This window comes from Pristis pectinata, chromosome 9 (assembly GCF_009764475.1).
Source record: "Pristis pectinata isolate sPriPec2 chromosome 9, sPriPec2.1.pri, whole genome shotgun sequence".
NCBI lineage: Eukaryota > Metazoa > Chordata > Chondrichthyes > Rhinopristiformes > Pristidae > Pristis > Pristis pectinata.
The window spans coordinates 87,148,018-87,634,383 of NC_067413.1; the positions used below are offsets into that span (position 1 = coordinate 87,148,018).

Here is a 486,366-nt window from a genome sequence, read left to right on the forward strand (position 1 = left end):
TAAGACAAGCTTTTCACTGTACCTTGGTACAAGTGACAATAATAAACCAATACCAATACCAATGGGTGTAAGATATCATTGCAAAATTACCAGGCCCTGCATAATGGAGAGAAGAACTTCAATGCAAGTTCATTTTTTGATGTTCAGAATTTCTCAGCTATATTCAGAGATGGCTGGCTCAAAATATCCTACTCAATGTACAAATGGCTGTCAGTCAGTTGCTGTCTCAGCTTTTTGCCAGAATACAGAACAAATAATTCATGCATGCAAATAGCAAGTTATAGCCATGTTAGAAAGGTAATCGCAGCTGGTTAAGGATATCCTCTAACCTTTCGCTGCTGAAAAATCCTGATTAATACCTCAATGCTAGTGGGAAAACAAAACCTATGAAGCACTTACTGAAAAGAAGCTAGCTTTATTAACCCGCTGACAAATTAATAATGTGGTGGAATACAAGAAGTAGCAGTTTCCTCAATCCCATAAAAGTATAGAGTCAGTTGATAAATAGCCACAATCCAGCTGCCACTTCAAATATGATCCTCTCTGAATATTAATTAATGCTAGGTTACAAGGTTATCTTTCGTCTGATTAATACAAATTGAGTTGTTTAAAGGCGTCAGAAATGTAAATGGTATGAATATTTAAACAGGTGCTGGCTGATAGCAGAACATAAATGCCATTTCCAAGATAACTTGATGAGGTCATAAGTCCATTTCCCCTCCTGCTATTGTGATATGATTGCTGGGTCCCCAGATTAGTAAAGTGCATCAAAGTCAGAAACTTAAATATTTCCCTTTCGAGGAAATGGTTCACATTCCACTGTGCATGTTGTATTACTATTTTACCAAACAGAACCCGTTTGTCAGGCACATAATGCACACAATTTATTTGCTGAGAGTCAATATAAAACTTCTGAGGTCAAAATGGCTCTTCATCAGTTCTTTAATAATTAAAAAAGCAATGACTTATATTTTCATCAAACCTTTGAGGAAAAAATAATTCAAAGATTCTCCTTCTTCTTTTAGTTTCACTGGCGATGTGGAAAGTTACAAGTCAAGAAACATAAATCAATCTGTGCAACAAATTTGCATTTGTATTTGCCATTTCATTACTCCTTCCTCTTCTAAAATCAAATCTAACACCTTTATAGTCGTAAACCTCTGCATTTTTGGCGAGAGGTAACAAACTTAATCCTACTCCGCACTGATGTTCAAACCTTCCTCATATCTTCTGGGCAAGTTGAACAGTGCTGCATTCAAAATTGTTTTATACTAAGTTTCTCAACACAATTCATTTTCCCCTTATAATAAAACCAGAATGGACTTCATTTTATATGTTTTACAAGTTGTAAGAGGCAGAAGAGAACAAAATCATCTGTCTGAAGGATGATCAACCCAATACTACATTGAGCAATTTATCAGGCATCCTGGATGCCTCCTTGCATATGCTCACTGCTGAAGCAACCTCCCTTGGGCCTAAAACGTGGAAAATTGGCCAGCTCCACTTATGTTTTACAGGTGTAACAACCACTAAGAAGGTATAACATAAAGAAAATTTCACATACACACATTATGCAAAATTCAAGAGGAGCAGGAGGGCAGCAGTGTTAACTCTTGCTTCACGGCCTTCTGGAGGGCTGCTGACGCCTTTTGACTATCCTAACCTAATCTACCGTCCGTCCCCAATTTCCTCATTCCTCCAGTTCCATCATTTAACCCAGAGGCTGCCACCAGTAAAACAGACCATCCAAAATTTGATCCCCTGATATGGGCTGGTGGCCAAAATATTAGTAATGAGGCTCAAAGACCAAATCTGGGTTGCACTCCTTCTGGCCTCTTCCACGAGCTGTGGAATGCACATTGGGATTTAAGCCCAAAAACAGCCAACAGCCACATATCCACAAGTTTTCTTGCAAAAATAAGATGAGCTCACAGCTTAAAGTAGCTATTTTCATTAAGATAAGATTAAGATATCTTTATTAATTACATGTACATCGAAAGACACAGTGAAATGCATCTTTTGCATAGAATGTTCTCGGGGCAGCCCGCAAGTGTCGCCACGCTTCTGGCACCAACATAGCATGCCCGCAACTTCCTAACCTGTATGTCTTTGGAATGTGGAAGGAAACTGGAGCATCCGGGGGAAACCCACGCAGACACGGGGAGAACCTGAATTTGCCAAAGCTAGTATTTTGCAGTTGGCATGCAGTGAACGTTGAAGAAAAATTACACCCTGTGGACTCCTTTCTCTAATGATACACCTCTAAGGCTCAAATCCATCCCTTTCTGAGTGGACCACAGAACTAATAATAAAGACATAAATCAGAGCATTGCAAGTCTCACTTTATAAATGAAAGCCTATTTTCGTCATGGGAATATTTTGGGAATCGTCCTCCCTTTCCCTTTCCCCATTTCCGATTTATCAGTGCAAATGAAAACATTCTCCTCTATTTTTCCTTCAGGATGTCTTCTCGTAGCAAATCAGAAGATTAAATGGACTTTTGATTAAGAAACATTCAGTACATATTTAAGAACAGTTCCATAGTAACCAGAAATGGAAATAATATTCTTTAAAAATGTTTTATTAAAAATGGCACAGCATGTTGTAAATAAATGATGTTATATATACAGCACTTCAAACCAGATTTGGAAAAAGAACAGCAAATCTTTTACAATTCCTTTGCCATAACAGAGCCATATTGTAGAATGCCTCTTTTATAGTCAATGCTGCTGTTTTGATCACGTCAGTTTCTAACAAGCTCTGAACAGAATGTGTGTGAGTAATTTGTTTTATTTCTTAGCAGGCTTGCAGGGAACAACTTATTATTGTGTCAGGAAAAGTCTTAATGCATGTATCAGCCAAAACATCACAGCAGTAATGAAAATTTGACAAGTCCTGAAATATTAGTGATTCTACAATGAAGAAACCTTTGAAAATTTCAAATGTTTATTACTTCAGCAATCTCACAATCCAAGTAAAACACTTCATTTTATTGGAACACTAATTAAATGGGCACTTTACCTTTCAATAATATACTGGTCCCAAACTCTGAAGTAACCTCTCTTTTCTGCACATTTCCTTTCTTAGCCTTTGTCTGACAAATGACTCTTAATGAGGTGAAATTCCTGGGAAGTCAGCTGCCTTTTAATACCTGTCAGGTGACAACTTCTTATGCTCCAGCTTTGACAATAACTGCTGATGGTTTGCTTGGTTATGGATACCCAGGGCCAAGTGGCAAAGTCCCCAATGTAAAGACGAAGGACTCCAGCACATTACCAGTCACATTGCTGTTTCTTTAGAATTGCTTCAAGGCATCACTGTTGAAGAACTTAAAACAGCTACAACATGTCCATCTACTAACAATAAGGGAAATAGCCAATATATTTTCCACCCACAATAAAACAGAACAAGTTCAAGCCAGCCAATTACTGTCCTGTCATCCCAATCAGTAAAGGAAGATATCATCAACGTGCTTTTGAGCTCTATTTACCCACAAATAACCAGCGTGGATTCTGCCAAAACCATCCTTTCCAATATTTTGTTCTTTGCAGCCCAATTCCAAACAGGGACACAAGTAGAATTCCAGAGAAGGCAGAACAATTGTCTTCAACATCAAGGCAATATTTGACAGGACTAAAATTCAAGTCAATGAGGTTATGAGTGAAATTCTCCTGAGGCTAATCACTCCTGGCACAAATTAACTTTGTTGTTTTTTTAAGACAAATCGGAGTCTCAGAATATTGTTGCAAAAGTTGCTCATTCAGACCCTAGGTCCAGCTTCCCCAGCAGCTTCTGCATACAGGTCTGCTCGAGCAAAAAACTAAAACTTACCCCAAGCATATCCAATTTTAACCCAACCCCAATGCAAGCACTTATAATACTTTATATAGCCTACACAACCCAAACTCAACACCTCCATTATAGGTGGGCCATGTTGAGGTAGCTGGATAATACTCAGGAATATCTTTACAGTGCAATGCCGATAGTGATGTATTTTTGCTGCAGTGTTAATTAAAATAAATACAATCAGCATCACTTTGCACATATTGCAACAGGATGAGGAATGTGTATATATCAGAATTACATTTTGATGAGCCAGCAAGAGTGAAGGATTTAAAACTAGTGGCACCCGAACAAAAATCTATGACATCAGAAAAATTTAAGGCGGCCACTGGTAGATGTCAAAGGGTAAAATCAAGGTTGTCCCCTTGGCCATGGAAGCAGTGTGGCATTGTGGTGTCTGCCTGAAGTCTCCAAGTGCCAGTCATTGTGCAACATTCCACTCTAAAACCCCTGCAGTGTCGTCGATGCAGTCAAATTGGTTAATGTAACAATAACAAAGTGACACGCTCCATCCAGTCCCCAGGACATTTCTATGGCCGCAAGAGAAGAAATTTTGGCCACACTCAGCCAATTGGACCTCCACTCCAGCAGATGGACATAAGGCACAGCAGCAAATGTACAGCCACAGTAGCCAGCCCTTGCAATGCCTCACAGGAGTACTTGCACCTCCTCATGGTGGCACTAGCAGCACTTTACAGGGGAACTAACAACATTACTTCTGCTTTTAGTGGAGGTAAATAAATTTAATTTCTACAAAAATTTAGGTGCTGCAGATCCTGAGAAATGGTGCACTTATTCATAAAGAGCTGGCCGATTCCAACAACTTAAAACATTTTTCATACTCATGATGACCCAAACCCAACAGATGTAGTCAGGTCTCACCAGGTTCGGTTTGAGGACCCAGGCCCTACCTCAATGATCTTCCCTCCATCAAATAATAGGCAGGGGTATATGTGTTGATGATCATTCTTCTACTTGTGGTTAAGGCCTAATTTCCTCCCTAAACCTCTCAACTTCACCCCAGCTCTTTGCACCTTTTAAGCTATTCAAAAGTTTTTGATCATATTTTCTTTGATTTGTCATAGTCATACAACACAGAAACAGGCCTTTAGGCTCAGCTAGTTCCTGCTGACCATTAAGAATCCATTTACACATTCCATTTTATTTTCCCCACATTCCCATCAATTCTCCCCCAAACTCTACCACTCACCTATGCATCTGTGTAATTTTAGTGTTCTGTAACTAAGCTACCAATCTACATATCTTTAGGAAATGAGAAGAAACCGAGCACCTATGGAAACCCACATGGTCACAGGGAGAGAATGAGCAAACTCCACGCAGACACCACCCGAGGCTGGGATTGAACCTGGTCTGCTGGAGCTGTGATGCAGCAGCTTTACCTGCTTCATCACTGCCACCCACGTGGCTTAGTGTCTAATTCCAACAAAACTTCTGTGAAACATGATGATGCACACGTACAATTTGTCATTTGACTGAGCAGTTTTCAGCTGCATTCAGAATCAGAATTATTATCACTGTCTTATGATGTGAAATTTGTTGTTTTGAGGCAGCAGTACTGTGCTGTATAGTAAAATTACTATAAATTATAAAATAAATAGTGCAAAATAAAAGGAATAATGAGGTAGTGTTTATGGGTTCATGGACTGTTTAGAACCCTGATGGCGGCGGGGAAGAAGCTGTTTTTGAATCATTGAGTGTGGGTCTTCAGGCTCCTGTACCTTCTCCCTGAAGGTAGTAATGAGAAGAGGGCATGTCCTGGCTGGTGAAGGACCTTAGTGAAGGATGCCACCTTTTTGAGGCACTGCCTCTTGAAGATGTCCTCGATGGTGGGGAGGGTTGTGCCCATGATGGCGCTGGCTGAGTCTACAGCCCTCTGCAGCCTATTTTGAACCTGCACATTGGACCCTCCATACAGGCGGTGATGCAACCAGTCAGAATGCTCTCCACCGTACATCTGTAGAAATTTGCAAGAGTCTTTGGTGACATACCAAATCTCCTCAAACTCCTAACGAAGCAGAGCCGCTGGCGCGTATTCTTCATGATTACTCAGTGAAACAGTCTATTCCCAGAAACGCAAACATCTTTAAAACACGCATACTTCTACTGGTAAGTGGAAAGGACAATGAAGCCATATAATTAGCAAGCAATGGTCATCTCCAAGAGAAAGCTTGACCGTCTCTCCATGGTGGTCACTTATATCAGCATTGCCAAATCCTACATTATCATCTGAGGTGGGGTCACTATGGATCAGAAATACAACTGACCTGAACTAGCTACGTAAAATCCCAGTCAGAGGACGGATATTTGGTGGTGACTCCTCAAAGCCTCACAACCCAAAAGGTGAAAAATGTTATGAATTCTCTTCTTTCCTGGGAGGCATGCACAAGAAAATGTTCAATATAAAATCAGAAAATGCTAGAAATGCTCAGCAGGTCAGGCAGCACCTGCGGCCAAATGGATATTTCGATTGATGAGATTAAAAGAAAACATGTTTTAAATTGTAGAGAAAGGTGATGGGGTGGTGAGACCAAAGGCAAGATCTGTGACAGGGTGGAGGCCAAGAGAGACTGAATGCCACTGATGGTGCTGCCTGAGAGAGGGAAGTGGCTTGTTAATTCAAAAGGTTCATCCAGGACAAAGAATGAACCACCTCACAACCAACATATATGCACTCAAAAGCATAGAGTCTGCAGTGCTAAAGCTCCTTAATACAGTGGATGTAACCTATCATACTATGGTGCTTTAATAATGCTTTCTAAATGTCCAGAAGATTAATGGCAACAGATGAGTGTGAATACCATTATCTTCAAGTTCTCCCTGAATTCGCAGCATCTTGACACATAGAGCTCTCAGTTCCTTCAGTTTCACCGGAGCAATATGATAGATCTTCCAAACTCACAATAATGTGCTTTCACCTTCACCAGGTGGACTGCAGTGCTTTAAGAAGGTAAATTATCACCATCTTCTCAGGGCAATTTCCAATGAGCACTAAATGTCATCCTGCATTCTGTGAATTAAAAATCAGCCTCACTATTGCTAGGGAGCCTTAACTACAAAAAGCAGCAATGTACAAAATTAATGTCTAAACTGTAGATCGAGGGAGATAATGAAGCAATTAAACAAATGCACTGAATTTAATAAAGTTTTTAAAAATGTATTTAAAAATTACTTTTTATAAAATCTTAAATACATACAGCATAATTTTCTGAATGTCAGTATTCAGATTCATTTTTAGAAACACTAACATTCAAAAAAAGCTTTGCAAACCTCACACTTGGCTTGTGGAATCTTGAAATAGCTGCCTCAAATGTTGTTAATTAGATTGAAGTATGGACAGAACAAGATTTGGATGCAAAAGAGCAACTAGAATCAATGCCATTGTTGCCATTTGTTGAAGAAGACAATGTATCCACCCTCCACCCTTCTCAAATAGCAAACTCATAAAGACGTACAAGAACACTGGTTTCAATGGAAAGTAGGGGAAGCAAAGCCTACAACCAGCATTCAACTCAATTCCATCAATTTCAAAGCACACGTTAGATTAAAATTCCATAATGTACTTAAGTGCTCTATGATCAAGTACGTGGGCACACAAATATTACTTAATATATCAATTACAGACATCTATTATTGCTAGCAAGAAGACTATGAATCTGGCCAAACAATTCCAGTGTAACTCCTGTACATAAGAAGTACTGGGTTAGATGTTGCTCGATCCAATCAACTGCCCATCCACGATCCCTCCAATCACCTGGGCTGGATGTGGAGGGCAGATCTTGCCAACCATCTGTGGACTGGAGATGTCCTGTGAGGTGTAGCAAGGAATGAGCAACAACTAGCCAGCAGACAGTATAATCCCAAGGCCCTGCCCTGGAACACTCAGAAAGATTTTGGCAGCTTCACCTCCTGTCAAAGGATGTCAATCTAACACCTTTTTAAATTTCTGTATTTGTCAGAGATATTTAAAGCTTAAAATAACATCAATGAAAAGAACATTCAAACATTAACAAATATTTTATGTTATTTTAATGCTTTCAATTAAGAAAAATTAAAATAACCTATTTAACTTCTCTGCAGGATCGGGATTCCTCATTCATTATGTGAGATCTCAGTAGTGCGTCCTCTGTATAATGCTGTAAAAACCCAGTGGTACCAGTGCTCTGTGGTTGGACACTATGGGTATCAGAATCTGTCACTCAGGAAGCCCTGTACTTGCAGGTCTGCTTAAGTCCAGCACTTGTATGGGAACAGCTGTTAGCTGCCTGCTTTGAAGTAAGATTCAGACCTATATTTGTATACTTAATGTGTCAAACATGGGATATTTTACTGAAATAAACAACATTCTTTCCTGACCCTCTCCCAGAGCAAGAAAGTTCCGCTGCTCTTCACTTTCCAACCAACATCCTCCACATTCAGTGGATAATCTTTTCACTATTTACATCACCCTCAACGATATTCCACCATCAGATCCATCTTCCCCTCCCCTTTCAGCATTCCAAAGGGACCATTCCCTTCACAATATTTTGTCCGCTCCTCAGTATTCACCAGCTACTCCACTTCTCATGTCACTCTCTCGCGCAGCCACAGGAGATGGAACAATTGTCCTTTGGCTTCCCTTCCTTTCAGTCAAGGACCACAAACAGTTTGTTCAGGTGAAGCAACGATTCACTTGACTTCTTCCAATCCATCGTACTGCATTCAATGTTCACTATGTAGTCTCTGCTACTTTGGAAAAACCAGAATCAGACTAGGTGACTGTTTTGTGGGGCACCTGTATACAGTCCATAGGACTGACCCTGAACTTCCTATTGTCTGCCACTTTAATTCTCCAACCGCTGACCTATCTGTCTGTGGTCTTCTAATCTGTTATAACAAGGCTCAATATAAGTCTGAGGAACAGTTCTTCATCTTCCATTTGGACATGTTGCAGCTTTCCAGAACTGATGTACAATTTTACAACATTAGATAACTCGCTTTCTCTATTTGTTTCAGAACTGGTCAATTCTGTTGTTGTTGTAGTACTGGCTCAGTTTTCCTTTCTCCATTAGCACAATCTGATCTACTGAGCATTTCCTACAGCTCTGCATTTTGCAGCTGTTATGTTGCTTTATTTATATTCTCTGTCTGTCTGTTTCTCTCTCTCTCTAACTACCCTCATTAACCTATCAACTGGGTGACTTCATCCACAGTTTAACCCCATAACAAACCTGGCTTCACCTTATCAAAGGTGTTCCATTTGTTCTATCCCTCCCTCCCCTATCTTCTCTGCAACTTAAAATTAACTTGTTTTCTCTCTTTCTCAGTGCTGACAAAAGGTCTTTGACCTAAAAAGTGAACCGTTGCTTTTTCCACGTACGCTGCCTAACCTGTCGAATGGTTCCAGCATCTTCTGATTTTTTTTTGCTTCCTGGCAGCCCTGTATGGTTATCAGTCACCTAACAGTGACAGACAAATACAGTATATAAGTTGCTTGTGCAAACTGAATTGTAAATTAATCCTGAACTTCAAAATATCTACAAACATGTTTCTATATGCATTGGAAGTTTAGCAGCAGACCAAAGCCCAGAAATGGACAGCAGTTTTTTTAACCATAAAAGTTTGGGAGTTTTGCATTTGTTCAGGTATAGAACATAGAACAGTACAGCACAGTACAGGCCCTTTGGCCCACAATGTTGTGCCAACATTTTATCCTGCTCTAAGATCTATTTAACCCTTCCCTCCCACATAGCCCCCTATTTTTCTATCATTCATTTGTCTATCTAAGAGTTTCTTAAATGTCCCTGATGTATCTGCCCCCACAACCTCTGCAGGCAGTGCGTTCCACGCACCCACCACTCTCTGTGTAAAAAACTTGAAAGTATCTTGAAAGTTACTGGCATTCACACTCAGAAGTTCAACGTGAAACTACTGACAATTGCCAGGCCAACAGTACTTGCACAATATTTCATTGTATGAACATGACTTGAGAATTTTATGCTGTAATGTGGGGTCACTTTGATCTAACAACCACTTTTATGTTTCTACTAAATATAGCTGGTAATGAGTGCACATAGGGTTGAATAGCTCTGGACTCCCAGTCCTTGGAGGTAGGTGATGGAGAGCATCAAGTGAACAGAAAAAAAAGTTACCTTTTAGATTATTTTGTTACTGATCAAATACTTGCATAAATTTTTTTCCTCTGACTGCAGTCATAGGAAGTTCAATTAATGATTTCTGCTGAAGCAAGTTTCAACTGAGGTTCTGTGGTAATCCTTTGACCTCAGAGTCAGGAGATTATGAGTTCAAGTCCCACAGACACGAGCACATGGACTGGAATGATCCAGAGTAGATACTGCACTATCAGCCTCCGTACGAGTCATTAACTTGAGGCTCCATCTGCTTGCTCAGGTTAAAGAAGAAGACCCATGGCACTATGCAGATTAGAACCGGGGAGTTTAATTATCTCTCAACCAACAATCAATAAAAACAGATTATCTGATCATTATCTCACTGCTGTCAGTTGAGCCATGCTGTGGAAATACTTTACCGCATTTCTATAATACAATCTTAACTCATTTCAAAAGTACTTCATCATCTGTAAAACGCTTTCAGATATTCCTAAATTGTGAAAGTCTCTCTATAAAAGCAACCACTTTCTTATATTTCATCTGGGAGTGATATCTCGAACATCAAGGTAGTACTTAAGTGAACACAGTATCAAGGAACTAGAGTAAAACTGAAGTCAGTGAGCACCGAGTGGTTAACTCCTCTGGCCTGAGTCAAACTATGCACTAAAGGTTATTGGGGGTCAATTATCCCAGTCCAAGAACATTGCTGCAGGACTTCATCATAGCATTGACTTCTACCCAAGTGTCTTCAGCAGCTTCATCAATAACCTTCCTTCAGTTATAAGGTCAGAAGGATATTCCTTTCCATTTACAGCTCCTCAGAAAATAATCCATGCCTGCGTGCAGCAAGACCTAGATAGAGTTCAGGGATTGGTTGTCTTATTGCAATTGTATAGGGCCTCAGAGACATGTATTCTGGAGTATTTTACACAGTTTTCATCTTGTTATCCAAAAAAGGATGTGCTTGGTATAGAGGGAGTGCACCGAAGACTGGCTCCAGGGATGGTGGGTTTGCCATACGAGGAGACACTGAGGAGAATGGGACGGTATTCTGTAGAGTTTAGAAGAATGAGTGGAGTTCTCATCAGGAGCATTGGAGCACTTTAAGGAAGGGGCCACCACTTTCCAAAGGACTATTAGCAATGGGCAGTAAATGCTGGGGTTTGCTGGGGATTCCCCCGTCAAGCAAATTAATAATAAATAAATGAAATAAACCTCCAACAGTACTGTGGTAAAGATGCAAATTTATATTTAGAGGGTTTTGAACTGAATAAGAAGTGTCAAGGTGATCAACATCACTGCTTCTAATTAGTATCCAAAGGGCAACTGCTGAGACTATTTATTCATCATTGGAAGAGGATAAAACGTGGATCATCTACAATGGGATAGAATTTACTTGTGAAATAGCATGTTAAATGCACAATCAGTTATTAGTGTGTGAAAAAAATCAAGAAGTTTGTGATCAGGAAGACATATGCAACGAATTACAAATTGTCACCAAATGCTGGAGGATGTCACTTCACCATTAGCCTTAACATGTGGAGCACAAAGTCAAACTCTTTATGGAGTTTCAACAAACTGCTACATTTGTACTTTAATTACAAACTGAACTCACCACAGAAAGTAAGGGTTTCTTTTGTAAGGTGTAAGGACCCTGGCAATGGGGTATTTTTACCTTCCATATGGTTATCAAAGGATACTTGTTCAGCACATGCTACAGAAGCATAGAACTAGGATGCACATTAAACATGGATTATGCCAGTTTTAGTTTCTAAATATAGCAATAATCTGAACCATAAACTGTAGGGTATCTGACTCATGTTCATGTGTCATGTTCCACAAGCAGAAAACAGTTCTTACACTGCTTAACTTGCAGGAATAAAATGCTTTGAGTATTCAGATATTCAAGCTGCCACATCAGTGCTTGATGAACTGTCCAAACCATTGGTTAAGGAAGTTGATTTTTGGTCTCACCATTTAGCAAGGACACAGATGCCTTGTTATCAAGTTGCACTCACTGCAACATGCAGCACCAAACTGAAAATCGTGAGCTGATGAGCGAGGAAATAATGAAAAAATTAACTCATAGCACACTTGTCAGGATACCATGTCCAGCAAGTTCTGGGCCAACCTCTTCCTTTCCGAAATATTTGCTGGCACTTACTGTGGATTATTCATGAAAAATGATAAGAACTTGGCAGATAGCCAAGGCACATCAGCAATATTGCCCGCTTTCAGATGAGAACCAGCAAGAATAAATTGGCAGGAAGGCAGAAGGAGCAGCAGAAAGATTTTGCCATTGTAGCACTTAATTGGGTTACTTTCAGCTTCATATACTTTAATAGTAATTGTGGGGGAAAAAAGACTGGTTATGTTCTAAAAATGCATCAGCAAAGAAAGCACTGGAAGATGCATCTAAAATCAATGGCAAAGTACTAAACTTTCAACTGTTGGCAAAACTGTTAAATTACTCAAATTAACAACAAGAAGAGTATTACAGCAAAATATTAAAACAGGGAGAAAGTTTTACAGCTGTAGAACTTGCTGCATAAATTATTTAGGAAGTGGAAAAAAATTGGCTGTTAAAATTACTTGCAGGTTTCAAAGCTACTTCCCCCAATCCAGTAAACTGCTGCCAAGGGCCTGGAGATTGTGCACTCAACAACAAAGAGCTAGAAAAATGAGGAGCTTATTATAATACTCAAATAAACCCAACCACTTCTATTTTAATGCCCCCCGTTCCTTTCCCATTGGCTAAAGGCCAAATATGACTGGTTGTTCATTAACGTTGTCCATTCAGTTACAAGGATTGCCAGAAGACTAGATGCAAGATGAGGTCCTGTTCTTCCAGCTTTTATTGCCTTTAATGAAACATATTAGGTGGCCAAAAACAAGAGAGGCCAGAGTAGTAGTGAGATGGAGAATTGAAGTGACAAGCAACTGCAAGCTAAGGTGCACTGAATAAAGGTGTTCTGCAAAGTAGTCACCCAGGGCGGTACGGTAGTGTAGCAGTTACCGTGACCCTATTACAGCGCCAGCAATCGGGGTTCAATTCCCATTGCTGTCTGTAAGGAGGTTGTACGTTCTCCCCGTGTCTGCATTGGTTTCCTCCGGGTGCTCCGGTTTCCTTCCACATTCCAAAGACGTATGGGTAGGTTAACATGGGGTTAAATGGGCAGCGGGGACTCGTTGGGTTGGAAGGGCCTGTTAACATGGTGTATAAATAAAGTTTTAAGTTTTAATCTATATTTGTGTTCTTTAACAGAGTAGACTACATCATGAGCACTGAATGAAATGCACTAAACTGGAAGTAGTTCAAGCAAATGACTCTTTGTCTGGAAAGACTGCTTAGGTCCCTGGTTGGTGGGAACAGAAGAGGTAAAAGAACAGAATTTGCACCTTCTGTGACTGCATGAGCAAGTGCTGTCAGAAGGAGAGTGGTTGGTGGGGATGGAAGAGAAAATTGTGTCCTCTATATTGCATTTGGTTTTTCCTCTTCTTACAGAATTGCCCATGCAACCAAAGCAAATGCAACACCTGCCCTTTTTACTGCTTCCCTTCCCACCAACCAGGGATCCAAACTGACCTTCCGGGTGAAGCAATGACTCACTTGCACTTCTTCCAAGTTTTACTCAGTGCACACAAGGTGGTGTCCTCAACACTGAAGAAGATAAATGTACATTGTGTGACTGCTTTGCAAACACCTCTGTACCTAGTTGCCTGCCACTTTCATTGCCCAACCCACTCCCACTCTGACATCTCTCATTTTGGCCTTCGACATTTCTCCAACAAAGCCAAATGCTAGCTCAAGGAACAACACCGCACCTTCCATCTGGGCACCCTGAAATCCTCAGGACAATATTGAATTCCACAATTTCAAATAACCTATCTTTCCTGTTTGTCAGAATTGATTAGTTCTAAAGTAAAAGGATTCACCAGCAACATTAACTCTGTTTTATTCTCTCCACAGATGCAACCTGGCCTGCTGAGTATTTCCAGCATTCTCTTTTATTTCAAAATTCCCAGCAAAAACAGGCAACCCTGGAGTTACAGAGGGGTTGCCTTCCAAGAAAACTGCCAATGTGATGTTTCTGTAATGTGAACCCCTTTTTCCCATTGAACCCCATGTTATAAGCTGAGATGCGTTCCTAGAGGATTTTTTTCTCTCATATTGAGCTAGTTTATCAGCGATGACAAAGTGACCCACCGCCGTTATTTAACAGCTGAGGCCTACATTAGACTCGAGGGATGAACGAGGCTCCTGCCAAAGAAACAACAAATTTTGTCAATTTTTATTTTTAGTTACTCAATACTGTGGGGTAACAAGGATTGGATATGACATCACCGTGTCATTTGGGTCGGCAGTCACAACCGAGCCCCTCCATTGCCATGTCCGAGGACATGTCGACAGATGTCTCATGGTGCAGTGCTGCTCTGCTCTTCAAGTGTGAGGCATTTTTTTTCTGACGCACAAGGCTCATGGATTAGGAAAGGGTTTAGGAAGTGGGAATATCAGGGAAAGGGATGGGATTCAAGGATCAGGGCTCATGGGGGAAATGTGGTGTAGGAGGAGTTTGGGGGAATGCGTTAAAGCGCGGCGAAGGTGGAAATGGAGTAAAGGCAGAGGGATCACTTTAAGGAGCTGGCCATGTCTGCTGTGGCTCCCCACAATGCAACACTTCAGCGAAAATGCCCTATAGATGAAGAGCGCGGCGGTACTGCAGTCGGGACATCTGTTCACATGTCCTCAGACTGGAGAGGGCACAGTACAGGAGGGACTAGTCTGTGACTGCCACCTCAATCGACGCGGTGACATCACATCCAAATCTTATTGCCCCACAGTAATGAGTGACCAAAAATATTGATAAAATATGTTATTTTTTCCACATTTTGTGTTTATTTATTTTACCCCACATAAATACCACAAGGGCAAATTTTATTCCAAGTCTCAAATTTTTGGGTAGTGATCTCTGAATTCCATAAGAGCACATTTCCGTAACCCGAATGGCTGCAATGCGGGGGCCTGTACTGTGTTCTGCATCTTTCTGTATCAGCATTTTTATTATATTTCTCTTCACTGCCCTCATTCATCTCCCTCTACTTACACCTCCTCCAGACAGGTTGGCTATATTAACACGCATTACCAGCAACAGCATTTGTATCACTTGGATTCTCTTAGTTTCCGCTCTATGACAGACGTTCATTCTTTCTCCCACCTCCCCTTCAACTTGTCTTTTTTTTTGCTCTCCCAGTTCTAATGAAAGGTCACTGTCCTGGAATGTTAACCAGTTTTCTCTCTCCACACATGTGCCTGACCAGCTGTGTTTCTCCAATCTTTTCTGTATTTATTTCAGTTCCAGCATCTGCAATTTTTTTTTTGCTTTTTGATCTCAATGCTGATCACTGATCAACACTCCTTTAAGGGATTTTAGTTAGGCAACCACAAACCCAGAATGGAGCATGTTCAACACACACTTAAATGCTTAAATAATGACAAATTGTTCGCCAAAATATCAGAATACAATATGTGACTGCATGAAATCTGTAACATGTCAAATCATGTGGCCACGTCTTTAAGCAGTCCAATCTGTATGCTGTGCGGGATAAATACCTCATATATTGTGGGTTTTTTTAAACACGGAAAAGCATATGAAAAAAACAGTTTATAAATAATCACTTTCCATGAAGCGGGTGTTTCCATGACAGTTCTCCCAAGTTGAATTGAATAGATTTCTTTTCTGTTTGTCCCAGCTCCTGAATCAGCACTCTCCAATCAGTGGAAATTACAGTAATTGCAAGCAGCAGTAATTACAATACACTGATCACAGACTGTCCAGAAAACTGTGCATAAAAGACAAAGGAGCAGTTCTGTTGCACTCAACAATAACTTCAACCTCAAGATTTGCACTCAGTGCATCAGCAAACTTAGATCCTCTAATTATTTCCTGTTCACCAAGTGGCAAGGATTTTAAAAGACCATAGGATCATTCTGAACTCAACTAAAGAGCTGCCCTGTTAACTATGAATAGATTTTATATCCTCACGACAATGGTAATCAAATAATGGAATGGAAGAGCAATATACCATTTAAATCTTTGCCTGTAATTCCCATTTTTCAGTATCTGGGTTTCCCCTCCCCCCGACACTATGGTTAACTGACTGACCTTGCACAATGAGTTTCTGGAACCAAGATTGCATCTCATTATTCTCAAAACATATGCACTTGAGTTCATCACAAGGAAACAATGTCAAAGTATATACCAGAAACAGTGGCCACAATTCTTCAGAGCTTTCAGAAACAGGAGAAATGATCACATTCACAAACCATATAGCTCAGGCTGAAAACATCCAATTTACTGTAAGTCGTAAAGCTACGAAGGAAGAGTAACTCTAACGAGACTGTGGCTGCATTGCTCAAATTTCATCAGCAAATTAACCAAATTAGATTCTGACACAGCACACGGCTTGTAAAAATGTTAAGTCCTTTTCCAAGAGTCCTTTGCCCAGAAATTCCTTCACACAACTCAAAAAGAAAGCAAAAATACTGTGCAATTGAAAATTGTCTGGGGAAGAGCAATTACGCACACATTTCTGGGTGGCTTGTTGCCCATTAGATAATATGACTCCTTATTTTTTGGCAGGATTTTTATTTGTCCAGCAACTATTTTCTTGTGTAAATTTCCCTCAAATGATGCCAACAGTAATGCACTTGGTCTATAAAATGGCAGTTTCTATTTACCAAGGAATTATTAATCATTTTTTTCCCCAGAAACTGCAGTACTTAATGGAACAACACTCAATCTAAAATTTGTCCTAATTGAGACATGCGACTTCCTGTGACCTCCAGTGACGCCTCACAGTGCCTGGACTAGAGATCAGAATAATACCCACTCTCAACACCTCAGCCACAAGGATCATTCCAGCCTGCTGTCAACTCATCTCTGTCATATTTATCTGCTGTATGAGAGAATTTCACGCCAGCTCCAAACAAATTTCAGGTTGAGGGTATTTCATCAGGAGGGTCATCAGCTAGAAATGTTAATTCTGCTTCTCTCTCCACAGATGCTTGACCTGGATATTTTTGGCATTTTGTTTTCAGTTTGAATTTCCAGCATCAGTGTTTTGTTTTATTTCAGAAGTAAGAAAAGCGTTTTATATTTGCTTCTTTGCTGGAAGAGCAAGAATACTCATGCAGTCCTGACAAGAAGGGTCTCCTCTCCAGCTCCCCCTTCCTCAGCCAGGGTGCCCTACCTGGAGCATTTATTCATGGACTCACATCCCTGTCATTGGAAATGGCTCAACTCTCTGATATTAAATGTTTACTTAATGGCTGTTTTGGTCAGCAAGCAACATACTAATTAAAACCTGGCTGTTAAAAATGACTCAGTACTGCATGCTTCTACTCCTGAGAAGGCACTCCTCTCATTTTTGGCTTAATTTCATCTAATGGGTCATAATGCATAGAAATTATCCCCTTATCAGATTAAATCACAAGATCAAGCTTTCTACCTGCACAGATAGCTCGACCTTGTTCTAGGCTGATTAAAAGGATCACTTTCAATAAACATTAGAGGTAATGAATTCTTATATATCCTCACAGTTGTGCCACTACTATGGTACCAGCAAATATTTAAGCAATTTTTAAAATCTTCATTAAATGCTGCTACTTCAAAATACTGCAAATTTGATTAGCAATTAAATGCCATACAGATATAATAACCTGTACAACCTTACAAGTTAGGACTGCGAATGTGTGCTTCAGTCTCAGAATGCTCTCACATTTATAACAGGACAGAAATGTTGAAGGTGGATCTGGCTACATAGAACCACTTTCTATTCTTGTTTATTACCATATAGTACTTACTCTAACGTTACGCTACAAATTCAAAAGTAAGGTACATGTAATACTGAAAAAAAGTGTTTTCTCATTCCTTTTACAGTAACTATTTCCAGAACATTCTTTGCAGTTAGCTTTTACAGACTCTTTCTTAGTAAAGAAGTGCACTATTTTCTGGCAAATTGCTGTTTCATTATATAATAAAAAGTGCCATAAAATACTTGACCAATTAAAATATTACTGGATTTTTGTATATATTTTAGATCATCTTGTGTTTTCAATTTCACAAAAGTTTTTTTTTTTACAGTAACACCAACAGTACAATTTAGTTGGTAGAGGATGGGAAAGCTGTACGTTTCTTTAACTGAAAGAGATCTAGGAGGAAGTACTCTGATGAGGTTTTTTTTGCAGCCCGCTGTAAAACTACATGGGAGATTATCAACTGTGTTCTTAACGGAAACAAAGGAGAATAATGCAAATACTGGACACCTCAAACATAAACAGAAAAGACTGAAAATACTGCGGAGATAGAAACAAAGTTAACATTTTAGGTCAGTGACTTTTCATCTAAACTGGTAGCAGCAGATCTGAAGGAATTCATGCAATTTCAGAGGCAAGGGATGAAAGAACAAAAGAGAAGGTCAGTGACACGGTAGAAAGTGGGAAACTAAAACCGAGTGCTTGTTCAGGGTAACTGTGGATGGTAACAGGACAAATAAAGAAACAAAAGTTGGGTCTAGAGAATGTTAAATAGGAATAGCAGAGTTATTATCAAGATCTATTGTCCAAAAGTAAATAGGATCTGCGATTCCAATCTGAGATTATTGAACTCAAACGTCAAGTCCAAAAAGGTTGCAAGTGCCTCATCAAAAAAAAACAGAAGGTTTGTATGAAATTGAAAACACCAGGTGATCTAAGATTAATTTTTTTAAAAACTGCTATTATTACTTTAATGGCTCAAGAAATGTTTGGCTTTAGGAAGGAAGGCAATGAAAAAGGAGGTACATTTCCTTAAATCTTCTACCAAACTTCACTGGAATAGTATAGGAGGACTCAGGAAGTGCATTCCAGATACTCACCACTTTCTGGATGAAGAATCTCCTCCTCATATCCTCTCTAAATCTCTTCCCCATTACCCCAAACCTAAATCCTTGTGTTTTATCTACCTCTGATATGGGGGAATGTTTCCTGCAGTCTATCCTATCTATACCACCCCGCCTCCCCCCCCATAATTTTATCTCTCTCAATCACGTTACCTCTTAACTTCCTCCACTCCAGGAAAAACAGTCCTGGATTCTCCAGTCTCTCCTCGTCACTGAACTGCCACATCCTCGGCAACATCCTGGTGAATCTTCACTACAACCTCTCCAGCGCTATCACAACTTTCCTATAGTGTCATGACCAGAACTGCACACAATGCTCCAGCTGAGGCCTGACCAAGGCTTGCCTGAGTGGAGTCAAGGAAGGGAAGGGAGGAATCAAAGATGGATCATGTGAAAGTGAGCAGGGGTGCAAAAGGTAAAGAAGAAAGAAAAAGAAGGCAGGATGGATTAAACAATTAAGAAGTGATTAAAACAGAAAATGCTCGGAATTCAGAAAGACAGGCAGCATCCATCAAGAAGCAACAGTTAATGTTTCAGATCAATGATCTTTCATCAAAACAAGGCAAAACTAGGACGTTTTAAGTTGTAGAGAGGGGAGGGGTTGAGAGAACAAAGAACATTTGCTTTAGGTTAGAAATCAAGGCAGACTAATGCAAATATTGGCAGTGGTGGCTGAGTCGGGCTCAGAGATGATCTGTATGGGGTTGGGGACCACTTCCTTAAAGTTTCCTTCGAAATACTATATCGTCCTGCCTTTGAAGAATAGCAGCATTCATCAGTTACTCAGGGTCAAAATCCTGTAACTGAACAGGCATATATTGGGAAGAGCAGATCAATTGTTTTTAGTCCATTCCACAAATTCTGCTTCTTGCCACCGACTCCAGCCCTCTCACTGAATCTGAAGCACAACCAGGCAGCATGCGAATGTGCATTTATCTGACATTGTTTCACTTCTGCCCATTTTTCAACAATTAAGTGAGGCTACTTCCACCATCATAAGAACACCTGCATCCAGCCCTGCTTCAGCTCATCTTCTATTGAAATTTTGAGCCATGCCTTACATATCTCTAAATATTACCATTTCAATGAACTCCTGACAGTGTCCCAACTTCCTTTAACTTGAGCTCATCCAAAACATTTCTTTTCATTTCTGAACTCTCATCTCCTCCCATTCACCCACCATCCCTGCAGTCTGTGACCCAGTTAAGCAAAGAGTAATTTTTTTAATGCTTTTTCTGGTTTTCAAATCCGTTATTCCTTGATCCTCCCTCTTTTTTCAAACTTTCTGCTGCCCTGCAACTCTCCAAGATATCAAAGCCCTCTAATTTCTGTAATTTGATTAATCCCAATGTTAAACATTACCCGATCATTCACAACCTTCAGTTGCCCATTGATTCTTGGCCTATTGATTTTCTTCCACTTCTGAATACATTCCTTAAAAGTTACTACTTTGACCAGGATTTTAGTCACATCTCATTTTGTCCTCAGTGTTAATTTTTACTTGACAACACTCCTTCAGTACCACCCTGGGAATCTCACCACATGAAGGACAGTGTACAAGTATGGTCAGGGAACTCCCAATCAAAAGCCTTTTGGAAGTACCCGCACTACATGAAAAGCAGACATTCACTATGAAGGGTCACCAATAGCACAATTATGGACAAATAATAAATGCTGGCTTTGACAGAAATTTCCACATCTGAGTCAATGCTGTTTATTCATTCTGTCACACCAGAATTACTCTGCCTTCCAGACTGTCACAAACCTTCTATTTTGCTCTTCTTTCCCTCCTCTCCCTCTGAATTTAAAAAGGCTTTCCCAACTCTGACAAAAGATCAGTGAGTGAAACATTAACCATTTCGCTTCCCACAATTGCTGGCTGATCGACCGACGACTTCCAATGACATCTCCATTTTATTTCAGATTTTCAGCATCTGCAGTATTTGTTTTTGTGCACGTAAAGAACAGAACCAATGGCGCTGACTAAAATTTTAAAAAACCCAAAAGTTTATTTCCAGATCGTAATGTATCACAGGAACTCACAGTTTCCCTCTCCTCTTCTATCTTATCTGTGTTACTCATGATACCATATGAGATAAATTGTACAAAACCGAAATACCAGTTCTAATCTGAGATGAGGACGTGATTTTTGATAAATTGTGCTGCATAGACTAACAGCGATATATATACCAGCTCTTCTCAAAAACAGTGCGATTCTTGGTAGACTACTGAACAAATCCTCCCAGAATATTAACATTGTCCTTGTTCTTCAGACTATAACATGACAAAGGTATGCATTTCGCAGATCTTTTTTATATTGAAAACCAGTAATAAAATCAGTATTAGGAGCCTCATTCATTTTCTGCAGCATTAGTGGCCTGCCTCCCATTGGCTCTGGTTCAATCACACTCTGAACTGGGCAGACAGACTTCCGTGAGACAAGGGTACAAAGCAGTCCGAGAAACAACCCATCACTCCATAATACCACTCCCAGACACACTGATCACAGCGTCCTCTCTGGAAATTGGAGGGCCAACACCAACATGCAGAGGACACAACAGCAGTCAGACGCAAACCATTAATACTGCAGTCTTTTTTTCATAAATATCCTAGGAAGTGAATTTCTGTACACCACACAATCAATAGAATGACTCAGAAGGCTGAAGCTGCAGCTATAAAGCAGCTCAGTGCCACAAAATCTGTCACTGCAGTACAGTTCATCAAATTGATAAAAAGACCATTACAGAGGATTCTAGTTTCACCTTAAAATATTTAGGAGGAAAAATGATCATATTAATATATTTATTCTGGCCATGAGCTAAGCCATTAGAATCAGAACATTTGAAACTTTAAATACCCATTGCAGAACCAGTCAAATAAACAGCAGCTGATACCTGGGAGATAAACATAATGGAACTCAATCATATAAAAAAAAGGCAAATAATTTTGTACAAAAATAAAAATCGGAAAAGCCATTTTAGTAAAATAAACTATATGATCAGGGCATGCTTATTATATAGAATGTTCTGAATATCTTTTTCATTCATAGTATTGTTTGAGGGCAACATTTAATAGATTTACAAACATTACTGAAACATTAAAAATATTAAATCATTTACAAACAGCTGCTTCAGTGTGCTGTTTTTCTCTTGAGGTATTGAAGTACCTTTTATTCTTTCTGAATATTTGCGCAGCATTTACCTAAAGAAAAACTAGAATAAAGGTCTAAACTGCAATTTCAGTAAGTCATTCACAGATTTTCAGAAATCAATGAGTTAAATGCAAGTTGTCTTAATCCCCCTCCTAGAATACAAAATGAAGGATTAAAACACAATTTCTGTCGAGCAGTTCTGGTCTCAGCAGTTTTCAGTTTCCTGTATGAATATTACAAGCTGTGGTTTTTTAGCACCCAGAAGTGCCTAAAATTCTCCAGAAATGCTCATTATTCAGCAAGCAAAACTTAAATGCTTTGTTTCTTTATGAAGCAAACTCCTCAGGGCATGTAAAGCACCTATTATTTTGTCACATTATATATTTCTTGTTTTTGTTAAAGCAATGGCTGTCTAGCTACATTTACTCGAATACAAGCTGTGAGAGTTCTGCTGTTACTGTATACACAAGTAGTCAACATGATTGAGTGTTAGAGTAGTAACTTACAATGAAGATCAAGTTTCTTAGTGAAGTTTACAAATACACAGATGGCTCAAGGTAATGAAAGTAACATTTGGCAGAGGGGTCAAAAACATTTGTGCTCTAGCTTGTTTAAATTAAAAGTTACATTTCAGATGTTTTCTTTTCTAAATGGTGAGTAACAACTTGATTTATCTATGGCCATTTCTCAATAAAATGGCTTTAAATACAACTGTAAAAAGCTTTACTTCCATATTGATTTCAACAAATCACACATTATTAAATCATTGGACGAAAAGCTGTTTGTACAATAACAAACTTTGTAATCTCTTTTTGACTTTTAAAAGCTGTTTGATCCAGAATGAAATGTATCAATGAATGTTTTGGAAGTAACAGAACAATTAGTCAGATTCAGTTAGATAAATGTTACGATCTTTTAAGATTACTGGTCAGATAAATTTTGTACAAAATCAGCCAGCTCCATACAGAATTTGTTAAGGTGGCAATTTCTATACTAGGCACTATATTCACTAACCTAAAATTTGAGTGAATTTTAGTTAAGAAACAAAATTATTTAACTCCTGCTCACTTCCTAAATAAGATTCAGTACAAGTTATACCCAGAGATATTTTCAACTTTCCCCTCTCTTTTAAATCCCCCGTAGTTACCAATTTCATTTTCACTTTGCCTTGCTTCAAGTGGTTCCCAATCATTTTGAAGACAAGGCTCAAATGATCACACTTGACGCAATAAGTCCACCGCCTTATGATATCAGGGCTGCTCCTTAACGGGTTGTGCCAGGGACTGCTAATAGGTTTAGCATGCTGAGTATCCATTTTAATTTTTTGTTTATTTTTCTAATGAAGTAAATCACCTCAAAGTTATTCAAGTCTCATGGATGTCCACCTCATACGGGTTCACAGATTCCAAGTCAGGAGCCACTGTATGGCAACACATGCAGCCTCATATGAAGTACCTTTTCTATTCAAAACAATAGCTGGAACAACCCATCCAAATAAGGTAAATGGGGTACAATGTCTGTCACCAGTGGGGAAAAAAAACATATGGATCTTATGGTGTTAAGACTGATAATTTAAAGAACCCACCCCACCCCCGCAACTCCTGGCCCTTGAGAGTACAATGCACGAGTAGACAACCAGCAAAGAACAAGGAGTGGTGTAGAAACTATAATTCTGTTTTAAGATGGTGATAGGTTGGAGGGAATGATTTGACTACCTTGAAGTTGTAATAATACGGGCCATCCCTGGGTTAAGAACAAGCTCCCATAATATGATGACATTCAAAAGTCCGATGTATGTGTTTGTTCCTACAAACAGCAGAACTCTCTCCACTTTTAGTGATTCTTCTTTCTTATCAGTCTTATGTGCTTTTGATGCCATTCATTACAATATTGTGGAGGTATATCAAGTGATTTTGTGTATTTTTGAACTTACAGACAAAATCAACTTATCTGTAAAAACAGAACCCACTTGTTGCCCAGCGACAACCTTCATGCACAAATGAGGAAATTAGGAACTATGACAGCATTGATGTCCAAGTGAAACGATGTTGTACATGAGGGCACATCTTTTTTTCAATAACTAGCTTCAGCAGTGCAGTGTAAAACTAAGTTTTGACAGCTTCACCATAGATATAATTCTCCTTCTCTTCCCAATGACCTCTCTCCTCTTCAGCTTCACCAGGAATGGTGCAGATATCGGCCCTTTACATTTAAAGTGCCGTAATGCTTGAACGTCAGATATTGCTGGGCATGTTAACAGTTCCCAGTCCACAGGCCCCTTTTGGTCACACATATCCTTCTTAGAATTTCTGGCTTAAATGTGAAGTTCAAGTAATTGTATTTACTTTTTTAGTATCCTTACAATATTTAAGAAATAAAACCATTGGCAAATGCAAGAGACGGAAAAATGTGCATGTAATACTGAAATACAAAGACAGCAATACCATTTATTGATCATTTTGAGTTCAGCATGTTGAACTGTACAAAAGTAAACTAAATTGCCACCAACATTATCATATTCTGTTCAGAATTCAACTTCTTAAAAAGGACCCCAATAGGGTGGAGATGTGAAAAGGAGAGTGGTATTGAGAATTCAGCTTTAAAATCTAAGCAAATTTTTCAATAAAATGCATTATGTTTTAATCCCTTCACAAGACAGATAATAGATATTAAAACATTCAATGTTGTACAATTCAATACCATTACAGTTTCAGTATTGCACTCATGGATAATCAGACACTGAAAAACCATTATGATAAAAAAATGAAACTTTCAGAAAGCTGCTGAATGAGGTCATCTGTATTCCTGCTGAATCTTGAGAAAAATGAAGCCACTTCACCAACTAAGCAAAACGGTGGTGAATAACTATAACTCTTGAATTACTTGGACCTTTAAAATAGTCTACTAGGTTCTAAAAAATGGAATTTAAGTTATTCAATAGTTACAATCAAATCATAAAATCAGAAACAAAAGCTTCTTGAACATTTTAAGTAGTGCTGCCCATCACTATAAAACCATCCGAGTGCTACAATATCAGAAACGCTACTTTTGGGTAATATGTTAAGGTGAGGGAGTGTCTCCTTTCTCAGATAGACATACAAGATCCCATAGCACTAGCTGGGAGAACTCTGCTGTTCTTCTGCAGTGACCTGGCTAATATTTACTCCTCAACAAATATTATGAAAACCAGTTTATTTGACCATTATTTCACTGCTGTTGAGAGTGGAGGTGGGTTTGGTGAGCATAAACTGGCTGCATAATTATGATGATGCTTCAAAAGAACTTCATTTGCTGTATGCATGATGCATTCTAAGGTTGCGGAAAGCATTACAGAAATGCATGCCAATTTTTCAAAAGAAATTGTGGAAGCACAACACATACATGACTGAAATTCTATGATACTTTAGGTAAGATCAATGAAGGTATTGAATCAAGAATAAACAGCAAAAGCATTCCCTGCAAGAAATAAACTTACTTCCAGAATTAGGTTTACTTGAAGACAAGCTCTTGGAATTTCCCCAAGGCTTCTCCTGCTCTGCCATTTTAACTTTTGAAGGTCAATGGCAGAAATTTTGCATCCTCCTACACCATGATATATTTGTCTCTCTATCAACCTCAAGCTGGAGGTATGGTTGAAAGATAGTAAAAATGCTCCAGGTGTCACTTACACCCATATACAGTACCTACCACACACAGCATTTCCACCCAGAGTTAAAATCTAGGCTGAGGGTCTCTTAGAGCAAAGCCACCTGTATGTTGATAGTGGTTCAAGTCCAGGATATGGACCCAGAGTGATTTGGGTGCTGCGTTTAACCTGCTAGTGAAAGGAACACATTTTACAAATTATTTCCCTTTTGTGTCATCTCATCAATTTTAGAGCTGGATAACGGAGCTGTGACTGAAGCCCAATCTTCTCCAAGCCAGTCTGAAAAGAGATTCACAAGTTCTCGAAGCAGGGACACAATGTTCCAGAGTTTCAGTATCCTCAGGTCTCCTAGGAAGAGGACAGTGTCTTGTTCAGCTGGAAACTTAGTTCTCTGTTTCATCACCAGAGAAACCATCACATTTATATCATTATGTTCTGGCAGTTTACTTCCCAACTTAACATCCAACTTGATTTCAAAGCTTTTATTTCATCCCTATTTGCCCTTGATAAGATGACAATGCACTATCAGCTTGGATCACTTAATCCTTTTGAAGATACTCCTACAGGTGCCATTGGGCTAGGAGTCCTTGATTTAGAGTGTATGACAATGAAGTGCAGTGGTATTTTCCAAGTTAAGAATGGCAATGCAATTTATAATTGAACCTCTGAATGTTGATGGTGCTCTCAGGTGTCACTTGCTCCTGTCTTTCTTGGTAGCATACATCGTGGGCTGGGGAGATATTGTCAGCAGTTGGGTGAGAAAATATTCATTTTATAGATGGTACACACTACAGCCATGTTATACTGATGCTGGAAGGAGAGAGTTGTTTAGGATGGTGGATGGGGTGCCAGTGAAATGGCCTGATGTTATTAGGCTTCTTGAGTGTGTAGAAATTGCACTCATCCAGGCAAGTGGAAAGTATTCCACCACAGACCAGACATAGGCACTGTAGATGGTGAAAAGGATTTCAGGTATCAGGAGATGAGTCACTCATCACACATACCCAGCCTCTGACCCAGTCTCAAAGCCACAGTATTCATGTAGCTGCTCCAGTTCAGCTTCTGGTCAATTCTGATCCCCAGATTATTGATGGCAATAGCACTGGATGTTATGGGTAGGTGGTTAGACTCTCTTATCAGAGACAGTCACTGCCTAGCACTTATTGTGTGAATGTTACTTGCCACTTACTGGTAACAAATGAATGCTATCAATGTCTTACCTGCCCAGATAGGCTTCATACAGAGGTACTCTTCAATAGATGCAATTTAAAGCTAGACAGCATTTGTATCTGGGAAGAATTGTGAATGGTACTTAACATCCCCAATTCTGACCTCATGGAAGGGTGGTCATTGATGAAGCAGCTGGAGATGGTTGGCCCTGAGGTGCTATTGCAGGGATGCCGGATGTATTCAATTCCATTTAGAATAATTATAGTGCTGCAACACAATGAAGGGTGCCCTCTGCGTGATGGGACTTTGTTTTCACAAGGACTGCAGCAATCACTCTTACCGATGCTGCATGAGTAGATTCATCTGCCGTAGACAGATTGGTGATGACAAGGTTTATCCCTGATGTTAGTTTGCTGACTACCTGCCACAGACCCATGCAGGCAGCTATGTCCTTCATCCAAAAGTGAATCTGCCAGCCATTCTTGGTGATGCACAACCTTTTCAACTCCTTATAGGACAGCTTTCCCAAGGTGGTCAGGAGCCCCACTGTTTGTGAGGAAGGATTTAAGATTTGCAACTTTTTTTCTAAGGTGGGAACATCGTGCAAAATTGGAATCCTAAGCTTCATGCTCTATGCTTTAGACAAATATTATTGTAGACACAAGAGACTGCAGAGTGTTGTAATCTGGACCAAAAGTAAGCAGCATCTGTGGAGGCAATGGATTGGTTGACATTTGGGTTGAAACCCTGCATTAGGACTACCGAATATGTTGGCACTCCTCTAAATGGATCTTGTAATATAAAAATCTAAGTTTTTTAAAATATGAGTGGATTATTGTTATTACCAGATGGCTGAAAATGATTTTTAAACTTAAATAAAATGGAATTTATACTTTCCCAGTTTAAAACATGATATCCAATTCACTTTTCTGTCTAACCAATGCTCGGTTCAGTGGTAATAATACCATTCAATTGATGGCATGAGTATTTTCTTGCCCAGTATCAATTTCATCAAGCAGAGGAATCATTCAGCAGATGGCTTCCAATTTCAGCTAATAAACTGGCTTCATACCAAGGTCCGCTTCAATTGATGCACTTTAAAGCTAGACAGCATTTGTATCTGGGCTTAAATTCATGATCTGTTTGAGAGACTAGCACTCTGTACTAGGAAATGAAAAGCAGACAGAGGCTCTGACAAATGCTTTATTGATATATGCTTACTTTCTTCAAAAATAAATTTCAGCAATATTTTTATAGTGTTAAATTAATCACAAGGTAATGTCATCAAAGTTTCGAGAATTAGAAGTCCAAAAACTATACACAATATCAGCCAAATGAAAACAAAATAAGCCGCAAAAAAAAAAGGAGCAGCAACGGGTCTTATATTCAATTTATATTAAAAATATGACATCTCCTGGTCAAAAAAGACATGGCATATCTACAAATATTCATGTGTGTGAAGTTCTGAACAAGAGCACAATCTCCTTTGAAGATTCTAAAAACAATACATTAAAGTCACAGGGTACAGTTTTGCTGAATGTTTTATTAAAGGATTATCAAAATTTATGTTCACAGCTCTTAATTAACACAAGGCCAGTTCATTTCACCTCTACCAACTCATTAGAATTAGATTGCTGATGAACACAGCTGGGCAATGAGTCACCCCATTCGCCCAATTTTCAATGAGTGTGACAATTGGGAGTAGTCAAATTGTGTGGCAGTAGGGATATCCTCTGAAGAACACAGAGAGCTGCGGATGCTCAGCCTTTTCAGTTTATTCATTGGGGAGAACAGAGACGTTTGGGCCCCAAGAAAATTGAGGGATTTGGAGATAGGGCAGGAAGGTGCAGATGAGGTAGAAAAGCAGCCACAATCTCACTGAAAGGATGTGTTAGCTCAAGGGATTGTGTGACCTATCCCCAATCCTATTTCTTATATTCTAATAAAACATTAAAGATTAATTTAGCAACCAACTCCTTAAATACAGCTCACCTAATGCCATTTTGAAATAATTTGTGGTTTAGGTGTTGGCATTGCCTTTGGATACTGATGACCCTCAAATTTTGTTCCAAGTAAAAGCCAAATGCTATTTTCTTCATCATCAGCAGCAGGGGGGGGGGGGGGCTTCTCAATGGAGACGGTGGGAAATGGTGCAAAAGTCACAGCCCCTTAAAAATTTGTCCTTGTTTCCACTTTCCCCACTGACTTCCCAAACCTCAATAGCTTTATGATTTTTAGAGAAAGTGAAGGCTTTATGGAGATGCACAACATGGAGATGAGCAAGGTAATTCTGACTTCAGGCAACAATGCAAAATAGGCAACAGGAAATCAGCGTCCCAACGTACAACTCCCCATCCAAATCAAATGGACATGAATAAATTAGGAGACTGTGCTAAATGGGTTGTTGATGCACAGTCATCTAATGAGATGTAATAGTGCCTGCAGGATTAGACATAAATATAAAATCTTTTAATCTCAAATTGACATTACTCAACTGTACCTGCAGTATAGTGGCTGGCTGAAATAAATTTAAGGATCCACAGAGACACTCTGTGGCCAAAATCTACAGCTGCAGGCAGGTGAAGCCGACTTTTCAATTTTAACTCCACAGGCTAATGGGAATCTGGTAATTTTCTTCTATTATCTTACTTGAAACAGCAGGAAGATGAGTCAGCAAGGAGATGCAGCAAATAGGATTCTAATCCTTTTGCTACAGCTTGGATTGCAGTTTCATACTTCTTCCTATGCTGTAGATCCCAGATGGAGGAGGAAGGCAGCTCCCACTGGATCTTCCCTCTTTCCACCCATCTTGCCACAGCTTCCTGTGGCCACCATAAGGCAGGTGGTGTGGGCCCCAGGCCTTGTATTGACTTCCTCCTCTTTCATTCTGTGCGTAGCTACTGCAGGCCCCGACACAACCTTAAGTGTGCCTTTTCTTGTCATCTTCATTGACAACCTGAATATTTATGGCACCTTTAAAATAGGAAAACAAGGAACTTCACAGGAATAAGTGGCAAGCAAGATCTGAACCGGAGACTCGTTAGGAGACATATTAAGGCAGGTGAACAAAAGCTTGGCTGAAGTAGTAGATTTAAGCACTTTTCTATGAAGTGAGGGAGTTTTAAGGAAAGAATTCCAGAGCTCAGAGCCTTGATTGCCGAAGGGAAAATCACAAATGGTGGAACAAGGATGTGCAAAGGGCTTGGATTGGAGATGTGCAGACATTAAAGAGTTGGAGGCAGAGAGGATGCTTCTGCTCTTTAAGGATCCATACCAGAGCATCACAGTATTGGTGCTCACTCCAATGTAAATCACGTTGTAGGCATACATTCAACCCCATAAAATCACAGCAGACATAGATATTGAACTGCTATTGCTCAACCCTGTAGGACAATTCTATGTTGTTAACAACCACACCCCTCCCATATATCAGCTTCTCTGTTAGCAGCTATCATTACGCAATATGAAAATAGCTGTTATACCACCTAGTGGCTTGGAAGTGCTGTAGCTTAATGCTGACATTAGGAAATTCTTACAGGAGTCTTACAATGCACTTTTAAAATGGATTTTGAAACAATGTTGTAACCAACTCAGCAATTTTAATATCTAAGGAGAGGGGGTGTGGCAGCAAGATGGCAGGATTATCTTTACCGGGTAGAAGACTTGCTGAAAGGCTGGAACCGACTCGTAATGATGACAGAAGCAAAACCTCACAACCAATAGTCAGTGGAAGGAACTTTCTTTAAAAATAAAACACTGATCTTATTCATTTAATGTATTGCAGATTATGCAGCTTTGTTGACCTTGGCTCATTATGCCAAGTGAGACACAGCTTCAGGTTTCACTCCAAGCCATGAGCACGTTGTCTGGACTGACATTTTAGTGCTGGCCCCGTACAGAGGGACTGCTGCATTGTCACAGATGCCAACTTTTGGATAAGCATTAAACCAATGTTTATTCTGACCCCTTAGGGAAGATGTGATATATTCCATGAGAATACTCGAAAGAGGAGTAGGGGAGTTCTCTCAGAGACTCTAATTTCCCCTCAACCAACATAATTTAATGATTATCTGACATCAAATCTCATTGCTGCCCCTAGGAGTTTGTTATATGTGCTATTAGCCTGACATTTTTGCTATGTTAAAGTGTAGACTATATTTCAAAACTATTTAAATGGGTATAAACAGTTTTGAACAGTAAGATTTTGATACAGATGCTATTTAAATGAATGTTCTTTCCATTTTTGAGTGTATTCAATATCCTTGGGAGTTTCTTGTTTGATATTTCTTATAGAATTTGGTCAGTTCTATTCTTCCAGATTTGTAATTTTTATGTAATAGATTATGGTCTGATCCATTTTGTGACCTCCAGATATGAATTCTGCCCGACACATCCTTGACATTTCATGCCATTCTCCTTCTTTGTTTAGCATGTAATATTGATTATCTATTCCCTGGATATTTTCTTTGCCTTAACTTGAAGTTAAAAACAAATCATGATGAATAAAGAGATGAGGTTCTTCCCCACAGGGAAGATGATTATCTTCCACAGTAAGTGGACCAAAAAGCTAACATGGCAAAATCACCAGTGTTCACTCCTAACAGCACACATTTAAAATTGCTTCTGCTGGACCCAAGCTACATGTTTAGCATTGGTGTATCAAATTGGGCACAGCAGTTGTAAAAGATTTATGAAACAGTTAATTTCACATTCCTGATAATCAACGAACCTACAAAAGGAGAAATATATTCAAGTAATAAAAATTATTCCACCATGATTCTCTCATTGAAATTCATCACTCAGTGCATGGATCAATGTCTTTCTAGGGCAATGAAACTAAACAACCTACCTATTGAAGGTCATTTCCCATTTAAAAAAAAAATGGGCTGTACAGTATTATAAATTACTTTCAATAAATAATTTACAAAAATATGCAGAGCTGATTATTGGTTTACCAAATAAATAGTATCAATGCTGCAGAAACTTGCTTGAAAACTAGCACTTGAAAAACCAGGCTTTTATCCTTCATGCAAATTTCTTTATAGCCACATAAAATATTGAACATTAAATTGCTAAATTAAATCTCCCTTAAACTATCATTTCTATGCTAGATTCTACAATTTGGCAATTAATCCACAAGCAGAGACAGAATGACATGATTTTATTACTTATTGCAACTCAGTTAATTTAATAATCAGGCAGATTTTTTTCTCTTCTTCAGTTTGAAGCAGTCATTTTAACACTGTTGACCTAAACAGTTCAACAATATTTATTAATGGAAACCTGGTACATTGCAACCCCAGAATTAGAATGTAACCCTTGAAAATGCCTGATTAGTCACAAGAAAATCCATATGGAATATATTCTATTGCAATCACAGGTGATGCAGCACCTGTCCTTTTATTTATTCCCTTCCTACCATCCAGGGACCTAACCAGTCCTTCCAAGTGAAGCATCAGTTCACTTACACTTCTTCCAATCTAGTGAACTCCTGCCAATGCACATGATGTGGTCTCCTCTACAATGGAGGAACAAAAATCAGATTGGATGGTTGCTTTGTGGAGCACCTGTGCTCAGCCACACGGTGATTCAGAGCTCCCTAATGCCTGCCACTTCAATTCCACTGCAGCTCTGACCTATTTGCCCGTGGCCTCCTGCACTGGTACAATGAGATCCAACAAAAGCTTGAGGAACAACATCTCATCTTCCAACTGGGCGCAGCCTTTCAGACTTGATGTCAAATTCTACAACTTCAGGTAACCTCCTTTCTATTTGTGTCAGAATTAGTCAATTCTGCTGGAGGTCATCCTTTTGAAAATTAGCTCAGTCCTTCTTTCTCCAATGGCACAGCCTGACCTGTTGGGTATTTCCTGGGGCTTGGCATTTTGTTTGTGTTTGGTCTCTAAATGCCTCATTTCACAGCTTTCATGTTCTTTCTTTCTCTCTCTCTCTCTCTCTCTCTGATTGCCTTCATCAACCTACATCTTATCCCCACTGCTAATCTCAGCCTCACCATATCAGAGATTTGTTCTGTCTATCTTTCCCTTACCCTCTCTGCATCTTAAAACTAAATTTGTCTTTTCTCTTCCTCGGTTCAGATGAAGGGTCTTCAACCTGAAACATCAACTCTACTTCTCTTTCTGTAGATGCTGCCTAACCTACTGAATGTTTCCAGCATTTTCTATTTTTATTTTACATTGATTAACATCACAATATTCAGTTAATTACATTGAAATTCAGCATTACACTGGCTTTGGGTAACATGTTGGACGTGAACATAACCAGCGAGTTATTTCCTACTCTGTTCACTTCACATGAGAGTGTGAATCAGAGTAGGTTGACAAATGTAGAGACCAGGGCATCTTCAGGCAAAGTCTGCGTAGTGTCAGGAACTGTCTACAAAGTGCATTAGATGCTAACTTGAAAGCAAGGTATGGAGATCATCAGGCTAGAGGAATATAGCTCAAAAGATAGATTTTAAACTCTAATTCATCAATATAGGCACAATTCAGACATTAGGGAAAAGCAAATAAAAAATGGAAATCAAAAACAGAAAATACAGGAAATACTCAGCAGGTCAGGCAGCACCTATGGAGACAGAAACAAAGTTAATCTCTAAAGACAGTGATTACTCTGATGAAACCTGAAACATTTATTCCGTTTCCCTCCTCCCAGATGTTGACTGACGTGCTTAGTATTTCCAGTATTTTCTGTCTTTAATGTAAATTAGGGATCTACTTTGGCCAATGCAAGATATTTACAGATGGGGAAAGGTATTCAGCTCAACATTTGCTATAATGACCCGAAATTCATGTGCTACAGCATTCATTTGGTTCTCAAAATTATTCCAGAAAAGTTGTCACCATTACTCTGGCCAAAATTGCATGCCAAGTATTGACTACTCTTAAAGAAATTTCCTGATACTATTCCAAATTTGACATTCCTGCAATTTAATTTGAATATCTTGATGTACATTCTCAAATTATTCTCTATATTTCATTACTCGTTAGAACAGTACAAGTGCTAATCTCTGCACTCAGCTGTTTAATATTACTGATCACTTCCCTGGCCCTATTCTGCATTGCCCTCCAGTGCTTGAATAATTCCTCTAGCATTTCAGCAAATAGCATCAGGCGTGATACCTGATCACAACGAGATTGTTGTCAAAAATATTACAGCTAAGTGAGTCAACTGCTCTTGGCTAATTTTGGCTAAGCTCAGACAAACAAACAAAAACAAATTTCTACCTGGGGAGAAGTAATGAAGCCTGCACTCCATCATTACAAAGTTGATTGTTCCCATTGTGAGTTACCTAAACATTGTGTTACACGCACAATTTGATATTTACCAAACAAGATACAAATTGTAACCTTTGAAGGAATGATCAAGTTCAGATCAATACTGTGTAGGTCACAGATCTCATTAGAAAAATAGCACTTAACCATGGAATAAAGTGGTGCCAAGTTATAAATCGGAAATTTGTTCTAGGAATCGCATTACAATGTACAAGTTGCTTGGCTCCTAAATGACTGAATAATGGAATGCACTTTCAAGGTACATTCTGTCCATTATCTGGGGCTGGTAAAATAAAAAAAAGCATTGATTTTCTTTAAACATAATAAAACATAACAATTAAAGTCTTCCATTTATGCAGAGCTCGAAAACTGTGTGGCTGTTTGGACAGGTTTCCATATAAATTCGATCTGAATGGGAATGGGATATAGCAGGTCCCAGGTATAAATCTTGAGGGTTGAATCTCCAGTTCTTGGAAAAAAGTCATTGATGCAGGGGTAGAGAGCTTCTTAAGATTAGGATGTTGCCACTGGTAAACTCATAGTCAACCTCTGATATCCTCTGCATACAATGTGTCTGGTCTCAATCGTGAATAAACCTGAGAGGTAGATTAGAAAAAGGAAAGTTGCCAAAAAATAAATTTCAAATAGCTGCAGAGATTGGGTTCAAAGCAACGCCAAGTGTGGAGAGTGAAGGGGAGTTGTTTGTGAATTAGATGAGAAGGCAGTTTACTATGGACATTCTGGTTCCATAACATAGAGAATAAATAACAGGGCACTGTGCCTGATGGTTTCACTATAACTGCCAGGATCATATTGATATTCTAAGGCAGGTTGATATCAAGGAGGAGCTGGTGCAGGGTCTCTTGAAGAACACTAAGGTGGATAAATCCCTAAGACCCGATGGGATCTATCCCATGTTATTGAGAGACACAAGAAAGGAGATTGCTGGGGCTTTGGCAGAGATCTTTGTATCCTCTTTAGCCACAGTGGAGGTCCCAGAGGACAGGAGAATAGCTAATGCTGTTCCTCTATTTAAGAAGGGCAATAGAGACAAACTAGGAAATTATAAACTAGTGAGCCTTGTATTACTAGTAGGGAAATTATTGGGGAAATGTGGGCAGAGAAATGGCAGATCGAGTTCAACCTGGACAAATGTGAGGTGTTCCACTTTGGGAGGTCAAATGTAAAAGGAAAGCATATATAAATGGTAGGACTCTTAGGAGCATTGATGCACAGGGGGATCTTGGGGTGCAAGTCCAGAGCTCCCTGAAAATGGCAACACGAGTAGATAGGGTGAATACAGCAAATTTGCCTTCATGGGTTAGGTGTTGACTAAAAGATTTGGGAAGTTATGTTGCACCTGTATAACACTTTGGATAGGCCACGTCTGGAGTATTGTATGCAGTTCTGATGGCCACATTACAGGAAGGTGTGAAAGCTTTGGAAAGGATGCAGAAGATGTTTACCAGGATGTTGTTTGGATTAGCCATAAGGAGAGTTTGGACAAACTTGGGTTGTTTTCTCTAGTCAGCACAGTCATTATGGGCCAAAGAGGCTGTTCCTGTGCTGTATTGTTCCATGTTCTGTGTTCTGCACCATACTCAGACTTTGAAGATACAGGCTGGAAAATCTAAATGCTATCAAGTGAGTACTCACTGTGTACATATCTGCATAGAAAATAAAAAGGGAAGTTGAAGTCAACAGTTTGAAGTAACCTAGGGTATTTAATTGATTAATCACCACTGATGTAATAGGATTAGAGCTTCTTTCTTTAAGAATGATGCACTCACAAATGTTAAATATAATTGACAAAATTAGAAAGGCTGTTGATTTCAGGAGATATGAATGGAAAATTGAAGACCTTTTGTCTTTTTATGTCAGTGCAGTCCAGTAAAGCCAGATATTCAGATGAAGATTAACACCTTTTCAAAGCTGAATACAGGAAAAAGTGATTAGATAAATCTAGAGGGGATTGGTTTAGCTTGGATCTATAAAAAGAATGAATAGCCTGTCAAAGATGAGCTATAAAGGCAAGGTGGGAAATAAAAGGTCCCAAAGAAGACAGATATAGTACTAGCAAGAAAATAATGGACTCATTTCCGATAACAAAAGAAAAAGGACCAAAATAAGACCCAAGGAAACTGTGGTGGCCTAAATTCATCCAGATTAAAAGTGAATGATGACAGATGGGAATCCACCGATTTGGATGAGCACACGCCAATCGATTTATTTGATAAATGTTCTGAATAAGATTTATATTCCACCAAAGACTGATATTTTTAAATTTTTGTCTTCAGACATGTCCCAATTTCACATAAACATTCTTGTGGCCAAAATGAAAATTCCAAATTAAACTGTGGTGGGCAGATCAGCAAAATTACAGGGCAATTTGAATGATAGAAAAATGGAGAACTATGTGGGAGGGAAGGGTTAGATAGATATTAGAGTAGGATAACATGTCGGCACAACATTGTGGGCCAAGGGGCCTGTACTGTGCTATAATGTTCTATGTTCTAACTCAATAAAACTGCCCAAATCCATTAAAATCTGCCATTTATTCACTATGGAAAAAATTCTAGAGCATTTTAAAATGTATGTACTTTGAAATACACAAAATTATTTTTCAAATGCAGGTTGAATCAAGAATAATCAATAACCTTACCTTCCAGAAGAAAGCAAATTAAATTCTCAATAATGTCTTTATTGGCAAGACACAGACTACCAACCTAAAAGAAACTTGTAAAAACTCTGCCACGAGTTTCAGAGATATCTCACCAACTTGACTTAAGTATGCAAGTCTTAACTATATTTAGAGTTATTTTGAACGTTGCTATCAGTTTCTGTGCTGCAGGTTTAAGCATTGTTATCTCTCTGTGAGAAGGCCACTTATACCCAGTATTTCCTCATAGCCCAGAAATGAACTTTCACCGCTTATGGAATGTCAATGTGACGGGGGGGGGGGGGGGGGGGGGGGGGGGGGGGGGGGGGGGGGGGGGGGGGGGGGGGGGGGGGGGGGGGGGAAAAACAGAGGCACTTAGCCTTGGTTAAGAGGCTTCTGCTGACAAATGCACTATTTTCCCAACAGTTAAATGAGCAATAAAACTGCAACAGTAAACATATTCTGCTGACATTCAATCATGATATACTACTCCAATCTCTGAACAGGTTGTTAATAGAACCTTTACCTCAAAGACTGGGTCAATTCAACATTCTAACAATTCAAGTTACAGTACAGATCAAAAGTTGCAGCTGGCACATAAGCTGCCATTGCAACCAGTCAATTTGTTTCCATATTTATCATGCAGCTAATGTTATACACAATACACACAGGATCTCTTCAGTGCAACAGTACACTTGTCTATCAGCACTGAAGCAACCATATGTTTTAGAGAGCTCAAATTTAAGACCTTAGGTGGCAAGCTTCAAACAGTTGCAAAAATCAACCAAAAAAAAGTTTATAGCAAACATCAATTCCATTCATGATTCATGAAGAAAATTTAAAAAAACAGTTGTGGTAATAGGGACTGGATGCCACATTGCTCTTTCACCTTAGGCACCTGGTGTGAGAACTGCATTGTAAGGAGTTTGTACATTCTCCCTGTGTCTGCATGTGTTTCCTCCAGGTGCTCTGGTTTCCATCCACATTCAAAGACGTACAGGTTAAGAAGTTGTGGGCATGCTATGTTGACGCCAGAAGCGTGGCGACACTTGCGGGCTGCCCCCAGAACACTCGACGCAAAAGATGTATTTCACCGTGTGTTTCGATGTACATGTGACTAATAAAGATATCTTAAGAGCACCTTCACTCCACTGGCTGCAATGATCCAAGATAATTATAACATGATTCTCATGATATCACACAAATATGATTGAGTTTTTATTTTGAAGAGGTAACTAAGGAGATTGAGGAAGGCAGGACAGTAGAAGTTGTCCATATGGACTTTAATAAGGCATTTGGCAAGGCCTCACATGGCAGGCTGGTCTGAAAGGGTAAGGCACATGGGATCCAAGGCAAGCTGGCTAACTGATTCCAAAATTGGCCTGGTGTGATAGGAGGCGGTGGTGGAAGGATGATTTTCTGATTGGAAGTCTGTGACTCATGGTGCACCGCAGGGATCAGTGCTGAGGCTTTCACTGTTTGTGACATGTATTAACAACTTGGATGTGAATGTAACAGCTATGATTAGTCAGTTTGCGATTTACATGGAAGTTAGTGGTGTTGTGGACAGTAAGGAACGTTGTCTACGGCTACAGCAGGGTAGAGAAACACAAGAGACTGTAGGTGCTGGAATCTGGAGCAACAAACAATCTGCTGGAGGAGCTCAGCTGGTTGAGCAGCATCTGTGGGGATGGTAGGGGGGATACTGTCGACGTTTTGAGTCAACACCCCGCGGCAGGATTGAGTGGAAAGAGGGAAGGTAGCCAGTATGAAGAGGAGAGGGGGAGGAATGGGAGGGGGCAAATAGGTGATTGGTGAGCTGAGGGGTGAGGAATGGTGGGCCAGGTGGGGGAGGGGTGGAGTTGGGAGGCAGAGCCAAGTGAGTGATAGGTGGAAGAAGAAAAAGAAGAAAAAAAATAAAAAAGAAATAAAAAAGGCAACGACTTTAGTTATGGGGAGAGATTGGATAGGCTGCCCTTGGCTTGTTTTCCCTGGAGCAAAGGAGGCTGAGAGATGACCTGATCAAAATATATAAAGATAATGAGAGGCATAGATAGGACAGAGAGTCAACATCTATTCCCATGGTAGGAATACCAAAAACAAGAAGACCTAGTTGTAAGATGAGAGGTAGGACATTTAATAGGGATGTTAGGGGTATGTATTTCTAAATATACAGAGATTGGTTGGTATCTGGAACATGCTGCCAGAGGAGGTGGTGGAATCAGTTACAATTATAGACAGACACTTCAATTAACGAGGCAGAAAAGGATGTGGACCTAATGCGAGCAAATGGGATTAACATAGATGGGCAATAAGGTCAGCATGGATGTAATGGGCTGAAAGGCCTGTTTCCCTACTACATGACTCTATGGATTCAAGCAGCCTTGGGCAAAGTGCTGGAGGCTCCAAGACACAATGGAAAAACCGAGAAGTGGAATCTAGCCGGCAAATGCATTTGGGGAGAACACAGGAGCAGTCAGTGCAAGCAATTGATTTCACACTGAGGTAGTAGACATCAACTTATTCCTGACTTGTACGAGCTTCGTGTTCCAATGGAAGAAATAAATCCTGATGACCACAAATATAGAAAGAAGCATAAAAAGCTGCATTTCTATAGATTGTCTTGCAATATAAAAATATTCCTGTGATCTAATGTACAACCTGTTACTTAATTGTAACGCACATTTTAAAATAAGATAGCTTGTGGTCACAGGAGAGGGTGTGTTACCTCATCTCTGGGAAGTCATCTACAACTATGTATTCAAGGAAAGGTGCGAAATAAAACCGATAACAGTATGGTGGAGACAGAATAATGAGAAGTATAAACAGGGTGAGACAATGGATGTGTAGTTTGATTGAATTTGTCAAGCAGAGGCTTGACTGAATTCTTCCATGTATATATCTATGGAATGTCTTTGTTCTCATTGAAAGCCAGCAGGACAATCCAAAGTAGAAGAAGCTCCAATCAAGATCAAATGCATGCACTCCTGAAACACCTGTACAGTGGGACTGGCCATCCAAGATTGAGTAATACATTTTTTTAATCTCAAAAGTGACTGTAAGCTATAAGACCAATAAAAGTAAGTAAATTGACACGACTCTGAACTTTGATTTGATTATGGATTAAGAAATATCATGATCAGTTACAGTTTCATGTCCTCAGGGTGCTTCTAAGAGTTTCATACACTATAAAAGGCTTTTGAAGTGTAATCACTGAACTTTTCAAATGTGGACGAACACAAACACAAGAGATCAGGAGCAGGAGTAAACCACCAGGCTCCTTTAAGCCTGCCCTGCCATTTAGTACGATGGTGGCTGATCTATGCTGGCTTCAACACTTCTTCTGTACCATTTCTCTATACCCCTCTATTCCTCGATCTATCAAATATAGACTCCACTTTAACTACTTCTTAAGAATCTAGCTGCCACAACCACCAGGGCAGAGAACTCCAGAGAAGTTTCTGCATACTTCTGTTTTAAATCCCCTTATGTTGTAGTTATGTCCCATTGTTTGACACTCTCTCACTAGTGAAAACATCCCAACATCTACCCTGTCAAGTCCCTCAGGATCACCTAAAAGAGTATACAGTTAACATCTCGAAGGACAGGGAACAATTGATGGTTCCTTCAGTAATGTATTAAGGTGTCTCTGTAATGGGTCTTGAATCTATACCTTCAGGATTCAGAATCAGGGCTTTTAACACCTGGTCACCCAGAAATCGATGTGAAAAGAACAAGTAATTGTAAATTTGTAGGCTACTCTTCTGATTAAAAAGATCCATACTACCAAGTGGTAAAAGATTAAGTTACACCAAACATACCATATTTGCTGGTGTAATTGTTGCTCCAGATATTGAAAGTCAGCGTCATTGTGGAATGGCAGCTTACATCTAAAATGGCATCACTGGAGTCTGTCAATAGACTTGAATCACAGTAAAATATAACTGTAGAAATAAGTGAATGTCAACTTAAAAGAGGAAGTACTTAAAAGAGCTGGTGATCTAAACTCTGGGATGACACAATCATCTTATTGCTTCAGGGTTAAGGAATCAGGATGATTTTCCCATTGGTAAGCACAATTTAAACTAGTTAGCAGGTGGTTCATTTGCTAATTTCAGTCTATTGATCACATTTAGTCATACATTTCGAATTAGCAAACATCAATACTGGTTAGGTTCAGGCATTAAATGGTGCAAATCTCTGTCAGCAGCCCTACTTGAGAAAAACACTCCACAGCTGCTCTCGATTAATGGGTCAGAGCTTTTTGAAGAGTCGAAAGGCCATGTCAATGGTTAGAATTTTATTTACCATATCCCATATTACCACGATACAAATAACAAATTTAACAGTCCATTTTACTAAGTGTTACAAGCCCAGGTCGCTACTTGGTGAGGCACCTGAACAGTAGCATGTGGCTTTGTCTGAATGCTGTGAGTGGGAGCGGAGGGCTTCTATGACTGGGATGACTGGAATGCTGCAAATGCTGCAGGTGCCTGAAGGTTGATTCATTGACGTGCTGGCAACTGCAGACATGTCTGAGAGCTGATTCCTGAACCCGGCCACAGATAAAGAGGAAAAGAGAGAGCGAGAGAGAGAGCGAGAGAGGTGAGAGTTGGTAGCACTGACTGCCCTCCTCTGTATCGATAGGTGAAGCCCATTAGTTGTGTGACTGTCACTTTGCAATCTATACATGGATTTTTGGAGCAATCTGTGGAGTCCACTTTGTCGCTAACCTGTACCGGGAAGCAGGTATATCTGTGGGTGGCCACGTATCGTGTGCCCTCGGTGTGGCAGATATTTTGGAAGAAATCAACGGAGATCTTCGGTGATTGTGGTGTCATATTGGTTCCAATGTGGAACTTGTGGAATTCGTAAACTCTTTCTCTCTACATCCTAGTGTGGTTTTCAAAAGCCTTTGCTCATCATTTTGCTTCGTGGCTTGCTGAACTGAACTGGTTTGCCATCGTGAAACTTTGGGAACTGTTCCTAGACTTGGCGGTTTGGGAACTAGCCACACACACTTTGGTTTGTTTTGGTCAATGTCTGATATCTAACATTTTTTATTACAAGTAGTTATTAATAAATAGATTTTAATGTTGAAAGCTTGCTCCGTGTGTTTCTATTGCTGCTGGTACGTACCATAAGTCACACCTACTCACTGTACCTAAATTCAAGAAATGATCTTTCAACATTTAACTTTTCTATCAGCACAGCTGTAAAATAGTTCATAAACTGACAACACGTCCATGTACAAAAAGAACTCCAATAAGCAGGCTATAAATATAGTTATCCTTCATTCACAGTCTCACATTCACAATTACACAAGATTTGAAAGAAGTTATGTTTCTGCAATGTTTCTCATTAATAAAACATGTAACCTATGAAATAATGAGTGAAAATTAAAGTTCATTATTGAGATGTGAAGTGTCCCAATGGGTTTGGCCCAACATGCTAGACTCAGGTTAACCATTACTTTCTCAGCTAATGTCTCAATTCCAATTGAAGTGGACAGCTGAAGAGTTAAGCAGAGACAAGAGCTTTCCTTAAAAGGGAGAGCTTATGTACATTTAATCATCTAGGTAAATGTTAACATCATTTTTAAGAATATTCAATCCAATCCATTGAAACATTTACAACAGCAATATTTCTGACTTCCTTACAATGCTCACTCATCCTTGATGCAACCCAATCAAGTCCAAAGAGCTATGGTACAGACTAGCATTGCAATATTTCAGGACTCTCCAAATACAGGTTATGAATGCTGGACTTAAGAACACACATACATATGAACAGGATCCCATATTATTAAATGCAAAAGTCTGACTTGTATTAATACGTTTATTCCTATGAATGGCACAACTAGGGTCCCCTCTCTCTCTCTCTTCCCACCTTTAGTAATTGTTCTTTGTTATCAGTGTTATGTGCTTTTGATGTCATTAGTTACATACCGTGGAGGTACGGTTACCATATCAAGTGATTCTTGTATCTTTTCCAACTTACAGACAAAATTGGCTCATGGACATCTGTAAAAACAATCTGTTCATTACCTGGGGACAGCCTATAAGTAGAACATCATGGCATCACAAGTAGTTAAGACTGCATTATTTAATCACAAGAGTCCAGCTCTCTGGAGGTGAACTGGAAGAATCCCAAAGCCTAACAAAGGACCACCATTCCAAGTTTCAGTAGTAAAATAGATAAGTTGGTCAATCAGCAGCAATATCCTTAAGTAGGTGAAATTGACTCCTGTCAGCAATGAATTATACGATTGCCCTTAAGAAGTCAATTAAGTTCCAAAGCTATAAATCACATCATTTTGGAGCCACCTTAATCCAAAATACACTACTTAAGCTCTTTTACTGGTAGATGATTGGAGTATTTCAAAGCATACCTTATAACTATCACCTGGTGGACAGCAAGTAACAGGAGATATAATAAACAGCACAATTCATCATAACATATGATTGCACTCTCCCTATTTTTCCCATTAGAGCACTTGTCAGACACCAAACTCAATGAAACAGCAGTTGAAGGATCTGAGGAGAAGCAGCACTTGCTTATCTCCCCAAAATCCAATTATGTCACATACCAAACTCTGTTATTTTTATACCTGGTCACCAAGTAACATTTTCCTGCAGCAGTTACCCTTGATTTCCTTCGTCAGCTCTGTGATGGACATGTGCCTACAGTGTAGCCGAAGGAACTGGACAGCATAGCCTTGTATCATGCAAGAGATACCAAAACATGGATTTCCAAACTAGGTACAGATTTGGATGACAGTGGATAATTACATTTCCTTTTGAAAGACAGACTCACTATGGCAAAGAAAAACTACTGCAGATTAATATTTTTCAGACAAAGGAGGTGAAATTGAACTTCAGGGGAGGCACAAATCTGTCAGCATCAGGTCAGCCACTCGCTGTGCACTTGCCGAACTCTGCCTCCCATTGAAGTCAGCCAAGGAAAATCTATAATGGAATTTACATTTTAGCTGTTATGGTTAGGTACTCAAAAAAAATATAAATTTACCTAAATTAATAGCTTATATATTTCGTAAACAGCTTTGAGTGTTTGTTGACATAAACCTAGTTTTTAGAAGCCTCTTAGTGGAAAAGTATAGCTAAGCTTTAACTCGACGGATTAATGGGAGCTTCAACAGTTGCACACCACTTGCAATAGCAGTACAATCTAAATGTGCTATATATAGTTACCTTGTAATCTACTGCAAATGATTCCTCATAATACTGCAGTAATTACATCATAAAAATGAGGTTAATACCTACTTGTGAACACCAATAGTAGATGGTGCTGGGAGGTCTGAAGCAAAGAGAGAAAATGCTGTATATTCACTACATGCCAGGGAAGATTTTCGAATACAATAAGATAATTTTTGGGTGCTCACCCTTCACTTGAATATTTTCCTATTTTCTGATCCCATTCTTCATACTTTTGTTTTATTTCCCTGCATCGGATTATAAAAAGTCAGGTTTCTATTAAGCAGCTTTCAAGTTCTCAACCCATTAACTCCTGTAAATAATACCTCTGTTGATTATCTTCCCCCTTCTTTTGCGCTCCACAGGAAGTAGATGGGCTTCTACATGACTGCTTTAAGTCGGTAGACTGGTCAGTGTTCAAAGACTCAGCAGTCAACATAGATGAGTATGTCACCACCGTCATGGACTTTATCAGCAGGTGCGTAAAGGACTGTGTGCCAAGCAGATCAATCTGGGTGCTCCTAAACTGGAAACCATGGATGAACCGGGAGATCCACTCCCTATTGAAGTCTAAGACTGCAGTGTTCAAATCAGATGACCCCGACCTTTGCAAGAAATTGAGATACGACCTCTGTAAAGCTATGAGATGCTAAGAGACAATACCAGTCCAAAATTGAGTCCCAGACCAGCTGTCAGTTGTGGTGGGGCTTACATGCTATGAAGGGCTACGAAACGAAGTTGGGCAGCATTGCTGACAACAGCGCATCCCTTTCTAATGAGCTCAACGCATTCTATGCACATTTTGAACACAAGGGGAATGGAATGTCACCACCCGTCCCGACAACCTCCAATGCACCTGAACCCACAGTCACTGTTGCAGACACAGGATCAGTCTTCCAGAAAGTGAATTCGTGGAAAGCATCTGGCCCAGATGGAGTTCCCGGCCGTGTCCTTAGATCCTGCACAGATCAGCCAGAGGGGGTACTTGCAGATTTTTAACCTCTCCTTATTTCCATCTGAGGTCCTCACCTGCTTTAAGCAGACCACAGTCATCCCAGTACCTAAGAAAAATAAGGTAACGTGCCTTAGTGACTACCGCCCGGTGGTTCCTACATTCATCATCATGAAGTGCTTCAAGAGGCTGGTCATGGCACGCATTAACTTCAGCCTCCTGGAAAACCTCGACCCACTGCAATTTGCTTATCGGCAGAACAGGTTCACAGTGGACACCATCTCCCTGGCCCTACAGTCATCTCTGGAGCATCTGGACAGTAAAGACACTTATGTAGACTGTTGTTTATTGACTATGGCTCTGCCTTCAATACTATAATTCCAAGCAAACTCATCTCCAAATTCCTAGACTTGGGACTCGACACCTCGTTTGCAACTGAACCCTTGACTTCCTGACCAACAGACCGCAATCAGTAAGGATTGGCAGCAACACCTCTGCCATGATTATCCTCAGTATTGGTGCCCCACAAGGCTACGTCCTCAGCCCCCTACTCTACTCCCTATACACTCATGACTGTATGGCCAGGTTCTGTTCTAACTCCATCTACAAGTTTGCAGTTGACACCACCGTAGTTGGCCGAATCACAAATAACAATGAATTAGAGTACAGGAAGGAGATAGAGAGCCTAATGACATGGTGTCATGACAACAACCATTCCCTCAATGTCAACAAAACAAAAGAGCTGATCATTGTCTACAGGAAGTTGGCAGTACAGACACTCCTGTTTACCTGCAGTCGAGAGGGATGAGAGCTTCAAGTTCCAAGGAGCAAACATTACCAACAGCCTGTCCTGGTCCAACCATGTGGATGCCATGACCAAGAAAGGTCACCAGTGCCTCTACTTCCTCAGGAGGCTAAAGAAATTTGGCATGTCCCATTTGACCCTCATCAATTTATATAGATGCACCACAGAAAGCATCCTATCCAGATTCATCACAGCTTGGTATGGCAACTGTAAGAAACTGCAGAGAGTCATAGACACAGCTCAGCACATCATGAAAACCAGTCTCCCCTCCATGGACTCTGTCTACACATCTCACTGCGTCGGTAAAGCAGCCAGCATAATCATAGACCCCACCCACCCTGAACATTCTCTCTTCTCCCCCCTCCCATTCGGCAGAAGATACTAAAACTTGAAAGCACATACTACCAGGCTCAAGGACAGCTTCTATCCCACTGTTATAAGACTTGAATGGTCCCCTAGTACGATAAGATGGACTCTTGACCTCATAATCTACCTTGTCGTGGCCTTGCACCTTATTGTCTACCTGCACTGCACTTTCTCTGTAACTGTTACACTTCACTCTGCATTCTGTTATTGTTTTTCCCTTGTACCACCTCAATGCACTGAAATGATTTGTATGGGTGACATGTAAAACAAAGTTTCTCATTGTGTTACGGACTCAGTGAAAGTCCCTTTAAGATAGAGAGTGTGTGTGGGGTGTGCTTACATCAATAGAAGATAAAGGACGTAATGACATTGTTGAAGAAGTCAGACGGGGGGGGGAAACGAGAGAGAGAGAGAGAGAGAGAGAGAGAGAGATGCAAGTTTTCTCTATCGATGGATGAGAAACTATAACTGTGTCTGCCACTGAAATCCATGTATGGAAGTTGGAAGTAATCTGGTGGAGTTCACTTTGTTGCTGACCTGTAGAAGGAAACAGGTATTTGTGTGTGGACAACCACGATTCGGATGCTTTTCGGGGTGAGGAAGTCACTACTGAGTAAACACTGAAGTGTCGCTTGGGTTCCATCATGGAACATTTGGATTTCGTATTTACTCTCCCTATGCTTCTCTACATCTACGTCTTATCTTCAGACAATGCTGGTTGTTGAAGAAGCCCTTGCTCATGTTTCACCTTATGGCTTGCGGAACTGAACTTTAAGAACCATTCCGGAACTTGGAGTTTGGGACTTTGTCACACACACACACACACACACACACACACACACACACACGAAGAGTTTAGTTTTGGGGTTAATGTTCAAAGTTTAACATTTTTGAATTCTAACATACTAACATTTTTACTTTTATTTTACGTATTATCATAAGTAGTGATTAATAAAATAGTTTTTAAACACGGAATCATGCTCCGTGTGTTTCTTTTGTTGCTGGTTCGTGACAATTGTACCTCAGTACATGTGAAAATAATAAACCAATTTGCCTCATTCCTTAATGACAATATCACCAGGTACAGAATCAGTATGCAGACAATGCCCAAAGATGAGAGTAAACGCAAGAAATGTGTTCAGTTGAAACTCCAAGCTCTTCTCCATATCTTTGGCAACCTGTTACGTGCTGACAAAGACCACTGACCAAACCTCCATTTTGAATTGTGTAAGGGTACGAGTGAAAAAAAAACAAAAATAAAACCCGTGGCTACACTTCTAAAAACTTGTGTAGGAATATTGAAATTTTATAGTTGAATACATCACCTTCTCTTTTAAATAATTCAGCTTTAAGAGGAACTCCCGAGTGCACAATTTCAAGTGCTAACTCTCTTAATAACATCTATGCTGGTGCAAAATGAACTCAAGTTTCCCATAATCATTGATGAAAGGTACAAGACATCCTCTGCAGTCCAGAAATAGGACTTAGATGATTAAAAAGAACCAAATGTAATGTTTATGGACAAAAAATAGGATGCTACTGAAGATTTTATAATTAAGCCTATAGTCAATTGGTTTCATAATGCATTTAATCCTTGCAAAAAATTGATCAACTTGACAAATTTTGAATACTGTTTACATCATTCTAGCAAGCCCCTGTAAAATTGTGGAAACACAAAACTATTTTTTGTTCAAATTTTAGAATCTTACCTATCTTATTTCTGACATTCATAAAAAATGTATTTTTTATATTTACAAATCACTTCATCTTGCTAGAGGACAGACGACAGGCAGATCAATGAAAGATAAAAAGACTTGACTCTCTTTATACATCGCCTTTGATGGTCTCAGGACATCCCAAACTACTTTATAGCCAATTAAATTGCTTCTTTAAAAAGTGTTGTAACCACTGTAACACAGAAAACAAAGCAGGTAATTTGTACACAATAATGTGACAATAATCAGATCTATTTGTGCAATGTTGACATGAGCGATAAATACAAAACATATCAGGACACCCAAAAACATCTGCTCTTCTTCAAAGTATTGTCCTGGGATTTTTCACGTCCACTCAAGAGTGCAGCAGACAGTGGGTGGGATGAGATCATCCAATTGACAGCACCTCCGACAATGTAGCAATCTCTTGGTATTGCATTGGAGTGTTAGCTTAGATTTTGTGCTTAAGCCTTTTGGTATGGAACTCAACATTCTAACCGAGTTGTGAGGGCTATCAACAGACACAACAAACATTGTAACTATGGGCCTCAAAGCTCAGTACTTCAACCTACTTCACTTTGCATTAGAGAGTACAGAGCAGAAAGCGAACACAATTCTATAATTCACCTCTCAAACTCTCCATTCCTCTAACTCTTTGCCTCTTGTGCCTTCAACTATCTGGGAATCATCCCTGCGATTCCCATGCTGGTCCCTCTCTCTCTTTCTTCAAGGTTCCTAAGATTCTCCTTAAACCTATCACTTTGATCAAATTTCTGGTGATCCCTCCAGATTTAGAACATAGAACACTACAGCACAGTACAGGCCCTTTGCCCCACAATGTTGTGCTGACATTTTATCCTGCTCTGAGATCTATCTAACCCTTTCCTCCCACATAGCTCCCTATTTCTCTATCATTCATGTGTCTAAGAGCCTCTTAAATGTCCCTAATGTATCTGCCCCCACAACCTCTGCAGGCAGTGCATGTTTGCCTCAGCATCCATTTTTGAATTTTGAAGAGACTGAGGATATTGCTCTCATTAAAAGATAACATAAAATATGAGTTAATGTATAAGTACTGACTTGAGAATTTATAGAAGCTAATGCACAAACATAATTTGGTTTATAGAATTTATTCCTGCATTAACAAGGTCATTGAATTCAGCTTGGTTAAGTGTGGTAGATAAACAAAGCTGGAGGCCTGAAGTTTCCAATCAGCAGCGCTGTTTTCAGCACGGTTCCTTTGACATTGGCGCAACCTGACCAAAGGATCGTGGAATGTTAAAATGCAAATTGTAATCAACACCATTCTAGTTTCTGCTACTTCAAAAAAATGCTGTGTCCCACCCATAAACCTGGTCATGCCTCCAGAGTCATTTAATCACCATCCCTTTAAAGTCATTTACAAGTCTTCAAGACAACTCCAAAACAAAGTAAGCTGGGTGATTTGGATGCAAATGCACCATTAAATAAGTTATGAAATGTTTTGATTATTTTTTACAAAACAAAATCCTCAGTAGCTCATTCCTGCATCCCAATTTAGTTGGAAAACAGTCTTGTATTTCTTTTTGATAAAAATCCTTTGTAGTTATTTAAAAATTGGGTAATGTGCACCTAGTGGATTTGTTGTGATTTAAAATGCTTATTATCTTGGACTAAGCCTTCTTCATTAATCACATCTTGCCAAGTTATCTCTCTTGATTATGTCAAATGAATACTTTTAAAGGCACAAACTTTAGGGAGAAAGGAATTAACAACTTTGAAGCCACAAAATATCATACCTCCTCACACAGAGGCAGAATTATTTTAGAGTAGCACTTGATCTGAAGTAATAGAATGAAAGAAATAGGATAAAACGACAGAGATAACAAATTTAACAAGTCGGATTAGTAACACTGATAAAAACTGACCAAGTTTACTTTGTTGATAATAAAAGCCATTACTGACTGATATACATGGCTCAGGGAAAAGAACGAATGCTTCCAGCAATGAGCCAAGTTTAACTTATGGCCTTCTACCTTGAGAAAGCAGAGAACTTCAGACACAACATTAAGAAGCTGATGAAAGGCCAGTAGGTAACACTAAAACTGCAGAGTGTGCAGTATACATTCGAGCCAAGTTATCTCAACAAGTCAGATTACGAGTACCTTCAGAAAACGCGTTGAAACTGCTAACCAAAGCTATGGAAGAGTGGTAACTTTGTAAGTCACAAGACAAAGGAGCAGAAGTAGGCCATTCGGCCCATTGAGTCTGCTCCATGAGCTAAACTAAAACTATTCCTATGTCGCCCCAATTTCCGGCCTTATCCCCATTTCCCTTGATACCTTGACTAATTAGATACCTATTAATCTCCTCCTTAAACACCCCCAATGATTGGGCCTCTACAGCTGTATGTGGCAAAGAATTCCATAATATCACGACCCTCTGGCTAAAGAAATTTCTCCTCATTTCTGTTTTAAACCGGTACCCTCTAATTCTAAGATTCTGCCCTCTAGTCCTGGACTCACCCACCAAAGGAAACAGCTTAACCACATCTACTCTGTCCAATCCTTTCAACATTCTAAATGTTTCTATGAGGTCCCCTCTCATTCTTCTGTACACCAGTGAGTACAGCCCAAGAGCCGACAAACACTCATCAGAAGTAAGCCCTTTCATTCTGGGAATCATCTTCGTAAATCTTTTCTGAACCCTCTCCAACATCAGTACATCCTTCCTAAGATAAGGGGACCAAAACTGCACACAGTACTCCAAATGAGGCCTCACCAGTGCCCCATAGAGCCTCATCAACACTTCCTTACTTTTATACCTCTTGAAATGAATGCTAACGTAGCATTTGCTTACTTTACCGCCAATCCGACCTGGTGGTTAACCTTTAGGGTATCCTGCATGAGTACCCCCAAGCTCCTTTGCATTTCTGTACTTGGAGTTTTCTCCCCATTTAGATAATAATCTGCCCATTTATTTCTTTTTCCAAAGTGTACAACAGCACATTTCTCAACATTGAATCTCATCTACCATTTCTTTGCCCATTCTCCCAAACTATCTAAGTCTCTCTGCAACCTTCCTGTTTCTTCAATACTCCCTACTCCTCCACCTATCTTGGTGTTGTCTGCAAATTTAGCCACAAAACCATTTACTCCATAATCCAAATCATTGATGTACAAAGTAAAAAGAAGCGGCCCAAACACTGACCCCTGCTGAACACCACTAGTAACTGGTAGCCGACCAGAACAGGATCCCTTTATTTCCACCCTTTGCTTCCTGCCTACCAGCCAATGCTCCACCCATTCTAATATCCTACCTGTAATTCCATGAGCTCTCACCTTATTAATTAGCCTCTTGTGCAGCACCTTGTCGAAGGCCTTTTGAAAGTCTAAATACACAACATCCACAGCCTCTCCCTTATCCACCCTACCTGAGATTTCCTCAAAAAACTCCAATAGGTTGGTCAGGCAGGATCTTCCCTTCATGAAACCATGCTGGCTTGGACCTATCTTGCCTTGCACCTCTAGGTATTCCATAACCTCATCCTTGAGGATCAATTCCAATAATTTTCCCACCTCCGATGCCAGACTAATAGGTCTGCAATTTCTTTTTTTGCTGCCTCCCACCTTTCTTATACAGCGGAACTACATTTGTGACTCTCCAGTCCTCCGGAACCATGCCGGAGTCTATTGATACCTGGAAAATTATCACCAACGCCTCCACAATCTCTAAAGCCACCTCCTTCAGAACCTGAGGGTGCACTTCATCCGGTCCGGGAGAAGTATCTGTCTTTAGTCCATTTAGCTTTCCTAGCACCTTCTCTCCAGTAATCTTGACTGAACTGACTATCAGGTATATTGCCGACATCCTCCACAGTAAAGACTGATGCAAAATACTCATTTAGTTCCTCTGCCATTTCTTTGTTATCCATTATACTCTCTCTCTCTCACCGTTTTCAATCGGTGCTATATCAACCCGTGTCTGTCTTTTACTATTCATATATTTAAAAAAACTCTTAGTATCTTTTTGAATGTTGTCTGCCAACTTCCTTTCATAATTCATCTTTTCCTTCCTAATGACCTTCTTAGTTTTATTTCAGTAAGTTTTTAAAAGTTTCCCAGTCTTCTGTTTTCCCACTGATTTTTGCTTCCTTAAAGCAAATATTGAGTAATACAGCTGAAAATAAGTTTATTTTCTGAAAAATAAAATCATTTTAAAACAGTCTACTGTACATATTTGATTGTATTAGGCAACATATATAACTAACATCATAGGTTTGAATAAATACATCTTACTGAACAACAGGACAACTACACCTTACAATCTGTTTACTTGTTTTCTGTCCTGGAGGAAAGATACAAAAATGAAAAACACCATCTCACCACTGGATTTGTTTGCTGTATGGGTCAAAGGTAAACAAAGGGGAACAAATACAGAGAAACAGGTCTTCTGTTCATCATACTCTGTGACAACCATTGTCTGGGATATCTCTCTTGTAGTCGTTGCCTCACTGTCCAGCTGTATCAGCAGATTGGGTGACTGCTTTGTCAAGCACCTTTGCTCCGTCCACCGCAACAGCCAGGACCTCCCGGTGGCCACCCACTTCAACATCCTACTCCCATACTAACATGTCTATCCATGTCCTCCTTTACTGCCACGTTGAGGCCAGACACAGGTTGGAGGAACAACACCTCATATTCTGCCTTGGGAGTCTCCAACCTGATGGCCTCAACATCGATTTCTCTAACTTCTGGTAACCCCTCCCCTTCTTTTTCTTCCCCCCTCCCTCCCCACTCCTTTGTCTTCCCTTATTCCTGTGGCTCCCTTCCCCCACCTTGATGACCTGCCCATCTCCTCTCCTCCCCTCCCCCATCCTTTATTCCATGCTCCACTGCCCTCTCCTACTGGATTCCTTCTTCTTCATCCCTTTGCCTCTTCTACCAATCACCTCTCAACTTATTACATCTTCTTCCCCTCTCCCACCCACCTACCACCTCTCTCTCCCTTGAACTCGCCTGTCACCTGGACTCACCCATCACCTGCCTGCGTGTGCTCCTCCCCCCCCCCCACCTTCTTATTCTGGCTTCTGCCCTCTTCCTTTCCAGTCCTGATGAAGGGTCTTGGCCTGAAACGTCGACTGTTTATTTCCCTCCATGGATGCTGCCTGACCTGCTGAGTCCCTCCAGCACTTTTTGTGTGTTGCTCCAGATTCCAGCATCTGCGAATTTCTTGTGTCTCCAGCTGTATCAACTACAGTTTATTTATGGAGAGTTTGTGTTTTGTTTTCTACTGCTACATTAGCATCAGAATTTTCTGAAGTGAATGATGCATTAGCATCATACACAGTGTACAGAACATTATCCCATCATACCACATCTGCCAGTTCCAATATCTTTTTTTATATTCTAGACAATGACAGAAAACCTCATGTCCAAGGGAGATGGTAAGCAGAACTGGTTCTGTGCAGCAAAACAGTTAAGACTTCCCAAACATATTTGCAGAAAAGAGATCTTTATTCTCCTTCAGTCTGCAGCAGATTCAAACTCAAATCCTGGAAGTGAAATGATAACCCAATATGGCAGCTTTTCCTTTCAGAAGAACTGATGTAAAGAACTCTAATTAAAAATCCTCAGCATGAAGCGTGAACTGTTTCTCTCTCCAATATTCCTGCCCAACTTGCTGAGTATTTCCAGCATTTTCTCTTTTATTTCACAGAGCTGCTGGGCATGGGAGATTTCCCTGAATTGACACTTCAGATCAAGATATCAGAAAAGGGAAATCCACAGTAGTGAACCCCCTCTCGCTCTCTGTTACATATTGAGTTCAGTGAAGAATACAGATGCCTTGCCACTACATCTAATCTCCTGTTTATACTTATATGGCAACGCAGTTGGACATTCAGAGGCAGTCAACCAATAAAGAAAGCCACTCCTACACTCACTGCTCTTAGCTAATGGAGGAAAGGGTGGAGTGGAAAAATAATCTTTTGACAAAACAGCCTTCATAACCTGGAGAGGATAAATGTGCATCCACCTACCAAAGTCCAAAGTGCAAGACTGAAGATTATTATTGTTCACAAACATATTTTTGCTGTGTTTTGTAGAACTTTAGAAAACAGCAATCAGATTGCTCATGGGTGAAATCAACTGGTACATCCTATATCTGGGTCGTAGCTACAACTTTCTGCTGATTCACATGCCCCTGATGTCCTACCAAGATTTATCTATTCTGCAATCTCAAATATAAATTGTATGCAAAAACTAATGAGTTTTGTTCCTCCTGTTTTCTGCTGACCAAAATCCTTGAGTCATGCTGGTGGAAGTGGACCTACAGGTGGTTATTTAGATTTTTATGTCTTGCACTACTGCTGCTGCAAAACAACAAATTTCACATCATACATCAGTGATAATAAATCTGATTCTGATTTCAGTCAACATTTACTTAGGTGCAGCTCACAACTGGAACTTCCTTGATTTGCATGACTTGGTGCCACACCAACCAGCAAACTGAGTCAAAGAAACAAAAGGAGGGTTTTTTTTTATTCTTGCTAAGTAAAAGCATTTCAGATTTATCTAATGCTCTACCAAATGTTTGAAGAGAACTCCTTAAAAGTTAATGGATACCTTAAGTCATATCAGTAAAGTTGCCAAGCACATTACTGTAAACAGAAATAGTGGAATTCTCAAAACACAAATTACAGATTTGACCAAGTCCCACAAGATATCATTCAAATTAAAATCACCATCTACAGTTCCAGAAAACATACTGGTTGTTACGATCCAAAGGTCAAGCAAGGTCAGTAGAAAATTAGGATAAGAGACAAAGGAGGACTGCATTCTGTAACAGCTGGATGTGCCTCCATTATTGCGCATGCACAAGAACTTGTGGAATCTACATAACATCCATTTTTAAACATGCTTTGCCTTCTTCCTATGAACTACATAGTCCTCCAAAAATATAAGTATTCACTGTTTCATTCCTTGATATCATCGTTCACATTAGATGGATGTTAAAAAGTTATGAAATGCTACAATTGGCAACACTCTTGTGGAACAGAATTTGACAGGTTTTAAAGGAGCAGGTTAGGTAAACCGAAAAGCTGAATGGAATAACTGTGCAATTCTCCCTTCTCGTTGGTTTTTCTTCTTTAAAGAATGGTTATTGTGCTACAACCTTGCTGCCCTAACTGCAAGCATAACTTGCATTATTTCATTTAAGTCCAATAGACATATTTCAAACAAGAAGATGTGGCAAAGGACAACATTCAAACATTTCAACATTGCTTGTAAACCCATATTGTTTGTGTATTAACAGAGTTTTCAGTGTTGAACTTGAATTGATTTAAACACACACACACAGCAATTTGTGCAGTTTTCAGGTTCCCATTTTGTTGTTAGGCAGTCTAAGCATGGTAAATGAGAACAAGCTGGCAATAGGACACATTTATTGTGAATAACCACTGTATAAAGAATTAATATGTTACATTTTAAGACCACTTGTGATCTTTTGATACATAATAACTTAAAGCCAAAATTTATTTTGTGGAATATAACATCAATTTAGAATGAATTTAATATGTTTCAGCGAATACACTTGCCTTCCTTTTACAAAATTGCAAACCAAATGTTAAAAATATTTCAAACTAGTTTTGAAATGTAATAAAATTATACACTTGTAAGAAGTGTATAAACATTTAATATATATGCAAAATTAACCTCACCCTTAAAGTTTACTAATTCACAATATAACTTTCTTAATTGTATAACGTAACTGAAAATAAATATCACAAATAATTAATTACTCACAGTGTCGAACCATGTTCCAGTCCAGAAAAGATGTTACATCACATTATGGATCATTGCATGTCAGGTTCATAATATGAAAAATAAAATTAGCAGTGAGAGCAAATAACAGCAAATAGAGACTAAGAATATATTTACCTTATCATATTTCTGGAATACTATCAAAGTTAGTGTAATTAAAAAGAGGATTGATGTTAAATAGATACAATGCAAACTTGTGTTTTACAATCAGTCCTAATGATATTAATGTGTTTTTCTCCCCTCAAAAGTTTAAGAACACTCAGATTTATTATGTATATATGATCAAATGACTTTAACAATCAAGTATTCCAAATTTCTGCAAAAAGATTTATTGAAGAGTGCAAAGCAGCACAAGTCAAAAAAGTCATATATTTCAGTGCATGCTGTGCATTTAATCAAACTTATAAAGGATCAATATTAAAAATAATTCTATTTCCCCTTCAAGTTGGGTGTTTCTTTGAGCATATTAACATACTTTATGGCTTAAGAAATTACAAACTCTGTACAATTTAAAATAATATTGCAGTGCTTCTGGTTAAATAAATTGAAGACTAGTTGAATATTTGCTACAAGCCAAGTAACCAGTTTATTCTAATATAGTTACTTCTCAATCCAAATAATTTAAAATACATCTGTTTAATTTTACTTGTCATATTCAGTTTATGCAAATTCTAATAAAAAGCTTGCAAAATATAATAAAAGCAGAATGGATGCCAAAAATGTTATTTTATCTTTGCCCTTTGAACTTCTTACGAGTCAGCACAAGGAATCAGCCTTCAATTATATGTAGTAAAGGTTTTCATTCAGTATTAACCATATTTATTTGAAATCGGTTGTAAATTAATACAATTGAATCAGTAGTGTTCGATCACCAAACTGCAAGATAATCAAATTAAAGTAGATCAGCTGATGACAGTCCTTTTCCACTGCTTACACCAGTAAATCAATGAAATGCATTAGTTATGGGAAAGGATGCATAGAGAGAAATTTCTCCTTATTACACTCTAAAATCAGCATGTTCAATTAAGTCTCATCTAACTTTATGTTAGATTTAAGACTAAGCCGTTTAGAAAAGCAATCACGTTTCCATCACACATGAGCTTTTCTTACACGTACATAGTTAAATAGCGCATACAGAACTGTGAAAATATGCAAATAGAGGCTAGATTATCTCTGCATTTAATTTAGCCATTTTATATCTGTATTAGATTTGCTAAGATCATACAGATAATTACGGCGTTTGGATTTGTTCTACAACTGTTCACAGACTTTTGCTGTTCGTACGATTTAAATACGTGGAAATTTATTTACTTGGCCGAGGTATCTGAGAAGGCAAAATGACATTTATGAATTCCACGCCTTCAGCATTTAAATTTGTTTGGCAAATTATCCCCAATAACATTAAGCCTCGGGCTGGGTCATTTGTGGTAAGTTCCACATCTGCAGCAATCTGATCACGCATACTGAACACGGTCAAATTTCAATCGGACGAAAAAAAAGAGACATCCAGTCCTCGGCCGGGGCTTCAAAAGCAAAGCAAAATTGCAATTTAACCTTCACAAACCAAAACCCCTTACCTTTCCCCCTTTAAAGAGCACTTCAGGAGTCCTCCAAGCAGTTTACATTGGAAAAGACTCAAACGTTGAAAAGGTCAGCGGAACAGTCTAATTTGTTTTTTTAAATGATACTATTTTTTTAAATACTGAATTAAACATTTAAACAATATAAATCCACCTGCAAAGCATCGCAACTCCAAATCCACTTCCTTCTTGCGCGATAGACCAACAGCCCAACAAGCTCCCAGCGTCTGTCAATAAATCCGACAGACAGGCGCATCTTGCACTCCGCCCAGCAGAGGTGGATACGCTAATCCTATTGGTCAACCACGTTCCATAGTCACCTGGTGTAGCAATCGGAATCCTGATCTCGATTGTTGTTCCCGGGATCTGTCAATAACAAACTGACAGGTACCTGTCAACCTGCTCCACTTGGAGCTGCTGTCAATCGGGATTGGTTTTATAAGTCTTTCAACTCAGTTTTAATCTGAAAGTGCCTTGTTAAAAAGGCTTCAAAGTCCGAGAGCTCTGAGCTAGTTTTATTATGAGGGAAGAAGTTTAAATAGGATTGATAAACGGTGAACCAAAAATACACGAAACAAAAGTCATTCTGAATATGGTTAGCTTGGCGTCTTTCTCGGTTATGGCAAAACACCTGCAATTGCTGGGGAAGGTGAGTGGGGTAATGGAATGGGGAAGAACATTCTGGATCTGAATCAGGAAATAACTGCAGCCCACAGTATTTGCTTCACATTAACAAATTCAAACGGTCTTTCACACTGCTGAGAAATATTCTTCCCTTCTCCACAGTGGTCCCCACTGTTTCTTTGAGTGCACAGCAACAGCCATTCCATGCAGGTTGGAAGGGCTATCAAGCAGTTCTGGTATATATCCAGTGGCCGGTAAACTCAAGAGCTAATGATCTGAGTCTTCATAACAAAAAATAAAGCAAATGTAATTAATGTCAAAGTAAAGAAAACTTTATCCATCCTTGTTTTTATTTATTTTCATTTGCTCTGATTTGTATGCACATTGAATGATGTTGTGGTGCTAAATCATGCAAAACCTCATCTTTCAACGTCAACATGGGTGGATATGCTATAAATGCCAGAGCTGATATTTAACCTCAGACCTTCACTGATTGAATGGCTTTTCTCGGAAGCAAATGAAATCACTTGCAGATAACTAGCAGTAAGGGAAACTACTGAGACAGGATTCAGTGATGAAGATTCTGTGGTCAGCAGTGACCAAGTGGTTCCAGGCCCTCACTTCATTTAAGATAAGATATCTTTATTAGTCACATGTATATCGAAACACACAGTGAAATGCATCTTTTGTGTAGAGTGTTCTGTGGGCAGCCCACAAGTGTCACCACACTTCCGTCGCCAACATAGCATACCCACAACTTCCTAACTTGTAGGTCTTTTAGAATGTGGGAGGAAACCAGAGCACCCGGAGGAAACCCACGTAGATATGGGGAGAACGTACAAACTTCTTACAGACAGTGGTCAGAATTGAACCTGGGTTGCTGGCGCTGTAAAGTGTTATGCTAACTGCTACACTACCGTGCCTACGCATGCATATGCACTGGAATTTGCTTTTATGAGATAACTATACCAGCATGGGGGATCTGGGAACTCTATTAACTTGCACTGTCTCCTCAACCAATCAGGCTGTAGACTCATGAGGAGACTAAACATGGAAGTATAAGAACATTATATCCATTGCAAAATATTCAAAAGTAAAGAGAGATGAAGATTGTTTCTTATCAATTTTAATTCAAAAAAATTAAAACAATTTATACAGATCTTCAACAGCATTATAATGTGAATTGATGCAATTTATATTAGAATGGATAAGCTCTCACTTTTTCTGGCGTACTTAGTGTGTTCTGCTGGTAACAAATGCAAACTCTTTCCCCTTCATATATTTGAACACCAAGTCCTTTTGCAAAATGCAGTTGAATGAAACTTCTGGAGAAGCAGGTCCATCTGGAAAGCAAATTTCTGATTTCCACATTTAATTGCACACTGATGGACTCCGAGATTTGCCGTTGGCTGAATTAGAAAATCAGAGCCACATATTAATTAATCATGGAGATTTCTGAAGATTGTAAGAAAGAAATCCTTCCATTTATATATAGAGGCATTAAATTAATTCTGAAGTGTAATCACTGATGGATTATAGCTGTCCCAGCAGTAAACTTGAATCTGTCAAGGTCCCACAAATAGCAAAGTGAAACAGCTAGGAAATAATGGATGAGAATGTACTTATCTTCTGTAGAGAAACATCAGTTAATTGCAGGACATGAGTCAGCTTGTTCCCAACTTTGCCATGACAAAGTCAGGAATGAGGTGGAGGTCAGCCACCAGAATATCAGACACCTGTTCCATTGCTAGACTGTGTATTAAGTCCATGTCTGAAGGACAAAGGTCTTGAGCTAAGGATCCAGATGCACTGTGCATTGGGCCCCTCAGTTGTATGCCATGGATAGTGCATCCTGCAATGAATGGGGTTTAACTGAAAAAAAAGAATGCAAAGTTAAATAGTTTGGGATTTTTTCTCTTTATTTTACTTTATCCAAATGCTTTAAATTAATTTCTAGCACAAAAATGTAATTTAAGTAATTCTATTTTACTGCATTTTTAAAATAAATAACATAAAAATAATTTTAAAAGTCTTCAACTTTAAATGTCACCGATCATTAGCAGTATTTACAAACTGTTCAAACACCATTGGGGCACTCTGAGCTTGGAGCATCAGGGCCTGCCACCAAAGGCCCAGTGGTCCACATTACCCTGCAGGGTGGACATAGCAATTGGCACCAGGGCAATTGGACCTGTGGGGCTGCAAAAGGTGTGCCTGTGGGAATGAGAACATTAGGCTACACCAAGCATTATCCAGTCCATTGAGTGGTTTTCCACCTGAGAGAACAGATGAAACCTCCACTTAACATTTGCTGCACTGCAAAACTACATATTTTGCTTTAGGCACCAATGGAACAATGAATTGGTAACTTTTAGGCTATATCTACTGACAATGCCATTCCCAGCTAAAAGCTGATTGGGTAATTCTCATGTCAGTCGATTCCAGAAACCACACAGCTGTAAGAGACCAAGATTAATGTTATGTTCATAAATTGTATACTGGCCACCCTCCATCCAATTTAATTCCTTGGGGATATTACCCTGTTTTTATGGGGGAGAAGCCATGGTAGAATCTGTGTAGACTTCTGTTTTTTCCACCATTTAAAAAGATTCTGCTTTTGAATAAGGTGATTTTGCTGTACAATACAATGTTTGCTGTGATCCCAGTTTTACAACCTATCTGCCTCCAAATAACTGGCTGACATGGTGTTGACAATAGGTACTCTGCTTCGTACGCCCATCCTAAAATTTGAATTAACCACTCAAAATATTCATCTCATTTCTAGTTCAGCCAGAGTAGAAACTCAACTGTCTTGCCTTATTGGTTTCAACGACAAATATTACTGCAATATTTATTAATGAATATTATTTGAAAATTTAGAATATTTCAGCTACTTGTATTTTGAGTAGTTTCAACACATATGCCTCTTGCATAACCAGCTGTAAAATCCCTGAGAAATGTTTAAACAATAAAATAGAAAAAGTTAGAAGATATATATATGGTAGAACTTCCGCAGAAATGAAATACTTTGACATTAAGGTGATCCATAGCATTGAACCTTGTCAGCAGAATTTAAAAGAACATTTAATGATATTTTATTTTGAGGACTGGTGAACATATACAACAACTGTTATTTAGAGCATAAGTAATTATAGTTTAAGTTATTCAATCTGAAATATTAGAGGTTTTCTTTCTAAGGGATTAATTCCTTGTTTAGTGCACAAGATAGTATGTCATTGTTACTAATTACAGTATAAGGATGCCAAGAGTTGTAAAGGTAGGATTAGGAATGGTCCATTCAGTCCCCTAAGCCTGTTCCTCATTCATTTAGATCATCTTAAGTTCCTACAGTGACATTTAGCCTGTATCTTTGACCAACAAAAGTCCATCAATTTCAATTTTGAAATTTTTAATTCCCCAAGCCAAGTTGTTTTGGAAGACAAAGTTCCCAATTTCCACTTCCCGTTGTGCGAAGAATATAAATATAATGTTTCATCTGAATCAAATGTGAAAACTAATTAATATTAGCACTAAGGCCTTTCAAAATGCAGGGTTTGATTTTATTAGATCAGAACTATTATTAGAACAGTGAAGAAATGAGGATTCAACTAAAAAAAACCTTTAAAATCTGTATAACATCATACTATAGAAACTGCTATGTGAGTCTGCTTCCCAGAAATCCCTTGTTTCAGAGTTAGCAGTAACTTGTGAAAACTTGAGAGAAATACTAAAATTTTAAAGTACTGTAATCTTGTTTGTAACACAATGTACAGTAGGTTTGCACTGATATGGGTAGCAGAAGTAAAATAGTTAATTCATTCTTCTTTTTCACTTAGCTTAGATGTCCATTTGTTGAGGGTAACTGCTAGCATCATCATCTGGGAGAGCAAATCATCATCTTTATATAAAATCTGCCCTATTTTGATTCCCTGCACCACCATAGACTTGGCTTTTGAAATTTGTGCAATCCATTCGGGATCAATGATCTGATGTGAATTTTAATTTTTCATTGAAAACCCAATGAAATATTAAGCCATGTTGTTGGACACATTTACTGTTGAATACCTATCTGGCATAAGAAAAACTAATTTTTGCAAATACGAATGCCATTCTTGAGGAATACCATTTGAAAATTATGTAGTTTTGAAATAATATTCTTATTTTTAAAACTTTAAAAATTAGTTTCTACCTTAATCAAATGTCTGTGTCATAATCTAAATTTCACTTCTTATATAATGTTTAGAATTCTACATAAAAATTATTCCTTTTATTTCCTGTTTTGATGGCTGTGAGAAGTCTTTTATCTGATTAGCTGCTCACCTGATTGCTGCCATCAATGTTGCTGGATGCCTCACATCACCTACAGCAATGCCATGTCAGGAAAGGGGAGATCCATACCGTGTACCATGCTTAGGTTTGTAGGTGTTTCTTCAAGATCAATGTCGAGTCCCACCTGTTTGCTTCTGACAGGAAGACCAAGGCCATTATTTTTCATTTTCCTCCAGTTTTCTTCTGCCATAATTTTTATTGTGACTGCTTCAACTCATTTTTTTGAGTGGGGCCTCAGCCCACCAACATCTTCTGTATTCACCATCCAGCAACCCTAAATTCACCCAAAAGCATAATGGAGTCAAACTTTCACTGAGATCCGCATGGATCAGCTTGCTGATATAGCTGGGTAACTAAGCCATTTCTGAGTTGATGTTCTAGCACAGGTCTCTGTGGAATCCAAAAGGGCAGTGCAAAATTCCATGGATGTCTCAGATCTCAGCCTGGGAATCCTCCCATTGATCTCACACCAGGTTAATCTGGCATAAGTACACTAGATGAAATAAATTAATGACTGGGGAGAGACAAATAGAGATTTTTAATTAATTTACTAATTTGTTTCAGGCCTTTAATTGTTTTTAAGTGTGTGTGTTTGTTCCTAATCCTTTAACTTATTTATTAATAATTGTAATTATTAACAGGTTCCAAGTGATTTTGAAACGTCAAAGGATTTTTGAACCAGTGGAGGATTTGAGTGTGAGTCTAAGAGTGGGCCTTATCAGCTGTCAAACTGAGTGTCAGCACAGCCAGTCACTTACACTGAGATGGCCAGGCACTATGCTGAGGCATACTGATGGACCAGGAACCAGCCTCTTGATGGAAGACTGTGCTTCAGCCCATGTTGGCAGAAGCAGAGTGATCCAGGAGCAGGTGACTGCTGCTTTCAGGGTTGTGGAAGATCATTCCAGATGAATTCTAAAACCTATCAGTTAGCTTTTAACACCTCCAAGTTATATGCTATCACAAGTCTCTATGCAGCTTGAATTTTTCTTGTCTTTACCTTCTCTGGTGCTTTATGCTTCCTACATTGAGCTTAGAATGGACCTATTGGTAGAATGCTATTCTAAATGGAGAAATATTCCAATTCACGTCCCCTCAAAATGTAGTCCATCTCTCTATATGAAGCATCTTACCTCCAACCCATGAGGAATATTTCTCCAAAGCCTCCTTTTCCATCTGCACCAAATGCTTCCAATTCAACTCATACATCTCATGTTACCCTTTCCCTTCCACCTCCCCTCCTCTTGATGCTGTATTACCAGCAACAGTGATTGGAGTCTGAGATTACTAATAAGTGAAAGGTTAGGGCTGAACTGCTAGATGATTAGTTAACTTTTTTGATAGCCCCTTTATTGTAGATATTGCCACCTAGATACTTGAAATGAGAACTGACTCAATGCTTTTTTGACCTCCTTAAGTACATCAGCTCCTGCAGGACCAAGTTAATAAGCCCTCCATCAGCAGCAGATATATCTGTTCAAGCAGGACCTCAAAGGTAGCAACCTTGGTATTACTTCCAGTGCCACCTGCTAGTGAGTACAGGAACCGGAGAATAAACCAGATGAATGTCTGGTTGGAGAGATGATGGAGGACGGAGGGAAATAGATTCCTGGGACACTGGAATGGCTTCTGTAGAAGGTGGGACCTAAGCAAGTGGAACGGCTTACACCCAGCAGTTCTGGTACCAATGTGCTAATTGGGGTGTTTGCTAGTGTTGTTGAGAAGAGTTTAAACAGAATGGTAGGGGAATGGGAACCAGTGCAGGATGACTACAGAGAGGAAAACAGGGACAGAAATGTATGAAAGCACAACAGAATGCAGAAGAAGAAAGCAGGAAAATCAAGGGTGAAAAGCAAACAGCACAAAAAAATTGATTAAAAATGGCAAAAAGGCAAATTTAATGACTTTGTATCTTAATGTATGAAACACTTGTAATAAGGTAGATGAACTAATGGCACACATAGAAGTGAGCAGGTCTGATCTTATAGCCATTACAGAGACATGGTTGCAAGGGGATCAAAGCTGGGAATTTAATATTTAGGGATATCTGACTTTTTGGAAGGACAGATGGGAAGGAAAAGATGGTGAGGTAGCAATGTTGATAAGAGACAAAATAAGTAGTTGCGCGAGATGATCTAGGCTTAGAAGATATCAAGTCCATTTGAGTGGGGGTTAAAAGCAGCAAGGGAAAGAAGGTACTGGTGGAATTAGTGTATAGACCCCAAAAAGTAGGCACAATGTCGGAACGAGTATAAACTCCAGCTAGAGTTTAGATGAATGAGAGGCAATTTGTAAGGGGTAGATGTGGTAAATGCTGAGAGGATGTTTCCTCTCATAGGATAGTCCAGAATCAGATGGCACGGTCTCATAAATAAGACTGAGATGACGAAGAATTACTTCCCTCAGAGGGTTATGAGTCTTTGGAGTCCTTTGTCACAGAGAGATGAGGGGACAGAGTGCTTGTGTCTATTTAGAAATCTAGTAACCTCAAGGCAGGGAAGGGCAGGAAAGTGGATTTGGGGAATATTGGATCAGCCATAATCCGACTGAATGGTGGAGCAGGCTCAAGGAGCTGAATGGCCATCCCTTGTTCCTACTCCCCTTGGTCTTAACTCTCAGATATATCTTCCATCATCAAAACTACAATTTATTTCATCCATCCATTTTCTCTAGGCAACGATATAATTTTTAAAATTTTTTAAAATTATACATTAACATGCTCAGAATGTTTTCCCTGGTTCTCCGATATCATGGATAGATCGGACAGGTATTCTATGGAAATGAATGTTATCCTGGTATGGGAAACCATATAATTTTGGCCCCTTATTGGAAATTGAACATTCTTAAAATTGTTTAGGATCAGTCCCAATCAAGATACAGCAATTATTTACTTTATAGAATTGTGTCAGCTAATGGCAAAAGCTACTCTGACCATCTTTCCAAAGCAAAGTTGCCAGCACCCTTCTTTCCAAAGCAATTCACGCAGAACTATTATTGCACTTCATTGGCCTTGACTGATGAGACTACCAATAAAGTTATGCTGTAATTCTCAATTGCTGTTTGTGGATGCCTGCTGACAACAACTGACTGCCATGTATTCATTATCTTAACAACTGAACAACTTAGAAAGCACATTGATGGATCCTGCAGTTGTAAGGGGCACTATACAAATGCATTAATTTCTTTTACAGTAGGCAAGTCTGTGTTATGTGCAATTTTAGTTTCTACATCTAATGACTTAATTATCTCTTTGTGGGGACCAGATGGCTTATGAAATCTCAATGGCTGATGCATTCCATCCAGTTACTTGAGGTCAGAGCTTTATTGACCTCCATAAGAGCGTTATCTCTCGAACATTATCAATTAGTGGTAGCCTTTTTCACAATAAGAATTCCCTGGTTAGCAATGATCTTTCACTTGCTTTGATGTTTTTGAAGGGGTCATTCAGCTCATCTAGATATAGAAGACATTTGTAACAGAGTCTCATGAGCAAGGATATTACCAAGTAATGATTTAAATTGACATTGGGCAATGCATCAAAGGCTGCTTGCATTACTAAAGCTGATGTCATCCTTCAGAATTCTTTTTAGAACTTAGTAGCTGTAATATTTGTTTAAATTGTTGTTGTACCTATCCTGCTGGTAATACATGTTTCAGGAAATCTGAATATTTCCTTGATATAGATCTTTATTCCGAACACAGGAAAGCCACTTTCATGATGGCCAATGGGGACTTGCTCTGCAGGTTTTCTTCACTGAATTGACGGACTGTGTCCATCAGCCTCTGTGTTACCTTATTATGACTCAGATACATAATTACATTTCCAAATGTTGCTTAAAATAGACTAAGTAAAAATGAAATTCAATGGACGCTATCCAACAGAATGGCTTGAGCCTGCATGTAGAAAAGGACAATTATCTTATAGCACATTAACAGGCTAGAATAAAACTATTCCATTTTATTTCTGGCAACTGTAGTTCAATAAATTTGAAAAGATTGTGTTACAGTTAATAATCATTTTGAGAAGATGACATCATCTCCTGGCTGCATGAATTATCGACTGAAGATGAATAAACACCAGCAATGTAAAAAGATAATGTTAACACAAACTAAAATCAACCAATACGCCCATATTTTTAAAATATTATTTTTAAATATCTGGGTTTTACTGACAAGATCAACATGTATTGCCCATAACTAATTGCCTTTGGGAAGGTGGTAGCAAGGTGTCTCCTTGAACTTCTGCCTTCCCTTTGGTGATAATAGTCCCACAATGATGATTGTCCCAAAATGATATTGCAGGAAGGAGTTCTGGGATTTAGATCCAGCAACAATGAAGAGGCATAAGACTGAAGGAATAGGAATTGGTTTATTATTGTCACATTGAGGTACAGTGAAAAAACGACTTACATATTGTTCATACAGATCAATTCATTACACAGTGCATTGAGGTAGTACAAGGTAAAACAATAACAGAATGCAGAATAAGGTGTAACAGCTACAGAGAAGGTGCAGTGCAGGTAGATAATGAGCTGCAAGGTCATAAAGAGGTAGATTGTGAGCTCAAGAGTCCATCTTATCGTACTAGGAACCGTTCAGTAGTCTGATAACAGTGGGATAGAAGCTGTCCTTGAGCCTGATGGTATGTGCTTTCAGGCTTTTATATCTTCTTTGATAATGCTGGCTGCTTTGCTGAGGCAGTGTGATGTGTAGACAGATGGAGGGGAGGTAGGTTTCTGTGATGTGCTGAGCTGTGTCCACAACTCCCTGCAGTTTCTTGCGGTCATGGGCAGAGCAGTTGCCATACCAAGCCGTGATGCTTTCTATTGTGCAGGTCAACAAACTTGGGACTGACTTCGCTGTGTCTGAATTCAATGTAAATGTAGCAATATTGGTACAAATGAATTGCTTGAACGGCCATTACAGAAAGCATTTAAGAGTTGAACACGTGGTAATGGCCTGGAATTACATGCAGGTCAGACCAGATAGGGATGGCACATTTCTTCCCAGAAGGACATTTGGGAACCAGCAGGATTTTTACAACAATCTGGTAGTGTTGGTGGTCATCATTACCAATGATTGTTGGATGGTTATGTTCCCCAAATTCCAATTTAAATTCCACAGCTGCCATGGCAGGATTTGAATTCATGTCTCCAGATTACTAGTCTGGTAATTTAGTTGCTGTGCCACCAATGTACCTTTAACGAATAGATGGACTGAAAGTACTGATGTTGTTTCTGGATTATGAAGCAGGTTTAAACTGCTTGAGTTTACAACCAGAGATGAATCTTTCAGTGGGACTGCTGCTACTTATTATCATTTAGTATTTATACTTCTCTTTGCAAAATAAAGTCTGTGCTTAGTAAAAATAGATAATCCTGGAACATAACAATGCTGTGTGGCATCTGTGGAGAGAGATTCCACTGAGTTTTTCCAGCATCTTCTGCTTTTATTCCAGATTTCAAACACCCCCAGCACTTTGCTCTCATGTCAGAATGAAGAAAACTGAGTTCATGACGACCTATCATTATAATCCTAATGGCCAAATTAATTTAGAACTTATTGGGAAGAAAATTACTGTTGTATTGATGTTGAAACTGTGAACTCTCAGCTTTACTGTTTGCTGTATCTTCGGGCACCTGGAAATGCATAACCAAATGTCAGAATCCAGAAGCTGCCATCAGTGATATTGTGTGCCTTCACATGCTGGGCTTTTACGACCTTCATTGAGACAGTCCACAGAGAATCAGTAAATTGACATGAACTTCAACGCTTCATACACGAGGCTCACGAGAGAAAAGGTGAAAGAAGTGTAACTGAGTTCTTAAATGACATCATCATTGCTGGATACTGGATCCCCATCAGTGGCTCATATTGGAAAAGGGAAAATGCATGCCAGCCTGGTGCTTTGTGAACAAATTTTTCAGAGGTCAACAATTAGTATAACACAGACACCACTAACAGACAAAAAAACTGAGCCATTGTCTGTCAGTGTTTATTTAAAACTACTCAGAACAATAATTTTGTGTCATGAAATATAATTTTTAAACCACTTGTCAAAATGGTGGAGAGCATGGGAGGTGTCTTGGATGTTGGTGGGATTGGGATGTAAGTGTTTTTAAAATGTTGGGTATTGCTAAATAAATAATATTCTCATCCTTTGTAATATGTTGATTTTTAAAATAATGATTAATCGAAATAGATCTAATCAATGAATCCTTTGTATCTTTCAATTCTGCCTCCTACTGTGCTGGTGTTTCAAAACCATTACCAAACAGCCTGAAGTCATTTGCATTTTATTTACTGAAATGGAGCTGACAGTTCTGTCAGGTTCACATTGGTCAGTAAAAATTTTATCGTTGTAAGAGATGGCAAGCTGTACTCTGGATAAGGTATTGGGGAGATATGCAGAGAATGGTTCAAGAAACTCTATTTTATAGAGATGCAGTGAGCAGTGAGGTTGCTGTTCTATATTCACATTGCTATGAAATCACAAGTTTAGTACTCAAGTAGCAAAAAATATTGCTGACAGCAATTAGATTAACACTATATTTTCTACCTTTTAGCAATGCTTGAATAATCCAATTTAAACCATCCCTTTTGAGACAGCTGCTTCAATGGTATTTTGATCATGCAATCTCCAAACATTTTTGTTTAAAACTCTGATAATCTGGCACTTTGGTGGTGCTAGATTTTCCAGGTTACTGGATGTTATTCATTAATTCCCTAACACACTTTTAATTAGTTTTTTTATGTTGTCATAAAGTATAATTGTAAATTCTCCACTGAGCACAGGAACCCAGTGAGTCTTGCGACAGTGCAGGATCCCAATGGAGTCTCAGCGAAGCGAGGGGTCCTGGTGAGTCTTGGGGAGAATGGGGACCTGGTGGAGTGTTGGGCAAGTGCGAGGACCTAGTGAGTCTTGGGGGCAGTGCAGAAACCCAGTGAATCTCAGGGGAGCATGGGGACCCAGTGAGTCTCGGGGAGTGCAAGGTTGCAGTGGAGTCTTGGGTAGCGTGGAGGCTGTTGAGTCTTGGGGGAGTATGTGAAACATTATCTGGTGAGCTAGATGCTGAACCATGGGGATTTCTGAATTGTTGAACAGCTGATTTTTTTTTAACTGTATTTACAACCCAGATATGATTTTTTGTGAAGCAATAGGATAAATGGCACTCATTCAAGTAAGCTAGACTTGAAATTGTACTCAGATAAATTTTGTCCCTGAAACAAGTTTACTTGGTAAGCATTGTGAAACCAGTGTCTGCAATCTCTCAAAACATGCAGAGTATTTGAAATTAAAAGCTTTTTGCAGAACTCTTATTTCTCATTTGTTTTATATAACACATTTTGATATGTAGGTAAAATGCTTTTGTATCGGTTACACATTAGGTGTTACAATTTCAGTCACAATTTCAACCACCAGTAAGTCATCATTCTTTTATAGATATCTCGTAAGAGATCTTTGTTCTGAAATACTATCTCTACAGATGCTGTCAGACTTGCCAAGTATTTCTGCAAATAATTATTATTATTCTTTTCTGAATTCAAGGTGTGGTTCCTGTCTTGGGTTTCAGTGAATCAAGCTCCTTATATTCAAACGATGGAGCCACAATTCATTGGAGAAAGGTGGGGTGTGTGTTGGGGGGGGGGGGGGAAAGAAGAGGTGGAGAAAGGTTGGGGTGGAAGGGAGCTCAATGTTGTGTTTGTGGCAAGGACAAACAATTACCTGGCTTCCTTGGGAGAGAAAACCCAGGTCTCTTTTGGACCATGATGGTTCCAAGATGACACAGCCTATGATAATAGGTTTAAACCAAGGTAAAGGCAAATTTAATAATCTGCTACCTGAACCAAGTGGCTCTGAGGCACTCCAGACTCAGGGAGATGAGTGACCAGCTGGAATAACAATATTGAAACTGAGAGGGATTGACTTAATGTATTTTGAAACTTCTTCCCTTCACCTCCTTTGTAAACCAAAGCTCGAATGAGCAATCAGATAAATAGCAGCAAGGTAAACGTGCTTGGTATAGTTAAATTTAAGCTGCCTGAGTCAGTGTGGCTGAGATGGTAGCACTCTCCTCTGTGAAACACAAGTTATGGGTTCAAGACCAGTTAAGAAATCCAAGCACAAAACATAGACTAGCAGTAACAAATGTTATCTTTCAGGTGATGATTATAAACCTAGGTCCTGTCTGCCCTGTCAGAACAGAAGGCACTATATTAAGTCCATAACTTTTTGACTGCATAGAAAGATAACTTTTTTTGTGTGTTATAGAGCTTGAGATTTATGCTTGGAAGTCATGGGTGCAACAGCACAAGAAATAAGGTTGAGTGAGGGATCAAAGGTGACTTCTGACTTTCAAAGCAGAAGCTGGAAAAATATGGATTTGAGGGAATCCGGAAGAAATCAGCTTGAAAGAGTTACATGTCAAAGCTTTGGTTTTATTAAAATATTTTACTAAGATGATTTGTTTTCATTCATTGAAATCAATTGATGGCAAGGAAATGACACCCAAGTTGCACAAGTATATTAGTTATTAAGAAAGTTAGGGCCAGTTGGCAAGATGGAACTATCTGTACTGTTAATGCATATCACTCCTCAATGTAATCATGCATACTAACTAGAAAATAAGTTCCCTTTCAGTCTCTCAGTAAATGCTTGTTCATAATTCAGTTATCTTATTAATTTGATTAAAAGTAATGCAAATTCCATGTTTTATTTAGCTGTATGTAATTTAGGGGACATTTTATTTCCCAGAAATAACCCATTATATCATCCCTGAGTCTGTGTTCAGTCAATTTTCAGTTTCTTATGAAAAGCATCATTCCTTCTCATCATCTTGATCACGCGGTTTTCCTTTGTTTTAATAAAAATAGTCCTGGTTTGGCTCTCCAACCATGAAAACAGGAGCAAGCAGTGGAGATGCTAATAGGGAAGTTTAAGGAGCCACGATTATCAAAATAGATAGGTTTACAAACCCAATAAACACTAATCGGAAGATGTGAAAGTAGTCAATGCAAGGAAAAATTACAATAAAAATGGGCATATTGGAAAATTTGAAATGAGTGGTCTTGTTTTCTGTGAAATCTTAAACTAGATAATTGTACACTAAAAGAGGAATTCAGCTGTGAAAAGACAGGTTGAAAAGTTAGCAGAGGAGACACATTTCACACAGAAAAAAATTGCTGGCTGAACCTGAAACCAAGGTTAGTCCAGGAAAAGTGTCATAAATAAGACAGAGGCATTTTATGTCTTCTGAGGGATTGATGTTAGGAGATTTTCAATTACTAGGAGTACATTATCTTCTTGGTACTAAATGATGTTACGGACTCAGTGAAAGTCCCTTTAAGATAGAGAGTGTGTGTGTATGTGTGTGTGGGGCGTGCTTACGTCAATAGAAGATAAAGGACGTAATGACGTTGTTGAAGAAGTCAGAAGAAGAAGAAAGAGAGAGAGAGAAGGGAGAGAGACACCAGCCTGCTTGTTTTCTCTATCGATGGATGAGAAACAATAACTGTGTTTGCACTGAAATCCATGTATGGAAGTTGGAAGTAATCCGGTGGAGTTCACTTTGTTGCTGACCTGTAGAAGGAAACAGGTATTTGTGTGTGGACGACCACGGTTCGGATGCTTTTCGGGGTGAGGAAGTCACTACCGAGTAAACACTGAAGTGTCTTTTGGGTTCCATCGTGGAACATTTGGATTTCGTATGTACTCTCTCTATGTTTTTCTACATCTACAATCTTATCTTCAGACAACGGTGGTTGTTGAAGAAGCCCTTGCTCATGTTTCACCTTATGGCTTGCGGAACTGAACTTTAAGAACCATTCAGGAACTGGGAGTTTTGGACTTTGTCACACACACACACGAAGAGTTAGTTTTGGGGTTAACGTTCGAGGTTTAACATTTTGAATTCTAACATACTAACATTTTTACTTTTATTTTACGTATTATCATAAGTAGTGATTAATAAAATAGTTTTTAACACTTGAATCATGCTCAGTGTGTTTCTTTTGTTGCTGGTTGTGACAATGATCAAAATAACTGGATTAAGCAGTCATGATATCAAACCTGCATTGCACAGACACTGTGCACATAATTAGAAAATGGAGTTCGTCACCCAGTAATTTCAGTGACGAGAATAGTAAAATTGAGTTTCTAATCTGGACCAAAGATATAAAGAAGGAAATTTATGTCTGATTTTAGTCCCAAAGCTTCTGTGTGTATTGTTATTTTACATAAAACATAAAACTTGCTGAATTAAATTTGTGCTTGAAACTGAAGCGATGTTTTGACTTCACTATCTTTTTATGCAAGCCCAACAACATCACACAAAAAATTGGCAATTGAAGTGGAAGAAATCTTAAGGATTAAATAAGTTCCTTACATCCTCTCATTCTTGAAGATTGTGGATATACTTTATGAAAATCCTTTCATCTATATTGTTTCAGCAAGCTCAACTTTAAGCAACACATTTATGGCTTCAAAGGGGTGCACAGATTGCCAGAACAAAAGTGCTGTGCAAATCCCCATGCAGAAAAATGTGCGCAGTCCCACATCAGTTAAAAAAACTATTTGAAGTTGGCTTCTCTGTAATTTAGTTTGGAGGTCAAACTAAACACCAATCCATCTACTTCTTAAACATGTGGATTAACATTATTTGTGTTAGTGTTTTATAACTCTCATGTTAAAATACAAGCCTTTTTTGCTTCTCCCCTCCACCCCAGAGTAAATTAATAAACTCACTGTCTCCTGGACTGCGTGCTCACTCAGAACCAGCTCCTGGACCGCGTGCTCACTCGGAGCCGGCTCTCCTGCGATCCGCAGCGCTCACTCAGACACAGCACCTCATTTTCCATCTTGGAACCTTGCAGCCCTAATGGCATTAACATCGAATTCTCCCACTTTAAGTTATCCCCACCCCCCCTTCCCCCACAACCCCTCCCTCCCACCTTGCTTCTTCTCTTTTCCCTTTCCTAGCCTCCTTTTTTCCAACCTTTTTTTTCCTTTCTCTCCTTACCTTGACTCATCCCCCCATGGATGTGCTCTGTCCTCATCCCCCGCACCTGCCTATCACTATCTCTTACCAGCATCTACCTATCACCATCTTGAGCCCACCCCGCCTCCCCTCTTTTATCCACAATCACTGCTCTGCTTCTCCCTCCTGTATATTGGGCTTCCCCTTTTCCTATCTTCAGTCCTGAAGAAGGGTCCTGACCCGAAACGTGACCGCCTGCTTTTCTCCACGGATGCTGCCCTGGCCTGCTGAGTTCCTCCAGCATCATAGTGTACTTTAACAATAAATTATAGTGGGATTTTGAATATTAAGCATCCTATGTGTCTCTGCAAGGGATCAGATCGTTAATAGTCCTTTCTGCTGGGATCATTCCTGTCCTCATTTGGACGTAGACATTAACAGCACAATAAGTTCATATGTAATACAGACTAATTAGATTCTTTGGGGAAATAGACTCATTCATATGGCAGAAAGTCATGGAACATGAATGTGAAGTGCAATACATTTGAGTCTAGGAAACTCTAGGCATATGTCTACAATGCTGAAGGCTGCAGAGAACTATTACAACTTGGAAGTCATTACTGATGAATCAATAGATATCTGCGGGTAATGCAAAGACAAATGTGGTTTTAGGATGTACTGCTAAGGTAGCATCAACTTATTTACCTCCCTCAAAATCAATATCACTTACCTTGCAGTGCCCTGATTTGTATGACTACATTATCTATTATATTGTCCTGTCCTGAATACACTAATCCCCTATATATTAAATCTGTTGCCCTTCTCCAGGGATAGCTTTATTTCTGTTTTCCCCATCACACAAAAGAGCCCAGATAAGAGTCATTAGGTCAAGGAGACCGACAATACAGAACTAGGCTCTTCTGCCCACAATGTTCATGCTGACCATCAAGTATCCATATACACCCGTCCCACTCTCCAGCACTTGGCTCACAGCCTCTGTGCTTTGGTGATTCAAGCGCTCCTCTAGATACTTCTTAAATGCCAGAATCTCTCCTTCACCACCCCCTCAGAAACTGTGTTTCAGATTCTAACTACCTTCTGGGTGGAAAAAAAATCTACCTCAGATTCCCTGAAAAACCTTCTATCCCTCACCTTAACCCCATGGCCTCTAATTTTAGGTAACTCTGCCATGGGGAAAAGTTTTTTACTATCCACCCTATCTATGCCCCTCAGTTCAGTAGATCTCAATTAGACTCCCCTTCAGCCTTCTCAACTGCCAGGAAAGCAAAACCAGCCTATGCAGTCTCTCCTCAAAACAGACATGATCCATTCCAGGCAATATCCTGGTGAATCTCCTCTGCATCCTCTCGAGTGCAATCACATCCTGCCTTCAGTATGCAACCAGAACTACACACCATACTCCAGCTGTGGCCTAACCAAGCTGTACCATACCTCCCTGCTCTTATATTTTATGCTAGCTAATGAAGGCAAGAATGCCTATGCCACCTTCAAGAATTCTTCACCACCTTATCTACCCAAGCTGCCATCTACAAGGATCCTCAGACTTGTACACAAGGCTCCTCCATTTCTCAATTTTCCCCAGGGGCCTACCAGTAACTGTAAATGGATCAGCCTTCTTAGTCCTTCACAATGCATCACTTCATACTTCTCAGGATTAAATTCTAACTGTGTTTGCTTTGCTCATCTTACCAACTCATCAATATCATCCTGTAGCCTGACACCACCAATTCTCATGTCATTGGAAAACTTACTAATCATTCTGCATAAAGTCACATCCAAATTGTTAAGGTATATAACAACTGTAAGAGTCCCAGTACTGATCCTTGTGGTACACAACAAACTTCCAATCCTCCTCTATCACTCTCTGCTTCATATAACCTAGCCAATTTTGGTACCAATTGACCAACTTGCCCCGGATCCCATGAGCTCTAATCCTTTGAATTAGTCTCCAATGTGGGACCTTTACAAGTGCCTTACTGAAGTCCATGCAGACTACATTAATTACACTCCCCTCACCAATAGACTTGTTACCTCTTCAAAAAATTCAATCCAATTGCCCCTTTGGTCCTTTATAAATTGGCCCCATTCTTCCCTGGTTACTCTCTTGCCTTTAAAGTTCTTTGGAGATTTTCCTTAATTTGTCCACCAGTGATATTTCATGCTCCCTCTTTGCCCTCCTAATTTCCAATACCTTCCTACACTTTCTATACTTCTGTCAAGCCTTCTTTGTTCTGCTAATTGTATCAGATCAAACTGTTCCATCCTATTCTCACCAACCTTCTGACACAATGCCAGTGTGAGGGCCAACTTTGTGAATCTCTTCCTGTCACATTGTTTTTCCCCTACTGCTAACCAACTGGCTTCACCAGGGAATGAGCAGTCTTTCTGACTGTTCATTCACAAGCAAATAATACCTTTGCCACCTTTGATTTTATTGTGGATGAATACATCAGGAGTATACATGCTATGTTGGCGCCGGAAGTGTGGCAACACTTGTGGGCTGCACCCAGAACACTCTACGCAAAAGATGCATTTCACTGTGTGTTTTGATGTACATGTGACTAATAAAGATATCTTATCTTATCTAAAAAGGGGGTTATCTGAAATTATTAAATCCAACAGCTTTTCTTTCTCTCCACAGATGGGGTTATATCTCCCTGCTTCAATTTGTTTCATTTTTCCTTCCTATTTTCAAATTTCAATTTTAAAGTAATCATAAACTTTTCCTTTGTTCTCTCCACCCCACCTCCTCCCTTAAACATGCTTGTCTTCTCACTTTTCCAGTTCTTGACCCACTGATGCTGCCTGCCCTGCTGAGGGCTTCCAGCATTCTGTTTTTGTTTCAGACTTCCAGCACCTGCAGTTTTTTGCTCCTATTGAAGCCAGTGGTTCCTTAGGACTGGTACTCCACATCTGGTGCTGTCATCCGGGGAATAAAACAGAAAATTCTAGGGGTGGAGAGAAGAAATAACTTTCAATAACATCAGCTTCTTCTCCACTGCATCTAAACTAAGTGGAGGAAAAGCAAATACATGTGTTGCAAAAACATGCCAAGACATATCACTTTACATTCAATATACCAAGTCTTCCACACAATTTTCAATAAATTACCTAAAAAATTATACGAATTGTTTCTTTTCAAAATTTTAAGATGTCCAGAAAACTAAGATTGGCCAAAAATAAATCCAACAATTTACAAGAAAATGCCTAATTATAAGACCGATAGTCTGGCAAAGAAATAAAGCATTTATTTGGTCCATCTGTCCCATTCATTTTTTGTACTTAAAGGCTGTCTCAGTAACACCAGGCTCAGTAACTACAAACCTGATGACATCTTCTGCAACACTGGGTTACATTCACCGCTAATTCCTGACAATTAAATTGCCTCAGATTTTGATTCAGGACACAAGGAAAATTACAGATAAATTTTTAGAAAACTGACTACTGAAAACAAAAATGAATAAAAGACAGAAGTATATTAGTTATACTAAGTTTGAACCAGAATTTGGCTGGAATTTCCACCAAGTTGCATTATCTCCCCAACACCACCCATCAGTTCAATTCTCCTGGAATTGGCCAACCAGCATAAAAGATAGTGGAAGTTTAATCACAAATTCTGTTCTATAAATTTCCATGATCGTTTGCTCAAAATTAAAATAATTGTGCCAGAAATTGGCTGTGCTCATGAAACTATGAAAGTCCTGATCAAATTACTCACCTTTGCAAGCTTTTGCTAACTGCACCTGTTTGTGAACCTCTGAGGAAGCTTTTCTTTAAAAAAACGGCTGCAATAACTTAAGCTTCTGAATACAACTTAAAATGATTAGAAAACAGACTATTGTACCCCAACAGAAATTGTTAATAGTTATGACAATTGGGAATCAATTTCAGTTGTTCAAAACAGGGTAATTTAAAGGGCTGAGACACCAAATAACAACACACTTTATTTCGGAAATTGACTTACAGCTGGACTACTTAAATTGTACCAGGTGACGATTCAAATGAGGATTTTAAAAACTCAAAACTTCTAAGAAGAATTAAGCTCTAACAAGCTACCCGATTGCATTGGTTTATGACAGTTTTGCAAAAAAAGAGCAGATACTTGGCTAAAGTAACTTAAAAGACAGCAAATTTAGGCTACAATTTACACTTGTATTGTTAAATGTGCCCCATTGCTGAAACTCCACCTCATCACAATCTGACATGTTTGGTATGATGAATATTACAAGCATTTTCTGTTTTTGCTATACACATGATAAATTAATTCTTAGCAGAAGAGAGTAGTTCTTTGGAGACAGTAGTGCTGGCAGCAGTTTTTGTTTGAGGATGGCTGATAGGACAAATGACCTTCATTATCCATATTTAACACAAATAGATGAGCCTGCTGCCCCATCCACTTGTTGTAATGTTGTTCCATTCTCATTTGAAATGTTTTTTATATATATAATTACATCTTGCTCTTTCAGTCCTGTCTGTTGTTCATGCTTCACTAATATGCACCATTTAATCTTGTGTAAAGAGAAAATGAAAATTGCCAAATTAAAACTACCACAAGCAAATGGTTAAAACACGCCAAGTTAGCTCCTTATAGCAGAGTGAATTTATATTTCATAACGCTTGTGAGCAACAGTGAATCAAAATAATTTGAGACTCAGACAGTCTTTTTCCTTGAACAAAACATGGACACATCAGACAGCAATGCAGGTGCACTTGAGGGATATTACACAATTAACTGCTGAGAAGATAGAATTCATTTGAAATCAATGGTCATGAACTTAATTTGAGCTTCTGTGTAAATGGCTTTTAGTGCCACATCTAATTAAAGGTCACCATGCTACATTAGGTTCATGGCGACAAAGTCTAATTAAATGCTCACTTAGCTCAAAGCTGAAACGTTATTTACTTATCAAGCTGTGCCATCGTGAAGGCATTTGGTGAGAAATTCAAAGTGATTTCATTCACTAAACTGCTGTATCTACAAACGATCACAACATTGTGTCTAACATGAACAGACAGCTATAGAAAACCAATTTGACGAAATCATGGAGCTGGTTTGCACTCCAATTTAAACTAAGTGTTGCTTTTGAGAGTCTCACGCCCTGTAGGACCTTTCTTCACATCTTCCTACAACAATATGAGATCTTATTCCTCTACTTCTGTCCTCCTGGTCATTGTTTTTCAATCACTCCTCTACTTATGGCTCCGCCTTCAGCAGCTGAAACTGCTAGTCCTGAAATTCCCTTCTAAGCATTTTCACAATTCTACCCTCTTAAGATAGAACACAGAACAGTACAGCACAGGAACCGGCCCTACAGCCCACGATATCTGTACCGAACATGATGCCAAATTAAACTAAATTTCTTCTGACTGCACATGATCCATATCGCTCCATTCCCTGCATAGTCATTGCTCATTTCAAAGCCTTTTAAATGCCTTATTGTATCTGCTTCCAGCATGACCCCTGGCAGCTCATTCCAGGCACCTAGCACTCTCTGTGTAAAACAAAATTTTCCCCTTCTCACCTAATGCATATCCTGTAGTATTTGACGTTTCTAGCCTGGGAAAAAGATTCTGACAGTCTACCCTATCTTTGCCTCTCATTATCTTATAAATTTCTATCAGGTCTCCCCTCAGCCTTCGACATTCCAGAGAAAACAACTCAAGTTTGTCCAATCTCTCCTTATAGCTCATACCCTCTAATCCAGGCAGCATCCTGGTAAACCTATTCTACACCCTTTCCAAAGCCACCACATCTTTCCTGGAATGGGGTGACCAGAATTGTACACAATACTTCAGTGCAGCCGAACCAAAGTTTTATCCAGCTGCAAAGATGTGACAATAAGATCCACCTCTTTGACTAAGATTTGGTGATGCATCCTTGAGCGACTGGGCCAAAATTTTGTGTGATAATATCTCCGTGAAATGCTTTTAAAATGTGCTATAATAAATAAATATGTGATTTTGTTAGCAGACATTAACCTTGTCAGCGCCATTAAACACACAACTCGCCTTGTTTGGTATTCCAGGTGTAAACAGCAACCAATAGAGGAAGGTGAAAAGCCCATTGAACCCACAATAAAATTTTTAATTCCTTCGCTATAGAAAAAATACTACTTCCGTATTTTAACATCATTGGGAAGCCAAGGTGTGCATTTTTCCCCAGATAGCGATGGTTAAAGAAATTTAAAAACCTATTCCTGATTAAAATAAACCAGAAAACCACTTAAACCCACGAAGCATCAATGTGCAACAAAATAAGATGACCCTAGCTTTCAGCCGGTGTTTATGAAAAGTTGCAGAATGCGACTCGACGTTGATAAATGTATAGAAACACCTCCTCTGCCTATCATAATCACCAAGAAGACTTTAGTACCGTTTGGATCCAATTCAAAAGGCAGACGTGGTCAACCAGGGGGCGGGGTTTTGGATTGGTCATGAAAGATGCCCCGATGAGGAAGGGGCGAGACCACGTGTGGACTAGGGGTTGTCACCTGCTCACACTGTCCTGGTTGTTCACTGGGGAAGTGCGCGCATTCGTGGAGCTCGTTAGAGAGTGGTTGTTTTGTTGTTTGATGAAATCATACAATCTTATGAGCAGAGTTGGGCGCTGGTCAGCTCACTTAAGCTACCGTGACTGCTATTCAGTTATTCCCCTCTCCTTTTACCTCCACCCTTTTCCCTCCCCTTGTTACCTACTTCGTTCCTGACCCCACCCCTCTTCTTACCCTATCAACATTTGCTTTTCAGCTAGTTAGTTCTTTAAAGCGAAATCATGGATTCTGCGAATGGCAGTACTTCTGGTGAGGCGTTCCTTTCTATACTCTAACAAAAAGCATACATTTCTGAGGAATATCATATATACTCATTGGATGTTAATCAGAAGAAGTATCTTATTTGTTTTCTGATTTATCAGAGCAGTAACGTTCTCTTGCTTTTTGTCACTGTTTAATCAAAAGAGCCCAGCCTTTTCCAATTTCCCCCACAGTTTTGGCCTCTTGCCTTTTTTGTTAAGTAGGCTGTCTTTTGTATTCTCCATAATCTAGATTTAGTTCCCAAACTGCAGCACTTGAATGCATTATTCAAAAATGTTTTAGTCAATGGTTCATACAAATTTAGTACTGTTTTTGCTTCAGTATCATATTAATCCTGCTTTTTTTAAAAAAGAAAAACTTTGACAACATATTCTCACACATTTTACATGTGCACTGTAAAATATTCTAACCCTAACCTGAATGTGTAAACTGTACCTGGTTTTAAAGTTGTACCATTTTCACGCAAAGGGAGCTGTGATTTTTTTTCGATGTGTGAATGGAGTTTTTTTTACACTGAAGAGGTATCTTATGATTGACCCCATAACGTTTAATATTAATACAGACTAAATCTTAATAGTTAATTGGATGATCTCTTAGACTAATTTTCTACAGAGTCAATGAATAGAAATGCTAATTAGATAAACATGATCTAACATTCTTTGAAAGAGATAAGAAAGAATGATTTGTTGTTTAAAATGCTTCAGGTGCTTGAAGCAAGTTGTGTAGTGAAGCAAAGGCCATCAGTGCAATGCTCCCACTCTCAATCTTTCATGCATAAAATAAGATTTCTTTATTAGTCACATGTACATCGAAACATAGTGAAATGCATCTTTGAGTAGAATGTTCTGGGGGTAGCCTGCAAGTGTCACCATGCTTACAGTGCCAACATAGCATAGCCACAACTTCCTAACACGTATGTCTTTGGAATGTGGGAGGAAACCAGAGCACCCGGAGGAAACCCACGCAGACGGGGAGAACATACAAACTCCTTACAGATGGTGGCCATAGTCTGCAGTTTGGAAAGGAAGTAGTTTTATATATCAGACCTTGTATCAAAAATCCTTTCCTGTTTAAGAGCTGCTTCATCGGTAAACATTCTGCTGGGCATCATTCAGTAGCCAGCTCTATGAGTGGGCTAAACTACCAGTATTATTAAGCTGATTGTGTATGAAAATGCCCAACACTTGAGACTCATTGCCTTTTGTGTTTTCTCGTCTGCAGAATTCTTGATCTTGATGCTGAAAATGCATTCAGCATTTGATCTGGAACACTAACTTTGAAATAATACTGCAGAACAGTTGATTGCTGAGCTACTGAAGAGAGAATTTATTGCTTGTGGTACATTGTCTAACTTACTCATGTTCTTCGGATCCTTCCCTTTGGTGCATGGGCAGGAAGTATCCTCTGGGGGGAGAAAATGATACTGAGTTATGCTATGTATAACATATAGAACATAGAATACTACAGCACAATACAGGCCCTTTGGCCCACAATGTTGTGCTGACATAAAAACATTGGTTATTTAATATTTTAGTATTCTGTTCAAATTATGTCACTGTTTACATTTTCACAGAACCCCATTTCTTGATCTTCATTATGTTTATGTGGTTTCTCTCTAAAATGTGTTTTTAACTTGGTTGAATCTTGGACAAATATTTCAACTGGGCAACATTTGGGATTGAGGGTGGGCAGCAGTGGTGAAGGAGTAAAAGGATGATTTGGAAAGGAAGACTTGTATTAAAGGTAACCTACCACAGTTTCAGAAGCTCCTGAGTACCTCATTGTTTGTAAGATATTTTATAAAATTTGGATGCCAATGTGGGTCAGAGAATGTAAATTTTGTGATGTAGAAATATTGAACATATGAATTCTGAAAGGGAGTTACAGAGAGAATGTGATGGGAGAAAGTGATAGGGTTTTAGAGAATGAAAATAGTAATGTTACAACCTGGTGGCTAGGAATAGTGGGAGGTGAGCTGCTGAAGGTATGCCATTATCTAAAGCTGTGCCTAAGGCCAGGCAGAAACTGTTTCATGTACTTCGTATTAGGTTTTGGAAGAAATGCAAGGTGATGACCACATTGTGTATGGGATTGTGATAATGGAAGATATGGAATAGGTTGAAAGTTGTAGCTACTTGAAGTTGGTGGTAAAAGTGAGGGGGAATGATGGTTAAGTAGTTCAGAATTGTGATACTTCTGATTAAAAGGTTGGATTTAATGTTTCAAACCTTCAATACCCTTGGTTTGGGGATGGAGGTAGATGGTGGAAGAACAATATGGGTTTTCCACAATTCAAGTCACCCTTGTCCTGTTATGTAAAGTTTTCATTCATGGCTTCCTGAATATGTTACAAGCACAACTAGGAGACAAGAAAACTGCAGTGACGTAGTGTAATCTATTAAATATAATCTCCTTTTTGCCTGTCTGGTCAGGATATGAATATTTAAATAATCTACTTGTTCAGAATGTTATGGGTATTTAATAATTAATTTCAGTTACATTGTGTGAGATTGTATTCGACAATCTGGCTGCTGACCAAAGATGGAGTTTAGTTGCTAGCATTCTTATTCCGTGTACAAGTAATTTCATTTCAAATTGAGACAGTTGTAACATATATCACAGCTTTTGCATTAAGTTCGATGTTAGAGGGGAGTGGAATTAAATGTTGCCTTGGTTTATATCTGTAATGTGCATAGGGTGAGCAAGAACCTAGACTAGCAAAGTTCTCTCCAACTATTATAGCACCATTAAAACAACCCAAAGCTGGCACAGTTAGAATAGAATCAAGGGCATCTTGTAACCCACACCTGTACATAGTGACCACCAATTCGTGATGTATTAGAATAAGTGTCCAATTTCTTCCCAGTGGAATGTCAGCTGTTTCTTGCTCATCCCATTTGAAGAGAATTATTTGCAATTATTTGTGTTGTTCGTGCATGTTTAAACCCACTGAAATAGGAAACTGCTGTTGGCAGCACCATTCTATGTAGAGTTTACTTAAACCCATTTTATTTTCTGTTCCAGAGGAAGTTTGCTCTCAGACTTTGGAGGAGCTTGCAGAATTTCCATTTTTTGAGACGGATATTAAAGAACTGTTTGAAGGTGAGATTTTGTACATCTGCCCCCATGACTGATTCAGCTAAGAAGTTAGATATTTCCTTTTGAGTAATAATGTGATAGCCCACGGTCCCTCAATAGAATGGGGTTTTATGCTGCAACAATCTATAATCTCATGGCCCATCATACCCCTCATTCCTCCATTACCATCAAACGAGATGACTGCTCTGGCTCAATGAGGAATATGAAAAGATTATTGCGTCATTAGCCATGCCTAAAAATGGGGTGCAAAGCTACATTGTAGGGTTATGTGCATGCTAAAGAGCAAAATTTGTATGCATTTGATAGGTCTAAGTGATTAGCAACCAGATGATCAAGTCAGCAGTCTGCAGTTTTGTTACATCTACTTGAAAATGATCCTGAAAAATTGAGCAACCAATAGATAGAGGAAACTTCATGAATCTCTTCATGGATGTTAGAGTTCCATGCTTGAACTCAGAAGACTGGAGGCTGAAGTGTTTGCATTTGATCCCAGAGGTGCTCAGTGGATGACATTTCTCAGCATCTTTTTGTGCTCTGCGCTATCACATACCAATCTCCAGCAAATTCTGTAATTCCACACGGCATCATGAAATGGAGTTAAGGCTATGGACACTGTCAACATCTCACCTTTTGTACTGTGCTATGGAATTAGCAATTCCAAGATAGCAATAGCACTGACATCTAATGACAGGACTGACCGAGGGTGAATTCTGGCACTTTCTTCACACAGTAGATTAATCTACCCAGCCAATTAACTATCCAGTGACAGGGAAAGTGGAGGGTTCACCAGTGAAGCACAGCAACAACATGCTTGCTTCATGGTTTTGACAGGACCATTTGGCTCTGGACCTCATTGTAGCCTTGGTTAAAAAAAATGAATGTGAACCGATTTGCTGAAGTAACATATGTTACTGTCCTTGCAAGGTAATATACACCCAAATATGGCTTCAGTAAAACTCAGGCCAAACCAAGTCTTTGGGAATGTAATAGTTCTACAAGGCACCATCCAAAGACAGTCATCTGTAGCTGCTGCTTCACTGATCTTTCCTCCATTCCAAGGCCAGAAGTGAAATATTCACTAATATTTGCAATGTTCATCTCCCTCCTATTTTGTAATTCCTCAAGTAATGAAGCAGTGTCCGCATGAAGCTTGACTTTGGTGTTCAGGCTTGACAGATGTACAATATCTCAAGTGTCAGTTAATGTCTATGACCATGAGGGATCCTAATTACTTTCTACTGACTTGGAATTATATTACCATTTAATATCTTGGCATGCAAGGGAGTCATCATTGTCCAGAAATGCAACTGGAATAGCCTCATAAATGATATGGCTCCTGTAAGTGTTCATAGGCTGAACATTCTTTCAAGTGGTTCATCTTCTGCTTCCCAATGTCTCTACCATTAGAAGATGCATTTTAGTTGATTACTCTCCAATTCAGTTAGGAGATGGGTTCGATCAGGAGGACATGATTGACCAAAATCTTACCCAGCTCTAAGAGACCATGGGAGTTCTTTAAAACAACTTTCTGAACATAAAAGGCTGCACATAGAATTTTTTTTTTCAGCTTATTCATTCACAAACAAGATTAACCCAAGGACATAATTTGTGTAATGTTTTCTCCATAGTCTGATTGTCTGTGGAATTTGATTATTTTCAAGTTGCTGATAAACTTCCCCATCAAAACAAACCTTCTGTGAAAATTGATAACACCGGTCTATTTGGATTAGGATGCATGGCCATGAAGCATAAACTGAACATAGAAGCAGCAATCACAAAGAGGGGTTTGTGTTAATCAGTTGTCATGGGCGTGATTCCTTTACATTGTAAAAGGTAGTATTTAGGGTAAATTTTGGAAACTTGCAAGGAAACTGCGGACAACTATAAAGGCAGGTTTTGATCACTAAGGTGAGTTGTGTCCAGAATCAAAGTTGGAGGTAATTATGTGGGAGCCAAAGTTGCAGTTAAGAGTTTAAGAACTGTGTAAGGTTATTGGAGTACAATAGCTGCAGCAGTGCCTAGTAGTTTAGTTTATTGTAGAGTGTGGCATTTATTGTCATATCCTTTAGTAAATTTTGTAGCTTTTGTAATACCTTATGTAGAACAGAATAATTAATATAACATATTAGTTGTAGTGTTACTTAGTTTCAGTAAACTTATAAATGTGTTCTGAGTTGTGCTGCTCTGAATCTTGATTGTTTACTCCATCTGGAAAGGTTGCGGCTGAACACTAAGTACTGTATCAGGCAGGACAACCCATGCATTAGCTGGGTATAGATGCAGCAACTCTTAACGAGCTTAATAATACCCAAGGGACTGCAGTGTGTTTGATCAAAAGGCAAATAGAAAAAATTAACTTTTATTGATGTAGAAGATTTTGCAAAATGTTACTTGACTCTTGGAAAACTTTTAATTTAAAGTTTTTAATTTTTTAAATTAAATGTACTGATTTCAGTTTCAATGTCGATTTAAAAATCAGGAGAGTTAAATTATCCCAACATGGGGCATCAAATTGTTTTGATTATTGCTTTGATTTTTGGCTCAACTTTTTTAAGTTATAAATGAGTTTATAACTCATTATCATAGAGATTACCTACTTGTTATTCTACAATATTTCTCATCTCCACACTGTCTCATCTCATCTGCTGAAACCCTCATCCATTCCTTTATTTTCACTGACCCTTTGACTGTTTTCTACATTTTGTAAAAATTGAGCACATCCACATCTGTTGTTTGCTTACTTGTGCTAAATCCCATTCACTCATCATGCCTGTGCTTGTTGACCAATATTGGCAAATTACTTGGCAATGCCAGTTTTACAATTCTCATTTTCTTTCTGAATCCTAAGATGGATTTGCTCTTCTATCCCCATGACCCTCTCCATTGCTCCAAGACATCTGTAACGTCTTGCATATTTTAATTCAATTATTGGCGAAGGTCTTGGCTGCCTAGGGTCTGAAGTCTGGAATTCCCCCTCAAACTCCCTTTCCTCCTTCTTAAGATGTTCCTTAAAACCTGTTGGACAGTTCTTATTGATTGGCCTGAAACCTTGTGTAGCTTTTGACATTTTTTTCTGATTACACTCTTGTAGCATGTCTTGGGATTATTATTACTGAGCTAAAGACTATAAATGGAAGATGTTGTCAGTTCAATGGAAATGCATTGTACCTAAATGGATTAATGTGATTTATCTTAGTTGTTTGTGGAACTTCACTGCTGGAGAATGGCAATGACCATGTAGGGTTTGAGATCTTTCAGTAAGGTTAACCACAAACGTAAGTGGATTTTGAGAGACTCCCCAAAAGATACTCTGAATTGCTCAAAGTAGAAATCAAAACAATTTTTAAAATTGTTTTAAGTGTGTCAGCTGTGTTTTAGTTTCCTGTTCTGAGAAGGTTTGAAGAAAAAGAATGCCTTTAGGGAAAAGAATAAAGGGAAGGAATATTTTGGTTCAGTGATATTGTTGAGATAGTTTCATCAAAGTCACTAATGCCTTTTGACATTGACAATTTGAGCGTAGTTTTAGCTTTCTCTCACTCAGTTGCTATATTCTTCATCCGATGGGTTTAGTCGGTCATAATAAGCATCAGGCTGATGTTGGAAATTGGGTCTTGCTGCTGGTGATTCAGAATCTGGTTTATTATCACTGTCTTGTATGAGGTGAAATTTGTTGTTTTGTGGCAGCAGTACAGTGCAAGACATAAAAATAACTGTAAATTACAGAATATATAGTGCAAAAAGAAAGGAATAATGAGGTAATGTTCATGGACTGTTCAGAAATCTGATGATGGAGGGGAAGGAGCTGATCCTGAATTGTTGAGTGTGGGTCTTTAGGCTCCTGTACCGCTTCCCTGAAGCACTTCATTATGGTAGATGTGAGTGCTACCGGGCAATAGTCATTGAGGCAGCTTGCCCTGCTCTTCTTGGGCACTGGTATAATTGATGCCCTTTAGAAGTGGGTGGGAACCTCAGACTGTAGCAATAAGAGGTTGAAGATGTCCTTGAACACTCTGGCCAGTTCGTTAGAACCTGAAGATATGATCTTCATATAAATTGGATCTCTAGATAAGTTGGTTGACCTGAAGATATAAGATATCACTTGGTAATGGAGTATGGAGAGAACTTTTTTCTGCATTATATTTGATGACTAAAATAAGCTGCTTGTTATTGCTATTGTAGCATTTTTTTTTTGTGTCCCTTAAGTGGGATTACCCCTGATTGTTTCACTTTTCACTCTTCAAATACAATTGAGTAATCTTGGAAATTTGATTTTTTTTTCAAATTATTGTCTTTGTGCAGAAAACTAAGCAGATAAAATTATCAATAATTCACTTTTTATTTAGTTCACGACCAAGTAAGTGGACAAAGAAGTCACAAGACGCAACCTCCAAAGCAGAAAAGAAAACGAACACATGAAATGGGAGGAAAAAGCCTTCCAGCAGGGGAAGGAAGAAGAAAGCCACCAAATTATTTTGTCTCAATACCTGTGACAAATCCAAAGGTATTGGTATGCACTGGAAATTTGCAGGTGTGCCTCATCTGTCTCTGGAGTTTGGAATTTGTTCAGTTGTTTAGATTACAAATTACTTTTGCAGCAGTCAGCAGGAAACTTGGAACTGTTTTGTGAATGGCCTTGATTATCTTTTAGGTAATATTAAATTAATTTACTCCCTACTGACTGTCTTTTCAGGGTTATTCATTAACAGGCTGTGCAAGTCTACCAATGCTATCAGCTGAGTGCTCTGGATACATTCTGTCCCTTTGCTTTTTTTTATTATCTGCAATGTACTTGAAATGGGGAACTCCATGGTAAGGGGAAAATGCTGCTACCATTAAAATCCTTCTGTACTGTCGCTGCTACATTAACATTTTGGTGATTAAGATGGAGGCTGCATTTCTCATCAGTACAGGATCATATCCCCAGTGCAATGAGACTTGACATTGATGTCCTCCGAATATTGCATTTCTGGTTTCATTTATGTGAGAAGCAGTTCCACTGTACTCAATCAGCATAAAGGGACATTGTAGGGTGGAGAGTTGGCCAGGTAAAATACTTTGGTGAAGGCAAGTCAAAATCTGTTTATAAACTTCTAGCTTTCTTTGATTTTTTTTTATTGTGTGTGAAGAAAATAGTTGGAGTTATACAGGATGGAAACAGGTCCTTCGGCCCAATGTCCATGTCATTGAAGTGCCTTCCTGAGCTAGTGAAATTTGCCTACATTTGGTCCATATCATTCTAAATATTTCCTGTCTTTGAACCTGTGCAAATGTCTTTTGAACAATGTGATCATACCTGTCTCTACCACTTCCTCTGGCAGCTCATTCCATATGCCCACCACCCTGTGTGGGGGGATCTTTTCTCTCTGGTCCCCTTTAAATCTTTCCTCTCTCTCCTTAAACCTATGCCCTCTACTTTTAAACTCTTCCTCCTGTGAGAAAGACTATGACCATCCACCTTATCGAGGCTCCTCATAATTTTATGAACTTCTATAAGGCCACTCCCCGGCCTCCTCTCCAGGGGGAATAAAGCCTTTTGTAACTTGACCCTCCTGTCCCAGCATCATCCATGTGAATCTTTTCTGCATCCTCTCTAGCTTAATCACATCTTTCCTGTAGTATGGCAACCAGAACTATACACAATATTCCAGGTGCAGTCTCGTGTCCTAGACAACTGTAATTTTGAGAAGAGGGGTGGTGAGTACAGGACTAAAGGTGTTATATTTGAAATAAAGTAGATGAGCTTGTAGTGCAGTTAGAAATTGGCAGGTATGACATTGTGGGCATCAGAGTCATGGGCGAAAGAAGATCACAGCTGGGAGCTAAATATCCAAGGATACACATCCTATTGAAAAGGCAGGCAGAGGGGGTGGGGTGGCTCTGTTGGTTTAAGGAAAAAATGAAATCAAATCCTTGTCAAGAAGTGACATAGGATCAGAAGATGTAGAATCCTTGTGGGTAGAGTTAAGAAACTGCAAGGATAAAAACTCCCTGATGGGAGTTGTATGCAGGCCTCCGAATAGTCGCCAGGATATGGGGTACAAATTACAACAGGAGATAGAAAAGGCATCTTAAAAGGGCAATATTGCAGTGGTCATGACGGGACTTCAAAATGCAGGTAGATTGGAAAAATTAGGATGGTACTGGATCCCAAGAGAAGGACTTTGAACAATGCCTATGAGATGGCTTTTTAGAGCAGCTTGTGGTAGAGCCCAAGAAGCAATTCTGGATTTAGTGTTTTGTAATGAGGCAGACTTGATTAGGAAACTTAAGGTGAAGGAACCCTAAGGAGGCAATAACCATAATATGATGGAATTTATCCTGCAATTTGAGAGGGAGAAGCTGAAATCAGCTGTAACGATATTACAGTTGAGTAAAGATCACTACAGAGGCATGAGGGAGGAGCTGAAATGAGTTGGTTGGAAGGACATCCTAGCAGGGAAAACTGGAGCAGCAATAGTAAGAGTTTCTGGGAATAATTCGGGGGAGAGCAGAATTTCATCCCAAGGAAGAAGAAACTCACTAAGAGGAGGTTGAGGTAACAATGGCTGACGAGGGAAGTCAGAGACAGCATAAAAGCAAAAGAGATGGTGAAAGTTAGTGGGAAGTCAGATGATTGGTATGCCTTTAAAAACCAACAGATGACAACTAAAGCCATGGGGGGTGCAGAAGATGAGAGTAAACCATCCAATAATATAAAAGCCTATTCTAAAAGTTCCTTTCTGAATACATTGAGAGAAGCAGGAGTGGACATTGGACTGCTGGAAAATAATGCTGGAGAAGTAGTAATGGTGAACCAAGAAATGGTGGAGAAACTGAATAGATATTTTGTCTGTCTTCACAGTGGAAGACATCACTAACATGCCAGAAAGGTGTTTGGGAAGCTGAAGGTGGATACATCACCTGAACCATATGGACTACATCCAAGAGTTCTGAAAGAGCTAGCTGCTGAGATTGTGCAGGCATTGGTAGTGATTTTTCAAGAATCACTAGAGTTGGGAAGGGTCCCAGAGGACTGGAAAATGATAAATATAACACCCCTGTTTAAGAAGGGAGGGAGGCAAAAGATGGGAAATTATAGGCCGATTAGCTTGACCTCAGTGGTTGTTAAGATTTTGGACTCCATTATTAAGAATGGAAGTTCAGAGTACTTGGAAGTGCATGATAAAATAAGGTGAAGTCAGCATGGTTTCATTAAAGGGAGATCTTGTCTGACAAATTTATTTGAATTCTTCGGAGGTATCAAGCAGGTTAGATCAAAGAGTCGGTGGACATTATTTACTTGGATTCTCACAAGGCATTTGACAAGGTACCGTGCATGAGACTGCAAAACAAGTTAAGGGCCTATGTTGTTAGAGGCAAGGTACCAGCATGGATAGAAGATTGGCTGATTGGCAGAAGGCAGAGAGTGGTGATGAAGGGGTCCTTTTCCAGATGGCGGCCAGTGTCTAGTGAAGTTCCGCAGGGGCCAGTGTTGGGACTACGGTTTTTCACTTTATACATTAATGATCTGGATGATGGAATTGATGGCATTGTGGCCAAGTTTGCAGATGACATAAAGATGGGTGGATGGATGTAGTGTTGCAGAGGCAGGGAGTCTGCAGAAGGACTTGGACAAGTTAGGAGAGTGGACAAAAGTGGCAGATGGAATAGTGTAGGGAAGTGTGGAGTTCTGCACTTTGGTAGAAAGAATAAAGGTGTAGACTATTTTCAAAATGGGGAGAGAATTCAGGAATCAGAGGTGCAAATGCACTTGGCTGTCCCAGTTCAGGATTCCCTTAAGGTTAATTTGCAGATTGAGTCAGTAGAAGGAAGGCAAATACAATGTTAGCATTCATTTTGTATGCTAATATATAATATAAGCAATATTACATAAGCTAATATATAATATAAGAATACAATATAAAATCAATGATGTTCTGCTGAGGCTTTATAAGGTGTTGTTAAGAATGCATTTGGAATATTGCGAGCAATTTTGGGCCCCATATCTAAGGAAAGATGTGCTGGCCCTGGAGAGAATCCAGAGGAGGTTCGTAGGAATGATCCTGCGAATGAAAGGCTTAACATATGAGGAGCGTTTGATGGCTCTGGGTCTGTACTCGATGGCGTTCAGAAGGATGAGGGGAGATCTCATTGAAATCTACCAAATACTGAAAGGCCTGGAAGGAGTGTATATGGAGAGGATGTTTCCAGTAGTAGGAGAGTCTTTGATCTGAAGGGGCAGCCTCAAAATAAAGGGATGTCCCTTTAAAACTGAGATGAGGAATTTCTTCAGGCAATGAGTGGTGAATCTGTTGCCACAGGGGGCTGTGGAGGCCAAATTATTGGGTGTATTTAAGGCAGAGATTGATAAGTTATTGATTGGTAAAGGGGTAGAAAGTGGGAGAATGGGGTTGAGAGAAAAAAAAATCAGCCATGATTGAATGGTGGAGCAGACTGGGCCAAATGGCCTAATTCTGCTCCTATATCTATGGTCTAATTCTTGTGGCCGCCCATTCAAAAAAAACTCAGACGTATTCATGAGACACAATTTCTCATGCTCACAGCCATGGAAACTATTCCTAATCAGTCCTTGATGTTCCAAGTGCAGATAGATCCTGTCTGTCAAAATCCCCTCCGGTAACTTGCTCACCAGCTTGTCATTCCCTTGTGTGTCCTTGCAGCCCTTCTTAAATAATGGCATGTTAGCCACTTTCCTGTCTTCCAGTGCTTCAGCCATGGCTAAAGAAGATACAAAAATCTCTGCCAGGGCCCCAACAATTTCTTCACTTGCTTCCCACAATGCTCTAGTTTATTTGCTGATACCTGGCATGGCCAAAATCTCCTTTTCAGTTTCAGTAGTTGTCCTTAAATCATCTTTGCTGATGTCCACATACTGGGCAACATTCATTGTTCCAAGGTTGCATGCCTCAAGAATGAGGTAGAACTACTGTTTCCCAGATATGCAAATATTTAACCTTCCATGTGTCCACCCAGGTGATTTCACTTTCCCTGTTGGGGGGCAGCCAGCACAAAGCCTCAGAAAGGTGTTAGGTCCCAGCAAATGGGAATGATATTGGGTGGTATTGGAGGATTGGAAAGAGATGCTCAGCTTATAAACTGTCACAGAATGAATAACACTTCGGAAGAAAATGTAAATTATCTGAGAAACCGCTAGTCTGACTGAAATGGTAAAATGGCTACTCCTTGAATATCCCCTGGCATCCATGAAATATAATTCACCTTAATGTGTTCAATTCGCCTGTACACCTTTTTGTGCCAAAATCTAACTTTTAAAAAGGTGTTCCCATCATGTGGGCAAAAGATAATGGCTTTCATGCTGTAATCGGTTTTTGTTTTGCTGCTGCTGATAGAGAAGCTTTATCATAATTTTGCTCCTTCATCAACAACCAAGTCATACCCACAGATAGCTAGAGGTAATGGGAAATGAGCAAACAGCATTCTTTATCTTATAACATCTAAGGTGCTAACAGAATGGATTTGTGACTGTTCTGTGATTAACTATGCTTGGTGTTGAGGAACGTGGCTGTGGTTAGCAGTTAAACAGTTGTAGTGATTTTTTTTAAAATGTATTTCTTTCTGTTACTTATAGCGTCCTTTCATCTATGCCATGCCCGAGTCATCTCAGCTTGTGAATCCATTGCTGGGAGCCATCCATTCAATTTGGGTTGGTGTGGTGGTGTACTGGATTGTAACTGTTAATACTTGTACTTCTTGAAGTAGAGTATAGTTCATATGAAGTGCAGGATAATGTTGAAAAATGATACTGTCTCAATCCATCTTCAGGTTTCTGCCTTCAACACAACATTGACATTGTCCTTTTGTGAGTGATACCTTGTGGATCAGATGTAAACTAATTTTCTTTAGCTTGTGTACACTTTGACACGGCTCCATGAGCTATCCATCCCCATGCATCTCTATTCAGCAGAGGGTGAAACTACCCTTGCCCTTCAATGGTTGAAGCCAGATTTGCTCCTATCATGACTCATGACATCTTTCCCACCATCACCCAGAGTCTTCTCAGATCTATTCTTGATGCCCCTCTATTTCTCATCTACTTACTATCTCTTGGTGACATCATCAAAAGTGCAGCATCAGTTTCCTCATGTGCCCTGATGACGTGCAGATTCATCTCTTCAGTCTGCTTGTCCAGTAGCAGATGAGGAGAAACCTCCTTTGATCACCAGCAAAAAAATATCTGTTCTCCAGATACTGACTCCACTTCCCTCTGGCAAATGTCTGAAGCTGAGCTAACCTATTTACACCTTGGCATTCTTTTGACCCCTTATGATCTCCCCTTCAACAAAAGGACCCAAGTTGCCTTTGGTAATTTAGCTTGTTGCTCTCTCACTGACACCCTTTATGTCTGCACTCAATTATTCTAATGTTTTTCTGGATGGCTTCCCACCCTAGAAAAACTTTGCCTATGATAGATCTCATATTCTCCAGTTTACACCTAAGCTTGCTGACCAAGATTGGAAATACTTTAATTTTAAAACTCTCTACCCTTGGTTTCCATGGTGTCACTCCTCCCTGTCTCTGTAGCCTCTTTCAGCTCTACAACCCACCAGTTCTGGCCTCTGTGCATCCCTGATTTTAATTATCATGTCTTCCCTTGACTAGGCCTAACCTTGAGGATTGCCATCCTAATTTCTCCAACCCTTTGCCTCTCCTTTTAAGATGCTCCCTGAAACCTACTACTTCCATTCCTAATATCTTCCTGTAGTTTGGCATCAAATTGTATTTTTCTTGTCAAAGTCAAGTTTATTGTCATATGCACAGGTGCAATGAAAAACTTGCTTGCAGCAACATCACAGGCACATAGCTTCATATAAGTAGCATTCACAAGGAAAACATATCATACACAATTTTTACAAGAAAGAACACAATTAGAATAAGTCAATTTTAATGCAAGGTGGTCATAATGTTGCTAAACTGTAGTGATTAGGGTTGTGCTGGTTGGTTCAAGAACTGAATGGTTGAAGGGAAGCAGCTGTTCTTGAATCTGATGGTGTGGGACTTCAGCTCTCTGTACTTCCTGCCCACTAGTAGCTGCAAGAGGTGGTACGGCCTGGATGGTGGGATCTTTGGATGTTGCCTTCTTGAGGCAGTGCTTCTTGCAGATACTACCAATTGTGGGGAGGGACGTGCGTGTGATGTGTTGGGTTGAGTCCAGTACACTCTGCAGCAGTGAAGAGTGCTAACAGACTGCACTGAATTGGAAATGCAGCAGGGAGTATGACTACAGCAAACAAACTTTTGTGAGCAAAGTCATTTTATGCAGAAAACAGGGTATATTCAAAGGGCAGAAGAAACAGAAACTAAAACCATTTCTCTAAGAAAATGCAAACAGTGGAAGAAAGTTGAATGTAAAATATGTGCACATAATCTCTCATGGGCAATTGAGGCAGTGTCATCATCAGTTTGATTTTCAGGAAGTACCCAGTCATCTCCACCCTGACTGGTTATGGTGTTGTCACTAAATGCAGTCACATAGTTAAGTTCCTTGAAATATTTTACATTGTTTGAGATATTATGGAAATGCAAGATATTAAAATAATGTTTCCTAACAGCTGCTTTGTGTCCACTTAATATGTATTCTCTAACCATATGTTTATTGAAAAGAATAAAATCTGCTTTAACTGCTGTTGAAAACTTCTAATTAACACTTGATACTTCAGCACAAACATGTGGAAATGCCATAGTTTAAAAAGTACTGTGGGGTTGGGGGATACCATTTGGGCATCCATCTGTATTTCAGTAGTGTAAAAGTGACAGGAAACTAACCATCAGTATAATTTGTAATTTGCTTTGTCAAGCTTTTTAAATGGTGATTCAGACCATGCTTAAACTTTCATTGTTATCCCCTGAGCTTCAGAAGTGTTAGACTAATCTTGGCCTATTTCTTGTGCTTTATTTTACAAGTGCTCCTTGGTCAGTATAGATAAATTTATTTATTTGAACCAAAATTGTTTAGTTTGAAGGAATGGCCTAAAATTCTATTCTAATTTTTGTATGTATTCTGGTGAGGTATTTACGTTTTGAATTAAATATTATTGTAACTTTTCCCCTTCTCAGATTTTGGACAAAATTGAAGATATTCAGGAGCTAGTGGTGACCAAAGAACCCAAGTTGCTTCCTGCTGTTGTTCCTGTTGGAAGGATGCATTTGACCATTATTGTTGCTCACTTAAATACACCAGCTGAAGTAGAAAAGTAAGTAGAATGAATTGATTTTCTGGAACTCTGGGGCACACAGTTTCTCCCCATTATTGCTTCCCATGCTCATCATAGTACCGACTAGTGTCGGGAAATTTTTGGATAGTTACAATAATTGTAATGATTACAAAAGTTGTATGTTATTCAGTACATGTTCAAATCCTTTTCACAATTAAACCATGCAAATTTACCATGACAGTTATAACATTTTTCCTGACAGATATTAAGCTAACTGGTCTGTCGTTTCCTGGTTTCTGTGTCACTCTTTGTTGTTGAATAAAGGAGTTTAATTATCTATTTGCCTCTTCTGCATGTCTACAATTCTCCTCTATTAGTTGCTGATTTTTGGAGATGTCTCCTCTTTTAGGAAGGTTCTCTTTTTTTTAATTTCCTTAACCCACAAATAATTATTCTATGCTTTGTGACTGAGGAAGATGCTCAATAAACCTTCTCACTTTGATTCTCAGAAAAATATGAAGTAGGTTGATATAAAATAAAAGCAGAGAATAGTGGACACAATCCGCAGAACAAGCAGCATCTGTGGAGAATGAAGCATATTTAACATTTCAATTAAATAATCTATCCTCAAAACTAGGAAATGTTGAGGTGGAACCCAGAATCAGGTCTATTATCACTGACATATGTTGTGAAATATGTTGTTTTGTGGCAGTGGTACAATGCAAGACATAAAAATTACAATAAATTAGAAAAATAAATAGTGCAAAAGAGGAATGACAAGGTAGTGTTCATGGACTGTTCAGAAATCTGATGGCAGAGGGGATGAAGCTATTCCTGAAATGTTGAGTGTTGGCCTTCAGGCTCATATACCTCCTCCCTGATTGGTGGTAATGAGAAGGCATGTCCCGGATGGTGAGGGTTGTTAATGATGGATGCCACCTTGAGGCACACCTCTTCAAGATGTCCTCGATGGCAGGGAGGGTTGTGCCCGTGATGGAGCTGGCTGAGTCTACAACCCTCTGTAGCTTCTTTTGATCCTGCACATTGGAGCCTCCATACCAGGTGGTGATGGAACCAGTCAGAATGCTCTCCACTGTACATCTGTAGAAATTTGCAGGGATCTTTGGTGACATACTGGATCTCCTCAAACTCCTAATGAGGAGTTTGGCGTGCCTTCTTCATGATTGCATCAATGTGTTGGGCCCAAGATAGATCCTCTTGAAGCTGCTCACCTTTTCCACTGCTGACCCCTCAGTGAGGACTGGTGTGTTCTCCTGACTTCCCCTTCCTGAAATCGACAATCAGTTCCTTGTCTTGCTGACGTTGTGTACGAGGTCGTTGTTGTGACACTACTCAACCAGCCGATCTATCTCTCACTCCTGTACGCTGCCTCATCGCCCTCTGAGATTCTGCCAACAACAGTGGTGTCATCAGCAAATTTATAGCTGGCATTTGAGCTGTGCCTAGCCACACAGTCATGAGTGTAGAGAGAGAGTAGAGCAGTGGGCTAAGCATGCATCCTTGAGGTGCACCTGTGTTGATTGGCAGCAAGGAGGAGATGTTACTACTGATCCGCACTGACTGTGGTCTCCTGATAAGGAAACTGAGGATCCAGTTGCAGAGGGAGGTACAGAGACCCAGGTTTTGAAGCTTGTTGATTAGTATTGAGGGGATGATGGTGTTGAACGCAGAGCTGTAATCGATAAACAGTAGCCTGATGTATGTTTTGCTGCTTCTAGGTGCTCCAAAGCAGAGTGGAGAGCCAGTGAGATGGTGTCCACTGTAGATCCATTGTGGTGGGAGGCAAATTGCAGCGGGTCCAGGTCCTTGCTCAGGCAGGAGTTAATTCCAGCCATGACCAACCTCTCAAAACACTTCATCACATAGATGTGTGTGCTACTGTGTGATAGTCATTGAGGCAGCTCACCCTGCTCTTGTTAAGCACTGGTATGATTGATGCCCTTTTGAAGCATGTGAGAACCTCCAAATGCAGCAGTGAGAAGTTGAAGACATCCTTGAATACTTCTGCCAGTTGGTCAGCACAAATTTTCAGTACCCAGCTAGGTACACTGTCAGGGCATGATGCCTTGCGATGGTTCATCCTCCTGAAGGATGTTCTAGTATCGGCCTCTGAGACAGAAGTCAGTGTTGCCAGATGCTGTGGGGATTTGCACAGGTGTAATGTTATTCTCCCTTTCAAAGTGTTCATAAAAGTCATTGAGCTCATCAGGGAGTGAAGCATCACTGCAGTTTATGCTGTTGGATTTTGCCTTGTAGGAAGTAATGGCATGCAAACCCTGCCACAGCTGTCATGCATCTGATTGTGTCTCTAACTTCACACAGAATTGCCTTTTCACTCTCATGATGGCCTACTGTAGGTCATACCTGGAATTCTTAGAGCGTTCTGGATCACCAGTCTTGAACACCACAGATCTAGCTCTCAGAAGACTGCAAATCTGGTTCATCTAGGGCTTCTGGTTTGGGGAAAACTCAGTATGTTTTCAACGGCACACACTCATCCATGCAGGTCTTGATGAAGTCAGTGATGGCTGTAGCATTTTCAATCCGATCTGAAGATGAATCCCTGAGTGTGGTCCAGTCCACTAATTCAAAGCAGTCCTGTAAATGCTCCTCCGCCTCCCTTGAGCATAACTTCCCAGCGCTCACCACTGGTGCTGCGGTCTTCAGCCTGTGCCTGTCTGTTGGGAGTAGAAGTACAACCAGGTGATTGGACTTGCCAAAATGTGGGCCCGGGATGGCACACTAAACGTTTTGATGGTAGTGTAACAGTGATCAAGTGTGTTGGCTCCTCTGGTTATGCAGGTGTTGTGTTGGTGGTAGAGACTTCAAGCTGGCCTGGTTGAAGTCCCCCATGATGATCAGGAGAGCATCAAGGTGCACTGTCTTGTGATGATTGATCATGGTGCTCAGCTTCTCCAGTGCCAGCTTGACATTTGTCAGGGTTGGAATATACACTGCTACCAGGATGACTGTAGAACTCCCTTGGCAGATAAAATGGATGACACTTGACTGCCAGATGTTCTAGGTTGGGGGAGCAGGACTGAGACAGAACTGCCATGTCTATGCAGCACAATGAGTTAATCATGAAGCAAATGCCTTCAACTCTGCCTTTACATAATGCTGCCATCTGGTTCAAGTGGTGGATGGTGAAGCATTTGGGCTGGAGTGCTGGAGTGAGCCATGTCTCTGTGAGGCTGAGTACACAACAAGTTTTAGGTGGAACAAGTTTTATGATACAGAAAAGTTCAGTGTTTGGGGCAACTCCTTTGGTTGGGTTGGTAACATTGAAGGAATCAACAAAAGTACAAAAGATGTGATGTTACAAGGCAAAGGTTGGTAATAGGACATAAGGAAACAAAATAAGGAGGAAGTGTAAATAGGAATAGCAAATTTCTTAACTGAAATAGTTGAACTCTAAGAATCTGGAAACTTGTAAATGATAAACCATTGCCACTTGAGATAGGAACATTGTAGGAAGATGAGGATGGGCACTGGAATAGCAATGGAACAAAGAATTGACATGACAGGCAACTGGAAACTTGGTGAGGATTATGTGAAGGGACTTTGCAAGGAGGATGCCCCATCTTTGTTTCCCCTCACTAATGTTCACAGTGGATACAGTATATTCCATTTTTAAAATTCAATTAAGTCGTATTGCTTGGATGGAGTTCCATTGAAAGCTGGGTTTTAATGGCTTGGATGGTGGAAGGAAGGACATAAAAAGATGTCTCACTTCTGCAGTTGCACAGGAAGGGAGTGAGATTCCGTAATGGAAGAGTGTACAAGGGTGTTGTGGAGGACGCATTTCTGGTGTGATGCTGGAAGAGAGGGAGATGTGTTTTATGGTGGCATTATCATGGAAATGAAATTAAGAATATGATCCATTGAATGTGGTAGGAAAGAATGTTGGGGAATGAACACCAAATGGAACAGATATGACTGAAGATCCTGTCAACTATGGTGAAGGGGTTGTTCAGTTGAGGTAAAAGGAGCACTAGTATGTCAGAAGCACTAGTATGGAAGGTGGCATCATTGGGACAAATGGGAGAAACTGAGAGACTTTACAGGAAGTGGAATGGGAAGAAATATCTAGTTGAGCTAGCTGTCAGTGAGTAGGCTCGTGGTGGATATTAGTTGCTTGCTTTTCCTAAGGAAATGTTGAGGAATCTTTGGGAATAAAATGCTGGTCATGGGGAAAGTGATGGAAGGAATGAAACTGGCAGAAAAATCTATGGAATCTTCCAATTCAAGGAACAATTTCAATCAATAGAGGGGTGGGGGTTGGGGGGGGAGAAAGAACATTTGAATCTGAGATGATTGAAATAGGAATGTTCCTCCCATCTCAAAAGGAGGCAAGTATTTGTGAGTAATTGGTGGGGGGGTGGTGGTGCAGAGAAGGGAAAATAACTGCAGTTGCTAGAGATCTGAAATAAAAGCAAAGATTGCTGGAGGCACTCATAAGATCGGGTGGCATGTGTGGAAAGAGAAACAGCTAACATTTTGAATTGAACACTCGTCTAACATTGAGTGTTTGATCTGAAATGATAACTGTTTCTCTTTCCACAGATTCTGCCTGACTCTCTGTTTTCTGCATTTTCTGTTTTTGTATGCAAGTAAATGGGACGGAAAATTAGTTTTATTACTTATTATATTCCATCTTAATTAAATTTTTAAGATGTAGATGAGAAAAGGTGGAAAGAATTATTCATGTAAATCAAATGTCAGTTTCAAGATTGCAGCTACCTTTATAAGCTGCAATATGTTTCTGCTTTATGGGTGGTTCTTGGGCAGGGAGTCCTGCACCTGATTTTGCTAGGCAATCTCCTGTCCAAATACTAACCAATTTGCTTGGCTTTGATCAGACAGGATCAGGTGTTTCCATATTCTTACAAATAGGCATTTATAAACATATGCTATTAAAATTTACAAATAAATTTATTAACAAACAGATGCTTGAGAATAGCAAAGTAAGTTCTATATTTGCAAATGAAACTAACTATTGTTATAATGTTTCTCAATTCCCAGAGCTGTGACAGCACTACAGCAGTGCAAAAGCAAAGTGGATTCCATCCTGGAGGGAAAACCTCTAACTCTACTATTCAAAGGAATAGGGCAATTTAATGATCAAATTCTGTTTGCAAAATTGTCAGAAGAAATGAACAATAAAGTAATATCCACACTTGGAGCAGTGGCAGGTCAGTATAAAATTGACAGACCAATCTAATTTAGGATTTGATTATTGCTGTGAACCTATTTTGTTAAGGATTATTGTTTAACTCTATAACTTGCAAAGATCAATTTACAAACTTAAGTGCTGGGCATTTTCTTAACCATGTCGTAAAAATATGGACAACCTAATATTTGTTTGGCTTGTGCAAGCAGAATTACCTTCTGCAAATTACTGAAGTTGCTTGCATCCTGCCTTCTTTGTTTTTCATTAGCAAAAATTAATTGGATAATATGTCCCCTAATTAGCAGCAATTGATTCAACAATAACAAAGAACAAGTTGGAATTTTACTGCTAGATGCTGTATGCAGCTAATGTAATTTAATTATAGGAGAAGGTGCAGTGCAATCTGGATAAGAATACCAATTGCCCATTTGGAGCAGAGTGGAGAGTGCTCCCACTCCAGGGAATTGGCACATAACCTAGGCTACCACCAGTAATGTACTGAAGGACTGCTTTACTGTTAGAGTTACTGTCTTTCAGATAAGACAACAAATGAGCTCTTGATTTAAAGTCTTAAGTAGACAGACAAGTTCCAGCACTACTCTTTCGAAGAAGAGCAGGCGAGTTCCAGGCCAGAGTTCATCTCTCCCCCTCAAGCAACGATGTAATATCAGATTATTTGGTCTAAATCACATTACTATTTGTATGGTCTTGTTAGACATGAAAGTATGGGCTAAATGGTGTATTGGTAAGAATGTGGCCAATACATCACAAATGGGCAATGTTATCAATACAACCATTCTGATGAGAAATTTAAGTTACTTTCACTCTTGGATCTTTGTGTATTTGTGATTTGGCTTTTGCATTCCCTCAGTTTTAACTACACTTAACTGTGCTTTGAAAGATATGAGATATATGCCATTAAAAGGCCATCTTTATTTTCTGTTTCTTAGTTTGTTCTTGATCCACCTATAGCCAGAACCAAACGTATGCTGACCTGCTGTTTCTCAGACACTTTGTGTAGATTTTGAAATGCTTCTTAAACTTTAGTGAACTTGCTTGCCCATTTCTCGCCCCCACCCCTGACCTGCACCCCAGTCCTCTGTTTGTGCTGCAATATTGATGAGTCCAGGAAGCAGGAAGTTGTTGATTTAACCTAGATATTTAGTTGGCCACTCTTGGTGGATGCAAGTGGTGTGAGCTAACTGCTTACTTCACTAGAGAAGTTATGTAAATTTCAGTTTTAAATTTGTTCATTTTTCCCCTTTGCCTCTTGTTGGCTGATTTGAGGACCACCTCCCTTCTAGTGACTTCCTGTAAACTTAGACACGAGAGTGGTGGTAGACTTTTTAGTTTAAATGCATTGCAATTTTGAAGGGCTTTACTTAGATGGGCATAAAGCACAGGATACCTGTCTTTTCTCACTGCCCTTCTGCACCCCCTTCCCCCTCCCCCCCACCCCTCTCCTGTCTTTCCTTCCCATAATCTCCTGAAGTTTGTGTACTGAGACTAATTCTAACTTGTTGATCTCTCAGAACAATATACAAGTTGTATAACAGACATCAAACTTGGCATTTTCTTGATCTGCAGAGTTCAATTAATTGGTGCAGCTAGAGGTTACAAAAATAATTAATGGACAAAATGAAAGACCTTTGTGTTGAATGCACAAAGCATTCAAAACAAAACAGATAAATTGAGAGTGCAAATACAAAAAAAAAAATCTGGTCATTACTGAGATGTGCACAGTGATGTAAATTTGGATCTGATTATTGAAGCATAATGATGTTTGGGAAGGATAGGAAGATTTTTAATAAAAGGTAAAGGAGTAACTCAGTTAAATCATGATGGTACTCGCACAGTAGAGCAGGATGACGAAAATTCAGGAAACCAGGGTGCAGAAGTGATTTGGGCGAAGATGAGATATTAAAGACAAGCAGTCACTTGTGGGAGTGGTATGCAGGCTCATTAACAGTAACCACGTGGTAGGACACTTTGAAAAAAGAAATAATGGATGTTTCTCAGAAATAATGGATAGTAATAATCATGTAGGACTTTAATATACAAATAGACTGGAAAAAAAAACAAATGTGCAAAGGTAGCCTAGATGAGTTTGGTGTTTTTGGTATAGTTCCAGCATGTTCTGAAGCCAATCAGAGTATAGGCCTTGGTGTTAATGCAATGAGATGGGATTAATGACCTCATTATGAAGGCTTCCTAAGGTAGCAGTCAACATATTTCAATTCTATATTCAGTTTGAAGGAGAGAAGAATGGGTCCAAATTCAGTATTTAAAACTAAAATAAATGAAACAATAAATGGAAATCATTTAATGTTTTTTCCCAGAATACACAAAATAGATGCGTTCCAATGAGAAAAGAAAATTGCAAGGGGAGAATCCATGTCTGTGGTTAAGTAAAAGATAATATCAAACATAGCATAGTGCAGAAGATTGAAAAAATAATATAGGAACAGCAACAAATGACTAAAATTAATAGGGAAAAAATAGAGTATGAGCGAGAGAGCCCGCCAGCAATGTGGAAGCAGTTTCTAGAGTCGTTTCTTTTTTTTTAAAAAAAATGTGTCTTGGTCTGAAAGAGAATCTGGGTCATTAATGAGGGAAAACAAGAAAAACAAATTCAAGTCTTTGCTCTAGAAGATTCGGGTAACGTTCCAGAAGTAGCTGTAACTTGGAACTGGGAGGGAGCAGAGCCTGATTAGATTACAACTATTCAAGCAGTAGTACTGAGTAAATTGTTGGAGCTGCAGGTTGATGAGTCTCCAGATCCTGCTGGACCTAATCTTAGGGTCTTAAAAGAATTGGCAATGAGTTGGTTGATACTTTGGTTTCCATTTTCCAATACTTCCTAGCTTTCTGGAAGATTCCAATAAATTGGAAAGTTACAAACGAAAACTCTCATTCAAAAGGGCAAAGGACAGAAACTGGGAAACTACAGACAGTTAGCTACACGTCTGTCGTAGGAAAAACATTAGGAGCTATTATTAAACATGCTAAAGCAGAGTATTTAGAAAAATTTAGGGTAGACGTGCAAAGTCAAGATGGTTGTGTTTGACTCATTTATTGAAGTTCTTAAAGAAGTACTTTGTGCTGTGGATACGGAGGAATCTGTGGATGTTCTATACTTTGATTTACAGAAGGTACTTGATAAGAAACCACATCAGTTTATTGTGGAAGGTGAAAGCTCATGGTGTAGGAAGCAATGTATTAATGGAGCTGGAAGCTTGAGCTGACATGAAACAGACAGGCACAAATGGGTCTTTTTCTTGGCAAGATGTACTGAGTGTTGTGTCAAAGGGATCAGTGCAGAGGCCATGATGTTTTATAATTTATGTAAGTAATTTGGCTGAAGGCACCGACTGTTTGGTTGATAACTTTGCTAACAACACAAAGGTAAGTAGGAAAGCTAGTACTGTGGAAGGTCAGCCACTCAGTATATTCTAGACAGATTGTTTTATTTGGATATTAAGGAAATTGTGGGATATGGGGTTGGTGCAGAAAAGTGATTAAGGTAGAAGATCATCTAATACTGAGATAGGATTAATGCAGGGTTTGTGTAAAACGTGTGGTTGATGGCTGATGCAGACTTGATGGGTTGAAGGGCCTGTTTCCGTGTATCTCTGACTCTGTCCGTGCTGAATAATGGAGCTGGCATGATGAGATGAATAGCCTATTCCTGCTTTTTCTCATGAAAATACAAATTAACATAATTTCCAAGTTTATACCTGAGCTTATTCATTTGTGTCAATTAGGGTTACAATGTTCACAGCAATGCGTTTTAACCAATGATCCATTAACATACACGTGTGCCAATTAGGACCAAGAGAAAGCCACTTCGTTGCCAAATTTAGTGATGACACAAAAGTAAAAGTAAGAGGATCTAATGATCTACAAAAGGATTTGGATTACGAGTGGGTAAACATCATGTAAATTTGTTCCACATTTTCCATAGTTTACCTGGCGCAAAAAACAAAAGTATATTATCCAAATGATGAGATGCTGCAGAGGTCTGAGGTACAGAGAGGTTGGGGGGTATCTTGGTGCATAACTCTCAAAAGGCTAGTCTACAGGTACAGCAAGTAAATTCATGATTTGATAGGAATATGGGGAGAATAAAATGAGATGAGCACAGGATTTGTATTTATGGTTGGTATGGACTCTGGGCTGAAGGGCCTGTTTTCATGTGGTGTAACGCTATAATAGAATGTTACTGTTTATTGTTGGAGAAATTGAAAACACAAGTTGGGTGGGTATATTTCCACTATATGAGGCATTACTGAAACCATGTGGAGTACTATATACAATATTATCTTGTATAAAGTGGGATGCCAATGTTTTCCAATCACTTGGGAAAGCTGAATCTAATCAAACTAGTCAACATGGTTTTATGAAAGGTATATCACGTTTAACAAATTTGCTTGAATTCTTTGGAAGACATGACGGGTGGGGAATCTGTAGATGTGGTGTATTTAGATTTCACAAAAGGTATTTGACAAGGTGCCACTTGAGGCTCGTGCACAAATTAAGAACCTATGGTATTCGAGGACGTATGTTAGCATGGATTGTAAACTGGCTGTCACATAGAAAACAGAATTGGAATAAATGCATCCTTTTCAGGTTGGAAGGAGGTAACTAGTTGGGAACTTCAGGGATTGGTTCTTGGCCTTCAGTCATTTACTGTTTACATTAATGACCTGGAGGAGGAAATGAAATGCAAGTTTTCCAAGTTTGTTAATGACACGAAAATAGGTGGAAGGGTATGTGTGATGAGGACGTTGTGATTCTGCAATGGGATATAGATAGAATGAGTGGGCATAACACTGGCAAATGGAGTTTAAAGTGGGGAAGTATGAGGTCATACACTTCAGTAAGAAGAATAAAAAGGTGAATTATTATCTAATGGAAAGGAACTGCATATGAATGAAGTTCAGAGGAATATAGGTGATCCGGTGCATGAATCACAAAGTTAGCAGGCAGGTCCAACAATTAGTTAAGAAGGCAAATGGACATTTTGGCTTTTATTGTGAAGGGTTTGGAGTTTAAAAATAGGGAGGTTTAGTTAGTTGTACAGTGTTAAGGCCACACCTGGAATACTGTGTGCAGTTTTGGTTCTCTTTCCTAAAAAGAATACAGTACCATTGGAGGTGATCCAAAGGAGATTCACCAGGCTTATTCCTGGGATGAGAGGATTGTCCTATCAAGAGAGGCTGGACAGTTTGGGTCTGTATCCTTGCAGTTTAGAAGAATGAGGGGTGACCTTATTCAAGCATAAAATATCCTAAGGGGGCTTGATGGGGTAGATGTTGGGGTTTTTACTAGTTGGTGAGTCATGGGAAAGTGGAGGCCTAGTTACAAGACAGTCATTCATTTAGAATGGAGGTGTGTAGAATTTTTTTTTCCTGAGTAGCAGAGGCCAGGTCATTAGGAATATTTAAGGTGGAAAGAAATAACTATTTGAAAGATTGAGGAATTGGGAGTTATGGGAAACTGGCACAAGAGAAGTTGAGGTCAGCATAGATCAACCATAAATAATGGGGCAGACAGAAGGGACCTAGTGGCCTACTCATTTTCTTGTGCATTGGAAGCATTTGAGGGAAGGTTTAACATTTGAGAATAGGTGGGTTGCTGTCTTGAGGAAAGATAGGATAGGCTGGGCTTGTATTCACTAGAGCTTGGAATGAGAAGGGACTTGACGTGGATATAGAAAGGTTTCCAGTTATGGGAGAATCTAGAACTCGGGTGTTCACTGTTCACAAATAGGAGGCAATCTTTTTTTCCTGAGGATCATGAATCCTTAGGACTTTCTTCCTCAAAGCATACTGGAAACAGTCTTTGAGTATTTTTAAGGCAGAGATGGATGCATTCTTGATAAGTAGGAGGTGAAAGGTTTCTGTAGATACACAGGACTGTGGAATTAGAATTAAAATCAGATCAGTCACAATCTTATTAAAGGGTGGAACTGGCCTGGTAAACCACATGACCTACTCCCAATTTGTATATTTGTGTCAATGAGTTTATTTTTTTTAAATTACTGAAACAGTTCTGAAATACCTCATCTTGAACTTCTCATTTTTAAACTGTTCCCTTTTTAATTGTAGAGTTCTGTAGAAGGAGGTTAATACACTAGAATTCCACATGTTCATTTTTTTTAACCAGCTTCATTTATTCCTAACATTATCTGAATAAGTATACTTTTTCAGGGCTGGTAAATTCTTCAGTTAGAAAGCAAAATTGTATGCATACTGATCCAGATCTAGCCAAAGCATCATTTTTGTATAAAGAATATTGACTATTTTTATTTTCTGTATTTAACCTTGATATAAACCTCCATTACTTTTCTTCATCACCTTTGTAACAGCATATGCTGTTAGCTTGCTTAATCCCCACTGTCGTCTTTGCTCATTCTAGCAATTTACAACTGCTTTCATTAGAGCCTTGGTTAGACCTCCTTTCTGAATCAAAATTGTGTGCATTGAACTTGTTTTTCATTTCATCCGAACAACTCCTGTCACCAAAATCTCTCCTCCCCAGTAGGCATGCTAGTTGTAGTGTCAGTTGCATTTTGAATGTAATCTAGTCTGACATCCTTCATCAGGAATAATTCTGTTGATTGGTATTCTCATACAATAAAAGGCAAAGATGATCATCTCAGGAAGTTCCTCAAGATTGAGAATGACTTGCTTCCACTCCTGTTTGGGGATTCTTGGTTAGTGAGGTCTTAGTGGGAACCATTAACTCCGACACAGATAGGCAGGAACTGCTTGCTGGGGTGAAGGTGAGTGGGTGGGTAGTTTCTTCGACATGCCTTCTGCCACTGTGTGTGCATCTGATGCATGGCCTCTGTTCTTGGTACAACCCCAGATGCTGCTGTAGGAGCTGTCTTTCTTTCCAAGACACTTTCAGCACATCCTTGAATCATTTCCTGTGGGGGGGGGGGGGGGGGGGGGGGTGGAATAGTTTTGTCTGTGCCTCCAGATGCCTTTTGAAATGGTCTCTGGCTCTACTTCATTGAGCTCTGTTAGTCTTCAGTTCAACAAGCTGCTGTTGCTGGGTGATGCTGTCTCCTACTGAATTACTCACCCAACTCTACCAATTGCCTGTCTGGCAAATAAAACACCATGCTCTCTCTGCTTATTGACAGAATCTGTTGAAATACTATTTCGTGAATTGGGTGTGAATATTGAAGGTAGCAAAGCGTTCAAGCCCCATGCAACCTTTCTGAAGCTCTCCAAAGCACCTATCCTTCGTCGCAAGGTAATGGTTAACTACCATGTAATGGATTATTTTCTATGTCAGGTATGCACCTTTACTGATTTGGTCATCTTTCTGTTGTAATTAAATACTATTGGCCACTGTGTCTGTGCATTAGCTGGTGTAAATAAGCTAAATAATTAAAGGAAGTCTAAGATTTGCAACTTTCTTGGAATGGTTTTGGCCTGAATCTGGGATAATTCATTGAGTTGAGTTTATCTGCACTGACACTAGGCAGAATCTTATTTTCATTATAACAATTTGATAATGGCTCAGATTTTAGTAGGATACTTGGTTGTTTACCGGTGTAAGTGCCGATGTTTCTCCACGTAACTGAGCAATTTTGAGACTTGTATGCAAGTCCCATATCTGCAGCTAGTGTTTGGTCAATAATTGAACAGTGTTCTTACAAATTGGTTCTGATGCTGGACTTCAGGGTCTAGTGAGGAAGACTGAAGTTCTGATAATTCCCCATCATTTACAGTAGGAAATCCTTATCATCCTATGTTAGGCTGGACACCTTCTCCATTAATTTTAATAGAGGGAAAGGCTTTGAAGGACTAAAATGGTTTAATGATTTAGATTTTAAATTTTTAGAATGATTTCAGGAGTTGAAAAATTTAATTGAGTCTTAAAAAAGTTGAACTTCGCTGATTTTCAAAAATATTGATGGCTAATTGAGCCATTGTTGTCAGATGTTTTTTTCCATCTGCTTTGTGGTTTGCTTGCCATCTACCTCACTCTCAATCTCATTATATGCAGTGCCTTCTCTGAGGATGGGCCAGGCCTGAACAGTGCTTCCAATGGGTGAACCATACTAGGAAAGTTCCTACCACCTTTAGTAGGCAGCAGAGTGTGCAGATGACTTGCTGCTGGGCACACATTCAGGGCCATTGTCCCCAGTTGTGCAGTGTCTCCATATTAAACATTTAAACCACAATAAGTAGAAGCTTAAATTGGAAACACTTCATATGAAGTAGTTTTGAATGCTTTTGTAATACGAGTCAAAACATTACATTTCACTTTTTAAATTTTAGGCTACTTTTTAAAGATTTAAACTCTACTATTTTGTGTAAATTTTACAAATCACATTTGTGGTTTCTGTATTAGCCTTCATGTATCCAAAAGCACAGTCCTGCACATTTCTTTGCACCAGAGTCAAAGTAATTGGAAAGTTTAGCACAATAATCCTTTTTTTCTACAGCTGATGTAGAACCATTTCAGTCATGTGGAGTATTAAGTGAGATTCCTTAGTTCATAGCAACTTATTTTGAATGCATCTGAAGGAGGTTTGGTGGGTTCAGAAAAATAATTTCTTTTCTCTCCCCTTTTCCTTTCTCAAATTCTTACTTTTCCTTGGATAATGTATGATCATTGCTGGATCAGTAGGGGAGGTGGCCTGATTTTAGGGATCAAGATATTCAGTTGCACCTTAGCTAGGGGACAGGATTGATGGACTGGATGGTCTTTGCCACTTGTGTTGGTATACATCCCATCATTCTTGCTGTTTCTTGCGAGAGCAAATGTTTGAAAACCACTTTTGCTCTTTGTTCGATTTTCATTTTATCAACAAAGTCAGTCAAAGGTGTGTGCCTTTCAATTTGGGTACACCACCAAAATATCTTTCCTACATTCACGTTTTTCTGCAGAAATCATTCATTGTTTGGTGTGCTAAGCATTCAGTATTTTAGTTTCTCTGAGGCACTCTCTAGAGGTAGTATGACTGCTGAAGGTATTTTTCAAACTAAAACATCATTGCACACTGTACATCTTGGACTATAGATGAGAAATCTGGTTTGATAAATTTTCAAAATGAAGTAAAAATGTATTCAGTTCTGCCAATTCTTTCTCAGGCAGGAGATTTTCCTAAATAATAGATATTCATTGAGTGTTGCAATAGTCCCAGCTCATTTAATTCTCTGGCAACATAGAGACTGACATTAGAAACCTTAATACCAGGTTTCTGATCATAACCTCTCTCAATAGTCTGAACTGAGACAAAAGAATGTAACATGAGGATAAATTTCCCAATTATTCTATACTGTCAATCAGCTTTGTTTAAAAGTCTGGAAGCTACTTGATTGGATTCCCTGGCATAAAAGCCTGCCTCAGTGAGTAATTCAATTAAATCTGTGTGCACCAGGCATATCAGTCTTCACTGTGAACACATTATTCAAGAAGTGTAATTTTTTTTTTTACTGAGTCTGCACCCTCAAGCACCGATTTGAATTAATCCAATATCGCCACCTTCCCATGAACTCTCCCAGTTTCCAATACTCGCATGTTAGAGGCAATTACAGTGGTTATTAACCTTGATCATCTTTTGCAGTCTCTAAAATTTAAATCAGTTAGAATGTGCAGTGAGTGTATTATGAAAAATCAAAGATTGTTACCAAAAGTATTTTACATATTTAAGAGAATTTCTAGATTGGTAGTATTTAAGTTTAAGGCTTCATAGCTTGCCTCACAATTCAATAGGATCATGACTAATCTTTTCCATTAGTACCATTTTCCTGCACTACCTCAACATCTCTTGATTTCCTTAAAAATCTATTGATCACTGCCTTGTGTATATACCCATGATGAGCTTTCATAGCCTCTGGGGAAGTGTTCAAGCTACATTCTCACCTCTGAGATGAAGTGAGGTTGTGGGACACATCTGGAACGTAACAATATTTACCTTAATGTATCCATCAGTTATATTTTTGTGCAGTTTTTAAACATCTAAGGAACTGATATTTATGCATTTAAGTGTTTTGCTGACTGCTTAATGCAAAATCTTTTTTAATATATTCTGACAATATCTTGGAAATCTTTCCCTTTGGAAAATATGACTACATGCATAACTTGAGTTTTAACAGGTACCTTTTATGCAAACCAATTAAAATGGAATTCTCCCATATTAATCCCTCAAATTGCATTGAACTAACATGCTTTCTGATTGTATTGGTAAATTAGAAAGAGCTTTTATTTTGTGTTGCTTCCTGGTAAGGACATGTCTAAGCTGCACTTGGTATTGTACCACCTAAATTTCCACAGACTGGCTTCACCTTTTAACAAATTAAAATGGCTTGACATTTTGAAATAGCTGGGTTCTCTTGAATATTTGCCTGGACTTTTGCCCGCATTAGGAGATTATTTTGGTTACAAGAATATGGAGAACGAGAAATGGAAACTGAAAATGGTAGTGGAAATGTACCAATGCTTGAGGCGCAAAAACATGCTGTAACCTACTTAGGATTATATAGGGAATGCTGGTAAACTCCAATTTACAATAATATTTATAGGGTACAGCAAAATCAGGTGTATACTTTATTTGGGTCCATTATTAAGGCACACCAGCCTAAGGTGCTTGCATCATATGTGCAAGTAGTAATATCATTACATTCTACAAATCTGACTTATTTGGATACTAAAATACACTACAATGCTTTCCTCCTTTAAAAACATATGTGAACAGTTAATTATAGACTGTCTCTTAAACTGACTACCTCAGTTGAGAACTTGTCTCTGATATTGTTGATTCCTTGAACTGAAGATTTACAACCTCAGCTTAACTCACTGCTGTTCCGACTTTTCAATGCTAATTGACTCTAGCCAATATCAAAATAAATTCATCTTGCGCATCACTTCATTATCTTCAGATATGTCTCCAACTGTGATCATTTGATCCACATGGACATTTCCAACTTCTGATGCATACTAAATATCCCTTGAGACTAGGTATGTGGGCTGAGGATTGGCAAATGGCTTTCAATGCAGATAAACGTGTAGCATTTGTATTTTGGGAGATCTGGCTAGGGTAGGACTTGTACAGTGAATGGTAGGGCTCTGGGAAGTGTTATGAACAGAGGGACCTAGGAGTGCAAGTGCACAGTTTGCTGAAAGCAGCATCACAGGTAGATAGGGTGGTGAAGAAGGCGTTTAGCACGCTGGCCTTCCTCAGTCAGGGGACTGAGTTTAGGAGTTGAGAAGTTAAGAAATTATGTTGCAGTTATGAGATGTTGGTGAGGCCACACCTGGAATATTGTGTACAGTTTTACATAGAACATTACAGCACAGTACAGGCCCTTCGGTCCATGACATTGTACCGACCTTTTAACCTACTCTAAGATCAATCTAACCACTCCCTCCCATACCACTCCATTTCTCTATCATTCATGTACTTACCTAAGAGTCTCTTAAATGTCCTCCAGCACCCCTGGCAGTGCGTTCCACGTACCTGCCATTCTGTGTAACAAAAAACTTACCTCTGATATCCCCTGTACTTTCCTCCAATCACCTTAAAATTATGCCTCCTTGTGTTAGCCATTTCTGCCATGGGGAAAAAGTCACTGGCTGTCCACTCGATCTATGCCTCTTGTACACCTCTATCAGGTCACCTCTCATCCTCCTTTGTTCCAAAGAGAAAAGCCCTAGCTCGCTCAACCTATGCTCAAAAGACCTGCTCTCCAATCCAGGTAGTATCTTGGTTTGGATTTAGTCACCCGTTTATAGGAAAGATGTTATTAAACTAGAAAGAGTGCAGAAAAGATTTACCAGGATGTTGTCTGGACTTGAGGGTTTGAGTTACAAGGCTAGTTGTGTAGACTAGGACTTCATTCCCTGGAACATAGGAGGTTGAGGGGTGACCTGATAGAGGTGTATAATATTACGAGGGAACAGACAGGGTGAAAGCACAGTCTTTCTCCCAGGGAGGGGTTGCTTAAAAAAAAAGGGCATAGGTTTAAGATCAGAGGCAAGAGATTTAAAAGGGACATCAGGGGCAGCTTTATGCAAAAGGTGGAGTGTATTTGGAATGAGCTCCCAGAATTGGTGTTTGAGGCAGGAACATTTTAAAAACCATCTAGATAAATACAGAGGAGAGGTTTAGAGGGCTTTGGGCCAAATGCAGGCAGATGGGACTAACTCGCTGGGCAACACAGTTGATGTGGACAAATTGGGCCAAAGGGCTTGTCTCCATGCGATGTTTCTCTCTATAGAACAGACTATTTCAGTCTGGTCCCATTGCTGAGACACATTTGCTAACTGGTCTGTTAACTCTAATTCTTTTTTAAGATGAGAGAAGATATCTTTATTAGTCACATGTACATTGAAACACAGTGGGATGCATCTTTTGTGTAGTGTGTTCTGGGGGCTTTTTGCACCTGAAGTTGTTTTTGCTTGCCATGAGACATTACTTTTTGCATCATTGCTACTTCTCTACTCTCCCTTCAAAGTCAGGCTGTAAATCTTCATTTGATCCATTCTTGGTGTGTTTGTAGATTAATCCTTGTAATGCATCTTGCTGATTCAAGTGTGTGACCTCTGTAGCAATAACTGGGAAATCCTCACCTACAAGTTGCAGTTTGAAAATTGACCCAGTACCAAAATTAGATGTTTTGTGCAATAATTTAGATGAACACCTGAACTGCCAAGGCATCAAAGGTTATGGTCCAGTGGCCTGTAAATGGGAGTAGTACAATTGTGTACTTAATAGTCAACGTGGACATGACAGCTGAAAGGCCTGTTCCTGTGCTGTATCACTATGATATCGTGTCAGCAATTTTATTTTACTTTGACAAATGATTGCTTAATTGTATAAATGTACAATGATAATAAAACTGCTTGCTTTTCTGACAATGATGGCTTTCAGACTGAATTGCAGCCTTAGGATCCAGGATTACCAATAATGAGAACAAATTTATCCCAGTATCACTTTTCCAAAGAAATTACAAACTTGCCAGCTAATCCTTGCCTAACAGAGTTGGCATTCAGTGTCACAGATGGCTATCTGCAGCATTGTATTATTGTACAGATTCCTTCTTAATGACTTTAAGAAACCTGTTCTGTGTTAGTGCTGCATAGAAAGTCTGCTCTTAGCTATTGCCTTGTGTTTGTTTGCAAGCTGCCTCTGTGATCTTCTGGAATAAGTAGAATTCAAACTCTTTAACAGTACAGATGCACGGGCAATGATGGCCAGCACACACAAATGTGGACTTTCACCACTTGTGGATACATGCTGTTACTGTTTCTGTACCACAGCTTTGGGATTTAGGTTTGGAATCTTAGAATCAGATTTATTATCACTGACATATATGACATGAAATTTGTTGTTTTGCAGCAGCAGTACAGTGTAAAGACCTAAAATCTGTAAATTACAAAAATAAATACTCCAAAAAGGGAAAATGAGGTAGTGTTCGTGAATCATTCAGAAGTCTGACGGCAGAGGGGAAGAAGCTGTTCTTGAATCATTGAGTGTGGGTCTTCAGGCTCCTGTACCTTGTCTCCAATGGTAGTAATGGAAGAAGGCGTGTCGTGGATGGTGAGGGTCTTTAATGATGCTGCCTTCTTGAGGCACAGCCTCTTGAAGATCTCCTCAACGTTGTGAGGCTGGTGTCTGTGATGGACCTGGCTGTGTCTATAACCCTCTGCAGCCTCGTGTGATCCTGTGCATTGGAGGCTCCATACCAGGCTGTGATGCAACCAGTCAATGCTCTCCACTGAACATCTATAGAAATCTATAAGAGTGTTTGGTGACATAGCAAATCTCCTCAGACTCCTAATAAAGTAGAGGCACTGGCATGCTTTCTTCATGGTTGCATCAATGTGTTGGGCCCAGGATAAATCCTCTGAGGTGTGGGTTCTCCTGACTTTTCCTTCCTGAAGTCCACAATCAATTCCTTGGTCTTGCTGACATTGAGTGTGCAAGGTTGTTGTTGTGACACCACTCAACCAGCCAATCTGTCTCACTCCTGTACACCACCTCATCACCATCTGAGATTCTGCCAACAATAGTAGTGTCATTGATGAATTTATAAATGGCATTTGAGCTGTGCTTAGCCACAGTCATGTGTAGAGGGAGTAGAGTGGGCTAAGCACGCATCTTTGAGGTGCACCTGTGTTGATAGTCAGCGAGGACGAGATGTTATTGCCAATCTGCACTGACTGTAGTCTCCCTATAAGGAAGTCAAGGTGATTTGTTGTCTTACTGTAGGCTACCATCATATTTAAGTCTGCAAAGGATGGAATTCCCTGGTATTCTTGACAGCCATCTTGGCAGCTTGAGTTTCACCTTGCAGGAGTCAGGACTTGGAGTGGGATGTTTTGAAAGGAGGTGAGTCTCTAAGCTTGTGAGTTTCACCTTGCAGGAGTCTTAAAGAGGCACATTTGCAAGTTGTCAGTAGTTGATTAGCTCATTGGCTCGTTAACAGCAGCCAATAACAAGAAGTAAGGGTCAAGCAGAGTGGCCATTTTCGAGCAGCCGTTGTGTGAGTGTACCAGTGTTAGTGGGGAGTTGAGACTTTGGTGGGAAGAGGCGGAGGCTAAGGATTCAGCGACTTGGAGTGAGAGCAGGAGATTTGGAAAGAAGTGAGTCTCCTTGTGAGTTTCACTTGCAGGAATTTAAGAGGCAAGTCAGCTGTTAATAGGTGATTGGCTAATTATCAGCAGCCAATAAGTTATGGTCAAGCAGAGCAGCCATTCTGAAAGGGGCTACTGTCTAGTCACAGTGCTGCTGGTTGTCTAAATGTGGGCTTGGTGAATACCAGGCTTCAGTGAGGAGGGTGAGCAACACTAAGGTAAAGTCAGGGTAGGTTCTTATTTTTTTTGTCTTTCTTTTCCCTCCAAGCTTTTTAGTCATGGCAGGTGAGCTCAGACCTGTCATGCTCCTCCTGTGCAATGTGAGAACTCCGGGAGGCTGCCAGTGCTCCTGATGACTACGTGTGCAGCAAGTGTCTCCTGACAGACTGCATGATAGCACTGGAGCTGTGCATGGATTCACTTTGGAGCATCCACGGTGCTGAGGATGTTGTGGATAGCACGTTTAGTGAGTTGGTCATGCTGCAGTTTAAAGGCCTAGAGAAGGATAGGGAATGAGTGCCCAACAGGCAGAGCAGTGGCAGGAAGGTAGTGCAGGAGTCCCCTATAGTCATCTCCTTCCAGAACAGATGTACCGCTTTGGATACTGTTGGGGGAGATGGCTCATCAGGGGAAGGTAGCAGTAGCCAGGATCATGGCACCGTGAGTGGCTCTGCTGCACAGGAGGGCAGGAAAAAGAGTGGCAGAGCTATAGTGGTGGGGAATTCCATGGTAAGGGAAATAGACAGGAGCTCCTGTGGCCACAAACAGGACTCCTGGTTGGTGTGTTGCCTCCCAGGTGCAAGGGTCAGGGATGTCTCGGAGTGGCTGCAGGGCATTCTGGAAGGGGAGGGTGAACAGCCAGTTGTTGTGGTGCATGTAGGTACCAATGATATAGGGAAAAAGCAGGATGAGGTCCTACAAGCCGAAGTTAGGGAGCTAGGAGATGGAGAGAGATTTTAAAAAGTAGGACCTCAAAGCTGGTAATCTCAAGATTACTACCTGTGCCACGTGCCAGTCAGAGTTGGAATAGCAGCATAGTTAAGATGAATATCTGGCTTGAGCAGTGGTGCAGGAGGGAGGGTTTCAGATTCCTGGGGTATTCAAACCAGTTTTGGGGGAGCTGGGACCAGTACAAACTGGACAGTCTACACCTGAGTAGGACTGGGATCAATGTCCTAGGGAGATTGTTTGCTAGTGCTGTTGGGGAGGGTTTAAACTAATATGGCAGGGGGATGGGAGTCCATGCAGAAAGACAGTGAAGCAAAGCAGAGACCAAAGCAAAAGTTAAAGAAAAAAAGAGTGGAGTACAGAAAAGTCAAACACAAAGGCTACTAGATTCTCAAAGGACAATGAGTATAGGGGCATGATATCTGAATGCCCGTAGTATTCAAAACCAGCTCAGTGAACTTGTGGCACAAATCAGTACAAAGGCATATGATTTAGTGATCATTACAGAAACGTGGTTGCAGGGTGGAGATGAGTGGGAATTAAATATCTGGGGAATCGGGTGATACAGAAGGATAAGCGGGAAGGTAAGTGAGGTGGGGTAGATAGTGAGAGACGATAAAAGATCTATGGAGGAGAATGTCGAGTCCATCTGGGTAGAGTTTAGGGATAGTGAAGGGAAAAAAATCACTGGTGGGAGTTGTTTATAGGCCACCAAATAATAACATTACAGTGGCACAGGCAATAAACCAAGAAATATTTGATGCATGTAAGAATGGAACAGCAGTTGTTATTGGGGACTTTAACTTCCACATTGGGCGAATCAGGTTGGTTGAGACAGTCTTGAGGAGGACTTCATAAAATGCATCCGTGATAGCTTTCTTGAATAACATGTTAGTGAACCTGCAAGGGAAGATGCTATCTTAGATCTGGTCCTGTGCAATGAGACAGGTAAAATTAACGATCTTGTAGTTTGGGATCCTCTTGGAAAGAGTGATCACAGTATGATTGAATTTCTCATACAAATGGAGGGTGCAATAGTTCGATCTAAACCAGTGTATGATGCCTAAACAAGGGAGACTACAATGGGATGAGGGAGGAGTTGGCTAGTGTAGACTGGAAACATAGGCTATATGGTGGGACAGTGGAAGACTTTCAAAGAGATTTTTCACTGCTCAACAAAAGTATATTCCAGTTAAAAGCAAGGACAGTAAGGGTGGGAGAGTCATCCTTGGATAACTAAGGAAATAAAAGAAGGCATCAAGCTAAAAGCTTATGCATACGAAGTTGCCAAGAGTAGTGGGAAACTGGAAGATTGGGAAAACTTTAAAAAGCAATAAAGAACCACTAAGCAAGCAATAAGGAAAAGGAAGATACTGTAGATTATGAAAGTAAACTAGCACAAAATATAAAACAGATAGATAGTAAAAGTTTTTATAATTATATAAAGCAGAAAAGGGTGGCTCAAGTGAATGTAGGTCCCTTGGAAGATGAGAAGGAGGAATTAATATTGGGTAATGTGGAAATGGCCAAGGCCTTGAACAACTATTTTGTGTTGGTCTTCACAGTGGAGGACACGTCTAACGTGCCAAAGAGAGATGTTACGTGGATGTGATGGGAGTTGAGGACCTCGATACAATTGCTGTCACTAAAGAGGTAGTGATGAGCAAACTACTGGGCCTAAAAGTAAACAACTCTCTTGATCCTGATGGGATGCATCCCAGGGTACTGAAAGAAATGGCGGCAGTTATAGTAGAGGCATTTGTGATAATTTACCAAAATTCTCTGGACTCTGGGGAGGTCCTGGCAGATTGGAAGACAGCAAATGTAGGAATGGGGAAAGGATGTAGGCAAAAGGCAGGTGTAAATATAGGCTAGTTAGCTTAACGTCTGTAGTCAGGAAAATGCATGAAGCTATCACTAAGGAAGAAATAGTGAGAAATCTGGATAGAAGTGGTTCCACCAGGCCGATACAGCATCGATTCAGGAAGGGCAAGTCCTGTTTGACAAACTGATTGGAGTTCTTTGAGGATATAATGAGCACAGTGGATAGAGGGGAACAGGTGGATGTTGCGTACTTGGATTTCCAGAAGATGTTCGATAAGGTGCTGCATAAAAGACTTATCCATAAGATAAGGATGCATGGAGTTAGGGGTAATGTATTAGCATGGATAGAGGATTAGTTAACCAATAAGGCAGATAAGATGAGACAGGATAAATGGACATTTCTCTGGTTGGCAATTGGTGATAAGCGGGGTGCTGCAGGGATTGGTGCTGGGCCCACAACTGTTCATGATGTACATGAACAATTTGGAAGAGGGGACCAAGTGTAATGTATCTAAGTTTGCTGATGACACTAAATTGAATAGAAAAACAAATTGTGCAGAGGATGTGGAGAGTCTGCAGAGAGATATAGATAGGTTAAGTGAGTGGGCAAGGGTCTGGCAGATTGAGTGCAATGTTGGTAAATGTGAGGTCATCCACTTTGGAAGGAAAAATAGAAGATCAGATTATTATTTAAATGGTGAAATATTGCAGCATGCTGTTATGCAGAGGGACTTGGGGGTGCTTGTGCATGAATTGCAAAAGGTTGGTTTGCAGGTGCAACAGGTTATCAAGAAGGCAAATGGAATGTTGGCCTTCATTACTCGAGGGATTGAATTTAAGAGCAGGGAGGTTATGCTGCAACTGTACAGGGTACCGGTAAGGCCGCACCTGGAGTACTCTGTGCAGTTCTGGTCTCCTTACTTGAGGAAAGATGTACTGACTTTGGAGGTGGTGCAGAGGAGGTTCACCAGGTTAATTCCGGAGATGAGGGGGTAAGCCTATGAGGAGAGAGTGAGTCGCCTGGGACTATACTTGCTGGAATTCAGAAGAATGAGAGGAGGGGATCTTAGAGAAACATAAAATTATGAATGGGATAGATAAGATAGAGGCAGGAAGGTTGTTTCCACTGTTAAGTGAGACTAGAACTAGGGGACATAGCCTCAAGGTTTGTGGGAATAGATATAGGACAGAAGAGGAGAAACTGCTTTTCCCAGAGTAGTGAATCTGTGGAATTTTCTGCCCAGGGAAGCAGTGAAGGCTATCTCATTAAATATATTTAAGACACAGACAGATTTTTGCATAGTAAGGGAATTAAGGGTTATGGGGAAAAGGCAGGTACTATAGGTGGATCTGAGTCCATGGCCAAATTAACCATGATCTTATTGAATGGCGGAGCAGGCTCAATGGGCCAGATGGCTGAATCCTGCTCCTATTTCTTATGTTCTTACCTACAGGCAAGTTGCAATCCTGAAAGTCAAGTAAAATTAGTTTTTTTTGTGCCTAATGATGTAGGTTGTATCCTTTTGTCCCATAGGTCACTGCCTCTCAGTGCATGATGTAAAAATCTCAAGTTGCAGTGTACTGCAACTCTTTCAGTGCAGGTTGCTCGGCATTCCCCCCTTCTTTTTTTGCTGATTGCCATGTACGGAATTTGTGGCTCTTCCTATCTCAAGCAGCTGTGGGTCGAAGTACTCTTTGAATGTCTAAATGCATCCGCAGACAAGGGATCACTAACTTTCTGTTGAGCTACCAAATCAGGAAATCTGCTGTATGCTTTGGAACTGATAACTGAGTTAAATCTCTTTTTGTTCCCTCCCTGCAGCATTCAGTGCCTGCTTGTTGTCATCACCAGAAAAAACATTTGCACCTTCTCCATGTGTGAGGTGAATGGTTGTGATGGTTATGAAACCTGTTGGAGTTGCTATTTCCTTCCTTTTCCTGCCAAAATGGTTCAATTGTACCCAAGCTGCCTCTGTAATTGCACTTCACATCTTTCGTATTCCATTATTTTGTCGATTAAATACTGCCTGCTGTGCTTTAATTTCACCTAAAGCTGCACCAATTGATTTTAAAGAACAGCTGCTGTTGCTTTGTTCTCCTCCCCATCTCACTCCATCTCCACCTTCCCCCTCCCATTTTACATATTACACATAAATACACAGCATAAAGGCAGGTACTGAATATTAATTTGCTCAATTACTGTAGATAAAGGTTGCATTCTCATCCATTCTCCATTATAACAATGTTGAATTGATTCTGAGTTGGCATCTCCGAGCAGAGAAGGGAAAATCCACAGGGTGAATTATGCTTAAGTTGTCTGAAATATCTTTATGGTTAGTTATTGGCACATCAGAGGCAGCTAGAGACGTACAGTTCATCAGTTTTACAACTGAAGGCCAGGAAAGTGGAGGAAATGAACATGTCAAAGGGAGAAATATACCGTAATATACTTGCATGGAGAATATACACTGCCACGTTGTGGTGGAGAGATGGGAATGCTGTCATGATTTTTCATGCACTAAGACCTCTATAGAATCAGATTCTCTGGTTCACAATAGATCTAGTTTGATGTGCTGCTCTGTGCTGATAGGGCTTTGTGCTAGATACCATGCATGACGACATCTTGCTACACTTTAGAGTGAATTATGTGAAGTCTATAAATTTATATGGTATAATAATCTGACTTTTGGCACAAAACTCACTCACTTCAAACCATAAATTTCTAAGTTCTATGACCTGCAGTTATGCTTCAGGTTTAAGAGGAAAATGGATGCAAATAAAAATGCAAAGCCGGAGAAGGAACTGTTAGCTGAAGTGGCTATATACTTGATCAAGGGTGGGTGACCTTCTAAGGAAGGACTCGCAAGGACACGAACAGCTGAAAACATGGCTGTCAATGGTGCAAATTAAGACGCATATGAGAAACACTACAATTTTGGACTGAGGGAGAACCAGGTATATGGGATGCAGTAAAATAGAAGTGAATTCATGACTGATTTTTAGTTGTTTTTGAGGCAAGAACTTTAACATTTGAGCACTATTGGTACAAGGGTGTTTGAGGACATTTAGAGATGATGGCTGAGCAAAATGACATGGAATAGATGATGGCAAGTGTTTTGCATAAGACAGATATAGTCCAACATAATAGTGGAATACTCGCATTCTTTTTTTTATGTTGCATTCATAAAATTGTAGAGCCAGGAAGCTCTTTATTCCCCTTTGCACCCGTGGCAGTTATTTATAAAAACTCGTCGAATAATATTCTACATTTTTTCAGTTTTTTCTCTCTCCAAGTACAAATCCAATTCTCATGGAATGCATCAGGATTTCTGGGGCAAGTTAAGAGAGGTAATGTCAGAAGTTGAAATCAACAGTCATTGTGATGGGGAAGACACAGGGATGGAATCTTAGTGTCCTTGTGGATCAAATAGGGCGCCAAGACTGCAAAGTCCAAACAGTGCCTAGGTAGGTGGAACTGGTAAAGGTAAGAAATCCCTGATTTTGGAGGGGTGGAGAGGAGAGAAAGAAGAACAATGTGATGAACAAAATTATAGGTGCTCCAAGATTTAATGATTTGAAACCTGACAGCAGAAATGCCAGAGGGCTTGGTAATGGTGGAGAGCTGGATATCATCACTTTATGCCTTGAGGCTTTCCCCATGTCTGAGCACACTGTCACCAAGGGGCATCTATTGCAGAGGAGGATCAATTGAAGAAATAATACTTGGAAGAATGCCAGATGCAATATTACTGGGTCAGGAAAAGAAGCTGTTAGTAGAGCTTTGGCCCCTATTAGGTGTCTTGGTGATATTATGATTCCATTTAAGCTGGAATCAGAGGAGTGTGCTGGATCAGGAGGGAATACTGGATGATTTAAAAGGAGGTAGGATGAGCAAGGGATATGATTGGCCCTTATTTTGGGCTGTTGATTGTTGAAGTGGTATTGAAAATTGATGTTAAGAAATTAAATAAAAGTAGCTTCAGGAAAAATAAGCAAAATGTGAGAAATACCAGGAGAGACAAGACTGCAGATGTTGGAACTTGGAGCAACAAACAGTCTGCTGGAGGAACTCAGCAGGTCAAGCAGCAGCTTGGGGGTAAATGGATGGTCAAAACCCTGCATCAGGACTGAGAGGGGAGATAGCTGGTGTAAAGAGGAGAGGGGCAGTGGTGAGATAGAAGCCGGAGTGATTGAAGGACTGAGGAGGGGTGAAGGATGATGGGTAGATCAAGCCAGGTAGGGGAAGGGGGTGGAGTTGGGATGTAGAGGCAGGTGGATGATACAGGCAGGGGGAATAAGAGGCAGAAGGAGTGAGGTGGGAGTGATCCCTGTGGAAGGTGGAAATGGGTGGGGTGAAGATGTAGCTGGTGGAAATGATGAAGGATGATGTGCTAGTAAGGTGTTGGTTGAAGACTAAGGAAACTATCTCTTCTACCTGGAGGGAGGTGGAGTGAGAGCAGAAGTCCCAAGAAACAGGAGATGCGAGAAAGGGCTCCATCAACCACAGTAGAAGGGAAGCCACGTTTCCTGAAACAATGATATTTCAATACCTTGGAATGGAAGGCCTCTTCTTGAGAGCAGAGGCAGAAAAACTGAGAAAGGGATGGCATCCTTATAAGATTAGGTTGGGAAGAGATGTAGTCTAAGTAGCTGTGGTAGTCAGTTATTGTAAATGTGAGTGGATAGTTTCTCCTGAGATGAAGACAGACAGGTCTAGAAAAGGGAGAGAAATGTCAGAAATGGTCCGTGAATTCGAGAGAAGGGTGGAAGGTGGTGACGAAGGTGATGAATTGAGTTCTTAAGTGCAGAAAGCAGCACCAATGCAGTCATTGTTGTAGTGGAGAAAGAGTTGGGGAGTGGTACTGGAGAAGGTTTGGAACTGCATTGGTGCTGCTTCCTGCACCTGTGTGGAACTCATTAATTTTATCACCTTCACCACTAACTATGCCTCTCAAATTTTACACACCTATCAGGTCGCTCCTCAGCCTCTGATGCTCCAGAGAAAACAATTCAAATTTATCCAACCTCTCCTTATAACAAATGCTCTCTAATCCAGGCAACACTTTGAACTACTTCTGCACCCTCTCCAGAGCCTCTACATCCTTGCAGTACGGCAACCAGAACCACATACAACACTCCAAATCTGGCTTAACCAAAGATTTATACAGTTACAACATGACTTCCCAACTTTTATACTCAGTGCCCCAACCGATGAAGGCAAGCATGCCATTCGCAAAGTCTTCATTCACTTACAATTGTCAGATTTATATAGCACGGAAACAGGCCCTTCAGTCTGCCTCGTCCATGCTGACTGAGATGCCTACTTAGGCTAATCCCATTATCCTGCATTTGGCCCATAGCCCTCTTTCCTATCCATGTATCTGTCCAACTGCTTTTTGAAAGCTGTGATTGTACCTGCCTCTACCACCGCTTCTGGAGCTTATTCCATATACCTGCCACCCTCTGTGTGGAAAAAACTTGCCCTTCTGATATTTTCCTTCTCACCTTAAACCTAGGCCTCCAGTTTTAGACTCCTCTACCCTTGGAAACAGACTCTGACCATCGTTCCTCACTGATCCCTGCGGTACACCACTGGTTACAGACTTCCAGTCAGAAAAACAACGTCCACCACTACCCTCTGTCTCCTATCAAGTGAATTTTGGATCCAGTTTGCCAAAATACCTTGTATGCATTTATCAAGTAGTAAAACAAAGCAATGTTATTTTAACAAATAACCTGCCAGATGTTGGTTTAAAGGTTGAAAACAACATTGAAGACTTTTTTGTGTGTAAAACAAAATTTTTGTGGAACCATCAGGGGAAAGCATCTGTTGTGTATGTTTTTCATAAACTCAGATTTGCAATGCTCTTGTTCAAAATGGGAGATGTCGCATCTGACTGATTAATTTTTGGGTTGCAACAGATCCTTATTTTGTTTTAGTACTGTTGAATTCCTAATCAGTCCAACTTTTTAAACTTGAAAATGTAAGTTCTATCAAACTCTACTTCAATAATAGACAATGCAGTGAATTGTTCAGCATTTAGAATAGTGCTTTGGGAAGTCTCCATCATTAAGTGCGGAAAGGAAGAATAAAACTTAGTGAGGTTAATGTTTTTAAAATGCAGTGGTGGTTGAGCTGCCTCAAAGCTGATGAATTGATCAAAGGTCTACAAATCAGTGAGGGATGACCAGCATTCAAGTAATGTATTCCATCAATGAAGTTTTTTTTAAAAAAATGGATAATTTGATGCTTAATGGTCCAGATTGCACTGATGGCTAGTCCTGCTGGCTGGTTGCAGTGTGTGCATCAATGAGCCCAGAATTCTACTTACTGCAGTGTTGAAGTACAGGATGTCCCAGGTCAGATGTAGGTATATGTGACCTTTCATTCTGTGACGGAATTGCCGTAGAGTCCAGGGTAATCCATTAGTTACTGAATCAAGGTGCTGGTTACACTTCATATCTGGCATCTTGGCTTTCGGCCAGGCACAGCTGGTGCCACTCCTGTGGCCCCATTCATTTGAATGAGGTTGGTGACCTTCATTAAAAAGATAAATGAGGGTAAGTGGTCTAATTTGTTATGTTATTTTGCATAAGTGAAAATTAAGTAAATTTAAATTTTGGTAATTAATTTTAATATTTTAAATTGGTCATTGGCATATAATATAGAAAGAAGTTCTTCCTTCCAGAGTCTGTACTGACCATAAAACATCTATGCACACTAATCCTACACGAATCCATTTTTATTCTCCTCACATTCCCATCAACTCTGCTCAAACTGTACAGTGGACAATTGACCTACAACCTGCGCATCTTTGAACGGTGACAGGAAACCAGAGCACCTGGGGGAAACCCACATGGTCTGGAGGAGAATGTGCAATTGCTGCACAGGCATTACTGGAGGTCAGGATTGGACCTCGATTACTGGAGCTGTGAGGCAGCAGCTCTACCAGCTGCGCCAATGTGCTGCTTAATGTGAATAGAAACTCTCAGTACAGAGGAGAGGAGAAATTCTCCATCCAGAGGGTGGTGAACCTTTGGAATTGTCTACCTAAGAGGGCTGTGGGCCACTTGCTGGTACAGGTGATTCGTGTCTCAGATCAGTGGAAGGTAATCAGTTTTCCTCCTAAAAATCAAAAATAAAACACCTAAACTAAAATATTTTCAGTGGTGCCCAGGATGCACTCCAGCCCCTGCGGTGATCACTGTTCTTCCTATCCAACATCACCCAGAAGAGGGGGCAGGCAGTCAGCTCAGGTGGACCGCCCCTCCCAAAATGGCCCACTGCCTGGACTTGTGAATGGCCACCTTGGCCAGGACCAGGGGTAGACCGATAAGGAGGTCCACTGACCAACAAGCTTCTCCCATCCTATCCCTTGTTCCCTCTGAACCAGATGTCCGTAGATCAGGAGTGTGAGCCTGAAGATGGCCAAGAAAGCTCACCAGCACCTTTACTTCAGAAAGCTAAAGAATTTCAGCATGTCCCTGTCAACCCTCACCAATTTTTATAGATGCATCCAGATAGGATGCTTTCTATGGTGTATCGTGGCTTGGTATGGCAACTGCTCAGCCCAAGACCACTAGAAACTGCAGAGAGTTGTGGTCACAGCTGAGCACATCACAAAAACCAGCCTCCCCTCCGTGGACTCTGTCTACACTTCTCGCTGCCTCAGTAAAGCAGCCAACATAATCAAAGACCCCTCCCACCCTGGGACATTCTCCTCTTAACCACCCCCCCACCCCCATTCGGGCAGAAGATACAAAAGCCTGAAAGCCAATATCAGCAGGCTCAAGGACAGCCTCTATCCTGCTATTATAAAGCTATTGAACAGTCCCCTAGTATGATAAGATGGACTCTTGACCTCATAATCTACCTTGCACCTTTTATTGTCTGTCTGCACTGCACTTTCTTTGTAACTATATTCTGCATTCTGTTTTTTTTTCCCTCAATGTACTGATGTGATGAGATGATCTGTATGGATGCAATGCAAAACAAAGTTTTTCACTACCTTGGTACATGTGACAGTAATAAACCAATTTAACAATTTAACTTGAGCAGTTTGTTCAAATACTTGGGCTGCAACCTCTTGCACTCTGGCACATCCAGGTCATGTAACTGGCAGGCGGTCTGGGAATCTGAGAACCAGGTTTAAAAACCTATTGCCTGAAACTCCTCTGTTCAGCACTCCTTACTCCAGGTCCCAATTATTTGTTGTCAACAGTTTCAGCAGTTGGCACAATCTGTCAGCAGGCCATAGGGAGCAGTTCATGGATGTAGCCATGCTGCATCTTGTGGCCTAGTTGCCCCTTGCAGAATGATTGAGGCACTTTGCTCGCCAGAACTTGGGATACACGTGGCCCTAAAGGGTTAGAACCACAACAGGGTGGAGGAGTGGCTATAAAGCACAAGCTGAGTTGAGTGCAATCTGGCCCAATGTTAAATCACTCTCTGGCATTCCTGTCTTGATAAGGAACCATACTAAAATAATGCAGTCAAGCTAAAACCTTTCCAGTTGCATTATTTTTCTATTTCAGGGCTTGCGAAAAATCTGCCAGAGCTCTACAAGGAATATGAAAATACTGTTCTTTGGCACAGAAGTTTTTACACGTATTGATCTGTGCTCAATGCACAAGAAAAATCAGCCCTCTGGCTATTACCATTGCGAGACCTCAATAAATGTAGGTAGGTATAGTGATTTCACTGATCAAATGAAAGCTGCAAGCTTAACTGTGCAGAAGAATTTAATATGGATATTTATAATAATAATACAAAGGCAATAAGAGTGAATAAATTTATAATCTATGAAACTTAGAGATATTGGTATCTGTTAAACATTTGTGGTTTGCAAGAAAACTAGTTCCCTTTTACCTATTTCAACACAATGGGTAACAACCTGTTTGTGCTAACCAGCTGTCTTTAGAAATGGTAATGTGTCCCTGGAAGGTACAGTGCAAAATTTTGGTAGTGGATCATGGGTTAGAAAACGGGTGTGCAGTATAAATCAGATTGCAAATACTGCAGATGCTGGAAATCAGAAATAAAAACCGAAAATGCTGTAAGTACATAACAGCTGTGGGAAGAGAACACAGTTAATGTTTTGGGTCGATCTATCCTCAAAATGGGGGGGGGAAAGTTGAGAAAGCGTGTTAAAAGTTGCTGAGAAGGGGGAGGGATGGAGAGAACTAAGGGAATGTCTGTGATAGGGCAGAGACCAAAAGGATGTAGGTGAGACAAATGCTGTTGGTGCTGCCTAAGGGAGGAGATGTAAATAAAAGGTCGTGAGTGAGGGCAGAAATGAGAAAACAAATCAGTCACTGCTGGAACTGTTATGCAGGATACAGGCAGTTGCTTGAAGCCTGAAATATTCAGCAGGTCGGGCAGCATTTATGATGCAACATCCACAGCTTTATAAGGGGTTGGGGTGGTAACTACCTGAGCTTACAAGATAAGTGAAATCCCTAAATAAGAAAATGATTATACTGAGGCTGGTGTCAGGCTAAGAAAAACCTTTCTTGTCACCTATTGACTTGTAGTTGGATGAATTGACAGGTGCCTTTAACTTAGTGACTGATTTGGGGACAGGGTGTCCCTGCCCCTATAGATAACTGTAAAAGCAGGTAAAACAACAATCTAGAAAGAGCAGAGGTTTAAGGTCTTAAGACAAGCCATGCTTGCCCATGCGGCTCAAGAAGTCGACAACCATAACTGCGAACCATCAAGACTGACACGTTGCCTTGATCCATCTGTTAAGAGTTGCCTGTCTAGTTTAAATTACTATATTCTGATATCTGCTATCATTGTCACCTCCCTATGAGATAAATTACTCTATTCTGCTTCCCTATCTGGGTGATATGTCCAAAGGAAACAGTCTTACAATTCAATATTTCTACAATGAATTGAAATGAGAATTTAGAAGATAAAGTGAACAGTAAGGGTGAGGTTACTAATGTTATGGACTAGGGAACGACGCCAAGAGCTTGGAAAATACAAGTGTAGTGAGAGAGCAGGCAGATTAAAATAATGGTACATCCTGATTTAAAATCTGTTAATGCAGCAACAATTGCAAATCACCAAAAATTTAACTGTACAAAAACACTTTAGATTAAACTGAATAATAGTGAAACTAATCGAACTCGAGTCGATCTGTGGTGGTTCAATTTAATATAGAAACAATGTGATAGTCTAACATTCATTTTTAGACCATCATCTCTGGAAATTGGACATATAGATGGGAAGCTGGATGTGGAAAGGTTTTTTTTGGGGAGAATAATTTAAATCTAGGCAATGCTGTGAAATGCCAATAGTACCAGCAGATTTAAACTTTGAACTGTTTTACAATCATGTCAATAGCATTTAACTGCTTGAAGAGCAATAGAATCTGAAGATCTTGTAGCATTTATGTGTGAATTTTCTGCTGAAAAGGCACCAGGTTTCATGGAACCAAAACAGTATAATGGTTATGGAAATGTTTGCTGCAGAGCACAGGAAATCTCCACTTTCTGCCTCTAGATGGCAGAAAGAGAAAGGGATTTTGCTTTTAACAATTAAGCTGAATATATTCAGACTTGTGCTGTGGCTCAAAACTGCTGTGTATAGGGATTTGCAGAGTATGTCCATATGAAGTGCTGAGCTTGCTAATCACTGGGTGGAAAACATGGACTGCCATAATTATCTGAGGAAGTCTGGGTAAGAAAAGAGAACGTTGGTTGGGCTTTTTAAAACTGAGTAATCCTTCTGGAAGTGTGCATGAATGTCTTCATTCAAATGCTTTTCATCAGCAAATCCTTCACATCCATAAATGCTTTGGAGAATAAGGAGAACCTGGAACTTTAGTTTCAAACCACCCACTGTTGAGAACTCGGAAATTGTTATTTTCTGAGATTGAAACCAATTCATGCAGGTCCCTCTGCTAGTACTTTCTGGTATCAAAAATGCTGTAGATCTCACATGTATTTTTACATTTTAAGGTTTTCCAATATATAGCACCTGCATCTTGATTGATAAGATACAAGATTTTTAAGATTTCTTTGTTAGTCACATGTACATTGAAACAGAGTGAAATGCATCTTCTGTGTAGCGTGTTCTGGGGGCAGCCTGCAAGTGCCACCACACTTCCAGCGCCAACGTAGCATGCCCACAACTTCCTAACCCGTATGTCTTTGGAATGTGGGAGGAAAGTGGAGCACCCGGAGGAAACCCATGCAGTCACGGGGAGAACGTACAAACTCCTTACAGCGGCTGGAATTGAAGCCAGGTTGCTGGCGCTGTAATAGCGTTACGCTAACCGCTACACTACCGTGCCTGCCTGGAGGTTTGTCTTCATCGCCTATTTAATTGTAGTGGCAAATGGAGGTGGAACAATAGGATGCATTATGTTATGGTTTAACTTTTAATATTCTTGACTTGTCCTGACACATGCTAATTGTTGTCCTATTTGTTTTGCCCAATATTCATGTAATACTGAATTATGATGATCTCCTGGCTAAGTATTTAAGTATGTTTGGTAAAAATACATAAAACATGATTGCTGCTCTATAACATTGTCTTTGGCGTTGGGTGGAATGGTGGTGAAATTGTACTGTAAACAGATTAGGAACAAAATCAATAATGAGTGGAAGTATATGAACCAGACACCTCAAATAACATCAACAGTTTTATATAGTTAAGCAACAACATGTAAAGTTGAATAATTACAATATGGCAAGAGGTAACAGAAGTTGTACTTGTACACCAAGCTGCAGTCTACTCATATCGTTTTAATTCTTTCTTCAACAGGACTGAACAGCACACCACTTTCTTCCAACTTCCTTTTAGGGAATTCAGAAGTTGCTAATACTCTTGAGCCACCTCCAATATCTCCAGAAAAGTCAGCAAACAGGTGGAGTTGGAAAAGCCACTGAGTCAGAAGACTTTAAAGGGGAAGACATGGCCTATAAGCTCCATCTAACTGAACTAACTGCTATAGAGCCTACAAATCTGGACGCAAGTACACAAAGTCTGTCAAGATGTCTATCGACTCGTGATGCTTTCACACAAGTAGATCATCCATTCAGTGGCATTCTGTGTGTGCAGAAAGAGGGATTTGACAAAATGCACAATGATTTAGTGGATATAAAAGCAACCATCCAGTCTAGTCTAGAATGCACTCGAGCTGGAATCCAAAATAGTCTGGATCATCTGCAGTCTGCCATTCAGAAAGAACCTGAGAGAAGTTCTGCCCAGTCTGGTTTGCCTGCAATACAAACTGAAATGGAAGAGCTGAAATGTATTGTTCAGTCTGGGATGGAGCAGTTTGAGAGGTCTTTCAGATGTAGCTTTGCAGCACTGAATAGTAATATAGCTGCATTGAATCAGAATATTGTTGAACTGGCTAACGTGTTAACTCTGATTCATGCTTGTAATCCTACTGGTGCAATGTCTCAACATACCTGAAAAATGTAGGGGAGGTAAGATCTGTGTCATGCTGGCATACTTGCTCTAAATTAATTGGGAATATCACCAAAGTAGAGTCTCTGTACCATTTCTACAGATCCCTAACGAAAAATTGCACACCCAAGATTCTATTTCATTGCTTGAAAATTTCATAGGATGCCTGGAGGAATAAGACATGAAAAGTAATTGTGTTACAAAAGATCATTTTTTTCCCCCAGTACACTGAAAATGGGTTACTGTAATTTAGGAAAATAAAGTTGCAGTAGCAAAATTTTATCTAATTAGCATGACTGAAAAACAACCATGACATTGTGCAGGAACCAATTTGCACACAGTGTGATGTAAAAAGCAGAAATGAAATGACTAGAGCATTTTTTAAATTGGTTGAGAGCTAATGATTGATCAGAACAGTGGACAGAATTCCCATGGACCCCTTGTTTCAAAGGTTCCAAGTGTTTTTTTTTCCCCCTACCTGATGGGAGGGAGTGGGTCAGTTCAACATCCCATCAAAAAAAAATGGGACCACCGTGTCTGCTGAACTACCTCCATCAGATGGTTTAGGCAAAAATAAAAAGGCCTGAATCGCACAGAAGTTTCAAGAGGGTGACTGAAACCCATAACTGTATGACTCGGAGGCTAAAGTGCTACCTTCAAATCAAACCTGATGCACAATATGTGCCTTGCAATTATTCTGTCATGAGCCCCTGTTACATGGTTTAGTTCTCAAACACATTTGGAAAATGGACAATACTAGAGATGCTCAGCAGGTCTGCCAGCATTTGTAGCAAGAAAGTGTTTCTGGTCAATGACCATCAGAAGGTCTGCATTTTTTTTTTTTTCTCAGTTGCTGGAAAATGAACATTTGGATGATTTCAATGCCAGATTGGGTATTCCACTTTTTTTTTTAAACCTTCTTGAAAACATACCATATTGACTTTACTACGTTGAATGCTATTTATAATGTTAAAGAGAAAGCAGTTAATTAAAAAATCACTGTTCTTTCCTCATATCCTAAACATTAACATCACTTTACATTAGTGGTTTAATGTAATATCACAGGTTTGGTACTGCCTGAGGACTTGCTAGTAGACTGGACTTCAGCCACAAATTCAAGTGCTCTGGAACAAGACATAATGAACCCCACAGTTTCTTTCCCAAACCTCTGCACTGTGTAGATTAACTTTTTTTCATTGTTTCTAGTTACAGGCCACAATATGCAAGTAATCTATTTGAGGGAAGCAAGGTGGGGGGGGAGGGGGGGGGGGGGGGGGGGGGGGGGGGGGGGGGGGGGGGGGGGGGGGGGGGGGGGGGGGGGGGGGGGGGGGGGGGGGGGGGGGGGGGGGGGGGGGGGGGGGGGGGGGGGGGGGGGGGGGGGGGGGGTGGGGGGGGGGGGGGGGGGGGGGGGGGGGGGGGGGGGTGGGGAGTGATTTCTGGAACAGTAGGACCAAAGAATTAATTGCCTACACTTTCTTCATGATTTAGCTTTTACAGCAGCTGATGGCATACTTAATTATGAGTCTTTGTGCTGGTACCAAGCAGATAAGAATGCTGGTTGTACTACTACTAATCATTTCTTTTCAAAAATATTGATGTATCATTAGGTTTGGTTTGGGTGAAAATCAGATTAAGGATCTTTTTGACACTGAAAGATGAAGATGCTTGTTATTTTTGTAATACACCATAAAATAAAATTCTCCCAAATCTAGGTCAATTTTTTCTGAAAGCAATTAAGCAGAGGATCTTGTTTACTATTATGTGTGGCTTTTTATTTTCAGATGAAAATTATTCTGAAAGAATCATTTTTTTTGCCTATGGGTTTGTGAATTGAGAATGTTATAAAGAGGATTTAAATATGGTTTTTTTCATAATGAGGATTTATCAAAATAAACTACAAAACCAACCTCCTAATTTGTTGTAACCCCATAAGCAGGCTTGTTTCAAAAATCTCAAAAAGGTGGCAAATATATAAAACTCTATTTAAGTTAGTTTAAAAAACATCGCAGTAAAAATACAAAAGAGAATTCAGAGTAAATTCCACAATTTCATCTTAATTATTAATGCTAAATGTACATTTTTTTTAAACAGTTCATTGTTCTTGTGTGATGCTATTTGTTTGGGGAGCCATTGATCAATCAAGGTATTTCAGTTATTTTTTTTAGCACACATTTGAGTGATACTGGAGGAGGCAGATTTGCTTTATATGTTTTACAAAACTGAAATAGTTAATAAAAAGCTGTTTAACAAAATTGCTGAGTTTTGTATTTGAAATTGATTTAATTCTAGTCAATAGCTATATCATAATCTGATGCTTGTTTAAAAAGTACTGTGATCCTGATTTTAAAAAAAATCCAGCATGATGACGTATGAAATAAGGAAGATCTTAGTTACTGAGGTATTTGCAGAAAGAGTATTCAGTTAATTAGGCAGCTTCTGAAATTATTCTGAGGGGGTGATGGGATGGGAGATGCTGATTCTGTTGTTTTCTTTTTAAGAAAGAAGGTGGCTCTATTACATAATTTTCTAGGTTACCCTGATGTAAACTATAATACATAAGTATAAATTACAGACATATATCTCAGAGTTGCTTTACTAATGAGATTTTAAAATTCTGAGGAATTGCTTGACAGGTTTCAGACCAGTGGATACATAAAAGAAATGAAAAAGAAGCTCAGATGCAAGGGACTGAGATGAATCATTTCAGATCAAAGGTGGCTTAGTCCAATGGAATATAATACCAAAGTTGCTGTATATTTCAAGGTTTCATAGGAATGTAAGGCCAATCTGATATGGAGGTAATGTGTAACTATAACCAGCTTTGCAAAATAGACTTGTTTCTGTACAACAGGGTATGATTCAGAATCATGTTAATGTTTTATTGTGGATTAATATCAGCCAGGATCAAACCTGACTAATGTGTGTAAAGTATGGGACAAGTTTTAGAATAAATTGTTAAGCCATTTGATGCCTTTTTAAATAAATTTGTAGTGTATTAATTAAATAAAAACAGAAAATGCTGGGAACAACTCAGTAGGTCAGGCAGCACCTGTAGAAAGAAAAAAAAACTGTCAGAACTCTCCCTGAAATATAAACACTTTCTTTCCATGGATGCTATCTGATCTGAATGGTTCGAGTTACTTTCAAGTTCAAGTTACTTTATTGTCATTCACCCATATGCTATAAAAACACATGGAGGAATGAAATGTCGTTTCTCCCAGACTCTCACAACAGAGGACATACATAAAACAGAAGACATACAATAAACATAGACAAAAAAAATTGTGCAAGTACAAATAGTGCAAAAAACAGTAAATATAGAACACAAATTTAGTGCGGAGTTAGTGCAAAACTGAGTTGGACGAAGAAAATACAGACCTCAGTGTGTTGCACTAATTCTATAAACATGCTCAGCAGCAGCCAAAGTTCTTGTGTGCTGTTGTGCAAACCGGGGCTTTTGATGTGGCATTTGTCTGAAACTGTCTCCAGGGTATTCAGGAGCCTGACAGCCTGGGGGAGAAAACTATTGTACAGTCTAGTAGTTCTGGCCCGGATGGTCTGGTACTGCTTGCCAGACGGCAATGGGACAAATAGGTCGTAGGAGGGATGAGAAGGGTCATCTATGATTCTGCAGACCTTGCGTGTGCATTGTGTGTTGTAGATATCCAGGATGGAGGGAAGAGGTACTCCAATGATCTTTCCTGATGTACTCGCAATTCTCTGCAAAGTCTCATGGTCAGATGTTATAGTTACTGTACCAGGCAGAGATGCAGCTGGTCAGGACACTCTCAATGGTACCCCTGTAGAATGTGGTGAGGGTGGGGGAGGGCAGGTTTGCTCTCTTCAGCCGCCATAAAAAGGGAGATGCTGCTGTGCTGCCTTGGCGAGGGAGGAGATGTTGGTTGACCAGGACAGGTCGTCTGCTATATGTATTCCCAAAAACTTATAACAGCTGACTCTCTGTACAATGATGCCATTGATGCACAGGGGTGAGTGCCCAGTATTTTCTGTTTTTAGAGTCTTAGTTATACAGCATGGAAGCGGGCCCTTCTGCCCAACTTGTCCATGCCGACTAAGGTAACTTTCTGATTTGCCTGCATATGGCCTATCCATGTGCCTGTCCAAATGTCTTTTAAACATTTGTAATTGTACCCACCTCTATCACTTACTCTGGCAGCTTGTTCCACTACCCTTTACCCTCTGTTGGTGGGGGGGAAGAGACATGCCCCTCGGGTTCCTTTTTAAATCTTTCCCCTCTTGCCTTAAGTCTGTCCTCTGGTTTTTAGACTCCCATACCCATAGATAATGTGCATTCACCTTACCTATGCCCCTCATGATTTTTATAAGGTCACCCCTCGGCCTCCTTTGCTACAGTGAAAACAGTCCCAGCCTATCCAATCTCTCCTTGTAATTCAAGCCTTCCAGTCCCAGCAACATCCTTGAGTCTTTCCTGTACCACCTTTAGCCTTTGGTATGGTGACCAGACCTGCACACAATATTCCACATGCAGTGTGTCCAACATCCTATACAGCTGTAACATGATGTCCCAACTCTTGTACTCAATACCCTGTCCAATGAAAGCAAACATGCCATATGCAGCCTTCACCTTGTCTACCTGTATTGCCATTTTCAGGGAACTATGCACTTGTACCCCCTGATCTCTTCTACATCATGCCCCAGGGCTCTGTCATTACTCTGCATGTCCTACCCTGGTTTAAGTTCCCATCTGTCAGACTCAAAAATATTGAAGTAAATGATGTCACTGAGGCTATTGAAAGCATATTGAATCACCTGCTGTTACCTTTGTTCTTAAGAGTATAAAAAAAACTTTGAGTTCAGAGAGGTTCTGCTGAGAGGGTCTCCAAGAGAATGCCTGCCAGATGAATAAAGACAATTTTGCATTTATCAGCTTCAGTCTCCAGTGACTTGATGACAACATTTATGATATGCTAATGTCACTGAAATGGAGGAATTTCAAATCAATATTAAATTTGGTGGTAAACCATCATGTGATTTCTAAGGCAGAGACATTTATAAATGAGACTTACTTTTAAAATAATTTTTAGGTTCAGTTCAATAAATTCTTTTTAACCTTCCTAGATTTAAAAAAAATAGGAAGGTGTAAAATGAATTGCATGCATATAACTTGTCTATTGAGGGTCAGAGCTGTGAATATAATTAATATATAGCTGTTAATATTACTATTAAGTTCTGTGTAGATGAAGGTTTACATATTGCAACCTTTGATATTTACTAAAATGGAACACTACGCAAAAGATGTATTTCATGTGTTTTGATGTACATGTGATTAATAAAGATCTTATATTGAAGTATGCACAAGAGGTTGAGTAACTGAAGAAATAAGTTTTTGATAGTGGCTGTGGTGTGCACACTCCAGAGTCCCCCTTGAATATGAATAATATTTTACAGAATCACAGAAGGATTACAATGAGCAAAAGGAGGCCATTTGGTCTGATGAATCTATATTAGTTCTGTGCCAGAGCAGTCCAAGTCCCACTCTTCGACTCATGCCCAATTGCTCTGCAAAATCTTTTCTTTTAGACACTTAATCTAGCTCCGCTCTGAATGCTATAAATGAATTAGCAGACTGTGCATCCCAGACCCTAACTTTTTGCTGGATATTTTAAAAAGAACATGACTTTTTTTTGTCAACCACCTTCATTCTCTGTCCCTTTTCTCTTTGCCAATGTAAACAGTTTCTTTCCATTTATGTCAACATGTATGCTGGTCCTGTTGCAATGCACTGAGTTGAAAATATGACAAAATCTCTTTTAACTTGCCAACATCCATCGAGGCTGCAGTTGTTATCACCTTTTTTTCCACGTTCATGTTGGATCCTGTTGCTGCCTTAATTGGGTTTTACAAAACAAGCTCTAAATTTCATTCCCAGTGTGCACGTGTTGATGTAAGCAATGTTGATGTTCTGAGCTCCTTCGTCCGAAGATACCTTTTTTTTAAGAAAAAAACTTGTGTCGAGATAAAGTTACAAATACTAGCCCACAGTTCGCATTGCTGTGCTTGCATATTAATAAGGCTACAGAAAAATTGCAATAAAGCCATGGCCTTGAATGCTGAAAAGTACCACAGTAAATTTTGCCTTGCTGCCAGCAACTAGATTGAACTAGGTTAATTACATTCTTTGAACAACTGATTTATTGGTGTTAGAGATGCAAAGTATCTGTGTAATAAAAGCAATAACATGTATGAACATGCCATATGGGGGAAAAAAACTCTATGGGGTCAAGACTCTTAAACCTTTAAAAGTGATATGAGAAAATGTTAATTAGGATGTACTGTGATGCACAGAAACGGAAGAAATCACTTGTAATGATAGCTAACTTTAAAAATAATTGGTAAACTTTAAAGCTCTAACAATGTGTTTCTGTATGTTAACTGTGAGTGATACTCCAAGCACACTGACCAAATCAACTGCATGTTCAGTTGTGTGCTGAATTGCTTGAGGCAGAATATAAGAATTTTATAGATCATGAAGTAGACATTTGACAGGTTTACTTTGCAAGAAAAGTACACACCTGGAGCTTTTGCCTCTTAGATTTTCAGTGTTTGGCAGTTCTATTTCAGACCTGTTAATTATTACATTTTTTGTGAAAATGAATGATGGAATATTGATTTTGCACTTAATGTATTTGATCTTCAAGAAACCAAACTGAGCTGCTTATAACTTGTAAAGGAAATATGAACAGCTTTTCATTGTGGTTAAATGAATTAATATTGGCTATTGGGAGGATACAGAAACAGAATAGAGAGGAAGATAGTTCAATTATACCAAGAAAATGCATATTTTGGAGAAGGTTGTAAATAATTGGATTAATAGTATCTACCTCAATTGAAATAATTGATGCTGTTGATTCAAAGATGGGTGACTTGGAAACTGGGTTGAAAGTATGATGGATACACAATGACAGAGTTATTTTCCTATAACAACTTCTTGTACTGGTTGAAACTCTTAGAGATTTGTTTATTTATGTAGCAATCCAATGTGAACAGTGGAGATATGAACAATATGTTTATCTAATAATGTTTTCTTCAATTACCTTACCTTGTTTGGTTGATTTATTCTTTTGATGTTGCAGTATTTACAGCTATCACTTCATTTGATTAAATGGGTAGGCAGGAATCCTTCACCTCTGTTGTGCAACCAGCAAATCTGATGCCTCAAGCTCCAATCACCTGGGTTCAATTCTGATCTACGGTGCTGCGGAGTTTGTACATCCTTCCCTTGGCTACATGGGCTTTCCACAGGGTGCTCTAGTTTTCTCCCACATCCAAAGATGTGTGGTTGATGGGTTAATGGGCCCTATAATTTGCCCCTAGTGCATAGATGAGTGGTAGAATCTCAGTGGGGTGATGGTGGGGGAGTTGTGGAGAAATAAAATGGGACTAGGGTAGGATTAGTGTGAATGGGTGCTGATGGTTGGTGTGGATGCAGTGAGCTGAAGGCTTGCTTCCTGCTGAATGAAACTCTCCAAGAGTCATCAGTGTTCAACCATTCCACTAGATGGTGCAACCTTGTGCTATGGCATTTGCAACAATAAAATGGGCCAGACCGAGCCGGATTCTGCTTACCCACCTCACCACATTTAATTGCAACAGATCCAGTTCAGCAAAAGAAGAGTGACAGAAGCACCAAGTCTAACTGACTTGGGAGCAGCTGAATACGGCAGTCCTTCTGAAAGTTATTGCACCTCCAGATCATTTGGCATAATTCACACATTGCAGTTATTCATTTGCCCCATTGTTGTAGCTGAGATTTTTAGGAGGATTACATTCAACTATTGCTCTCCAATCCTAGTTTCAAGATCCTCAAATATTTCCATGTTCCAGACATGTAAATTGTAAAATTAAGGAAACTTTTATGTGCTTTTCAGTGTTGTATCCTCCTGACTGTCGGAGTTGGTAATCAAAGCATTATGATGTGTGCCTTGCTCGTGCGTGGCTATTTGAAAAGTGGTACCTTCCATGAATGGCAACATTAGAGGCAATGAAAAGTGCTTGAAAACTCAGTACTGAAAGAGGAACACAAACTGGAAGGGGGTGGGAATGGGGAGAGAAAATATATATTGGGGAGGAGACACAAGATGCTGGAATCAAGCAAAAAAAAACAAGCTGCTGGAGGAATTCAGTGGGCCAGGCATCTGTGGAGGAAATGGACAGTCAACATTTCAGGTCAGGACCCTTCGTCTGGATTGAAAGATAGAAGGGAGATGGCCAAGTATAAGAGGGTGAGGGGGAGGGGTGGCGCAAGAGCTGGCAAGTAACAGGTGGATCCAGTTTGATTGGGAGATGGAGTCAGGTCAAGGAGGGGAAGGTGGAGATGATGACAGAGGCTGGAAGGCAAGGGGGTGCAGATTGTGGAAGAAAGTGAAGAGTGGAAACAAAGGGCAGGATGGTGGGCAGATGGAGGGGGGGGAGGTGATGGGTGACCCCAGTGGGAGGAGTGTGTGGGTGATGGGCAAATTGAGTAAGTGGGGGAGGGGAAAGAAACTGGATGATAGGGAGCTGGTGGGTGGTTTGGAAAGAAGGGTGTGTGTGAAAGGACTTGGAACGGGGGAGAGCAGGTTTCCTGAAACTAGAGAAATCTGTGTTCATGCCGATGGGTTGTAGACTACCAGGGTGAATATGAGGTGCTGCTATTTCCAGTTTGCATTTGACCTCAGCATGACAGTGGGGGAGGCAGAGGTCAGACAGGGTGGTGTGGGAATGTGAAGGGGAATCCAAATGGCTGGCAACCAGAAGATCCCAGATGGCCATTGCGCAGACTAACCTGTGCTTTGTCTCGTCAGTGTAGAGGAGGCTACATCAAGAGCGCAGAATGCAATAGACGTGGTTAGAAGAGGTGCATGTGAATTTCTGTCTCAGCTGGAAGGGCTGTTTAGATCCCTGGATAGAGGTGAGGAAGGAGGTGTAGCGATAGGTGTTACACCTCCTACGGTTTCAGGGAAAGTGCCTGCAGAGGGGGAGGGATAGGTAGAGAAGGAGGAACGAACCAGGGATTCATGGAGAGTGTGGTCCTTTGTGGAAAGCAGAAAGGGTGTGGAGGGAAAATGTGACTGGTGGTGGGATCACATTGTAGCTGGCAGAAACATCTGAGAATGATGTGCTCAATGCAGACACTGGTGGGATGAAAGGTAGGGACCAAGGGAACTCTATTCCTGTTCTGTCTGGGGAGGGGGTGGGGGCAGGAGGCAGGGTGAGAGCAGAAGTGTGGGAAATGGATGAGATGTGGGTGAGGGCTCTATCAACAGTGGGGGAGAGGGAAGCTACATTTCCCGAAAAATGACATCTCTGGTGTTCTGGAGTGGAAAGCCTAATCTCAAGAACAGATGTGGCGGAGACAGAAACTGAGAGAAAAGGATGGCATCCTTACAACTGGGGAGGAATAGGAAAAGATGAGAGAAACCAAGCCAGGTAAGAAAAAAGAAATGTATGGAAGTTGTGACAATTATTTTAACATCTAATGAAAAATAATCAAAGAAAATATGGTTCCTCCAAAAGGAAGTTTATAATCTTTTAACAATCGCAACAGCAGTAAACATGTTTTGTTCAATTTGTTGTTTAGATATTTTCATTATTCACAAAGGTGCTGCAGACTATTTGTGCCACATCAAAACCATGGGGTGTAAAGAACAACTGCAGTGAGAGTAGAGAGCTGAATAAACTAGGGCATTTTAAACAGTTATTTTGTCAGAAGATAAATGAAGTGGAAACGTAATTTTTTAAAGAAAAGTTTCATACAACTTCCCCTTTCACATTTCTATTTAGAACCACATTCAGTGTTTTGAGTATTGGTGCAGTCCCTTTTATCCTCCTCTCCCATGGCCCAGTGCAACTCTTGCAAATTTTGACTTTTATTTCCCTTCTATTTTTTTTTAAATGGATAAAATAACAAATCAATGTTAACAATCATTTTGTAGCTGTGTTCTGCTATCATTAATGAACAAGCTAAGTGGAAGCCTTTGCATTTGAGTGTGAACGCTCACTGTTTACTAGTCTGTTGGTTCGTGTTCTGCAGGAGTAGGGAATGATGTTGGACATGTTGGTTTTAAATAACCATCCCCACTGTAAATGAAATTTTTAACTTGGTTGTCGACTTTTTCAAGGAAAATTTGAGCTAATGGTAGATAATTCCAGTGTGAACACAGGAGGAATTTAACAGCTCAACAAAACTGGTTCCTGATCATTTTTTTAAAGCAGCTTCAAAGGGTTACTTTTGTTTTCTGCCCACCTTTCTGTTGTGAAATTCTGTTTGTGGCATAGACCATTGCTGTGTTGGAGCATAAAAAATGGAAAACAAATCAAACTGCAGGTGCTGGAACATGAAACAAAACCAGAAATGCTGGAACAACTCAGATGGTCTAACAGCATCTGTGGAAGGAGAAATCAGTTGATTTTTCAGATCAAAGACACTCCATTATATGTCAAAGCTTTTGAAATACAGTTTAAAAATAATAATGGCACAAGTAAGGACATCTTGTGAGTATTATCAAATACAAACATTTTAAACATGAAAACATCAGCTGTTCTTTGTTTTTTTTGTCAGAAACTTCAGTTAAGAACGGTTTTGAATTGGCATTCAAATCATAGCAGCATCACAATAGAAAAACACATAGCTGTAGATTAGATAATACTCTGATCCAAAGATGTATTTACCATTTTTGTTTCTGGTGTTGGTTCTCTTCATCCAACAAAGTGCCTTTGTATGCTAGCCTGGAGCTTTCTCAGTTGAACTCTAGTTTTCGTACAAATGTTCAGCAAACGTTGCTGCAGATTAATAAAAACAAATTCATAACATATGGAGTTGTACAGCACAGCAAAATGCACTTCGGCCTACCCTGTCCATTCTGACATTTTGCCCATCTATAGTGATTGCATTTTTCTGCATTAAATCCCATATCCTTTATGCTTTGCCTTTCTAAGTGCCTGTCTAAATGTCTCTTAAAGGTAGTGATTGGTATCTGACTCAATCACCTCCTCTGGCAGCTAGTTCCAGATCTCAAAAACTCAATTTAAAAAAAACCTTTCCCCTTTAAAACTCCTTTCTCTCACCTTAAACCTATGCCCTCTTGTTTTTGATACCCATATCATGGGGGGCAAAAAGATGCTATCTACCCTATCTCTACCTCTCATTATATATCATTATCATGTCACCCCTTGGTTTCCTTCACTCCAGGGTAAACAAACTCAGCCTATGTAATCCCTCCTCATAACTAAAGTCCTTCAATCCAGGCAACATCAAGATCATTCTTCTTGTCAAGTACACCATGCTCCAGCTGTGGCCAAATCAATGTTTTGTAATGTCATATCATAACCTCCCTGTTCTTGTATTCTATGCCAGCTAATGAAGGGAAATGTGCCTATGCCACTTCAGGGATCCAGCTTAACCAATCTCTCCCTATAATTAACAAAAGTCCTCCAATCCAGGCAACATCCTGGTGAATCTCCTCTGCACCCTCTCTGGCACAGGCGCATCCTTCCTATAATGTGGTAACCAGAACTGAACACAATACTCCATTGTGGTCTAACCTGTGCTTTTTAAAGTTGCAACAATGTCCCAACCCTTGGCTTCTATGCCCCTACCTAAAGGCAAGCATGCCGTTTGCTGCCTTCACCATCCTATCTACCTGTGTTGCCTCTTTAAGGGAACTATGGACTTGAACCTAAGGTCCCCATATTCATCAAAAATTCCCAGTGCCCTACCATTTACTGTAGATCTCCTGCACCTATTTGACTCCCCAAAATACATCATCATGCATTTGTCAGGATTAAATTCCATCTGATCTTTATCCTGCTGTATTCTTAGACAACTTTCCTTGCTATCCACACCACCACCAACTTTCATGTCACCTGCAATCTTATTAATCATACCTCCTACATTCACATCCAAGTTGTATCGTGAATGGATCCTACTCGGACTCGTCTTACAGAAAACTCCTCACAGGCTCAGCCTTATTAAAGGTGTTAGTGCTGAGATGCGTGAAATGTTTCAGGAAAACTTCTATCATGTCCTCATGCCTTATTGGGTCTTGAAATGTTATTTACAGCGTGGTAACAGGCCCTTCTGGCCCAACGAGTCCGCACCGCCCACTTGAAACCCCAAATTAACCTACCCGTACGTCTTTAGAATGTGGGAGGAAACCGGAGCACCCGGTGGAAACCCACGCAGACACGGAAGAACGTACAAACTCCTTACAGACAGCGACAGGAGTCGAACCCCGATCGTTGGCGCTGTAATAGCGTCGTGCTAACCGCAACACTACCATGCCACCAAGATGCCAGGACATATCTCTGCCACACTTCCAAATTTGTTGCTTATGACTGCAGCAGATGTTATAGAGAGGCACAGTCTTTGCAGAGAATTTGATTTCTGAGGGACAAGTGGCATTTTGGGCACTGGGATTTGCCAGCACTGCTGACTTCCCACAAATGCAGGTAGACATTTCTTATAAAAGGACTCTTGTCCTTTATAAGGCTCTCATTAATAACCTGGGCCTTTTCATTAATAGGAACAGTTTCCTGTTTCTTAACATTCAGGCATCTGTAGTAAATGCAGCTCTATACAATTTTCTTAAATTTGTCGAGTGGAAAGGTTCATGTTCATTGTGGCTCCGAAAGGGTAGAATCCACATAGAAGGAAATCTTCAGCTGTTGGGAGGATGCAGTTGAAGTGCATCTTTCTGTTGACCTTACCTGTGGCAGACAGCAGGGAGAAACCCTTGTAATTACTGTGATTGGACATCTCATGAAGATAATCACTGATGATATTTCTAGCATCCCCTGATATGCTCTTCTCTTCCCAGATGAAGGAAGGGTTATGAATTTGTACCAAAGGGACTTCTCCCCCCTATCTTGGAACTGTTGCAGGTTTTTCATCTACTCAAAAGGATTGTTGTTTCTCAGCTATTGGATGACCTTTTCAACCTCTAGCCGAGTGGACTGCATGGTGAGATTGTAGCAGACTACATGCTGCGGGTTGGAGTCAAGGGAACTCACATCAAGACAGTGCCTTGGTTGAGATATTTGAAGTGCTGCTTTCAGGTGATGCCGACTGCCCCTCCATCCCTGATAAGTTCTCCTTAGCAGAGAGTCTCTTGGATCAAAGGTAGTTTCAGCAGTGCTGAAGAAACCATTCATATTGTGGTTACTTGATTAATTGTTGGATCTCTTGCACTGTTTCCACACACCATCTGTTGTTCGGGTCACAAGTTCCTTAGCTTGTTGCTAACTTAGCACAAGTTGGACCTCAGCCTTCAGATGCCTGTGATCTGTTTCTACCCGCACCCCCCCCCCCACCGCCCCCAATCTTGAGTTAATGTTGTTTCTGGTCCAAGAGCACTTTACATTTATGATTAATTAACCTATTTCTGCATGTCATTCTTATCAAACCAGTCTTTGTTTTTCTGGTAGAGAAATCAAGATTCTCTTCATAGATTCTAATCATGGTGCACTTCAGGCAGACTGGCCACTGGATGCTCCGTGGCTCCTGCTTGTTGGATGCTGTTAGGCTATGTATGAAGTTCTGACCAATTTATTATACAAATGCACTGTATTGCGAAGTTACATTGGTATTCTTAAGAGAACATGTCATTCCACTTGATACAAAAATGATCTTTTTACAAAAAGGATATGGACTTCTGTGTGTTAACATCTGGAACACAAGAGGTAACTGATGAAAATGCAGTCACAGTCAAATTCAAATTTCTACCACTTCAAATCAGTAAAATTATTACCAGTTTTATTGACTCTTTTGTCCAAGGATTTTCTTAGCTCATGGAAAAAAAAATAAGGGAACAAATCCAAAATCTCTAGTCTAAAAGACAATCAGGGAAACTCTAGCTGACCTTTCTTCAAGATGATTTATCAATGAGGTTAAATGAGAAACCCAGCCATTATACGTGTAAATAACCTCCTCCTCAAGCCATATCTTAAAAGAATTACAGTGTGCCTAATTCAACATGATCACTGGCAAAGTATTCCTAGAGACAGCAACCTTTGGTAAAGATAGTTTCTGGCATCTAACAACTAATTGTCAATACATCTTATACGCAAGTCTGCTAGCTATTGATATAAATAGGAAAACTGGTGTGAAGTGGGTTGCCTTTTGCACACTTTTACTTCAGACTTCCATTCCCCCAATTACATATGAATAATGACCAGCTTCTCAAGAAGAGAGTTTAATTTTGTGTTATATTTCCCAACAATAAATGCAAAATCCCAATAGCTATTTTATATCCATTGGGACAATTTTAATAACTAATCAGTGAAATACACAGAACCTATGATTCCTCTAACGTAACGTATAAAATAGACATACCTTGGGTTACCTGATCTCAATTGCATTACACCTCTCCATCAAGCAGCAATTTAACTGTAATAATTCTAATTTATTTATTGGCAATATTTGCATAATTAATTATTTCCTCTAAATTACTGATGATAAAACATTCCAGCATAAAACCCAAAGGAAAGAAAATTGTCACATTATTATTCCATTTATGCCAACAGCCACTGTAAAAGAGAATGGATTCCCATTGGCTCTTTGGCAGTGGCAGGGCAGGGTGGGGCCTTTTGACTGATGCCTCCACTCTCAGATTATGACTTGCTTCCATATTCTCACGAGCTTTGTCTGCATGGTAGAATTTTGCACAAGTGACAAATTATTTGACTTCAATAGACGTGCACAGCAGACTATGCACAAGTGCATCACGTGCACAGAAGCATTGGCAACAATTTATCTCCAGTCTTCTGATCTGACCTGAAAGTAGCCCTCCAAGCCCAACATTTATAGAATTCAGATCAACCAAATCTATTCTATTTTTTTGTCATAAGTTTTCAGCAATTTTCTATAAACAATCTCTCTCTGAACATCTTTTATTCTGAAGTATCTATTTTAAAATGACAATTATATCAATAAAGCATCATCTCTTTCAAAAACTCTCTATGGTATCCCAATATATCTTCTAAATTCTGTTTTGTATTATTGTGTATAATACTTTACAGTACTTTCCCTACAGCTGTAGTTTAACATACTTATCAGTCTCCTAAAGCTTCCCAGTTTTGATACCTTTTCTTTTTGTCCTTTCAGGGGGAGCATATGTAATAAGGTATCTTCATTCTCCTATACAATAAACCAGCAACCCTATTTTTAATTGAAAACAGGTAACATCTTTTTGAAACAGCCAGTGATTAATCTACTGTAAGGGAGAATGCAAATGATAAAAGTAATTCTAAGATCCAAATGACAGGTTACAGATTTAAGAAACTTGGAACAAGGCCTTATACTGAATTAAGGTTTACAGAAATAATAACTATTAGCTGATTAGACCTCCTTAATTACTACAAAAGAACATTGTTTCTTTGATGTAACTATGAAATGACACACTGAAGATTTTTCAATACAACATTTATGTAGTTTAGTGTATTATGTGCTTGTACAAGGAGTCTCTGTGTATCCTTTAATTTATCAGAATATAGATTCAGTACAAGTTAATCTGCTTATCCTGATAGTTCAAAACTGTAAACACATAATCCTAGAATGGCAGAATTTTCAATGTTCATAAACTGTTTACAAATAACTAATTATATTGAAAACTCCTATGAAGTGTTTAACTGAGATGAACAATTGCCAACTAATGGCTGAGGCATTTACAATTGGAAGCAACTAAAGAAACTGGATGGGTTAGTTCGAGAACAATAAACTATGAGTCTTTGGAACTTGACTGACATTCAGTGATCAATAACTACATGTATGTGACATTCTCTCATTCATTTGCTACTAGTTCCACTGTATCTTCTATATCTGAATCCAACTATGCATGAATACATTATTACTAAATATTATCAAATTCATCATCGTTTATTCTTACGGTACAATATGAACCAGAAATCATTAGCAACTTCTCTTTCTTTGTGTACTGCCTTTGCACACATTGCTGAGGTTTGTCCACACTTTGTTCATCACTTGGTTTTGTATTCTCTTCAGTGATGTCTTTATTAGGGTTCTCTGTACAATCACTGGACTGGTTTATGGCTTCTGGTAGCAACTGAGCAGACCCAAAGGAACTGCTGTCACCCAATATTGTGTAGCCCTTACTGTTGGTGCAGTCTAAATCTGCGCAGCTTGGATCTATCTCTTCACTCAGCATTGTGGAAGTAGAAGGATATTCATCAAGGTTTAGAAGTTTAGGGTGAGTTGGCAAACTGCGGAGGGAAAGATTGGATCCTGATTCTCTCTGGAAGGGAGCTGGAGAAACCTGGCTCACTTGGGAAGAAGAATTTTTAGAGCTTTTGTTAGATGCGAATTGGTTATGATTTAACCATGAGGTATTTGAAGTCTCTGTGTCCTGGATGTTATCTTCAGGTTGATCGCTGCTTATGGATACAGCAGCTGAAATGCATTTGGTAGTTCCGATCTGATCAGAGGCAACATTCTCAAATTCTTCTTGAGTTTCATTACATTTTGCTGAAGTTTGTGTTTTGTTCCCATTTATTCCACTTCTTGTATTGCCCTCTTCTAGAACACAGTTATTCAGTTTGATGACAGGCAGTGTGAATGCATTTATGGAAGATGGAACAATTGACTTAGTGCCACACATTTTGGGCATTTGGGCCCAATCATTCATCCTAATTCTGTCTCTGCAAATACTGTACACAGTACCTGATAATGTCTTTCTATCTTTGGAGATTTGTTGCTGCAAATTTGTTCCAGAATCGCAGTGCTTTTTAACAGCTTTTTCTTTTGGATCCATAGGCTTTGTAGTATTGCCAGTGGGGGTGTGCCAGGTACTTTTGGCTAACATTGCTGCACAAAAAGAATCAGGAGATTTTAGATTATCCATGCTTTTGGACTGTACATAGTTGACAAAACCATTAAATGGCCCAGAATCCTTCGTCCTCAAATTGTGTGCATCTATAACTGTAGAATAAATGTCTCTTAAATTAATTACCTTAGTTTTCTTGTCTCTGTTTTCATGAAGAACTGCATTGGCACAGATAAACAAAAATATACCAATTCCCATTATGAGGGGTCCTAAAACCTTCAGCTTTTCAGAATGCAAGTAGCTTGCTAAAAACTTAGAAATAACCTCCAGTGTTGTTGTCTCCAGCGTTGTGCTATTAGTGGTATTGTGAGATTGAACTGTAATAGTCTCAAAAATGTCACTGTCCTTGGGCCAGTAGCCCATCATTGCCATTGCAATCCCTACCAACAGAACCAGGATTCCAAATGCAGCAATTAGTCCCGAAATAGAAAACAGCTTTAATTTGCCTTTGACAACCACCACATCATTTTTGCATTTCTTTTTCACCTTCCTTTTTCGTTTATTAATATGATTACGGGATCGAGAGGAATCTTGTCTCCTGGCTGAAATTCGAAGAAGCCCTCCTGTTGCTATCATGATATATCCACTTAACAGCTATATCTGCAGTGAACACACACACACACAAAAAAATACAATTTAAGGAATGAGAACTGTACATGATTATTAAAAAGGTGACTAAACTTAACTCACAGCTGGTGATCTGCAACCATTTCAAGACAAGTTTTATGAACTGATAGCGATTGAAACATTATTTGGTCAATCAATACAACATCTTAGGGGTGTCTGAGCAAATTTCAGCAGATTTTGCAGAGATTTCTAAAGGAAAAGAAAAAGTCAATTTAATTTCAATTTGAAAAGCACTGATGTATCTGGCAATGATCATTTTTTTAAAGAGGAACAAGAGCTCTTGATCATTGATCCATCAGAGGTATTATGGGCCAGATTTTACTGTGCAAAACCACCAGCATCAGACATCTAGATAGGAATAAATCCTGGACTTGCATATGTGCTAGCCAGCATTAAAGCCTAGGACTTACTGACCTATTTGGAAGGCTGGATCTGTCAGCCCACAGCATTCACTGGACTCTGCATGGGAAATTGCTCTTTGAAAGGTGCAGGGTCTGACCCCATTGATTTCAATGTGGATTTTAAGGCAAAATAATCAGGAGGCAAAGGTAGGTTAGCTCTATTGAAATAATTGAGGGCACTTGAAACATTTTAGTTATGTGCTTGGTGCTGTTTTAGTTAAATATTTCTACCTTTTCTTCCAAAAAATCAAAGGAACTTATTAAAGTTGATGGTAAGGACAATAATGGAATCCTTACACAAAAGAACGTAATGAATAATTGCAATTATTACAGAAGTAAGGTTATTCGTTATCAACAATTAATTCCTTGAAAAGGTCACAAAGGATAGACAAGGATAATGCAGTATACAAAATAGTTAAATTTTCAATAAACCTTTAAGAAAAGGTACCACAGAACAGATTTATGACTAATATCTGAACACCTGAAGACAGGAGACAAGAAGCAGAATGAATTGTAAGCAATTTACAAAACATGAAACAGCGACTAAGATTGAAAATAATGGCACAGACTGCAAAAAGTGGAGGTTTGCATTCCAGGAGGTTCAGTACTGAGTTGAATTTTGCTTTCCATGTTATAGAATATGATTTGAAAGTACAATGCTAAAATTTGTGTGCAACATCAAATTGCTGTGTGTACTTTATATCGTGAAGGACTGCAATGTATATATAAAAAATTAATAAACTTCCGAAATGGTCCTGTATTTGGCAAATGAACCAATAAATAATGAGGAGGGTTATGTCCATTGGAAAATCTGACTAAATGGGATGAAGGTACAGAGTGGTGCAGAGGTGAAGATATACAAATCACCTGAAAATAGCTGTGCAGTTTAATAATGCCTAAAAAATGGAACTTATTTTAAATACGTATATAGAACCATGGTTAAACTGCAATTCAAAATCAGTGAGCAGTTCTGGTCTCTAAGTAGAACTCATATAGATACTGAAGAAGATGCAAAAATAGGTTTATTTGCCTTAGTTTTTAGATGAAGAAAGATGGTTGGGGGCTGGTGCGGATTGTTGGGTGAATGGACAGTTTCAATGCAGTGAATACATGTATTTAATGCTATTCCAAGTTAACCATAATAAACCATTAGTAAAATGCTACTTACCATCTGGTTTATTAAGTTACTGGAAATATTTTGTTGAAATACTCTCCCCTCCTGTTGTGCAATAGGGGATCTATCACGTATTCCAAATGCACACATTAAAATTAAGAGCAGTTCAGATGTAAGCAACATCTATAAATTCTAAAAGAGTTACAGACCAAAAAAGTTCAAACCTTTAAAATATATTCAGATACAAAAAGTTACACCAAATGCGTTTAGTTCCATTTGCTGTGCCATCTTTTGCATCATTGTCTATGTGGCATTTCTGAACATTGTCTAAACAAAAATCAGTTTCTCAGTTTGTATACTTATATTTTTCCTGTTTCTCTACTTTATCTCTTTAGGATCCTCACAAGTATCTCCGTAACAATTTTATTTGGCCAAGGAAATCACAACCTCATGATTTTCAAAGTAGCATTCAAATTGGTTGAGATGTGAAAATATCAGATGACTGTAGGGATAACAAGCGTCCATTTCCAATTTTTCTAAAAATCTACTTTCAAGCAAGTTGTGAAGTACATTACATGTTTAGCATCAATCCAGTAGTTAAAGCATAATATATTAATAATGATTTTTGGTGAAGTAAATTGCTCATTTGCTTGCAATACTCACTGTACATACTCATATGATTGTGTGGAAAATTGATGGTATCAGGAGAATCTGGATCTCAATCTGAAGGATCTGGGTTGAATTTGACTGGCAGGACATGCCTATTGAAAAGGTGAAAAAGTCACGGCACATACTACTTCTCTTAAATTTGGCATGTGAGCTGCAAGGTGTCAAACAGACTTTCCAGTGTAGTTTGTAAGATTAAAATTCCAAGAACTGCTGGAGCAACTACATGCAGAATAAGTTAGTTGGGGAAAGGATGAGGGTTGGGATTAGTGAGCAAGCAGGATGTTCACAAATGCAGGCCCTTTGCAGATTCGGTAGTCAGCCTCTTTCAAAATGAAACTTGGTACATCAACAGTATTAATGGGACAGTAAGTCTACCGATCTCATTTTGAGATACTTGTACCTCCCTTAATACCAAGCAGAGATAGTATAACTTAAACCCATCATATTTCAACCATAACTGGTCATATGCTTTAGTTGAAATGAAGAACAAAATTATCACCCTGAAAGTGACAACACAAGCAGATAGGGTGGTGAGGAAGGTGTACAACATGCTTGCCTTCGTTGGTAAGCGCACTGAATATAAAAGTTAGGAAGTCATGATGCAACTGTATAGCATTTTGGTCAAGCCACATTTGGAGTATTGTGTGCAGTTCTGGTCACCACATTACAGGAAGGATGTGGAGTCTTTGGAGAGAGTGCAAATGAGGTTCACCAGAACATTGCCTGGATTAGAGGGTATGAGCTATAAGGAGAAGTTGGACAAACTTGGATTGTTTTCTCTGGAATGTTGGAGGCTGAGGGGAGATCTGAAAGGTTTATAAAATTACTAGAGGCATAGACAGGGTAGATAGAGTCTTTTTTCCAGCATGGAAATATTAAATACTAGAGGGTATAGCTTTAAGGTGAGAGGGTGAAAGTTTAAAGTAGATTTGTGAGGCAAGTTTTTTTTTGTTTACACAGACAGTAGTAGATGTTTCAAACATGCTGCCACAGGGGGTTGTAGGGTGGGGTGGTGGAAGCAGATATTATAGTGATATTTAAGGGAAATTTAGACAGGCACACGAACATGCAGGAAATGGAGGGAAATGGATCATGTGCAGACAGATGGGATTAGTTTAATTTCGCATCATGGTTGGTACAGACATTGTGGGCTGAAGGGCCTGCTCCCGTGCTGTATTGTTCTATGTTTTACCTGCATTTTTTGACGGAGCATAAACCCTAGACCATTAAATGACTAACAATTTCATTACATAAAGTATAATTTAAAAATGTGACAAATGACAATTTAAATGAACACTTCAGAAATATTACACATTTCAGTTACATTCTGTATTTATTTCAATAAACTTCAGTTGAAAAGCATTCCCTTAAATGATTACAGAAATTATTTCAGAATCAAAATTAATGATCAATAATGCTGCAATTTAGCCTTTTTGGAGATGCAATTTATACCTCATATAAATACTATTTCCTGCCCATATTCCAACCTCAATCCCTGGTCACAATTTGTTTTCATACTATTATTGCTCTTGGTTAACCTCTATAATGTTCATACAAGTAGTTCCCATGGAAACTCTTCATCTAGTAAGAGCTCTGAATTCCATTTAGCTTTGTCCTGTGGTCTGGCTGAGGGTAAGAAACAAAGTGCTGGGAAAAGTATTTCCAAATATCACCACAGTATACCCATACCCAGCGTCAGATGTCTAGACTAATGTCCTACAGGGAAGGGAATCTGCCAGCCTGGTCTACCTCAAACTCACAATATGTGAATCAGTGATAACATCCTCAGAGGATCCAAGAATTGGCAATATGCATTGCCTTTCTGGCAATGCCCACATCCATAGTTGAATCAGAATTACTAATAATTACCTCTAGTATTTTTTACTCAAAGTAGAATTTAAATAAAAGGATTACGAGGGTTATCCTCTACAGCATTACAATGTGCATATTGAGCTTCAATGTGCACAAGTCTGGATACTTAAAGATTCAATAAAGCTAAAATGTAATAATTTAATAAACTGAAGAATGATCCAGTTCTAAAAAGATAACTAAGAACATAATATGTTACTTTATTATTGTCAAAATCCAATTAGAAGTTATGTTTTTTAAATTTTATGAACTAGTATTTCATTGTTGTCTTGACAAAAAAAATCAATTAGGTGCCAATATTTAAATTCAAATATTTAGAACTCATTTGTTCAGTAACATATACCTATGTTTTAATTAAGTGACAAAACACAAGTAAGTAGTCTATTTTGCAATAGTGCCACAAGCTAAGGTTACAAACTAAGGTTCTCAAAGCAACCACCTGAAATTCAAAACATCACCCTCTGTTCAGATTTTTCTCCAATATATTTTAAGCACTGGCAGGCTTTGTTTATGTTCAATTACTCTTTTTTTTGTGAATTAAAGAATGTGTACCTCATGGTTCACAGAAACAAAGTCTTGCTCTGCAATCTTCTTCTAGCTCATTCATGTGAAAAAGCTGTTCATTCTTCCTGCAGTCTCTCAAAAATATTCCCACTCGCTTTAGTGAAATCTCCTGGAAATTTGCAGTTCTTGCTTCTTTGCAGCACTCCATTTGCTCTGACTGCCTCTAGTCTGCTTGCTACTGCAGAGCTGATACTTCCTCATTCATTTTTCTCTCCTTGAGACCACGGCTAAGTGCAACAACCCACCCTCCTGTGTCCATATTATCTTTGTCAAGAGTAAGCTGCTACTGGAGACTCAAATTATTAAAATCACAAACACAGCAAGAGAAAAAAATCCTTTCCTAGAACACTGGGTTCATTAGATTCTTCCTGCTGTAATGCACAATAAAAATAATTCTATTTGTTAAGTTAATTATTTGGCAATTTTTTAACTATTTTATTTTTAACCACCAACCTCATTTTTATATTATCTCAGTGAGTGTTATGATCTGTATATAATTCATCTCTAAATTTGTTTTTATCTTTGATCTCACCTTTTTCTTTAGTGACTACTGTTATTACTGTTTCTGTGGCTATCCTGCTATTCTGTGTTTTCTCTCTCTTCATTCTCTCTAATCTCATTAGCCTCTCTGATATATTTATGATTTCTCTGGATATCTTGTTTTTTCTGGCTGTTATTATCCAGAATCCTATAGGTTCCTATGTTCTTTATTTCACAAGGTTATTTCATAAATCAGTACTACTAATAGTATTTCCATAGAAAAAATCTATTTTGTGCAAAACTGTTTTCTATTAAATGAAAACAAATTCAATCTTAAATGACAAGTGGAGGTTTTATATTGGGAAAAAAAATTACATTTCACCTAGAATGACATCAAACTGATGACATACCATACATAATTAGCATTCATTTTCGAAGCACCTTTACCTTTATTAGACTATCACTGTCTCCTCAGCAGGTTTCCATCCATAATAATTTACTGGAAGGGTCCATTTTCACTTTAACTAATACCTTTCACAAACACAAGCATGCGACCTGTAGTCTCCACTGATTAATTTGGCACCATTAGACAGCTGATAACTCTTCCAAGTAAACAGTCAAGATCAATTCTTGCTGCATGACAGAAGCTTACAGTTAACTCCTCTTCAGAATACATCTTGGAAACCTTCTCAACAGGAATGAAAATCAAATTCATTACAAGGAGATTATTCTTTGAGCTGAGGCTCCAGACATTTTGAAATCACAAAGTTTTCTGTGGCAGATAAGCAACAAAATATACATATCAAAGAAATTTACAAAAGTCAGACAACTGTTCACTATAGGTTTAGCACCGTAATTATTAGAGCAAAAATTAATTTGAAAGATGAAATTAGCAAGTTGAAGAGGAACAGGAAAGGAGCAGAAAACTCGTATGAATTTAGCCCTGGTAAAACAAAGTGGTGGAAACTGAAGCATACAAAGGTTGAAGCTCAGTGTTGGAAGTGAGCAATTTTGCAGTGCAAGATTTTCATGTACCCTGGCATCTGGCAACAAGGGAATAAATTCTGCATAAAACAAATGTTAAATGAAAAGTTTATTTCATATTTGCATTCATTTATTTGCATTCTGTTTGTAAATTTACTCTGTAAAATATCAAATTCCTATTCTCTTATGCCTAAGATTTCAGTAACTGATTCAATGCATCCAAGGCAAAATTAGTAAATGTGCAGTCTTTTCCCCATCTGAGAGGCTGGCTTTCCAATATACCATAGAGCCATACAGCACAATACAGGCCCTTCGGCCCACCATGTTGTGCCGACCATGTTATAGACACTGTCAGATTAAAGGAGTTAAAGTAAGCATGTTATGCTGTGTTTCTAAGCGAACAAAAAACCTATTTGACATGTTTTAAATCAGTTTATAATAAAACATACTTTCACTTAATAATTACTATTCAGAAAAAATGGTCATCAAAATAATTAAAGTAATAAGTAGACACTTATAGTATACTGTAATAGCTTAAAATAATGCAGAGTTAACTATACTAATGTAAATTAAAAGTCGACCATATGCTTTTTCCATCCCGCACCAGGAACAATCAAAACAAAATGCACGAGGCAAATAAGTAACTAAAGAATACAATATAGAACACACATTTACAACTAAAATGGAATATTCCATAAGTACAAGGCCTAACCATTCTCTCAAAACAAACAGCAGTGCTGATGGGAACGAAGGGACATCAATGCAAGACATTGGAGGCAAGATAGAGGTTGTAGGAATGGACAAGCATGTATGTAGGCCTTGAGTAGCAATGTGGACTTCGGCAGAAGCTGATTGTGTAAAGGCAGAGAGAAATAGGACACATTGCTGGGGAGTAGGCAAACTGTGTGGAGATTGATGACAAAGCAGCATAAGTAGGACACAACACTGATAGAAGCAATAAGGCTTCAAAAGCACTGATCAACTGGTGAATATGTTAAATTCCATCATCAACATCAATTTATCAAAATTATATGTAATATTGTAGATGCAGAGAGAAATATAAAGTTTATACTTGTTTTGGACTGGAATTGAAGCTGCATGGGAACTGTTAGAATGCTGACAATGCCAAAGCTGGACCTTAAAAAGCAGCAAACTTGAATCATTATGAAGAATGAACATTCGACAGATTCTCAGGCTTGTATGTTTTTACCAGCAGCAGATATACAGTGCTTGGCAGTTAGCCAGTGCTGAGGCTAAAATGATAGATGACTTAATCCTCCTCCTCACATATTATCCCCTCATCCCATAATCCCATCTGATTTATAAAGTGCAGATATAGCTAGCAAGCATCTCTTATGTTCCCATCAGAACTGCAACTTATTCAGTATAGTAGAAGAACAAAACAATGAAGATGAAGATGCTAAATTTGAGATGGGCAAACACGAGTACAGTTACTTTCTCTGCGTGTAATTTTGTTATCTTGGAGGTGGGATCTACTTTGAGGAAATTGCAGCTTATCTTGTGGTGCAGGGGGCAATAATTGCATGCATAATATTCAAAGCCACGTGCATCATACAACAGTCTACAATCCTCAGAAGGTTGTGTGCTCCTGCTATTCCTTGCCAAGAAAGAAAGAAGTCAGTTTTTTTTCCAACTGAGTATTGGTTCATGAAGCAGTGACCAGGAAACCACAAGTTGTTTTAAGCATCTCCAGCTCCTGGCCAGCACAAAGTTAATGGCCATGGTCACCATAACAGATATTGCCAATGCAATGCTCTTCCTTCTTTGTTGTTACAGTTCTGGATGCAGAAGGCAAATTCCATATATGGACACTCTTTCTGAAGTTCAGAAGTCCCATGCACTTTCCGTGTCAAGGTTCAGGTAGGTGGATTTCTCCCTGAACCCCCTGGCAGGCATGACCTCCGCTGAGAGTTTTTCTTTCCCTCCTCTTACCATCTCTTCTTGCAGCTTATTTATCTTTGTACGTCCTCTGCCTGGTTCTGCTGTATTCCAAGACCTACTTATGCTCCTGTCTGGGAATATCTGGGGTGTGCTGAAACCTTCTAGCCAGGCCCAATTTTCTTAGGCCATGAAGCACACTGCAGTTCTAAGCAGATGTAAAGAACTCTAGAAATCACCCAATCACCATAACACCAGCCAGAAGAAGGCAAGAGAAACTGACATGCAAGTGGTTGAGGGATCAACTAATAACACAGAACAGATGGAGGTGTCGTGGGGGTTGGGATGGTGGGGAGTAATGTGGAAAACAATCAATCCTGAATTCATGTTAAGAGAAGCTGGCATGCTGTCTTCCAAAATGGCTCTATTGGTACAAGTTACCATTGGATTGACTCAAATAATAGTTGATCATGTGTACATCTGGCAGGCATTAGCAGTGCATATGCTAACATGCTCACCGAAATGGCTTCCAGTAAGACTGAACCACAAACATGTGGATGTGTACATATGCAGATGACAAATTTGTGCTAGACACACATTTGAATGTCTGCCTAGAACAAATTTGTCATCTGCAGTGCATGAAGTACAACGTGGATCCAAATCTTTCAGTACCTATTGAAATATGTAAAATTCATGATGTCAAATGAACAGAAAAATGTTCAGAGAAAATTATAGTTGCATGATTCAAGAATGAAAACCTTGTTGTATATAATGGCTGTACATAACATTTTTGTTTCATTGTTCCTTTCACACAGTTGGGTTATATTGTACGCAGTGGGTGTGAGCATTTCAAAGCTCTAATATCCTATGCTACTAAGTGATCAGGATGTAGCCCTGTATCCTTGATTGCAAATGTGCTATCAGAGGATGATGTTTTGCTTCTTAATCCTGTTTTTCTTTGGGGTGCCCACTAAAATTTATCACAATGGTGTACAGCCTGGCACCTGAATTAAGCTTCAAATACCAAATATGGTCTTTTTATTACTTTTTAGGCAGTCCCTCTGGGATTCAGGATACCTCCTTTCCACTCCAATTTTATGGGTTTTAAGGTGCTGATGTGACCAATGTGAGATGTACAGACTGTGACAGGAGGGCAGATGGTTCTTGAGGAGGTAGATAGAAGTTTTGTTATTTGGTTTCTATATATATTTTCCATCCTTTTGTTGCTTTATGAATGAAATCAAAGGGCACAAGTAAAGGACAGAGTTTCAACCAAGTTTTTTGAAGTGCTCTTTTCGGTGAGTGCTGACTGTTTTTCTCTCTCTCTTTCCTTGAAAATCTTTCCTGTTCTTGGGTCTCAGTGAGCTGGAACTTGGATGTTGGGAGTTGAAGAATGTCGTGACAGCACTAAAAAATCCATGCCCGTCATGAACAACAACAGAACACTGGAAAAACTCAATGAGTTAAGTAAGCACGTGTGGAGGCAAAACATGTAGGTTGATATTTCAGTTTGAGACCCTGCATCAGGACCTAATGCAGGGTCTGGACCTGAAATGTTGACTTTACCTTTTGCCTCCACACAAGCTGCTTGACCCACCGAGTTCTTCCAGAGGCCTGTTTTTGTTCTAGATTCCAGCATTTACAGTCTCTTCTGTCTCCATGCATGGCATGGTTGCTGGATCTCCAGTACAGTCTACAGTCTTTACGTCACAACTTTATTTTCTGGATGTTGGTCTTTTGATGTCTGTAGAGCTGTTTTCCCCCTAGAGTGTGATGGAGATTCCCATCCAAGGGTGCCTCGGGTTTGTGTGTGTGGGGGGGGGGGGGGGGGGGGGGAAAGGGGCTGCAGACCTGTCCTATGAGTGACTTCTTGGCTTTATTATTTCTTATCTCCCTCCAAATAGATTCTACATCACATCCTGATTTCCTGAACTTAGAAAATCCTTCTCCATTGTGCTAGAACTATCATTAGTTAACAGAGCCAGCTTTCACTTGAACAGTGCAGTTAAATATTTGCCATTTATTAAGAATTCTGCTTTGTTTTATTGAATGGTATGAATATGCATCATTCAATGATTCAGTAGATCAATACAATACCTTATATTTCATTCAGATTATGCCTGTTATGTACAATAAGCTCTTTCAAAATTGATTTACTCAGAGATTTAATAAATAAATCTTCTTACACAAGTAGTAACAAAAAGACAGCATACAAAATAGACTGGCATAAAATTGTCAATGAGCATAAGGGCAAGAGCCACTAAACAGAGAAATCAATAAAGTTTGTGTACCACACATAATGAGTGAAAAAGGTAGTGGTCTCCTGAGGATGATTTGAAATCCTGACCTCAACAAAATTCTGTCCCTAGGATTGTCTTGGTAGCATTGTTTTTAAAATTGTTAAGTTTCAATATTGATAAAATTTAGAAATGAATTAACAGAAGAAAATGACTATTCAAACTTTGTTTTTACTAAGGTGCAAACCACATAAACTTGATATTTAGGGAATTATTACAATCAGTATACAGGTACTGACTTCCATTTATAAATTCACAGGTTCTTGACTTTGGCAAGTATATTTGTGACCCACAGCAAAACAAACTGCACTTGCTTGGTGCTTTTAACATACTACATCAATCACAAGAATTTTAGCAAATGACATTTGACACCAAGCCACATTAGATGAAATAGGAACAGGATTAGATCACTTAATTCCCATGAGCCTATTCCACCATTAAATGAGGTTATGCCCTATCATGATCCAATGTTAGGTACCTACCTTAGCCTTTGGTTAACCTATGTGTGTCAATCCAATTTAAAAAATAAAAGCTTACCTGGCATCAGTGCCAAATGTAAAGAGAGTTCCAAACTTCTACCATCAGCATTTTAAAATTATTGTTAACTTAACTCTTGCAATGACTGGCTTTATTTTTTTGGGCTTTAGATTCCCTAGTGGGCAGAAGTAGTATCTCCATCTCTCTTTTTCAGGTTGCCAATCTCTTGTAAGCTTTGATTAAATCATTTTCAATCTTCTGAATTCTAAGGAGCACAACCCTAGTTGATGTAGCCCCTTCTTGAAATTTAACTTTTGGAATCGTGGCTTTAACATGCAAGGGTGTGAGCAGATTGGTAGGTGCAGATTTATAATTAACCTCTTGATAATTAACTTCTCAGTTAAAGAACCTGTCCCAAAATAAAAAATCCTATTGGTTTTGAAAGATAGTTTGTGCCTGCATTTGCAGATACCATTTACACATAATTTTGTTATTAGCATTATTTATAAACTGCTATTGCTACAGAAAAAAGCACAATACATTAAAGAATCAGAAATCATAGTGCACAGGAGAGATAAGGAATGGAGCAGATACATTTTCCTATCTTCTCACTTGCATTACTTTCTCCTCTTTATAGATACCCACTGAACTATTATATATGAGCCTGATTTTAATGTCAGAATTTAGAAAAGCCACATGATATGAATTGAGATTGTGAAAATATAAACAAAATAAGTCAAATATACTTAATTTGAAAGGCACAAGTTATAATTGGAAATCATTCTCAAATAAAATATAGAATCTTACAAACATGATGAAACTCTCCATCATGTTTTAAAAACAAAAAAAATCAATATCTCATTTTTGACTAATCAGAAGCATTTGTCACTTCAAATTATATGGAAACAGATTTAATGATCTTTGTTCAATGATAAGTACAAGGGAGGCAGGATGTATACATCTGTTGCCAAGTGATCTATAGCGTGACAATATGCCTTGCTGAAATGACTGACATCTTTTTTAAAAGAATAATCCATCTCTGCTTAGATGCAGAAGTACTGGTTCAAACCCCATTACAAAAGTGATATCAGTGCCTCCCAAGATTGAAATTAGAATCTAGGTGGACTCTTCCCTTCCCCCCCAATATGGAATTCAGAAGAATGGCTTTCATCTAATCCAGTTACAATTTCCATGGGAGGTAAAGGGTAGTCTTAAAAAAAATTCATGAAAGATCACTGATTTGAAACATTAACTGTTTCGCTCTTCAAAGATGTTGCTCGACTTGTAGATTATTTCTAACATGTTCTGCTTTTATTTCAGGTTCTTTGCATTCAGATTATTTTGTTTTAGTTAAAAAAATTGTGTTCACTCTCCTTTTAAGAAAACAACAAAATCTTTTAACTCACATACAGCTATCCATTCATTGCTAAATTTTAATCCAAGTGGCAGAATCTCCCAGTGAGACTAGTCTGTTGAATTGTGACAATTGCTACCAATTAAGTTATATAATAAAATGTAAATTGGACTTACATATTAGAAGTAAATATATCATAATTAGATGTAAAAAGATTTTCTTTGTATGAAAACCTGACCAAAAGACAAAATTAAACAACTTGTTATATTTAAAATTGACTAGATTATTGGCAATATGGATTGGTTGAAAATATGTATTAATAAAAAAAATCTTCACACCAAATCACACAGGAATAGGAAAAATAAAACTTCATTTCTCTCTATACACATGGCATAAATTATATTTACCATGAGGTAACATATGGTTGCACCCCATCTCTAATTGATCATTTTACAATAAATATACAACCCATTTCCTTTTATTTCCATTAGTGTTGATGGTAAATTAAGATTTTGGTAATGATAATACCAAATCTTATGATGCCACAGACTCAAAATAACAATGAGTGTTTCACTTATGAAAATGCAGTTGACAGATATTTTTCAGAATGCACAAAAGAATAAAATGCATACATATTACTTCATTTAAGTTACATAAATTTACAGTTGAAGAAATTATGAAAACTGTATAAATAACTCTCCCTAAATTATTTGGAGATAATTTGAAATAATTACAAAAAAATCCAAAATAAAGTTTGATTGACAATGTATGTAACTTGAGACTAAATCTTAAAATGGATAATATATAAACATTCACAATATTTTCAGAATGCTTTGTTAATAGTGTGCTTAAGTTTTAATTATTACATCAGTTAAAAATAAAAAGGTTTGCTATCTGCAGATTTGCACCAGTGTTTAATTTGTGGTTGAAACAGCAAGAATTGTCTTTTCCTGATTCATTATTTGGAAGAGCAATATCTACTTTATCCTACTTAATGTCTTGAATTAATGAAACAGCAAGATTTGCCTCTCTCTGTCATCTTATTGCTGACATCAGAACAGCTGAAAAAGCCTTTTCAAATAGTATTAAAATAAATAAAGCCTTAAAGACTTACCTTAGAGCTTTTAAAGGAAAATACAAGTTTCATGTTTGCTTTTATGGTGATTTCTAAAATTATTTTTAATAAAGAGAAAATTAATTCACGTAAACTATATTTAAAGGGGGCATTAACTTACGATAATATTTACAGAAGATGATGGGAGCAGAGATGCAAAATAAAAGGGAATTGGGTGCACAGACATTTGCAACAAATACATTGATTTTTCTTTGTATTATACGTGTTCCAACTTTAAAACCTTCCCCTTGTTTTTCTTGCCCCCAAGCCTCAGCAATTACATCAATTCAACTAGAAAAGTCTACATCAGAAGATAGATATTTTGTAAAGACAGAATTAGGCAGCGAAACATGCTTTCTATGAGTGACATGCAGTAATCGTTCTTCACCTTTCTGTGCATCTACCTTTGTACCTGTATATATGCACACAGCAGGCAACATGGAAATGAGTTGATGAACTTTATCTTTGTTTTTCCCCCCCAAGATGAAAAATGTAATTTGATATTAATCGTCATTCCTACTATGTAAGGATCAATATTTGTTCCTAAGTAAATTGCAGTGACTTATTTTTCTCATTATTAAACCATTCACATGTATATAATATCAATTTTATGCATTATTATTTTGGGACAGCTACCAATTATAGTTAGAATTGGTATACAATTCACACTAAATTTTTTGGTAGATTACATAGATATGAGCAGTGTTCAAGTGTGGATAATTGTTGAAAGCAGGAACACTATTGATATAAATAATATAGAAACACAAGTATCTTTCATTAGCAATAATTGAACTGCACTGAGAATAATAATTTGTCAATGTCATAGCCTATAGTTTTGCAATGAAATAATTTGTTGGCAGAAGTAATATAACACTAGTAAAAACGTACATCTTAAACTGAAAATAAATTTGTGTTTTACACTTTCTGTACATAATGCTGATTGTTTAGCTGAAGTGTTCCAAACCACTGATATTATTTAAAAGGTTGTTATGATACATTTACAAATTATTTTTATTAGTTTAGCAGCAAGGAATTGTCTTATTGACGTAAGATCAAGCACAACTTAGGTGTGTATCTGTAACATAATCTAAGGACAACGATAACTGTTAGTATTTATTTTCCACAAATTACTCATTAGCTGAATTGTGGTTATAGATGTTTATATCTTTTATGTTTAATGTCCTTTCGTATGTTTAATGACAACACTGGGGACATCAGCCCTTAATACATTGTTTAACTTGTTTTAGTCTTTAATTTAAAGCGCACAAAAAAACAGAAACAACTTTAAAGGTGGATTTTTAAATCAAATTTACTGCGGTATTACTGCAGCAGAGAATTTCTGAAAATGAAAGACTCCAAGTTAGCCACTTTATAGTGAAGTATTCCGGCGTGGCGATAAACAGTTATCACTTCAATTATCACTTTTAACGTTAAAGAAAATAATTTACCGGTCGCCTCTCCAGTAACGATAATACTACAATAAGATCCAGAGAATAAACCATCGAGATTATTATTCATTACCCAAAGCTGCTGCCGACAAAGTGGCTCTTCAAAATGGAGGGCGCAGCAGGCTGGCCCTTTCTCGGGGGGGTCTCCGGGCTGCGCTCTCCGCAGGTTCCGAGGGGCTCCGCTCTCCGGGGAGCCCCGTCAGGGGAGGACGCTGCCACACGCGGCCCCTCCGCCAGCGCCGGCCATTCCCAGCGACCCGCCGCGACTCAGGCGAAGCTCGGACCAGACGGACCACCTCCTCATCCTGCCACGATCGAAAGACAGGTCAACGTTGACATCTGAGCAGATTTTTTATTTGCAATTCGTTTGATATCCTTGTTGAAGAGCCGACGAGCCCCCTGTGTTTATGTTTGATAGGAGGGCTCCCCGGCAGCGACTGCCCTGACTCCACCGTTGCTAGGAGACGGGCTCGGCTCCCTCCCAGCTGCTGCAGGATGGCGGCTTTGCCTCAAACTCTCCTCTCCTGCAGCGGCTCCCGACCGCTCCCCCACTCTCCCAGTGTGTTCTCCGACGTCCGAGAAGCGGAGGTTTTATCTGTCCCCAGGTTTCTGATTTTGCATTTTACAGTGTACGCCACACACGCAATATAAAACTGACGAGTTATAACATATTGCTGGGAAAAAGGTCCCATCGTTTTACAGTAATTTTATGAAGCAAAAACAAACACCTGAGTTTGGTAGATATCGCCCCCGTCATTCTCCGTTCCTGCAGCCTTTTAAACTCTCAAATAACAAAATCCTTTTGCGTAATTACATTTTTCTTGGTAAAAGGGGGAAAACTTGTTATGAATCTCCATTTCCTCTCGAATCCATTTCCTCACCAAAATATAACCACGTTTAGACTAATGGCTTTTTTGAATTGTGTCACATACTCACCTTTGGATTTTGTGAAGATAAATGCATATGCATATACACGTATAGCTGCATTTGATTCCTCGCCATGCAGGATATGGGAATATGCTTAGCTCACAACCTTCTCACTGCATTAAAAAAACCTATTCATTCCGCAAAATGAAAGGCACCGTGATACATTAAATCATTTTCTTATCTGTTTATTCCATTAATGTCATCGCCACAATGTTTAAACTTTTTTCTTTAACCATTGCATGAGGTTCCCAGCGGAATCGTCACTTTATCCAAGTCTCTGCTGTCAAATCGTTGTGAGTCATCTTCATACTGTGTTCAAGTGTCTTTGTGTAACGTCTGCTAAAAATTGAATAGCAAGGTCATTTAAGAACTAAGCTTTGGAGAATCTTTTAATTTATGAAAGAGTTCAATAAAAGCATTATTGTTTTGCTTTGATAATTATTTAAAAAGTTCCAGAGTTTACTTTGTTATGGCCAATCCATTAATTCTTTTTCTATTTGTATACAAAACTCATTATTTCAGAATGTACTTCAAAAACCCTGTCAATAATATGCAGTGGGGAAAAATGGTTTTGGTTATTCATCTCAATCACTGCAGCTGAACACACAAAATTGAAGAAATATGGCACAGGTTTTTCAAGGAAAAAAATTGCATGCTTTGTCGTTATCTGTACTTGAGTTGTAGCTGACACCGACAGAACCATATTTTTTCCATCCTTGGTTGTCCTGACAAAGTATTGCTGGAATTCTTTCTTTTGAATGCTCACTTAATCTGTGTAATGTTGTAATGGTGTTACACAATGGTGTAATGTTGGAGATTTCAGCATTGGCAGTATGTATTGAAGTCAGAATAAGTCATGACATGTAGGGGAACATGAAGTAGACAATTGTTGAAGATCTTTTGATGGAGATTGTGGGCTGATGGATATCTCACCTGACAGCAACAACTTTCTATGATGTACATTCTACATTCACACATCATGTGTTCATAATGTGCAGTTAATCCATGCTGTATTGAATTAGCGCTACCTCTGAGCCAAGACCAATACTTTGTTGTAAATAGTAGTTGAAAAGGAGAAATTATCAGAGGCAAGTGAAATGCCAGTCAACCTCTTGCCTTAATTTGTCTCCAGTTCCAGAGAAATCTTGGCTCCTTTTTTATTGTCTATTCATTGTTCTGGATATGGGTATTGCTGACAGGCCAGCATTTATTGTCCATTGCCAATTCCCCTGGAGAAGGTGGTGGTGAACTACTTTATTGAACAGCTTCAGTCCTTTTGGAGTTCTTAAGTGCTTTCTTGTGTCATCTTGAGGCAGCGGTCATGGTGTAGGAGTTGCTGATAGAGGAGTCTAGGTGAGTAACTGCAATGTATTTTATGCATGCCACATACTACAGCCACTGTGCAAATGATATGGTTGGGGCACCAGTCAAACATACTGCTTTGTCCTGAATGGAACTGAGTTTCTTGGTGTCAGTAGATGAGAGACTGTAGGATATCCGGCCACTAACCTACTCTTGTAATTACAATGTTTATGAAACTGGTCATGTTGAGTTTTTCGTCAATGCTTACCCCCGGAACTTTGGTGGGGGACTTGGCAAAACAATGCCATTGTATGTTAAGGATGGGTGGCTAGATTCTCTCTTGTAGGAGGAACTCATCATCCAGCCCAACATGAATGTTACTTGCCACTTGTCAGTCCATTGTCTGAATGATGTCTAGGTCTTGCTGCACGGAGGTGAGGACTGCATCATGGACTGATGCAGTTTAAGATGACTGCATCATTTATGATTGCACAATTATGATCTCCATTCAGAATTCCTCAATTCTGAATGGAGATCATAATGCTCCATTCAGTGCCTGCATGCAGCAAGATCTGTATACAATACAAAAGTGCCAGGTAATCACTTCCACAAGAGGGAGTCAGACCACCTGCCTTTGACATTCAGTGGTATTACCACTGACCAGAAGTTACACAAGCAGATGAAAATCAAAAAATTGCAGACACTGGAAATCTGAAATTAAAACAGAAGATGCTGGAAACATTAAGTAACTGTTGAAAGAAAAATAGAGTTAACTTTAAGGTCAAAGACCCTTCTGCTTTCATTAGAGGCTGGTGTCCTGCAGTAGAACGTAGAACATTACAGCACAGTTACAGGCCCTTCGGCCCACAATGTTGTGCTGACATTTTATTCTGCTCTAAGATCTAACTAACCCTTCCCTCCCACATAGCCCCCCATTTCTCTATCATTCATGTGTCTATCTAATAGTCTCTTAAATGCCCCTAATGAAACTGCCCCCACAACCTCTGCTGGCAGTGCATTCCACGTACCCACCACTCTCTGTGTAAAAAAAACTTACCCCTGACATCCCCCTTGTATCTTCCTCCAATCACCTTAAAATTATGCCCCCTCATGTTAGCCATTGCCGCCCTGGGGAAAAAGTCTCTGACTGTCCACTTGATCTATTGCCTCTTATCATCTTGTACACCTAGTACACCTACATCTAGTAAGAAACTCCTGCAGTGTTGTGCTGGCACTGGGATAGTTGATCTCCAACAACCAAAACCATCTTCTTTTGTCCAACCACTAAAATATTTTTTCCCTTGATACCCATTGACCATTTTTATCAGGGCTCACAAGGCGACACTCAGTTAAAGTTGCTTTGATGTCAAAGACAGTCATTTAAACCTCGTGCTTGGAATTCAGATCTTAGGTCTATGTATGGACCAAGGCTGCAGCAAGTTCCAGAGCTGAGTAGTCCCAGTGAACCACAAAGTGATCATCAGTGAGCAGGCTATTGGCAAGTAACTGCCATTTGAAGGGCACGACCGTGTCGAGGGGTTGATGCTAGTTTTGAAACTGTTACAAGAGCAAGACTAGAAATGTGGCTAATTCTGGAGAATAAGCTTTCAGTATTACAACTTGCATGGTCTCATAGTCTCTGTTGTATTCAGTGGTCTCAACTGTTTCTTGATATCAAGTGTTGTGTATCAAATTGTTGAAGACTGACTTCTCTGATGGTGGTAGGTTGGTGGGTTGGGGGGGGGGAGGGGGCCTTTGGGGAAGCTGTGTCACAGCTTCACCAGGTTGGAACCTTATTTTTAGGTTTGTCTGATGCTGCTGCTGGCATGCTTTTCTACACTCCTTTTCAACCAGAGTTGATCCCCTGTCTTGATTGTAATGATAGCGGAGGGGATATGCTAGGCCCTGAAGCCACGTGTTAGCAGTAAAATATATTTCTGCTATTTCTGATGGTTCACATTACCTCTTGGATGCCTTGTTTTGTCCTGCTGGATTTGTTTTTATGGCAGTGTTACACAACTTGAAGGTGTTCTCAATGTGAAACAGCACAGTCTCCACAAGGACAGTGCAGTGGGCAAGGATACATAGAACACTACAGCACAGTACAGGCCCTTCAGCCCACAATGTTGTGCCGACATTTTATCCTGCTCTAAGATCTAACTAACCCTTCCCTCCCACATAGCCCCTTATTTTTCTATCATTCATGTGTCAAGTTGTAGGTTTATCCCTTGTGTTGGTTAACTCACTACCTGCTACAGACCCAATCTGACAGTTATGTCCTTCAGGCCTTGGCCAGCCTGGTCAGTAGCATTGCTTCCAAGCTACCTTTGGTGTCGGACACCAAAGTCCTCAAGCCAGAATCCATTCTATGTCCTTGCTACTTTCAGACATCTTTCTAGCTGAGGGAAGCTGGTAGGTGGTAATCAGGAGCAGGAACACTGGATTAAGTTGGCCTTGATGTTATGAGACTTGTTGGGGGCTGGCACCAATGTTGAGGAGTCACTGAAGCCAATGTACCTTGGTACCAGCACTGCAGATGGGCCTGTCCTGCCAGGATTATGAATTTGGAGCTGTCTGTAGGGTATAATTCTGTGAGTATGACGAAGTTAGTAGTCTTTGAGATGGCTCTCCCAGTTAGATACCAGTCTGAAATATTCATGAAGAGGACTGTGTGAGGTTGATTGTGCTGGGTAACTTTGCCATTCTAATTCAGTAACCAGACTGACGTTGGTGGGTTGTACAATTTTGTCCTCTTTCTGTTTTAATGTAGTGATTTAGGCCATTTCAGAAGACAGTTTAGAGTTTTGCTGGGGCCTGGAGTCACATAAGGCAGGTTTCTTTCCCTGTAGGGATTAATGAACCAGATGTTTTTTATAAACAAATGTCAGGTAGTTTTGTGGCCACCAAGACTAGTTTGTTTTAAATTCCAGATTATTAGCTGAATTTAAATTCTACAACTGCCATAGTGGAAATTTTGTCCAGATTTAGGATTACTTTTCCACTAATTTACCAATAGCATCACCTGTCGATATGATAGATGAGGAAAATCTATCATATAGGAGTCAATGAACTAAAGGAATTCACCCACATCACAGTTCCATAACAAATAGGAGGTCATGTGGCCCCTCAAGCTGCTACAGTGTTCAACAAGATGATAGCTATTTTTCTGCCTTTCCCACCATTATCCTCTTATCCCTTGATTCCTTTAATATCCAGAAATCTACCAATCTCTGTTTTGAATGGAATCAATGACTGAGCCCTCCAGAGCAGAAAACTCCAAAGATTCACCACACTTTGGGTGAAGAAATGACTGCTCAATTCAGCCCTAAATGGCTTAGCCCTGTTTTTGAGACTGTGACCCCCTGTAGTAGACTCTTCAACCATTTTGTACATTTCAATCAGGTCAACTCTCACTCTTCTAATCTCTAGAAACTAGGTTCCTAGCCTACTCAATCTCTTCTCAAATGACAGGCCTACCATTGCAGAAACCAGTCTGTATACCATTGAAGCCTCTTTGCATCTCATTCTCTGTTCATATTCCCACTTGGATTTTTGTCATTAGTAAAGTTGAAAATATTACATTTAATCTCTTCATCCAGACCAGTTACAGGCCATCCCCGGGTTAAGAACGCTCAGTTTATGGACACTCCCTACATTCAAATAAACTCCCATAATTTTATTAAATTCAAAAGTCCGACGGACACACAAACATTTGTTCATACAATCGCCAGAACTAGTTGGTATTGGTTTATTATTGTCACTTGTACCGAGGTACAGTGAAAAACTTGTCTTGCATACCATTCGTACAGATCAATTCATTACACAGTGCATTGAGGTAGAACGATTAGAGTAAAAGTAATGAGTAGATCTGCAGAGAGCAGCTTGCAATGAGTTGCCGCACTCTAGCGCCATCTTGCAAGGAAGGGTTTCCTCTCTCTTTCCACATTTAGTAATTGTTCTTTATCAGTCTTATGTGCTTTTGAGGCCACGTATTAAAATATTGTGGAGGTTGGTTACCATATTGAATGATATTGTGTTTTTTCTGACTTATGGACAGAATTGACTTACGAACATTGGTAAAAATGGAATCTGCTTGTTATCTGTGGATGGTCTGTATATAGATTGTGAATTGTAGGACCCCAAGCACTGATCACCATGGTACCCCACTAGGTTCAGGCTGCCAACCTGAGGAGGACCCATTTATTCCTATTCATTGTTTTCTATCTCAATCAATTCTCAATCCGTGATTTATATTACCCTCAATTTCAAATGTCTACCCTTGTTCAGAAATCTGTTGTGACCTTATTGAAAGCCTTTTGAAATCCAAATACACCACAGTCACTGGTTTCCCCTCATCTGGTTTCCTAGGTTCATTCTCAAAGTACTCACAATAGATTAGTCAAATGTGATTTCATAAATCCACGTTGACTCTGATCAATAGTACTTTTTTTTTGAGTGTCTTGATATATCTTAAATTATTGATTCCAGCATTTTCCTACTACTGATGTCAGGCTACTAAGTTGGTACTTACCTTTGGATCAAATGTAAATGGCTGGAGAGACGGTACGGTACTGTGGGCTTTAGATTTTAGAGACTTTGCGACCAGTTCTGGGGCAGATGGGACGTATACAAATTGGAAGGGTTACACCTCAAAAAGACAGGGACCAATAACCTGGCAGGGGGTTTGCTCGTGCATTTGGCGAGGATGTAAACCAGCTTGGCATGGGGATGGGAACCTGCAAGAATAATCACAGGGGAGAGTAACAAAACTGGAGCCCATTTCCATTTGGTCATTTTTCTCTCTCAATTCCCTTTATTATCATTTCCACTCCACTTGAATTCATTTGAAAAGATACAGCATACAAAATTGAAATAATTGGTAGAAAATATTCATTCCAACAAACTATACATTTCAATTCAAACTGTCAATTGATCACAGATCTGGTTTGTTGTGTCTCCTGTAAAAGATCTGAGCATTTTGACATTTGCATTATACTTGTAGTGTTTCCTTAATTCTGGTCACCCCATTATAGGAAGGACGTGGAGGTTATGGGGAGGGTGCAGAAGAGGTTTACCAGGATGCTACCAGGATTAGAGGGCATTTGCTATAAGGACAGGTTGGACAGACTAGGGTTGTTTTCTCTGGAGTGGTGGAGGCTGAGAGGAAACCTGATAGAAGTTTATAAAATTATGAGAAGCATAGATAAAGTGGACAGCCAGTATCTTTTTCCCAGGGTCGAAATGTGTAATAGTAGAGGGCATGCACTTAAAGTGAAAGGGGAAAAGTTCAAAGGAGATGTGTGAGGCAGATTCTTTTACTCAGAGAGTGGTGGGTGCATGGAATTTGCTGCCAGGGGTGGTGGTAGAGATATGATGGAGGCATTTAAGAGGCTCTTAGATAGGCACGTGAATATGCAGAGAATGGAGGGATATGGACCATGTGCAGGCAGGAGGGATTAGGTGTCATTTGCTTAATTAGTTAGGCATAACATCATGGGCCATCCTGTGGTGAACTGTTCTATGTTCTAATTAGTGCTCACTAACCGTGTTGCTATTAGTGTTCTTAATGATGAATAGTTTCACTCTCGGAATTCAAAATAGGTTAACTTTTACAGAGAAAGCCTGACCTAGAATCAGGTTTTGAGCTTCCTGTTGGTGTTTGAGAATTGGACAGTTATAAGGTGTAATCCCACTCTGTAAACAAATCTATACTAACACAGGGATATAAAATGAAATGTATCAATGGTAATTAGAGGAGCACTGAGAAAGTTTAATGCTTATAGGTCGGATGACAGCTAGAAGCATTTGGAGCAAAAAAATGCAGAATAGTTTTAAACTGACATTTAATATTGAAGTTCCTAGTTAAACATAAATGTCATTCTAACCTTTTGACCTACATTAATAAGTGATGGTAACTAAACATTATGAATTAGATTAAATAGAACATTCCCATAATTATTATAAATCTTTAAATTCTATTTTTGTCCAAATTATGATTGTCATGGTTTGGTTGCATATACATAAAAATCATTATATGTTAAATCTAATTCACATGGTCATTCTTTTTTCACAAAATGCATGGATTTCATACAAAGTCCAGTTAATGCAAAAATACTGAAAGCATATAATAATGTTACTAAACAGCTGCAGAGAGTTTCTGTAATCTGTTTTCCCAGTAGTTCAGCAGCAATCCACTTTTGTTCAGCATGGCTTTATAGAGATATCCTGGGAAATATTATTTATATTAAATAATTTAAGAAAACCTATAGCTATTAATTATTTTTCTTTATCCCATGCCTGAAGCAAAGTTACGATATTTTTCTTTATTGGTGATACTCCAGGATAAATATTACAAATATTTTAAATAAATTAATGATTTGCTATTTTTTTCAAAAAGCAGGAATTATGTTTTACTGATATTTTTATGAAGATGAATACTAGTTTCATCCTCTCATTAAAAATAAGTTCATAGAATCTAAACAAACACATTCCCAGGAACTGTACATAATGAATAAAGAAATTTCAATTCAATATAATTAAGGCATAGGAACATAAGAAAGGCAAGATCTAACAAAAAATCAAGGCCAATATCATTTACTTTCTTGTACCATTATGGTAATCAATGTCATGTCAATTGATCTGAAGCAATTATTCAACAGCCTAACTAAAAATATTGTAAGGAAAACTCCAGTGATGTAAAGCTTTGAGAACCTTAAGTGCGAGTGCTATTTCTTAAGCATGCCACTGATTAAAATTATTTGTATACTTCATCCCAAAGTGAATAATTTTAAATATATTGATTATTTATTGGTATTAAATCATGGCAATTATATTTTGAACAAAAATTGAATTTACAGTGATTAAGAACAGAATTTTCTGATTAACTGAACTCATAGTGTTTAGTTATCATTATTTATTAATACAGCTTTAAAAAGTTATGATGAAGCAATTCAAACCCTTCACAGCATGTCCCAACAAAGGAGAAGCAATAGCCAACTAAAACAGAGTCCTCCTTCTGGTGAAGTGCATGGAATATATCCTTGATGTAACCAGCATCCTGCTTCACCAGAGAGACAAGTAAGAGATCTCATGACAACACTCACAATCCAGGTATGACACTTGTTAGATTATCACCTGAGTGAGAGATTACAAGAATATCTGCAGCACTTGTACCATATGATTACTGCTGGCTTGACCATCGCCTAATTGATTGTTATTTCCAACAGCCAGCTCCTAAACACACAGAAATGCTGCCACAAGAAAGTCAACGTAGGTCTTAGAGAACCTGCAAAGAAAGATTTTCTAATCAACCAGAGTCACATAGCATCCACATTTTCTGGACCATGTCTATTTGAGTTGGCTAGCACTACTCCTTTGTTGTCAATCACACCTTTTGAGAGTTTATGTTCTTTCCAACCCCAAAATTGCTCAAGAAATTCTGTTTATGTAGAATTCAGATCAAGGTTTTCTCAAGATCAGAGTAGAAAATCTCCTTTGTCTCATCCACCATAATTAGCACCTGTAAAGAAGTTCAAGTTCTCTACCTGAAATCATTGAGATTAATATGATGAGACTGATCAGGAGCTAATTAATCACAAACACAAGACATTCTTAGAATGGAAATTCCATCCTACCTCAAGGGAAATAAACAATTCTTCAAGCACATGGTAGCCATGGTTCAAATCTTGTGACGTAAAGAGCTTATGGTGGGTGCAAAGAGTGCAGAAAGTCCATCAATTAGCTTTTGCTACATCGTATGGATTCTTCAGCACAGTGAAGCTCATTAATGATCCAAAAAAATGAGTGCCCACCCCACACTGAACCATAAGCGGGGGAGTTGTATTGAGGACAGCGAGACAATCTGGCTTCTGGAAGGCACAATTAAAAAAAACAAGCTCCACTTCAGCTAAATATTTGATCAATGATGACGACCAATGAAGTTGATATTGGAGAATTTGATGATGGTAATGCAAGGAAGTTGATGAGGAATTTGTTGGATTCTGTTGTGTGGTAGATTTTATTGTGTGATATCTGTGTGGCACACGTGATGCTTGTCATCTTTGAGGCCATAATGTTTTCAAGGCATCATTGCACACAGGCACAGACTGCTTCATTATCTGAGAAGTTTTGAATGTAAGTGAACACTTGCTACTTCTTAATAATACTGTCCAATGGTGTAGCTACATTCCTGAGACTTAGAAATACTCCTACTGCTGTCTCTTATTATTTATAACCTCCATCCAGGTTTGATTTCACTTCATGATCCTCTTAATGTAACTCATTCTTGACACTGCTCTTAGGTCATTTTTTAAAAAAAGTCACTGTTCCAATTTTCTTGTCGTTTCAGAAGGTGCCTACTGGGAATATTTAGTTCTCAATCTTGTTCCCTTTGCAACACACATCTCCATTACAGCAGTCAGTTCAATCCCATTTAGAGCCATTTATGCAACTGATTCACCTATCAAGTTATGAATGCTTCTTATATTAAGTAGCTCTAACTTTGACTATTTACAGTTCTCCGTTTGGACCCATTTGCTTAATCACTGTGATCATTAAACTTTCCATCCCTTTATGACACAATCTGTTTAACCCTGCCAAAATCACTACAATGTTCCCTTGCCTTGACATTACCTTGTAAATCTCAGGTTATTAAATTTCTCCTAGCTGAAACCAAACACCATCATCCTCCTCCAACTCTTACTCCGCACCCCACCCCCCAACCCTCCCGGCCTCGCCATTTTAGTTTACAGCCCTATCTGTACTCCTAGTTATTTCAATTTGGTAGGATACTGGCTTCAGTCCAGTTTAAATGACACCCTCTTAACAGCCAATGGGATCAGCATCTTGAGGCCTGGACTGTAGGCCGACCCAGGATAACAAATGGGTTCTGTTTTTGCATATGTCTATAAGTCAATTTTGTCCATGTCGGGAAAAAAAAATCACTGTATGGTAACCATAGCTCCATAGTATTGTAATGAATGGCATCAAAAGCACATAAGACTGATAAGAAAGAAGGATTATTAAAAGTTGAACAAGAGAGGAAACTAGTTTTGCTGTTTGTCGGAACAAATGTATGTACATATGTTGGACTTTTGAATTTAATAATATTTTGGGAGCTTGTTCATATGTGGGCGTTTGTAACATGGGGACAGCCCATATTGATCCTGACAAGAGTTTGATTTCCACCCTGGCAGTTGGGAAATATAAACTGATGTAATTAATTTGGAAAAAGGTGTCAGTACCATGAATCATGAAACTTCAGAAAAAACACACCTGGTTCACTACTTAAGTAAAGGTGATTTGGAATTCTTACCAAATCCAGCCTAAGTGTGATTTCAGAATCATCAATTGATTGACTCTTAACTGTCTTAATTCAAGATCAATTAGGCATTATTAAGGATAGCCACATCTCTTGTAAGAATAATTATACAAAGTATAGACCCTTGATTGAGTATGGAATGGTGGCTTGACTTTCAGTAAGATTGAATGCCATTCAGAAGAAAATAACAGTGTACAAATTTTGCTTGATCTTGGTAGAATTCCATAAGCAACAGCATCCATGGTTATTCATGTATTTTCCACTGGTAAGTCCTTGAAATTACAGTGCCAGGTTGCTCTGTCTTTGGAAATTCAGGGTTAAGATCTTTTTTTTAAAAAAATAAGACGCAAAACTGTGAAGTTGGACACATTATGTATTGTTTCACCAAGCTTACTGTGTGTATCAGATGACAAGTTAAAACTAATACACCATGGAAAGGAGTCTATAGCATTCCAGAAAGTTTGAACTTAACAGGACTTTATTTAAAAAAAATGCAAGCTCACTTTTGATAATTATCACAGTTAATAAATGTAACTGGAGATAAGATACAGCATGCCAGAATAAAAGATTATTTTTAAACATTCCCTGCACAAGTTATTTTTTTAATAATGATTTTTAACATGTAAATAACAGACACTATCAAACAAATATAGCAAGCTTCATGAACTGAGGTGTTTTGGACTTAGCAAGATAGTGAATTAAAGTTTATGGCTTTGTTCACTGAAAAGGAAATTTAGTAATAGTGACAAGTATAGTAACAAACACAGTCACAGTATAAAAAGCATTCATGCTATTTTTCCACCTCTTCTGAACACTAAGTTGAAGCATCTGAGGTTTTTTTGTTGAAGCCTCCATTGTCAGCACCAATACAAAGGGTAATATGTAATCGCTGGTGATGTTGTCGTGTAAGAATTCTTAGGCTGTCACATCAGTTACCCTAAATCATATAAATATTATAAAAGATGTGCTCTGTCACTGTCTGTAAAAAAAAAACTCCATACATGTAACTTCCAGCAATAACCAAGAAAATTTTTGTTAATTTATCTGGAAGTTTTAGCCAAATCTTTGTATTTTTTATATTTTATATCCATAATATTTCCTGATATTTGTAATCGGAATTCTTTCAAATTGCCCTGATTTATACAGATTGTTTCTTTAGCTACCAAATTCCACAGGAAATGACAAGGCACAAATTGTCAGACACATTTTTGAGTTTTAGATGATGCCAAGGCAGAGAGAAACTAATTTACAAAACTTTTTTTCAGAACTACATCCATTTTTAATTTGGTTTTAAAAATAAACATAAAATAGGTTCACCACAAAAATAGATGTAACTGTTAAAACTGGTTTATTTTTTATTCCATATGCTATACTTTGAAAAAGTATAAAATCAAATATATCCATTAAGTTTATTCTCATACCCCAGTTCTCTCATAAAGTCTTGTACACATCTGGATAATTTAAACAAACGCAACAATAACAATGACACGAGATTCTGCAGATGCTGGAATCCTGAGCAACACACACAAAATGCTGGAGGGACTCAGCAGATCAGGTAGCATCCATGAAGAGAAATAAACAGTTGATCTTTCAGATCGAGACCTTGATGGATGCTGCCTGACCTGCTGAGTTGCTCCAGCATTTTGTGTGTGTTACAACAATAACAATGCTGACTGTGTGCTACATCATAAGCTATACACAAAAACTAAGGCTGGCTAAGGGAAAAATAGTATAGTGTAGCGTTGCTTCTCGATATGAAACACCTCCACCTGCCCCCCAAATGACACCAGACTTTGATATACACCATATTGCATTCCTGCTCTGTAAAATATTTATTTTTTAAAAATTATTTGTTCCATCTTGACGATATTTTGTGGATTATAATCAACTATTTGTTTTGAGAATGAACATGCCCTACCCATTATAGATATTGTATATATTACTTATACAATGCATAATAAAACATATTTTACATTGGAAAAATCTCAAAAGGTAAAGTATAGCACTTTGGAATAACTAAGTGCTCTGCAAGTATAAATAAAGAACACATCACTACAATAAAACATAATATACAAAACAGTAAAGCCCCACAACTTGAGAATACAAATCATAATGCAACCACATCATAAAAGCAAGCAACATCTCAATGCAGTTGGATTTCATTACTTCAAAACACAAATATTCTTCTAAAGAAACACTAATTTATTACTAAGCTCATGGCCTATTAAGAGCACATTACTTATGACAACAATGCACTTTGTCCCTTTAGAGGTAAGTTTTCAATACCACAGGAATGCATCAAGAATATGCTCTGAAAGCTGAAAAAAGAGCTCTGTGACATTTTAGAAAACAGGAGAGTTTTATAATTCATTAACTCAGTATTGGTACAAACTCATTTGGAGTCTTGGCACTGTTGGTTTCCCAATAGGTATGAATTGCAAGTTTAGGGAGGATGCAAGCTATAACCTTTATAAATGATAATTATCAAACAAACAGCACAATGCATGATTAAAGGAAATTAATGCATGAATTATCCTGTCGGGCCAGTTTGACAAAATCACATTCTGATGTACTTTGGTTTGTACCGTAATTCATTGCATTCTTGGTGAAGATTTGGCATTGTATGTGTAGTAGAGAGTGGCCTAGTTTGTTTTGTGGCAATAAAAATGGAATGGATACAAGAACTTTCATAATATTCTGCTAACGTCACTACCTCTAGTTATGTTTGCTGGGGTGCCAAGATCAGAGTGAAGAGATAGGCTAGCATCACTCAGGCTATTGTTAATAGGGAGGACCTTTTCTATATTGTTCTGTTGAAGCAGTAAAATGAGTTAAAGATACAAATCACGGTAGTAAATGATAAACTACATTTGCAAGATATTTCACTATCTAAACAGCCAAAGATATGTTTGCAAGTATGACTGAGAATTTAATTTTAGTCTATTTCAATGTGATTAATTGTGCTCTTGTTTGCAGGTCATCTCCTGCCATACTCCAAGTTCTGGATAACATCCATTTACTCAACACTCTTAAAGTGCATAGATCATATTGTACTTAAAACATGTCATCTCACAGGTTGTCATATACTTTTGCCCAACTCTGTTGTTTTTAGCTTTTTATGTTGTAAAATTATAATTTGATCTCAATAGCATGGAAAATGTTTTACATGTCCACTGTACAAATACAACTTCCAAATGGATCATATCCAATTAATTCACAATTTATTGACTTCACCTTATTTTCTTAACAAGTATTTATAACTAACATTTCTTTAAATCAACAATAAGTCATAATATCTCTGTGTACCCTGTTAATCTTGCTGATAAATTGATCTACAGTTTTATGTGCCATTCATAACTAGAGATTCATTTTTATTAATTAGCAAAAAGAATACCATTGTTTAGCAACTGTCCTTTCTAATCCTCAATATCTATTCCAAATCATCTTCAGAATTCTTAAACATTAAAATGGAGTTGTAAATCTTCAGGGCTGGGCCTAATTTGATGCTCATGATCTTAATTATATCCATCTGCGTCAGCAAAAGGAATGCTTCTCCATCAATCTGCTGTAAAACAGAACAAAAATTGTTGGTCAAACAACATTTAATTTATCAACTCAAATTAAGTGGAACTTCATTATCAACTTTGGTCATCTCATAAGCCACAATTAATATACTGTGATCCAGGTTGAGGACCAGTATCCAGAAAGATTGTCCTCTTTAGGCAAAGTTACTTCAAATAGCAGTCTACAATGTGCTGGAGAAGGTGGCAGAAGACTATTGCCCATTTCCAGAGTTCCTGGGAACAAATCTGCATATGCTAATCAGCCTCAGGAATATTGACAAGTCAGAGTATCTATATAAAGTATCCATGCCACAAATTTGAAACTTAATACAGCTATACCATTGCATGGAGGTGATTTTTCAGTTCTTCCACACAATCACAAGCGTTGTTGCAGGACAGATTTTGTAGATGACAATGAAATATATAGCTCTTGCTGTGCAGAAACTTTGCAAGTTCTATGCACAAGTTGTTTCTAACAAAAAGCAGCCTCCTAACCTGCACAGGTTGAATAGTTAACTGACACCGCCTTCTTCAAATTTTTATTCTCATTACATTTTTGCTTAATGGAGAACTAATGGATGTGGACCACAAAGATTCCAGGGAAGGATAGTGTAATTTCTGACCCTTAACTTTTTTTTAATAGAGCACTCTTAAAAGTTTTATCATCATTAGAATAAGTCACACTAGTATCAGGTTCATTATTACACTGGCATTTGATTCTAGTTCTAAAATCCACTGGCATTTGCTTCTAGTTCTAAAATTCACTGACACAGAAGGACATGGACACAATGAACTGAATGGTCTCATCCTTTGATACAAATTTACATGAGTCTTTGAAGAAAAACATGTATGTTAGAGTACTGGCAGAAAAGCTTCACTTCATATAAAATTTGAAAGATATATTGAGAGGAGTGAGAGAGGTGATATTGTGCCTTCTCCAGCTCAGGGATAGTACAATGCTTTTTCTTATTTGTCTGCTTCCCAATACTCATTCACTATATACAGGTATAAAGGCACACTGGAATTTAGCAATGTGACTGATACTGTTTCACAGTGTATGCCTGTTTTTTTTAGCCAGTGAATAGGAAAGTTCTGCCTATTAAATATTATCTTGCATGTCTTTCTGCAGGTAACATTTTTCACGGCTGTTTTGAGGTATCCAAGAAGACCTGGTGAGATATGCAAGTGTACACAATGTGCTCAGTGTTCTCAGCCCCCCACTGCACCCACATCACCAATTTCATCAGTAAGAGAGGGTTTAAGGAGCAAAGGTTGATTGAAAAGTGAGACTATAAAAGAAGATACCACTGAACAAATGCTACCTTAAGTCCTTCCTTGGCTAATGAAGACAAGGATTGGTCCTCATGGAGTCTGAATATAAAAGTCTCATACCTAAGAGCTTACAACACTCCAAGTTTGGCATTGTGTTGAATATACCATCTGCATTTATTTAGTCATAAGAAACCGTTAGTCTGGTAGCTATTTTATGATAATTTACGAATCCATGATTATTTGAAGAGAATGACATCTAGAAGAATAGTTCATTTGTAACAAAGGATAACCTCTTTGGTATTCCCTTAATAAATGTATCCCATCCAACATTTCACACTTGTTTGATTTAACTGCAACATCAGCATTGCCCCCACCCCCCACCCCAACCCCTTATTTTGAAGACAGCCAGAAAATATTCAATAAGAATCTTGCTCACGTCTTTCACCTCCACAAAGAACACCTTTTTGAACCCTAACAGAGCCTACTCTTTCCATAGTCATCCTCTTATTCTCTATGGAATTATAAAACATATTTAGGCTTTCTCTGATTTTACTTGCCTGTATTTTTTCATGCCCCCTCCTTCCTGCTACATCTCCTATGCTCTTCGGAATTGACACAGACTTTCCTTTTCCTCTTGTATTACTCTCCATGCATTCTACCATCCAATGGATTATAGACCAGGAGTCCCTCTTTTTTTTGAAAGGCACTCATTGATCTGACAGCAATTTACCTTAAGTAGCTATATTTCTTGTTCATTTTTACTAAATCAATTCTTAGCTTAGTAAAATTTGAATTCCCCCAGTTTTAAAAATGTTACTCCTATCTTTGTCCTTTTCCATAACAAAGCCAACTGAATTATGATCACGACGGTAAAGCTTCTCTGCTGCTCGTACTCCTTACACCTGCCCAACTTTAGAACTTGAAGCTACATCCAGATTTGTCAAGCTTGCTGCATACTGATTAACAAAGTTCCTTGAACTTTGTGCTCTTATACTTTTTACATTGATTATATCCCAGCTAATATTAGGGTGAGAAAGCCTGTCATTTATTTATTCTAAGTATGCAATGTATTAATTTATTAATTGTGCCTTATTAACACTATTGCAACTGAGGTGGTTAGTATGGGAAGGAAAGGAAACTGAGTGATGTTGAGCCCTGTTTAACTTATCTCTTCTACACCATTCACATTTTACTTCCTTTGTCACAGGTGGGAACTATCAGAGTCATGTGTCAGATATTTATTATAATCTTCCTGCCAGCCACAGCACATTTTTTCTGTGTGTATTCTTATGGGAACAAATTTCAAAAGTACTTATAATTAACTCAATCATTTACATAGGTTTTACACAGTACAAAAGGAATTTAATTATCTTTTTTATCCTTTAAACTTATTGTTAGGTAATTAAACTGAACACTAAAATTATTCTTAATTGGGACTTTTGTTGACATCAATGCAAATGTTAATGAATAGACTCAATTGTTTGAACAACATTAAAATCAAATATATAATTCAGTGAATTCTAATAATCACACACACAACAATGCATATTTTATATGAACACAATAGATAAACATGCAAAAGTGTCATGAAAACTCATTGTTGCAATGTTTATCTTAATGAATTTTAAATAGTAATTAAATGGAACATAATCTTCCACTTCTACTGTTCACCAATCTTTAATTTTCTTCCCTCTACATTTTATAAAGGCCTAAAATGGCAACTATTTTTGTGTAGAAACTTTATGGTGAGTAATGAGAGATTATTTACCCCTGAAGCTGTAATAACGGACCAATAATCACACATCTGCATTTCTAGCAGGACTGCAACAAGGAATAGGAACGATAGCCAATTTTCTGTCTTAGCTTGCTGATCAGAGGCCTATTGTAACATCTTCGTGAATGAGATTAGTTACCTCAGTACAAGGACTGAATTTAGGACATGACTGATCTGTACAGCTCAGCTACTTGCTGCTTAAATCCCTAGAGCAAATTTTTAATGTCACTGTAACATATAAAGTACGTGAGGGGACACTCGTTATAAATAGATTATAATCTATTAACCAAGTAAGAATGATTTTGTGTTCCATCAAGGAAAATACTTTAAGACTTCCCCAGTAGTTAGATGGGGTAATGTTCCCCAACATCCTTAGGCCAGTAACCTGCTACAGTAGAAGTTGAAATTGTGTGGGTTCTGGAATCTGTGGAAATCCACCAGGTGTCAGATTACTGTCTAAAGAAAGATGGTGAAAATTACCCACTGCATCACTGGGAATATCCATAATATTCTTCTTGATGCAATACAGAATGGCTCTTAGTCTGAAATCAGGTTCCAATGTGCTCACTGTCTATTTTGGCTATCTTACTTTATAAGCTGTAACTAGTGTTGAGTTGTATTTTGGATAAAGGAAAAAAAGCTCTAAAATGAGGAATTCTGGAAACACTATTTTTGGTATTTAGAAGAGATAATTCTGTCTGCAAATGACCAATCTGTTGCCACATCTAATTTCACAAAGTAAATTAAATATATCCTGCAGAAAATCTTCTACCTTCTACAAATTTATATGAATGACTTGCTCATTAATAAAGTAGATTCAGTGATCCGAATTGTACTAGGCATTCATACATTCTCATGTTACTTCCTCGCACTTGTTTTACTTCTCCTGCTGTCCCTGGTATCACTGTTTCTATTTCTTGTATTGCCACAATTACCTACAAAAATTGAAAACATTTTAAAAAACACAAAAAATTTGATGAGGTCTGAATTATTCAAATATAATTATGGCACATAGCATCGCCACTACCCAAAAAGCTTTTGAATCAGAAATTCCATCATGGAGATCCGTGTCCCAGTCCAAACAGATTTAGGTAGGACGTTTTCCTTTTCCCATCCAGTGCAAGTTAAGTAACTGGAATTCATTTTGCAGGTGCTCTAGTTTATGCCACAATTTTCCATTTTTCGTTTGTAGTGGTCAATGTAGTTACTGAACAGAAAGAGTTGGAAAATCTATCTTTACATGCATTAAATATCAGGTGACATTACAACATGCATCAGATAATAAAACATTAACTTAACTTTCTGATTAATTATAAAAAGCAACGGTTTTGTATTTTTTTGCTTCTTAATACTTCAAATTCCAGAAGCAATTCCCACTGGTGCCAGGTTCTTGACGGTCAGAAATTGCAACCAATGCTTGAAATAAAGGTGCAAATTGAAAAATCCAGTCACATTTACAACTAAAATACATAGTCACTTGTGCCTCTGCTGAAAGGAATATGTTTGAAATGAAAGTCAAATTAGCAGCCATGCCAGCTCAATACTGTGACAAACGGTGAACCAATAAGTTTGCAGGAAATGGGGGTTTCATTTTTTTTACCTCTTCTTTGAAGATCTTTGCTTGTTCTTCACAACCAGGGAGAGTCTGCACAAAGTTTGCGACCTGAAATATGAAACAAGAAAGGAATATTTATTTTGAAATATAAAATGAGCTTGTTTGTATTGTCTCTGGACTTCCATGATTTCCAAAATACTTTATAGTTCATTAAGTATTTCTAAAGTGCGTGTCATTGTTGTAGGAAATGTAGGAGCTGATTTGTATACAGCAAGGTCGCATCAGCAGCAATGCGAAAGTAACCATCTAATTTGTTTACCGATGCTAGTTGAGGAATAATTATTGGATGGAAATGGTGATTAAAGCCTTCCTCTCCTTCCAGATTATTCTGAGATTGTTTGTGTTGTCTGTTGCAGACAGACTGTGCCCTGATTTAAAATCTCATCCTGAAGATGGCAGCTTTGTCAGTGCAAAACACACTCAGAACTGGACTGAAGTTCAGCCTTGCTCACGTGTCTGAAGAGGGACTTGAACCCACAAAGTTCCAACTCAGGGGCAAGGATGCTACCACTGAGAAATGGTTGATATCTCTCTCAGGATAATAGCATGTCTGAACCCTTGATATTTCTCAATATCCAGCCTAATTCCAGAAAGCAATATTTGCACAAGCATTGCAACTTTGGACTTGGGGTTGTCTGTAAATGTACATGAACCCTGGTGTCATATCCTGCTGCTTTCAGTTGTTCATGGAGCACATTATGAATATGGGATTAGTCATCTGCTTCATCCAAGTGCATATAGCAGGTGTATTGATATATGACATTGCTACAGTCTGGAAAAATGTCAAACCCAATAAGTTTAGAGATTAATGGGACCATGACATTTGATTTTAGGTGTTGATGTTAGAGAATATGGAACTCTGCAACAATCATCCCAGAAAAGCACCTGATTCACTTTAGGTTCCGCCTTTTCTGATAAGAGAGAGCAGAACGTTAGTAGTTGTGCAAAATATATTTGGGTGATCTGTATATCATGGTTGGATTGCCAGCAGTGTGTGCAAATTATGGGGACCCAGGGCTTGCAGCAATAGAAAATATGCAGATGAGATAAACCTGTAATTATTAGACAGGGTTTCTGATTGGTAGTGATCACTGGTAGGTGGATGAAGAGAATTTGTTGGATTCAGAATGAGGCTAGAACTGGTTTGTGAAATAAGACATTATCTAATGCATTCATTGCTGTTGACCACTCATTGAACTCGAGGATCTTCTTCCTACAGGATAAAAATGGATAATGGAGAAATAATTTTTCTGTTTCTGAGAGTTAGTGTACATAACTTACTGATTGCAATGAATGGAAAAGAATTGAAGATGACCTACTGTTGGAGCACAGGATGCAGAAAACACATGTCATTCAGACTGAAATTAAGTAGATGGGCATCTCTAGAGATTTTTACACTGTTGATATTCTGACTTTTACTCACGGTATGTGGAAAGACAACAACATTTTAAAGACATCTGATTATTATCTTTTGCTGAGAATATTGGTTTGTTCTGTTTCTTGGCTTTGTGGTTTGACTAGAAATTTACAATGTAAGCACAACATTGTGTTGCTATAGTGAACTAAAACTGATCAGGAAGGCCCCAAAATTTGGTGGGTCAGGATTCCAGAGCAGTGTCCAGAAGTCACATTCAGGAAACTTTAAATATTTTTCACCAGCCTGAGTGACCAAGCTGCCTGTCAAGTGGGTAAACTGCAAAAGATGTTGCAGCTCAGGAACAGTCAGACTTAGTGGAGCAACATGGATACAGTATATTTAGGTTCGAGTGATCATCTGTAGTGGTGGTTGGTGTGTGTGGGGAATGGTGGAAGAAGGGGAGCATAGATAAGGTGGATGGTCACAGTCTTTTTCCCAGGAAAGGGGAGTCTAAAACTAGAGGTCATAGATTTAAGGTGAGAGGGGAAAGATTTAAAGGCGATCTAAGGGGGAACACAGAGCGTAGTGGATATGTGGAATGAGCTGCCTGAGGCAGGTACAATTACAACATTTAGAAGACATTTGGATAGGTACCTGTATAGGAAAGGTTTAGGGGGAATACGGGCCAAATGCAGGCAAATGGGATTAGCTCAGGTAGGCAACTTGGATGAGTTGGGCTGCAAGGCCTGTTTCCATACTGTATAACTCTGTGACTCCATAGTGCCACACTCAAGGGAAAGATAGAAAACCAGAAATAGTCCTCTACAGATTGCACAAATGATTGGGATGATAAGGTCATCAACATCAAAGCATCCCTGACCATTGGAGATGATGAGCTCCCAGCCAGCTGGTGATAGAATTACATAATCCCTGACCAACAACTCCTTCAATATGCGGTTACAGAACAGTACAGCCACAGGAACAGACCCCAGAGCCCATGATATCTGTGCCGACCATGATGTCAATTTAAACTAATCCCATCATGTGATTAATATCCCTGAAGCCCTGCTTGTTCATGTGCCTATCGTATCTGCTTCCACCACTTCTCTGGCAGCAGGTCCCAGGCACCTCCCACGCTCTGTGTAAAAAGCTTGCCTCACAAATCTCCTTTAAACTTTCCCCCTCCGGTATTTGATATTTCCAAAAGACCCTAACTATCTCCCTGTCTATGCCTCTCATAATTTTATATACTTCTCTCTTCTCCCCTCTCCCATCGGCAGAATATACAAAAGCTTACAAGCAAATACCACCAGACTTGAGGAAAGCTTCTATCCTACTGTTATCAGACTCTTGAATGGCCTCTCATACGCTAAAGATGAATTCTTCATCTCCCAACCTACCTTGTCATGGCCCTTGCACTTTATTTGTTTACATGCACTGCACATTCTCTGCAGCTGTAACACTATATTCTGCACTCTATTTTCTTTTTACTACCTCAATGTACTTACATATGGCCTGATCTGCCTGGATGGCACGCAGAAAATCTTTTTTCACTGTATCTCGGTACATGTGATAATAATAAACCAATACTTCTATTAGATCGTCCCTCAGCCCCAGCGCTCCTGAGAAGAAAAATCCAAGTTTATCCAACTACTCCTTCTTGCTCATACTCTCTAATCTAGGCAACATCCTGGTGAATCTTTTGCACCCTCTCCAAAGCCTGCACATCCTTCCTGTAACGCAGCGACTCAAACTGCACACAATACTCCAAAGGTGAACCTCACCGAAGTTTAACTATTTGTAACATGACTTCCCAACTTTTGTAGTCAACACCCTGATTGATAAAGGCAAGTATACACCTTCTTTACCAACCTGTCTACTTGTGTTGTCACTTTCAGGGAGCTATGGACTTGCAATTTATTTTATTAATTTTATTTCTTCAGTGAAATCTGATACCTTTTATGCCATGATTAATTCATATTTTTTCTCTCCAACGGGACCTTCAATTGTGTTGATGGATTACCTGATAATGAATCCTTAGAGGATATGTCATCAAGCAACTCTTGCTTACACTTTGGTGGGACCAGTTAGACCAGTTGTTGAGCTTTTACCTGGTAACAGAATCACATCTTCAGATGGTAATGAAGAGAACAGTTTTAAAGACTGGATTGGAGGATTTAGCTCTTCATCAGCTGGATACCAATGTTGCACACTGGACCATCAATGACAAGGGATATCATTGAAAGTTACCAGAAAATGTGCAATGTATCTAAAGTCCTTCAAAGCACACCAACAAAAGGCTGCAGATTGAGCATGGAGCTATAGCATACTTTCTAGGGTATTGGGTTGATGTTGCAGGATATTGTAATGTTGTCTTTTCCATGAACAGAGGGACCTGTTCCATGGAACATCAAATTCTCCAATCACGCGAGCCTAGTTAGATACCTCGCTTTTCACCTCACCTCAGTCTCTCACTCACTTGCGTCAAAGTGTCATGGATCCATACAGCACTGAAACAGGCCCTTCAGCTCACCGAGTCAGCACTGTCCTTAAGCATATATTTATATTATTCCTACATTAATCCCAGTTTATTCTTCCCACATTGCCATCAACCGCCACTAGATCCTACTCTTCGTCTAGACACTAAGGGGCAATTTACAGTGACGAATTAACCTTTAAACCTGAGGAAACTGGAGCATCCAGAGACTCACCACTTTAACATGTGGTCGGCCCATGAGATGTAGAAAGGGAAGAGAGGGCATGGAAGTTGCAACTCACTCAAAACACATTCATTTCCCATCTGTTGTTACCCCCTCACCTTCCCAAGTACCCTATATGCTGCCTGCCTCTCACAGATGCGGTTGGACCAATATTTGGCACTGCCCTTTTGGGCTCTAGTATGTAGAGATCATCATCCTTGAGTAGGTCAGGTTGGAGCAAAGATCTGAGCAGCCTGCTGCAAAGGGATGAGAATGAAAGGAAGAATAAAGCTCTGCAGTTTGCATTGGGTGTAGGAGAAAATGTTACATTTCCTATCTTTCGTTGGATTGCATCAAACTTATTATTCTGCATCATTTTCCTGCAAATTATTGCTGGGAGGCAACTCATCTTTTCATTTGTTTGTAGATAAGTGGGAAGATATGAACTTATGGGACCAGTGGGGGTTTAATAATAGGTAATTGGCTGGTTTTGGCTCAATACTTTGTTTCAACTACATTGGGAAGTGAAGCATTGCGGTTGGCTTTGACACTAACTTGAAGGCTGGCTCAACATCTTGACAAATGTAAGAGATTCAACAAAGTCTTCCACAGTGCTTGGTAGTGGTTTGGGAGAAAAGGCTAATATGTGAGCAGCAAACCTTCCCACAGTGGCTAAAGGTCCACTTGCCAGATGGTGGATGGCGTAGAATCCATATCCTGGCTTTCCTGTGGGTCCCAGTCTGGACTCATTGATGGGTCTCCACAATGACTGCCTCAGCATTGACCTGGCTTTACCAATCTGAATGTTTATGAGTTGAATTATTTTCTATCTGCTTACAGGAAAAAACATTGCTGGTGAGCCCAGCTTTTATTACCCATTGTGAAGGTGGTGGTGAGCTGCTTTCTTGAAGTGCATTAGTCCTTCTGATCAAGGTACTCCCACAGTACAATGATCAGAAGGTAAGGTGTACACCATGTAGCCATGGTGAGAAGGTAATGGAGGAAATTAATTTTTTAATTTATTATAAAATTGTTTATTATTAAGAAATTTAGTATGATGAATTCTGTGTTTATCAATCAAGTTGATTGCTTTATTCTAAACAGTTCTAAGTTCTTAAGTGTTAATGGAGTTGGCTCTTCCCATTCCATCACACTCCTGACTTGCCTGTAGAAGGTGGAAAAGTTTTTAGGGAGTCTGGTGGCAAGTCTCAGGCTCAGAAAATCCAACCTTTGGCCTGCTGTTATCGCCACAGTCTGAGCAATAGTACAAGCAATGTCAACCATGCACAGTCCTTTGATGTAATTGGCACTGCCAGTAGTATAACTCAGATTATCAACATGTAACTGCAACTTAAGATATTAATGTAGTCTGACAATGTTTGTAGAAAATTCTTCAGTTTGACATTAATGAAATTGACAATAGCACCTTCAACTGAAATTGCCATCAATCAATGATATCACAAACCAATTGAAATATACCTGTATCAATGTCAAAACATCAACTCAATGTCAGAGTTCTTTTCACTTGCTAATGTGATAATATTTCAGAAAACAAACATGATAACACAATTAATAAACAAGTCCACGTTTAACCCTCATATCTTGCATTTCACGCATCAAGTATCATGAAGTCATTTTGAATACTGAGATTTCAATGAGATGTTAGAATGTTAAAGCATTCAACATCCAGCTACAAATGTACAACTGTTTACATTAAGCATAATCTGGCCACAGTAAATTTATAAACTTTTTTTGAGACATTTTTAATCTCTTCATAGGTCTGAATTATGCTACTGATTTGCAGCTGACTGAATGGGGCTTTGTGGGAGGTGCAACCATCACATTATGTTGTACTGCCTCAGATTATCCTGTTAATAAACGCACAAACTGTGTTTATTTTGTAAAAGGAACTGCCAACTTTCTTGCATTATAAAAATAAACAGCATGTGTCTATAATTTGGAGACCAGCTGTGCTTTCAAGGTCTACACTTTTTTTGGATAATACTGTATGAGAAACAGTACATCCTATTTTAACTTCAGCTTGCCATTCTTAACTGAGTGGATGGAAGAATCAGTGGTAGAATAATATTCCAGGTATCCTGAAACTTACTGGACATAATATAGTCACCAGATCATACAATCTATAGCAACAAATTATTTTAAAATGATTTTGTGTCAATGTGTTTTTGTTTAGCTTACATCAAATGTTAACAAAGGAAAAAAAAACACACTTGCCTATATATATCAATGCAACCAAATAGGCAAATTTCTTCCAACAATGAACATAGGTCTGAAAATTAGGCTACAATGTTATAGTATCATCAACCCAACACATTCGCTGAAAGTGAGGTTCTGCACTGTGAATGGAGCCTTCAGAATTACAACTCAAAGGTAAAGCACGATTCCTGATGCAGTTATGTAAATGCAATTGGTGTTATAAATTGGACAACTTCTAAACAATCAATGTGAAATGCGGCTAACGTTAACAATAATTTCAAGTTAATGCTGGTTTTAAAAGAACAGTAACTTTTCTTATGTAGAGACAGGGAATGAATCAATCCATTCTTGTCTAGTAGTGGGGAATCTTGACTGACTTTTTCAATCCAGATTTATTTATCTTTCTATTAGGTAAATTATTTGTTGACACCTGATCAAATTAGAAGATTTCCTTATATTAATTCAGATCCAGTGCTTGAAAATAAAAGTGAATGCTCAATATTTTAGGAACTTTATTTACAGATTCTGTGTCAGGCACAAAATCTCACTTTTTATCATTTTTAATGACCAAGGGGAATTTATTAGATGTAATAGAATTGCTCCAATTTTCCATTGCTGCAATTTTCCACTTTGAATTGCAATAGTAGTTTGAAGCTAGCCACTCTCTCTGGGATTCTTTCTCCCTACTCCAGGTAATTCTTTTTAACTTTGAAAAATGGCATCTTCATTTTTATTTGCAAACTCCTGTTCCTTCTTTCATCCATCCCCAATATGGTTTAATCCAAATTAACTATTCTTAATTATTTTTGTGCAATGGCCTTTATCTTCCTCATTCTTTGGGCTAATAAAACTCAGTTTGGTATCACTTTTTCTTTTCAAACATAAGAAATAGGAGTCGAGTTGGTCACAAGGATCCGCAAGCCTGCTCTGCCATTCCGTTAGATCATGGCTGATCCTGTGTCATGTCCGCCTTCCTGCTTGAGTAGGGTCCAAAAGTTTAGTGACCTCAGCCTTGAATGTACTCATTGACTGAGCAACCACCCTCTGAGACAGAGTTCTCTGCCTAAAGAAATGTTTTCTAATTTCAGATCTAAATGGTTGACTCCTTATTGAAAATTATGCTCCTTGTTCCAGATTCTTCAGCTTGAGGAAACAGCCTTTCAAAACCTATAGTAAAACTCCAATAATCTGGCAATCCTGGGACTTTGGTAGTGCTGGACTGGTAGATTTTTGGACTGGTAGATTTGTGGACTGATTGATTCTATTTCTGTTGATACCACAAACAAAATTTTAATTTGCTTTCTTTTAGAAAGTGTTATAAATTTTTCCAAAGAATCAGTGAATTTGGTATTAGTTTATTATTGTCACATGTACCGAGATAACAGTGAAAAGCTTTTGCGTGTCATCCAGACAGATCATGCCATTCATAATTACATTGAGGTAGTAAAAGAAAACAGAATGCAAAATATAGTGTTGCAATTACAGAGAAAGTGCAGGTAGACAAATAGAGTGCGAGGGCTATGACGAAGTAGATTGGGAGATCAAGAGTTCATCTTTTAGTCTATGAGAGGTCCATTCAAGAATCTGATAACAGAGCAATAGAGGCTGTCTTCAAATCTGGTGGTAGGTGCTCTCAAGCTTTTGTATGTTCTGCCCCTTGGGACAGGGGCGAAGAGAGAATGACCAGGATAGGAGGGGTCCCTGATTATGTTAGCTGCTTTAATGAGAGTGTGGGAAACAAAAGCTAGTGAGGTTAAAGGGAACTCTGGAAACAGGGCCCTGGTGAGTTTAAAATGAGGTCCTGGTGTATGTAAAAGGAGTATTGGAACAGACCCTTGGTGAGTTTAAAAGAAGCATAGGAATGGGCACCAGTTTGAAAAGAGTGTGGGAACAGGGCCCTGGTGAGCTTAAAGTCAATGCAGGAAACAGGGCTGCGGTGAGTTCAATAGGAGCACAGGAACAGGGCCCCGGTGAGTTTAAAGAGACCCAGGTGCCAAACCATCGGGTTTTCTGAACAATGGGATAGTTAATTGGTGTACCTTGTCAATCTCACTCAGAATCTTGTATTTCTTGTATTCTTCTCAACTCCAGTAAATATTAGGAAATCTTACTCAAAATCAGCCTTTCCTACCATGATAGTTTTCTAATTTCAGACCTATCAGCTTGGGTTGTCAAAGAAAATAAAATGGTATACCCTTTTCTATCAATGTCTGCTGATGTAACAATGAAGTAATTTGCTTTATTTTCTGTTTTAATTACTGAGAAGCCAAGATGAATGAAAAAGCCAGTGGAAATAGTGGAATATCTCTTCACCTGCCCCACCCAAGGCACTGAACCATTCATACTGGACTTGCTCATGAACCTTGAAATGTACAAATCACTGCAAAAAACATGGCCGATATCTGGTTCACCATGGTCAAATGAGAAATGCATCCCACAAAGCCATAAGTATGGAAGTTCTGGCTATTTATAGTACCAAGGCAGTTTGTGGTCAACTTGCATCTAGTTGCTGCTCCAACTGCACTTAAAAACTGAGCAGGGGCTTAACGGTTTGAAAATATTGTGATCGTAGCCCCGACTACTTTCTGCTGCTGTTGATTTTCGGCTGAGTTTTCAGCTAGAACTCGATCTCTTGTATGAAACGCGCAAATTGGGTCAACAGACACCATTCAGATCTTTTTCCATCTGTACTACCAAACTATTTTAATCCTTACTCTGTTCCACCAAATATGAGCAGTTCAAGTCGAGAAAGGATGATTTAGAGCTATACAAAGCAGAATCTCCTGCTTTTTTTTACGATGTATTTGTTGTCTTGATAGCAATGCCTACATCCCAGCATTTACTGCCCATGCTGAGCAGTCCATGAGAAGGTGCTGCAGTCCCTGTGGTGAAGGTATACCCACAGTGCTTTTAGTGTATGTTCAAGCAATTAGGTCCCATCGGCAATAAAGAGCGATAGAATTTCATGTCAGGATGGGGGATTGAGGAAGAACTTTCAGATGGTGCCTTTCCCATGCACTTGCAGCCATTTTCCTTTTTGTTGTAGATTTGGGACGTGCTGTCCGAGGAGCCATAGAGTTGAGGCATGGAGACACAAGAGACTGCAGGTGCTCAGCTGGAGGTGCAGCTAGTTGTGGAGCACAAGTCGTCAGCATTACTTGCTGGAATATTGTCCGGATCCACAGTCTTTGTTTGTTCAGTGTCTTGGATGTTTTCATATTATAGCATTGAATCAAATTGGCTGAATCCAGGCATCCATAATAGCAGCGACCTCAGGAAGAGGTCGAGATTAATCATCCACTAGGTTTGTCTGGCTGAAGATGGTGAAGGGTACTTTAGCCTTCTCTTTGTCATTCAAATGTTGGGCTCCATCATCACTGAGGATGAGATTGTTCTTCAAGTTTCTTTGTGTGCCCCCCACACCCCTACTTCCTCCTGTCCATTGGTTAATTTTCCACCTCCACTCACAATTGGAGGTAATAGGACAACAGAGTTTTGATTTAGTTAGTTAGTTATGGGATTGCAGTGTTTCAGTTTCACCTTGTTGGTATCTCATTTTAGATACTGTATTGGACTTCCTCTTCCACATTCCTCATTGAACCAGGGTTGGCCCTCTAACTCTCTGGTAATGGTAGTGTGAGGTATATGTCAGGACAAGAGATTACAAATTGGGGAAGTACAGTTCAGCTGCTTGTCTTGCCCCAAAATGCCTCATGAATGCCTAATTTTGAGCTGCCATATATGTTCTGTATCCATTCTCATTTAGCAATACAGCATGAGTATGCAGTGGTCACTCCTAGCTTCACTGTCATAGAAAAATGCATCCACAACATTTGGCAAGATTGATATCAGTGGAGAAATGCCTTGTGTTGTTCCATCTGCCACAGACAATCTGGCAACTGTGTTCTTCAGAACTCACAGTTTGCTACAACTGAGTAATTTGCTAGGCCATTTCACAGGACAGTTAAAAGTCAACCACATTGCTGAGGTCCTGCAGTGATACCTACAGCGCTGTTGGGTCAGGAGTTTAAGCAATTAGATCCAGTGTGAAGCAACATTATACTTCCACATCCTGATGGGTTAATGGCAGTGGATTCCCCTCCTGAAAGAACACTAGTGAATTAGGCATTTTTTTTTTAACAACAACGTGGTAATTTTGTGATAACAATTATGGATATTAGCATTTCTTTTAAATTGAATTTAATTTCCTTTGCTAACATGGTGGTTTCCATATCTGGACCAATAGTCAAGGCCTCTGCTAATTAAATCAGCAATTTAACCATTATGTTTCCATTCCAACTGTTTTCACTTAATAGTATCTTGAGCAGAGACATTTTTCTATAAGTTTCTCCAAGGATTTTTCACTTTAAGGAATTTGAAAGTTCTTGTGGCTCCTGCTGTGAACTCTGAGCTTCTGCTGTTTACTGCTCCATGCTGTCACTGCGTGCCATACACAATATGCACTTCCCCCTTCACCAGTTCCTCCAGGCATTTGAAAAGTAGCTCCTTTGCCTGATTTTTAATTGGAGAACAGCCCATGGAGATGATCTCCTGCACTTATTACATGTTACTGACAGTCTATAAAGTTATGTGGACTTCCTCTGACAACTCTGAACTCATTGTTGTAAATCACTTGCTATATGTATATGTAAAGTCAGAACTTCCTCTAACCAGTAACTCCAGTCCAGTGCATCAAAGCAAATATGGACAGAACCAAGTGAAACTATGGGTTTTTCAGTCAGAGTTGGTTGCAAGTTGCACATTTACTGCCCCAGCTCTCCAGGTAAAAAAGGCATCTCTTTCCGAAGTATGGAAGCTCAGTCCAAAAATGCACTTAATTGATTGTACTCTCCAGGGCTGCCTACAGGAAACAGGCCTTTTGGTCCAATTCGTCCATGCCTACCAAGGTACCTACACAAGCCAATTCCATCTGTCTGCATCTGGGTTATATCTTTGAAATTCTCTTGCTCAAAGGGTGGTGGAAGAAACTTGAGGTTCAATCAGTGTTTCATGTGGGTACAATGATTTCCCCACCATATCTTATGGGGATGGAGCTCAAGATGCATCTTCCCATTCAAAAAAATGTTGGAAGATAACATACACAAAGAATTAGCAAACATTTCCAGGCCTCTCAGTCTTCTGTTCATCCTATTAGGTAAAGATAAATCCATGCTTCTCTTTTCCATTACAGTGCCTTCTACTCTGATCTCCAACAGTGTTCAAGGATACCTTCATTATTAAGATAAAAAGCTTCCATTCAACTACCTTCCAGCCAACCTTTCCTCTTGATGACTCTGTTTTTCTTCTGGTTAGCCTCACACCGATCCTTGTCCCATACACTTTACTAAAATACTTTCTGCAAATCCAGGCAACAGAAAGCAAGAATATTTTTAGTCTGAACATTCTCAATTCATCAAGACATGGAGAAAGCTCTTCCAAGGTTTTGTATGCTTTCTACTCTGCACTAAGCTTCACTGGCCCATCATTCCATCCCTGTTGAACTAGACAGATTTCTGGTCCCCAGGTCTTAACGTTGAGTTAAAATCCCTCCAGAATTTCCTTGTAATTATAGCAAAAACTGTTGATGCTGTAAGTCCAAAACAAAAACAGGAAATGCTGGAACTAGCACACAAAGTGCTGGTGGAACTCAGTGGGTCAGGCAGCATCTACAGAGGGAAATGGACAGTCGATGTTTTGGGTCCAGACCCTTCACCTGGCAGTCCAGATGAAGGATCTTGACCTGAAATGTCGACTGTCCATTTCCCTCCATAGGTGCTGCCTGACCCACTGAGTTCCACCAGCACTTTGTGTGTTGCTCCAGATTCCAGCATCTGCAGTCTCGTGTCTCCAAATTCTGGAAGTACTCAGCATCAGTGAGGAGAGAGACAGTCGACGCCAGCAAAATCTCAGGACACAGGTTATTATCAACGTTCATTATAACCCAACAACTTATTCAGCTTTCTCAGCTGCCACTCCTCCCATCCTGCTTCCTGTGAGGACTCCATTCCATTTTCCTGGTTTCTCCATTTCCATCATAGATGGTCTGATGACAAGACTTTCCACTCCAGTGCTTTAAGATAGCTTCCTTTTTCCTTAACCATAGTTAAGGCTTTCCCTCTACCATAGTTGACAAGATTCTCAACCATATCTCTTGCTTTCATTCCCTCTCCTCCCAGACAGAACAAGGATAGGGTTCCCCTTGTCTTCACCTTCTACTCTATGAGCCTCCACATTCAATGGACCACCTTGTGTAATTTCCACCAAGTTCATGAGGTCCCACCACCAAACATATTTTATCCTGTTCCAACATTCCAAAGAGCCCATCACCTCCATGGCTCCCTGGTCCATTGCTTCACTCCCCTTCTTATAGCACTTGCCCATGCAACTGTGGAAGATGCAACACCTGCCCTTTTACCTCTTTCCTTCCGACCATTCAGGGACTCAAATGCTCCTTCTAGGTGAAGCAGCAATTGCCTTGCACTTCTTCCAATTCAAAGTACTGCATTTGGTGCTCACACCGTGGTCTCCTCCATAATGGAGGAACCAAACATCGAGTGGTTAACAGCTTTACACAAAACCTCTGTTTAGTTTGCAAGCATGATCTTGAACTTCACTACACGTCTCCATCCCACTCCCATCTCTCTGTTTTTGGCCTCCTACACTGCTCCAATAACACCCAATGTAAGCTTTAGGAACAGACTTGGTGTCTGTTGGAACAGACTTGGTGTCTAAAGCCCTCAGGACTTAATATTGATTTTAACAATATCAGGTAACCAGCCCCTTTTTATGCATCTCTTTGCACATCCCTTGATGTACCTCTGTGTTTCAAGTCGTTTTTTTTTATGTCTTTAACCACTAGTTTTTAAAGTAACTGTTGCCTTGACAACTTTGGTCTGTACCTTATCATAGTCATTCCCTCCAGTCTCTCCACTATCAGCCTTTCTGCAACTTCTAACACACTTGTTTTCTCACTCTTCCAGTGCCGATGACAGGTCTTCAACTCTGTTTCTCTCACCACTCTTGCTTGCTGTGCTAAATGCTTCCAGCATTTTCTGTTTTTGTTTTGGATGTCCTTGTAATCCTTCATTTAATGGCAGGCATGGTAGTGTAGCAGTTAGTATAATACTTTACAGCGCCAGCAACCCGGATTCAATTCCAGCCACTGTCTGTAAGAAGTTTGTACGTTCTCCCCGTGTCTGTGTGGGCTTCCTCCGGGTGCTCCGGTTTCCTCCCACTTTCCAAAGATGTACAGGTTAGGAAGTTGTGGGCATGCTATGTTGGTGCCGGAAGCGTGGCGACACTTGAGGGCTGCACCCAGAACACCCTATGCAAAAGATGCATTTCACTGTGTGTTTCGATGTACCTGTGACTAATAAAGATGCTTTATCTTATCTTGGGCACCCACTCATCTTCCCACCATTTGCACAATATCTGGTGGCTGTGCCATAGCCTACACCTACATCCCAGAGATTCTCTCCTGTTCTTATTATATTCTTAAAACTGATCTCTTTGACCAATCTTTTCCTGACCTCTCTCCTTTAGCTCACTTCCTTTAGTGAAATGCCTGGGTTCATTGTCCTGTGTTGAAAGCACTGCAGATGTCATTTGCTTTGAAGTACTGGAGAGGAGGAATAAAGTAAACATTGACTTAGTAGGTTCTTGAAGTTAGCTGTGAATTTAAACAGGAGTCAGAGATAAAACAAAACACAATAGCTCCATTTCTCTGAATTCCCAATCTCATGCATTATGGTTCTATACTGGGAACACATGAAGCTTCCCTCCAAAAATGCACCATTAGAAGAGAGTTGAAAGTTAATAATCCTCAAATGCCTCCTCAAAATCATGTTACACAGGGTTACATAGAAATTACAATATGAAATCATAATATTCTGCACAACCAGTACGTATGGGTTTTATTCTGTATACAAACAATAGTCATTGCCCCGTTTGTTTGTTCTATTTATATATGCCTTTATTGCCTTTTCTTTCATCTACCTAATCCAATTTTAAAGGTTGACACGGCTGTGAAATTCTCCACATCTGATCCAATGAAGTAGATATCCTATTTACAAATGTTAATTGATGTTGTTGGTCCTGAACATGATCATGGATCTTTTATGTTTACTCGAATATACAGATCAGTCCTTGGTTCAATATCTAAACTAAAGGATGCCTCTGTTAATGCAGCTGTCTCTCAGTAACATATTGCATTATCAGTCTAAATGCAGTCCGAGTGCAGTAAGTGCATAATACTGAAGCAGTAATTATTTTTGAAAGAAGATACAAGATAATATCTTAGAGCGAAATGTTAGGCTATAACAATGCAGACTTCAATTTGAATGAAGGATTCTTTGTCATCTTCCATCCATGGAATTGTGATATATTGTATGGATATCTTTGACTAGATGCTTGGAGAATGGCACAATGTAAGCTGTGTAGTTATAATGAATCGCGAGTTATCTGTCAGCACTTGGTCAATTGAGGTTTGGTTTCTCATTCACGTGTTATCATGTTATTGTTTTTACTATGGTGAGAAAAATCTAATTGTCTGATGATTGTGTAATTTTTGGATCAGACATGGAGGATTGTAATGTCATTATTATTTTCTCATGTAATTACTTCTCATTGGTTAATCATGTTTCTATAATAACTCAGTTTGCACCCATAGCAAAACTCAGTTGAACTTTGGCAATGTATTGTTCTGTTGGTTATATTGCTCTATATCCCCAGAATTTATTAACAGTTCCTCTGTGTTTTCTACCAATGAATTCCAAGCTTCAGTTTTCGAGCTAGACTCAAATGTAGGCTCAAACAGTTAAGAACTGGCAAGCTGATGTGCACTTCTACTTATTTAACATCATTCACTCCCTGAAGCTCGGAGTATGTTGCAGTCAATGTTACCTTTGAAAAGGAGACAATGTTTGTTTTGAAGGTAAATATTGCAATTTGACCAGAGCAAGGTCCTGTGAAAAACAATAACATACATTGTCATATAATCTACCTTTTGATGGTGGTTCAGGGATGAATGTTTTACAGGATAATGGGAGAATTATCTTTGAATAGTTCCACAAAATTTTTACATCCTCCTGAACCATTGGACAGGGCATCAATTTAATGTCTCATCTGGGATACTTACTCAGTGCTACCTTGAAGAGTCAGCCTAAATTATATTCTGGAAGAGGAGTTTAACACACATTACTGAAATCAAAGTACTACAACTGAGCCAAGCCTACATGTATATATAAAGAATATCCCTCGATCCCACTACCTCACATTCATGCTACCTTGCTACCTTCACTCCACCTCCTCCCACCAACCACCACACTCCAGCTCCAGCACCAGCATTGTAAATGCTGATTCTATGTCTGAATCTTCATGGAATTAAAATGACTACCTGCTTAGAAAGCTGGCAATGTTACAATCTATTTAATGGTTCTCTGTACCTTCACAATAATATCTTTACACAATTGCATGCATTGTTTAATCACATGAATGTCTGAAAATTTGGTGTGCAATTATACTAGTGATATTTTTGCTGCTGCCATTTAATGTTTAGGACTTTTCATCTCTATTGACTTCATCTGAACTGAAAATTGGGTAAAGTAAAATTACCCCAACTGTTTTTAATTATTTCAAGAAGGGGTATTGTTAAGGTCATAAAGCAACCCAACGTTAAGTATTTTGCATTTATATCTATTATCTATTGCACTTCTGCATCAGCAATTATAAGTTTTGCTCCTTGCTCTCAGGATTTTAAAACTGCTGATTTTAAGTTTATGGGAATAAACATTGATGGCTGCAACAAAAAAAAATCCACTGTAGGAATTCAACAGGTCAAAAGCAGCACCTGTCATCAAATTGTCGATGTTTCATATTGAAACCCTGGATCAGGAGGGGTCTTGACCCAAAACATCGACAATTCATTTGTCCTACCAAATGCTGCTTGACCCTCCTCCAGCAGATTGCTTGTTGCTCCAGATTCCAGTATCTGTAGTATCTTGTGTCTCGATGAAACATTGATGACTATTGCGGTGAACTCCCACTGTAACTTTTCAGTAGATAGCCATAAACTAAGCTTGAACTGGTACACTTCATCCCAGCCTTGTGCCAGTGTTTCAAGTATGACTTTGGCTATCTATCCCAGTTTTTTTGCCCATCTATAACTAAGTCAGTTCTTAGTTGGGACCTGGTGTGGGATTAACACTGGTACATCTTAAAGACAGATGCCTACCTGGGATTCAGGCCAGGACTAGGACCTGAATCCCAAGGATGATGTATTGAAAGCAGCAAAGGGTACATTAATGGTTTCTTGCAGGGATCTGGAGGAAATATTTGACCAGCAGTGTTGAGTCAGACACTTCGTGTACTTTGGCCTTGGGAGCACACCAGATATGACCTGTGTCCTACACAAACTATCTGTAAATTTATGTACAGGCTACTGGCAACCAAAACCTGGTGTTAATATAAGTTCTTCCTTTTTAAGAACTTTTGAAGTTTATGCCACTGAATAAAGTACAATATGTTAGAGTACGTCATGTATTATGGAATATTTTTGAGGTTCAAAAGGCTTTTTTGAAATGGTAGACAGGTACATACATGCCAGCAATTTTATTTGTGCCAAGTGTGCATAATTTTATTTCATCTTCCTTTGTAAACCCCAAATTGTACCAACACTTTGTACCTCCTCAATACTCCACTTGGACACCTTGCTGGCTTGAAAGTTCACCACACTAGGCAGTAGTTTGCAATGCTGCTCCCAGCAAAGTGGGAGATCACGAACTGGGTGAGCAGACATGGTTGACATGAAAACAGACTGGTGGAGAGCTTGCTGCATACTGTCAAAGGAAAGATCTGGAAAAGAAAGACAAAAAATATTAATTTCTGAAGAAATATATATTTTTAAATTTGATTCCATAAATATAGTTCAATATTTATATGTCTAATGGCATTATCAAAAAGGGGAATTGTGTTGCTCATTTATGCTTTTAGGTAGGGTGCTGGCTACGTAATTGTTAAGAATTTGTTAAGAATTAATGTCAAAGATTCAGCCTATTATTATTTAAAATTAAGTAATTTTGAGAAATGGGACATTTGATGTGATAACATTTAAGTGCATTTTATGATTGATTGCCTGGAAGGAAAAGGAACATTAATTTCTTAATGATTAGACAAAACTAGACAAGTCAAGCTGTTTGCAAGTTCTGACCTCTCCCATCTATGGCAAAGTTTTCTACTTACAAATCTATTATTATTCAGGCAAATTGAATGTTCTTTTTTCTAGTAACAAAATCAACTCAAAGCATGAACAGTAAAATTTTATTAGCTAGGTGGCATAAGAACTGATGTAACTAAATTCAAAAGAGCTCACTTATTTAACAAAATAGCATTTTTTGAAAATAATTAACTATTTTTCAAGTTTGCCCAATTTATTCAAAGTCCAGGATTTAGACATAAACTCTTGAAGCAGAGACACAAGAGGGAGACTGCAGATGCTGGAATCTGGAGCAACAAACAATCTGCTGGAGGAACTCAGTGGATCAAGCAACATCACTTGAAGCAGACTATTTTATTAACACTATATACAATATCAAATGTATAATGTTCGAAGTCTATGATTTGATAAGATATTTGGACACTAGGGATCGGAGGGTATGGGAAGTGAGTGGAAAACTGGTCTAGAGACACAAGACCAGTTGCGATCTTATTGAATGGCTCAAAGGATCAAATTATCATCTGCTCTTTTTCTCATTCTAGTAAAAGAATAATACATGTCAGTTTAACCTTCCTTCCATTTTATTCTTTGCAGATTGAGTGAATAGTTTCCATTTTTTCAATGTAGGTGAAGAGTTCTTTCCGAAGAGAATTAGTTTATGTAATTTTTATTCAAAAATATATTTGAAAATTTACCACAGTGAAAAATGACTGTAAAACAAAATATTAATGTTCCAAGGTATACACAGCAAACAGTTGATTTTAACAAAGAGATATTCTAGCTCTAGCTTTAAATTATGCAATTATTAAAATACCAGTCTCAACACATGGGCAATGGAATGCAGCCAGCATTTAATATGTATGCCCAGTTGCCTTTGGGAAGGTGACGATGCATCTTGCAGTCAATGTTGTGAATATATTCTGTCAATAATGTTATGTAGGTTTGTTGAAGGGTAATTATGGAGATGATGGTGTCTCTATGCACCTTGCACTCTTGTCCTTCACAACTAAGGAGATGTTACTACATATATTTAATTTTTAATTTGAAAATGCTGTGATGGTAGATGACAAGTGAATAACTATCATAATACTAATATACAAAAGTTTGCAAGAGATAAACCATAATTGTCCAAGAAGAAATTAGATACTTAAAATCAATCTTAATACATCAGCTATTTTTCTTATATTTTGTAAATACAATATGTTATATCCAAATTTTATTTAGTCAGAGACAAGGCTGAAATTTGTGCTGTCATTACCATAGATTTACTGAGAAACAATCTGCAATTACTTTTATATAAATGTTACATCTGGCATTCAAGGTAAACAAGAGACCATTTCCATTAATCATTATCTTTAATACTCTCAAGAGCCAATCACAATAAATAATAGGCTTCATTAGACCATTGATTCCAGGAAGCTGATTATGAACAAACTTGGTTCCAAATCATTACACCTGCCTAAGAAATATATCTTTTTAACTGACTGGTTATTACAATCCACACTCAGTTGGATCGTTTCATGCCAAGTATTCTGTAAAAAAAAATCACTAAGGATACTAATTATGTGGCCGTGAAACATCAACACAATGTGCTCATTTTCAAAGCTTTCTAAATCTTCAATAATTTTTCTAAACACCACACAGTTCCATTCTAAGAGACTTACAATGTTGCACATCATCTGTACCGATCACTTGTTCCACAAATAATAGACCAGAATTATACAATATACAAAAATATACAATAGGATATTAGATTATAAATTCAAATAAAAGATTCAAAATTTTGATAAATTCAGAAGGATTTTATTTTATTTCACAATAAGCTGCCTTCATGAAAACACTTTGCTAATTCTATTTTAATTGTATTGATTGCTATCAGAAATACTCTGTACATAGTGCAAGGTGTGAAAACATTATTGTTAATTGAAAACTAGCCATTACAATTTTACAAAATTGATTTTAATCATCTATAAAGGCCTTTTTTCAACAAAATCTTTTTGTATCTTTGAATGAAACACATAATTGACAAAGTGACTACATAATTTTAGGAGCCCATGTTCCTGAGTTGCCTGCTGGAATTACATATTAAAGAATTGGGATGCATACTGCTTATGATTTTCCAGTCATTAATTTTAATAAAATGACTCCCATCTTGAAAATTTTGCTGGATCAATGGCATCTCCAGCTTGCTTCCTATCCAATCTGATGAATGCTGACCAAAAGCCAGGCTCATCTGCACGCTGACAGCTGGTTCCCAGCGGTCCTTTTACTGCCACATCTTCCACCTTGCATGCGGTGGAAAGTGCAAAGTGGTTGGGACATAATTTTGGATATTCGGCATCCAGAATGATGGCAGATCTTATGAACACAAAAGTCGATAATAGCATAAAATACAATCTTAAGAGCCGAGTTTTGTCAGATACTATTACATGGTACATTCAATAACTGGCAGAATCATTTTTAAACTTTGCTGGTACTATAGTGATAAAACTAGCAATATGAATGAGGATGGAAATGGCTGAGAAATAGTAAATAATATAATAGTTATTACTCAAACATACTTCAGCTTGTCTGCTTGGAATAGCTATTTGCCTGCAGCAGTCATAATGGTTAATAGCTTGTAATTACCCTCTGTACAGTGCCACCATAGTCTGTACTACAGACACTTAGTCAAGCCAATTATGAACTTTCTTTGACAATTTTAACCATAGAACCATACAACCATACAGCACAAAACAGGCCCTTTGGCCCACCATGTTGTGCCGTCCATCAAACCACCCTCACACTATCTAACCCTTTCCTCCCGCATATCCCTCTATCTCACATTCCTCCATATGCCTATCCAACAAACTCTTGAACCTGTCCAATGTATCTGCCTCCACCACCACCCCAGGCAGTGCATTCCATGCACCAATCACTCTCTGGGTGAAAAACCTCCCCCTGACATCTCCCCTGAACCTCCCACCCATAACCTTAAAGCCATGCCCTCTCGTCTTGAGCATTGGTGCCCTGGGAAGGAGGCGCTGGCTGTCTACTCTATCTATTCCTCTCAATATTTTATATACCTCTATCATGTCTCCTCTCATCCTCCTCCTTTCCAGTGAATAAAGCCCTAGCACCTTAAGCTTCTCCTCATATTCCATATGCTTTAATCCAGACAGCATCCTGGTAAATCTCCTCTGCACCCTCTCCAACGCCTCCACATCCTTCCTACAATGCGGCGACCAGAACTGAACACAGTACCCTAAGTGTGGTCTAACTAGAGTTTTGTAAAGCTGCATCATCACTTCGCGGCTCTTAAACTCAATTCCACGACTTATGAAAGCTAACATCCCATAGACCTTCTTAACTGCTCTATCCACCTGTGAGGCAACTTTCAGTGAACTGTGAATATGAACCCCCAGATCCCTCTGCTCCTCTATACTGCCAAGTACCTTGCCATTTACCTTGTACTCTACCCTGGAGTTTGTCCTTCCAAAGTGTACCACCTCACACTTCTCTGGATTGAACTCCATCTGCCACATGTCAGCCCAGCTCTGCATCCTATCAATATCCCTCTGTAAGTTCCGACAGCCCTCCACACTATCCACGACACCGCCGATCTTAGTGTCGTTCGCAAACTTACTAACCCAGCCTTCCACCCCCTCATCTAAGTCATCTATAAATATCACAAAAAGTAGAGGTCCCAGAACCGATCCCTGCGGGACACCACTAGTCACTGCCCTCCAATCCGAGGGCACTCCTTCCACCACAACCCTCTGCTTTCTACAGGCAAGCCAATTCCTAATCCACACAGCCAAGCTTCCCTGGATCCCTTGGCCTCTGACCTTCTGAAGAAGCCTACCATGAGGAACCTTATCAAACGCCTTACTAAAATCCATATAGACCACATCCACCGCACTACCCTCATCAATCTTCCTCGTCACCTCCTCAAAGAACTCTATCAGGCTTGTGAGGCAAGATCTTCCCTTCACAAAGCCATGCTGGCTGTCCCTAATCAGTCCATGATTCTCCAGGTGTTCATAGATCCTATCCCTTAGAATCCTTTCTAACAGCTTACCCACCACAGACATAAGGCTCACCGGTCTGTAATTCCCTGGACTATCCTTACTACCTTTTTTGAACAAGGGGACAACATTCGCCACCCTCCAATCCTCCGGCACCATCCCCGTGGACAACGAGGACTCAAAGATCCTTACCAGCGGTCCAACAATCTCCTCCCTCGCCTCTTGAAGCAGCCTGGGGAAAATCCCGTCAGGCCCCGGAGATTTATCTGTCTTGATATTATTTAACAACTTCAACACATCCTCTCTCTTGATATCTACAACCTCGAGAGCATCACCCTTACCAGCACTCCCTTCCGCGTCATCAAGACCCCTCTCCTTGGTGAATACCGAAGAGAAGTATTCATTGAGAACTTCTCCCACTTCCGCCGCCTCCAGACACATTCTCCCACCTTTGTCTTTAATCAGACCTACCTTTACCCTAGCCATCCTCCTACCCTTCACATACGCGAAAAAGGCCTTGGGATTTTCCTTAACCCTACTAGCTAACGCCTTTTCATGTCCCCTTCTAGCTCTCCTCAGCCCTTTCTTAAGTTCCTTCCTCGCTACTCTATATTCCTCAAGGGCTCTGTCTGAACCTTGCTGCTTATACCTTATGTATGCTACCTTCTTCTCCCTAACTAGTCGTTCCACCTCACTCGTCACCCATGGCTCCTTCACCCTGCCATTCCTTCCATGTAAGAGTCAGTCATTATTCTTTTATTTTTGATTCTAGATTTATGATGGCTCCACACAGGCGGCTGCTGTTGATCTTGTGGAACCACCCACTATAGATAACAGAGCCGCCAATGAGCTTGCATTAACAGATTTGTACTTGAACTTTGACCCATTCAAGTAGAGGATAAAAAAAATTATTTTACAAGAAAACAAACCAGTAAGAAATCTCAGAGTACTGAGTCAGTGAATCAGAGGAAGCAATTCATTTAATTATTGAACACATGTATATTGTATCATTGTATAAGCTTTCATATGCATACTTGTCAATCAGACATTCTGTCTATATATATTGGTCACTTGCTAATTACTGCCAATCCAGCGAAATGTTGCCAATGTAGAAAATCAGAAACTTCACAAAATCTGACAGATCCCAAGGAAGCTGACAATTAAATATGTCCTGATTAAGTGCCTAAAACTTGTGAAAACAACCCTGTCACTTCAACTGTGCTCATCCTTAATGTTCCTTCACTTAAACTAAATAAAGCACAATAACATGAAACCGACAAAAGGGTGATGAATTTCTGGAAGATCCAAAAACATGTTCTTGAAATATTTGGAATATATATATATAATAAACTTAATGCAATGGCTCCTTTTAAATATTTTCTTTTACATCCCAGCTAATATTTTTTCTTTCAAAAATAAACTTTATTAATAATAAAATATATATACAAAAAGAAAAACAGAGTGCATAAACATTTTACATTCTGAGTGTCATGTGGTTAATACAATCAGTAGTGTTAACACTTTTTAAAAAAACTTAGCGTCATTGCCACTCGCAGCTAACAGACTTTTAAATCATAAAGCAAATTAAATGTCATTTTGATCAAAGACCTGCACTTGCCCAAAAGATACTTTAGTAAACACTCCTTTAATTTTCAGGCAGTCTGTACAGCAACTGACTTCTGTTTCACAGAAATGCTGGGCCAGGAAGTCTGTGGTCAGTTGTAGTAGGATTGGTGACTAATGATGTTCAATTGCACTGAATTCAATGGTGGATGTGGGGTCAATGGCACACTACCTTATTTGCATGAGGATAATTGGTACTTGCAACTCAGGCAGGTGCCAGCACTGCACTGCTCACAAAATGCAGCTCTGGTAAACTGATCTGGTGACTGTCTGCTGGATAGATCTGCTAATTTCTGCTAGGGAATATTCTTAGTGAGATGAAGCCCCAAAAAAGAGGGTAGAATTTTATTTCCTGAGCATTAATCTAGCAGAGTTGACCTCCCGCCCATTACAGAATATATCTGATTTTAATTTCATTTATTTCTGTTTAATGAAATCAGGCACATTCTATTCTGGATTGGTTTGTGGCTTAAACAGTTTACTTCCCTGGGAGTGAAACAAAACCTAGTCCAAGAATTCATGAGATTATTACAGGATGATAAAAAGAGAATTGTATAAAGTTAGTTGGAACACTGTACAGTCGTTATATATCAATCAATCAGTGCCATACACAAAAGCCAGCCCAGTATAGCTGTTACAGCAGAATAAAAATAGTCACTTTAAACTCTTTCCTTAATTTTATGTCCCTTCCCACCCCACCCCATCCACTAAGATTATTAAGCAAAGGATTATGTTGTTTAATTTCCTCCTCTCTGGATTTCAGACACATCTGGATAGATTTTTACTTTGTGTGATATTAAAATGATAATGGGGAACTGGTGGCCTGTTTTATACCTCCCTGGATTTTTATTTCCCTAAAAGTCAATCACCCATTCTACACAACTGTACAAAGTCATTGTTGTGTCTCTTACTTATCCAAATCATGTGGATTTGGGTGAAGTAGGAAATTAAATAGATAAAAATCACAAATGTAAACCTAATCTGTTAGAATCCATCTATTTATAGTTTTGATAGAGGCACAATGACACTCTGGGACGACAGTTTAATCATTGAAAACTCTTAAATGTGCCTTAATTTTAACAAGAAAACCTAGCAGGTAATGGGGATGAGCACACTTTTATTCCCTTGTATGTGTATCTGAGGTATTTCCTCCAGCCCCAGAGAATACATTTAAACCTCTCATTCTTCCAACTTCATAATTTCTCCCTAACATAATGTCCTTCCCTTGGAGATCACCAACAATCCTCCATGATCATCTCCTCAATGAAGCCTGGGCTCCCTTCCAATTATCACTCATTCTATTCCCCCTGCCTACAATCACCCAACCCTCCAAACTACATTGTATCCACCACCTCACCAATCTCTACCCCTTGACTAGTTATTTTTCCTGCTTTTGAGGTTTGTTTGATGGGGATTCCCTGTGCAATAAGCAACCGTGTCTATCAATCAGATTGACATCTCATGGGGAGTTTGATTAATAACCATAAATCTGAAACACTGTTCCAAAACATAAAGCCAGTAAAGATCTTGGCCAGCTGTTTCCCAGAAATCTGACACTGCAACTCCTGCCGTTGGATTCTTTAACTAGGAATTCTGCATTGCCTCTGCAAATCCAGCCTAAATCAAATCCATTTCTCTTGGTTTGGGGTTGGAGATGGGTAGGTCAATGGGTACAGGGAGAGAAGAGTTCATTCACTATTCAATGCAAGGTCTCAACAATGTTTCATTACCAAATGAGAACATTGTTGAGACCTTGCATTGAATAGTGAATGATCACTTCAAAAGTTAGGAGGCACAAAGACCCCATCCGAATTCCCACTTACGACGTCAGCCATGTGCAAGACCTTCAGTTAGTAAAGACTTAGGCTGAATTATTGGCAGGTTAGTTCCTCTGGTCTTTATTTCCCTGACTTCAAGACCAAAATTGTTGATTTCATAAAGACCAAAAATGGCAGTAAATGGGACAGAAACTAAAAAAAAAATCAGCTGTGCACCCATGTCCCTATGTACAAGAGCAGCCACACCACCAAGGACAAGATGGTGGTGCTGAGATAGAATTCAATGCTTCTACTTCCCAGGCCCTTTAATCCTTCATTCTTCCCTTTTTCCTACAATTTACAAGCTTTCATAAAGTGAATTTTGTGTCATTTACTTTATCCTGATGTCCTTGTCTCTTTTTAGGCAAGGTAACATCTGTCACTGTGACTCATGCCCTTTACTTAAGTTCCTCAATAAAGAATTCTAATACACCTCAGATTCAGGTTCTATTCATCACTCCTGAGACAATAAAAAGTTCACTTTGCTCCTCCTGTCAATATACATTTATTACAATGGACTGAATGGAGAAGGTAAGCCTCTCAGGTTGTGTCACTAAAATAAATTGTTTGGGAAACCAGTTCACTTAATTGTGCATTTAAAGACCAAACTGCATTGCAGAAATTTTTGTTAATAGTACAGCGTCACATTGTAAGATCTGAACCTGAAAGATTCAAATAATACATATTATGCTCTTTTCACCTGTATGATTGATTGCATTCAAGTATCACAGTGATTTCTCAAAAGGTTTGAGACAGAGCAGCTGCCTGCAGAGAAAGACACATCCAGTCATTCTCTTTGACTTTGATCAGGTCATTCGATCATGTTCAAGGTTCCTGAGAACTTGCTATTCTCATGTTGAAGACTCAATGCAGAGATAAAAGCACAGCAAGCTAATGGCTCATAAATGTTTTACTACTGGAGTCTGTTGAATTGCCAGCTTAAAAAACAATAGCAAATTGCACAAAAATCTTTACACTTCTATTATATTTCATGATGCAGATAAAGCACTCATTATTTTATATATTTCTGTAACTATTTCACCATTTCATATGCAAAAAAAAATTAATGCAGCTATTGAGTCACACACTGTCAGTGTTCCTGCTAAAAATGCTTTTATCACTACAAGGCTCTTAGAATCCTTAATCATCAATGAGGTTCCCCCAAGATATAATAAAAATTTTCAAATGTCCTGTACTAAAATTATTATTATAAGCCATTTTAAATTGTCCTTTACAAAAATCTCTGTTCAACCAAGTGATTTAAACAGAATTTTTTTGGGTGACAAAATTCTAATAAAAGGTCTCATTCAGTCCATGAGTCCATGTGCGATGCAAGTCCATAGCTCCCTGAAAGTGGCTGCACAGGTTGATAGGGTGGTAAAGAAGGTGTATGGCACGCTTGCCTTTAATAGTCGAGGCACTGAGTTCAAGAGTCAGGAAATTCTGTTGCAGCTTTATAAAGCTCTGGTTAGGCTGCACCTGGAGTATTGCATTCAATTCTGGTCGCCCCATTACAGGAAGAATGTGGAGGCTTTAGAGAAGGTGCAGAAGGGGTTTAGCAGGATGCGGCCCGGATTAGAAGGCATGTGCTACAAGGAGAGGTTGTACAAACTTGGGTTGTTTTCTCTGGAGCGGCGGGGTGTGTGGGGAGGCCTGATAGAAGTTTTTAAGATTATGAGAGGCATAGGATAAAGTCGATAGCCAGTATCTTTATCCCAGGATCAAAATGTCTAATACTAGAGGGCATGCATTTAAAGTAAGAGGGGATCATTTCAAAGGAGATGTGCTGCCAGGGGTGGTAGTAGAGGTAAATATGATAGAGGCATTTAAGAGGCTCTTAGATTGGCACATGAATATGCAGAGAATGGAGGGATATGGACATTGTGTAGACAGAAAGGATTAGTTTAGTTAGGCCTTTAATTACTAGTTTAATAAGTTTGGCATAACATCAGGGGCCAAAGGGCCTGATCCTGTGCTGTAGGGTTCAATGCTCTATGTAAGAGAAAGAACGCAGAAAGGGTGAGATCATTCAAAATCTATTATAATAATTTCACCATGATAAGATGATGCCACAGTTAGCCAATGAATAGATCCCCCAATAATGAAGATCAGTATGAAGCACATGGTAGGACAAAAGGCTAACTCATTGAACCTAACTTGCTGGGCACAGGTTTGTTACTGTATGAGGTAAGATGAAGCAGAACTAGTGACTTCCCTGTTGTAATAACTATAAAATGGCTGAATATGTTAACAAAATAGTCAAATATGTTGAAATGGCTGACTCAAGTTCCGTTTTAGGCTCTGGTGACAGAGGTAGGCCTGATTGAGGGGATTTACTGGAAATCATGTGATAGTTTCTAGTAAATGACATATCAGCAGCCTTGCCTTATAGGGAGTTGTTACTTACTTGTAGGGGAGATAAGGGAAACCTTGAACAGTATGATACCGAGGGAATTTCAAGGGATTTTTGGAACTTCTCCATGGGCTGGATCACGACCAATGCCTGGCAACCTATCACCTCAAGTCTCATCGAAGTGTTGGAGTTCCCCGACAGCCAAGGACTGGGTTATTAAAACTACACAAGTCACTGCTTACTACTGAACAGTCAACCAAACTGAGTTTGGTTCTCTGGTATTAGAGGAGAGCACATTGTAAGCACCTAATGCAGTAAACTAGATTGGAAGTAGTAATATTGGTTCCTGCTTCACCTGGAAAGACTGTTTGGGTCCCTGCATGCTGGGAAGGGAAGAGATGAAAGGGCAGGTTGCACCTCCTGTAGCTGCTTGTGAAAGTACCACGAGAAGGGAAATTAGCTGGTGGAGATGGAAAAGCAGATCAGTGAACTGCAAAGGAAACAGTTCCTTTGAAATGCTGAAAGGGGAGGGGAAGATGCCCCTGGTGGTGGAACCTCGTTGTAAGTGGCAGAAATTGCAGAGGATGACCCATTGAATGTGGAGGCTGGTTGGTTAGAAGGTGAGGACCAGGGGAACTCTATCCTTTTTCTGTCTGGGAGGAGAGGAGGTGAGAGGTGTGGGAAATTCATGAGAAGTGGTCAACTATGATACAAGGGAAGCCACAATTCAGGAAGGAAGACATCTCGGAGGCATCTCTATGGAAGGTCTCATCATTGGAATTGGGAGAATGGAATGGAGTCCTTACAGAAGTGAGGGTGGGAGGAAGTATGGTTGAGATAGCCATGAGAGTCTGTCGACTTGTAATGAATGCTTGTCACTAACTTGTCTCAGGAGATGAGGTAGGGAGATTTAGAAAGAGAAGTGAAAAATCAGAGATGGACCATTTGAAAATAAGAGCAGGCTGGAAATTGGCAGCAAAAATAAATAAACTTTTGAGTTCTGTATGAGAGTGGGAAGCAGCACCTATACAGTCATCAATGCATCAGAAAAAGAGAGTTAAGGGAAGGGGTCCAAGCAAGACGGTTCCATGTATCCCACAAATAAATACATGGTTTAGGCCTTGCAAGTTCTCTTTTGATCTGGAGAGAGTGAGTGCAGTTGAAAGAGAAGTTGTTCAATGCAAGAACAAGTTCAGCCAGGCAAATGGATGTGTTGGTGGAGGATTGCTGATTGGGCCTCTGTTCAACGAAGACCATCCTGGCATGGGACGGAGGTGTAAATGGACTGTACGTTCATGGTAAAGATGACTTGGTGCCATCTCAATCATATTGATATTTTTCATATCTCTGGTCCCAACTGTCTCAGTTTTACCATGGATGTAGAATCACTGGGTCCTGAGATGGTGAAACCTATCATTTGAGGAGAGACTGAGTTAACTTGGCCTTTGTTCTCCGTAGTTTTGGAGAATAAGAGGTGACTTCATTGAAACACAAAATTCTTAGAAGGTTCAACCGCGTAGAAACGGGTAAGATGTTTTTTTTCTCTGGCTAAGGATCTAAAACTAGGGTCAGAGTCTCAAAATAAGAGGCAGGCTATTCAGGACTGAAATGAGTAATTTCTTTACTGGGAGGGTGGCGAAGGCGCAGCCACTGAGTTCATTCAAAACTAAGACCCTTGGATTTCTAAATATTAAAGGAATTAAAGGATAAGGGGAAGATGGTGCTGAGGTAGAACTTCAGCCATAATTTTGTTGATTGGTGAAACAGGCTCAATGGGCCAGATGGTGTGCTTCTGCTTCCATTTCTTTTCATTTTACTCTTGTTACATCCAGGCATATGTGTGTGAGGATAGAGCTGATGGACACTGGTTTTTGAAGGTAAACAGAGAAGATTTATGTCAGCATTCTGATTTAAGGGAGTGGGAAATATTTGCCCTCAGAAAGGTGTGTGTAAACAGATTGCCTTCTGAAAACAAAACAGTATTTTTGTGAATAGTTTGGGGTTTGCCTTGAGTTTAAAATTTAAATGTAACTGCACAGACTTTGAGGAATGCAGTGCTTTCAAAATCCATCAGATTTCAGGAACAGTAACTGACAAATCCTCTTTTCTACTATCTTTTTCCTCTTTCAGTTAATCATATATAGAATGCCCATGGTTATAGGAGACCATCTGGCTCATTTATTCTTCGCTGCTCCAGAGATGTTCTGTTATACAGTGAGGCTTCTTAGGGTCCCACCCAAACAAATCCTACACATAAAACACAGCCACAACCAATCCCTCATTGTTGGAATACATTGTCTGCCTCTCTCCATGATTGTTGTTCATGAAAGAGTACCATAATGTACAATGACAATTAAATGCTGATTAGTGGTGCATAGAAATTGCTGTTACAAGGCCTAGGCATCTGAGGCAGAGAGGGTTCAAACTCAGTGACAAGAAATTGGATTGTGCAGTGCTGATTTTAATTAGCACTTTGCAATTCAAAACTAATTCCATCTGATGAATTGCAAAGTCAGATCTTGACAAATATTTCTGAATGAAATTGCACCAAATGCGTGAATGATGTGGCAGTACTGGTTGAGATCCACATTAGTGTGCCTGACATTTTCCCAGCATCCAATGTGCATCTAATGCCATCAACCATTTTGCAACATGCATTTCAAACCCTTGTGACGTAAATTGTAGTTTACAGGTCCAGAAAACCGATGTCATTGAACAATCACAAAAGTTAGGTAATACCACATGCTGTCTTCTTCATTTCAACACATCTAAAAGGTTGCTCTGCTGATAACATAGAACAGTACAAAACAAGAACACGCCCTTTGTCCCATGATGCCTGTGCTAACCATGATGCCAATCTAAACTAATCCCATCTGTCTGCACAAGGTATATCCCTCTATTCCCTGCAACTCAAGTTTTTATTTACAAATTATTTCACAGAATTGGCTACACAGGTAATAGTACATGAGCAATGCCGGCAGCTAATAGTTGTGAATCAGCCAGAAGCCTGCAGGCAAGGTATATTGAATGAATTACAAATCACCACATGTTACTGTCTTACTTACACCACTCCACCATCAGTTTACTGGAAAAGGCCCTTAACCTCCCCCCAGATTTTCATGAATTGTGGCTTATGCCTCAGTACAGTGCAAAAAATGCAATGCAAGTCTACCCACATCAGGAAAGTAGAGAACAGTTGCAGATCCACCTACATCCTGTAGCGCACAGTCCCTCACTCACTACATCTTGTCATAACATCACTCTATGCATTCATCTAAGCTGATGGGCCGTCAACATTTAGTTTCTAAATACTTTCCCACTTCTTCATTCATCCACCTATTATTACCACCTGGTTCCCAAGCAATATGAGGCATCTGCCTGATAGCTACCATCACCAAATGTGTTACATCTAAAAGATGAACAGGTTCTTGACAAAGAATCCTAGGTCTGTTTCATCCCTGTTGCAGTAGAAGGAAGCACAAAACACAAGGGAAAGGACTTGATATGTGCAGGTACTGCAGCTAATACCATCAGAGGAAAAGGGCATGGAGAAAAGTGGGGCGTGTGTACATCACAGGCCATGGATACAAGTGATATATTTCTGTCAAATGCTGTTGGAGCTGGAGAGGCCAGGATCCTCCATGATACAGACAACAGGAACCCACAGACTTCCCTTCTTCAGAAGAGCTGACATGGTCTGTGGATGCACCATCACAGGATGCACATTAATTGCGCATCGGTGTACTTCAGTGAACTAAAAAAAATTTGGTTATTGCCTAATAACGTGGCTTGAGAAAAGTTTTGTTTGATAATGTTGCTTTGTTGCATTTTTGGGGCCCCCATTGTTGCTAGTTTTGAGTTATAAGTCAGTGAAGATTGATTATCTTATTAAGAACTCTGATATTAGGCTCCATATTTAAACTTCATCAGCATTAAAAAATAGATTGCCAGTCTGGTTTCTAATCAACAGGAAATTACAATACAAATATATCTTCAGAATTTTGTTCAAAACATATGCACTTGACAGCTTCATTCAGTGGGACAATTAGGGTAAGTGAAAGTATCATACTGGACTACATCAGATATTTTAATTGAAGAGTGATATGAGGCATAAGGAGTATATATTCCACCTCCCCCCGATTATTCTGTGATATACCCAATCAATGTGTGCTTGCTGTGCCAATATTAAATCAGGAAAACCCTAACTTCACAACTGATAATCAACTTGAGCACAATACATGAATCAAAAAAATATTATTTATCATTGGAGAAACTGCATCACAAAAAAAACATGAATTTGTATCAATGTTAGCCTTATCATGAAGTTTAAACTCTTGCCTCCTCATCAGAAGATTATGGCTTCAACTCTTCTTCCTGAGACTTGAACAATTTGCAACAATCCACAGCACTGAAAAGACCATTCAACCCTTTGTGCCCAATGTTGGTCAAGATGAGTTAGTTAGATGACTCCTGCTTGCCAGCTCTCTAACTGTAGCCTAATATATCACAAAAGTTTTAAAGCTGGATTGTTTTTGCTCACACCACCTTTTCAGGCAGTGAGTTCCAGATTTCTACTCCCCTCTGGGTGTAATTCCAGCCCCCCCCCCCCACCCCAACTCCCCAAGAGTTCTTCTACCAGTTTATCTTCTGGTTATTGACTTCTTCGCCAAGAGAAATTGCTCCTTCCTCTTCACCCTGTTTTAGGGTCTCATAATTTTATGCACATTAACTCTATTTCCCTTCATCCTTTGTTTCAAACAAAGTAACATAAGTTTAGCTAATCTTGCCTCTTAATTAAAATGCTCCATAACATTATCATGTATTTCTTCTGCATCCTTCCTATCGTATCCTTCCTACAATGTGATGACCAGATGTGTACACAGCAATCCATTTGTAATCGAATTCATGTTTCATATATATTCCAACATGATCTTCCTACTCTTATATTCTATACAATGGCCAATAATCCAGGAAGAACTTCAAGACAGTACTGAGGAGACCTGGATTGCTGGAGGCGGCAAAGTTAAAGTAAACTCTTATCTGAGGTCTCAGGTAGATATTACAATCCTGTTGCATTCAGTTCAGTAACTTGCTTTTCTGTTGATTCCTTTCTATCGATTTTTACAATCACACCAAAATACCTATTTATTTTGTTTTACTTTTGGTGAAAGGTAAACAACATCCAAACCCTCCCTTTACTCCTTACAAATGCTGGCTGACTCATTTTTTTACTTGAGGTTTCCAGAAATTGCAGTTTTCATTTTTTTAAAATAATTTTATGAAAGGTTTTCTAAATCATACATAATAGTTATGCCTTGGAAGTCCAATTTCTAATTAACAACAGGGTGACCTTCAAATAGTGACTCTCTTAACCCCCTCCTTTTTCTTTCACTATTTCTTTTTCAGAATTTTCAACACAAATTTGTTGCTTTTTGCTTCTCTGGTTTATACAGTCATATATTCCTGCTGTTCCCAACAGTGGGCTATTAATGAGGGAGAAAACAACTCTTTAATGTTATTACATACCAAAATATTACAATGTCTCTGCAATTTAAAAAAAAATCAACATTAGCCTGGCGGATCATTCTGGGCAAACATTCAAGCTGTACATGTTACATTCTTCAGCCAGATCTGCTGGAGTTCCTCTTTTATGAATCATGAAAATTGCCCCCATTTTTATTTAAAAGCTCATGTCCTTGGTAAACAATAATTAGCTCCTCAGCCAGATTAAGATTTCTCATTATTTCTCGCTATTCTTTTTTATTATTTTGGAGCCTATGCTGAAATCCTATTTTTTTCAGGTATGGCATAAGCCAACAAGCTAGCTGTGAGTCTTTCTCCCTGATTAATGTAACATGAGCATGTTCACATAACCTTGAAGCCCTACATTAACTTTGTAGATCTACCCTACCAACAGCAATGTGTTCTCATTAGTTCTTTTTTACTTCATAATTTTAATTTATATATTCTATCATAAATATCTGATGTTATATCACACTTGCAGATAAAAATTACGACCAAAAGGCACAGAAGTGAGTGTAACCCGGTCTCCATTGACAGCTATATTCAAATTATGCACACATAAGAATCCGCTGATCCGTACATGAAGGTAGCAGAGTTGTAACGTCAAAAACTAAATTAATCAGAAAATATTTACAATCTGATCATTAAATCAGTGGAACCATAATATAGTGACAATATGCCAGTTGGTGAACTGAACAGGGCCCGACAATAAACCCCTGAGGAGAAGAATATGTCAGTACTAATATTGTACAGCTCTCAGGCACAAGATCTGCTCAGAGGTTTCTTGTCTCTATGTAAGAGTAGACTGATGCGAGGAGCTGTCAACTTGGTATATATCAACTAAAACACTGCATTAACACCAAAAGAATGTAATAACTCCAGCGGTCAAATTTTGCAACATGCAACCCCATGGGAAGAATACCAAACATTTTGTGCTTCAGAATTATGATGTTCCCTCTTCAATTACATTTGTACTTTTGGAGGCAAGAATTGTCTTTTTGTTGCTCTGAATATCTAAAAGACTAATTAATGGTTTTATAAGGTGTGAAATGTTGGTTTATGCAAGCTACCAACCAACTGCCTATGGTGATTTAAATGTATCAGAACAAGCAATCTTAAAAGCACAAAAACTGAAGCTTTCCAAACCGTGAAAACTTTATAAATCCTGATGTGGTTGAAATAAAGAATATTAAATCATGGAATTCTGAACCAGAAAAGTAAATAAATTTCAAATAAAATGATTAGAGAGATGGATGACTCACTTCAAGTTTTGAAAGATTACTTTTTACAGCAATTGCAACGTTAAATGTTTAGCTATAATTAAGATAACAACTTCAATTTATAAAGCACCATTAATGAAAGTAAATGCTTGAAGATGCCTCAAAGAAGAGGAATCAGAAAAAGAGTGGATAGCAGCTGAAGAAGGTAATGATCCTAACCAAAACATTGTAAACTAAAAGCGCTGGTTTTTAAGCATTATCTTAAAGGAGAAAAAACTGCATAGATGGAGGGAATTGGGCAACTAATTGCAAAGTATGGTCCCTGAATACAATAGGATGAAGGGAATGTTTTAATTTGGGACAAAGACTTGCAGCGAGCATGTGGAAGAGACTTACAGAGGGAGAGGAATAAGCCAAGTTATCCAGCTGGCATACCCATGACTGGGGGTAACTTGGGGATAGGCAGGGGATGGGGGGGTATTGGAGATAGGAACCCATGAGATGGGACAGGGAGCCAAATCAGAGGATAAACTTTTGTTTTATCAACAAGATCCATTATGGATTCACAAATATTTCATAATCTGGGTCAGAGGTCTCATAGGAGATGACATATTAGTCCATGTGCCTGTTCATAACTCTCTGACATAAGCTCATTTTATCTGACAGGTGTCAGATAAATAATTTGAATTTTGAAACTTGAATTTGACACAAAACTGAATAGATTAGCTTGATTCTATAAATAATAAAGTTTCAGGGTTTGTTTTGATAGAATTACTGACAAATTACAGAAAATGTGCAAACTAATGTGAAATCAGGACTGGAGGAAGGTTAATGTTGTTTCATTGTTTAAGAAAGGCTCTAAGAATAAGCTGGGAAATTATAGGCCCATGAGCCTGACATCAGTCATGGGTAAATTATTGGAAGGTATTCTGGGAGACAGGATACACAGGTATTTGGATAGACAGGGACTGATTAGGGATAGTCAACACTGCCTTATGCATGGCAGGTCATGTCTAATCAATCTTATAGAGTTTTTCGAGGAGGTTACCAGGAAGGTTGATGAAGGGAAGGTGGTGGACGTTGTCTACATGGACCTCAGCAAGGTCTTTGACAAAGTTCCGTGTGGGAGGCTGCTCCAGAAGGTTAAGTCGCTTGGCATTCAGGATGAAGTAGTGAATTGGATTCAACGTTGGCTTAGTGGGAGAAGCCAGACTGGTAGTAGATGGTTGCCTCTCTGACTGGAGGCCTGTGAGTAGTGGTGTGCTGCAGGAATTGGTGCTGGGTCCGTTGTTGTTTATCATCTATATTAATAATTTACATGATAATGTGGCACACTGGATCAGCAAATTTGCAGATGACACCAAGATTGGGGGTGTAGTGGACAGCGAGGAAGGCTATCAAAGCTTGCAAAGTGATCTGGACCAGCTGGGAAAATGGGCTGTAAAATGGCAGATGGAATTTAATGCAGACAAGTGTGAGGTGTTGCACTTTGGGAGGACAAACCAGGGTAAGATTTACACAGTGAATGGTAGGGCACTGAGGTGTGTGGTAGAACAAAGGGACCTGGGAATACAGATCCATAATTCCTTGAAAGTGGCATCACAGGTAGATAGGGTTGTAAAAAGAGCTTTGGGCACATTGGCCTTCATTAATCAGGGCATTGAGTAAGGTGTTGGGATGTTATGTCGAAGTTGTATAAGATGTTGGTGAGGCCAAATCTGGAGTATTGTGTGCAGTTCTGGTAACCTACCTACAGGAAAGATATCAATAAGCTTGAAAGAGTGCAGAGAAAATTTACACGGATGTAGCCAGGACTTGAGGACCTGAGTTACAGGGATAGGTTGAGGTTAGGACTTTATTCCCTGGAGCGCAGGAGAATGAGGGGAGATCTTATAGAAGTATACAAAATTGTGACGGGTATAGACAGGGTGAATGCATGCAGGCTTTTTCCCCTCAGGTTGGGTGAGACTAGAACAAGAGGTCATAGGTTTAGGGTGAAAGATGAAATATTTAAGGGGAATCTGAGGGGGAACTTCTGCACAGAGGGTGGTGCGAGTGTGGAACAAGCTGCCAGTGGAAGTGGTGGATGCGGGTTCAATTGTAATATTTAAGAGAAGTTTGGATAGGTACATTAATAAGAGAGGTATGGAGGGCTATGGTCCGGGCGCAGGTAGATGGGACTAGGCAGAAAACCAGTCCGGCATGGTCTAGATGGGCTGAAGGACCAGCTTCTGTGCTGTAGTGCTCTATGACTCTAATCTGCTGAAGTGCAAGTGTGTAAACTTAGAATCTTTTCCTCTAATAAAATAATGTTTGAATATTTCTAATTTTATTAATACTAAATTGTACTGACAAAATAGATTAATCTCTTAAAAAAAGATGGACTGTACCTAACTTACTGTTTGGTCACGAATCTTGTTGCTTTAGAACTAGCATTAAATCTTTCACACTTAATATTGAAATGGGAGTGAAAGGAACGGATGGAAGTTAGAGTTGCTCTTCAAGTCAGACAATGTAGGTAGAACTTAAGAACTAAAAGCGGGTGTTCATTTTGTGGGGTACCATACGACAGGCCTCCCAGCAGTCAGCAGGAGATAGCAGAGCAGCTATGTAGTCACATCACAGAATGATGTAAGAATAGTTGTCGAGTAGTAGGGGTTTTCAACTTCCCCAGTAGTAACTGGGATTGCCATAGCATGAAAAGCTTAGGGAGGATGAGATTTTTAAAGTGCGCAGAGGTTTTTGAGCCAGTACATAGATATTCTGACTAGAGAAGGACCTATTAGGAAATAAAGCCATGGTTGAAGGTAGTGGTCATTACTCTGCAAGTTTCAAGGTAGTTATGGAAAAGAATAAGGATAGTCCAGAAGTTAAGGTCTGGAATTGGGAGAAGGTTGATTTCAATTTCATAAGGCAGGATATGACAAAAGCTGACTGGGAGCAGCTGCTTGCAGGTAGATCTACATCTGACAAGTGGGAGTCATTCAAAAGTTAAATAATGTGCATGTTCCTCTAAAAGCAAAAGATAAGAACAACAACTCTGAGGAACCCTTGTTGTCAACATACATTGAGGGTTGGATTAGAAGAAATGGAAGCACATGGCAGGTATGGAAAACTGAAAACATAGGAGGCCTTTCAGGAGTATATAAAGTGGAGGAGGGGTACTTGAAAAGGAAATTTGGAGAGCAAAGAGGGGACATAAAATATCACTGGCATACAAGATTGAGGAAAATCCCAAAGCATTTTATAAGTATATTAAGGGAAATAAAATAACCAGGGAAAGAATAGTGCCAATGAGGGACCAAGTTTACACACTTGCACTAGGGCAGATTAGATTGCACATATTCTGTAATTTGTCAGTAATTCTATCAAAGTGAATTCTGAAACATTACAATTTATAGAATCAAGCTAATCTATTCAGTTTTGAAGGGGGGGGAGGTGGGTGGCTTAACCAGTTGTTGGAGTATTTCTGTGGGTAGGGAAGATACGGATTTTGCCAAGGTTTTGCCATTTACGATTGGAAGGCCCTATGATATGCAGGGCCACATTAACCATGTTGGAATCAGCTTAATTCAGGTGCTGTTGGAAGATTTGCTTGAGTTTAAGAGCAGACCTAGCAAGTGAGCCTGGGTGGCATTTCATCATCTGGAAACTGTAGGCCAGTGTGTTCAACTCTTTGGGTGAAACTAGAATTTACAACCATAAATCAAGGAACTGCAGACTCTGGAGTCAAATTGAATGGCTCTGAAAATGAGCAAGCAACGTAACCACATAACTGTTTGTATCTGCCAGTGCTAACCCCACAGTACATCAAAAATGCCAATATCTCTAGAGCTAAACATGACTTGCCAGTCTGTACAGCTTAATCCTTCACGGGAAGGTGCACTGAGACTGCAGTAGGAATTGGCAGGCATTCTGCAGTTTAGTCTGACCCAGGAGATATTCAAGAATAGCATCGCACGAGTGAGCATGGGTTCCAGATATTCTGAAGCTGCAGTGGAGAACTTACTGAAGAGATAAATGTAACATTTTCTGGAGGTCCGCTATACCTCCATACATACTGCAAAGAACGTGGGAGAAATCAGCTAAAGTGGTCAATGCCAGGCACCAAACCGCGATGATCAGCAAACAGCATTGCATTAAGCTCAATAGGCTCTTACAAATTACCAAAATCAGCCACTGTATCTTCAAATGGTGGATCCAATCAATCGTACAGATGTTGCACAGTACACCACTAGCAATCACCGCTATCAATCAGGACTGATTCTCACACCTTAATACTACAGCAATCCTCACACCTACATCTTAAAATCTACACAAACTGTCAGCTCTTCAACCAAGGCAAAGACATCTCTCAAACACATTGTTCGAGACTTATTAACAAACTTCCCTCTCTCTTCTAGGCAGCTCCCAGCAAACCACTGGATGACAGGTATAGCTTTATTGTATTAGTCAGTGCTTGCCATAATGTGAGTAGCAATTACTGAGCATGTGGCTAATTACAGGGCTGAAACCTTAGAAAATGGTGGTTTCTGATAGATGATGGTATCATACATAATGGTCCTCCTCAGACCATCTTCATCCAACATAACCTTCTGATTTTCAAGCTACAGAACCATTTCCTATATCCACTCTCACTTCTATGAACCCTTCTTTGTTTATTTCTTCTTTCAGATGGCCAATGAAAATCACACAAAAAAAAAGTGCACTATCATTAAAAACCCCAGCTCTGATACTGACAATGCATGGAAATTAGAGACTATCTTGGAAGTGGGATCTTCACTGAACATGACTGGCCCGTGTTCAGGGTATGAACAAGATTAGCATAAATGCTGGCTCCCCAGAAGGGAGTCAAGTATAACTTCACCTGCAGATATTGACTTTGAAAGGGCAGCCTGAAAGCACAATGAAATACTTAGCAGAACTACTAGAAAGTCTGCATGCAATTCCAAGGAGCATGGAAGAGTCCAGCACTAACCTTTAATTGAACCGCCCACAAAGCTTTCATCTTTTCCAGCATGGAATTGGTGAGCAAAACCATTGACAATCCTGTGGAGCTAAACATGATGCAGTGTCTGATGTTTGATGTCCCAGCTTCTTTGAAGCACAAGTAGAAGCCACACAATGTTTTGCTGCCGCCATGTTTCCGGACATTAGTGTTTGAAGCAGCTTCCAGGATATCACAGCAATTTAGTTATCTTCAACAGCATCACTGGTTTAACAGTCACTTGGTGGAAAGTTAATCTGCTCTCTCTCTCAGGTTGACATCAATCGTGATCTAACCACTAACACTTCGTCAGTGCCTGTCCTTGATTACTGCTGCTCATGTCAAAAAGGTTAAGCCTGAAGCTGGGCTTCATCCTCCAAGTTCAACTGTAATCTCCTCCAATGAAAGTCAGCAGCCTTTCAGCAGCTGTGCTGGAGCCACTAGAAGTATTTCATAGAAGCATGAAAACAGGCAGAGACATCTTGAAGATGCATACTAACACAACGCACAAGAGTGCCGTGGCATGTTTTGATTGGCAAATTTGTTTGAATATTTATAGTTTTGCCATCTTTTGTTTTTTACTAACTGAAAACAGTAAATGGACAATGTGTTGGTAGCAACAAAGGTGTTGGAATGTTGGCGAATGGGAAACAGGTTCTCTTTACTAATATCGACATCAAATGAGTTGCTCCAGCCCAGAAAATGGCCATCTAGATTGGTTCCCTTCTTCCTTCTTTCTGGTGCTTTACAGCTGATGGCAAGAGCTGAGCCCCCACAAAGCTGAAATTATTCAACATTACAGTGGACTACCATGAATCTTGACAACTATTCTGCTGAGTAATGCAGGTCTCCTCCACAGTAGGCCAAGCAGCAGGAAGGGATGACAGTGGTCTGTTGTATCACACTGTGAGGCAGCATGGCATTTACTATATCCACACTGTTCATGTATTTTGGATTGTCTTGCGGAGTCATGAATGTAATCAGCTGATAGCCCTTCTCTTCTGATAGCTACTCTTTGGATTTTTGAAGTGGGTCAAATGCAGATGCCACAGCATTTTGTTGGAGAATAAAGGCATCATGATTTCTTGGAGATTATAGAACCAGCTCTGCATTTCAACAATTTACGCAATATAGGAAGATGGTACAAACGAATCTACAGTATTTAATTGGATCAGATTGGCTGAAAGATTCTGATAACTTCTCAATAAACAATATACTTGGAAGAAGCTAAACACACTGGGCTTGTGGGCAGAGGCAGCAAATGAACAATCAGTGCACCTTTGTATGCCTCTACATCATGAGATCTCTTTCCTTTACAAATCATTCATTCATGATAAATTTGCCCACAAAATATGCTTCCTGACACAGGCAGAAAAACTGCAGCTACAACTACATATAGAGCAAATAGGATTATTTCATTGATGAAAGAAAACCAAGAGGAACATATCACCTGGACCTAGCAATATACTATGTAAGGTGCAGACTCAGACTCTGTTTAATCTGCTGCATGAAAGTATCATTGTTAATATTTTCTGATGGTTGTATTGACAATTTCTGAATCTTGGATCATACAATTAACGAATGCGTCAAAAATGTTAAAAGAAGAATTACTGTGTTGGTTCTGAGGCAAAACTCATCATTGCCTTAGCACTCAGCAATCTATATTTGTCCACTAATCACAATACTGTAAAGGGATTTGAAATGTCTAAATATTGCATTGGAAATATTAAAACTTTCCAAGTTGAGCAGATTTAATTAATTTAAAATTGGTCAAACTAGTGCAAAAGATCAAGGAATTTCAAACATGTTACTTACAGCACAGATCTTTGATGCATATATATATATATATATATATATATATATATATATATATGTATGTGTGTGTGTGTGTATAATATATATATATATATATATATATATATATATATATATATATAGATATATAGATATAGATATGTGTGTGTGTGTATATATATATATAAATAAAATCACCCTTGCCAGCTCATTCACTAAACTGGTCACTCATTCATATCAAATTAAAGAGAACAGTGGGTTTCTGCCAATTATAAACATTTGTGACTCTTCAGATTAAGCTTCTTTACGGTAAAAAGGTACTGGAAGGCATATTTTAAAATGTAAAATATTTCATTTACTAAGTAAGTGGTAAGGGTAAAGCAATGCTTAATTTTGGTGATAAGCTCAATTTCAACAATATTAATAAAAGGTTACTACTCTTAAATATGCTAATGCGATACAGAAGAAATTTGATTCATCATTTGAGAAACCTATCCAATTTTCAGAGCAATTTGTGCTTAGAATATTGATTATGCTTAAAGTGAATACTCAAATATATCTGTATATGTTTGCGAAGTCTTCAGTGCCCATAAGCCTTTCAAAGACATGGCGGAAGTGTTGGCAATTAACTAATGGGCAAAATTCCAGATTCATTCTTTTTCTTGGTAGAAATTTAACACCACTGATTGCACTTAAATGCAAGCCATTAATTATCCAAGAGAACTCTTTTCTCACACAGGGACATGCTACATAACAATACTTTTCATTATAGCACATCTAAGTAATATGAAAGCAAAGCAGAGAAATATATCGCACACTTTTACAGGAGAGTTTGAAGCAGCAGTGAAAGCCTGTGGCAAAGCTCATCTATGCTACGCTTCTTCTGATTTCTGTAAAGTCTATATCCACTGGATCAGCATACATCTGGTGAGGGCAAACTCATGAATTCCAAACATTTTGTGAAAAGATATGTCTGAAATACATCAAGAACATCAATATTAGTTTCGGCTATTGAGACTAATCTGACCTTTTGGGGCAGATAGGATGGCTATAATTAAATCAGTCAATTGTATGAGTGCACAATATAAGCTCTGGCTGCAACCTTACATTTCATAACTACTGCGTTTCTTGGTGAGATCCAATTACATCTGGAGAAATGGGAATACTGAAGATGTTACTACAGGTCTACAAGTTAAATATTTTTGATCAGTAAGTTTGTGAATGACACGAAATTAAGAGGTGCTGTTGATAGATTGCAGGGGGATCTTGATCAGTTAGGGAAGTGGGCCAAGGAGTGGCAAATGGATTTCAATACAGATAAGTGTGAGGTGATGCATTTTGGAAAGTCAACCCAGAGTAGGACTTATACTACGAATGGTAGGCACTAGGGAGTGTAATGGAACAGAGGGACCTAGGAGTACAAGTGCATAGTTCGTTGAAAGCGACATCACAGGTAGACAGGGTGGTGAAAAAGGCATTTAGCATGCTGGCCTTCATCAGTCAGGGCATTGAGTATAGGAGTTGGGACATTATGTTGCAGTTGTATAGGTCATTGGTGAGGCCGCAGTTGGAGTTCTGTGTACAGTTTTGGTCACCCTGTTATAGGAAAGACGTGGTTAAACTGGAAAGAGTGCAGAGAAGATTTATGAGGATGTTGCCAGAATTAGAGGGACTGAGTTATAGGGGGAGGTTAGCCAGGCTAGGTCTTTATTCCTTGGAATGTAGGAGAATGGGGGGCGATGTTACAGAAATGTTTAAAATTATGAGAGGCATAGATAAGGTGGATGGTAACAGTCTTTTCCCCAGGGTAGGGAAGTCCAAATCTAGGGGGCATCAATTTAGGGTGAGAGGGGAAAGATTTAAAAGGGACCTGGGGGGAAACTGTTTCATGCAGATCATGGTGAATATATGGAATGAGCTGCCAGAGGAAATGGTTGAGGCAGGTACAATAGTACGTATCATTTAAGAAACCCTTGGATAGGTACATGGAGGGGCGGGGCTTAGAGGGATATGGGCCGAATGCAGGAAATTGGGACTAGCTGGGTGGGCACCATGGTCGGCATGGACTCGTTGGGCCGAAGGGCCTGTATCTGTGCTGTATTGCTCTATGACTCTATTACAGTGTTAACAGGCTAAGATGTCATGAAAAATGGCGATCATTTTGGCTCTGAGTTTGGCTTCATAACAAGACCAAGCCATTTCCTTATTTAATACAAGTATGCTAGTTAATATAAATAAATGATGAAAAACAGGGGCAACAAACAATCTGCTGGAGGAACTCAGCGGGTCGAGCAGCAACTGTGGGAGGAAAGGAATTGTTGACTTTTTGGGTCGAAACCCTGCATTAGGACTTTTCCAGCATCTCCAGTCTCTTGTCTCTCTGATGAAGAGCAGGGAACTGAAAAGTTCAAAACTGATGAAAATTTACAGCTTAAACAACAAACATTATAAAAATGTAAACAATGCGAGCATGAGCTGCATTACGATCCAATCAGATCAATGCTGATTGTCGAATTGAATTCTACTTTTCTGCCTGCTCCCCACATTCCTCAGAAAGGACAGAGGGTCATGGCCTCAGGTTTGATTTGAACTGAATCACCGTGGATGTGGCTAGTTTGGAGGTTAGGAGGTAACGCCTAAGCTACTTATTCTTAGGTTCCTCTCTTACCCTCATGCGCCCCTTGGAGCTCACCTTATCCATGAGATCACAGATTCACTGATTGTACTCCCACTAAACTGCTGACCAATCAAGTTCCCTTCCTGGTATCAGGGCAGAGGGTCCCTCTCCTTTAAATCTGTTGTCACCACCCAAATTTTCAAAACAACAATTCTTGCCTCCTTCATTCATGCAAACTGCTGCCCCCATTTACACTCTCCAAGGTCTCTGAATGCTTTGTGCCCCTCCAAATATTACAGGTCTTATCCCAAACTCTTTGTTCAAATCCTACCAAACAGGTTTTTGCCTCTGCCACAGTCACGGAACAGTTTTTATCAAAGTCACTGTGGTAAAGGTAGCCCAATCACCATGTCATCAATTTATTTGCAGCCTTTGACATGTTGACCACAACATCCTCCTCCAGTGCCTGTTATGTTTGTTCTTCATCACATGGGTTTAACATCTGAACATTTATTAAATCAACAACAACAGACTACACAGACTTACAACAGAGACAGGCTGGCTGGCTTTCTTCCCGCTCTTTCCAGCCACTTCCTGTTCCCCCATGTGACCCCTTGCATTGCCTGCTGGGAACTGTAGTTCTTTATTATAACTACATAACAACACATAATAACACTATCTTCCAGCTAGCTGGATCGGCAATCTCTTGCCAGAGAATCACATACAATGGCTCTTCCCCACACCCTCACCATTACCTAAGGTGCCTCCCCAGGGTTCTATCATTTTCATCATCCTGTCTCTTAACCGAAAGCACAGTGTCAGTTTCCTCATGATTGTTGGCAAAACTCGGCTCTACCTCACCTCTCCCTCTCTTAACTTCACCATTATCTCTAACTTGCTGGACTGCTTGCTGACATCCAGCGCTGGAAGAACAAAAATTTCCTCCAACTAAAAACAAACATTGTCATTGATCCTCAGCATAAACTTTGTTCCCTGGTATCTGATTCAATGTTTTTCCCTGGCATCTCAAACTGAACCACTCCGCTTGCAGTCTTGATGTCATATTTAACTTTGAGAAGAACTTCCTGACATATATCTGCACCAACACTAGGCTTGCCTATTTGTGCTTCTGTCAAAGTGAGGTCATTCAAAACTCTGCTGCCTGTTCCTAACTTGCACCATCCCACACAATCACTACACCAGTGATGGCTGACCTACCCTGACTCCCACTTAAAGAGTGTGCTGATTTTACAACTCACATCCTTGTTTTCAAATGCCTCCATGGACCTCTCTGTGTGTTCTGATGAACAATGTATTTGCAGGCTGAGGTTTTCTGTTGAACTCTTTGAGACAGGCAGTTGGTTCAAAGAAGGTTGTTGTCTGTTGGCAACACTCTTCTTACTGCTGCATTCACATGCCTCTAACTCAGTCAGCAGTGGTTGTCTATTTACACAACCACTGATGGAAAGCTGTTCAGCCTTGGCCACCTGACAGCCAGATGTAAGGCAGGTCCTCTGTGCTGATGATGCTTCAAAGATATCCCTTACTGAAGAACATTACCAGTAGCTCATGCATAGATTCATTCATGCCTGTAAAGAGACTGGATTGATCATCAGCATCAGGAAGAGAAATGCTATGGTCCAGTAGCCTGCCATACAACTATCCATCAGTGACGATAATGTATTACTGAAGGTTATTGATGGTTTCTCAAATCTAGGCTCCAAAATCACCAGCAATTCTCACTCGATGTTGAAACCAACACATGCATTGCAAAGGGTGCAGTGTTATGTCCAAGCTAAGCAAGAAAGTGTGGGCCAAAAGCAACCTACGTACAAACGAACAAACGTACAAACGTACAAATTAGGAATAAACTATTTAGCCCCTGGAGCCTACCCTATCATTCAATAAGATCATGGATGATGTGATTGCAATCTCAACTCCACATTCAAGTCTATCCGTGATAAATTTTTGCAACCCCCTTTTGCTTATCAAGAATGCGTTACCTCTGTCACAAGGTATTCAAAGATTCTACTTTCATTGTCCTCTGGGGAAGAGAGTTCCAAAGGCTCAGGACACTCTGAAAGGATTTTTTTTTGCCTCATCTCTAAATGGGAGACCCCTTATTTTTAAACAGTGATTCATAATTCTGGTTTGCTTACATACATTTTGTCAACATCCTTGAGATCTTACATTTCAATCAAGTCATCTCACTCTTTGAAATTCCCATGAATATGAGCTGAGCCTGTCCAATCTTTCCTCATAGAACAACCTGCCCATTCCAGGTATTAGTCAAGTAAATCTTCTCTGATCTGTTCTGAATGCATTTACATCCTTGCTTAAATATGAAGACCAATATTGTAACACAATACTCCAGGTACAGTCTCACCAACGCAATATACAACTGAAGCATAACCTCCCTACTTTTGTATTCAATTCTTCTTATAGTAAATAATAACATTTTGTCAGCCTTCCTAATCACTTGCTGGACCTGCATATTCGTTGTTTGTAAATTATGTAGTAGGATACTCAGAGCCCTGCAATCTCTCACCATTTAGACCATGTGCCTGTTTTCTTTTATATTTTTATGTATCCTGCCAAAATGGATAATTCCACATTTTCCCACATTGTATTCCATTTTACAGATCTCTGCTCATTCACTTAACTTATCCATATCTCTTTGCAGCCTTCTTATGTCCCCTTCAAAAATTATTTTCCTATGTATCTTTGTGTCACCTACAAATTAGCAACCATACCTTCAGTCCATTCATAGAAGTCATTTACATAAATTGTAAAAGTTGACAGCGAACTTCTCAGTGGAGATCAAGGTCACACTGACTCTCAACTTTCACATTACAAGAACTTTCCAAGTGGCTACAACAGATCTCTACTATGTCTTCTAATCTACTGCTCACTGCTGTATCAGAGAGGTCAACCATGTTCTTGCAACAACATGATTTTATCTACTCCGATTTCAGTTTCCTTTCTTCTGCACAGAAATCCTTAAAACCTATTCTTTGAGCAATATTTTGCTTTTTTTCTTCATTATCTCCTTAAATGGAACAATCAGGTTTTGTTTGATAACACCTATGTGAGGTGGCTTGGGATGTTTTGTTATGTTAAATGCACTAAATAAAAGCAAGTTACTATTGTTATTCCATTTTGGTTCCAATACTTGACTAAGGGTAATACTGGGTGCTAACTGAGAAGTATCTTATAAGTCATGCTTGCAGTGTTGTTGCTTGAAAATCCTTAAAGGATGATCAAAAGCCAGCAGAGACTGATTGATTATATTCACAAATTGCATCTGTAGCCTAGAGCACACTTATATGGGAAAGAATCTTTGTACAGGGCTTTCTTCATCAGACAGCCAGTTGCAGAATTACCTTAGAGTACACCTGCTGTTATTATGCAGATTAGAACTTGTAAAACCTTTGGCAGTACCACGTGGCAATGGGAGGCAATGTGCATACTTTTCTTAAGCATACTGCAGCATAGACTGATAGGAATATTGCATTGCAGCAACCAAGAATTCACTTTGACTTTAACCTCGTCAGCTAATTCCACCTTCACATCAGCACGCCTCGCACAGCGAGTCTGACAAAGCGCAATATGATTATTTGCTGCAGGCTCAAAGCTTTAGGATGTTACCGTGGTGTGCCAGTTAGTGCTGCTGCCTCACAACTCCAGGGTCCTGGGTGCTGTCTGTGTGGAGTTTGCATGCTCTGCCTGTGACCACATGCATGGACTCAGGGTGGTCTGGTTTCCTCCCACATCCCAAAGGTGGGCCAATAGGTTAATGGCTACTGTACATTACCCCTTAATGTAAATGGCAAAAAATCAAAGGGTGTTGATGGCCATGTTAGAAAATAATTTGCGGGACTAATAAAAGGATGAATGGGACTGATGGAATTACTCTGCTGGAAACAGCATAGATCCAATGGGTCAAATGGCCTCCTCCTGTGTTTTAATAAATAAGTGAGACTTGGATTTTCAACACAGCACAAATTTATCATTCAGCATAAACTTCTCCTCTCTTACTTTTACCCTCTTTAACCCCGTCAAAGACTGCCAATGGGCTGAGATTTGTCCAAAGGCTTTGAGAAATTTTGTTTTCCAATCTTGGTATTTCAACAGTTTTATTCCTTCAAATTTTTCCTGCATTGCAGTGTTCTGCTTCAAACACCTAGAAGCATTTTGCACGAGTCTAAATCTGCACTCAGAGCTGTCAATAGTTAAAATAATGATCCCACTGCAGGAATCTGCAGCAAACACCAAAGTTCACTTCTAGTGAGATGGAACAAATACACAGTTTTCGTCCCAAATCAATCCTTTGCTTCATCTCCAAAGATATACAACAACTAATAAGCACGTTCCTTTCCTGCACAGTGTTTCAATACCAGGAGACAGCAAAGAAAGTTCAGGGAAATATTGGAGATGAGCTCAAAAAGTCAAACTTAAAAGACAAAAAGAATCAACAGAGAACATCAGATAGAGAACACTAAATAACCAATACAAATTCAACAAAGGCATAATCACCTGGAGGAGATCTGACAAAGGAAAGTCTATTATTCAGTTCTGGTTCTGTTGTAAAGTGGGTAACTTCCATGAATTGTCCTCCAACTTAACAGTATAGGCTAGTCAAAATTAATTTAAGGGAGTTATGCATAAGGAATTTAGATATGTTTTCATGAAGTGAATGTAAAAAGATAGAAAGTAACATAATATTAACACTAAGTAAAAGGTTAATTTCTTAGCTGTAGCTCCCATTTTCTCTGCCAACTCCTGATAATGTAAAATGTTGCTTGGGAATGGTGTCAGTGCTCATGTTGGGGTTCATGCATTGCTTCTTCCAGTTTTGAAAAAGATTACACTTGTAACATGTAATGTTTGCATTTCTTAAAGAGTGTTACCTTACGTGCTTGCTAGAAGTCCGAGCAAGTTTACATTTCATTTCCAGTACAGCTCCTATTTGCCTTTCTTACTTGGGTATTAAGCTTTGAGTTGCATTCCCCTTCAAAGTATGAAATGGTAGGGGTATCATTACAATGCCTGTAATAGAGTGCTTTCACAGTTTTGGCATTTTAGATAGGTTCTATGAAAGCAATGAAATTGATTAAGAGTCAACATAAAACTTCAAAAAGTAACATAACTACATTTAAATTTTAGCAAAAATAGAAAATAAAAAAAATTAAATAAAACTTGAAAATAGTTACTAAACAAAATGATTTGAAGCATTTGCAAATTACTAAATGTCAGTAATTATGTGCCCAAATCATTGTTGCATATCCCTTTAAGCTCTTCTTGTCATTTCCATCATTAAATATGTTTCGATAGAGAATAATGCAAAAGGCTCCAGAGGGTTGTAGACTCAGCCAGCTCCATCACGGGCACAACCTTCCCCACCATTGAGGGCATCTTCAAGAGGCGGTGCCTCAAGAAGGCAGCATCCATCACTAAGGACCCTCACCAACTGGGACATGCCCTCTTCTCGTTACTACTATTGGGGAGGAGGTACAGGAGCCTGAAGACCCACACTCAACAATTTAGGAACAACTTCTTCCCCTCTGCCATTAGATTTCTGAACAGTTCATGAACACTACCTCATTATTCCTATTTTTTTGCACTATTTACTTTGTAATTTATAGTAATTTTTATGTCTTTGTGCTTTACTGCTGCCACAAAACAAAAAATTCCATGTCATATTAAGTCAGCGATAATAAACCTGATTCTGATTTAAGATGAAATAAGAACTAAAACTAACATATGTCATTATTAATGGAGAAAACTGTGGACATAATTCTGTAGAAGTATTCCTTATAAAGTTTTCCTTGTCATTTCTGTCATAAATCATTCAGCTATTGGCTGCTTATGGTTTGCATGTGCACCATAGAGTCATACAGCATGGAAACAGGCCCTTCGGCCCAACTCACCCATGCCGATTGTGTTGCCCAGTGAGCTAGTCCCATCCACTAGTGTTTGACCCATAGCCCTCTAAACCTCTCCTATCCATGTACTTATCCAGATGGCTTTTAAATGTTGCTAATGTGCCCGCCTCAACCACTATTTCTGGCAGCTCATTCCAAATACGCACCACCTCTTGCATGAAGAAGCTGCTCCTGATCTCCCTTTTGGATCATTCACCTCTGATCTTAAACCTATGCCCTCTTGTTTTTAGCTCTCCCACCCCAGGAAACACTATGTGCTTTCACCCTGTCTATGCCCCTCATGATCTTATATACCTCTATAAGGTCTCCTATGTTCCAGGGAATAAAGTCCTAGTCTACGCAACCTCTCTTTGTAACTCAGGCCCCCAAGTTCAGGCAACATCCTGATAAATCTTTTCTGCACTCTTTCTAGTTTAATAACATCTTTCCTATAACAGGGTGACCAAAACTGTACACATTACTCCAAGTGCAGCCTCACCAACATCTTATATAACTGGAACATAACTTCCCAACTCCTATATTCAATGCCTTGACCTATGAAGACCAGCGTGCCAAACGCCTTCTTCACCATCCTATCTACCTCTGATGCCGCTTTCAGTGAACAATGCACTTGCACTCCTAGGTCCCTCTGCTCCATAACACTCCCCATGACCCTACCATTTACTATACAAGTCCTACCCTAGTGTGATCTCCCAAAATGCAATACCTCACATTTATCTGGATTGAAAGCCATTTGCCAATGTTGAGAGAGTACCTGATTCCATCAACCCTCAGGTAGTGTGTTCCAGATTTCATCTTCTGGATGAAGAACTTCTTCCTCAAATCCTTTCTAAATCTCCTACTGCTCCCCTCAAACTTATGCCTCTGGTCCTAGACACCTTTGTTATGGGGGGGAAGTTTCTTACCATCTACCCTATCTATGCCCTCATTATTTTGCACATCTCATTCATGCCTTCCCTCAGCCTCCTCCACTGCAAGGCAAACAAACCCAGCGAGTTTCCTCTGTACCCTCCCCAGTGCAATCATGTCCTTCCTATAGTGTGGTGACCAGAATCACACACAGTAATCCAGATGCAGTAGACTGATTCTTTGGATAAAGGGGTTGTCCAGTCAAGAGAGATTAAGATTGCTCGATACTACTTGGATTTTTACAAGAAGTACCAGTGCTTTCTAAAATTGGGAGTATGTTTGAGAGGGAACAGTCTGGGTCAGTCAGCCTTCTAGTCCTTAAACCTTTATTGAAAAACTACTCTTCTTCATGGAATCTGATGTTGGACCTTTAATGAGCAATGATACCAGCACCAGTCTTGTTCCACACTGCCCTGTGCCTGCAGGTACGTAGTGGCTTCCAGTCTTCATCACCACTCCTTACAAGGGTGAAGGCCAAAGTTTGGATTCATTGTTCGGTATAGCAGTGGCTCTGTGTCATAGTTTTTTTGCAGCTACAGTGATTTGCCAGCGTCAAGGATGAAGACCCATACACCCAGCTCTCTCAGGTAAGAGATTCACCTGGACTCAATGCTATAGTCCAACAGCTGATCACATACAGTAGCATGGCACCACAGTGTAATGTGGCTGAGAGAGTTGCAGACTTAAAACCTCGACTAACAGTGGGGTAGAGAATTGTGCTGATGGTGGTCAGATGGCAAATGGAATGTTAGCCTTCATAGCTAGAGGGATTGAATTCAAGAGCAGGGAGGCTATGCCGCAACTGTACAGGGTACTGGTGAGGCCGCACCTGGAGTACTGCATGCAGTTCCGGTCTCCTTACTTGAGGAAAGATATACAGGCTTTGGAGGCGGTGCAGAGGATGTTCACCAGGTTGATTCTGGAGGTTAGCCTATGAGGAGAGATTGAGTCACCTGGGATTATACTCACTGGAATTCAGAAGAATAAGAGGGGATCTTATAGAAACATATAAAATTATGAAAGGCATAGATAAGATAGAGGCAGGAAGGTTGTTTCCACTGGTAGATCAGACTGGAACTTGGGGACATAGCCTCAAGATTTGGGAAAATAGATTTAGGACGGAGATGAGGAGAAACTGCTTTTCCCAGAGAGTAGTGAATCTGTGGAATTCTCTGCCCAGGGAAGCAGTGGGGGCTACCTCATTAAATATATTTAAGACACAGTTAGATAGATTTATACATAGTAGGGGAATTAAGGGTTATAGGGAAAAGGCAAAAAGGCAGGAGTCCATGGCCAGATCAGGCATGATCTTATTGAATGGCGGAGCAGGTTCGACGGGCCAGATGGCCTAGTCCTGCTCCTATTTCTTAGGAATCAGATATGGAGAGCCAAGGAATGGTCCAACTTTCTGTGGATCCTGCCCAACCAATTCCAATTGGTATCAGGGGTAAGTATTTTATTCAGAGAGTGGTGAGTGCGTGGAATGGGCTGCCGGCAATGGTGGTGGAGGCGGATACGATAGGGTCTTTTAAGAAACTTTTGGATAGGTACATGGAGCTGAGAAAAATAGAGGGCTATAGGTAAGCCTAGTAATTTCTGAGGTAGGGACATGCTCGGCACAGCTTTGTGGGCCGAAGGGCCTGAACTGTGCTGTAGGTTTTCTATGTTCTATGTTCTAACTGCTTTGGTCTAGTTTGTACACACTTGTTGCTGCTCTCACCATCGCTATTGGCCATGGCTTGCAGAAGTGACTGAGGGGGAGAGTACTCCTAAAGCAGTGCAGACACTGGCTACTTGAGAACCCCAATCCCATACTCCACCAGGCTCCTGGAGTGCTGTGTTAGTCATTGTACTAGTGTTCAGTTAGACTTATTAGCGCACAGAACCATTGAACAATGAATAATCCCTTATCCCCAAAGATCCAGCACTCTGTGTTATGTAGTGGCTGAAATAATGGTAGACAATGTAAATTGTCTTAGGAGAATTATGTGCACTCCAAGGTGCACTGACCCCACCATGCTGTAAATATATATATTCATTTTCTCTGTTGGATAGCCTGTACATGGATAAAAATATTCACTTCTGCAATGTAAAGTAATATCTTGACACTTTTGTATTTTCTCCTTGTCTACTTTTCAGATGTTAGCATGTAAACCCAACTTATTTGATTGGAGCAATATGGAGGCAATAATTGGATTCATTCCAATACTATAATGCCTTTGTTTTCAAAAGCATTTGGTATCACACATTAATCTACTGAAAATCAATTTATGCATCACATACTTAGAGTTGTTTCACAAACCACAGAGAGAGAGAGCAAAAACATAACAAATGCATTTGAAAAAATGTTCAGATTTGGAGTCACTACAAATCTTTAAATCACTGCCACTGTACAAGCTTTTATGAATGCATTGGATATCTTTTTTTGTGTAAAATTTAATCTAATCAACTCCTGGGAATATTAATATAATTTGGAATTGGAATTGGTTTATTATTGTCACTTGTACTGAGGTACAGTGAAAAACTTGTCTTGCATACTGTTCGTACAGATCAATTCATTACACAATGCATTGAGGTAGTACAAGGTAAAACAATACAGAATGCAGAGTAAAGTGTCACAGCCTCAGAGAAAGTGCAGTGCAGGTAGACAATAAGATGCAAGGTCATAACCAGGTAGATTGTGAGGTTAAGAGTCCATCTTACTGTACTAGGAAACCATTCAATAGTCTTACAACAGCGGGATAGAAGCTGTCCTTGAGCCTGGTGGTACGTGCTTTCAGGCTTTTGTATCTTCTGCCTGATGGGAGAGGGGAGAAGAGAGAATGTTCCAGGTGGGTGGGGTCTTTGACTATGCTGACTGCTTTACCAAGGCAGCGAGAAGTATAGACAGGGTCCATGGAGGGGAGGCTGGTTTCCGTGATGTGCTGAGCTGTGTCTACAACTCTACAGCTTTTTGCGGTCCCAGGCAGAGCAGTTGCCATACGAAGCCGTGATGCATCCAGATAGGATGCTTTCTATGGTGCATCAATAAAAGTTGGTGAGTGTCAAAGAGGACATGCCAAATATCTTTAGCCTCCTGAGGAAGTAGAGGTGCTGGTGAGCTTTCCTGGCCATGGTGTCTAAGTGGTTGGACCAGGACAGGTTGTTGGTGATGTTCACTCCTAGGAACTTGAAGCTCTCAACCCTCTTGACCTCAGCAACATTGATATAGACAGGTGCATGTACACTGCCCCCCTACCTGAAGTCACTGACCAGCTCTTTTGTTTTGCTGACATTGAGGGAAAGGTTGTTGTCATGACACCATGTTACTAAGCTCTCTATCTCCTTCCTGTTCTCCGACTCATCACTATTTGAGATATGGCCCGCTACAGTGGTATCATCTGCAAACTTGTAGATGGAGTTAGAGCATAATCTGGCCATGCAGTCATGACTGTATAGGGAGTAGAGTAGGGGGCTGAGGACGCAGCACTGTGGGGCACCAGTGTTGAGAATAATCGTGCTGGAGGTGTTGCTGCCTATCCTTACTGATTGCGGTCTGTTGGTCAGAAAGTCAAGGATCCAGTTGCAGAGGGAGGTGTTGAGTGCCAGGTCTCAGAGTTGATGAGTTTGCTTGGAATTATAGTATTGAAGGTAGAGCTGTAGTCAATAAACAATTGTCTAACATTGGTGTCATTACTGTCCAGATACTCCATAAATGAGTGTAGGGTCAGGGAGATGGCATCCGCCATAGACCTGTTTCAATGGTAGGCAAATTGCAGTGGGTTGAGGTTTTCTGGAAGGCTGGAGTTAATGTGTGCCATGACCAGCCTCTTGAAGCACTTCACGATGGTGGACATCAGAGCCACCGGGCGGTAGTCATTAAGGCACGTTATCTTGTTTTTCTTAGGGACTGGGATGATAGTGGCATATGGGAGGGGTTAGATAGGTGTTAGAGCAGGATAAAATGTCAGCACAACATTGTGGGCCGAAGGGCCTGTACTGTGCTGAAGTGTTCTATGTTTTATGTAACGCAGGTGGGAATTTCAGATTGAAGCAGGGAGAGGTTAAAAATGTCTGCAAATACCCCCGCCAGCTGATCTGCATAGGATCTGGAGACACAGCCAGGGATACCATCTGGGCCAGATACTTTCCTCAGGTTCACTCTGGAAGACTGATCTTACATCCTCAATGGTGACCATGGGTTCAGGTGCATTGGAGGCTGTCGGGGTGGGTGGAGACATTCCAATCCCCTTCTGTTCAAAGCATGCATAGAATGCATTAAGCTCATCGGAAAGGGATGTGCTGTTGTCAGGATGCCACCTGACTTTGTTTTGTAGCATGTTATAGCAATGTAAGCCCTGCCACAACTGACGGCTGGTCTGGGACTCGATTTTGGACTGATATTGTCTCGTGGCATCTCTGATAGCTTTACAGAGGTTGTATCTCGATTTCTTGTAAAGATCAGGGTCACTTGCCCTAGACTTCTGTAGGGAGTGGATCTCCTGGTTCATCCCTGGTTTCTGGTTTGGGAACACCCGGATTGTCCTCTTTGGTACACAGTCCTCAACACACTTGCTGATGAAGTTACTGATGGTGGTGACATACTCATCTAGTCTGGCAGCTGAGTCTTTGAACGTTTTTATTTTCAGCTTTAATTTTCGTTATGTTTAACATCTCTTCTCATTACTACCATCGGGGAGGAGGTACAGGAGCCTGAAGACCCACACTCGAGGATTTAGAAACAGCTTCTTCCCCTCCGCTATCAGATTTCTGAACGGTCCATGAACCCATGAACACTACCTTGTTATTCCTTTTTTTGCACTATTTATTTATTTTGTAATTTATAGTAATTTTATGTGTTTTCACTGTACTGCTGCCGCAGAACAACAAATTTCATGACAGATAGGTCAGTGATAATCAACCGGATTCTGATTCAGTTTTTTAAACAAAGCAGTTTACACTTCTCAGGAATCACCAACATACCGACTAATACCATTTGTAAAGTATTGCCCAAATGCCATCCAACATTTTATTTAATAATGAGCCAGAACTTGTTGGTAGCAGCATGCCACCTGTGCTTACTCCAGGCTTGCAACTCGCGTATGAACTTAGAGACATCTATGAACTTACTGTTTCCAGATCCACTGATGAGATTTGCTAACGGAAACCATCTCCATTCTCAGTGGCAAGTCTCTCTGCATTGGCCATGGCTTGTGTGATGTAATGTCACCATGTCTATGGGCCAGAACAATCTGTGCCATCCATACAGCTGAAAAAAACTTCAACAGCCAGCTACCCATGCCTCAAGACTTTATCAACTATTATGGAATTATTGAAACATTCAAAAACATTTAAAAATCAATGCCTCAATAAAACACATTAAAATGATTGAATATTAACAAAATGAAAACTATTAAAACAATTATTTAACTGAGCTCAATTATAAAAACATAAATTAACCAAAACGTACCCATTGTCCCACAGTCATTCCTCTCCATTGAGTTCATCACTGCATAGATCAGCAGATCTTCCAAGGAATCACAGCATGTTTATCCCCCACTGTTCAACTCCATGCAGAATTCAATACTGGAGTGAAGTCTGCAAGCTCAGGATTTAAACATTCATGCAGGAGTCCTGAACCTTCTGACACAAGGAATTATGGAGTGAAATGCAGGCGGTTCAGCATGGGATTGATCCCCATGTACTACTCAATTTTTCTAAGGATTTCCCCAAGGGGCAGAATAGTGCTTCTGCTGAAGCAGGTGTAAACACATAAACAGACTGCAATAAGACCGCAGTGATACCAGTATGCCTTCTGCCACACTTTTCTCTCTCTCGCCAGTATAAGACCTGCACCATTTTTACTCAAGGATTGCATTACAATAGTTCTGGATTCAGAATCAGAATCAGGTTTATTGTCACGGACTTATATAACATGAAATATACTGTGAATGACGTGGATTGCTTCCCTTCAAACCAACAAATCCGATTAAGAGGCCTGGAATATGAAATTAAATGGTTATAGATCACCAACTGAGGCTAAGGAAACAGGCTAGAAACAGGTAAATGCATGGATTGGAAGGGGTGGTGAAGGAGAATTCTAGCAGGACTTATAATTTAGTAAAGCTCGAGGTAGAAGAGATCCAACACTATTTTGTGGGATCTGGAGCAGTCTATGGGGAATCGCTTTCCTGGATATGCTCTCATGTAATGCCCCCAAGTTGGCGGGGCTCTTTTAGGATGACAAATGCACTGCTTATATTTCAACTCAGTTGAGGAGAACTAATAGGGCTTCACATGCCTCCTGAAATCAAGGTGTTAAGTTATAAACAACTAGAGCACAGCATCAAGCTGGAGGGCAGACACAGCCTTGATTTTAAGTCTCCACATGCCTCATTCTTGTTTGGTTAAAATTGATTCCATGATATGCCGATTCCTAATACTTCAAAATATGTTTGAATCTGTTCTGCCTTTGTCCTGTCATTTGTAAAGCAAATGAAATCTAGACAGTTTAACAATCACCCAGTTCCCAACATCTGCTTTACATGCAAACAGCAAGTTGAAAACTAACTTTGTTTCCTGCTTCACATCTATTTTACCTCATATTTAATGTCTGGTAAACTATCTTCCTAAATTTTACAAGTTATTTTTCTTTTATACGAGGCCACTTAAGATTAAGTGGTTGGATCCCTTCAATAGCCCCATTAGTCTGATCCCTTTGTGAAATGCAAGCATTAGAAATGGTATAGAACTTGAGGTTACTGCAAATAAAAGTCATTTTGAGATATCATCCAGTGAATGAGGTATTTGCTATGTATATGATGTATTGGTTTCTTAAACAAAAGCAATGCACTTTCAGAAGTTAAATGGTTAATAATGGTTAATGGTTCTGATAACAATTAAATTTACAGCTTTGATCACCTCTAATGTGAACGTAGAATGGTCTAAATTCGAAGTTAGTCTATCGAAAAGCATATATGTTCATTGATAAAGACACATGTTTATTTTATTTTGATGGCTCTGTGCCCTACTTCTAGGAGTGCAAAACATGGTAATTATTAAATATGATTAAGAACTAAGCAAGTCAGGCTCTTGAGGCAACATGGCGATTATCACCATAGCAACAGCAGTCCAAGCTGTATGATCCATTCAGCAGCTTGAAGCTCCATGTGTGGTGGCAGAAATGTATTTATAATTAGTTCTTTAATTTGAACTTTGTAATGCAAGATCATTATGTTGATATTATTAGTTATCTTAATTATATGATCTAATCAGTTTTTCTTTCTCCTTCATCATTCAATGCAATCATCTGAACAAAAAAAATTCTTTGCATTTATATGATCCCCAGACTTCAGTTTTTTAATGTTTAGCTCTGTAATACACTTTTATCTAAACATTCTATGCTAAATTAATGCTCTGTAGAAGACTTCAACTAAATATTCCTTGAAAATTTGGCTGGATCTGATAATAACTAATCTTGAATAGCAAATAATTGATTCTATAAGGCACCACAGCAAAGAAGTTGAATGCCATACACATTAAACCAATAGTCTGGTGCAAACTTCATGCATCAAGAAGGAAGCTTTAAAACCTGGGTATAAAACAGCTAAATCTTGGTGCAAATATCACATCTGGAGCAGATATACCACATTCAGATCTGAATACTCATTGCTGAAGAGATTTGATAAATTATCAGTCATATGCTTGGTAATGCTACAAGAGCCAGTCCAGAATCCCAAAAGCAACACTGTGTCTCATCACAGTACCATGTTGCACACTGTGAAACTGCATCTCCAAGTAGATTAATATCAGCAAATAACTTTAACCGTTTGCATTTAAGCAAAAGCAAGCCACATATTGTATGTGTTCTGGCTTTTTTCCAAATAATAGGCATGGGTGGCACTTGCAACTTCAGTTGAACAGAAATCATAATCAAGGTAACTATTCAATCTGGAAAAACTGCTGGTCTTGCATCACCAAAGTCTCAAGGGCCCTGGATTACAGGAATTTTATTGATAATAGGTCACACTTACGAAGAAATGATCAGTGACATGCAGTGACTTTATATCCTTGCAACTACACATGTATTTATACTATGAAACAACTATTTGTAATCAAAACAGCATGGGCTGGAAATTATAATGTGCAGGTATAGATATATTAAAGACTGCTGCTGTGCAAAGACCCCCAGCAGCAATATTGCATTGTAGAAAGCTCCCAAGCCCTGACCCCCCCCCCCCCATACCCGCCAAAGCATACATAGATGATGACAGAGCTGGCCTTTCAAATGGAATCCCACACAGAGACCTTTTGTCTACATTTGTCTATTAGATCTTGATTCTTTGCATTTTTGAAGAATGAATGTTAACCTCATTGAAACATATAAATCCTAAGGGGGCATGACAGGGTAGGTCCCAAGATGTTTCTATGAGTGGGAGAACCTCAAATGATTACAGGGATGCTACTTAAAACTGAGGTGCACAGGAACTTCTTGTTGTAAAGGGTGGTGAATCTCTAGAATTCCATACCCTGGAGGGTTGTGTAGGCTAGATCATTGAGAGTATTTAAAAGGGTAGAGTTGATAAATTTTTTGAAAGATCAGGGAATTGGCACACAAGGGGAGATGAGGTGTGGGCAGATCAGTCATGATCCTATTGAATGACAGGGCAGGCTTGTCCTATTTTTTTTATTACGTCCAGCAGCTTCTGTCATCGTGGAGCAGATGGAGGAAATAAATTGAAGGGTGGTCCAGGCAGAATCAGGATCTCAATAATGTTGAAGTAGGGCTCAACCCTCTGCATCCTGCGTGCTATTTCATGTACCCAACAGATATCCAACAGCTTTTGTGTGGATGGTTGCTTGGTGCATGGGTGAAATGGAACAAAAATAGGAAGAGCCCTGCTAGTTCACTCAATAACTAGTCACATCAGGTTTTAGTTAAAATTGTATATTGAAGCACTTAAAAAAACTTAGTTCTATGTGACTGGATATATAGGCCCATGGCCATTGTTCCATCAATAACAATTGTTCAGCTGGAAATTTATCCCACCCTAATACTTCATGCAGCAAAATGGAGATAAATTCTGTGAAACAAACCAAAGTAACCCAACACGGGCATACAATACAAGGAGAAGCTCTCAAATCTGAGTTTTAGAAATCATTCAAATTTAAAGCAGCATGTAATACAGAAAAGTCTTATACCATACAGGTAACAATAAACGTTGACATAGTATGTCTGCAAACCTGCTTTTGTGTAATATGATTCAGCTGCTGCAGTTTGTTGAATCAAGTGTTTTGTGGATCTAAAATGATGGAAAGGATGATACAGGAGCTTTATTTCAGGCTTACAGCTCCGTCACCCAGACGTGTGATGAATGTGAAAAATGATTTACAGTCAACAACGACAACAAATTGCTGGAGGAAGTCACTGAGTTGAGTAGCATCTGTGTGCGGAAAGGAAATGTCGACGTTTCGGGCTGAAACCCTGCTTCAGGATCCAAAACGTCACCAATTCCTTTCCCCAGACAGATGCTGCTCGACTCAGTGAGTTCCTCCAGCAGATTGTTTGTTGCTCCAGATTCCAGCATCTGCAGTCTCTTGTGTCTCCACAAACAATTGCAATGACTTAATGCCTTTAGTGCAATATAACATCCCAAGGCCCTTCACAGAGACATTAACAAACTAAAACAAAGCCATGTAAAGAGCTACTAGGGCAGATTCTGGGGGTAATTCCACAACTTTGGGCTAAGGGAGTTGAAATCATGGTTGATGATGGTGGAACAATAAAAATCAAAGATGTTCACAAAGCCAGAAATGGAGGAAAGCTCAGAGTTCTAAAAGGGCTCTAAGACTGAAAAGGGGCTACAGAGACAGGGAAAGTATAGGCAAGCTATTTAGAAAGCTATTTTGGTAAAGTTTCCAATTATTATGTTTCACATTGACTTTTTCATTTTTTTTTCATTTTTACCTATATTTTTGATTCTAATTCTTTTCTTCACATGCACCTTCATGGCTCATTGGGTTGATCAGAAACCTGCTGTTAGAAGTTTGACTTTAATACTCCTTGACTGGTAACGTTAAAGAAAACTGCTTAGAGTGATCAGCGTACTAATTTCCTACTTCTGTGGGGAAGTGCATTTGCCTTAGAGTGATACTAGCTTAACTTGTTTTAATAATGTTGCTTTGGGCACGGATGTTAACCTGTTTAAGACAAACAAGAAATGACTAAGTGTTTATTGGTTAATAATTCCAATTAGAAATTTACATTATTGTCTGTGCCAAGCATTTCTCCCAGGGGTATAGTTAGGATCAAACACTCATCTTATATGGAATATTAGTCAACAAATTCCCAAGAGTTTATGGTGCAATGCAAAGGATCTCCAATGTGCCTTTTAGATAAATGGTGGTAATTTACTGTCAATGCAATTATCAGTTTAATACAAACACATAAAAGGTAATTAGAGATTAAAAAGGACATGAGAGTCTACAAGCAGCTGCAGGTTTAATTTCACTGATAGTGAATGACATGCAAGCTTTCTATTGCAAAAGAACACATTGTAGATGAATATATTTGAGTAAAATTGCTTTTTTGTAACTGTCCGAAAGTGTCCAAACTAACACATACATAGCATGGATACAGGGAAAGATGACCCTACTAGCCCAAGCTGCATGCTGCACAGAGACTCAAGAAAGCACCACATGAATAGTTATTAGCTACACTCAAATGTGTAGATATTTATGGCAAATTTTGGATAATGATTTATTGAAAAAGAAAACAATAGGCACTAGTTCAAGGCTTAGATGGAAAAAATTACTGAGCTGAATATCACAGGCATCTAGGACTGCTACCATTTCCAATGGATTGGGAAATTCAAAATATGCTGAATAAATCTGCAGCTGAAATTAAATGGGGGAATAGAACAGGAGATCACACAATGAATTTGACAAGAAATTTGAGGTGACAGAGCAATGGCTGAATAAGCTTAATATAGATAAGTGTTCTTGGAAGAAAACATAAGCAAGACACATGCTCCATTAAAAGATATCAAAGGAGCTGTAAGTGAAGCTGAAAGAGACCATGGAGTACAAATACACTCAATGGGCTTAAAATTCTCAAGTATCCAAACATATGTTACAATGCACAGGGGAGCCCTGGCAGCACCTCTCCATCTCAACCTTGGTCCAATGCTTTGTTAGCGACAACAGGCTTTGCACACTTAAACATGCACAAAAGTCTTTTGACCGTGAACTGAGATCCAGAGGAAGGAAAAAGAACAAGAGGGGAGAAAAGGTCGCTGTGCGTTCCTGGGGTTGGGGAAAGATGATCGTGGGGGAATAAAATAAATTTTTAAGTTATCAGTCTGGAAAATGATGATCAAGAGGTTTAGCGATAATTAATCAAGGAAATGACTGGAGGTGGGGTGGGGCACAGAAAGAATTAATCTGATGTCTAAAGAACTTACCTGCAAGAAGATAGACACTTTAGACTCCATGTAACTGACACCACACCAGTTCTCAACCCTCTGATGGGCTGGTTCAGTGTGTAAGGTCCATCAGCATAGAACAATTTTGAGCAACTCCAACAAGTATAACATGCTGTTTGACCACGCCACATATACTATACCTTGAGACCTCTACATGCATGATGCACAGATGCATGTAACACTGGAACAAAAATTCAAAACTAGCTACACAATTTTTTAAAATTAATTCTGTGGAATGTGGCAAAGGCCTAATTGTCCTTGAAAAGGTGATGGCGAGCCACTTTCTTCAACTGCTGCAGTTTTTCCAGTGAAGGGTTTTCCACAGTGCTATTAGGTAGCGAGTTCCAGGACTTTGAGCCAGCAATGATGAAGGAATGGTGATATATTTCCAAGTCAGAGTGGTGTGTGACCTTGTAGGAAACCCACATGTGGTGATGTTCCCAGGTCTTGGCTGCCTTCATTCTTTTTGGATTTGGAAGGTGATGTAGGTGAGTAACTGCAGTATGATCTGTAGAGTATTGCATCGTGCTTGTGCTTTGCAAATGGCAATAATAGGACTGGCGGGGAAGGAGTGTCAGTAGGTGAGTTACTTGCCACAGGATACCCAGCTTGTAACTTGCTATTGCAGCCACAATATTTCTGGTCGGTCCAGTTGAGTTTCTGGTAGTGCCAATGAATATCAGGGAAAGGTGGCTACACCCTCCATTTCAGTTTCACCTCTGGAATCTAACTTGGCTGATGTTGGAACCAATGCTGTGATGAGGTTTGGAGCTCAGTGGTCCTGATGAGATCCAAATGAGACATCTGTGAACATGTTATTGGAGACTATGTGTTGCTCAACAGAACCTTCTGTCACTTTGCTGATGATTGACTGATTTGTAATAAATATCTGGGTGGGACTTCTACTTTTCATTTACAGGACACGTGAGAAATTTGTTGTGTAGATGCCAATATTATAAATGAACTGCAACAGCATGGCTCGAGATGCTGGTTCTGGAGAGCAAGTCTTCAAGTACTGTGGTTGGGAGGCTGTCTTGTCCCATAGTCTTTGCTGTATCCAGTGTTCTCAACCATTTCTCAATATCATGTGGTGTGAATTAAAGACTGGTTTCTATGATGGAGATTTCAGCAGGAAAACATGATGGATCATCAATTTGGAACTTCTGGTTGAACATAGTTGCAGACATTAACTTTCACATGGAGGAGCTGCTCCTGTTGGAGATGGGGATTTCCTGAAGGAGAAGATACAGGAACTTGAAAGCCCGGACGACCAGACTCAAGAACAGTTTCTTCCCCACTGCTATCAGACTGCTGAACCAATCACCTCTTTCACATCCCCTTCCTGGTGATGTTGTCATGTTCTCAAATCTTCAATCCTATCTCTTCCGTTATTGTCACTTTAGCAGTTCTTTTTGCACTACCTCAGTTTGCACCACTGTACTTTGCAGCATTCTGTTGTTTTGCGCTCTTTTCTGTACTTATTGTTGTATTTATTATTGTCATGAATACTGTTTACTCTGTGAGTTTCATGCGAACAACGAATTTCATTGCACTCTGGCGTATATGACAATAAATTAATCTGAATCTGCTGGCTGCTTAAATGCCTAATGCAATTGGTGAGACTTGGCAGGACTGCAGAGCCTTGAAGTGATCTGCTGGCTTTGCAATTACAAAACTCTGTCCATTGCATGCTGGTTTTGCTGATTAGCATACGTGTGGTCCTTTGCTGTAGCTTTACTAGGTTGGCATCTCACTATTAGGTACACCTGCTGCTGTTCATGGCATGTTCTTCTGCATTGCTCACTGAATCGGGTTTGATCCCCTGCCTTGAATGTAAAGAGCAGATATGGATGTCAGATTTCCTCTTGCAGGATATAGGAGAACCAGTGGAGGTTTTGCAACAATCTGGTAGTTTCATTGTTGCTAATTTTCATTCCAGAAAATTAATCAATTTTAAATTCCAGAGCTGCCAAGATGGGGTTTGAAGTCATATCAATGGATTGTTAGATCAGGGTTAGCAGTCTGACTAATTAGGGGTGTCATTGCCACATCCCTACACAATGAAATTTCTAGGTCAATATGGTCAACCAATGCAGAACAAGGCTGAGTTCTTCATCCCTAATAATGAAATGCAAGTCAGGATTGTGAAGAAGCTTTACAATATCCAAGTCAGAGTGCACAATGACTTCTGTAGCCATTTCGGATTTGCTGAAAACAAGGAAGACATCCAAGCTTTGGAATGAGTGTGGACAAGAACCACAGGGCTAATTAAGAGTACTGGAGATTATGTACAGGAAAACTGAAGAAATTCAATAATAGAGCAGAATGTGAGGGGATGTAAATATAACTTGCGACTTGCATATTTTACCCCATATAAAATTAGCATAAGACTTCCAAAATTTGGTGGTATGTTCTCATGTACTTGAATAGTGCTGTAAGTGTGCTGGTTTGCATGATTTTAAATCATCTAGTGAAGAAGTCTGAAACTGCCATGAGCTGATATGAATATACAAATGGATATTAATATCTTGAAAACAATTGCTAATTTGTATATAATGCACCAAAAGGAGGAATTAAAAAATGAAACTCCAGGCCCCAGGATAGACATATCTCACTGTTCCAAGCCCAGACCTGTCTGACAACTTTAGAACAGGAAATGGCTTTCCTCTCTTCTGCTGGCAAGCTGCAGTGGTGCTAAAATTTCTCAGTCTTTGGCTTTTCAGCTTGGAAAGACAATCGTTCAGCAGTAGAGAATATAGTTAAAGGAACAAAAGAAATCACATTATAGAAATTAATGTTAAATTTTAAGGAGTTGATCAAGGAACATATCTTTAAGCTAATATAAAATTAATTCAGGATTGATATCTATAACGCCTTCATCACACATAGAGTGGACAACACTTGGAGCACATTCTTGGGAAGAGTACAGAGAGTAACACGTAAGCGAGCATTGGAGTCTGTGGTGGATGTGTTAGGAGAGCACTGGATGAAGAAACTGTGATGGGGACATGACATTGACATCTTTATCTAAACTTCATCACCCATAGATAGAAGAGTGGTTGAATCATACAATAGAAATTCTCAGATTTTTTAAGCATCCCCTTTGACTGACAAGCAAAGCTCTCCGGGCATGTCACTAATATAACCAATACAGTCAAAAGATCCTGACTTGAAAGGAAACCCACAACGTAGAAATCACAATTATTTTTGCACTTAGGAATGTCATCCAAACCTCTGTGCCCAGCATAGCTTGTCTTCCATTTCCATGAACATAGCATTTACTAAAAAAAGTTGATTTTTTTATATCTTAATTGCTGCCGAGTGCAAGTCAACATTACGCTGCTCCCATTTTTCCTATAGCCAGACTTAGAGCAGGCTAGGTACCATGGTAAGGCTTAGGATAAAGTACTGTAAGGTCTTTCAAGTCAAAGAAATTGCTTTGGCACAGTTAATGTTTCATGCGTCTTGCACAACAACCACATTTAATATATACCTTACAACCTAAGTTAAACAAAACTGATAATAAAGCATAGACTTTCTGAAACCAGACAACAAGGAATCTCATATGTATAAGAAAGTCAAGGGTTTTACCAATAATGTTCAAGAGGTACCTTACCAAAGGAAATCCAGTAGTATGAGAGCAAACTTAATTTTATCTCTTCTATTTGTCATGGGTGTTTTCCCTATGGAAAAATCAGCAATTGAGTCAACCCATATCACTTTGCCAGCCAGATGCTTCAAGGGTACCACCCTTGGAGTCAATTGCCTACCAGTCAGTGTAAGCAGTCAAGCAGGCTGAAGGAGGAATAACTTGCAAGATCATGGACAGACGGACGGACGGACACACACACGCATCACAAATAAAAGTGGGATGTTTTGGATGAGTCTCAGGTGCTGTCAGTTACACCTTTAGAGAAAAGGGCTACACAATTATCTGATTGGGATCTGAAGATTGCAAGAATGGGACAAGTCTGATTCTCATCATGGTGCAGGATTTTTTACTTGATATTTTTAACAGTTCTTATTCTGGTGAATTACAGCTATAACTTCATATTTAAGGAATGTAGTTCCACAAGATTTATTACCTTTGAGTAGACTGTGTAGGTCAATATCATCTGCATTCTCTTTGATTTTCAAATATTTTGCTGGTCGAGTTAGCCTAGCCGATAACAGAGAAAAATTCAGTCCTTTCTCCTTTGTAGTAAAACTAATCACAATAGCAAAAATAAGCTAACTGATTGCATTTGTGAAAGACAAACAGAGGTTAAAAAAACAGTTAATGTTTCAGGTTCTTCCATAGTATTGAATAACTTAATCACGTCTTCTGGTAACCTTGCAGCAGCTGTGGTAAGCAAAACAGAATTAACATTTCAGGTCGACAATCTTTCATCCCGTTAAAGTTCTCTCTCCATATTTTAGATGTTATAAAGTAGCATTCCATCAAACCTGAGAAGGTTAATATAAGTTGAAAACCAAAACAAAATGGCAGATGCTGGAAATCTGAAATAAAAACAGAAAATATGTCAAATATTCAACAGATCCAGCAGCAAATATGGAGATAGAGAGTCGACATTTCAGGTTGCTAACCTTAATTCAAATGAAAAACTGTCAACCTGAAAACCTAATTTTATTTTTCTTTCCACAGCTGCTGCAAGGTTACCAGGAGACTTGACTGAGTTATTCAATGCTATCTGGATAAGGAATCTGATAAGTAGTGTAGCTCTGGACAGTATTTACTGCATCAGAAAAATAACAAAAGGCTAATAATTAAAATCACTGAAAAATTTAAATGACTGGGGAAAAAATTAGAGCAATTCTTGTAAAAGGCCAACGTCACATTTGTTCTTTGTATTCCATGCTGTTTAGAATAGAAAAATGATGATTCAGCTTTCCTGGTGTCTTTATTCCTCCTTTAATAGAACTCACCAGTTAAGATATACTTCCTTTTCCTTAACTTACTGCATAAATGTATTCTAATTTTAAACACTGAATCTGGGATCAATCTTTATATAGTAGATGATTATAACATAGAATCTTGTCATAACACTTTTTAAAACAATTCTCACTTGAAAAAGAGGAATATTAAAGGGAATGGGGCTAAAGAGGAGGCTGGAATTAGAGTGACGCTAGCAGAGTTACTGGCTAGGTCTGAAGAACCAAAAGAAGCATTTCTGTGCCATAACATTTCATAAATCAATGTTTCAAAACGATGAAAGAGACTTTTCAATATGACTGTAATGATGAAGAACGTTACATGATAAATAGCTGCATCATAAGTGACAAATTATTTAGATGGACAGCAAATAAAACATTGAAGACGTGTCCCACTTTGTCTGATATCCATGCCATTATAAAGGAGATCAAATTAAGCATCTATCTGAATTAATCAAACTGGCCTACTTTGAATTATATGAGGCTGCAGGAACAATTTTAACCAACTATATCTGACTTCATTAGATTTATCTTCCAGGGTTTGCTTGCTTTTTGCATTTCAGAAATTAGAAATCAATCACTTTTTTAACAAGGTACATAACAACACCAATTCTTCATTCATTCCAACCAGATGATACCAATGAGGAATATTTTCCTACAATGTTCCTACAAATGTACATTACCTTCCCTGCAAATGAAACCAAAGCATTAGGACTGGGATTGTTCCAGAACTTTTGTCTGTCCCTTTGACAACACCAGAATCATAACCCAGTTCTTTCACCTGGTGTTTATCCACTCTACATAGTACAATCCAACAAGTTTGACACCACTAAGAGCACCCAGCATTGCCTAGCTACATAATCTTGGCAATTCCACAGGGAAACCAATGTTCTTATACTCATAGAGACAAAAATGTTCTTTGGACTATTTATTTGTTTTTGCAATTTATAGATTTTTTATGTCTTTGCACTGTGCTGCTGCCTCAAAGCAACAAATTTCACATCATATCTTGGTGATAATAAATCTGATTCTGATTCGATTCCTCAGAGAGCTATATACAAGAAAATAAGGGAGGCTGGAGTTGAGAGATAAATAAAGTTACTACAAGACCCTTGCCCTCCAAGGGAGACCTCAAGGTTGTTGCTTCTAGTTTCCTGGACCAACTGTAATCTTATACATGGCTATAAAGATGAAATTGGCCAGATACTCAGGCCTTGCTTATCCCACTTTTAGATACCTACCGGACAAGGAAAGAATCCTGGGAAAGTATAAATCTTAGGAGTGTGAATGAGTGTAGAGTTTAATTAGTGACTGTCTAAACATTCCTTCAACTTTCAATGCTGTATTTGGAAGGGAAATTGCTGTCAAGAATTCTGAGCTTGCATAGTAGCAATGTGCTTATTCCAGCCCTACAATATTATCACAAAAATGAATGCCTCATGTTTCCTAGAAAAGTAATTGCAATGATTTTGATTGGTCACATCTGCTCAAATTTGCAGGGTCAAAGGAAGGAACACATTTGGGTTGCTGGGAAGGAAACACACCCTTTTGTTCCCTCCCATTCCTAAAGATCTTACAGCTAGCATTGCTAGAGCAGGGAAAAGAGTAAGGTCACCACCTGTAGTTTCAGGAAATAATAACTGCCTTTTCTGAAAGGGAGATAATAGTTAATTCTACTAGCTGGTCAATACTGGAAGTTAACCCTGCTTAGATTGATGCTGTTTATTTCTTTGTCCATACCTATATTTCTTTGTGGATTTGTCGGGTAGGGCAGGTTAAGGAAGGGTCTTAGAAGTGTCTAATTGTCTTAGAAGTGGCACTGCACCCTATTGGCAAATAAAAGGATTAGCAGACCAGTTGTGATTTAGAGCCACCCATTCCCTGATGTTCTGAGCTCCCTGCTTTCTTCCAGTAATCTTCCTAACCCAATCCATTGCTTGCTTTCAACTCAAGTGTTAAGTATAGCACCAAGTTCTTTAGTCTCTCACAGGTATTGCAATAGTTCATGGCTATGCAGTAAAGATAGAAAATAAAGTGAAAGTAAAACTAAGCAGTCTTGAACAGAAGAAACAAGAAGAAGGTTGAGAGAGATAGAGAGAACTAGAAAAGTACAACATGAAGACAACTGTTGTGAAATTTGTCACCACTCTAAATAATTTGAGTTAGAATCTTTGTGGAATTTAACATTTAATTACCAAGTTCTTTTGCAATTTTTTTTAATGCAAAGGAATTGAGGAAAATGCAATGTAATAAATAAGCAAGTTTTAAATAAACATTCAGTTAATTTAATTGACTGGTTACAACATTATTATAGCCTTGGAATTACTACTTGTGTGTTTTTCAGGGTATACTGTGAATTACCGAAGATTTTTGCAAGTAATAAGATCTGTTTGTACCTTTATAACCTTAGAGGCTTCCATCTTTGGACTAATTTGATGGCTGGATGACTAATTTCCCAATTTCACACACAGCCAATGAAAAGAGAAAAAACACTAATCCTGCAAATCTGATGCAAATTACAAGCAGAAGGCAATTCTGCACCTCAAATTGCATTGACCAGGAACTTAATTGGACCAGTCACATAAATACTATAGCATAAACAGCAGCTAAGAGGCTAAATATTCTACAGCTAGTGACTTGCTTCATGAATCCCCAAATCTTTTCCACCTATAAGGCACAAGTCAGGAGTCTAATGGAACACAGAGAAACAAGGGACTGTAGATGCTGGAATCTAGATGAAAAACACTATAATGCTGTAAGTACTCAGCAGACCAGGCAGCATCTGTGGAGAAAAGCAGGCAATCAATGTTTTGGGTCAGGACCCTTCTTCAGGACTGAAGATAGGAAAAAGGGAAGCCCAATATATATATATAGGAGGGAAAAGCAGAGCAGTGATAAGTGGACAAAAGAGGAGAGGTGGGGTGGGCACAAGGTGGTGATAGGCAAATGCAGGTAAGAGATAGTGATAGGCAGGTGTGGGGGAGGAGGGGAGAGCAGATCCACCAGGGGTTTGGTCAAAGATAAGGAGAGAGGGAACAAAGGGGTAGAAAAGAGATAGGCTAGGAAAGGGAAGAAGAGTATGGTGGTGTGGGGGGGGGGGTAGTATGGTTGGGGGTATGGGGAAAGGGTGTGGGGATTACTTAAAGTGGAAGAATTCAACACTCACATCCCTTCCCCATATCATCCCCCCCCCAACCATGCTTCTTCTTTTCTTCCCTTTCCTAGCCTCTCTCTCTTTTTTTATTCCCTTTTTTTTCTCTCCTTACCTCTGACCCACCCCCTGGTGGATCTGCTCTCCCCTCCTCCCCAGCACCTGCCTTTCACTATCTCTTACCTGCATCTACCTATCACCACCTTGTGCCCACCCCGCCTCCCCTCTTTTGTCCACCTATCACTGCTCTGCTTTTCCCTTCTATATACTGGACTTTCCCTTTTCCTCTCTTCAGTCCTGAAGAAGGGTCCTGACCCGAAATGTTGACCACCTGCTTTTCTCCACCGATGCTGTCTGGCCTGCTGAGTTCCTCCAGCATCATAGTGTTTTTCGTCTAATTGAACACTCCCTACACTTATCTGGATGAGTGCAGCTTGAGATAAACACTCAAGTAGCTTGCTGCCATCTATGACAAGGCAATCCACTTAATTAGGACCCTATCCACTACTGTAGAGTACACCATCTTCAAGATGCATTGCAGCAACTCTACAATACTTCCACACCTGTGACTACGATCACTTGGAACAGTGATGCACAATTTTATCAAATGGAGATTGCGACTCTAAATTCAAATCACTTCTGGGTGACTCTCAGGGCCACTTGTATGAAAATGTAGTTTAATCAGATATTCATATGTTAGTCACTTTTTGAAGGCACTAGTACTGGAATTTATTAACAATCTAGTTCTTTTCTGTTGCATTTGAACAACAAGCCAATGATATTCCTTTAATTAAAATACTTGGAAATATAATTTGTGGCTTTACATTTGCTTGAAATAATTTTTAGACTTCATTAGTGCAGGAGACTATAGCTGCTTGCGTTTATATCAGAACAATGTCCCTTCATTGTGTTTAAACTGCTTACAGATGAAATTAGACATAATTTCTTAAAATAATACATATTTTCCAACACTGCCACTATTTAGCCCTTGCTCGACTTGTTTTTTTTGGTCACTTGACTGTCTGAACACAGAAAAACACAACAGTTTCCGAATCAAGCTAATGAAACTTGGATAATTTGTGTTTGCTTGATATGCACTACATGTCATTCATCTCTCCCCCTCATCACCTACACCCGCCTGAACTCGTGTTATTGTCAATTACTGGTTCATTTTCTGAACATAATTTACTTGGTTTCAAATCGGTTTGACAGAAGAGTTCAACTAACGGTGCAGAGGGCTGCTATTGGTGATGACAAACTAAGAATCAAACTTCTGACCTCAGCAGATGAGTAAATTTGCATGCCCAAAGGAGACAGAAGGACAATCATCCAAATGATGGTGTGACTTTGCATTGAAAGAAAGAGAGCCAGAAGTTTCTTGGGAGGGTTGGGGAAGTTGACTGAAAAGTTATCACAAGTAGATGGGAAGGCAGGGTTAAGGTTATAATCAGACCAGCCATGATATTAAATGGCAGAGCAGGCTCGAGGAGCCAAGTGACCTCATTCATATGTACGATGTCATCCAGGATACAACACTCAACATATCAAGTACAGTTTAAGGTCTGTTTGCTGGCACTGTGCCAGTCAGTCAAAAGTCAGCCCAGCTGCTACCTCACCATCAATCTGGCTGCTCCCTCAGTGCTGCTAATCCCTCAGAGTGCCCCTCTGTTAGCCCCACCGCTTCTTCAGTGTTGCTCCTCTGTCAGCAAATTGGCTGACCTCTTTGCAGAACGCCTCTTTTCATTCCACGAGGCCACCCTGAGCTTCCGGTTACTCATCACTTTTATTCTCCATTCCACTCCCACTCCGACCTGGATTTCATGTTTTGTATGAAATGTTAAAAAGAGACATTAGCCAATTTGAACAGTGTATTCAAAAGAGAGCAGAGTTCTCAGTGTTCTGGCCAGCATACGTCCCTCAACATCATTAAAGACACAACATATTAAATATATTTATTCATGAAATTTTCCCCTTCCTTAGCTGTGAAGTCTTTGGAGATATCCTAGGGTTGTGAAAGGTAGGATACTATACCAGTTTTCATTCCCTTTTCCTATCATTTTCATCTAGGAATGGTTTTTAAAGAAGTTAGATTATATTTGTAGATTATATTTGGATTATATTTGGCAAAGGGGTTATGAACCTTTAAGAAAGAGTGGGGATCCTTGGTAGCCTTGTGGAATTAGAAGCAGACAAATAAATCTCATTTCCTAAACTGGTATTTTCAATGCTACCTCACTGCTGACACTTTGTTATTCTGCTAGTGGTTTGATCGCATGGTCATACACTTTAATTCTGAGCTTTTCTCTCATGGCCAAATTCTGGACCATGCTGCAGATGACAGGATTTGAGGTCAACTGAAAGAGCATCACTATCTGATTCAGTTGCATTTGTAATATATTTAGCACAAGCCCATAAGTTCCCACTGGAACAATCTTCCCATTCTTAATTTTTTATTAATTCAAAGCACATCGGCTTCACAGGCTGAGCCAGCATTTAATTTTGCATCCTTAATTGCCCTTGAGAAGATGGTGATGACCTGCCTTCTTGAACCGCTTCAGTCCTTGAGGTGTGGGTATACCCACAATGGTGTTAGGGAGGGAATTCTAGAATTTTGACCCAGCAACAGTGAACAAATATATTATACTTAGAAGTTAGGATGGTGTATGGCTTGGAGGGCTACTTCCAGGTGGCGGTGTTCCCATGCTTTTGCTGCCCTTTTCCTTCTAGTTGGTAGAGGTTGTAGGTTTGGAATGTGCTGTCTAAAGGGTCTTGGTGAGTTGGCTGCAGTGCACCCTGCAGAAGATACAAACTGCTGCTACTATGCATTGGTGGTGGAGTAAATGAATGGTTGTGGATGGGGTGCCTATCAACTGGTATTTCCTATATGGTGTCGAGGTCCTTGAGTGTTGTTGAAGCTGCACTCATCCAGGCAAGTGGGGAGTATTCCAGTACACTCCTTGAGTCTTGTATATGGGACATATGCTTTGGGGAGTTAGGAGGCAAGTTACTCAAAGCAGGATTCCTAGCCTCTGACCTGCTCTTGTAGCCACGTTGTATTATTGGCTACTCCATTTCAGTTTTTGGTCAATGGTAACCCCCAGGATATTGATAGTGTGGGGATTCAGTGACGGTAATGCCACTGAATATCAGGGGGTAATATCCAGATTTTCCCTTGCTGGATATCATCATTACCTGACACTTGTGTGGGGTGAATATTACTTGCCACCTATCAGCCCAGGCCTGGATATTGTCCAGGTCTTGCTGCATTTGGATATGGACCACTTCATTGTCTGAGAAGCTGCAATCATCAGCGAACATCCTTACTTCTGACCTTATGATTGAAGTCAGGTCATTTATGAAGCAGCTGAAGATGGTTGGGCCAGGGACACTACCTGAGGAACTCCTGCAGAGATGTCTTGCAAATTTATCAAAATATGTTATATTTCAGCTTATGGTGAAATAAGTTATATTTCAGCTTATGGTGAAATAAGTTATATTTCAGTTTATGGTGAACCTGTTGGCTGCATACAATGACAGAAATAATTGCCATGGACAATGTGGGCTGAAGGGCCTGCTTCTGTGTTGTATGATTCTATTGACAGCTTTTCACAGGCTTAAACATTTTTTTCCCCCTATTTTCCTCAGAAGTTCCATCGGTTGACAGGACATGGTTCATGTATCAGTGAAATCACAATAGTCAACAGGAAAATTTATTGTAACGAATATGCAGTTATTATTCTGAATCATTTATTCTGGGATAAAGGCAGCTAACAGTCTTAGCTAACATTACATTGAACTTCATTCTGAATAACACAGAATAATGACAGTCAGCTAATATCTGGCAAATTAATGATGAGGTAACGTTTTAACATGATGGGCTAAAAATCAATTGCATCATTCTTTTAGAACTCATGGGACTAATGTTATGCATGTTGGATCAATTCTATAGCAATGCTTTGGGAGCTTGTTGTAAGGTTAAGACCTCCGTGACCTTCTAACGGCCATAAATGCTAAGGGAGAATGGAATTTCATGATTTTTCATTATCTGAACCTGTTCATAGATTATATTTATGCTCAACTGGATGTATGTCAGAATGTGCCAGTGTTTCCTTGAGTAGTTAAATTACAGCTTTATGTGCAGTCTTTGTACTTCAGAAAGAAATATATTAAATAATACACAACAATGAGGTTCATGTTTGAAAGCTAGTTTCAATTAAGAAATGACTCTGGTCAAAGAATAAAGTCCAGTCAACTCAGGAGTTCATCTGATTGGGAAAGAGTATTGTGAACCACTATGTAGAACAGTACTGTGAAAAATAAATGAATTCTTCACATTAAATTATAAATAAAACTGAAAACTGCTGATAACTTGAAGGAAACACCTTTTAAGAGAACACTTGGACAGCCAGTAAATAGGGATTGGACTCTTTTCCTCATGTATAAAATAAAACTGGATAATGCGGCCATCAATCAATCGAAGAGAAAAGCTTAAAAGCATTTTTCAGAATAAGCCAATGAAGGGTAGATATCAGCTGACCTAAACTTTTACAAAGCATAGTTCTGTAGATGGTGTGGGATGATGAAGTCCATGGGATGAAAACAATTCCTATAGCTCTGTGGAAATTTAACTGACAAGGAAATATTTTTATATCAAATGAAGCATGCCTACCTGTACTAGAAACAAAATTACTTTAGTTTACAGAGATATTTCCTTAAGTTCAATGTAAATTAATTCAGAAATACATTTTTTTCCATATGAGCTAGGGTCAATGAGCATCTCTCTCATTCATCAATATGTTTTTTTGACATATATCAGGTGGTTGTACTTGTTCTAAGAAGCCCTAATTATAAGTGGAATTAAAATGTTTAACATTGTGATTTTCATTTTTTAAAAACTTCTGATTATTTAAAAATTACTGGCAAAATAGGCAGATAAATATTCCAAGTGGCAGTGTGGGTCTTACCAATGGCCCCACATCCCATAAGCGTATTAAAAATAGATTTCAGAAACAACGTATGAATGTGCTCATTAGTATCAAAGGTTAATCCATACAAGGATGCAGTATTGCGTAGCCTGACTGTCCTCAATAATGCTCTTCAAAATATTTTCTTGGGTTTAACTTAAAATTCATTCGGAAAGACCGTTATTTTCCAAATGAACACCTCTCTCATTCATCAATATGTTTTCTTGACATACATCAGGTGGTTGTTGTATTTCAGTTTCAGTCAATAAAACTTTGTTACCTATTAAACTACTAACATGTTTTATTACCTGTTTTGTTTTGTCCTTTTGCGTTGAACAAATGATAATACTGATTTATTATCAGTGGGCCCATCATCATCCTGTGGTTCTATTTTGACCTTGAACTGGTTTTGTTCAGCTAGAGGGCAACCCGAGAGTCGGTGATGTGCAGTGTATTTTCCAGTTATGTGACCAGACCCATTACAACCAGGAGTGGGGCATTTTCTGTAACATATGAAACAAGAAAGGTTCAATGTGATTTCCAACAAAATCTATGGAATCATAGGCTCTTGAAACACAGACTTCAACCACTTGACTGACCGCATCTGAAGCAGGAAGTCGAGGAATGATCATATGGTACATTTTCTGTTTCAAGCTTAGTGCCAAGCTTGGATATTGAACAGACATGCAGAATTCCCTCTTACCCAATGAGAGCAGACCCAGTATTAAAAATGCATTTTTGTGGTATTGTGTGATACAAGCACCCAGGATGTTGTCTGGTAAAGTTGAATTAGGAACAGTTATATTTTGTTAGTCCATGCCCACTGGGGACTAGCCTGAGTTTTAACTAAACACAGAGCTGAAAATCCAGTGTTTAACTCACTGCATTAATTAGTAATCTAAAAGATTTGATCACTTATTTATCATCAGCAAATCCTTCACATGTACTGATGACTATAGTCAATTTGTTTGCATCATTTATTGACAGAGTATATACATACATTCAAACCTTTTCTCAACGTATTTTTAAAATACAAATCAAGTCGAATTTATTGTCATGTGCACAAGTACGGTGAGGTATAAGTACAATGAAAAACTTGCAGCAGCATCACAGGCACTTAGGAACAGACAACATACGTAGGCACAGACAACCTGTTCTGTAGGTACAATCCTTTCTTCAATCTAATTAAAGCTCCATTAGCATAGATAAAGAGTCATTCACCTGAAATGTTAACTCTGTTTCTCTCTCTCCACAGATGCTGCCTGAATGTCGAGTACTTCCAGCATATCTGTTTTTATTTATGGTAGCGTAGTTCTAATATTGCGGGACTAGCAAATAAGAGATCAGAGGCAAGATGCAAGTTCAAATCCTACCATGGTGGTTTGGAAGTTAAATTCCATTAAATAAATCTAGAATCAAGGAAGGGAATATCTCTTACCTAGTCCAGTTTACCTATGAGTTTAGACACATTATTGACTCATCTGCCTACAGAAATGGTTTCACAGACATGAGTTATGTAAAACATGAGGAACTATGATGAACACATAACCAAATGGACCACTTGGTAATAAAAGAAGCATCATTTTTTCCCCAGCACCACTCACTGCACATTTCTAGGAACTTGTTCCAGCATTGGGATAGCTGCCAATAAGTACATAAGCTAACAGCCAACTTCCAAAATTCCTCCATAACCTTCCACACCGTTGGTAAGACAGACCCACCACAAGACAGAGAATGCAGCATTGTTGGTTGAGAGTGGCCCTCCATTGACAATGAAGTGTAGGTTTCATGATTAGTATCTACTACTCTCCCTTAACTGAAGAATCTGTGCTTCTTCATGCTGAAGACCAGTTTGAACCAACACAAAACATACTGCAAGTTGAATCCTGAAGGAAGAGCCTCCAAGAACAAAATTCCAAATGAACTGACAGCTCAAAACTGCATATCCATAAGTCATAGTGGGCCATCAACATCAGCAGAACTAAACTTCTGCCGATGTAACCTTATTGCCCAGCACATCTCCCATTCTAAGGTTACCATCATGCTGGGAGGCTAACCATGGTTAAATGAAATGCATCAGCATATTCCAGGAACAGAACCAGGCATGCCTAAAATTGAGGTGTCAATTTGGTGAAACTACAGCATAGAATTACAAGCATGTTAAATTGCTGAAACAACATGCAATAAGATTCTACAACCAACTGAGCAGATCTGCCACATCCACTTAAACAACCAACTGGAGGAGGCTCCGTACACATCCCCTTTCTCAATGATGGTACAATTCTGCATACAAGTGCCAAAGGCAAGTTGTTTGAAAATCGTCTTCATTTCCAAGGACTGAAAGGATGATCTATCTTGAATTCCTGTCATTATAAAATCCAGTTATCATCCAATTAGATTGGCTCCACAAAGCATCAAGAAACAGTTGAGCACAATGGACATGGAAGAGACCGAAGGACCCAAATAAATCCCAGCTGCAGTGCTTAAAATTTGTGCTCAGAACCAACAGTGCCTCCAACCAAGCTCTTCTAATTCAGCAGTTATACTAATATTTACCTAAAGAGGAAAATTATCCAAAACAGGGCCTGTCCACAAAAGACAGAACAATTCTAATCCAGCCACTATCAACTCATCAGCTGCTGTCAATCATCAGAAAATGACAGAAGGTGTCATTGATAGTCCTGTCAAGCTGTATCTAAATCACCAATAGCTAGCTCACCAAAGATCAGTTTGGAAGTGCCAATTACAGGTGGTTCTATACATCACTGCAGCCTTGGTCAAGGACACATGTTGCAGAGGTTAAGGGGAGAATTAGAGATAGAAAGAGCAACAGAGAGAGAGAGAGAGAGAGAGAGAGAGAGAAATAGGTGGAGAGAGAAATAGAGCTAGAGGCAGAGAGAGATAGAGCTAGAGAGAGAGGTAGAGAGACAGAGCTAGAGAGAGATGGAAAGAGATAAAGATAGAGATAGATAGAGAGAGAGAGATAGTGAGAGAGAGAGAGAGAGAGAGAGAGAAAATAGAGAGAGAGAGAAAATAGAGAGAGAGAAAGAGAGAGAGCAACTATCCATGACATCAAGCCAATGTATGATTGAATGTTACACCTAGGATCCCCAGTAACACTGTAGTCAATGGGAACCATGTTGAAAACTTTCCATACCTAATGGTTGTGTTTGAAGTAGGCCAATTCTCTGGGCTCCAGGACTCTGCTGCAAGAATTATTCAGTGAAGTGCTCTTGAGCCAACCATCACTACTTGTTAAAGCTGTTAGTTCAGAGAACTTCTCTCCAGCCTAAGGGCAGTAGTGGGCATGCTTGTTCATATTTACACAGTGTTCTGTTCAGGTCCTTGCAGAGTGCTATTATTCGGGAGTTCTAGATCTAGAGGTAATGACGGAGAATGGCATTCATTCCTAAGTCAAGACGGTGTGTGACTTGCATCTGCTGCTTTTTCTTTTTGTGTCAGTGGTCAGGGGTTTCGGAGATGTTGCCAAAGAAACATGAAGAGTTGCTAGAGTAGATATTGGAGAAGGCATATACCCACGAGTACATTGCACTGTTGATAGATGGACAGCTTCGACTTGGAGGCTGTCAAACTTCTAGAGGGATGTTGGATGTTGCGGAAACAAAAATACAGAAAATGCTGGAAATACTCAGCAGGTTAGGCCACATCTGTGAGAAGAGAAACAGAGCTAATGTTTCAGGCCAAAGACCCTTCATTGGAACTGGGGAGGAGGCAAAAGAAGCTTGTAAAGCTGCAGGGAGGGTGGAGGACAGGGGATGTCTCTGATAGGGTAAAACCAGAGTGACCATGGGGATAAGCTGTAAACAAGATTATCTGGTCTGTGATTGAATGGGAGCAGTTGGAGAGTGAAAATATGGACAAAAGAACATTGATAAAAGAATGTTGGAGTTGTCAAATGCAGAATAGCAAGACATACCCAACAGGTAAAAAGCAGGGGGAAGAAAAAGGAAAAAAATAACAAACACACTGAGCCAATATCACAGATGGACAAGAAATCAAGTTACCTGAATTCAATATTAAGTCCAGAAGGTTGCTACGTGCACAAATGGAAAATAAGGTGCTGTTCCTCAAGGTTGTGTTGGGCCTCACTGTGACAGTACAGGAGGCCACAGACTGATAGGTCACAATGGGAGTGGGATGGAGGATTAACGTGGCAGACAATGGGAAGTTCAGAGTTGCCCCTGCAGACCGAATGCAGGTGTTCCACAAAGTGGTAACCCAATCTGCATTTGACTTCTCCAATATAGAGGAGACCACTTTGAGAACACTGAATGAGTGCTCTAGATTAGAAGATGTGCCTGTGAATCACCACTTCACCTTGAAAGGCTGTTTGGGTCCTTGAATGTTGGGAAGGGAAAAGGTGGACGGACAAGTGTTACATCATCTACGGTTGCAATGGAAGGAGGATGGTTGATGGGAATGGAAGAGTGGACCAGGGAGTCACAAAGGGAATGGTCCTTACGAAATTCTGAAAGGGGAAGAAAGGGGGAAATGTGTCTAGTGTTTTTTTAATTTTCACTCAGATGTTGTGGAAACACTCTGGGTGCTCAGCATGAGAGCTATGAGCTGCAGATGACTTAGTCTTTGCTCTGTTTTGGTAGCCAAGGTTTTGATGTATTTAGATTCTGTTCAAAGTTGATTGTAGTTCTTCAGACGGTAAAGCAATCCAAACCCACAAGCAGCAATAACTGGATAACATCCAGCTCTGGCAGGTGAATTACAAGAAACTTTCAACCACACAAGACCCAGGCAATGACCGTCTCCAACAACTGAGATTTTAACTACCTTCTCTTGACACGTAATGGCAATACTGTAGCCAAAGGATCAAGTCACAAAGCTCAACAAGTTACACTGAAATATAATGACTGGAACAGCATTTACCTTGTGTCATTAACACTTCCCTCAGGCTTCCCACTCGAACCATTACTATCAAGACGTTTAGTTCTTGGAACAAAAGGAATTGGCACCAGCGTGATCTGTTTCTCTCCTCCTAATCTGTCGTGAATTATTGACTCCTTCTTCATATTGAGCTCTGAATAGGGGCATCCAAAAGCACTAAACTCACAAAAGAACAGAGAATATTGTGTTATTTTTATTTAACTTTATTAATAACCCGAATTATTCATCCTCCATTTCTCGGAAAAACTAAGTACAATTCTCACATGAACAGATCAATTACAAAATCCAAAGTATACAAAATAACTATTAAAAAAAGATAGTTGAAGGTAATCTGAACTGAGGAAGGGGTTAATTAAGCTAAGATGTTTAGGATGCCAATTTAAAGAACGAGCGAGCCTAGAGTCAGACAGCAGGTCATAAGGACAAAGGAAGAAAGTTTCTTTCATTAAAAGGACATTAGTAAGCAAGATGACCTTTTTAATGCATTATAGATATGAGCTTTTAGTTCTAGATTTATTTAACAGAACTCAATTCTGCTGATTGCATTAGTATGATGTGAGCTCATGCTGTGATCATTAATCCAGGTCCATGGAGTATTAGCCCCATGACTTAACCTCTCAGGGATGGTCCCTGAGATCTTCAAAAGGCTGTTAATAAACCTGATCACTTCTCAATCTTCAAATTATATGGCCTTACAATTTCTGTCTTTTTTTTAACACTGTCAAAATCATTTCTGATCAGTTCCTTGCATAAAGAAAACATACAGGTGTAAAATTTCCAGAGAAATTTCAGAATATGGGGCCATAGCAGACAATTTTTGATGGTGGTGCAGTGATGATGATGCATTGATGATGGTGGTCCAGACTAGCAACCCAGAGGTCTGGACCAACAATCCAGGGAAGCCAGTTTAAATACAAATCCACTATATAGTTAGTAACGTTTTTTTTAAAACAAAATAATCTTTGTAATGATGATCATGAAACTACTGGATGGTCATAAAAATCCATCCGGTTCATTATTACCCCACTAACTTCTCAGGGACAATTTATGCAGGCAATAAATATTGACCTTGTCAATGTTTCCCGGATTCCAAAAAAAAATGAATGAGAAGAAGCATTGATGAGTTGGAGGGGTTTATACGGAACAAAACATTGAGATGTGGAAAAATTGTGGAGCTGACAGAGAATGCGCAGAGAAAGAGACAAATGTACAAGCTGTAGAAAGGAAATTAGACATGAGGATGATATTTTTTTTAATTCAAAGCTAAGAATGCAAAGGGTGTGAACACAGTAGGAATAAAACTGGGCAGCCCAACCTTGGCACTGGATTTCAGCACAATAAGTTCACTCCAAGTCCAGCCAGTCTTGCAAAGTCATCTATGCAAACACCTGTGGACCAGTGTCTAAATTGGCAGATCTATTTCAGAAACTAGTCAATCAGCAGCTAAATTATACGTTGCAGCCAATGTTTCACTCCTCCACCTCAATCTCAATGGGCCAGCTTACACTGATGGCTAGCCAGTTGTTTCTTACACAAGCACCAGCTAGCAGCCATGTGCACATCAACATCCTCTGGACTTCCATGCCTGCCTACAGCAGCACAGAACAATGAAACATGCCTGAGGTCAGAAGCAGCTCACCTGACCTCCTGCTCCACCTCTCACTCACCACTTGACTGAAGACTGGGATAGTTGGTTCCAATGTGACCCTGAAGGACATGGTTCCTAAACTAAGTCTGCAGCAGGTGGTGCGTGAAGGATAAATCTACTTGTCCTCATCTTCATCAATCTGCCTGCTGCAGATGCACCTTCTCATGACGGTGCAGCCAGGAGTGACCATGACAAAATCCTTGAGGAGACAGAGACCTGTTCTTACACTGAGGACACTGCTAAAGTTTCTATGGCACAACTCTTTTGAAAAATGGAATGTACTCAAAACAAATTTGGCAACTCGACTCTGAACATTCAAGAGGCACTGTTGTCCATCATCATCAACACACTGTATTCCACCATTATATGTAATCTTATGGCTCGGTGTGTCCTCAACTCCACCCTTATTATTAAGTCAGGGGAATAACTAGATTTCATGAAGAGTGTGTCAGAAGTCGCGTCACCCATATCTAAAAATGAGGTGCCAACCTGCTGAGGTTGTGAGGGACATTAGGGACATTTAAGAGACTCTTAGATAGTCACATGATGATAGAAAAATAGGGAGCTATGTGGGAGGGAAGGGTTAGATAGATCTTAGAGCAGGATAAGATGTCAGCACAACATTGTGGGCCGAAGGGTGTGTTGTTCTATGTTCACACAGGACTGTATACATGCAAAACAGGCATAATGCAACTCCCCTTTCAGGGATTCACGCTAGCATTACGTGATGCTAGCCTTTATCAGATCTCTCCAATACACTAACAATGACAGCCATAATGACTAGTGTCCTTGGTATGCAATGTTTTTAGTTGACGTCATGAGCAAGCCATTTTCTTTGTCTTTCAGACACATTGAGTGAAAGACCTGATAAAATCAGCTCAAGCCTCATAACTCATCAAGAATGATTTTATTAATTACAAAGAGGGTCTTTGTAACAACTTTGTGGGTCTACAGGTAACATATCTCAGTTAGGCCCTTGTTACTAAGTATTTTTAGATCACATCATACATAATCCAGTTTCTTTGCTTTTAGGAAACTTACAATTTTCTTCAAATGTAAAATTGCAACAAGCACACAGTGAAATGAATAATTTTTTCCAGGTCCCTAGCTGTGCTGGTAACCTTTCTAATGCAATAACTATGTGTTGCATTTCCAGTAATGTTGGCAGAGTGAGAACAATGCTGAGACAGTCCTAGCTATAGTTTTGCTTTCGGCAGTACTTACTTCAAATTTATAACTGCAGAATTTAACAACTTTGCACTCAAGAACATTTTTTAAACTAAAGGCTTCACTTCAGTGTTCAGCTGTTTTTTTCTAACTTTTACTGTCTGCCAAATAATAAATTATCTTGCACAGGTTACATAAACAGACTAAAAGATAATCCGTCCTTTTGAGATCCAAAGACAAGCAAATTAATTTGAAATAGTACTTGAGACAATAGTTAAACTTAATGGCAGTTGGCCTTATTAGCCCTGATGTTGAACTGTGACCAAAATGAATAACATCAATGCCATTCAGTTGCTTGTGCAGAAGGATTATGTTGTACGAAAATAGGCTTCAAGGTTTACTCTAATGAATATCACCAAGATGAAAACATGACCTGTCCTTCACTGCATAAAGAATAAATGGCGTAGTCCTAAGGAGGAGATGATCACTAACTAGCTGCAAAAGCTCACTGCAGCCTGAACAAATGCCATGAAATCCATTTTATATTGTACAGAAACCATAGCAACAGTTGCACTGAAGTTGAAGCTGTGCATTTCAGGGATAAAACACCATTCCAAACATGTCTCCATGAAATAGCATTTATACCTACTTTAGCGTCCAAGATTAAGGGCACATAATCATTCAAATCTATTGGGATTTAATCCATTAACCATTACTTGATTTATATAGAATCTATACAAGTAAAATATCCAAAGGTATTTCACAAGAATAATTTATTAAATGAAGATTAACATCATATCACAGAAGACATTAGGACAGGTAAGCAAACCTTGGCCTAAGAGGTGATTGTAAGAGAATCTTAGAGAGATGGAGAGATGGGTGGGGAAAGAGGGGTTTAGAGAAAAAAATCCAAAGCTGGGGGCTAAGGCTGTTGAAAGGCTGCTAATGCTAAGGTAAGCGAAGAAGGAAATACACAAGAAGCCAGAAAACAAAGATATGGACTGGAGGGGCCAGAATTTTATTTTGGAGGCTTTGGTGGACTGGGAACCAATATAGTTGAGTGAGAAGGATAATGGTGAAATGGGACTTGGTGTTAGATACGATTCAGGCAGCAGAGCACTGGAGAAGCTGAAGTTTATTCAAGACAAAAAGAGGAGGTGGGCTAAGAGAATATTAGAATAGTCACCTGGAGCTATCAGATACCAAGCATTTCAGCAGCACGTGGTTGAGTCAGGTGGCAAAATGAACAATTTTGTCAGGTGGACAGTCCTGGTAACAGAAGGGACATACAGTGGAAGCTGAGTTTAAATTCAGATACGACATTGCTTGGAAACAGTCTGATTCAACCTGAGCCATTGTTGGGAGAATGGAACTGGTTGCCAGTAAAGGAAATCTGTCTCATAGTTTGAAGAGGAAGGCCTTAATGTTAAGAACAAAATGATGGGGGTAGTGATTTAAGAGTTGAATAGCTCAAAATGACATGCATGTTTCTGGGCCATTTTAATGGTGGTAAATCTAGTGTCACTTCATAGAGAAATGAGACAGTTTATTAACATATTTTAATTGTGCTCCTGCTGTGCAACTAGAATCTGATTTTAAATTTTGTGTTGCTGCATTTCTCACCCAGGAGTCAAGAAACTTGCCAATGATTGGGGGTGGGGGGATTGCCTGCTGGCTCTACCTAGTTCTACAAACTTAGTGGCTCTTCCATTGCTTCTTGCAAGGCAGAGAGGAGGAGAAGGAGGATAGTTCTCTCAAGGAAGCCTTCAACCTCCTCCCTCCTTACTGCAAGCCTCTGACAACTCAGTACCTTCCTTCAGCCAACTCCGTCTTACTTATTTGCATCCAGTGTTAAATTTGAATACAATGGGAAAGTATTTTGAGACCAAGGATTAGGATCTTCAAAAATTTGATTTCTTTCACATTTCATGATGTTATGTGATCTTAGATTGTCACCTAATTTACTTGGTACAGTCATACAACAAACTTGCAAAATCAAGCCAATACTTTAAAATGAAGACAACCAACCAATGTCTTTAAAATTACAATAGATCTGCATATAATTCAGGTGGAAACATGTTGCATAAGTGATGGCATGTTCTTAATTTCATAGAAAAAATGATCAACATGAATTTGACAGCAAACAGAACTAGAGTAATTTTAGATGTAATAAGAGAACTAATGAAAACTGATAATTAGTGCCATAAAAAGATCATTCAGTTGTAGGATTATTACTCTGTTCTTAAACAACTGCCATACACCAGAAGTAACTATACTGTGAGCTGTTCTGTGACATTCAGATGGGTTGCCCACCATTTTGCAACTCCATACAATTTTCTCCGTACAATTCTGGAGGAAAAACTACATATAATTATGCTACCTATTAGGCAATAAAATTATCAACAGGGACAAAAACTATAACACTGCACACTTGCTGTCATTCAACTAACATTATCAGGAAATCAAAGAATTAGAGTTCCTACGCTATTTGTTTGCTTTATTGAAAGAGGGGAGTACAAGGGGAAAAGTTCAAATATTACCACAATATCACTGGGAGTGTTGCTTAAAGTTGATGGTGGGATATTAACATGTTAAAATATTTTTCTTTAAAAATCCCATTTTTAACATAATTGTAAATAATCTATGTCATTACAAATTGATTCCCTTAATCCTATCTAGGTCCGGACAAAAGTGCAGAGTTGCATATTCTGGCAGTTCAGTGGGTTGAAATCAGTTTCAGCCCTGTTGACATTGGTCCCTAGTGACTCAACAATCGATGACAACAATTAGAAAATAAGTTACATGGTTTAAAAAGTTAAAAGCCATTAGTGATATTAATAGATGTAGTCAGTACATTTGGATGGGGTCTTTCCTTTTTCAATTTAAGCAGAAGCACCGTCCTGCTGAAAACCAAATTGGACTGTCTCAATTAAAATCAAATTATCCAGTTGTGTTTAAATAGCAACAAAATGAATATCAACCTCAGTAGTGGAAATGTTAGTGTTCAGTAAGTAAAGGTTCTCAGGAGTGGAGAGGGAGAATGAAGAATGGATTTGGAAAGGGAGGCTGGTGGTTGGGAGAGATAGGAGTTAATGTAAAGAGAATGAGGGTCAGAGAGTGGGATCAGAAAAATGGGGACTAACAGTCAGGACAAAAAGAGTAGCATTTAGAAAATGGGTAATTCCAGAGGGCTGTGAATGTGCTGCTGAGTATATTCAAACTCGAGACTGATAGACCTTTTGGCACAAAGGGAATCAAGGAATATATGGACCAGACTGGAAAATGGAATTGAAGGAGAAGTTTGGTCATTATTTTATTAAATGGAAGACTAACCCTGATATTCATTATGGCCTTTCCTGCTCCCATTTCTCATGTTCTCATATTAAGACTCCACACATTTGCCATTATCCCTAATTGTGACAGAGCCACAGAAGCTGGCCCCTTGGGCCCACCACGTCCATGTTGACCTTTTTACCAATCTACACTTATCCTATTTGTGCACATCAGGTCTGTATCTTTCCATGCCTTGCCCACATAATGCCTGTCTGAATGTCTCTTAATTGTAATGAACGTATCTGACTCCACCACCTACTCTGGCAGTGAGCTCTAAATAACAACCACTCCCTGTAAATAAAAACTTCACCTTAAATCCATGCTTTCTTATTTTTCACATCCTGACCATGGGAAAAAGATTTTATTAACCCTATCCATACCTCTTATAATTTTACATACCTCTGTCAGGTCACCCCTTAGCCCCCTTTGCTCCAGGGAAAGCAAACCCAGCCTATTCAATCCCCCTAAAGTCCTCCAATGTGGGCAACATTCAGGTGAATCTCCTCTGCATTCTCATCAGTGCAACCACATCCTTTCTATAGTGTGGTGACCTGAATTGCACGCAGTATCCAAGAGTGGTCTAATCAGTGTTTTGTAAAGTTGCAACATAATGTCCAAACTTTTATATTCTCTGCCCTTGCCTTTGCTTCCTTCATCACCCTTTCTACATGTGTTGCCACGTTCAGGAAACTATGGACTTGAAGCCCAAGGTCCCTCTGTTCATCAACATTCCCTAGAGCTCTACCATTTACTGTAGTTCTACCCCTATTTGAATTCCTAAAATGCATCATCAGGCACACATCAGGATTAAGTTCCATCTGTCAATGCTCTGCCCAACTGTCCACCTGATCTAACCTTAGGCAATGTTCCTTAATGTGCACAACACCACCAACTTTCATGCCATCTATAAACTTTCTAATCATACATCCTACATTCATATCCAAGTCATTCATAAATATCACAAACAACAAGGGTCCTAGCACGGATCCCTGCAGTACACTACTGATCACAGACCTCCAACCACAAAAGCATTCTTCTACTGGTACCCTCGGGTTTCTAATTCTAAGTCAATTTTGGATTCAATTAGCCAGTTCACCTTGGATCCTACACAAAAAGTGCTGGAGGAACTCAGCAGGTTAGGCAGCATCTATGGAGAGAAATAAACAGTTGACGTTTCGGGTCGAGACCCTTCATCAGAGCTCTGGACCAAATTTTCTCTTTTTCCTTACCAAACCTTCAATATCCTTTGTCATCCAAGGTTCGGTAACCTTGCCATCTTTGCCTTTCACCCTAAGCAGAACATGCTGGTCCCAAACTCTCACTAAATCTCTTTTAACCGACTCCCACTTGTCGGATGTCATCTTACGCATAAGAATCTGCTCCCAATCTATTTTCGCTAGGTCTTCTCTTATGCTATTGAAATCAGCCTTCCCCAGACCTTAACTTGAGGATCAACTATTTCATAATTATGATCACTGTTCTCTAAGTGTTCCCCCACTGACATTGCACCACCTAATCTGTTTAATTTCCAAAGATAAGATCAAGTACTGCCTGGTCTCAAGGAGGACTCCCTCCATATTGTCTCGGGATGCACTTAACAAATTTTGCCCCATCTAAGACTCTTGCTCAAAGGCAATCCCAGCCAATATTGGCAAAGTTAAAATCCCCCACAACTAACCCTATTGTTCTTAAACCTTTCTGCGATGTGCTTACATATCTGTTCCTCTAATTTTCACTGATTATTGGGATGCCCATAGTATAACCCCAGCAAAATGATTATCCCTCTCTTATTCCAAAGTTTTACTTGTATGCCCACATTGGATGATCCCTCCAGGATACCCTCCCAAAGCATTACCGTTATGTTCTCTCCAATCAATAATGTGACCCCACCCCCTCCACTTTTGCATTCTTCTCTGTCACATCTGAAACTTCTATACATTGGAACTTTATGTTGCCAGAAAGACCATAAGACATAGGAACAGAATTAGGCCATTCGGCCCTTCGAGTCTGCTCCACAATTCGATCATGGCTGATTTATTTTTCACCCTCAACCCCATTCTCCTTTTCCCCATAACCTTTGATGCCCTTACTAATCAAGAATCTATCAACCTCCTCTTTAAATATACCCAATGACTTGGCCTCCACAGCTGTCTGTGGCAATGAATTCCACAGATTCACCATCCTCTGGTTAAAGAAATTCCTCCTCATCCCTGTTCTAAAGGGACATCCTTCTATTCTGAGGCTGTAGACCCTGGTCCTAGACTCTCTCACTACTGGAAACATCCTCTTTGTGTTCACTCTATCCAGGCCTTTCAATATTCGGTAGGTTGCAATGAGATTCCCCCTCATCCTTCTAAACCCCAGTGAGTATAGGCCCAGAGCCATCAACCCCTCCTCATACGTTAACCCTTTAATTCCAGGGATCATTCTTGTAAACCTCCTCTGGACTCTCTCCAACGCCAGCAAATCCTGCCTTAGATATGGGGCCCAAAACTGCTCACAATATTCCAAATGTGGTCTGGCCAATACCTTAAAGAGCCTCAGCATTACATCCTTGCTTTTATATTCTAATCCTCTTGAAATGAATTCTAACATTGCATTTGCCTTTCTACCAACTCAACCTGCAAGTTAGGGAATCCTGCACTAGGACTCCCAAGTCCCTTCGCACCTCTGATTTCTGAATTCACTCCCTGTTTAGAAAATAGTCTACACCTTTACTCCTTCTACCAAAGTGCATGACCATACACTTCCCTGCATTGTATTCCATCTGCCACTTCTTTGTCCATTCTCCCAACCTAAGTCCTTCTGCAGACTCCCTGCTTCCTCAACACTACCTGCCCCTCCACCTATCGTTGTATCATCTGCAAACTTGGCCACAAAGCCATCAACTCCATCATCCAGATCATTACCATAGAACATGAAAAGTAGTGGACCCAACACCGACCCCTGGTCACCGGCAGCCAACCAGAAAAAGCCCCCTTTATTCCCACTCTTTGCCTTCTGCCAGTCAGCCAATCTTCTATCCATGCTAGTACCTTTCCTGTAATACCAAGGGCTCCTATCTTGTTTAGCAGCCTCATGTGAGGTGTCTTGTCAAAGGCCTAAAAATCCAAGTAAACAACATCTACTGACTCTCCTTTGTCCATTCTCCCTGTTACTTCCTCAAAGGATTACAACATATTTATCAGGCAAGATTTCCCCTTAAACCATGCTGACTTCAGCCTATTTTATCACGTGCTTCCAAATACCCTGAAATCTCATCCTTAATAATGGACTCTAACATCTTACCAACCACTGAACTCAGGCCAACTGGCCTATAATTTCCTGTCTTTTGTCTCCCTCCCTTCTTAAAGAGTGGAGTGACATTTGCGATTTTCCAGTCCTCTGGAACCATGCCTGAATCCAGTGATTCTTGAAAGATCACTACTAATGCCTCCACAATCTCTTCAGCTACCTCTTTCAGAAATCTAGGGTGTCATCCATCCGGTCCAGGTGACTTATCTACCTTCAGACCTTTCAGCTTCCCAAGCACCTTCTCCTTAGTAATAGCGACTACACTCACTTCTGCCCCGACTCTCTCGAATTTCTGGCAAGTTGCTGGTGTCTTCCACAGTGAAGACTGACTCAAAATACTTATTCAGTTTGTCCAACATTTCTTTGTTCTGCATTACTACCTTTCCAGCATCATTTTCCAGTGGTTCGATGTCCACTCTTGCCTCTCTTTACATATCTGAAAAAACTTTTGGCATCCTCTTTTATATTATTGGTGAGCTTACCTTCATATTTCATCTTTTCTCCCCTTATTGCTTTTTTAGTTGCCTTCTCTTGATTTTTAAAAGCTTCCCAATCCTCTAGCTTCCCACTAATTTTTGCAATATTGTATGCCCTCTCTTTTTGCTTTTATGCTGTCTTTGGCTTCCCTTATCAGCCACAGTTACCTCATCCTCCCATCAGAATGCTTCTTCTCCTTTCGGATGAACTGATCCTGCATCTTCCAAATTACTCCCAAAAACTCCTGCCATTGCTGCTCTACTATCATCCCCTGCTAATCAACTTTGACCAGCTCCTGCCTCATGCCTCTATTGTTACCTTTACTCAACTCTAATACCGATACATCTGATTTTAGCTTCTCCCTCTCAAACTGCAGGGTGAATTCTATCATTTGATGATGACTGCCTCCTATGGGTTCCTTTACCTTAATCTCTCTAATCAAGTACTGTAAAGTCAAGAATCAAGTAAACCAGTACTGTCATTCTCTCAACCACATTTCCATGATTGCAATCACATCATAATTCCAAGTGCTGATCCATGCTCTGAGCTCACTTAACTTACCTGCGATGCTCCTTGCTTTAAAGTAAATGCCATTGGGCCTGCCAGCCCTCCCATTCTCCCCAACCTGCCTCTGTCTGCTCTGCCCAGTGGACTTGCTTGATTTATCCTCTACATTTTTCTCCCCACCATCTCCACTGCTACTGTGCTTCCAACCTCCCTGTCAAATTAGTTTAAACTTTTCTTAATAGCACAAGCAAACCTCCCTGCAAGGATATTGGTCCCTCTCCAGTTTAGGTGCAATCTATTCTTCTTGTACGAGTCCCACCTACCCCAGAAGTGATCTCAATGACTCAAATCTTTTCTAGATTCTATGTTCATGATAACAATACTTATTTCCTTAAAATTGCTTTGCAGTCATAAACTGAAGCATGATAATAAAATAAACATCAAAGAGATGACATGACAAATCTGCTGAGTTTAGTGGAAAAGTATCCCCAGTAAATAGGATTAAAGGAACACAAGAGCACTTGTTTATATTATAAAGAGCATTAAATAGTGTAAGGGGATCATATTTTACATGATTGCTTGTATAATTTCTCTTCAGCCTGCAGATATAATTTGAAATACAAAATATCACGAAGCAATTTCATAAGTAGTGGTCAACTGCAAGTCTAGCATCTGGTGAGGTAGTGGACTAAGCTATCATCAGTGATCAACCTGTGACATGTGTCCACCTCACAGGTTTCTTCTATTAGCATATGTGGGAATTCTTGTAGCATATTCACACTACTTTGAATCAGAACATAAATTCAAAAAAATTGACAAACTGATTATTTCAACATAGTACTGAAGCGATAAAATATTTTTCATTTTAATATCACTTCAACATCAACACAAATAAAGTGTTATATATACAATGGATAGCTTGTGATATATCTATGGGCAGGTTACAATGATTAGAGGTGCACTGGAACTGTTATGTTATATGAAGCTTAATCTTGCATTGATAAGGTGCCATCAGTTTTAGGTCAGTACTGGAGAACTGAATACTTGTCTACTTTATTGCTTTGCGAGATTTTCAGATTAGTCAGATGGAATTAGAGTAGACGATATTGGAATGTTAATTCTGTTTTCCTGCTTAATTTGCTGTATGCTTCCATGATTTTGTTATTGATGCAGGTTTCTTACATCTTTGCTTTTTGTATTAGTCAAATAGAAAGGGAAAAAGATTTTCGTTTGCACTGACTCAACAGCCCTCAACAGCAATCTCAAAGAGCACTCTTCATCCACAGTGTGATGTTTCTCCTCTGTTCTGTTTCCTTTGGAAAACATGACTTGCCAGCTTTCTGAATACAACTGGCAATTAAGTACCTGTCACTGACACTTTATGGATGCAACTTCTAGAAACTGAGATGAGACTTCCCAAACTAATTTTACTTCCTGCTGGCAGATGCTCTGCTTTGATTGATCTGGATTATATTCAAACACAAGTCTTCACAATAAAACAGCAGCTTACATTTTCTTGCCAGATTTTTTAAAATCCCACAACCAAAATCACTAATTCCTTGCTGGGTCGTAATAGACCTGATCAAGGTTAATTTAAGAGCAGGTGCAGCCTAACACCATGCCAGGACAAGACAGATCTCCAGCTGTTGTCTGGGATGCAGAGAGGCATATGGGATGCCATATGCCAAAAAAAAATCAACAATAAATCGAGACAATGTTACCTTTTTATTCATTGATTTTAAATGCATCTCATAGTATTTTTTATTAATAAGAAGTCTGGTGGTGAAGAACACAAACGGGATACCTGCCTTCATTAGCTGAGGCATAGAGTACAAGATCAGGGAGGTTATGGTACAGCTTTATAAAGCATTGGTTAGCTACAATGGAGCACTGTGTGCACTCTGGTTACCACACAATAGGAAGGACGTGATTGCATTGCACAGGGTGCAGATGAGATTCACCAGTACGTCACCTGGGAAGTAGCATTTCAGTTATGAGGAGAGACGAGATAGGTTGGGTTTGTTTCCTTTGAACTGGAATTGGAATTGGTTTATTATTGTCACATGTACCGAGGTACAGTGAAAAACTTGTCTTGCATACCGTTCATACAGATCAATTCATCACACAGTGCATTGAGGTGGTACAAGGTAAAACAACAGCAGAATGCAGAATAAAGTGTTTCAGTTACAGAGAAAGTGCAGTGCAGTTTGTGATAGATGTAGATTTTGAGATAGATTGTGAGGTCAAGAGTCCATCTTATTGTACTAGGGAACTGTTCAATAGTCTTATAACAGTGGGATAGAAGCTGTCCTTGAGCCTGGTGGTACATGCCTTCAGGCCTTTGTCTCTTCTGCCCAACGTGAGAGGGGAGAAGAGAGAATGTCTGAGGTGTGTGGGGTCTTTGATTATGCTGGCTGCTTTACCGAGGCAGCGAGAAATATAGACAGAGTTGATGGAGGGGAGGCTGGTTTCCATGATGTGCTGAGCTGTGTCCACAACTCTCTGCAGATTCTTACGGTCACGGGCAGAGTAGCTGCTGTACCAAGCTTTCTATAGTGCATCAGAGGCTGAGGGTAGATCTGATTAAGGTACTAGGGGCAGAGACAAGGTAGATAGTAGCAACCATTTCCCAAAAGCAGAGGTATCAAAAAGTAAAAGACATACCTTAGGGTAAGAGGGAAGAGGTTTAGAGAGGATCTAAGGAAGAATTCTTTCACTCAGAGTGTTTGGAATCAATACTAAAGGGTCAACGAAGGCGATGAAGAAGTATCTAGATGAGCACTTGAATAGCCAAGATATAAAAAGCTATGGATAAAGTGCTGAGAAATGGGATTATTATAGATAGGTAATTTTTGGACAGCACTGACATAGTGGGCCATAGTTTTTGTGTTTCTGTGCTGTATGACTCAGATTACTGTTTCCACAATTTTTAGTAAGAGTTCAAAATAATTGTGTATTTTTGTAATCAAGACCCCACACCAAATACAAAAGACAGAAATTCAGAACTTCCATTTTAAGTTGAGTAAAATATTTGGTTTAAAATGGCAGCATTAACAGTAAGTGTCTGGTCTCACAATCTCAGAACCTGCAAAGATCAACTCATTTCAATGAGAAGCAAAAAACAGATGTTTGTTTGAGTCTTATTCAGCGCATGCAAGGAAGCTTAAAGTAATCATCACAGATATGCTCAATAATGCAGGCACAGTGAACAGCACATGTCTGGTAAGCGCACTAAGCATATAACAGAACAAACTCCATGCAAACCCCATCCATACGTCCTGTAACAAACAGAAAAGCCATGGAGAAATTCTGTAATACATTTATTGACAAACAGATAATACCAGGGACCACGAGTAGTTGTGCAAGGTGCCTTGGATATCTCTCCCAAAATACCTATTTTAATCACATTAGCTTACAAGGTGGTCAATAGGCTTTTCAACCTTGAGAGGTAAGCTGAGTGCTGAACTAAAGGAGATTTCAGCTGGGATTTTGGTAAATAATGATTTGTAGTATTCATGCCAATCTAGCTAAGACCAAATAACTGACGATTGAAGATCAAATATACAATATGCTGTTCTCTATGAATTAATTACTTGGACACATTCACTGAGCTGAAAAGAGAGTCCCAAGAAAATGACCTAATCCATTCCACCCCAGAGATCCAATAATCAGTTCTTTCAAAGACTAAATTGTTATAGAGGGGAATCTATAAGGTCTGAAGAAAACTACAATAAGCATTATAGGCTCTGATATGATGTTCAGGACAGGACATTTTTATGATCATGAGATATTTTGTATCATGTGAAAATATAGCAGAGTTGCAGTAATTCTAATTAATTAGCTCTTCTATTACCACACTAGAAAATGATGAATGCTTTTAACAAGCCAGCTGTTCTGCTGGCCAAATTTGTGCATTCCCTGAAGATATCACTAATGACTTCCTGCAGCTCAACCACAAAAAAAATGCTATGTTGGAATGCTTAAAGCTATCCTGATTCCGTAACTTATTTTTTCAGAAGGCTATTAAGGAACAATCAAGCTTCTCTCAATTAGTGTTCATGACTTCAGAGTCAACCACAAAACTTCTTTTTCTATGAGTCGCAAAGATAATTATAGGTGCAGCAAGTCATTTAGCTGATCCGGCTCATCATCCTATAGAATACTACATTTCTAATACATCATCTAATTGTCTATATCACAATTCAAAGATTTTATTGACTGTGCCATCTTATATAGAAAACTATTCAAAATACTAAGCATACTTTGCAAAGAGAAATGCTTCCTGATATTAGTCTTTGATCTGCCCTTCATCAATTTGTATCGAATCACTAAATTAAATACAAATACTGAGTATTTCTTTCAGCTATGATTCAACCTGATTTAAGACTATGGATTCACTCTTTCATCCTTTACAGTGATGGAAACTTGTATAATTCCCCTTCTCATTTTGCTGCTTGCAAAGTTGAATTGCTTTTCCTCATAACACAGTCCTCTGACACTGGAAATCAATCACATAGCTTTTGTCTGAACCAGTACCAAGGCTTGGACACTTCTCTTGTGCTTTGATGAAGAAAAATGAACACTGTACTCAGCCAGAGCTCTAGGCAGCTTTAGCACATTCAGTGACATTGAAGCAAAAGAAAAATGTTATCAAGCAGAATGTAAAACAGGCTTCCAATTCAAGATTACCTGTTGTGCACTACCACCCAAATTCAATTTCACCTCAATCTCCATAGGAAGTACTGCCTAAAGCAAGCATATGTAAAGCAGAAGTTGTACGAGTTGGAGGTAAGAGAAAGCTGGTAAAGGCTAGACAAGGCTCATAACTGGATTACTAGCTCCTCAATAAAGTGAAGCAGCTGTCACCAAAGAGAAAATTTTGTTTGTTCCAGAGAATGAACCCACAGAAAGCATCTGGCCTGGATGGTGTCCCTGGCCATGTCCTTAGATCCTGTGCAGATCAGCTAGCAGGCATTCTTAACCTCTCCCTGCTTCAGTCTGAGGTTCCCACCTGCTTTAAGAAAATCAGTAACATCCTGGTACCTAAGAAAGACAAGGTAACGTGCCTTAATGACTAACGCTTGGTGACTCTGACATCCACCATCATGAAGTACATTGAGAGGCTGGTCATGGCACACATTAACTCCAGCCTCCCAGACAACCTTGACCCACTGCAATTTGCCTACTGCCAAAACAGGTCTACGGCGGACTCTATCTCCCTGGCCCTACACTCATCTCTACAGCATCTAGACAGTAAAGACACCTACATTAGACTGTTATTTATTGACTACAGCTCCACCTTCAATACTAAAATTCAGGACAAACTCATTTCCAAACTCCTAGACCTGGGACTCAACACCTCTCTTTGCAACTCAATCCTTGACTACTTGACCAACAGACCGCAATCAGTAAGAATAGGCAGCAAAACCTCAGCCACGATTGTTCTCAACACTGATGCCCCACAAGGTGGTGTCCTCAGCCCACCACTCTACTCCCTATACATTCATGACTGCGTGGCCAGATTATGCTCTAACTCCATCTACAAGTTTGCCTTTGACACCACCATTGTGGGCCAAATCTCAAATAACGATGTTGGAGTACAGGAAGGAGATAAAGAGCCTAGTGTCATGACAATAACCTTTCCCTCATTGTCAGCAAAACAACTGGTCAGTGACTTCAGGAAGGGGGGCGGTGCACAGACTCCTCTTTACGTCAATGGTGCTGAGGTCAAGAAGGTTGAGAACTTCAAGTTCCTTGGAGTGAACATCACCAATAGCCTGTCCTGGTCCAACCACATAGGCACCACAGCCAAGAAAGCTCACTAGCGCCTCTACTTCCTCAGGAGGCAAAAGAAATTTGGCATGTCCCCTTTGACACTCACCAACTTTTATCGATGCACCATAGAAAGCATCCTATCTGGATGCATCACGGCTTTGTATGGCAACTGCTCTGCCTGGGATGGCAAGAAACCACAGAGAGTTGAGGACACTGCTCAGCACATCACGGAAACCAGCCTCTCCTCCATCGACTCGGTCTACACTTCTCGCTTCCTCAGTAAAGCAGCGAACATAATATAAGACCCCTCCCACCCCAGACATTCTCTCTTCTCCCTTCCTCCCCAACAGGCAGAAGATACAAAAACCTGAAAGCACATACCACCAGACTCAAGGACAGCTTCTATCCCACAGTTATAAGACTATTGAATGGTCCCCTAGTACGATAACATGGATTCTTGACCTCACAATCTGCCTCATTATGGTCTTGCACCTTATTTTCTACCTGCATTGCATATTCTCTCTAACCATAACACTTTACTCCTCATTCTGTTATTGTTTTCCCTTGTACAACCTCAATGCACTGTTGCGCTGAAATGATCTGTATGGACGGTATGCAAAACAAGTTTTTCCACTGTACCTCAGTACATGTGACAATAATAAACCAATTTATCACTCCTTGCATGTTCATACTGACTAGTGGGCACCCATCTGCATCAATCTCATCTTTTAGCACTCGGCCTTTAGCCCTCAATGCCTCGGCAATTTAACTGCTCACCTAGACACCTCTTAAATGCTGTTAGCGACTCTGCTTCCACCACTCTCTCTGGCAGTGCATTCCAGGTCCTCACTATTCTCTGGGTGAAAAAGATCCCCCTCAAATCCCCTCTAAATGTCTTACCTCTCATCCCAAATCTCTGAGAAGGGAAAAAGGTTTCTGCAGCCTATCCTATCTATATGCTTCATAATTTTATACACCTCAGCCCGTCTTAACCTTCTCCATTCCAGGACAAACAGACCTAGCATCTTCAGCCTCTCCTCAGAACTGAAATACTCCATCCCAGGCAACATCCTGGTGAATCTGCTCTGCACCCTCTCCAGCAGCACCATCACTTCTTTCCTATGGTGATGACGAGAATTGCATGCAGTACTCTAGCTGAGGTCTGAGCAATGTTTAATCAGGTAGGAGAACAACCTCCCTGATCTTTTATTCATTGCTTGACTAATAAAGGCCAGCATCCCATATGCCTTCCTAACCATGTCATCTACCTGCACTGCCATCTTCAAGGAACTTTGGACTCGTAGACCAAGGTCTGTCTGTTCCTCAATATGCCTTACAATTCATGATGCATGCCCTGGCCTCATTAGAACGCTAAGAATGCATCATCTCACATTTATCAGGATTAAATTCTATCCGTCATTTCTCAACCTATTTCAACATCACGTTGATATCACCCTGTAGCCCAAGACTACCTTTCACACGGTCAACAACTCCACCAATCTTAGTGTCATGTGTGAACTTACTGATCATGCCTCCCACATCCACACCCAAGTCATTCACATACAGTATATTACAAACAGCAATGGTCCCAGAACCGATTCCTGTGGAAGACCACTAGTCACAGGCAGCAATCACAAAAACAACCCTCTACCGTCACCCTCTGCCTTCTACTGCCAAGCCAGTGTGAAGAATCGCTCCAATTTGTTGTGTTACATCAGAGGTTCTTATTTCTCCTTTTCACTGGCTTTTGTCTTGGTTTAATGAACTAACTTCAGAGTATCAACCAAAACAACTTAGTACAACTTGGCAGCAAATGGGGGTACATGAGGAGTTGGGGAATGCCAATTAAATCCCGACAAACAGAAGTCAAGATGATGAAAATGTGGCAAGTTCTATAACAAGTAGTCAATCATTCTGACAGTTTAGCACATATGTAGTAAAAAAAAGATTTAATTTTCCTGAATTATTAACTGCTGCTAAGTAACAGTAACGCAAACAATATTTCACATACCAAAATGATATTGGAGTTCAAATTTGGAGTTTGAGTTTAATTTACTTTTTATCTGTTTAGTGTTGAGTCACTGGATGAAAAGCACCCAAGAGGGGAGTTTATTTCTGAAACAGAAAGAGGGAAAACTCTTCTAGTGATGATGTTTGTGAGAGAGCACTGATTACAAACTGCTCTAAAGAAAATTGCTTGTTGAAAAGTATTGCAAAGACTACCTGGGATACAAATGACCTGACTTAGGGAAATCTGACTTTATGCAAATTTGCCCTTATAAGTTTAAAACATTTTTCAAGCTATTAATAATATTAATAAAGTTTCATGGTATTCATTAAAGATTAGATACAGTATATATTCCATTAGTTTAATTAGTGTTAGGGTGATTATCCAATGAAATGAAAGAATTATAGCAAGTGTATGTAGAACGATACTATATGGGTCACCATAGAAGATGGATATTTCAGACTTACGAAGAGCACAAGAGAATGCAGATGCTGAAAGCTGGAGCAATACAAAAAGCGCTGGAGGAACTCAGTGGGTCAGGCAGCATCTATGGAGGGAAATGAACAGTTGACATTTCGCGTCAAGACCCTTTACCTGGACTGGAAAGAAAGAGGGGAGATAGCCAGTAAGTGGAGGGAAGGGGTGGAGCAAGAGCTGGCAGGTGATAGATGGATCCAGGCGAGAAGGATGATAGGCAGATGAGGGCGGGAATGATGTCAGAAGCTGGGAGATGCTAGGTGGAATTGACAAAAGGCTGATGATGATTGATAGGAGAGGATGGTGGGGCATGGAATGGAGAGAGAGAGAGGTGGGGAGGGGAACCAGTGGGAGGAGGGTGTGGGTGACGGTCAGATGGAGAGGGTGGGGGAGGGGAAAGACATAGGGTGATGGGGGCCAGTGGATCAGGAGGAGAGAAAAAAGAAAAACAGGGGTTAAAGGGACAGAGGGGGAGCGATTAGTTTGAGAATTTGAAGTTCAGGCCGCCGGGTTGGAGAAATTGGCTACAGACTCTTCTCAGGAATGGGCCCCTGAAATAACCTGGGGCCTGCCTGTATAATTCACTGAATAATCTGGATAATTGTTCCAGAAGGAAAATGTAACAGGTCCACTTGAAAGGTTATTGTAGAAGTATCTGAAGTTTATCTCCACGATATTCTACTTGGAATTCTTCAAATATGAGAAATTCCAAAACTAAAAATTCAGCAGTCCCAGAATGTGCTGCAACTATAGCCAAGCACATGTGACAAATACTATTATTTTTAAAAGGCTCAGATTCCAGGAAAGATGATTCCTGGGGAATCAAAATAGAACATCAATCCAAGGACGTAAAGCTATCGTGTAAAGGCTTTTTCACAGCATTGTCAAGCTGCAAAATTATAGGGCTCTATAGCAATCATGGGGTCCAGTATGTGAATGCTAAAGACAAGGCTGATACATTACCAACCATGTTCAGCCAGAAGTACTAAATGGATGATCTGTCTCAGTTTCATCCTGATATCATGACGAAAGTCAGCCTTCAGCCAAGTGAGCTCACTCCGTGTCATATGAAGAACTGGCTGAGATCACAGAACATAGCAAAGGCTATGGCAGCAGAAAACATCCAGGTTGTAGTACTTATTACCCGTTCTTCAGAAGCAGTCATAGCCCTAGGTGAGCTTTTCCAATATAGTTATAACACTGGCATCTACCTAACATTGTGCAAAATTGCCCAGATATCTTTCATACACAAAAGGCAGGTCAAATCTAATCTAGCTACTTATTACCTATTTAGGCTGTTCTCAATCAGCAGCAAGATAATGGAAGTTTCCACCTGATAAACTGCCCATAACACTTACTTTCTAATATCTGTTCACCAATGGCCAGTAAGAGTTTCTCCAAGATGACTCAGTTAGAACCAGAGAGAAATAGGAGCAGGAGGAGGCTACTTGGCCCTTTGGGCCTCTTCCACCATTCAACATGCTCATGGTAGATCATCTAAATACCCTGTTCCCACTTTTTCCCCATATCCCTTGATCCCTATAGCCCTTACAAAAATATCAACTGCTTTCTGAGGTAAAGAATTGCACGGATTCACACCTCCCTGAGAGAATCTGTGTGGAGTTTAAATGTTCTCTCTGTGATTCTGTAGGTCTCCTCCAAATGCTCTTATTTCCTTCCACATTCCAAAGAGCTGGTAGGTTAATTGCCTACTGTAGATTACTCCTTAATGTTGGTTACTGGCAACAAAGGAACCAAAGGTAGGCTGTTGGCATATTCAAGAGACAATAGATTGCAGGGACATATGGAATAAGGGGGGGGGGGGCAATGGGACTGCTCTCCTCAGAGCCGGCATGAACTCGATGAGCCCAATTGCCCCCTTGTCTCATTAGAAGTGTAAGATCTTCTACCCCTGCATTCAGTAAGACCGGTACAATATTCAGCCACATAACATTCATGCTACAAAACTGCCATGCAATGACTATCTCCAACAAGAGAGTCTAACCATCTACCCTTGGCGGTCAACTGTATTACTACTGCTGGGTCCCCCACCAATAATATCCTGTGAGTCACCACTAACTAGAAACCCCATTGTACCAGCCACATAAATATGATGAATACAAAATATCCTGCAATGAGTGACTTGCCTTTTAACACCCTAAAGCCTTTCCACCATCTACAAGGTACAAATCAGGATTACAATGAAATACTCCACTTGCCTGGATGAATGCAGCTCACAGCACTTAAACCATTCAATACCTGCCAAAACCAAGCAGTTCACTCAACTGGTACCCCATCCACTATGCTAAACATTTATTTCCTCCACTGCCATCACATAGTGCATATCCTTTACAAAATGCACAGCCATTAATTGCATGGGCTACTCTGATAGAACTTTACAAAACTGTAACCTCTCCTGCCAAGACAAACAGGGGCTTCAGGTACATGAGAACACCACTTCATGTGGATTCCCCTCAAAATCGTACAACATTCGGAAGGAAGGGTATCACTGTTCTTTCATCATTGCTGGGTCTAAATCCTGGCAACTCCCATCCAATAGCACTGAGCGAGCATCTTTGCCAGGAGGACTGCAGCATTTCAAGATGATGGCTCACCATCGCTTTCTCAAGGGCAATGAGGGATGGGAAATAAATGCCGTTCTGATTAAATACAGTAAGAACAGGATCCAATGGGATCTTGATCAACTGGGCCAGTGGGCTGAGGAATAGCAGATGGAGTTTAATTCAAATAAATGTGAGGTGTTGCATTTTGGTAAGACATACCAGGGCAGGACTTACACAGTAAACAGTAAGGCCCTGTAGAATGCTGTAGAACAGAAAGACATAGATGTGTAGGTACATAGTTCCTTAAAAGTGGCAACACAGATAGACAGGGTGATGAAGAAGGTGTTTGGCATGCCTGCCTTCATTGGTCAGAATATTGAGTACAGGAGTTGGGATGTACAAGACTTTGGTAAGGTCACATTCAGAGTACTGCATACAGTTCTGATTGCCCTGCTATAAGAAAGATGTCATTAAACTGGAGAGGGTGCAAAATAGATTTACAAAGATATTACCAGGATTGAAGGGCTTGGATTATAAGGAGAGGCTGGATAGGCTAGGACTTTTTGCCCCACAACATAGAAGGTTGAGGGGTGACCTTACAGAAGTTTATAAAATCATGAGGGGCATAGATAATAGCCGAAGACTTTTCCCAAGGGTACAGGAGTCCAAAGCTAGAGGGCATAGGTTCAAAGTGATGGGAGGGGAAATTTAAAAAGGACCTGAGGGGCAATTTTTTCCACACAAAGGGTGGTGAGTATATGGAGCAAGCAGCCAGAGGAAGTTGTAGAGGTGGGTATAATTACAATATTTAGAAGGCATTTCGACAGTTACATGGATGGAAAAGTTTAGAGGGATATGGGCCAAACGCAGGCAAATGGGACAAACTCAGTTTGGCAACTTAGTTGGCATAGACGAGTTGGGCCAAAAGGCCTGTTTCCATGCTCTTTAGTTCTATGACTCTATCCAGGGAATTCTTTGTGCCAATTGGTTTTCAATACCAACTCCTTTGAGCCTTTTGGACAGTTATGGAGGATTATTCTGCACACACCATCAATACTTTACGATGAAATCTGCCAAATAAGGTTGAGTGATTTCATTATCCAACAGGACTTTAAATGCTGAATTCCTAAATCTTTTCATTTATGTCTATACTGTTGGACAGCATAATGTTGCGGCTAGTAGAGCAGGTTTAATGATGCAGTTTGAGTGGGTTTGCGCATTTTCATTGTGACTGCAAGGGTTTCTTCTGGGTGCTCTGTTTTCCTCCAACATCCCAAAGACATGTGGGTTGGTAGGTCAAATGGACACTGTAAATCGTCCGTAATATGCAGATGGGTGGTGGAATCTGTGGAGAATTGAGGGCAATATAGGGAGAAGATTTGTATATCATTGGTGCGAATGGGTGCTTGATGGTTGGCATGGACTCAGTGGGCTGAAGGGTCTGTTTCCATACTGTGTTAGTCTATAATAATGAGTTATTAAACTAGTAACACAACTACAAACCAGCTGTGTAAACGTAAAACAAACACAAGCAAAATCTACCATGTTAATGAGAAATTATACAATCTAAAAGCTTTAGTGCCCCTCTTCGTGGGACACTAACATGAAATTAAGTTACTCAATAAAACAAATTCTCATGGGCAATCCGTATGATGCAGAATTTCTAATGCTCTCCCAGTGGATTCTCTCTCCACAGATTAAGGTCAAAGGTAAGACCAACAAACTGTATAAATACTGATAAAAATAAATTTTCTGTTAGGCATAATATGTTTCATAAGTGCAGCATGTCAAATTAAATTGCATAGAATTATCCAGACTCTTCATCAGACAGAATTCACCATGAATATTTAAGATGGCTGTTAATGAATCACCCAAAGCCGTTTTTAATTTGTCGACATCTAGATTCAATAACAAAACCAGTGAGCCTCCACTAAAAACTCATTATAAATCAGATTGACACACAATGAAATACAATTAAATGATTACTAAATGACAGATAAGAAATTAAGGCATGCTTCAATATTAACATGAAGAGACATTGGGAGCAGTGGTATGGTTCTGATATGCTGCAAGAACACCAGAAGTAACTTCAGCATGCTTCTGATGCTTTTTAATACTGCCACCTCAATATCATTTCACTTCCATGTATGGTGTTGATTGCACAGCAGTTTGATCAGGAATCACATGACATAATCTCAACTCAGTATTTAAATAGCTAATCAAAAAATTGAATTTGATGGAACTTGGAAAAAAAAAGAGGAAAAACAGTGCGGAATCAGGATGATTTACTGATTACTTGTTTGATGTACTGCTGAGACTTGTGAACGTAGCAGATTCAGTCAGAGACTGGATTAATGGTCTAACCGGATCAGGAGAGGTGAATAAAATTGAACATTCATCTAAGTTCCATTGTACGCATCAGTCCACCCTCTCTCTCTTTGTCCTCTCAAGCCTGGCCTCTCACATCAGTCCGCACACAGAATCGTAGAAGATTTGGCTCATTGTGCCCTTGATGGTCAAAAACGAGAAATCTGCCAAATCCCAGTCTCTAGCCCACAGCTCACATCTCTTCAAGCACATATCCAGTGAGGATTTTTGTCTTGATTACTCTTTCAAGCAATGAGTTCTGGCCCTGTACCACACTGTGGGAAAATAATTTTCCTCATCTCTCTATATCTTTGATCTGTGCTGCCGAGTTTTTGACCCTTCTGCTCAAGGAAATGGGTCTTTTCTATTTGCTTTTTATAGGTTGCTAATACTTTTACACATCTTAATTATGTATCCCCTCCCCTATGCCAAAGAAAATGACCCCAGTCCATCCAACTTCTTCTTAGTTCTAAGTTTCCAAATTAGGCAACATACTTGTAAATCTCCTCTGCACCCTCTCCAGAGTAATTGCATAGCAAAAGTCAGGGTATGCTTCAAGTAGCACTCCAAATTGTTCTAGCATAACCTCACTGATTTAATATTCTGTGCATGGCCTACTGAAGAGAAGCAAACTAGACATTGTTTTAAACAAAAAACGAACTGCTGGAAGAACTCAGCAGGTCAAGCAGCATCTCTGGAGGCAAAGGGATGGATGATGTTTTTGGTCAAGACCCTGCATTCATTCTTTTGTCTCCACAGATGCTGCTTGACCTGCTGATTTCCGCTAGCATTTTGCTTTTTTTTGCTTCAGATTCCAGCGTCTGCGGTCTCTTGTGTCTCCATTGTTTTAAACATTTCACCTGTTAACTTTAAGGATCAGTGGACACACACTCTAAGGTCCCTCTGTTCTTCACACCTCTCAATATCTTCCCATCTGTTGTATACTTCCTTGCTTGTTGTACCTCCCCAAATGCTTAAGTGCACACTCCTCTGAATTGAATTTCATTTGCAACTTATTCCCCCAAATGACCAGACCATTGAAATTCTCCCGCAATCTAAAGATTTCTTCCTCACTATTAACCACACACCCATTTATTTGTATCATTTTCAGACTTCATTATCATGCCCACTACATTTAAGTCTAAGTCATTAATAAATACCCCAAAAAGCAAGGGGCAGAGTACAGAACGCTGTGGAACTCTACTTGTCAGATCCTTCATTTCCCTCCATTGAATCAATTTTCCCTTTGATTCCACTCTCCCTTTGACTTTTTTGTTCAACCTGTCATGTGGGACCCTGTCTGAAGCTTTGTTAAAATCCAAACACATTACCCTCATTGGCCCTCTTTAAAAAATTCCATTGTTAGTCAGGCCCAGCTTTGGGATTAAGAAATCCATGCGGATTGTCTTTGAATAATCTGGGTCAGTCTCAATTACAGATTATGCTGTCCCTTCGACCTGATTCCAGTGCCTACCACCAAAGTTTGCAATCCCTTCCTTTCTAAAAAGGACATACATCCACCCATCTTGTACCTCCACTCTTCCTTTGCATCCACCATTGCCAGTCACCCTCATATTCCACTTAATGCTTTACCTGGTAGTCACCTTTGCCAAGTGCACTGCATCCACTGAGAAAGGTGTGATATAATAAGTGATCTGAGGGGCATAGATAGGGTGGACAAGCAATTATGGAGCGATCTAACACCAGAGGGCATGCATTTAAGGTGAGAGGAGGTAGGTTCAGAACAGACGTGAGGGGTACGTTTCTTACTGAGAGAGTGGTGGATGCCTGGAATGCGTTGCCTGATAAGGTGATGGAGGCAAATTCACCGGAGGCTTTTAAGAGGGGCTTGGATGGGCACAAGAATGAGAGGAAAATAGAGGGATATGGGCATTCTGTAGGTTGGAGGGATTAGCTATGTCCGCACAACATTGTGGGCCGAAGGGCCTGTTCTGTTCTGTACTGTTCTATGTTCTTGTTGCAAGAGACTATACAAAACATGAGAACAAAAGATATTCCACCACACATCTTGTCAGCATCTGTCATACTTTCTTTTCAACTGATGACTGTCAGTGCCTCTGCAGTATATAGCTGTATGAGAAAATGATAAACAGAGACATTTCTGTCCTTTGGCTCATTAAATTTATTATTTTTTTGGATTAGTTTCCAGCTTGGTTATTCATTGGTAGTAGGTGTCAAATTGGCCTAAAACACGCAACTTACTCACTTGTTTTCACTGTTGTGTTTCAGGAAGTCACAGTAACCCATCGTTGCACCTCTAAATTTGAAAACCAGTTGAAATATTGCACCACTTGAGCATTACATTATATATTAAGCATATATTAAGAGACAACTTGATTTTCAGCGAGGTGGCAACAAGCAGCCAAATACCTTGCCCTTGTCTTCTGATCCCCCTCACTATCATGCAAAGTTTTCAGAGACAAATGACCTGGGCAATCTGTGCAAGTGTAAGTATAAACTTGAATCAGCACCATCACAGCAAGTGCACTAATACTTGCAGCACCATGCAGGGCAACAGTAATGTTGGAATAGTGGCACTGATCATCGCAATGATTGTTGCAATCCATTCAAGCATCAATATTAATTATATTTTGAAAAAGGTGGCTTCCTGTGATTCATATGCATTTCTACTAATATTTTCTCTGTCACACTGTCAAATATTTTCTGTAAAATTAATATTCAGCCACCATAGTTCAATAGGCTTGAAAACAATTCAATGTGCATTGTTGTGTGATAAGCACATTCTGATATTTTCCATTAAATATTAAAATTGAATGCAAGTCCACCATTTCCTTGCCAGTTTTACTTTCACGTGCTTTCCATCCATTTGAAACACGTCCAGATTCATCTGAACACTAACATTTACCATTCCTAATCTTATTTGATTGGTCCATTTGCCTCATATGCACAATGATAGTTTAGACTCCTCAAAATTTCTTTTGCATTCCAAGACTGACTGTACTTTCTTCATTGCTAAGGGTTTGGCATCTGATGTCTGTTATGACTAGTACTTTGCTCCCTGCTTCTAACCGGTCATTTCATCCTACACATTCCTAGAAACCAATTTCCATCCCATCCTGTGGCCTGGCTTGCTTCCCCTCCTCCATACATTATTTCCTTTCTGCAAGTAAACTGCTTCTGCAACCAGAAGGAGAGCACTACTGGGAGCTTCCATGCCACCAGAACATCACTCCTAGCAGTTCCAGACAACGCCCTATCCTTCCACTGTCTGTAGGCCCCATTCAAGCACTCTACCACCTCCTGCTCTTGCCATCCCCCCAGCTACTGCTATCTACTCTTCCCAAGAACTCAAGATCCCAGCACCACACATTGTCTGGTTCAGACCACCCCTACTCCTTTCACACCTTATCTTAGCCCACAGCATGATTCCAATGGCAACTCTCACAGTTCAAAAAGAAGCAATGATTTGTCAGAGATGGAATAAAATAAGATTTGGAGAGAAGTATCCCATTCCCACTGAGGCAATTTGCAGCCGGGCCTGTGAACAGTTGAACATACACAAAACTTATGCTTGAATATGCAAATTGGGGGGCTATTCCAGTTCATCAATTCGATTTACAAAGATTTAGAAACTGGGTCTTGAAGATAAGACATAGCAAACAGTTTTATATAGTCTGCAGCTATCACAATGATGACCTTGACTATTGGAAGCACATGCTACCTTGTCCACTATTTTGATGACACCAAGAAACATCCAAAATGCTTCTTCTTGCCTGAAAAAGCCACAGACATTTATCACTCACCTGTGATGACCTGTGTATCGGGCACCTTTGATGTGTCCAACACCTATACATCCAGGTGTTGGACATCCTCCCGGAGCTGGAGCTGCAACAAAGCCTTGTGAATCTGAAATGGAAAACATTATGCCAAATTTCTAACTTTTGTAACAAGATAATATCCTGAAACCATAAGTAGTTTATGATTGTTGGATCACGAGCTCAATATTGTTAACTGATGACAACTTCAGTTAACATCAGGTATTGCAATAATTTTAATTTCCTGAATGCACCATAAAATGGGAAGAGCTGACCATCTGCAACATCAGAATTTCAAGTTTACAAACTGAAATGTACCCGATGTAATGGGTGGCAGAATGGTGCAACTGCACCGCTCCAGTGACTTGGGTTTGATCATGCCTCTGGTACTGTGTGGAGTTTGCACATTCTCCCTGTGACATTGTGTTTTTCCTCTGGGTGCTCTGGTTTCCTCCCATATTCGAAGATATGCTGGTTGGGTGGTTAGCTTGCGAGTGTAAATTATCCCTGGTGTAGGTGGGTGGTACAAGAATAAGACAGGAGGGTGGGGAAGGGGGGGGGGGGGTGGGGGGTGGAGTCAGTGGGAATGAGAGAGAGAATAGGCTACCCAGAAATAAATGGGGCTATGCGTTTGCTCTGTGAGCCAGCACAGATTCAATGAGCCAAATGGATTCCATCTATGTCATAATGAAATATAAAAAAGAAATTTAAAGTTACTTTTGAATGTGTTAGAAAAATAATTGGTTTTTGGTAGTTTGTTATTAAAAAGAAAAAAAAATGGCAGATACTGGAAATCTGAAATAAAGACAGAAAAAGATGGAAATGTCAGGTCAGACACGGAAACAGTGGTAATCTTTCATGTCAATCACCTTTCATCAGAACAGGGAAAAGTTACACAAACAAATTTTAAGATGCAGGTTAAGGAGGAAGTAGAAAACAAAAGTGGTTTAATTTTAGAGCAAGAAAGATTAAATGACAAAGGAGATAACATTACAAGGTAAACTAGAATGGTCATGGGATAAGGAGAAAAAATAGTTTAGAGGAAAAGCAGAATCATTACCTAAAATCAAACAAAGAAAAATACAAAAGCTTATGCTTTTGTGTACACTAATGCACCCTTACTAATATTTTAAGGTATAGGCCTGGAAAATCCTAGGTCCTCAATCCAACACTTTATTTGTAACTTCAGTAGAAATCTTTAAATCACGTAGCTCCTTTACTTTTGGTCAACAATAGATAGCTTTCCGGTTTACTAGTTTCAATCCTTTAGATAATCTTTGAAGCAAGTGATGCTGGAATAGCATCAGGCACAAATGGAAATTTAGCATGTCCTTCCCAGAATACGTGGCAAAGAGCTGGGATATTCCTGCACAAACATTTCAGAGGAATTCAACTCACTGCAGGGCAGTCCGGAGAAAGTGGAAGCTGCAGGAGCATCTACAAACACCATGCTGGATCATGAAAAAAATCAAGCATATCAGTGAGTTCCATGTGAAGGCTTTGAACAATTGAGTACATTCCTTGAGGAAGCATCTACTAAGTTGACATCAACAGGTTTCCAAATAATACAGGGCAGCATTGCCAAAGGAATAAAAGATATTTGGTAGAATCTCCAGCAAGGATTTAATGGAGACTATTCTCTTGCTGATTACTGACAACCAAAAACCTATTTCTGGTGAAAGCAGATATTGTGGTGCATCTCTGGCTTTTAACTCTGATGCACGAAGGAAAGAGATGTACTTGTTCTGCTTAAGTTCTCATTTTTGCAAAACCAAGATGTCAAACAACCAATTTCCATCAAAGGACTTGTGGGAAAATATTTTGCTGCAAACCTCTACAGTCTATACCCCAGGAGCTCAAGGGAGGTGACTTGTACATAAAGCACAAGAGTAAAGTGCAATTGGCAGACATGGTAAGCCTATGACTGATTCATACAATGTCACGTGGTGATGTTACACCATTTGATGAGACATCAAACTGAGATGTTAAAATTTATTTACCTATATAGACAGGAAACTGTATATCATTTGTATAATGCAAAACAAGTGGTATTTTAAATATGAAGGGAAATGTAATCCAAAGATATTTTAAAATTTCTCTTACTAAGTGGTGGCTGCAGTGGGTGATTTGTTTTGGCACACCATCCAGCAGGATGGATATCGGGATGATCTGCATCAAGCCAGTAATCATAATTATGACTCCATCCATCAAAATGAATCTGAAACATAAATAAATACATTATTTTCTTTTACAGACAGTCCCCAGGTTATGACACGGTTCCATTCCTGAGAATTGTTCCGAACTGTTCGTAAATCGGAAATGTGTGGGAGAGTATCACAGAAACAGCTAAGACGGGAGAACGAACAGGTGCGGGAAGAGCAGCTGCCAGCCGGCCTCACTGACTCAGTGAGTGAGCGAGAGAGTCTGCTCAGCTCGCCCCAGCCCTCGACTGTTGAGGCTCGAGGGGAGGACGGCGGGGGTTGGGGAGAGAAGGCACGCAGGAATGCCCCATTCCCACCCAGCAGCCAGCAAACCCATCCCTACCCACCCTGCCAGTCTCCCAAATGCTTGTTCATATGTATGGGATGTCCTTAAGTTGGATGTTCGTAACCTGGGGAGGACCTATACTCCACATTATGCTTTTCATAACTTACAGTGGAAGCTTAAAAGTTTTTAAGTTCCTGACCATTCAATTAATAAGTGAGCTGTTAAAAAGAATGGCTATTTTATTTATTGGGGCTGAAAAACATCATGGCGTGATGCATTTCTTATATATTGCAACACAGACATAGCAGTTAATGACAGGACATGTAATTAATGGGTAAACTATCAAAGTAATAAGGGTGGTTCATTGGCACCACATGTCCACCATTGTGGGCTTAACCAGAACCCCCATCCTGCCTTGTCCACATCACTTCCCTGAGCAAAAGGGTTAATCATTGAAAAAAAATTCAAGTTCCTCATTCCCTGTCACTGGGGGAGGTGGGGGGGGGGAGTAAGATGTGATAGGCAGGTCAGGGAGGGGACAATGGGAATAGCGGTCAGACCTGGGAGCTGATAGGTGGAAGTGACAAGGGGTTGAAGATGGGTGGATCATGGAACAAAGGGAGAGAGGTGGGGAGGGTAGCTGGGAGTAGTGGGGGAGGGGAACCAGTGGGAGGAGTGTGTGGGTGACGGGCAGACGGAGAGGGTGGATGAGGGGAGAGAGATGGTGGTGGAGGCCAGGTAGATCAGAAGGAGAGAGAAAAGGAACAGAGGGGAAGCCGTTACCGGAAGTTAGTCTACCCAGGCGGAATATGAGGTGCTGTTCCTTTAGTTTGCATTTAGCCTCACCCTGGCAGTGGAGGAGGCCGAGGACAGACATGTCAGTGTGTGAATGGGGAGGAGAATTAAAATGGCTGGCAACATCGAGATGGCCACAATAGACAGAGCACAGGTGCTCCAGTGAAGCAGTGGCCCAGTCTGCATCCAGTTTCACCAGTGCAGAGTAGGCCACAATGGGAGCACCAGACGTGAGGAATAATGCCGCAGGAGATGCACGTGAAAGACTGCCCGACATATTGACCTCATTGATGTGTACCACACACCATCAATTCATTGATTCCTGCCTCAGGCACTTGGGCAGCAACTCTCAGGATTCTGTGTCTGTTACTGCTTTCCGCTGACACATGGCTTGAGGGCAAGTAACAAATACATGGAAATTGTGATCATCCTAAGCAACCATCATTTTCCAGGGCTTCTGCCAATTCCACCTAAGTGTGAAACCATCAGAGCCTTTGAAAGCCTTATGGCCCCAATTTTATTTTCCTCTGCTGATTCTTTCTGTTTGGCTTGCATTCTTTAAGAAAAATAGCCAGGAATAAATCAATATAAGGGTGAGAAGGCAGAACTGACGAACACCAATTCTACTGTAAGCCACACTTTACACTGGAAATCCATGTTTACATGGAGCAATTATATAACACACTTCAACTGCAGTCTGAATAATCAGTTGTGCTCTATTAGTAGTGGTTTAAGGAGGAAAACATGTTTTGAAAAGTCAGACTTATTCTATTGCTTTATTCTTTATTTCATCTATGAAACCCAACTGCTGGCTTTAGTTTGTAACATTTTAATCACTGGTTTTATGTTACCCTACACAATATCCATGCAATCTAAGGCAAAAGTAGTTTCAGGCCAAATAATTGTAACATTAGTTTGTTAAATTTGGCAAATTAATTGACCTATTTAATAATAGATATAAGCATTAATAAAGAATTCCACAAATAAAGAAGCCCAGATATAAAAGCTGCAATTCCTATTTAATCTAAGTCTGTGAATGCATATGTTTTTGAAAACGTGTTAGCAGATGTGTCCAGTAGGAGCATCACAGACATCTGTTTAACAGCTGATGCCCAGTCAATTAAATCATCATGAGCATAGACAATGGGTGTTGTGATTTCCTCAAACTTTCTGCTCTAAATTACTTTGTTCGGATTGTTTGCTCCCTTTTCTGTTTATTCCATCAGACAACACTTTCACCCGGGTGACGCAATAAACATGGAATGTACCTTATAGAAGATGAAATGCAAGCAAGGGGGCACACATTTTGATTTGCCCAGACACAACACCTTGAAATTAATCAAGAAGTAAATTTGAGGATTACCTGTACAATAAATGACCAAAACAGCTATTGACAATGGAAAATCTGCTTTACCAATCTCCTGAGAAGTTGACAACCTAAATCCAGGACAACTCAGTTAAATTTTACAATGCACTAGTTATAAGGGGAAGGGGAGTAATTGGCCTCAGTGGCATAGCTGCTTTTGGAAGTAATGAGTGCCCATTGGAGTTCCAAAATGATAGTGTCCGCAGATAGGGAGAGTGAGGAAAACATGTCAGATGCTACCTTGATATAGGAGCTAGCACATGTATACTTTATGCTGGAAATATGCAAATCAGTGATATCAAATCAGTGAACAATGTTAATTTGATTCCGGTGTTGTCATTTTGGAGGATGAAGGATGCTGCAACAACCTCCCCACCCTCCCACCTCACGACCCACCCTTTTTAAGAGTATCATGAATACCAACAGTTATTGTTGCTCCTTGTCGTCCTCTGACTGTTACTACGTCTCAACAAATTTTTGGTGACGTTCATTGTTGTTTTCAGTTTGAAAAGTGTGGTATGGCAAGTACTGAAGTATTTTGTGCATAATTTAAAGCTTCTGCGTAAATGAGATGCTCTGTGTCATGTGTGTTCTGGTATGGATTTCTCTTGGAATGAAGGATGAATTGGGGATTAAGCAGAGGCTACTCAAATCAGGAAAAACTATTGTAAGAAGAGGACAAAATGGAAAACGAGCTGGAGAAGCCAGCTCTATCCATACATTGTGCTTGACAGTAATTTTCCTAACTCTGTGTACGTCCCCACAGATGTACTCAGTCAGAACTCACTGCACCTGTCTGTTTATCATTTGATGCCCAGCAGATTAAGCCATCCCATATTTCAAAATTATTATGACCATATACAGTGAAGCAGATTTCCTCAAACTTTTCATTTTAATAACTTAATCTTTAAAGGGAGGAGAAATGATGAAATTACTATTTCACATTGACTTGTATCTACAGGAGCAGGAAACTGATAGACTTGTTAAAATAACTGAGAAACACTTAATGCTCAAACAACCAGTGATTAAACGTCAGCAGATGGAATCACATAGCAATTCTCAATTCTCTACTCCAGCAAAGCAAAGCTTCGCAGATTTAATTAAGTGCAAAGAAGTTCATTTGCACTCCTTGATTTATATTAAAGGAGTTTATTTTTCAGCAATTTTATCTGAATTAGCATCACACACAAAATGCTGGAGGAACTCAGCAAGTCAGGCAGCATCTATGGAGGGAAATTACCATGATGACAGATGAGTAACTGCCAAAAATCTTCTAAAATGAACAAAAGGAGGGAACATGCTTTCAAGGAAGCCAAAATAAGTGTTTTGTGGACTTCCTCAAATCATCCTTGAAACAGTTCAATAGACCCTGAAACTTGTTCATGATAATGCCTCCGCAAAGGTTGAACCTAACGGGAGCTGCAATCCATGATCAGAGGAAAGCTGCTGAGGCATAAAGGAGGACCATAAATCTTACAACAGCAGTACATCTGCTGCTAATCATGCAATCTAAAGTGGTATCTGTTGTTCAATTTAATTTACAAACTGAACTTTCACTCATGCTCACAGACATCAAACCAGGACAAACACCAAACACAAGGCAAAATGATGAACAACAAATATTAAGTAGTTTATAATATGCAGTCTGATCTGGTAAAACCTGAGTAATATATTCATTATATAAAACAAAGAAAGTTTAGCATCTTCCATAATATCAGGACATCCCAAAGTATTTTACTGTGAAGCAAATGGAGTTTTTTTTTAATGTGTAATAGCAAGTATTGCTTTTATTCTTAAGAGGTTTCTTCATGTGTTACCTATATTCCATGAGTAAAGTGAGATTGGTACGTAGCACTCCCTGTGAGAGGAATTTAACATATTTGTGTCAGGTGCGGCTCACTGGCAATAGTTTTGTCTATAATTTGGAGGTTCTGGTTTCAAATCTCTCTCCAGAGACTTGAGAAACAGCTCTAGGCAGAGAGACTGATCCACTGCTGGTGGGGCTGACTTTCAGATAAGGTATTGAACCAAAGCTCTCTCTGCTTCTTAGATGAATGTCAATGAACCCATGGGTTTATTTCAAAGAATATCAGGGCGATTCTCCCACATGTTGTGGCCATCATTCATCCCATAGCCCACCTGAGTGTTACGTTTAATTTTTGTTAACCTTTTAATTGAACCCACAAATCTGAATAATATTTAACTATCTTTAAATGATGCAGCCTGAAGCAAGTACATATCTTTTTCTCTTGGCTTTCCTTATTAATGCTTATATCTATTATTAATTGTGTCAATTAATTAGCAACATTTAATTAACGAGGTCATGTTAATTTGTCCTGAAATTATTTCTGCCATAGACTACATGAACATCATGTAAAACAACTGTAGATGATTAGAATAGTGCATAGACTGCAAAAACATGTACACAGAAGCTACATTTCCTATTCAACCTAATTAGATCAGCTGAATTGCCGACATTTACACAGACTTTCCTTTTATGTCTAGCAATGGGCTTTCAGATCTCCAGTTCTGTACTTTGATCACTGATTTGCGATTCCATTTTAAATATTAACTATCACAAGTGTCTTTATTAGGCCAAGTATTAAAACCTACTGCTGTAGTGAGGGGAGATAATTTTGGCTGTGACCGCTTACTTAGAATTCAGGAATAAAAACAGGAAATGCTGGAAATACTCTATAGGTCAAGCAGCAACTGTGGAGGAAGAAACTGATTTCAGGTTATTGATGTTTCATTGGAAGTACACTTATTTTGCGAAGTTCTTATGGTCCAGAGGAGGAGATAAAGAGATGTCAGGCAGCTAGTATTCAGCCTCTGCAAGGAAGAGGTCAGTACACCAAACAAGAGAACCACCCTTGTCAGGAGGTTTAAAGACAATGTTAGAGTGGGTTCTTTGTGAGCAGAGTACTGCAGGTAACACTGAGCAAGTGGAGTCAAAACAATGAGGCTTACTTCTACTATTTACTTCATCATTCACACTGGTAGACATCACTTCCAGTTCCTTTATAACATCTGTAGACCAGGAGGAGTGGGAGAGATTCCTCTGGACTATCCAAGCTTGTCCACTTTTTGCCCATGAGAATCTGGACTCTACTCACCCACCACATTTTCCCACCCAACTCCTAGCACAGGCCCCAGCTGTATTCTGTTCTGTGCATTGCATTTTCGAAAGATATTAAGGTCTTTATATTAAGATTTACAAGGATGGTACCAGAAGTCATGCTATTTTATCTCATGCTTTTTGTAATGTGAACGTTTGCAAAAATATACCGAAGTGATGGAGTAATAAAATGAAAACTATGGGGACATAAAATTAAAATATCAAGGAACACCAGCATACTGAAACTCTGAAAGACATACAGAAATCACGAGAAATACTCAACCGGTCCAACAGTATCTGTGGGAGAGAGAAACAGAGTCAACACTTCAGGACAATGAACCTTCATCAGAACATAAGGAGGGAAACAAAAACCATTGAGAGTAGCAAGGTAAAATAGGGATACAGATATCTCATAGGAATGAGAAGCAGAACCTCTTCAACTGGGAATTCCTGGAAGTGTAGTTTTTTTATTTGCTTGAATTACTGTTCAATTCACTGCCATATCTCTTCTGGCAATGCCCACCTTCAAGTTCAACTCTTCTCTCCAATGGGATTTCATTCCGTCTCTTTTACCTTGTTTGCCCTCAATGGTGGGTGTTTGATAAAGTGCTTCTGCAGCCCCATTCTGATGAACAGTCTTTAACCTGAAATGTTGACTCTGTTTCTCTGTCCATGGATGCTGCCTGCAAAGCATTTCCAACATTTCCTGTTTTTGTTTCAGATTGCCAGCATCTTCAGGATTTTACTTCAAATACTGAAACACTGAATGATTTCGGAGAAGTTCCATTATTCATTATGCCTAGCTGATAATTTGTTTACAGCATTATGAAGGAGGAAGATCAGTTGAAGAACTGTCCCTATTGTACTCCTGCATATCTTTTCCCAAAACCTTTCAAGAGGTCTGGACAAGGGCCTGGGTACTACTTGACTTTTTGTGACCAAGGAGTTCGTGAAAAAATATTATTTTATCCAGGTGATAAAAGAATAAAATTAGATGAGCTGTATTAGGTAGAAACAGATGTTCTGGAGCATAAATACTCTCCTCAAAATGCATATTGAAAAAAATTGATTTTATTGATGTACAAAACATAAACCCAGCTTCACTTTCAGTTGCTTTCCTGGAGCACTATTAATCCATACATGTGAGCTCTTTGGTGCTTTATTGTCACTGCTCAATGGTTTATGTTGCTGTTTGGAGGCTGGTTTCGTTGAGGTACATGTAAAGGAGCTTAGCTTTGTATAATTTGAATTTAGGAGAAATAAGGGGAGGAAGAAGGGAGTAGTGTGGAAAAAGAACTTATAAACTACATTGACTCTAATGTTTATCTGTCAGTTGCATTACTAAATTTCAACTAAATTGAGTGTAGCTAGTAAATCAATGAAAATAACAATGTTTCTAACTAAGCTATACGTAATCAACTAGAATTAAACCTTATATGGAACACTCTGCTTAGAAAATGGGACAATCTGGAAAACCTCTGCAAAAGGAATGAAAGATCTTAAAAATACAGAAATTAATTGCGAAACTTTGGATATGTTATTTTAGAATTAACAAAGAATAAACCACTACCTTGATCCTTTGATCATCCGTATCTACAACTGTGGCAACACGAATCAACATTGGGTTACGTTTGTCCACAGCTTCAAGTTTCATATTCACTTGGAACCCATGTGGTGGTCTCTGGAAAAAATATTCAGTATGGTCACATTATATGTAGAAATTATTAAAATTATTTAAATCATTTAAATTATTAATAAATTATTAAAAACAGTTAATCACCCATATAAAAATGATCTGAGGAAAAATTAGGCGTTTTATGATTTCCATAACTCTGTAAAAATAATGGGCTGTAAGTGGTTCCATAGAAAACCACCAGCAGTATTCTCCTTGCGAGTCAGCTCCCCTCCAACCTCCATGCATGTCCGTTGAAACATGGAAGTCATACAAGCTGAAGATCAGATGTTAATGCATCTGACCTACTCTGCCACAGGACTCACCACCAAATCCAGGAGTGAAATACTGATGTGCTGAGATGAGGGGCCAAATGCACTTTGTTTATTGCTTCTCAGCTTTATGCCAGCCATGCATGGCTTAAATAGCACACCCCCATTTGTTTGAAGGATAATAGCTTATTTATTTTACTTCATCTACATATGTTTTACTTAATTTGTAGTAATTTAATATATTAATTAAATTTATATTGTTTTTTATTTATCTTAAACTTATTTTTAATTATTAAAAAGAAGTCAAACTGTTTAAAATACTTCTAACCATCTTGAGAAATAGAAACAATTAAAAGGCCTTTGAAAGAGGCAACTTATCAAAAGACTTCTGGATTGCTCTGGGGCTGGGTGTTAGGGTCTGCAGCCTAAGGCCTAATAGCCTTCCATGGCCCGCTTCACCTCATTAAATGGAAGTAAACATTGGCACACAGCACAGTAATTGGATCCAGACCTTCATGTTGATCAGTTCCACAATGCCATCAATGGTAAGTACAGGTGACGAACAACATCATGGGGGAAAATGTTGGCAGTGGGCTAAATCAAGCATGATCCAGTCCATTAAGTGCAAGTTATGAATAACCAAGGAACATCAGTTTTATCATATGGTCTTCTAATATTAAATTCTACTATTTGGTGATTCTACAATGCAACGCACTCATGAGGTTTTATTAATAATGAAGATATCCTAAGGTGCCAAAAGACAAAGCATTACACATTTTGATGCATATTATAATATATCCAGGATTACATCTGGGACACCTTCACCTATTTATCACTGAAGACTAACCCACAGGTAAATAAAGAAACAAGAAAAAAGAAGTGAACAAGAATTTTTTCCAATGAAAGTTATATGTTATAAGTTGTTTAGCTCCTGCAGGGATTTTAAATGTTTGGTTTGGCACCAGAATATTTTCTAGTGAATTTTTTTTAAGTGCATTCAACAAAACATTCTCATTGACTGTGGTCCTTTACATTATGTTACGCTATGAGGCATTTCATTGTTGTGGCCGATAATGTTATATTTTGAGATGACAGATGACCACACAAACCTCAAAATGAAGGACAAGAATTAAATCTTGATTTTTTTTATTGAATACTGTGAGCAGAACTGGCTAATGTATTCTTCATATGCAGTTATTTGTGTTTATTTGAAGTCACTGGAACTACTGTACATTGATCATATTACTTGATATTTACTGCTACTCATTAAAATTGAATCTGATCAGTTTGCAAAACAGTAACATACTATTTTGAAAGCACGGGCTGGAGCTGGAGTAGCACCCAGATCCTCTAAGTATTTCCTCCATGAAAAATTTTCTGGATCAAAGTAGCCTGAAATATATAAAATAAAGTTAAGAATTGTATTGAGCAGAAGTATAATTCAAAACACATGGAGAGTACAACTACCTACAGTCAAAAAATTCTTAAGGTCTGATATGTCTTTGAAACATTTTGTAACACTTTAAATTGATAAATCCATTCATTTTCTATATAAAATAAAGTTTAGAAAATAAGGACATATTATAAAAAAGAATGATCTTTTGGGGTGAAATAACACCACATACATGTAACATAGCTTTTTATTAAAAGCATCAAATTTGTGATCATGAGCTCTTCTAATTATATGGCAATTTTCACAAAACAAACAATCCTTAGGCTCATCAGAGGGCGAGTGACAGCACCAGGTGGATAGTAATTGAAAAGATACAGGAGTGACAAATGGCACTTAGATAAGACATATATTTTTGAAAAGTCTTCTGAAGGTGAGGAAACAGTTAGGAGGACTTTCCAGAGGAGAGTTCTAACAAGTAAGGTACAGGGAGGGGAAATGTAGAATAAAGTGAAGTCAGCAAGGAGAAAGTTGGTGTTGGATATTGAGTAGAAGCAGCAGCCAGCTGTGATATTGAAGGAGTACTGTTGCTCTAAATCAACTTTTGATCAATGATGAATAAGTTCTCTTGCTGAAACTTTCACAGAGATTTGGCAGAATCCTCAAATAAATGTTGCAAATTGGGAGTTACAATAAGAAATCTGGAGTATATGGGGTAGGTTTTTGTCCTTACTACTTGCGCTGTAATAAGCCAGAGCAGATTGCCCAACATTTATTGAACCTGCCTTCATTGAAATAAATGGCAGTATCAATTTCCTTACAGAGAACAGACACATTTACTTGTTCAGTTTATGGAATTTAAAAGCATAAAATACACATATGTAATATTTAACAGCTTCCATTTGTATGGACTCAAAATGAGTTGATAGGAATTCCTTTCAAATCATAGCTGCAAAACAGGATATCTAACAGTAGTGCACAATTATTGTGGCTGGGAAGAGAATATTGACTGAATACCGGGAAGAGAACACTGACTGATAATTTCCTTATAATCTTTGGAACAATGGTGAACACACAAGTTTTCCCAATCACCTGCACCATCCTACGTCATGCCTCCTAAAATCCCACTTATCTCAATAAAATATTTCTGCTCATCCCTATTTCCTATCTAAAGAAGATGCAAAGAGGCATAAAGTGCAAATTTCCTGCAGTTACATCATTACTGAATGCCACTCCATCCCTGCAAACGCCAGCAGAGAATTGCTCAATATTTATCCAGCATACTTGCAGATTCAGTGCATCTGAAAACTTCCAGGTTGTCACATACATTCTGTTTTATAGAATGGAAAAGAAGAAGTGCAATGGCATGAGATTCTGGGTGTGAGATATTATAACAGAACAAAACAAACCTCTTTTCACATTTATGCTCTTACTCCTATTGGTGGCACTGCACATGCATTTGTGTTACACAATTGTTTTTATTTTCCAGCACAGACATAAAAAAAAGCACCGTGGAAAATTTAAGTGTTAAGATCCTGTCAACAAGACTGGCACAGAAACTAGAGAGAATATTTGGGTAATTTTGGTAAAAAATAGAAATATTTACAAGTCATTGTTTAGTCCAATCAAATTACCAGTAGCATCCAAAATTAAATGCTCTTCTGTGTTTATATTTCAATGCTAAAGAAAGTAACTGAAATCACACATTTCCCAATAATTATAATCCCCATTACATGTCAGATATAAATAAAAAAAACTTGCATTTACATAGTGCCTTTCAAGCAAGTGTTAGACCCAACAAACAACCAGCTAGTTGTTCAAAGAGTAGAACACGTTTTTTTTAAACTATCTGATAAGCTGATTGGTTTAACATTTTATCCAACATTCTGAACCATCAAACTCTTGTCAGCATGGATTATGTACTCAGGTTTCTAGAGTGCGGCCTGTACCTAAAACCTTCTGACTCCACGGCAGATGTATTACTATTGCAACAAGACTAACTTTAAAACCTATGAAACAGTACTCTGGACTGATACAGAGGCCAATTTACCTCACTGTCTCTGTCAAATAATCAAACAAGTCTGGACATATTCTGCCACTCATTTCCAAACCTGGGCTTCCTTTCTCTTTATTTTTGCTTGCCATTTCTTAGTCTTTTTTCCATTCTGTCTTAGGCAAAATAGGTGGCATTTCTGCTTCGTTTTCCCTTTCTCCATGTTAACTTAAACAGAAAAGATACAGAAAAACTAGAAAGGAATGGAACCTATTTTTCCAGAGTTCCAGTGACTCTTTTACTGTATTCAAAACAGATGAGGAAAACCTGAAGGAAATTCACTGGTCACAATTTAAAAAATACTTCTATTGGCAGTACAACTCATGACTGAATCTGGCACCCTCTGGACATTGGTGGTGCTGGACTGGCAGATTTTCTGGATAATTAGATATTACTCACATTAATATTACAACACAATTTTAATTAATTTTTAAGATGTTATAAAGAAGTATAGTAAAATTTCCAGTCACCCTGGTGAATGCAAAGGAAGCATGGAAAACGGCCCTGGTCGGTTTAAAGAGAATGCTGTAAACAGGACTCCAATGAGCTTAAAGATGAACCTGGAAGTTTAAATGGAGTATGGGAAATGGAGTCTTGATGCATTTCAAGGGAACGGGGGCTCTGATGAGTTTAAAGGGAGCACAGGAAATAAGACCTGGTGAGTTTAAAGGAAGCTCAGTGTGTTTCAAGGGAGCATGGAAAACGAGGCATCGGAAATGGGGCTTTTTCTTTTCTGTTTAATAGGAGTATAGGAAACAAAACTCAATGAGCCAGATGCTGAATCATCAAGATTTCCAAACAATTAGTTATCACACTAATGGAGTTGTACAGTTTTGCTCCTGTTCCAGAGTCAATTATTCCACATTTTCCTCAATGAAGTGCATCTACTACTCATTGACTCACTCTTATAATTTACAATAAAACACTTATAACTTGTCCATATCCTTATACAATCTCTTGATTTCTTCCTTGCAGTTTGACATGCTCCTAATTTGATATATTCAGCGAACTTTGATATCATTCCTCTTATAGCTGTAGCTAATATATACATGATTGAAAAACAAAAGAAATTCAAGCACAAATCCCTGGACATCAGTACTTCCATCCCATCAATCCTATGATTTATTCATTTTAAACATATTCTTTATTCTTTCCTTCATCTATCAATGAAAGTATGTTCCTTTAAATAAAACGTCCTTCGATTTTCGTGACATTTTATCAACAATCTTCTGAAAATTCAAACATATAAAGGGAAAGCGGCAGCTACTATATTTCTGACAATGATTACAATATTGTGAGTTTTTCATATAACCACATCTATTATTCAATTTTAAGACAGATAATACACGTTGCGTGTTAATATTGAAAGAGCATAATCAGCATGATACATCCCCAATTCTCTACAATTACTCTAAATCCACATGCGATTATTTACAACGAAGCAAAGACTATTAGCATATAATTTTAAATGTTTAGGAATCAAATACATTCAAAGAAGAAAATAAATCTACATGGGCTCAAATTTTTGTCAATCCCAACCACATCCATTTGTAGGAAGCACTAATTTGCTGTGTGCGTCATGGTTAATTAAACTATTCTTAGGCTAGCTAATCTAAACATTGATTACACAAAGGATAAGCTCGCAAAATTTAGATTTTCTTTTATTGATGTGTGCTTTTGGAGACAATGCAATGAGCAACAAATGCTAGTCTACACCACAAAACCTGCAGAAGCTGAATAATTAAATGAAAAACAGAAAAAATCCTCAGTGGATCAAGCAGAATCTGTTGAGAAAGCAAAAGGCAACTCATGTTTAAGGAATAAGCAATTTTCTCACAAATGGAAGAAATTAAAGATGGATAGTATTTAAGGAGGAACAGAAAAGGCTTGTACTAAAAAAGAACAATTTCTAGCTTAAATATATACTGCATATTAATATAGCACTTCCTTTTGTTTCCTTCATATCTCACTCATTGCTTCAAGTTTTCTAATCCCCACCATAGCATTTTGCAAGTTACTTTTGTGGTGAAAAATACAGAACAGACATCCATAGATTCATTAAAATTTTAGCAGGTAGAATTTGTACATTACAGAACTGATTTAAAGTACAACACTACATCAGCACACATATAGAAATAAATACTGCACAGTTAAAGTATAGACAAATTTATTTAAGTCAGAAATAGCCTTTCCTAATAGTTAATGTTTGCCATGAAACTATTTCTACAAATAGCATATGACACTCAATACTGTTTTATTACCCAAGGAAACCTATGGTACAATATCTGCAAACCTGCTATCTAAGATAAATATGAAGTGTTCTGTGTTTGAAATTAAGGGATGAGTTACAAATCAAAAGGATGTTCATTAAATAATTGAAATTGAACAGTGAGTTGTTTAACTTAGTTGCTGAGTCCTTTCAAGGAGAAAGCAGTGTAGAAATATTTTTGTTTATCTTACTGCACATGTGCCTTTAAATTTTTTTTTAATCTGGTCACACATCATTTTGCAGCAGAGGGGTTAACATTTAACAATGTTAACACTCAACACTTAACAATGTTAAGTCTCAGTGTAATAACTGTGCTGCATTTTCACATTTTTTAATGCAGCTCTTCTGTCAGCCTTACTTAATTCATTCTCAACACGAGCTTTGCTGGCAATGCTGGAATTCATTGCCCAACTTTAATTGTCAGGTTTAATGCAACTGAATGGCTTGCTAAGTGAATTGGGGCTGGAGGCACAGAGTCCCAAACCAGATAGACACAGCAAGTTTCTTTTTGTTTTAGAGAAAACCAGTGTATCAGTTGGTACTCCACCACAGCTTTTATGACCACATAAATTATTCACAGCAGCTCTTTATTTCAATTTAAAAACAAAATTGGCACTCAGATAAAAATGATGGGATTAGAACTTTTATTTCCTGTCTAATAGTCCATGACTTTGGATGACTGGTCCAGTAATTCAACTGCAATAGAATATTACCCTTAAAAAGGGGTATTATCCATTATAACTTATAAATCATGCCTCTTGAATGCTCTACAGAAATGTGCATACAAGGATTAGCGATTATCCTACTTTCTGAATCAAACGGTCTTGTGCTGCAACACCAAACTCTCTTTGAAATGGAAGACATTAACACTGAGCGGCACCTAATCAGTGTTTATTTACAAACCCATTGTGACATGAAATGTAAAACATTTTTCAAATGCTAGGATATATTATAATTGCCCAGGTGAAATGTTCTGATATCAATGAATTTCTGAAGATTGAATGCAAAGTTCTCTTTATTTTCAATCAACAAAGACTGTTCTCTCACAAATACTCCCTAACCAGTTAAATATATTTTTTCAGGTGACAAGCAGTCAGCTCTTTTGCCAATTTAATCCCCTGATTATTACATAAATTAAACAAGCCAGTCATACTTTGCATAATACATCTTCATTGCTATTAATAGAATTTTATGACTTTGTAATCATTCCATTATTTTATTAACCATGTTGGTGCTTGGTAACTGTATGCTAACATCAATTATTAACTAATTACACTAGTATGTAGAACATAATTTATGTATTCTGCTCATGTCATCACTAAATTACCTGGTGATCTTTCATACATTAGGCATGCTTTTTTATACATGCAGTAAAACAAAGAAAATATTTGTACCATGAAACTCTGTAAATTTGGCATGGTCAGGCCTTTAGTGGTGCCTGACTGGCAGATTTTCCACACTAATGGATATTATTCCTATTAATGCCCCAACACACTTTTACTTCACTATTTCTTAAGATGTTACACAGTACTATAATAAATTTTCCAGTGAACCAGTAAGTTTAAATGGATTGTGGGAAATGGGACCCAGTGAATTTAAAGGGGGTGTGAGGAATGGGGCCCCAGTGGGTTTTAAGAGTATAAAGGAAACAGTCACCTGGCAAATTTAAAGGGAGCACAGGACACAGGGCCCAGTAAATTTAAAGGGGAATGCAGGAAACATCAACTGGTGGACCAGAGGCTGAAGCATCGGGATTTCTGAAGAAATGGATTGTAGATTATTGGAGTTTTCCTATATTCCACATGATAATAGAAAGCAAAATTCATTTTAGACACATTTATTTTATGAAACAATTTGATGTATACTCTTAAACAATCCTATTGCTTTTGTTTGCCTCCTCTCCAGAGCTATTGTTTAAGATGAAGATTGACCAAACCGAGGATGTTTGTAAAAATGTCTCTGAAACTTCTACTTAATTGAACTGGCTTTGGCCTGTGCTTTCCTACCAAAGGAATAACCTTGACTTTGAGCAAAACTGTAAAACAGATGATAAACATCAGCCATATATTACAGAACTCTCCTGATTTTCAGCTAGTGAAGCAACAAAGTGCATGCTACATAATGGAAGCAGACTACTACAAATGGAGCCAAGTAATCCCAAAACCAATAGGTTGGATCACAGCTCTGCAGCCCTACAACCCAGAGGAGACTACATTAACAACCCCACCCTCAATGATGGTAGAGCTCCAAGTGTGAATCACTTGTAACTGTTCAGGTAGAAGTATCAAGTGGATCATTCATCTCAGTCCTCTCCAGAAGTCTCTGCAATGGCAAAGGTCGGTTTTCATTTAATTAAACCATATTTAAATCAAGAAATAATGTAGCACGTCATGGTCCCCAACAAAATTCCAAATGTGGTGCTGAAGATGTGTGCACCAGAATCAACTTGCATTAGCATTTACCAAAAATTCCCAGTTTGCCCAACTACCATCCACCACTCCATTCTCAACCATCAGCTAAGTGATGACAGTTGTCAATAATATTACATTTACCCAACAGTAAATTGTTGACAGATATCAATCCACAGGGCCTCTTGGCCTCGGATCACACTACAACATTAAATCTGTCACAGATGAAAAAGCTCAATTTCTGGGCAGAGGTATATTCTACAACAAACAATCTTCAGTTTTGTCAATCATACAGCCATAAGTGGGAAGTTCACTGATAACACTGTTTCATTTCATTTACAATGCTAAGATAATAAAGGAGAAACCAAATAATAAAGGCAAAACCAAATAAAATTCAGGTTTTGACTGCTAAGTTGCATGTGTTGTCAAGCAATGACAATCAGAGGAAATTTAACCACCTCCCTGATTAATAATTGAGTCTTGTCAACCAACAACCAATATCTGAGGGAGGTGAAAGGCTAGTTATTCTTCAATGAGTGACACACTCCTGAATCTCCAAAGCCTTTCTGTTATCCATGATGTACATCAGGCATTAAACAGAATATTGACCATTTGTCTGGAGTGCAATAAAAAAAAACAAATCAACAAGGCAGCTCACTTGATCATTTACCACCAATGTCTTGCCTTCATGATGCATTACATCAACTTGCAAGGGCAGCTTAGTTGCACAATGACTTCTACCAACAGTAAGGCCACCAAGCACACAGAAATGCCATTATCATCAGGTTCCCCTTAAAGCTGTACACCACATTGACTTTGAAATATAGTGCCATTCTCTTATCATAGATGGGTCAAATATCTTGGAATTCTCCACTTGTTAGTACAGTGGCAATATTGTCACTATATGGCGTGCAGAGATTCAAAACAACAGCTCACCACTTCCTTCTTAATGGAAACACGTCATACAGATGCACTTGTTTTTCTATAGGTTAAGTCAACTCAGGTGCAGATCTGCCATGAAGCACAGTATATGCAGAAGAAAAGGTTTTGTCTCATGATCCTGCCATTTAAAGACCACTTATGAAGACAAAACATCTGTAGTTATTACATTAAGTCAACAGGCAGATGACTGCTGCATTTCATTGTTACTTTATGCTAGATCCAAGAACTCAGTAGAAGTGTCATGAAGTACACTGGAAAGATAAAGCAGGGTCAATCTTTGCCAATTATTGGGCTGAAAGGTAAAGACTTCCATTGGCCATTGAAAATGTGTAGATTACCACGAAGCATGTATGTAACTTCCACACCCATGTACCGCAATATAGAAATGTGATGGAGATCAGATGGCAGCACTGAATCCAGCAGCAAAACACAAATGTACTGAACCAAGGAGAAGAATGCACTACTCATCCATCCCTTCGTCTTTACCCAAACCATGGCTGGTGTAAGATGTGTCCTTTAATCCACTTGAATTGGGTTGCCAATCTTGAATAACATGGAAGTGGTTTGTTTATTTTACATTACCTTAATTCATAATCATGTTTTAACTCATTTCTAGTCACTTAAGGTATTAAATAGATTAATCAGACTTTTTTTTATTTAAGTGTATTTGAATTGTGTTTTTAATGTATCTGATTACTAGAAACATTTAAAATAGTTCAAAGGCCTTTGACGGCAGTGAGCTATTAAAAGGCCACCAGGGGGCCTCAGGTACTGTTGCTGTGACCACTCACGGCCCTCTACAACTTGCAGGATGGCCACAAAATCCAGACCCTCCTGGCTGATCAAGCATTAAGTGAGGCCATGGGAAAAGAGCAGGAGGCAATGTGGGCATGACTGGAAGGGGCAAATCAATTCTTAACAATGGCTAGATCATGCTGCATCCAACTTGTCACTCATGCTTGCTGCTTCAGTATTTGTTGTGGCCATGATTACCACCTGCAGTTCCAGTCAAGCTCCAGGCCTGGCTATTGTGACCATCATGTGAGATAGTCAGCTTCAAGTGGTAACTTGGCCTCAAGTGGCAGATCCTTGCCACACCCCCAAAACCCTGTGATGGCATTTTGACAGCTTGCTACTGTGAAAGGCCTTTGAACTATTTTTAGTTGTGTTATCTAATCCCAGTCATTTAATGTCAGTTCAAACTGATGCTAATCAGATATAAAATACTTTAAAAATCCTTTAAAAAAAATCACTTAAACAAATACAAATTAGAAACAAAGTAATATAATGAAAAATAAGCAAACCACTTATCTTTTTAATTAAGGTTGGTGACTTCATTCAAATGATGGAGCCTCTTTACCTACACTAACCAACTCTGGTAAAGGGATAGATGTCAATACATTTGTGCTCTGCCCAGACTCAGTAGTGTTTCTAACAGCAGAGGGGGCAGTCAGATGTGCTGACATCTAACCTCCAGCATGTCTCTGACTTGCACCCTGCAAAGTGATGGTGCAGAAGTCAGAAATGAAATAACTGTCAAGGAGGATGTCATCGGTACTTCCCTGCAGAACTGCCAGCCACAGGCAAATAAGTTTCAGCCCATTTTTTTTCTCCAAGTGTGTCACTCTTCAATTTGCTAAACTGCTCACTGTTCCAGGATTATAATGGAACACAAAGGTAACTCCACATCTTCTTTTCTCCACTGTAAACTCACTTTTTAAAGTCTTCCTTCCTGTCTCCTTCAACAGCTCCTGGTTCCATCCATTAGTCCCTTCTATTTTTCATCCTCACGCTTCCCCTCAAGAACATCACTGAAAGGTACGTCTCTTGCTACCCATATGTTGATAACACTCAGTATTAACACGACTTCCACCTCTGTAACAAATTCCAACTCAGCCCATGACTTGGCCAACCTTATGTTAAAACTTTTATCGCTTCTAGATGTGACTATTTTACATACTCCTGGCTGGGCTCCCTTGTTCGGCTTTCTATTTGCCATAACCTTGAGGACAACTAAAACTGCTGCTAACACCCTAACTTACACCAAGAGCCACTCAACCATCATTCCTGTTGTTGCTGATGTATGGTTATGCATAACTATCAATGGATAACCAGAAAGTAGTGTGCACGTATGGTCTGCAAATGGTACAGAAGCAGGCCTTTGCCTGTCTCAGCAGGTGAGTAGTGAAGAGTCAGGTTTAATGCAAATGACGGTGTAATCTCATTTCTTCTGACAACATGAGAGGCTGTTTGGTCCACTGAGTCTATGTCGACTCTCAGAGCATTCCCAATAATCCCATTCCTCCACTTGATTTTCCATCAGTAGTTGCTTCTCACCTGCCCATCAGTTCCCCTTTGATTCTCTTGCAACTGATCTACACTAGGGGTAACTTGCAGTAGCCAATCAAAGTATCAGCACATCTTTGAGATGTGCGAGGAAGCCTGAGCACCCAGAGGAAATCTATACAGTTGCAGGGAGAATGTGCAAGCTCAATGTAGGCAGCACCCAAGATCATGATCTAATCTGGGCCCCTGGAGCTGAGTGCCAGTAGCACTGCCCATGCTGCCACTCACTTGTTGGCTCCTGAGGGGAGAAGATAAACATGGATCCACAATTAAGAAAAAGGTCAAAATTCTTGAACGTTCCCAGGACATATATGCAAACACTAATTTACTAACTCCAACAATTGGTGATTGGTTTTTCAATATGTCCTTCTGAGTGTCTGGCTACCTGTCCCATTTATGTTGTATATCACACCGGTTACTTGGCAGGATTTTTTGAAAAATAGTAAAAAGAATTATTGGCAATTTGAGGCAGTTTGTCTGCAAAACTTTAATGATTCAATTAATTAATTAATTTTATTTTAGGAAAGGAATTGGGAGTTCTTACTACGATCAGAGTCTGGTTAGAAATAATTTTGCATGAAGCAACATTTTTGTCAGGTAATTTTCCCACAAGCCTGTCACTGTGCTGTTCCCAAACAACATTAAGCAGGTTCTAGATCCTCCATGCTATGATGTGCTTAAACATGGAAGCATCTGGACATACACATCCTCATCAAGGATGTTTCACCATCACCACCAACAAACTCATTTGTATATGTATGGCCTGCATACGGTACAGAAGTAGGCCTTTACCTATCTCAGCACAATATAAAAGGATACCTTGCTGGTCAGATATGAGGGCAAAGAGTCAGTGCCAACCATCAAGCACACATTACACTAATCCTACCCTAATCCATTTTATTCTCCCTGCATTCCCATCAAGTCCTACCACTCACATTCACACAGGGGCAATTTACTGTGGCGAATTAACTACCAACTTATACGTTTTTGGGATGTGGGAGAAACTGAAGTACCTGCAGGAAACCTGTGCCATCACAAGCAGAACATGTGAACTCCACATTGACAGCACCAAAGATCAGGACTGAACTTGGGTCACTGGAGCTGTGAGGCAGCAGTTCCACTAATATCTTTATGGAGCTCACTGCTTTTAACCACCCATGGGTAGGTCCCTTTTAAAGCATTACTGGTTTAGAATAACTTTTCCAACATGGATCAATTTCTAAACTCCTCTCTCTACTTCATCAACTTGTTTCTCAGCTTGTCAGACTTGAAAAAAAAGGTGCTTTTATTTAAGTGCTTGGTTGAAAATCTAATAAAACTCATTTGTTATTGAGATGGATTTTCAGAAGGGTTTGATAATGCCCCCCCACCAAGGGTGGGAGGAAAATGAAGATACATAAAGTTAAATGTCAATAAGGGGATGGTTAGGAAATGGGCAAAGACAGAACGCACGGAAGTTTTACAGACCACTGAATGGTAGATATTGGTGTCCCCCAGGGTCAGAGTTGGGGCCACCGCGAGCTGAATATAAATTAACAACTTAGACATCTGTGTATAGGACAAAAGTTCCAAATTTGCAAATGACACCAAGCTGGGACGTGTGATAAACTGTGATGAGGGCAGTAATAGTCTGCAAGAGAATATAGGTAGGCTAGCAGAATAGACAATAAGTTGGAGATGGAATCTAAAGGAGAAATGTGAAGTAAGAGTAAGGAGAGACAATGTAGACTAAGTGGCATAGTTCTAAGGATTACACAGCCCATGCGCTTGGGTGTATACTTCCACAAGTTCTTGAAAGTACTAGGATACGTCGATCAAATGGTGAGAAAAGCAAATGGAATCATGGGGATGTTTGGTACAAAAGCAGGGATCATTCGTTGAGTCTGCAGAAAATACTGGTTGGGCCACAGCTGTAATACTGTCCCCAATTCCAGTTATCTATCTTTACTTAAGGTCCCAGATTGGGTGTTGTAGAAAAGATTCACTTACACATTTCCAACAGGGTTAGCTTGAGGTGTTCTCTTTGGATCAAAAAAGGTTGCAAGATTTAACAGTGATAAACAAGATCATGATAGACGAGGCGGGACATAGAGAGGGAAATTGTTCCCATTGGTGGACCAGAGGCATAGATTTAGTTCTTGTTCTTTTTAAATTAATACAGGAGGCCATTTGACCCATTCAGGTAATGCTGGCTTTTGGACCATTTCTCATATATTTCCTAGCAACCTATTCTCTCTCCAATATCTATCAACTTTCTCTTGCCGCCCAACTACACCAGGGGCAATTTACAGTAGCCGATTAATCTACCAGCACACTTTTGGGATATGGGAGGAAACCAGGGCAACTGGCGGAACCAGTCGCACTGAAAACTCCACACACACAGCACCTGAGGTCGTAACTGAACTGTGATTTATGCAGCAACAGCACTAACTGTTGCGCCTCTGGGCCACTCCTTCATTAGTTTTTATAATGATAACTTGTAGGCTAGTAAAAAAGCCTAAATAACATTAGTAAACCAGTTAATAGCATTATTAAATTCCTGACTATTTAATTACTTTAATTCCAGATCTATTTGATTACTTAACTTCCCCAGCTACAAAGGTGAGATCCAAACTCATGTCTCTGGATCACTGGTCCAAAACTCTTTGGTCCAGTAACTTAAACACAATGCTACCCAACCTGTTTTTGATTAAAAGATATAAGAAAGATGTGAAAAACCTCTTTTTATGCAGAGGGTAATTTTGATCTGGAACTGCCTGTATAGTTGATGTCAATAAGGATCCTTCAAAAACACACTGGAATGAAACCAGGGAGAAAACAATTTGCAGGGACGTGATGAAGGAAAAGGGAATAAGATTAATGGGACTGCTCTTCTAGGATACACGGCAAACTCAGAGGTTGAATGGTCTCCTTCTGATACATGATTCTATGATTTATGACTTTTCATAGATACTGTATAACTTGGCATTTCCAGTAAGGAAGATAAAAAAATGGAATACTTCTAATTTCAGTATAAAGAAAAATACCATGAGGTGTGTTTATCAGTACATACATAATATTTAAAATTAAATCATATACACATAAAAACATGCATTCATGAGAATAATATTCTTGAAACCTTTACTATTTTCTTCAAATATTTTTCTTAAAGTAACCTTTGAATATTGTGAGAAACTGAAGGGTTGGATTGTCTCATTGAACTGAGTTACTAAAGCATCCTGTGAACTATTAAAACACTGACTGCAAAATGAGTCTTCAGCTAACAAACAGCTCCACATAAAATTATGAATTCCAAGCACACAATTTTAAGAGACGCCTTCAAGTGACAAGTTTAATGAAGGTACTCAAAAGCACAAGGCAATTCATTGTTATTGGGAGATGTATTCATTCCTGATATTTTCTGTTTAAAATCTTAATTTAAACATTATAGCACTTGTGAGTAAAAAGAATGATAATTCTTGGGCATTATTTTGCCTTACGTTGTCTGCAGAAATACAGAACTTGTACTCCTAGAATAGAGCTTTATGTGCTAAAAACATTCATTGGAGATAGCATCATAGAGATTACAGCATTCACAGGACTTTCCGTACATTCATTTTATGCAACCATTTTTTGGAGTCCATTTGGTATCATACCTGATAAATCAGAAATGTACTGAAACTTGCCGAGCTAATCTATTATAGCGCTTCTAGCCTGAGGGAAAGCATTTTTACTAAAAATAGTAGAAAACAAAAAAAAAATCAAAAGTGGCCAGTTTATCAGCTCATCAAATGCGTTCAATCTGTTTACCAGATATGTTCACATTTGCTCAGCCAATGTGGGCAAGTACATTATTAGCCATTTTGGAGCTGATTCAAATGGCACACTTGTTCCCGGGAATGCATCCTGAATGTCAAGTGAGGTACCAGTGTACTGTGCTGAGAAAATTCTTAGGATTTAAAAAACATGAAATGACACAAAGTAGCCTGTATGTATTTATTCAGAAGCCTTTCCATTAAGTTTAGCCTGAGGTGTGTGTGCTAATCTACACAGGCCAATGATCTGCTTCAAAATATCTACCAGACTATTTTTATATTCTTTCTATTCATTACATTTTTTTATAAATGTAAAATTATTTAAAAGGGAAACAAGTTATTTACTATGGGTGTTTCTGATCTGGAATCTGAATTTATTTTCCAATCTGCACAGTTATGACATAAATTAATTCTAATTACCCTTAAGTAGAATCCATTTTATAATGAAAGGAGGTATTACTTCAGCCCTTCATATGAATGATACATTCCAGGACAATACAAGCTCCAACTTAAAATGACTGAGCACCTCCCCAAGTAAGGAAATTAATTTGATTTGTAATGCTATTAAATTAATGTAGAGGCATTTTATAATATGCTGAGGTCTATGTCAGGTGGTGGTGCTCCCATGCTTTTGCTGCCCTATCTTGTCAGTGTTCCAAGTTCAATGGGTATAGTACAGATGCAATCTGTAGTTTTGACACTCACGTATGCAGCAAGCATGCTGTCCTAATGTGACAAACTTACTTAATGCATTATTTCAATCATCCTGACAAGTGCAAGTATTAATAAGTTTTATAAATGCCTCAGGAACACATAAATATTCTGCTGTGGTGATAAATAATGCCCAAAAATATATTGCCGGTAAGATTTAAAACTATCATAACCTTTTTTGATGCCTTTTTTTCCCTCAACATACATTTTTCTTTCATATTTATGCCTCAACTGCAATATGAAAAAGAGTTTCTACCTCACCAATTTGACTCTTCCATCTTGAACATTTCTTTTTAAAGTTTGAATGATATGGAATAATTAGTGACAATTAGTGATGAATCGCCAGCAGCTTTTAGCATCAATCGATGTCTACCAGGATACAACAACACTGCCCAAACTAATTATACCAAAACACACACTAGCACGCAAGTATATTACCATAATGAAATATATTCAATCTTATGATCATACAATTTGAAATAAAGTGACAAATTCTCTTATTTTACTGGATGTATTAAATACAGGCTTTGAAAGTGATGACTACAAAACTACTTCAAATCTGGTTTGGCAACAAAATAAATAGAATCATTTCAAATGGCATTTAAATGAGTAATCTAGCATATAATTAAATCAAATGAATTAAAAGTCTAAGCAATGATCATTAGAAGAAATCCCCGGAAGAAAGAACTGATATGTTGCTTTCTTAAGTGACTAAAGCAGTTTGAGTGTAACAAAAAAAGCACACACTAGTGTGCAAACAAAAATGCCATTTTCAAACATCAAAATATTTTTGCTTATGCTTCAGTATTATCATATTTTAAATGTGCATTTTGATGCACTTTCTGCATTTAACATGAAATGCTGTCAGCTCATCAAATATAAACAAATAGGGGAGATAAAACAGATCAACTTCACAAAAAAGAATTAGTGTTCAGTGAAAAGAGCTTATTCTTCAGTTTGGTTACATTTCATTAAATCTAAGTTATATTAACTTGGAAAGTAATTATTTGTAACTTGGTAAAAACACACAAACACAGTTTCTAGCATTAAAAAAGATGAAGGATAAGATCTAGCCCTTGGCAATCCGAGATGAATAGTATTCATTTAAATTATATATTTCTTCTAATTACTGATGACCTTACTGATAATCTCATGCCAAATTTAAACAAACATAAGTTCTCATTTGAATAATGAACTCAGCACTTTTGTCACTCAGAATGACTTGTACCCTTCACTCCAGTGCCTGTAATAGCTTTAACAGGTTACATTTTTCTTGGTCTATACTTTGACAGAGGTCACACTAAGATCTACATCGCAGCCGTTGCTGCAAGTTAGAGTCAGAGTCACACAGCATGAAAACAGGCCCTTTGGCCCAACTCGTCCATGCCCAGCGAACTAGTCCCATCTGCCTGCGTTTGGCCTATAGCCCTCTAAACCCTTCCTATCCATGTACTTATCTAGATGGCTTTTAAATGTTGCTCATGTGTCTGCCTCAACCACTATTTCTAGCAGCTCGTTTCAAATATGCACCAACTTTTGCGTGAAGTAGCTGCCCCTGATGTCCCTTCTAAATCTCTTGCCTCTGATCTTAAGCCTATGCCCTCTTGTTTTTAGCACCTCCTCCCTGGGAAAAAGACTATGTGCTTTCAGCCTGTCAATGCCCTTCATGATCTTATATACCTCTATCAGGTCACCCCTCAATCTTCTATGTTCCAGCAAATAAAGTCCTAGTCTACGCAACCTCTCCTTGTAACTCAGGCCCCCAAGTCCAGGCAACATCCTGGTAAATCTTTCCTGTACTCTTTCTAGTTCCCATAACAGGGTGATTAAAACTGTACACAATACTCCAAGTGTGGCCTCACCAACATCTTATATAACTGCATCATATCTTCCTGTACTCAGTGCCCTGACTGATGAAGGCCAGCGTGCCAAATGCCTTCTTCACCACCCTATCTACCTGTGACACCGCTTTCAGCGAACTATGTGTTTGCAGTCTTAGGTCCCTCTGTTCCATAACAGTCCTACCATTCACTGTATAAGTCCTACCCTGGTTTGATCTCCCAAAATGAAGTACCTCATATTTATCTGAATTGAAAGCCATTTGCCAATCCTCAGCCTACATACCTAGCTGATCAAGATCCCCCTGTAATTTTTTATATCCTCCTACACTACAACACCACATATTTTAGTATCATCCGCAAACTTACCAACCGTGCCTTGTACATTCACATCCAAATCGTTTAATAAGTTACAAACAACAAAGGTTCCAGCACCAACCCCTGTGGCTCACCAGTCTGAGAAACAACTCTTGACCATCACCCTCTGCTTGCTACCACTGAGCCAGTTATGAACCCAATCAGCTATCTCCCCCTGGATCCCATGTGATCTAACCTTCCAGACCAGCCTGCCATGAGGGACCTTGTAAAGGCCTTGTTAACGTCCATACAGACAAGATCCACTGCCCTACTCTCATCTACCCTCTTGGTTACCTCCTCGAAGAACTTCAAGAGATTTGTCAGACACGACTTCCCACGCACAAAGCCATGCTGACTGTCCCGAATCAGACCGCCTATCCAAATGTTGTTATATCCTGTCCCTCAGAATCCCCTCTAGCAATTTACCCACCACCAATGTCAGACTCACTGGCCTGCAGTTTCCTGGCATGTTTTTGCTACTCTTTTTAGACAATGGTACCACATTAGCTACTCTCCAGTTCTCCAGAACCTCACCTGTGGCCAGAGATGAAGCAAAAATCTCTGCAAGGGCCTCCACAATTTATATGATTTGGAGTAATTCCTTATTTAAAGGAATCTCAAATCATGCAAGTTGCCTATTATCAGGTCCCCAGTTTAGGGATGAACAATTAGAGCTTTATATCACAGGAGCCAAGTGTAAATGTAGCAGCAAAACAAAATACATAATGAGGTCAGTATTTATTTCGGTTGACATTTTGAGCAGTATTTGGGAAAGACACTTCAGAAAGTAACTGAACAGCATTCCAAATCATAGCATCTGAGAGAAAATGGTAGAAAAACTGAACTGCCAGAACACCGAAACCAGAATACAATAGAACAAATGAGAAAAGAAAATGAGATAAAAGCAACAATAAAGTCTGTATACTAAATATAAAAAATGGTGGAAACATTCAAAAGGACAATTTGGAAAAAGATATGTTTCTGAAATCTACATTTGCTTGGATGGTTTCTCCACAGATGCTGTCTCCAGCATTTTATGTTTTTGTTTTATATTACTGCATTGTCAGAAGTTTACTTTTTGTCAGTAGCTAAAATGGTAGATAGTCAAAATACATGTCCAGAAACAATTTTCTGTGACAAGTTAGCTGATCTCCACATAAAACATGCAAAGCACTCAGACAAGCTCATGATAATTGAATTAGATAACACATACAACATGGCAAGCTTTTCAACTTCAGCTTACAAATGGAACTCTTGTGATACTTTAATCTAAGGTGTGCACACAATGAATTCGTCTAAACGACCAGCTATATGATTGATGCATGTTGATTTTACAGGCAGTGCTACAGAAATGGCATTTGTGGATCAAGTGTAAGGACCAAACTTAAGGAGCAAGCAACTTCAAGCTTTCAAATCAGTTACAAATTCATATCTGTTATAGGTCCCATGCAAATGTAACATCATGACCTCTCCTGTAAGTGGTTTGTAAATCTTATTTTTATGGAAGTTGATACCAACACGCCAACAATTAAACCTGAAACACAGCAATGGTATTCCCATGTTTTCTGAAACATGTATTATGTTTACTTTCATAAGGATATTTTTGCCATTACTATAAGTGAAAGCACCAGTTCAAACAGATGTTATTGCAATGAGTGAAAAGGCAGAACTAAACTCAATCAGCAAAATGAAGCCCAGATTGTGTGACCAGTGGTGAAGATGCTAGCCTTTCATTACACTTGCACTCACTTACATGCCACTTATGGGTGTTTGTGATAGATAGTTATTAGAAATCAAAAATAGCACAATGCCCTCTACAGGGGATCTGGAACTAGTGTGCTTCCCAAAATAATCAGATCGACAATAGTTATTAAGACATGCTAAACTCAATTACCCAAAAAATAGGCATGTGGATGTGTGATTAACCTACATACACAGAGCAGAATATAGGCAATACACCAAGTTCATGCTTCCTATTCATTTTCATGATTGCAGTATCAGTCAGCATTGGTTGCTCCTGGTCACTGGCTAAATGTTGCAGCAGGCAGGCAATATGATGAATAGTTTGGTCCAGTTTAAGTTGTTTAAAGATTGTCTGCAACTTTCAAACACAGCTACATTGTGGAACAGGTACAGGGAACTACTCTACAATTAAATCTGACCTGGGAACAATTTAAGAATGTCACAACATGGAAGAGAATGTCTCCAAAGTTTTCTGGTATTACAGTGGTGCCTTGTGTTCCTCCAGATACACAGTAAGGCGGCTGTGGGACTGGAAAATCTTAGATGTCATTGTCAGGGGAAATGTAGAGAGGACAGGGTTGTAGCAATCCGAACAGGCCGATGACCACACCTGTTGTTAAGGTTAATGAATACATGATCAATTACCAGGTTATTCAACTACACAACTAATCTCCGACATGGCTCAATTCACCATACTTCCATAACTCAGTTATCAATTATTTTTATCAATCAGTATTCAAATCTTCCCACATACATTCAGCAACTGCATGCCTCTAGTCTTCATTCAGTCATGACTCCCATATCATTTCAGGCATTGCTTGACAATTACTTACCACTCTCCTCTGCAAGACAATGTCCTAAACAACCAGAGGTCAAAGGAGCTAACCACAAGGGGGTAGATGCTGCCCAACCGATATTGTGTCCATAATAGTTCTTTCCATAATTATATAAAATCAACAGCCAAAATCATTTTAGAACTCTTAGGATACACATAACCCCAAAAAAACAGGGTTTAGTAATCTGAGTTTTACACTGTTGGGTCTAGTTTTAGGAGTGAATAGTAAATAGTTAATTTAAATATAGTAATGAGGGAGATGACGGATAGAAAGCTAAAAAAAACTCAAAAATTTTGTAACATCTCCAAAAATAAGTGAAATCTGAAGGAATGAGACTTCTCACATTAGTTTTCAGTAGCGGAGATGCTGTTTAGCAGAAATTAAACTAACTACCCTGTTAAAGTTCATTTAGCTCTGCATGGGAAGTCCTAACTTTCCTGCATGTTTAGTGAATGTTTATCATGTAAAGACAGCAATTTCAAACTGTGCAGTTTCTGATCAGATCAAACTTTAACCTCTTGCCTTCCACATATAATTGCATAGGCTGTCTGACTTGCTCCTTAATAACAGTGAGCATGATAACCTTCCTGCTATTTCTAGCCACCAAATCTGGTCCAAATTATTGAGCACGTTCCTGACATAAGTGAGTTACCTCACTTAAAGAAAACATATTGGAGAGTCTTCTCTCTTTAACCCAAACTACCTTGCAGCCTACATAGCTTGGCTACCTTACAAAAACCCAATGCCTGGTGGCACCTACAACTTTAATTTACTTCTTGCTGTTTCTAGCTAAAAGGGAAAGGTGATAACATTTTGGAACTATTCAGCCACTTTAAACAAAAAAAAAGAATGAGAACATGATTTTATGTTTATAGTAAAATGTTGAGAAAGGGATAGTTGCTCTTAACAGCACAAAACTGGGTTGGTTTTCTGTATTCATTCAACAAATTTCTGCTTGAGATAGTCATTTAGCCTGCAGGGAACTAAACATTCAGGACAAAATCTGGCAGCTTGCTATTAGCAACCTAGTAAAACCTATCGATCAACGGAGAGAAACTTGTTGTGGGGAAAAAAGGCACAAGCAAAGTCTGTCTAGGCATCAAGAAACCAACCAAGGAAAGAATGGGTACAATATTGGTAGGCTATAAAAGAGAACGAAACAACCTCTTTTGTGTTACGTCAATCTCCATTCCCATTCCTGAGGAGTTTGATTTTTTTACAATGCAAACTGAAATGAATTGATTGCACCATGTGACTTCCCTGATACTCTGTATTATGTATGATTTTCCTACCACGCACCTTAAAAACTGAGCTGACAGTGCCTCACCAACTGTGAACTTAGACTGCTGCCTGGCAAACTAAAAGTATGGAGGATATTTTGGTCTGTGCCAGTTTTTGTGCACAATCCTGATATCCATATGCTGAGATCACCAGCGGCCGGGGACTAACATTGGACTCTGGGCTGCAGCTTAATAATTCAGGCAAGCTTCTGATGCATGTTCAAGCTTAAAATACAGATATCCAGTTTCTGTCAAAATAAGATGATATTCAGATACCATGCAACAGATAAAGGGTACTGAAAGACAATTTCTGTGGATGTTAAAGGACATGACCAAATTTAATTATTGGTTCCACGTAGGCATCTGTAATAAGCCCAAAAACATTACAGAAAGCTGGACAAGATCCCTGCCAAGCACTCCTCATCTCAATGTGTGGGAGATTACTGAGACAAGCTAATAAATTGCTTATTATTTGCAGTCTGTAAGTGAAGTTCATGATGTGAGCTGCTAAGGCTTTGAGGAAGGTCCAGGATACTTTGTTGATTTGATTGTGTGTAGAAGGAGTGTAGATCATGTTGAAACCTAAAATGCACGAAGAAATTAAACAGGGGCCTGGGAGAAAATGTTTCAGCAATTAGAAAACAGATTGAAATGCAGAACTCTGATGCCAGTAAACTCAGGATTATTCCCACTGCCACATGCAATAAGCAGAGTAACACAAGAGTAATAAAAGATAGAGTTAATTATGCACAGAGGGGAACATAGGATATGTAGAGTGAACTGAGCTGACTAAAGATCAACCAAAATTTCCATTCCAGCATGCCGTCAGGAATCTTTTTAAACTGACTGTGAACTGAGACGAAATGCTGAAGAAACTGTTCGTACAAATGCAAACAGGAAGCAATTCGAATTTAACCGTGTGTGTTCTTCTCTGAACCCCTGTGTGTGATTGTCAAACAAAGTATTACTAGTCAACATGTAAAAAGAGGTGGTGTTGGCATGATTGCCTCTGTCCACAACAGCTGGAAATGGCAACATCAGAATCATCACTGAAGTAAAACCCAGTCAGCCTGATTTCAAAATGTTGGTAAGATCAGGCTTTTCTCCATTAAAGCATTTTTGTTGTGCTAATGAAGAAGCATCAAGCATTTGCTATCAAACAGTTCATAGACTTGTAACTAACAAGATGGAGATGGTACAATCAAGTGGGGGGGCTACGTCAATCAGACTGTCATGGGTGCGACTTTCATATTATAAAATAAGGAAAGTTCAGGAGAAACTTCAGCAACTTGCAGGAAGCTGAAGGTTAGAGTGATCATATGCATGTGAAACACATTCCTCTTTGTGACTGCTAGGGTAAGTTAAGGTTTAGAATTATACAGAACTGGAGAAAATAATGCTTAAAGTTGAAGGACAGCTTGCAAGGGTACTATGGGACAAGGCTGATCAATCTATATATTTGGATACTGATTAATTCAAGTGATCGCTGGAGTGAGTTGTGCTCGGAGTCAAAGTTAAAGAGAAATCCATGCAAGTAGAAACCAGAGTTGCAGGCAAGGGTCAAAACAGTGCAAGGTATAGAGCATTGAGGCATCTTACATCATACTTTTTGGCAGCTTCATTTTACAACTTATTTGCAGTGTATATATTTATATAGTTTTATTTGCGGCAATTTCTCAGTCATAATAAATTTTTGATTAAGTTCTGGACTGTGCTGCTCTGTGAGCCTTTACTCATTTTGACCCCACCCTGACAGGTTCAGATGGACCCCAGAGGATTATGGTAGGAGACAACCACCAACAAGATTATTCTGTGAGAAGTCTGGGCTTCCCTTCACAATTATACCTTTTCTTTCTTAATATCACCACAAAAATGTCTTCATTAACTTATCTGACTAACTTGCCTAATTTTTTGATGCTTCCAATATCCAGTGAAATTGATTCAGGAGGGCTTAAGCAGGTTACCTTCCCTTCTCCAAGAATTTTGTTGTGATGTTACAACAAGGAAATTGAATGGCAGTCAAGCTTTCAGGTGCATCAAGCACTGGAAGAGATTAATATCCAAATATCTCACTTCTGGACCTGGATCTGGATCCAGTGTTAGAAGCATTCAGTTATCTCACAAGGGTAGAAAGGCTGCAACAATTCCCTTGATCGCATACTTCTCTGTCCACCACGTCTATACTATATTGATTCTCATGCACATTTCAAAACTGGCTTTTTTTTTTCAGTGCAGCCATTCATGTCAAACTTTCAAGCCTGCTTAGAATCATCAGCCTCACTCATGGCTCCTTGCTTGCTTATGTTCCATATGCCAGCTTTCAATTCAACATCATCATGATCAGCAGCTGGGTCTTTACTCTCTGTATCCCATTGAAAGAAGTGAAGATCCAGATCTGAAGTTTCCATTATACATGACACTCACTAGCTCGATAAACAGAAATTAGGAGAGTAGGCACTTGTGTCTGCTCAACCATTCAATAAGGTCATGACTGTTCCGATTTTAACCTCAACTCTGCATTCCCATCACCCCATGTTAACCCTTAAACCCTTACCTATTAAAAATCTATATTCAATATTTCTGCTTCTGCTGCCTTTCAGGAAGACAGCTTTGAAGACTGATGAGCCTCAGAGGAAAAAAAAATCATGCCTTAACTCTATCTAATATAGGCAACCTCTTGTTTTTAAACACCAATGCCAAATTCTCGATTCTCCAGAAGAGGAAACATCTGCTCCATGTCAATCTTGTCAAGACTCCTTAGGATCTTGTATGTTTCACTCAAGTCCCCCCCTCTAACTTTTCTTTGGAAACAAACCTAGGCCTGTCCAAATTTTCCTCACAAGATAATCAGTCCATTGCAGGTATTAGTCTACTGAACCTTTTCTGAACTGCTTCAACATAACATTCTTCTTTACATAAACAGATCAAAGCTATACACAGTAATCAAGGTAAGGTATCAGCAGTGCCCCATATAACAGAGCATAACATCCTTACTTTTGTAGAAACAGAAAATGCTAGACTTGGCAAGTGAAATAGCATCTGTGGAAAGAGAAGCAGAAGGTACCAAATCAAAGACGTTGTCAGAACCAGGAAAGAGAGAAAGAAGTTGTCTTTAAGTTGCAGAGAGGGTGGGGGAGGGATAAGAGGGCAGTGTTGCCATGGAGATAAACTGTAAACTAGGACATCTGGACAATGGGTTAATGGAGGCAGTTAGAGAGAGAGAATCTGAACAAAGGAGCATAAAAGCTATGAAATGGGGGCAATTAGAGTACTTGAAATTATAGAATTTGATATCAAATCCGTACAGCTGCAACGTGCCCAGACAACAGATAAAGTGCTGTTCCTTAAGCTTACATCGGGCCTTGTTATTACAGGCCACAGATTGACAGGTCAGTGTGGGACTGGGATGGAGAATTAAAGTGGCAGGCAACCAGAAACTCAGGGTCACCCTTGCAGCCTGAACACAAGTGCTCCACAAAGCAATCACCCAATCTATGTTTTGTTTCTCCAATGCAGAGGATTAGATTTTGAATACCGAATGCAGCACACCAGATTAGAAGTGCAAGTGCATCAACCAGAAAGACTATTTGGTCTTTGGCTGGTCGAAAGCAAAGAGGTAGCAGGACAGGTGTTGAATCGCTTGAAGTTACATGGGAAAACACCATAAAGAGGGGAGTGCCTGATGGAGACAGTAGAGCAGACCAGGTAGTTGCATAAGGAACAGTCCTTCTGAAATGATCAAAGGGGAATTGACCAATCCAAATGTGATACAGGCTGAATTTTTCTCTTTCCATTAGCACAGCCTGACCTGCCCATATGTCCTATAGCTCTGCATTTTGCTTTTTTTAATGTTCCTTTGTTTTCTACTCTTTAACTGTCTTTATTTCATAGTTTTTGTATTCCTTTGTTCAGATTTTCTCTACCACCATTAACCAATAAAGTGAGTGACCTCGTTTACAACTTATTCCCATGGAAACTCTGGCCTCGCCTTAGAAAGAGAGTTTTCCTATCCACCCCTCCTCCAGTCTCTCTGCAACATAAAACCAATATAATGCTGGAGGAACTCAGCAGGCCGGGCAGCATCTGTGGAGAAAAGCAGACAGTCAATGTTTCGGGTCAGGGCCCTTCTAGATTCCAGCATCTGCAGTCCTTTGTTTCACTAACAGAAAACCAGATTGTTTTTGCTCTTTCCCAGTTCTGACAAAGGATATTCAACCTGAAACATGAACCCTCTCTTTCCACTTGATCTGCTGAGTATTTCCAGCATTTTCTATCTTTTTTGTCAGATTTTCAACATGTACAGTTTTTTGTATTCTCCTTATCTTTGTATTCAATTCCCCATGCCATAAGCAATAACATTGTTAGTTTTCCAAATTACTTGCTGCACCTGCACACAAGCCTTTTGAAAATTTGCACTTCAGAGGTCTGTAATCTCTCACCATTTAGATTACATACTTCTCTTTTTATTTTTTCTGACACAATTTCCTACATTATACTCCATTTGCCAGATCCTTGTCCACCACTTATATATTCATATGCAGCTTCCTTATGTTCTCTTCACAACTTACTTTCCTACCTATTTTTGTGTCATCAGCAAATTTAGCAACTGTACCTTCAAGTTATTTATATGAACTGCAAAAGGTTGAAATCCCACCACTGATCCTGTGGCACATCACTATTTACTTCTTTCTAACCAGGAAAAGACCCATTTAGCTTACCCTCTATTTCTCATTAGCCTGCCAAATTTCTAACCACACCAACATGTTACCTCCTACACTATGAGTTTTTATTTTCCATGGTCATCTTTGATGGAATACCTTATCAAATGCCATCTGGAAATCTAAGGTGCATCCATTGGTTCCCCTTTCTCCTCATCACAAGTTACAAATATGATTTCCTGTCAACAAAACCATGTCTACCTTGCCTGATTACCTTCAACTTTTCTAAGTGCCCTGCTATAACATTTAATAATAATTTCTAATATTTCCTCAATGACAGATGTTAAGCTAATGGGCTAGTAGTTTCTTGTGGTTTCCCTAACTTTTTGAATAAAGAGGTTACATTTGCTATTTTCCTATCAAACAGTATATTCCCTGAATCAAGTAAATTTTGGAAAATTAAAACCAATGCAAAAAACTAAAAAAAAATCTCTTGCTACTTCTTTTGAAACCGGAAGATTAAGTCCATTAGAACCCAGAGACTTGTTGGCCCAGTTCCAACAATTTGCTCAGAACCACTGCTCTAATGGTTCTAATATTTGTGAGTTTCTTTCTCCCTTCCAATTCTTGATTTACAGCTATTTCTGGAATGTTACTTCACAGAATACTGATGCGAAGTACGTGTTTTTCAATCTTAATTCTCCAGATGTGCTTTCTGTAGGACCAAGCCTCACTTTGTTAATTCTGTTCTTTCATCAACTCTTTATGGAAACTCTTGCTTTCTGTTTTTATATTTCTGGCTAGTTTTATCTTAGACACTAGTTTTTCCTTCCTTATTGGTTTCTTATTCATTTGTGATGTTTGCTTAATATTCTCTCCAAGTTTTGTGCGATTATATGTTTTTTTCTTTCAGTTTGATACAAGCTTTTTTTTAAAGTTCTGTCCTTGGATTTTTTCCTTCTCACTGAAGGATCCTCTCAAATGTCTGCCACTGCATCTTGACTGAAAACATCCTTAACTTAGTTTGCCAGTTCACTTTCCTAAGCTCTGCTTTCATGATCTCATCATTGTCCTTATTTAGGTTTAAACACTAAACTTGGACCCCTCCTTCTCAGCCTTAATCTGAATGTAAAGTTCAATCATATTATGATCACTGCAACTTCAGGGAGTCTTCATGAGATGGTAATTAATTAATCCCATCTCGATGCACACACTAGGTTTGGTGTATCTGTTTTCTGACCTCCAGAACATGTGGTTGAAGAAACTATCCCAAAGATGCTCTAGGAACTCCTCTTCATGTGCCCATCTGACTTTTCTAAACTATAGAGATTAACATCCCACTGAATTATCTCTATATCTTTTTGACAAACTCCTACTATTTCTTCCTTTATATGCCATCCTACTTTGTGGTTACCATTGGGGGGGAAGGTGGGAGGCATATTTTACCCAGACAAACAACTTGTTTCCTTTATTATTTATCTCCACTCAGACAATTTCTGTATCCTGGTTACCCAAGCCTCACACAATAGGAAGGGATGACCTAACACTATCAGTAATTAGCAGAGCCACTCCTTCACTTATACCCTGATTGCCATCCTTCCTTAGTAATCATACGCCCTTCATAATCCATGGCTGTCAGATCATACTTACTTGTTTCTATGTGTGACTTCATTTATAAGATTTCTTTATTAGTCACATATTTTGTTTTAAATGCCATGTTCATTCAGATACAGAACTTTTAATTTTGACCTTTTATTATTTTATTAACCTCTACCCCTATCTTTTGATTATCTCTCAATTTGTATTTTGTATTCCTTTCTGTCTTTACCCATATCAGTTTCTTCCTTTCTTTTCTCGTCTCTTCTTCTTCTAAAGTAGTCCCTTGGGATGGAGGACGACTTACTTCCACTTTGGGTTCTGAGGTAACTGATGAAGCCAATGTGGGAACCACAGACCCCCACAGAAGGGGCAGGAGGTGCCTGTTAGGGTATGTGGATGGATTGTTTGAGAGGTGGTATGCTCCTTCCAGCATTTGCTCTGGGCTTCTGTGTGCTCCTGATGTATGACCATGAGGTTCTTTATGTCATTGTGAATGCTCCTTCTCCATTCTGAGTGGGTTAAGTGGGGATGTTGCACTTCTTCAAGGAAGCTTTGAGCAAATCCTTGAATCTTTTTAGCCATTTGCCTGATAATCTCTTCCCATGAGAGAACTTGGAATATTGTGTTTGTTTTGGAGCCTGGTGTGCGGCTTATGAATGATGTGGCCAGTGCAACATAGCCAACTGAGAGTAACAGGGGCCCCAGCACAGGGGATGTTGGTCTGGAAGAGGATGCTGACATTGGTTTGCTTATGCTTCCACTGAATTTGGAGGATTTTGTAGATACAACACTGGTGATATTTTTTCAGTACCTTGAGATATCTACTGTGTGGTCCAGGTCTAAGAAGAAATAGGAGGTCTGGGTTCACTATTGCCTGGTGGAGTATGAGTTTGGTGCCAGTCTGAGGAATTGCTTCAAATAACTTTTCCCACAATCGACCAAATGCTCTACTGGCACATTGAGTTGATTTACTATATCTTTGCAACCCTCTCATCTCTACGATAGAAGAAAATATATTACTAAAAGAAAAAATTCCAAACACATGATGTGCCAAAGCTTGACCACCAACTGCTTAAGATCAATAGTCCTTCAAAAGCCAACAGGGAAAGGCAACTGAAAGGTACACTCTTCAGTGATCAGAGTCATTGACAGTTATTTCCACCCTTTCATAAAACTCTGAGCAATCCACAAACACACATCTTAACCAATCAGAGCTGCACTATGATGTGTCTCATTGGCTTTTGGCCAGCCTCTTTTTGTCACGCTAACCCTTTTCTGACAAGGCAACGTCACGCACCAAAGCAGAAACTGAGACCCAGCTTTGTTTGAGAGCAAGGCAGAGAAGTTTATAAGCGAGGAAACCTCCGGCACTAGTCAGCACCAGTAACAAGGACTGGTGCGCAAAAGAGAGCTTACTGGAAGTCCGAAGGAGGATAGGATTACAGACAACAGGCAAAGCAACAAGAAAAAAGTTACTTGATTCACTCAAGCAACTGCACTGGATGTTACCATAGCCTCGAAAATGAATACGTTTAGGTATAGTCACTCCTCTACTGAGCTGTACTTGGCAATTATGTTCTTTTTTAAATTCAAACATATAAACATTCAAAGTATGAAAAATACTTTGTTGAATTAATGAAAGAATAATTTCTGCATAACAGCTGTCATTTGTACTCATTTTGCCAGAAATGTAAATCTGTAAAGAACTAAATAAATAATAACCATGCAGAGGAACTGAACAACTCTTATGCTTTTGCAGTTCTTCCAGACCAGAATTAACCCAATTCCACAAAATGGTACTGATCTAAGAAGTATATTGACTCACCAACCTTGAGGAGGAGTAAGTAGTTTGCCATGTTCCTGACACCAGCCCACTGGGTGAATATATGGGCTACTAGCATCACACCTATCAAACAGGCAATTATCACATTAGTAAATAAAAATATTAAGCAAATTAATTAACTATAGCCTACAAAAATGGCACAGTTGTGGCACAGATCAGATCCATGGGGATTATATCTGCTTGAATTAAATTATACATTTTGGTAGAAGTCACCAGTAGTTACCATTATTACCAATCACACTGGAAAATGGATGAGACTAATAATTATTATAAAATTTAGCTGAAACATCAGCTCACTCTTATCATAAAGTCATACAACACTGAAACAGGACCTTTGGCCCACTGTGTCATTGCCAGCCATTAAGTACCCATCTATACTAATTCCATTTTCCAGTACTCAGTTCATTGTCTTCTACACCACAGCATTTCTAGTGGAATACTTCTTAAATGTTGCATGAGTTTCTGCCTCCACCACCTCCTCAATAAGTGTGTTCCAGAATATTATAGGTGAAAATATTCTTCTTCATCACCTCTGAATCTCCTACCCCTTAAGCTAAAACTTTCTCACTCTCTGCCTTATCTTTGCCCCTCAGCTTTCTCCACTTCAAGGAAACTCATAGCTGAAACACTCTATCCCGAGCAACATTCTAGTGAATTTCATCTGTACTCTCTTCTGTGCAATCACATCCTTAACATATCCATGTGCAAGTTCAGGTGAGCAGAATAACGGGTAGATGCATGTCCCCACCTGATTTTTCAACTCAAAACCTGAGTCATTTCATCTCCCAAACCTGAGTTAACAATGTCTGCATTACCTTTCACCATAGGCTGGTGGGAACATCATCGAAGCCAATGGATGAAAAATTGGCATTGTACTTGTGAAGGAATGTGATGTGGAATAGGGAGTAGTGGAAAGAGTTTAGAAGTGGGTGGCATGGGAGAGGGTGCAATGATGGCAGGAATACTTGTGATTCTATGTATTCTGCAGCTCTTTGTTTTGAACTGTCTGCCATCCTGTCACCTAACTTCCGTCACTGCCCCTGGTTGCTGCAAGATGTTTTCTACCTGTTGCTGTATCTTAATTCTCCCTTTTCCTTCATGCATTTCCCTATATATCCAGCAACCCTCCGGCAGTCCCAGCTCACCTCATTCTTTCTGATCTCACTCCCTCCTTCTCCTATTCCCCATCAATATAAGTATGCGCACCGTCTTCACCCATTTTTGACCTTAATCACATACAGCATAACAGCACTGTTAGAACATAGAACATTACAGCACAGCACAGGCCCTTCAGCCAACGATGTTGTGCTGACATTTTATCCTGCTCTAAGATCTATCTAACCCTTCCCTCCCACATAGCCCTCCATTTTTCTATCATTCATGTGCCTTCTGTTGAAGCATTATTTCAATATTCCCAACATGCCTCTGTTTATTTTAACTGACTGATCCTGCAACACGTAAGATATCTTTATTAGTCACATGTCAATCGAAACACACAGTGAAATGCATCTTTTGCATAGAATGTTCTGGGGGCAGCCCGCAAGTGTCGCCACGCTTCCGGCACCAACACAGCATGCCCACAACTTCCTAACCCGTACGTCTTTAGAATGTGGGAGAAAACCGGAGCACCCGGAGGAAACCCACGCAGACATGAGGAGAACGTACAAACTCCTTACAGACAGTGGCTGGAATTGAACCCCAATCGCTGGCACTGTAATAGTGTTACGCTAACTGCTACACTACCGCGCCTGCCACACTGTCACCTTTAACCAGGCAGAAGACACACCTCATCAAAGTTCAAAGACTATCAGAATTTCTGGACTAATGTATCTAAATTCTATATGGTAATACAGTACCAAGAATTCTCACCAGTAATCATATGTGTCATCCCAGTTATCAAAATGCACCAAAAAACGATTGTCTATTATATCTGTGACTGTTGCAACACATATCAGGGAGGGATTCTTTCTGTCAACCGCCTCCAGTTTCATTCCTATTCGAAATCCTGAAGGAGTAATTGTCTGTGAGAAACAGATAACGTTATTTGTAAGAGCAACTGAAAATGGTAGTTTGATGTTCTAAAGTAGTTACATAATGCATCCTTGACAAAACATGCTGTTTGATATTTAGAAACATATGTCAGTCAACCTGCATAGTTAGGAAGCTCGACAAAGCTGTCTCCAATGGAACTTTATTTCTATAGATCATAAGATATCTTGATTACTCACATGTACATCAAAACACACAGTGAAATGCACCTTTTGCATGGAGTGTTCTGGGGGCAGCCTGCAAGTGTCACCACGCTTCCGGCTCCAACATAGCACACCCACAACTTCCTAACCTGTACGTCTTTGGAATGTGGGAGGAAACCAGAGCACCCAGAGGAAACCCACACAGACACGGGTAGAACAGGGATAATTCTCCATTTATAGTTCTGTTTCAATGCAACATGATAATCTCATTTTTTTGCAAAAGAACAATCATCAAATCAAGTACACAAATGCTCCACCTCACTTTCTAAATCCTTTGATGATATCAGTAAGTGTTAGTCCACTACCATGAATTTAGGATTATCTGACAAAAAATTAAAATTGATTTTACCATTTTTTGATATGCAAGAAAAGTATTTGACCAAAATAAATCACTTTGTCACAGAGCCATACAGTCATAGAGCATAGAAAGAGGCCCTTTGCCCCACCATGTCCATGCCAATCATTGTATTTATCCATATTAGTCCCATTTACCTGCTCCTGGCCTGCAGCTTTCTATGCCTTATCAATTCAAGTGCTTGCCCAGATTCTTCTTAAATGTTGGGAGAGTACTTGCCTCCACCACCTCCTCAGGCAGTGTGTTCCAGATTCCAACCATTCTCTGTGTGAAAAAGTTGCCCCTCAGATCCCCACTAAACCTCATACCTCTAAGCTTAAACCTATGCCCTCTTGTTTTAGACAGCACCGTCCAGAGAAAAAGATCCTTACTGTCTACCCTATCCATCCACCATATTTTTTTTAACCTCTATCAAGTCTCAGTTTCCTCTGTTCCATGGAAAACAAGCCTTGCCTATCCAATCTCTTCTTACAACCAATATGCTCCAATCCAGGCAATACCCTGGTGAATCTTTTTAGCACCTTCACCCTCTCCAGTATAATCACATCCTGCCTATAGTGTGGCAACTAGAAGTGCATACAATACTCCAGTAGTGATCTAACCAATGTTTCATGAAGTGGTAACATTGACATCCCTGCTATTGTATTTGTTCCACATCGGAAAAAGACGTATTCCAATGCCTTCTTCACCATCCTATCTACCTGTGTTGCCACCTTCAGGGATCTATGAACTTGGACCCCAAGGTCCTGCTGTTCAAACACTACATAGCGCTCTATCATTTACTGTGTATGTGCTATACTTATTTGACCTTCCAAAATGCATCACTTCCCACTGTCAGGATTATATTCCATCTGCCATTGCTTCAGTCAGTTTCCAGCTGGTCAATATCATCCTATGAGCTACGGCAATCCTCCTTGCTATCTAGAACACAACAATGTTTTGTGTCATCTACAAACATAGTAATCATATCTCTTACACTCATACCAATTTGTTAATGCATATCACAAATGTCAAGGGTCCCAGCTCTGAACATTGTGGTACATCTTTGGTTACAGACTTCCAATCAGAAAACCAAAACCTTACCACCATTCTCTGCTTCCTATTACCAAGCCAATTTTGGATCCAATTTTCCAGCTTGTCTTCGATCCCATGGGTTGTAACCTTTTGGATCAGTCTACCATGCAGGACCTTGTAGACAACATCTACCACACTGCCCTCATCAATATGCTTAGCTAAAATATCTTTAAAAAAATTCAATCAAATTACTGAGACAGGATTTCCCATGAGCAAAACTAAGCTGACTATCCCTAATCAATCAATCCCACCCACCTACCTTCCCCATCTCACCTGGACTCACCTATCACCTGCCAGCCTGTGCTCCTCCACCTCTCCAACTTTCTTATTCTGGCTTCTGCCCTCTTCCTTTCCAGTCCCGATGAAGGGTCTCTACCCGAAATGTCGACTGTATATTTCCCTCCATAGATGCTGCCTGACCTGCTAAGTTCCTCCAGCATTTTGTGTACATTGCTCCAGATTCCAGCATCTGCAGAATCTCTTGCGTCTCCTTATTAATCCCTACCCTTCCAAGTGTAAATAAATCCTGTCCCTTAGAGTTTTTTTCCAATAATTTCCTTACCACTGAGGTAAGTCTTATTGACTTGTAGTTACCTGGCTTATCCATGTTACCCTTTTAGAATAAAGGTACCACAGTTTCTATCCTCCAGTCATCTGACACCTCACCTGTGGCAAGCATAGATGAAAAAATCTCCATCAGATTTCAATCTCCTCCCTTGCCTCCCATAGCAGCCTGAGATACATCAGGCCTTGAGGATTTATTCACCTTTATTTGCACCAAGATATACTGTATAACACCTCCTCCATCTTAATACTAATATGCTCTCCAATATAATCATCCCTCTTCCTGAACTCTCAATCTACTATGACTTTTTCCTTAGTGAATACAAACAAGAAGTACTCATTTAAGACCTCACCTACATCCTTGCACAGGTTGCACCTTTGATCCCTACTCTTTACTTGGTTACCCTTTTACTCCTTATAGATTTAGACAATGCCCTGGGATTCTCCTTAACCTTGTCTGAAATTTCATGGCCCCTTTTCCTCCTCCAAATTTCCCTTCTTAAGTATTCTCCCAAACTCTTGAAACTTCCTCAAGGGTCCCTCATATTTTAAGTCACTTGTACCTGCCATATGTGTCCTTTTTTCATTTATCAAACCCTCAATATCCCTTGTCAACTTTCCCTAATCTTGGCATATTTGCCTTTAACTCTTAGGGAAACATGTTGGTCCTGAACTCTCACTGCTACACTTTTAAAAGACTCTCACTTGTTGGATGTTGTGCCTCAAGCAGCTGCTCCCAATCTACTTTTGTCAGGTCCTGTCTTGTGTTATTGAAATCAGCCTTCCCCCAATCTGTTAACTTCCAGACCATCCTCACCCCTTTCCATAACTACCTTGAAATTTACAGATCCCCAAAGTGCTCCTCCATTGACACTTCCACAGTTTGCCCTGCTTCATTTCCCAAAATTAGGTCCAGGATAGCCCCATCTTGACTATCTATGAATTGGCTCAAAAGAACTCACTTTGATAATTCCACCCCATCTAGGGTATTCACATAAGACCATTCTAATCAATAGGGGGGATCTTAAAAGTCCCCACTATGACAACTCCATTGCTTTTACATCTTTCTGCTTCAATTTCCAAGGGACTGCCAACTAACCAGCATTATTATCATCGAACCGGTACATATAGTAACTTGGGAGGTTCCAGAGTTCATTGCATTTCCTCTGACTGTATTGTGCTTTGTCCATGGACAAAGGAGATGTTACTTCATACTGACATCATTATTCCAGATGGTAGCTGAAGCAGTCATGGCGAAGCAGTGCCACTCGTCAAAATTTGCACAAACCCCTCCTCTGCTGTGCTCAAGCAATTCAAGTGACACAAAACCACACTGCTTTTTAGAAATATGATCCTCGAACCCGGCCCAGATTTCTGAATGATTTCCAGGCAAAAGCAAAAAGCTGTTCTAAAGGAATGAGATTCACAAATAAAAGGGCAGAATTATGATGCAAAATGTTGTCTTTAGTAACAGGTCTTTAGTACTTAGATAGCATTTAGCTAGCCTTTCTATCAACACCACTCAGATCCTGCCTCCTATGTAGCAGGTATTCCACCTATAGCACTGTTCCACTTAAGCACATTAAATTGCCAAACAGTAGGAATTCTGACAGGCACTTAAGTCCACTCTCTGATAATGGCAAGGAAGTGGATTGGGATCACTAGTTTTCAGGCCCCAGACCTGAGCTTCAAATGCTTTTGAGCTCTGTTTTTAATGCATTCCTTTGTCATAAAATCATCCACCCCTATACTACAACTTAAAGTTATTGAAAATTGTGTCTTTGAATTGATTTTTTTTCAGATTGCATTCCAGACCCCAAAAATCCAGAATATTTTTTGTTAATTTCTTCAACATCAAGGGAAAAGCAAAGCATTATAGATACTGGAAATAAAAATTAAAACATACCTGCTGAGTATATTTAGAATCTTGTTTGACTTTAGATCTACCATGTACTTTAAACTGCTTTTTTTAAAAATAGGATTGTTGATATTTGCTGTTGTAGTATGCTCCCACATTTGAATTTCAATTATGCATAAACAGCAAGAATTTATATTTATTTCTGTTAAAATTTCTTTTTTTAAACTCATGATAGAAATTCAATTCTTTATCTTGCATGCATTTACTTGTCTTGTAACTTGCTGTAAAATTCGGCAAATACAAACTAAATCTAAGTGTTCTTTCTGTAGTGCATCCGGCATCTTGCCAGCAAAATCATTGAAATCAACACTATTCCTGACATGGGATTGATCATAAAAAATCCTGTCTAAACTGCAAAGCTACCCAAATTACAATAACAGTGCATACACAATTCCAACTGCCAATTCATAATGAAAGCAGTGGAAAAGTCACAATAGTGATTCTGAGCATCAAAGCACTGAGTTATTAGGACAACTACTGAAAACTCTTGTGGTTTTCCCTTTTAAAATAAGGTAATTATGAAGTAATCTTTGGGAAATATCAAATGTTAAATAGTGCTAAGTCCTACCTTTCCTATACTATGGGGTAGATTAGTGGAAGATTTTTTTTTCAAAAAGAGCTTAGAGTAATGTAGAACTCTTATGCTCTCAGGGTCAAGTACTTTAGTTGTGTGAGAAAAAAGCTCCAGGTGACTAAAGAGATATAGGTCTCCCCTCAGCCTCCGACACTCCACAGAAAGCAACACAAATTTGTCCAACCTCTCCTTATAGCTCAGACCCTCTAATTCAGACAGCATCCTGATAAATCTCTTCTGCAGCCTTTCCAAAGCCTCCATATCCTTCCTGTAATGGGGCAACCAGAATTGCACACAATGCTCCAAGTGTAGCCTAACCAAAGTTTCATATACCTGCAATATTACTTCCTTATTCTTATATTCAATCCCCTGACCAATGAAGGCAAGCATTCCATATGTCTTCTTTACCACCTACTTGCATAGCCACTTTCAGTGAGCTACGAACTTGGACCCCAAAATCCTTCTGTACATCAATGCTGTTAAGGGTCCTGCCATTAATTGTATACTTTCCCCTTGCATTGATCGCCCAAAGTGCAACACTTCAGACTTGCTTGGATTAAACTCCATCTGCCATTTCTCTGCCCATATCTGTAACTGATCTATAATCTGCTGTAACCTTCGTCAGCTCTGTACACTGTCCAAAACTGCACCAATCTTTGTGTCATCTGCAAATTTACTAACCCACCCATCTACATTTTCATCCAAGTCATTTATATGTATCACAAATACCGATCCCTGTAGAACACCACTGGTTCAGACCTCCAGCCAGAATAACACCCTTCCATCACTACCTTCAGTCCTCCATGGGTAAACCAATTCTGAATTCAAGATCACAGTTAGATCACAGATCTTTCATGATCTTAGTGATTGATGGGACAGGATCAAGCATACAGCTGTTCTTATGGGCAAGATACAAGGTTCAGACAAGTAAACAACAAATTTGTGATTAATATCAAAGTATTTTGAAAAAAGAGTAGTCAACACATAAAAAGAGCTAAAAGTGGAACACTTGGAATTATTTAAGAAATAGTTACACATTTTGATGGTGAAACTGGACTCTTTCTGTGCAGATGAGTTAAGGCAGATCGAATGCCTAGTCATGTGGAACTCTCCCATGATCTTATGACCCCTGTAGCAACCTTTTTTGATAACCAGCTAAACGTAAAATGTCTTCCTTCATTGTGATGGTGAAAAGAACTTGGCAGGATAGATAATCACGCACCAATCACAATGATGTTTGAGATAAACATGTTCATTTCTTTATGCTCACTCATACCAACTGTTTAGCTGACATCAGGTGCAGGTTCTCATAGAAAAGACTGGGATGTTGGGATTCTCTCCTTTAATTATCTCTGCAGCTGGATAATATGTAAAGTTAAGATTGAGAGCAAAAGGTATTTGTTAATTTTATGTGCCTTACAATGTGTGGAATAACAGTGAGCAAACAAGTTGACTGACAATCAACAATGAAAAACAAAAAGCTGCAGATGCTAGAAATCCTCAGCAGGTTAGACAACATTTGTGGGAATAGAAACGTTCTTAGTCAGAACCTTCGTCAGAACTGGGAAAAAGAAAACAAGTTAATTTTAAGTTGAAGAGGGAGTGGGAAGGGGAGAGATGGACAGGACAAAGGGAAGATCTCTGACAAAATGAGGCCAGGCTTGCTGTGGGGTTAAGCTGTAAACAAGGTTATCCAGTTGATGGGGGCAGTTAGAAGTGGAGAACAAACAACTAAGTAACATAGGACATACCCAGCAGGTCAACTATGCTAATGGAGAGAGAAACCCAGGCAGTATCACAAATGTATTGACCATTTCTGAAAGGGAGAAAGTGAGTTACTGGAAGTTGTAGAATTTGAATTGGAATCCTCAAGGCTGCAACATGCCCTGATGGAAGATGAAGTGGTCTTCCCCTAGCTGACATAAGGCCTTGTTATAACAGTGCAGGTGGTCACAGAAAGATAGGTCAGAGTGGGAGTGGAATGGAGAACTGAAATGTCAGGCAACAGGAAGCTGGGGTACTCTCCTGTGGACTGAACACAGATGCTCCGCATGGAACCACTTCATTTGTGGTTGGTTTCTTCAATATGAATGAGACCATGTTGTAAATACAACAGACTTAATTGTTAAAAGTACAAATGAATCTTTGCTTCACCTGGAAGGACTGTTTGGGTCCCTGGATGATACAAATGGAAAAGGTAAAAGGTAAAAGGAGAGATGTAGCATCTCCTGCAGCTGCATGAGAACATGCTATAACAGGGGGAATGGTTGTTGGAACTGCATTTGTTTTGAAGTGCTGAAGGACAATGGGAGGGGACTCGATATCGAATCTTACAACTTCAAATAACACTTTTCTGTTTCTCTGTTTCAGAAATGGCCAATCCATTTTTGATACTGATCTGTTTTTCTTTCTTCATTAGCACTGTCCAATCTGCCAGATTCTCCTACAGCTCCGCATTTTGCCAACTTAATGTTCCTTTGTGTGCTCACTCTATGACTGCCCTGATTTCATAGCTTTTATGTTCCTTTGATCAGGTTCTCCCTCCATAACTGACCTCATTAACAGAATGATCTTGTTTACAGCTCTTCACCAGTGCAAACCCAGTCTCGCCATATCAGAGATAATCCCTTTGTCCTATCCATCCTCCCCATCTTCTCTGCAACTTAAAACTCACTTGTTTTCTCTCTTTCCTGGTACTGAGGAAAGGTCCTCAACATCCTCCTTCCATGGATACAATTAATCATGATCTACTTAAATGATAAGAGAAAATTTAAAGGGCTAAAGAGCCTCCCACTATTACCATGTGTAGCCAACTGATTTTTATATAGCAGCTGAAGGACTGGCCTGACCTGACCTGCTGGTATTCTGTAGTGTTCAGATTGAACAGACTAGTAATGTGCACCTTAAATGGGTGCTTGCTTCATATGCCTGGTTACATCTCTATTAATGTTATCTGAATATTAAGTTAGAGATAATTACTTCTGCTACATGCTATTTTCTGTTGTTTTAATGTGCAAGACACCCGGTGTAAAGATTACCTATTCAAAAAAGTAAATGCATTTTTAAGTACATAAATGCTTTTTTTTCATTTTTTGTTTGTACTTGGTCTTTGTACCAATTATAATAAATTATTTATTTTCCCATGGGGTAATTATTGGCAGCAATGTTCCTAATGGCATGCACTCGGATGTTTGGAAGATGACGCTCTCTGCAGTTCTCAACAGGTCAGAGTGTATAAGAAATACTCTGTTTCCACCCCGCTGATGCTCATATGCCATCAAGTGCAAACATCTGTTAAATATCTCACCTTGCAAAGTGACTGGTGGAGGCTTCTCACCAGAATGGGAAGCTATGGAAACAGACCCTTAATCACAGATTAGTATGAAATGTGAATCCATGACTAATTACAATGTTTAAAGTTTCCTCAAATGCATCCAATCAATAATGTCTCAGTTTCAGAGACTGAGTGCTAAAGATGGAATACCAGAGTGCCGATGAAGTGATTTTTCCTGATTGATTGTGACTGCAAGTTAACACCAATCCCTTCAGTGGGACATTGTACTGACCCATTGGGAAGTGGTTTCACAGTCTTTAGTATTTTGTCATTTTCTCCTTCACAAATTTGGATCAGTAGGCAAGAAAATGCTGTGTCATTTTTTTTCTACAATGAGAACAGCAGCATCTACCGTGTAGCACAGGGCTGGCAACTGAAATGGTTCCATCCCTTTGTATGCATTCTATGACTCTATGATGCAATGTTGATATGCCTGCAGTTACAACATCCTCTATCCTGATGAAGGGTCTTGGCCCAAAACCTTGACTGTTCATTTCCTACCATAGATGCTGCCTGAGCTGCTGAGTTCCTCCAGCATTTTGTGTGTATTGCTGCTATGGTACACAGACATTGGAGGGAATGGATATTTAAACCAGTGAATAGGGTGCCACTCAAAGCGACTGCTTTGTCCTGGATTGTGTCAAGCTTTTGAAAATGTTCGAAATATATCAATTTGTTTGTGAAAAATGAGTTAAATTACCATTCAGTTCTTTCTAGTACCTTCTAATTTTTATTAAACTTTTTTGAAGTCAGGGTGAGGATTTTTCTCCTTGCAACCAAGGATCACAGAATAAGCAAATTATAAAATAGACTGGGATATTGTGTCCAAGATATTAGTCTGTATTATACTTTTGTAAATACTTGACAGGGAAGGTAAGAATGCCTGGTCACATCTCTATCAATGTCATCTGAATCAATGACTCCTAATAAAACTTCTTCAAAATCTGTCTTCAATAGATAACTGAAAATGTAATCACGTTCTATGCAGACACAAATGGTCAACAAAGGTAATAAATTCTCAAAGAAAAAAGTACAAAAACTTTTCTTTAAAGGTTCAACAAAAAAAATGTCAAATGAATCTTCATGTTGCAGGGATTATTAATGATAATTAAAATCCTAGGTAAACACAATAGAATTACTTAGGCTAAAATCCATCTTTGCTACGGTCAATTGTGTGGGCTAAGATATTGACCCATCTCTCTGGTTACTATTTAAGATTATGTGATGAGCAGCAACAGTTGCACAACTTTATCAAATTAACCATATGATTTGAGAGAATAAGGATTGCAAATGAAGAGCCAAAACACTTCCCATCAGTGTTCTAATCCTTGTTCTGATGCCACTCTCTTTAGCACTCATAATGAACTTTTCTAAGTTCTATATGTTCCTGGTCATTAAGTGCTTATTTTAATTCTATGGCAGAGCTTCACCCACCCAATCTAACAAGCTCATTATGGCGTCATATGTCACAACTGCAAAAGCCAATGATAGCACCAAGCTCCTGAAACCCTCCCTAAGCAGAGACACAAGCTGCCCATGAAACAAAGTTGACCTTAAAGACATTTTCAAGATCAGTGCTGGATCACTTGAGCAGTGGCTGATAATTGGCTATTTCCAAGACCTGGAAGGCCTGCAAGGAATTTTTTTTCCCTTGTTTGGGGCCATTACGAGTGGTATTCAAAGATAGGTCTCCTGAAACTCAATTTATTTAAATAGTTGTCTGTAAAATCAATAGTACAAAGGGAACAAAATACCCTAGTTATTGGGGTCACCTGGAATGTATTATGAATAAAAAAAACTTACTGTGTTCTGATTTTTAAATAGATTCTTTGGAGCTGATTGGGCCTTGCAGATTTTTAGATAACTTGCCCAGTTAAACTCCTCTTCCTTGTAGCCTGAAAATGAAATCAAAATCCTGTCAATAATGGAAAAATTGATAGGGCAATGTAATTACTATCATCGTACATCGCACAAATTCCACAAATCAAAATAATGTTACAAATGCACGTCAGGTAGGATCATTGTTTTGGCAGCAATCAGTTTACCATCTATAATTGCCTGACCAAACTAATCTTTTTCCTCTTGCATGACATAAGATTAATTTGACTTTCCAGATTAATTGAGAATGACACAAGTAATTCTCCCAATTTCAGCACCTGCACAGGCAGCTGGCACTAAGATCAATGTAGCATGGTTTTCAAATGTGAGAATTACACATTCTGCATTGCATTCTGTCTTACTAATTTAAAAAAAAAATGTATTTCTCTCTCTAGTTGAGCTATCAAACCTTTAGGAGGTTGCAATTTGTGGCCGGTCTTTTCACACCATCCCACGGGATGGATATCAGGTGAGTCATTGTTAATCCAGAAATCAAAACATTCAGGATATCCATCAAAGTGGAGCCTCAAGCGAACACCACATACCTGATGGGAAGAAACAGATAAGTTAAAGTAACGTACATAAATAAAAAATTCAGCAAGTGTTTTAAAACGCAACTTTATATCACATGTAATATTACATGTTAGTAAATACTTTGTTAGAAGAAACCATTTTAGTGGTCTATGACCATATTTTTAGCATTACCTCTATTATCAATAATAACTGAACTGATTTTCCACCTTTGCACCCCTGAGCTAAACAATAACCTAATCAGAGAGGAATTAGGATATCTAGATGGTACGGAACTCCCATCAAAAATCTGGAGGGCTCTATAACCGATGTGCATTCCTCCTTATTGAAGTTTTTTCCATGCACTCTGCAATAGTAATTATTTAAAGTTTGGCATAAAATCATAACAAGGTTTTATCTTGAATAGGAGCAGATCAATTGTCCTTATAACATAGACCATAACAGCACAAAAACAAACCCTTTGGCCCACGATGTCTGTGCCGACCATGATGTCAATCTAAACTAATCCCATTTGTCTGCACATGGTTCATATTCTTTCATCCCCTGCCTGTTCATGTGCCTGTCTAAATGCCTCTTAAATGTAACTATTGTATTTGCTTTCACCACTTCTCCTGACAGCATGTTCCAGGCACCTATCGCTCTCTGTGTAAAAAACTTTGCCTCACAAATCTTCTTTAAACTTTCCCCCTCTCACCTTAGATCTATGCCCTCTAGTATTTGATGTCCACTCTGGGAAAAAGACTATTTACTCTATCTATGACTCCCATAATTTTATATACTTCAATTAGGTTGCCCCTCAGCCTCCAAAACTCCAGGGAAAACAAACCAAGTTTGTCTACCCTCTCCTTATAGCTAATACTCTCTAATCCAGTCAATATCCTAGAGAACCTCTTCTGAATTCTCTCCAAAGCCTCCACATCCTTCCTGTAACCCAGCGACCAGAACTGTACATAATACTCCAAGTGTAGCCTAACCAAGCAAAATCTGCAACTTGACTTACTAACTTTTATACTCAATGCCCCAAATGATAAAAGGCGAGTGTGCCGGCCTTCTTTATGACCCTATCTACTTGTGTTGCCACTTTCAGGGAGCTATGGACTAGGACCCCAATGCTCCAATGGTTCTGCCATTTACTGTATACTTTCCGCTTACATTTCACCTCCCAAAGTGCAACACCTTGTTCAGATTAAACTCCAAGTGCCATTTTTCCACCCATATTTCAAACTGATCTATATCCTGCTGTATCCTTTGACAACCTTCCTCACTATCCACAACTCTGCCAATTTTCACGTCATCTGCAAACTTAATAACCAGACCACCGACATTTATTACATATATCACAAGCAACAAAGGTCCCAGCACTGATCCTTCCAGTCTCTGGTTTCAAACATCCTACTAGTTTGTCACTGTAACCCTGAAACCTACAGTACTTTGATCTGAGTACATAAATATTAAAAGTTATGGAGTAGACAATCTCCTCCACCTTCTCTTATAAAGCAAGCTGAGGCCACTTAATCTCACAGAGTTAGCTTGATCTCTGACAATTATGGTAATAAATACAGGTTTAAGAAAATTAAAACATGAGAAAATCAGTGCATAATTCTAACATTTATTCAGCAGATGTTACTCATGTATACATAATCTTACCTCTGCAACTGATAGCACACAGAACATGGAGGAGTGTTGAGGGTCGATACCTTCCAATTTCATGCCTACTTTAAATCCATTTTTATTCTGGGGAACTAACTGAAACTGTAAAGAAAAAGATACTAGTGTTTCCTCTCCATAATTGTCTCCACACATTGACAATGATTCACTGATATTCCAAAAAGACTATTCATTGTTTACATGTCAACTCCATGCTAGAATTAGATCTTACACCGCAACATAAATTTGGCATTCTAAGGTGTTTTGCATCAAGTCATGGACAAACTATAACTCCCATTCTTCTACTACATATCAGACTAGAATTCCTACTTGGATAAATTCACAATTGCACTCTATGCTTCTCTCAGCAGTCAACAAAGGAAACAGCTATATCTCAGCTGCATCATCATTCACTCTCAAAGATCATCTTTCCAAGTGGTGTGAGGAGAGAGCTAATCATAACCTTATTCCCAACCCCCTCACCTCAGCAACCTGTTAATGGTTCAACAATTATTCCATTTCCTTCTTCAATGCCCATTCATTTGTAATAAAGGCATCTGCAATTCTTGACCTTTCATTTTCCCCATGGCATTGGCTATTCAGCCCACCAAGCCTGTGTCAGGTCTCAGCGCAATTCCATAAATCCCATTACCCTATTTCCCAGTGACCTATTCTCTCTCACACGCCACCAACTCCTGCCACCAATCTATACTTGGGGTAATTTACAGTGGTTAACGAACCTACCAACCAACGTGTCTTTGGGATATGGGATAAAACCAGAGCACTGGGGCAAACCTAGTTGGTCACAAGGAGAATGTGCAAACTCCACACAGACAGCAGCTGACGTCAGATCTACATGTGATGACAGTGTGCACCTTGCTGTCAATTATGATCTGCTGCATTGAAATAGCAGTTTTCACAGAAATAGAGCTTATAGATGCTGATGTCCCGGAGCTTACTGTTCTCTCCCATTTGGTTCCTCTGCTCAGCCTAAAAGGCATGGTCTGTATCACCAAATTGCTGCATATTTTATAGAATGTTTTAAACTGATATCAGTCTTTTTTTTATACTACTTTGCATAGTTTATGTTTCCATCACAATTTAACAATAAATAGGAGGTAAGATTGACTGATACAATTCGTCTGAATATATAGCATCACATTAAAGTTATGTAGACTCAGAAAGTCTTTTTTTCCATTTGGAGATTAGCAATCAAGTAATTTGAATTCTTTCATATTATTCAGATTTGTGAAGCAAGAAGCAAATAAGGAATTCATAGAAGCCAATTATTTGAGAAGCAAGATTTTCCAGTCTGTATTCACGACAATTAACCAGTAATATGCATCATATCCACGTATAAGGGATAGCAGACGGACATGCTAATATTTTATGATCATACTTGATATTGGCCTGTTCAGTACGTGAACAAATTGCAATTGTTGTCAACCTTGAGGAAGCTACCCACACAGATTCAGCTGGCTTGGTGGCTTTAATTTCCCCTCTCCTGACATTAAATGAAGTCAGATGCTGCGTGCAGGGAACACGTTGGATTAAACAATGGTGTAACTATGAATTAAAAGTATCTTAATGAACACAAACTAGGAAGCAAAGTAGTCCAATTGTTAGAATATTTTTAAAAAATGGAAAGAACTAAATAAAACTGGGTCATCCAGATGCATGGGAGTGGAAGCTTTAAAAAAAATCAGAAACTAATTTTAAGATGTTATTTTAAAATCCATATTTTGAGTAAAATAGACTCCACACATATAAAATTAGTTTCCAGGGCCAGAGAGATTACTCATTCATGCCTTAGTGTGGCATTTAAAAGTTAATATTTTATTTATCAGGCTGTAATTTTTTCAGTTGTTGTTAAAGTGCAAACAGTATGTAAAAACTCCAGAATCATTCACAGTGAGTCAAGACCAAGCATTCCAAGTTTCTGATTTAATTGCTGTCAACTCTACTGTATGGAAACACAGTAAAAAAAGAGCAGTGGCATGACTGAAAGTAAAATGGCAGAGGGGCGAAGTTTAGATACGAGAAGGAGAATAAGGTTAGGAAATCGAAAAGATGAGGGCAAGGTTTTGCCTTATAGTAAACAAAATCAATCAGAAGAGAAAGAGAATGAAAAAGCTGATGAATAGAATGTTGTAGAAGGGGGAAAAGTCACAACTGAATGCAAGAAGTGTTTTTTTTTCAGACAAACAGGAGGCTTTAGAAGCATTAATAAATGTCAAGTGATGTGATACCTGAGCTACTGTGGAGATGATTGAGAACTTTATAGTCCAGGAGAGATGAGAAGAAAAAATGGGAAAGGGATATCCATGCTAGAAAATGAGGATACTAAGGACGTTGAATTAGTACAAAATCCATCTTGAGGAAGAGCAGGGGACAAATATTTGTACATTACAAGTACAGTTGTTCATTATTTGATCATTCACATCAACAAGCAAGAATAAAAACATTATAATAATTGGTGAGTACATTTTAAGAGGAGGATAAATGAATTAGGCTAACTATTTAGAATGTACTCAAACTACTTCCCATTCAGAATGAAGAGCAAAATTGCCAGGAAATTAAACAAAATAAACAACTGTTACGAAAATGAGAACGCATAACAGCAACAGGTGTCGCAGAAAAAGCTAGAGTTGCACTGATGAGGCCTAAGCTTGAAAATGGTCTGGGCTACTAATGCTGGCTTCAGGTGGATCCTGTGGTGGGCACAGTAGTGTAATAATCACCTTAGCAAGCAAACATTTACAGTTCCAAAGCCAGATCATTGCAGTAAGCTGCAGGTATATAATTTGTGTCTGCTTGGATGCTTGCTGCTTTGAGGCAAGATATCTGGCAATGGTGCTTAGACCTAAAGACTAACTGCAACTGCTTAATCCAGAGTACATTTTTAATGGAAAAAACTTTGCCAATACTTGATCTGCACTTCATACTGGGGAAAGGCACCCAGTCATGGGTCATGGCACCAAGGTTTCCTTGTTAATGAGAGCCAATGCTAATGGAACAAGACACACAACACAGAAATAGTTTTATACTCAGCTATCCAGAGCACCCTCCTACAGAAACGCAATCCATGATGCACAGTGGAGGAAGTGTTCTGTGACACTCCTTTCATCATCAAGGAATCAGAATTCAAATTCAGGAAAGAATTGTGATCTCATTGGAAAGGAGATGATCTCTTTGAGACATAGAGAACTCAAGAGGGTATATTGGGAAGGATGTTTTCTCTGGCTGAGTCTATTGATATTGGTTTATTATTGTCACCTGCACCGAGGTAGAGTGAAAAATTTGTCTTGCATACCGTTCATACAGATCAATTCATTACACAATGCATTGAGGTAGTACAGGGTAAAAACAATAACAGAATACAGAGTAAAGTGTCACAGCTACAGGGAAGTGCATTGCAGGTAGATGATAAGGTGTGAGGTCATAACAAGGTAGGTTGTGAGGTTAAGAGTCCATCTCATCGTGTAAGGGAACCATTCAATCTAGAATTATGGGTCACAGCATCAAAGTAAGGGTAGGCCACTTAAGGTAGAAGTGAGAAGAAACTTCTACATTCAGAGCTTAGCGAATTTTTGGAATTCACTGCCCAAGAGGTTTGTGAAGCTTAGTCATTGATTGTAATCAAAACATACATTACCAGATATCTAGATATTAAAGGAATCAAGGGATGTCAGAATAGGACACAAAAATAACCTTAACAGAGAAGCTCAGTCATGATCTTGTTTAATGACAAGGTGGTGAGAAAGCCTACACCTGCTTCTGTTTCTTACGTTTTCATGTTGTCTTTGCAGTTTAAAGAGCCAAGAAAATGAGTCAAGAAAAGTAAGATTATTTACCACAATCTTACAGCAAGTGGCATGTACAAAGTGTTTCTCACAGAGTCATAGAGTTATACAGCACGGAAACAGGCCCTTCAGTCCAACTTGCCCATGGCGACTAAGGTGCCTACCTGAACTAGTCCTATTTTCCTGCGTTGGGCCCATATCCTTCTAAACCTTTCCAATTGAAATGCCTTTTAAACAATGTCATTGCTCCTAGCTCTACCACTTCCTCTGGCAGCTCGTTCCATATACATGCCACCCTTTGCAGAAAAACTCAGGTTCCCTTTAAATCTTTCCATTTTCTTGCCTTTTGAAATACAGATAGATCCTGTCTCTCAGAATCCCCTGCAGTAACTTTACCACCTCTGATGTTAGGCTCACCAGCCTATAGTTCCCTGGCTCATCCTTACAACCCGTCTTAAAAAAATGGCACAGCAGTAGTCACCCTCCAGTCTTCTGGTACCTCACTCATGGTTAACGAGGATACAAAAATATCTGCTAAAGCCCCAGAAATTTCATCCTTGCTTCCCACAATGTCCTGGGATTTACTTGGACAGGCTTCAGAGATTTATCCACCTTTATGTGCCTCAAGACCGCCACGAACTCCTCTTTCATAATGTCCCTATCTTTTAGGACATCGCTGTTCTCTTCCCTGAACTCCCTAGCTTCCATAACCTTCTCCACAGTAAATACAGATGAAAAGTATTCATTTAAGACCTTGCCCATCTCCCATGGCTCTACACATAGGCAACCACACTGATCCTTAAGCAGACCTATTCTCTCCCTATTTATCCTATTGCTCTTAGTGTACTTTGAATCTTTCAGAATTGTCTTTTACCTTATCTGACAAGTATGTCCCTTTTTGCCCTCCTGATTTCCTTCTTACTCAGATTCCTTACAGCCTTTCAAATGATAACTTTATATGCCGCTTTTGCACTGGTTAGTGTTTAGCTTTGCATGTGGTTCTCTTGGAAAGGTTTTCTCCCATAGTCTATGCCAAGTTGTACAGACACAGGATTTGAGGTCCCATTGATTTTATCAGGATATGTAGAGCATAGATTTGGGAGGCAACAGAGAAATTATTCTGGTTTAATTTGATGTTAAATATAAATATTTGTGTTTCCAGTGAACATTTTTTTTTAAATATTTACATTAGTTTTAGCAATCAAAAGTTATCAGCTTTCCCAGCTATGTGGGGCCAGGTCACCCACTGAAGCTCAGTCACCCACATGGCCAGAAAGACAGGACCTCTGTAGGCCTGGATAAGGGCAAGTGTGACATTTTAATTTGGGAGCTTAATCCAGCATGATCTGATCCCTTGTAGCTGTAACATAACAACACTGACCTTTTTGAATGGGCTTTACCTAAAAAAGAAATTCTTTGTAATGCAACCAAATTATGCTCAATTTGCGGAGAAATGTGATTACATCACAGTGAGTATTAGACAGGGTTCTGGTCTCCGTATGGTAAAATGGGCATAGAGGTGTTGTTACTTATAATATTGTCATTAACGGAATTATCACTAAAGTATTTTGTAAATAATCTTTATTGACAAAGCTAGGACAAAAGCAATGAGGTTGAAAAGAATTATTTTCATCCCCATTGCTTTTCTGGATCTACACCTTAATCCTCATTTAATTAATTAATTTCCAATTAAACAAGTAAACATCTATATCAATCTGTATTTGTGCTACTTTTGAGCCTGTCGCAAGATATGAACGTGTTTTGACATGCCCATCCATTTGTCTTCTTGATTGTCAGGAAACACCATGTCTCTGCATCTTGCTGCTTCCTGGACTGTGATTAGTATTTTGGCATTTGAAGAAATCAAGTAGAATCTATAGCATTTACAGACTAGAAAGCAACAAGTATAACAACAATAGCAAGTACTTCAAAATAAAATTATCTTAGAAACTTTCTTTTAATTAAGTTAGCCCTTAGATTTAATAACAAAAAACACTAAAATCCCTCAATGGAATATTTAAGTCTGATCTTAAAGAGTTTTCTGCCCCTAAAAAAGGCATTAATATTAAATATCAATTTTGTGTACTCTTGTACAAGCAGGAAAATCATATTTATGTATGTGGAAGCTCAAAAGGCAAATATAGGGAACATTACCTTCACAGAAACAATTTGAGTTACCTTCCTGCACTTGAATTTCAATGAATGTAGCAATTGTCACCCAGACACTATTTGCTACATGACGGGCTGGTTGCTTTGGAAACTGCAAGAATGATTAACTGAAAATCATCTGGGAATGCAAATCGGCAGAGAAGTTTTCAGCTGTGAGTTTTTAGGTCACGGTAATGTGAAATGACAAATGATGATCATCCTTTTTATGCTAAAATAAACAATGATTGCATTGTGTTGCTAAGGAACCATGCCCTGGACAGCCAGCTGAATCAAAAAAGTTATTTAGCTATAATCCAATTACATTCTTTTAAAAAAATACTATAATGATTTTTTTTGTCACAATATGTTGGAGATATTGGACATAAAATTGATCCATTTAACAGTAGCATTAACAGGTGCATCCTCCCCACTCACCTGACCCTGCTACAACCCTAGAAATCACAGTGTCTCCCACAAATCCCCTATCTCTTTCCTTTTCTCCACAAGAATTACCTTTGTTCCCTCAAATTCATTGAACTACCGACAACTTAACTTCCTTCCTTGCCCCATATTAGCTGATTTTGTTAAATGTTTTCTACCTTCAAGATCTTGGTCTAAACCACCCTCCTCCTTTGCTTTCCAAACTGGTACTCATTTTTTCCAGAACTCAATGTCTGAGAGGTTTCCATTCCACCACAATGTCATATTGTGGTGGTAACAAAGTTATACCATTCCTCTTTAACCCTAATGCAACCTTGGTTTTAGTTGACTACACCAACACCTCTCCACCACTGACCAACTGGGCAAGACTGCACTCACCTAGTCTGATGGCAGTCGAAGTCAGAGATTCATCTACAAAGATCTCCATAACCATATGCAAATATAACCTTTGGAAGTCACCAAAGATCTATTGTTGGCCGTCCTTCTGCTTCTTATTTAAAGCTTGTCCTAGACCTACATCATCTGAAGACATGTATGCCAATGATAACGAGCTCTATCTCACCACCACTTTTCTCAGTCTCTCCACTGTCTCAAAATTGATCGAGAGTTTGTCCTGTAACCACTTGTTGGATGAGCAGAAAATCCCTCACCTTGAGTCCTGACCACAAACTCCATTCCCTAACCACTGCCTCAATCCCCCTCCCTGACTCAGATGCCAGGTGAGCCTTTAACAATATTTGCATACCATTAAGACTCCCTATTTCCATCTCATCCAGGCCTCAGCAGACACTCTCAAACATGCTTTAATACTCTAAACTTGACTATTCCAACACAATCCAAAGTAGCTTCCTATCTGCCATCCCCATATATATTCATCTAAATCACAGCTGTGGAGAGAGCTTTCATTTAAGATCATTCACCTGCAACATTAGCTCTCTTTCTCTCTCCACAGATGCTGGCTGACCTGCTGAGTATTTCCAGCATTTTCTGTTGTTGCTACAGATTGCCAGCATCTGCAATAATTGGCTTTAATTTAACCCCAGTGACAGTGAAGCTCTTAAATGCAACAAACAGCAGAGGAACTAGGTAGTTGGAGAAAATTAAATTAATATACAGGATCAAGGACAAATCATGTTTGACTAATTTCATTGGATTTTGATGAGGTAACAGAAAAGACCAATGAAGAGAATACCAAATGTAGTCTATATGGATTTTCAGAAGAAGTTTGACCAAGTTCCATACCATAGGGTGGTACCTAAGTAAACATTGAGGTCCATAAAATAAAAAGTTCAGTAGCAACATGAAGTGAAAATTGATTTAAGACAGAAAATAGAAAGTTGTGGTGAATGCTTGTTTTCAGACAGACAGACACTGGTGCACTCCAAAGCCCTTAGGTGGGACAACAACTTTTAATGATATATATAAATTCTTAGACACTGGGGTGCAGGATAAAATTTCCAAATTAGCATCTGACCCAAAGCCGAGAAGTGTGGTAACAGTGGGAAGGATAGTAATAGACTGCAAAATGACATAGACAGGCTGGAAGAATGGGCAGATGAAGTTTAATACAGAGAAGTGTAAAGTGTTACATTTTGGCAGAAAAACACAAGAGATACAATGCAGACTTAATGGCATAGTTCTGAAGGGTGTGCAGGAACTAAAGGACCTGTGTCTTTATGTGCATAAATCTATGAAAGTGACAAAGCACATTGGGGAATCATGTGGGTTGCTGGACTTCATGTTTAGAAGCATCAAGCACTAAAGCAGGGAGGCTGCAATGAACTTTTATAAAACAACAAGTAGGTCACAAATAAAGCAACATTTCCAAGTCTGGTCACCTTCCAAGTTTAGAAGGATACACTGGTCCCAGGGAGGCTTCTGTGCTTCCCATTATGATCTGAAACTCACTGCCTATTTGATTGGGTGAAGACAGAATTACTCAGGACCTTCAAACACAAACTAAGTTGGTACTTGAAGGAAAATAACTTGCTGGGCTGGACAGGTGTGGAGAGGAGAAAAGAATGAAATTGAGACACAAATAGTCACTTCAGAATTGATTGGCTCAATAGCCTTAGTTCAATGTTTCTACATATATAGGTGAGAAACACTACATATATCTCTCTCACTACATATATAGGTGTCTTTTAAGGGTATTAACAGTGTTGAGCAAATACCCTTGCACTTTTTGGTCCAAATGCTTGACTTTCTCATCTAAATAGTATAATCCCAAGAATGCTAAATTGGTTTATATGTTATGACTCATATGTGTCAAGCATGACTTAGTAGTAACGTGCTCGCATCTAAACCACAACAAGTGGTCTTAGGTCCCATTCTAGAGACTTAAGCATTTAATATGGACTGACACTCACAGGGAGTGCTGCAGAGTTGGAGACAGTGTCCTTGGGACACGAAACAAAAACACTAAATGCCTTGGCAATACTTGAAGTGGGGAAGGAGAGTTCTCTCTGAGGCCCAGGCCAAAATTTATTCTGAAGTCAACAATTTATCTTGTCATTATCACTTGCTATATTTGGAACCTAGTGCATGCAAACTAGATTTTTTACATTCCCAGTGATCCCAATTTGTTGGTTGTAAACTGATTTGATTACCCTGCTGAAGGTTGCCACAAGTCTCAAATCTAATTGCAAAAACAACAATGAAGATGAACGCCAGAGATAAGGACATAGAAATAAACACGATCACACGAAACACAACACAAAATCAGTTAACGCACAGAGCAAAATGGGGCAGCGTGGTCCTGAAATTACAGCAAAAAATATCAAAAGTCTCTTTCTTTAATAACCTGCTTAAGGTGGTCATGTCCTGTTGTTTCCATCTATCCAGTTTTCACGAGTAGTGTTTGTGTTATGAGAATAGCCTCACACAAAGAAACAAAATTTGCCATCAAAATGTCATCATTTCATTAAAATATTAAAATGAACTCTTATTATTTCACATCCAAGTGAAAACTGTCCACTTTATAAGGAGGTCACACAGCAGAAGCTGCTTCAGAACATTGCATTAAATTATGGTTCATTAGATCAATCACAATACTTTGGTCAGCAAATGCATGACACCTATGAACTGCGACACATTTCAGAACGTGACTTCACAGTTTTAAGTCCTTCAAGGATATTGTTAGATGGATGGATAAATGGTATGAAATATTAGAACTGGATCAAGTGAATGGTTAGTACATTAGAAAATTATTAAGTATTCTGAATCTGGACATCAATACCTCATTAAAAAGTTTTGGGGGTGCAGCTAATGCCTTTTCTTCTCCCAGATACTTCACCCATGACCAGGATTTTTTCTTTCCGGAGAGTGGCATAGCTATAAGAAACAGAAATCAAATTTGTTACAGCAAAATGCAAATAAAAGTTTCAGGATTAGGGTATGCAAGTTAATATGATATCAGAGGAATTCAATTTTATCAGTTTATCTCAAATGAACTCAGTTCTGTGTAACTGAAAAATTCATGATCATGAGGCAAGATCATGGATTCATCATAATAACCAGAAGTCCGACCATGTTAAGAAGGTTCTGCAACTGCAGAAAATAAAGCTCCTCCCTTTTTGTTTTTCACAGCAATTTTGCAGGTCTAAAATGGTGAATAAATGAATGATCAGCAATTGTTTTTGTAATTGTAATTAAAATAGGTTTTATGTTGAGGAGTTAGTCTTCATATCAGTTTCTAGCTTTTATGTTCAAAGCTAATTATTCTGGATTGTACTTGGCAAATGAAAATTTATCCGCTGTCACCTTAAAACCTCCAATGTTCTGCTCTTCCATTAACCTCACAAATAATCTATGGTACTCGTACATTTTGCAAAACAAATGCTGGTGAGATATATTTTCCCTTGAAACTCTTAATTTTAAGTTAATTCTCAGAGGCTCAAACACTGCAGCAACAGATTTTATCTCTATATTATCTATAGCACTTATGTCTCGATATGCTTTACTGAAGAATTTTCAAAAGATATTGACAGAAAGCCACGTAAAAAAACCCTAGAGCAAATAGCTAAAAGATTGCATTTCAAAGACTGATTTAAAAGAGGAAGGAGAACTAGAGTTTAGGATCTGAAGGTTCTTGGCAGCTGACTGCATTGCCATCAATGATGTTTAAAATGTAGAATGCTCAAGAAATCAGAAATAGAGGAGAGCAGATAGTTCAGAGGTCTTGAGCTAGAGGAGATTACAAAGATAAGATGGGTTTAGGCAATGGAGTTATTAGAAAAGGAGAATTGGAGTAGATATTTTGTTTACTTCAAGTTTATGGAGGGTTGTATGAGAGAGACTTGGCAAGACTGCACTGTTTTAGTCAAATCTAGAAGAAATAAAGACATGCGATCACAATGAGCTGTGGCAAGGGCAGAGCTGGGCACTGTAATGGAGTTCAAATTAGATGGTCTTGGTGATAGTGCAGTGGTGCAGTCCAATGATCAAATATGAGACAATGCTGTGAATAATCTAATAAAGCAGCAGATAATTCCAAGGTCTGAGATGCAAGCATGGTTAATGAAAGGATTTTGTAACCCAAGGTAATTGCTTCAATGTTCCCAATATTTAGTTGAATGAAATTTCTGCTCATCCAGTACTGAAGTAGTCATGAGTTAGATCTAAACATTGTCAGTGTACACGTGGAAAATGACACTGTGACTTGAAATAATGTCACCAACATGTGACATATAGACAAGACATGGAAAGAAGCCAAAGATATTCCTTGGGGAATACCAGAAGGTATGGAAGAGAATCCATTACAATTGATTCTCTGACTACAAATGAACATCCAAGAATGAAACCAAGTGACTACAATTCCACCCAACTGGACAATGATGGAGAGGCATTTGAAGATATCAGGGTCAACTGTGCTCAAGGTTGTAGACACAATGAGGAAGATGAGGAACAATAGGTAATGTGTGTCACAGTCACACATAATCAGCAACTTTGATAAGTGTCGTTTCAATAGGTGCAAAATTAATTGGAAAGAAATTAGGCTACCATTTTGGGAGGTTATATAGCAGATTCAAGGAGTTAAAACAAAAGGAGGTTGGAATTGGGCCCATAATTTGCAAAAATTAAAAGATAAAAGAAACCATTTATTTTTTTAGTAGTGATACTAACTTGTAAGAATGCAATGAAACAGATCTGTAGCTGTTGAAATGTTCAATGAAGAGAGTGCCAAAGGTTAAATTGGAAATCTTTGGAAAGACTTACTTAGAGAGAGCACATAGGTTGCAAATTCACATTCAATTGGAAATGTTAAAGATCTCTGTCATGTCCTTAATCTCTGCAACAAAATAAACAACTATTTCTGAAAACTCTACACTCTAAAGTTCAGAAATCAACCTCATAACACTTCACTACAATCCTTCTAACAACATCAGTGTCTTTCGGTAATTGAGAGAACAGAACTAAACACAGTAATGCAGATCTAATCTCACTAAAGTCATATAAACTTCAATATCATCTCCCTGAAGCGCCTAATTATACAATGGATCATTGTTTGCTTTTTAAAGCACAATCTATTTTTAAATTATAATGAACTATCCATCAAAATCCAATTTCCCTTCCATTTTGACATTTTTTGCAGGTTAATATTTAACACATCTTTCATATCGTTGGTTCTTTTCTTTTTCAATCTTTTTATTAGTTTTCAAATTAATACAGATTAATATATAACATCAATGTTTGTACATGTAATACAAAGAGATCAGGAGAACAATCATGGCATAGATAATCATAAAGAATAAAATATAAAAAAATTTGTAGATCCAACGATCTCTTAGTAAATGAATATAATATAAAAGAAAGGAAAGAAAAAAAATGATTATATATACATACATACATATATATATACATACATATATATATATAATATATATATATATAATCATATATATATATAAATATAAAAGAAAAAAATCCCCAAATCAATAAGAAAAATTATAACCAATATATCAAACAAAACTAAACTAAACAGAAAAATTTCAAAAAAAAACAAAAAAAGACTGGACTAAAATTTCTGAGTAGAAACAGAGCAATATTATGTCATCAACTCCGTTCCTCTAAATTGGAAAGTTATTGAGAAGGGATCTATATCATGTGTAAATACTAAATAAATGGACTCCAAATATCTTCAAATTTAAGCGAAGGATCGACAGTACCACTCCTAATTTTTTCCAAGTTTAAACATGATATAGTTTGAGAAAACCATTGAAAAGTAGTAAGGGGTATTGGATCCTTCCATTTAAGCAAAATGGATCGTTTGGCCATTAATGTAACAGATATTGTTGGTTCTTCAACCTACTGCCGTGATTTTACACTCACTTGTAAATTTCATCTGCCTACTTCTAAACCTGCCTTGGCACCCTTTCATCAAACTCTCAAAGCTTGTCACAGGACTTCAATTTAAGATTTTATCCCTTGACCTACCATTCAAGACGGGGGGGGGACGACATGTAGAGCTTTTCAATTCATTGCACTTTTAACTATTCCACAGAGACCTACAGTATAGACTTTTGGCTCCATGATTAAGTGACAATTTCACAGTAAAGAATGCCTGCCTTTTGAATACTCACCTGAATTTTATTCGAGTTATTCTAGGTGTATTTTGTAAAGTTATACTAATCAATATGGGTTACAAGCAAAAATGAACTGATTCTTAAAATGATAGATTCATTTTAAGTAAAACTGACTAATTTCTGATTGCATGGACTGGGTCTTGATTGCTACCATTGTAGAATGTCCTTTGAGCCAAGCATTAACAGATCAAAAAGAAACAGCAACTATAATCATCAGTAACAGATACCAACAGCAATTTTGATATTTATGTTTTAAATGCAACATAATTAAGTCACAAATTAAATAACAAAGCACAATAAACTAATGTAACATGCAATCAGCAAGTATAATGCAGTATGTTTCAAATAAAAAGTATTGAATACCCTGTTTAGAAAGCTTGGAATCTGGGTCAGAAAGTCCACTGTTTTTGAAGCTACTGTGGTCTGTCAACACTGCAGGCATTTTTATCTTCATTTTCTCAGCATCTTGTACTTCCTCCTGTAGCACAATCAAGTTAACAGTGTTCCACTTGTGAAATGCAACTCAAATAAAAGCATCAGAATCTGCCTTTTTGAAAACTTGGATTTTGCACCTTGTTTGATAACATCACGAGTGACAGGTCTTCAGTTTCTGTAGTTGCATCATTCATTCTACATTTGACCAAAAATTATTAACACCCCATGTATGCCAGATGATTTTGCAGAGAAACGTGTTTTTGTTACCACACAATAACTTATTTAACTTCAAATTAAAATGACCCGGTAGGGCTTTTAATTTTAATAACATTGTTCTGCCAATCACTATAGTATGTCATTATATTTTTCCCACTGAATGCTAATGTTGCATGAAATAAATTGATTATGTGCAGGAATATCACATGCAACATTAAGCATGAAGGTTTTTAAGGAATATGGCTCAAATACATGAGAACATTTTCGTTGGTTTGAAGCCTTTAATTCTTCACCATAGCTCTCAGAAACTGTTCTAGAAACCTAGAATAAATGTAGTTCATAGTAATCAATTCTTATCACTGAAGGTTAGGTTTACACCCAAGCTGATCATTTCAAGGATCTGCATAGTTCACACTTTTTTTAAATCCTTTTTTATGTTGCAAAATGTGGTCGTGTTTTCTTTGCCAAACTATTCCTACATTCTGGGGTCTTTGTGCTGCAAAAATCACCTACAGTCTATCAAGTTTATATTACTGTAATTACTTATGTTAACCATCACAAGCATCTAATATTGAACTCTACTGTAGCTCCTTTTCTTATTAGCTGCCCTGCGCATGTAGGTAACATTGATTTAGTAACTCTGGATGGCCAATCTGAGCAATTCCACAACTCCTTTAGTTATTCCACCTTTGGTCATCTCTCACAATTTTGATGCAACATTTGATACACTAACCCAGGCTTTCTTCCTCCCATTCCCCCATCCTCTCAAATCCATTGCATCATTGCTCACCGTCTCTACCAAAAAGCAATGCAATGCAACCCATTTACAAAGAATGGCTTGGTTTTAGTGAGGGCAGGAGATAAGCTGGAGAAAGTTGTACAAATGGCAAGATTGAACAGTTTTTGAGGAACCATGCAAAATGGATCTCAGAAATCCAGCATTCAAGAGAAAACTGTTTAAAAAGTATTTAAATGACATACATGCTTTCACTGTGGAGTGCAGGTATATATGGCAGACAGTCTCCATCAACTGAATTTCCAGCACTGACTCCTGTTGACAGAGATCTGCAGTCCCAGATGGACCACATGGCAGCTTCAGTACGAACTGCACCCATGACCATACCACTAGGAAATTTCAGGCAGCTAAGCCCACTGGCCTTGATCTCCCTACCTGTCCATAAGAGAAAGAATCTGTCTAATGTCATGGCTGCAAGGCGCAAAATAAGTTATAATGATTGCGAAAGTCCTTGTAAGAATGTAACAGTGGAACGAAAACACAATTGTAAAAATATAACGATACCCATTACTTAGCAAGGAGAACAAAACTCGAGCTCATAACCCATGGTAATTGAAAATGCTTCCTTCACAGGAAAGTCTTTTCAAAGGGAAAGTGCCTTTTAAACCATTGTATCATTCAGTGCAAGGCTCTTACTGAATGGAGAAAATGCAATTACAAGACTGCTGCTGGAATCAAAGCAACTTTGGGTCTCAGCAGTAAACACAGATGTGTTATTCTCATGTTGCATTATCAGTGAAGACTTTGCTTCTCATGACTCATTTTTAAACTATGTTCAACAATCAGTTAATATAGAGTGTGTGCACTTGGCCCGCAAATGATATTTATACTGTGGTTCCAACTAGAGATGGGAAATAAAATATCAGTTCCAAGCATTATAATGTTGATATGACCTGGATAAAACAGTAGATTTTGTGCATCATTTCACCATGTTACTCAATTTACAGCTGCTCTGATGGAAGAGAGACTTTCTTTATCAGAGCCCTTTCCTCGCTTTGCTGGCCTGGAATAGTTAGGCCTTGAATTTCTTGGGACCAGGCCTGTGTCTGCATTAGGGAGAGGACTGGTATTCTGATGTGTGAGACATGTGAAGGGGCATTTCTGGCCCTTCCTTCTTACTTCTGTACTCAATGAGGCTCCAAAGGTATACATCACATCTAGACAATGACTAAGACTTAAATTACAGGTTTAGTGTTGGTGAAAAGTAGTTTCCACCATTGGAAAGCAAAAAACAAATTAGAAATCTGAAATAGAAAATGATGGAAACACACAGCAGGTCAGGCAGCATCTGTGGAGAGAGAAATAGAGTTAACATTTCATATTGATGACATTTCATCATAAACTTAAACAATGAGATATTATTGAGCCTGGTGAAATCTGACAAAAAGTCAATGACCTGAAAAATTTACACTATCTTTCCTCACAGATGCTGCCTGATGTGCTGAATATCTCCAGTACCTTGTTTTCATAGCAGTTTCCACCCTACCAACATCAAAATTGTTAAGTAAACACAATATGAAGAGTAGACCACCGCAAAGTGAAAACTTCAGAAATCTCACTGCATAGCAATATGCCAACATCTTAGAAGGTAAATATTTACAAATATAACACACCATGTAGTCATCTTCAAAATCTTCATCAGATTCCTCCGTTGGGTTAACACTCACTTTCTTCTTTCGCTTTTTCGTCCGTTTCAATATTACACTAGCATTTTGTTTCACTGGTGCATGGTCCATAATGGATTGTCTGTCAAAGAATCTTGCATTGAAATATGACTTATCTAGCCAAGCTTCAGAAGTATCATATACAAGTTTAAGTTTCAACATTAAACTTCTGATGCGTTAAATTAGCTTCATGTATTAACTTATTTAGAACCATAGAACACTACAGCACAGAAAAACAGGCCATTTGGCCCTTCTAGTCTGTGCCGAAACGTTATTCCGCTAGTCCCATTTACCTGCACCCAGTCCATAACCCTCCAGACCTCTCCCGTCCATGTATCTAATAGAACCATAGAAATTATTAATTTATAAAACATAATAGTATAATGGTTTTATTATCAGACTAGGATCTACTAACCCAAAAGGTCTAAACTGATGGTCCTGATACAAGTTCAAACCACAATGTAGCAATAAAGAAATTTAAATACAATTAATGAAATAAATCTGGTATAAAACACTGGAATTAAAAATGTAGTAACAATTATCAGATTGCCATAAAACTCATTTGGTTCACTAACCTTAATAGGGAATGAAATTAATCATTCTTACTCTTTCTCTGATATAATACCCCTGAAACTCAGCAATGCTGTTGACTCTTTCTTCCCTCAGAAAGGACCCACATAGTTCTATCAAACTGCTAAGAATAAGGGAAGAATAAAACTATATGGATTGCCCACCAACAACTTTGGAACTGGGCATATAAAGGTACATCCAGCCCAGTCAACCATGTTGTGTCCTGAGGATCCTACATCAATGTATGAATTTTTAAGAGATCTGAAGATTCCCCAACTATCTTTAAATGAACGTTCTGCATTAGATGCTCCCATTTCGGACGAAGAAATAAAGAAAGTAATATTTTCAATGAACTCGGGTAAAACACCTTTTCTGATATTCTTGTTCGCTGGTTAGCCAAAATTCTTGTTCCCTGGTTAGCCAAAATTCTTAAAGATGCCCTATCAGTGGGTAAACTACCACAATCTTTCTATGAAGCAACTATTTCTTTAATTCTTAAAAAGGATAAAGATCCCACTGACTGTGCATCTTATAGACCTATTTCTTTATTAAATGTAGATTCAAAAATATTTTCCAAAATATTGGCCTGTAGACTGGAAAAGGTTCTCCCACAAATTATCTCTGAAGACCAGACAGGATTTATTCAGGATCGTTATTTACATTTTAATATCAGGAGATTAATGAATATTATATATATTCCTTCATCCCAAATTCCAGAATGTGTTGTTTCACTAGATGCTGAAAAGGCATTTGACAGAGTTGAATGGGACTATCTATTCACTACGCTTCAAAAATTTAATTTTAGCCCTAAATTTATATCTGCGATTAAAATGATTTATTATACACCTATGGCTTCAATACTTACTAATAATCAAAGATCTCCTTTGTTTAGGCTTTTTCAAGGTAATAGACAAGGTTGCCCATTATTATTTGATATTGCTTTAGAACCCTTGGCTATTGCACTTCGGGACTCTTCAAATGTATGTGGTATTACTCGCGGACAGATGATTCATAAGATCTCTCTCTACGCCGACGACCTGTTACTTTATATTTCTAATCCGGATGAATCTATCCCCGCAGTACTATCACTACTAGATCAGTTTAGTGTTTCTTCTGGCTATAGATTAAATCTTAATAAGAGCGAACTTTTTCCATTGAATATGCAAACCCCAATTTATAGCCAATTACCTTTGAGATTGGTAACTGACTATTTTATGTATTTAGGTGTTAAAATTACCAAGAAACATAAGGACTTATTTAAAGCTAATCTATTGCCTTAATTGACCATGTTAAACAATTATTTACTAAGAGGTCTCCACCGTCTTTATCATTGGTAGGCCGAATTAATGCGATTAAGATGAATATTTTACCAAAATTTTTATATTTATTTCAAGTGATTCCAACTTGTCCCGAAATCTTTTTTTGACACTATTGATTCTAAAATTCTTTCATATATTTGGCAGAATAAAAACCCAAGGTTAAGTAAGAAATATTTACAAAAATTAAAAAAGGATGGTGGTTTGGCCTTGCCTAACTTTAGATTATACTATTGGGCAATTAATATTAGATATTTAATTTTTTGGATACAAGATTCTGATGTAATTCAATGCCCTAAATGGGTATGCCTTGAGCACCAATCTGTTCCTGACTTTTCATTAGTTTCTATTTTAGGTGCTTCTCTCCCTTTTGCACTTACCAAGTTAAGTAAACATACGACTAACCCAATTGTTAAACATACAATACGAATATGGTTTCAATTTCGTTTTGTTTTTGGATTGAATAAATTTAATTTGTCAAGTCCCATTCAATCTAATTTTTTCTTTCGTCCATCCAGAGTTGACTCAGCTTTTTCCATGTGGAAAAGGAAGGGAATAGTATGTTTTCGGGATCTATTTAGTGATAACTGTTTTTCATCTTTTGAACAATTGTGTAATAAATATAATTTGCCTAGATCACACTTTTTTCGATATTTGCAGATTAGAAATTTTTAAAAAACTACTATACCCTCTTTTCCGACACCTTATAAAATTGAAAGTATGGAAAAAATTTTAGGTCTTAATCCTTATCAGAAGGGCTTGATAGCGATAATTTATGATTTAATTATGAAAATACGTCTAGAATCATTAGACAAAATTAAAAATGAATGGGAAAGTGAACTCCAGACATCTATACCTATAGAGGCTTGGAAGAAAATTCTTCATTTAGTTAATACATCTTCAATGTGTGCCAGACACTCGTTGATACAGTTTAAGATAGTCCACAGGACCCATACGTCCAAAGATGAGTTAGCTCGTTTCTATAACCATATAAATCCTAAATGTGATAGATATAAATCGAATGTGGCTTCTTTGACACATATGTTTTGGTCCTGTCCTCTTCTGGAAAAATATTGGAAAGACATTTTTAACATTATTTCAAACGTATTGAGGATTGATTTACAACCTCACCCTATCACTGCAATTTTTGGATTACCAAGGATAGAGTCTGGCCATTTATCTCCTTCCGCTAACCGTATGATTGCTTTTGTTACATTAATGGCCAAATGATCCATTTTGTTTAAATGGAAGGATCCAATACCCCCTACTATTTTTCAATGGTTTTCTCAAACTATATCATGTTTAAACTTGGAAAAAATTAGGTGTGGTACTGTTGATCCTTCGCTTAAATTTGAAGATATTTGGAGTCCATTTATTCAATATTTTCACATGATGTAGATCCCCTTTCAATAATCTTCCAACTTGGAGGAATGGACTTGACGACATAATATTCCTGTTTCTACTGAGAAATTTTAGCCCAGTTGTTTTTTTTTTGTTTGTTTTTCTTTTAAAAAGTTTTTTTTTGTTTAGTTTATATTGTTTATAATTTTTTTATTGATTTGCATTTTCTTTTAAATTTATATAATAAATCTTTTTCTTTCCTCTATTTTATATTATATTCATTTACTAAGAGATCGTTGGATCTACAGTTTTATTTATATTTTATTGTTCTTTATGGTTATATATGCTATGATTGTTATCCTGACCTCTTTGTATTACATGTATAAATATTGACGCTATATATCAATCTGTATTAATTTGAAAACTAATAAAAAGATTGAAAAAGAAAGAACCATGTTGTGTTGAAATAGAAAATGCTGTCTGACTGCCTAATAACAGTCTAACAAAGTCATACTCAGCCATATGATGCCATTCATCCAGCACACCAGTCTTCTGCATCATTATGCCTGACGGTAAGAAGTAAGAAATAAGAAATAGCAGAAGTAGGACAATTGGTCCCTTGCAACTGGTCAATCATTCAATTAGTTCTTTTACTTCAGCATCTGATGAATCCACATTGTTTAATTCCTTTAATATTCCAAAATCCACTGAGATCTATCAGTGTATGCTCAGTACCTAAGCCTCCACAGCCTTCAAGTGCTGAATTCCAAAGATTCACAACCATCTGTGTGAACAAGTTTCCTCTCATGAATGTACTGAATGATCAAACCTTTATTTTGATGCTGCGACCCCTTCTGCTAGACACCCCAACCAGGAGAAACATCATCCCATTGTTGTTTCCTACCAAGCCCTGTAGGAATTTTTCATGCTTCAGTGAGATCACCAATGAAAACATGCCCTATCCCATCAGCAGGACAGACACACCAAATTGGAAACAGAACAGTGTACAATTGGAAAGGAACGTAGAGGACACAGGGTGTATTTGGGCTGGAGAACAAGAGTGTGATCACCTAGGGTGAATGAACAGCCACCACAAATTATTTTGGACAAGTCTTGAAGTGCATAGCTATGAGACTGGGCTTGCAGCAGATTATGAAAAAGCACAAGGGATGACCTTGATCTTGTCCTTATCATTCCATCTGTCACAGATGCAGCTACCCAAGATGGAGTTAATTTGAGTGACCATTGCATAGTCCTTTGTGAAAAGGATCCCATCTTCTTACTGAGGCCATCCTCTCCAGTGTAGTGTGGCACCACATTTACGTCAGATGGGAAAAATGTCAAAACAGTGACTCAAAATTAGGAATCCATGAAGTATTGTGGGCTACCACCAGCAGCAGAACACAATTTGGAAACTCATGCTCAAGAATACCCCACATTCTATTATTAATAGCAAGGCAGTGGACCAATGCTATTTAACACAGGGGATAGAAGAAGTTGGCACTTGCAGCTCTGGGCCCATCTAAAAAGAAGGGACCAATCGGGTGAAGCTACAACATAAATTTGGGTGAAATTTAAACAAAGGAGGCACAATGGCAAATGCAGAGCAATCCCACAATGAAAAGATCAGACTAAAACACTGCAGAACTGTTAATCTAGCCATGTATAGTGAAATGACCAATAAAGGGACAAGACTCCATGCACAAACATAGGTAGCCCAGCTTATGAATGTAAAATCTGAGACTGAAACATTTCCAACTATCTACAACCAGGAGTGACACCTGGATGATCCACCTCCATCTCTTCCTGAGGTCCCCACCATCACAGAAGCCACTCTTCAACCAATTCAATTCCCTGTATGTGACATTAAGAAACTGTTGAATGCAGCGGTTATCTCAAAAACATACTCCATCAACATCCCAACTTCAGTACTAATGGTATGTATTCCAGTACTAAATGCTCCTCCAGCCAAGATGCTCCAGTGCAGTTACAACACTGGGATCTAACTAAAAAAAACGAGGAAATTTGGCTGGATACAGTCAAGTCTTATTCACCCAACAACACGATGAACTGTGAATCACACCTAACTCCAGGTCTAATAATGATTACATCTTAAAATTCTTTGCCTTGTTTTCCTTGCCCCTTCCTATTTCTATAATCACCCCAGCTTCAGGAATCATTTCTCCGCATCCAATTCCAATCTCTTGCATCAGTCTACTACCAAAAGCAATACTTTCAATTGCATTTGTCAAAGATCAAGAATTCACTCCGTAAACTTCTCCTCTTTTAAGACGCTCCTTAAAAGCTACCTCCAAGTTAACTGTCCTGATACCACTGTGGTTCTATATCATAAAATGTTTTTATTGGCAAACACCTCAGAATATTCTGCTGCAATTAACACCCCAAGGTAAATAAGCATTGTTTATGTTACAGCAGGACAAACTGTGTTTATTACCTTCTACATTTGGAAATTTATACATGTGTTGAAATTAGCACCTAAATTTTTGATGTATGCTCCAAGTACACAAAAGCTCTTCACTAGAAGCAATAACTCACAGTATTTACTTTAAAATTCAAAATATGGTTACACCAATTCTTCAGAATCTCCCCATTACTTCCACAGCATTGTACTCTGTGGACCTGATTACATGGTTTAACATTTTATTTGGCTTGACATTTGTCATTATTACATGCGGCGACAGTTACGATTCTACTTTCAAGTAACAGGTCTACAATAAAAATAGACAGCTCTATATCTTAGAATTAGATTTTGCAAAACTTCTCAAAGCAGCTTTTTAATATACCTACTCATTTTCATATAGTTGCTTATAATTTGTGCCACAGAAATGGTCACATTTATGGAACTTGCCCATCGTCCCATATCCTCCACAGTTTTCACAGCAGCAGATGCCTTGTGTGTGGGACAAATCATTTGTGCAACCATCTTCAGAAACGATTTCTGTTGTGACACGATAATAAGAAGACAAAAAGGAAATCAATATGATAATAAAAGTGGAAAAATTCTGCTTTGTTAATGCACTGATAACTATGCCATTCTCAAATTTGAATGGTTTCAGTGAATTAACTTTAAGATCTTTGCCTTTATGGCTTTATCCTAATCTGCTTCAATGATCATCACCAACCAGAATCCCACTGTGCACCAACTAAATCTAATACTGATCCAAGCTTTATTATTCCCTCGTCCATGAATAGTTTTGTCTTCACTTAGTGGAATATATCCATAGAACTCTTTTACTTGACGTCCTCCTTGTATTCACTTCTCAAATGTTCAAAGTTCCTCTAAACTTTCCTCTATTTTTTTCAGCCCAACCAATACTAATCCCTTTCTCCTTCTGCTTCATGATTACTATCTATTGCTTTATAAAGCATTGTGCTAATTCTTTTTGTACACCAGAAATGCAATAGAAACACACTTTTTTGATTTACAATTACAGAAGTGCCCTTAAAAATAACTAATCCTCAACCAATAATCTGACATGGTGACACAAGTAACTGCAGATGCTGCAATCTGGAGGAAAAAAAACGCTGGAAGAACTCCGCAGGCCGAGCAGAATCTGTGGAGGCAAAGGATGGTCGATGTTTCGGGTTAAGACCCTGCATCAGGACTCAGAGGGTAGAAGAAGGTAACTAGAATACCAAAGTGAGAGGAAGGGGTGAGACTGAAGCTGGTAGGTGATAGATGGAACCAGATAATGGAGTGATGATACACAGATGGAACCAGATGGAGGGGATAGGAAAAGTGAACCAGGGAGAATAAACTCAGGTACATAGGTATGTGGGTGATGGGAAGATGGAAGTAGGTGGGGGAGAACATTGAGTTTAGAAAGCAAGGGGGGGGGGAAGGATGAAAGAGGTGAATAAAGGGTGCATGACTTTGAAGTAATGGGTGGGAAGTTCAAGGGAGATATCAGAGGAAGGTTTTTTTTACCCAGAGAGTGGTTGGGGCATGGAATGCGCTGCCTGAGGTGGTGGTGGAGGCAGGTACATTGGTCAAATTCAAGAGATTACTAGATAAGCATATGGAGGAATTTAAAATAGAGGGATATGTGGGAGGAAGGGGTTAGATAGTCTTAGGCGAGGTTTAAAGGTCGGCACAACATTGTGGGCCAAAGGACCTGTATTGTGCTGTACTGTTCTATGTTCTAAAGGGAGAAAGAGCCTGGGTGGATTGGCGGGAAAGGAACAAGGGGGAGGGGTGGGGGTGGGTTAACTGAAATTGGATACAATATGGCTTTGGGCTATTTATCTTGTTATCATTTGTATAATCATGGTTCGGCAAAAAAACGGTTGTTCTATTTTCCAAGTTGCAACAAAGATCATACTTCAAAAGATAATTCATTACCTGAAGAACTTGTATAAATGCAAGTTCTTGATTGCTCTCATTAGACTTTCTCAGGGTCTCTTTCAAGGTAGAATACTTCAAATACTTTCCTTTGGAAAACTTGAATATTGGACATTTTTTAATACAAGAAGTATTAGTATAAATATCTGAAAATGTATCTTTCATTGTATAGAGCAACTGGCTTGAAGAATGTTACAAAACAGTAATTCATAAAAGTCCTCCAAAACTGGGGCGTGGAATTTTACTGTATTTTTTCTATTTGACTCAGCTGTGTTTTTTGCCAACACTGTACATCCAAAGGCAGAAAAATATTTCCTTTACAACATGGGAAGCCTACCATGCATGCAGGGTGGTAACCCTGCACACAAACAATGAGATACAAGGAGTTCCAGCTGGTGGGTCTTGGACATCATTAAGCACAAATGCACAAGCTGAGTGGCAGGGGTGAAAATAACAGCTTTGGGGATGAGTTCTCCATCTGGACTACTCCCAGAAAACCTTAGAAGGTAAAATTAAAACATTCATTTCGTGATTTTTATTAATGACTTGGATGAGGGGGTAGAAGGGTGGGTTGGCAAGTTTGCAGACGACACAAAGGTTGGTGGTGTTGTGGATAGTTTGGAGGACTGTCGAAGATTGCAGGGGGACATTGATAGGATGCAGAGCTGGGGTGAGAAGTGGCAGATGGAGTTCAATCCAGAGAAGTGTGAGGTGGTACACTTTGGAAGGACAAACTCCAAGGCAGAGTACAAAGTTAATGGCAGGATTCTTGGTAGTGTGGAGGAGCAGAGGGATCTGGGGGATCCATATCCACAGATCCCTGAAAGTTGCCTCACAGGTGGATAGGGTAGTTAAGAAAGCATATGGGGTGTTAGCTTTCATAAATTGAGGGATCGAGTTTAAGAGCCGCGAGGTAATGATGCAGCTCTATAAAACTCTGGTTAGACCACACTTAGAGTACTGTGTCCATTTCTGGTCACTTTATTTTTTAGTCTTCTCCAGAGCTCTGTTCTTGATCATTTTTATTCTGTTCTTCTCTTCGAGTCATAGTCAGACAGCACAGAAACAGGACCTTCTGCCCACTTTGTCCATACTGACCATTATGTGCTCATCTACACTAATCCCATGCTCCATCCTTTCATCCTTGGTCTTCATGGCCCATTTGCCCTTGTATAACATTCTATTACTCACATCAAAGGCTAGCAGGAGAAATTTGGAAGAAGAAACGGCATGGTGGTCGCCTCATTATAGGAAGGATGTGGGAGCATTGGAAAGGGTGCAGAGGAGATTTACCAGGATGCTGCCTGGTTTAGAGAGTATGCATTATGAGGAAGGACTAAGGGAGCTAGGGCTTTACTCTTTGGAGAGAAGGAGGATGAGAGGAGACATGATAGAGGTGTACAAAATATTAAGAGGAATAGATAAGAGTGGACAGCCAGCGCCTCTTTCCCAGGGCACCAATGCTCAATACAAGAAGGCATGGCTTTAAAGTAATGGGTGGGAAGTTCAAGGGAGATATCTGAGGAAGGTTTTTTACCCAGAGAGTGGTTGGGGCATGGAATGCGCTGCCTGGGACGGTGGTGGAGGCAAGTACATTGGTCAAATTCAAGAGATTACTAGATAAGCATATGGAGGAATTTAAAATAGAGGAATATGTGGGAGGAAGGGGTTAGATGGTCTTAGGCAAGGTTTAAAGGTCGGTACAACATTGTGGGCTGAAGGGCCTGTATTGTGCTGTACTGTTCTATGTTCATATGCACATACTGAAGCTGAATGCCTCCTTCAAAAGAAGGTGTAGCTACAGCTACTAGCAGAGGCATAAACTGCACCTATTTGTGTAGAATATGTGAAACACTGTTTGTTTCTGTCCTACTCAGACCAACTCACTCATCTCTCTGAATGAAATTGAGTGCTGTCCTTTTTGCTTGCTGTTTTGTAGTCTTTGGAAACCAAGTGTTATGCAAATAAAGTTCTTGATTATTTCTTGAATTTGTGGTGTTGACATAACTGTGAATAATAATATACATGTGAATATGTATGCACACATTGCCACTGCATTGGACTAAAAACTGAGTGTAGAAATCATACTGTACAAGTTAAAAAATAAGCCAAAAACACTGGCCTCAATTTTTTTGGTTGGGCATCAGAGTGATCTGTGGCTAGGGTCTGAGAGCAGCAGAGATATCATTGCTCTTCTCTCTTCTTCTAAAGGGACTGCAGCAAGTCTTTTACCACCACCCCCTCTTCTTGGTATTTTCCTAAGGTCAGCAAGAACAATGAAGGATATTGGGCAGCTTCCCAGATACTGTCTCTTCACTATCATATACAAGCAACAGGTGGTTTGGAGTCAACCAGCCCAAATTCCCTGTAATATATGGAGCAATCATTAGATCTGAACTTGATTAGAAATGGCAACAGTTCCTCACCTAACTGTCCACATTTTCTCATCAACCCCCAAACTTGCTAGCCAGAGTTTTGCCAACCGCACTGTCATTGGATGTGTCTTGAAGTCCTGCAGTGGAGTGAAAATTGACACTAGGGAATCCCCAGGAGTAGACCTGCTTCAGGAGCAGCAAGTCTGTAAGTATTTTCAAATGTTGTATTTTTTCTATTGCTTTGCACTAAGAAAGAACAACTTAGTGATCCAGAACTCACTAACTGCAATGCAGAGGTGGACTTCCTTGCTTAATTTTACTTTACTGCAGAAAAAAAACAGGTACTATAATAGAAGGGAAAGACAGTTCATAAACCATTGCCAAACCTTTGAGTTGGAAACCATGTAATTGTCAAAATCTTCTTTTGGACAAAGTGGGGTAAATATTAGCCTAAGCCACTGTTTCTGAGCAGACAGGACAAAGGCCACTCTGAAATTGCACCTTGGACAATATTTAAATATTCTCAGTCCAGAATTGAATTTTGGATTGGTGGCATTCCTCAGTTAAATTCTAGGAGTAGGGAGGGGTGGGATAGTTGAAGCAGGCAACAGCAGGAGTGTCAATGCCTAAGATACTGTTTATGCCAGACTGTCTGACAAGATACAAGTATTGGGTCAGGTAGTATGGTAAACCAGCCAGTGTATTAACCCTTGTTTGGAAGTGAAGGTTGACAATGGCTGGTGAGAGGATTGCCTGCGATTGTCTCGAGTATCTCTTAAACAAAGCCCTGAAAAATGCTGGGAAGAACTTCATATCTATCACTCAGGCCCATGATACTTTGCCTCAGAAAAGAATAAGCTGCATGAACAATGTGCAAAATTAACAGATCTTTAATTTGGAGCACTGTGGTATCAATAGTATCTGAACTTCATTTTAGAACAAATCTGGGACAAGCAAGTGAGACACATGCTGTGCACAGAATCACCAACTGAATGTTCTTCCTCTGCCCAGAGCTAACCTGTTTTTTACTAATGAGGTGCTTCCCTCTAAGATGAGCTGATCACCTGAAAGCCATGTGGAGATGTGAACTCCACTCTCCACTATCTTCCGTGACAAATGGTGACTCAAACATAACAAAAGTTTAACTTCATTCACAGAATTAGCATGAAGTAATGTCTCCAGGAGATGAACTAGAAAACTCTATCCTGACATTATTGAAATCTTTCTACCATGACTATTGGCTTTATCACATCAAAATTCTGTAAGACCTTAATGTATTTGACATCGTGTGAACTGATCCAATAACAGGAATTTTTATGTAGAGGCTAACATCTAAGTGAAACCTTTTATTGTTGCTGTCAGCCAACGCTAAATTTTCTTTATTAATCTTGCCTCCTTTCCTTCATGATTTTGTGTTACTGCTTAATTCACCATCAATCTTATTCATTTAGTGAACACGATACATGGATATAATGAGTAAAATGTGATCATATCACCCATCACATTCTGGTGATAGTCATGTTCAAATCACAGAAGATATCTGTACTTTAGTAGTTTAGTTTATCCTCGATACAAATGAGTTGTGTTACACAAGTTAAAAGATGGTTATGGCATTTTAATTCCAGGATTCTTGTATCACGTTACATCACCAAATGTAACACATCACCTTTTTGCTGCATCTGAATTGCCATTCACCATATGATACAGTGGAGATTGGGGCTCTGTGTGGTTTTTAGGTATCCAGCTCATTTTAGAGGGGTGGTAATATTAATAAATAACAGAAAAGCATTATCAAAGTTAAATATATATGTCTTCTTCTGGGGATTGGGGTGGTAATCTCAATTCATTTTTTGTGCCGATCTGTACAAAATTGAAACAACACCTATCAATTCTTAGGCACTCCAATTTAGGAAGATCACCAAAGATGAATGTCTGAAATAGAAATGCAACTTAATGTAGTTATAACACAAAGTGGAGGTTAAAGCAGTGACTCCATTATCCACCACTACTAACAGAGAGATCCACCCAAGAAACCGCAAGCATACAAATCATAACATTTATGCATTATAAGCAGAATGTCTAAAATCATCCAACAACAATTTCCTAACATGCCAGACCCACAAATGTCTCACAAACATAAAATTGCAGAAGAACCAGAAACTCAGAGCAGTTCTTCTTTCTATCCAGCAAATGCCATGTCTCTCTCTTATGTACTTAATATTATAAATTGGAAAATATGTTCTGATTAACAAGTCATCTAATCATTTGATGAGCGTATGCCCGAGATTGTGTTTATAAGTTGCAAACACAGCATGGCTTCATCACCTAAAAATAATGGCCTTTAAGTGATCATCCTCTTAATGATAATTACACAGAAACATAAGTACAATCAGCAAAACTAAATGATTTTTAAACTGAAATTGAATTATTATTCATAGTTCAGGAACATAAAACTCTCCCTAAAACCTCCTAGATTAATCCCTTTAAAAGTCATTCTATTATTAAGTGTTCCTAATTTCTTTATCTCTTTTTACATTTTCTTTCATGTGTATTATTATTTAGCACCCATGGAAATCCATTTTGAACTGATTCTCCTGATCTGCTACAGTAACTTTGCAAAAGAACCAGAGAAACATTGGGACTCTGCTGCCCTCCCACCAAGACCATTGCTTTCCTGAGCTGCACCACACCTCTGCTGAAATTATGGCAAAAATAAGGATCAAGTCTTGCCCCACCCCCACTTATTCACTTGTCCACCAGAGTATATTTTCTATAATTATGACGCCGTTTCCACATCCTTTATTTATTCACAAAGCTTTTTTAAAAACTTTCTATCTGTCTGTAAGGAGTTTGTATGTTCTCCCCGTGTCTGCGTGGGTTTCCTCCGGGTGCTCCGGTTTCCTCCCATGTTCCAAAGACGTACAGGTTAGGAAGTTGTGGGCGTGCTATGCTGGCACCGGAAGTGTTGCGACACTTGTGGGCTGCACCCAGAACACTCTGCGCAAAAGGTGTATTTCACTGTGTGTTTCGATGTACATGTGACTAATAAAGATCTTATGTTATCTTACTTGGATAACCTTCTTTACCACTGATTTCTTTCCAAATCTGTTTAGCATTGAGGTTTCCAAGAATGGTTTTGCATTTAACAACTGTGATCATTTTACAGAGGAATTTGGGAACTTTTCTACAAATTAAATACTTAAGTTTGCTGCACATGTAACTCTAATCTCTACTTGAGGTATTTTTCACTTGAGTAATCAAGTAGAATTGCACTGCATCTTTGCTTCAGCTCCTAGATTTTGTTGATTATAATTTTCTGCGCACATACAGCCTCTTCTTACTTTACATTTCTTTAAAACACAGCATTTTCTTTCATTAAATCCATAGCCTCTGGTTCACACATTTCTAATCACTTAGGGCATGTGAAAATATGCAAAATTGCATTAATATAGCATCTTCAACATTCTCAAGGGTTCCAAACCATTATCAAAGAAGCAAGATGAAAATGAAACAACTGTCTTTCAGGTGTAGAAAATAAATTAGTACTATTTAAAGAGGGGGAATTGGAATTATCCCGTTTATTTTTTCTTAACTTATTGATAATTATTGGCTGGGTTACAAGGGAAAACTCTACTACTCTCTTTTCTCTGAAATAATACCATATGATTATCTTCCCCCAAAAAGCCAGAGGAGGTCTCTGTCTAAAATCTCACTTAATAGTTAGTCTCCAAAGTACCAGCCTAATTTATGTGATCCAGTCTCTGAAGTGCAACTTCAATGCTCAATCTTCGAACTCACAGGCAAAAATACTCCCACTAAATCAAGACTGAAAACCTAAATCCTAGAAACCAGTTTCAGAGCTCTTCTTCACTTAAACGTGCAGCATTTGATGGCATAGTTCATAGTCATTGAGTTATACAGCACGGAAACAGGCCCTTTGGCCCAACTTGTCCATGACAACCAGGGTGCCTAATTGAGCTAGTCCGATATCGCTCTAAATCTTTCCAATTGATGTACCTTTCCAAATATCTTTTAAATGTTCTAACTGTACCCGCCTCTACCAGCTCGTTCCACACACCTATCACCCTTTGTGTAGAAAAGCTTGCCCCTCAGGTACCCTTTAAACCTTTCCCCTCAACTAAAACCTATGCCCTCTAGTTTTAGACTCACCTACCCTGGGAAAAAGACTGTGACTATCTACCCTATCTATGCCCCTCATGATTTTATAAATCTCTATCAGGTCACCCCTTTGCCTCCTATGCTCCAGGGAAAGAAGTCCCAGACTTTAACTCAACTTTTTAACTCAAGTCCTTCAGTTCCAGCAATATCCTTGTGAATCTTTTCTGCACCCACTCTAGCTTAATCATCTCCTTCCTGTAGCTTGGCAACCAGAACTGTACACACTACTCCCAGTCCAGTCTCACCAATGTCATGATTTCCCAACTCCTGTACTTAATGCCCCTACCAATGAAGGCAACCATGCCATAAGCCTTCTTCAACACCCTGTCTACCTGCGTTGCCACTTTCAGGGAACTATGTACTTATGCCCCATGTCTCTCTGTCCTACAACACTCCCTAGGGCCCTGTCATTCACTGTGTATGTTCTGCCCTGGTTTAATTTCCCAAAGTGCATCACTTCACACATCTACCCTTCCTTTACCCTCTTTCCCAGTTGATCTAGATCCTATTGTAACCTTAGACAACCTTCTTCACTGTCTACCACACAACCAATTTTGGTGTCATCTGCAAACTTACTAACCATTCCACCTACATTCTCTTCCAAATCATTAATATATATGACAAACAACAAGGGACCCAGCACTGATCCCTGTGGGACACCACTGGCCAGCAATCTGAAAAACAACAGAACACCAAGCCAATTTTGTATCCAATTGGTTAGCTCACCCTGGATCCTGTGTGATCCAGTCTTCCAGACCAGTCTACCATGCAGGACCTTGAGGGTTTCCTCCAGGTGATCCGGTTTCCTCCCACATTCCAAAGACGTACAGGTTAGGAAGTTGTGGACATGCTATGTTAGTGCCAGAAGCACGGCGACACTTGCGGGCTGCCCCCAGAACACTCTACACAAAAGACGTATTTCACTGTGTGTTTCGATGTACATGTGACTAATAAAGAAATCTTATCTAAAGTCTGTGTAAACCATATCTACTGCCCTGCCCTCATCAATCCTCTTAGTCACCTCTTCAAAAAGCTCCATCAAATTTGTGAGACACGATTTCCCACGCACAAAGCCATGCTGACTATCCTTAATCAGTCTTTTCCTTTCCAAATGCAGAGAGATTCTGCCTCTCAGAATCCCTTCCAATAACTTTCCCGCCACTGATTTTAGGCTCACAAGCCTGTAGTTCCCAGGCTTGTCTTTGCAGCCCTTCTTAAATAAAGGCACAACATTAGCCACTCTCCAGTCATCTGGTACCTCACTTGTGGCAATGAAGATACAATTCTCCAGCTTCCATGTACAGGTAAGAAGTATACATTTAAGACCTCACTGATTTCCCGTGGCTCCACACATCGACAACCACACCGATCTTTAAGGGGACTTTCTCTCTCCCTAGTTAACCTTCTTCTCTCGACAAAAGAATATTTTAGGATTCTCTTTTACTTTATCTTCTAGGAATATCTCATGTCCCCCTTTTGCCCTCCTAATTTCCTTCTTAGGTATACTCCTATAACACTTGATCCCAGCTGCCTATACCTGACAATATGCCTCCTTTTTCCTGACCAGAGCCTCAATACCCTCATCAGCCAGGGTTATCTAATCCTGCTGGCCTTGCCCTTCACTCCAACAGGAACATGCTGGCCCTGATATCTCCCTAACTCACTTTTAATAGCTTCCCGATTGCCATTCGTCGCTTTTCCAGCTAACAGCCTCTCCCAATCAATCATGCAGTTCAAACTTTTTTAAATGCCAATGTCAAAACAACAGTTAATCAGAATATTAACTGAAATTAAATTCCACAACTGGAATTTGAATGCTGCTCTCTTGACTGTAGTTTCAGTTTCTGGATTACCAGTCATCATCACTATACCCAATTATTTCTAAGATTATCAAACTGGAGGAGATTACAGATTTATGGAGCAGTACTGCAATGGGGTGATCTGAAAAACAGAGAGAATTAAGAAGTAGTGTAGGTCAACAAGCACAGGAGTGATGGGGAAACAAGATTTGGTGCAAGTTAGGATATAAGCAGTAAAGTTTTGAGTGACCTTCAATTTTACATGCAGTAGAATTGTGTCCCCTCCCCCCGAGGGGGACAGACAGGAGATTATGTGGCGGCAGAAGAGACGCCAGGATGATGTGTTGCCTCCCAGGTGCCAGGGTCAAGGATGTCGCTGAGCGGCTGCAGAAAATTCTCGAGGGGGAGGGCGAACAGCCAGAGGTCGTTGTACATGTTGGTACAAATGGCATAGGTAGAACAAGGGATGAGGTCCTGCAGAATGAGTATAGGGAATGAGGTAAGAAGATCAGAAGCAGGACCCCAAGGGTGGTGATCTCTGAATTACTCCCGGTGCTATGTGCTAGCGAGGTCAAAAATAGAAGGATAGGCCAGATGAATTCGTGGCTGAGGAGCTGGTGCAGAGGGCAGGGATTCAGATTCTAGGACCATTGGGATCTCTTCTAGGGTAGAAGAGGGACAGGTTGCACTTGGACCAGAGAGAGATCACTATCCTTGCAGGGAAATTTGCTAATGCTACACAGGAGGGTTTAAACTAGATTGGTAAAGGGGTGGGACTCCGAGCAGGAGCAAGTCGTGGGATAAGGCCTTAGCCAGCGAGAGGAAGTTCAGTAATGAGGATAGCCAGGGGCACAGTAAAGGCCGGGAAAGGAATACTCAGTTAAACTGTGTTTATTTCAATGCACAAGATTTAACAGGGAAGGCGGATGAACTCAGAGTGTGGATTGGCTCGAGGACTAGGATGTTATAGCTGTAACAGAAACATGGCTGAGAGAAGGGCAGGACTGACAGCTCAATATTTCAGGATAAAGGCAAGTAGGAGGAGGTATTGCCTTTTTGATAAGCGAGGGCGTAACAGCAGTACTTAGTGATAATATTCTTGGGAGATCGTCCAGTGAGGCCATATAGGTAGAACTTAGAAACAAGAATGGGAGGGTAACTCTAGTGGGGCTTTATTATAGACGCCCTCCCCCCCAATAGTCAGCAGAAACTTGAGGAGTAGGTGAGTAGTGAAATTGCTCATAGTTGTAAGAATAATAGGGTTGTATTAGTGGGAGATTTTAATTTCTCTGGTATTGACTGGACTACCCAGAGTGTTAAGGGCCTGGATGGGGTGGAATTTGTGAAATGTGCCCAGGAAAGTTTCCTGAGTCAATATATAAGAGGCCCTACTCGAGAGGGTGCAATACTGGACCTTCTCTTAGAGAACGAGGCAGGGCAAGTAACTGAAGTGGCAGTCAGGGAGCACTTTGGCTCTTGAGTCCATAATTCTATTAGTTTTAAGATAGTGATAGAAAAGGATAGGGCAGGTCCACGGGTTAGGGTCCTAATCCGGAGCAGGGCTAATTTTGGGGGAATTAGGCAGGATCTAGCAGAGGTCGATTGGATGAGCCTGTTTGAAGGGACAGGAACAAATAGCAGTGGAAGGCTTTTAAGAGTGTGATCTCAAGATTCCGGGAGGAGCATGTTCCTATTAGGGTGAAGGGCAAACCTGGCAAGTTTAGGGAACCTTGGCTGATGAGAGATATTGAGACTCTGGTCAAGAAAAGAAAGGAAGCATACATTGGGCTTTGGAGGTCAGGGACGAGTGAATCCCCTAATGACTATAAAAAGATTAAAAATATGCAAGAGGGAAATCAGGACAAAGAGACGGTATAAGATGGATCTGGCAGGTAAGGTTAAGGAAAATCCCAAGAGGTGCTATAGCTATATTAAGAGTAAAAGGGTGGCCAGGGAGAGAGTAGGTCCCCTTAGAGATCAGCAGGGCTGCCCATATCTCAAGGTGCAGGACATGGGTAGGATTTTTAACAAATATTTCTCCTTGGTGTTTACTGAGGAGAAAACCATGGTTGCTCGAGAGATAAGGGAAACAAGTGGAGATGTTCTGGAGGACATTCATATTACCAGGGAGGATGTAGTTGCAGCCTTGCAGCACACTGAGGTGGATAAATCCCCAGGGTCTGACCGAGTGTATCCTTGGACTTCGTAGGAGGTTAGAGAAGAAATTGCGGAGGCCCTTGTGGAGATACCTGCTTCATCATTAGCCACTGGAGAAGTTCCCAAAGACTGGAAGGTGGCTAACATTGTTCTATTGTTTAAGAAAGGTAGCAAGGACAAGCCAGGGTGGTCAGCCTGACATCAGTAGTGGGGAAGTTACTGGAGGGAATTCAGAGGGACAGAATCTACCAGCATTTGGATAGACTGAGTCTATTTAGGTGGAGTCAGCATGGCTATGTGTGTGCAAAATTATGCTTGATGAACCTTTTAGAGTTTTTTGAAGAGGTAACAAAAAAGGTAGATGAGGGTAGGGCAGTGGATGTTGTCTATTTGGACTTTAGCAAGGCTCTTGACAAGGTCCCTCATTGTAGGCAGGTCTGGAAGGTTAGGTCCCATGGAATCCAGGGAGTGCTAGTTAGGTGGATTCAAAATTGGCTCAGAGGTAAGAAGCAGAGTGTGGCTGTTGAAGGTTGTCCTCGGAACGGAAGCCAGTGACTGGTGGTGTGCCACAAGGGTTGGTGTTGGGACCTTTGTTATTCATTATTTATATAAATGATTTGAATGCGAATGCACAAGGCTTGATCAGTAAGTTTGCGGATGACACGAAATTAGGAGGTGTTGTTGATAGTGAAGAAGGTTATCGTAGATTACAGGGGGATCTTGATCAGTTGGGAAGTGGGCTGAAGAGCGGCAAATGGATTTCAATACAAATAAGTGTGAGGTGATGCATTTTGGAAAGTCAACCTAGCGTGGGACTTATACTATGAATGGTAGGACACCAGGGAGTGTAATGGAACAGAAGGATCCAGGAGCACAAGTGCATAGTTCGTTGAAAGCAGCATCACAGGTAGACAAGGTGGTGAAAAAGGCATTTAGCACGTTGGTCTTCATCAGTGAGGGTACTGAATATGGGAGTTGGGACATTATGTTGCAGTTGTATAAGTCGTTGGTGAGGCCGCACTCTGAGTTCTGTGTACAGTTTTGGTCACCCTGTTATAGGAAAGATGTGGTTAAACTGGGAAGAGTACAGAAAAGATTTACAAGGATGTTACCAGGACTAGAGGGCCTGAGTTATAGGGGGAGATTGGTCAGGCTAGATCTTTATTCCTTAGAACATAGGAGAATGAGGGGCGATGTTATAGAAATGTTTAAAATTATGAGAGGCATATATAAGGTGGATGGTAACAGTCTTTTCCCCAGGGTAGGGGAGTCCAAAACTAGGGGGCATAGATTTAGGGTGAGAGGGGAAAGATTTAAAAAGGACCTGAGGGGAAATTTTTCACGCAGAGGGTAGTGAGTATAGGGAATGAGCTGTCAGAGGAAGTGGTTAAGGTAGGTACAATAGTATCATTTAAGAAGCACTTGGATAGGTACATGGAGGGGCAGGGTTTAGAGGGATATGGGCCGAACACAGAAAATTGGGACTAGCTGGGTGGGCACCATGGTCGGCATGGACTGGTTGGGCAGAAGGGCCTGTATCCGTGCTGTATTGCTCTATGACTCTAGAAAGAGGGAGGCCTGCTAGGATGGTGTTGTGGTAATCAAGTCTAGAGGTTAAAAAAGACATGGTCGAGGAATAATCTTCAAATAATCACTCTTCAAAGTTTCACAAATTTCAAAGAAAAACTTTACTGACAATATTAGTTGATGTTGGCAACAGCATAATTCTTTCATTTAATTCTTGATTCTCCATTATGTATGTTGCAACTATTCATGAGCATTCGCCGCTTTCAAACACTACGTTGCTACGTGCACTGCTTTTGCAATAGGCTCTGGTAAACACGGGATGTGGATTGGGAGGAGTGCTGGGCCCAATAGGAAATGGCAGTGCAAACATTACAGGAGACAAGTAGGCTTGAGTAGTTGGGCTTTATCAAAATAAAGTTGTGCTCCATGCATCAATGTATGCTGGAAATGGAAAGTAAAGTTGAAATTGAAAGCTTTTATACATTGTTCCCTATTTAACGGTTCCATACCTTGTGCATTAGAAGCAACACTGTATGCATTCCTCATTCCGACTGTAGGTTCAGCAGAAATCTGTGCAGTGGGTTCAGCATCCTGTTCTTCATTGGTGATAATCTCCAGGGCTCCAAATTCATTCATTTGAAACTAACAAGAACATTAAAGATTTATTACTACTTCAATGTAAAAGAAAAAAAATCAGTTTGCAACCAGAAAAATAAGAATACTTATTGAAACAAAATGGTTCTCTGTAAATGAGTATTGGCACTAGAAAATGCAAAACATTTTATTATACAACAAGAAAAATAGTTTATAAAACAACACATGCAAATAGTAAATATGGCTCAAGTAGGAATGTACTTAATCAATTCTGCCTTCAGCAACATTCAAGAAACGTTTATTCTAACATGCACTTAAACACTGAATAAAAATAAAACTTATTATTGTTCTGACATTGTGATTTCAATTAAAATAATTGAGGAACTGATCATAACCGAGTTAGATTTAACATAGTAATGTAAGAGAACATAGGTAAAACAGCAATAGAGGCTCTGAACGGTGCTAAGACTAATTTTACTGGACTAAGAAGTGACCAAAAGGAAATAGCTACTTTAAGATAAATCAGTCTCAGAGCTGTAGGAGGCGTTTAAGCAAGAAAATCAAAGAATTCAGGATAAACATGCTCCCAAAAAAAGGGTGGGACTGTCAATCAAGAGCCCCCTCATAACAAGGTGCAGAGAGGGGAGGACAAGGTGTAAAGGAAGCTTATGCAAGGCAAAAATTTTAAGTGGCAGAAACCCCAGAAGAGTATAGGAAGTGCAGGAGTGAAATTAAAAGAGAATTTAGTAAAGCAAACGGAGGGTCTGAAAAAAATACCAATATCCAGAATTGTTTTTAAGCTTATAAAATCAAAAGGATAACTGAGAGTAAAGCCTATTAGGGAGCACAAATTTAACCTACTTGTGGAGGCAAAGGATGCAGGTAAGGTCCTTGATGAATACCTTGCACCTGTCTTCACAAAGAGGGGGATGGTGCCGATGTTGTAGTTGATGTTGATGAGGGTGAATGTGAAATATTCTATGGACTAAGCATAGTAAGAGTAATAGTATTAAGGTGCTTAGCATCTTTGAACGTGGATATACCACCAAGCCCAGATGAAACATATTCCAGGCTGTTAAAAAGCAAGTGGGGAAACTGCAGAGGCTCTGATTGCAATTAACCAATCCTCTTGGCTACAGCAATAGTGCCAGGGGATGGATGACCGCTAATGTTGCAGAATTATTTAAAAAGGGGAGGAAAGGATAAATTCTGGACGTTAGTTTAACTTCGGCGGTGAGCAGATCAATGGACTCAATTCTGAGGGACCGTGTAAACCATTATGCTAAAAGGCAGAGATGAATCAATGTCAGTCAGAATGGATTTGGAGAAGGCAGTTTATGAATAAACAGTTTTTTTTTGAGGTGGTAACAAGCTGGCTATTGAGAATTGTGCATTTGATTCAGTCTACAAGGATTTTTGTTAAGCTTTTAAGAAGGTCCCACTTGGCAAGCTGCGATCAAATGTAATGGCCCATGGGTTCCAAAGGAAAGTGACAAATCAAATGCAAAACTGGCATAATGATGGAAAGGAAAGGGCAACTGATGACCATTTGTTGAGTACTATGTACACTTATGTTCTCCACAATGCAGAAAAGATGTAATTGCACTGGAGCAGGTCCAAAGACTTTGGAGGCCACTGACAGGACTGGAAAATTGTGGCTGAGGAAAGAATGGATAAGTGAGGAGGCTGAAGGGAGATTTAATTTGAGGTGTATAAAATTAGGAGGTCGAAGAGAGAAGCGCTCCTTGAAAGGTTAGGAATTAAAAGCACAAGTGGGGTACTGATAGTGCTGGCAAGCCCAACATTCTTATTGCCCTAATTTCCCTTTAGCTGAGTGGCCTGCTGGACTATTTCAGTATCAGCCACATAAAGTGGGACTAAAGTGACATACCAGCCAGACCGAATATGTGTGGTGGATTTCCTCCCCTGAAGGACATTTGTGGCATGTGCAACAATCCAGTTATTTTATTATCACCTACTTTCTTCTAAACTCTATAAGATTAACTGAAATTATATTCTACAACTGGGATTGAATGCTGGTCTCTGGACTGTTTCAGCTTCTGGATTACTCGTCCAGCAAACTAACTGCTGCATCAACACCATACATAATTATTTTATGAGGATTATCAAACTGGAGGAGATTATGGATTTATGGAGCAGGAAGGCAATGGGCAATTTTAAAATCAGAGAAAATTAAGAAGTAGGTCAGCAAGCACAGGAATGATGGCTGGATGAGATTTTGTGCAAATTGGGATTGCAAAATTTTGAGTAACTTCCAATTTTACAGACAGGAGAAAGAGGGAGGCCTGCTTGCATGGTCTGGAGGTCATCAAATCTAGAGATAAAATAGAAATGGTTGAGAATTCAGCAGCTGCATTAGTTGAGACAGGAATGGGATTAGGCAGAATTAGAGAGGTTGGAATTGGCAGTCTTGGTAACCTAGTCTGAGGTTCATCTTGGGATTATACATGTTATCCAGGGATGCAAACAGTCTGGTCCAGTTCAGTCAGTGGCCAGTGGAGAGGCGAAGAGAGGGGAAATAAGGCTGAGGGTCATTGTGTGCACCTGGAAAATAATGATACATTTCTAGATAAAATTGCAGAGAAATATTAAATTCTTTCAGACAAATAGGGTCACAGGGAGTAACTTCTAATTAATCATGGACCAGACACAAAAGCTACTTGGAGGCGCAGACATCCTTCACAAGATCTTGGTTTAATTTCTCCATCAGCACCCATCACCAGCAGGAAATTAAAGGATCCATCTTTGCTACTTGACCCACATCCCACAATGCAATACCTAGCCAGCTCAGTGTTCCCTTTCTATCATTCTAGATCCAATTCTCTCTTGCCTTGTTTCTAGTTCTCTCTCCTGCTGCTAAATATATTTTTGGGTTTATGGAACACAAATCAAAAGCTATCATCATGTATAATCACAATACTCCCATTATTTCTCTCATACACAAAGCTTTTAATGCTCAATATAATGTTGTAAAAATAAAACTACTCAAATATCTTGTTTTTCAAAATATAATCATTCTAAGAGTACAGGTGAAAATCCCAGCAACAAAATAAAAATACCCAAATTACTGAAGCTGACTGGATGGTATGGATGCATTCTAGAACAATAATCTTAACACATATGGCTACAAAACTTGCATTCAGATCATGAAGGCACAATTTTATTCAAGATTATCAGCTTAACACTCCTGCTTCTGGGAGATAGTACCCTGCAAGTATTTGTTTTTAGAAAGCATTTGAAAAATGTCAATGGGCAAATTGAGCAATCAGAAAAATACATTTGCACATATGGAACTCATTCTAACAATAGGTAATGGTAAAAAGTTCTTCTTAGCCTGTGGAAACAAAGGGGGAACGTGTGTTGAAAGCCAAATTTTTATTAGATGAAATAGTTGTAAGAATCTATGAAAATATGCAGTGAAATAAAGTCATGTGCCCAATCAAAATAATTCCTACAAACTATTAACCAACATTTGAATCTCCACATTTTAGTGAAGATGTGAAGGTTCTTACCAGTTGGAGAATGAATGCAGAAATATCCTTCTATTTGTATTGTAATTATTATGAAAGCTTTAATCTTGCGTTCACAAGTAGAACTAAGGAAGAGGTCAATCCTGGCCCATCTTTCCAAAATTCATCAGGATGAGATACAATTTTAGTATGTCAATACAAAGAAAACCCCTATAAATCTTTTTTTTTATATTTTAAAGCAGTAATTCAACTTTAATCACATTAATTGAACTTGCCAAAGTTGCAATTGGCTGGGGTCACACCAAAATTGGCACAGAAGACTCAGTAAGGAGCTTCTGCAATCCACAAAAGAGCACGGGTATGGCAACAAGTCTCACTTTACAGGACACAATACTGAATAAAGGGGAACTGTGAGATGGATGAAAGGGATCCAAAAGCACAGGAGAACATTCAAGACCCACTATTACTTCAGACATCTTTTCTATGCAGCTTGTTTATCTCAATCTCTGAGAATAGAATGCAGCTTTGTATCATCAAGAAAGCCACTCTTGAACCACTATCGTAGTCAAAGAATGATAAAAGAAAGGGAGTAAAAATAACTCTGTCCTTTTTTGTTGTTGCAACGCCTTTCCAAGCATCAAATGGAGAATTAGTTGATCAACCAGTTTATGGTTTTATCACTGGATAACCAAAAACACTTACAACTTTAAATCTGACATCACAAATCGCATTATGGTTATAGCAAGGAAAAAGGTCAATGGGCTTATCATGTCCACTTAGACTCCGTACAAAAGCAATTCAGGTAGTTCCACTCTTCGGCCCTCTGCCAAATTCTTTCCTTTTAGTTACTTATCCAGCTTCCTTTTGAACTCAACAACTGAATGTACCTCCTTCTAGCCCCCATTCTAGACCCCAAACACTCACTGTGTAAAAAAAGTTTTTCCTTTTTACATGATTTTATGTCCAGTGATGAGACATTCTTACAGAATACAGCAAGTCAACTCCTGTGGACAGTCAAGTCCCTATACAGCATATTACGGTATTCATCGACACAAGAATTTGTCCAAATATCTTGCAACCTCCACCAACCAGGATTTTGTATCATTGCACATATTCCAGGGCATGTCATCATGTCTATGTTACTGTTTATTCCAACTCAAGGTGTTCAACAAACAGTTGGTTCCTCAGAAATACAGATTTATCATTCAAATGAATGATCCAATCACTGCCAATCAATGAACCTCTCCATCAAGAGCCTATAAAGTATCTTAATGATCAGATGTTTGATAATAATATCTTTAAAACTTGGTTAGCACTGCCACAGCACGACTATATACTCCAGATGCTTAGCGTGTTTAACATCTTAACAGTAAAATGGAATGTTTCAGCTATTGATAATGAACTACAACACACCATGGTTTTGAACTGAAACTGAAAAAAAGCCTGAATTCATAATATTTAGACTTGTCATTGTATTCAATCTGACTTTAATTTTGACTTTTTTTCATAAACTATTCCTTATTGCAACCGATTACTCAGAAATTATTAATCTTAAAAGAAACCAATGACTTTTTGAGCAGATTGTTTGTACTGTTGTTTCAGTAATAGTGTATGCATTGTGTCCATTTAACAATGATGAAATTCTGTAACCCTTTGTTACATGTATTGGTGCACTAGAAGCTTTTTGAAAGCATCATGACAGGGCTCCAAAGGACCTACACATAATTTTGCTGGTTAAGTATCTAAATAGAAAAAATTTATAGGGCTTTGGGCAGAGGGCTGAAGAGTGGAACAAGCTGAATTGCTCTTGCACAGATTCAGAATGGACACAATAGGGCAAATGGCTACTTTTCTTGCTATAAATATGATTGGATATCTTTATGACAAATTTAAAGTTGTATATGTTTTGGTTATCCAACGGTGAACCATGAACTATTTGATCTACTAATTCTCCATTTAGACTGACTTGTGTGATTACTGCCAAACAATGAAATGGCTTTGCAAGCTGCCACAACACTTTCTTCCTGAAACTCATTTCCTCCACTTCAAGTACTCCTCCCCGGCACCTTCCAAACTTCCAACCTCCATGTTCGTCAATGTTAGTGGATGAAAGGAAACATGTTAGTGCCACTCCCTCAAATCTGGCCTTCTCTATTTTTAGCTAATATCATGGAAAACAAATTTACTAGAGCCAACTTCTGTGCCAGTTAGCTTATTTATTTTATAGAAATAATGCACATACATTTTGCTGCCTTACTTACAACATCTCATATTCTGCCTTGGGAGTCTCCAACTGATGGCCTTAACATCGATTCCTCTAACTTCCGGTACCCCCCCCTTCTTTTTCTTTCCCCCTCACTCTTTTGTCTTCCCTTATTCCTATGGCTCCCTTCCCCCACCTTGATGACCTGCCCATCTCCTCTCCTCCCCTCCCCCATCCTTTATTTCATGGTCCACTGCCCACTCCTACCAGATTCCTTCTTCTTCACCCCTTTGCCTCTTCTACCTATCTCCTCTCAGCTTATTACATCTTCTCCCCCTCCCCCACCCACCTGGACTCACCTATCACCTGAACTCACCTACCACCTGCCTGCTTGTGGTCCTCCCCGTCCCCCCATCTTCTTATCCTGGCTTCTGCCCTCTTCCTTTCCAGTCCTGATGAAGGGTTTCGGCCCGAAATGTCAACCGTTTATTTCCCTCCATAGATGCTGCCTGACCTGCTGAGTTCCTCCAGCACTTTTTGCGTATTGCCTTACTTTAATATGTTTTGATGAATTGTTACAAAGAAACTGCCTATTTTTGAACAGTATTTTTCTACTTCATTTGCTAATGGCTAAACTCTTGAAACCAGACAAGTCTGAGGTGTTGCATTTTGGGAGATCAAATGCAAGAGGAAAGTATACGGTAAATGGCAGGACCCTTTGGAGCACTGATGTACAAGGGATCTTGGGGTGGAAGTCCACGGCTCCCTGAAAGTGGCGACACAAGTGGATAGGGTGATAAAAAAGAAATGACGTGCTTGCCTTCATCAGTCGGGGAATGTGTATAAGTGTTGAGAAGTCAGTTGCAGCAGCATAAAACTTTAGTTAGGCGACATTTGGAGTACTATGTGTAGTTCTGGTCGCTGCATTATTGGAAGGATATGGAGGCTTTGGAAAAGGTGCAAAGAAGGTTCACCAGAAGTGGTACCTAGAATGGAGTGTATTAGCTATTAGGAAAGCTTGGTCAACCTTGGATTGTTTTGTCTGGAGCCTCAGAGGCTGAGGGACAACCTGATTGAGGTATATGAAATTGTGGGAGGCATAGATTATAAACAGTCTTTTTCCTCCAGGGTGACAATGTCAAATACCAGAGGGTATAGGTTTAAGGTGAGAGGAGAAAAGTTTAAAGGAGATGCGCGAGGCAAGTTTCTTTTTACACAGAGAGTGCTAGGTGCCTGGAACCTGCTGCTAGGGGAGGTGGTAGAAGCAGATACAATAGCAATGTTTAAGAGGTATTTAGACAGACACATAAACAGGCAGAATATAGAACAATACAAACTTTGTGTAGGCAGATGGAATTAGTTTCAATTGGCATTATGGTCAGTGCAGGCAATGAAAGGCTGAAAGAACAGCACAGCGCAGGAACAGGTCTACGCTGTATGTTCAAAGTGATAACAAAAATATTCTCAGTCAAAAGAATCCAATATGGATTTATTTCCAAATGCAGTCTGATGTATACATAAATAGAATTGATTGTTTTTAAAGTCACTGCACTTTAGATTTAGTTGATCTTAAACAGATGGTTAACCTTTATGGTGTCAAACAAATTTGTGACATTTAACAAAATAATACTCATAAAAGTCTGTAAGGAAGAATTTTGATCTTACTCATTAGTGATAGAAAATGTTATTTTGCTTGTTAATGCCTGCAATATCATGACTTTCATAATTTGAATTTCAAACACCAATAATTGATCATCTTTTAAATGATTGAAAAAAGTACCTCTACATTTTGTCATTTCACATATTCATAATTACCAAAGACTGAGTACGCCAAGGCCTGCATTTTCATCACCACAGAATCTAAGATTACATAGACAGTGACTCTCAGCTTTGAGGGGAGGTTCCTACATTCCAGCATCTACAGAATATAGAATCAGCAGCCCTGTTACCAGTTAACGGATTCCACCAGGGAGCCCACTATGCACAGTGCACTGAAAGTAATGAAGCACATTATTTTCCACATATGTGCTATATATGTGTGGGACTCTTACCAAAGACAGTCATTGCAAATAATGAGTAATTGTCTGGTGAGGGATGGCTGAGGCCAACACACCGTCCTTCTGCACAACTTCAACGAAGGCAAACAACAAATCAAGAAACACATCCTGTGGTGGTGGCATCTGACCAAAATAGTTAAATCAGTATCCACCTCCTCACCCTGAAAAGTTTGGCAAGGACAGCAGCAAGGCTCCCAAGCAGACACTTGTGCTGCTACTTATGTCAGAATTCTTGGTTTAGACCATTTATTCTGATGCATCCAATTCATAAAATTGCTTCAAAACAGAAGCAAGCCAGTTTTAAGAAAGCCTAAGTATATTCCATGCCAAAGGGAGCATGCAATGTCATAGACTGAGCCATACACCGCAGAAGCAAGCATTTGGCCACAGGTCCACACTGACCATCAAGCACTTCTTTTACTACAATCCTACATTAAATCCATTTTATTCTCCCCACATTCCCATTAACTACTTCCCTCCAAATTCTACAACTCATCTTCACACAATGGGCAATTCACATCGGCCAGTTAACCTACCAACCTGCACGTCTTTAGGACATGGGAGGAAACTGCAGCACTCAGAGGAAACTGCAGAGTCATAGGGAAATATCACATGTAAATTCCACACAGGCAGCACCAAAGGTCAGGACTGAATCTGGGTCACTGGAGTTGTGAGGTAGTAGCTCCACCAGCTGCAAAATTATGCCACCCTAATGTGTTGATCACAAAGAAGACAGACTGTGAAAAATGTACAATCTAAACATCTAACCACAAAATATCAGTTGTCTTGAGCTATTGTAATTTAATAGCAAATGTGCAGTCACCTCCAAACTAGGAATAAAGGTTCAATATAGCTTGTGCTATAGAAGATCAGTAACCAGATTAAACTGTGAAGTACTTACATAAACATTTTTCTGGTCATGTCTATTTTAGTTTTATTAATGGTACGAAGTTCAATTTCATATAAAAAAATTTGAAATGAAATGTGAAATGTAAAAGTGTAATAAATAAAACTCTTTACTATAAATTACAAGAAATTACTGCAAGTATAATATTTTTACTAAACACAACAGGACAAGTCTCAGGAATTACATTTTTCATTAATACAAGGGAAGAATCAGATAGTCAACTGATATTAAATCTTGGGTAGATAGAGTGTTCAACTTAAAGTAAAGAATCATCTTATGAGCAGGCTTCATCTATTGTTCCTTGTTTCATGCAATATATAAGCTTCTCTTAACCTCTATTCCCACCTAAAACCTTTGTGCACATGCCAACGGAAGAAAAATCCTTCTCCCTGACACAACCAACAAATGAATGCTAAGAGGTTAAAGACTACAATCTCAATAAAGACTTGAGCACATAAATTAGGCCAATACTTCGGGGCTATAATAAGGCATTGCTGCACTAATAAAGATGCTGTCCTTCAGAGGAGATGCTAAGTCAAAGTGTAGTCTGCTCAGATTTGAGTTGCCAACCCGACAGGTTGCCCAGAATAACCAGAATGGGAGATCAATCCCTTGAGCGCTGCTGCAAGAAACTGGAATAAATAAGAAGGTTCACACTTTTCAGTATTTCTTTTCCCTACAAACGCCATCAATTTTTAGTGATGGCTCTGCAAATTTTTTTTTGAGGTCTAGTGCAACTGTTCTTTATTTTAAACAATCAACAGGTCTCTGTCTCAAGCTTGCATAATCATGTGGACACGCTGCCCACTTGGAGACTTTAGTCAAAGGGTATTCCTCCTCAGAATTGTTGCAGCTTGGACTGAGACTCGATTTTGGAACCCCGTTGCTCTTTCTACCCCAGACCCAGGAAAAAAAATGGATAAGAGAAAATAAAGTTTTAATCAACAAACTGAGGAAGAATATTACATTGAAGAATACTGCACAAGGTCCAATTAATCAAACTGATTAGTATCAAGAATAGTCAAAGTAAATAATTTATCAAATGATAATGATTGATAAAACCACACGTACCAATACAGAAAAATTTCACGTGATTTGTAATGCAAACCACACATCTTTGCGATTATCCTTTACAATATTTTTATTAAATCCATGAAAAAAATACAGAATACATGCATCAATAAAGAGAGTAAAAACACTACTGAATACATTGTGTTAAATCGTACTTAGGATTACAATACTGTAAATCAATAATCACTATAGTAGTTAGTTAATAAAGGAAGAAAAAAATTGAAATATTTTATTACAAAAAAAATCTACCCCCACTAACAAAACCTGAAGCTGTTAGATAGAAGAAACAGCAAGGAAATACCTTAAAAAACGTAACAGTGTCAGCCAATATCTGCATTTCAGTCCCCAAATCAGAGATTTTGAAAATAATTCAAAAAGGGTCCCCACAGGGTTTGAAAGTCTAGGTTAGATTCAAAAACTGAACAGCAAATCTCCTCTAGATTCAAGTATGACATAACATCCTGTAACGATTGAACATGCGTAGGCAGAGTAGCTTCCTTCCATTTAAGCAATACTGCTCTCCTGGCTATAAGAGAAATAAAAGCCAGAATATGTAAATCAGAAGCCTTCAAAGTTATATCTTTTTCTCCAACAATCCCAAATAACGCAGTCAAAGAATTAAGCTTAAAATTTATTTTAAAAAGTACAGAAAAAGTACGAAAGACCTCTGTCCAATATTTTTTTAAGACTCTGACACGTCCAAAACATGTGAATTAAGGAAGCCACTCCGTTATTGCATTTATCACAGTGAGGAGATATATCAGAATAAAAACGTGATAGTTTACCTTTAGACAAGTGAGCTCTATGGACCACTTTAAATTGAAGGAGAGAATCTTTGCGATTATAAAGTTCCACATTTTACTTTCCTGACATTGAGAAATCAGCTTTGTATAACATTGCAAATAATAACTAAGCATTAATAATATCTCAGAAAATTGTTTACCCTTGATGGTGTTTGAGTTATTTGAGTGTAAACTAAACCCTGGCCTTTCAGCAGCATATTTAATTCAAATATTTATACTTTGTTATTATGTCACAGCAGAGATGTTACCGCTGCAGGCATGAGTACTATTACATTCTTGTTTCACAGACTTCAGCTTTCTGTCCAATTCTTTTGATCAAATACAGGAACTACCATCACAGAGTATCACATCATGTCTTCACAGAGAGAAACGGGTCACTCAGATCTATATATTGCTTGCTGCATGTTCCAATGCACGTTAAGAGTTACAGGAAAAATCAAATACTGAAAGGCAAGAAACAGAAAGTGACATATGACAAAATAGGAACTGAATTACAGAACAAGGTGCCACTATCTAGCTGAAAGAGAAAAATAACAGGGTGACAGACAGGAGGAAACAACTGCAGTCATAGAGAGACTGAAATAAAGAAGCATGGAGTCAGATAGGCTTGTGAGTGTGTACATACACATATATATAAAAAAATCTACAATGTATTTTTTTTAGATTTATTTCATGTGTCATCAGAAGCAGCTTATATCAATCCATCTTACACAATGTCACTATTAAAATGTGACTGATAATCACGTCCCAATACTTCTAATTTCATATAGACAGTGTTGTTGATTTTCATTATAAATGATGAAAATTTAAAACAATCAGCTAAGCCGAATTAGATTTGGCACTCCAATCAACATCCTAACCCTCCCCCTCCCCCACAATACCACCCACTTTATTCGAGCTGGATGTGTGTTGGGGAGTGGGGGGAGGGCTTGTAATCAGGCTGATTCCCCAGGCCTCATCATGCCTCAGCATACCCTGGGAGGTGTATGCTGAGGCATGGTGAGGCCTTAAAGTGACTGGGCTGAGCCACTGACCAAGAATGCTCCAACATCCTTTTGACTGGAGACAAGGCCTGAGGGTGAAGCCACACCTCTTGTTGCAAATGGAAGATTTTTTAATAAAAATAGTTTGTGTTTTTGATATTTAATTTAAAATCCATGAAGATTGTTTTGTGAAGTCAAGAATAAATAAGTTACCTTCCCCCCCACCACCTCTGAACCCATGCTAGATTTGACCAGTGTGGCATCAGAGAGCCAAATTCCACAGCATAATGCTGAGGAATCTCAGCAAGACTGGACTCCAGCAATAGAGCAGAGTGCCAGACGTGCTGGAATCTTCACTAAGTATATCTAAGACTTACAGCAGGTGCACGCAAGTCCAAGGTTTACTTAAGGGAAGCAGCTGAATGCTTGTCGATACGTTTGGAACTATTGCCCACTGCCAGGAAAATTTAGCTCATGCTCTCTTATTGTTTTTCAACACAGATCTAAAATTCTTACAATGAATGATGCAACACAAGACCAGAAGAGTTTTACAAATTTTATTTGGTATATGCAATTCTATTACAAAATACAAAAGGCTTTCAATATAACTTTCATATTTTAAGCATAATTTCAAATTGTGTTTTATATAAAAATGTAAAATTGATTTTGTTTTGAGATTATCAATCTTTTATTCCATGAAAGTGAAATAACCTGGAAATATAGGCCATGTTTTTGGGGATGCAGTGCGATTATAAAGGAGACACTTCAAAAGTACTTCTTTACGCTGTATTGGTATTGGTTTATTATGGTCACTTGTATCAAGGTACAGTGAAAAACTTGTCTTGCATACTGTTTGTAGAGATCAATTCACTACACAGTGCATTGAGGTAGTACAAGGTAAAAACAATAACAGAATACAGAGTAAGGTGTCACAGCTACAAAGGAAGTGCAATGCAGGTAGACAATAAGGTGCAAGGTCATAACACGGTAGATTGTGAGGTCAAGAGTCCATCTCATTGTATGAGGGAACTGTTCAATAGTCTTATAACAGCTGGATAGAAGCTGTCCTTGAGCCCGGTGGCATGTGCCCTCAGGATCCTGCATCTTCTGCCTGATGGTAGAGGAGAGAAGAGAGACTGGTCTCGGTGGGTGGGGTCTTTGACTATGCTGGCTGCTTCACCAAGGCAACAAGAGGTATAGACAGAGTCCACGGAGGGGAGGCTGGTTTCCATGACGCGCTGGGCTGTGTCCACAACTCTCTGCAGTTTCTTGCGGTCCCAGGTAGAGCAGTTGCCATACCAAGCCATGATGCATCCATATAGGATGCTTTCTATGGTGCATTGATAAAAGTTGGTGAATGTCAAAGGGGATATGCCAAATTTCTTTAGCCTGCTAAGGAAGTAGAGGCACCGGTGAGCTTTCTCTTGGCAATGGCATCTATGTGGTTGGACTAGGACAGGCTATTGGTGATGTTCACTCCAAGGAACTTGAAGCTCAGAGCATGTAGAGCTTTGAAAGGATACTGTATAACTGCAGGTTCCTGATATTTAAGCTCATTCTGCATACAACTACAAACCTGAAGGGCAGAAATTTGCTTTTTTTCTCTCTAATTTTTGTTCTGCAATTCTAGGGGGATATGTCTTATAAATGCAAGTCTTCCTTTCTCAGTTTAATTGAAAGTGTCATGATCTGCACTTGACAGCTGAAAAAAAGAATAGTATCCATAAAGGAGCGGACAGTTAAGTTAATAGTTTGGTTGTGCATATAAAATAGATGTACCCTATTCAAAGGAACTTAACATTTTGGAACTTAAACAACTGTATGCCTATTGGCATTTTTAAGAACAAAACAGCTGATCCAGAGCCAGAAATCACAATCCCAAATTTACTGTCACAGAAGAAAATCAGTACTCATATGTCCTGCATTATGGAAATAAGAAAGCTAGTTTATTGTGTTTTCATATTTCAAAGAAGCAAAGCATTCCATTCCTGAATGAATGAGTGGGGCAAACACTTAAAGCCTTAGCTCCATGTCTCATACAGCAAATTGGCAACATTGTACTATTTTAAAAAAGCAAGAGTATTACAACTTCTGACTGCTGCATTCCAAATCCAGAAATAGCTTGCATTAAACTAAATGAATAATGTATTGTGTGTAATCATTACATTACAACATCATACCAAATAGTATGTGCAGTTCAGAATGCTTTACAGCTTCAATTTGGCGGCAGTGTTTCAGCAAATAATTTATCACGGCATGTCTTGAAGTATGTACAAGATTTTCTATTGTTCATTTGTAATTAATTCATTTTTTTTTGAGTACTGAGAAAATTTTTAAATATATTATTAAAAGAGAGGCCAGATATCGATGGGACTATTACAGGCCTATAAGAAAAAAAATCTTCAAGTTTTTAGATGATATCAATAAAGAACAAACTTGCCATATTTGAAAGGATCTTGAGATTTCAGATTACAGGGCCAAAGATAGTGTATGTGTGTAAGCATTACTTTTAGTAGAATGGAAACATCAAACAAAAAAAATGTATACTTTAAATCAAACTGAATTCAGTGCTCGTAATTTTGAATGGTAGATGTTGACAAAAAAAAAGCAAAATCACTTTAAAAAGATTAAAGCCAAGTGATGTACAAGAGCAGAAAAGTTGGTAGTTTTGGTTCATAAAACACTAAAAGCAACACTAAGTGGGTGAATTCAAAAGAGACTGCAGCTGCTGGAATGTGAAACAAAAAAAACGCAATGCTGGAAGAACTCAGCAGCATCTGTGGCGGCAAAAAGTGTATACCTGATGCAGGGTCTAGACCCGAAACATCAACAAACACCTTTTGCCTCCACAGATACTGCCTGACCTACTGAGTTCTTCCAGCATTGTTCTCTTTTAAACCAAGTGGCTGATAGAATTAAGACAAAACTAAAAGGAACAGTAATTTTTCTAACAAAATGCAACAGAACAAAGCCAAAGACCTAGAAACTAACAATGCTGCGTTTTCTTACCACCTCCTTACCCATGTGCAGTGGTATCCAATATAACTTGCCCATTCAAAGCAGCAATTTGGACATGTATGTGAAAGTTACTGGCAAGAACATCACTCAAGTTCATCCTTAACTGCCCCTAATGGTAGTAAGCTGCCTTCTTAATCAACGCAGTCCTTGAGGCCACGCCAGTATCAAGAGGTGATGGGGAGGGGTGGGGCAAGAGCTAGCAAGCAGTAGGTGGATTCAGGTGAGGAGGAGTGCTGGCAAGTGACAGGTTGCCCTCACCCTTCCATTTATCTCTCACCTTCCATCTCCCAAAATGCCACTCTTGATCACCCAACTCATGTTGCTAGTAGCAGCCTTTAGAACATATGGTCAACACCAGCAAGCTGCCTAGAAACACCATGAAACTATTTGCAGTCCATCAATTTGTAAAAACGATATCATTACTCCAATTCATGCCAACAGGCTAGCAGAAAACAACTTCTAGGTCAACATGTCATGAATTATAAATAAACCCCAATCAACACCACAGCTGGAGTACAGAATAGAGTTTTGGGCCCCTCACACAGTTGAAGGATGACAGAACAAGATTCACTTAAATGCTGCTTGATGTGAGGAAATACAAAAAAAGTCAGAGTCTAAAGGTCTTTGATGTTTAATATCACAAAGCAATAGGAAATTAACCAGAACAGATTTATTCCAACCACCAAGGAAATGAAAAGGGGAAAACAGAAGATTAAAAGTAAGAGGTTGAGCCCAAAAACAGAATTATTCACATCACTCACTAGCGTGACAATGGAATTCACTACCAGTTTTAGTGAGTGGAGCAGAGGAAAGTAGGTGAAGCAAACCTAAACAGAAGGAAAATGGGAACAGAACCTGGACAGGAGATTAGGGCTCATACAGGGCAGTGTTCTTTGTTGTAAGGCCTGGAAGCCCATGTGACCCTAAGTAGAACCGGGGGCCAGAAACATAGGAGGTGAGCGGATGGGAGCATGACCTAGAGTGGTGCCAGGGCATGGGCAGAGTGCAGTGGGGAATAGGGCCAGGTGTGAAGTTGGGAGCCAAAAGCTGGAATCTGGAGCTGAAGACAGGAGCACAGCCAGGAATGTGGACAGGAGGCCCACAGAGGGAGGGGGCATCAAGATTGCAGGTCGTGGATCTAAGGAAGGAAAGGGAGTGCGGCAGAGAATCATAAAAGAAATTTGAAGATGCAGAGGGGATAAATGGGAGAACTTCTAACTCTCTCTCTCACATGCTGACACATTTACACAGCCACACAACTGGCGATCATCTAAAGATTACCTTTTTATTCCCATTGTCTATAATTCAATTCTCAATACATGTTAATGTAACATCCAATCCAAGGAGCCCAGATTCTGAATAAAAACTTTTTCGATGACAGCACATCTAGCCCTTTTGCTAAGTACACTGGTCCACTTTTATTCAACCAGCCAATGGTGCAGTGTGCAATACTTAGAAAACATCATAGATCTTTGGAAAGCAATTATTTTGCAATTTACTGTCTCGATATCTAAAATACATGTTTTCATGAAATATTTCTCACAAAAAAAACATGAAATGCAATTTGTGACAGAAATACACATATTTTTAATATGTGGAACTTGGCCCATCAAAAGACTGTGTTCTGAGCCTTTATGCGTCTCATCCACAGGGCGTCACAGTCTCGTTGCATTTACAGACCAGGATTGCAATGAGTACTTGATGTTGCAGTGAACACAAGACATTCTTGCAGCAGCTCTTCCTTACCAACCAAAGCATGGAAGGCTGGGCCACCAGTGAAAATCAATTGCCAAGTTATTCAGACCACAACATAAAAACATTGGTTAAACTAGAAGCTAGTAACACATAGCCCCATCACCTCTTCCCCACAAGGTATGCCAGACACCACGTGTGGGATCTAGGTTTTGGCATTACAACCTAGTTCTGATTTCCACTGGAGGGATTAATCAAAATCAGTTTGCTTATGATGGTTCAAACAGAGCCCAAAGAAAACCTCTAAGAGTGTAGCCCAAAAGGTTGTGAGAAATGTCCTTTTAGCCTCCTCCAATCTGATCCAGACTCACAACAACATTCTTAATTAGAATCACCTAATACTGTAGGTAATTGTACTCTGGGCACTTGACTGATAACAGCATCTTCCCGTCTAACGTCCTGGTCTGGATATCCTTGCTCAGTTGTGACGATCTGATACCCATACTCTCAATAGTTGTGTAGTTGAACAAGTGTATGGTCTTGACATACAACATGGAAACAGGACCTTTGGCATACCGATTTCTTGCCAACTATCAACCATCCATTCACACCAATCATACATTAATTCCATATTCTTTTAATTTATATTTTTATACTCCCCCCCACCCCAGATGCTACCATTCACCTATACATGAGGGGCAATTTACAGTGACCAACTAACCTCCCAACTCACACATCTTTTGATATGGAGGAGGAAACTGGAGCACCTGAGAAAACCCACCCTGTCACAGCAAGAATGCAAACTTCAGACAGACAGCACCCCAGGTCAGGGTTAAACCTGGGTCGCTGGTGCTAGGAGGCAGAAGCTCTATTAGCTGCACCATTATGTTGCCTATTGCAACCCAAGGCCCCAGGGTTCTCATTCCTGTCAAAATGGTTGCGCAACTGGTTATGTGAACTGCAAATTCCTTTCTGGAATATTCTCTCTTGCAGGTAACATGATCTCTGAGCAGTTACTTTAACCAGCTATAACATTGGGACCATCAAAGAGGTACAATTCACTGTGATTCAGAAGATACAAGAGAATCAGTCACAGAATTAGATTAGAATCGTAGAATTAGACTCCAGAAGCCTCTCCCTCTACGCCAGCAAGCAAAAGCAAACACCATGATTTTGAGAGCCATGATTATTGAGTGCAGTGTATATGCATAGATAGCGATTATTGACAAATTGCTTTAATGTCATGGAGGATTGCAGAGGCAGCAGGAAGAGAACAAAGACCTTTCCTGTCCTTGCTAAACATCCAAAATGAAGTACACTTGGAAAAGATAGCAAGCAGCATTGCGATTTTTATTTCCTACTCTTTATCTGGCAGCTTATGGTTACAAAAATAATATTCTACTATCAAGATATCAAGGGTTGAGAAAATGTAGGATGTAAAACACAAAATACTGAAAATAACCAGCAGGATGTGCATTTATTTTAGGAGAGAGAAAAAAAGGCTTATTGTTTCAGTTTGACAATGTTCCATCAGAACTTGTAGTGCATGTCTAAAGATCACTGAAGCTATCAGGACAAGTAGACAAGATGACTAAGGCGACAAATAAAATTTTTGCCATCATTAGTTGAGACACAGAACCCAAGAGCAGAAAGATCATGAAACATTAGTTCTGCCTCAGGTATAATACTGTGTATAGGTTTTGATCACCACCTTACAGGAAGGATATGAAAGCGTGAGAGAGGGTGCAGAGGAGACTGGATATTGTCAGAAATGGAGAATTTCAGTAAAAGAAGAAATGAATTTCTTTAGAACAAGGGAAGCAAGATTTAACTGAAGTGCATAAAATTATGAGGTCTAAAAAGAGTGAACAAGAAGATCCCATTTACCTTCACAGAGGTCGACAACTATGCAACAAACCAATGTGTAGAAGTATTAAAGGGGATAATGAGGTAATATTTTTCATCCAGGAAGTAGTTAAGTCTGGAATTCATTGTCTGATGGTGACAGAAACATCTCACTTTTAAAAAGTACTTGATGAGCATTCAATGAGCCACAACCTACAAATTTGGCTGAGGTGGATACAATGGCTCAAATGACCTTCTCCCATGCCATATATTTTCATGGTTATATGATTCATTAGCAAGCCAAGCAATAGTTTTTGATAATTAAGTTTGTTTGCTGCTCACTGGAAAGAGCCTAGTTTATTGAATTCAAGTTCACAACTTGCGATGATGGAATCTGAACCACAACCTCAGGCATAGTTCACTCACACTGCACAGTAAAGGACAATCTCTGGAGCCACCAGAATCTTTGCGGGCTGTGACAATGAAACCTTGCAGCCATTTTCTATAATGAAATTGTTCAAGAATGAAGGGTTATATGTCACTCATATGAAGCACAGCACAAGCACCAAGAGGCAGAAAATAGAGTTGATGCATTTAATTTTAAGACAACACTGTGTGTTTATGTTTGATCACAATGCAGTAGGAATTCAAAATAAAACAGAAATAAATTGTATTTGAAAATCTGAGCATGAATGTTGAGGACAAAGTGATTTGGGCACCATAATGTGAAGGCAGCACTTGCCTATTATAAAAGAAAGACTTGTATTTATAAAGTGCCTTTTCACATTTGAGACAAATCTCAAAGCAGTCCACACAAATTACTCTGTTGTTGCAGTCAATCTGGATACAGGAAGATCTCTGAGACAGCACTGAAATAACAATGAATCTGTTTTTTTTTAAATAGCATTAGTTCTGGAAAGAATAAATGACCGTAATAATGAGATTACATTTTTTCAGGCAGTAAAATGTTATCTTTTATGTCCTCCTTAATAAGTAGACTCCACCTTAGACAAAGCAGCAATTACTCAGTATTGTAAGATTTCAGCCGAATTATGATCTGAAATTTGATTAGAGCTTGAAAAACAGCATTTTCTAAAAGTGACCACTATAAGTCAAGCTAATGTCACATACAAATTACAGAACATTCAGTACTCATACTTCCATTTCCCCCCTTCCACCAACTTTTAGCTCAATGTACACACAATCATTAAAATCTTATCCTTTAGATGATACTTCCTTTCACTGTTCACTTCTCTGCATTGAATAGTATCACCCATATCTACCCACACAGCTGATTTGTATTCTACTGCAATCTCCCGCATTTTTCCCCTACACACTTTTACTGGACCCTTCAATTCTATATAATCAAGCATTATCAATTCATTTATGTCTCTATCAATTTCATTTCTATAAGTGAAATGACAAGTTTCAACACCGATTCAAGAGAGTGTAGCATAATGCATTAAATCTGGGTAGAGGGAGAAGGTAAATCCACAGTATGGTTAAAGCATCTGAAATAAGCAGCTAGTATGCTGGCCTTGCACACCAGATTACCTGTGCTATTGCTAATTCCTCATTGAATTGTTCATTCTCACCTTGCAAAGGCTTTACTATCCTTATCAATGAGCTGAGTACTGAGGTCTCTTTCCAGGACAAGGTCACAAAACATATGGTAAACAAAGTGGGGACCCTGGTTTGGGGAGGGAGATTAGGTACATATGTAAAACACAGCTTCAAGATATCAATGGGAGGGCTACAAATAATAGTTTGTTTTATGAGATTTAATGCACTGATGCTATGCATTTGAGCACCCCAATGACCTGCCAGAGAGGTCAACTAGTCTTCTAGTCACTCTAATTTTAAATACTTTAGATTCCACACAAGTGGGTATTTTTCATAAAAGAACCAATTTCATACAATTTGTAATTCACCTGACAAACTCTGCCAGTACACAGAAAATGAAGTTCAATGACATGACAATACATCGTCTCTGTTAAACTGCCGTTCAAAGTCAAATGCACATGATATTTTTTTTTGCAAGTGAGTAAAGCATATTGATGGTATCTGGTATCCATTGTTTTCAGTTATGGACATGGATTAATTGGTACTAGTGCCTCCAAATCATTTAAACAATAAATTTCAATAATGGTTTCAATGTAATTTTATACCAGCAAGCCTATTTATCAGGAAATGTTTAAGGCACAAGCATTAGTGAGCAGTTTTTAAATAAACATGACCACAAGGTTCTTAAACATTTCAACCATCCTTCCTTTCCTAATGTAGCATGTTAACTGAATAAACTTGCCAACAAGTAAAGTAAAATATTTATCTTAATCGACTACATCTACAACAAATTAAACTTTGAGAGTTTGGGTAATTAAGATTGAATAGAGAGGGTGTTTTGAAGGTTTGTTATCACCATACTTATATAGAAGAGATATACAGAAAACTTTAAAATTATAAGTTACTAACGATACATACCTTTAAGTCACTGCCAGGTAAGGACCCCACTCCATTTTTCCATTCCATGGCACTGTAAATATCAAAGTCTTGCACATCATTTACAGTGCTCCCTTCAGCCTCTTCATCCATTCTTTCCATTTTGATTGGTACAGACTGCCAGCTTTTTTCTTCTGAGACCTTCCTCCCTCCAACAGAATTGCTCACTTAAAGGTCATTGAGAAATAAAAAAGGAAGAAAGCATTAGAGACTACTCAAATCTATTTTCTTCATGGTCACTTCCTTTAAAAATAAAAATGATTTTTTTCTTCATACCTTGAATAATCTTGTTCCAAGAACAAAAGCATTAGAATGAAAGAAAACATACTAATCAAAATAGATATACTACAGTAATGTTTTTACAGAGCTCAAAAATTAATACAACACAAAAGGTTGTGGGGAAAATTTGCAGAAGTTACTTAGTGGCTGAAATTAATGTATAAATTCTTAGAGATATGCAGATTTTCCTTAGATCATTCTTATCTGGGATGTATAGTTATACACTTCTGGAAGAAATTGAAATCATACTTTAAAAAACAAATGCAGAAAGTTCAGCAAATCCCAGTTGGGCCAAATTGTGTCTCTGACTTCCGCAACACAAGTCAAAATTGGTCACAGACCAACAATTTGATTGTGAAATATTTCACTTTTGTGAAGCATAGTACAAGTTTTAGTTAATAAAAATCTGAGAAAATACCAAGGCTACAAATCTTTGTCCAATTTTTCTCTAATGCTTCAACTTTAATTAAATGAAGCTTACATTTTGTGTAATATTGTCTTGCTGAACAAAATAAAAATCAATAGGCCAACATCAACAAAATCCAACAAGGGTCACTGGTTGTATTAAAAAGGATTGATAAATTTCTGGATACTAAAGAGATTAAGGGATATGGGGATATGGTGGGCAAATGCTGTTGACACTAATCTATTATGTTTATGTCCCCAGAGTATAAACTTGCAAAATTCTACTCTCAACCTATTCATTATATACTAAATAAGTTCAGAATAAAAGATTAAAATGAGACTTTTTTAAAAACTGGATCACTAACGTAGGCAAACTTTGGCACAAAAGGCTGTAGTGTATGAAGGAAATGACACCAATATCACCAATGCCAAAATCTGCCACCTCAAACTTAAACACACTACAATTATTGGTACAGAATTAAAAACACAGCACCACTGATTGTGTCATTTTTTTCAATCCCAGTCTGTGTGTTCATTCACAGATCAACCAGACCAATTGTGCAGTCATTCTATTTCTTGCCTACAGTGATAACCTCCATTCACTGAGCAAGGTCAACTGACAAAATATTATATTCTGACTTTTCCTTTCAAAAGTGTTACAGCAATAGAAACAAGCCATTTGGTGCAACAGGTTTATGCTCCTCACGACATAACCCCCAGTTGACCACATCTCACCCTATCACAATATTTTTTAGCCTTCCTTATGTCTTGTGTTTATCCAGCTTAACTCCGGTATAGTTACCATGGACATGTAATTTACATCCTTTGTAGAGCTCTGTCTTTACTCATTTCAACATAGCAAATACATTGAAAGTCATCTGGAACAACATACTTCCTTGCAGCATACCCAATTTACAACAAGGAATGGGTTAACCAATCAGTTAGGTAGATTTCTATTGGAACTGGATGGTAAGTGTCCTTTTAGTACAGAGATTAGAGCACCAACAGCATCAGCACTCGGGTTAAAATAAATTGCTGTCAAGATAGCTGCATTTTAGCCAACTAGGGAGCTACTTGTAAAAGTTTTACCCAATCCAGAGATGTGTTTTACAATAGATAATTCCAGAGTCTTTTGGGGAAGGTCCTGGCCATTACTACTAGTTACAATTTGTGATTTTGATGCAAGTGCCTTGGAGAAAGCTACTAAATGCTTGATGCAATATTAAAAAAAAATAAGGTACTTCTCTAGTTGTGAAAATGGTAGCCAGTGCTTATTGGAAAATGTTCTTCTTTACAAGTCCAATGAGAGATGCCAAATGAAACAAATATTAAAAAAAGTGACTACACTTCAAAGAACACGATTGCTTTATTGTAATTTGGGGTGTCTAAAGGTCTTGATAAGTGTTATGCAAATGAAACTTTTTTTTAAAGAAAATGAGACAAAAATATTTGAGTGCAAGCTTGGGTTGCTCTGTGACTCTCCTTGTGATTACCATATAATATTCTGTCTTCAAAAGGAAATGATGCAAGGAAAACTGGAGAATTGAAATGAAAGAAAACAGAAAGTATCCTACAAACACAAGTCTACTTTTATCAGATCTTCAAAGCTTATTTTCATTCCTCAGTTTCAATTATCTGATTACAACACTGCACATTACAATGAGAAATATTTCTACCCCAATTTGACACCATTTATACCACTTCGAAGCTGCATACCAAATCCAAGTTAACTCTAAAGAACAACAATGTGATGCTGCATGATAAACCCTAATCCTCAGTGATTTTGTAAAATGTGTTTTTATGATTCAGAGAAGAAATGTATGCATCATTTACCTGACTCAATAATACATAAACCAGCAACTGTGGTGCTAATGGAATTCAATATCAGCAAAACTACAACCAAATATAGCCTGAAATGCTTTCAAAAGGGAATAATAATACTTATCTTTTTTCAAAAATCACTCTATGATTGAATATTAATCTAGTTATTACTCACATGCTCACAAACATAAACAGTGCATGGTCACAACATCTGTTTTCCAAAACCAAATAAAACAGACAAAATACAAGGGCGTCTTTAATTATTATTCTTATTATTATGGTTGAGTAAATGCCATTCTGTCAAATCTGCCATTAACCTAGAGGATGGTGCAAAGTGAACACTGATTGTTTCCAATGTTCCATTTTCCACTGAAGAACCTAAAAATTCATAACTAAACTATCAAATAAAATTTGAATAAAATCTCAGGAGAATATTCTAGGTCCAACCGTCCTAGGGGTCACTATCAGAGGCTGAGTATTCTACAATGAGTTCATGGTTTCTGACTCCCAAGGTCTTTCCGGTGTTTAAAAGGCACATCAGGAGTTGCATAGAAAATTTGCCTTGATGCAGCTCTAAAATAATAAAAAAATACTCAACATGATCCTGGACAACATAATTGAATCGATAGGCACTCAAACCACCACCTAAACATTCACCAACTCCACAACCAATGTGCATTTTGTCAAAACATGCAGTACCCACTGAGTGCAGTACTTATAGTATGGACAGTAGCAAGTTAAGGACATTAATGGCACAAGTGCAATGGTGCGGATTTGTGTTAAAATAAAGCTAAATAATTGCACAATGGCAAGTGATGTTTGTAGGTACAGCATGAAGGAGCTGATGGCAACCGTTATGATCCATGGTGACCAATTCTGCTATTAGTGTCTGCAGCTCAAACAACTTCACAGTTGGCAGCATGGTAGCATAGCAGTTAGCGTAATGCTATTACAGCGCCAGCAACCTGGGTTCGATTCCCGCTGCTGCCTGTAAGGAGTTTGTATGTTCTCCCCGTGTGTCTGCGTGGGTTTCCTCCAGGTGCTCCGGTTTCCTCCCACATTCCAAAGATGTACGGGTTAGGAGCTGTGGGCATGCTATGTTGGCACCAGAAGAGTGGCGACACTTATGGGCTGGCCCCCAGCACATTCTCAGTAATGCAAAAAGACATATTTCACTGTGTGTTTCGATGTACATGTGACTAATAAATAAATAACTTATCTTATGAGCTGAAGTCTAAGATTCGCACAGTGCAATATATCAGGCAAGCTGGGTGAGGTGGGGGTAAATGTGGAAGTTACCTGGCCAGTGGTCCAAAAGGCATTTATAACCCTGAGGTGAACTGCAGGGGAACCTGGTGTAGTATGAAAGGTCATAGCTGTCACGTGACTGTGACAACACTGACCCCTCTGGCTGGGATGACATCATCGAGCACATGGCCGAAAGCAACACCACTGTCAATCAAGGTCTGGCTCCACCCCACCCATTAGGTAAACACCTTTGTCCTTGCTGGACCACCTGGATTGGTCCTTGTGAGCACCTTTGTTCCTGGGCACACCTAACCATTGGCCCGTTTAAACACCTTTGTCCTTGCTGGACCACCCAGCCCCCCAGCAGTATAAAAGTGCTGCATGTTTCGTTCTCTCTCTCTGTCTCTCCAAGGATGTTGAGGTAACTGTGCACTACTTCAGGGCAGTTAGTTAAGGACTCCCGAGACCGAAGAGCCAATGTTTGTCCAGAATCAGGGTGTTCAAACATTGTATTGTTTATTCCTTGATCATTTGTAACCAGTTATTTTGTGTGTGTGTGTGTGTGTGTGTGTGTGTGTGTGTGTGTGTGTGTGTGTGAGTGTGTGTGCACGCGCACCTCACCCCGTTGCGATTCCATTCAAGTTCGCGATCTCCTGTTTGAGAGTGAGCAAGTGTGCATCCGTTCCCATCCATTCTGTCCCTGCGTTTGTCTTTGTAAATAAAATTCTCCTTTTTAAAGTACAAAGACTTGTGTCTGAAGCCCTCTGCCCTTAAGACCTGAAAGAACCTTTTCTGACAACACCTGGGTGTCACCAAAATATGCAGGCACAACAAATATGGAGGAAGGGAAATAGCACGTTGGCCTTTAGAGACTCGGGTAAAGATATACCACTGCAGATATGTTGGGCTCTGAGACAGCATCTAGAATATCATCTACAGATCTGAACCAAGGAAGGATATACATGTGATAAAAACAGTGCAGTGAAAGTTCACCAGAATGATTCTTGGGTTGGCAAGGGGGGAGAAGAGGTGGATGGAGTGGTGGGGTGTCCTACAAGCAGAGATTAAGCAGACTTTGGGAGTTTAGAGGAGTGAGAGGTGATCTCAAACATACAAAATTCTTATGGAGCTTGACACAGTAGATAGAGTGATGATGCTTTCTCTCAAATGGTATGTCCAGATGCGGGATCAATGTTAAGATAAAAGTGCAGCCGCTCAGGACCAATCTGAGAATTTTTTTTTCCCTGTTCAGAGGGCAGTGAAGGTTCAGACACCCAGTTTAACAAACTAGAGACTCAAGTTCAAATTTTACCACCGCGACTGTGGATTTAAATTCAGTTAATAATCTGGAAACAACAATAATAATCTCAGAAATGATGACTGGAAAATATTATGAAATTATTGTAAAAAGCCATCTAGTACACCAATATCTTCAGGGAAGTAAGTCTACTGCCCTCACCCAGCCTTGTCTATATGCCACTCTTAACCATCCCCTCCCAAATGCGGTCAACTCTTAAATGCACTCTGGAATGGCTGAGCAAGTTTCTCAGTTTAAGGGCACTTAGGCTTGGGAAGTAAATGCTGACCATATCACCAACACCCAGGATTAAAGTGAATTTCAGAAAAGTGCAGTAAAGCAGCACCACGGCCAGTGATAATCTTATTAAATGTCAGAGAAGCACAAAGAGCCAAAAGGCTTACTCATGCTTTTTTTCCCCATAGTCCCTGCAAAGGAGTTAGATACAGTTCTCAGGGCTTAAGCAATCAAAAGATTTGGGAAGAAAGCAGGAACCCTGAACTGAATTTAGATGATCAGCCATGGTCACGCTGAATGACCAACCAGGCTCCAAGGGTCAAATGGCCTTCTCCTAAATGGTGTTGGTTTATTATTGTCACTTGTACCAAGGTACAGTGAAAAGCTTGTCTTACAAACCAATCATACAGGTCAATTCATTACACAGTGCAGTTACATTGAGTTAGTACAGAGTGCATTGATGTAGTACAGATAAAAATAATAACAGTACAGAGTAAAGTGTCACAGCTACAGAGCTGTGTATCTCTATGTAAACAGACACAGCCACAAACAGGACCGTTTTGGTAGACCAATCATTTCAGCCTATTCTTGTCCCATATAACGAATATTTTCTATCTTGATTCTGTTCTTTCTACATTAATTCAGTCTCCTCCCATCTATACCAACACTTCTGGCAACCTCCGCCACTTCAATATTTCTCACTTTCTGGGTCTCAACCGGCTCATTTCATGACGTCCAATTCCTTTAACTCTCTATCCCACATGAGGATGGCCTGAGGTCCTTTGTGTTTTTGCTGGACAAAGGCCCATCCGTTGTCCTCTATCAAGTGAATGTTCTCATCCCAACCAACTTTGATATCTCCATTAAATTCTAACAAATCCAAGACGTGGCTTTGTGAAGCTATAACTGGTCCAAGCTACGCCTGCCTTATTTTGGAACTCTCAAAACATTCCTTGCTTCAATCCACCTCAGGCCTATTCCTCCACATCTTTTCCAAGTAATTAATTAGAGGAATCTTGATAGAATGCACGTGTTTCTGCTTGCGAGAATCACTGCCATAAAATAAGGGCTTGCCCATTTAAGCCAGAGACAAGGTGATGTATCTTCTCTCAGGGAGGGTTGCAAATCAATGGTGCTATTTTCCTCTAAATCTGGTAGATGCAGAATCTTCAAAGCATATTTTTGAAAGGCAAGGGCAGGGAAGGTTTCCACAAGTAGACAAGTTGAGGTTGCAGTCAGCCATTATGCTATACAATGTTTGAGCAGGCCCAAGGAATCCAATGGTCTACTTTTGCTCCGAGTTCGAACCTTTGTTTTTGAATTGGTAGTGATGGCTTTGCATGTCAAGGTGGCAGCAGAGGAGAAGGTTTGAAGAATTACCAAGAAAAACCTTGCTTTCCCTGGATCTTTATCAAGCTCCAGAGCACATGCCACTGATTCTGACCTTCTAATCACACAATTAAACATTTTCCCAATCTCTGCATTATAACAACACTGTCTTTGTAATGTGTAATGCACTTCCAGGGTGACATTTGGCCACAAATTTTCATTTTGATCCTATTGTTAGGGAATGTTTGCACTGTTGAAGCTGCAAGATCTGACAAACTGTTGATGTCCACCCAACTTTCACCTTTTACACACCTATGAATTACATCCAGTATTGATGTTTCTAGCTTGCTGTGACTTCAACACAATTCTGTCACTTTGGTGTTCAACACAATCATCCCATCCAAGCTCATCATCAAGCTTCAAGACCTGGGTCTCTGTACCTCTGTCTGCAACTGGATCCACCACTTCCTCATCGGCAGACCTCAATCAGTAAGGATTGGTAACAACATCTCCTCCACGCTGACCATCAGCATAGGTGCACCTTAAGGCTGTGTGCCTAGCCCCCTACTCTACTCTCTACATACAAATGACTGTGTGGCTAAGCTCCAATGTCATATACAAATTCACCAATGACACCACTGTTGTTGGGTCACTGTGATGAGTCAGTGTACAGGAGCAAGATAGGACACACTGTTAAGTGGTGCCACAACGATAACTTCTTGCACAACATCAGTAAAACTAATGAGCTGACTGTTGACTTCAGGATGTGGAAGGAGGGCGAACATGCACCAGTCTACATTGGGGGAAACCTGTGGTGGAGAGTCAGCAGCTTTAAATTCCTGGGTGACCAGTCCTGGGCCCAGCATATTGATGAAATCACAAGGAAGGTGCACCAGCACCTTTACTTTCTTAGGAGGTTAAGGAGGTTCAGTTTGTCACTGGACACTCTAAAACTTCTACAGATGTACGGTTGAAAGTATCCTAACTGGTCACCTTGTGGTCTGGTATGACAATTCGAATGCACAGGAATGGAAGAAGCTGCAGAGAGTAGTGGACTCAGCCCAATACATCATGGGCACATCCCTCCCCACCATTAGTAGTATCTATTGGAGGCAATGCCTCAAGAAGGCAACATCCAAAGATCCCCACCATCCAGGCCATGCCATTTTCTTGCAGCTACCATTGCACAGGAAATACAGAAGCCTTAAGGACCACACCACCAGGTTCAAGAAGAACTACTTCCCTTCAACTACTTGGTTCTTGAACCAACCTGCACAACCCTAAACACTACCTCAGCCTAGCAACACCATGACCACTTTGCACTAAAATGGACTTTTTTTTGTTTTTAAATTGTGTTCTTTCTCGTAAAAATTGTGTATAATTTGTGTTGATGTTTTTCTTGTGAACAATGAGTTTCTGATGCTATGTGCCTGTGATGCTGCTGCAAGTTTTTTTAATTGCATCTGTGCATACATGTACTTGTGCATATGACAATAAACTCAACTTTTCCTTAGAATTAGGATCCTCAGAACCATTGAGTGTTTTGCAGCCATCTTGAAAAATGCACTGTATAAATTTTGATGAACCCTGATAATAAGCTGAGTACTGCAGCCTTGACAAAGAAAACAGTGTGGGGAAGTACAAAATGCATTATGCACGGAGACTGCTGCAGTCTGCATAATAGCCAAAAGTGTAAATTGAGGTCACATACCACCACCACCACCCCCAAGAGTCAATGGTTTAATACCAAAAATTTGAAAACAAAAAAATCTAACATTTGTAAATCAAGCAACACGTGTAATTTGTAAGACTGTGTAAACAGAGTGGTGGGAATGGAACAGAATGGACAGCTCTTCAGGAAACTTACATGGACTCAGGGGCCAAACTGCCTCCTTGTACATCAGAACAATTCTAATACATTTTGTAATGGCAGCAGTTTATTGGAGCAGAAGCCTAAAGATAACAGAAAGCCCTTCAGCACTGGCCACACAACACCCTGTCAACTTCTATAACTTCAACTAACTCTTTAAACACTTGCAAAGTGGCAGAAACAGCTTGACAAAATTAATAACACTAATGGGGATGGAGGACTGGGGGAGGGGCGGTGGTGGTGGGAATGGTGGTGGAAAAATTCCTATTGCTGAACATGTGCTCACGCTGATTCAAGTCCTAACTCACTCAGCAAACTTCCGGCAGGTCTTATTTTGCACATGCTCACTCACAATGCTGCACGTGTGTCTCACATACCATGATGGATTTCTGAGAACAACTTCAACTTAGCATCAAAAGAAAAAGAATGCTTAAGAATTTCAGGTGCAACCTTCATTAGCTACCTGCATGCTCTCTCTCCACCCCCAACTCTCAATTTATTGTTAGAAAACTTGGTCCATATTTAATACTTCCATTTACAACTATTTCTGCAAACTCTGGATTCAAAAAGTTAGAGTCATACAGTATGAAAACAGATTCCTTGGCCCACTGAGTTGCGCTGATCATCAAGGATTCATGTATACAAATCCCACTTCATTCTCCCCACATTCCCATCAATTCTGCAAAATTGTACCATTCACCTATATCTAGGGAAATTTACAGTGGCCAATTAACCTACCAACCCATGCATCTTTGGGACGTGGGAGGAAACTGAGGATTATGTAAACTTCACACAGACAGAACTAGAGGTCAGGACTCTCAGGTCACTGGAGCTGTGTAACATGGTGGTAAGATCACTTTTAAAAGATGCCCAAAAAGGTACTAGAACGAGACTTTATCTTTAAGTTGAGCACATCAAAATTCATGTCTTGGAAATGGAAAAGAGGTTTAAGATATTGTTTCAGCAAGGCTGTGTTAATATGCTGACATCACCAACACATGCATTTGCAACAGAAAAGATAGATTTTAAAGATTAATTTAGGTTAGCTCTCCTATAAAATCATCCTACAGTAAATATATTTTACTGATAATTCATAAGCTGCAGTGTTTTCTTATGACTTGAGCAGCTTGAGATGCGTCTTAAGCCTGTATGATTTTTATGGCAGCTCACACTTCAAAGAAAGCACACTTGAAAGCACATCGGCCAATCGCACAACTTTCACTATTGTGGAAAAATTAATGCTAGTTGCCAATGACTACTGACTATTTAAGTAAAATATCATAAAAGGACAATATTTTCACAAAAGCTCTTTGTGTTTTGGAAAGGAAGAGCAGCACATAACAAAAAAAAAAATAACCATGCACCATCCAGATATGAAAGTACAGTGCTAATCCTTCATTATCACTATCTCAAAATCCTGAAACTTCCTGGATCACAATAATGCAGGAATTGTTTAGTTCAAGATTAGAACACGCAGCACCTTAAAAGAACAATTGACAAAAGCATCATCCTATTTAAAAAAAAGGAAAATAAATTCCTCTCGTCTAAGAATCAGAAAAAAAATGTTGCTATTCAGGAAAAAGACATCTGTTAACATGATATCACATGAAATAGTTTCTTTCCTACAAGGAGACATTAAAATAGTTCAAAAAGGATAGGTTGTAGGATCACTCTTCAGATTACCACAGACTACATTATGCTGACCAAGATACTTCTACAGAGGGAGGGGCACAAAAAAATTAAATCAAAGAAATCGAAAACAGCATCTAGTGATTTTGCATTAAAAGCAAGCTTCTTCCTTTTGCTATCAACGGAATCATCATCATGTCACCAAAAATCCTTTGTTGAACCCATGGTCAGTGATAAGTCAACTAGTTTCAACTGGGACAAAAGCTATTGTCTGTTGTCCCAGAAGTGAAGATGAAAAGGTCATCCAGATTTCAGCCTTGATCACAAATTCATTCATTCAGATTCCACATGCGTACATGTAAAATTAGATGAGGGCATCAAGATCAGCCAAGATGTATTGTACAGTTGCAATCTTACTACCCAAATGACAATTAGGGAATGCACTGGAAGGTAACAGTTGCCAATGGAACCAATGCCCAGGAAAAGTTAAAGTGTCAGAGCCATATAGCATGGAAACAGGCCCTTCTGCCCAAATCATTCATGCTGTCTACTTGAGCTAGTCTCACTTCCCTGCATTTGACACATATCCCTCTAAACTTTTCCTCTCCATATACCTGTCTAAATGTCTTTAAAACATCGCAATTGTACCCTCCACTACCACTTCTCCGGCAGCTCATTCCTCATTGTGAAAAAGTTGCCCGTCAGATCCCTTTTAAATCTTTCCCCTCTCACCTTAAACCTATGCCCTCTAGCTTTATACTCCTTTACCTGAGAAAAAAGACTGAGCATTCGTCTTATCTATACCCTTCATGATTTCATAAACCTCTGCAAGGTCACCCCTCAGCCTAACCAGTTTCTCCTTATAGCTCAAGGCCTGCAGTCCAGGTAATATTCTTGAGAAACTTTTTTTTTGCACCCTTTCCAGCTTAACGACATCCTTCCTATATCTTGGCGACCAGAACTGCACATGCTATTCCAAGTGTGGTCTCAGCAATGACTTGTACAGCAGTGACAATGCTGTCCCAAATCTTGTACTCAATGCCCTGACCAATGAAGGCAAGCGTGCCAAGTACTTTCTTCACCACCCTATCTACATGTATCTCCACTCTGAGGGAACTATGTACTTGTACCCCTTGTACCTCTGTTCTACAACACTCCAGGGCCCTACCGTTTACTATGCAAGTCCTGCCCTGGTTTAACTTACCAAAGTGCAACACCTTGCACTTGTCTGAGTTAAATTCCGTGCGCTATTCTCTGGCCACTTCTCAAGTTGGTCCAGATCCCCTTGTAAGGTGAGATAACACTCTTCACTGTCCATTACAGCACAAATTTTCGTGTTGTCTGCAAACTTACGAACCACGTTAACAACATTGTCATCCAAATCATGAACATGGGTGACAAACAACAGTGAACTTAGTACCAATCCACTGATCACAGGCCTCCAATCTGAAAAACAACCCTGCACTACCACTCTCTGCTGCCTCCCACCAAGCCAATTTTGTATCCAGGTCAGGAGTGGAAGAAAAAGTTTTCAATAAACACCTATCAGTAGCAAATTTCAAGACCCCTGTGATGCAAGGGGATCTAAAAAAGAGGAAAGATTGTTCATCTTTATTTTGATAACTTCAAACAAAAATGTACATTAAAAGTGCAGGAATTAGTCATTTTATATGCAAACTGGTTTTGCTGTTATCCCACTATGCAATACGAATTAGAAAAAAGCTAGGGGTTCTTTCATGTTTTACACTAGCATCATTACATTGTTATTAATATTTATCTTCAAGCTGTTGAAACGTGTATAAGTAGAGGGAGATAAGAATCAATTTTTTCAGAGAAATTTTCTGCCTGATTAGCAACAGAACTTCCCCATTTTCACAGAAACAAATCCATGGAAAAGTATTACTAAATTTCACTTGATTTGCATGCAGTTTCATTTAGTACTCATCAGAATTGCATATTTGAAAGCAAATAGGTTTAAAAATGAAATAATTGTTATTGAAACAAAGCTTGAAAGAAAAATGTACTAATTGTGATGTACTAATTGTGATGACTACCAGGAAACATGTTAAAAAAAAACTGTCCTTCAGTTTTTACTCTGGAGAGATGATTAGAAAACCATTTTCTCCACAATTTTCTTCAATTCTGACATATTCCCCTTTAACCTGGGCAAAGCATGCATTGTCTACATTGCTGATACACCCGTTTAGAAAAGCATTACAGCAAGGCTTGAATCTGACAACTACGTCTGCTGGTGCTTACAGAAAAAAAGGCAAAGACCTACTATTGGAGACAAGACTGAATTGCATCCATATTACATAGGCAGCATCCACCACCTCTGAAATAACAAAGTAGCTGAGGTAAGTTTTCATCAGCTATAGTTTATCACAGTAGCAAATTGATAATACAATGGAAACTTATTACTGGTTTCACTTTTTTGCTTCGCCCCTGCTGCTCAAAAGCAGGATAAAATGTTTTCAATTTTCCTCAGTCCTGAATGATAAAAATCTATTCATTCGCATTGTGACCAAAGAGCAGCACATAGCAGGCAAAAAGTAACAAAAATAGTGAACACTGTATGTAACAATTCAATAGACAACAGTCAATTGTCTCCCATAATAACATCATGTGGATTTTAAACACTACTCACAACACTAGGAATATGTTGAATAGGGTATGTATTTTAATCATTTTACCATCTATATGGTGGACATATTGAAATGAAAAGTAAAGATAGAGGTAGCAACAAAACATTAATAGGAAGAGATTTTATTTCTATAGTATCTCACACAACATTCCAAGTGTACAACCACCAATTGCATACATCCAAAGTGTGGGTATATTGCTATATAAAAAGCACATTATAGAATGTAAAAGCACATGGTGTCAAAGTCTCACAAACAGCAGTGACCAGATGATGTTTTCATCATTGTGGTTCAGGGAAAAGGACTAGCCAGGGCATAAAGAGAACTGCCCTGCTCTTCCACAAAGCTGTGTGATGGAATCTTTTTACATCCTCTTGAAAACTAGCTATTGGTTTAACTTTCTGATCTAAAACGCAGCAGCCTGGTTTGTGCACTCAGGCTTTGGAATGAGATGCAGACCCTCAATCAGTCCAACTGTAATGGGCTCTTCCCTTTTTCCTTACCTGAGAATTACATAAATTGTAAGCTATGAATTATCATTCATATCATTTTTAATTGTATCATTAAAAAAACCATTGTGGGAAACATCTATGAATATCAATCATAGACGGACTTGAAAAGCATTTAAGATAGTAGTTCACATGGGGCAAGTTGCTTTATACAAGCAAAACACTTGTGTGTCATTATTCATGATTGCATTTGGTAAAAAAAAAGTTGTACAATTATCACTTGGATAGTCTACCACATTTGGTTAAAATAATGAAGGAGCAATTTGATTTCTTTGAAAGATCTTTCACATTCATTATTTCAGATAAACAAATTTATCCTGTTCAGTCTGGTTATGCGATTTTGTTTAATACAAATTCAGATAGATTTCTTTAGTTGGTCCTACCTAAACTACAAAACACTCATTTAATGGAAACAACAAATTTATAAATCCAATTACTTCGTACAGGCAGTCTCCAGATTAAGAACATCTGATTTATGGACACCTATATATACGAACGAGCTTCCATAATATTATTAAAATTCAAAAATCCAATGTACAAACACACATTCAATCCTACAAACAGAACTAGTTTCCTCTCTCTATCCCCACTTTTAGTAATTGTTCTTTCTTGTTAGAAATAATGTGCTTTTGATGCCATTCATTACGTACTGTGGAGGTATGGTTACTGCAAGAGTGATTTTTGTGTATTTTCTGACACGGCCAAAATCAACTTAAGGACGTCTCTAAAAACAGAACCAGCTTGTTACCCGGGGATAGTCTATAGTTGATAGACTTGATATGTGTTAACCGTTACATATAATATTTCATTTTGTGAACACCTACATGCCTATAAAATTATGTTTAATTCATCATCAACTTTCAATAAATCATTGAAGAGAGAAGCTTCTGCCGATAAATGTATACCTTTCAAAACCTATTGACCCATGGGTTATAAATAAAAAGGCATTATTAGCATTTACATCCTTTTTAGGATTGAACAATGCATAGACAGATAAACTCCTCCCACCTGTCAGATTGAGGGGTTGCTGGCCAACTTCCATCATCATTTCTTTGGAAATGGCATTAGATCTTGTTAGTAGACTTCCATCAGCAGCTCTCTTTTCCTCCAGCGTTTCCCCAGCATTCATTCTACTCTTTCCTCTTCGAGAATGATTCACTGTTTGAAAGAACCAAATCAAACAATTTCTTTCAGTTCAGAGCAAGACATAGATTAAGTTGATCTTGCTCTCAAGACCCCAAAATTGTTTCACTTTTCTTAGTAATCCTCAATGTCGTCCTAAATGCTTCTCAATTTAAAATATAGGAAAGCTACAATATTTTAGAAATTAAGACATTATGGAAACGTGAAAGATGACTGGTGAATGTATGATGCCACAGCTTCAAAACTTAGTCCATCTTTATTAAAATGCCACTTCAACCTAATACCTTAAAATCTATGATAAAACTGACAAAGCACCATTCCAGGAAAGGACAAGTAATAAATATGTTTCATAAACCATAAATTGTATTTCACTTCATTCAATGTGCTAAGAATTTAAAGCACATCACTAATAATTCAACACAAATATCTTGCATAGTATGCACCAAATACTAAACTAACTTCTCAAATACCTGTTCAGCAAGTATTCATTAGCATTTCATAAGTCTTATTAGTGCATTTCAACTGATTATTTCTTTCTCCTAGAAACATCAATATCCCAATGAGAATTTTTACCATAATCAAGTCCAATATTCCTCATAATTTTACATCCAATCCCAAGAAGTTGCCCAATTAGCAGTGACTAACTCTGTCAGATGTCCAATAATCCAGTTGACTGGTTTAAAAACACTCACTTACGTGAGTTTAATAATTTCACAGTGCAGTGCGGTATAACTCCATACAGGGTGAATGAAGCGTTCATTCTAAGTGCAACGCTGCATTTTAAACGGTCTTTTTAGAACAGCCCGATTTATACACCATACACATTTTTATAAAAAAATACCATATGCCAAACACTGACTCAGATAATTGTTCCATTGCTATATTCAGAGGAGTGCCAATTTGCATTCCGCAATTTTTTTTCCTCCGGGTTATCCGTTCGTTCAAAATAAAGGCATAACCATCAGATAAATGTCTCTTCAGCGGAACAATCTGATTTTTAAAACCCTCCCCTAGATCGAGACAAAACTAAATAAATTCAACTTTAATCTACATATATATAAAAGTGCTTCCGTTCCTCTACAACATGTTACTTCCGTATTCAGCAAACTGCGGGAAAAGAAAAGCATAAATAAATATTTGGTTTACATTTTCCAATATAGGTCTGAACCCCAACACTCGGTGATCTGAAATATAGCAACATCTTTCATGGAAACGTATAAATTGTCATTGAACGAGGCATCTTTTCAGATGCTTGCATTCGCCCAGCTCGAAAGAAAAACTGCACCGGGTGGGGGGGAAAAAAGCCACCAGTTTAAAGAAAAGAGAGCGATCCAGCGTGTTAAATGAAAGCGGCAAAAACTGCCGAGAGGCTGGGTAATTAAATTAAATACCTCCAAACAAGTACAAAGTCCAGTTAACGCGCGGCAGCAGATTCTCTTGCTTTGGCTCCCACAGCGCAGCTAAACAGTTAGCAGTCACATTGTGTCCTTTCGCTCCCGATGGGGGGAAAAATAAAACACTTTATCATCTGTCTTAATTGACTTTTTGTAATGACATGAATACATTTAACAAACAAGGAAAGATTTCCAAAGAAAACATTTGCAGAACAGGAATATTTATCAAAATGGCGGAGCGAAGAATATTTACAGCACAATGATGTTCAATGCTCTATTCTATATTATTATACAACACTGATAAAAACTGCAGCAAAATTTCAAAATACTGGAACTTTGACTGGTAAATATTTGCAAAGTAACATTTCCAAATATCTCAGGTTGCAATCGCGCAGTTATTCTGCAAAACGTGTGACTTTTTTGTGTTTATATGCAAGTGCATTGGAAATGCAATGTGAAGTGTTATGGAGGAATGTTTGTTTTACAAAGAGCTTAGATGCAAAAAAAATGAAACAATCAGAATAAAAACAACTACCCGAAAACAGCCTACCAGCACCTTTCCCTCTGACGGATATTTATTTTCCACCCAAAATTCTGAAATTTTCCCTTTTTGCTCCTTCCCCCGCCTCCCAAGGATAAATTGTTTAAGTAGTTTCAATTGAAAACCAGTCGACAGTAATTCCGCATTGAACGTCATTAAAACTATAGAATATCTGTCAGTCAGTGCATCTGGAAGCGGAAAACTGTCAAAAAAGTGTGAAACAAAGTCTGTTGCATTCTTTAAGTCAAACGCCAGATCGCGCCGGAAGCATATTCCTGTTTTTTTCTCTTTCATTTCTAAAATGAGAGAAATAAATTTCACGCTGAATTTCCTTACCAGTGAAAGCTGTAACACTAGGCCCTTTTTTTCAGCTGGGAGAGGGAGGCGGGCAAACTGAAGGCGCAGGCGCGGAGAGTACGCATTACTCGAGCAAGCAAAGCAACAATTCCACCTGACACTCAGTGAACGGGATCGGCAAGGAGTGGAGATGTGAGGATTCACCTGGGCTTGAGCCAAAGGGAACGGGGCAAAGGGTGAAGGTGTGGGGGATTCACTTAGGGCGGAAGGAAAGTAACTGAACCTGACCAAAGATGTGAAGATTCACCTGAGACCGAAGGGTGAGAGAGAGAGCAAAAGGTGTGGGGATTCACCTCTGACTGAGGGCAAGGGGAGAAAGGGACTCAAGATTGATCTGGGATTGAGCAAAAGAGAGAAGGACCAATGGTGTTAGAATTTGCCTGGGACTTAAAGGGAGAGAAAAAGTTCTAGGATCCAATAATATGCGTGGGAACTAATACAAAAATAGATTAAAGATGTGGGTTTTCATCCGTGACTGAAAAGAACTAGGCTACAGCTGTGGGGAATTCATTAGCATTGAGGAAAAAGGGGAGAAAATGGTGCAGTAACTGCTTTCTTTCCCTTTATTGAGCTCAGCCCCGGGTGAATTTTCACAACTTTGGTCTCTTCTCCATTTTCCTCAGTCCCAGGCAAGTCTCCACATCCTCGAACAGAAGGAAAAGATGTGGGGATTCTGTTTCTCCAGTCATAGGTGAAAGTAGGCAAAGGTGCGGAGCACACACTGGAAGGGTCAGCAGTGACCATAAGATCAAATGGGTCAACCACTTCAATGGGGTGGCTGTAAGGGTAAAGGCAAATCTGGATATTCCACCATGAGTGGCTCTCTGGTTGACTTCTGAAAACTTGGCATTGTGAGCTGTGAGAATGCAGAGTGGCTTCAGGGAGTTACAGATTGGTTGACTGAATGGACTTGGCTGCTGATGTATAATGTGGACAAAATGTTTTTAAAAATAACAACAGAATATTTTTTAAATGATGAGAGTTTGAAAGATGTTCAAATAGCCTGGGTTGTTGTAAATTAAACTGTTAGTTAACAGATGGTCAGAAAGCAATTAGGAAGACAAGTAGTATTTTGGCTTCAATTGCAAGAGAATTTGAGTACAAAGGTGCCTGGATCCACTTATGAAGGACTCTAGTGAGACCAGGTCAAGAATATTGTGTACAGGTCTGGTCTTCCAACCTAAGGAGAATTTTCTGGTAATAGAGGGAGTGTAGCAAAGGTTCACCAGATTGGTTTTTGAATTAGTGGGTTTAATGTACGAGGACAAGTTATGCAGGCTGGTCTTATGGTCTCTGGAAGAGTAAGAAGTGACTTCATCAAAATATACAACATTCTTACAGGGCTTCACAAAGGAAATGCAAAGATGATATTTCCACTGCCTGGGGAATTCAGAAGCAGGAGTCACAGTCTCAAATATTGTCACTCAGGACAAAGATGAGAAAGATTTCTTTTCCCCCAGAGGTAAGTGATAGAATTCTCTACCCAACTGGCCTATGGGGCTAAGTTGTTGAGTGCATTCAAGAGGGAAATTAAAAGATTTGTATACATTATGGGGTTAGTTCAGTTAAGTGTGGTACAGAGGTGCATCTAATGGAGCTGCCTCCTCACAGCTCTAGTGACCTGGGTTCCATTGCTGTCTTTGTGGATTTTGCACATTCTTCCTGAGATAATGAAAGTCTCCTCTGGGTGCTGTTTCTTCTTGCATCTCAAAGGCGTGTGGGTTTTATATTATTCACCACTGCAATATGCCCCAAGAGTATATGTGAGTGGTAGAATCCAGGGGTAGTTGATGGGAATGGGAGGAGAATAAAAAAAATGGGACTAATGTAAATAGATGCTTGATGGTCAGCACAGACTTAGATGGGCTGAAGGGCTTGCTGGATGACCCTATGACTTCTGATTTTCATGGCATTATGGTAAAAGATTGGCCTTGATCTCACCGACTGGCAGAGTACACCTGAGGTGCCAGATGTCTTACTCTTGCTTCTATATCTATTTGGTTTCCAGCTCGCAACCTACGATCTTTGTACTACTACCCTTTGTCCTACTACCCTTTGTCCAACTGAACCAGCAATCTATAATTCTATCATCCCAATCAATCCGCAACCGGCCAGTTCATTTTCAGAACATTCAACTGAACTAATTTTAACAAGCAGAGTTGAAATTTATTCAGCAAAACAATGTTTCTTTGAAAAATTGTTCCCTAAAATGAGATGAATGGTTTCTTTATTTAATCATGTTGCATGAATTTCTAATCTTGAAAAGGTTATGTAAAGTGATATTGCATTAATTCCCTTTTATTATGAGATCTGGATCATATCACCATTTTGTCCAAGTTTTTACATTGAGGAAATTGAAAGGAGACCTGTATATTCTTTTAAATAAAAAGGATCAGGTTGAAGATAAACTATTTAGTTTTGACTGTTACAAAGGAAGAAAGAGGTAAAAGTACAAAATTAGGAAGACTAAAAATTGGAATATAATTTTCAGCAGAGGATAATGTACACACACAGCACACTCGTACAAAGCATGAAATGTCTATCAATCTGTGGAAAATGGAATTTTAACTGTCTAATACACAATAGAAAGCTAGAAGAGAAACTTAGGGGGTAAAACACATTGTGGAACATGGTGATTCATTTGTTAGTAGTACTGGGATTCTCACAGACAATTGCTTTCATGTTGGGTTTCTTGAATTTTTGTTTTTGTCAGTCACTTACTAATCCTCTCTGGGGTGACTCGGTGGTACAGCAGTTAGTGTTGCTACCTTGCAGCTCCAGAAACCAGAGTTCAATCCAAACCTGGATTGCTATTTGTTTGGGGTTTATATATTCTCCCTGTGACCAAGTGGGATTCCCCAGGTGCTCCAGTTTCCTCCCACATGCCAGACGTTAATTGGCTAATGTAAATTGCCACTGGTCTAAGTGGTTGGCAAAAGAATTGGAGGGGGGTGAGAGGGGGAATTGATGGGGGAGGGGGGAAGTGGGATTAGTCTAGATGGGAAACTGCTTGATTGTCTGCATGTATTCAGTGGGCTAAAGGAACCGTTTCTGTGCTTTATAACTCCATGCTCTCCTCCTCAAGCCAGGGTATATACGTTATCAGCAAGGCTGCCATTTATTGCCCATTCAGTTGCCCTCATGAGGTTTGTAGTGAACAATCTTATTGAACTGCTGCAAACTTTCTGATGACGATACTTCTATGAGATGCTGTCTCAGCCATTTCAAAGATATTTTTGATACCCCTGAAACCTAAATTTCCCTTTTATTCAATATTTTACTCCTGTGACTTTCCCCATCAGAATCTACATCTTGAATTGGATAAATTAATTAACTTTGGAAAATTTGTAATGACACTTCCATTGTCTTAATTTAAAAGCTTCCACTAGCCAATTGGATCTAAATTCCATCAGCAAGCTGAGACATCACAGCCAAACTGATCATATGCTATGTTCACCAACATTATGATGGATATTACCTGCCAGAGGCATTAGGTTGAACAGCACCTGGAACCCTGACCGAATTTTCAACACCTCCATACAAAATGGGGGAAAAATATCAGGTTCAAGAACTATGCATCCTATAACGTTAAGATTTCGCCTCATCAATCATATTAAGTCTTCCTTACTTATAGAATTAGTGTTAAGTTGAGCAAGACTATGGCACAGATTGGCATAATTACTCTAGAAAATATAAGTTAATTGTGTAGGAGGTAACAAACTGGTGTCAATAGAAGATTGGCTGGCTTACAGGAAACAGAATAGGCATAGATGGGTCTTTTTCTGGTTGGCAAGATGCAACAAGTATTACAGTGATCCGTGCTGGGCTTCAACATTTTACTATTTATATAAATGAGTGGGAAGAAAGTATGGTTGCTAAATTTGTTCGTGACATAAAATAAATTGTGAAGAGAACAGAAGATGATTTGGTTAAGTGAGTGGAGAAAAGAGCTGGAGTATAATGTGAGAAGATGTGAACTTGTCCATTTTGGCAGGAAAAATAAGAAACAATTTTCTCTAAATGGTGATAAACATAGAAATCTGAGGTGCAGAGGGAACTGGGTATCCTAGTATATTCACAAAAAACTTAATGCAGATTCAGTAAGTATTTAGAGAAGCTAACAGAATTTTATCATTTATTGTTAGGGGAATGCAAAAGTATGAGATTCAGTTAAATAGGGCATTGGTGAGATCTCATCAATAGTACTGTGACAGTATTGGTTTTGGTTTTTAAGTAAGGATGTAGATGCATTGAAAGCAGTTTGGAGAACATTTACTGGACTCCCAGCTGGAATGGGGGTGGAGGTTGTCTTATGAGGAAAGGCTGGACTGGCTAGGCTTGTATCTGTGGGAGTTTAGAAGAATGAGAGGGGACAAATAAAATCCTGAGGGATCTTGACAGGGTGGATGTGTAGAGGATGTTTCCTCTTGTGGCAGAATCAAGAACTAGAGAATCACTTTAAAAATAGGGTTTGCTCATTTAGGACAGAGATGAGATGAAATTGTTTCTCTTGGAGTGTCACAAGTCTTTGCAACTCTGCTTCCAATTTCCTTTGAGAAAGAGAATCTTTGAATGTTTTTAAGGTAGACGCAGATAGCTTCTTGGAATTGGTTTATTATTGTCACATGCACCGAGATACAGTGAAAACTTTTCTTGCATACCCTTCATACAGATCAATTCATTACACAGTGCATTGAGGTAGTACAAGGTAAAACAATACAGAATGCAGAGTAAAGTGTCACAGCTACAGAGAAAGTACAGTGCAGGTAATAAGGTGAAAGGTAATAATGAGGTAGATTGTGAAGTCAAGAGTCCAATGGTCTTATAACAGCAGAATTGAAGCTGTCCTTGAGCCTGGTGGTATGTGCTTTCGGGCTTTTGTATCTTCTGCCCAATGGGATAGTGGAAAAGAGAGAATGTCCAGGGTGGGTGGGTCTTTGATTATGCCAGCTACTTTACCGAGGCAGCGAGAAGTATAGATGGAGTCCATGGAGGGGAAGCTGGTTTCCGTGATGTGCTGAGCTGTCTCCACAACTCTCTGCAGTTTCTTGCTGTCCCAGGCAGAGCAGTTGCCGTACCAAGCCGTGATGCATCCAGATGGTGCGTCATGGCTTGGTATGGCAACTGATCAATGGTGCATCGATAAAAGTTGGTGAGTGTCAAAGGGGACATGCCAAATTCCATTAGCCTCCTGAGGAAGTAGAGACACTGGTGAGCTTTCTTAGCCATGCTTTCTTTGGTTCTTGAAAAGCAAGAGGGTGAAAGGTTGCCACAGGTAGATGGGTATGTGGAGCTGAGGTTACAGACAATTTGTCAGGACCATTTTTAATGAAGGAGCCGACTCGTGGGGCCAAATGGTTTATTCCCGCACCTAAATTTACTGACATAGATATGACTTTGCACAAAATGACGATCCACCAACATTCAAGTCTCTTGCATCACCACCCCTGGTTACTGCTCCACAGGGACCATATGCCCACCAGTTCGGTAGATACTGTATAGAGGGAAAAAGCAACTTGGACTTGCACAGCACTTTCTGTAATTGCAGAATGAATATACAGCCCATTAAATATTTTGGAAGGAAAGCCACTGTTTTAATTTAGGAAACATGGCAAGCAACTAATTCTCAGGAATACCAATGAAGTAATGACCTAATAGTTGTTTTTATTTTACATTAAATGTGTTGGTTGAAGGTTAAATGACTTGTAAAATTTGATTTTTTTGTTTAAAGAAGTTAGCAATGACAAAGTTCAATTGTAAAAAACCCGGGTGGTAGCCTCAGATTTTTTAATAGCACCACCATCTCTATATGGTCCTCAATTAATACCTTAGAAGCCATCATTAAGCAGAATTTTAATTGGGCCCATGACATCATGGCTACAAAAGCAGAGAAGAGTTTGTGTACCCACTGATGAATGGCTCACCTTCTGATCTCTCCATTTATCACATTGTTTGGAATGTGATGGAATTCTCAGTACTTGCAGTCATAACAGTGCTAAAGAACATCATCAAAAATGCAGGACAAGGCTGCAAAGTTTGTGCAATGGGTAACAACGTGCTTCCAATTTTGCACCTGATTCCATTCAAAGGGACCCTGCACCATGAGGAAAGCTTCCTCACAAAAGCATACACTCACTTTCCCTGGTGCTTTCTGGCAAGAGAGAATAATATATATTCAGCTCATATGGAACAGATAGCAGCTATAACCTCCCTTAAGCAACAATGTGCAGCAAACTGTGAAAAGTTGTACATATCTATGGCTGCAATCTGAAACAAGCCTGATATGTAAAAGCCGATGACCATCATGATGTTAATAGACATCGGCAAGGTAGTTCTTGCCCTGCTCTGTTATTGGAGTTGTAATCAGAGAACATAGCATATCACAGTGAGATAATCTTTAAGGACTTTTCAGGCTCCATGGTAGAGGCTCTGGGCTCCAACTGGTAATTAATACCTGATGAAGGCTCTGTACATGTGCTAATTAGAACCAGTCAGGAGAATTTTGCAGTCTCTTTTTACAATATTTTTATTAAATCCATGACAAAAATACAGAGGACATGCATCAAAAAAGAAAGTAAAAATACTACTGAATACATTGTATTAAGTCGTACTTAGGATTACAATACTCTAAATCAATAATCACATATAGTAGTTAGTTAATAAGGAAAGAAAAAATTGAAATATTATATTACAAAAAAAAATCTACCCCCACTACAAAAACCCGAAGCTGTTAGATAGAAGAAACAGCAAGGAAAAACCTTAAAAAAACAGAACGGTGTCAGCCAATATCTGCATTTTAGTCCCCAAATCAGAGATTTTGAAAATAATTCAAAAAGGGTCCCCACAGGGTTTGAAAGTCTAGGTTAGATTCAAAAACTGAACAGCGAATCTTCTCTAGATTCAAGTATGACATAACATCCCGTAAACATTGAAGATGCGTAGACGGAGTAGCTTCCTTCCATTTAAGCAATACTGCTCTCCTGGCTATAAGAGAAATAAAAGCCAGAATATGTAAATCAGAAGCCCTCAAAGTTATATCTTTTTCTCCAACAATCCCAAATAGTGCAGTCAAAGGATTAAGTTTAAAATTTATTTTAAAAAGTACAGAAAAAGTATGAAAGACCTCTGTCCAATATTTTTAAGACTCTGACACATCCAAAACATGTGAATTAAGGAAGCCACTCCGTTATTGCATTTATCACAGTAAAGAGATATATCAGAATAAAAATGGGATAGTTTACCTTTAGACAAGTGAGCTCTATGGACCACTTTAAATTGAAGGAGAGAGTGACGAGCACATAATGATGAAGTATTAACCAACTTGAAAATTTCATTCCAACTTTCCTCGGAAATTGACATCTGCAAATCTTGTTCCCAAGCGTTTTTAATTTTATCTAGTGGCACCTTACTTATTCCTAGTAATCTGTCATAAATATTAGATATTGAGCCATCCTGAAAGGGTTCCAACTTAAAAATTACATCTAATAAATTCTTATCGGGACACAAAGGAAAAGAATGTAATTGGGATCGAAGAAAATCTCTAACTTGTAAATATCTAAAAAAAAATGAGTTTTTGGTAAATTATAAAAGAAGACTTTTAAACTTCAATGTGGAACCAGACAGGGATGTCCTTTGAGCCCTTTGCTCTTTGATTTGGCCTTAGAACCTTTAGCTATTTCTTTCCAAGAATCTAGAGATATCTTTGGTATCTCCAGAAGAGGTATTAACCATAAAGTTTCTCTATATGCTGATGATTTATTACTCTTTATATCTAATGTTGAAGCCTCCTTACCTCCTATGCTTTCTTTACTTTCTTGCTTTAGTCATTTTTCAGGCTACAAATTGAATTTATACAAGAGTGAATTTTTTCCTCTGAATAATTTGGTACCATTTGATATTAATATTCCTTTTAAAATTGTAAGAAATCATTTTACCTATTTTGGAGTGTCAATTACTAAAAATTATAAGCATTTATTTAAAGAATTTTTTTTACCTTATTATACTATGTGAAAAGGGTTTTATCAAGTTGGTCTCCCCTTTCTATTATCATTGATTGGCTGAATTAATGTTATTAAAATGAATATTTTACCTAAATTTATATATCTATTTAAGGCTTTACCTGTTTTTATTCCTAAATCTCTCTTTGACTCTCTTGAGTCAATTATATCTTCTAAAATATGCAATAATAAACATCCTAGATTAAATAAAGTTCACCTTCAGAAGGTTAAAAAGAATGGAGGTTTAGCCTTACCTAATTTTAGATTTTATTACTGGGCAGTCAATATACAAAATCTTATATTTTGTTATATTACATTAATCGAGAGGCTTGTCCAGTATGGGTCTCTTCGGAAATTAACTCTGTTAAAAAATTTTCTATTATTTCTCTGCTTGGTTCTCCACTTCCTTTATCATTAATTAAACTAACAGATAATTTAGTAGTTAAACATGCCTTGAGGATTTGGTTACAATTTAGAAAATATTTTGGTTTATTGAGTTTTTCTTTGTCCAGTCCCACTTTCTCTAATTACTTTTTTAAACCTTCTATGACTGATGTAGTTTTTAAAGAGTGGGACAAATTAGGTATTACTTGTTTTCAAGATCTGTTTGTTGGAGGAAATCTTTCTTCGTTTGAACAATTGTCTACCAAGTATAATTTACCAAAAACTCATTTTTTTAGAATTTTGCAGTCTCAAATGTCTCCCAAATGATTCTATGGAAAAGTTTGCAGGTGGTGTTACCTCACCACCAGCTACACTGGAGTAAGAGGAAGATCCTAAGGAAGCTAGAGAATCCTATTCTGGACAGGCTGTTAGTGAGCAACTCATCGCTGCACCATGCCCAATCAACAGTAGTTCTCATTTATATCCTCCCTCTGTTGCTGACCATCACAGCATCCACTTGATCATGCAACTAACATGAAATCAGACATAAAATCACTGTATCAAACGTCAAACCGCGCTAATTTATACAGACAGCAACAAATCACTCTCGTTTATGACCTTAAGACCAATTTTCTGTGCCTTTACCTGTCCTAATGATCCTACCTCCAAGCTGACTTCCTGTGGAGGAGACTGTAGATGACCTTGTAGGGCAATCTTGAGCAGATTTGGGCTGAGGAAGCCCAGTGTTGGTCTGGACCTTCTCATTAGGAGTAGAAGCAATCTGATCTGGCTGGCTGATAGACAACAGCAAAGGCAGCTAAAGAATGATGGTCATGAGATCATGAATTGGATAATCCTGAGAGAGGGACAGCATGTATGGTAATCTGTTGGAAAAATGGATTATTGGACTGCTGTGACATCCTACAAGCTCCTTTGGTATTGCTATCCAGAACCATGTTGGCAGCGATCTGTCCTTCCACTGCAACACTTAGATGTTGGGCAACTCCTACTCATGCTGCAATAGAAACTGAAATGTTAGATATGAGATACTGCTTGGGTTTGCAATTGTGCCTTTGCAATTGCTCACCAGTTCCATGTGGGAATAAAAGACATCCAAGCTCTGCACAAAGCCCTGAACAAATCTGCTGCTGGACTCATCCAGAGCTTTGTGGGAGGCATCCAAATGCTCAAAGCATTCCATACCAATTAGACTTACCATACATGCTGTCCCATCAAAGTCCCCTTTTGACTTCTTATCACTGATATCCACATTCGGTACATAAGTGGTGAATGAATCAAGCAGCATTCTATTCCCAACATGGTTCAACAGTATACTTTACAGTATATCTACAGATTAAATGGTGTAGAGGAGCATTGTTTTGGTTTCAAAATAAACTTTAATGGAAGCAAAGGATATTAAGGAACAAATAGACATCAATCTTTTTGGATTTTTTTCGCTGGGTAATTTTTGTTGCTGATAAAACTCAAATAGAAAACAAAAATCTCCAGCTGTAAGGTGTATGAATGCAAATGGGAATTATGTAAAATTAAATTTCACAGAACTTTTATGTATATTCATCAACATTCAGAAGTAGCTGAACTAAATAGATCAGACACATTTAGATCCATAAAGGAAAGATAGATTGCAAATCTATTCTGTATCTTTCATGATAAAATGTTGGTTGAAATTTAAATAAGACTTGACAAAACCAGTTTTCCATTGGTTCAATTAGACTGTCTGCTTTGGAGTCTTATTCTTGCATTCCTGAGTCATTTTTACCATTTCAAATGTGAAGACTCATTTCTAGCCTGATAAAGCAGATAGGTGGAGACACAAGAGACTGCCAATGCTAGAATCTGGAGCGAAAAACAAACTGCTGGAGGAACTCAGTGGCTTGAGCGACACCTGTGAGGGGAAAGGAATTGTTGATGTTGTAGCAGCTAGCTACACACTACAAAATGAAGGCACAGAGTCGCTGGTTTCGAAATCAGAGGTCGAATGCTGCCAGGGGCGCGGTGCGCCTTTAATATCCCAAAACTTCCAGCGCTACAGTTCCCGCGCTGACGTCACGCGCGGGTCACCTGACCTTCCCGCGCGCGGGCTTTCCCAGCCTAACGCTGGGGAAGAAGGGGGGCCCCGCGCCATCTTGGATCGGGGCCTCCGACAACGTTGTGATGTCGGGAGCCGGTTCAATGCCAGTGCGGTGAGTCGCTACATAACCTCCCCCCCCCCAGAACCGGCAATACCGTCGCGAAAACCAGAATTAAATAAACTATGACTTGGGTGGCCTGCCCCTGCGCCGCGCTCGTTGTACCACCACGGGTTGGTCCAAGTCTAAATGAGCCGGCTTCAGCTGGTCAACCGTAAACACCTCCTCGCACTCCCCAATGTCCAGCACGAACGTAGACCCATTGTTCCTGACGACCCGCAATGGCCCTTTGTTCGGCCGTTGCAGCGGTGATTGGTGTGCGCCCCTCCTGACGAAGACAAACAGTCTTGGAGGGTAGTCGGCATATGGGTCGGGACCTGTCCGTGTCGCGAGGTGGGAATCGGGGCCAGGCTTCCAAGCCGCTCGTGCAGCCGGTCGAGCGCCGTGGCAGGTCCTTCCTCTGGCCCCCGAGGGGCTGGTAGGAACTCGCCCGGGACGACTAAGGGCATTCCGCAGACCACCTTCACGAACGAGGCATGCAGGTCCTCTTTTGGTGCGGTGCGTATCCCCAGCAGGACCCAGGGGAGTTCATCTACCCAGTTGGGCCCCTTAAGGTGGGCCACGAGTGCCAACTTCAGGTGGCGATGGAACTTCTCCACCAGCCCATTGGATTGTGGGTGATAGGCGGTGGTGAGGTGGATCTGGGAACCCCACAAGTCGGCGACGGCAGACCACAGGCCGGAGGTGAATTGAGTTCCCGTCTGAAGTGATATGTGCTGGGACACCGAAACGGGCCACCCAAGTTGACAAAAGGGCCCGTGTGCAGGACTGGGCGGAGGTATCTGCGAGGCGAATGGCTTCAGGCCAGTGGGTAAAATGGTCGACAATTGTGAGGAGGTACCACGCTCCTCGGGAGACTGGAAGGGGGCCGACCAGGTTGACATGGATATGGTCGAACCTCCAGCGGGTAGGCTGAAAATCCTGCAAGGGGGCCTTGATGTGCTGCTGTACTTTCCGCCCGGGCGGCCACCTTCCGGGGTTCACTGAAATCAGCATCCGCCAGGAGCAGGTGGATGTCGTCTGGTAACTGCTCCAGGAAGATCTGCTCAAACAGCAGGCAGGGTTTATGCCCGTCTGCCAGGGCCAACTCTCATTCATGAGCGTGGAGGGGGGTCTGTCGCCCAACCCATTGAGGTGGAGTAGGCGGGAGGCCTGTTCGCGTCGGGAAAGGCCGAAAGTCTCGAGAAGGAGGGTCTTGAACTTATCATACTTCTCCTCTGGGGGCGCCTGGATGAAATCCTCGACCTGGGCTGTGGTGTCTTGGTTGAGGGCACTCACCACGTAATAGTACTTGGTGTCATCCCTGGTGATCTGGCGAACCTGGAACTGGGCCTTGGCCTGGTCGAACCAGACACTGGGCCAGAGGGTCCAGAAGGTGGGCAGTTTAAGGGCTACTGCCTGTATCTCTTATTGTGCAGACATCGTGGGTCCAAAAACGTTTGGGCCTGTCGGGGTCACCAATGTAGCAGCTAGCTACACACTACGAAATAAAGACACAGGGTTGCTGGTTTCAAAATTAGAGGTCGAATGCCAGCAGGGGTGCGGTGTGCCTTTAATATCCCAAAACTTCCCGCGCTACAGTTCCCGCGCTGACGTCACGCGCAGGTCACCTGACCTTCCTGCGCGTGGGCTTTCCCAGCCCAACGCTGGGGAAGAAGGAGAGCCCTGCGCCATCTTGGATCGGGGCCTCCGACGACATCGCGATGTTGGGAGCCGGTTCGATGCCGGTGCGGTGAGTCGCTACAATGTTTCCAGTTGAGACTCTACATTAGAGTAGATAGATAACTTTTTGTTTAGATTCTATTTGTACTTAATTCTTATTGGCAATTATGAACTCTGTAAGATCGGCACATCTTAACTCATCATTCAATCTATCCATTCATTTGTTTCCATGGTGAAACACGTGATTTCCATTTTCCATTTTCTCAGATCAAGCTGTTTGGATTGGGAACTAAAAGGTGAAAATTATGTGGTAAAACACAAATTTATCAACCCAAGTGTAACGCTGCTGAACAACCATTGTAGATACAATTACTTAGTGAACTTTAATTCATAAAGTATTTTTTTTAATTTTAGAAACTGTTAATGAGCCAAGGCCAGAAGCATAAATATAATGAGCAATTTACTTAAAATGTGAACATAATTTTGTTTTTTGTTTCATCCTGGAATAAAATTATACAAAACAGCCTCAATTATTAAATTGCACATAGGAGGTGACATTAATAGGTTTTTATAGTGAACAGGTTAATGAGGTATGAATTAAGAAGCTAGAGTGGATTATGAAATTAATATATCTTATGTCTTTTCCCAATCTTTTATATCTTAGCTGTCAAAGACATATAATGCTTAATTACCTGGAAGAATATGCAAGAAACCTAATGGAAAGATGAAGGAGCAATACACAAAAAGTGCTAGAGGAACTCAGCAGGTCAGGCAGCATCTACGGAGGGAAATAAACAGTTGACATTTCAGGCCGAGACCCTTCATCAGGACTAGAAAGGAAGAGGCCAGAAGCCAGAATAAGAAGATAGGGGGAGGAGCACACGCAAGCAGGTGATGGGTGAGTCCAGGTGATAGGTGAGTCCAGGTGAGAGGGGGGAGGGTAGGTGTGTTGGGGAGGTGATAGGTAGAAGAGGCAAAGAGCTGAAGAAGAAGGAATCTGGTAGGAGAGGGCAGTGGACCATGGAATAAAGGATGGGGGAGGGGAGGAGAGGAAATGGGTAGGTCATCAAGGCGGGGAAAGGGAGCCACAGGAATAAGGGAAAACCAAAATCCTTTATTCCATGGTCCACTGCCCTCTCCAACCGGATTCCTCCTTCTTCAGCCCTTTGCTTCTTCTACCTATCATCTCTCAGCTTATTACATCTTGCCCCCCCCCATATACCTACCTCCCCCTCCCACCTAGACTCGCCTATCACCTGCCTGCGTGTGCTCCTCCCCCTCCCCCCACCTTCTTATCCTGGATTCTGCCTTCTTCCTTTCCAGTCCTGATGAAGGGTCTCGACCCAAAACGTCAACTGTTTATTTCCCTCCATGGATGCTGCCTGACCTGCTGAGTTCCTCTAGCACTTTTTGTGCATTGCTCCAGATTCCAGCATCTGTAGAATTTCTTGTGCATCCGGAAAGATAAAGGAAGTACTGCATGTGCTGGAACTTAGGTACTAATAAGCTGTTATTTTTATGTATTGGTTAACTTTATTGGGCTGTAAATAACCACCAAAATGTTTCCAAATTCAGGGAACAAAATTTAGTTTTCATCTGAATTAATGTTTTAAAATACTAAAGTGCATAATTAGAAAAAAAAATGTAAAAATTCTTGAAAGTAGCTGCAAGAACTCGGGGAATGTTTTAGAAACTGTGCCAGTAATTTTGAAGCAAGTGTCAAACATGCCAACTCATACATAACTTGGGTTAGAGGAACCAACGCTCCTAACTTTGTTCTTACAGTACAAATAGATTTTGGGAAAACATTTTTTGTTCACCTTTGTAATTAATTGATATTTACCTTCTGTTAACACATCGGTCAAGTAAAAATGATCTTTGGAACCTGAAATAAAAACATAAAATGCCGGAAAAACAGAGTATATCTACCAATATTTTGAAACAGTAAAACTGGTCATTGAATAGGCATCATCTGTTCTGAATGTACTGCAATTTATAACCAGACTGTTGGAAAGTGAACAGCTAATGTAATGCATTTTTGGATAATTATTAATAACATTAGCTTTATACATTGCCTCAGCATATCAACAAGCATTATTGTAAAAGTATTGAAAAGTGCTTTATAAAATGCTGACTAAATCAACACAGTCATGAAGCGCTCTACAAAATGCAAATAAATCAATACCTTTATAAAGCTCAACATACAGTGAAAAAGTAAATAGTTTTCAGTGATCCTCTCCGAGCAGGTGCTGACTTAGATCCTTAGACCTGCTGTCATGGTGATTGCCACCAGCTTTTTTCTTGGTTGTCAGAAGTTAACAGTGAAGAGCAGAGAAAATGTAGTTTACTATGCCTCACCTACATTCAAACAAGGTAGTTGAAGAAAGTTAAAGAAGCAGGGCTCTCAGTGTGAGAAGTGGGAGCCATATAAAGACGTGAGTGTCGGGACCCAGTTCCTTTCCAGGTAGCGAGAGCCGTGACTCGGAGTGAGAAATGGGACTCTCGGTCTCTAGTGCCTAGCTAAAGTAGTGACAATGGATCCAGGGTCAGTGGTGTGTTCTTTCTGCCAGATGGGGGAGATCTCAAGTCTCCCTGATAACTACATCTGCAGGAGGTGCACCTGGCTGCAGCTCCTTGCAGACTGTGTTAAGGAACTGGAGCTGTAGCTGGATGACCTTCAGCTCATATGGGAAAATGAGGAGGTGATCGATAGAAGCTACGTGGAGGTAGCCACACCTAAGTTGCAGGAGGCAGGTAGCTGGGTGACTGTCAGGAGAGGGGAAGGGAATAGGCAGGTAGTGCAGAGTACCCCTGTGGCCGTTCCCCTCAATAACAGGTATACCGCTTTGGATACTGTTGGGGGGAGAAATGACCTACCAGAGGAAAGCCGCAGTGGTCAGGTCGCTGGCACTGTGTGTGGCTCTGTGGCTCACAAGGGAAGGGGGGAGAAAAGGAGAGCAATAGTGACAGGGAACTCTATAGTTAGGGGAGCAGACAGGGGATTCTATGGACGTGAAAGGGACTCCCGGGTGGTATGTTGCCTCCCAGGTGCCAGGGTCAGGGACGTCTCAGATCGGGTCCACAGCATTCTAAAGGGGGAGGGTGAGCAGCCAGAAGTCACGTTACACATTGGTACTAACTATGTAGGTAGGAGAAAGGATGAGGTCCTAAAAAGTGAATATGGGGAACTAGGTAGGAAGCTGAAAAGCAGGACCTCAAGGGTAGTAATCTCTGGATCGCTGCCTATGCCACGCACCGGTGAAGGTAAGAATAAGTTGATTTGGCAGATGAATGTGTGACTGAGAAATTGGTGCAGGGGGCAGTGTTTCAGATTTGTGGATCATTGGGATCTGTTCTGGGGAAGGTATGACCGGTACAAAAGGGATGGGTTATACCTGAACTGGAGAGTGACCAATATCCTTGTCGGCAGGTTTGCTGGAGCTGTTGGGGAGGGTTTAAACTAGTTTGGCAGGGGGATGGGAGCCTGAGTAATAGGTCACAGTTGGTGTACAGGTTGATGCAGCATGTAGAGAGGCTGTGGGCATTTAGGCAAAATTGCAGTCAGTTGGATGGGTTAAAGTGTGTCTACTTCAATGCAAGGGTGCAATCACTCTATTGGGAGTATTCTATAGACCCCCCAATAGCAAAAGAGACACTGAGGAACAGATCAGGAGGCAGATTTTGGAGAGGTGCAAAAATAATAGGGTTGTTGTCATGGGTAACTTCAACTTCCCTAATACTGATTGGCACGAGAAGGCCTTGGCGAGTAGGATTAAGGAAAACCCCAAGGCATTCTACTCGTACGTGAAGAATAGGAGGATGACTAGAGTGAAGGTAGGATCGATTAGGGATAGAAGAGGAAACATGCCTGGAATCGGAGGAGGTAGGGGAGGTCCTTAATACTTTGCTTCAGTATTCACCTGTGAGAGAGAACTTGATGTATGTGAGGACAGTGTAAAACAGGCTGATAAGCTATAACATGTCAATATTAAGAAGGAGGATATGCTGGAACTTTTGAAAAACATTAGGATAGATAAGTCCCCGGGGCCAGATGGGATATATCCCAGAATACTACGGGGAGTGAGGGAAGAGATTTCTGAGCCCTTGGCGATTATCTTTGCGTCCTTACTGGCCACAAGAGTAGTACCAGATGATTGGAGGGTGGAAAATGTTATTCCTTTGTTCAAGAAAGAGAGTAGGGATAACCCTGGGAATTATAGACCAGTGAGTTTTACTTCAGTGGTGGGCAAATTACTGGAAAAGATTCTTAGGGACAGGATTTATGAGCATTTGGAGAAGCATAATCTGATTAGGGATAGTCAGCATGGCTTTGTGAGGGGCAGGTCATGCCTCACAAGTCTGATTGAATTCTTTGAGGATCTGACAAAACACATTGATGAGGGTAGAGCAGTGAATATGTTTGATAAGGTTCCCCATGATTGGCTCATTCAGAAGGTCGGGAGGCATGGGATCCAGAGAAACCTGGCTGTGTGGATTCGGAATTGGCTTGCCCATAGAATGCAGAAGGTGATTGTAGATGGAGCCTATTCTGCCTGGAGGCCAGTGACCAAGGGTGTTCTGTATGGATCTGTTCTGGGACCCCCGCTCTTCGTGATTTTTATAAATGACATGGACGAGGAAGTGGAAGGGTGGGTAAGTAATTTTGCAGATGACACAAAGGTTGGTGGTGGTGTGGATAGTGTAGAACGTTGTTGAGGTTTACAGCGGGACTTTGATAGGATGCAAAGCTGGGCTGAGAAGTGGCAGATGGAGTTCAACCCAGAAAAGTGTGAAGTGATTCACTTTGGAAGGTTAAATTTGAAGGCAGAATACAGGGCTAATGGCAGGATTTTTAGCAGTGTGGAGGAACAGAAGGTTCTTGGGGTCCAAGTCCATAGATCCCACAAAGTTATTGCGCAAGTTGATATGGTTGTCAAGGAGGTGTATGGCGTGTTGGCCATTAGTCGGAGGATTGAGTTCAAGAGCCACAAGGTAATGTTGCAGCTCTGTAAAACCCTGGTTAGACCACACTTAGAATATTGTGTTCAGTTCTGGTCACCTCACTATGGGAAGGGTGTGGAAGCTTTAAAAGGGTGCAGAGGAGATTTACCAAGATGCTACCTGGGTTGGAGAGCATGTCGTATGAATATAGGTTGAATGAGCTAGGGCTTTTCTCTTTGGAGTGAAGGAGGATGAGAGGGACTTGATAGAGGTGTACATGATGATGAGGCATAGATCGAGTGGACACCCAGAAACTTTTTCCCAGGGCGGAAATGGCTAACATGAGGGGGGCATAATTATAAGGTGATTGGAGGAAAGTACAGGGGGGATATCAGAGGTAAGTTTTTTTACACAGAGAGTGGTGGGTGTGTGGAACGCACTACCAAGGGTTCTGGTAGAGGCAGGTACATTAGGGACATTTAAGAGACTCTTAGATAGGCACATGAATGATAGAAAAATGGAGGGGTATGTGGGAAGGAATAGTTAGATTGATCTTAGAGTAGGCTAAAAGGTTGGCACAACATCGTGGGCCAAAAGGTCTGTACTGTGCTGTGATGTTCTATGTTCTGTGCCTCTGGGTACATGCCTGGGGACAATGCTGAAATTCTTAAATGTAGTTGTAGTATAAAAATAGGCATTCATCACCTCCCTGATGCATATCCTGACAACTTCCTGGCAGACCTCTTTGACAGCTTATAAAGATCTAAGAATGTTATGGTTATTGTCACTTTTCAAATCAGCATGATGTAGTCATCAGAGATTCATAATAGCACTGTTGGATAGTTATAACTGCCAGCGTTCCTGTATTTACAAACTCACTTTCAACTATATGTTAATGTCACTAATGGAGGTAATTAATAACAACCACAATAGACACATTTTGCAACAGGCTAAATTATCATATACAAAAAAAACCTGCAGATGCTGGAAATCTAAAATAAAAATGGAAAATGCTGGAAATACTCAACAAATCTGGCAACATATGTGGAGAAAGAAACAGAGTTCGTGTTTCACGTCATTTTGTCTAATGAAAGGTTATTGACCTGAAATATTAATTATGTTTCTCCTTCCACAGATGCTGCCTGACCTGCTGAATATCTCCAACATTTTCTGTTTCTATTTTTAATAAACCATATGATAAAAGTATTCACTAGTTGATGTTGACATCATAACAAATAATAAAGCAGCTATAAGATGTTTCAATTTTGGGTTGGCTGGATATATGAGAAATATATGTAAATTATCGCCCATATTTAAGGATCTCCAAATCATGCTAAAGAGAAATGTATACTTGTAGGGTTTCTGTTTGATCACCGAAACGTCGTACTTCCTTTTACCATGGAACCAGTTGCAGATTGGCAGATTCAAGGCTAATCCAGCCCCAAAGTTGCAAATTGTAATGCAGGCGAATGTCAAGGGGAGATAATTAGATTCTTTCTTGTTTCATGTCTAGCAGCTCCTCAGCACAAATGTTACTTGTCACTTAGCAGCCCATCATGTAGGTTTTGCTTCGTGTAGGCACAAAACTTTCCTTATCTGAGGAAGTGTATATGGTACTGAATACTGCACTATCATCAATGAACATTCCCACCTCTGATCTTATGATGGAGTGAACAATGGAGCGAGGACTTTATTATGAACCAGCTGAAGATGGTTGGGAAGAGGATCTGCGCTGAAGAATTCTGCAGAATTCTCATTGGCCTGAGCTTATTTGCTTTTAACAGCTTTAACTATCTTCCTTTGTGCAGGGCATCAATCCAATCATTTGAAGGGTTTCTTCCTGGATGCCTCAGTGAAATGCTGCTTTGATGTTAAGGGCAGCAAGACTTAGCCCACTTCTGGAATTAAACTCTCTTTTCCCTATTTGGGAGCCGAGTGGTCCTGATGAAACCCGAACTGAGATTTGCAGAGTAAGTTATTGATAGGTGCATCAGGACAGCAGTATAGAAGACATCTTACAGAAATTTCCTGATGCTTATAGGTAGAATGGCGACACTTTCAGGCTGCTCCCAGAACACTCTATGCAAAAGATGCATTTCACTGTGTTTTGATGTACATGTGGCTAATAAAGATATCTTATCTAGTGTAGGGTTCCACAACAGCACCAAACAGCCAATAATATCTGCGAGTTGGTAGAAATTCCACTCCAGATCATCCAGCTTGCTGTAATGTTAAAACAAGCTGTGCTTTTACTTGTCATTTCTAAGATGACAGAGAGCAAAATCTGCAGAATATCTTAAATTGATGAATTGATTTGCAGTTAGCTTTATAGTGGTGCAGGTTGGTAGAGGAAGCTTGTCTTGCAGATATTGAGTGTAAGGCCCATCCTCTTGCATGCTTCAGTGAACAAGTTGACAACGTCTTGGAGCCTGGCCTCAGAGTGGGCACAACACAAGCATCACCTGCATACTGCAATTAACTACCAAGGTTTGGGTAAATTTGTATCTACGGCATAGATACCATAGGTTGAATAGGATTCTATTAGTCCTGAAAATTACTTCTACTCTGCAGGAAGTTTGTTGGAGGTAAGATGCAATGTTGCAACAAGAAAATCTGAGAAATATGCTGGGACAATGATACAGCTATGTTTGACACTGGAATTCACTGAGATTAGTTCTGTTGTAGATCCATTGGTTAACATCATGATTTGAATACACTCATGGAGCAGAAGCGAAATAGAGATGACTTTCTGTAGGCAGTCGAATCAGAGGAGAGTGTTCCACTGTCTCTGCTGACTGATGAAGTCAAAGGATTTAGTGAGGTTGATAAAGGCTATGCATAATGACTTGTGCTGCTCCCTGCATTTTCCTTAGTGATGTTATGTGGTGAAGTTCATGTACATTGTGCCTCTGGATGGATGGAATTCACACTGTAATTCTGGATTGCAGCTCTTTTGCCATGAGGAGGAAGCCAAAGGAGACAAACTGATCCTCCTGGGCAACCTCAACACCGGGGTTGGAAGGGATGTAACTGTTTGGTAAGGCGTAATTGGCAAGCAAGAATTTAGGAGGTCCTTCTCTTGACAAAATGCTAGGAGCATGGACTTGTGATAACAAAAACCTTGTTTCATCAGAGAGATGAGCACATAATGCCATAGCAGCACTTACACTCCAAACACTGTCAGATTATTATCATCATCTGCATTAGTCACTCTTTGACAGTAGCTGGATCAACCACTATCTAATCTGTTCTTACCAGACTGCAATCAGTGGTAGCAATACCTCCGGCAGCAATACCTCCGGCATGATTATCTTCAACACTGGTGCCCCACAATGCTGTGTCCTCAGCCCTCTACTCTACTCCCTATACACTCATGACTGTGTGGCCAGATTCTGTTCTAACTCCATCTACAAGTTTGCAGATGATACCACCGTTGTAGGCCGTATCTCAAACAGTGATGAGTCAGAGTACAGGAAGGAGATAGAGAGCTTAGTGGAATGGTGTTGTGACAACAACCTTTCCCTCAATGTCAACAAGACAAAAGAGGTGGTCATTGACTTCAGGAAAGGGGGTGGTGTACATGCACCTGTCTACATCAATGGTGCTGAGGTAGAGAGGGTTGAGATCTTCAAGTTCCTGGGAGTGAACATCACCAATAGTCTGTCCTGGTCAAATCACGTAGATGCCACGGCCAAGAAAGCTCACTAGTGCCTCTACTTCCTCAGGAGGCTAAAGAAATTTGGTTTGTCCCCTTTGACTCTCACCAACTTCTACCGATGCACCATAGAAAGCATCCTATCAGGATGTATCATGGCTTGGTATGGCAACTGCTCTGCCCAGGACCGCAAGAAACTGCAGAGAGTTGTGGACACAGCCCAGCGCATCACGGACACCAGCCTCCCCTCCTTGGACTCTGTCTTTACCTCTCGTTGTCTTGGTGAAGCAGCCAGCATAATTAAAACACCACCCACCCGGGACATGCTCTCTTCTCTCCTCTTCCATCGGGTAGAAGATACAGGGCACGTACTACCAGACTTAAAGACAGCTTCTACCCCACTGTGATAAGACTATTGAATGGTTCCCTTTTACGATGAGATGGACTCTGACCTCATGATCTACCTTGTTGTGATCTTGCACCTTACTGCACTGCACTTTCTCTGTAGCTGTGACACTTTGTACTGTTATTGTTTTTACCTGTACTATATCAATGCACTCTGTACTAACTCAATGTAACTGCACTGTATAACAAATTGACCTGCATGATCGGTTTGCAAGACAAGTTTGTCACTGTACCTCGGTACAAGTGACAATAATAAACCAATACCAATACCATAAACTATGCCCCAAAATGTCAGCATCAGTAGAAAAATTGTCACAGAGAGATCAATGTTAAAGGACTGAAGGAAAAGCTGGTTCTTTGCAGGCAATGCCTAAAAATCTATAAACTCTCAGTCTACAGGAGCTGCAAAATGTCAACAGTGTATGGTTTGCACTGAAGTCCACCTTAATTGGGACCTGTAAAGAGTCTCTTGACTTCTCTAGCAGGAAGAACCAGGGGTGGTTTGATGAGAATGACCATGATATTGAGGAGCTAATTAACTGAAAACTTAAGGTGTTGGATTTGAAACTCCACCATCCATAAGGGAAAAGAAAAAGCTCAATAGACTACCCAAAGGCAGAGTCCAGCAGAAAGTTCGGGACCGGAAGAACAGATGATAGATGGAGAGAGCACAAGCAGCTGAGCAACTCGCTGACAGCCGTAACATGTGGGCTCTTCACCACTATAAAAGTCATTGACAGTCCAACCTCCCAAGCTCCACCCTGCTGAGAGCCAGGAATGATTTGAATTCACAGGGACAGAGGGATAATCAAAACCTGATGGAAGGAGAACTTTGAAAGCCTCCTCAACTATGACCATGAGTGCCCTGGACTCCATCCCACAACAGCCTATAAGAGCCAGATGTTTTGCCATTGGGGTATGGCCTTCTTAATGACCAACGAGAAATTGAGAAGGCCATACCCCAATTCAAAACCAAAAGCCTCGGAAGCAGACAGTATCTCTGAGATCCTAAAACCTGGCCATGAAGAGCTTCAGTTGCAAATTCACAATCTCATCATCTACATATAGGAGGAGGAGGAGGATATTCTGACAGCTTCAGGGAAGTCCATGTAGACCACATCGACTATACTATTCTCACCAACTCTACCTGTTAGTTCATCAAAATGTTCTATTCTACTGATGAAACATATTTTGCATTTAACAAATCTTTGTTGATTTGCCTTAATTAACTAGTTTTCCTCCAAGTGATTATTAATCCTGTCCCAGATTAATAATTGCTGGTCTTATCTATACTTCATTGTTTGAACAGGTGAGTAATATTTGCTTCTCTCCTCTGGCACCAGATCCTATATCGGAAGAACATTAGAAGATTATGGTCAGCCACCGCATCCCCACACCCATCTATTTCCTCCTGTATTTCCCCAAAGATCCCTGATGACTTACCTAGTTTAAGTTCAGCCAAGTTTTCTAATATCTCCATGCTATCAATTTTTAACATACCTAGTGCCTCAACTCCTTCACTATTACTTTTCAAAGCATTCGCTGCCCCAGTGAAAACAGATCCAAGCTACGCAGCATTCCTATACCAGTGCTAATTTTTGTCTTCAGTGGACTCCACTCCTCCACGTACTACCCTATTACTATGTCTATGCCTACACAACATTTTCAGATTCCCATCTATGTTGGCAGCTAATCTTTTCTCATATGCTAGCTTTGCCTTTCTTATTTTAATTTTCCATTCTCCTCTGATTCTTTTCCAATCAGCCTTATTCTCGCTGGTACTTAAAACATTGTGAGTGATCTATCTGTTAATTTAATGGATTGTTCATAAATAAATCATGAATCAATCTGCTAGAGTATCTCAAAGCAAATATTTATTTTGTGAGCTATGGGGTGGAAAATTTATATAGCTAACGATGTGGTGGTTCATTAAAGAGTGCCTAATAATTGTGACAGAAGACCTTAAGTGAATGACATTGTATGAAGATACTAGAATTGAAGTGTTTTGGGATCTGAAAATCAGATGGAGAATGGGGTGGAGTTGAAGCACTTGGTAGTGTGAATATTGTTTAAAGAGACTGAAGAGGTTGAAGAATGTGGTTGTGTGGAAGCAGTGAATGGGAGACCATACTGGCATCTTGTCTTTCTCTGCGTGCTAATTGCTTTATGATCTACTTGCTGCACTTATTTCTGATACTGTACATGACCAAGCAATCTCAGATATATTACATCCAAGATGATTTTATCCAATGTTGAAGTATTTCCTCATCTTTAAGTACTGTTAATCAATGCCTGCGCCAGCTCCCAAAAATAAATTATATTTTCTAAAATCAATTAGTTCTCGAATTCATAGGATTGCATTTGTGAATATGCTACTATATTTGTATTGTAATAATGTACATTTAGTCAAACATCTATCCAAAAGCTACAGTATTACTGAGGCCTCAACCATCTTGAAACATCTTCTGAGGACAATCTAGACCTGCCTTGTGAGACCCCGTTTTGCTGTTTGGATTTCAAAATGAGTACTGCAGATCCAGATGAGCACTGGATCTTCTGGGAAGTGTCTGACCTTAGCATTAACAGTGAGAAATCGTAACTGTTAACTCACATTGCTTAGAGTTCAAAATGGCATCTTGGAATGTCCACATATCTATGGAATGTCATATTTCTGAGACTGCTTAGGCATGTACAAGTAGATCATTACAGAATCAGTGTGCAATTGTGATTTGATGTTCGCAACAGCATTTTGGTACTGAATGCTCTAGCCAACTCCATCTCAGCATTATTTGGCTGAAAACAAATTACGTAAGAATATAAGAAGTAGGAGTAGGCTATCTGGTACTTTGAGTCTGTTCACCATTCATCAAGATCACGCCTGATATACCAACTCAGTGCCATTTTCCAGCACAACTGCCATATTCCTTGATTACTTCACTGTCCAAAAATCTATTCATCTCTGGTTTGAAATAATCTCATTGACAGAGTTTCCAAAGCCCTCCAAGGTAGAGAATTCTAAAGATTCACAACACTGAGTGAAGAAATTTTTCCTTATCTCAGTCCTAAATAACTTAGCCCTTTTTCTGAGACGGTGACCCCTGGTTCTATGCTCCACAGGGGAAATATCCTCCTTGAATCCAGCCTATCAAGCGCTTTAAGAATTTTGTAAGTTTCAGTGAGATTTCTCTCATTCTTCTAAACGTTCGAGAATACGAGCCTAGTCTACGTAATTTCTTCGCGTACGGCAACCCTGTCTTCCCTGGAACCAGTATAGTGAATCTCCTTTGCGGTCCCTCTATGGCGTATAAACTCTCCTCAGTAAGGAGACCGAAACTGTATCTAATACTCCGGGTGTAGTCTCACCAAGTTACTATGTAATTGTAGTTACTATGTAATTTTAATCCTCTACTCAAATGTTCCAATAATAACATAGCATTTGTTTCCCAATCACTTTCTGCAACTTCCTGTTATCTTTCAGTAACTTGTGCATAAGGATGCCAGGTCTCTTTGAATGTCAACATTACCCAATCTCCCACCATTTAAAAAGTAATCTACTTTTCTCTTTTGTTCACCAAAGTGGATAAATTTACACTTTCCCACATGATATTCCAACTGTCATGCTCTTGCCTACTTATATTCCCTTGAAGCCTCTTTACTTCCTTTCCCTACTCATAATTGCACCTAGTTTTGTATCATCAGCAAATGTGGAACTATGACATTTGGTTCCCTTAGCCAAATTGTTGATGTAGATTGTCAGTAGCTAAGGCACAAGCACCAATCCATGTCGTACTCCACAAGTCACACCTGCCAAGCTGAGAAAGATCTGTTCATTCCCATTCTTTGCTTTCTGTCTGATAACCAACTCTAAATTCATGTCCACATATTAGAATCAGATTTATTATCACTGACATGACAAGAAATTTGTTGTTTTTTGCAGCAGTTCAGTGCAAAGACAAAAATCTATAAATTACAAAAGATAAATAGAGCAAAAAAAGGAATAATGAGGTAGTGTTCATGGGTCCATAGATCATTCAGAAATCTGATGATGGAGGGGAAGAAGCTGTTTCTGAATCATTGAGTGTGGGTCTTCAGGCTCCTGTACCACCTCCCTGATGGTAGTAACAAGAAGAGGGCATGTGGGGTTCTCAGTGATGGATGCCACCTTCTTGGGGCACCGCCTCTTGAAGATGTCCTCGATGGTGGGGAGGGTTGTGCCCATGATGGAGCTGGCTGAGTCAACAACCCTCTGCAGCCTCTTGCGATCCTGTGCATTGGAACCTCCATACCAGGCTGCGATGCAACCAGTCAGAATGGTCTCCACTGTACATCTATAGAAATATGTAAGAGTCTTTTGTGACATACCAAATCTCCTCGAACTCCTAATGAAGTAGAGCTGCTGGTGTGCCTTATTGGTGATTGCAGCAATGTTTTGGGCCCAGGATAGATGTACTGAGATGTTGACACCCAGGAACTTGAAGCTGCTCACCCTTTCCGCCACTGACTCCTCAATGAGTCAGTGTGTTCTCTGGACTTCCCCTTCCTGGTCCACAGTTAGTTCCTTGGTCTTGCTGACGTTGAGTGCAAAGTTGTTGTGACACCACTCAACCAGCCGATCTATCTCACTCCTGTAAGCCGCCTCATCACCATCTGAGATTCTGCCAACAACAGTGGTGTCATTGGTGAATTTATAGACCCAATTCATTTATATTAGACCAAATTAATGTCAGTATATTAACCCCTATTTTATGTGTTCTAACCTTATTAACAATTCTCCTGCATGGGACCTTATTGAAAGTCATCTGAAAATCCAAATACATATCCTCTGGCTACTCCTTATTTGTTCTAGTTGTCACAACCTCGAAGAACTTCAGTAGATTAATCAAACATGACTTTCCTTTCATAAATACATGTTAACTTTGCTCAATCCCATGATTCTTTTCATGGTATCCATTACAACCTCCATTATAGATCCCAGCATGCAGCAATAGCACCGAATGGTTACAAATAGGCAGCTGAAATCTTTACCAGTTTTATGTAAGAGCAATCCAGCTAGTCCCACTTTCCTGCCTTCTCCCCATTGCCCTGCAAATTCTTTCCTTTCCTTTAATGCTGTAATTCAACCTGCCTCCACTACTGTCCCTGACAGTGCATTCCAGACCCTAACTATTTGTGGCATAATTTTTCCCCTCTAACTGTGCTATTTAAAGGAGCCTTCAACTTAATTGCTGGTTGATTTCTTCTGGTTATTAAAATGATTCCACAAGTGCTTGGTGCTTTATCGGGTTATTTAAAAGTTGCAAATGTCTACATAGTTTGTGGCATATCAAGAGCTGAACGAATCCTTGTTGTCTTAAAATTTTCTATACAAAGTGCTTTCTCCTGGGTGGACTAATCCACTTTGGTTTTGGAATAGAGATTGACTGATAACAGAATGAGTAATGGGCATGCTGAGTAAGACAGACTGTTCGAAGAAGGAGGAGCAGTAGGACAATAGTTCATTCTTTCTTGGCAGAGAGGAGCAGATATAGAGCACGCAGCTTTGCAAGGATTGTAGATTTCCTTATGGTATAATGTGCATTGAAAGCATGCATATTGTTTTGTGGGGATATCTTAGATGTGTTGGAGCTAAAAGGGATTAACGTCCTCAATAGACACCTGGCATGTAACCATCAACAACATAAAGTGCAGGTTAAAATGTTGTTTCATTGCAATAGTCAGGATGGTTTCTGTCAGAGGGAGTCTGCTGTGCAAGCTGTATTTGAGCTACCACTACAAACCAAATGGTAGTTTAAGGACATGGGTCATAACTTCTGCATGGAATCTATGAAACTATTCATAGCATCTTTGAATGAAACTTGGTAAAGCTGTCCACTGGCGTGCCCAAAATAGCTTTGCCTGGACTGCGTTGGAGGAGCCTTGCAGTATTCATTGGAACTAGTGTCAAGATTCATAGCAGATAGTTGCTTCTGCACAGCCTTACCATCCTGACAATGAGCCAGTGAGTAGGAAACACATGAGAAGGGTTAAGAGGAAGCAGGCAATCCACATAGCTCCCTTCATGGGCTATCCATGAAGGACTCATTCAATATCAATTCCAGCAGCCTAATTCCAATTACCTATTCACCAACATATCTTACTTCCCTTCTCTTGCTTGATAACAATGTAAAGATGAAAGCCAAGACAAATCAAAAACTACAGATTAATTTCCTAAATTAAATCATGACCTATCCCTCACTGATTCAATAATCCTTTCTATTCTTTACCTGTCCAGGTGTTCTTATACAGTGCCACCCCATTATATGCAACATAGCAGGCAGAAAGCTGCTGATGATTAATGGAAGAAATTGCAGATCACCTTTTAGGATGACTTCTAGTAGCTCTGGGTCTAGAATGTGTAGCTGTGGATGACACGTATCACCTCTGCAAGGCATCAGCAGTCCAGGCAGCAGATAGACACGGCGAGGATACTGACAGAGTGGTAGAATTGACAGGTACTTTCGTCCTGAGAGAAGACAGCACAATCAAGCTCCATGAATCCACCTCAACCATCCTAAAAAGATGCGAATGCCAGACTGCAGGTACCATAGTGAGTCCCTGCAAGACTCTATCCACAAGGTGAACCAAAGCTCTGATGACAGCAGTCAGGAGGAGCATGGTAGAAGTCCAAGATCTTACCATGGCATTCCGACACTTGGCTTCCTCGAAAACTGTAATACAGGCCATGAGACATCCATTATGATTGGGTTTACCTGTGCACTCTAGAAATGTTTACTCTAGAAATGTGCATGCTGACATGTAACACTGCAAAAGCCATTTCTACAAACAGTGCATAATGAAGAAGCAAATGAAACTCCATCGTGAGTGAAATGAGCTGTACAGGACAGAGTTAGGGTCCTATTCGAAGAAACAGTTGAACAAAATGCAGCTGATGCCAAGCAAGGTCAATTTTACAAAAGGACCACCCAGTGCATGTATCTAAACCAAAATTTTTGTGCAAGGACAACCACTGGCATTTCAGTTTGACTTGGGAACTATTTGTAGAGTCCTCCCAAAGCAAGCCATGAAGCGAGGCAATGCTTAGCTCATGTTCTATTGATGCACAACTAGACAACACTGAAACTAGCTGAGAGGTGTTCTTTGAAAGTGATGAAGCCATAGAATAGAGATGTGGAATTCATTGTAGCAGGCCAGAAAGATATTACACCTCTGCTTGGAAGAGATACAGGAAATAGATGGGATTGATAAATATACACTGTGAAAGAATTGTAAGACTGAATCATTATCATCAATCATTTCAGCTGTGCAACTCACAGATGAATACAGATATCCCCCCATTTGCAAACAGTCTTTGTAACAATCATAAATTGAAATGGCTATTCCCTTTAGTTTCAATGTCAAAACTGGTTGCATTTAAGAGCTCAAGGATTTCATCAAATAAAAACTAAACACTTAAAAATACAACAACACAAGCATCTGAAATGTTAAAATATCATTTCTGAAGAATTAAATCTCAAATTAAGATGATAAAAACCTACCTAATGTACTCACCCAAGTGAAACGTGCAGGAGCCAAGGAGTTCTGATGAAGGGTCACTGACCTGAAATGCTGACTCTGTTTCTCTCTCCACACTGCTCTTTGACTGGCTTAGTACTTTTAGCAAGAATGTTTTTGTCAAGATCTTGAGAAGTCTTGGCAGGGTGGATGTGGAAAGGATGTGGGGGGACCTGGAACAAAGGTTCTCTGCCTCAGGATAAGGGCTCATCCTTTTAAGGCAGAGGTAAGTTTTTTTTCTCCTCACAGGGTCATGAGTCCTCGGAACTCCACCCAAAGGTTAATGGAAGGAGAACCTCTTTGAGGCAGATGTATGATATGTAAGTGTGTGAAAGCTACCTCAATAACACCACTGAGGTTGTCTTAGAGAAATTACTGTGCTGAAAAGAGCTGTGTAGCTAAACAAAGAAACAGCAGCTTCAAGCACATCCAACAGGAGGTAAAGAGAGAGACTGTAGGATCTGGTGGTCTGTCAACACACAGAGCAAGTGCTGCCAGTTCCTAGCAACAGCCGACACTCGCCATATTAGACAGCTCCACACCTCAGCACTGAGCAACCACACTGCAAGCCCCCGCCTACCCAGCACTAGCTCCAGTAGGTAGCATCTCTACATTGGGTCATTGGATGTCTCATTGCCGGAGGAGTGCCTATGGAGGGCAAGGATGTGCACTAGGTTTTGTAGCAGCAGCGTGCAGCAGTAGGAGTGGTGAAGATTCACACAAGGTTCCTGCTACAGCGGTGATGTCAGTAACGTGTGCACAATATTAGTATTTCTTTATGTTCTGCCTATCTCACTGATGTCAGCGGTTGTTCAATGTTGATGGTTTTGAGTGAAAAGTTCTGCCCTAGTGTTTGTTTTTCGCCTCAGATTCAATTTATCTTTGGACCTTTCCAAACTGTCATTGCCTCTTCAAACTAACAGAGCCACCTTTTGCAAGAGGAGGGATTGAGAATGGCTCAGAATAAACATCGAATGACACAGAATTAGTAGGTGCAGCAGAGGGACATTGAATGTACTCTGGTTCCTTGCCTAGCAGTCAGGGTGTAAATGGTATCTGTGTTAAATGTGGTCATTCTGATATATGGGAGGGAGGGAGGGAGGGAGGGAGGTGGGGGGGGGGGGAGAGAGAGAGAGAGAGAGAGATAGGCAGAACATAAAGAAATACTAATATTGTGGTGGCAGCTACTCATGTAACACAGAAATGGAAAATCATGCACATTTTATGAAAAACTCAACCATTTCAGTTAAAAAAAACAAACTTACCACCTCAAAGCTTAATTATGTCTACAAATAGAGGATGGCTAGCGAACAGTCAAACAACAGAGATGACCTCAGGAAGTTTGTATCAAACTTAGTTTTCATTCATCGCAAAATCACATCTTCCAGGCTGTTCCCAGGTTATGAACAGGTTCTGTCTATACAGATGTCCATCAGTCAATTTGTCCATAAGTCAAAAGATACAAAAAATCACTAGATATGGTAATCATACCTCCATAGTATTGTAATGAATGATGTTGATGAGGGCCAATTAATATGAACATTTACTTATTGTCTTCCCTTATCTAATAACAATGGTAGAGAATCAGGGTGTACCATGTTACGTGGTTTAATCATTGCACAAGTATCAATAGAAGCAATTACTTGTCAATTTCCAAAGCAACGCTCTTAAATGGCCTCCTGCGGTGAAACTGGCAGCCTGTGACCTTAAGAGACAATAATGTCTGATTACTGTGGGGAGGTTAACAATAAATAGATTTCTTTTCAAGACTGGTTCTCTTTTATAATATCTATAGGAGCTCGCTCATATTTATGGGTGTCCATAAGTCAGTTATTGGTGAAGTAGGGAGATTTATACAAACCTTAAGGAACATCTCTTGTACTCCTCATGCCAAAAGCAAACCATGAAAGCAAGAACTTTATCACTTTTCACAAAATTACAGACTAACAAAGTGTTTAATGTTATGAATGCTGCCACCTACGGTCATTTTTCAAACAATTTTCCCCCACAGGGCCCAACAAGATGGATGATCAACATTTATGTTAGCCTGTCAAAACCAAGAAAAACAGCATGAAAGAAAACGCAGAGGAACATTTGAAGTTAAGATTACACCAGGAGATATAGTTCCTGTGAAACATGGTAACCATTTAGGCAAGCAAGCAATTTCATATGACATGACACCATTTGACTGACACAAAAAGGTTACAGCATCATTTGATTTGCAAAGCTTCACACCAAACACGTTATTTTTCAGAGCACTCAAAGGCAATCTACGAATGGTAAATTTGAAACGGATAATCTAGAGATCACAGGAAAAACTGAGACATTTCAGTTGATGCAACAGGATACCCTCAAATTATGAAATACTATACATTATTCTTTACCTAAGTGTTAATTCCCCTCATAACTCAAAGGATTTTTAAAAGATAGAATAAAAATATAAATTCTAACAATATCAGAAAAAAATCTTTTCAGAAAGGAATGTGGTGGTTTGTTCTATATTTGGTTTGCTTTGTTGTTATATTTGCCTGTTACAACAGGCTTCCGTTCTTGAGAATTGTTCAAAACCCAAAATTTTCGTAAGTCAGAAATGAACAAAAAGCAGTGAGGATCACAGAAACAGCTGTGACGGGAGAGCGAGCAGGCGTGAGAACAGCGGCTACCAACTGGCCTCACCAACTCAGTGAATGCAACCCTGCAAAACAGTCAAAAACTGCATATGCATCCAGTCAACTTGTCCACCACAGCCAATAAGCTTTACAGGATATTTTACAATCACAGTATAAAATTATAATGCTAAGACTTAATTTTTGTTTTGTCGGCACCAGTCTGTAGTCCTTCTGGTCTTCAATTGTTAGAGTCCATTGACTAATATTGACAGAAACTTTTTCTCAGTGCAGCAATGGCTAACACAAAGGGACATAATTTTAAGGTGATTGGAGGAAGGTATAAGGGGGATGTCAGGGGTAGGTTTTTTACACAGACAGTGGTGGGTGCGTGGAATGCACTACCTGCAGAGGTTGTGGGGGCAGATACATTAGGGACATTTAAGACACATTAGGGACTCTTAGATAGACACATGAATGATAGAAAAATAGGGGGCTATGTGGGAGGGAAGGGTTAGATAGATCTTAGAGCAGGATAAAATGTCAGCACAACACTGTGGGCCAAAGGGCCTGTACTGTGCTGTAGCGTTCTAATATCTCATGCTCTCCAAGAAGCTTACTGTATCTATCACTGATCTGAATGTTACTAGGCTGCTGATTGTGACAGGTGGAGTAATTGCATTGATAATTTGAATAGTTTGGTTGTTTGCAATTTGTGAAACATATTATTGATTCCATGGGAATGCCTATAGAAACACCAGATAATGATGTACATAAGTGCTAACTTTGCCATGGTACCGTAGCATATAAATCATTTTAAACTAAAAGGGTGATAGAACTTGTGTATGAGCAGAAGAGAGAATAATCAACATTGAATAGTGCTTCTCTGGAGTTTAGTGAGACTACCCTGCAGTATTGAAACATTTTTTTGATATACACAAGGTTAATCCCCCCCTCAATGACTCACCTTTAACTGGCAATCCAACTGGAGCAACCACGTGAATATTGTGGCTACAAGAGTAGGTCAGAGACTGGGGATCTTGTGGTAAGTGACATATCATCTTCCTCTCCAAAATCCTTCTCTTTAACAATGTGCATGATTCTGAACATTCCCAATAGCTTGGGTGTAGCAACAAAAAAAAAACAGGGATTGTTTACATCATGCTCAGTGATGAGTCTATAAAAAGATAATGACAAATTTAAGCCCAAAATATAGCCCTGTTTATTCCCTCTATGGGTGAAATTGCATTTGTGAGACCTTACTTTTAGCTCTTCTTTTAGGAAAGCATCCTGTTATATTTTTTCTTCAGGAAGCTTCCTTATTGCATTGTCTTTCTATGTTTCCCTCAAAATGGTGGTGTCTGTGCATTTTCCAAGACAGATACTACATTACACCTAATACTGCAGTAATATTGTAACCATTCTACTGAAATGTGTTATTTGAGCAAGTTGACTAAATGAAATGGGTGTAATGTTGCCTTCAGAATTGGCTCTCCATACATAGCTTTTCCTTCCATGCCCTTCTACTTATTACTCCCTCAGCAGATTCAGGAGCAGGCCACAAGGCAGCAGTGAGAGTTCAGAAGCCCTGATTCAAGGTTCTGCTCAGTGTGATGAATCTAGAAAACTACCCCTATCTCCATTCCCTCAGCCTGAACATTCCTAACACCACCATAGAGAACCTCTCTTCAGTATAGTTCTGTTGTATATGAACCTAAACATCATCATCCCTTCATTGCAACTGGGTTTAAATACTGGAATTCACTGCTCAACAGCACTTTGGGAATTCCTCCGGCAAATGAACTGCTAGGGATCAGCATCACATTTTCAAGGACAGTTAGACAAGGGCAATGAGTGCTATCCTTGCCGGCAATGCCCTCATCTCATAAAAGGATGTCACCAGTGTAAGCAACCAACCTCCTCCTCACAGGCAGAATGGAATGCTGCTTTTTGGGAATTGTGATCCTCCATTCTAAAGAGAGTAACTCTTTTTTATTGTAACTGTTTTAAAATAACCTGTAAGGCAAAGGGATGTTTTCATTCTTGACTAGGTCTAATTCCATCCTTTCCTGCCTTGAATGAATTTCAATCATCAAAATCATCACCACCTCTCCCACACCTGCCTATCACTATCTCTTACCCGCATCTACCTATCACCACCTTGTGCCCACCCCGCCTCCCCTCTTTTGTCCACCAATCATGCTCTGCTTTTCCCTCCTATATATTGGGTTGCCCCTTTTCCTATCTTCAGTCCTGAAGAAGGGTCCTGACCCGAAACGTTGACCGCCTGCTTTTCTCCACGAATGCTGCCTGGCCTGCTGAGTTCCTCCAGCATCATAGTGTTTTTCATCAAAATAGCATACTTCCAAAACGAGAATGCCACTTTAGACAGCCATGCTAAATTACAGAAGAGGTATACAAGTTAAGTTCTCATGCAATGCAAGGACACCAAGAGATGTACTGGAGAAAAAAAAGCAATTAGACAATAGGCACTGATAACTGTTAGGAAATGAAATTTGTTGCACTTTATTTCAGATTTGTCCAATTTATTTTTCCAGCAGGGATTACAATAGCAACATTTACAGGGATGAATCTTCTTGCTGATATGAGGATAGTGGCTCAGAATTTGTGTTTAGCAGCAAAGCAACAACATTTCACACTAACCTGAAGAAAGTTCAAAGAACAATCAAGCCATCCTCGTGATGAGCACCTCCTACTTTGTGACACCTGCTTCCAGCAGGCATTAATTCAAGAAGGTTCCTGGCATGTGGCAGCTGTGACATCATCAAGCTGGCTGAGCAGCTAACCATATTAAGAGTTCTCATAGACAGAAAGACATGTAGCAATTGAAACTGATTATTTTGAACAATTACAGAAACTGCTAAATAAAGACTGGAACATGGACCTGTACAGCACATGATCATGCACGCTATATGCTGAAATATAATAAAAACATGTTTGTTTTAAAAATCCCTTATATTTTGAAGGAAGTTATAATGTGCACAATATTAGACTTTTAGAAAGGAAATTTTCTAAGCAGGATTTACAAATTAGTTTGTCATTAACCCTAACTTTCTCTTGGCTGGAAACTTGATGAAAGCACCTCACTGCACGCACTTTATGGATTCACGTTCAAAAGGCTGAACATGCTGAACAAAAGCCTCTGGAGCCCATTTGACAAGGCTCTGAATAGAGAGAGGGCCTTGTGTATGACAATCAGTGACAAAGGCAGTCCAGAACAAGCTCCAGCCATAAGATAGCTGAAAAAGTCTTTGACTGACAGCAAGTCTAAACCCTCCTCTTTGCTGCCTATGAAAACTATCATTTTTGAACACTTGTATGCTACCATTTTTGAACAGTATGAATATCACAGAAATTCATAAGCATTTAGAAACTGCTAAAAATCAAATAAACATTTCAAAATATTACTTCAAAAATTCTTTAAAAAATTAAGAATACTTGTAAGTAATTAAATTCATTTAATACAAATATTTAAAATAAAAAAGTAATCTAAATGCCATACTTTTAGCTGTAAAATTTCCATTCAGATGAATGGTTTCAAAAACTCTGTGCCAGGTTCGATGCCCAAGATTCTCAGACGTACAATGAAATAAGTTGTGTTCAGCCATTGAAGATTCCACATTGGAGTCCAGCAACTTCAGTATTTCCGTATTCATGTGGAGCTCCCAATCTTGTTGACACTTGCAAGGGGTGAATGACAGTATTTCAAAGGAATTCCATGCATTTACCAGCAGGTTCAACCCCCATGTAACTAGCCATAAAATTCATCTGCTCATAAGTAGCTTAAATCCAAGTTAATTCAAGGAATTTCAGCTTGACTTCAATAGAAAAGCCAAGAAGCTCTGCTGAATCACAAACAACAAATTTGGGATTCCTGCATTGAACAAGAACAAAAATCCCAAAGATGCTTTCAGTTGCATAAAGTATAAACAGCAAATACCAGTAGTTTCACATAGATTACAAGTGGAAAAACTAGGCCAATGTTTTAAGCCAGTGTCTAATGCACAAGTGTGCCTCACAAAATATGTAATCTTTGACCCTAAAAATTCTGATGTTGCCTAACCCAACTGATCATGAAGAATTCTACTGGCTAGGTAAATATTGTTACGAGCTGTAATATATGGCTAGACAAAGTAAATAGATACGATTCATTAACAAGTGGAGACAGTTTGTGAAAAAATGGGATTTGTCATTATGTTAGGAATATACCCGAGTCAGGTATTTGTAAAACTTTTCCCCAGCAATAGGAGGAAAACACTCGGGGATTCTTTAAAATAATCTGTAAAGGACAAAATAAACATTTTGCAAAATAACAACGTGAGTCCGATCACAGAAGGCACTATTTTAAATAAAATAAGCAGTGACTCATGTTCAGTTGGACCAACCACAAAACAATGGAATTGAGCTCAAAACAGCACCAACTTATCAGAATATTGTGTTAAATGCTTCTGAACAAACATGAATAACATTTCTAATAAACTGATAGAATGAAAGATGTATAATGCAATTAAAATCCCTTATCTGCTGGCCCTCATAGGCACCAAAGCAAAACTACATAACTATCTGAAAAAGTTACATTATTCCTATCAACATAGTTATTAAAGTGAATTTTTTTCTTAAAAGTTGCAGCTTTACAACTTGTTATTTCTCCACCATTCAATGGTGAATCTTCATTCTGGAATGCAATTGAGCCTTATGATCACCATTAGAAATTAAGAACTATATAAATAAATTTGTCTGTCACTTAGCTGTAGCTCATGCAACTGATCCTTAATTTAATTAATTATAGTCATGAATTATGCAAAGATCTTTTTAGTCACTGGCTTTTCTTTTAGTTTGACTGGTAATCCAGATAAATAGTTTTGTTAACAAATTTTTCCAGACCCACCTGAGATTCAAATTTATTATCATGTTATTCCATCACTTCTTGATGTAAAGTGTGGTCTGAGGAAAATGGTGCTCCAAGAGAGACAAATAAAAAGATCACATTAACTATTCTTACTCATTGGCATTGTACCTGAAAGTATTTATTTGTTTTTATCTGATTGCATTTTACAGATTTTGTTTTTATATATTCATTTCTAAGTCTCTAGGTGCCACTTGCAAGACCAGCACTTATTGTCCACAAGAAGTGGTGGTGGAAGGAGAATCATTGATGAAGCAGCTGAAGATACTTGGGCCTAGGACATTGTCCTGAGGAACTCCTACAATGATGTCCTAGAAGGAGTGATCTCCAATAACCATAACCATCGTCCTTTTGTGCAACCATGACACCTAACGTCAGTATTACCAGGCTCCTGTCACATTCAGTCATATAATGCCTTGGCACAATTTTGGATGAAGGTTGTGATGAGATCTGGAGCTATGTGGTTCTGGCCAAATGCAAACTGGGCAACAGTGAACAGGTTGACAAATCTTTGACAATGCTTTTCAGTCAGCCGAAAGACTGACTGAGCAATAGTTAGTCATTTTGGTTTTGTTCTGCCTTTTTTGAACAGGACAGTCAAGGGCAGTTTTCATGTTGTTGAGTAGATGATAGTGTTGTAACTGTACTGAAACAGTTAGGCTATAGGTACAACTAATTCTGGAGCATACGTTCAGTACCACAGCCAGAGTCCTGCTATTTCCCATAGCCTTTGCTGTATCCAATGCTTCGGTTGTGTTTTGATATCATGTAGAATGAATTGAATTAGGTGAAGACTGGCTTCCATTATAGTGGGGACCTCAGGAGGAAGCCACCCAGCACTTCCAAGTGAACGTGGTACAAATATTTCAGTATTTAGTACTCACACATCAGGCCCTACCACCATTGAGGATGGGGATGTTCTTGAAACTTACTTCTCCCATTAGCTATTTAATTGTCCACCAACATTCACAACTAGATGTGGTAGAGCTGCTTAGCCTTGATCTGATTCTTTGCTTGTGGGATGCCTTGTATCTATTGTATGCTGCTTTTGCTGTTAAAAACATGCCTGTAATCCTGTGTTGCAGCTTCACAAATTGACATCTCACTTCTAATTGCATCTGGCTTGGTGTTCTGCTTTCCTCCCTGACCCAAAGTTGATCCCTGACTTAATAGTAAAGGTAGTGCGAGGGATATGCCAGGTTATAACATTTCAGATTGCAGGTGTGCATATATTTCTGATGGTACTAATAGTCCACAACACCTCATGGACGCTCAGTTTTGAGCTGCCAGAACTGCTGTGAGTCTCTTCCATTAAGCATGATTGCAGTATCCCTCAAATGAAGACTGTACTTGGTGTGAAGATGCAACTTTGGCCTCACAAGGTCTGTGTGGTAGTCACTGATACTAATGGTGTCATAGATTAGGGGTGACACAGTTACATAGCTTGTAATGCTGCTGCCTCACAGTTCACGTGACCCAGGTTCAATCCTGAACTCTGGTGCTGTTTGTGTGGAGCTTATATATGCTCCCTCCGATTGCATGGGTTTCCTCCAGGTGTTCCATTTTCCTCCCACATCCCAAAGATGTGCAGGTCTGTGGGTTAGTTGCCCACTGTAAATTGCTTCTAGTGTATAGGTGAATGGTAGAATCTGGGGGGAGGGGAAGTCGATAGGAGCGTGGGGACAATAAAATGGGATTCATGTAGGATTAGTGCAAAATGGGTCCTAGATTGTCAGCACAGACCCAGTGGCTGAAGGGCCCTTTTCCATGCTGTACAATCTATGACTCTATGATTATTGCAGGTGAGGACAAACTCAATGAATCAATTCTGTTGGTTTGTTAACCATCTGTCAGAGGCCTAGTCTGGTGGATGGCTCCTTTAGTATTAGTCCAGCTCAGCCAGTGTGGTGCTTCAAGCTACTCATGGTGACGTACATTGAAGTCTTCCTCACCAAGTACATTGTATGCTTTTGATACTTTCGGTGATCCTTCCAAGTGTTGCTCAGCATGGAGGAGCGTTCATTCATCAGCTGAGGGAGGAACAGTGTATTGTAATCAGGTGAACATTTCTTTGCTCATGTAGGTCCTGATGCCATGAGACTTCATGGGCCCTGGAGTCAATATTGAGGACTTAGAGCTGCTATCTGCCCTTACTGTATTCCAGTATGGTGCCAGCTCTATTGAGTCTGTCCTGTTAGTGGAGCAGGATTTTGTTTTAGGGATCTAGGCATTTATTGATCATCCTCATTTGCCCTTGAGAAGGTGGTGATAAAGCACCTTTTAAACATCACAGTAAATGTACTCACACAGCTATTGGGCAGAGAGTTCCTGGATTTGAACCCAGTAACGATGAAGGAACAGTGATAGATTTCCAGATCATGATTGTGTGCAACTAGGAGGAGGAACTTGCAAGTGGTGGCATTCCCATGCACCTAATGCCTGTGTCCTTTTTGGTGGTAGAGGCTGCTGGTTTGAGTAGTTCTTCTGGAATAGTCTGGGCAAGCAACTGCAGTGTATGTTGTTGATGGTGCACACTGCAACCACCATGTGCCAGTGGTAGAAGGAATTAATGTCAGTCAAGTAGTCTGCTTCATCCTAGAAGGTATTGAGATTTTTGCAAATTGTTGGATCTGCACTCATTCAGGCAAATGGAAGTACTTCATCAGACTCCTGACTTGCATCTTGTAGATGGTGGAATGGCACTGGGATATCAGAAGACGAGTCACTGACTGCAAGGTACCCAACCTTTGACCTTTTCTTGTAGGCACATTTTTTATGTAGCTGGTCCAGTTGTGACACTAAGGATGTTGATCGTGGGGACTTGCTGATGACAATGCAGTTGAATGTCAAAGGTAGGTGGTTTGACTGTAACTTTGTGGAGATGCTTATTTTGTGGAGCAAATATTATTTGCTTCTTATCAAATCATGCCTGAATGTTGACTAAGTTTTGCTGCATGCAGGGATGGACTGCTTCATTTGCGAGGGAGTTGTGAATAGAATTAAACATTGTGCAATCAGCAGTAAACATTCTCACTCTGACCGTATGATGGATGCAGGGTCATTTATAGAGCATCTGAAGATGGTTGGGCCTAGGGCACTGCCTTGAGGAACTCCTGCTGTGATATCCTGGGAATGGGACAAATTATTTCCAACAATCACAACCATCTTTCTTTGTGCTGGGTATAACTCCAACCATTGAAGTATTTTCATGTTCATGTTCACTGCCTACAGTCATGGAGTAGTCTGGAACATTGTGTATAAAGTGAAAACAGTACAAGCTCTGTTATCTGGCACTTCACTAATAACACATACCAACAACCGGCTTTTTACTATACAATCATGTCTAACTGTTGCTTCACAGTTCTGTGGAATAGCCCTCCCAATTTAGACACCTGTCATTAGATACAAGGTCAGTGGGGCAGGAAAAAAACTTTGCCATATCTGAATTTCGTGCCTAGGTTGTTGCCAGGTAGTCTGTCTTGTTTAATGTATCAGATTATTATACAACTGAATAATTTGCTGGGTCATATTCAATTGGCAGTTAAGGGTCAAGTACGTTGCTACAGATCTGGAATCACATAAAGGTCAGGCTACGTTGGATGGTAGATTTCTATGTATGAAGGACATTACTGAGCTAGATGGGGTTTTATAATAATCCTGTAGAGCTGTGGTCATCATTATTCATTTTTATTTATTTCTGAATTTAAACAAAAGGAGGAAGTGTAGTAGAAATCAACAGAAGTGTTTCAGACTGGACAAAGTAAGTGGGTGTCTGAATATTTCTGTTGATTTCTGCTATATTTCCTCCTTTTGTCAGTGTTCTATCCAGTGACCTATTTTATCCAACCCAAGTCTCCTTGGTTTTAGCAACATCACTTAAAAGAAATCCCATCTATAATGATAGGATAGGAGATGCACAAAAAATGCACTTTCCTAAGTCAACAGGAAATCTTATTAGAAATTTTATGAAAATCTAAGTTCTGATGAGATGTAGCTTCTTTTAACTCATTACTCTCTGCTTTCTCTGACAGAGCTCTCCTCTTAAAGCCTTTCCAAATATATTTTTATACATTTTTCTTTTTCAAATATTTGGTATTGATATTGGTTTATTATTGTCACTTGTACCGAGGTACAGTGAAAAACTTGTTTTACATACCGCTTGTACAGATCAGTTCATTTCACAGTGCCGTATAGGGTAAAAACAATAACAGAATACAGAGTAAAGTGTCACAGCTACAGGGTAGTGCATTGCAGGTAGACAATAAGTTGCAAGGTCAAACAAGGTAGATTGTGAGGTCAAGAATCTATCTCATCGTATAAGGGAACCGTTCAATAGTCTTATAACAGTGGGATAGAAGCTGTCCTTGAGCCTGTTAGTATGTGCCCTCAGACTCCTGTATCTTCTGCCTGATGGGAGAGGGGAGAAGAGAGAATGACCCGGGTGGGTGTGGTCTTTGATTATGCTGGCTGCTTCACCAAGGCAGCGAGAGGTGTAGACAAGAGTCCTTGGAGGGGAGGCTGGTTTCCATGATGCACTGGGCTGTGTCCACAACTCTCTGCAGTTTCTTGTGGTCCTGGGCAGAGCAATTGCCATACCAAGATATCCAGCTCAGTTTTAAATGTTTTATGAATTCTGCTTCCCCACTGCTTCTGACAGGACATTCTGGGTAAAACGCCTCCTACTTTAACATTTAGTAAAATTAAGTAGATTGTGTGAAACACAAGCCTGTCTGAAGTTGGAGAAGGTGGATGGGGGGTTGGGGGGTTGATTCCATAAATTATGTCTACAATAGTCCTAACAAACTATAACAGGCAAAAAAGCAAACTACTCTTCTAATTTCAACCTTTTTCATAAAGTTAACTAAATGGCATAAATTTAAGATTATCAGTTTAAGATTATGTGCCGTTTCAAAACCTTTATACAACAAATCAAATACTTAAATCAAAATTGGTTTTGTTCTGTAGCGTACGGTAGCATAGCGGTTAGCGTGATGCTATTACAGCGCCAGTGATCGGGGTTCGATTCCCATCGCTGTCTGTAATCGCTGTACACTGCGTGGGTTTCCTCCGGATGATCCGGTTTCCTCCCACATTCCAAAGACGTACGGGTAGGTTAATTTGGGTTTAAAATGGGCGGCACGGACTCATTGGGCTGGAAGGGCCTGTTACCAAGCTGTAAATAAAATTCAAAAAATTTAAAAATTTTAAAAAAACAGATGCTGAAAACCTGAAATAAAAACAGAAAGTGCTAAAACACTCAACAGATCTGGCAGCATCTCGAGAAAGATGCATCCCAAATGAATTATGTCAGTACCAAGCAAACAACAAACAAATCGAGTTAATCCCCAAATTTCCTAAAATTGCTTCACTGACATTGTCTGAAACCTTTATTGAACCTTCCATTCACATTTCCTAAATATGAATTTTTCTATACAATGAGAACAAATTCTGCCAGATAAAGAAGAATGGTGACAGATGTCACCTGTTTCGCTGCTGTAGTAGTCCATAGGCCAAGTTTGTGAGGGGTGATAGTGTGAGGGGACTGTGATTCCCAAAGCAAAAGGAGACATGCCTGGCCATTATAGATAGTGAAAGCAGCAGACAGCATCAAAAGTATCATGATTGCAACTGAGCCATGACAAAGGGAAAATGGAATTAAGATGAGGCATAGAGGTGTTGGCTTATATTTCTTTATCTCCAGCCTGAGGCTAATTGTAAGCAACCACTTTCATCCTAACTGAGATCATCTAATTTTATAAAAATCAGAGACTGAGAACTTCCTGGTCTAAATAACTTAGTAGCAGGCGAGTAATACATTTACTCAATTTCCTCCTTTGGGAGAAAAGATTTATTTCCAAACACCATCCATCTACAAAAATAATAAAAATGCCTGCACATGAACACATAGTGACTTCAGGAACTACAATAATCCATGCTGAATCAGAAGATGTGAAGTTAAAATCAGATTGAAAGTAGGCAGGTCATTCAGCCATCTTATTTCATTCAGCCAGAGGCATCCCAATACTCTGCCATTGTAGCATCTAATTGATTTTTAAATTTATCCAGAGCCTTTGTCTATTTTCTTCTAACTGGAAGGTCATTCTACATTTTGATTACTCTTCATGTACTGAAGAATTTTTTGACAACTATCCCAAAGCGTCCTTCACTAGTCTGATTCTAGACTGCAGTTTAATGTAATTTATTTAACCAGGTTAACATGTTCTAAACCTTTAACAATCTTACACACCTGAAGTAATTCATCTCTGAGTCACCTCCTTTCTAGGCTTGGGCTACATCATGGCATGAATACACCTTTGTCTCTAGATGCACCAGACCTCTGCCATTCTCATTCTTAAATGAGTGTTTCTGCACTAAATTGAGAATTAGACTGTTTCACTAGGGGCAGCACAGTGGTAGTACAGGTGTGCAGCTGACTCACAGCTCCAGTGCTCAGGTTTGATTCTGACCTCTGGTGCTAGCTGTCTAGATTTTGCACATTTGCCCATGTCTGCATGGGTTTACTTTGGGTGCTCTGTTTTCTCCTACATTCCATTCTGGTTGTTAGGTGAATTTGCTACTATAAATGACTCAAAGTGTAGGTGGGTGGTAGGAGAATTGTGGGGTTATTAATCAGCATGTAAGAGAGAATATGTTACAGGGAAATAGGGAGGAAATAGTATTGGTAGGATTACTCTGGGAGTCGGCATGATCTTGACGGGTTGGATGGCCACCTTCTATATCGCAAGGAAGTACAAAAAAAACATCAGTCCAACTGTTGTATATAATTAGGTATGTTTTCACAGATTTTGCATGATTTTTTTCCACTGTGTGACTTTATTTTGTGATGTGGTAGGTATCTTTTAATGATTCAATCTGACACTTTATTGTTAGGAACAAAACCAATCAATATGTCAGTAATTGTCCAAACTACAACATAGACATCATATTACTCTTTAAGCATTGGGTATGGAGCACTGCCATTAATAGCTATCAATCAGGGCCAGTGACATTCCCCTGGAGGAAAAAAAGGTTAAACCTGCTTGCTTGGACATCGTCTTCCATTGTCTTGATGCTTGGGGTCAATCTTGCAGGCTGAAAGGTTAGTCGTCTCTGTCACATGAATTTTTCGTCCCACCCACATTCTCACCGCTGTCTTTGGCTGCCTGTGCTGTTCTAACAAAGCTCAAGGTAAGCTTGAGGATTAGTCCTCTGGAGACAGTATCAAAGTCAACAATTTCAGATAATCAGCCATTAAGGCCATAATCAATCATTCGAGCCTTGTATCTCATATTTGCGACATTGAGTTTCTTTTCCTCTCCTCTTCCAATAGTTCCAAATTTCATTTGTCTCCAACTATTTATACCTCCCCTAGACATACTTCTTGTTATTTATTAGCTTTTACTGTCATGACTTGTGTCAGTCAATCTCTCCTGATCTCCACCCTCCTTCTGCACTAAAAACTTACTAACTTTTCTAGTTCTGATAAAAAGTCATATCTGAAACTTTACTTCTATTATCCTCTCCAGAGATGTAGCTGAACCTGCAGAATATTTATGGAATTTTATGTCTTCATTTCTGAACACCAGAATCTGTAGTATATTGCTTTTGGATCCATTTACTGTAGGTGGACTAATGCCAAATAATCAACGAATCGTACAATATGATCCAATTGTAACTCCACCTATATAACAAGATTAGTCATGTGTTTTTATAATATTATTGATAAACCTGAGTTGGTTCATCTCCCTTATGAAATGTTGTTAAAAAAGAGGTAATGCTGCAAATTTAACAAGATTGTTGTCAGTATGACCTTGCATAAAATAATCAGGTGTAACATTATGAAAGCCATCCCATCATTTTAACAATCAAATGTGGAGGAAGCACAATTTATTCACTATTGTATGGTGATGTTACAACAGCTAATGAAATAAAATAAAACCTTGCCTATGATTAATCTGTTTCAGTTGAAATTAGGTCACAGGAAAGCTGCTGCGTGTTTGTTTGGGCTAAGCAGTGGGACACGATTTCTCACCCAAATAAATACCCAATTTTCAGAAGAACTGTTGGCAGGTGAAGGGGGGTGCGCACTAAGTTTATGAAACAGCTTTTAGAAGGGAAGGGGAGAAAATCAGTAGGTGACCAAAATATCTCTTCAGCAGCCAATGCACAAGTAAGATTGGTAGAAGTGTGCTCATCCAGTGGACCATAAAATGGAAAAGTATAGAATCAAGAGGGAATTAAATCATAAACAGACAAGTTATATAGAAATTAATGAATAGCTGAAAATGATTTTTAATCTTCAATCCCATCACGTGAACTTAATATGGCTATAGCTTTCAACCCTGGAGCATTTTGACATAATGCTGTCCTTTTTTTTTCTAAAAGGTGTGACAAGCTGAACCTTAGAAATGAAAATAATGCCAAGAATTAGTCAGAAGATGATTATGGAAGGTGACTGACAACAGAAGTTCCAAAGCCAAAACAATTGAAGATTCTGCCATCAGAAAAAAGATTGGCTACAACTAAAGCTGAATTCGGGAGACTGGAGCAAACACATCTCATGGGATACAGTTGAGACCATTAAGCAATTTGTGTGAGGATTTTGAATCTCAAGTGATAGGTGTGGGGAGCCAAAGGATATTGAAGGGAATTTTGCTGATGGAATAGTAGGAAAGAATTCAAGCAGCAAGTGTTTGGATCAGTGAGATCATCTGCAGCAAAGAGTATCAGAGATCAGCAAAGATTTCACAGAAGTAGACCGGAGGTCCCAAATTCATGTTTGAGAGCACCAACATTCACGATAAAGGTCAAATGAAAAAGCCTGTGAAGAAATGTAAAAATAAGAGGTCTAAATTTTGAAATAGAATTACTGTGCAGTAATACTTCAATGTGTCCTTTGGCTTTCATAGACTACTGTCTAGGCTTGTTGGGGGCAGTTTAATTTTGCTACCTGACAGTAAGGCAATAGACAACCTGAAAATTTCAATACCTTGGGCTTTTTCATACAGTTAACATATGCTGACAGCTTTATGGGATAATTCATGAAATATGTTATAATCAACAGATGTTCATTGACTGTATCATCCTGAAAATTTAAAGTGATTTTGATAGCAATAATTGCAATTATATTTGCCAAAGGTGTATATTTTTGAAGAAAAAATTGAAACATGAAATAAAATAGTATGTTTGTTGATTTTTCAATAGGCATGGTAGTGTAGCGGTTAGCGTAATGCTATTACAGTGCCAGCGACCCGGGTTCAATTCCTGCTGCTGTCTGTAAGGAGTTTGTATGTTCTCCCCGTGTCTGCATGGGTTTCCTCCAGGTGCTCCGGTTTCCTCCCACTTTCCAAAGATGAATGGGTTAGGAAGTTGTGGGCATGCTATGTTGGCACTGGAAGCGTGGTGACACTTGCAGGCTGCCCCCTGAACACTCTACGCTAAAGCTGCATTTTACTGTCTGTTTTGATGTACATGTGACTAATAAAGATATCCAATCTTATCTTATAACAAAAGGACATTTTATCTTGGTGAAGACTTTCTGCGAGTTTCTCCCAATCTCCCACATATCTTCAATGAAAATCTTAAATAGCTGTTTTTATTCATTTCTTGGGGGTAGGGAAGCAGGAGAGGGGTGTTTTGTAGGTTCTACTGGAATATCTGCAAAAACAAGGCTGTTGTGAACTTGAACATACTTTTACACGTGACTGCCATTCCACCAGGAGATGGTGCTCTTGCACAAATGTGGCGCTGTGTTCAATGTTATTGAGGCAGCTCAGAAAGCTTTAAACCTTCAAACTTTGCTTTGAATTTTGATTTTATTGCTTTCTTTTGTTGATTCCTTAAATATCACAACATTGATCTTTTTACAATTGATTTTCTGCATATTTCAGGAGATCGGGCACAAAATAACATTAAATGGCATTGAATAATTTAGGTTTTGTCACTTGTTACAATTTTGTAATCATTCAGGTGCATTAATGCTTTGGCAAAAATAATTGTGTGAACTAAACCATTTTGGAATCATGGAGTGCCATTGGAGACCAGGAGTCTATTCTTTGTTTGTCAGATGGGAAACAATAATTGAGTAACAACAAATCAGTATAAAGTGGTGAGAAAGTTTTTCACGGTTCATTTAATAGAAAACCAGATAAATGTATGGAGAAAAAAATTAGCTGTCTATGTTAACTTGGTTGGACAAAGTATGATGGGCAGAGGATTGTGTGCAGCATAAACACCAACTCGAACCTGTTGGGCCTTTATCTGTGCTTTGAATTCTATAAAAAGATGGGAAGTTCTTGCTGTCTAGGCTAACATCTTGGAGCTTTTTTAAAATGAAGATACTGAATCATATTTTCATCATTTCACTTGGTCAACCTCTGCACCTGAAAGTTAAAGCTTTTGTTTCAATTCATTATGTTTTCTCTTTGTCTTTTGATTTTCTTCTTCCTGATTATATAAAATTTGTGCACAGCCTACAATGAAAATCAGGATCCTTGTTTATTGGAACCCTTGCAAAATTTGACTTCAAGGCATAACAGTACTAACTGGAATCCCCTAGCTGGCAGTACTAAAAGAGAAATGACTGGACATGTTATTGAAATAAGTTTTATATAACATTTAATGCTTGACGAAGCCCAAGTACCCCTACGGTAAAGTAGGTAGATCTTGAGTTTAGGTGGCAAAGGTGTTTAGGGGCAGCGTCGGAGCGGGCAGCGGAGTGAGAGGGAGCAGAGTGGGTTAGGCTTTGGCTCAACGGGCTTCGGCAAGAGCGGGAAAGAGGTGAGACTAATAGAGAGGGGGTAAGTTATAGGTTTATTTGTTGAACTCAGTGGTATTCAGCAAGATGCATCTAGGGTTGGTCTTATGTTTGGAGCGTCAGATGTGGGGACCCTGGGAGACTACCAGACTCCCCGATAACTACATCTGCGCGAAGTGCACCGAGATGCAGCTCCTCGAGGAACGGATTGAGAGTCTGGAGCTGCAGCTCGATGACCTTCGGTTGGTTTGGGAGAGCGAGCAGGAAATAGACAGGAGTTATAAAGAGTTTGTAGACAGCACCTCTGTGGCGGTCCCCCTCAAAAACCAATATCTCATTTTAGATTCGGTTGGAGAGGATGACCTGATAGAGGAAGACCTCAGCAACCGGGACCTTGGCACCGTGCCTGGTACTGTGGTCCAGTGGAGGAAGCGAAATGCAGTGGTTATTGGGGATTTTATAGTAAGGGGTACGGATAGCAGATTCTGCGATAGCGACCATGAGTCTCAGATGGTGTGTTGCCTCCCTGGTGCCAGGGTACGGGATATCACGGACCTGGTCCAGAATATTCTGAGGGGAGAGGGTGAACAGCCAGAAATCTTGGTACATGTAAGTACCAATGACATAGGTAGAAAAAGAGAAGAGGTCCTGAAGGAGGAATACAAGGCACTGGGGAGAAGGTTGAGAAGTAGGACCTCAAGGTTAGTAATCTCAGGATTACTACCTGTGCCACGTGTCAATGATAGGAAGAATAGAAAGCTCTGGCAGATGAATGCGTGGCTGAGTGACTGGTGCAGGGGGCAGGGCTTCAGATTTTTGGATAATTGGGACCTTTTTTGGGGGAGGCATGACCTATTCGCTAAGGATGGGTTGCACCTAAACTCCAAAGGTTCCAATATCTTGGCGGGAATGTTTAATTTAGTTGTAGGGGATGGTTTAAACTGATCTGGCAGGGGGATGGAAACCAGGATGTTAGGTTACAAGATGCTAAGGTAAAGGAGGAAGTTTATAGAAACAATTCCAATGAGAATGGCAAGAAGGACAGGCAGGTGAGAAGTCAGGATAATTTGCTGAATAATAGAAGTACAACAGGTCAGGATGTTAGGATACAGAATGTTAGGATAGGGGATGAGGTATATAGGAACATGTCTAAGGTAGTATGTAGTGAAGATGGTAAGTAGGATAGACAGGTGGAAAGCCAGGATAATCTGCTGAACAATAGAAGTACAACAAAATCAATAGCAGATACCGGACTAAACGTACTATATTTAAATGCACGTAGCATTAGGAATAAAGTAGATGACCTAGTGGCACAACTACAGGTTAATAAATACGACATTGTGGCAATCACCGAGTCATGGCTTTATGATGGATGTGATTGGGAACTGAATGTCCAGGGGTACACAGTGTACAGGAAGGATAGGCGGGTAGGCAGAGGGGGAGGTGTGGCCATGATGGTTAGTAGTGATATAAAATCGATAGAAAGGAAGGATATTGGGTCAGAGGAGGTGGAATCCTTGTGGGTGGAGCTAAGGAATAGCAAGGGTAAAAGGACAATAGTAGCAGTCATATATAGGCCCCCTAATAGCAGTCAGCAAGTGGACGATAAGTTGCAGTTTGAGATAGAAAAAGCATGCCAGAGTGACAATGTGAAGATAATTATGGGGGATTTTAACATGAAGGTGGACTGGGAAATCCAGAATGGCGGTAGTACTCAGGAGAGGGAGTTTGTGGAATGTCTAAGGAACGTTTTTCTAGAGCAACTTGTTGAAGAGCCCACCAGGGGATCGGCTGTTTTGGATTGGGTGCTGTGTAATGAACCGGAGGTGATTAGGGAACTATAGGTAAAGGAACCACTGGGAACCAGTGATCACAATATGATTGAGTTCAGTTTCAAGTTTGAGAAGGAGAAACTGATAACTGGTGTATCGATATTTCAGTGGAACAAAGGAAATTACAATGGTATGAGAGAGGAGTTGGCCCTAATTGATTGGAAGAGTAAGCTGGCTGGAGGGACGGCAGAGGAGAAATGGAAGGAATTTCTACAGCAAATAAGGAAATTGCAGGATAGATATATTCCAAGAAAAAAGAAGGTTTTGAATGGAAAAAAGGCAGAACTGTGGATAACGAGAGAGGTGAAGGCTAAAATAAAAGCAAAAGGGGCGGCGTACAAAGAAGCAAAAATTAATGGGAAAACAGAAGACTGGGAAACTTTTAAAAACCTGCAGAGAGAAACTAAGAAGGTCATTAGGAAAGAAAAGATGAATTATGAAAGGAAGTTGGCGGATAACATTCAAAAGGATACTAAGAGTTTTTTTAAATACATAAGGTGTAAAAGAGAGACACGGGTTGATATAGGACCAATTGATAACGGTGCAGGAGCTATTATAATGGACGATAGAGAGATGGCAGAGGAATTGAATGAATATCTTGCATCGGTCTTCACCGTGGAGGACATCAGCAATGTGCTGGTTAGTCAGGAGTCTCATGAAATGGAATTGAGTTCAGTTAAGATTACTAGGGAGAAGGTGCTAGGAAAACTAAATGGGCTAAAGACTGATAAGTCTCCCGGACCAGATGAGGTGCATCCCCGGGTTCTGAAGGAGGTGGCTTTAGAGATAGCGGAGGCATTGGCGATAATTTTCCAGAAATCGATAGATTCCGGCGTGGTTCCGGAGGACTGGAGGGTCGCAAATGTAGTTCCATTGTACAAGAAAGGTGGGAGGCAGCATAAAGGAAATTACAGACCTATTAGTCTGACGTCAGTGGTGGGAAAGTTATTGGAATCTATCCTCAAAGATGGGGTTACGGAATACCTAGAGGCGCAAGGCAAGATAGGTCCTAGCCAACATGGTTTTGTGAAGGGAAGATCCTGCCTGACCAACCTATTGGAGTTTTTTGAAGAAATCACAGGTAAGGTGGATAAGGGAGAGGCGGTAGATGTTGTGTATTTAGACTTTCAAAAGGCCTTTGATAAGGTGCCTCACAAGAGACTGATTAATAAGATGAGAGGTCATGGAATTACGGGTAGGATAACAGAATGGGTGGAGCATTGGCTGGTTGACAGGAAGCAAAGAGTGGAAATAAAAGGATCTTGTTCTGGTTGGTTACCGGTTACTAGTGGTGTGCCGCAGGGGTCGGTGTTGGGACCGCTCCTTTTTACCTTGTACATTAACGATTTGGATGATGGAATAAATGGTTTCGTGGCTAAGTTTGCGGATGACACCAAGATAGGGGGAGGAGTAGGGAGTATTGAAGAGATAGGAAGGTTGCAGAGGGACCTAGACAGTTTAGGAGAATGGGCAAGGAAATGGCAGATGAGATTCAATGTAGAGAAATGTGCAGTTGTACACTTTGGAAGCAGAAATAAGCGGGCAGATTATTATTTAGGAGGAGAGAAAATCCAAAGCACGGAAGAACAAAGGCACTTGGGGGTACTCGTGCAGGATACCTTAAAGGTTAACCACCAGGTTGGATCGGTGGTAAAGAAAATGAATGCTATGTTGGCATTCATTTTGAGAGGTATAGTGTATAAAAGTAAGGAAGTGTTGATGAGGCTCTACGGGGCACTAGTAAGGCCTCATTTGGAATATTGTGCGCAGTTTTGGGCCCCACATCTTAGGAAGGATGTGTTGACGTTGGAGAGGGTTCAGAGGAGATTTACGAGGATGATTCCAGGAATGAAAGGGCTTACGTATGAGGAGTGTTTGTCGGCTCTTGGACTGTACTCACTGGAGTACAGAAGAATGAGAGGGGACCTCATAGCGACATTTAAAATATTGATAGGAAAGGACAGAGTAGATGTGGCTAGGCTGTTTCCCTTGGTGGGTGAGTCCAGGACCAAAGGGCACAATCTTAGAATTAGAGGGTACAGTTTCAAAACAGAGATGAGGAAAAATTTGTTTAGCCAGAGGGTGGTGAAATTGTGGAACTCCTTGCCACATACAGCAGTGGAGGCCAGATCAGTGGGGGTGTTCAAGGAGGAGATAGATAGATATCTAAATAGTCAGGATATCAAGGGATATGGGGATAAGGCCGGAAATTGGGATTAGAATAGTTTTTTTTCTTCTTCTTCTTCCCCCATTCCCCATTTCTCATTTCTATTTCCCTTTCCTTGGAGCAGACTCGATGGGCCGAATGGCCTGCTTCTGCTCCCTTGTCTTGTGATCTTGTGATTAAAATTTGAAACTGAATGATGTTCAGTTTCTTGAATGATTGTATTTATTCAGATGAGTGGTACACATGACATCCCACTCCTAACTTGCGATTGCAAAGAGACTTTTCAGAGACAGGAGTGAACTATATATCATCCAGTACACAGTCAGTATCCTGCTATTGTAACCTCCATGTTAATATGGTTATATTGAAAGCTTGTGTCGATAGCAGTACTTTCTCGCATTGAGAATGACCTTTGCCTAGCAGATACATGCTGGAAATATTATTACCTGTTATTTGCCAGCCTAAACAAAATCTTGCTATAGATTGCTTGCATTCTTCATTATTGGAACAGTCGATAAAGGAGTAAATTATGGTAAACTACCCTTACTCTTGACTACATGAGAAAGAAGATAACCAATAAAGCAGTTTAAGCTAATTAGACTGAGCATGTTGTCCTGCTGCATAACTATACAGCTGTCCTAGAGCTACAATAATAGACTTCTGACAACTAGAAGAACCTTCTTTTGAATCACAAATGACTTTGGCCACATTAGGGATTCCTGCTACCTGCACAGTGCTATGTTGACCCTATTCCCCTAAAAAAGAATTCCTTTCTTGAAATTAAAAGGATATAAATGCTGAAATTTGAAAGTAAAAGAGAAAATGCTGTAAATACATAGCAGGTCAGGCAGCACCTGTGCAGAGAAAAACAGAATTAACATTTCAGTTCAATGACCTGTCATTGTTTCTGTGTCCACAAAAGGTGCCCAACTGGCTGAGTATTTCCAATATTTTCTGTTTTAATCCATCAGCCTGAAATGGCAATTACCTCTGCAAAGTTCAAATAAAAGTGCTTTATCATTGGAGAATTAGGAGATATTTTTCATTGATTCTGCAAAAGAAGTCCAGACACCCAGACTGAAATCTAATCTGTACATTCCACATCAACTGTCCTGTAAATTTTCTTCTGAGAGCCAAATTTAGTTGAACAACTGCATTTTTAACATGCATCTACATATAACATGAAGGTCACAATCTAGCAGCTGATTTGGATATCCAAAATACCTACTGCCAATAAATGTTAATAAAAAAATGATTGCTGTAGAAGTTTAGATAATGAACACATTAAAACTGAATTAAAAGACTCACACAAAATGCTGGAGGAACTCAGCAGGTCAGGCAGCATCTATTGGAGGGAAATAAACAGTCAACCTTTCGGGTTGAGACCCTTCATCAGGACTGGAAAGCAAGAGGGCAGAAGCCAGAATAAGAAGGTCAGGGGAGGGGGAGGAGTACATGCAGGCGGGTGATAGGTGAGTTCAGGTGATAGGCGAGTCCAGGTGAGAGAGGGAAGGTAGGAGGGTGGGAGAGGGGCGAGAGGTATGAAGCTGAGAGGTGATAGGTAGAAGAGGCAAAGGGCTGAAGAAGAAGGAATCTGGTCGGAGAGAGCAGTGGACCATGGAATAAAGGGAAGGAGGTTTTTAAATTTTAAAAAAAATTTTATTTACAGCGTGGTAACAGGCCCTTCTGGTCCAACGAGTCCGTGCTGCCCATTTTAAACCCATATTAACCTACCCGTACTTCCTTAGAATGTGGGAGGAAACCAGAGCACCTGGAGGAAACCCACGCAGACACGGGAGAACATACAAACTCCTTACAGACAGCGACGGGAATCGAACCCCGATCGCTGGCGCTGTAATAGCGTCACGCTAACCACTACGCTACCGTGTGGTGAGGAATAGATGGGCAGGTCATGAGGGTAGGGGAAGAGATGGGCAGGTCAGGCGGACGGAACAAAGGTGCTCAACGAAGCGGTCGCCCAATCTGCATCGGGTCTCATCGATGTAGAGGAGGCCGCACCGGATGCAATAAATGACACCTGTGGATTCACAGGTGAAGCGCTGCCTCACCTGGAAGGACTGTCCTGTGAATCCGCGGGTGTCATTTATTGCATCCGGTGCGGCCTCCTGTACATCGGTGAGACCCAACACAGATTGGGTGACCGCTTCGTCGAGCACCTTCGCTCCGTCCGCCACAAAAGCAAGGATCATCCGGTGGCCATCCAGTTCAATTCCACATCCCACTCCCATACCGACATGTCTATCCATGACCTCCTCTACTGCCATGGAGGAACGATACCTAATATTTCGCCTTGGGAGTCTCCAGCCTGATGGCCTCAACATCGATTTCCCTAACTTCCGGTAACTCCCCCTCTCCCTTCTCTCTTTTTCCCTCCTTTGTCTTCCCTCATTCTTGTGGTCCCCTTCCCCCTTCTCTTCCCCCTTCCCCCTCCCTCATGACCTGCCCATCTATTCCTCACCTCCTTCCCTTTATTCCATGGTTCACTGCCCTCTCCTACCAGAAGATTCCTTCTTCTTCAGCCCTTTGCCTCTTCCACCTATTACCTCTCAGCTTCTTGCTTCTCCCCCCTCCCCCACCCTCCTACCTTCCGCCTCTCACCTGGACTCACCTATGACCTGGACTCACCTATCACCTACCTGCGTGTGCTCCTCCCCCTCCCCCAACTTTCTTATTCCAGCTTCTGCCCTCTTCCTTTCCAGTCCTGATGAAGGGTCTTGCCCCGAAATGTCGACTGTTTATTTCCCCCCACAGATGCTGCCTGACCTGCTGAGTTCCTCCAGCACTTCGTGTGTGTTGCTCCAGATTCCAGCATCTGCAGAATCCCTTGCATCTCTGAATTAAAAGACTAATGCTTAAACTTCATTTGAAAATCTGCTTTAGTAATTTATTAATTATATATTTAACCAATACATGCCAGAAATGGCAAATCATTGTCTATTAAACCGTACAAAGTATTAGTCATGAAAGTTAATGCAAAGCAACTTCAAGCATTTCCTTAGTTTGTTAACAGGTCATTGTAACCACTCAATGAACGTATGAGATGTTTGTATGGGGAATTCTCAAGAGATTAAGAGTTCAATGTTTAACCCACTTCAAAATATTCCCAACTTAATCCCAACCACTATTTCCAATTCCCCCCATACAATAATGTCATAAACAGTGGCTACATCCTCACCAGTGCAGTTTAAGGATCATCCAAATATGTCTGACAACACTGGATTTCTACAGTCAATCAATGGAGTCATGCTGTGGGTGTGTCACTTGTTTCAGTTTTGGAGATGTTATAGCAGAACTGACAAATGTTTATATGTGGAAGAGGTCCTACAAATATTGATGTATTCTTAAGGGTCTCCTGCAAATGCTAATACTATTTATTTTAACCACCAAAATATCACGTCAGCTATCTTTTGCATGAGATTTTTTACTGTACATTGTAAGATAACAGTGAAGCAACAAATAAAAAGGCAAATTGAAGTCTGATGATCTGGGGATCTACTAGGGTCGAATAAAACCTCAATTTGTACTAAAGAATAGAGTGGATTTCTGCTGAGACATTTTAACTACATTAAAATTTGTTATATTAATTGAAAAGAGAATTAATCTTGCTATGCTGGAAAGAAAGGATGTCCCAGAATGGTGAAGGAATAAATCTATCTTTTTTAGAAATAACAGCAGAGGTACAATTACAGTACTCAGGTTACACAGTTGGCTGCCAACCAGTAGTAAAGATATTGAGGAGCAACATTCAGAGATGTACAAAAGCATAAAGTAGTGACAGTGGACGGCGTCAACAATCCAAACATAGATCGGTATAACAATAAAATAAGATTCAAAATTGGGAGGAGTTTCTGCAATGTGTTCAGAGCAGCTTTCTTCATCGGTATGTTTCTGGTACAGTAAGGAAGGTCATATTGTAAGACTCGATTCTGGGAAATGAGCTCGGCCAAATGAAGAAAACATCAGTGGAGTGAGCATCTAGGAAACATTTATAAGATAAGAGATATCTTTATTAGTCACATGTACATCGAAACACACGGTGAAATGCATCTTTTGCGTAGAGTGTTCTGGGGGCAGCCCGCAAGTGTCGCCACGCTTCTGGCGCCAACATAGCATGCCCACAACTTCCTAACCTGTACATCTTTGGAACGTGGGAGGAAACCGGAGCACCCGGAGGAAACCCACGCAGATACAGGGAGAACATACAAACTCCTTGGAGACAGTGGCCGGAATTAAACCCGGATCGCTGGCGCTGTAAAGCGTTACACTAACCGCTACACTACCATGCCTGCCCCACTTTCATAAAGTCGTAAGGTTTAGAATTAATATGCAAAATGATATAGACCAGCTAAAGTAAAAAAAAGTCAACTGAATAAAGGCTGATTTCAATGGGATGAATCAGATCTGGTCCAAGTAAATTGGAAGTGTTTTGACTACAATCCCAATACATTCCCATTATAGGGAATGGCATAGAATTTAAAGCCATAACCCACTAAGGACAAAAACGATAAAGGGTTAAGTAGGGCTAAAAAGAAAGGCAGATTTCAGATTGCTGACACAAGTGAGAACTAGGCTAATTAAGTTCTGAGGGGAAGTAAAAAAGGAAATACAGGAGGCAAGAAGAGACACGAGAAAATTCTGGCAGCAAACATAAAAGGGAATCCAAAAATATTCTCTTGGCATATGATCAGGAACAGCATTGTAAGAGGAAAGCTGGGGCTAATCAGAGATTTAAAGGTAAATTTATTCATGGTGGCAGAGGGCATAACTGAAGTACTAAATGAGTGAATTACGTCAGTCTTAACCAAGAAAAAGATGCTCCTAGAATCACTGTAATAGTACATTTAATTGAAATTCTGGATGAGCTAAAAGATGATAAAAGGGAAGGACAAGAAAAGGTAACTGCATTCCATGCTGAGGACATAAGGAATGAAATTGCCGAGGCCCATGCAATAATCTCCCAAACATTTATCGAGTCAGTGTTGGTGCCCGAGGACTGAAAGAGTGCAAATGTTGCATTCTTGTTCAAAAACTGTGCAGAGATAAATGCAATAATTACAGACAAGTTGTACAATCAATAATCAGGGACAAAATTAGAAATCACTTTGACAAGTGTGGGTTGTTTACGGAAAGCCAACACGGGCATGACAATGCCAAATCAATTCCAACTAACTAGACAGCAATTTTGGATAAAGTAACAGAGTGCTGAAGAGGGAATTACAATGGATGTGGCACATCTGGACGACCAAAATGTATTTGATAAAGTGCCATCAAGATTTATGTCCACAGAATAAAGGGGTTGTAACAGCATGGATTAAGAGTTTGGCCAAGTATCAGGAAACAAAACAGAAGTGAAAGGTTGTTTTTTGGACCAGAGACAAGTGCACAGTGGTCAGTACCAGGACCACTCCTTTTTAACAATTTGAAAGTGAATACTGGGTATTTATAACCAATGTCATCAAATTAAATAAAGGCAATTATAAAGGTATGAATGTTGACTTGTGTGGAACTCCCTAATAAGGCTAAGGAATAGGTCAGTGGATGAATAGTGGCAGATATTTAAACAGCTGGTTCATAACGCTCAGTGGAAATTTACCCCAATTAGAAAGAGTAAGAAAGATGAATCAACTGTGCTCAACAGAGGAGGTCAAAAATAATATTAAATCAAAAACTAGAGCATGCAAAATGGTAGACAAGAGCACTGGGAACTTTACAAGAACCAGCAGCAAGAGAGCACAAAGTTAATAAGAGAGAAAAGTGATTACAGAGGAAACTGGCAAGTAAAGTCAAAGCAAACAGCAAGGGCTTCTATGGATATACAAAAAGGAAGAGGATAGCTCGGCTAAGTGTGGGACCCCTAAAGGGTGAGAAGAAGAAATTAATAACAGTAAATGATAAATAGCAGATAAATTTACATTACTTTACAGAAGTCTTCATATATCCCAAAGATATTGGATGGGCCAATTCCAAATACAGTAAAGCTACAAGATATGGAAATACCAACAGGTTGGCAAGTGGCCCACCAGCTCATGTTTCCAACACACCCCCAATACTTGCCGGGGGCCCGGTGCTTTCCCAAGACTCACTGAGACACTGGTCCCTACATCTCCCTGAGACTCATGGAGGCCTGGTCCCCAGATCCCTGAAGACTTACCAGGACCCCAGTCCATGTGCTCCCCCAGGATCCATTGGGGCCCCAGTCCCTATGCTCCCTTGATACAATGGGTTCAGTGGAGAATTTATTATATGATTGTGAAACTTCTTTTTAAAAAAAAAGTTAGTGTGTGTTAGGCTATTGGTAGGAATAACATCCAGCTGTCTGGAAAATCTGCCAGTCTGTCTCCACGAAAGCCCCGAGTGTACGGGATTATCTGTTTAACTTTCACATGGAAGAACCTATAATAATTCCTATCGCAAAGTATAAGGTTTTGGAAAAACTGATGCAACTAAAGATAGGCAAGTCATCAGGCATGAACCTGAAGGTCTTAAAGAAAGCCGCTGCAGAGATAGTGGAGCCATTAGTTGAAGTTTTACAAAACTCACCGAGTTCCAGAAGGGTACCAATGGATTGGAAAACTGCAACTGTGACTCCCATGTTCAAGAAGGGAGGAAGACAAAGAGCCAGTCATTATAGGTGGTCATAATGAGAAGTTTAATATAACCAAACCAAATCAACGTGAACTTATGAAAAATAAGTCATGTTTGACAATTTTTTTTGAAAGAGTTCTTCAAGGATGTAACAAGCTGAGTCGATAGAGGGGAACTTGTAGTGTATTTGGATTTCCAGAAGGCATTTGACAAGGTTCAACATAAAAGGCTGGTGCACAAGTTAAGAGCTCACAGTATTGGGGCAAGTCTGTTAGCATGGATTGAAGACTGGTTCTCACATAGAAGACAGTCTGAATAACAGGTCTTCTACAGGCAGGCTGAATGAATGTAACTTATGGAGTGCCCGAAGGATAAGTTCTTAGCTCTCAATTCTTGACTATTTGTATTTAAGACCTAGAGAAGGGAGCAGAGCATAAGGCATCTCAGTTGAAAATAGATGAGAGGGCATTTTGTGATGAGGATATTTAGACTCTGCAACAGGATATAGATTGATTGAGTGAAGGGGCAAAAACTTGGAAAAGAATGAAGTTGTGCAATTCGGCAAGAGGAATTTAAAGGCAGATTATCTAAATGGAGAAGGATGACAAATGAGTAAAGTACAAAGGGATTTAAGTATTGTTGTGCACAAATTGCAAGGAGTTAACAAGAAGGTGCAGCAAATGGTTAGTAAGGCAAATGTGTATTGGCCTTTATTACAAGAGGGTTGTAGGTTGGAAATGGGGAAGTAATGTTACAGTTGTACAAAGTGCAGATGAGGCCACACTTGGAGTACTGTGCACAGTTTTGATCCCCTTTAAGAAAGAACTTACTACTATTGAAGGCTGTCCAAAAGAGGTCCACTTGGCTAATTCCTGGGGTGAGAGGGTTGTCTCATCATGAGCAGTTTAAGAAATTAGATCTGTATTTTTGGGAAATTATGAGAATTAGGGGTGATATTATTGAAACATATAAGATCCTAAGTGGGCATGACAGGGTAGGTATCAAGATATTTTCACTAGCGGGAGAATCTCGAACGAGGGGATTTAGTTACAAGATAAGGAAGGCGTAGGAACAACTCACAATGGGTGGTGAATCTGTGGAATTCTTTACCCAGAGGATTGTGGCTGGATCACTGGAAGCACTTAAAAGGGAAGTAGGTTAAAGTTTTGAAAGATCAGCAAATTGGGGGCAATGGGGAAAAGGCAAGGAAGAGGAGATGAGGCCTGGAGCATATTAATCACGATCATATTGAATGGTGGGGTAGGTTTGAGGGGCCAGGGGGACTACTCCTGCTTCTATTGTCTTATATTCTGTGTATATTCTGAATACGTATTAATAACTTAAACTTGGGTGTTTAGGGCATGATTTCTAAATCTGCAGATGACAGAAAATTTGGAGGCATAGTGACCTGGAAGGAGGAAATTATGGACTTTGAGGAGATATAGACAGGCACCTTCCCTACAATCTACTTCATTCCACCTATGGCCCTTGCCATAGACTCCCTTTCCCTACATCATTCTCAACCCACTCCACTTAAGAAGTACTCCTTGCAATGTCAGCAGAGATTAATGAGTAGATTTTTTTTAAAAGTGAGAGCTATGGTAAAAAAAAGGTTGTACAAATGTGAGTTTGGGCCTTGTACGTAAAGTAAGCTAATGTAGAAGCATAGAAACAATTTTTTGAATTTCTAAAAGAGATTGTTTTGGCTACATTTGGAGTTTTGTCTGCAGTTCGAGGTATTCCATTTTAAGAAATGAAGCTAAGACTAAACATAAAGAGCAGTGAGCCATTGACAGAGCTAAACGGTTCAATACCCAAAGCTGTATTGCCCTATTGTTATATACAATTGGGAATAATCATGAACCATAAGACAACTAACAAGAGAAGAGATTCTGTCAACATTCTCCATACAAGTATGAGGTGGTGAGTATGCAGGTAAAAGAAAAAATTTTGAAACATTTGCTGGTATTTTCATTCATAAATGTTATCTCTAGATGGTTATTTTTAAGCTCCAAACATCATTGATACTAGTTTTCAGTCAGCTCAGTTGAGTCAGTATATATTACCTTAAGAAACACTGAGTGCTCTGGCACCTGGCAATACCTTGGCTAACATGGCTAGAGATATGCGTGTCATAACTAATAAAAGCTCAGCCAGGATATTCCAGTGTGCTTATGATGCTGGCAAAGACCATAGAATGAAAAACAATTTCATCCAATCCATAAAGAGCAGGGAAAAAAAACTTGTAATTAATGCACCAGAAGCCTCATCCCAAGTATCAGAAAAACGATGCAAAAAATCAATATTGACCAAATTCACTCACTCATGTTCTGAAGAAGTGTCATTAACCTGAAATGTGAACTTTGTTTCTCTCTCCACAGTTGCTGCCTAATCTGCCGAATATCTCCAGCATTTTCTACTTTTATCACATTCACAAAACTCTGCATAAAGATGCTATCAAGGAAAGTGAACTAATTGCCCTTGTCATCATGGCAACATACAAGAAAGTGAATGAACGTTTGCAATACTGGTAAGTGGAGAGTCAAAGAAAAGAGTCTCAATAGGCTTGAGTCAAACCTAACACGAAGAAGGATTGTGATGGTTTTAAAAGTCCAGTAACTGCACCCACAGAATTTCACTAGACAAGTTTGTCAAGAAATGACTTCAGCCCAATATTTGCTACTGCTTCATCAGTAATGAGAAGAGGGTCTATTTGGTGGTGTTCAATTTCATCTGTGATTCCTTTAAAAAGAAAGTGCCTAATTGTGGATCAAGGCTTCAAAATATTACAGTGATGAGGTTTAAAAGCAAGGAAGAGAAATGTCAACACCCTGTAGCATTGTGAGCCAAAAGAAGTTGGAAAAGACAGGTTGTGGTGGGAGATAGGGACTTCGCAAGGAAGTAGACTTTGGTATTTGGATCAACAGACTGCAAAATTGGTGATATAGAAATTGAGATATTGGATAATGATGAAGGCATGATATAGAAGCCCAGCAATGAAGGAAAAAGTATGCATTGTTGCGGAATGGAAGAAAGTCATTTTTATCATGGAAACATTCCATAGGCAGTTAATCGGTACACCAAGGATTTAAAGCTGATCACTAAACTTGAAAAGTAACCAGGAGTAGTTTAGAGTCAATGTTAGATTCACATAGATGCTGACAGGAACAAAACCAATCCAGAAGTACCTAGCTGAATTAAATCTGCTCTGATGTGAAACTTGGAGACACAAGAGACTGCAGATGTTGGATCTGGAACAAAAAATAAACTGCTGGAGGAACTCACTGGGTCAAGCAACATCTGCAGTGGAGTGAAATGGACAGTTGACATTTTAGGTTGAGACCCTTCATCTGGACTAAAAGATAGGGGGAAGATAGCCAGTGTAAAGAGGTGAGGGGAACAGGTGGAGCAAGAGCTGGCAAGCGATAGGTGGATCCAGGTGAGGAGAAGCAATAGGCAGATGGAGGGGGTAAGAGTGGAAATAGCAGCAAAGGCTGGGAGGTGGTGTAGAGGCAGCAAAGGGCTGCAGCTGATGGAATCTGATAGGAAAGGAAATTGGAGCATGGAGTCAAATAAGGGAGGTTCCATGCTCCACCTTCACAATGATGTGAAACTTGCAGGATAACATACAAAACAAGACAAGCAGGAGAAGTCCAGGACATTGATCACATCTGTTCACACCAATTATGGCTAAAGCTTCATGATTAAACACTTCTTACACACTGTAATATTCTGAAGCCTTCCTTCCACACATACAGTACTCTCTTCTGGTATCACACCTCAAATGTCCACCCACAGCCATGTATCCCACTGGCAGAAATTCATCTCTGACTTCCCCAGGTGATCAAAACCTGTCCAGAAGATCACATGGGTCATAATCATTCTCAACAATTCACAATACATTTACTCAAATCAAACTGCCTTGTTCTACTGACCTAATTCAGAGACTAGCTAAGCTATATGAAGTACTAAGTACTCAATTAAAGGTATCAATTAAGTTTTCAGAACTTAACAAAATATGTGAAAATGTCCCTATAATTGTCTGGAAAATTTAATTACTGATTAAAAATACAGTGAATATTTCTTAAAATTAACTATGTTTTGCTTCTGGTGATAATGATCTAGGCACAACTTTGATAGATCTAATGATGCAAATAACCTACAATCACACATTGCCAAGGTCCACACATGACTAGAGGTGCAAAATTAATTGAACAAACCTATCCACCAAAAGTTAACTGTACTGCTTTACTTCATTGTAGCTCTCTTGACTGTCACTTTTTCCATTGGCAGGCTAAATATTTAGTCTGACTATATGAGTTATTTGTGCTACTATCACATTGCTGGAACATAGAGATCTTTCTTAACCATTGTTAAAAGTTTGTTGGTCAAAAATTAAAATTAATATTGTGACTGCTGTTAGCAGAAGGGATTCTGCTCCACAACATAGACTGTGCAAACAAGATAAATAGGATCACTCCAGTTTGAAGTGATTCTGGCAACGGTTGGATACAAGTTATTTTAGCTCAGTGTAATGAACTGTTTTAACTTCTTTTCCCCAGAGTAAATACCATTGTGCTTACAGTTAGTTCTAGGATTGTGAACTTTATTGACATTCCAAGCAAGAAGGAATTGTACCTTTGAATTAATTGTTTTTGTCAGTTCAATGCAGGTATTTAGTTACTTCAAAAGCACCCAAGAAACAAACCCTTTGTGGCTACCTATCTAGGCTTAAATCACAAATCTAAGTTGGCAAATGTACCAAATATAACAACATTATAAATGACTATTTTTATATGTAAATACACATATTTTAGTAAATACTAAAATAAATATTATAATCAACCTTTTTGACAAAAATTGTTATTATTTTACCCACATAAGTTGAAATAATTGGATCTATAACTATGACTATTCATTCGTAGCTCTTTGAGCAACGTTGCCTGCACAACAGAATGCTGTTTTGCAATATGGAATGGTTGTGCATTTTAAATCTATTTGTAAAATGAATAATGTATGATCCAGGTGCAATCCTAAGTTAAAAAAAAACAATCTCATATATTTCTGAAAACAATTCTGAAATCAGTCTACTCATTCTAAAAGCTATTTTCCTTCATTAGACCATTTCAATATCCTTTTATAATTTTCTACTTTCTGCAGTCTACAGAAACAAAATAATGTAGCCAATTTGTGATAAAGTTCCAGTTAAATGACAGTAAAATGACACTTAATTATGAATTCTATTGTTAAAGTTAATTCCAAGTTAATAAACAGAATATTTCCATAAAATGAATCTCAACATCTGAAAAGAGAATAACTGGGTTAATGGTTTGAGCATCAACAGTTTCTTACAATTCATTTTCTTACAAACCTACTTTGTATTTCTATTCCTAATTTCAAGTATTGGAATTTCTTTTTGATTCTTTATCATTTTATATTAATCCACAGTGGAAATAAAGTTTGCTTGAGCTTTATTTGATATGCGAGTGCTTTGTGCCTGCCGGCGTACAAGGACAATTGTTTTGTTTGATGCTTTTATAATGATGGTGGCAGAATGGGAAGTGAACCATTTGCTAGACATGTGCTGGAGGTGTTTCAATAGATGTGAATAGAACAATGCAAGTCCATCTGTTGCCAGAAAGTTACTAATGCTTTAGACATTTCTAATTTATAAGTTTTAACTTAAGTCGAGAACTAAAATGAACATGTGCAAGATACAGACCAAGGTTACTTGCTGGAAAAAGCTGATTTTAGGAGGAAGAGATTGGATCTAGGAAAAGTAAACTGGAAAAATGTGCTGACTAATAAAGAATTGAACAGTGCCTCAAAACGTTTTAAGCAGTGTACATTAGAGTCCAGAAGAAATATATTACACTAAATACCAACTAGCCAGTGGTGATGCAACAAAGATGAATTTAAAAAGTGGACAAATTGTAAATAAAGAAACATACATAAAATATATGACAAATGAATGATAAGATAACAAAAGAGAATGTGAATGTTTTAGGAAAAAAAACTTTAACAACTGGGAAATCAGAAAGAAATACTGGGTATTTCCCAGTTAAGGTTAAATTATCAGGTGACATAAGAGGAAATAGCAAAAATATTCTACAGTCAGAAATTAAAAATCAGAATAGGGAGAGGGCCACTAAGGGAAATTGTGAATTCACATTCTAATTTGGTATTATCTTCAAATTTTGAACCTGCACGTACAGTTCCCGTGTACAAACCATGTCTGTAATTAGGACCTCTCTTGTTCACTCTTTACAGAAGTGATTTGCTTTGCAAAGTTAAAAAATAGTAGATGCTGGAAATGATAATTTAAAATGGAAATTACTGGAATACTCAATAGGTCAGACAGCATTGGTGGAGAGAGGAAAATGTTAACATTTCAGATTAATGATTTTGCCTATTAACTCTAATGATTTTGCCTATTAACTCTCAGAGACACTCAGCAGATTACTCAGATGTGATGAAGGGTTTTCAACCTGAAGTGCTAAATTGGTTTCTCTGTCCACAGATGTTGCCTGGCCTTGAGAGAGTTTCCAGCATTTTCTGTCTTTACTTTCAGATTTCCAGCAACTGCAGTTTCTGATTTTCATCAGCAGGCCACACTAGTCCTGGCAATGTGCAAAAAGGTAGGATTAATTAATGATCTGAGAGTGAAGGCATCCTAAGAAAACAATGATCATGATATGATTGAATTTTACATTCAGTTTAATGGATCCAAGACCAGTATTTTAAACTTAAATAATGAAATTATGAAGGCATGAAAGTAGAGCCAGCTAACTGGCAAATTAGAAATTGGTCTATCCAGATGTAGTAACAGATATTTAAGGGGATCTGTTAGAACACAGAATAGAAACACTTCAACAAGAAAGAAAAATTCCAAGGGAGACCCCATCATTCATGGTCAACTTAAAGGAAAATCATAATTATGCAAAGATGTGTGGCAGAAGAGAAGATTAGACAGAAAATTTAAAATCAAATGACTAAAAGAAAGGGGCAAAAAAAATCAAGAATGAGATAAAACTAGCCATAAATGTAAAATGTTGCAGGAAAAGTTTTCCTGGGTATTTAAATGGGGAAAAGAGTTAGAAAAGCTATTGAGTCTGGGGAATTGATAATGGGAAAGGAGATGGCAGACGAATTAAGCCGGTACTTTACATCAGGCTTCACTACAGAGAATACAAGAACATTCCAAAATAAAACAAAATAAAGAAAAACTGCAGGAGGAACTCAGTGGGTGGAGCAGTATCTGTGAAGGCATAGGGATAGTTAACGTTTCGGGTCATGACCCTGCATCAGTATTGAGAGTGTAGAGGGAAGATAGCCAGTACAAAGAGATGAGAGGGAGGGGTGAGGCAGGGGCTAGTAGGTGATAGGTGGAACCAAGTGAGGTGGAGAATGATAGAGAGATGGAGCCAGGAGAGGGAGGAGTTAGAGGCTGGTAGGTGATAGGTAGAAACATAAGGAAAAAAAACTGGGCAGATGGGGGAAGGTAGAGATAGAGGCCAGAAGGTGATGTGGAACCAGATAAAGGAGGGATGAGGAGCAGATGAAACCAGATGGGGAGAGGAAACCCAGGTAGGTAGGTAGGTGTGTGGGTGATGGGCAGATGGAAATGGGAAAGGGGAACAAAGGGAGAACCTAGTGGATCGCTAGGAGTGGGAAAGTAACACAGAGGGAGTGGGTTACTTAAGATTGAAAGATTCAACATTCGTACCATTGGGTTGGAGACTACTCAGCGGAATATGAGGTGCTGTTCTTCTAGTTTGCGTTTGGCCTCGCACTGACAGTGGAGAATGCTGAGGACTGACAGGTTGATGTGGGAATGGGAAGGGGAGTTGAAGAGACATGCAACCGGAAGCTGAAGATGGCTGTTGCCGACGGAGCGCCGGTGCTCTGCAAAACGGTCACCTAGTCTATGCCTGGTCTTGCCAAGGTAGAGGATGCCACATTGCGAGCACTGAATGCGATAACTGAGGTTGGAAGGAGTGTAAGTGAATCTCTGCTTCACCTGGAAGGGTTGTTTAGGCCCCTGGATGGTGGTGGTGAAGGAACAAGTGTTGCCCCAGCGACAGTTGCAGGGGAAAGTGCCAGGAGATGGAGAAGGGTCGGTGGTGAGGGATGAGTGGACCAGGGAGTCACGGAGAGAGTGGTCCCTGGGGAAAGCAGAAAGGAGGGGAAAAGAGAAGATGTGACTGGTTGTGGTATCCCATTGCAGCTAGCAGAAATGGCAAAGGATGATATGCTGGATGCAGAGGCTAGTGGGGTGAAAGGTGAGGGCTAAGGGAACTCTATATTCTGTTGGGAGGGGGAGAGACTAGACATCTGGGAAATGGAGGAAATTCAAGTGAAGGCTCCATCAAGTACAGGAGAGGGCAAGTCATGTTTCCTAAAAAGAAAAGGACATATTAGAATTCCTGGAAGAAAAAGCCTCATCTTGAGAACAGATGAAGTGGAGATTGAGAAACTGAGAGAAAGCGACGGAATCCTTACAGGAGACAGGGTGGGAGTCGGTGGGTTTATAAAAGATATCAGTGGATGATTTGTCTTCTGAGATGAAGACAGTGAGATCCAGGAAAGGGAGAGAAGCATCAGAAATGGTCCAAGTGAATTTGAGAGTGAGGTGGAAGTTAGTAGCAAAGGTGATAAAATTGGTGAGTTCTGCACGAGTGCAGGAAGCAGCACCAATGCAGTCAGTGATGTAGCAGAGGAACATTTGAGGAGGGGTGCCAGAGTAGGTTTGGAGCAAGGACTGTTCCGCATGGCCAACAAAAAGATAAGCGACAACACATACAAAATGTTGGAGTTCCTTCAGCATTCTGTGCGTTTTGCTCCAGATTTCCAGCATCAGCAGTCTCTCGTGTCTCCAAAAAGATAAGCATGGCTGGGGCACAATGCGAGTGCCAATGATACACTTTCGTGGCCTACTCTTCATATCCACTCCCCAGTCTGGTTCCATCTGCCCATCATCCCTCCCTTATCTAATCCCACATCACCTTCCAGCCTCTGTCTCGACCTTCCCCCAAATGGCACCATCTGCCCATTTTTCCTTTAACTATTTCCACCTGCCACCCAGCAGCCCATATCTCTAAACTCCCTCCTCCCCTTCTCCCCTGCCCCCCCCCCCATCATCCTCCACCTCAACTGGTTCCAACTATCACCCACCAGCCCGTCTCACCCCTCCCTTTACCTCAATATCTGTCATAGGGAAAATGCTGGAAGCTCTTATTAAAGACATCACAGTAGGGCACGGTAAAAATATTCAAGACTATCGGGCAAAGTCAACAAGGTTTTGTGAAAGAAAAATTTTGAAGTTCTTTGAAGAAGTAACACGTAACACATGCTACAGATAAGGGGGAAACATTAGATGTACTTAGATTTTCAGAATGCATTTGATAAGGTGCTGCATCAAAGGTTATCGAGGAAAGTCCATCGTGTAGAAGGGAACATATTGGTGTAGCTAGAAGGTTGGTGGGCTAACAGGAAAGAGAGAGCAGACATTTTACAGTCAATGACTCTGAAGCAGGCATCTTCTACTTGGCAAGATGTAATGTGCAATGTGACACAGAGACTGGTGCTGGGTCCTCAGCTTTCTAGAAGGCATACAAAGAACTTGGATGAAGGCAAAGTTAGTATGGTTGCTAAATTTGTTGATGACAGAAATAGCTAGGAAAGTTGTGAAGAGGACATAAGAAGCAAAGGGACGTAGATAAATTATGTGAGTGTGCAAATATCTGGCCAATGAAATATAATGTGAGAAAATGTGGAAGTGTCCATTTTGGCAGGAAAAATGAAAAAAAAGTAAGCATATTATCTAAATGGTGAGAGATTGCAGAGATATGGGTTGCTAATGTACAATTTGAAAAAGGCAAGTTTCACATTGAGCAAGTAATTTGGAAAACTAACAATGTTGTTCAACTAGGGAGGATAAATTTCAATTTTATAGGGTATTTGTGAGATCTGGAGTACTGTGTACAGTACTGGTGTCCTTGTTTATGTGTTGGAAGCAGTTCAGAGATTTACTAGACTACCACCTGTAACAGGCAGATGGTTTAGGAGGAGAAGTTGGGCTTGCTGGGCTTGTAACAGCTGGAGTTTAGAAGAATAAGAGGGGACTTGACTGAAACATAAAACATCCTTAGGGGTCTTGATAGGGTGAATGTTTTCTGTTGTGGGCGAATCTAGAACAAGTGGCCACATTAAAAGTAAGCAATACTCATTTAAGACAGATGACACATGACTTCCATGCCGGGGGTCAGGGTACACTCTTGCCTAAAGAGCACTGAAGGCAACATTTTTGTACATTTTCAGGTAGAAGCATTTTTCTGTTCCCCTTCAGGATGTCCAAAAGGCATCTTACAGTCAATGAAGTACCTTTGAAGTAGGTATTGCTGTGATATAGGAAACATTGGTAGCCAATTTACACACACAATCTCTCAAGAACACATTTATGAGAGAGATTTTATTAAAATGTTGAATCAAAGGTAAATATTGGCATACCTGGAGCACTGATAATTTGATCCAGAGCCTCTGATAATTAAAAGGATCTGGAGGCTCTGGGATACAGAAATTTGAATTTGTACCTGGACATGCTCCCAAACTTGCACCTTTTCGCGAAGCAAGGCTGTTGGTCCAGGTGTGCACATACACCTGATATTGGGGACTGTGCATGCATCAAATACACCCTGCAATTTTGCTAAAGGGAAACATTCCAGTGGTTGGAGTCATCTTGCACATGGGAAGATACTTGCGGTTGTTGGAGGTCAATCTACCTAGCCTCAGAGCATCACTACAGGAATTCTCAGGCAGAATTATCTCGAGCTGCTCCATTGATAACCTTCCTTCATAAGATCAGAAAAGGGTATGTTTGCTGATGATTGCATAATGTTGAATTTCATTCATGATTCCTCAGCAAACTAAGCATTCCATGCCTGCATTCCAGATGACTTAGGCAACACACAAGCATGGGCTGATGACAGGCTAATTTCAAACTGAAGAGCCAGACTGTGACCATATCCAACAAGAAAGAGTCAAAGCACCTAACATCGACATTCAATGGTGTTGCTATTTGCTGATTTGCTAGTTACTAACTGAATATCTGATCAGTTGTGATTCAATAATGTTAATGGTGGGGGAGTGAGGAACATTATGGGGTGAATACTGATCAGATATTCAATTGGACGAACAAATCAGAGGCAGGAAATGCTTTGGTGAGTGACTCAGCGACTGATACATGAAAGTTATTCGACCTTCTCTAAAAGATCAGGAGTATGATGTTATATTCTCCTCTACATGGATGAGTACAGCTCCATAAACAATATAGAACCCAATTCACAACCCTAAACATTCACTCTCTTCAACAGCACACAGTGGCTACAATGTGTACCCCCTACAAAATACACTGCAGTTACTCTCCGAGGCTACTCTGACAGTAGCTTCCAAATACCCAATCTGAAGGGCATTAGACACACAGTAACACCACTTCTTGAGGGTTCCCCTTCCAAGTCACACCATTCTAACCCTAGTTGGAAATAAATCACAGTTCCTTTGGTTGTCCCTTGGTCTAAATTCTGGAACTTTCTGTCCATTAGCACCGTGGAATACACGTACAAGGAGAACCGCAGCAGTTCAAGAAGGTATTTCACCAACTGCCTGATGGCAAATAGGGATGGACAACATATGCGACGCCCCTTATAAAAATTAAAACAGTCTACAAAAAAATCTAGGTCGGCTCCTTGGGGTAAAAATATGAATGTTGGCCAGGACACCAGGGATAACTCTATTACTCTTCTCTGAATCATTGAATCTTTTACATCCAACTGGTG

At 39.4% G+C, this 486,366-nt stretch overlaps 3 protein-coding genes and 1 long non-coding RNA gene across 5 annotated transcripts; 2 read left to right on the top strand and 2 right to left on the bottom strand.

The window, feature by feature from the left end:
* The first annotated feature begins 79,937 nt into the window (after positions 1-79,937).
* On the top strand, positions 79,938-129,774 carry LOC127574026 (A-kinase anchor protein 7-like). Its single transcript, XM_052022619.1, has 8 exons — positions 79,938-80,019; positions 83,056-83,133; positions 87,474-87,631; positions 95,206-95,342; positions 100,350-100,519; positions 107,651-107,763; positions 126,409-126,556; positions 129,650-129,774. Exons 1-8 carry the CDS (start codon positions 79,992-79,994, stop codon positions 129,772-129,774), a joined length of 957 nt encoding a protein of 318 aa, XP_051878579.1. The 5' UTR covers positions 79,938-79,991.
* A 16,110-nt stretch (positions 129,775-145,884) lies between these two features.
* tmem200ca (transmembrane protein 200C, genome duplicate a) lies at positions 145,885-162,744 on the bottom strand. Of its 2 annotated transcripts, none has more exons than XM_052022686.1 (2): positions 162,530-162,744; positions 145,885-147,759 (listed from the first exon to the last, which is right to left on the bottom strand). In XM_052022686.1, the coding sequence occupies exon 2, from the start codon at positions 147,733-147,735 to the stop codon at positions 146,170-146,172; it is 1,566 nt and encodes a 521-aa protein (XP_051878646.1). In that variant the 5' UTR covers positions 147,736-147,759; positions 162,530-162,744; the 3' UTR covers positions 145,885-146,169. The 2 variants fall into 2 exon arrangements, with proteins under 2 accessions (XP_051878646.1, XP_051878647.1); XM_052022687.1 differs by lacking the exon at positions 162,530-162,744 and adding an exon at positions 162,457-162,502.
* Positions 162,745-177,337: 14,593 nt separating this feature from the next.
* LOC127574061 (lethal(3)malignant brain tumor-like protein 4) lies at positions 177,338-415,821 on the bottom strand. The gene is made up of 23 exons (XM_052022685.1): positions 415,688-415,821; positions 414,407-414,556; positions 400,115-400,299; positions 379,479-379,611; positions 365,378-365,528; positions 359,292-359,424; positions 356,595-356,709; positions 352,886-352,980; positions 343,256-343,360; positions 341,487-341,622; positions 341,003-341,094; positions 330,998-331,149; positions 329,115-329,191; positions 300,368-300,453; positions 298,688-298,798; positions 291,455-291,569; positions 289,340-289,442; positions 261,920-262,093; positions 257,326-257,520; positions 248,056-248,129; positions 199,183-199,352; positions 182,214-182,276; positions 177,338-177,569 (listed from the first exon to the last, which is right to left on the bottom strand). Exons 1-23 carry the CDS (start codon positions 415,740-415,742, stop codon positions 177,435-177,437), a joined length of 2,805 nt encoding a protein of 934 aa, XP_051878645.1. The 5' UTR covers positions 415,743-415,821; the 3' UTR covers positions 177,338-177,434.
* Positions 415,822-416,893: 1,072 nt separating this feature from the next.
* Positions 416,894-435,290, top strand: LOC127574692 (uncharacterized). Its single transcript, XR_007956952.1, has 3 exons — positions 416,894-416,965; positions 418,175-418,295; positions 435,163-435,290. It is a non-coding gene; the product is annotated as an uncharacterized LOC127574692 (long non-coding RNA).
* Positions 435,291-486,366: the final 51,076 nt, after the last annotated feature.

Excerpts from the sequence above, each read along its gene's own strand:
- LOC127574026 (XM_052022619.1), top strand. The coding sequence starts at position 79,992 with ATGGATTCTGCGAATGGCAGTACTTCTG. Across the intron at positions 87,632-95,205 it reads TACCTGTGACAAATCCAAAG|ATTTTGGACAAAATTGAAGA; the intron begins GTATTGGTATGC and ends TCCCCTTCTCAG. Across the intron at positions 100,520-107,650 it reads CACACTTGGAGCAGTGGCAG|AATCTGTTGAAATACTATTT; the intron begins GTCAGTATAAAA and ends GCTTATTGACAG.
- tmem200ca (XM_052022686.1), bottom strand. The coding sequence starts at position 147,735 with ATGATAGCAACAGGAGGGCTTCTTCGAATTTCAGCCAGGAGACAAGAT.
- LOC127574061 (XM_052022685.1), bottom strand. The coding sequence starts at position 415,742 with ATGTTGCTATATTTCAGATCACCGAGTGTTGGGGTTCAGACCTATATT. Across the intron at positions 379,612-400,114 it reads TACCTGGCAGTGACTTAAAG|TTTCAAATGAATGAATTTGG; the intron begins GTATGTATCGTT and ends TGTTCTTGTTAG. Across the intron at positions 248,130-257,325 it reads AAAAGGACAAAACAAAACAG|GCTAACTCGACCAGCAAAAT; the intron begins GTAATAAAACAT and ends GTTATCGGCTAG.